The sequence below is a fragment of the Phacochoerus africanus genome, chromosome 15 (assembly GCF_016906955.1).
Source record: "Phacochoerus africanus isolate WHEZ1 chromosome 15, ROS_Pafr_v1, whole genome shotgun sequence".
Lineage (NCBI taxonomy): Eukaryota > Metazoa > Chordata > Mammalia > Artiodactyla > Suidae > Phacochoerus > Phacochoerus africanus.
The window spans coordinates 99,742,870-100,319,585 of record NC_062558.1 but is presented as its reverse complement, the minus strand read 5'-3'; the positions used below and the strand labels follow the sequence as shown (position 1 = coordinate 100,319,585).

The window sequence follows — 576,716 nt, the reverse complement described above, 5'->3', positions numbered from 1 at the left end:
TGAGTATAAAACGAATAGTTAATATAAAAAATATTTGACCTAGCCTTCCATATTCCAGGAATGTTCTTGCTTATTTATTAGGAATATTGAAATAAATGTGGGAATGGAGGCAAAATGATTTATTCCACAGGGGATAAATTCCACAGAAAGTCAGTTGAACCTCCAAAAGATAGGACAGATTTTGTGTATCTCTAGACACGAATTACATTGCATTGTGATCAGTCATCTTTGAATTTAAGAGATGTTAAAATTGCTTCCAAAGATTTAGAATTAGGAGTTCCACTGTGGTGAAGCAGGTTAGGGATCTGGCATTGTCTCTGTAGCAGTGCAGTTTTGATCCCTGGCCCAGCGCAGCAGGTTAAGGATCTGGCATTGCTGAAGCTGTTGCATAGTTTACAGCTGCAGCTTGGATTTGATTTCTGGTCCAGGAACTTCCATATGCCATGGGTGCAGAAAAGAAAAAATTCTCCCAGAGATTCAGAACGAAATAACTAGAGTTTTTTAGTTTTACTAGCGTCTAGAGCACACACTTAACACACTCTGATTCATTGTCAGCCTTTCCTTGTAATATTGATGATGATGATGACAATAATAATAATTAAGCTGGGTATCTATTATGTGCATGTACTTACTAAAATGCTTTAAAAACATATTGCATTTAATTCTCACAATAGCTCTGAGGTATTTATTATTGTCCCCATAATGCAAATGACAAACAGCATAAAAAGAGAGAAAGCAATTTGTCTAAGATTGTAAATCCAGAAAGTAGCAAAGGATACAAGCTAGATCTAATGCCAAAGCTCTTGCTTTGGTTGCTTGCACTTTTAGTGTCATATCTAGAAAACCATTGCCTAATTTAAGGTCATAAAGCTTTACACCCATGTTTTATCGTTTTAGTTTTTACATTTAGGTCTTCTGCCTAACTTGAATTCATTTTTATTTATAGTGTATGATAGGGATTCAACTTTGTTTTTTAAATGTGGATAGCTAGTAGTCCTAGGACATCTACTGAAAACATTATTCTTGCCTTCATTGAATTGTCATGGTAAGCTTGTCAAAAATCAATTGACATAAATGTATGGGGTTTTTTCAACTCTCAATATCATTGCATTGATCTATATGTCTCAGTGCTTGGTTCTTAATTATGTCATTGATGAAAAGATAATTCACAAAGATTCTTAGATCAAATGGAGAAAAATACATCATTGGCGTCTTTTACTAATCATTTTCTATCATATCTATGATATGGTAATCACCATATCTAATTATGCAAATGTTTGGCTGAAGAGCTGGCTAGTGAGTTTTCATCTTTTCTGATGTTTGTGAATTGTTCTTGCAAACCAATAGTTACACAAAGTATTTTTTTCCTTTTTAATACACAGATACAAAACTCACTAAAACTCTTCATTTAGAAGATTTTTGAAACAGGTTAGCAAATTTTCTTCTGTATTTTCAAAAGTGCAACTATGAGAGTTTTTAGATGGTGTTATTACGATTATGTCAATTTTAGCAACAAAAACTCTAGAACAATGGAATACATTTTCAAAGATTCATTTGCAAAATGATCTTTCCACACCAAGTTTATTAGCTTGTTGTTCAGAGAGGACTTAATTTCTTTCTGTAAAGCTTCTACTAGAAGTGAGAAATGCCAGCTCAATTTTATTGTTAGTCACTTATGTTTACATTATTAGTATCCTTTTCAATCTATGCTTTCTTTGCAGTAAAATTTTTTTTCAATTACAAAATTTTATCCATCTCAAGTATTTAACATTGTCTCTTTATCATAGGAGTTATTTCCCAAAAATGTTCATTACAGCTGGATTGGAAGACTGTTTGGCAATGTTGTTTATATAAGTATTCCACATTATAAGTCTATTGGAGACCCAAAGGGATTTGCCTTTGTGGAATGTGAAACAAAAGAGCAAGCAGCAAAAGCTATTGAGGTAGGTCAAGAACCTTTAGTCAAAACAAGGAAGAGGAAGAGAAGTAGCTCTGAAAATGTAGACTGTCTTACCCCCAAATCAAAAATTTTAAAAATGGCTCAGCAAGATATTATCCTATTAAATTGGATTGTGATGATCGTTGTACAACTATAAATGCAATAAATGCATTGAGTAATAAAAAATAAATAAAAATAAAAAAATAAAGAAGCTTCTGAAAAGAAAGAAAACAAAGGTATTTCTAACTTTCAGGTTAGGGTTAAATAAATAAGGTTTTCTTTCTTAACTTTATATATCTTAATTTTTTATTTTTAATTTAGAATTAGAAGTTCCTACTGAAGAGGAAAAGGATACTGGAGATATGAAAGATGGATCCTTCTTCTTTTTTTTTTTTTTTTTGTCTTTTTGCCATTTCTTGGGCCACTCCTGCGGCATATGGAGGTTCCCAGGCTAGGGGTCAAATAGGAGCTATAGCTGCAGGCCTACACCAGAGCCACAGCAACGTGGGATCCGAGCCACATCTGCAACCTACACCATAGCTCACCACAACGCTAGATCCTTAACTCACTGAGCAAGGCCAAGGATCGAACCCGCAACCTTATGGTTCCTAGTCGGATTCGTTAACCACTGAGCCACGCTGGGAACTCCAAGATGGGTCCTTCTTGAAAGCCAAAAGAAAGCATAAGAAAAAACAAAGAGAGGCATAAAATGGGAGAAAAGGTTACATCCCTACGAGTACTATCGAAGTAAGTCAGCATTGTTGGCAGGTAACACACTCCATGCAGTAAATATTTTAAAGCTAATGTCCATTTTGAGAGTATGTTAATTAGAACTTCATCATATAATCTGCTGGGCTTTTACTTTTTATTTCATTAGTTGTCTTTATTATTTCCTTCTTTCTAGATTTTTAGGCATTATTCTAGTATTCTTTTTCAAACCTCTTAAATTAATGTTTTTAACTTTTAGCATTTCTTTTTTTCTAATCTGTTTAAATTTTCTTCTAAGAGCTACTTTAGTTGCATCTGCAAGTTTGGATGTTATTTTTATCACTCATTTTCAAGTATTTTCTAATTTTCATATAATTTCTATGTTGATCCATAAATTTTTGAATAGTATGATTTAAAAATTCCCAATATATGGGGGGGCGTCTTTATTTTTTGTCTTTACTGATTTATAAGACAGATGTATTGTTGTCAGAGAAAGTGATCTTCATATGACTGATCCTTGAACTTTGTTGAGATATTTTCTGTAAGCTTAATACCTGGTAGATTTTTGTAAATATGTGCCCAGAGTTAGCCTACTGCAATGTTTGAGGGAACATTTCCACACAAGACTGCCCTCACTTTTAACACCCACTCTAAGGAGTTTCAGCCAACTACAAAGTTAAAAGGAACAGTCCCTAAGATTACCCTCATTTCTGGCACCAATGCAACTTCAGAGGATCCCCAAATCACTCTTAGATGTGATACCTTGCCAGAGGAATCACATAACTCACTGTAAGTTTTTAATAGTTATGACTATGGTTTACTACAAGGAAAGGATATAGATTAAAATCAGCCAAAGGAATAGACACATAGGGCAGAGTTTGTGGGGTACCCAATATAAAGCTTCCATTGTCCTCTTCTGTGGAGTCAGCATGCATTACCCTCCTTGCATCCATGTGTGGCAATAGGCACACAGTAATGCCAACCAGGGAAGCCGATCTGAGCTTAAGTGTTCAGGGTTTTCATTGGGGCTCTATTAGGCAGAAATGACAGACTGATTGATTGATTGATCACCCACATGGTGAACAGGTCCTTTTTATTAAATGATGACATACTATTAGTATTTTAAAATTTTTATCCTATTTTGACTGCAATTTACGTAGCTATATCAGCTGTCTTTTGATTAGTATTTATTTGGTTGTTTTTAATCTATTCTTTTACTTTTTACCTCCCTCTATTCTCTATTTTTCTGTTTTTGTTATGTCTTCAGGATTTCATTTTTTTATATAGTCTAAGACTCCAAGGCATTTAACTGAAAAGTTTATGCCATTGACCTTTTTTGTTTGATTACTGATTTATTTGGATTCACTTTTCCCCCTCTCATTATATGCATATATTATATGCTATTTGTCTTGCCTTTTTTCATGGTTTCCTTCTTTTTCTTGTCTTCTTTTGGATTGAAGTATTTTTCCCCCATTCCATTTTTCTGACCCTTATCAATTGGAGAATGTATATTCCATTTCTTTTATTATCATGGTTATCTTTAGAATTTTAACATACATAAAGTATACATTTAATAAACATATTTTGTATTGGTCATTTACAATGTTGTATTAGTTTTTCAGTGTACAGCAAAGTGATTCAGTTATCATACACATATATCCATTCTATTCCAGATTATTTTCCCATATATGTTATTATAGAATATTGAGTAGAGTTTCCTGTTTTAAACTGTAGGTCCTTGTTGATATCTACTTTATATATAGCAGTGTGTATGTATTAATCCCAAACTCCTAATTTATCCCTCCACCTACCTTTCCCCTTTGGTAACCATAAGTTTATTTTCTAAGTCTGTGAGTCTGTTCCGTTTCGTAAATAGGTTCATTTTTATCATTTTTTCTCTGTTACTATTTTTACTCCTAAAATGATATGTTAGCTTATATTTACTATAGGCAATGGTTATTTATATTACCCACATGTATTGCTCCTGCTTGGGATTTACTAAACATTGTAAACCTGAGTCATTCATTAACCCTGACCAAGTTTCAGCCTTTAATTTTTGGAATATGTCCTGTCCCCAGTTCTCTCCTTTATTTCATTCTAGACATCTGATAATTTGGCCCTTTCATGCTACCTGCCACATTTCAGCTGTCCTTCTCTATATGTTTCTTTGTCTCTCTGGGCCACATTCTAAGTATTTTTTTTTTATCAGATCAGTCTTCTAGTTCATCCATTCTCACAGGAAGGAGTTTATACAAAGGACAATGGCCAGATCATAAACCATAATATAACTCTGGCCTGTATGAAAAACACAGGAAACCAAACCACAACCTCTGAGGTTATTTGGTCCCGAACAGTGAAGACTCAGCTGGTAACTGCCAAATTTCCTATTTTTCACTCTGGCTTCCAACTGAGGGCCAACCAGAGAAGGCTAAATATGCTCCTGAAAGCATTCACATTCAATGGCTGGTTATCGTAGCCTTCCTCTAGATTCCCTCGGCACAGCCTCCAGGCAGAGGATACCTTACTAAAGCCTTCCCCTTTTGTCACTGTAAAGCTTTTCCACTTCCCTGCCTACCTTTGAGTCTTCACCAAACTCAAAAGGTGACAGCTGACTCCCTAGCTATAGAAGCACTGACTGAATAAATGCTCTGCTTTAATTTAGGTGGTCTTTGTTTCAGCAGCAATTAGGGCTCTTCTGCTGTTTGATGCTTTCGCTTGGTTTTTTACTTCAACTTTTATATTTTTCAGTCTTAGAAACTGTATTTGAGTCTCTTTCAAAAATACCTGATCATTATTGTATCCTCTTGTTCTTTGGCCATCTCTTCTATTTCTGTCAGCTCACTAAACATTTTATCCAATGATTCTAATATCGGATGTCTTTATGTGGCTTCTTTTATCATTTGTTGTTTCTGCTGTCTCTCATTTATGGTAGTTTATTTTCTGGCAAGTTCTTTGTTTTTATGAGCCCAAATTTGTGGTGCTGTCTGTGGGAGTTGCCTGAAGCCTCATCTGAGGGCTCATTCTTTAGGAAAACATTTGTATATGCTTCTCTCTGGGCACCTGGGAACATCCAAAATTACGTAGAAAGAAGTTGTGTCAGTTTCTGCCTACTGATAGTGATGTTCTCTGTTAGGAATATGTAGGACACTCACCTGGGATGTATTTACTCAAAGGAAGCCCCACAGACATTACCCCCACCTACCACCACCAGGGCCACGATTGACACTGGACTGGCCTTTGTGGTTCTTATATGACTACAGGACACGTCTTAGCAAAACCATCAGGGAACGTCGAAGAACAAGATTTATCATTCACAGGTGCTAGAGGGTACACAGCATGCTAGAGAGCAACACAAAGTCATGGGTAGAAAGACAGGGAGGGAGTGTGGACCTAGAGTTCTTTCTTTATTAGGGTTCAAGGTTGGGGTGCCTAAGTTTTCCTGAGTTCGCTCTTTTTGGCAAAGTTAAGGCATAAGAGTGGGAATTAAGATGTGAGAAGGGAGAAGCAGGCCAGTCAAGCGGTCAGGTATCTAGGTTACTAAAAAGGCTTTCTATAAAGAGAAATTCATGGATGCGTTTCCTTCTCTAGTTGTTTCTATGATAACCTTGTCATACTGCTGGCAATGTGCTTATTTGAGATGAATGTCTTTGAATGGATGCCTCAGCAACCCAAACCTTAAGGTCAGGCTCTTACAATACAATTGAAAAGTTTAATATCAGGCACTTACACCCCTCACATCCCCAGGGGCGGGGGGTGTTTTCCATCCATATTATGGCATTTGTACTTACCTCGCTTTGGAGAGTATAGCATGCAAATGAAAAACTATGTCATTGTCTTTATGCAAATTTAAGAATCAAATCCATTAGTATCAATGATATGTTTTTCAAACTGAGTATAAAGTCAGACACCGACTATTTGATTAGCATCTCCTAAATTCCTAAACAAAAACATTAAAAAATTACCCTTAAAACATAGGAAGTGATTATAATATAAGGAAAGAATGTTGAACAAATTTCATAGAACTTATTGTCCACCTTTATACAATAGAAGGCAAGTATAAATAGATCTATATATAGATTTTTTAGCTGTAAAATATGTGTGTGTGTGTGTGTGTATATATATATATCTTTTGGCCATGCCCATGGCATGTATAAGTTCTCAGGCCAGGGACTGAACCCCTGCTACAACAGCAGGCCAAGACACAGCAATGACAACACCGGATCCATAACCCACTGAGCACCAGGGAACTCCTAAAAATTTTTTTTAAAGACATGGATTGCACAGCCTAAAAAATTTGGACAATCAGTTTGCTGCCTCTTCCAGGATTTACTTTTTATTTTTTTCACTTAGATGTTGATTTTTTTAATGGATTTTTGAGGAATCAAGTGTTGAAGGAAGACAGATGATTAAACATTAGCAGGAAAAATGGTTCTGCGAAGAAAAGGAGACAATCATTAACAACCCCCCCCCATGAAGAGGTCAATATTACATCTCCATTCTTTTCATTTTTTATTTATATTTTGAAGTCATGGGTCTTTTTTCTTTTTTTAAATTGAGGTAGAGTAGATTTATAATATATCAGTTTCAGGTGTACAACAGCAAAATATTTCTTTAAATTGTGTCATATACTTAAAGGTAATTTCTCTGTGTTATAGACCACCTTCTTATAGAAACAAAGTGACTTGGTCTAGAGAAACTTTGTACTGACAGTGTCTTTTTCTTATTCCTGCCAGCCCTTTGTATCTCAAAGCTCCAGCTCATTCAATACAGTAACCATTGCTCTGGATCAGGCTGTACTGAGAACACAAAAATAAATTAAATAGGAACTCACAGTCTAGTAAAGAGTCTGTTTTCCATGAAGGAAAACAGAATTTGATAAGTGCTCTAATCCAGCAACAGCTTTTATGAAGCATAGAGAAGAGGGCATCATTCAAACTGAGGATTAAAAAAAGGGCCACAGGAAAAAGTTATCATTTTAGGTTGGCTGGAAAGGGACTGGCTTTTCTTACAAAGAAATGGTTTCCTTATTGATCAGGCTGACAAAAGAAAGCCTGCCTTCAAACTGAGAATAGTTAAGAACTCGAGACTTTTTACCCACTTGGGAGAGTAGGACGTGGGCCAGGAAAACTTGGGCCAGATTCAGCTGTTTAGAGGTTTCCAAAAATAAGAAAATTCTAAGACTTAACCCCTAAGCTTTACTCCTACTATTTACAGAACCTGTAGAGTGTTCTGTCACAAGAGTGTTCTGGCTTTGGGTCACACAGTATAACCTGGAGAATGAGTTCAGCTATGTGAGGAATCAATCAATCACATCTCCACAATAGAATCCCAATAAAAACTCTGAATACTTCTTAAATCAATATGTTGCATACCTGAAACTTTTAAAATATATATATATATTAAATTTTGGAGTTCTTTAGTGGCCTAGTGGTTAAGGATCCAGCATTGTCATTGCTGTGGCTCAGGTCACTGCTATGGTGCGACTTCGATTCCTGGCCTGGGAAATTTGGCAAGCCATGGGTGTGGCCAAAAAATTAAATTAAAATAAAAAAAAAACAACCTCTGGACACTGCAGCTCAGATGATCTTCTTTGATTGGCAATACTCTATGCATATGGTCACACACCTGTACCAGGAGGGTAACACATCTTGATTCCACAGGAAAGGACAATGGAAGCTTTACATTGGGTACCCCTCAAACTTTGCTCAATGTGTCTCTTTCTTCGGCTGATTTTAATTCGCAAAATCAGATTCTTTGTAGTAAACCATAGCCATAAGTATAAGAGCTTTCAGCGAGTTCTGTGAGTTCTTCCAGCAAATTATTGAATCTGAGGGTGGTACTGTGACCCCCTGAAACCGCCCTTGGTGTCAGAAGTGAGAGCAAACTTGGGGACTGCTCTTTTTAGCCTGGTAGTTTGCTGAAACTCCATAGCATTAGAAGCGAGGGCAATCTTGTGTGGAAATGTGCCTTTGCACTTTGCAGAAGGGCTAACTCTAGGCAAACATTTACAAAAAATCTACCAGGTATTAAGCTAAAGAACATGTCTCAACAAAGTTCAAGAATCAATCATTTGAAGATCATTTTCTCTGGCCATAATACATCTGTCTTAAAAATCAATAAACTCAAAGAATAAAGACCCTCTCCATACACTGGGAAATTTAAAATTATGCTATTAAGTAATTTATGGCTCAACATAGATATTATATGAAAATTAGAAAAAAACTTGAAAGTGAGTGGTAATAAAAGTACTATTCAAACTTGTAGATGCAACTAAAGAAGATCTTTGAGGAAAATTTAAACAGATTAGAAAAAAAAAGCTAAAAATTAAAAAAAGAATATTAGAATGATGTCTAAAACTCTAGAAAGAAGGAAATAATAAAGGTAAATGAAGTAACTAATGAAATTTAAAAAAACCCTAACATTATATGATGAAGCTTTAACTAACAAACTCTCAAAACGGGCATTAGCTGAAACATATTTATTGCAAAGAAACCATAGACTGAAGAAGATACTAATAATGCAATAATGTAAACACAGGTGAGTAACAATAAAGTTGAATAGCTGACATTTCTTACTCTTCCTAGTATAGACTTTATAAGAAGAAATTAAGTCCTCTCTAAACAAGCTAATAAACTTGGTGTGAAAATATCATTTAGTAAATGAATCTATGAAAATGTATTCATTGTCCTGCAATTTTTGTTGCTAAAATTACAAAAGTATAATGACACCATCTAAAAACTCTCACAGTTGCAATTTTGAAAATATGGAAGAATAATTTGCTAGCATGTTTCAGAAATCTTCTAAATGAAGAGTTTTAGTGAGTTTTCTATGTGTTAAAAAGGGGAAAAATGCAATGTGTAACTATTGGCTTGCAAGAATATCTCACAAATATCAGAAAAGGTGGAAACTCGCTAGCCAGCTCTTCAGCCAAACATTTGTATAATTGGTGGATGTGACAGAGATTGATTAGTAAAAAAGCCAGTGATGTATTTTTTCCCATTTGATCTAAGAATCTTTGTGAGTTATCTTTTCAGCAGTGACATACATTAAGAAGCAAGTTTTTTTTTTGTCTTTTTTTTGCATTTTCTAGGGCCGCTCCCATGGCATATGGAGATTCCCAGGCTAGGGGTCTAATCAGAGCTGTAGCTGCCGGCCCACGCCAGGGCCACAGCAACACAGGATCTGAGCCGCGTCTGCAAACTACACCACAGCTCCCGGCAATGCCGGATCCTTAACCCACTATGCAATGCCAGGGAATGAACCTGCAACCTCATGGTTCCTAGTTGGATTCGTTAACCACTGAGCCATGATGGGAACTCCAAGAAGCAAGTATTTAGACATATAGATCAATGGTATAGAATTGAGAGTTCAAAACAAACAAAACGTACATTTATGGTCAGTTGATTTTTGACAAGCTTACCATGACAATTCAATGAAGGAAAGAATAGTATTCTCAACAAATATGCTGGGACAAATGACTATCCACATTCAAAAAACAAAGTTGAACCCTTCCCACATACCATATACAAAATGAACTCAAATTGTATGAAAGACCTAGATGTAATAACTAAAATTATAAATCTCTTAGAAGAAAATATAGGTGTAAAGCTTTGGGACCTTGGATTAGGCACTGATTTTTTTTTAGATATGACACCAAAAGCACATGCAACCAAATAAACATAAAAGATCATTGATTTCATCAAAATAAAAGCTTTTGTTCTTCAAAGGTCATTATTAAGAAAGTGAAAAGATAACCCACAGAATGAGAAAATAATATTTCCTAATCATATATTTAACTAGGGTCTAGTGTCCAGAATATATATATATATATATATATATATATATATATATATAAAACTCACTACTTAACAAGAAAAAGATCAATAACACGTTGTAAAAATGAACAAAGAATTTATTTGAGTAGCTATTTCTCCATAGAAGATATACCACTACCAATAAGCACATGAAAAGATGCTCAGCATTATTAGTGATTGTGGAAATGTAAATCAAAACCACAATGAGATACCACTCACACCCACAAAGAGAGCTATAATAAAAAGATGGACGATAACAAATGTTGATGAGGGTATGGAGAAACTGGAATCCTCATTAACATTGCTGGTGGGATTGTAAAATGGTGCACCCACTTTGGAAAACCATCTGGCATCTCCTCAAATGGTTACACATAGTGTTAGCATATGATCTGGCAATTCTACTCCTAAGTATATGTCCAGAAGAAATTTTTTCAAATGCACACACAAAAGCTTGTACATGAATGTTCACAGCAGCATTATTCATAATAGCCCCAAAGTGGAAGCAATCCAAATGTGTATCAACTGATGAAGAAAAAAGATGATCTGATGTATCTATACAATAGAATATTACTTGGCCATCAAATGGAATGAAGTACTGGTACATACTACCACGTGAATAAATCTTGAAAAATTAGGCTAAGTGAAAGAAGCCAGACACAAAAAGCCACATACTGTATGATTCCATTTATGTGAAATGTCCATAATAGACAAATCTATAGAGACAGAATATAGATTAGTAGTTGCCAGGGACCAGGAGGAGGAGGGAGTGACACTTAATGGGTATGGGGTTTCTTTTGGAGGTGATGAAAATATTCTAAAGTTAGAGAGTGATGATGGTTGCACAACTTTGTGAACGTGCTAAAAATGACTGAATTGCATACTTTAAAAGGGTGAATTTTATGGTAAGTGAATTATATCTCAATTTATAAAAGATGTTAGTTACAAGTATTGCAATAAACTGAACTAGTCCAAAGTTTTGAACTGCAGTATCGCTGAATCAGAAACTGGGATTTTTTTTTTTTTAAAGAACAACATTTTTTTTTAAAGTTCTGGCAAGAACAACTTTTTATACTATTACTAAATGAAACATAATTGTAAAGTACGTTTTAGACAGTTTAATCTTTATCTTATCTTCTAAATTTTAACTCTGGCCTATTTTATACTGTACATAAAATAATAATGTAGCAGTCCAAGGATATAGTTTCTAAATATGTAAATATACATATATTGGATATTAATGCTCAAGCGTTTTTATTGATGTGGGGCATAATCAACAAAGTTGGAGACCACTGCTTTGGGGTCTTGTTAGATGACAGTCAGGAAAAAAAGCTCAGAGAAATTGATAGAACAAAATTAGCAAGAGTCACTGATGTATCATATTTTAGTTTATGTTAAAAATACTGAGGTAATTTGTATGTACATGATTAAAATAAAAACTAATATGAAGGTCTCTACTGGAAAATTCTCTGAAGTTATCATTTTAACTCATTTCAATTTGTCATCATGTGGTGGCAATTTGGTACTAGGCAAATTTCCATTCTGTGTTGCTCCACAGAAGAGGGTCACACCTTATATATACTGTGTACTAAAAATACATCCTTCAAGAATAATAACGTTACAGTTCTTTCTTCAGTCGTGTCCCTGACTGCTAGCCAGGCGTTGGCACGCTTTACCAATTTAGCTGGTACCGCAGACGCTGTCTGGCCCAGCGTACAATTTCTTTTCTCTGCTTGCCCTGGAAAAAGACAGTGGTGTCCCTGTAGTCTGTGATCTGTCTCTTCAAATGTTTGCCTGACCTCATTATCCAGAACACTCTATAAATGTAGTCTGAGTCTGTGAAAGAGCAGGATACTCCCTTGAAAGTGACAAAGCAAAATAGAATGATCTGTCTAGCCAGGCTTGGAAAATGCAGTTGCCAGGCTTCTATGGGTTTAAAGAAAATGCATGAGCAATGCACTGGCCTTCACACTCTAATCCTGAAACACTGCTGTGAAGATTTTTATAGAAGAACTAAAAACTGAGTGGAAAGCCTGCCTCTTTGCTGCCAGACCAGCCCACTAGCTGTTCTTCAGGAAGTGCTTTGTACTTTATGAGTGATCGCAAAGCTCAAAGCATGGCTGTACCCGTCTCCCCATCTTGCCAGTTACTTGGCCTATAGATCAACTGTCTTTCCTTTCAGTGGGGTGACCCTGTGGGAAGGCTATCCGGATAACTTTTTTTTGAATTCCTAGTTTTTCACCTACTGGCCTTGGGGGATCACTCCATTTTTCTGATCCTTGGTATTCTCATCTGTAAAATGGACATAACAGCCACTACTGTGTTTGGCTGTTGTGCAGCTGAAATAAGAGAATCTATCTAAAAATAGCACAGTGTCTGGGATACAGTAGGTACTCAAAAAATGTTAGGTTTCTCTTCTGCAAGTGAGGGTATACAGGATTTGGGGTGATTCCTCTTTATTATCCCCACAAGCACTATGGCTGACACTGTTGCTATTGCTTAATCAAGGAACAAACAGCCATACACACTTCTTCTCAGTAGGATAATCTGATTTGGGAAGGAAACTTGGTAGGAAACTCTGATTTGGGGAGGATGGTGTTTCAGCTTGGATTCCCCCGAGGGCAGAGCCTGAGACAACACTAGAGTGCAAGTGTTTATTTGGAAGGTGATTCCAGGGACCAGAAATGAGGGCCTGAGGAGAGTTGGATGGAGAAGAAAATCCAGTAGAAGAGTATGTTATCATGGTCACTGTGGTGGGCAATGGAGGTGGATTATGCCAGAGCCTTCTAAGGAGCATGCAGAGTGTCCATGAAGGATGGGACACAGGAGCTTTTCTCCATCGGTTCTGTGTTGTGGTCGCTAGAGTTGGAGGTATTAGCACCCACTTCAAAGCTACCTATGTCTACCAGCTGATTGAGCACACCCATGGGTGCTTGCAGTTTCAAAGAAGCCTAGAAGAGAAAGCCAGGGTGTGTGCTTGCAGCAAGAGGTTGTTAGAAACAATTAAATCAAGGCCTATATGGAATGCCCACCCCAGCCAGGACTGGCTGGATAATTTGTGGGATCCAGAAAAGGCTAGGTCCCTTGTGTAAAAATTATTAAGTATTTCCAACCCAGGAGCATGGAATAGCTTTCCATTTCTTTACATCTTCTTTAATTTCCTTGATTAATGTTTTATAGTTCTCAGCTTATATGTTTTTTACCTCCGTGGTCAGGTGTATTCCCAGGTATGGGATTTTTTGGGGTTCAATTTTTTTTAATTTATTTTTAAAATTTAATTATTTTTTAATTACTCAATGAATTTATCACATCTGTAGTTGTATAATGGTCATAAAAATCCAGTTTCACAGGATTTCCATCCCACAACCCAAGTACATCCCCCCACTCCCCAAACTGTCTCCTCCAGAGACCATAAGTTTTTCAATGTCTGTGAGTCAGCATCTGTTCTGCAAAGAAGTTCAGTCTGTCCTTTTTTCAGATTCCACATGTCAGTGAAAGCATTTGAGGTTGGTGTCTCATAGTATGGCTGACTTCACTTAGCATGATAATTTCTAGGTCCATCCATGTTGCTAAAAATGCTGGTATTTCATTCCTTTTAACGGCTGAGTAATATTCCACTGTGTATATGTACCACATCTTCTTCAGCCACTCCTCTGTCGATGGACATTTAGGTTGTTTCCGTGTCTTGGCTATTGAAAAGAGTGCTGCAATGAACATCGGAGTACATGTGTTTTGTGAGTCACGGTTTTCTCTGGGTAGATGCCCAGGAGTGGGATTGCTGGATCAAATGGTAGTTCTATTTTTAGTTTTCTGAGGAATCTCCATACTGTTTTGCATAGTGGTTGCAGCAATTTACAATCCCACCAACAGTGTAATAGGGTTCCTTTTTCTCCATACCCTCCCCAGAACTTATTGTTTGTAGAATTTTTGATGATGGCCATTCTGGCTGGTGTAAGGTGCTACCTCATAGTGGTTTTGTTTTTCATTCCTCTAATAATGAGTGATATTGAACATCTTTTCATGTGTCTTTTGGCCATCTGTATGTCTTCTTTGGAGAACTGTCTGTTTAGATCTTCTGCCCATTTTTGGATGGGGTTGTTTTTTTTTTTTTTTTGGTATGGAGCTGCAGAAGGTGTTTATAAATTTTGGAGATTAATCCCTTGTCAGTTGATTCATTTGCAAAGATTTTCTCCCACACTGTGGGTTGGCGTTTCATTTTGTTTAGGGTTTCCTTTGCTGTGCAGAAACTTTTTAAGTTTGATTAAGTCCCATTTGTTTATTTTTGTTTTTAATTGTCATTACTCTAAGAGGTGGATCTGAGAAGATGTTGCTGTGGTTTATGTAAGAGAGTGTTTGGCCTATGTTTTCCTCTAAGAGTTTTATAGTGTCTGGTGTTATATCTAAGTCTTTAATCCATTTTGAGTTTATTTTTGTGTATGGTGTTAGGGAGTGTTTTTTTTTTTTTTTTGTCTTTTTGCTATTTCTTTGGGCCGCTCCCGTGGCATATGAGGTTCCCAGGCTAGGGGTCTAATCAGAGCTGTAGCCGCCAGACTATGCCAGAGCCACAGCAACACGGGATCTGAGCCGTGTCTGCAACCTACACCACAGCTCACAGCAACGCCAGATCATCAACCCACTCAGCAAGGGCAGGGACCAAACCCGAAACCTCATGGTTCCTAGTCGGATTCGTTAATCACTGCACCACGACGGGAACTCCAAGGGAGTGTTCTAATTTCATTCTTTTCATGTGGCTGTCCAGTTTTCCCATCACCACTTATTGAACAAGCTATCCTTTCTCCATTGTATATTCTTGCCTCCTTTGTCATAGATTAGTTAGCTGTAGGTGTGTGGGTTTAATTCTGGGCTTTCTATCCTATTCCACTGATCTATATTTCTATCTTTGTGCCAGTACCATACAGTTTTGATGATTGTTGCTTTGTAGTATAGTCTGAAGTCCAGGAGCCTGATTCCTCCAGCTCCATTTTTCTTTTTCAGGATATCTTTGGCTATTCTGGGTCTTTTGTTCTTCCAGACAAACTTTAAAATATTTTCTATGACTTCTGTGAAAAATGTCCTTGGTAATTTGATAGGGATTGCATTGAATCTGTAGATTGCTTTGGGTAGTATAGTCATTTTGATAATATTGACTCTTCCAATCCAAGAGCATGGTATGTCTTTCCATCTATGTGTGTCATCTTTGATTTCTTTCATCACTGTCTTATAGTTTTCAGAGTATAGGTCTTTTGTCTCTTTAAGTAGGTTTACTCCTGGGTATTTTATTCTTTTGGATGAGATGGTAAACGGGATTGCTTCCCTAATTTCTCTTTCTGATCTTTCACTGTTAGTGTATAGAAATGCCGTCGATTTCTGTGTATTAATTTTGTATCCTGTGACTTTGCCAAATTCATGGATGAGTTCTAACTGTTTTCTGGCAGAATCTTTAGGATTCTCTAGGTAGAGTATCATGTCATCTACAAATAGTGATAGTTTTACTTCTTCCTTTCCAACTTGGATTCCTTTTATCTCTTTTACTTCTCTGATTGCTGTGGCTAGGACTTCCAAAACTATGTTGAAGAGTAGTGGTGAGAGCAGACATCTTTGTCTTGTTCCTGATCTCAGCAGGAATTCTTTCAGCTTTTCACCATTGAGAATGATGTTAGCTGTGGGTTTGTCATAGATGACCTTTATTATGTTGAGGTAGGTTCCCGCTATACCCACTTTCTGAAGGGTTTTTATCAGAAATGGGTATTGGGTTTTGTCAATGTGGTGCAATTATAAAAGGTATTGTATTTTTGTATTCCTTTTCTAATATTTTGTTGTTAGTATACAAAAGTGACTTATTTCTGAATGTTAGTCTTATATCCTGCCACTTTGCCCAATTTTTTGATCAGTTCAAGTAGTTTTGGGGTTAAATCCTTGGGGTTTTCTATATATAGTAACATGTCATTGCATACCATGACAGTTTTACTCTTCTCTTCCTATTTGGATGCCTTTTATTTCTTTTGTTTGCCTGACTGCTGTGGTCAGGACTTCCAAGACTATGTTGAATAACAGTGGTGAGAGTGGACATCCTTGTTTTGTTCCAGATTTTAGTGGGAAGGCTTTCAGCTTTTCTCCATTGAGTATCATATTTGCTGTGGATTTGTCATAAATGGCTTTGATTATGTTAAGGTATGTTCCCTCTGTACCCACTTTGGTAAGAGTTTTGATGTTGAATGGATGTTGGACTTTGTCAGATGCTTTTTCTGCATCTATTGAGATGATCATGTGGTTTTTGACTTTTCTTTTATTAATGTGGTGTATGACACTGATCGATTTGCATATGTTGAACCATCCTGGGTTGGAAAAATTAATATTGTAAAAATGGCCATACTACCCAAAGCAATCTACAGATTCAATGCAATCCCAATCAAATTATCCATGACATGTTTCACAGAACTACAACAAACACTCCAAAAATTTATAGGGAACCACAAAAGACCCAGAATTGCCAAAGCAATTCTGAGGCACAAAAACCAAGCAGGAGCCATAACTCTCCCAGATTTAAGGCACCATTACAAAGCTACAGTAATCAAAACAGTGTGGTACTGGTACCAAAATAGACATACAGACCAATGGAACAGAACAGAGAACCCAGAAATAAACCCAGACTATTATTAATCTTTGACAAAGGAGGCAAAAACATAAAATGGGAAAAAGACAGTCTTTCCAGCAAGTATTGCTGGGAAACCAGGATATCTGCATGCAAATCAATGAAACTAGAACACACCCTCACACCATGCACGAAAATAAACTCAAAATGGCTTAAAGACTTAAACATAAGACAAGACACCATCAAACTCCTGGAAGAGAACATAGGCAAAACATTCTCTGAGATCAACCCTATGAATATTTCCTCAGGTCAGTCTCTCAAAGTAATAGAAATAAAAGCAAAAATAAACCAATGGGACCTAATCAAATGGACCAGCTTTGGCATAGCAAAGGAAACCAAAAGGAAAACAAAAAGACAACTTACAGAATGGGAGAAAATAGGGAGTTCTCATTGTGGCTCAGTGGTTAACGAATCCGACTAGGAACCATGAGGTTTCGTGTTTGATTCCTGGCCTCGCTCAGTGGGTTAAGGATTCAGCATTGCTGTGAGCTGTGGTATAGGTCGCAGACATGGCTCAGATCGGGCACTGCTGTGGCTCTGGCATAGTCTGGCGGCTACAGCTCTGATTAGACCCCTAGCCTGGGAACCGGCCCTAGAAAAGGCAAAAAAAAAGAATGGGAGAAAATAGTTTCAAATGATGCAACTGACAAGGGCTTAATCTCTAAAATATACAAGCAACTTATATAGCTCAACAGCAAAAAAGCCAACAACCCAATGAAAAAATGGCAAAAGACCTAAATAGACATTTCTCCAAGGAAGATATACAGATGGCCGACAAACACATGAAACAATGCTCGAGATCACTGATTATTGGAGAAATGCAAATCAAAATGACTATGATGTACCACCTCCCACCAGTCAGAATGGCCATCATTAATAAGCCCACAAATAACAAATGCTGGAGGGGGTATGGAGAAAAGGGAACCCTCCTGCACTGTTGGTGGAAATGTAAGCTGGTACAACCACTATGGAAAACAGTATGGAGCCACCTTAGAAAACTATACATAGAACTACCATATGACCCAGCAACCCCACTCTTGGGCATATATCCAGACAAAACTTTCCTTAAAAAAGACACATGCACCCGCATGTTCATTGCAGCACTATTCACAATAGCCAAGACATGGAAACAACCCAAATGTCCATTGACAGATGATTGGATTAGAAAGAGGTGGTATATATACACAATGGAATACTACTCGGCCATCAAAAGAACAAAATAATGCCATTTGCAGCAATATGGATGGAACTAGAGACTCTCCTACTGAGTGAAGTAAGTCAGAAAGAGAAAGACAAATGCCATTTACTATCACTTATATCTGGAATCTAATATATGGCACAAATGAACCTTTCCACAGAAAAGAAAATCATGGACTTGAAAAACAGACTTGTGGTTGCCAAGGGGGAGGGGGAAGGAGTGGGATGGATGGGGTGCTTGGGGTTAATAGAGGCAGACTATTGCCTTTGGAATAGATTAGCAATGAGATCCTGCTGTGTAGCACTGGGAACTAAGTCTGGTCATTTATGATGGAGCATAATAATGTGAGAAAAAAAATGTAAACATGTATGTGTAACTGGGTCACCATGCTCTACAGTAGAAAATTGACAAAACACTGTAAAACAGCTATAATGGAAAAAAAAACATTATGTAAAATAATAAATAATTAATTAATTTAAAAAATTATTAAGAATTTCAAGGAGTTCCTATTGTGGCTCAGCGGAAACAAATCTGACTAGTAACCATGAGGACACAAGTTTGATTCCTGGTCTTGCTCAGTGGGTTAAGGGTCCAGCATTGCAGTGAGCTGTGGTGTATGTCTCAGACAGTGCTCAGTTCCCATTTTGCTATGGCTGTGGTGTAGGCCAGCGGCTACCACTTCGATTTGACCTCTAGTTTGGGAACCTCCATATGCTGCGGGTGTGGCCCTAAAAAGCCAAAAAAAGAAGAAAAGAATTTCAAGACAGTAATAGAAGAGTACTAACCCAAGCCTTTCTAAATAAGAGGCCTTGTGCAACTACACATATCCCATGCCCCATGAAGCCAGCCCTGACCCCATTTGGAGCTAGAATTAGGGAGAAGGCAAAATGTGAGTGGTGGCAACATAGATATTAGATACCAAGGGGCAATGTGCCCAATTTGAGAGATTGAACTAAAACTGGTCTAAGCCCATTGCAGAGGCCCCTTCTATAGGGATTGGTCTAAGGACAGTCATGTTTGGGCCAATAAGATGTAAAAGTGTAAATTGCTGGGTAAATGGGACAAGCAAAACAAAAGTTTTCCTTTGCTCTTTCTTCTCTCGTTTCTGCTGAGATGCTATCCTGTAAGGATGTAATACTGTTGTGAGCTGCAGCAGCCAACTTGTAGCTATGAGGAGATATGGCAGCCACACTCTGAGATGGGGTCCTTAGAGGATTTTGGTGAGCTTCTGAGCTCACCCTGCGACCACTACTTTGGGACTTCCTGCTCAATAACAATAACTGTCCTATGAATAAAGTCACCACGCCAAAGCAATCCTGAGAAACAAAAACCAAGCAGGAGGCATAACTCTCCCAGACTTCAAGAAATACTACAAAGCCACAGTCATCAAAACAGTGTGGTACTGGTACCAAAACAGACAGACAGACCAATGGAACAGAATAGAGAACCTGGAAATAAACCCTGACACCTATGGTCAATTAATCTTTGACAAGGGAGGCAAGAACATCAAATGGGAAAAAGAAAGTCTATTCAGCAAGCATTGCTGGGAAACCTGGACAGCTGCATGCAAAGCAATGAAACTAGAACACACCCTCACACCATGCACAAAAATAAACTCCAAATGGCTGAAAGACTTCAATATACGACAGGACACCATCAAACTCCTAGAAGAAAACATAGGCAAAACGCTCTCTGACATCAACATCATGAATATTTTCTCAGGTCAGTCTCCCAAAGCAATAGAAATTAGAGCAAAAATAAACCCATGGGACCTCATCAAACTGAAAAGCTTTTGCACAGCAAAGGACACCCAAAAGAAAACAAAAAGACAACTTACAGAATGGGAGAAAATAGTTTCAAATGATGCAACCGACAAAGGCTTAATCTCTAGAATATATAAACAATTTATACAACCCAGCAGCAAAAAAGCCAATCAATCAATGGAAAAATGGGCAAAAGACCTGAATAGACATTTCTCCAAAGAAGAGATACAGATGACCAACAAACACATGAAAAAATGCTCAACATCGCTAATTATAAGAGAAATGCAAATCAAAACTACCATGAGATATCATCTCACACCAGTCAGAATGGCCATCATTAATAAATCCACAAATAACAAGTGCTGGAGGGGGTGTGGAGAAAAGGGAACCCTCCTACACTGTTGGTGCGAATGTAAACTGGTACAGCCACTATGGAGAACAGTTTGGAGATACCTTAGACATCTATACATAGAACTTCCATATGACCCCACAATCCCACTCTTGGGCATCTATCCGGACAAAACTCTACTTAAAACAGACACATGCACCCACATGTTCATTGCAGCACTATTCACAATAGCCAAGACATGGAAACAACCCAAATGTCCATCGACAGAGGATTGGATTCGGAAGAGGTGGTATATATACACAATGGAATACTACTCAGCCATAAAAAAGAATGACATAATGCCATTTGCAGCAACATGGATGGAACTAGAGAATCTCATACTGAGTGAAATGAGCCAGAAAGACAAAGACAAATACCATATGATATCACTTATAACTGGAATCTAATATCCAGCACAAATGAACATCTCAGAAAAGAAAATCATGGACTTGGAGAAGAGACTTGTGGCTGCCTGATGGGAGGGGGAGGGAGTGGGAGGGATCGGGAGCTTGGGCTTATCAGACACAACTTAGAATAGATTTACAAGGAGATCCTGCTGAATAGCATTGAGAACTTTGTCTAGATACTCATGTTACAACAGAAGAAAGGCTGGGGGAAAAATGTAATTGTAATGTATACATGTAAGGATAACCTGACCCCCCTTGCTGTACAGTGGGAAAAAAATAATAATAAATAATTAAAATAAATAAATAAATAAAGTCACCAGCAGCCAGAAGCATTCCTAACTTATACAACTCCTAAGAAGGTATTTTCTGTCCAGCTATACATTTCCCACATGCTCTGAAGCAGAGCAAAGGCTCTCTGTAGACTATGCTTTGATCAATACAGGGCAGACAAAGAATTAAATCAATGGAGAGAGGAAAGCCACTTTAAAATTATCTTCCCTCTTTGCATAATCTGCATCCTTTGCCTCTGGCTAATTTCTAAATTTTACTCATTGGGAAGAATGGTAAGAAAGGACATGACAGTTGGCTCCTGCAAGCATGCACCAGTGAAGAATTTAAGCCACTACCAGGTCTTCTTTTCTAGGATTAAGCTGTTTAAACTTTGTAGAGGACATTGCTGTATTTGCCTGACCTGAATTCCCTTGATCTGCTAGTGAATTCCATTTTATCTTGGAGAACTGTCCAGTCTTGGTTAGATTTTAGAATCAAGGTGCCTAGGCCTTCCTTGACCAAGGTCTAGGCACCAAATCCAGGGGCCAATTGAACTTTTCTTCTAGGAAATGTGAATCCCAATGGAAGTGCCCTGAATGGATTAATTTTTGCTATATAAATTCTGGGTGATCCAGGGTTCTTATTCTTGTTGAGTTTCATCCTTAGACTCTCTGAGCTATTCTATAATCCATATATTTTTTCTTTTTCTTTTTTGCCTGTTACCTATAATTTCTACTGCACATCACAAAAGAATCAAAGAACCCAAACTTCAAAACTAAAACATAAAGGAAATGGAAGCCCCAAAACAAACATCATTATTCAGCTGCTTATAAATGGACTTCCTTACTTTCACAAATTCTCACACTGATTGAAAACTTATGTAGTAGCCTAATTGCAAAACCAGCTCCAATGATCCACCCTTCCACATATCTGTGTACTTCGCAGTGTGACTTAGTCACTCCTCCCACTAAGAGGTGGACTCTATTTCCTCAACTTCTTGAATATGAGTTGGCTTTGTGATTTGCTCTGGACAGCAGAATATGGTCAAAGCAATGAGGTATCCATTCCAAGCCTATGCCCCTAAGGGCTTTGCTTGCTTCTGCTCTGTCTCCAGGGACCCTGAGCCTGTCATGTGACCAAGTCCTGCTAACTTGCTAAAGGATGAGAGGCCACATGGAACTGAGCTGATTCATTCCAGCCAGGTCCACCCTAGTCCAGCACACTGCTGATCCTCAAACCTATGAATGAGCCCAGACAAAAATCAGAAGAGCTGCCTACAAAAGTACTATAGCTGACTACAAACACATGAGGGAGGCCATCTACAACCAAAGAACCATTCAGATGATTAATAAGCATTTATTGTTTTAGAACCACAGGTATAGCACATGGAAGTTCCCAGGCTAGGGGTTGAATCGGAACTACAGCTGCCAGCCTACCCCACAGCCATGGCAATGCCAGATCCCAGCTGCATCTGTGAGCTATATACCACAGCTCACCTCAATGCCAGATCCTTCACCCACTGAGCAAGGCCAGGGATCAAACCCTTGTTCTCATGAGTACTAGTTGGTTCATTTCCACTGAGCCAAAATAGAAACTCTGATGATTAATAAACTCTTGAGCAAAATAAAGGATCATTGTTTTAAGCCACTGATTTTTGAAATGTTTTGTTATCCAGCAATAGCTAATTGATATCATCTATAAAGCATAAGGCACTGAACTGATATTTAACCAATTATTATTATGTGCTTCATAAGTACTTAGCACAAGGGGGTTCCCGTCGTGGCGCAGTGGTTAATGAATCTGACTAGGAACCACAAGGTTTCGGGTTCAATCCCTGACCTTGCTCAGTGGGTTAAGGATCCGGCATTGTCGTGAGCTGTGGTAGGTCGCAGACGCGGCTCGGATCCTGCGTTGCTATGGCTCTGGCGTAGGCCAGCAGCAATAGCTCCGATTAGACCCCTAGCCTGGGAACCTCCATGTGCCATGGGAGCGGCCCAAGAAAAAGCAAAAAGACCAAAAAAAAAAAAAAAAAGTATTAGCACTATGCTCACATACATAGAGTGCTTACTGAGATTCTCACGGTAACCCCACAGCTTGTTTATTTATTTACTTGCTTGTCTGTTTTTAAAATACTGTGCCCCTCTCTAACCTGCACATTTCAGAGAGGCAAATATTTTAGAGAGTCATTATGTACTATACTATCTAAATGATAATTAGGAAATTTATCTGATACCAGAATGTTTGTTTTTCACCTGGCATTAGCCCAACCCATCACATTGCCAAAAGCAGAAGGAGACTCTGTTTTAACAAAGTGTTGTAGGAGGTTATTGTGGACATTGGGCAGGGACTCTTCATACCATCTCTCTCCCCTCTTCCTCTAGCACATGTTTGAAAAATCAAATTGAATATTTCAATCTGCCAGGGCAAGACTTGTGGTTCCAGTGAAGACTGGAGTAGCCTCAGGTTTATGAGCCAAACCACAGAACACCCCTAGTCCAACACACTCAGAAAGCTTGACTCAGTTCTGTGATCACTTTTGGAAAATTCTAAAACTGTCTATCCCTTTAGAGCCCATGTGTAATACGGGATTTGTTAGAAATATCTAGGTTTTAATGAAGCAACTCACTTGGACTAGAGGCATAGATTTCTATAATGGGTGTGTTTGATTTTGAAATACATTTTGGTTTTGAAATACATATATGAAAAGCTGTATCTAAGTCCTGTGGTTTGTACAGCACAGTGATTCACTTAAATGGATAAAAAGTGTAAATATATTTAACATATATCCTTCATTTTGACCGTACAAGGTATTTCCTAACAAAATGTAATTTTGAGATATGCTTAGTAACCTAAATTTGTGGTTCCAAAAGGATTTAGAAAATGTTTTTGCTGATTCATTTGGCACAAAAGGTGTCCTCAAAACACAGTGAAAATCCACTTGTAAAACAGGTTTTTTCAGTGAACAAACATATTTTGATAGTGGCTTTCTTTGTAATTCAAAACAAGCTTCCAAGCTTCTTGATAAAGTTGTTTTCTTTGCCAGGACATCTTGAAAGAACAATTCTTGCAAAAGACGCACAGAAAACAGAATGAAACAAAACAAAAACTACTTATGTCTGTCTAACTCTGCCAATTTATTGTTAGCAAAATGCCTTACTTTTTTAAAGTGATGCAGGAGCTAAATTACTCAATATATAAGCTAAGAAATACCTAGCAAACGAAACAGTTCAGAGGTTTTCCTCCTTGCTCCATTTAGGTTTCCAAGTTGCCAAACTTATATTTATCCATGATTATTTCTAAATGTTATTTCTAAATGTTTCAAAGATTATTTCTAAATCTCTGCAAGAAGAAACATGTCAAACTATAAGAAAAATCAACTTTACAGAGTAAAATACTGTTTGGGGCAAGGGAAAAATGAGAAATATAATTAGCAATGATGAAATTATCTAAGTGACATTTGGTTTCATTGATCTGTTATAGGATGTTTCCACATTAGCAGGTCTAAATATTCACCTAAACAAAACCAGTTGTTCCATGTTTTGTTTCATATTAAAAAACAATTAGGCAAAACTCAAGCCTTCTTGGTGTAGCCTTAAGAAACTCAAGTTACTGGAGTTCCCATTGTGGCTCATCAGTAACGAACCTGACTAGTATCCATGAGGCCGTGGGTTTGATCCCTGGCCTCGCTCAGTGGGTTAAGGCTCCAGCATTGCTGTGAGCTGTGTTGCAGGTTGCAGATGCGGCTCGGATCCAGCATTGCTCTGGCTGTGGTGTAAGCTGGCAGCTACAGCTCTGCTTAGACACCTAGCCTGGGAACCTCCATATGCTGCAGGTGCAGCCCTAAAAAAAAGCAAACATAAACAAAAAACCCAAGAAACTCAAATTACTTAGCCTTCTGAGCAAAGTTCAGGTTTCAAGCTAGAATTATTAAGGCAGAGAAGCTAAATCTCTTCCATATCCAAATTACAGTTTTACTTGATTATTGGCCTCAAATTTCCAATGTTAAAAGACATAGTTTACTCTTACTTCTTGTAACTGGTTTGTGTCACTGACTAAACTTCAGATTGCTAACTTGTGGATTCCAAGAGTCCTGGCCATTGTGATTCTGTATGACTGTGGCCTTAGTCTGCCTTGTCATAATATTTCATCTGCAAACTTTTGATCAAGGAAACCTTTGATCTTGATTTATGTGTCCTTTGGGTTTTTTAATCAAGCTTGGAAGGGGAGGAGAAAAAGGAAAATGACTTCCTAATTCTTCTCTGGAGGGATATAATTTCTTACAGCTATTTCTAAGTAGGTCACATGCATTTTAGTAACCTTTCTATTTCATTCCCAAGAGATATCCTTTGAGAAGATGGAAAATAGAAAGAGAGGAGAGGGGAATATTCTTGGTTCTCCATCCCTTAGAAGCTTCTAGTCTTTGTTACATTTATTTCAGTTTAATCTGTTCATAAACATACTTTCATTGTTCAGCATCTATGAATACTGGTGGTGGGGGGGAGGGTGAGCTCCCCGATGAGGATATTCTCAAAATCTTCAAAGAAATACATTTAGGTAGGAATAAAATCCATCAAACAAGACAAAGCTTTGAAACCAGAGCATTCTAGAACTAGAATCAACTAGAAATGTTAAAATGAAAAACAGTTATTGCAATAAAAAAATTGGAGTTCCCGTCATGGCTCAGCAGAAACAAATCTGACTAGCATCCATGAGGACACAGGTTGGATCCCTGGCCTCGCTCAGTGGGTTAAGGATTTGGTGTTGCTGTGGCTGTGGTGTAAGCCGGAGGCTACAGCTCTGATTCAACCCCTAGCCTGGGAACCTCCATATACCGTGGATGTGACCCTAAAAAGACAAAAGACAGAAGGAAAAAAAAAAGCTAGAATCAAAATTTCAGAGAGTAGCAACATGGGAGTTGGGAGGAATAGGGTAGAGAGAAGTGAAAGTAAGCTAAGTGTCTTGTCTTTTTTGCTTGGAGAATAGATAGACTGATTAAATGATGTGTTTAAATATTTTGAAGTAACAGCTTATATGCACACATGTACACATATTTATAAAACAGTGGAAGAAGGAAATGCAGGAAAATGAAAATACAGTCAATCAATAAAAGGCAGGACTAGAGAAGGAAGGGGGAAAAAAAGTCAAGAGAAACAAAAAAGACAGCCTTAGTCTAGGCTCCTGGGTTTATCTTTGCCTTAAACGAGATGCACTCCCAGGCTTCTTACCTACTCGAAGCGAGATGCACTCCCAGGCTTCTTACCTACTCGAGTCAATCAATTGCACATTTGGTTAAAGTTAGGTTAGATGGGTTTTTACTACATGCATTCCAAAGCATCTTAGCCAATTCAGCCTTCATATTCATCACCCATATTTCTGCTTCACTTGCCTTCCTTTCATACTGAATTAAATGCTCACACCTTTTCATAACATGTTGAAATATTTCTGAAAACTTCCAGGATATAAATAATGAAAATAAAATTCACTCATTGCTAGATTCCTCATTCCTCTGACATGTCAGCATTTTGACTTGGCCATTTCTCAGCCCTGCATGGGGATGCCATCTATTTTTCCAACCTTAGAGTCTGGGCCACAAGATCTTTGCTGGAAAAATAATCACACACACACAAATCAGCTGCTTCTACCAAAAGTAAAGTGAAAATTAAACACAGGATATGCCATTTATACAGGGTTTTCATACCAGTTTGATATGAAACGATAGCTTGGGGACAATTAAATAGTTGTGAAATAAATCAGCCTCAGAAAGCATATTTCCTAGGTTTACCATCCATCAGAGTTCCAAGCAGAATTCCTAATCTGTTTTATTTACATAGGAAAACATTTTCCAGTCATATTTTTTTTCCTGTTGCACACTGGCTGGGATTATCTCCTGCCCATCGGGAGAATAAAAAATGTTCCCTATGTGGACCACCTTTCTCTGTTTGTAGAGAATCTGGAGGCTTTTAAACATTCCACCATCAGCATTCATCTCACAGTGGTGAGTGTGGCTTCCCCTTTCCTAGTAGGTGCTTGGCCCTTTTGGTCAGAGGTTGTGACTTAGCTGTGTTTTAGTCCCAGTAAAACAGGGCCCAGCCCCCAGTGGTTGCCTGGCCCCCAGTGGTGCTTAGTAAACATATGCTACATGGATGAACAGGGCCTCATGCTTCCCCTGACTACACCCTGTGCATTTCAGCTTCCTCACTGAGCTGATATCAACTCTCTCATCACCTTCAATGTCTTCCTCACTCCTTGGACCTATTCATGTGTCCAAGTCAGATCTTTTCTTCAATGTCCAATTCTACATCACTTTTGGGGGGAAGATTTCCTGAACTTATAACCTCTCTCTTTGGTGTCTGCTGCCACTTGCTTCTTGCTTTATTGATTTATTTTCTTTCTTTTCTTTTCTTTCCTTTTTTCTTTTCTTTTCTGTCTTTTTAGGGCCACACCTGTGGCATATGGAGATTCCCAGGCTGGGCGCTCAAATCAGAGTTGTCCACTGGCCCACGCCACAGCCACAGACAGTAACACGGGATCTGACCCGCTTCGGTGACCCACACCACAGCTCACAGCAATGCTGGATCCTTAACCCACTGAGTGAGGCCAGGGATCCAACCTGAGTCCTCATGGATGGTAGTCAGATTCATTTCCGCTGTGCCAGCACGGGAACTCCTATTGTTTTCTTTATCAAGGGCAGTCACTAGGTTACATGGCAACTCTGTGACGATTAGAAAAATGTGCCCTGTCTGGATAGATTATACCCCAAGGTGCATCAGGGCTCGTGGCTTTGGGGGCAGAGAGCAAAACCAAGCTCAGCCCTTTTCCCTGTTAGCTTTGTGCCCTGTGCAGTGAACTGTGTGCAGAGCCAGGGAGGCCACCTTGACGCAGAGCCTCCGAACTTCATGAACTGGAACACACTTCAGGCAGGGACTTCATTTGAACCCCACCTTCTAAATATTTTTAAGCCTCTTTCTTTATTCCCAGCCTTTCAACTACCCCATTCTCCATTTTATGTGATAAACCTTGTAACTGCTGATGGCTATCATATGATTTGTTGATTCTTGCTAGTTATTAGATATCTGATTGGATGGGCTAAATGAACTACTGTCATTATCTGAAAAACAGAGACAAAAGTACTGTGAACTAATTACACCTCGTTGCTTTTTATAACAGCTTTATTGAGATATAATTAGGATAATACAAAATTCACCCTTCTAAAGTGTAAAAATACAGTGGTTTTTAGTATATTCACAGAGTTATGGCACCGTAATTGCCACACAACTGTGGACTATTTTCTACCACCCAGCGAAACCCCGTATTAACATTCACTCCCTGTCTCCCCTCCTTCCAGCCTCACGCCACCACTAATCTTCTTCCTGGATCTTTCTCTATGATTATGTCTCTTATGGACATTTCATATAAACGCACTTAAATAATACATGTGGTCTTTTGTGACTGGCTCCTTTTACTTGGCACGATGATTTCAAGGTTAACAAACCTCATAGCATGTTTAAGTACTGCATTTCTTTTGAAGTTGAAGAAGAGGTCCATTGTATGAGTTTAGCACATTTCATTTATCCATTCGCCAGTTGATAGATATTTGTGTTGTTTCCACTTTTTGGCTAGATGAATAATGCTGCTATGAACATCCATATATATAAGTTTTGCATGGATATATTTTTACTTTTCCAGTTTTCTTGGGTGTATACCTAGGAGTGGAATTGCTGGGTCATACAATGACTCCCTGTTTAACTTTTTGAGAAATTTCCAAACTGTTTTCCCAAGGGGCTGCACCGTTTTACAATCTCACCATCAATGTGGGTTCTGGTTTCCACACATCCTCACCGATACTTGCTACTGTCTGTTTTTAATTATAGCCCTTTAGTGTTTGTGAAGAGGTATTTCACTGTGGTTTTGATCTGTATTTCCTAATGACAAGTGCTGTTGAGCATCTTTTTGTGACTAACCAGGCTGAAGGTAGTGCAAGGATGCAGCAAGGCCTTGGAAACAACTGGAGCCAAGGTCCCAAATGAAGCCAAGACTGCCTCTCTCTTCCCCATCACCCGCTCTTCTTCTCTCTTGCAGGGGAGTTAAGCTGTCTTCTCTATCACTGTATACCAACTTCTTCCACATGGCTGCTGCCAGTTCCTGCCACCAAGAGGCCCTGATCCCCTTTCTCGGGGAGCTCTGATCTATCTGCCTGGTTTTTGAAGGAAATGCTGTTACAACAAACTATAGCATTATTCTATTTGTATAGTAATTTTCATTAACCTCACCCAAAAGGATTCTGAGGGAAGACTTATCTCAGTGGTTGTGATCTGGCACCCCAAAGGCTTGATTTCACCTTATACTGTTTATTGCTTGACTCACATGTTGTTGTTGTTTTTTAGGTTTGAATTAATTTCCACACTAAAAAATATGAAAATTTCACATACAAATCTGGATTTCTATCTTCTCTTGAAAAATTAAACTACTTGGCAATGTTGGGTCCAAATCCCCATATGGAGACATTAAGGAGCTGGGGCTGAGGAGGGGTTACTCCCTTACTCAGAGTGTGCACACTCCAGATCATAGCCTCTGCCATTCCTCTCCCCTTCCTCTGCCAGTACGTGGTTTGTAACCTCTGAATTGAATTATTTTGATCACCGGTCATTAATCGTCTCTGAGGAAGTATATATAAATAAGTAAATCATAGTTTCCATTCATGGGATCTATAAAAGGACAGGACATAAATGCGGGGTTCGCTTCACTGTTGAATGAAACAAAGGCATTTAAATCTTGTGATCATTTTAATTTCAGGTTCTTGTGAAAAGAGACTATAGAGACAACAAATTCTCTTTGTGAATCCAGGAGTCAGTATATTAATTCTTGTCTTTTCTCAAAACAGGCAACTCCTAGTTAGTTTTAACTACTTACTTCTGGAGGATTATATTTATCTAATACTATTCTGTTGTTTCTTCACCAATTGTCATACAAACATCTTTCATTAATAACAAAGATATATAGTTATAATAATATATGGCTTATAATACTGTATTGCATATTGAAAAGTTGCTTTGAGAATAGATCTTTAAATTTCTCATCAGAAGAAAAAAAATTTTTGTAACTAGGTAAAGTGATGGATGTTTATTTGGTGGTGATCATTCTGGAATATATACAAATATGGAATCCTATATTGTTAAACCTGAAACTAATGTTAATTATACTTCATCAATTTTAAAAAATATTTTTAGCTTAAAGAACTCTAAACAATTCTGGTTCTACTATAAGGCCATCTGGTTATTATCTTTCTCTAATTCCAAGAAGTTTATAATCTTGCCCTTTACCTTAATCAACCCTATGAAAGATAGCACTCCATGTTATTTCAATTCAGTTCCTCAAGACTTGAGAGGCCAAAGTATTGGACCGTCTTGTCTATTCAATGACTGCTGGAGGTAGACCCTGTGTTACACTACCCAGATTCCCCTTCCAGAATGAAGGATTTATTCCCTCTGATGCTGGGAGTACTGTTGGAAGATGTCTCAGCTCCCAACCCTATTTACACTGCCTCACCTTAGGACATCTCCTTCGAGGGCAGCCCACATCTGAAGAACGATCATTTGAGGATATAAAGTCTTACGCCCCTCTTGCCCCAACGTGGGAGATCTAAGGAACCATTCCAGCCCCGGAGCTCTTGAGGTCTTCATTGGGAGTGCATTTTAGTTCAACCTCTGCTTAATCCTGCTTCCCTATGTCCCTTCCACAGCTGCTGCTGGAACTCTCCTTAATACAACCCCCTGCACCCTAATCTGTATCTTGGAGTCAGCTTTGCATCTTGTCACACTACTATGAAGAGGGTGGCATTTCAGAGAGGAGGGAAGGAAAGCAGAATAGCTGACTCGCAGGATTCCTACTTAGGAGCAGAAGCAGATTAGAAAGCAGGGGAGGTTTCCAAAAGCCCAGCCAAAAACCAAAAAAAAAGTCTCCATTGATTCTCAACCAAAGCCTCCAGAGAGCAGAAACCAAGCAATAGTGATTATCTTTCTCCTGTTTCCTATCCAAAGACTCACGAAGCCAAAGAGAGGAGATGAAAAAGTTATAGTGGTACTAGAAACTAGAAATGCTGCCCAGCCATCTGCCAGATGTCAGGAAGAATGTCTGTGCAGAAAAGTGTGTAACGAGGAGCCCGGGGACATAACCAAGGGGCCCTAAGTGGGGAAAGGTGAGAGGGTGAATATGGGCAGAACTCTAGACCGATAGAAATGATTTCTGCTCCCCACCCTTGGTGAGGGGAGATCAGTTTTGAAGATCAGAAGCCCTATTTTGTAAGGGCCAGGGGCCATTATCCCTTAGAGTGAACAGATTCAGAATAAAATCAGCAAGCTAACAGAAAGATCCAGTCTTCCAGTCTAAGATACAAAGAGAGGATTCTAACATAGGTCATTTCCCCATGATTACAGGCATTCACCAGAGCTGAATACAGTTCCTCCTTTCCAAGGATAATCAATATGTTAAAATGGTAGGGGAAGCCTGTGAAACATTACATAACATGATAGAGAATTTGGACCATGAAATTTTCAGAATAATGTGTTCAGAAAATATTTCTACAGCAAACCTAATTAATTTTAGAAAACATCAGACTTGCAATCTCAATAAGATTTAGGAGGACTTCCCATTGTGGCTCAGGGAAAACAAATCTGACTACTATCCATAAAGATACAGGTTCAATCTCTGGCCTCGCTCAGTGGGTTAAGGATCTGGCATTGCTGTGTGCTGCGGTGTAGGTCGCAAATGCAGCTTGGATCTGCCTAGGCCAGCAGCCACAGCTCAGATTTGACTCCTAGCCTGTGAACTTCCATATGCCTCAAGTGTGGCCCTAAAAAGACAAAAAAAAAAAAAAAGAGAGAAGATTTAAGAAAATGGGAAGGTGCAGATGTTATGAAATAAAAGATGAACTATGACTAAGAAAACATATAAAAGAGATGGAATCAGAAACCAAAAGTTGCATAAGATGATAGGACTACTGTTTTTTGTTTTTTTGATTTTTTTAAAGGTGTAAATACAATCACAGAATTAGTTACCCTGACAGGAAAGAAAACTGAAGCAGCAATTTGGAGAATTAGCTTAAGAAGAAGGAAGCATAAGGAAAAAAGAGGTAACTGATTTTTTTCTGAATAGTTTGTTTTTCATCTGTTTGTTTGTTCCTTGTTTTCATCTGTTTTCTACCTACAAGATCTACTGGCTGGAAATCCAGAATTCACTCTCCATGTGTGCTCTCACCTCTTTGATTTTATGACTATTAATCAAGCTTCACATTATGGCGCTGGTTTTCCTCACCATGCACAAATGTGAACACTGTGCTATTCCCTTCAGAGTGACCCCCCAGCAGTGCGATCCCCCTAAGTATGTTAGCCTAACTCTGTGACTCTCAGGACACTGGGGACAATGTTTCTGGAAGGAAGGTATGTATGTGGGAGGGAGTAGAAAAGTTTACTCAGAATAAAAAAACAAAAAACGAGAGGTGAAAATGTGATAAATATGTAGGGCAGAGACTGGAGAAAAAGAAAATAATTATTCCTAAGACACAATGCAGAATAAACATAAGCAATAAATTAATAAGGGAAAACTTTTTTGGAGTTCCCACTGTGGCTCAGCAGTAAAGATCCCGACTAGTATCCATGAGATTGCAGGTTAGATCCCTGGCCTTGCTCAGTGGGTTAAGTATCCGGCGGTGCTGTGAGATGCGGTATAGGTTGCAGATGCGGCTCTATCTGGCATTGCTGTGGCTGTGGCGTAGACTGGCAGCTGAAGCTCCAATTCTACCCCTAGCCTGGGGATGTCTATGTGCCCCAGGTGTGGCCCTTAAAATAAAAAATTGAAATAAAAAGAGAAAACTCTGTTGACATGAAGACGTATCACATTGGATTTAAGAGCCCATCATATACCCACACATGAAAAATTATAAAAAGATTAATACCTAGACATATTCCGTTAAAAATTTTTTTTAGTTCCCAAAGTTTTTAGATGTGTCCTACACACATCCAGGAGAACCATCTGACCTACAAAGGAAAAACTGTAGGCATAAAATGAATGGTATTCTTTACCTCTCATGTAGAGATTAAGGTTATAGACAGGGAGGAGGGCTGGAGAAAGAACAAAAGTGTAAAGTTCGAGCTATTATACAGTAATTCCCTGTCAAAGCAGGTCCTGGATCTAGCACCTGCTAGTTAGGCCCCATATCTCTAATGGCTTCTTAGGCTCCTTTGAACTACTCTGCAGAGAATGAATGACCTTTCACCAGTGCTGTTGTCAGTAAGAGCACCTTTATATCTTCACAGCACTTTCAGGTTCTATAGCAACCAGGCCACCATCAGACTGCCTGCTCTGAACTCCTCTGTCATCACACCTGTGAGGCACCCAATCCGCTGAGTCATCTGTAGTGATTTTGTTTATGGCCATAAATGGATATATTCATTTACTATTGCTGCTATAATAATTAGCCCATCCTTGGAGGCTTAAAAACAACTCAAGTTTATTATCTTATAGTTCTGGAGGCCAGAAGTCTGACATAGGTCTCACTGGGATAACTCAAGGTGTTACCAGGACTTCAGTCCCTTTGGGGGGCTCTAAAGGAGAACCTGTTTTCCTGCTCTTTCTAGCTTCTCAAGGCCGCCTATATCTCTTGGAACTTGGCTCCCTTCTGTCTGCAAAGCTATCAAGAGCTGACCGAGTTCTCATCACATTGTATCGCCCTGACCTTCTCTTCTGTCTCCCTCTTCCACATTTAAAAATCACATTCCTTGTGATTACATTGGGCCCACCTAGATAACCCAGGCACCACTCTCTCTCTCTCTTAAAGTTAGCTTATTAGCAACCTTAATTCTATCCGGTACCTTAATCTCCATATAACCTAATAGGTTTCAGGAATTAGAACATGGCCATCTATGGAGTCCCATTAATTCCTTCTACCACAACAGGCTTCTCTGGTTTTGCTTCTGGCTACCTTAGCTATTCGTTAGCACTTCCAGAGAAGACTGGTGATAGAAAAAAGGTAAATGTTGACATTCATTTATGATTGATAAAAGTTTGATGAAGGAAGGGGAAAAACATAGCTAAAATAGAGACCTGAGATTAAATCAGTGGTAATTAAATCAGATAAAATATGTGAAATCCACTACCCTAGGCTTGACCAGAGCACCTTTGATTAAGTAAGAGTAGAATCTGAAGTTGACACCCCAGGTCCTTTCAAAGCATGGTTACTAGAGTGTGGTGTTTCATCTACTTTTATACAAGAGTCACTATTTCACAAAATTCTCCCTACCATCTTTCTCTTCTCCTCTCCATCATCCTGAAATATTTTTTATATCTCCTCTGGATACAGTCATCATGGAAAGGCTGCCATGCACATTGTGTTTGTGTTATCATTGTGAACCGAGTCTGTTTAGTTCCTCTCCTGAACTGAAATTACGCATCCCTAATCTATAATTATTATTTCAGTGAAAGGACTGACAGAGGGAACTGTACAGTAAGCAAGAATTTGAAAGAGTTCCAGCTATTTGGGAAGAAAGCAACCTCATTAGTCAAGAAAATGTAGGGTTTCATTTATATGTATTGCCTCAGTTACAATCAAGTTTGATTATACATAACAGAAATACCCATAAATGTAGTTAAACACAGAAGGGTTTTTCCTGCATGCAAAAGAATTCCCCAAATGGGCAGCTCCAGTCTTGTGTGGTCACTCTGCAAATAAGACTACAGTTTGTACACTAGGCAAGGTAAATGACTCATTCTTTCATTTTAATGATCAGTTTTCAAAGTACGGTGTTAGTGTGTTGACTACCTGCAATGGTGAATGGTTTGCTTCATTTTTTGAATTTTTTAAAAATATCATTAAGAGCTCAAATTTTCTATATTCAATGTGTTTTATTCAATTACAGTTACTCTTTTTGATGCTCAAATTGCCTTATCTCCTGCTAGTTAAAATCCCCTGTGGGTTGGCTCTAGTCCTTTTGACATGACCCCATTGGTCTTTGAGCATGTCCTTGCTTTGGGCACAAAAAATATGCCAGGCTCATCTTGTATATTCCTGCCCCAGACCAGGAATCAGTCATTTTTCCAATGTGCCCCTGTTCCTTCTTGTGAGAAATGGCATTTAGGGGACACAATCTGGTCTTTACTACTGAGTTGTCATTGTTCTTAGGCCTCAGTGGATGGAGCTATTACATAGGTGTGTTTTAGAGAAAGAAAAGTGAATCACAAGTTCATAATGATAAATTCAACTCCAATTTAGGATTGATGTTACTTAATATTTGATTTTATATTTGCAGCTCTCATGGGCTCAAAAACTCAATTCCTAATGACATGATAAATTATATAGATAAATAACAGTATCAAAAATTTTAAAACCAATAAAACCACTAATAATAAGGGTACAGAATATAATTTAAGTTTCTTAGATTTCTGCTCTTAGGCTACTTCCTAAAATATTGTAAAAGGTTGTGAAAATTATTACTGTAAAATAATTCTTCTCAGTGTAAATAGGTCACCGCCTTGATACAAATTAGGTTTTCTTTAGTCTCTGTATGTTTTTTGATTTTAGATATCATGCATTTTTCTTTTTGACTTAATTATAACATTTATATGGTCACAAATAAAAATTTTTAAATGGAGTCCATTTAGAAAAGTATGACGAGGGAGTTCCCGTCATGGCGCAGTGGTTAACGATACAACTAGGAACCATGAGGTTGCGGGTTCGGTCCCTGCCCTTGCTCAGTGGGTTAACAATCCAGCATTGCCATGAGCTGTGGTGTAGGTTGCAGACGCGGCTCGGATCCTGCGTTGCTGTGGTTCTGGCTTAGGCCGGTGGCTGCAGCTCCAATTCGACTCCTAGCCTGGGAACCTCCATATGCTGCGGGAGCGGCCCAATAAATAGCAAAAAGACAAAAAAAAAAAAAAAGAAAGAAAAGTATGGCCCCTCCCTTCTTCATAGCTAATAATTTTTATTAGTTTTTGTTTTATCCTTTCATAATTTCAGAAAAACAGATAAATGCTTACAGATATTCATATAAGGAGAGCCCTGCTTTACAACAAAAATATCACTATAAAAATTGTAGTTTTAAGTTTACTTAAAAAAAATTACCCTAGGGATTACTCCATACCAGTGTGTAGAAAGCTTCCCCGCTTTTTGTTTTTTGTTTTTTTTATGGCTGTACAGACCATTATATGTATGTACCATAATTTATTTAACCACAGTTTATTCAACAAACCTCCTACTGATAGACATTTCTGTTACTTCTCTTTTGCTACTATAAATAATACTGCAATGAAAATCTTGAGTGTTATGTCCTTATATTTTATCAGTGTACCTTTGGGATAGATTCCAACAAGTGGGACTGGGACAAAGGGTATATGCATATATAATATTGCAGACATTGACAAACTTCTCTCACTGGGTTATTTTGCATTCTACCAGCAGTGTATCAGAGTGGCTAGCTCCCTGTAGCATGCCCAATAAAATATGTTGTCAAACTTTTGCAATTTTGCCATCTGACTGATCGGAAGTGATATCAGTATAGTTATGATTTCCATGTCTCTTATTTTGAATAAGGTTGACCATCTCTTCATGTTTAAGGCTCATGGAAAATACATTCTAATTTAAATGTATTTGTTGCTTATGCTGGTATTTGCTTACTTCCTAGCCCAGGAATTTCCATATGCACAGCCCTAAAAAAAAAAAAAAAAAAAGTTGGAGAGACTAGGATGGGAGTGATTAAGTATGAAACAAGTTTATATTGAGCCAAAGGTAATGGCCAATGTGCTGCTTAGAGAAAGTTCTCTGAAGCTTTCTTTGAAAGTTTGCCTAGAGGAAATTTTCTTCATCAGATTTTAACATGAATCCATATAGTTTTGTTCCTGGCCCTCACTGACGTGCTCATCTTTAACTGTGCAACAGATTCACATACAGAATGTTTTAGAAAAAGAAAGTAAATAGATGCCTTGGTTCACTGCTAGGCATTTGAACCTGGAGCCTCTGGAGTCCTTGTTGTCTATGTTGTTTTGTTTTTAGGTTTTAGGGGGTGTTTGTTTGTTTAAACTGAGGAGATGATTTTGTACAGAAAAATGTACTTGTTCAATAAATATTTATTAGGTGTCTACCAAGTGCCACCCAATAAATATTTGGGAATGAATTAGCTGGTGGGTGCTAGGAACACAGCAGTGATAAAACAGACACAGCCCCTCTCCTCAGAGACTGTAGAAAGATATACCAAAAATACTGTCACTTGTCGGCAGTGCTCTGAAAAACCTGGGGTTGAGCTAGGGAGGAAAAGGAAGGAATGCTTTTGGATAGCATGGTCAGGGAAGGCCTCTCTATGAGAAGGTAATATTCAAGCTGATTTGCAGAAGGAAATGGGCTTCTAGACCTGTACTTTCTACAATTATTATTACTGTAATTATTGGCTGCACTTGTGGCAGAAGTTTCCAGGATTGGACCTGTGCCACAGGAGCAACCTGAGCTGCTGCAGAGACAACACATGGTCCTTACCCCATTGTGCCACAGTGGGAACTCCTGTAGACCTATATTTGTAAGGACTGTTGGAAACATCTGAGCAGAATTTACAGAAAGTACTTCAGTCAGCACCTGGTTCAGAGTAAACAGCAGCCGCTATAATGAAAAGGCAAGTGATTTTCTGGTCAGCTAGATCTTCTCCAAGGCCCCTTCTTGACTAAACCACTCCATTGTACCTTCCCTAGTGAATCCAGCCCACACCAATTCATTTATTCACCAAATGTTTATGGGGCCTCTGTTATTTGTCAGGTACCATTCTCTGCTCTGGGGATACACTGGTAAAGCCCACTTGGTCTTCACAGAGCATATGTTACAGGAAGAATCTCAATTTAGCAATTATCTATCTTTTCTTCTGCAGTCTCAATAGGATTATAAACTCTTGGAGGGCAGGGGACTTGACTTATCACTTTCTGAATCCTCCCCACAGTTCCTAATATATACTAAGTGTTCTGTAAAGTGCTTGACTCAGTGCCCTTTTAGCTGGTCCAATGTGCACCATCCGCCCAGCAGCCAAGGACTCAGACCAGGCAGTGCTCTTAGGAGAGAGAAGAGAATAAATGTAGAATCTGGCATGTTAAGAGCCTGAAAACGATCTTTATGCCTTGAAAAAAGGCCAATATCTCTACCCATTCCCTGCTGAAAAGTCTGAAGTTGCAAAGTGCCAAAACTGAGATCCAGTTAGCAGGGCCTTTAAACAAATGCTTCTTACAAATTTGTTGATTTTGGGAGTTCCCTTCATGGCTTGGCGGTTAACAAACCCACCTAGGATCCATGAGGATGCAGGTTCAATCCCTGGCCTCGCTCATGGGTTAAGTATCTGGCATTGCCCTGAGCTGTGGTGAAGGTAGCAGATCTGGCTCAGATCTGGCCTTGCTGTGACTGCAGTTTAGGCCATCAGCTGTAGCTCCGATTGGATCCCTAGCTTGGGAATGTCCATATGCCGCAGGTGCAGCCCTAAAAAGCCCCACCCTGTAAAATGTATTAAATTTGTTGATTTTCTTGTTACTGTTGTTAATCAACTTAAAAATTTTTTTTTCTTAAGAGAATATGTTTGTCAATCCTGAAGAAGCTTCTGAATTCCTAACATTAACTAAAATTTTCCATCTTTCCTATTATTCCCCCACAACCCCACATACATATGTATATCCCCATCCACATACTGGTGGAGCCTGTAGTTTCATTTCAAAATTCTTATTTCCTCCAAGTCGTGCTTCTCAGCATAAAAAACATCTACTATGCCAATAACTTCTTGAGTTACAGTTCACTTATTATTAGAGTTTATTACTAGGTAAATAATATAGGATGTCCAGTTAAGCTTGACTTTTAGATAAGCAACACATAATTATTTAGAGTAAGTGTGTCCCATACAATATTTAGAACATAGTTGTAGAAAAAAAATTATTTCTCGTTTTAAGAAATTCTAATTTAACTGGGTGTTCTGTATTTTTATTTGCCACATCTGGCAATCCTACTTGTTACGGATCTTTACCTATGTTGTCTCTCATAACCTCTTCAAAAACACAGGAAGTAAGAATTATGCTAATTTTATGAACAAGGAAACTGATGCTCAGAGAGAAGCAGTATTAATCTTAAGTATATTGCTGTCCTTAAGATTACAGTTGGTACATGGTACATCAGAATTTGAAGTTAGATATGTTCAAACGCAAAGACCGTTTTCACACTTCTCAAGAAAACCAATAATTGTTACAACGGTTTAGTCCAGCACTAGATCAAGACTATTAGAGTCTTATAATTGTGAGATTTACATACATGCTTTCCCAGTTCCTGAAACACAGCTCTTCACCAGGCTGAGGTTTCACACCATCTTCCCCTTCTCGCCATGTGAGTGCTGCTTGGTCTTCATGGTCCAGCTCAGAGGTTACCTCATTGAGGAAGAGTCTCTGATCATCTTGGGAAGAGATGGTCATTCTATGTTTCTTTTTAGCACTTGTACCATGCATTGAAATGATCTTCCTAAGGGTCTGTCGCCCTCAAAAGGCCTGGGATAGGCACCAGGTCATTTCACCAGTGCCTAGCTTGAAAGTGAAGCCTCCATAAATGTTCGGGAAATGCCTAAAGGTTGAAGCCCAAATTCAGGGTGTTCGATTTCTATAAACTCTGCTAAAACATGTATGAGATTATTGTCTGGAAGACAATGGACCTCCTGGCTGTTTTTGAAAAATGTCATGAGAAAGTGGGATGCTGGAAACTAACCTATCTGGATATGGACGAGAAAACCATAATCTGCTACTATTTAACTTGAGAACTGCCCTCCAATTACATTTTTTTTAAAGTGATCCTATTTGCTGTCACCTTTGAGTCTTAAGTTGCACTGTTGCACAATTATCTTGAATGGAATATCTGAGGATGAATCAGCTTTAGTTAACATTCATAAACGTCTGCACAAGTAGAAGGGAGGAGTAAAGCAAAGCTGAGCCTCACCTTTCTAGCTCAGCAAACTTCAAACCAGCCATTCGAAAAGGCCAATTTTGTGTGAAAAATGAAGTCATTTTTTAGGCTGAAGATACATGTGCTTCGCATATAAGGATGTTATTCCTTTAAATATTTCCTTGAATATATTCCAGAGACTTAAAAAAATCATTTAAAAATGATTTATAACTTTGGTGAACACAGGGCTTCTTTATGTCATTCCTCCTTTGTAGACAGACTTCGTGATTTCCAAAGGCACCCAATTAGATTATTGAAAAGAAATACAGTACCCTTGTCCCTTGGCTGACCTGCTCGTCATCTCAAACTGAAACTCATTTTTAGTGCCAACAAAGCACTATTTCACTGAGAACAGAAATACCCTCTTTCCCTCTGGTTTTGAGTTGTCCTACCACATCCAGTTTCTTTAGCTCTTTTGCTGAAATAGTCCAGATAAGAATAATTATGGGTCAATGCCCTTTCCAAAATGATATATAAATGATATAAAACGTGGCCATTTATACTAGTCAATAAAGGTTTTAGGAATGATGGACCAACACCAGTTTAGATAATTTCTATTAAGACAAAAAATGACTAAACCCAAATGGCAACTCTTCTTTGGTGGAAGCATGAAGATATAAACAATCTACTCAGGAAAACAAGTTATTTATTCTTTCCTGTTGAGGAAAGGGCTGATGCAATTTGATGGGTCACTTAGTGTTCTGGACAAAGCTTTGAGTCCAAAGGAAGTCTGTCAAGTGTTGGAATCCCAAACATCAACCATAAAGTGTGGGCAGCATCTTGGAAAACAGCAAAACTTCCTTCCACCCTCAGAGGGGAACTCCTCCGAGGCTAGGGGGAGGTAAACACACCACTGACTATTCCTCAGTATGTGTGAGGAAGGAAGGAGACACGTATAATGCGTTAAGAACCCTCCCTGCAGAGTCGCATTGCTGGAATTCATCTCCCAGATCCAACGCTTTCTGACCTTGGGAAGAAACTTCTCTCTGATCCTCATTTTTCTCATCTACAAAATGGAAATGATAAGCGGTCTACCTCATGGATTATGGTGAGGGTCAGTGAGACCACAGGTGAATGATTTGGTCTAAGGCCTAGCACAGTAAGGACACAATCTGTTGGTTCTTCCTGGCCTGTTAGGATGACTGGAAATCAGTGAAACTATCTGTTGGCCTGTTGATGGGCAATGTTTCAGCTTTTGACCATAGCTTCCTCTAGACAGATTTCCAAGAATAACGTAAGTCATAGTTAAAAAAAAAAAAAAAAAAAAAAAAAGAGGAGTTCCCACTGTGGTTCGGCAGGCTAAGAATCCAACTAGGATCCATGAGGCGTGGGTTCGACCCCTGGCCCTGCTCAGTAGGCAAAGGACCTGACGTTGCTGTGGCTGTGGTGCAGGCTGGCAGCTGCAGCTCCAATTTGACCCCTAGCCTGGGGACTTCCATATGCCTGGGGTATGCAAACCCCCCCCCCCCAAAAAAAAGAGCAGAGATTACAAAGGGAGGGAGGAATGACAGGGACTCAGGATTTCAAATGCTTCTCTTCTTCCACTTGCTTCCCCTCAGCCCTCTTCCCACCTCTGGTTCTTGAGAGAAACAAAAACTAAAGCACAAAAGATAGGCCAGGAAAATGCATATTATAAAACTTGGGCCCAGACTCCCATGCAGACTGTAATGAGCCAAGCTGGCCCTCGTGGAAGATCCTTTCACATGCTCCTAGGGCCTAAAAGTAACAGAGCTCCTGTAGCCCTTTCCTCACGAAGCCCATACCCAGGATCCTCAGGAGCTCACTGCTATAGCAGCATGGATAGGGAGATGCGGCAGGTAAGCAAAGAAGCAACACATTCAAGAGATCACGTGTCCTTCACCCTGTGCTTGCTTGGTCCAGGCTTTCTCAGCTGGCAAGTGTGAGCTCCAGGATGCCTGGCCTAGAGGAGCCCATCAAAGGAAGAGAAAAAGTCAGAAGACAGAGCCAAGAGCAACCAGCATACCTGGCTCAGAACTTTAACTCTTTCAGTTTATTCGACATTTATTTTGTTGAGCCCCTGTTATGTGCTGAGCACTTGTTCCAGATGCTGAAACTCATCCATCCCAGTTTAGAAGTCAGTGAAAACCACAAAGAGGATTCAAGGCCTGGACCCCGTGCACTTCAAATCTGCCCTCTTCTTTCTCAGAACCTTACTCCTTCTCTTCCTGTAAATGGCTTTGCCCTCTACCCCGACACATCCTGAGGGCAGGGTGTGAAACAGGAGGGGAGGGAGCAGAGGGCAGCTTTAAGCTTCTAGCTGGCAAGTTAACAGAAAGCATCATGAGAAGAGAAGATTTTGGTTGTTTTTCCTGATTTCCCTTTTTCAGCACTGGGGTTGAAAGCAGTGATGCTGCTAATCCCAGTGGGTTCTGCTCTCCCAAAGCCTCTTTAGATTTTTAACTAGAGGCACAAGAGCCTCAGTTTTTCTCCCTCAGTTCCAAGTTATTATGAAGCTCATATTTCTGTCATTGGACTATCATCATCTGGCCCCAAATAGAAAACTAGCATTTCATCTGGATTAGGGAAACATGGTTTGCACCAGCCAGAAGAGATTCACATAGAGAGCCTGTTAGATTTAGGAAATGATTTGCCTGTTTTACATCACAAACAGGAAGATTTTCATATAAGATTAGCCAAGAGGAGTAAAACTCCACTCAAATGTCAAGAGCTGAGGTGAGGCAAAGGGCTACAAAGAAGAAAAAGATGTTCCACCCGACACTTCCTTTCCAGGCCAATCCCGATCAATCATCAGTTATGCCAATGCAGGTCCCTCAATGGAGCTGGAGGCTCAGTGCAGAGCTCGGCATAACCTCTTCCAAATCATTGCAGGGCTTGGTTTTTTAAAGTTGTTCTTTAAAATTTCCACTTACTTACCTATGGCCATGATCTTTAAAAATTTGATCAACTTATACTAACACGTTTAGATTTTAACATTGGGGTTTTGAAATGGAACTACTTCAACCAACTACTTTAAAAACAAAGGATAGAATTCCAAGGGGGGAAAACACAAAAGACAAAAAAACTACAGGCCTCATGATACGTGTTTCCCCTTGTTCTATCACTTACATACTGTCTCTGAAACGCTCTTAATTTTCCAGATAGGAATTAAAAGGTGAGATGTGAAGAAGGTAAGTCATCCTCTTCAAGTCACAGAGCTAGTTAGTTGCAGAGGTCACACCAGACCCTACGATTGGACTTCAGTCTAGCGCTTTTGTTCTCACAATACAGCCTTTCTATTGTCCACAGACTGGTACCCTAAGCCATTCTATAAGCTAGCTATTAACATATCAGAACAGGAGTTTGCATTTCTTCCATTGGCTTAAAAAAGTTATCAGTTTCCTGCAAGTTTCAGGTCTTGTGGCTTTTAAAAGCCATCTTCTTAGATCGATCTAAGAACCACCCCCTCGACCTCATCTCTTCCACTTCTGCGTCATGCATGTTGCTTACACAGATGACCTATTCCAGTTTTCTAAGATTATGATTATGCAAAAAATCTTCTTTCTCAATTGCTGCCCTTTCTCTTAGCATCATAGGAATCAACTTTCATGTCACAGAGATTCTACTTTTGAAACCTTACCAAATCTTCTGTTTGGAATTCCAGAAAGTAGTATAAAAGTCAGCTCTGCCTGGAAGAAAAACTGGAGAAATTCTCAACGTTCTAGTGAGAAGACAGGATTGAGTGGATGTTGCATGCTGTGGATTTGATTTCTTGATTGTCTATGGGGTTTACAATGAGGAGAGTTGTGAGGTATGGCAGAAACAGCTCTTGAGTCAGAAAGCAGAAAGCAGGTTTTCAGTCTCCTACACTACATATTAGCTCAGTGAACATGGACATAAGTCATAGGTTATAGGTTATACAAAGTACAGAATTCAGAATTAGAATGGACTTTAAGGACCTTGGTCCAATAGCCTTGTTTTACATAGGAATAAACTGAGGTAAAGAGAAGTTCAGTAATTATCCCCAAATTTGGAAATAGCTACTAATATTAAAAATATGTATATAACTGGATTTCTGGTCAAAATGACTCAATAAGTCCACACTTCATCATATCTCTTCTGCTCAAATAGTAATAAATAAAATATAAAAATCAAAATAAAGAAAAAAGATGAAGGGCCTCAAAAACAGATTACATATTACATGAACCAGAAACTGAAGAGTAACATTGAGCAGTGAGAGGGGCTGATGCTTCTGGTCAGGAAGCAGGCAGAAGTGAGACAGGAGGGAAGGGTGCAGAGCACAACTTTTAAAAGAATGACTTGGCCACTGAGGATACGACCTCAACTGGTTAGAACCTACTACTAGAATCAAGATGGAAGAAGATTCAACTTCCAGTGGCCCTTGAGCCTCCTTACACACTCATTGGAATGTGTTAGCTAAATGACACACTCACAGGCGCCATGATAGTTCTGAGGCTGACCATAAAAGGCCAAAAAGTGGGCAATGGCCCAAAGCCTTGAAATCCCCACCCCTTCCCCCAAATAGTTGGACTAATCCTCCGTTAGTCTATGAAATTACCCAGCCCCTAAAAATTAATCACCCCATATTTGAGGGCCTCTCTCACCTTTTGAGATGGACCACATTCTGCCTATGGAACATGTATCTCTGTTTTCATTTTACTATGACTCGCTCCTGAATTCTTTCCTGTTCAAAGCCAAGGCCCCTCAGTTGGCAGCCCATCTCAGGAACTTACCCAAGATCTGTGACATGATCGTCCTCTCGTGCCCCATTTTCCTGAAACCTCTTCACAAAGGACGTTATTAAATTTACTTTTAACCTCTCACTTTGTCTCTTCCTGAATTCTTTCTGTGCTGAGACATAAAGAACGTGAGCTCCCCCTATCCCCCAAAACAAAGAGCGTGAGCTTCTTTAATTCCTGAGACTAGGTGTGTAGTTTCAGCTGGGAGATTGTGGGTTTGAGTCCCAAGTGAGGTGTGCAGTTTTACAGCTGCATACAAATATTGCCAGTGAACAGGCTGCACTGTAACCCAGGCCATTTGAAATATTTCTGACTCATTTAACATAATACCATCTCCCCCAGTATCCTATAAACAGAGCACCAAGGCTGCAACTCCTTCCCTTCTTTTGTTTAAACCTATTGATTAATTCTACCAGTTTAAGAAGGAATATTCCTGGTTGGTTGTTTTTGGCTTGTAGGGATCTCAATTATTTCCCAGTTCACTAGTGGCTTGAGTTTTAGTTTGAATCAGAGGCCATGCTTGCAGGTCCTCTTTCTCCTGTAATTATGTCCTGGTCTTCTAAGGAGTTGTTGTCCCAAGGACCCCACCTCTTGGGTCTCAGTTCTCCTGTGAGATAGTCCTCACCTTTGAATGGGCAGCCTCCAGCACTGCATTGTAGACATCTTGCATACAATCACTTTATTTTTCCTGTTGTACTTTGACACAATGTCTGAAGTGGCTGAACGTGTAGTCTAGACACTCCTCTCTAATGCCAGTGCCTCTTCAGTCTTTTCTAGTTCCAGCTGAGCTGTATTCCTTTTCTGTGCTAGTTCCTGTGAGTGCATAATAAAGGCCATGCAACAGCCCAGGCAGCTTGCTCACTTTTTTTCCACTTTTGCTTTCTCACTGCTTCCATTGAAATATTTACCAAGCCCTCTGGCTTTTTCCAGGTTTCTCCATACTTAGGCAATACCTGAAGTTCTATAAGCAGCCACGTCACCCCACATGGAACTGGCTGGCTGGCTTAGGATTTCCTTCATTGGCCATGGGCCTTCCCCCATACTCATAGGTCCCTATACTCATTCCTGCGTTGTTTACATTTTCATGCCTGGCTTGCAAATTGCTGGAACACAGGAGGAATGCAAAGTGCCCACCAAGTTGAGAAGGCATCTGAGACCAAAAAAACAGGCAGGCAGCTCTATGCAATCAGTGGATTATTTTATTATAGGTAACTTACAGGGTGGGATCAGGATCAACTGGACAACAATCCCGAAGTATTTACAGCTGTACTCTGCACTGCTGAGGGGCAATTGGATTAATTTTACAGTTAACCTAGAGTATGGGGGTAGTAGCTACTTGGAAACAGGACAAGTATTCCTGAGATTCATGAAGGGGTAACTAGTCTCCTGGGCACCGGGACTACATCAGCTAAACTTTTCATCATTGTTTGGGAACTAACAGAACATAGAGGCTACCTGGTCTTAATGATTATTTAACAATACCTATTAACCACAAATCCTTGAAGACAGAGAAGTAGTTCACTGCACAGCATCGTCCTGGGTAGGTAGGGTCAGTGGAAGGAGAAACTGGAAGGGCCCAAGATGATGTCAGTTATGCTAATAGCCTTTCAGAGATCAAGTTTTATCTTCAGGTCCTCAGATTGGGAAGTATTTTTCTGAAATGTCTGTATATAAGAACACTCTACTGACACAACAATTGGTCATGTGGCATTTGCTGTAACACACATTGTTACTACAAAGACGGTCAAAGTGGTGCACTCAATTTATATGGTAGGGTGGGGCAGAGCTTTACACATGCAACTTGCAGCAAAGTCTTGCCTTTTTCATCTCCTAGAATTGCTTATCACAGATGTTCAGTAAAGCCTCTACCAGCTGCCATTGCTGTGTGCTCCATAAGCCTAGCTTTATGGACTCCAGGGGTGCAACATGGGAGTGAGGCTATGAGGGCTGACCTAAGTAGCTGCTTTACTGAATGAAGTAGTAAAAAGGAAATAAGTACACAATATAATTATAGTTCCTATTATTCTGGAATTCAAACAATCTAGAATCTCCAATAAGGTCTGAATGTGCTATGCTTGGAAATACTACAAATACAATTCTAAAGGATGGTTTGTAATACAACTACTAACCTGCGCTACCCTCCTGGTTAACTCAGAAGGCCTTCTACACCAGTTTCATACTGCAGTCAGCTAAACTGGAGATATTATGAACAGATCGGACTTGGAAAAGGTCATGTGTGAGGCTCTGATTATACTTGTATCCCTCCCATTTCCTGCTAAACATACAACTCTTTAGCCTCAGCAATTATAGCTGATGGCTACAAAGAAGGTCAAAGGGTGGCATCATCTTCAAAAGCTTTTTTTTTTTTTTTCCACAATGGGGAGCAGAGTCAAGAGATTTAAGTAGTTTATGACCAGTTGTACTACTTAAAACAATCTGCATGCTGTAGTGTCCCAAATGAAGTTCAAATTCCACATTTACTACTAATATAACAAATTTGAATAGAGCTTAAAAGTGTAAAAAAAAAAAAAGGCACTTTCATTCTCAACATCAATTTCCTCATTTGCAAAATGGGTCTCATACTATCAACTTCATAGTTTATAATGAAGATTAAATGGAGTAACAGGAAAACTCCTTCCACACAGTTCTTGGCAGATATTGATATTTCTTGTACCAATAGCAACTCTTCAATCGCACACAATTTATTTTATACACAACTAGTTAACATCATGTACATGGCTGGATATTGAAAATTATGATGATTTTTCTCTTAAGACTAGCTTTACACCTCTATGTTTGGGCAAATACTAACAAATGCATATACTCATATCTACAGGAATGCTTATAAAATACTTAATAACCAAGGAGTTTGTAGATCTGTTAAACAGTTTTCTGAAGCTCATTTAGGTCCATGGATTGGAGAAAGGTCTTCCAGTCATACTTCTGTTTTTTCAAGAGTTCGGCTGATAGGGCCAGACTTGAAAAGCAAGTATTACTTAATTTCCTACCTCCTGCAATGACTGAGGCAAAAAACTCTATCTCCCTTACTAGAAAGACCTGAGCCCTGCAACCGGACTAAAATGGATGTAGAATCCCTGCTCCTTCTGATTCTCTATCTACACCTGGGAGTTTCTCTCTCAGCAAGGAAAATGTAGGGAATTGTTTCTCTCCTTTCTTCACTCCTTTGCCCCAAGGATCTCAGTATGTCTCTTCACATTCTTTTTAGTCATCTAACCCTGAAGTAACAAGCAAAGCTGTGAAATGCAGTTGTTTTTCCACCATGGGTAGCACCTGGGTGTATTTAGGAGGCTAAAACACTCGAAAAATAGTCAAATTAGAAAACCTGGTCCTCATCGTAATTTCCATAAGGCAAAGAGTGACAGAAAATTTTAGGGAGCAATGCTGCAGACAGAAGGAAAAAAAGCACTACCTTGTCTCACCAAGACTACTAGTCTTCTCACCTTCTCAGGAAGGCAAGGGAAAGAAAAAAAAAAAAATTGTAAGGGAAAAACCCCTAAGGGTCATTCAAAGGAAGAGAGACTACGGCTAGAGCATAATTAGTGTTCATCCTACCTCCATTTAGCATGTTTCTTATCAATTAAATAGAACTTGCTCATCTGCATGTATCAAGATAAAGTTCACCAGTATTCACTTATATAATTTATATCAAAACTGGATTTCCAGAGTGAGAATGTTTATTGAAAAGGTTTCCAAAAGCACCCAAATTGTTATTGCTTGGTCAAAAGACAATTGAAAGGTTGACAGAATGAACTCTAATAAAAAAAAGCAGAGAGAATCTATAAATCCCAACTTAATTTTCCACATTAATTATAATGTAAAATAAATATCCTAAAGAAAAGTTCTCATTATACGAGGAGTATTATTCAACTTGGAAGGCTATCATTCTAATGAATAATTATTTGTTCTCCCAGCACAACAAACAAAAATGCAAACATAAACTGCTATTTTAAGTAACGGTTTAAAATCTGGGAATAGTATATGGAAGATGATGAATTGAAACTAGTTTTGGGAATAATAAAATTAAGAATCCTTCTACCCTACAATGTATTAGTCCAGTAATGATAAAATAGTTGAAACTTTAAAAGTTAACCTCCTCCCAAGTCACCAGATATGAGGTCCAAACTACAAATCTTTTTTTTCTTTCTTTCTAAGGCCGATCCCTCAGCAAATGGAAGTTCCCAGGTTAGGGGTCAAATCGGAGCTGTAGCTGCTGGGCTAAGCCACAGCACATAGCATCTTAGGATCTGAGCCACATCTTCGACCTACATTGCATCTTGTGGCAACGCCAAATCCTTAACCCACTGAATGAGGCTAGGGATCGATCCTGCATCCTCATGGATACCAGCTGGGTTCTTTTTTTTTTTTTTTTTTTTTTTTTTAGGGCTGCCCCGCAGCATATGGAGGTTCCCAGGCTAGGGATCTAATTGTAGCTACAGCTGCCAGCCTATGCCTGAGCCAAAGCAATGCCAGATCGAAGCAGCGTCTGCAACCTACACCACAGCTTATGGCAATGCCGGATCCTTAACCCACTGAACAAGGCCAGGGATCGAACCTGCAAACTCATGGTTCCTAGTCAGATTCGTTTCCGCTGTGCCAGGACGGGAACTCCCCAGCTGGGTTCTTAACCCACTGAGCCACAACAGGAACTCCCCAAACAACAAATCTTTTAGCCAAAACATGATATTTTTTTCTTGCTGTGGAAATTTCCCCCAAAGTACTCTCTCCTTCTCTTTCTTCTCCCCTCTCTTTCTCTCTCTCACACACACACCAATGAAAAAGTAGTTTAAAAGACTGATGAGACAGTGCTTAAGGGTGGATCGAGCTAAGAGGTGAGTGGAAGGAAATGTTGGAGTGAGAGAAAAAGAATGGTTAGGAAAGAATTCAGTGATCTGTGATTCCGTGAGAACTGAATGATTAAATTCAGGAAGCGGTAGATACAGGCAAATTTTATCATAATGTAAATATTTATTTTCAGCTTAAATTTGGCAGAACACAGTCCAAATTCCAAGAGTCATTCATGAACTACATGAAATACCATTTTAGAGAAATATATTCCAAAAATTTACACTTACATATTCTGGTTTGGTTGTAAGTGACTCCCAAATATTTAAGGGCATACATCAGTTTTGCAGTTTACAAAAGGAAAGCACTCAAAGATATCATAAAAGTTGATTTTAATCTGAAAAAAATGAAGCTCTTCTTCCGTTACAAGTTGAGTTTGCTTTCATTGTTACAATTTAACAATTTGATTTCATTGTTACAATTTCATTTCATTGTTGTATAAAAACAACATCAAGTAAATGATTATGTGTTGGAGAGCAGAAACTTCAAAATGACTGTAAAAAACAGTATAATGCACTGCACACATCAAGTTGTAAAATAGACAGAAAAATTGCTGATGTCCATAGGCTATTCATGAATTGACCAAAATCTCAGAACTGATAGTGATATATTTTGGCCTGAGTAATTTGGCCACCTATTATGAATGAACACTTGCTAGCCAAAGACTATTTTTCAAGGCTCAACTTCTTATATATCCTATCTTAGAAAGACCTGTTGCTTTATCTTGAGATTCTTCAGTTTTAGGCATGTCCTAAGTGAGAATAATAGCACCAAAATAATGTCACAACTTCTGTAACATTAGCAAAAATGGACCACACTTATCCTCCATCCTGAGATACTTTACATACCAATAACTACAATGATAACTATATGGTCCTATTTAACAATAAATTAAACAATTCCTATAACTTTCATAGTCTATGAAAAGTTCAAGAATCAAATTATTTAATGTTCCAGACACCATGTAAATTTAAGATCTTTTAAGATAACCCCCTTGAAAGAAAAACTAGGTCCATTCAACTTTAACATGCCTGTAAACTCAGTCTAGTGTTTGTACATAAAAAGGAGACACAACAGGTATTGATAAGCTGATAGGTATTAGTTTGCAACAAATGACCAGGATGAAGAAAAGTCTTGAAAAACAAATACAGCAATTAAAATAAATCAATTATTCAAGAGTGATATGCATAGTGTAAGTCCTTTAATAGAAAATTTAAAATTCCTATAACACGACAAGTTTTCAGAGTCAAGCATGCGATGGAATGGTGAATACTGAATTTCATGTTGGTGGTTACTTCCAGGAAGGGAGTGAAGGCAATAGCATAAGGGAGGCATACAAAAGTCCTTGATTTTTCTTATTTGGATCTAAACCAAACATTATAATGTTAATTTCGATAAAACAGCAAAATGGGCATGAATCTTCATTATACTATTTTCTTCTTGTCTGCCTACTTAAAATCTAAAAAAAGATTAATACTGGACCTTTGCAGGAACAATCAGCAGTGTATGGATGCATCAACAGTATTTCCCAGATAATCACCTATTTTATGAACATCATTCATTTGAAGATCAATGATCAATAGATCAATGAACTATGCATCTTTTTGTAATTTCAATATACAGTTGTGACAGTTTTTTAGATTTCTAATAAAATGAATTTCCATTTTTCTTTAACAAGGGAAAATGTTGAGGAAATTTCTACTAGAAGAAAATTTCCTTATATTGCCTTAGTCAAAGCTGGTTGGAATTCTAGCCTTTTACCATCAATTACTGTAACTGATGCAGAAAAGACCTGGCAGTAAAGTCACATGAATTCTGTTTATTATTAAAGCAAACGCTTTCATGACATTTGACAGAATTCAGAACAATTTCTTTGAAATGGGTTCATATCTGTGAAACTAAGCCCGCCAGGATGAAGTTTTTCTTTACAAAAAAAAAAAAAAAGAACAAAAAAGAAATTTAAGCCACAAAAAGATACATTTCACAAAATGGCAAAACATAAAAATACAAGCCAAGTGACAGAATAAAAAAAAGGCTAAGCAATGAATTTCAGAAACTTTGATTCCATTCTTCTGTCTTATTGCTAATGGTCCTTTTTGTCCTTCCATTGTTATACATATAAAACAGGTATGATAATAAAGAATGGCCTTGCAAGACTTACCAGGAGGTTGAAAGGAATTATTAAAACAGTGTTTAAATACTTTATAAATACTTTTAACAAAAATATTGGATTATCACACTTTTGTTATCCTTCAGTGAAGGTGTTCTTCTAAATCAGACTCTGTATCTTAATATTGTTTCAAATTCTCAACTAGAGGTAAGCTTTCTTCCAAAGCGATATTCTCAGTGAATCGTATTTCTTCTGTTTGTTTTTTGTCTTTTTGCCATTTCTAGGGCCGCTCCTGTGGCATATGGAGGTTCCCAGGCTAGGGGTCTAATCAGAGCTGTAGCCGCTGGCCTATACCACAGCCACAGCAATGTGGGATCTGAGCTGGTCTGCGACCTACACCACAGCTCATAGCAACGATGGATCCTTAACCCACCGAGAAAGGCCAGGGATCAAACCCACAACCTTATGGTTCCTAGTTGGATTCGTTAACCACTGAGCCACGACGGGAACTCCGTGAATCATATTTTTGATTAAGAAAGGCAATGCTAAAACTGTGTTATCTGAGGAAAAATGAAAGAACTGCAGCACAACTGGTAAAGTTCCTAGACTTAAGCCTGTCAAGTTCCAGATTGTCCAACTGATGTAAATATTTTGTTACTCCAGCACTTTCAAGTATTCTGAAATCATATTCTATCTCAGTGTGAGATTTCTTACATAAAATGGGAATAATTTAATTTCTGTAAACATTTGTAATGTCAGTTATCTCTTTGAATAGATTTTTTTCCCATTAAGAGAGCTGTTCCAGTGAAGAATCATTTCTTATAAAGCCATGTCCAAACTCCAAAAGAAATATTTTTCTTTGAAGAGACAGAAAAACCTAAGTAATGCTAAAGCTTTCTGTAGCCAGGGACTGCCCACCTAGTTCAAACATGTGATCACTCCCTATAACAGATTCCTGACAAATTAAAACTGTTCTCCAGTTACTCAAAGCTCATCAGATGTGTTCACTTTTGGTAATTCACAATCTTCAGTAGTCTGACAACTCTGAAGGATGTCCTTATAGTGGTTCTTCAGATCTTCATACAAAGAAACAGTTTCTTGTGAGTGAGCCAATGGTAACACCTTTTCATTCAGTAACATCTGCACTCGGAATTCTTCTTTAGGTGTCTTAGCATTTTTACAATGGTAAAGCACAAATATTAGGTTTGAGGCATAGGGTACAATGTGACCACTTCGGAACTTTCGATGCATTTGCTCTTTATAATTATAAGCTGTGAGGGGCTCCTTGTCTTTGAAGTAGCCCATGAGAGAAAGCAGTGGAAGAAGAGTCTCTGCATGACCAAACTGAAGGATGACTGGAGAGGAAACTGGCTGAGAACTTAAAAGAGAAATAGAGAAAAAACATGGATAAACATAATTTTACATACATAATAATTTAACATAATAGCTTTTAAACATAATACCTACACTTAGAATTAGTATACAACTTTCTCATCTTTTTTAATTTTTTTAATTTTATGTACATAAATAACAATATGGCTGAAATTGTGACAGAGAACTGAACATAAAAAGTTATGTTCCAACATTTTGGATCATTGTAGTATTGCAAATCCATATAAACCAGTGAGCATACACACAGGTCTGTAAGTTTAAAGAGAGTCGAGTCTTCATTTGTAGATTAAGGGATTTAAAGCTGATATGTATTTCAAAACTGTATTTCCTTTCTGTGAATGAAATTGAGCAATTGGCCCTTAGTAAATACTGGTTACTCCTTGGAGCTCTTCTAAATGAATTTCAAATATTATTTTATCTTTACCTAGGAAATAAGGACAAGCAACATTCAGTAGATTTCTTGAGCTGTCTGAACTGTGAACAGTAGGTAATACATGTAATCTTTCAATGTTTTATAAGACTTGACTTGGATACCCAATGCAAACAGAGACACGAAAGGGTAGAACACAATCTTTTCTAGCTGATGTACTGTGTCTGATTGGGAATGGAGTTTATACACTGGTAGAAATACAACAGTTTTCAGTACCATGGGCCAGTCACCTTTGTTTGTTTCAAGTTTTCTGTGACTTTTTCTGGTAAAGTCTTCTTTTATAAGCAGCAGTGAATGACTGTTTAGCTTTTCTCAACTTTGATAGCAAGAATATGACTATCATCCTTAGGTATAACTTGTAAACCTATTCAAACACAATCCCCTGACTTCTTGCCACCACCCCACACATTAGGTTACAAATTTAGTGCATCTGGATTTTCTGGGAGGACAGTAGCATTTGCAGCAGTTTTTGAACCTTCCTGATTCCCACATAAAAATAGATGGGGCAACTGGATAGCAGATCCAAAACCCAAGGGAAACATTCACAGCATAGCTATGTGGAAAAGTATTCTCCATGAATCACCAATAGCCTCAAGACCTGCATATTATCAGTATGGAACGAAGCAGAGGGAAGTCACAGAGCTTCAGATATGTGAGATATCTGAAAACAGGAAAGTCCCAACAGCCATCGGCTATTCACTGGAAAGTGCTATAAGCCAATGTGATATGGCAGCTGAAATTGGGAAAGGCTTAGCCCAATCTAGTATATACGTAGGTAGGTATGTGTGCACATAGACAGACAATACATGTACTTTATATGTATGTATATGTATATAATAACACTAGTAATATATATATTTTTTCTCTATATGCTATAAACATACGATATTTTACCATTTTCTGGCCATACCCACAGCAATGCAGAAGTTCCTGGCTTAGGGATCAAACCCATGCCACAGCAGTGACCTGAGCCACAGCAGTGACAACACTGGGTCCTTAATCTGCTGTGCCACCTGGGAACTCAATACATTACCATTTTTGTTTAGGTAATCAGTTACCTTTTAAAGCAATAAAAAATAGAATAAAAATTATAGTAGTCAGAATTCTAAAATGACCTCCAAGAATTCAGCCCCCTGGTGTATACAACCAGTATAATCCACACCTCTTAAGTTGGGAAAGACTAATGTATATCAAGAGATCACTCACACGATTATGTCATATTATATGGCAGAAAATATTTCACACATGAAAATAAGTTTCCTAATCAAAACGAAGATTATTCTGGGTGAACCTAACCTAATCTGGGTGGGTTTCTGAAAGAGGGCAAAGCTTCTGAGACATCCTTCTACTGGACTGGGAGCAGCAACAACCATGTTGTGAACCAGATGTGGAAGGACCATATGTATCTGAAATCGGCCCGTAAAGGCTAAAAGCAGAACCCAGCTGACAATAAGCAACCCCCCCCAAAAAAACAAAAAAACCCCAAAAAACCAGGAGCCCAAATGCCTAAATCTCAACTTGGTGTATGCAAGGGAGGACTATCTCTTGGCCTCTCCCGCAGCTGTAGAAATCCAGCCTTTGTCACGTCTCCACATAGCTGTTTTAAGGTTCCACTGAAGGACAGAGCCCTCACTAAGGAGAAACTGCTGGGAGTGGGGTCAAGAATGAGCAGGAGAGGGACAGCAGAGACAAAGAAAAGAGTAAGGACAGATATAAGTTGGGGAGGGAGCCAGAGTCAGGAGGAAACTTACAACATTTCTGAACACACACACACAGACCAGAAAAGGGAGCTCTATGAGGTTAAAACAATCTGACACAGCCTAAATTCACATTATAATGAGCAATAGAAAAGTAAATAAGAGGAGCAGAAAAATATTCCTACAGAAAATAAAACTATACTAGTAAAAGTATATAAAATACACAGAAACATATTACTTCACAATTATCCATTATTTTGAGATTAATATCTCTAAAAGGTGTGATTTTTTTTTTTTTTTTGGTCTTTTTAGGGCCGCACTTGTAGTATATGGAGGTTCCCAGGCTAGGGATGGAATCAGAGCTGTAGCCACTGGCCTATACCACAGCCACAGCAACGGTGGATCCTTAACACACCGAGCAAGGCCAGGGATCCAACCTGCATTCTCATGGATACTAGTCAGGTTTGTTTCTGCTGAGCCACCATGGTAACTCCCTAAAAGGTGTGATATTTAAAAACCATTCTTCTGAGTTCCCATCGTGGCGTGGGGAAAACAAATCCAACTAGGAACCATGAGGTTGCTGGTTAGATTCCTCACCTGGCTCAGTGAGTTAAGGATCTGACATTTCCATGAGCTGCGGTGTAGGTTGCTGACGAGGCTTGGATCTGGCATTGCTGTGGCTCTGGCGTAGGCCAGCAGCTGTAGCTCAGATTAGACCCCCAGCCTGGGAACCTCCATATGCCAGGGGTGTGGCCCTAAAAAGATAAAAGGCAAAAAATAAAATAAAATAAAAAATAAAAACCATCCTTCAACAGGTGATTATAAGCCTCTCTTAACTAAAGTATCCAAAACATTTATTTCCAAAAAGTATTTCCTTCCAAAGTTACAAAGCAGTACCATTCAAACTAGTTATATTTGGTTTGATCCGCATGAATATTTTTAAATTATGCAATACTTGTCAGTATTTTAAAATTGGGAGATTCTTTAAAATCCACATTTGTAGTTCCTCTCCAAAACCTGAAAGCTCTGGCAATATGTACTCCTAAAAGGCAATAATCAACTGACCAGGAATAAGGGTTACCCTCCAGAGATGACAAATACCCGCTGCATAGGACATAAATCATTTCATGTTGTCTAAGATAGGACAGATTCATTTGTTACTTGCCTGGCCCTTTTATACATCTGAGTATAAACAAGTCAAAGCTAATACTGCTGTAATGTAAATACAGTGGAATTTAATAGTGATATAAGTTAAAGAAAAACATGTAATATAAAGATACTGATTTTCAGAGTTCCTGTTGTGGCTCAGTGGTTAACAAACCCAACTAGTAACCATGAGGTTGTAGGTTCGATCCCTGGCCTTGCTCAGTGGGTTAAGGATCTGGTGTTACCTTGAGCTGTGGTGTAGGTTGCAGATGTGGCTCAGATCCTGCATTGCTATGGCTGTGGTGTAGGTCTGCAGCTACAGCTCCGATTCAACTCCTAGCCTGGGAATCTTCATATGCCGCAAGTGTGGCCCTAAAAAGACAAGGAAAAAGAAAAAGATGATGATTTATATCTTAAATCTTCTATCCATAAGGCAGGAATGTCAAAGCCAAGAACAACCTTCAGCTCAATACTCTATTACTGCTCTCTGCAAGATCTGTAACACACACAGAAGTTCAGAAAGGATAGCAGCGATACCCCCATTGTCTCACTGAAAGGTTTAACTGACATCAACTCTCTCCTCTTTTCCCCACCAAGGAGCTCCAATAAACTAGGGGCAATATATAACACAAAATATTCTTGTTTAAACATGTAATTAACATAAAAATTATTAATGGACTATTTTTTTTTTTCTGCCATGTCTTCAAAATGTACTTAACATTTATAGCACATCTCAGTGCAGACCAGCCCATTTTCAGGTGTAAATACCACACATGGCTGGTGGCTATCGATTGTGTGGGACAGTGTTTGACAGACAGTGGAGTAAACATCCTTATGTACATACCTGGATTTAAAAGTCAATCAAATTTTAAAAAGTAGAAAAAAACATAGTAAAAACCAAATAACAAACATATATGAAACATATATGAAACAAAAATGTGTGTTGGGGGAAGGGAAGAGACCAACAGGGCTGTGTACGAAAGATCAGTTTATGGTCCTATTCATTACATCCAAGCAACAGAGGAAGCGAAATCTAGGTTGTTATCCAAATTTAAGTTTTAAACCCAAAGTTTCCCTAGGTTTATTTAAAAAAAAATAACCCCTATTTTATCTTTTCTTTTCTCTTCCTTCCTTCCTTTCCTTTTTTTTTTTTTTTTTGGTCTTTTTGCTATTTCTTGGGCCGCTCCCTCGGCATATGGAGGTTCCGAGGCTAGGGGTCAAATCAGAGCTATAGCCACCGGCCTACGCCAGAGCCACAGCAATGCAGGATCTGAGCTGCGTCTGCAACCTACACCACAGCTCATGGCCGGATCCTTAACCCACTGAGCAAGGGCAGGGATAGAACCCGCAACCTCCTGGTTCCTAGTCGGATTCGTTAACCACTGCGCCACGATGGGAACTCCCCATCCTTCCGTTCCTTTTTGGCCGCCCTGCAGCACATGGAGTTTCCTGGGCCAGGGATCAGATCTGAGCCACAGCTGCAGCAACACCAGATCCCCAAGTCGCTGTGCCACGCCAGGAATGGAACCTGTGTCCTAACACTCCAGAGACACCACCAATCCCGTTGTGCCACAGCGGGAACTCCCCCATTTTATCTCTTGACTGCTTACTTTCAGTCATGCTATTTTTGAGAAGAAAGTTGAGAAAAATTTTGTTTAAAAAATGCTTGTGGGGGGTTTTACAGGAAATCAAATAAGTTATACATTAGATTCCCCCAGGAAGCCAAATTAATAAAAATAAATGACCATCTTCTACCTATGATGCATCTAAATTAAAAAAAAAAAAAAAAAGTTTTACTTTTTTCTTTTTCAGTCATGCCAACGGCATATGCAAGTTCCCAGGCCAGGGAAAGAATCTGAGCCACAGTTGTGACCTTTGCCACAGCTGTGGTAACACAAGATCCAAACCCACTCACTGTCCTGGGCCAGGAGCAAACCTGCACTGCCTCAGAGACAACGCTGGAACCTCAACCTGTTGTGCCACAGCGGGAACTCCCCCCCACAATTATTTTAGAATTCCAAGCAATTCTCAATACGAAGGAAAAGTACAATTTTAAAAATAAATGCAATGCTTATTATCTTATTACAGATCAATGTCCATTATAAAAGGATGCAATATATGGAAAACAGTATTTTTAAAGGTCTGGTTAAATGCACCAATACAATAATGATAACTAAAGACGAGGATAACTAAGATTAGAGGGTCAAAACTAATGTAACCTTCCTCAAAACCATCTAAAAAACTAAAACATAAGTTTACCTGGAGACCCAAATATGCCTGCAGAAAATAATAAGCAACTTGCAATTTTTTGTAGGTTATATACTTCTACAAAAACGACAAATATAAAGGAGGAATGAGCACAATTTCACTTGTGATTATTCTTTGTCTACCTTTACCCTTAGTGCCTAAAAGCATCTTGCACACATAGCAGATACGGCTGCTACTTCAGAAAAAGAAGTTGTATTCCTAACAAAAAAGATCTGGCAAAAAGGATGTGCTTGGGAGTTCCTGTTGTGGCGCAGCGGAAATGAATCCAACTAGGAACCATGAGGTTATGGGTTCAATCCCTGGCAGTGCTCAAGTGGACTAAGGATCTGGCATTGCCTTGAGCTGCGGTGTAGCTCACAGACGCAGCTCGGATCTAGCATTGCTGTGGCTATGGCTACAGCTCTGATTCGACCCCTAGCCTGGAAAACGCCATATGCTGTGGGTGTGGCCCTAAAAAGTGAAGAAAAGAAAAAAAAAAAGGAAAGAAAGGGATGTGCTCAATTTTCTGAAATAAAGAGGAGACTTTTCAAAGATCCATTTGGTCATTTCTTTAGATGTGACAGATCCTACCGTTCCCTACCAAGTGGCAGGTACCAATCTAGTTTCACTTTTTAGGAGGGAGAAAAGATGAGAAAGGGAGAGAGAAAAGGAAGGTGCTATATTCTTTTCTTTTTTTTTGTGCCCTTTAGGGCCGCACCCGTGGCATATAGAGGTTCCCAGGCTAGGGGTCTAATCTGAGCTACAGCTGCTGGCCTATGCCACAGCCACAGCAACGGCCAGATACGAGCCAAATATAAACAAAACATATTCCTGAACCTTGCAGGTTAGCATTTGTCTAAGTGTTAGTCCCCTAACCAAGGAGAGCAAACAGGGAAGATCTGGATGGCTTTGTTGACGAGGTGGTATTTGAGCTGGATAATAAATTCATTTCTGTTAAGTCTTATAATAGAAATGCTGCTCATTGTAGCTTTAGTTAAGTGAAATATCTGGTTCATCTTGTGAAGCAGATATTATCATTCCCTTTTTACAGAGGAAAAAACTAAGGTTAACTTACTTGCCTTTCTTTGAATCACCAATTTAAACCACTAGAAAAAATACTCTCCATTAAATTCATAGGAATAGATAATGTAAATGATTAACCTAAATCTCTTCAAGAAAAATTAATCACTCTCAGTCTGATTCTTAAGTTCAATGTTTCAAAATCGTTTTTTCTTAAAGCAGGACACATCTGAAACTAATTAAGTTTTTGGTTTGAACTTGAATACAGGAATACTATAAATCAAATTTCATGAATATAATTTACACACCCCAAAAATTCATTTGGAAAAAGCTTAATGCTTCTCATATAGGAAAATATTTGCATATCTGAATTGGAGCAGATAAGTTAAGAATTTAGTCACTTAAGTTTACTTTCAAGCTACTGCTGACTTAAAATCAATCAAATCTCATCTAAAACAACTGAGTATCAAATTTAAAATCAAATCAATTTTTTTTAGGGGGAAGGGGAGGACATGGCATTTCAACATAGCAGCTGAGGAAAACCACCTTGTCAGTGCTTGGTAATAAGACCCCATGGCACACTAGTTTGAACGGGGCAATTTAAACACTCTTTAGCAATATGCCCTTTGGTTAGAGCACATATTAGATCTTACAGAGTAAGAAACTGGATCATCTCTTAAACAAGGCATCAGTTCTTTTCTAAGAATGTATAAAAGGCAAAGACCACACTTCCTAGGTTTTTAACCTGAAATAAAAATATGTTAGAATATAAACAGAGACAGAAAGACAAGAAATCTTGCTTTAGGAACATACTACTACATGACTGCTTCCTAGAATCGGAGATGCCATGTGTCTACTATGAGGTTATGGAGACCATCTTTCCCCACTCAATAACTCTGAGGCACTCAGTGCATTATACTCTCCACCTTGAATTCAGTGTACTGGGCAATAAAGGGTATGCTTCTACATATTTATTCTAGGAAGAAAGGGAATATATCAACAAATGAGTTTTTGGTTTCAGAATCAATTTCTTGTCCAAAGAGATTTCAACTCCAATCAGTAATTGGTATCTGGAACACTGTATTGGAGTTGTATCCAGATCCAACATCATCTACCCGCTATTTGCTAAACATTTTCCTCTTTATATATGAACATCCTCTCCTTACCAACCAATCTCCCCCTCTTTAATCTCTCATTTCCCAGACATAACTGATACCACTTTGCCCATTTCAAAGACACTTGATTACAAGATATAGCAATAGAAGATGCTTCAAGTTTGTAACAGGCTGGCACACGATTTCTCGTTTTTTTCACAGCTCTATCACTCTTGGTCAAGTATATTATAAAGCAACATAAACCAATCAATCAGTCTATCTATAAAATATACATCACCTGAAACAAATTAACACTTTAGAAACTATTTATAAATCATTCCTAAGTGTATGTACTCAAAATTTTATTGAGCACAGAGTAAAATACCTAATTGGTCTGGTTTACATCTTTTTAAAAAATGTCAAGAAATGGTATTAAAAATCTGGTTTAGAGAAATTTTACCACAGGGGAAAAGCCTGTAAAACAGAAAAGAATGCCATATGATATTCATGAAGTATGCTATCAACATGAATATAAATTGAAACTCTAAAGTGGCCTAAAAGTTATCTCTAAGTACTTATATGTTTTATAGAATTCTAAAATCTTTCTTGATATTTGCATTTCAAAAAAAAATTCAGAGCTCACTAAATGTGTAGGTTGGATTTTAAGGATAAGAAGCAGAATGTGGCACACTTCTAAATAAGCTACAAACTGAAAAGAAAGTTAAATAATTTTTCATTAACTCAGAAAGTATTCCCAATAAATAACAGCTCAGAATATAAATCACCTGTCTCAAACATAACTATTTATTTTTCCTAGCTGGAATTCTACTTAGTAAATCCTTAATTGTTCAAGTGTTCAAAACTAGAATAAATATAGTAATCTTCTTCAAGATCCCCTAAGAAAACAGAAGTAAAACATCTAACTCATACTTATGAGGTATAAAATTCAAAAGAATTTAGCTAATAATTTTTCAGTCCTTTTAAACAAACCAAGGGCCTACTTACAGCTAAAAATGTCGGAATACTTTACTTATAAACAATGAGCAATATGTAAACTGATTTCACTTTATTATTTGAAATTCAACTGCCAAAATACCAAAACTCTGGGTATAAAAAAACCCTGCAACTTTCAGTTTCCAGTCTGTAAGGAGCTTAAGAATTGCCATTTCACCCTAACAATAAAGAGCTGAACAAACTGAAATACAACTCTTCTTAGATCCATCAGAGAAGTGAGGTCATAGGGTAAACTGCTGCCCCCAATCTGCAGAGACAGACGAATGGATTCAGAGAATCATAATTTACAGGAGCAGAAATCTCCATGGAAACCCATATTAGGGTTCGAAAACAAACTGTAATCGAAAAAATTGCTATAGGCGCAGTGTGGGCAAGTCTAAGAATTAAAAACTTCAAGGGAGACCTAGTTACAGAGAGAGTGAACTCTGCCTGGTCCTCACAGTGAAACTCTTGCTTCTTGCAGAAGGAGGGAAAAAAAAATTTTTAAATATACCAGAAATTTCTATCCTTAACAAGGCCTCCCCACAGGAGAAACTGTTTCTCTGGAGTCTAACCTGCTGGGGTTTTATCAGAGCCTAACCTACCTGAGAGAAGGGAAATACTCAACTCTAGTCCTCTCTAACTCTCTTGCACTGTCTAAAGAGGAGAAAAAAAGCTCAGAGGCACAGATGAAGTCCACAGCTTGGAGTACAGACTTATCAAAATGCTGAGACCTAATCATAGGACTAGAGAATGCTCCCCATCCTGCCACACCTTACCCCAACATTACTAAAGCCTATTTACCACAGATCTGTTTACCCAGTACATCATGTCCATTTTCAACAAAAAATTACAAGGCATACTGAAAGGCAAAAAACAAACAAACAAACAAACAATTTAAAGAGACTGAATAAGCATTAGAACCAGAATCACATATGACAGATATGTCAAAATGTCAGGACAGGAATTTTTTTTGTTTTTTGAATTTAAGTAATTTGTTAAGGTTTTTAATGGAAAAAGTAGACCATGTGCAAGAACAGATGAATAATCTGAGTGGAGAGATGAAATTTCTAAGAAAGAATTCAAAAGAAACACTCAAAATCATAAACAAATACTGAAACAAAAAAAATATCTTTGTAAACCAGACATGGATGAAGAAAGAATCTCTGAACTTGTGCATATGACAGCAAAAACTTACAAAGCTGAAATGCAGAGAAACAAAAGACTAGAAGAAAACAGAACAGAATATACAAGAACTGTGGGACAACTGTAAAAGGTTTAAAGTAACATATGTGGAATGCATATACCAGACGGAAGAGAGAGACAGGAACAAATGTGATATTTAAAGCAGTAATGAATGAGGAGTTCCCGTTGTGGCGCAGTGTAAACGAATCCAACTAGGAACCATGAAGTTTCGGGTTCGATCCCTGGCCTTGCTCAGTGGGTTAAGGATCCACTGTTGCCGTGAGCTGTGGTGTAGGCTGCAAACATGGCTTGGATCCAGTGTTGCTGTGGCTGTGGTGTAGGCTGGCAGCTGTAGCTCTGATTTGACCCCTAGCCTGGGAACCTTCATATGCAGCAGTTGCAGCCCTAAAAAGACAAAAGACTAATAATAATAACAATAATAATAATAATAATAATAATAATAATAAAATAAAGCAGGAAGGAATGAGAATTTACCCAAATTAGTGTCAGATGCCAAACCACAGATCCAGGGAAGTAAAAAAATACTGAATAGGAAAAATGAAACAAACAAACAAACAAAGCTATACCTAGGCATAACATTAGAACTTCAGAAAATCAAAGATAAAGAAAAAAATATCTAAAGAAGCCATAGGAAAAAAGCATCTTATTTACAGAGAGACAACACAAAGACAAAAATTGTATCCAACTTCTCTTCGGAAGCCATGTAAGTATGAAGACAGGAGTGAAATGTTTATAACTGTTGAGAAAAAACCCTACCAACCTAGAATTCTGTACCCTGCAGAATTACCCTTCAGAAGTGATGAAGAAATAACAAAAATTGAGGGAACTTGTTGCCAGTGGATGTGCCTTGCAAGAAATAAAAAGAAGTTCTTCAGAGAAAAGGAAAATGATATAGGTCAGAAACTCAGATCTACATAAAGAAAGGAAGAACACTGGAAATGAGTAAATGAAGGTAAAGTAAAAATTTTAGGAGTTCCCATTGTGGCTCAGCAGGTTAAGAACCCTACTAGTATCCATGAGGGTGTGGGTTTGATCCCTGGCCTTGCCCAGTGGGTTAAAGATCCAGCACTGCCTCAAGCTACAGCATAGGCTGCAGACGTGGCTTGAATCTGTAGTTGCTATGGCTGTGGCACATGCCTGCAGCTGCAGCTCCAACTCAATCTCTAGCTTGGGAACTTCCACATGCCAAGGGTTCAGCCCTAAAAAAATGAATGAATGAATGAATAAATACTTTGTCATTTATTCTTTTTTTTTTCTGTATTTTGTATTTTTAGGGCCATACCTGTGGCATATGGAAGTTCCCAGGCTAGGGGTCGAAACAGAGCTGTACTTGCTGGCCCACACCACAATCACAGCAATGCAGGATCCAAGCCATGTCTGCAACCTACACTACAGCTCGTGGCAATGCCTGATCCTTAACCCACTGAGCGAGACCAGGGATCGAACCTGCATCCTCATGGATACTAGTCAGGTTTGTTAACCACTGAGCCACTACAGGAACTCCATTTATTGTTTATTCTTAATTGGTCTGGTAGCCACTTGTTCAAAATAGTAGTAGCAATAATATATTCAATTATGTATGTTTACAGGTTGTACACACACAAACTTGTGTATGCTTATGTATAAGTGAAATTAATGATAGCAATGATACAAATGATGAGAAGGAGGAATTAGAAATATTTTGTTATTATAAGGTGCTTGCACTATCCACAAAGTGGTTCAGTGTTAATTTAAAAGCGGACTTGGATTAGTTATAAATGTATATCGCAAATTCTAGGACAACCACTAAAAAAAGTAAAAAAAGAGAAACACAACTAACATGCTAAGAATGGAAAGGGAATGGAACCATATAGAATGCTCAATTAAAACAATAAAAGGCAGAAGAAGTGTGGTAAGCAAAAACAGAAACAGAAAAAGAGCAACAAATAGATAAGAGTAACAAATAGAGTATATATTAATCCTACTATATCAATAATCACTGAATGTCAATGGTCAATATATACCAATTAAAAGACAAAGATTGTCAGAGTGGATCAAAAAATAAGATTCAGCTATATGTTGTCTACAAGGAACTCACTTGAAATATAAAGACACATGTAGATTAAAAGTAAAGTAATGGAGGAGTTCCCACCGTGGTACAGTGGGTAATGATCCAGCTTGGATCTGTGGTGTTGCTAGTTCAATCTCTGGCCCAGTACAGTGGGTTAAGGATCTGGTGGTGTCAGGATCCCTGGCCTGGGAACTTCCATAAGCTGTGGGTGTGGCCAAAAAACGAAGGAAAAAAAGTAAAATAATGAAAGTAATAGAGAATGTAATGGGCTAATTAATCGAAAGAAAGTAAGAGTAGCTATATAAAATTTAGACACAGCCAACTTCAGGGCAAGGAAAGTCATCACGGATAAAGAGAAGCAGTACATATTAATAAAGGGGTCACTATTCCAAGAAGATCTAACATTCCTTAGTGTATATGTACCTAGCAACAGAGCACAACATGCATGAGGCAAAAAACTGCTGAACTAAAAGAAGAAACAGATAAATCAACTATTACAGTTGTGGACATTAATAATCCTTTATCAGAAATGGACAGATCCAGAAGGCAGAAAATCTATAAGGACATTGTTATTCGATGCTATCAACTAAATGTAACTGACATCTACGGACTACTTCATCTAATAATAGTGGATTACAGATTCTTTCCAAGCTCATGTGGAACACACTAAGAGACATTCTGTGATATAAAACACAGCTTAAAATGTTTTAAAAAAACAGAAATCATGCAATGTCTATTCACTGGAATTAAACCAGACCACACCAGACCACAATAGAATTAAATCAGAAATCAATAACAGAAAGATAATGGAAAAATACAAAAATACTTGGAGATAAAAACAACATACATCTAAATAATACATGGGTCAAAGAAGAACTTCAAGGAGTTCCTGCTGTGACACAGTGGGTTAAAGGATCCGGCATTGTCTCTTCAGCAACTCAGGTTGCTGCTGAGGCATGGATTTGATCACGGCAATGTGGGATCCTGAACCCACTGAGCGAGCCCAGGGATCAAACCTGTGTCCTCATGGATACTCGTTGGGTTTATTACTGCTGAGCCATGACAGGAACTCCCTACAGTAGTCATTTTTAACTGCTGGTTTGTTTTTGTAACTCTAAAGATGTCAAACAAATACACAAAAGTATTTATTTATAATCTAGTTTTCATCAGAAGCCATTAAAGGTATGTGCCAGGTTTCCGTAAAGTAAATCAGTAATTCTTGTGAAGGTAGTTGGTTCCATCTCAGGAACACACAGCTCTTCATCTCTAATGGAGAGCAAATCTTAGAAGTGTTCTAAGCCATCTGCTAGGAATTGGTTTACTTCAGTTACTACAGGCCCGGTGCTGTTTGAAAGAATCAAATCCCCAACTTCTCTTCATATAACCAAGTTCCAAAAATGGCATGGGAATTTTTGGGTTTCATTCCCAAGTTTCTTCAAAGCAAAGGTGGTTTATTGTTAAGCCCAAAATATTGGCAACAGCAGCAAAAGGGTAAAAGTGTTAAGGGTGTGTACATGCGTATGTGTGAATAAGGGAGTAAGGAAGTATGCGTGTGTGTGTATGTGAACATGTGTGTATCTGGGGCCTGGGGTGAGGTGGTTAGAAAGACCAAAGAGACCTAGAGAACACAGTGAATGGGAAGACAAAAGGAGAAAGAATGTGAAAAAAAAAAAAAAAAACCACTTCTCAGTTTACTCAATTCCTAATATAAGACCATTGCACATAAATTTCGTCAGAAAATTACCGAGTATAAAGACTGCTACATTCCATTCTATCTATGGTCCCGTGGTCCCATGTAGCTTTCTTCTTCTCACATAGTCATTCAATAAACAGAGTTGTGAGGTTCAGAATGCCATGACAGAAAGAACTAGGTTTTTACCTTTAACTAAAGATTGCAGTTTTTTGGTAGGTAGACATAAAAAATTTTAGAGGAGGAGCTGCCAAGGCAATCAGTAATGACGCATATCCCGCATTTACAGTTTTTAATTATTGGAGACATAAAATCATTTGAGAATCTAAAGGAATAGGATTTAATCCCAGAGAAATGTACAAACTTGTAAAAACTTGAATACTGTTTTGGGAGTTCAGATTCCCCACATCCTAAGAATATCTGTGCTACATATTACAATCAACATCCTGAGGAGTAAGTACATCTACAATTCTGTCCCATGTTAGTTTTTATCTCCTGCATCATGTGTATTCCAGAAAGGTCTAATAATCGCATCTTATTGAGCTATATGTTTAAAATGTCTAAATAGGAGTTCCCGTCGTGGCTCAGTGGTTAACGAATCTGATTAGGAACCATGAGGTTGTGGGTTTGATCCCTGGCTTTGCTCAGTGGGTTGGGGATCCGGCATTACCGTGAGCAGGGTGTAGGTCGCAGACGTGGCTCAGATCCCATGTTGCTGTGGCTCTGCTGTAGGCCAGCGGCTGTAGCTCCAATTAGACCCCTAGCCTGGGAACCTCCATACGCCACGAGAGCGGCCCAAGAAAAGGCAAAAAGACAAAAAGACCAAAAAAAAAAAAAGTCTACATAGATTGATTCACACTTTAAACTTACACACTTAATATAAAATTAAGAAAAATTCAGATATTCTATAATTTGCTTTGAATGTTCATATTTTTCTTGAATCATGCTTCTGTTCTCTGTCCTGACTGCATACTCTGATCCTTCAACAAATACAGACTTCTATTAGTCACATTTCTCATACTAACTATATCCTTGACTTGTACTGATATTCTTTAGAACTCTTAGCATAATAGTCTCCCAAAAAATGAGGAATAAGAAGGGAGTTCCCGTCATGACACAGCGCAAACAAATCCGGACTAGGAACCATGAGGTTGCGGGTTAGATTCCTGGCCTCGCTCAGTGGGTTAAGGATCCAGCATTGCCATGAGTTGTGGTGTAGGTCGCAGACACGGCTTGGATCTGGTGATGCTGTGGCTGTGGTATAGGCCGGCTGCAACAGCTCTGATTTGACCTCTAGCCTGGGAACCTCCATATGCCACTGGTGCGGCCCTTAAAAAAAAAAAAAAAAAAAAAGGCACTGAACACATCTTTAACTCTGCTCTCTCCTCCCTGCATTAAACTTGGGGTGTCCCATTTTCTAGCAATAAAGCCACTTTTATGGAGGTACATTTTAGCTTTAAATCATTTTCTTAAAAACCCTAGAAAATGTAAACCATTAATACAAACATAAGAAAACAAATCAATTATATGTAGAAATACACAGTTAGAATTCTAATGTTTTAGGATTGAGATCTGGTCAAGACCTCTCATTTTAGAAATAAGAAAAAGACGAGTGAATTACCTAATGTTATCTAGCAAGACTAAGAACACAGTTCTTCAAATTACAGGCCTCTTTTTTACTTATATAAGGAGATGTTATTAAATTATCAATTAAAAAGGAAATTTAGTTGTTAAAAGAGGTTTGATGACTATGTATGTGTTCAAAGTAAGTAAAACACTCCAAAAAAAGCTAAACCAGAGAAACAATAATTGCATGTTTTTCCCCTAAATGCACTCAGCTTAGATCTTTTTAATCTCTTAATTCATGTTTCACACTCAACTAATGTTAACACAAAGTGTGTTTTTAAACATGATCCAGGAATATCAAATAGAGCTTTAGACGACTCATATAATTCCCATACTTATAAGTGCACAAATAAGCAACATGAACTGCCAGAGATATAGGATGCTTTGGGAAGAAAATTAAAGGAAAAAAAATTTTTTGAAGTCTTCTTTTGCATCTGATGGGCACATCAGCTCCAAAGAGGCATTCAGAGAAGCATTAAGTTCAACAGGTTAGCACAAACATAGAACGAAATGAATGACTCAAGCATACAGTTCTTTCTCAAGAAAAATATATAGAAATAACTTCTGCTTCCAGTCAAGATGGACTAACGGGGGCTGGATTTACCTTCCTGCCTTAAACTACTACAAAGCCAGACAAAATACATGAAATAGCTGTTTTCAGACATTCAACAGTAGTGAGAATAAGAGTGAGGGAAGGCAAATGAGGTGAATCCCAACGACTTTCCCATCTTAACTGCCTAGAGTCTCCAGGCTGCAAGCACAGGGCATGGCAATCTTCCTGAGAAGATGAGACAGAACTGAAAATTCAAGGAGGCCATCCTGGCTAGAACTCACAGGATGGAGTACCAGAGAAGAGATCTGAAGTTTTCAGCTATGGTGAGTACTGTTCAGCTCATGTATGTGAGAAAACTATCCAAATCCAAGCAAAAAGCACTGAAAAGAAAGTGAAAAAATCCCCCAAAAGAACACAAGGCCAGGAATAGTCTGTGTTTGCACAAGTGAGACTAGGAAAACCTCAAAATATGCAGGGTATCAAACAGATGCTCAGGAGGAACTGTCTCAACAGTGGGGCAATTAGCCCATAAAAGACATTATAAAAACAAAAAAAGGCAAACCACAGACCCAAAGAATACACTTGTAAAGCATAAACTGTACCTAGAATATATATAAAGAACTCTTACAACAACAAAATGATAAGCAATCTAAAGACTGGCAAAATATTGGAAAAGACACTTCACCAAAATAAACATATGAATAGTAAATAAGCACATGAAAAGATGCTCAGTATCACTAGTTGTATGGCTGTTAGCATAAGTGATACCATCTTGGGTCCTTATAGTGTCTCCTATCCTTCCACTTGCCCAGGACTGAATGTACTGTGTAGCAGTAAATCACTTGTGTCAAGTGCTCTGTAGTTAATAGATATTGTTTAATATCATTAGGACCAGGTGGCCTCAATGTTCTGTTAGTCTCCAAACAATAAAAACCTTCACTGACGTATTTTCATTACCCAAGAGATTAGTTACCATTTGTGAATTCTGACTTAGGAATGCACATGCTACTTCCAAGTTCTTACCCTCATACTCTAAGTTAAGTATAAAATTGTCCCAATGGCCCCTTGTTGGTGCAGAGTACAGCTATGAATATTTTTGGATCCACTGTCCGCCTGATCCCGATCCTACCCTGTAAGTGACCCACCTTGTTTTTCAGCTTCAAGATGCCTTCTCAGTTTGGTGGGCACTTTTCAGTCCCTCTGCCTCCAATACTAGTTTTTAGGCAAAGGCAAACTAAAGTCACAATGAGGTGCTCCAAGAGATCCATTAGAATGGATGAAATTAAAAATATCTACCATATCGACCTTGGCTAGGATGTAGAATAACTGTAACTCTTACACACTGGTTGGGAGAGTTGGGCAGTTTCTTAAAGAGTTAAATAAACACCTAAGTATGACTCAGCTAGTCTATCTCTAGGTATTAATTATCCAAGAGAAATAAAGGATATGTCCATACAAAGACCACAAATATTCATAGCAGCTTTCTTTGTAATAGCCTCAACCCAAATGTCCATCATAAACAGAAAAGATAAATTGTGATTATCCATATAATGGAACACTAAATAAAATACTAAATAAAAAGGAATGAACAACAAATACCCAAAACATAAACGAATCTCATAACCATTATGCTGAGTAAAAGAAGCCAAACAAAATTATATACATACTATATGGTTCCATTATATAAAATTCTAGAAAACACAAATTAGTATACAGTGACAGAAAGCAAACCAGTGGTTTGCCTGGGAAATGGCAGGGTGTAGGGTGAATGGGAAATAGATAAGAGTCACAAAGAAATTTCTGCATGTGGTAGATACTTTGCAAACTTGATTGTGGTGATAGTTTTGTGGGTGTGTAAGTATGTAAGAACCCATCAAATTGTATACTTTAAACGTGTTGTTTATACCAATTATACTTCAATAAAGCTGTTTTCGAAAAAAATCAAAACAAGCATGAAGGGCTGATATTGCTGAGGTTTGTGAAAGAAGTCTTCAGTGACCAACCACAAAGACCCCCTCCTCCCATAAAGCCTTTTCCAAATTCCAACAGTTCAAGCCAATTCTTCTTCAGGAGTTTTTTTTTTTTTTTTTTTAACTTGTTTTCCAGGAATGACACATAGGTTTGTGACTTGGATGCCTTGGATAAACAAGAACTACAGGAGAGTGGATATTCCTTCATTACATGCTGAGGTTTATTCTAGACACAGAAGATAGAGCAGGGAAATAAAGTTCTAGACATCACAGACCTAGAGTCCAGGAGAATCAAAATTGTTTTTCAAGAAGGCAAGGGGATAGGATATTTGAATTTGAATTCAGAGCCTTGCCAGCCTAGTTATACTAACTTTTATGTAGATGGAATCTTTCAACAACCAGCACTAGAAGAGGCTCCCGGTATACCTAATTAAACTCCATGGAACACTGACTTCAGAAAATTAGCAAAAAGACAAGAGGGAGCAGACTCTGAGTTAGAAATCTCACCTAAGAACTAATAGCCTATGTTAGTTAAAAATGCTTCTCTTATTAAGTCTGTAAACATTAACTGAAAAAAAATCTTTCATTAGAAAAAAATATTCTGAGAATTTAGAATTTATAATCTACATACATTTCTAAGAACTTTAGAAAACCAACTCCCTGGTAACAAAGAACTAAGTAATAACTTGGTGCCACCACATTTTTATTTCGATGCTGCCATCTTATGTTAAAACATGGAACTACGCACGCTTAAAAAAGCCATACACTTATTGGATGATGAAAACTGAAAAAAATCAAAAGATTTGAGAGTCAAACAAAAAGACTGAAAAAGGTTAATGAGAGTTATTTAATAACAGTAACACATATTCACAGCAATTCATTTGGTATCTGAGCGTATTCCTGACAAAATTGAAGATCTCATGAGGTAAGCAATTATATAGTCCAGAATATAAACAAAAGGCAGGAAATGACTTACTGAATTCTCTCAATTAAAAAGAAACTACACACACACACACACACACACACACACACACATATACTAACAGCTATAATGGGGAATGGGAAAGTAGAATAAAATCCAAATTTATCTCATTCCCTTAATAAATTCGATCTGCTTTTCTAATCACAGCTGCTTTAATAGCAATAGCTGCTTAAATAATAAATGTACTGGTTTTAACTTTAAACCCATCACTGTAGTGAGTGTTTAAGAAAGAAAATAAAAGTCAAGATCCTAGTAAGTCAAGGACCATGATGGATTTGGAGGACTGGTTATATTTAAACAAAATGTTGACATTAGCATTATTTGCAATTTCCAATTCTTCTGTGAAGTAAAACCATATTATTAAAATAATGTTGAAAAATATTCAAAAACACTGAAGAGTATCTCTGATGTAATGTTAATATAAAAAGATCACAACAAAAAAGGTAACAACCTGTGTACACAATATCATCTCATGGGGGGCAGAGGAGGGATGAAGAAAGCAAAACGTTGCCTGGGAACTCTAGAATTAAGTGAAAGACATTTCCTCAAATAATATTAATGACAAAAGAGTGCTTTTGTATACATGTAAACTTATACATATATAAACACACTTATTTATCACAAGAACTCTAAATCCAAAATGCAAAGATTTTATAAATCATAAAAGGTTAATGTTTTGATAGAACAAATATCAAATAGATGATTACAAAATAGACTACATCAGAAAAAATACAAAGATAAAGTACTCTACTAAAACATTATTATACCACATGGGGGAGGCTGTATATGTGGAAGAGGGGGTAGCATGTGGGAACTCTGTAATTTCTATCCATTTTTGTTGTGAACTTATATTGGTTTTGTCAGAAGTGCCTTAATTTTGACACTGCTCATAAAATTGGTCAGTATCAATCTATTTTTTGGAAAGAAATCTGGTAGAAGTCTCTAAATTCACTTTCTTCCCTTTACCTCTTTAAGAAGATTTCATCTTGATTCAGCTAAATAAATATCATTTAAAACCCTAATTAGTCTTTTAGTATAAAGAGAACTAGTCCTTGAAAAAGCACCTGCCAGTTTCTTCACAATCAGTGCTGACTTCTTCTTCGGTTAGAAGAGGAAGCAGTGGCAAAAATCATTTCCTGTCTCACAAGGTCAAACTCTCCTTTCTTAAGCTTTTTATACTGTTTTACAATGTTACATAAACAGTTATATGATGACCCATGGCTTTTATGTTCATTTCTATTTTCTCTGGATTGTAAGTCACAAGGGCAATGATTTTGTCCTACTCATCACTAACAGACCCAGCTCCTAAAACACTGCCTGACATGTACCGCAGTAGCTGCTTAAAATACTGTTGAATGAATTTTATTTTCAATTCAAATAAAAGACTAATCCTCCAAAAAAAGTAAAAATTCTCTCCATCTTGCCAATAAAAAGGAAATTAGTTTTAAGAAATCAGCTCAAGGCCATGAAAATGTTAAGAGAATAAGCACTGCAAAGTATCTGTTTCTAATATTTAAATAATCACAGTAGCTGAGGGAGGGAAAGTATGTGAGTGTCTGACAGACATTAAAGCCTTTTTTTTTTTTTGCTTTCTAAATTTTATGGCTGCACTTGTGGCATATGCAAGTTCCCAGATCAGAGACTGAATCCAAGCCACATCTGCAATGTACAACGCAGCTGTGGCAATACTGGATCCTTTAACCCTCTGCGTCAGGTCAAGGATCAAACCTGCAACCTTCATGGCGATCCAAGCCACTACAGTTGGATTCTTAACCCACTGCACCATGGTAGAAAACTCCTAAGGACATGTTTTTTGTTCATTTGTTTGTTTGGCTTTTGTCTTTTTAGGGCCGAACCCTCAGCATATGGAGGTTCCTAGGCTAGGGGGCAATCAGAGCTACAGCTGCCAGCCTATACCACAGCCACAGCAACGCCAGATCCGAACCACATCTGCAACCTACACCACGGCTCACAGCAACACCGGATCCTTAACCAACTGAGCAAGGCCAGGGATCAAACCCACAACCTCATGGTTCATAGTCTGATTCGGTTCCGCTGTGCCACGATGGGAACTCCTAAGGACATGTTTTGACCAGAGAATGCTCATATATGATAACAATACCACATTTGTATATTACATTATACTAAGTGCTTTAACAGACATCATCTCATTTGATTATCACAACCCTGTGAGTCAGGATAGACATTCCCCTTTTCAGAAGTAAGGAATCTGCAGCATCAATAAAGCAGAATGAGGACTCAAAGCAAATTCAAGCATCTGCCTACCACATCACATTGCCTCTATATTAATGCATCTCATTCAACAAGCCACTCATGAAAATTAGTCTCATTAGCTTCTAAGCATATAAAAACACAATCAGCTACTACCTAATATAACAGAGTACACAATCCATTTCATTTTTCCCCTTCTGTACATCAATTTTGAATGTGATAAGCAGATTATAAGAAAATAAACTAAAACTGGAATCTTTTTTTTTTAATGCCAACATTCACACAATATGGAAGTTCCAGGCCAGGGACTGAATCCAAGCTGCAGCTGTGACATACACCACACACCTGAGCTGCTGCAGTCAGATTCTTAACTCACTGAGCCACAGCGGGAACTCTGGAATTTCATTTTAAGATAAAAACAAAATAAATAAAACTTCCTAGAAGGTGATCTGGATTACTATAAATGGGCCAACCTCAACTTGGAATGCTTCATCTTCAGATCACATCTAGGAACCACTGCATATTAGGGATCATAAATAATCTAGTTTTAATATTCTTTAGCAATCCCTGATAGTCAATATTAATGACCCTCTAGAAATTCCATTCCTGGGTATACACCTAGGCAAAATAAAACATCCACACAAAATCTGAATATAAATATTCACAGTAGTAATACTTACAACATCCCCAAAGTGGATTTATCTGAAATGTCCATCAACTAATGAATGGATAGACAAATACGGAATATTCATACAATGGAACATAATTCAGCCATAAAAAAGAATGAAATACTGACACGTTACAACATGGATGAACCCTTGAAAACATTATGCTAAGTCAAAGAAGCCAGTCACAAAGAGCCACCTATTATTACGCCATTCATATATCATATATCTGGAAAAGGCAAATCCATAAAGATAGAAAGTAGATTAGTGGTTGCCTAGTGCTGAGACGGTTGGGGTTAATGGGAAATCACAGCTAATGGGCATGGTTTGTTTTTTTTTTAGTTGAAGTATAGTTGATTTACAATATTACATTAGTTTCAGGTGTATGGCACAGTGATTCATTTTTTAAATAGATTATATCCGTTAAAAGTTATTACAAGAAATGGTTATAATTCCCTGTGCTGTATAATATTTCCTTGTTGCTTGTCTATTTTACATACAGTAGTTTGTGTATCTTAATCCCATACTCCTCTCATGCCCTTCCCTCCTCTCCTCCTCTCACTGCTAATTAGTTTTTTGTATGAGTCTGTTTTTGTTTTGCTAAATATACATTATTTGCCTTATTTTTAAAATTCTACATATAAATGATATCACAGTGTTTATCTTTCACTGTCTTACTTATCTCACTAAACATAATAAATACCCTCCATGTCCATCAATGTTGCAAAAGACAAATTTCATTCTTTTTTATGTCTGAGTAATATTCTATTCTATATATACATATATACCAATCTCTTATCCATTTGTCTGTTGATGGAGACTTGGGTTGCTTCTATATCTTGGCTATGGTAAATAATACTGCTATGAACGCTGTGGTGCATGTATATTTTTTGATTTAGTATTTTCATTTTCTTTCCAGATATAAATCCAGAAGTGGAATTGCTGGGTCATATGGTAGTTCTATTTTTAGTGTTTAGTTCACACTGTTTTCCACAGAGGCTACACCAAATGTACATTCTCACCAACAGTGTACAAGGTCTTCTTTTTCTCTAATTCTTCACCAACATTTGTTATTTATAGACTTTTTTTTTTTTTTTTTTTTTGGCTGTGGTGTACAGCAGATTGCTGTGAGATCTCAGTTCCCAGACTGGGTTGAATCCAGGCCACAGCAGTGAAAGCACCAAATCTTAAACCCCAGACCACTGGGAAACTCCCTTTACAGACTTTTTGATGATACCATTCTGACAGGTGTAAGGTGATGTCTCATTGTTGTTATGGTTTGCATTTCTCTAATAATTAGTGATGCTGTGCATTGTTTCATGTGCCTGTTAGCCATCCTTACATCTCCTTTGGAAAAAATGTCTATTTGGTGCTTCTGCCCATTTTATTTGGCTGTCTGTTCTCTTATTGATATTGGATTGTATAACTATATATGTTTTGTTTTGTTTTGTTTTTTGTCTTTTTGCCATTTTTTCTTGGGCCACTCTCGCTTTCGTGGCATATGGAGGTTCCAAGGCTAGGGGTTGAATCAGAGCTGTAGCCACCGGCCTACGCCAGAGCCACAGCAACGCGGGATCCGAGCCGCGTCTGCAACCTACATCACAGCTCACGGCAACGCCGGATCATTAACCCACTGAGCAAGGGCAGGGATCGAACCTGCAACCTCATGGTTCCTAGTCGGATTCGTTAACCACTGCACCACGACGGGAACTCCTGTTTTGGATATTAACCCCTTATCAGTCATATCACTTGCAAATATTTATTCTCATTTAGTAGACTGTCTTTTTGTTTTGTTAGTGGTTTCCTTTGCTGTGGAAGTGGTTCTGTTAATGGTTTCCCTTGCTTTTTATGTTTAATTAAGTCCCATTTGTTTATTTTTGCTTTCAAGTACTTTGTTTTAGAAGATGGATCCAAAAAAAAAAAAAAGTATTGCTACGATTACTTGCCTATGCTTTCCTCTAGTTTTATGGTACCCCATCTTACATTTAGATCTCTAAACCATTTTGAGTTTATTTTTATATATGGTGTTAGAGATTGTTCTAATTTCATTCTATTATAAGTAGCTATCCAGTTTGCCCAACACCACTTATTGAAGAGATTATCTTTTCTCTATTGTATATTCTTGCCTCCTTTGTCATAGATTAATCGACCATAGGTGTGTGGATTTATTTCTGGGATACTATTCTGTTCCACTGAACCATGTGTCTTTCTGTGCCAATATCATGCTGTTTTGACTACTGTAGCTTTGTAGTATAGTCTGAAGTCAAGGAGGGTGAAACCTCCAGCTTCCTTCTTTTTTCTTATGATTGATTTGGCAATTTGGGGTCTTTTGTGGTTCTGTATAAGTTTTAGTTTTATCCTTTTTTTTTTTTGGTCTTTTTAGGGCTGCACCCACAGCATGTGGAGATTCCCAGACTAGGGGTTTAATTAGAGCTCTAGCGACTGGCCTACACCACAGCCACAGCAACACTAGATTTGAGCCACATCTGTGACCTACAGAACAGCTCATGGCAACACCAGAGCCTTAACCCACTGGGCAAAGCCAGGGATTGAACCTGCATCCTCATGGATGCTAGTCAGATTCATTTCCACTGAGCCATAATGGGAACTCTCCATATAAGTTTTAGGATTATTTATTCTAGTTCTGTGAAAAACGTCAAAGGTATTTTTGATAGGGATTGCATTAAGTCTGTAATATGGACATTTTAAAATATGTGAGTTCCCATTGTGGCACAGTGTGTTAAGGATCCAGTGTTGCCACAGCTGTGGCAGAAGTTGCAGCTGCAGCTTAGAATTGATCCCTGGTCTGGAAACTTTCATATGCCACAAGTGTGGCTGAAAAATAAAAAAATAAAAAAATAAAATATTAATTCGTCTAATCCAAGAGCACAGGTTATCTTTTTCTTTGTATCATCTTCAATTTACTTCATATTTTATACTTTTTAGCATATAGGTATTTCACCTTAAGTTTATTCCTAAGTATTTTATTCTTTTTTATGCAATTTTAAATTAAATTTTTTAAAACTTTCTCATAGTTCATTAGTATATAGCAAAGCAACAGATGTCTACATATTAATCTTGTATCCTGCAACTTTATGGAATTTATTTACTAGTTCTAACAGTTTTTTTTGTGAAGACTTCATAGTTTTCTATATTTAGTATAATGTCATCTGCAAATTGTGACACTTTTACTTCTTCCCTTCCAATCTGGATGCCCTTTATTTCTTTTTCTTTCCTAAATACTATGTTAAATAGAAGTGGCAAGAATAGGCATCACTGTCTTGTTCCTAAATTTAGAGAAAAGATTTCCTCCAGCTTTTCACCACTGAGGATGATGTTAGGTGTGGGGTTTGTCATAAATGGCCTTTATTATATGGAGATATGATCCCTCCATACCAACTTTGAGAAGGGTTTTTAGCATGACTGGATGTTAAATTTTGTTACATGTTTTTTCTGTGCCTGTTGAGATAATTTTGTGATTTTTATTCTTCCTTTTGTTAATGTGGTGTATCTTTTTTTTTCAAGGTAATTAAACTAAAATTAAACAGTAATAATGTTTACACAACTCTGAATACACTAAAAACCACTGAACTGTACTTTAAATGGGTGAACTATAAGGTATATGAACTATTTCTCAATAAAATTATTTTGCTGTGAGCTTTAAGTGCGCTTAAAAAATAGTCTATTTTTACTTTTTTATTTTTCTTTTTTTTTATTACTCAATGAATTTATCACATCTGTAGTTAAAAAAAAAAAAGACTCTAAAAGACTGCAAGGACCCTAATTTTAAAAAATATTTGATTATTTTCTGGTAATGTTATTAAGGCAGGGAAGTGAACTAATAACTTAAAAAACATTTTTAACAATTATGTGCCAGAAAGCATTTTGGGGTCATTTCATTAAAAAAAAACAAAAACAAGACTCTGAGGAAAGATGCCATTTTTCTGAAATAGTAAAATCCTTAAATATTATTTCCATTCCTACAAAAGATTATTTCATTCTTTTCTTTTTCCCTTTTCCTTTTATTAGTTACCTATATTGTTTTAAAAGTTTTATTGAAATAAAATGTAACCATAAAATTCACTTATTTTAATTAAATTAAATGAATTTTAGTAAATGTTAACAGCTGTCTGCGCAATCTTCACAATCCAATTTAGAAACACATTTATCTTCCTAGCAGTTAGTTCATTCTTATTGCTGAGTACTATTTCATCATATAGATACACTACATTGTGTTTATTCATTTTTCAGTTGATGGACATTTGAACAGTTTTCAGCTGTTATGAATAATACTGCTGTAAACATGCATAGACACATGTATAGACACATTTCCATTTCTACTGGGTACGCAGATTTGCTAAATCACATAGTAGACGGTTTTTTTGCGTTTTTTTTTTTTTTTTTTTTTGTCTTTCTTTGCCATTTCTTGGGCTGCTCCCAAGGCATATGGAGGTTCCCAGGCTAGGGGTCTTATCGGAGCTGTAGCCACCGGCCTACACCAGAGCCACAGCAATTCGAGATCCGAGCCGCATCTCCAACCTACACCACAGCTCACAGCAACGCCGGATCGTTAACCCACTGACCAAGGGCAGGGATCACACCCACAATCTCATGGTTTCTAGTCGGATTTGTTAACCACTGCACCACGACGGGAATTCCAGATGTATGTTTAAGAAGATTCTTTTTAAAAATTTTTTATTTAATTTTTTGGCCACACCTATGGCACATGAAAGTTCCCAGCCCAGGGATTGAATCTGAGCAGCAACAAAAATCTCTGCCACAGCTGCAACAACTCTGAATCCTTAACACACTGCACCAGGCAGGGGATTGAACACATGCCTCTGCAGCAACCCAAGTTGCTGCAACTGGATCCCTAATCCACTGCACCACTGCAGGACTCCTAAGTAGATTCTTTTTAAGAAGCTGCCAAACTTTTTGAAAGTGGCTGTACAATTCTACATTCTCACCAACAACGCATAAGGCTTCCAGTTCCTCTACACCTCACATTTAGGGAAAAAACAAATTTTTTTCCAGCCACCCCGCAACATATGGATTTCCTGGACCAGGGATCAGATCTAAGCCACATTTGGAGCCTACACTGAAGCTATGGCAATGCTGGATCCTGTAACCCATTGTGAGAGGCCAGGAATTGAATTTGTGTCCTGGCACTGTAGAGATACTGCTGATTCTGTTACATCATAGCCAGAACTCCACTCCTCTGCTTTTTTTAAAATTTTAGCCAGTGAATAAAAAGACTACCTTGTTCTTTTCTCCTGTGTTTCTTCTTTACTCTCATGCTACTACCACACTGATGACAATACTTCTGATGCTTCTGGTTACCAAATGTGAGGGTTTTTTCCCCCACATCAAGGAATAGTGTGACACCAGATGGCTGTTCTACAATTTAACTCAATTCTGACACTATTTACCTAGAGATAGCATCAGACCCCATAGGCTAAGAGCTCAGTCCCACAAGACCGTCCCCTACTTCAGGTGTCAATTCTAAGTAGCAGATCCCTAGGTTATCCACAACTTCTATCCAATATGGCTATACAGATAGAATGTTCTCATGATCCCCTCTTCAAGTTTAATTTGCTGGAGTGGCTCAAAGAACTCAGGGAAGTACTTATTTACATTTATTAGTTTACTATAAAAGGATATGATAAAGCATCGAGATGAACGTCCAGATGGAAAAGATGTGCAGGGAAAGGCATATGGGAAGGGGCACAGAGATTCCATGCCCTTTCCAGGCACTCCACTCTCTCAACACCTCTACTTGTTCACTAACCCAGAAGCTCCCTAAACCTCACAGGCATGATTGATGATTAACTCCATCTGTAGTCCTCCTCCCTTCTCAAGAGAATGGCAGTGGCATGGGAGACTGGGCTGAAAATTCCAAGCTTCTAATCATGGCTTGGTCTTTCTGGTGACCAGCCCTTATCCTGGAGCCATTCAGGAGCTCATTTAGTGATCTCATTAGAATAAAGACACACTTATCATTCAGGAAAATTACAAGGGATTCAGAAGCCCTGTGTCAAGAACCTGCAGCAGAGACCAATAGATATTTTTTACATTATTTCGCAGCCAGTTTAGGGGATATTAGGGGTATTTCACTGTGGTTTTAATATATAATATTATCAGTAGACAGTTTATTAGTATCTTTTCATGTGCTTATCTGCCATCCATATATCTTCTTTAGTAAACTATCTGTTCAAATCTTTAACACTTTTTTAAAAATTGAGTTATCTGTCACCTTATTATCAAAATAAAACTTCTCTATATACTCTAGAATCAAATCCTTCATCATACACATATGTTTGGCAACTATTTTCTCCAAGTCTATTGTCTTTCTTCTCATTTTTCAAATAGTGTTTTTGGAAGAAAGATTTTTAATTTCAAAGTCTGTTTTATCAAAAACTTAATGGATTGTGCTTTTGGTGTTATACCTAAGAAATTCTTGTCTAATCCAAGATAATGAAGATATACTATAATGTTTTCTAAGAGTTTTGCAGCTTTAGTTCTTATATCCAAGTCATTGACCCATTTTCTTTTGTTTCTTTTTTAAAATTTAAGTGTAGCTGATTTACCATTTATGCTAGTTTCAGTGTACAAGACAGTGATTCAACATTTTTATAGATTATACTCTAAGTTATTACAAAATAATGGCTATATTTTCCTATGCTGTACAGTATATCCTTGTTGCTTGATCCTACATTTTCTTCTAGAAGTTTTTTAGTTCTACATTTTACATTTAAATCTCTGATCCATTTTTGTGTATACTATGAAGGGTCTGAGTGTCATTTTTTTAACATATGGATATCCAACGCTCCAGCACAATTTTTGAAAAGGCTATTCTTTTCTCCAATGCATTACCATAGCATCTTTGTCAGAAACAATTTATTTCTTAATTTTATTCTATACCATTGATCCATTTGGTTATTACAGTTTTATAAATTTTGACTTCGGTTATTTAGAAGTCCTTTTGTTCTTTTCCAGAAGTATTTCAGCTCTTCCAGGTCCTTTGCATTTCTGTATAAGTTTTAGAATAAGCTTCTCAATTTCTCCAAAGAGACCTACTGGGATTATGATAGGGATTGCAGTCAGCCTACAGATGATCGATCTGAGTCTTGTAATCCATAAAGATAGCATATCTCTGTGTTTATTTAGGTTCCCTTTAATTTCTCTCTGTAATGTTTTGTAGTTTTCAGTGTACAGAAACACTTATTTTATTTATTTTTTTAGGGTTCCCAGACTAGGGGTTGAATCAGAGCTGCAGCTGCCAGCCTATGGCCATGGCCACAACAACACCAGATTTCAGCCACATCTGCGACCTACACCACAGCTCATGGCAACGCCGGATCCTTAACCCACTGATGGAGGCCAGGGATTGACCCTGCATCCTCTCAGATATTCGTTGTGTTTGTTACCACTGAGCCACCATAGGAACTCCTCTCACTTATTTTGAAACACCAATGATAAACTTCTTACTTAAGCTTTATATCTGGTATCAAACGTAATAGCAAATCTTACAAAATTTAAGAATCTTTCAAACACAATTTTAAGTTTGCCATACCTCACATTCAAGCAATGGGACAAATAATGAACAATGAATAAATAGTAAAGGTCTGTTATCTCATAAAGTCTAAGGGTTTTAAAACCAAGTGGGAAACCATTCACAAAGCCAAGTGGGGAAGAAGTTAATGCCTATCTCAAAGAGGGTACGTCCCTTGACTATTTTGCCCCACAAAAGTGTTTGGCAGCAGAAACTAAATACAGATCTTTCTCCATTGATGATGAGGTTACATCTTAATAAACCCATTATTAAGCCAAAAACCTACCAAACATCATAGCTTAACCTAACCTACCTTAAACGTGTTCAAAACACATTAATCTACATTTGGGCAAAATAACACAAAGCCTACTTTGTAATAACTTGTTGAATATCTCAAGTAGTTTATTGAACACTGTACTAGAAGTGAAGAACAGAATGGCTGTATAGGTATAGAATGGTCCTAAGTGTATCAGCAGTTTTTATTTGGGGCTACAGCTGACTGCTGATGCCCAGCATCATGAGAGTATCCTACCATCTATCACTAGCCCAGGAAAAGATCAAAATTCAAAGTATAGTCTCTACTGAATGTGTAGCACTTTTGCACCATCATAAAGAAAAAAAATCATAAATCAAATCATTGTAAGTCAAGAACCATAGGTACTCAATCTGGTTTTCTTCCTTAATTCCCACCAAACCCAAGAAAACTCCACAAACTGAAGTTATATTCACAAATACAAAATTCCTCTCTACATCTATATGTGTATAAAACTTATTAATATGAACACATCAAATGTATCATCTCCAATATTTACAGGATTTTCATCTCCAATTCCATGAATGTATAGGCTTTCATGGAAGCATATTTATCAAATAAAATGTGGCTAAGATTTCATAAAATTTTCAAATTATGAAAAGTTTTTTTAAACTTTTGAAATATATGAATGTTAACAAAGATTAACATCTTTTTGATGAGAAACTCTCATTTTAAAACTTTGAAAAATATCATTTCAGAAACCACATACGATTGCATTATTTATAATAGCAAAAAACAGAAACTATTCAAATGGCCACTGACAAAAAATAATATAAATTGCAGTATCTATTTCCTGAATATTGAAAATCACTGAATATTGTACCAAAGTAAAATGAATGAATTACAGTATATGCAGCAACATAAATATTAAAAACGTAATAATACTGAGAGGGAAAACACAAGTCCCGGAACATAATAAGAATGTCTCTAAGTAAAACTAAACATATCATTTGGGTACATACATTCATAACAAAAGCAATTTTTATAGAGGCGAAAAAACTATATGCACCAAATTCAGAACAGCACTTAAAGGGGACAAGGAATAAAGAGGGTAAAGGAAGGCAGGAGAATGGAATCACCGAGGAAAAATAGACAAAGGCAAATTATTAGTTAAGTTCCAGATGTTGGATTGAATGGAGGATTTATATGCTTTATAACATATCATCTAATTCTTTCAACTTATTTTTTCATCTAATTCTTTTTCAATTTTTTAAAACATAAGCAAAATCTATTTTTTAAAATTACCCATTACAAGGTTTGGAATTGGCATATGCACACTACTGTATACGGAATAAGATGGTCAACAGAGACCTGCTATATATATAGCACAGGGAACCCTACTCAATATTCTGTGATAACCTATATGGAGAAGAATCTGAGAGAAATGTATAGGTGTATAGATATAACTGAATCACTTTGTTCTACAGTAGAAATTATCAAAACATTGTAAATCGACTATACTTCAATAAAACTTTAAAAAATGAAAAAAAAAATCACCCATTATAAAACATTTTTCAAAAGCTTAACTAGACATTCAGAATATATACCAAAATAAATTTGTAAGTTTTTACCTTTGCTTCTGTTCAATTGCTTTGTCCAAGTGCTGAAAGATATTCTGAAACAGGGTGCAGCTGGAGCGACTGTTAATAGTATACCCATATCCTCTTTTCCAATATTGTTTCAGATCATTTAAATATTCTAAAACCTAAAAATAAAAATTTCAAAAATCATTACTATTACATTTTTATTAATGTAACAGATTTCCTGATTTAATAATTTTTTTTCAGAAAAGGTTACATTGTTTAATCATCATTCTGCACAAAGTATAGTAGAATCTTAGGATTCATAGAGTTTATAACTACCATTTCAAGCATTTAAGGGTTATACCCAAGGGCCCATAACAAAGAGACTTATATCGAGACACAAACTTGAATGGGAATGTAGAGACTGGCATGCAAGAGCAAGTTAGTACTTACAGTCAATAATCCAGCATCCATGACAGTTCAGGATAGTTAAAGACATGTGCTCACCTCCCCTCTCTTCTAAAATTATATTAAGATGATAGCAAAGATATATACAGAAAAAAGAAAAAAGATATACACAGAAGAACATTCATTACAGCACAGAAAGATGCCAACAGCGAATTGGGAATTTTTTAAGAATTTTAGGAAGGCAGACACCAGATAGAAAATGAGTTGCTTTGGTTCATGTATCAATTTGACAAAAACAGTAATAAAAGTAGACTAGGGATATGAAAAATTGGAACTATCGGAAGGAATGCATATTGGCACAGACATTCTAAAGGGCAAATTGGTGAAATCCATAAAAACGTACATCTCTAAGGTTCATTTAATTCCATTTTTTATAAAGTAATATTCACAGAGGAACATAAGAGAGAATGTATAAGAACATCTTAAAGGGTAGCACTGCTTGTAGGAATGCCCCCCACCCCCAGGTTTCCTGGAAATACCTAAATGTCATTAATAGGTAGACAGTTAAAAAAAATCTACGGTATACACATACTATGGGATACTATTATCTTAAAATTCTCTATTGTAGATTTACATGAACTGACATGGAAAGCTCTCCAAGACATACTGCAGAATGAGAAGAGCAGGTTGAGAGAAATAAATGAGGGAGTTCCTATTGTGGCTCAGTCGTATGAACCCAACTAATATCCATGAGGATGCAGGGTCAATCCCTGGCCTCCATCAGTGGGTTAAGGATCCAGTGTTGCCATGCACTGTGCTGTAGGTTGCAGCTGCAGCTTGGATCCTCTGTGGCTGTGGCTGTGGCTGGCAGCTGCAGCTCTGATTTGAACCCCAGCCTGGGAACTTCCATATGCTGCACATGTAGCCCTAAAAAGCAAAAAAAAAAAAAAAAGAAGAAGAAGTACAATACCATTCACTACAATACACACACACACACATTTTACATTTCTAAGAATAAAAGAAAAGGATTGAAAAGTACACAACAAGAGTTCCCGTCGTGGCGCAGTGGTTAACGAATCTGACTAGGAACCATGAGGTTGCAGATTCGGTCCCTGCCCTTGCTCAGTGGGTTAACGATCTGGCGTTGCCGTGAGCTGTGGTGTAGGTTGCAGACGCGGCTCAGATCCTGCGTTGCTGTGGCTCTGGTGTAGGCTGGTGGCTGAGGCTCCGATTGGACCCCTAGCCTGGGAACCTCCATATGCCGCGGGAGCGGCCCAAGAAATAGCAAAAAAAAAAAAGAAGAAGAAAAGTACACAACAAATCAACAATAGTGAAAATGTTCTGTGGAAAGGTCTTGAATTGAGAGTTGATTAAGGTAGCCTTCATCTGAATGTTAAGCTTGTATTCATGTATCATTTGATCTAACATCAAAACTAGAGGACTAAAACTTGCAACCCAAAAGAGGTACAAAAGAAGTATGCAGTAGCTACAAGCCATTCTTCCCAGAGGAGTCCCTAGAAAAATTAAGTGCAAGCCTTGAGTTTAAGAGAAAGAGCCAGGGCAGACCAGTGCCATACACCAAAAACACAACTAAAAATATATTAAGGAGGCAATTATATCAATAAGTTAACAAAAGAGACAAAGCAAACATTTTTAAAAATTAAAAAAATTTAAAAGAATTAGATAAAGTTCTACCAAATCTATTTAAGAAATAAAACAAAAATAGTATGAGTATGAAAAAGGAGAGGAACTTTCAAACTGGGGACAAGGAAAAGGATGTGAAGCAGAATTCAGCAGTCTTGGGAGTTCCCATTGTGGTGCAGCGGAAATGAATCCGACTAGGAACCATGAGGTTGCCAGGTTTGATCCCTGGCCTTGCTCAGTGGGTTTAAGGATCTGGCGTTGCCCTGAGCTGTGGTGTAGGTGGCAGATACAGCTCGGCTATGGCGTTGCTGTGGCTGTCGTGTAGGTTGGCAGCTGTAGCTCCAATTTGACCTCTAGCCTGGGAACCTCCTTGTGCTGAGGGTGTGGCCCTGAAAAAGCAATAAAAAAAAAAAAAAAGAATCCAGCTGTCTTGCTGAGTTAAGGAGTCAGAATTCAGAGTTTGATAAGCTTGAAGTAGCTAGAATTAGCAGGACAGAGTATCAGAAAGGAGGAAGGTATACAGAAAAAGAACTCCAAAAATCCTGAGGTGGGGTCCCCCTGATTCTTTTGCTGAATGCTGTGGGAGTGGTAAGCTGATCAATTCCAGAGCTATCAGAAGACTGGGGTATATTCATGTGCCAAGCAGCCTAGGTAGAGAGAGCTTCCATAGACATCAAGATATCCAGGACTTCAAAACAGACCCCAGAAGGGTCATACTTTAGCAATAAAGGTATGTCTATCAGTAGAGTCTTGCTCTGTGTTTTGTAAGGTCAGGTCTAGAGAATGAAACAGAAAGAAAGAAAATCTGAAAAGGATCAGATGATCCATGAGTAACTTAACTGCAAAATAAAACAGATTTCGGAGTTCCCATTGTGGCAGTGGTTAACGAATCTGACTGGGAACCATGAGGTTTCGGGTTTGATCCCTAGCCTTGCTCAGTGGGTTAAGGATCCGGCATTGCTGTGAGCTGTGGTGTAGCTCGCAGACGTGACTCGGATCCTGCGCTGCTGTGGCTCTGGTGTAGGCCGGCAGCTACAGCTCCGATTCAACCCCAAGCCTGGGAACCTCCACATTCCATGGGTGCAGCCCTAGAAAAGACAAAAAGACAAAAAAATAAGATAAAATAAACTCAGTTTCTTTAAAAAAAAAAAATTCAACATTTATAAGATAAAATCCAGGCATTGAACACCATAACATTCACAATGTTCATTATCTAATAAACAATTACTGGAAATACATGAAGAAATAAGAAACATGACTTATAACCAGGAGAAAAATTAGTCAGTAAAATAATCTATCTTAAGAAAGAAGGAATGCAAGGATGGGAAGATTCAATACTAAAAAAATGATCTAACATAATTTACTATGTTAGAAGATTAAAGAAGAAGAAAAAAGTCTCCCTAGATGCCATAAATTAAGCACACATTCCTGACTTTAAAAACAATAAACAAATAGGTTTTAGCAGGCAATAAACGAAATTTCCTTAACTTGGTAAGGGTAATTACTAATGACTATGCTAAATGTTGTATTTTATAATGAAACATTGAAAGTACTTTTTTTTTTTTTTTTGGTCTTTTTGGGCCACACCCATGGCATATGGGTGTTTCCAGGCTAATTGGAGCTGTAGCTGCCAGCCTATACTACAGTCATAGAAACATGGGATCCAGCTGGCATCTGTGACCAACACCAAAGCTCATGGCAATGCCAGATCCTTAATCCACTGAAGGAGGCCAGGGACTGAACCCACGTCCTCATGGATACTAGATGGGTTCTTATCACTGAGCCATGACAGGAACTCGAAAAGTTACTCTTTTTTTTTTCTATTTTTTTTTCTTTTTGTCTTTTTGCCATTTCTTGGGCCGCCCCTGTGGCATACGGAGGTTCCCAGGCTAGGGGTCGAATCGGAGCTGTAGCCGCCGGCCTACGCCAGAGCCACAGCAACGCAGGATCCGAACCATGTCTGTAACCTACACCATAGCTCACGGCAACACCGGATCTTTAACCCACTGAGCAAGGGCAGGGACCGAACCCGCAACCTCATGGTTCCTAGTTGGATTCGTTAACCACTGCGCCACGACGGGAACTCCCCAAAGTTACTCTTAACTAGAAAATACAACTTTGAGTTTTTCGATGATAAGATTTAGATCTATCTGCTCTCTTCTCTCAGAAATCACTCTATAAAAAGAAGAATGAAAAAGTGCAAATGCCCTTTTCAAAGAAATTAGGAGACTCTGTACCCTGAGCCACCATCATAAATGAGAGACTGCCAAATATGGTGAAAATCAAACAAAACATCTCAGAGAAAACCAGCAGAAGACAGATCCTTAAAGCACATAGTAACTTGAAGGAATAAATCAAACAATCCTTTGCAAAAGAATGAAGTCTAGAGAAGCCTCACTGGACAGTATGCAACACCATTACAAGGAAACAATCCTTCCATCTTCACAAGCATCCTACAAAGAATCTCAGAGAATAACTCTAAATTGGAAGGAACATGACTTATCTCTGAAGAGCTGCTCATTGCTACTGGCCACCTGAGAGGCAAAAGCAGAACTCACTACAAAGAAGAAGAAGAATTAAAAAGGTGCAAGTATCTATACAAACAAACAAATTGAAACCAACACCGTTATAAAGAAAATTTAAAAAGAGCCCAAAACAAGAAAAAAAAGATAAAGATGTATAAAGATAGAAACATAAGCTAGAACAGCTCTAAAAATAGTTTGGCATTATCTAATAAATGTGAAGCACTTGTGATCCAGCAATTCTACTATAGACATGGACCTTCAGAAATGCATGCCAATAGACATACGCAAGAATATTCATAATATCCCCAAAATTGACAGCAACCCAAAGTTTTACCAATAAGATAATGGGTTAAAAACACAGTGGTAGGAGTTCCCTTGTGGCTCAGTGGTAAGGAACCCAACTACAATCCATGAGGACATGGGTTTGAGCCCTGGTCCCACTCAGTGGGTTAAGGATCCAGTGTTGCTTTGAGTTATGGTGTAGGTTGTAGATGTGACTTAGATTACCACCTTGCTGTAGCTGTGGTATAGACTGGCAGCTACAGGGCTGATTAGACCCCTAACCTGGGAACTTCCACATGCCATATGTGTGGCCCTAAAAAGAAAAAAAAAAAAGTGATAATTCATGTAACAGAATATTATACAGCAACAAAGTGAACTATAGCTACATGTGACATCATAGATAAACCTTAAATCATAATGTTGAAAAAACTAGATACAAAAATGCATACTGGATGATTCCATTTTATAAAGTTCAAAAATATATAAATTGTCTCTTGGGAAAAATAATAAATTTGTAGACACTAACTGATATAATAAAATGCGAATACACAAATAAGTAATAATAATGGGGAACTAATCTCAAGTGCAGAAGGAAAACAAAATTTTAAACTTTGGCGAGATAAATTTACCAAATTCTACAAATAAATCTGAAAACCTGGATGATATGAATGACTTTCATAGGAAAATATTACATACCAAACTGACTCCAGATGAGGTAGAAAATCTAGATATACTTGTGATAGTAAAAGACATAAAGTTGCAAAAAGCTATTCCACAGAGAAGTATTTAGTTCATGTGTCATTTCTTTTGTAAAGATTCCCTGACTGCCATTAATCAGCTTCCTCCTTTATGTATCATGATACCTTATCTACTTCTACTACAGCCATTACATTGTCTTACAATGGTTTATTTGTGTCTTTCCCTCCTTATGACATTCTTTGAGGACAATCCTTATCTCATGTTAGTATCCTCAGTTCCAACCAAGTGCCTGGTACACAGCAGGCACTCAAACAATATTTGTTGAATGAAAGCATATATGGACCAGCATTTCAAGAGGTCTTGAATATCTAATAACCTCCAGAGTTCTTAAAATTTCATAAATTTCTATTCATTTTTAATTTTTAAAATATTTTAATAAGAAATTTCAAATAGAAAACAGTAGAATAATAAACCTCTGTGTGTGTGCATCATCCAACTTCAACAAAAATCAACATTTGGCCAATTCTCTTCCAGTTATGCACTTACCACCACCACTGGATTATTGTGAAGCAAATCCTGGACATGATTTTATTGTATCTGTAAATACTTCAGTATGTAAACCTATTTCATAGTGAAAAGTCCTAAGCAGAAATAGATAATTTTCTATCAAATTACTGAAAAAGAAAAAAAAAAAATCACAGGAAACACCAAAATCAAAAGAAAATTTTATATTTTTTAATGAAGAATCTAACTTGTTTGCTTTAACTACATAAATAGGAAGCTCTTATTCAATTAACTTAATAAATGTATTTCAAATTTCCAAATCATCATTATTTAAACAAGTTCTTTATTTACAAAGGAAAAAAGTTACCTACACAATGGAGAAACTTGAAATGTATCACTTTAATCATATGGTCAAAGATATTATTATTAATGATGTGACAACTGACATCATTCCTTCTGATTAGATGCATTTATATTAGCAAATTTATATAGTATTGTTGTCAAAAGTGTTTAAATTCCAGTTTAATCTTAAATAAAAAACAGACACAAAAACATTCTGCAAAAAAACCTAGCCTACATGCCTGTAAAATCACAGTGCACAAAAGACAAAAGAAAGGCTGGAATACTCTTCTAAATTAAAGAAAATAAAAAGACATGACGAGTAAATCAAACGAATGACATTTGATTAGATTCTGAATTTCTATAAAAAATGGCTATCAATATAAGATTTTATTAAGACAAGTGTGAAAACATGAATACTGACTGTATATTAGATAATACTGTGCTATATAGACATATGCAAAATATTTTATTATAATTATGTAGGAGAATATTCTTGTTTAGATGCATGATCAACTATTTAAGGGCAAAATGTCTTGATAACTGGGGGAAAAAAACTGTATATATGTGGTAGACAGAATAAATGCCCCTCAAAGATGTCTACATCTTAATCTCTAGAAGCTATGAGTGTTGTCTTACATGATAAAAGGGAATTTGCAAATGTGATTAAGGATCTAAAGATAGCAAATTATCCTGGTCTATTTAAGTGGGCCCGATGATCACAAAGATCCTTATAAGACATAGGTAGGAAGAACAGAGTAGGAGATATAACCATGGAAGCCGTGATCAGAGTGAAACAAGGAATTCAGGTGGCATCAGAAACTGGAAAAAGGGAGTTCCCGTCGTGGCGCAGTGGTTAACGAATCCGACTAGGAACCATGAGGTTTCGGGTTCGATCCCTGCCCTTGCTCAGTGGGTTAACGATCCGGCGTTGCCGTGAGCTGTGGTGTAGGTTGCAGACGCGGCTCGGATCCCGCGTTGCTGTGGCTCTGGCGTAGGCCGTTGGCTGCAGCTCCGATTGGACCCCTAGCCTGGGAACCTCCATATGCCGCGGGAGCGGCCCAAGAAATAGCAACAACAACAACAAAAGACAAAAAAAAAAAAAGAAAAAAAAGAAACTGGAAAAGGCATGAACAGATTTTCCCCTAGAGCCTCCAAAAAGAACACAGGCACCCCCTTGTTGATACCTCGATTTTAACTCCATAAAATTCATTTTGGATTTCTTACTTCTGGAATTCTTAAGATAATTAATTTACCTTGTTTTAAAAGCACTAAGTTTGTGGTAATCTGTTACAGCAGTAATAGGAAAATATGAAGTTATATAGAAAGAAAAGCAAATATGCCTCAAAAAAAGGTTAAAAACTGGTGAATATTAAGTGAAGGACATGAATGTTCATTCTATTATTCTTACAACTTTTGTCAGTTTGAAATTTTTCAAAATAAGTTGTGGGGGGGAAGAGAGTTCATGAGCAATAAAGAGATAAAAGGGTAACCCTAAAAAGAAAAGGAAAAAAAAAAAGTCAAGTAACACGAAATCTTATAATCACCTCATAGTTCCATCTTTCAACAGATATGGAAATAAAAGCATGGAGTTATACGTGTTTGGAAGAAAGGGACCATAAGGATACAGCTACCCAGAATAGGAAAAGGGCAGATAGCAGGTAGCCTGGAGAGCACAGGCCAAATATTCCAACGACCATAGTAAGCTGGGCAAATAAGTTGTTCTTCTGTTAAAAAATAAATTTCCCTTTTGCCAATACCCATCAGTCATTTACACAATACTGAAATCACTTTAGTTTTGTTTATTGGCTTTTTCCTTAGAGCAATCCGGGTGGGGAGAAAATAAAGGTGAAGTAGTTGGACACATGATGGTGAATGATCCTACGTCTCAGTTTATACCTTTACTGGTATAATTTTTAATGGTTCCTCTTTCACTCTTAAAAGTATTCAATTTTAAAAGTATTCAAATTTAGAACATAAACTTTATGGTCATCCTAAGCACAGAGTATTTCAAAGGAGGGGAGTCCAGGAAGTTTCTGAAGTGATGAGTTTTGGACCGAGGAGATGAGAAGCATATTGAGTACTTGGGACAGAAGGAAAGTAAATCACTAGGAATCAATTCAGGAGCACAGGGAGGAAATACAATACACCTATGACTACTGGTGTTCAGCATTGTAGAGCAATAATCCACTGAGAGCCCCTTCCCCTTCTTCCAACTCACCCACTAAGTACTACTTCTGCATTGGCACAACATCATGAAAACCACCCTCCATCTAGTTATTGGTCACTTAGATTTTTGAGTAACAAAATAAAGCACTTATTCACCTTCAAAGGTACATTAGCTCTCAGCTTAAAAGCTTGCTTCTAATTGGCAAATAGCACACTTCTTTTCAAAATTTGAGGTTAAATTCTGAAGTTAATAATTGATTTTCATACACAATACTAAAGGTTCCATATATATGCATGCGTGCGTGTGTGTGTGTGTGTGCGCGTGCAAGGAATGACTCAAGTTTCGAAGTTCACATTCCTGAATGACCCATACATAAAGACACAACCTACTCTCATCTACCAGGATTCTATCCAATGCTTCAATCCTCAATGCTTAAGAAAACAATTAATGCTTTCCTACCCCATCTCTGTGGCTTCCAGAATCCCAGAATTGACTAGAATTTGCCTCCCTGAAAGTTACCAGATGCCTGTCTGCCCTTCTCTCTCTTGAGTCTAAAAGTCTATAAAGAAGTGATACGAATGAAGAGAGGGAAAAAAAGGGAATAGAAAGTAGGCAGGCAGAAACTGCAGACGAATTACTGCCATTACTAGGTGGAACAAAGAACTCAAGTTATTACGAAAACTGTTATAAAAGAATAGGTACTTGCAAAACCATTCAACCTCTCTGAGCTTTTCCTATAAAATGAAGAATTTGGATTTTATTAATAACTCTACAATCCTTTCCGGTAGGAAAATTTCATGATAGTTAAGGAGGTTTTTAACTGGGTGGACCTAGAAATCAACTCACAGTGAAAGAATGTTTTCTAGAGTTTTATGAACCCATACTATTTATAAGTAGGTATGTCCTACTTGAACAATTAACTCCTCTTTATAGTACAAGACAAAGACAATTAATGGTCCCTACTCTATTTTTTTTTTTTGAAAAGCTGCTTCAAATAACAATAACAACAAAAACCATGCAAAAAAGGCAAAGAAACTGCAAAAGTAATACTTACCTTTGCATCATCTATGTCAAAAACATCACACCAAGGAGATTTAACACCTTTAATTGCCAGGTCAAATGAACAGGTGAAAAAAGCTACCTGAATTAAATCTGGAGGAGAAAAAAAAAGTAAAATTTGTGGGTTGCTACTTTCTGCAGCTTTACAAAAGCTAAATATCTACAGAACGCCAAGGATTTACTACATAAAAAAATAACTTGATTTTGTTAGTTTGAGAGAGTTAGGAGAGATAAAGTTATAAAAGGTTTTAGTTCCCAGCTTTTAATTTAGCAGTAACAAAGTACATTTATTGAGCAATTCTTTTAACTACACAATTTACATCATAACTAGTGAGAAGCAAGTACAGAGGATATAAAAGATGACAGGTGGAGTTCCCATTGTGGCTCAGCGGTAATGAACCCAACTAGTATCCATGAGGACGCAGGTTAAATCCCTGGCCTCACTTAGTGGGTTAAGGATCTGGCCTTACCTGTGAGCTGTGGTGTAGGTCACAAATGTGGCTCAAATCTGGACTTGCTGTGGTTGTGGAATAGGCCAACAGCTACAGCTCCAATTTGACCCCTAGCATGGGAAATTCCGTGTGTTGTGGATGCGGCCCTAAAAAGATCAAAAAAAAAAAAAAAAAGAGGAAAGGAGAATGCAGAAGATAGAGAGGGAAGAAAGGGCAGAGTGAGGAATCAGGAGGAAGGTGAAACAAACAATGGGTCAAGAAGGAGAGAAATAAAAGAGGGAAAGAAAAAAAAAATCCCACTGTGCGACCTGACTCTGCCACTAATTATCCTGGGCTAGGCTCTCTGGGTCTTGGTTTTCACTCTTGCAAAACAGGATGTTAGACAAACCATTTTTCAGGATAAGTTATGGCATTGATCCATCTATTATAACCATTTTTGACTTCCTGGTCAATCATTTTGAACCTCAAAAATATTTCAGACCAGAGTTCTTGTCGTGGTTCAGCAGAAATGAATCTGACTAGCATTCATGAGGACACAGGTTCGATCCCTGGCCTTGCTCAGTAGGTTAAGGATCTAGCATTGCCATGAACTGTGGTGTAGGTCTAAGATGCAGCTTGGATCTGCCATTGCTGTGGCTGTGGCGGAGGCCAGCAGCTACAGCTCCAATTCAATCCCTAGCCTGGGAGCCTCCGTATACCATAGGTGTGGCCCTAAAAAGACAAAAAAGAAATTTCAGATGGATTAGAATTTAAACATTACCCCCAAAAAAGGGAAGATATAGGAAAATATAATAATCTTGGGATAAGAGAGAAGTCCTAGCAAAATACAACATTCTGAAGCCATACTGAAAAGACAGATATGGCTATATAAAAAGTGTAAACTTCTGTAAAAAGCACCATAAGTAAGACTTTAAAGATAAGCAACAAATAAGGGGAAAAAATTAGCAACATAAAATAGGCAAAGGATTTATTCTTTGTCAAGCAACATTAAAAAATACATAATTAATATGTCTATAAAACATAAAGGGAACCTATGACCAATAAGAAAAAAACAAAAATAATCCAATGGCTAAAGTTATGAAGAGGTAATTCTCATAAAGAATGAAATAGCTAATAAACATATGAAAAGATGTTCAACCTTACAAGCAACCAAAAAAATGCAAATTAAAAGCTAGTTATCATTTTTCATTAGTCAAATTGGCAAACATCAAAATGACCAATATCCACTGCTGGATGAAATGGGAGAAATGAGCATCCTCATATATTGTTAGTATACATTTTTCTACACTTTCAGAAAATAATTTCGAATTACCTGTCAAGATATAAAATATTCATGCTCCTTAACCTAACAATGCTACCTATAGTTATTTAACTTACAAACTCTCACATGCAAAAATCAGACTCTAAGAATGTTCTCTGCAGCATTACTTGAGTTAAAAACTAAGAAAAACCCCAGTGGAAAGTAATTTTCTATAAAAAAAAAAATTTGGACTGTATTAGCTCCAGCCTCTCCGACCAGTAAAATTTAATGATGGGTTATAAATTTAGAAGAATGAGAGGAGTTCCCGTCGTGGCTCAGTGGTTAACGAATCCGACTAGGAACCATGAGGTTTCGGGTTCAATCCCTGCCCTTACTCAGTGGGTTAAGGCTCTGGCGTTGCCGTGAGCTGTGGTGTGGGTTGCAAACGCGGCTCAGATCCAGAGTTGTTGTGGCTCTGGCATAGGCCGGCAGCTATAGCTCCGATTAGACCCTTAGACTGGGAACCTTCCATATGCCGCGGGAGCAGCTCAAGAAATGGCAAAAAAGACAAAAAAAAGAGATAAATATATTGCTAAGCATAAGTTACAGAAAATACACAGAGTATCACCTCTCTATGCAAAAAAAAAAGTATTTAAATAGCTAAAATATTTTTGAGCAGTTACTATGCTTTGCCTGAATTAATCTCATTCAATCCTCACAATAATCCAATGAGGCAGGTACAATTCCTTTATCTATTTTACAGACAAAAAAACTATGGTATAGAGATACTAAGGAACCTACTGAAGGTCACAGTTAGTCAATAGTGAAAAAATCAAAATTCAAATCAAACAGTCCCATTCCAGAACACATGATTTTAACCACTATGCTAATACTGCCTCCAAAAAAAAGTTGCTCTCAGTTACCTCATCAGTAAAACACAAATAATCCTTGTTAATTCAGAAACTAGAAATTGTTTTCTAAAAATATTCAACCATCTTTGGAGTTCCCATCGTGGCGCAGCAGAAATGAATCCGACTAGGAGCCATTAAGTTGTAGGTTCAATCCCTGGCCTTGCTCAGTGGGTTAGGGATCCAGCGTTGCTGTGAGCTGTGGTGTGGGTCACAGACATGGCTTGGATCCGGCATTGCTGTGGCTGTAGCGTAGGCCGGCAGCTACAGCTCCGATTAGACCCCTAGCCTGGGAACCTCCATATGCCACAGGTGCAGCCCTAAAAGAAAGACAAAAAAATATATATATATTTAAATGCTCACTAACAGAATAAAACAGTTAGATACTGGTAGCTATATAATGGAGTTCTCTTTAAGTTTAAAACATAGAACTAAAATTACATTAAATAAAAAATCAAAGTTGAATTAAAATCAAATTTCAGACTGATATCATAGTTTGATACCATTCCTAAAAGTTTAAAAATCTGCAAAACAGGGAGTTCCCATCGTGGCACAGTGGAAACAATCCAACTAGGAAACCATGAAGTTGTGGGTTCAATCCCTGGCCTCGATCAGTGGGTCGAGGATCTGGCATTGCCGTGAGCTGTGGTGTAGGTCGCAGACATGGCTCAGATTCTGTGTTGCTGTGGCTGTGGTGTAGGCTGGCAGCTGTAGCTCTCATTCGACCCCTAGCCTGGGAACTTCCACATGCCACACACAGGTGTGGCCCTAAAAAAAAAAAAAAAAAATCTGCAAAATAACACTCCATTTAGGAATAGAAATGTAAAGATATAAAAATATAAAAACCGGAGTTCCCGCCATTGGCTCAGTGGTTAACGAATCAGACTAAGAACCACGAGGTTTCCGGCTCGATCCCTAGCCTTGCCCAGTGGGTTGGGGATCTAGCGTTGCCGTGAGCTGTGTGTAAGTCGCAGACGCAGCTCGGATCCCATGTTGCTGTGGCTCTGGCATAGGCTGGCAGCTACAGCGCCGATTCAACCCCTAGCCTGGGATCCTCCATATGCTGCAGGAGCAGCCCAAGAAATGGCAAAAAGACAAAAAAATAAAATAGAATAAAATAAAAAGGAGGTGGGACCTCCTCCTTAAAAAAAATAAAAATAAAAACTGGCATGGGATGACCTACATGCTCAATTCATGATAAAGATTATCTCTGGGGAGAAAAGGAAAGGAATGAGATCCTCAAAAGAGACCAAGGGTCCTCAATTTATTCAAAGCAACTACCTGAAACATAACATCAAAATTTGATAATATAATACCTGATTACCTGTATAATATAGTATACAGGTAATCAGTATATTAGCCTTTGTTATTATCTATATGCTTGAATTATTTCTGAAATAAAATAATTTTTTTTTGGTCTTTTCAGGGCCACATTCATAGCATATGGAAGTTCCCAGGATAGGGGTCAAATTGGAGCTGTAGCTGCCAGCCTACACCACAGCCACAGCAATGTGGGATCTGAGCTATGTCTGTGACCTACAGCACAGCTCAAGGCAATACCGGATCCTCAACCCACTGAGCAATGCTAGGGATCAACCTGCATCCTCACGGATACCAATCAGATTCGTTTCTAAGCCACAACGGGAACTCCTGAAATAAAATAATTTTTAAAGCTCTGCAGATAACTCCAATGTACAGTCAGTTGAGGAAAGAGAAAAAACTCAAAATAAAATGCTAATCTAGGTATCTTCATTTTTTTTGATCCTTATAAAGCTTTTAGACTCCGTGATAGACATATTCTAGTCTACTTAAATTCTTCCCAATATCTCCTACTCCTAGTCTTTTGAAAGTTATTCACAATATAATGAAATCTGTATGTACACATAATTTGTCAACATCTGCTATTTGGATTATAAATTCCTAGAAAACATAAAAATCTTATTTTTTCTTAATTTCCCACTGCTAGGTGACCATGTACTCTGGCTTTTCCACTGCTTTCCCAGCATAATTATTAAGTGTTTCCTTTCATCCTAAAAAATGTCCCAGGTTGCATGATAAATTGTACAGTCAACCAACCAGTGCAATAGTTTATGACAGACATGACAGCTCATTTTCTCAGCACCTCTATGTATAAAAGCCTCAAAAAAACCCAAAACAAAAAAAAAAACCCATACTACCTTTCTAAAACTTAACCTCTCTCAAAAAATTAACATGTACTTGTACTTTTTTTTTGTCTTTTTTTGCTATTTCTTTGGCCGAGGGATATATGAAGGTTCCCAGGCCAGGGGTTGTATCGGAGCTGTAACCACCGGCCCACGCCAGAGCCACAGCAATGCCAGATCTGAGCCGCATCTGCAACCTACACCACAGTTCATGGCAACGCCGGATCCTTAACTCACTGAGCGAGGCCAGGGATTGAACCCGCAACCTCATGGTTCCTAGTTGGATTCGTTCGTTAACTACTGCGCCATGACGGGAACTCCCTAACATGTACTTCTAAACTGGTTTAAAAGCTAAAGAACATTATGATTTTCCATTTGCACCACTTTATTAGGAGATAATTCAGAAAAGATAAATTTTCATTTTGTAATTCTTGAAGTTGTGTATAACTCTGCCCTCAAAAGAAAAATTTCAGGACATAGCAAGAATCTTGTATATATATATTTTTTTGTCTTTTTTTTTGCCTTTTCTAGGGCCACTCCCATGGCATATGGAGGTTCCCAGGCTAGGGGTCTAATCAGAGCTGTAGCCACCGGCCTTTATCAGAGCCACAGCAATGCAGGATCCGAGCCATGTCTGTGACCTACACCACAGCTTACGGCAACACCGGATCCTTTAACCCACTGAGCAAGGCCAGGGATCGAACCCGTTAACTTCATGTTTCATAGTAGGATTCATTTCTGCTGCGCCATGACGGAAACTCCAGAATCTTGTATATTAATTTGCATAAAACTCAAAAAAGAATATGAATCTAAAAACAGCTACATGAGATGCAGAATCTTCTTGATCTAGAACACATCATTTTCTTAATGTAAAATTAACTGTGGTCCCTTAAAAGGACCACCACTTTATGTGTCCATATTTTTTTTTTCTTTTTATAGCCACACAGGAAATGGAACTTTCCAGGCCAGGGGTCGAATAGGAGCTGCAGCCACAGGCTTATGCCACAGCCATACATAGCAAACCAGATCCTAACTACATCTGCAACCTACACCACAGCTTGTGCAATGCCAGATCCTTAAGCCACTGAGTAGGGCCAGGGATCAAAACCATATTCTCAAAGAGACAATGTCAGGTTCTTAACCTACTGAGCCACAATGGGAACTCCAATTTTTTCATTTTCAGAGTTCAAAAAGCATTTAAACTATTTCAGAGTTCAAATACAAGATAAAAGACACATTACCTGCATTTAAATTATTGACTGGTACTTGCAAAATAGCTGCAACTTTTTTTAAAATGTTCTGCATTTCTGGTCCAGTTTTGAAGGCTTCTACATGATAAAGAGCCGTAGCATTCCTTTCCACTTGAGTTAAAAACTTCTCACAATGATCAAAGAACCTCATTAATTTATCATTAATTCTTGGAGGTCCACACTCCATATCTGAACAGGAAAAAAAAATTGTATATATATGCACATAAATATATACATCCATTGACACAAATAATAATTTCAAATTATGAACATTTTGTTTCAAGTGTAAAAAGGAACACTTAAAAACCTATTTATTCATTGGCATGTCCAAAATAAGTACACACTGCTCAACAAAGACATGGGGCAAAACGATTCCCCATTTGAAATGATTGTTAATTCATGAGAGAATACACTAAAAAAGACTAAAGAAAAAGAGACTATTAAAGATAAAAATGTTAGAGCAATACTACACTATGAAATAAAAGTAATTGAAATGAATGGTTTCTTAAAGAAAATTAAACATGCAAGTCATTAAAAAGCACAAAAATGTATTATGTAAGTACTATTTCTGTCAGGCACAGAAAATGTGAGAAAGCAAACTAAAAATCAGCAACATTTTTAACATTATCTGCTGAGAGATAATTCAGCAGATCCAATTTGTTTTACTTCTCTAAGCCAAAGTCTAAATGAGTATTTTATTTTCTTAATTAACATTCCCAACTCCATGTTACTTTACAAAAGACTGCTCTGGACAAAAACTACTGACAAAAGCACAAAATATATTAATGTTTCAGGTCTTCTGTATTTCATTGTGCTGGCTGCTTCTAACTGATTTATTTTCTAGCTGAAGACCCCAGCTAACTTTTCAATTAGAATTTTATATGTTGTATTATTCCCACAATTTAGCAACAAGTACATACCAGGAAAGCATTCCTAATCATGTTTCAACTATTCGGGTACCTTTTCAATTTCCTTAGTCATATTTAAAACACACAGATTTCAATTATAATTTCTCCAATAATTTACCATGAAAAGAACACCAAGTATACTATTTCTGCATATAAAAAACGAGAAAATTAAATCTAGTTACATAGTTTTGCTTTGGATGTGGGTGTATCCATTTCAGGGGACCCTAAAATGAATAATTCTGTCCACTTTAATTGGAAACTGGAAAATTCTTAAGAAAACATCTTGACTAGGAAAATAAGTGACCTTCGTTGTCTTTTTCTGTGGCCTCGAAATATGATTTCCTAAGTGGATCTGGATAATTCATCCTTGCTATTATCTAACTACTGTTGTTCTTTCAAAGGAAACAAAAGCATTGTTCTGTTTCTCTAAGAATACAAATTCAATGGCTTCGCTCCAAAGCCCAGATGTACACAATAGGCAGAACAATTGTTTGCAGATAATAATGAAGTAGCTAAGCAAAGGGTTTAATCTCTGAGACTGAAAATGATGAAGGGTATTATCCTGAACTATTTTGATCCATGGCTTTGTACTCTGAGGCCAATGGCAATTCTCACAACGCCATCTAAGGGCAAAAATTCATTCATCCCAGGTCCAGAATCAGCCCCACTTTGGTATACACTATATGTATTTATGTATGTGTATACATATGTATGTATATTATACATATACAGCTATACTGAAGTGTGTTCTGCTCTTAATGTTCAGTTAATTTAATAGATTTGTGGGTAATTTTCACTAATATTAATGGAAAAAGTCTAGTTATTCTTAAAAAGCATAATTCAACAAGTGACTAAACATAGTCAGCCAACCAAGTAACCCACAGGGCAATCAGTCAATCGAAGAACCTCTTGGAGACTACTGAACTGCTTAAGAGAATGCTATTGGAGAAATGACAAACCAGTCTACTTCTAATTTACTTTTCACTTGGGCTTTTTAAAGCTAAATGAGGTCTCACCTTAACTTTGACCTTAAAACTGATTTAGAAAGTATAAACACTTGTTCTTCTCCATGGCAGGAAAATATTGTATATTTTTATTCTTATCCTTAAGTTAAAGGACAAATGGAAGCTGTACAGTGTAATGGTTAGGAGACCAAGTTCTAAATCAGATCTCCTGGATACATACCTGGCTACTTTAAATTGTTGTTTCTGAGTCTCAATTTTCTTATCTGTTACAACAGGGGGAAAAATACTATCAGCCTCAGAGAGCTGTTATTAAGGATTTCGTGAAATAAACATGAGGCATGCCAGGCACACAGCAGGCCTTAAGTGTTTGCTATTATTAGCATGTGACTATTAAAACATTTTTTTTTCTTTTTTTTAAGGGCTGCACCCACAGCATATGGAGGTTCCCAGGCTAGGGGTCGAATAGGAGCTACAGCTGCCAGCCTGCGCTACAGCCACAGCAGTGCCAGACCCGAGCCACGTCTGCGACCTACACCACAGCTCACAGCAACGCCAGATCCTTAAACCACTGAACAAGGCCGGGGATCGAACCCACAACCTATTGATTCCTAGTTGGATTCATATCGCTGCGCCCTGACAGGAACTACTCATTAAAACATTTTCTGAGGAAAAAACATCATTCAGAAAAAAAAAAAAAAAAAAGAAAACATGGATTCTAGGCCTGACTCTAGTCCTCCAACCAAAAAAAAAACAATCAACAAGGTATATTCTTGGGCTCAGCTTTTTCATCTACGGAAAAATAAAAAAGAGCCCCTTGAGATAATCTCTCAAATTTTGCATAAGTATAGGTAATGGAATAAATTAGTAAAGTGCTGTGCATGACTGTGGGCCACAGCTACAAGGAAGGTAACTGTATAATACACAGAAGAACAAAACAAAAAAGAAGAGCAGTTGAGAAAGTTTGAGAGTAGCTTCCTAAAATAGGTTGTAGGTCTAGAACCAATTATCTGAAAAACTTCAGTGAAAACAAAAACAAAAACAAAACAAAAGCCATACAGTATCAAAAATAAAGCCTGAGGAAGAAAATCCAGAATTCTTTTTTTTTTTTAAGTGCGCCTGTAGAACTGCCAGAGAGGAAGGGAGCAGTTGGTGCTCAAAGATGGAAAATTAATTTTGGAAATAGATGAGCAAAAACTGTCCCGGCCTGTCTTCTTTCCTATTGGATCCCCCAACGTGTCCCAACACGCAGAAGGTACCAAATTCATCCCCGACTAATTAATAAATAAACTATGTAAGAGGGGAAGGGAGATAGCCAAGTCCTGAACATCTCACGAGATGAGGGCCCGAGGGATGGGAGATGGAGCACAGAGGGAAGTGTGGAGAGGCTGAGGTCAGGGAAGTCCGGGATCTGGAGGACAGAAGCAGGGCAATGGCCGAGAGGCTAGGGCGGTCACCTGCGACGTCGGGCGGCGGCAACCCCGGGTGGTAGTGCTGCCACAGCCCCTGTAGGAAGGCGGCGCCGCTGTCCACGCAGCGGTGCTTGGAGCTGGTGACTAGCTGCAGGCGGCCGTAGTTCTCCCGGCTGAAAAGGGCCGGGAAAAGGGAGGCCAGGCGCAGCGCCAGCTGTCGCATGTCCTGCCGCCCCTTCTCCACCAGCTGCCCATCCATCCAGTCCGCGTACCACAACGGCCAGTCGGCCAGCGCGGCGCCCAGGTCGCGGCCGCCGGCAGCGCGGGTCCCCTTATCCGGCGCGCGGGCCTGCAGTAGCCCGTGCAGCTGCCGCAGCTTGCGGATTTGTTTGGCCGTCGGGTAGCGGGTGCCATGGCGGATGAGGGCGACCAGCTGCACAGGGATGCAGGTCTCCTCCAATAGCTCCGGGTCCCGCCGCGGGACCTCGGGGTCCGGCAGCAGCCCGGGGTTGGCATCCTCGTAGCGAGTCTTGGTGCCGAAGTAGGGGCTGAGCGCCGAGACCACGCGGTTTTCCGGCTCCAGGAGGGAGCAGCGAGAAAGCGACGAGACCAGCGCCACAGCCAGGGCCGCGACAGGTGCTACGGGAACCCTGAAGAGTCGGCCGGGAAGCGGGAGCATGGTGCGCTGCGCCCCGCGGAGGGCGACGTACCGGCTGGGTCGCCGACTTCCGGCTCCGGTGGGCAGGGGGCGGGTCCGAGGGGAACTTCCGGCCAGTGCCCTCGGGATTTACTGCGCGTACCCTGCTCTCCGACTATGTGGAGGTGTTAGTGGCCTGAGGAGCGCGGTGGATGCGGGCAGCAAGCTCCGAGGAGCCTGGTTGACCTGTCGCTCAAGTGAAGCCGGCAGAAATCCCCGAGGAGCTTTGGAAACCTGCGGCTTAGGTGGAGCCGGCGTCGCCTGGCCCGCGAGCGTGGGCGATTTTCCTGGTAGCTGGCGCCTTGGGGACTGAATCAACGACTCCTCCGCTTTTTAAGTTTTTTAGGGTGTGGATAAAGCCCGGACTCAGCCTTAGCTTCCAAAGCTGCAGAAACAGGACACCTTTAACAGCTGACTCTTGTATCATTATCCTTACCCCATTGTCATCTGTTTTTCAAAATGTAATTTGAACCAGCTGTATCAAATCTACCTGTGGCAGTTGTTCAAAATGCAGGTCCCTGAGCCCTGCCCCGGCATGCCTCCTAAGGCCCGAGATTTTAACCCCCACTAGAGTTTGAAATTAAACCCTATATATACTACACAGCAGAGAAGAACCTGGGAAGAGGCTCAGTGCTCTAGGAAATATAATTCCTGAGCCTTTGGTAGTATCTTGACCTGGACCAGCAAAACTGACAGGGAGATAGCACCGCGGAAGTACTGTGCTTGTTGATACCGAAGACTTTGACAGTGGAGACATAGTTATCCTGATAACTCGGGCGCTTTGAGTCATAGCCCAACAGATTAACTGCATTATTAAGTATGAGCTAATATGCTATGTGAAGCAAAGAAGCCCTGTATTTACTGCCACGCCGAGTTGATACTCTCCTCCCTGGTAATTACTCAAATCAGCAGCTAGGTTTTTGGTAGGTTATTGCTCAGACTATTTCACCCTCCCCAAAGTCATAAATATGAATAGTACCTGGGTTTCTCGACTTGAATCCCAGTTTATATGCCAGCTGAGAAAAGAATAAATGTTTTAGAAGCATGTGGTGATCCAAATTGAAGGAAGTTTGGACTATGGTTTTGTAAGCCTAGTTTTTCCTTCAGACACTATTAGATTGCTCTTGGTAAGTCCATCTCCATCTTTACTCTTTTCCCCCTTGAAAGTGCCCCTTCTAGTCCAGAGAGAGGTACTTCTAAATGTTAGCCAGTGAAGAAAATGGTGTATGATGAAAGATAGATTTTAACTTGAATGCTGCAAATTTTATGACTTTCTGTGTCCCATAACCCATCTTTAGGATATGTTCTTTTTGGATGCCATTTTGTGGAATGTTAATGCCTAGATAGTCAAGGTCAGTGATATTTTTTCAGAACTTTGTTCAAATTAATATTTAACAAATAAATGAACACCCACCTTCTTTTTTTTTTTTTTTTTTTGCCGTATTCACAGTATCAGGAAGTTCCCAGGCCAGGGATTGAACCTGCACCACAGCAGCAACCCAAGTGGCTACAGTGACAATGCTGGATCCTTAACCCACTGTACCTCAGGAGAATTCCCCACCCTTTTTTTTTTTAATGGATTTCCTAACCTTACATTTTATAGGCTGAGGTGTTTGGTAATATTCCTACTTTCATTCAGCAAATATTTGCGCCAGATGTATCTCACCACATTTCACTTAACATATGTGTTTACTAATAATCATCTCTCATGCCCAGTCTTTCAAGTCCTCAGGAGCTACCAAGTCTTCCTAAAGGCTTCACTCTTTAATGGAACAATCTTCAGAGACTTATAAAACCTAGCATACTTTCTTTTTGTTGTTGTTGTTAACCTATATTCTTTTTTAAAAAAAAATTTATTGTGATTGATTTACAACGTTCTGTCAATTTCTGCTGTATAGCAAAGAGACCCAGTCATACATGTATATACATTCTTTTTCTCACATTCTCCTCCATCATGTTCCATCACTTGTGATTAGATATATAGTTCCCTGTGCTATTACAGCAGATCTCATTGCTTATCCACTCCAAATGCAACAGTTTTCGTCTACTAACCCCAGACTCCCAATCCATCCCATTCCCCCTGGCAAACATAAGTCTGCCTACATGTCCATCATGTCCATGTTTCTGTTTTGTAGATAGATTATTTGTGCTATATTTTAGACTCCACATGTAAGTGATATCACATGGTATCTGTCTTTCTCTTTCTGACTTCACTCAGTATGAGAGTCTCTAGTTTCATCCATGTTGCTGCAAATGGCATTATTTTGTCCTTTTTATGGCCGAGTAGTATGTATTCCATTGTCCGTATGTACCACATCTTCCTAATCCATTCATCTTTTGATGGGCCTTAGGTTGTTTCCATGTCTTGGACTATCATGAATACTGCTACCATAGGTTCTTGTACACTAAATTTGCCTCTAGCATAATTTTATTTTTCTTCCTTTAATTATTCATCTGTTAATTTATGCTGGTTATATACTTATGTAAACCAACTCAAATCATTTTTAGTGTCAAGCCAAAATGACAAATGATAAAATTAAGCAGTGCCTTCATGTTTTTGGCTAGGAAAAGCCAGATATTGTATGGAGAGGACAAAGAGTTTTGGATCCAGGATCCAGCTCAGCCACACGTTAACTTGGAAAGTTACCCAAGTTCTCTTGGTTGAAAATTAGGAGTATTAGAACTTGCATTACAGGATTATTGTGAGAATCAGAGATGATATATGTAAACCCTATATAATAGGCTGCTATGTGTGATATTTTTATCATAATGTTTAATGTTATTATTCCTGTCCTGAGATGCTTAGTTCTCTAGCAACTGTACAGTATAAACTTACTTTCACCTTAAAGTAAATGACTTTCATGCCAGACATGCATCAAAGATCATTTCATAACTTTTCTAATAAAAATCCACTCATCTCACTTAAAATGGGTCTCTTATTCTTAAAACAGTGAGCACCTTTAAAAACTTGTGATGCCAGGCCGTGTCTTAATCCTCTGACCTGCCTTTAAATTGACTGCTCTTTGAAATAGGTGCTCACCTTATCCAATCAGTTAGTACACAGGAGTTTGCATGGTGCAAAACATGACTGCCCCTTTGCATAGACTGGGTGATTTCCTCTCCCTCATAAGAGGTCATGGACCTGGCAGCAATGTATTTAACAAATTTATTAAAACACAAGAGATACAATGGAAAATTAATCATTCATTTTCCATGAAAAAATGGAAGAGGATGGAACCAAGAGCAAAAAGAATTTGATGTGAACCAGGAGAGGAGACTTTATCTTCTGAGAGAAGATGGGAAGGGTCCATGTACCTGTAGATGAATTTGTTGGTCTAGCAGCAGTGAATTCATGGATTTCAAGCCTGGTGGCCTTACTTTCTTCAGTGACTTGGGAGGCAAGATTGAAGAGATGGGGGATTGGGAATTAAGTCTTTTGAAATGTGAAAATTGCTTAGATTTACAATTGAGAGAAATGGGAAAGGATTTGCAATTGAGAAGAAAGTAAAACAAGCAACAGTTTGGATGGTTGGCTCTGAGGATCCAGCTGAGAATGGAAGACTTAAATTGCTAGTGATTGTACAATTTTATCCAGAAGTGAACATTACCTGTTGTGTCTTTCAGAGTGGGAAAGAGAAAGGCTTAAATCTACTGTTTTATATTATTCTAAATTGTCTTAAGTAGAACTTCTAATCAATCTAGTACATTCAAGAATAGGTAGGTTATTTTTGTCAGATTATTCATAGGGCTTTTTGAAATAGTCATTCCTCTCTTAAGATTTCATGATGACATCTATAGTATTTTAAGTTGCAGCTATCTACTCTTAAAGAAGGTAAAGAAAGGAAAAATGACAAAGACAGGCTCTTTGTGAAAAGAGAAAATATTGATTAAGAACATGATTTCTAAAGTTAGACTTTCTGGCTTTTAAAATTCCAGCTTTATCACTGTGAGATCTTAAACAAGTTAAACATCTTACTTCAAATGTTTTCTGTAAAGTGAGGATAACACCTATGCAAGAGGTTGTTGAGAAGATTAAATGAAATAGTTTGCATAAATACTTTAAATGATTCCTGGCCCCAAATAAATATCAGTTACTTTTATTAAATTGAGTTAAAATGTTTCTTATTATCACTTCTCCTTTAATCAAATAAACTGACAAATGGCCGGTTTTTCATAGATATCTTTGAAACAACTACATTTAGCAACTAACTTTGTGTCTATGCCAAGAAAGTTTTAACTCTAGTATCTCTGTGCCCTGCCATTTCATCTTTCCTTTGTCAGTTACTGATGTAGTGCTTGTTTGTTTTTTACTGCAGTAGAAGAAGCCAACAGAGGAGAGATCCATGTGTATGGACAGAGCTAGAGTGATTGATGCTTCAACCGCAGTCTCTTCAACTTTGCTTGAGTGTGGAGGCCACACAGATCACAAACTCCATTGGCTGCAAGATACCTTTGCTCAAAAGGAGCTAACCACTGCACTGTTCCCCAGCATATCAAAGCTAAGCTGAATTGTGTAAGTTGTGTTTCAGTTGATGAATAGAACTTTACTGAGCCACGCAACAATGGAGATGACCTGCTGTTTTACACTCTCTGTTATACCCAATGAAAGTTATTTTGTCGTGAAAAAGCTTCTCTTCTAATGTCCTGATACATCCTAGGATTTTGACCTCAGGTATTCTCCCCTCCCATCAAATATTGGTTCTAAATCCGTAGAACTATTTGAGAAACCAGATACAAAGTTATGGTAAGTTTGAGTTACTAATATTCTTTCTATGCTTTGCCACTCCTGTTTAACAGGAGGAAGCTGTAGCTATTCACTTTATAGTACTGTTCTATAATGATTTTCAACAAGCTGGCATTGTTACTCAGAAACAATTTTCTACAGAAGCCCCCTTCATCCAAAATATATTATTATCCCATTAGAAAGATAAAATATAGTTTCCGGGAGTTCCTGTCATGGCACAGTGGTTAACGAATCTGACTAGGAACCATGAGGTTGTGGGTTCGATCCCTGGCCTTGCTCAGTGGGTTAACGATCCGGCGTTGCCGTAAGCTGTGGTGTAGGTCGCAGATGCAGCTTGGATCCCGAGTTGCTGTGGCTCTGGCATAGGCTGGCAGCTACAGCTCCGATTAGACCCCTAGCCTGGGAACCTCCATATGCTGCAGGAGCGGCCCAAGAAATGGCAAAAAAACAAAACAAAACAAAACAAAACCAAAAATATATATATATATATATATGTGTAGTCTCTAAATCCTGGTAAAAAAATCTCTCATTCTCCACTATATTTTTCTTTTTTTCTTTTTTTTTTTTTGTTTTGCTTTTTAGGGCCACCCTCACAACATATGGAAGTAAACAGGGCAGATCACACTCCAATTGAAGTGACCATTATGGTTCCACAAAAAAAATCCCTCATTGTCTCACTTTACTGCCTTGTCTGATTCTCTACTCCCAGAGAAAGTAGTTGTGACTAAATCATTCATTTGTTAATACCTTAAATGCAGGGGCCATGGTGAAAACCTTTTTTGATTCCTAGATATTCCGTATCCTACATTAAGTATACTGTTTGTTGAAAGGTATGTGAATGAAAGAATAAATGAAAATAGAACCAAAAGGCAGTATGGGAAGCTGAAATAACATTGTTTTGCACTAATGTGGTGTAATTATTTTATCTTCCCAGCTGTCCTATGACAGATGAAGAACAATATTTATATCATGTTGTGGGTGTGGAAATCAAAACAAAAAAGAGGTTAAATGCCTTACCTAAAGTGATCCAACAGTTATTTAGTAGAACTGATTCTAGAATGTCAATGATGGAAACAGAACCGTCTTTGTTTCTTTTTCTAATGGCTATCCTATTCTTGACAAATTAACAGTGACTGCCAAAAGTGTCACTTGTAGCCGAGGCTAGAAAATAAATTCTACATGTAGTACTATAACAGTTACTTTTGGCTAACAACCCAACATTTAAGTCCCCTTTTTCCTTGGAATCAATGTATAGGTATCTACCTCTCAGGAAGATCAGTCTATCCCCACCTCAGGAAAAACATCCCTCTGGGGTAACTCTATTTTTCTTACCAGTTTTAGTTTTGGAAAGAGCATGTGATTCAGTTCTAGCCACTAAGACATGAGGGTCAGTCTACTGGGAAATTTTGGAGAAAGGTTTTTTTTGTTGTTGTTCTAGAAATGAGGTAGATGATGGGAGTAATGAATGATCAGCACCTTAAAGACTTAGTGGACTGAAGATTCCTTTGATTCAGAGGAGTATTGTTGTTGGCAGGGTAAAATATTCCAGAAGGAAAGGAGATGTTATTCAGTGAGTGAAATTTTTTGAAGGTGGTACATAGTTGTTATTAATTAAATGAGGTAGTTAATTTTTACTTACTTACTTACTTACTTTATTTATTTATTTATTTATTTATTTATTTATTTATTTTTCTTTTAGGGCCACACCCACAGCATATGAAAGTTCCCAGGCTAGGGGTTGAATTGGAACTGCAGCTGTTGGCCTACACCACAGCCACAGCAACACCAGATCCGAGCCACATCTGGGACCTACACTGTAGCTCATGGCAATGCCAGATCCTTAACCCACTGAGCAGGCCCAGGAATCAAACCCACGTCCTCATGGATACTAGTCGGGCTCATCACCACTGAGCCACAGTGGGAACTCCAAATGAGACATTTTAGAATATAAGATTAAGAAAGTTTAACCAAGGCAAATTATAGAATACAAATATTTTAGAAGTTAGGAAGTTTAAAAAAATGAGAGGCCAAGAAATCCTGACCCAAAACTTTTGCTCCTGGCTCTAAATTTCTGTTCCTACTGGACTTAGGCCCCATTAGCTTCTCACTTTCCACTAGCCTCTGTACCCAACCCATAAAAATACCCACCTCTCTCAGCAATTATTCCATGAATGTTATTAAAATAAATTATTTCACACATTTTGTTTTTAATAGATGCTACTAATGATTTGGAAAGATGAAAGAGATTAACAGCACAAAGATGCCAATAATTTTAAATATGATCTTTAAAAAAAACTGCATTCTTAAAATGAGAGAGATACACTCAAGGAAGAAGCAACTGCTCCAGACATTAGCATGTCCAAAAATGATGACTAGATCTGCTGAGCTATCTTTGCAACCAGAGAGGAACCAGCTTGAAAAAAAAGCTGACACAATGAGATGACAGCAGAAAATGAAAAGAACTTGAGTCTTCAATGATGATAATGAACTGATGGACTAAACCTGGAGAATACCTACTATGGGCTTCCTGTCATCTAAGGTAATACATGCCTTTGCTGTTTAAACCAGTGTTTATTTTCTGTACAAGCTTCATAGTTGGGCTTAGGTACCTGTTAACCCCTTAGAATGTCCTTTTATGCTTTTCATGATTTTGCTGAAGTCATCTGAGAATAACAGAAAAGCACATTTTCTGATTCCATCCCCTTAGATATGACTTTGGGTCTCTCACTCTGAATGATCATGGTTAATAAAGCATAGGAAGCACTGAGAAGAGTAGAAGGTAAGTAGATAGGATAAGATATCTGATGAAGGAGATGATCCTGATAAGGTAAGGTGAAGTGTGAAAGTTAGGCAGGAGATGCAAGTGAGAAAAGAAAGAAGGTGGCTATTCTGGGAAGACTCTTAGAAAGCCAGTCTTAGGGACATATGAACCACATCTTTGGGAAGAGTTGTGAATCTCACATTATAGTAATGGCATCACTTCAATCCATGTTATCCTCTCAAGGGGAAAAAAATCAGTGTTCATGGGATATCAGAGAATTCATGCTTGTTTTCTTCAGAAACAGACTAAATGTCTCATGATGACAGGATGATTTTAAAATGAAAGGCTTGATATTAATTATCCTGTAAACATCTGAGAGGTCCATAGCATTGCTTTCGTTCAGCCTGGCACAAGTCTCATAAACTAGAAGATGACCTTAACACTCAATCTGTGGTAGTTCTCCCCCATGACCTCTTACCCTTTTCTAAACATCTTCGTGAAGGCATGGTAATATTTCTCCTGTGAATCATATGAGAGCTTTTCACATGGATTTAAACAGTAAATCTAACAATAGGCTTTTCTTTGCCTGATCACTCAGAGGCATTTACTTATTCTTATATTTTAGACATTTGGGAAAAAATAATTCCTGAAAATATTATATTCAATTGTATTTGAAGCCATAAAGAGGAAGGAAATAATAAATTAGAGTAGAAATAAATGAAGTAGAGAGTTGATAAACAATAAAGAGAATCAATGAAACCAAAAATTGATTATTTGAGAAAAATCAACAAATTGACAAATCTAAAGATTAAGAAAAAAGAGAAATACTCAAATTACTAAAATCGGAAATTAAAGAGGGTACATTACTACTGACTTTACAGCATTATAAGAGAGTATTATGAACAACTGTGTACTAACAAATTAGATGACTTGGATGAAATGGACAAATTCATAGAAAGACACACACTACCAAAACTAACTAAAGAAATGGAAAATCTGAATGGACCTTTAACAAGTAAGGAGGTTGAATCAGCAATCAAAAATCTCCCAACACAGAAAAACCTAGGGCCAGATAGATGGCTTCATTGTGATTTCTACTAACATTTAAAGAATTAACATGAATACTCAAACTCTTCCAATAAACAGAATAGGAAAGAATACTTCTTAACTCATTGTATGAGGCTGACATTACCATGATACTAAAGCCAGACAAAAACACTACAAAATAAGAAAAGTACAAACCAGATTTCCTTGTGAATGTAGGTATGAAACTCCTCAACAAATGCTAGCAAATAGAATTCAGCAGCATGTTAATAGGATTTTACGCCATAACTGAAGGGGATTTATCCCAGAAATGCAAGAGAAGTTTAACATACAAAATCAATGAATGCAATTCACCACATTAATAGAGTGAAGGAGGGGAACCACATGACCATCTTAATTGATGTTGAAAAGCATTTGACAAAATCCAACATGCCTTTTGATAAAAGCACTCAGTAAACTAGGACCAGAAGGGAACTTTCTCAGCATGATAATGGGTACATATTTTAAAACACCAAGGTAACATCAGCATCAAGGGGAAAAGACTAAAAGTTTTTCCTCTAAAATTAGGAGCAAGACAGAATTCCTGCTTTTGCCACTTCTATTCAACATAGTATTGACAGTTCTGGCCAGAGTAATTAAGCAAGAAAGATAAATAAAATGTATCCAGATTGGAAAGGAAAAAGTAAAACTGTCTCTATTTACAGATTACATGAATGTAGAAAGCCCTAAAGAATACACACATATACCCCTTTTAGAGCTAATTAGTGAATTCGGCAAAGTTTCAAGATATAAAATCAACACACAAAACCAGTTGAATTTCTGTACACCAGCAATGAAAAATCTGAAAAGGAAATTAAGGACACAATTCTGTTTTATAATAGCATCCAAAAGAATAAAATACTTAAGAATAAATTTAACCAATGAGGCACAAAACTTGTACACCGAAAACTATAAAACATTGCTGAAAGAAATCAAAGAATATCTAAATAAATAGAAAGATATTCTATGTTCATGGATTGGAATACTTAATATTGTTAAAATGAAAATATTGGAGTTCCTGTTGTGGCTCAGCGGAAACGAATCTGACTAGCATCCATGAGGACGCAGGTTCAATCCCTGCCCTCACTCAGTGGGTTAAGGATCCGCCATTGCCATGAGCTGTGGTGTAGGTCATAGATGTGGCTTGGCTCTGGCGTTGCTGTGGCTATGGCGTAGGCCAGGGGCTATTGCTCCAATTCAACATCTAGTCTGGGAACCTCCGTATGCCATGAGTGCAGCCCTTAAAAAGACAGAAAAAAAAAAAAAAAAGAAAGAGAGAAGGAAGAAAATACTACCCTCACACAATATGTAGATTCTGTGTAACCACTGCCAAAATCCCAATAGCACTTTTTGCAAAATTGGAAAACTCCATTATAAAATTCATATGGAATTTCAAGGGGTCCAGAATAGCCAAAACAGTCTGAAAAAGAAGAAAACTGTTGAACTCACACTTCCTGATGTGAAAAGTTGTTAAAATCTACCATAATGAAAACAGTGTGATACTTGCATAAGGATAGACATATAGACCAATGGAATAGAACTGAGGGCATAGAAGTAACCCTTAGATCTCTGGTCATTTGATCTTTGACAAGGTTGCCAAGGCCATTCAATGAGAAAAGGATAGTCTACTAAGAAATGGTGCTAAGATATCCATGTTCAAACGTATGAACCCTTATCTTAAACCAAATACAAATATAAACTCAAAGTGTATCAATACTTAAATGTAAAAGCTATAAACTCTTAAGATTAAATGCTATAAAACTATCATAGGAAAACATAGGAAAAAATCTTTATGAACTTGCATTTGATAATGGTTTCTTAAGTATGACACCAAAAACATGAACCACAAAATAAACAATAGATAAATTGGACTTCATCAAAATTAAAAACTGCTGTGCATCAAAGGATACTATCAAGAGATTGAAAAGACAACCCATGGAATGAGAGAAAATAATAGAAAATCATGTCTGGTAAGAGACTAACATCCAAAATATATAAAGAATCCTACAACTCAACAACAAAAAGACAACCTACGTTTTAAAATGAACGAAGCATTAAGATAGCTATTTCTCAAAAAATATATATACAAATGGGCAATAATCATATTAAAAAAACACAATGAAATATCATGTCACACCTACTAGGATGGTTAATTTTTTAGTGAAAATAACTAATGTTGGTGAAAATGTGGAGAAAACAGAACCCTAGTACGTTGCTGGTGGGAATGTAAAATGGCACAGCTGCTGTGGAAACCAGTGTGACAATTCCTCAAAAAGTTAATCATAGAATTACCTTATTATCAACAACAACAACAACAAAAGACAAAAGACAAAAAAAAAAAAAAAGAATTACCTTATTATCCAACAATTCCACTCCTAGGTATATACCCAAGAGAGCTGAAAGCAAGGGCTCTGGAGTTCCTGTTGTGGCACAGCCAAAACAAATCTGACTAGTATCCATGAGGATGCAGATTTGATCCCTGGCCCCACTCATTGGCTCAGGAATCTGGCGTTGCCACGTGCTGTGGTATAGGTTGCACACGTGGCTTGGATCCTATCTTGCTGTGGCTGTGGCTTAGGCCAGCAGCTGTTGCTCCAATTCGACACTTAACCTGGGAACTTCCACATGCTGTGGGTGCGGCCCTAAAAAGCCAAAAAAAAAAAAAAGAAAGAAAGAAAGAGAAAACAAAGGCTCAAACATATACCAGTATTTTATTTTACACTAATAACAGCATTATTCACAATTGCCAATAGGTGGAAACAAACCACATGTCCACCAACAGATAAATGGATAAATAAAATTTGGTATTCATACAATGGAATATTACTCAGCCATACAAAAGAACAAAGTACTTATGCTACAATATGGTTGAACCTTGAAAACATTACAGCAAGTGAAATAAGCCAGGAACAAATTGTAATGTATCACTTAATTGTAATATACCACTTAAAAATTTAAAATAGGCAAATTCATAGAGATGGAAAGTAAGTTAGAAGTTATCGGGGACTAGGAGGAGGGGTAATGGGAATTATTGCTCAATGAGTGCAGAGTTTCTATTTTAGTTGAGGGTTTTGTAAATAGATAGTGGTGATGGTGTACAACATTGTGAATATAATTAATGCCACTATATTGTACACTTAAAAATGGTTAAAATGGCAAGTTTTATGTTATATATATTTCTCACAATAAAAAATTAAAAGTTTATGTTGTAAATTGGTGAGTATATTGCTTGGGATTATGAAATAATTCTGTCCCCCCCCCAGGATGGAGTAATGTTATAAATAGTTGTTCACTTTCCAATTTAGCCTGTTAATGCAGAATACACATCTCCTGTGAAACTGTAGTAAAAAGTTCTATGAAAACATTAACCAAAACAGGAAAACTATATATTGAATCAGAAATAGCATTATTTTCATTTTCATTAGTGGAAAATGAGAAAATAAAAACTTTCCTATAAATTCTGGGGAAATTTTGAGGGTAGTTTCTAGAGAATTAAATCGGCCGATTCTTGTAATGACTGTGGTGACATTTTCATTAGTGGAAAATGAGAAAATAAAAAGTTTCCTATAAATTCTGGGGAAATTTCAAGGATAGTTTCTACAGAATTAAACGGACTGATTCTTGTAATGACTGTGGTAGGCTTAATAATGGTACCAATTATATTAAAATCCTTGGAAATATAACCTTATATGGCAAAAGGACTTTGCAAAGTGATTAAGGTAAAGATCTTGAAATGGGAAGATTATCCTAGATTTTCTACCGCAAGGGTCCTTACAAGGGAATGCAAAAGGGTCAGAGTGAAAAAAAGTGATGACTAAAGCAGAAGGAGAGATCATTGTAATACAGGGATCACAGGACAAGGAATATGGGCAGCTTATAGAAGCTGAAACAGATGAGGGAATGGATTCCCCCTAAAGAGCCTCCACAAGGAAAGCCGCCCTGCCAACCCATTTTAAACTTCTGATCTCTAGACTTGTGAGATAATAAATTTAAGTTACTAAATTTGTCATAATTTGTTATAGCAACAAAACAAAACTAATACATAATGACTAATTTTACTTTCAAACTCATTGTTTCTTTTCCTTAAAACAGTTTTATCACGAGCACTGTTTTTAGGTTACTCCATTAAGGTTATAGATTTGGGGGAGTTCCCGTCGTGGCTCAGCGGTTAACGAATCCGACTAGGAACCATGAGGTTGCGGGTTCGGTCCCTGCCCTCGCTCAGTGGGTTAACGATCCGGCGTTGCCGTGAGCTGCGGTGTAGGTTGCAGATGCGGCTCGGATCCTGCGTTGCTGTAGCTCTGGCGTAGGCTGGCGGCCACAGCTCTGATTCGAACCCTAGCCTGGGAACCTCCATATGCCGCAGGAGCGGCCCAAGAAATAGCAAAAAGACAAAAAAAGATTATAGATTTGGGAAGAGTTGTCCACCTCAATGAAAATAATAAGTGTAGAATAATACTACCATTTACAGTGTATTTGCCAAAAACAAAGCATTGTGCTAGAAGCTTTACATTTTTTCAAAAATCCTTATCACCTTTCGGGTAGGTATCTCCTTTTACAGATGAGAGAAAAACAGCTTCTCTGAGGTTAAAAAATGTATTTAAAATCACACCGTGGTGGTGTAAATATGCATGTGCTGAAAGAGGATAGACAAGTCAGGATTTGCATTATTTCTATATTTCCTGTGATAGATTAAGGGTAGTTGTTATCAGTAAAATAATGTAAATCTTTTTTTTGTTTGTTTGTTTGTTTCTGTGCCTTTTCTTGGGCCGCTCCAGCGGCATATGGAGGCTCCCAGGCTAGGGGTCTAATCAGAGCTGTAGCCATTGGCCTACGCCAGAGCCACAGCAACACCAGATCCGAGCCGTGTCTGCAACTTACACCACAGCTCACGGCAACGCCGGATCCTTAATCCACTGAGAAAGGGCGGGGATCGAACCCGCAACCTCATGGTTCCTAGTTGGATTCGTTAACCACTGTGCCACAACGGAAACTCCAAGAATGAAAATCTTAAAAAAAAAGAAGAAAGGAATATTGGGGCTGGGCAGTTCTCTATATTCAGGGTAGCTTGACTGTAATTCAGATGGGGAGTTTAGGAAAGCAGTAGGAAATCAGCCCTTTCTGTTTTAGGTGTTTGAAAATTAGACATCCAGATACTTTATATGTTCTTGAAAGAAGAATCCATGTTCTTAAAATTTCTGGAAAAAAAAAATGTTCTCCTTTGTATCAAAGCTTCTTCATAATCAACATTGCTACATTGTACATTAGGCACAAGTATTATTTACTGAAGTTTTGTAATTGTTATTCAGGTAACTGGAATATTTAATATGTATTTTATATATACATTTTGCATACAATAGGTAAATCTGGAGAACATTCTTTTTTTATTGCCAACCTTTTATTATTTTTTTTTATTGAAGTATAGTTAATTTACAGTGTTTAGAGGATATTCTTTGAAATAAGAAAAATTGGTGCTTAATTTTGGGCTACTTTTATTTATACTTTATGTTTTACATGTGGGTACAATAAAACATTTCTTATGAAATACAAACATTTTAAGAAGAATGTATAAAAACATTGATGATTTGGGATGTGGATGAGGGATGGCTGGTATTTTTTATTTTTAAAGGCTTTTCCAGACTCAGTGTTTGGGCCAGTTACCACGATGGAATTTCTGCCCTTAGACCAAATCCCAGTGATAAGATATCTGTTCTTCACATGAGCAATAACTGGAGTATGTAGGATTAAGCAAAATATTAAATGTCTGTCACAGGATAGAGGGAGTAAGGAAAGTGTAAAGTGATAAGGTGCTAGTCACCTCAGAGTGGTCGGTTCAGATATGATGATACAGCAGAGTAGAAACTTGTCAGGAAGGAAAGGTGCCAGGCAGGAGATAAACGTGTATCCATATTACCCAATGTCAAGAACTGAAAACTGTTTTAACTGTTTTGAATTTTTATCCTGAAGATAGAATAACATCCTTATGAGAAACTGAACATCAAAACAGATACACATTAAATTGATCTTTGCTTGTTTCCTCATTTGTTCATTTATTTGACAGTTACTGAATGGCTTACATTGTAGTTTCTAAGCCTCAGAATTAACCCAAGGCAAAATTGTGAAGTAGAAAGCTCTTTACACTATGTTCTTTTTGGAGCCTTCATTCTTCCTTTTTCTCCCTCAGTCTTTGGAGCTTAGAAACTAATAACATTAAAGCTCCAGTGACAGGAAGGACAAGGGTGATTAGGATAAAAGTTGGTTGTGTTCAGAAGAGAAAGTATGTTTAGGAAAGACCGAAGGTGTTAAGTTCTGGTACCTGCAAATAGGTAGAATTATGGTGTCCTTTACATTCTTTTCACTTTCCTATTGTAATGATATGCCTTGCTTTGAAAAGATAGGGAAAAGAGTACATATAAGAGAAGTAACAGCAAAAGGAATGTGTTAAAAATTTGTTCTACCATTTCAGTTTTTTTTTCTTTCTAATTCATATTTAGTCCATCAGGCCTGCTTTTCCTGTGTGGTTATATTCTTTAAATTTTTAAAAACTTTTACAAATTGATTGAAAATTAATGTTTCCAAGTACTACAGATTTTTATAAATTTTATTCATCATATAGGTATCATGAAGTGTAGTACGAAGCAGTGAACATTTTGAGTTGCTTCAGTATTGGACATTTAGACATTTAGGGTGCTCTCAACTTTACGTAGTTACCAATGGAGTGGAATAAATATAACTGGTTAGTATTTTAAACCAAATATTTTGACTAAATCATTACATTGCTGTGGAGTCTTGAAGAATATAATATATCGTGAAGGAAAAGCATAAGGCACTTATCATAGAGTAGATTAAGATGTGACTGTGCAGAGCTAAAACAGTGCTTTGGCCATTGTCCTTTTTTCTCAGTTTTGGCTATAGTTGATAGCCACTGTCACTCTGTTTTTCCATGCCTTTCTCTAAGCTTATGAAGATTCTAAGTATAAATGCAAGAGGTCAAGTTACCTACAAATATGCAAGCTTGTATCTATCCACTGGGTCTTCCTGCTGCAGGTGATTCTCTTACATTGCCTGATATTCTTTCTCATATCTCTTCAGTTTCCTCATTGGTATCTTAATATTGCAAACCTGCTTCATTAACCTTGCATTTTCCTCTGCCCTGTATCTCTGAATGACTTTAGAAAGCTGGACTCTGAAGAACCTTAAAGTACATTCAAAATCAGCCTGCAGAAGATCTTCCTTTGAAGTCTTTAGGAGAGCCAAGGCTACATGAAAGATTATGTTCAGACTCTCACAAAGCAGTAAGTCAATGATGTGGAATACCCTGCAGAGTGGGAACATTGCAGTAAAAAAGTCTGAGAAAGCCCTTCCAGGTTCAGATCAGAAAAATGGTTGTGCAGGTCCAGTCACTGCTCTTGTGTTGGTCTCTCCAACGGATAGAATTTGCACTGAAGATCTTCATAGTTGTTTTTGCAGAGGTCTCATAAATCATATAGTCATATATGATTTTCATCAAAACGTGGAATGTTTGTTCTTCTGGCACATGCAGCAGCAGTACAGAAGCAAGAAAAGACTGTCCTTGACAGTCTTTTGTCATAGGCAGAGTAGACCTTGCAGATTCCTGGCCATCTTGCCCAGTATCTTTAAAGTAATCATGTGTAGGAAATATATGATGAATATCTCCAATAATAACATTCTCCAGGGCTGAGTCTTTTGTGATAAGAAGTTGGTATTTATCCAGCATTGCCTTGTCGTCATGGCAGCCTGCTAATAACTGCCATACCTCTGCCCTCAGTGCTTTAGGAACACCACTCTTCACCACAGTGGATAGCCCTTTCTGTCCTGTACAAGCTTATCGTGCCATCTTCCTAGAAGTTCTCCCCAAGAATATTGGCTCTTCTCAGGACAATCCTCAGACACATCACCTGTTCCACTTGAGAGTTCATTATCACTCTCCTCTCTGTTTCATCCACCTGACGTGACATTGGGCCCCCTCCACTAGTAGGAGTGATTCTTTGGTTCCTCTTTCTCAGACTCTTGCTGTAGGCTTACCACCTCTTATACACCTCTCCAGCACTGGTACGGCCTTTTCTTTTCTTTTTTCCTTTCCTTTTTTTTTTGTCTTTTCTTGGGCTGCACCTATGGCATGTGGAGGTTCCCAGGCTAGGATTATAATCAGAGCTGCAGCTGCCAGCCTACGCTACAGCCACAGTAATACCAGATCCGAGCCTCGTCTGCAACCTACACCACAGCTCACAGCAACACCAGATCCTTAACCCACTAGGCGAGACCAGGAGTTGAACCCGAAACCTCACAGTTCCTAGTCGGATTCGTTAGCCACTGAGCCACAACGGGAACTCCTATTATGGCCTTTTCTCTCAAACTCTTTCAACCTCTTGAAGAAAGTCTCCATGAAAGCCTTTTTCCTAAAATACCCAAATCACTCATTTGCAGAGTACATACCTGCTACTGTCTCCAGGTGAAAGCAAATAGGCTCCACCACCTCCATGACTGCCACACCAACTGCCATAGTCATGTACACTCATTTATCTTTTAGGATTTCTTCATTAAGTGCTAGAAATATTGGTGCATTGGTATTCCACATGCCGGTGATAACACAGGCTCTCCCATCACAGCTCTTTCCCCTGGATTCTATTTCCAATAACTGCATGTCACAGTTTTTCACATTTCAGCCTGGGCTTAATAACATTCCAAAGCATCTTTCAGTCACTAATTCTTTGTTAGAAAGTTGCTGCAGTGTGATCACAACCTTCTTTTCCATTCCTTGTTTTAATTTGACAGTATTTAATTGACAATATTTTTTAAAGTTTAATATTAGTATAAAAGTTTATAAAGTGAGGAGTAAAAGTCTTCCTTGCTCTAACTTCCCCTATTCAAATATCCAAAGGTAAACCCATTGTTTCTTATGTAGCCAGGCGTTTGCTATTAGAATGCAAATATGTGTATATATACATATGTGTATGTACACATACACAGAGAGAGAATCAAACTAAACTAAGTTTTCTTTAGCTTACTTTTTCACCCCAAAATGTATTTTAAGTATTTTTCCATGGGAGCACATATGGCCTCATTCTTTTAATGGTTCTATAGCATTTCATTGTATGATTGTACCATTATAATTTACTTAATGAGTCCCTTCATGATAGCGTTTAAATGGTTTCCTGTTATACACTACCTCAAGCAATGTTGCAATAATCATACATACTTGTGTCTGATTTATACAAAAAATAGATTTCTAAAAGTGGAATTCTAAGTTGATGCGTTTTCACTGTCAACAGATGTTACCAAGTTATTCCTTAAAAATGTTATACCAATTTACACTACTACTGACAGTTTATGGGAATGTCTAGTTTCCCTTTCCTTGGGCCAACACTGAGCATAATCAATCTTTTTAATCTTTGCCAGCGTGAGATGAAAAATGATATTCCACTGCTGACTTTTATTTCATTTGTTTTGTTTAGAAGTGTCAATATGAGGAAAGTCTTAGTGATTAATGAAACTATAAAACAGTAACTAAAGTACAATGACAGAATCTGCTAAATTGGAACTGCCAATATGAACAGTAAAAAAAATCTTTACTGTGATAGTCTAGAGCAGCCATAGAAGCAGCACTTTTGCCTATCACCAACACACACACACACATATACATGTATATAAAGCCCATATGTTGATCTCTAAGGTTATTTTCTACTAGAGGAAACCAAGAATTTTGAAGATAAAGTCATGTCCTATAGCAGGAAAAAAATAAGGAAGCGGAGTTCCCATCGTGGCTCAGTGGTTAACAAACCTGACTAGTAACCATGAGGATGCGGGTTCAATCCCTGGCCTTGCTCAGTGGGTTAAAGATCTGGTGTTGCCATGAGCTGTGGTGTAGGTTGCAGATGCGACTCAGATCCTGCGTTGTTGTGATTGTGGTGTAGGCCAGCAGCTACAGCTCTGATTTGACCCTTAGCCTGGAATCTACATAAAAAGACAAAAAGACCAAAACAAAAAACAAAAAACAAAAAAAGGAAGCATCTAGAAATTTCTGGCTTTTTTCCCAAGGAAGTCAGAATGTTTTCAGGATCGTTAGAGGCAACTCTAAAAAAGGAAGAAAGGCCAGTGAAGGGGTTCCCTGTAACCAAGTTGAATCAATTTAATCATAAAAAATTATAATAATCTTGTTAAATTAGAACTCACTGAATTTTTTTGTTTGTTTGTTTTTTGTTTTTTTTAGGGCTGCACCTGGCACCTGGAGGCACCCAGGCTAGGGGTTGAATGGAGCTTGGCTGCTGGCCTATGCCACAGCCACAGCAACACCATGATGGGAACTCCTGCATTGAATTTTTAAAACAGTAAGTTTCATGATGCCTCAAAGGAAATTTTATACAAGGTATAAAAGTGATAGTTATAAAAAGGTGAATAGAGGACTTCCCCTAGTGGCTCAGTGGAAATGAATCTGACTAGTACCTCGCTCGGTGGATTAAGAATCCAGTGTTTCCTTGAGCTGTGGTATAGGTCACAGATGTGGCTCAGATCCCACATGGCTGTGGTGTAGGCCAGCAGCTACATCTCCAATTAGACCCCTATCCTGGGAACCTCCAGAAGCTGCAGGTATGGCCCTAAAAAGAAAAAAATAATAAATAAATAGAAAGGTGAATAGAGTAGATTATGCTTAGCTTCTGTTAATTCTAGTTAAATAGGAAAATGTTTATTATATAATATATTATTAATGTTATAATGATACTAGATATGTATTTCTGCTGAGTATATTCATCCACGAAGAAGAGGTATTTCCTGTTTTTATCAGTAGGAACAGAGAGAATGAATCGTTTGTAAATTTTCTCCAACAGTTCTGAAAAAAAAGAGAACTATATCAAATAAAGAATGGCCAATCAGCAGGTGGGATTTCCCTAGGGGAGGGGAGTTTCATAGCTGATTTTGTCATCACTGGTCACACACAGTAACCATTAAATGAGAATCCAATTGTATGTTTCAAGATGTGCTTCAAGATGACAAATTAAACAAATATCCCCCAAAATGAAAGCTAGCTGCACACATGCATTCTCTTACCTCCCAGGTAATAAGACATTTTGATCTTATAATGATGATCTTATAATGAAATACTGATTAAGGCATACGTAAGCTTCCAATCACAGCAACAGATCATGTCAATACATCATCATGAAAGGATAAATTAGGTATAGCCAGCTTACAAAAAGAACACTATTCTAATAAAAACACACTTTCTTAAATTTAAATTTATACATATTATATACATGAAGGGTAATGAGGTAGGCTGAATAAAGTTCCTTGAGATGTCCATGTCCTACTCCTCCAAAACCTGTGAATTTTACTTAACATGGCAAATGGGATTTTGCAGTTGTGATTAAGAACTTGAAATACGGACTATTTTGGATTATTTGGATGGGCAGATGTAATCACAACACTCCTTATAAGACAGTCAAAGGAGGAGATCAAGTCAGAGAAGAAAGCAGTGTGATATGCTGAAAGAAGAAAATTAGGATGATGCTTTGAAGATGGAGTTAGGTGCTACAAGCAAAGAAATACAGGAGGCCACTGTAAGCTGAAAAAGTCAAGGAAATAGATTCTCCTCCCAGAGCGTCCAGGAAAGAATCATCCGTGACAATGCCATGATGTTAGCTCAAATTCAAAGAACCTAGAATAGCCAAAAATACATAATGTTCTTGTTTGTCATGAGAATCTTTGTAAAAGAGAAACGAAGACCCAAAGAAACAGATAGATCTGAAGGTGTATATAGTATTTCAGCGAACAATAAATTGTGGGGAATGTGATAAGACAAATGGGGGGGGCGGGGAGGAGGTTGGGTTAGGGGCAGTAAATTGTGGAAAAGTGACTAGGAAATACATGAGGGAACTAATAATAATAATAAGGGTTATTTTAGTAAGTTTGTTTGTGCAGGCTCATTTGAGATCAGCTTTCCACCTCTGGTGATGGGAATGTTCTGCTCTTCCTGATACAGGGAAGGCATCTTTCTTTGGGGAAATTTTGCAACCTGCTTTTAGGTAGAAAGAAAGAGGTTAGAGAATTACAGCTGGTATTTCTCAAATGCCCTCATCTCAAAATAATCAATATGCCAAAGTGACATATTTAGAGGTTGCATAGTTTGATCCCCTTCCTTGGTTTTAGAGTATGTCTTTTCAATGTGAGGTACTGGGGTCTGATTGGGATAGGGCAAACTTCAGGATGGGTAAACTTTAGGATTGTTAACATGATGAGGCAAGGATTATGAAGCCAGACTTAAAGGGTAAAGTCGTTGGAACTTTTGAGTTTATTGTTCTGAAAAGGAAGCTGTTTACACTGTTGAGGGCTATTTGAGTAGTCTATTGTTCAGATCTGCAAATTTTCAGGAAGTTCCTAAAACAAAAAAATTATTTGTAACTTTGCTTTCCAGGGCAAGAATTTCCTAGAAAAAAGTCATGTTAATGAAAGCAGTTCCTAATAGCATTAAGCAGTGTGGTTTTAGGTTGTTTCAGTTCTAATCATATCCTTTATAAGATTCATGTCATCTCTTTTGTTTACAAGTCACTTTTTTCTATTTTGATATGTAATTTCTGGTTCTATGTGTTTTTTTTAACATTAACTAAAAAGAACTATAAGAACACATGAGGCTAGATTATTCATACCTAGTGTTCACATTGACACACAGACGTCCCACACTTACAGTAGAACATGTAGAGGGCTTAAAATAGTGCCCAGCATATAGCAAGTGCTCAATAAACATTTTCTAATAACTGTCCCTCACCAGTAAATTGTTCCAATTTTCTTAAGTTTTTCCAAAGTCTTATAGGAAGAACATCTACAAGATGATCAGACCATTCATACTGCCAAACTGGTTGTCTTAGTGTATTTTCTATATGTGATTATGCTAAAAAAAAGTTTGTGTCTCTCCATTTTGAAGCATACCATCAAATGTCTCATCAGTCCTATATAGGACTTTAGTGTGCTATTTCCCACTAAGGAAGGTCTCAGAAAATAAGAAAAGGGTTTTAATCTAACTATAGCAGATGCTTTTGGTGCCTTGTGCCACATTTCTCAGCCCATCAGATTTTAGTCGAGCATGGTAGACAATTCCGTGCACTTGGCCAGTGTCCCACTTCAAATGCAAAGCTTGGCTACTCTTGCTTTTCTCTTTTAGGCTTTCTTTGAAATCTGGGAAAGCTGCTCATAGCCTGCAGGCTCAGTTCTGGAGTTTGAGGAAATTAACAGCCATGGAGGCAACTAGCAATCAGTAGGGGATAAGAGTTAGTGTCCCACCACCCTGTCCTTTGATGAGTTGTTCCGGGCAATTCTATACAGGTATCAGAGGGCCCCCAGTGGGATTAAGCTTCTTTTGCCCACAGTGGTAACCAGATTGCTACATTATCCTTTGGGAAGCTTTTCTTCCTTCCCTGTCTCACTCGTTCTACTCCATCACTTCTGATTCCTAAGAACACCCTCAAATGTCTGTTCCCCAGTCTTTGGTGAATGCTCTGCTTGAGGGGAAACCCAAATTAAGACACCTACCATATATTAAATTTAAATCATGAGTGGGAAGTAATGGTGGGATAATTTTTGGTCAAAGCAGTCTTCTCCAGCTTTCTTCAAACTATCCACCAAGGCAGCTGCATATCCCATAAAGATATGGATCTGTTCTTGCCCTCTGATGAGGCTGTAAAGTGAAAAGGATGACCTGGACTGGAGATGTCCCTGTTCCACAGCCCCTATAATGAATAGCCATAAGATGCAGTGCCTAAATTAGAAAGTTTTTGAAAGTTTTCTCATAATTTCTACTATCACCTTTAAAATAGTGTGAAAAATCTAGGCAATGTATCCTGTTTGTTGAGTATACCTTAAGCTGCACATCTGCTAAGTTGAGTGACTTCAATAGTGGGCTTTGATGAATGGAAAGATCAGGCACAGATACTGCTTAGACACATGAAAGAGTTTGTTTATCTGAAGGACACAGAAGAAAGTCAACACAATTAAAATACATGGGCAACATTTTCCAAAGCAAACCAAGATATGTAGCTTCCTAGTTTCAAGTGCCTCCCCGGAGGATGTACAGTAGGAGATGATAATGCTTGTTTCGTGGAATCCTATCAGATGCTCTGGAAGCAGAGAAGTATCTCCAAGTCTAGCCATATTGTGTAAATACATACATACAATTCTGGCATATTCCTGGATGTAGCCAGTCTAGGTTTGTGTAAGAGACATCCTTAACACCAAGTGCACCTCATTAACGTGGTAGTTGCACATTGCAAAAAATATAATTGCAAGGTACAAAGTCTTCAGGCATAAACAAAGTCCTACTCCATTACTCTCAGACTCTCTAGTCTGTTATAGCCTGAATTCACCCAGAAGGAAACATAGCAAGAGTCACTTTTCCTAGTCCTTTCCAGGGGATATTTGAGCAAATGGTTAGACCAACTACTGGGCTTAGGTTGAATGTGTTCCTGAGCAGTCTTCATTTACCTCTGTAGCACTTACCACAAGTAGAAGTTAAGTTCCATGAAGGCAGGATTTTAAATCAATGAATTTTATTATATTTATAGTTGTGCAACCATCATCACAACCCAATTTTACAAGATTTCCATTTCAAACCCCCAGCCCATCCCTATCCCCACCCCCAACCTGTTTAACCACAAGTTTTTCAAAGTCTGTGAGTCAGTTTATGTTATGCAGATAAGTTCATTATATCCTATTTTATTTTTATTTGTCTGTTTAATTATTTATTTTGCTTTTTAGGGCTACACTTGCAGCATATGGAGGTTCCCAGCCTAGGGGTCCAATTGGAGCTATAGCTGCCGGCCTATGCCATAGCCACAGCAATGCCAGATCCGAGCTACACCACAGCTCATGGCAACGCTGAATCCTTAACCCACTGAGCGAGACCAGGGATTGAACCTGCAACCTCATGGTTCCCAGTTGGATTCGTTTCCACTGTGCCGCAATGGGAACTCCCATTGTATCCTTTTTTTAGATTCTGCCTGTAAGGGATAGTATATGAGGTTTGTTCTCATTGTCTGACTAACTTCACTTAGCATAATAATTTCTGGGTCCATCCATGTTGCTGCAAATGCCATATTTTGTTCTTTTATGGCTATGTAATATTCCATTGTGTATATATACCACATCTTTTTCCACTCCTCTGTCGATGGACATTTCGGTTGTTTCTATATTTCTCGGCTATTGTATATAGTGCTGTAAGGAACATTGGGGTACATATAGCTTTTCGTGTCATGGTTTTCTCTGGATGGATGCCCAGGAGTGGGACTGCTGGATCAAATAGTAATTCTATTTTTAGCTTTTTGAGGAATCTCTATACTGTTTACCATAGTGGTTGTACCAATTTACATTCCCACCAACAGTGTAAGAGGGTTCATTTTTCTTCACGCCCTCTCTAGCATTTAGAAGGCAGGAATTTTTAACAGTTTTGCACATTCCTTTGGTCCTGGTGCCTAAAAAGATGCAAGATACATAATAGAACTTCAGTAAATATCTGTCAATAAATAAATGAGTGAATTACAAATTATACATCAAATGTTTGTCTCCTCCCCTAGACCATAAACTTCACAAATGGGGGGATCTTCTACCTTGTCCACTTCTGTATTTTCCTCTATCTAACACAGTACCTGCTTCATCAAAGGTGTTGCACACATTTTTGGTAAGATAGTATTTGCATGAATAAAATTTGGTAAAATACATTCCAGCAAAGATTACAGTAAAAAATAAGCAAAGAATAATATTCTTATTTCAAGACTTTGAAGATAAACCTTTTGTGCTAAATAATAATTCAATAATATGTCCTCTCAACTTCAGCAAATGGTTTGCTTATCTCAACAATATTCATTCAAAATACCCCATCCAGTCTTGCTTTTGCAGAGAAAATTATTTTCTCTCTTGAATGACCCCAAAATATGTGGAAATATATATGTTTTCCTCTTCTCCTTATTATTTTGTAAATTGGTATTGGCTTTTTTATTTTTATTGATAGTTGGGAATTTATAATGAAAATGAAAATGCTGACAAGGTCTGGCACTGGTAACAAGTATTACAGATAACTCAGAGAAAAAAGCTTCCCTGAATTACATTAAAATTCATGTCTTGGAAAATGATATAATGTGGTTGACTGGAGATGAAGGTAATTTATCAATTTATTTTGTTGATGAGTATTCCATGATCATAGCTTTTATGAAATTAAATCTGAATATATAACAATTTGGAACACCTAAACACTAAGCCTTATCGCTTGAATGAGCCTCTTTTATCAAACTGGAATTCTAAAATTACCTAGCATCATTTATCCCAATGATGTAACATGTCAATGGCTTACTTTCTATCATTTATTTTCATAATTCATCCTTCATGAAAAATATTACTGAAGTGTTTATCATAAAAATGAGTGAAACTTAAAGACAAAGAAAAATAATAAAAATAGAATTAAAGAGGAGTAACTCAGAACTGGAATATTGATTCAAAAAAGAAGAAATGAAAGAATTATAGCAGCATCTTATAATATTCAAAGCCCAAACTCATTTTGCATATGTTAAGAAGTGGCTGCATTATTCACATATATACTTTCTGGGATATGAGCAAAATTGGAGGTCACTGTGGAGGAAGTGGGCATTCCAGGGGAAGAGTATTAGAGTCCTCTAGAGTAGAAACATTGGGATGGTCTCATATAAAAGAATTGGAGTATAGGATATTTTAATTGTTGTTGATGACTTCCTTTAATGTAGGCTATATTTATGACCCTAGGTTTTTTATCACAGGTAATAGAATAGGGAAAACTTCAAGTAGTTATTCAATTAATTCCCTTTCACCTCTGAAACATTCCATAGGTGTACAATGCAAATGTCACAAGAATAAATTTCAAAAGAGAGATATTGTAACCTTTTTCAGTAACCAATGCTTTAGATGTATCCACCCTTTTTCTCATCTTTATTTTCTGTTTCTAGAGGATTGCACCTTTAAAATGTCTTCGGAATTCCTGTTTTCCTTATCTTTCCATTGCTTCTGTTCTTGTCATCTTTAACAGACTATTCTTAAATGATATCTTTGTAACCAGGTGTTCCCCTCTTCTATATATCCTCCATCCTGCTGCTATTTACATTTCTAAGTAAATAGCTAAGCATGTTATTCTTCTATTCACAAACATCTGATGGCATATCACAACTTGTATATAATTTATAATTTTATTGGAATATAGTTGACTTACAGTGTTGCATTAGTACAGCAAAGTGAATCAGTTATATATATAAACATATCCAATCTTTTTTCTCATATAGATTATTACAAAATGTTGAGTAGATTTCCCTGTGCTATATAGCAGGTTTTTGCCAGTTATATATTCTACACAATCCCATCACCTCAATTTATCCCTCCCTGTCACAGATTCCCCTTCAGTAACCATAAATTTGATTTTGAAATCTGTGAGATTTTTTCTGTTTTATAAGTAAGTTCTTCTGTATCATTTTATTAAATTCCCCATATAAGTGGTACATGATATTTGTCTTTCTCTGTCTGACTTACTTCACTTAGTATGATGACATCTAGGTCCATCCATTTTGCTGCAAATGGCATTATTTAGTTCTGTTTATGGCTGAATAATATTACATTGTACATATGTACCACATCTTTATCCATTACTCTTGTCAATGGACATTCAGGATCCTTCCATGTCTTGGCTATTGTGAATAGTGCTGCAATGAACATGCAGGTGCATGTGTCTTTTTCAAGGAAAGTTTTGTCTGGATATATGCCCAAGAGTGGGATTGCTGGGTCATATGGTAGTTCTATGTATAGTTTTCTGAGGTACCTCCATCCTGTTTTCCATAGTGGTTGTACCATCTTACATTCCCACCAACAGTGCAGGAGGGTTCCCTTTCCTCCACACCCTCTCCAGCATTTGTTATTTGTGGGCTTATTAATGATGGCCATCCTGACTGGTATGCGGTGGTACCTCATAGTCATTTTGATTTGCATTTCTCTAATAATCAGTGCTGTTGAGCATTTTTTCATGTTCTTGTTGGCCATCTGTATATCTTCCTTAGAGAAATGTCTATTCAGGTCTTTTGCCCATTTTTCAATTGGGTTGTTGGCTTTTTTTTTTTTTTTTGCTATTGAGTTGTATAAATTATTTGTATATTCTAGAGATTAAGCCCATGTCAGTTGCATCATTTGACACTATTTTCTCCCATTCTGTAAGTTGTCTTTTTGTTTTCCTTTTGGTTTCCTTTGCTGTGCAAAAGCTTGTCAGTTTGATTAGGTCCCATTGGTTTATTTTTGCTTTTATTTCTGTTGCTTTGGGAGACTGACCTGAGAAAACATTTGTAAGGTTGATGTCTGAGAATGTTTTTTGCCTATGTTCTCTTCCAGGAGTTTGATGGTGTCTTGTCTTATATTTAAGTCTTTCAGCCATTTTGAGTTTATTTTTGTGCATGGTTTATTTTTGTGCAATGTTCTAGTTTCATTGATTTGCATGCAGCTGTCCAGGTTTTCCCAGCAGTACTTGCCGAAAAGACTGTCTTTTTCCCGTTTCATGTTCTTGCCTCCTTTGTCAAAGATTAATTGGCCTAGGTGTCTGGGTTTCTTCCTGGGTTCTCTATTCTGTTCTATTGGTCTGTATGTCTGTTTTGGAACCTGTACCAACCACACTGTCTTGATGACTGTGGCTTTGTAATATTGCCTGAAGTCTGGGAGTGTTATGCCTCCTGCTTGGATCTTGTTTCTCAGAATTGCTTTGGCAATTCTGGGTCTTTTGTGGTTCCATATAAATTTTTGGATTGTTTGTTCTAGTTCTGTGAAACTCATTTGTTTATTGTTTATTTTTATTTTTATTTTCATTGCTGTAGGTGGTAGATCAAAAAAGATATTCTTGAAATTTATGTCAAAAAGAATGTCTGCCTATGTTTTCCTCTAGGGTTTTATAATATCTGGCCTTACATTTATGTCTTTAATTCATTTTGAGTTTATTTTTGTGTATGGTGTTAGAGAATGTTCTAATTTCATTCCTTTACATGTAGCTGTCCAGTTTTCCCAGCACTGCTTATTGAAGAGACTGTCTTTTCTCCACTGTATATTCTTGTGTCCTTTTTTAATGATTAGTTGGCCATAGGTGCATGGGTTTCTCTGGGCTTTCTTTTTTTTGTCATTTTCTTTTTTTATTTTTATTTTTTGTCTTTTTGCCATTTCTTGGGCTGCTCCCACGGCATATGGAGGTTCCCAGGCTAGGGGTCTAATCAGAGCTGTAGCTGCCAGCCTATACCAGAGCCACAGCAATTCAGCATCCGAGCCGTGTCTGCAATCTACACCACAGCTTACGGCAACGCTGGATCTTTAACCTACTGAGCAAGGCCAGGGATCGAACCTGCAACCTCATGGTTCCTAGTCAGATTCGTTAACCACTGCGACACGACGGGAACTCCTCTCTGGGCTTTCTGTCCTGTTCCACTGATCTATATTTCTGTTTTTGTGCCAGTATCATACTGTTTTGATGATTATAGCTTTATAGTATTGTCTGATGTCAGGGAGCCTGATTCTTCCAGCTCTGTTTTTCTTTTTTTCACGATTGCTTTGTCTATTAGGGGTCTTTTGTGTTCCTATTCAAGTTTTTTAAAAAAAAGTTTCATTCTAGTTCTGTGAAAAATGCCATTGGTTATTTGATAAAGATTGCATTGAAACTGTAGATTGTTTTAGGTAGTGTAATCATTTTGACAATATCACTTCTTCTAATCTAAGAGCATGCTATATCTTTCCATCAGTTTGTGTCATCTTTGATTTCTTTTATCAGCATCTTATAGTTTTCAGAGTACACATCTTTTGCCTCTTTAGGTAGGTTTATTCCTAGGTATTGTATTCTTTTTGATACAATGGTATATGGGATTGTTTCCTTAATTTCTTTTTCTGATCTTTATTATTAGTGTATAGGGTTGCAGAAGATTTCTGTGTATTAATTTTGTATCCTGCAACTTTATTGAATTCATTGTTGAGCTCTAATAGTTTTCTAGTAGCATCTTTAGGATTTTCTATGTATAGAATTATGTCGTCTGCAAGCAGTGACAGTTTCATGTCTTCTTTTCCAATTTGGACTCCTTTTATTTATTTTTCTTCTCTGATTGCCATGGCTAGGACTTCCAGAACTATGTTGGATGATAGTGGTGAGACATCCTTGTTTTGTTACTGATCTTAGCAGAAATGCTTTTAGCTTTTCACCATTGAGAATGCTATTTGTTGTGGGTTTTTCATAGATGGTCTTTATTGTGTTGAGGTATGCCCACTATGCCTACTCTCTGGAGAGTTTTTTAAATCAGAAATGGGTTTTAGATTTTACCAAAAGCTTTTTCTGCATCTATTGAGATGATCATATGGTTTTATTCTTCAGGTTGTTGATGTGGTGTAACACATTGATTGATTTGCAGATATTGAAGAATCCTAGCATCCTGGGATAAATTCCAGTTGATGGTCTATGATCCTTTTAATATATTGTTCAATTTGGTTTTCTGATATTTTGTTGAGAATTTTTGCATCTGTGTTCATCAGTGATATTGGCCTATAATTTTCTTCTTTTTTGTGGTATCCTTGCTTTTGTCATCAGGGTGATAGTGGCCTCATAGAAAGAGCTTCAGAGTGTTCCTTCCTCTGCAATTTTTTGGAAGAGTTTCAGAAGGATAGGTGTTAACTCTTCTCTAAATTTTTGGTAGAATTTGCCTGTGAAGCCATTTTGTCCTGGACTTTTGTTTTTTGGAAGTTTTATTTTCGAAACAAAAATTTAATTTCAAAAATTTAATCACAGTTTCAATTTCAGTACTGTGATTTTTCTATTCATATTTTTTATTTCTCAGGCCCTTTCTCTCTTCTTCTGGGACCCCCTATGATACAAATGTTTGTATATTTAATGTTGTCCCAAAGGTCTCTTAGTCCTCTTTCTTTTCTTTTTTCTTTTTAAGGCTGCATGGGAGGCTATGGATCAAATCAGAGCTGCAGCTAATGGCCTGGCCACAGCCATAGCCATAGCCACAGCCACACCAATGCGGAATCTGAGCCACATCTGTGACCTACACCACGGCTCACGGCAACACTGAATACTTAACCCGCTGAGGGGGGCCAAGGATTAAACCCGCATCCTCATGGATACTAGTCAGGTTTGTTACCACTGAGACACAACAGGAACTCCTCATTCTTTTTTCTTTATTCCTTTCTGTGGCAGTGATTTCCACCACTCTATCTTCCAGCTTACTTGTTTGTTCTTCTGCCTCAGTTATTCTAATATCAATTCTGTTTAGAGTATTTTTCATATCAGTCATTGTATTGTTTATCTTTATTCTTTAAATCTTATAGCTCTTTGTTAAGAATTTCTTGTAACTTCTCAATATGTGTCTCCATTCTTTTTCTGAGATCTTGGATCATCCTTACTATCATTACTCTGAATTCTTTTTCAGTTATATTGCCTATCTCTTCTTCATTTAGTTGTTTTTGTGTGTTCATTCATCTGAAACATATTTTTCTGTTTTCTCATTTAGTCTAACTTTCTGGGTTTGTGGTCTCCTTTCTACATGTTGCAGGATTGTAGTTCCTCTTGTTTCTGCTGTCTGCCCCTCTGCTGGGTAAGTTTGGTCCAGGAGCTTGTGCAGGCTTCCTGATGGTAGGGACTGGCATTTGTCCACTGGTGGATGGAGCTGAGTCTTGTTCTTCTGGTTGTCAGGGCCATATTAAGGGGTGTGTTTAGAGGTGACTGTGAGCTCAGGATGACTTTAGACAGCCTCTCTGGTTTTTATATTTTTTGGTGTGAGGGCTGGAGATGGGGGGTTGTTTGATTTTTAGTGGATTTTTTTTTTTTTTTTGGCTGTGCCCATGGCATGCAGAAGTTTCTGGGCCAGGGATTGAACCCAAGCCACAGCAGTGACAATGCTGGATCCTTAACCCACTGTTCTAGGATATTCCACGAGGGCTATTTTTAATATGGATTGTTGCCACCTCTTTCCTCAATGTATGCTGGCTGTTATCCCCTTGATAGAAGGTATGAATGATGTTGTGGTGACCAGAGCCTATACTGGGTGTTTATTGGAGCTATGTTTTTGTTCTGCCCTTTAAGGAGTAGTGTCTACTCTCTAGTCATTGGAGTAGGAGCCCCCAGATCTGTTTCTGAACTGTATTTCTGATCTGTGGTATGAGGTAGGTGGGATTTGAATGCTCCTACTAGGAGAGGAGCCCCTGAGTATTCCTTCATTGGAGCTTTTTACCTGTGAGTGTTCTCTTGTATGTCATCTTTCACCTGTTGTGTGGGTTCACAAAGAGACTATTGTTGGCACTGCTCTTGGCCCCATCTTAACTGGGCGTATGCTGGCAATTGGCCCTGGTGTCTTTCAGGTGTTTTCACCAGTCCACCAGTACATATCCACTGAGGTCAGGTCCAAGGACTTCAGTAGTCATGCACCTGGGCCCACTGTGGAGGCAGCTCAGACTCTGGCCTGGTCCAATTCCTGTATGTACATTCCCACAAAGCCCAAAGCTGCTAAAGCCAGACCTATCTCAGCTGCAGGAACATTTGTTGTCCATTCAGATGTTCCACGGGTGCTAAATTTACAAAGCCGGCAGCAGAGGTGAAAATCTGTGGTTCTCACAGTCAGGAGGAGAGATTTCGGCCTTTTCCTTAGCCATAGGGCCCCTGTGGTTTCAGCCCCACCTCTGCATGTGGGCAACCCACTGGAGACTGCCCCTGAGTCAGTAGGAGCACAGGAGCTTATCCAGGAAGGAGTTGAGTGGGGCAGTGATTCAGGAACACAGCGCACTCTGAGAGAGGAGGGTGGGGTGGCATCTAGGTGCATGAACCTGCCCAGATGGAAGGCAGGCCAGGTAGTAATCAGATATGAGGGCTCACTCCAGCAGAAGGTGGGTGGGACAGTGTTCTGGGCAAGCGGACCAGCCCAGGCAGGAGCCTCTCTCAGGGCCTGCAGAGGCAGGGGTCTGCATGGAGAAAGAGGCTACAGTGGTGGCCCTGCCCGTCACGCACCGCTTAACTATGACACTTAGCCTCAGCCACTTGAGCCTCTTACCCAAAAACATTCCCAGTTGCAGTGCTTTGCCCTCCAGCCAACTGCAGTTCTCTGCCCTGTCTGTTCTCTAAACCTTATGTTCTAGCACCCAGCCTCCACCCTTATCAGCGGTCACATGTCTCAGGCTGGGGCAAATAGGGTGATGGCACAGAACATCTGTGTAGTTCTCATTCTGTCCTGCCAGCCATATACCAGCTGCTCTGTTCTCCTCTGGGCCACCAAAGCTCCTTTTCTGTTCCAGCCAACCTCCCTGCTGGTGAGGGGATTACCCGGGGTGTGGGAACTTCTCTTCCCCTTCAGCTTCCTTCCGGGGGAACAGGTCCCAATCTGCTTCCACTTCTCTCTCTCTCTCTCTTTTTTTTTTCTTCCCTTCATCAGTTACATGGAGATCCCTCTTGTCCTTTCAGGTGTTTGAGTTCTTGAGCCAGTATTTAGTAGGTATCCTATTAGAACAGTTCCCTTTTTAGATGTATTCTTAGGGTATTTGTGGGAAGAGGTGAGCTCCACCATCTTAATCTCATCCATTTTCCATCTGTTGCCATTCTTCTTAACTTCCAAGTTTCTGTAAAGGGGCCTTCTAATCCTCTGATTTCAGATACCTGTCACCCTTTGGATACTAGTGGACAGAAAACATGAAGAACAGTTCCAGTAATTGGAAGGATTCAAGTCATTGCACCCAGAGAACAATGTTCATTTCGGTTCAGTCATTTTCTTGGGGGAATTGTGGCACAGACAGGTCCTGGATGTGGTGAGGACAAGAGGGAGCTCCAGTCTCCCAGCTTTCCCACTTCTGGCAAACCTCCCCATCCCCGAGGTGGTGAAAGACAACTTATATTTTAAAAAGTTCCAAGATATTTAATACAGCATTTGATCTGACCCAGTCAACTCTTCTAGCTTCATTCATCCCATCCCTTTCCACACTGAAATGGGCAATATTCTTTAAACATATGGCGCTTTATGTTTTTAGGCATTCCAGCTTCTTCCATCAGAAATGCTCTCTCCCCAACTCGTTCCTGTCTTTTTTGCTTGCGGAAATTTTACTGCTCCATCACAAGCATCTTAAATGTCATCTCCTACGTGAAATTTTTCTCAGGTCCTCATTCTCAAGCAGAACTGTTATTTCCTCTTGACAGCTATGATTCCTAGTTTAACCTCTATCATAGCATTTAGAAGTGTGAATTTAAATGAGACAAGGACTCTCAAACTCTTGAATAAGGAACTCTTGAACATCATGTATTTATTACTGTTTTAAATATGAAGAGAAAAGAAGGACATTATGAAACTCTTCATGCTTAGTGAAAATATCCTGCAAGCATTTATACTTTTCAGAAAAGGGAGGCTAATCTTTATGGCCATGCCCATGGCATGTGTAAGTTCCTGGACTATGTATCCAACCTACCTCACAGCAGTAACCCAAGAGAACCTGCTGCACCACAGAAGAACTCTGAGAGAGGCCAGTTTAAATATTATTCAAGCAAGAAATTATTGCACAAGTTGACCGATCAGAATTACAGACTTCTACCAATTTACAGACTTCTACCAATTATAAGGCCTGATATACTCAGACATTCAGGTATCTTAAAATATTCTTCTGTTAAACAGAAGAAGGTTAGAATAAGAAGTTTTTTACAGGTTGCATAGAGATAGGAGTGATGATTTTGTGAATGTCCTAAATTCTTTATTATCTCATTAGAACCAGCTTTACAATATTGGATAATGTGTGCTCTTCTGCAGCTTCAAGGGAACATTTTCTCCTCTTTCTGAGAGTCTTATTTTGAGATGCATTCTCAGTTATTAGATTAGTTAGAAACTAGAGAAGCCTTGAGAATCCTAAAACTTACGATATGGCAAAGAAAAGAGCAGGATAGATGTTTAACAGATAGAATATTAGGCATATAATATTTCATTTCCATATCAGAGTCTAGTCCCCATGGAATTAGAACTCCTTAAATATTGGTCCTTATTATTGTTTAACCTTGTACCTTCCATCCATAGCATAAATAGGTTGTTTAAATATTAGAATGTTTTGAGTGGTATAAACAAAACATACCCTTGTCTGTTAAAGGGGAAAGTATAATCATCTATCCATTAGTCAAGTCTCCAATGCAATATTAATTGACAAAGAGCAGTTCAAATACTGATCCAAAGTGAGTATCTGGCACATTTCCTGGAATGGGATCAGATTTACTATGAACTTCAAGGAACAGAACTCAAGAGACTTCATTCTGACTCTGTTTGTGTTTTCCTCTTAGTTGAGCAGGCTTCATTATGTTTAAGTACTCTCTAGCTTAAGGAGTATTTAAGGACAAGACAATAGGCCCAAATGGAGATGCTCATGCTAAGCCCCCTTCAAGAAACCAAGATGTCCAGTTTCAGTTCTCCCAGAAATGGAATATTAAACTAGCCAATCAGGAAGTGTCTGATTACCATTAATTAGGTAATCTGCCTGAAAAAAAACCCCTGCTATTCCCTAAAAGGAAAGTAATCTTTCAATAACCAGTCTAATTTTTTTGGCCTAGAATAACTTCCTTCCTCCTGTTCCCTTTGCCTGTAAAAGTCTTTCATTTTTGTACAGCTCCTCAGGGCTCCTTTTTATCTGCTAGATTGGGTGCTGCCTGATTCATGAATCACTGAATAAAGCCTGTAAGATCTTTAAGATTTACTCCGTTGAATTTTATTTTTTAAGAAGTACAAAGCAAGAGTTCCCGTCGTGGCACAGTGGTTAACGAATCCGACTAGGAACCATGAGGTTGCGGGTTCGGTCCCTGCCCTTGCTCAGTGGGTTAATGATCTGGCGTTGCTGTGAGCTGTGGTGTAGGTTGCAGATGCGGCTTGGATCCCGCGTTGCTGTGGCTCTGGCGTAGGCCAGTGGCTACAGCTCTGATTCAACCCCTAGCCTGGGAACCTCCATATGCCGCAGGAGTGGACCAAAGTAATAGCAAAAAGACCAAAAAAAAAAAAAAAAAGTACAAAGCAGCTAATACATGTAGTCAGATTTCTTTATTTCTTTTTCAATGCTCCCTTTCTTTGGCACCCACATATAACCCACTGAGTTCAGAGGAACTGCTTAAGTCTAGAGCATCCCAATTTATGGTCTTACCGGTCCAAGGTAGCATCCCAAACCTAAGACCTTTCTCTTAATTTATTAGAACTTACTTATTTTTCCTGTTCTCCCAGGGTTCTGCCAGCTGACTGGCTAACATGATAAACTGAGCTAATGCTGCTATTCATCTGAGGTACCATTTGCACTTGTACCAAGGTCCAGTAAATGATTAATGTGGGACATATTGACACCAGTAGAGACATTTTATGTTAGAAAAAAATATTTAAAGCTGTCTTGGGATCCTTAAAATCTGTTTCCTAGTATTCTCTTTATTCTGAACTTGCATCAACTCAAGGCCTATAGAAGAACCTTCTTTCTGTTTCCTCCGAATTTCTTTTTTGTGGCCATTAGTCGCAATGATGGATTTTCTGTAATCTTTTCTTATCAACCGTACACAGGTGGTGGTTCATATGTGAACTTTCCAGTTTAAACGCTCCAATATAAACCTGTGAAGGGCTTGGTTCCCATAGACACTTAGCAACTAAAACCCAGTCAGTATTCTGGTCTAACCGAAATAATTTATAGGTGACCAACAATACATGTTGGGTGGCAGAGAAAGTGAATTCATTTGGAACTTACCTATTTCCATTTTAAGAACAACCTTGGAAAAGAATGAAACCTGATTACTATGCACTTAAAAGTGAAAAGGAGGGGCTGCTCGGTCTTAAACTTTGTTATCTCAGCCAGTCACGTATGAAGAGTCAAGAAGAAGCCTTGGTCCTTTAACTGATGTTTGAATCATATCTTCCAAACCATAAAAGGTTCACAGGGGACTCAGGGGTTGGGGAGTGTCCCCTTCATCCTCTTTAATGTGTCCCCCAACACTTAAAGGGATGTGGCTCCTTCAGTCTCTCAAGGCCACCCATTCCCTTTGTACCCCGTCTCTTCTCCCTCCATTCTACATGCAGCCCCTGAGTTTCTTTAACCCAGTGATTCTCAATCCATACTATGCATTAGTATCTCCTAAGGAGTTTTTCAAGCTTATTAACATCTAGGCCCCACTCCTAGAGGGTCTGATTCATTTGATCTGGGATGAGGGCTTAGGGACTTTTTTTTTTTTTTCCTTAAAATTCCACCAGGGCAATGAACAGTCCAGATTGAGAACCACTGCCCTCTGCTCCTCTCACGTGGGCCCCATCGCTTTATCCAATTAACCTTACCAGTCAGTCAGTTCCGTCGGTTCCATTCCAGATGAAATGATAGTCACTGGAAGTTTAGAAAGCAGTAGCTTCAAAGCCACTGTTTCCCATTTTGACTAGACAGACTAGACAGAACTCCTCTAGGCATTTCTCTCTTCATTACTGTGCTGAAACAGCCACTGTCTCTTCCACCACCTTGAATTACTTAACCATTACCCCTTGCCTCAGTACATGTAGGTAGTAGCCTTTGAATTTGATCCTGGAGTTCTCATCGTGGCTCAGCAGAAACAAATCTGACTTGAAGCCGTGAGGATGCAGGTTCAATCCCTGGCCTCGCTCAGTAGGTTAGGGATCCAGCGTTTCTGTGAGCTGTGGTGTAGGTCACAGATGCGGCTTGGACCTGGCATTGCTATGGCTGTGGTGCAGGCCAGCGGCTACAGCTCTGATTCAACCCCTAGTCTGGGAACCTCTATATGCTGCAGGTGTGGCCCTAAAAAGACAAACAAACAAACAAAAAAAGATCCTATACTAACTCGATAAGTATATTTCTTAGCCAAGAAAATGTGACTTCATTTAGTCCTTTGTAATTTTCCTAGGGATTTTGAAAAGGCAACATTGACTTTTTATTCTATAATTAAGAAATTGAAGCTCAATAACAATACAAAGTTTGCTTGTGTATATGTTTATATACTCCTACATTTTAGTTACTGTATTTGTAACCTTTATATTAACCTTTAAAATATAAGTTTAATTTGTAAATTCTTTTCTAGTATTCTCCAGAACTCTCTCATAAGTCACCGGCAGCATCCCTTTGGAATATAAAACACTGAGGAGCTTCTTCAGACAGAATCATCAAAAATTTAAATATTTAACAGGCTAGTGACTACTTATCTTTGTTACTGTTGTAGTGGTGGTGTAGTTCCCGCTTCTTTATATACCGAATTTAACTTTTAAACCAAGATGGATTTTTTTTAACCCTGCCATCCAATTTGAATCTGGGCTAACTTTTTGAAATGGTGTCCTGTTATCTTAAGAAGAGAATTGTTAGATGCCGACTAGAAAAAAGTTACTTGGTATTCATTGCATCCATCAGGGAAAGCCTCTTTTTTCCTTTTTTTAATCATAAAGTAATATGCTATATTCAGGGCCAAAGCTTTAAATTAAAATAAAGCCCTTGGAGTTTTGCATTTGGATATACACAACCAGGTCCGCTAGGATAGGCTTTTGGAGCAGGTAGTAGAAAAAAATCTCTCGCTGGTACTAAGTGATATTGGGCAAGTTATTTAACCTCTCTAAGCCCTTGGTTTCCACATCTACAAGTGGGACAATATTAGCCCTCTTACAGGATTGTTGGGAAAATTAAATAAGAGAAGGAATAATAATGTGTGAGTTCATAGTAATAACTTTGTTATCTATACTATACATCAAATGTAGTTTTGCCTATAAGTATAAAACATCTCATTAAGGTTGAGTTCTAAAATCTAAGCAGCAAAACAACAGCGAAGGAATATATCACTGTAGCTCTGACCTTTTCTCAGTTTCTAGAAGACACTCAATCTCCTTCTCACCTCAAGGCCTTTATAGTTCCATCACTTTGATCTGGAAAGCTTTTACTCAAGCGGTTTATAAGGATGACTTCATATCTTTTAGTTATCCCATTAATAACACCCCCTGAAAGAGGTTCTTCCTGATCATGTTGGCTAAATTAGGCCCTCCCTTCCACTAGTTACTATTACAGCACCCTGTTTATTTCCTTCTGAGAGGTTGTTGCAACCTGAATTACTTTATTGTTTTGTTTACTTGATTACCATCATTCTCTTCACTAAGCTCTGCAAGATCCAGAGCCATGTCTATCTTGAGGAACGTTGAAGGCCCACTGCCAAGTATATACATGTTGAATGGCCAATAAATATTTGTTGAAACAGTTAATATTTGTATTAACAGTTGTTAAAAACAATTGTTTATTACATTGTTCAAGTCCTCCATTTTATAGATGAGGAAGATGAAATTAAAATGTGACTAACGTCACAGAAATAGTAGGAAAGCCCAGCTTCCAACAGTCTTTCCAGGGTGTTAAATCCTGTGTCACTGGCCAATGCTGAAACCAAAACACCTCTGACTGGAACCCAGCCAGAACCTAGACTGGGACTTGAACCCACGAATTTTTAATTAGAATCACTCACCTGGTGTCTGGACTTACTGAGCCTCAGGTTCTTTGTGTCTCAGCCCAGAAAGAATTCATCGAGAGACAAAGTGATAGGCAAGAAATAGATTTATTAAGATAGGACACTTGTGAGAGATGCAGGTGGGCAGGCAAGGAGGCTCTGCCCCGAGGACTAGGTGGGCTACATTTTTATAATCCAAGGAAAGTGGGGAGGGGGAAAAGACATCCTCTTCCTCATTCTTTGTATAGACCTCAGGCTTACATCATTAGCTCCTCCTTCTTATTGGGTAAGTGAGTATTTTACCCTATGAGGTCACACTAGGACTGTCATGGTGCTTATTCAAATCAGCAGAAGGGTGGTAACATGTGCTAAAATATGTTGAATCATCTCAGGTTTCCATATAATGAGGGTCTCCTACTTTGGAATGTCATCATACACTTAAATTTCTGTCCTTGGCCCTAAGGGTCATTATCTTGTTGAACTTGAATGCAGGCCTCCTTTTATCTTTCTTTTAATGACCTGAGACATATCTTGTGCTTTTATTTATAATTTTATAGTTAAACAAGAATGCTTCATTCCATGACATTCTGATGGGTTTCTTAAGCAATTATTAACTTACAGTGATCTCCCAGAATTCCCTTGGTTTCCCTCTTTATGGTCCACTACTGGGACTTCGGCAACTACCTGTGTGACTATCCTACTCTATCCCTATCAGTACTACCACTGCATCTATAAACTCTCCTTTTCTCAACTTCATATTCTACCTTCTTGATCCAACACCCTTGAGTCCACCTCCAGGCTTATTCTCTGGGTTCCGATGATAAATTTCAGCCAGATCCTGCAGGTCCTTTGCCATATATTTTTCTCTTCCCTTAGTAAACTCTGCATTTCCCTAGTTGAGTCATACTAAAATTTGGTCCTAGAATTAGCTGGTGGCCAAGAAAGAAGGCAAACTCTGAGCAGGGTCAGCATTATTTTGTAAGATTCTTGACCTATCTGAAGTTTCTATATAATTTTCAAGAAAGGAGAAATTATTCTGTCTTCCAACAAGAGTGGGACACTGTTGTAGGTCCAGAGTATTCAAAGGAAACTGGGTTATCAGGGTCTTCAAGTGTGTCCAACAGTGTTGGGCTACAAGGCCTGTACTTGCCCAGGCTTCAAGACCAAAGAAAGCCTGGAGTCAGCTATAGAGACATCAATCAATGGCCTAATAGGTAAGGGGAGCTTACATTTCTGAAGCAAAGTCCTAGAGCGACACCCCCACAGTATGCAGTAGTCAGTGGGCAGGACAAGGCAGCAGTCTTCCCTCTGGGGGGGAAGGGGAAATTACCATTTATAGGGGGAATTGAGGTCAGGTTAGCTAATTGGTTACTAGGGAAACTAGGAGAGAGGCACACCCCTTACCCCTTGATAACTACAATCACAAGCTGGGGCCTGGGGCAAGTATGCAGAAAGGTCAGTTATGAGGAAGGTGAAGCAGGCATGGGTTGAGCAGGAGATGTACAGAGAACAAAAGAACAGCCACTTTGAGTGGCCTGACCACACAAGCTTCATGGTCCTACTCCTTTCCTATGAAGGCCCTGACTCTGTAAAAGGGACTTGCCCAAGCTGGGAATTCACATTTTCTAAAGTTTTGCCACTGTTAATTTAAGGCTTATTTCTGGTCTTCAGCTCAGTCTGCCCTCTGTCAGTGATAAGGGAGGGTCATTTTAAAAGCTGCTAACAAGGCCCTTTGACTCACATTTGATTTCAATTGATGCTTAATAGCTCTCCCTGTTCCTGTCATCTACACTGCTCAGTATATCAGTGGCACTTAGCAACAGCCTCCTGATTCCATAAACTTTCAAGCTACTCTTTCTTCTGTACTGTCAAATACTAGGCACAAATTAATGCTTCCCCTTCTATCTAGATCCTATCTCAGCACCGTAAGTGAAACTGTTAGCAGTTGTACTGCAGCAGCATCCCACAGGCTATCTCCAGTGAAGAAGAGGTCCTCATTAAACCAGATGGCAGGGAGTTCCCGTTGTGGCACAGTGGTTAACAAATGCAACTAAGAACCAAGAGGTTGCAGGTCCGATCCCTGGCCTTGCTCAGCGGGTTAAGGATCTGGCGTTGCTGTGAGCTATGGTGTAGGTTGCAGACACTGCTCGGATCCCGAATTGCTGTGGCTCTGGCGTAGGCCAGTGGCTACAGCTCTGATTAGACCCCTAGCCTGGGAACCTCCATATGCCACAGGAGTGGCCCGAGAAATGGCAAAAAGATGAAAAAAAAAACACCAGATGGCAAATGAGAAAACTCCAGATTTTCATCCTTACACTCAGATTTATAGGACTACCAGTATCAACTATCTTAGGCTAGGCTCTTGGAGCAGGCTCTTGACACCTAGACTCCTGTCCAAATGACTTACTAAAGGCGCATTCTCCAGAAGAAACCTGAAGGAGAGGGATAGAAACAGAATAGGACAGGAAAGGAAGCTGGCAAAGATGTGAGTTCAGTTAAGTCTAGCTTCAACCTGGTCCCACAAGGAATTCAGGAGGATGAGTGGCACCAACATTCTGAAGGATTAGTACTCACGGATCGATCAGTCATTGGCTACAAGCTACCCCTGAGGGAAGGATGTTATCTTCCAGCCATTTTTTGGAACTGTTGACTTGAAGCAGTCCTTAGGAAAGGGATGTGAACTATTTGCAGCCAACACTTAGCAGCTAGGGGATCTGTTCAACAGTTCAGTGAAGGGATTCTGAGCATGGCATCAAAAGTGTCTTAGACAAAGATGCATTTCAGTAGGAAGAGCACTGAACCTAAAAGGAAGCAGTCAGATACAAGAAATGGTGAGCCAAGAAAATTGTAAACACCTGGGTATATCTAAATATGCACTCTTATAAACAATGATAACAGGAGTAATGATGGCTAATTTGGAGGTGAAGTTTTAACTAAAAGGTAAAATTAAAGTAATAAACATTAGTAAGGAATATGGGGTGATAAAGTACTAAAGGTTTCTAAAGCATTTCTAATTTTGAGGTGAAGAGTAAACATATTGATTAAATTTGGACTTCATTATGTCAAGTTATGCTTGTTAGAAATTTAATAGAGCTCCCAGTTATAGAGGATAAACTAAGCAGATGCATCAGATTTTGTTCTTGCCAAATCCAGTTAAAATGGCAATGAATTTTTAAGGCCCGCAAAATAAGGAGAGCTGGGAGATTAAAAAAAAAGAACAAAAATTTGGAAACTTGAAAGATGATGGATGAGTTGTGAAGGATTTAGCAGACCTCCCGCAATTAAATTACGTTGCCAGAAGCAGGAAAGCCAAGAAGCAACTGGTTTTACACTAAAAATTTTCAGTCTCAGGAACTGCCAGGATCTAATTCATCTGGAAATTAGGTGAAAAAGAGAGACTGCAATCAGGATGATTCATTGAAAGTTTATTTAAGAAACAGATCACCCGATCCCTTCCAACTAAGGGAAGCTTCAGTACCGCTCCTCTTTCATGATAGACATATTCTCAGGAGAAAGTAAAACAGGTTTCTGGCTGGGGAATCCCAAGGAGAGTCAAAGTTGGGGGAACCCTGTAGAAAACAGTGAGATGAAGAGAATGTATTCACACTGGAGCCTTCTCTACTCAACTATCTTGTTTTACCCTTTTTTTTTTTAAATAGTAGAAGCTAGAGTTTCCCTCTTCACACAGAAGATTGAAAGAGTCTTATCTGACTCTTTTCTGAGGAAAAAAACTAAAACCAGTGACATCAGAGTTGCTGTAACTAAACTGTCCAGCTAGTGCACTCTACAGTGATACTAACTATCCTCATTAAAATAAGAAATTAATTAAACCAAGGAGGTAGAATACCAAGGATATAGGACAGGGGATGCAGTAGAGTGAAGAAAGTAAACCCAGAATGATAGTGAAGGGAGAGTCCCAAGGTGACAGACATATAAAAGGCATAATGACGGGATGAAAGCCTGTCAAAATAAACTGAAAGATGCTTCATCAGGAAGATGGAGTCAATGAATCTAAATACCTCAAGATTTAGAGAACTGGTTAAAAAAAAAAACCTGGGGATTAAATTAATGATAAGTATGGAAAAGTAACCAAAGATAAAAGAAGATAGTTCCAGGGCAAGTAAAAAGCTATTCAGGAAAGAAAATAATCGTTTCCTACATGGCTCAGCTGTGGGTAGTTTTTGCATACTCATATAATGTAAACATTATAATCAAAAGATAATTTGCTATGACCATATCATGAGGGTATGAAAAAGAAAGAAGATGCATGTGTGATGGAAGTAGTCATATTCCATGGTGGGAAATCAATAGATAATACCAAAACTGCAAGTCAAGAAATAAAAGTAAAGGCATGCTTTTTTAGAGACTGGAAATAGATACCAACATAACCAGTAAAAGAAATAAAAATTATTGCCTCAAGGGAAGAGAGAAGAGATATAAGTGATGTTTTTCCTAATAAACCATAAGAAAGTATTTTACATTTTAAACTCTAGGCTTTTTAAAAATTTGATGCAAACAAAATCTAACCACTTTACACCCATTAGAATGGCTATCATAAAAAAAAAAAAAAACAGAAAATAACTAGTGTTGGTGAGGCTGTGGAAAATTGGAACCACTGTACATTGCTAATGGGAATATAAAATGTGGAGGTTAATGTGGAAAAGTTTGCTGGTTTCTTGAAAAGTTAAACCTAGATCTAGTACCATGTGATCCAACAATTACATTTCTAGGGGTTCATCCAAAAGATGAAAGAACCAAAAGCAGAGATTCAAACAGAAATTTCTATACCAATGTTCATAACAACATTTATAATAGCTAATATATAGAAACAACACAAATGTTCATCAATATATGAATGGATAAACAAAATGTGGTAAGTATACATACAATGGAATATTATTTAGCTTTTTAAAAGGGATGAAATTCTGATACATGCTCTTTCTGAACTCAGGTTCAGCTGCTCGCCGCTTGAAAGCCAATACTCAAGAGAGATGAGTGTTGGTTGGAAAGAAAAGGTTGTTTTATTCAAGAGGCCCACAACCTGAGGAGAAGGCAAATTCCTGTCCAAAAACCAACTCTGAAAATTCTGCTCAACCATGAAAGTTTTTAAAGGGAAGTGGGGGAGTCCCCCTTGGGGCTCAGCAGGTTAATAACCCAACATAGTCTCTGTGAGGATGCAGGTTCAATCCCTGGCCTTGCTCAGTGGGTTTAGGATCTGGTTTTGCCACAGACACAGCTTGGATCCAGTGTGGCTGTGACTGTGACGGTGGCTGGCAGCTGCAGCAGCAATTCAACCCCTAGCCTGGGAACTTCCATATGCCACAGGTACGTCCCTAAAAAGAAAAAAATAAATAAATAATGACAAGAACTGAAAGAATGGAAAAAAAATTATATAACTTCCAAAGCAGTATTAAAGAAAAAAAGTGATCAGTCTCTTAGAAAACAGGAAAGGAGACTAGAAGAAGCAAAGCAGACACATGGTAATTAAAGAAAGTGAAAGAATAAGATCTAACTTGCAAGCCTCTGGGGAGATATTTAAGAAGAAAAGGGTTGAGAAGACTGTGTGGATAATTGCCTTCAGTCAAATAAACTGATTGCCAGCAATGAAAGGTGAGAAGGACCCCAGTGCTAAAGGGCCATATTGACTCTGAGAGAAGGTAAGACTAGCTCTCTGCATGGGCTCTGAGAACTAGACGGTAGGTGGTGCTATCTGCTTACACAGCAAGGTTGCTCTCCAGAGCACCAACCTAGTGACTGAAAAGGAAATTAAAAAGTCTAAAGAGCCATTCACTGCAATGGGACTTTTCCAGCTGAGTATTCATAACTTGAGAATTACCTGTATTTCAGTACTCAAGACATCTCTAAACATTTTAATACCCAATATATCAACCAATATTTAACCAGTACTAATGATATGCCTCCAGTGAGCAAAAGAAATTTCAGAGTGAAATAAACCTAATATCCTGTGCCACCATTCAAAAACAATCTGTAAAAACATCAGATATTTATAAAATTGTTCACCTACCTCTTGATATTCTGTCAACTGAATATCAAGTATACTTTGTCTCAATTTCTGACATTCAAGATAAATATTTTATTTTTATTACTTTGTGGTTTTGTTTAATCACTGTAATTATGATATATTTTACTATTGTTAAAGATGGAGAGCATTTCAGTAACTTTATAGATTAATAAATGTTTGCTGGAAAATCAAACAACTAAAGATGAGGAAAAGGATAACCAGAATAAATAACAAAATATTAAAAATAATTCCTGATTACTATTTTTGTGTGTAAATTTTATAGAAGTACTTGATCATTTTAGTTCTTTATGTTTATTACTGATTCCTTTTTTTTTTTTTTTTTTTATGTCTTTTCAGGGCCGTACCCATGGTACATGGAGGTTCCCGGGCTAGGGATCCAGTTGGAGCTGTAGCCGCTGGCCTAGGCCACAGACACAGCAACGCCAGATCTGAGCCACATCTGCACCACAGCTCAGGGCAACGCTGAATCCTTAACCCACTGAGCAAAGCCAGGGATCAAACCCGCCACCTCATGGTTCCTAGTCAGATTCGTTTCTGTTGTGCCGCGACGGGAACTCCTACTGATCACATTTTAATAGATTTAAATGTCCATGTATAGAAAAATGACTGAAAGGAAAAAGGTAAATTCTCTCTGGGAGATAAGATTAACTATGTTTTCTAAGTAATCTAGAATGAACATGAATCACTCTTTTATTATGAATTAGGTTTGATTTGGATTTTGTTTTTTAAATTAGACCAATATGTTTTTTAAAATTGGACTAGCATTTTCAGGAAGGATATAAAGATCAACTGCCAAACAATGTCTTTTTTTATTATGTGTCCTTACTAAGAACTATGTGCAGTTCTAGGTACTTGACAGTGACTTCTCTTGAAAGAATAAAAGAACTGTCATGTGAAAAATAAGATATTTTATCATTCTAACTTTGGTAATGAAAAGTGATGAAGGGAGATGTGTGCTTGGCATCTAAGGCCTCCTAGAGGAATTTGAAGACATTAGGAAGAAAGATTACAGGCTGTGGAGGATAATTCTAGAAAAACAAGTTTAATAGTGAAAATAAATAAATTGTTTAGAGATACCATGGCTTAAAAACATGTGAAACATATCAAACAGAAAATGAGGACAGGCATGAATGAAGTACCTCGCATGCAAAATGACAAATGTCTAAGACAGAAATATCTCTACTCAAGATAAGGATGCATCTCAGTCTGGATTAAGGAAGCATTTAATCATGGAATAGAGTGGAAGAACTTGGGCTCTCATGCCTTTCTCCTTGAAGGAGCTAGAAGAAATAGCTCTAGTATTAGAATAAATTTATAAATAAGGATGAATCCAACAGTCAACATAAAACTGAGAATTATACCTACCTGTAAAATACCTGAATACATATTAATATTCACCAAAGTAATGTGAAAAATGAGACAATGTCTGTGATTATCTGAGCTATATTTATATGAATGGAATATGGTATGTTGTGGGTTCTGGGCTGAATCCTTGAGAAAATGAACCTAACAACATTGGGGGAAAAGGAAGATTGGAGAAAAAGGGATATGGGAAGTCTTAAAGTTTGGGTGTTTCTGATATTTGTTGGGATATGTGTTAGGTAATGAGTACTGGAGTCAAGAACATAGAGCTTCAGGAAGTTACTAGCACCGAGAACCAGATATATGCCCACAGTAAGAATTTGCTGACTTCTTGTTTCCACCCCAAGACAACTTCAGGACAATCATTTTTACACTCAAAGTAGCTTTCCTTCTTAAAAGGGTCTTTTTTGGAAGATTCTGAAGGAGAGGTGAAAGAGAAACAATTATGGCCCAGAGGTCTGGAGGAGGAACTCCAAGCCAACATTTTACTAAATCCTGTACCATCTCAATACCACCACCCTTTTATTCAGTGGGTAGAAGATTACTTAAGGGGTGGGAGCCAGCATGAGCAAATACAATTAGGAGATTATTATTACCATCTTTATCTCATCATATCCCCAAGCATTTCGAGAAGGACACAGTGGTCTCCATCCTTCAACGAAGCAAACTGATGAGGGCAGTAGGAAATTGCTTTGGGGAAAGGCTTGCACACTGGGACTCACTGCAAAGGTAGAGATCTGAGGGCATGATCTAAATCTAGATAGCCTTGAAAGGTACAGACAAAGAGACACTGTCTGATCACCAAATCCCAGCATAAGAGGAAGGGAAGAAGTTTGAAGAAGCTTTTGAGTAAATAAAATGAGAGCAGTAAATTGAAGAAACTCCTTACTCCAAGTAGTAGTACAGGCTGGAAATACATATTTATTTTGTTCAGATGATGGATATGCAATGGGAATAAAGTCAGTCCCTGCTCTCACAAGTTTCATGGTCTTAAATGAGAAGATAAATTTGAAATAATCCCATAAGTGTTTAATTCAGTTGTAAGAAAAAAGAAAAAAAGGGATATTGTTATATGAAAGAAATTCTTTAAAATATAACAACATCCTTAATACATTGCCATTGATTTCCATATTGAAAGGTTTTAATGCCTCCAGTTTTCTCTAGTTTCCAGGTTTATTAGAAGTAGATGGTATGTGAACTTTTCAGATAAAAGAAATGTTTCAGTGTACATTTATCACTTCTTATGTCCTTTTTTTCCTTTAAAAGAGTGATTATCGGGCAGGAAATTTAGGAGGAAGGAGCTGGAAAATATAAGACTCAGGAACAAGGCTGTTATTCCAATTGCAAGGTTTCATTATAGGCACTTAAATAGAGTTAAAGACAATTAACAGTGTGTGTAAAACCAAAGATGCTGCCATTTGGCTGAACCTAATCAATATTTGTTTACCATATTTTAGTTTTTCTGCATGTAGACAGGCATTTTATTTCCCAGGTAAAATTAATGTCCATAACCAAAAAAGCCTAAATTGTGAAATGATTTTATTTAAATCAGTCTTTTCTGGTTATTGAACATTTCATACGAATAAATTAATCTTTATTCACATGATGGCTTATCTGAAATAGCTTCCTAATTCTTTAAAATGTCAAAGGCATTTTCTTCTAGCATAGAAATTCTAAAGACATTTTCTATTTATTAGCAGAATAGGAGAATTAATCTTATCCTAAGCAAAAGCAAAAATATAATTAGGTGAATCAAGAAAAGTATGACATTTGCCCATGAACTCTTCTTTCTGAAAATATATCTATTTTAAGAAATCATAAGACTGGATCAAGACGAAAATATGAGAAAGTATTAGGCTCTAACTAGTTACTGTTAAGTATTAGGAAATGAATGTGGTTTATATCTATGACTTTTTCAAGATCTATATAAAACAATTAAAGCAATGATAAAACACAAAGCTATGTCACCTATTAGTAGCAATTTATATCACTTGTTGTGATAAGTGTTAGATGAAAGGCTGCTTTTACCTGATTTTTTTCTCATGCTGTCATTCTCCCTTTTGAGCTCTAAGTTGCACCTAGTATGGAATTTACCACACTGCGTGTGCACCTAGTTATTGTTTACTTCGCTTAGAGCCTAAAAATTGATTGCTCTAAAGCATTAAAATTTTAAGAGCTCATGCTCCAACTTGCTCCCCAACCTTAAACTTGCTGACTTTCTAGCTCTAGGATAAATTTGTTAAAAAATATTTGTGCATAAATTTTCATTGGATTTCAGTTTGCTACTACAGGTCTTTTGTTTTTATTTTCTCAAGTAGAGAATATTTACCAAGTTTATTACATTGGAGAGCCTGATCCCACTGCAAATATTACGCTTAAAAAAAAGACAAAGATATTTTTCACTGTGGAGGGAGCCATTGTACAAGATTTTATAATGTGTTGGGGGTAAAATTTTGAGTGTCTGAAATATGCTTCATATCTGTGTTCAGCTTTGTGTGTGTGTATCTGTGTGCATGTAGAAAATGCAAGATAAACTAGATTCAAAGAAAATGTACCAACAATGTTTAAAGTGCTTAATTTCTGAGAATGGGGATTATATGTGGATATTCTTTTCTTCAGCATGTTTCTCATTATTTTCTAGATTTTTTTTTTTTTTGCAGTGAGCATACCTTACTTCATAATGAGGAAAAAAACAAAACAAAACAGTTATTTCCCCCCAAATGATTGAGCACTTTGTATGAGCACGGTACTGCACTAAGTAATTTGGGGAATAAAAGGGACAGACTTCCTTCCCTTTTGGAGCTTTCAATAAGACCAAATCAATTGATATGCTATGTGGTAATCTTTTATTGCCTGTTATGTAGCAGATAACCCTTTTCACTTTACATACTCTACCCCCTTTAATCCAAACACACAGAAAATATATGTTCACTTGATGGTATATTATTTAGTAATTTCAAATGATGATAAGGAACAAGGACATGTATATTTTAAATAGTTTAGTTAAGTTACAAACAGGATAAAAACAGGCAGACAAAAGGCTATGCATAAAGACTAAATGGAGGGAGTTCCTATTGTGGCTCAGTGGTAACAAACCCAACTAGTATGGATGAGGAGGTGGGTTCAATCCCTGGCCCTGCTCAGTGGGTTAAGGATCCAGCGTTGCTGTGAGCCGTGGTATAGGTTACAGACGTGACCCAGATCTGGCGTTGCTGTGGCTGTGGTGTAGGCTGGCAGCTGCAGCTCTGATTTGACCCCTAGCCTGGGAATTTCCATGTGCCACAGGTTGGCCCTAAAAAGGACAAAAAAAAAAAAAAAAGACTAAATGGAAAGCAGTCTAGACAATGATAGTTTTTCTACCTTTGAATTTACGAATAGTATGACCATGTGTGGTTCCCATAATGGAAGAAAAGTAAACTTTAATGGTTTTGAGATATGTGGCAGTCGAAGAAAATTCTGTCCTAATTTTGGGGCATGGGTGCACAGTGTATAGACATTTGTGAAAGAGAGACCAGTGTGAGATAATGAAGTGTAGGGCTCTCTGAGTGCTTTGAAGAAAGGGTAAAATTCCATAAGAATGTGAGGGAGAACATTCTAGAAAGAGAAAGAACTTGTATAACAGCAATTTGACTTGGACCATTTGTGAAACTAGCTTGCTCATATAAAGGTAAGGATTAAGTGAGGTGATAAAGATGCTCAGGAAATGTTAGCTGTCATGATAATGGTGACAGTGAGAATAGAGAAAAAGAAATGGACTCACGACAGAATCCAAAAGAATGAATGGCAAACCTGTTAACAGTCTGGACCTTGAATAAAAACAAGAGTTTCAAATAGGACTTCTTACCTCAGAGATCATAAGAAGGGTGCTGAACAGGAACAAGCTGGAAAGCTGGTTTGTAAGGGAAGATGATGAGACAAGTTAGGACATTCTGAATTAAAAATTTAAGTGAGATAATTCACCAAATAGTAGTGAAATCTTGTGGGAACCTGGAACACAGGGAGATTTCAAGGTTAAATCTAGGAATCATTTGCACAAAAATAAGCATTGGTTTGGATTTACCTGAACCTTGGAGATTACTGCAGTTTAAGATAAGAAACGGGAAAAGGGAGTTCCTGTCGTGGTGCAGTGGTTAACGAATCCGACTAGGAACCATGAGGTTGTGGGTTCAGTCCCTGCCCTTGCTCAGTGGGTTAACGATCTGGCATTGCCGTGAGCTGTGGTGTAGGTTGCAGACGCGGCTCGGATCCCGCGTTGCTGTGGCTCTGGTGTAGGCCGGTGGCTACAGCTCTGATTCAACCCCTAGCCTGGGAACCTCCATATGCCAAGGGAGCGGCCCAATAAATAGCAAAAAGACAAAAAAAAAAGGGGGGGGAAAGAAGCCACCTAAGGAGGCAAAGGAAGAGTAGTCAGCAGGATGGAGATCACAGCATGATGTAGTTGGGATCATTGAAGCAAGAAATGTGAGATTTTCTCAAATGACATTAACTGCTCAGCCAGAAGTCTGGAGGGAGCTGAATTAGTGCAGAGGAAAGCCACCCAACAATTGAATCACCACTTGAAGCATCTTTCTTTCCATATTTTTTTCATCTAATTGCAGTATACTATGATGAAACCAGTTCACTGTCAGTTCAGTTTGATGTTCTGCTTAAGGGGATGCCTTGACTTTAAGTTCAGTACCTTTAGGCCAATTGCAATGGGTCGTTAAATTAATTACCCCCAAAGCACTGTATGTAGATTAGCAGTTAGAGAAAAGAAGTTCACAGTCACTTATAAGGAAGTGAAGAGAAGGAAGGAAGGAAGGAAGGAAGGAAGGGAGGGAAAGGAAAGGAAAGAAAAAAAAGGAAAGGAAAGAAAAAAAAAGAAAAGGAAAGGAAAGGAAAGAAAAGGAAAAAGAAAAGGAAGAGAAACATTGTAAGAAGGCTTGCAAATCAACCTAATTAGAATGAGGGAACCATGGGGTTAATTCTGAAAATAAGCAAACAGAAACCTCAGTCCAAATCTTCTTTTCCTTTCCAAAGCTTTGTCATTTAGGGATTGAGAAGCTAGTTGAGTAAAATTTTGAGTAGAAAATGAAACGGAGATCTTTTCTTGCGATGCAGCAGGTTAAGAATCCAGCGTTACTGCAGTGGCTTGGGTCACTGTTATGGCTCAGGTTCTATCATTGGCTCGGGAGCTTCCAGAAGCCTGGGGCATGACCAAAAGGAAAAAAAAAAAGAAAACAAAAAGGAAGAGCTAGACACATGTTGGAGAGCTCCAAAAGCCAAGCCGAGGTACCATTTATCAGGCATTTTCTCTGTGCCAGACAACCATGCTAACATTTCACATCATTAACTAATGTCATCCTCACAGGAACCTTGAGACAGGTAGTCTTATCAACTTAATTACAGCTGAGGAGACAGGGTGAGGGAGGGCAAGCAGTCTGCCCAGGATCTCCTAGCAGTTTATCAGCACAGACAGTAGGTGTGTTGGTCAATCCTGATCCCTCCAATGGATCTCTCACTCTTAGTGCTACACAATCACCTCAAAAGGAAACCATCTGCCTTCTAGAAGCTCAGGATGGCCAAGATGCCTGCCACCAAGAAGTACGAAAGTTACGTGTTAGCTAGAAATAAAAAAATAAACTATTGGTACAAACAGTGGATTAAGCTCAAAAGTATTATGCTAAGTGAAAGAATCCAGACACAAGACTACACATAATATCCTATTTATGTGAATTTCTTGAAAGGCAAATTTTATTTTTATATATTTTTTAATGATTTTTTTTTCCATTATAGCTGGTTTACAGTGTTCTGTCAATTTTCTGCTGGACAGCAAGATGACCCAGTCACACATAGACATATACATTCCTTTTTCTCACATTATCATGCTCAATCATAAGTGACTAGATATAGTTCCCAGTGGAAAGGCAGATTTTAGAAAAAGTAAAACTGTAATCATAGAAATCAGAACACTAATTGGGGCTGGGAGGTGACAAGAGGACTGACTGCAAAAGGGGTAAGAAATAACTTTTTATCATAATGGAAATATTCTATATCATGAGTGTGGTGGTGGTAACTTGACTATTAACGTTTTTGTCAAAACTCATCAAAACTATGCATCTCATAAAATTGGTGAATTTGAGTTCCCACAGTGGTAGGTTAAAAATCAGACTGCAGCTCTGATCCCTACAGAGGCACAGGTTTGATCCCTAGCCCTGCACAGTGGGATAAAGGAGCCAGCATTGCTGTAGCTACTGCTGTAGCTGTGGTATAAACTGCAGCTGTGGCTCGGAATCAATCTTTGGCCCAGGAACTTCCATGTGTATATGTACATATAAATGTGTGTGTATATATGTATAACCATATATATGTGTATGTGTGTGTATATATACGTGTGTGTGTGTGTGTGTACTTCATTCACTCATCTGTTGATGGACACTTAAGTTGCTTCCACATCTTGGTTATTTTAAATATAATGCTGCTATGAACATGTGAGTCTTTGTTTTTCTCGTGCTGCCTTTAAAATTCTGTAACTTTAACTTTGGCCATTCTAATTATGTATCTTGGTCTGGATCTCTGGGTTCATCTTGTTTGGGACTCTGTGCTTCCTAAACCCAGATATGTTTCCTTACTCAGGTTAGGGAAATTTTTAGCTATTATTTCATCGAATACATTTTCTGCCCCTTTCTCTTTTCTCCTTCTGGGACTATAATGCAAATATTGGTATGCTTGGTGTTATTCTCACTTTTTTCCTTTTTGCTAATTGAGTGATTTCCGGTCTTCTGTCTTCTAAGTCACTTATGCATTTTTCTGTATCACTTATCTGCTACTGGTGTCTCATATATTTGTTATTTCAGTTTTTGTATTCTTTAGCTCTCATTGGTTCTTTTTATATTTTCTAATTCTTTGAAGTTCTTACTGTGTTCCTCTATTCTTTTCCCAAGTTTGGTGGACATTTTTATGACCATTGCTTTGAACGCTTTATTAGGTTACTTATCTCTTTTTCATTAGGGTTTTTTTCCTGAGGTTTTATCTTGTTCTTCTGTTTGGAACATATTCCTCTGTCTTCTCATTCTGTTTTACTTTCTCTATATGTCTGTATGAAATTAGGTGAAATAATCAGCTATCCCTGTCTTGAAGCCTTGTCCTTGTGTAAGAACATCCCTATATAACCTGGACGTGTCCAGTGGCTTTGGTGGGAGGGCTGGAACTAAAGTAGCATGGGATGGAGCTTTTTCCATGGTGTTACAGGGCCATCACCTTGGCACAGGTGGCCTAGAGCTGGTTGGGTGAGAGCTGGAGCCAGGCATATGCTAGGGCTTTTCCTGGGGTATGTGAAGACCATCACCTTTAGAGGGGGTGGAGGAATTGGAGCTGGAGTCTGATGTGGGATAGGGGCATATGCTGGAATGCTCTTGGCAAGCTCTAGCTTGGGCACTAGGTGCTTTTCAATCTTCTATCTCTGTACTGGAACTAGGAGTGAATAAGTTTGTGTGTGTACCCATTTAGAGCACAGTCCTGGTTTCCTACAGCACTCCAGTTCTGCATATCATAAGCCCCACTGATTTTCAAAATGAGTTAAGGGTGTTCATCTTCCTGATGGACTCCAGGGTTGGGGTGCCCAATGTGGGGCTTGAACACTTGCTCCTTAGGGAAGACCTTCAAGTTTGTGATATCCCCTTCCTCTTTTGGGTCACCCACTGTGGGTATGGGTTCTGACTCTACTTCTTGTCCCTTTCTAGCTGTCTTGGTTTGTTTTTTTCTTCTTTTTTACATCCTTAGCTGTAGAGGAGCCATTCTACTAATTGTTGGATGGTTCACAGAGGGAGTTGCAATTGTAGTTTTGGTGTGTTTATGGGAGGAGATGAGCTCAGGGTCTTCCTACCCTGCATCTTCATTCCACCTCCTACCAAATTCCATTTCTTTTTGATAATTTCTTTGAAGAGGTGTTACCTTCAAATTTTGCTTTTAAATTAGCAGTATTATAACTTTTAGTAGAGAAGAATGTCTTCATAATGGAAAATTATTATTCATAAAAGTACAGTGGTATTTCTGGAGGCAATTTTGGACAAAGGGTAATCAAACGAACTCAGAAAAAGCAAACAATAACTGCACACAAATGTAACTGTCTATGTCTCCTGGTGGAAGCAACTTTCAATTTTAGTTCATTCATTTTTTCATTCATTCAGCAAATATTCATTATGTTGAACCATTTAAAACTGCCATTTTTGTAAGTCAAATATGTTCCTCTATTAGAAATTCCAAATGGTTTAGCAACTTCTGTGCACTTAGGCACCATTGGAACTGGGAATATGGTGTTGGACATAAAATCTTTTTGAGTTAATTTTTTTTTTTTTGTATAGTGTAAGATAGGGGTCCAAGTCCATTCTTTTGCATGTGGCTGGTTCAGTTTTCCCAACATCATTTATTGAAGAGACTGTCCTGTCCTCATTGTATATTCTTGGCTTCTTTTTCATAATTTAGTCGACCATATATGCATGGGTTTATTTCTGGGTTCTCTATTCTGTTCCATTGATCTATGTATCAGTTTTTCTGTCAATATCATATTTTTTTATTACTATAGCTTTGTAATATTGTTTTAAATAAGGAAGCATAATGCCTCCAGGTTTGTTCTTCTTTCTCAAGATTGTTTTGGCTATTTGGGGTCTTTGTGGTTCTTAGAAAATTTTAAGATTGTTCTAGTTCTGTGAAAAATGCCATTAAAAATTTGATTGGCATTGCATTGAATAGGTAGATTGCTTTGAGTAGTATGGACATTTTAAAAATATTAACTCTTCTAACCCATGAGTGTGGATTTATTTTTGAGATATGGCTTCATCTTAATTTAACTAATTACTTATTTTCAAATAAGGTCACATTCTGAGATATTAGGGGTTAGAATTCAACATATCTTTTTTGAAGGGTACGTAATTCAATCCAAGTGGGGGCTGTGTGGATAGAATTTAAAATCTTAAGGATAGGGAGTTCCCATCGTGGCACAGTGGTTAACGAATCCAACTAGGAACCATGAGGTTGAGGGTTCGGTCCCTGCCCTTGCTCAGTGGGTTAACAATCCGGCGTTGCCCGGAGCTGTGGTGTAGGTTGCAGACGCGGCTCGGATCCCGAGTTGCTGTGGCTCTGGTGTAGGCCGGTGGCTACAGCTCCGATTGGACCCCTAGCCTGGGAACCTCCATATGCCGCGAGAGCGGCCCAAGAAATAGCAAAAAAAGACAAAAAAAAATCTTAAGGATAAACATCTCTTTTTAAATTTTTGATGCATAATTCCCACCTTTTCAATCTTAATATCCCTAGAAAAACTTCCTTCCAGCGATGTTCCTTCCTTAGGCTTAAGGATTCCCAATACCAGATGTTAAGTCTGCTAGAAAATCCACATATGGCAGAGGAAAAATGCAAAGATAAGAAAAATTCTCAAACACTGCTTAAAAAATCACTAGGTTTTACTTTAAAATAAAGCACCATCAGAAATTTTTCCCCCAAGTTCTCTAACTTCAAAAATACTGGTAAACAATATTCATAGTATTGGAATCTATCATTTGCTATAAAACATTATCCTCTGCTAATAAATGTTTGGAGCAGTTATGACACCTCAAATAAACTCAAAGAAAATATAAAGTGTCATTTCCAATGAACGCAGAAGAGATGGATTACTTAAATGATACAGGGACATTTGGCTAGCCATTTGGGAAAAGGTTAACCTACTTTACAAATTAAACTCCAGATTTATTAAAGATTTATATATAATTGAATTATAGATAGATTTTTTAAATTAGGTAAATAAAATAAATCATAAAATAACTATGGGAAAATTAAGTGGATATTTACTATATTTTGGAATTGGGAATTCTTCCTAATTATAAATGCAAATATATTATCCATAAAAAGAGATATGAATTGGTTTAAATACACAAAAAATTAAAACTATTTGGTATATGAAAATGGCGTAAAAACTTGGAAAAAAGAAAAAGATGTGTACTATATATGACATATAATATGTATATATTTTTTCATATAAAATACTGACAAATTGCTGACAAATTCATTCTCCAATAGAAAAATGGCAAAGAGGAATTCCCTTGTGGTTCAGCAGGTTAAGGATATGGTATTTTCACGCCTTGGCTCAAGTTACTTTTGTACTTTTGTGGTAAGAGTATCTCTAAAGCCTTTTTCAGTTCTCATATACTATGATTCTGAATATATAGTATGCAGTTGGTACTTTTTGATAGATATACTGTTGGATTTACCTTCCAGTGTAAAATATTTTAACCTCTGATAGTTAAATCACTTAAACTTCAACTACTGTATATCTGATATAAAAATTTGGATCCTTTTAAAACCAACTTTACTAAGATCTTTTGGTTGCATAAGGCAGAATCCCAACTCAAACCTGCTTTTAAAAAAACAAAAGAAAACAAAAAAAACCCCAGCACCTCCACACATTCCTACATCTTTAACCCCCCTGTGTTTTGAAACTCTGTCTGAGCTTTGTTAGAAAGGTAAGGTCAGGAAGTTCTGTGGTAGCCTAGTGGTTGAGGACCCCACATTGTCACTGCTGTCTTGTGGGTTTGATCCCTGGCCCCAGGAACTTCCACTTGCTGCAGGTGCAGCTGAAAAAAAAAGAAACGTAGGTTCAAATTGATCTAATTCTTCTCTCCTGCTGAATGCCAAACAGTTAACTTCTTACACTTAGAAGTAGAGCAATTCTAAGTAGAATAGACCTGAGGGCCAGCTATGGCCTCCAGGGACTTCCAGTAATTTAACCTTCCATTTCTGGAAGCTTCTAGAAAAAAATCGCATTCCTGATGAACCTCTGGTCAAATCTTTCTTAAACACATTAAAAAGAGCAGCCATATGTCTAGAATCTCTTATGTCTGTCAAGCCTCCAGGTTGTAGGGCATTGTGGTACTTATTTTTTTGTTTAGCCCTCTCTCCCTCCTCCTCTTGAATCTCTTGAGCAATGACCCCCTCTCTCTCCATGTGGTCTAGGCACATTCACTAACACCCTATCCCTATTTCCTGCAGAGGATTATGAACCAAGCTGGTTAATCAGAGTCCTAGGGTTGGACTAATTGATGTCAAAAGAGATGTGCTCTTCCCTCTAAAACAGGTAAACTCAGGAAGAAAAATTGCACTGCTTTTGGCCAGACAAAGCCATTTGCCATAGTAAAAGATAAACCATGAAATATAAAGGCAGAGCTAGAGATGATGAGGGAGGCAGAGAATTGGTGACATCATTTAGTCTGTGTAAATAATAGTCCTGAAGCTTGTTCTACCCTAGACTTCCCATATATATGAACCAATAGAAAACTTTTTGTGTGTGTGTGTGCTTATTAGCTTGAATCGAGTTTCTCTCGTTTAAAACCAAACAGGAGTTCCTGTCGTGGCTCAGTGGTTAACAAATCCGACTAGGAACCATGAGGTTGCAGGTTCGATCCCTGGCCTTGCTCAGTGGGTTAAAGATCCGGCGTTGCCATGAGCTGTGGTGTAGGTTGCAAATGCGGCTTGGATCCCGCGTTGCTGTGGCTCTGGCATAGGCTGGTGGCTACAGCTCTGATTTGACCCCTAGCCTGGGAACCTCCATATGCCAAGGGAGGGGCCCAAGAAAATGGCAAAAAGACAAACAAAACAAAACAAAACAGCTCTTATGGTACTTCTCACAGGACAGCTCCCACAGGCCTCAGTTTCTCAACCAGTCTTCCTCTTATCTTCTGAGTGACTACACCCTGTTCTCTTGGGATTGTGTGTGTGTGTGGGGGGGGAGTTAGAATTATCAAGAGGTTTTAATAATAACAAAGAACATGGTTGTTTGTTTCAAAAAAATTTCTATTTTTAAACACACAAATTTCATTTCTGTTTAGGCCCACTGATCCATGGATTCACCCTGACACTGAACATTCTTTTCTGTCCTAATATTCAATACAGAACTAATTTCAGTGAATATGGAGTGGCAGATTCTTTGCTTAAAAAAAAAAAAAATTATACCAGGAAAGTTGTATTAGTTATCCATTGCTACATTACATATTGCCCAAAATTTAACAATTTCAGGAAATAAATATCATTTCACAGTTTCTGAGATACGGAGTCCAGGAGTGGCTCAGCAGCGTGATTCTGCCTCAATCTCTTATAAGGCTGCAGTCAGTTGTCAGCCAAGGCTGTGGTCATCTGGAGGCCCTACTCCAGTGAAGAATTCTCTTCCAAACTCATTCCCATGGCTGTTGGCAGCTCTCAGTTCCTCAAAGCATGCGCCTTGCCACAGGTTGCCTCACAACATGGTAGCTGGTCTCTCCAGTGAGCAAGCTGAGAGAGCAAAAGAGTGGGAATAAACCCCCCAAGGCAAAAGCCATAGTCTTTTAATGACATAATCTCAGAAGCTACCTTTAACCATTTTAAATAAGAAAGTGGCTAACAGCCTTAAGCTTTTTAAAAACATTTTATTCCTATCTTCAAATGGGAATTAGGGAGTTCCTAGAAGTACAATTCAAAAAATCAGAATTAAAACCCAGCCATGAGATTATAATAGGTGGGAAAATGGCATAATTATAAAAATCTGCAAATATGTTGATTGCTTTGAGTTACCAATCACCGTCATCTGGCCAGTGGTATAAACAAGAAGGTTCTGGGATCTCTGAACTCTAGAAAAAACAGAGTTCTGGAGGAATAGGAGAGCTCGCCTAAGCTCAGCTGCTTACTCCCTTTTTCACCTATGCTCATACCGCGCCTGGGACTTTAGGAGGGCTGAATCTTGTCCCACGCCATTCATGTCCTCCATTCCTTAAGTATCCCAACCTCTACAGTGTATGTATTATTTGGTGATGAATCAAATATGGTCTGATCAACAATTTTACTTTTTAACTATTTAAAATCACGGTTTTTATTTTTTCATTTGTGAATGCCATTTGCAGGCAAGTTCCCATCTTTAGATACTTTGAATTCATAACTTGTCATTATACCAGCAGTTCTCAACCTTGGCTACACATTAGAATCACCTGGAAATTCTTTTCAGTTCCAATATTCAACACAGGAATTGAAAGAAAATATTAAACTGGTTTCAATAAACTAAGAATAGCCGTTTTTCCTAAAGAAAAAATTTTTTTTCCTTAGTGGGAAGTCAAGATTGAAAACTAACACTTCAGGATCTTTCTACTCAAAGTGCCCTATGTACTAACAGCATCCTTATCACCTGGGAGCTTGTAAGAAATACGGAATCCCAGACCCTACTTCTGAGTCAGAATCTGCATTTTAACAAGATTCTCAGGTGATTCATACGACTGTTAAGGTTTTATTTGGTTTTGTTTTAGTTTTTATCCATTCATATTATTATAAAAGATCTCATTCCTAAAATGTATAGGCGAACATATAAACAAACCCCCATATGGTGGAATTTTGTCCTACGGGTTAAAATAAAGACTATGAAAAGAAAGTAAGAAATAGTTGATGGAGTTCCTGTCGTGGCTCAGTGGTTAACGAATCCGACTAGGAACCATGAGGTTGCAGGTTCGATCCCTGGCCTTGCCCAGTGGGTTGGGGATCCGCCATTGCTGAGAGCTGTGGTGTATCTCGCAGACGTGGCTTGGATCCCGCGTTGCTGTGGCTCTAGTGTGGGCCGGTGGCAACAGCTCCTAGTAGACCCCATATGCCATGGGAGCGGCCCTAGAAAAAGCAAAAAGCCAAAAAAAGAAAGAAAGAAAGAAAGAAATAGTCGAGATCCCCTTCGTGGTCTTTCTAGAATTTATTCATCTACTTCCCTTCCCAGAGATGAGGTTGTTCTGAAACCTCCCATTCATGTTTTTATATCTATCTTCATCGCATTTCTTCCCATTGCTCAGTGATTCTAAACATTAATCTGTGTGATTTCTCTGTAGTTTCTCATTTGTATGTCTATTTAACGTTCTGTGTTGAGAATGTCCATGCTGACAGATGTAAGTCCAAAAACAGGCAACTATAGTGTCATAGTCCATCATGTGAATATACCACACATTATGTAATTTATTCTGTATTTTAAATTAATCATTAATCTGAAAATTCATATGGTCTTCCATTTTTCACAGTTACAGTGTTCAAGTAGACATTTTATTTTGGCTTCTTTTTACACTTGTGAAAGTGATTCTATAGGTTATATTTAGCAATTTTATGAAATGCTCCTAAACCCAGTGTACAAATAATGCAGCCACCAAATCCCATCATCCTGACCAACACTTAATATTGTTTACAGTTTTTTCTTATCTGGAATCAGTGACATACAACATACATGTTGACTTGCATTTCCATGATTATAGGTTGATTGATAATAATTTATTGGTTTAGTGACCCGTAAGTCACTTTTCTGCCAAATATTAATCAAATTCTTTGTCCATTTTTAACACAAAGTATTTAAAAATAAAAAAAATTCATCTAAGAAGTAATTAGTCTGTATTCCACAAATTTTTAATATATTTTTATCATTTTTATTCAGTTAAAAGGAATGTCTAATTTTTAAGACTTCCTTAAGATGCACAACTGGATGTTTGATACACATATATGATATGAAATCATCACCACCATCAAGCTAATAAACATATCTGAGTCCTCATAGTTACCATTTTCTTTCTTTCTTTTTGTGGTGAGAACACTTAAAATCTACTCTGTTAGAAAATTTTAAGTATTCAGTATAGTTTAGTTAACTATAGCCACATTGAGGTGCATTAGAACTCTCGAACCTACTCATCCTGTATAACTGAAACTTTGTGCCCCTTGACAAACATCCTCCCATTTCCTCCTCCCTACCAGGTCCTTGCAACCATCATTTTACCCTCTACTTCTAAGAGTTTGACTATTTTAGATTGCTTATATAGGTAAGATCATGCAATATTTGTCTTTCTGTGTCTGGTTATTTCCCTTGGCATGACATCTTCCAGCTTCATCCTTATTGTCACAAATGACAAGATTTCCTTTTTTTTTTTTAAGGCTGAATAACATCCCATGTATATACCACATTTTCTTCATCCATTCATCTGTTGATGAAAACATTTAAGCTGTTTCCATTTCTTGACTATTATAAATAATGCTGCAATGAACATGGAGATGCATATATCTCTTCAAGATAAAAATTTCATTTATTTTGGATTTATACCCAAAAGTAGGATTACTGGATCATATGATAGTTCTAATTTTAATTTTTTTAAGAAACTTCATAATGTTTTCTATAAGGGCTGTTTCAATTTTCATTCCCACTGATAACATATAAGGGTTCCCTCTTCTCCACAGCCTCTCCAATATTTATCTTCAGTCTTTTTGCTAGTAGACATTCTGACAGGTATGAGGTGATAATTCACTGTGGTTTTGATTTATATTTCCCTGATGATTAGTGATGTTGAACAACTTTTCATACACCTATTGGCTATTTTCTCCCATTCCATAGTTTGCCTTTCAGCTCTATTGATTTTTTTTCCTTTGCTATGCAGAAACCTTGTAGTTTGTTGCAGTCTCATTTGTCTATTTTTGCTTTTGTTGTCATTGTTTTTGGTGTGATAGCCAAAAAAAAGCATTGCCCAGAATAATATCAAGGTGTTTTTTCCTATGTTTCCTTCTTGGAGTTTTGTGTATTCAGATGTTCCATTTAAGACTTTAGTCTATTTTGAGTTGATTTTTGTATATGGTATAGGATAGGGATATAATTTTAATTTCATCCTTCTGAGTGTAGGTATCAAGTTTTTCCAGCACTATTTATTGAGGAGACTGTCTTTTCCTCATTGTGTATTCCTGGTAATCTTGTCAAAGATCAATTCACTATTGATGTGTGGCTTTATTTATGTGTTCTCTAATCTGTTCCATTAGTTTAAATGTCTGTTTTTAATACAAGTGCCATACTATTTTGATTGCTGTTACCTAAATGAGAGCCAGGATCTGGGGACACCAAACTAGAGGAGGCAGTTTATTAACTTAATACATATTTGTCATTAATATAATTTAAGTTTTTGTGCAATCATGATATGATAGGTTTTTAAAATTTAACATATATGGCATATTTTATTCCCATTGCCTAGGACATAGCCTATAACTTTACTGTTCAATATTGCTGTACATATTACATTTTTCCCTTCATAAAATACATTACGAATCTTAGAGCACGATCCCCAATTATGATACTTAATATAGGGAAATTCTAGCCATTCAAGCTTTGTACTTTAATAGCATAGTTTACAAGTACACATTATAGCAAAAGGAAAAGGAAAACTTTCTATACTTCTCCAAATATTTCATAATTCCTATTACCACGTGCCTTGGATGTGGACAGTATGGGCTCAATCAATATTTGTTTTTATATATTTTTTTGTTTTTTTAACTACCTCTTTCACTCCTTATGTTCTTGAGTCCTGATGGAATGCTCTGACATGGTTGTAAGGTTTGTTTCAGAGAAACAAAGACTTATAAACAGGGATGTTCAAGGCAGCATAACTTATGATAGCTAAGCATTTTAGATTTCAAACAGTGAATAGTTAAATAAATCACTACATATTCAAGCAGTCAAATTTTACATGAATATTACAAACCATAAATATAAAGAATAATGAACCTCATAGGGAATATGCACATTTAAAATGTTAATTTAAAAAGTTTGTAGAGATTAAGAGAAAAAAATCAGAATGCAAAAATCACATGTACAGTGCAATCCAGATATTCCCTGCTCCTGCCTATTTTGAGTATTCTATGGACTAGAATCATAAGCATCACCTGGAGCTTATTAAAAAAATCAGACTCAGGCTCCACTCTAAAGTCATTGACAGAATCTTTTTTTTTCAATAGGGCCACACCCACAGCATATGGAAGTTTCTAGGCTAGGAGTCAAATCAGAGTTGAGATGCTGGCCTACACCATAGCCACAGCAATGCCAGATCTGAGTGCATCTGCGACCTATACCACAGCTCACAGTAATGCCAGATCCTTAACCCACTGAGCAGGGCTGGGGATCAAACCTGGGTCTTTATGGATACTAATTGGGTTTGTTACCACTGAGCCACAGTGGGAACTCCCCGAATCAGAATCTTAAGGTGATTCCTTGGCACATCAAAGCCTAAGAAGCATCATCCAGGTCTTATTAACTTGGGGAGCAGCATCAAGTTGCTTTAACAATTTGAATCAAAGTTCAGTGCCTCACTAGCACCCTACAATCGAAGACCACAATCCCCCTCCAAATAAACATCAGTGTCTCCAAGGGGGTTTCCGTAGTATAAACTCAGGCACTGGGGTGGAGGCTTTACTTCTCCCTTAATATCCCCAAGGGGAAAATGGTCTTTGATAATAATAATTACTTTTAAATTGTGCCAAAGAAAGTGGGAAGGGATGTATTTTTCAATCTTGTGATCTGTTTTTGAATATGCTTTTTGTAAAATCTCTGCCTGTTCATTTTCCTTTCTGCTCCCTCCTGTCCTTCACATGCCTCCTTTCTTACCTAAGAAGGATTATGGAAGAGACCCAGCATCCCAGAGTATGAGAAATGATCACACCTTCATGTGCAGTGATGGATACCACAACAGAAAGCAACATGCATACTGTCCCATCCTTTCACACTAGGATGCAGGCATTACTATCCCTCTTAACCATTGTCCCAATAGCCACTTTGTTACAGTGCTGAGCCCATCCTGGTCCACTGCTAGTCAAAAGTCCCCTCTAAGCACTGCCCTCATGGTTAGACTAGTTTTCCTTGGACCTAGGTGATAAATCATGATCCTCACTACTTTATATTGGCATGTGGGGCTGTACAAGGTCACTACCCATGTCGTGTTTCCTAAGTCAAGTGCCTCTGCCTGCTTAGTTAGTTGCTGTTGTCCTCAAGTGATTCAGTGCAATGCTCTGGCCCACCGTTAGCCTTGTCCTTTGGGCTGACATCACCAGCCTTCTCCACATGGCAGGTACCACATGTCTGCCAAGAAGGAGAAATGGGAGAGGATATGGGCTTAAGCAGAAATTAGACAAGGGTAAAGGGATTTGAGATAGGGAACATTTCTCCTGAGCGTTTCCTTGAAAAAAAAAGACTACCCTGGTTATATTCAAGCATGGAGTATATAACACAATAGAAAAGCAAAGTAACGGGATTTAGAAGATCTAGCGTCTTGTCCTAGTTCCCTCTGTGACCTTGGGAAAGTCAGTCTCAGACCTTCAAATTCATTCTTTATGGAATGATGGGTAAAAATATTTGCACAGTCTATCTAAAAATTCTGGTCAAGTTCAGTCACGTAATATTTGGAAAGAGGCTTTGAAATCTGAAAGATGTAGTATTAGTACTAATAATATGCAGCATTATGGTAAGAAAAAATATAATCTGTGCCCAAACTGGCCTCAAAAATATCACACCTCTTCACCTGGTAGAATGCAGGAGTTGGTATTGTATATTACAAAGTCAAGAGTAAACTTGGAGACTGGTCTGGATTAAAAGCCAATAATGCATTAGAAAGTGATGCACACTGCTACTTGGTAGGGGAAATTAAGGGCATCTAGAAAGAATAAAATGTTTATGACAGGGGGAAAGAAGCATTCTGTTCTAAAAAGCTTACAATTAAAAAAAATCTATGCAATTTTGTTCAGATCCTAAATATAGGAGGCTTTTGCATTTCATAATGTACCTTTCAGTCTACATAGATTTGTAGCAAAATAAACACCATATATAAAATATAATGACTTTATTTGGTTAAATTATCTGAAGGCATTGTTGACTTCATAATTAAAATTCATTTCTCAGTGCTTCTTAACTTTATTGACTCTTCAATCAATTTTTCCTCAGTTCTGTCCTCATTCTTTTCCTCCTTTCTTTTTCAATTTCCTATCTAAAATGTTTCAAAATAATTATTATAAAAGTTGGAGAGATGATGAAGTTTTTTTATCGGAAAGAGATGAAACTTCCAAACTCATTCTCGGCTCATCATTACAGCACCTAGAATGTGGAGTGGAAATTTATATCTTGAGAGTGCCTCAGTGCTTAAGCATGCAGAACAGATGTTTCATTTCACAAGTTTTCCCTATTTATTATACATGATATCTCTATCTGTGAGAGGAACACTGCTTGGGGAATAGACCTTTCCATTTTCCCTAGCAAGCTGATGCATGGAAATGGGCTTTTGAATCAGGTTCTATTTACCTTAGGAGAGGAGGTTTTTCAAATACTATTTTCAGACAAGGACATCAAGGGAAAACAATCACAACACCATACTTTTAACCTCTGCCCATGTCATTCCCTTACTCAGAATGCATTTAATTGGATGCACCCATCTTGCAAAGCATGGTTAATTTCACATCCTTTGTGAAACTGATGTACCCAATTTGGAGCAATAGCTCTTTCTTCAAAGGGCTAAACAGTATCTGTTGGGGTTATCATTTTCATCATCATCATTAGCAACATGGAAAGGGAAAAGGTAGTATTGGGTAGAGAAGTGATATTATCTTCACCTCTTCCTGTTGCACTGTCCATGATGGCAGAGACCATTGTTCTCTCTCTTTGCCACCTCTCACAATGGCTAACACAATGCCTTTCACGTGGTTGGTGTTTAAAAAAGACTGCATAGTTAATTATGTAAAATGGCCTTGCTAACTTTGATAAGTTAACTTTGCTCTTGCATCAGGGCTAGAAGAGAGGAGGAAGGAGAAATAAGGATATAAAAATCAATCCTGAAAGCTACTGGGACAAAGAAAGGTAAGGAGCAAAGTTGGCATTATAAGAAAAGCACAAAAAGATCTCTTGAGGTGGCACCTTGGGTTAAGAATCTGACCGCAGCAGCTTGGGTCGCTGTGGAGGAACAAGTGTGATCCCCAGCCCAACGCAGTGGCTTAAAGTATCCATCATTGCCACAGCTGCAGCATAGGTCACAGTTGAGGCTCTGATTCAGTCTCTGGCCTGGGAACTTCCATATGCCTCGGGTGCGGCCATGAAAATACACACACACACAAATATGAATCAGACAATCTTCAGGTCTGAAGGTCTAGTTTCTCTCTTGGTCTAAACACTCACCTGTCTTTGCTTCTCTTAATTCTTCTTCTTCCCAACAGTGATCTTCTATACAACCCTGAATAAGTCTTCTAATTGCACATACTTAAGAATATCCAAACCACCTATTTTCAGACACTGCCAGTAGATAGGTCAACTGATACAACTCCGACTGGAAAACAGCTGGGGAGCATATACTAAGAGTTCTAAAAATACTTATACATCATCTCAGTAATTCTACTCTGGGACTCTTAACTCTCAACAAAGATGTATTCCTTAAAGTCTTCAATACAGCTTTATTTATACAGAGATAGGAACAATCCAACAGTTCTGCAGCAGGGGAAGAGATGAATAAATTATGACACAAGCTTCTTGTTGGAATGTTTATTAAAAAGTTACTTTAAACTGTGGTTTAAAGGCATTTCAACCCATCTTATTTATAAAATTAGGATGCAATGAAATTGACCTTTTTTAAAATGTGACCAGTTCTATGAATATTAGCACCCATGTAGATTTGTATAACCACCACCAAAATCATGATAAGAAACTCTTCTGTCACCCCAAAAAAACTCCCTGTGCTATTCCTTTGTCATCACACGCTGGCCCCCTCCCCCCAGGGCCTGATGACTAGGATAGTTTTCTGTATTTATGGTTTTATCTTTTCAGGAATATCTTGTGAAAGGAATCATTGGCATGCACTTCGGCCTTTTGGGACTGGCTTCTTTTCACTCAGCATGCCTTTGAGGTTCATTACTGTTGCTGTGCATAACAGTAGTTCTTTTTTTTTTACTGCTGAGTGGTATTCCAATACATTGATATTGTATAGTTTATTTATTTTACCTATTGAGGGACATTTGGTTTGTTTCCAGTGTTTGGTGATGAATAGAGTTACTATACACATTTGTGTACAGGATTTTGTGTGAACATAAATTTTTATTTCTAGAGGGTAAATATGTGGGAATGGGATTACCGGACCATGTGGTGCTATGATCATAAAAAATTATCCATCTGTTTTTCCAGTGTTAAGAGCATTTTTAATAACATGGGGAAGTGCTGATATTATAAAGGAGAAAGGAGAAAATGAAATTACATACATAGTATAAAATACACATAAGAATAAGACTGGAAGGAAATATACCAAAATGATAAAAAGTGGTTTTCTTGCTGTGATTGGCTTATAGATAGGCTTTTTTTTCCCCTTCTTTTTCTGTGTAAACTTGATGGCTCCTGACATCACCAAGCAATGAGTAAAAACATATCAAATTTACAGTAATTACATAAATTCTAGTGCTCAGAGGCCCTACTTCTTCTATCAACTATAAATATCTAGTCTTGTCCAGAGAACCCTCTCCCTCTAGGTTTTTCTTATAAGAGCAGAACCATGAAGTCAGAGCAGCTTCATGTATTTATGAGGTTCCTCTATTGTAATGTCTGAGGATTCTACTTCCTGCCCCCCTGTTGCCCACTGTGCTGAGCTACCCGCAACTCAAAGACTCTGCTTTCACCTTGGTCACCAGGCAAGCTCCAGCTGCTTTTCTGGTGGCTCCTGGTGACACCTTTTCTCCTGTCATTCACAGGCAGGGATGGGCATCAGGGGAACAACCTAATACTTCTCCCTCTGACTACTGTCTTGCTGACACTACAGACTTGAGCCTCACTCATACTGTTTTCTCTCAGGGGCCAATGACTCTCCCTCCATTCCAGCCTCCAGGAGGAACTTAAGGCTATCAGACAGGTCTGTCCCTGAGTCAAGCACACTGTAGACCAGGGACAAAGTTCCCGCCCACAGGACTCCTTACTCCAGTTGAAATCAGACAGGCTTCAGCACCCACTAGTCTTGAGACCAGAGAGAAGCTGCTGGGTATTCTCGGCTGCACACCACAGACCTCTAGGGGGCAATGTTGTCTCACACCACACGGTTATCTCTGTGCAGGTTAACTGAGCTCTCACTCAAGCCAAATTATCACACAAGCGTATTTTCTAAATGTTTAATGAATATGCACTACTTTTATAATCAGAAAAAATAATAAATTACTAATAAGATGGAGAAATCAGGGAGTTATTTAAACACCAAAGCAAAATACTTCTAGAGGGCATTATCTAAAATGTAAAAATAGCTTCCATTTTATTGTCTACTTTCTAGACCATTGCTTTCTCTGTTAACTTGTCTCATGATTCAAAGCCCAAAGTTGTGTCCTTAAATTGCCAGATTATAATGACTCTTGATTTTAATTTTCCATATTTAAAATAGTATTGACCACCCATTTTTAAAGCTTCTAAAATAATTTTAGCAGTATCCTTTAAGTTTCTCAGAGGAAACCGAGGGCAATGCTTCTTCCCTTTCTGTTATATAGAGGTAGCAGAGAACTAAAGACATGGATATTAGTCTTGGTTCTTACAAGAGCATCTATATATAAATACAAAACGTTCTTTTTTTAAATTGTTATTGAAGTATAGTTGATGTATAACATACAAGTTACAAGTGTACAATATAGTGATTCACAATGTTTAAATGTTATATTCCATTTATAGTTTTTATAAAATGGTAAGATATTATGTTATCCAATATATGTTTGTTGCTTATATTATACATAATAATTTGAGTCGAGCTGGCAAGCAGTCTTCTGAGTAATCTGGTCTCATTGGAATTTTATCTGGAAGGGGAAATCCAGGGCTGGGTTAAGATCTAGGGTGAGCAACCTGTCACAACAAAGAAGAAATGTTTCCTAAGGTGATTGATAGATAAGCCTCTAGAAAGAGTAGCTCTCCGGAGTGGCTTAATTCCAACTAGGTAGCTATTACTAATCTGACCCCCCACCTCTTGGCAGAGCTTTCTGATTTTCTTCTAAAACTATTTAGCTATGTTGTATATATATTCACATTAATTGAAAACACATATAGGAGTTACTGTTGTGGCTCAGTGGGAACGAACCCATTAGTATCCATGAGGATGTGGGTTTGATCCCTGGACCCAGCTCAGTGAGCTGTGGTGTAGGTCACAGATGTGGCTTGGGTCTGGGTCTGGGGTTGCTATGGCTGCAGCTGTAGCTCCAGTTTGACCCCTAGCCTGGGAATTTCCATATGCTGTAGGTGTGACCCTAAAAATATATATATATATATATATATATATATATATATATATATATATATATATATGACATGAATTTTAAATATTTATTTTAATGTTCCAACATCCCTAAAGTTTAAATAAATGAGGTTTTGAGTTTCCATAGAGAAAGCACACATGTTTAAAAATAAAAAGTCTGAGGAGTTTCCATCATGGCTCAGCCGTTAATGAATCCGACTAGCATCCATGGTTTGATTCCTGGTCTTGCTCAGTGGGTTAAGGATCCGGCATTGCCATGAGCTGTGATATAGGTTGCAGACATGGCTTGGATCCCGATGTAGGTCTGACATAGGCCAGAGCCTACAGCTCCGATTGGACCCCTAGCCTGGGAACCTCCATATGCTGTGGGTGTGGCCCTAGAAAGACAAAAAGACAAAAATAAAAAATTTTTAAAAGTTAAAAAAATGAAAGTCTGAGATGAAGGTTAACATAAGCATAAATATTAAAAGCATAATATTTTCAGTTGCCAAAATCTTAAAATGTAAATAAACACTCTAGCTTTTGACTCTAAAGCTGGAGAATTTTGTGTGTTTGGAAGAATTTTGAAGTGTTTGAAATGAAGTGAGTTTACTCATAGAGATCCTGAATAATCATAGTCTTTAATCATACTCACCTCCTCTTTATTATTATGAGTGCTTTTGTTGTTTTTTAAAAAAATTTTATTAAAGCATAGTTGATTTACAATGTACCAATTTCTGCTATACAGCAAAGTGACTCAGTTGTACATATATAGTTTCTTTTTTATGTTCTTTTCCATCGTGATCTATCCCAGGAAATTGGATATAGTTCCCTGTGTGTAAGTGCTTTTGTTAATTATTAAAAAGATCCTTTTAGGAGTTCCCTGACGGCCTAGCGTTGTCATTGCCATGGCTCAGGTTCGATCACTGGCCTGGGAACTTCTTCATACTGTGGGGAGTGGCAAAAAAAAAAAAAAAAGGAATTTTTTTAGTGGAAAGGCTCCCACAGCTTCAGTTTCCTTTTGGGGAATTAGATTTTCCCGCTTTAGCAAGCTTTTTCCGTATTGGAGTTTGCAAGGAGAGTAATAGTCTCTTAAAAATTGAGGAGTCCTCAGTTATGCTCTTGAAAGGGTAGAAAGGTTTGGAAGCATGAATCTTAAAATATTCTAAATTCTCCAAAGCAAAGACTCAGGGAGACTCTATCCAGGCATCACTTTCATCTCCTACTTATTTCCCCAGTTACCCACATACTCTCTACCCAAAACAGGGAGTAAAAACTTTGGAGAATGCCTGAATGTCAAATATAGGAGTATATTCTTTGTACCTACATTCCATCTGAGCAGCTTGGGCGTGGGCCCAGGAAACCTGTCTTATAGAATATGCATTATTTAAAGAATACAACTGAGAAACTGATCCAGGACTACCCAACATTAAAAAGGCCTCTTGGGCTCTACACTAACTGGTTCCCCATTAATCTTCCTGCCCTTATTTCCCACCATTCTCTTCCTTGTTCACTCTGTTCCAGGCATACTGGCCTCCACATTTTTTCTTCAAAAACAGACACACTTAGTTGAGGCTTTAACATTTGCTAGTCCTCTGCCTACAACACTCCTTCTCATATCCATACAGCTCACTCCCTTACCTTTTTTAAGTCTTGGATCCAATATCACTTTTTGAACAAGGCCTGCCCATTCAGTATTGCAGACTTCCAATCCATCACCCACACTTAACATCCCCATTATCTAGCTCTTTTTTTTTTCCAAGCACTTATCACCCAATAAATAATATCATATATGTATGTATTTGTTGTTTAATGTCTGTCTCCTTCCACTAGAATACAGTTCCACAAAAGGTAGAATATTTGTTTTTTTTTGTTGTTTTTGTTCAACTACTTATTCCCCTGTGCCTATAGTTGTGCCTGGCACATACTAGGCTTGCACTAATAGTTGCAGATTAAATGACCGAACATAGTATATTTGAGAAACAGACTTGATGTTCTCAATACCAGCACACCCACCCAGGGCCAGTTCTCTCCCAACACTGCTGACCTGCTGCCAGTCAATCCTCAAAGTGACAGCACCTAGCCTTGGCCCCAATACCTGCTTGGTCCAGAGGCCAAAGCAAACTTGAGTCTACTTGCTCAATGCACAGAAGGCCAATCTACTGACACCAGGTTGTGATGAAGGAAGGACAGCTTTTATTGCAGGGCACCAAGCAAGGAAAATGGGTAGCTAATGCTCAAAAGACCCAAACTCCTTGCTGACTTCCAGGGAACAGTTTTTATTTTTTTATTTTTTTGCTTTTTAGGGCCACACCTGTGGCATATGGAAGTTCCCAGGCTAGGGGTCGAATCAGAGCTACAGCTGCTGACCTATACCACAGCTATAGCAATGCAGGATCCGAGCCATGTCTGCAACCTACACCACAGCTCACAGCAATGCTGGATCCTTAACCCACTGAGCGAGGCCAGGGATTGAACCCACAACCTCGTATTTCCTAGTCGGATTCGTTTCCACTGCGCCATGATGCGAACTCCCTGGGGAAAAGTTTTTAAAGGCAGGATGCAAACTATTGCTTTTGGAATGGATTAGCAATGAGATCCTGCTGTTTAGCACTGAGAACTATGTCTAATCACTTATGACAGAGAAGAAAGAATGTATACATAGTAACTGGGTCACTATGCTATACAGTAGGAAAAAAAATTGTATTGGGGGACTAACAATAAAAAAAAAGACGGTATGATGGAGAGGGTCTTTGTCTATGTGATCAGCTTGTGCACAATTCTCTGATTGATTCATGGTGAGGTAAAAGGGTAGTGTTTTGGGATCTCAGTCATCAACCTTCTGGTTCCAATCAGTCTACCCATGTGTGGTCAGCAGTTTCATCTGGTGGGAATCTGGTTTCTGTAAAAACAACATAGGGATGTGTATCATGCATCATTATCTATGTTCTTCAGAGAGGAACTAAAGGTCCTGTAAGTCTGCTATATGGTTGTTCTATTGTTTAAATTGTTGGTAATTCTCCTGTCTGACTGTTCTTGTCCTTGCATGTTTTCACTCCCCCGATCACTAACCCTTGAACAAGACTTTTTTTTTTTGTCTTTTTGTCTTTGTTGTTGTTGTTGTTGTTGTTGCTATTTCTTGGGCCGCTCCCGCGGCATATGGAGGTTCCCAGGCTAGGGGTTGAATCAGAGCTGTAGCCACCGGCCTACGCCAGAGCCACAGCAACTCGGGATCCCAGCCGTGTCTGCGACCTATACCACAGCTCACGGCAACACTGGATCGTTAACCCACTGAGCAAGGGCAGGGACCGAACCCGCAACCTCATGGTTCCTAGTTGGATTCGTTAACCACTGCGCCACGACGGGAACTCCTGAACAAGACTTTTTAAAAGCCAGGGAAGGTTAAGAAGACTGAACTTTTTCTTTAAGCAAGAGGTGGAGAACATGAAAGGGTCTGTTACCAAGAAAGCCTACTGGGAATTGCTCAGTTTCAGTGCCACCGTTGCTGCCCATGACCCAGCTCAGCCACGCAATGTAAGCTGCTTGTCCAGATATGAAACTCTTCAAGCCTCAAAGTCTTTTCTCAGTCTATGTCAGTTCTCTGTGTTCTTCCTTCTGTCCACATCACTGCAGATGTCCTCTCTTTCAGTCAGCAAACCCCCGCTGGGAAGACTGGCTGTAGGGCAGGGTGCCAATCTCCCCATCTGCCCTTTCTATTCTCCCTTGCAAGTGAAACTCTTTTTCCTGTGAAGATTTTTCTGCTAACCATTAGAGGGAAATAAACCTAGAATGATAAAAACAGCTAGCAAGGAACTTAAAAGATTATAAAACATAAAACTTTCAAAGTTGGGTTTTCTCACCCATATTTCTTGATTCATTTTGAGATATTTACATAGAGTCATCTCTTTTCCTTATGTACCTACTTTTGGGTAAAAATATTTTCAGAATTCCTCAATTATGTAAAATAGTAATAGAAAACACTTATATCTTACTATGTGCTTGGCGCCATAATGCATCTCTGTATGAATCTTGTTTAATCCTTACAACATCTCAGTGAGGTTGATGCGGCCAATTTTCTTGTTTTACAGAGGAGAAAACTGAGGCCCAGAAAAATTAAAGATACTCTCAAGGTGATACAGTTAGTAAGTTGAAGGTTCCAAACTTTTTAAATGAAGTTTCTAAACTTAAACTACAATTTATCTAATTTGAGAGTTCAAATTTATAGCCAATCTAAAATATCTCTGAAACATGGAGGAGGTGCTATCTCTGAAACTTCCTCTATTTTCAATAGCTGGTACCATACGTTGGTACACTGAACAAATGTTTTATTGAGTATCATCAATATGACAGGTAATAGTCTAACCACTGGGGAAACACATGAACAAACAAACATGGCCCTTGCACTCATAGAACATATGTTTCTTCTTAAAATCAAATTCCTGCAATAGGTATCACTAGACTTTAACAGATTTATAACCTGTAACCAAGAATCCCATTTCAAAAAATAAAAATAATCTAAAATAAATACAAATAATTATACATAGCGATGTTTGTCAGAGCTCTGTTTGTAACAGTTACAAATGGAAACAACTGACATGGCCAATAATGTGGGAATTATTAGGTAAATTGTGGTACATCCATACATTAGAGTATAATTATCATTCAAAATGTTTTCAAAAAGTTGTTTTTTTTTTGGGGGGGTGTGTTTTTTGTTTTTTGGTTTTTGGTTTTTTTTTTTGCTTTCTAGGTCCACACCCATGGCATATGGAGGGTCCCAGGCTAGGGGTCGAATTGGAGTTGTAGCCACCAGCCTATGCCTCAGCCATACCAACGCTAGATCCAAGCCACGTCTGCGACCTACTCTACATCTCATGGCAATGCCAGGTCCTTAACGCACTGAGCAAGGCCAGGGATTGAACCTGCAACCTCATGGTTCCTAGTCAGATTCTTTTCCACTGTGCCACAGCGGGAACTCCCAAAAAGTTTTTTATGTTAGGAACAAACACTTAAATTATAAAGTTAAATGAGAAAAGCAAACTACAAAACAATCTGTTTAGTATGCTTTTAAATATATAAATAATAAGTATATGATATTGTTTAGATAAATTAGGGAAAACCACATGAAATTAAGATTTTCATAGGTCAAAAGGATCAAATATCAGCAATTTCATAATGGAAAAAAAAAGTCTGAAAGCAAATAAACCTAAATATTAATGATGGTTGTTCCTTGGTGATGGGATCATCAGCAATTTTTATTCTTTTTCTTATACTTTTCAGCACTTTCCAATTTCAACAATGTACATTTATTACTTTTCTAATAAAAACATTATTGTATTAAAAAAGAGAATGAATGTTCCTTTTTTGGATCACTTTACTAGATCATAATGCTAAGTGCACTCTGAGTATCTGTAATCATGTCAATAACTGCAGCAAATACAGCAATGGACTGTAATTCCATTTTATACATACTGCAATAAAGATTCAGCCTAGAGCGATCATTTCAGGATAGCAGTCTGAGGTGGGGAACTGGTTCAGATAAAATAGATGCCAGACTGTCCACACTTCATAGTAATGGGAAACAACTGTTTTATACTGATTGCCTAGAGACAGGTTTGTAGTACCTGACTCATAACATTTCCAAGAAAGCACGAAAGCCATCTGAATTTTTACTGATGAGCTCAAGTACTTCCAAAGCAGTTGTGAAAACAAAACAAAACAAAAATAATCTCTGTGTGTGTGTGTGTGTCTGTATTTAGGACCAAAGAAAATTACATTATAAAGTTCTAGTTCTGTGAAAAATGGGGAGAAATTTTATTTGCTAGAAAGAGAGTATCTTTTTTAAAAAAAAATCCTATTGACTTTATAAAGATAATAACAGAACGTTATGAACAACTTGGTGTCAATCAAAGAAAATGTAGATGAAATGGACAAATTACTAAATGGATATAAGAATAAATAGTAAATCAGTATCATCTTATATGTACATTGATTCTGTAATCAAAAATCGCCCCACAACTGAACTACGTGGAATCTAAAAAAGTGGAAATGAGAGAAATATAAAATAGAATGGTGACTATTAGGATTGGATCAAGGGGGAAATGGGGATATATTGGTCAAAGGGAACAAACTTCCAATTATAAGATGAATGGTTCTGGGATCTAATGTAGAGCATGGTGGTTATAGCTAATAATACGGTATTGTGTTCTTTTTTAAATTATAGTTGATTTACAGTGTTCTAATTCCTGCAGTATAGCAAAGTGACTTAGTTATATACATATACACACTCTTTTTTATGTTCCTTGCTATTATGGTTCATCCTAGGAGATTAGATATAGTTCCTTGTGCTGTATTTACAGTAGGACCTAGTTGCCTATCCATTCTGAATGTAATAATTTGCATGTACTAAACCCAAACTCCCAGTCCATCCCTCTTGTCTTTTTTTTTTTTTTTAAGTGGACGATCCAAAATCAGTCCTTCGTCAGCTAGTGAACAGTCACATCTGCTAATGTGGCCAGGGACAATGAAAATTAAATATTTAAATAAAATAGGACATCCTTTTCAAAATTTGATATAACTGCTCTTTTTTCACTTATGCTTTTAAATCTGTAAGTTATACACTATATATACATTTCAGCAAGTGCTTACTATGTGCCAGACACATGTTAAGACTAGGTATAGATTATCAAACAAAACTGACAAGTCTCCTACAGCCTATTGGAAGAGACAAATATGCAAATACATGCAAAATTATCCATTGTGAGACATGAGATGAAAGCAAGGAAGCAGATACTGTAAGAAAGAATTAGACTGAGGAAGAATTAGACTGGGAAGAACTTGGAATCTAAATTAGTATAGGATGGTCTCTCTGAGGGAGAGATATTTAAACAGAAAGATGGAGGGAAGGAAAACTTCCTAAGGTTATGAAGAAATGTTGGGAGTTCCTGTTGTGGCTTAGCAGGTTACAAACCCGACTTAGCAACCATGTGAATTCAAGTTCCAGCTCTGGCCTCGCTCAGTGGATTCAGTGGGTTAAGGATCCGGCTTGCTGTGAGCTGTGGTGTAGGTTGCAGATGCGGCTCTGATCCCTCATTGCTGTAGCTGGGGTGTAGGCCAGCAGCTGTGGCTCCGATTTGACCCCTAGCCTGGGAACCTCCATATGCCACAGGTGTGGCCCTAAAAAGACAAAAAAAAAAAAAAAAGAAAGAAAGAAAGTGGAGGTGGGTGATAGAGGAAATAAAATTGGCAAAATGTTGAATCTAGGTGATAGGCACATGGGAGTTCATACATTTCTCTGTGTTTTGGGGTACGTTTGAAATTTTTAGTGATAAAAATTTATTTCAAAAAAAAGGATAGGAGTTCCCGTCATGGCGCAGCAGAAACAAATCCAACTAGGAACCATGGCCTCGCTCAGTGGGTTAAGGATCCAGCATTGCCCTGAGCTGTAGTGTAGGTCGCAGATGCAGCTTGGATCTGGTGTGGCTGTGGCTGTGGCCGGCAGCTGTAGCTCCAATTTGACCCCTAGCCTTGCAACCTCTATATGGCGTGGGTACAGCCCTAAAAAGCAAAAAAAAAAAAAAAAGATTAACAGCATGCTTTGTCTCTGAAATCATAATCTCAGTTCTGCCATTGTGTGGTTGCAGAAAAGTTCTTTTCTCCTCTAATCTTTGGTTTCCACATGTGTGGAATAGTGATAGTGATAGTACCTACTTCCTAGAAAGATTAAGTGCAATAATGGCAGAAAGTCTGATTCATGGTCAACACTTGGGAAGTGTTAAGTATGATTTTTATATTTACTCCAGAAATATTGTTATATTGTTTTTAAAAATTCACCTGGGTGTCTGTGTGGAGAACGAAGAGGAAAGGAGAATAGTGATTTGAAAAGCTCAGTTAAGGGCTGTTGCTGGAGTTCTTCTGAGTGATAGTAAAACAATGGAGGAAAGAAATCTGGCTGCTGATGACAACCAGGGAGTCACTGGTGACAGATGATGCTTAAAACTTTGTGAAAGAGCAGGACCTCCTGAGAGAGAGTTTTCAGGGGGCTTGTCACTCCCTCCATTTTTTTTTTTTTTTTGCCCTGGATCCCTCTGGCAGTCTTGTGAAGCCTCAGACTCCTCAGAATCCCATCCATGTGTAGGTGAAGCAAAAGTTTACCTCAGCTGTTGGGTTTTCTGCTGGGCCTGAGAATGAAACTGACATAAGACAGATTAATAGGAAGAAAACATATAAAATTTATTTAATATAAATATTAGGTGACACTAGAGCACTCATAAGAAAATGAAGACCCAAAGAAGCAGTTAGAGTTGAACACTTATATACCGAGTTGGACAGACTAGTGAGTTGTGAACATGTGACAAGGCTGGGAGGGCTTGAGCTAGTTAATAGCAGAGAAGTGATTAGGAAGATGGGGTTTATTTTACAAAATTTATTTGTATAGATTTCTCTCAGCCTCAACTCCTTTTCCTTGGTGATGAAAATGTTACTTTCTTCCTGGTATAGGGAGGACATATTCCATATGGGGATTTTATTTCCTGCTTTCAGGAAGAAAAGGGGGAAAGTCAGAGAACCCTTCTTGCACCTGCTGATTTTCAAGTGCTTTTAACTCAAAATAATCCTTATACCAAAGTGGTATACTTTGGCATGGTATATTCTACCATCCTTCAATACACAAAATAAAATTTAGGAGATAACAAAGAAAATCAATTATATCGTAATACAATTACCAAAATATTAAAAACAAATTTTAATACAGTAAAAAATATTTTAATTAATGTGTTAAGTAACACATTGCTTAACCCAGCCTAATAACTACTATGATACTGAAATAGGGATGAGCATATATATTACTTCAAGAAATCTCTGTGATGTGTTATGAAAATATTGATGGTTTCCTCAGTGACTGCCACAGATCAAGTTCCCTGGAAAGCAGAATCTAAACTGGAGATCAGCATTCAGGGGGTTTACTAGAGAGTACACCTGGGGAAGGGAGGAGAAGGGAAAGGAAGTTCAGAGCGGTCCTTAATCAGAGGAGAGGACCAGGCCTATATATCCCAGCACTGGTCAATTGTGGGATGCAAGCAGCGCTGGCAAGGTGATGATCCAGGCTGAGGCGACTCTGCAGTTAAAGCCGTTCTCGAAGGGCCTGACAGCTGAGGACACTCGGCCAACAGCTTTCCCAGCAGCAGGGCAGTAAATAAAAGTAAATCCTTGTTCCTGAAAGAGAATCCGAGTAGCACATCCTAATGTCCATCACAGTGACAAAATTATAGTTCCTGCAGTTTACTTTGGGCTTTGTTGCCTATATTCATATTTGAAAAAAAAAAATGAATTTCAGTTAGAGGTTAGTGAAAATGAACATGTAATTTTTTTGAATATCATCCAAATTCACAAACTCCCACACGAACCCGGATTAAGAATAGTTTTGAGGGAGTTCCCGTCATGGCGCAGTGGTTAATGAATCCGAATAGGAACCATGAGGTTGTGGGTTCGATCCCTGCCCTTGCTCAGTGGGTTAACAATCCGGCGTTGCCGTGAGCTGTGGTGTAGGTTGCAGACGCGGCTGGGATTCCGCGTTGCTGTGGCTCTGGCGTAGGCCGGTGGCTACAGCTCCGATTGGACCCCTAGTCTGGGAACCTCCATATGCTGAGGGAGTGGCCCAAGAAATGGCAAAAAGACAAAAAAAAAAAAAGAAAAAAAAAAGAATAGTTTTGAGTGAGAAAAAGGCTCTATATTCAGAGATGCTGTTCAGGCCCTGTTGCTTGCTGGAAATGAGTAAGTCTATCTTCTGCTATAGGCAAAAATGTTTTACAGCAAAAGAATGATGCCCGTTCACAAAGAAAGTCAGGCATGGAAGAATTTGTAGTCCCAGAGGGAAAGATAGAAACTGAGCTACAGCTGCCTGACTTTGCTTTAGAGTTCCAGATTTTAATCCTCCGTGAGACAGAAATACACCTCCAGTTCTTGGTGTCCAAGAAACACCCATGTAATTTTTTTTTTTTCGATTAGATTTAGGTTCACAGTGAAATTGGAAGGAAAGTACAGCAATTTTCCATAAACCATCTGTCCCCACACATGCATAGCCTCCCCCATTATCAACATCACTCAACAGAATGGTCCATTTTGTTACAATTAATGAACCTACATTCATAATCATAATCACCCAAAGCCCATAGTTTACGTTATGGTTCACTGTTGGTGCTGTGCATTCTATAGATTTGGACGTATGTATAATGACATGTATCCATCAGTATGGTATCATATAGAGTATTTTTAAAATTTTTTTATTAAAGTATAGTTGATTCAAATGTTGTGCCAATTTCTGCTGCACAGCACAGTGACCCAGTCATACATACATATACACTTTTTCCTGTATTATCTTCCATCATGGTCTATCCCAAGAGACTGGATATAGTCCCATGTGCTATCCAATAGGACCTCATTGCTTATCCATTCTAAATGTAATAGTTTGCATCTACTAACCCCAGTCCATCCCACTCCCTCCATCCTCCCCCTTGGCAACCACAAGTCTGTTCTTTATATCTCATACAGAGTATTTTCACTGCCCTAAAAGTCCTTTGTATCTATTCATCCCTCCCTTACAATCCCTGATATTTTTCCTGTATCCGTAGTTTTGCCTTTTCCACAATGTCATATAGTTGGAATCATATAGTATGTGGCCTTTCAGATTGCCCCTTTCACTTGATAGTATGCATTTCAGATTCCTCCATGTCTTTTTCATTTCTTTTTAGCACCCCTGTATCTTTATAATGAATTTTTCCTCACATAAGCTGGTTGTAATTAGGTTTCTGCTGCTTCCAAACTAAAGTAATTTGTTGGAGACAAAGAGATCCCTTTAACACCACTCTTTCCCAAATTCTTGAGGACCCTGAAGGAGTCTAGGGTGAGGAACATCTGGCAGCAAATATGAGGGTGGGAATGGCTGAAGCATTGTATGTGCTAAGGTGTGTCAAATAAGACTCTGAAGTCACCATGATAACAATGACTTTCTTGGAGTTCCCATCTTGGCACAGTGGTTAACGAATCCAACTAGGAACCATAAGGTTGTGGGTTTGATCCCAGGCCTTGCTCAGTGGGTTAACAATCCGGCATTGCCGTGAGCTGTGGTGTAGGTCACAGACGCAGCTCGGATCCCACGTTGCTGTGGCTCTGGCGTAGGCTGGCAGCTGTAGGCTGGCAGCTACAGCTCCGATTCAACCCCTAGCCTAGGAACCTCCATATGCCACGGGAGCTGCCCCAAAAATGGCAAAAAGACAAAAAATAAATAAAAATAAAAATAATGACTTTCTCATTGGAGGCCCTTGTTATAGTCCATAACCTGCCTACAAAAATGAATTCTTTTTAACATATAGTGATAAGTGATAGACTTCAACATTTTGATGACTGCCATGCTTTAAAATGGGAATAAAGATAGCTATTATACATTTTTTAATTTATTTATTTATGGCTTTTTACGGCTGCATTTGCAGCATATGGAAGTTCCCAATCTAGAGGTCAGATCGGAGCTACAGCTGCCAGCCACAGCAACACAGGATGCAAGTCGCATCTGTGACCTACACCACATCTCACAGCAACACCAGATCCTTAATCCACTGAGCAAGGCCAGGGATCAAACCCTCATCCTCGTGGATACTAGTCGGATATGTTACCGCTGAGCCACAGCGGGAACTCTACTATATTTTTTAATTTGACAGAGCAAAGCAGATAATAATGAAATGGTATTTATCAGAATAGCAATCTTTTAAAATCCAAATGCAATAATATGATCTATGTACTTGGCTATTGTGATGACATATAGCATGTAAAATATTAAGATGTCTAATATTTAATTCATTTAAATCATATCAGTCTGTCAAGATATAATAAATCAACAAGTCTACCAACAACCCCCTTGCAAACATTCTCTATTGAACTACTCATAGTTTTTAGAAGTAGTCATGAAACTTGAAAATTGCCTCTAAATTAGCATAGCTACTCACACATTATTTCTACCACCAACAAAGAAATGCCACTGTAACAGTTGCTGAATAGTTTTTTATGCAAAACTGATGTTAGTGACAGATTTTTAGGCAAGTAATTTGTCTTAACACGTGTCATTTTATTTGTAAAAAACTCCAAGTGCTAAAAAAATGAAGTTTCAAAAAGTTATTTACTTTCTCTCCTGGAAGGGTAGAATAGATGTAAAATAACCAACCAATAGTCCTGTGTGATGGTCTTTTAGATTCAGAATCACAGCATTGTTATAGAGGTGAAATAAAAGCTATTTTCCCTGTACCTCACACCCCAGAAAGAAGTGAAGTTCCCCAGCCCTAGTAAGGACTGAAGAACAAATACACTGAATGGGCATACATTTGTCCACTGATATCCATGGGGGACTAGTTCCAGGACCCCTCAAGATATTGAAATCCACAGATACTCATATACGATGTACTCATATGCTATATACTCATATACTCAAATACTAATATAAAGGTATAGTATTTGCATATAACCCAGCACATCATCCTGTATACTTTAAATCATCTTTGGATTACTTATGATACTTAATACAATGTAAAAGCTATATAAATAGTTGTAAATACAATGTGAAATACTATGTAAGTAATTGCCAGCATATGGTAAATTGAAGTTTTGCTTTTTGGAACTTTCTGGAATTTTTTTTTCTTTTTTTTCTTTTTTTGTCTTTTTAGTGCCATATCTGAAGTATATGGAAGTTCCCAGGCTAGGGATCAGATCAGAGCTACAGCTGTGGCCTATGCCACAGCCAGAGCAACATGGGATCCGAACCGCATCTTTGACCTGCACTGCAGCTCACAGCAAGGCTGGATCCTTAACCCACTTGAGCAAGGCCAGGGATTGAACCTACATCCTCATGGATACCAGTCAGGTTCATTTCCGCTGAGCCACAGTGGGAACTCCCTGGATTTTTTTTTTTTTTTAATATTTTCCCTCTGCAGTTGGTTGAATCTGTGGATTCAGAGCCTACCAATACAGAGGACCAGCTACACTTTATTTGACCTTATTTGATTTGATGATGCAACATCTTACAAAGGGGAGCAAATTCAGAAGACTCCTAAAAGAAAATTACACTGCTAGCCCAGTTCTCCCCCTACCACCAAACTTTGAAACATAACAGTTGTATACAGTGGAGTTGCCTGACTGCAAGATCTGAGAAGAGAATCTCCCGTGGCCCACCTGTAGTCTGCCCCAGCAGATGGACATCCAATTCCTTTCAAACATTTCAATCTCAGCCTCTGTCCTAGGCACAGAAGACCAAAAAGTAATGTTATGTTCCATAAGGGACTCTCAGTCAAATATGAAAAAATATAAAGAGTTGAATCTGCTGGCGGACGTGACAACAGAAAGATGTGAAGCAACCAATCTCTGGCCAAAGTGGATGAGGCAACCAGCCTTAATCAAAGGAAGAGGAAGCTGGTGTCCAGAACCTAAATGGCTTGAAATTGGTGAGGAAGGAAGCAGAAAGTAGGGCAAAGATGGACTGTGTCCAACTTCCCTTGATTCAACTCTCCCCTGTGAAGAAAAAAAACACACTCACTCCTTGGGGCAATCAAAATGTCTTTGCTCTTGTGACAGCTTCTCTTGGTGTGTTGGGGGGAGCTAGGAGCTCAGAGGTGCTGGGGCCCATTCAATTCTTGCCTCTGACAGAGCTTTAGCCAGACATCAGGGAGTACACCAAATTCTTTCTCTTTCCATTTGTGCTGCTTAAAACCAACTGGTTGTAATATTCCTGAAATTTTACATTGACTGTATACTGTATTGTTTAATGATTTCTTCATCTATGAAGTGGGGGTAATGGCAGTATCTGCTTCAATGAGTTGTAAGGTTAAAGATAGATGGAAAGCGTGTAAGTATATATAGGATATAAGTGTGTGTGTATATATATGTGTGTATATATATATATATATATATATATATATGTATGTATATATACAATATAAAGTCCTGCTTTATCCACAAGTTTCTATACCAGTGCTTTTCATTTTCTACAAAAACCATCATTGTTGAGTTCCCGTCATGGCTCAGTGGTTAATGAATCCGACTAGGAACCATGCGGTTGTGGGTTCCATTCCTGGCCTTGCTCAGTGGGTTAAGGATTTGGCATTGCCATGAGCTGTGGTATATAGATTGCAGATGCGGCTCGGATCCCGAGTTTCCATGGCTCTGGCGTTGGCCGGCATCCACAGCTCCGATTAGACTCCTAGCCTGGGAACCTCCATATGCCACAGGAGCGGCCCTAGAAAAGGCAAAATAAAGACAAAAAAAAAATCTAAGTTCTGAAGCTGGAAAATATCAAGGAAAATGGATTCTCTCCTAGAGCCTCCAGAGAGGAATGCAGCCCAGAAGACAGACACTTTCAAACATCGAAGACAGTTTGTAAAAACCCAAGTTCTGCTTCAATGGCAGAGCCTGAGCCTGCATTTTTAATAAGCTCACAGGTGATACCAATGCTGCTGGTCCACGAACGTCCCTCCTTAGCCCAGCTGTACACTAGAACATCGGGCAGTGCTCACCATGCTTCCTGGCCTATCCTCCCATCCAGTCGCCTCTCAGACCTCATTTATCCTTGCTTTCCATACAGAGCCCACTCGAGCTGCTCCAGTTCCCTCGCTTTTCTCAAACAGGTATGGTCCTTCTGCCTGGCTTTGCCCTGTTTTTCCTTCTGCCTTTGGTCACCTGAATGGCTCACTACCTTACTTCCTGCGGGTCTTTATCTTAATGTCATCTTCTTAGTGTGAACTTCACAGACCATCCCATTTGACATTGACCCTGCTTCTCCCCCAGAATTCCTTCTTTCCTGCTTGATTTTTCCTGTTAGTCTCATCTCCATCAATACACACTGTATTCCTTTAAAAAAAAATTTTTTTGGCCACGCCCTTGGTGTGTGGAGGTTCCCAGGCCAGGAGTCAAACCCGTGCCACAAAAGTGACCCAAGCCACTGCAGTGACAACGCCAGATCTTTAACCCCCTGTACCACAAGAGAACTTAAATTTTTTTTTTTTTTGGTCTTTTTGCCTTTTCCAGGGCCGCTCCCTTGGCATATGGAGGTTCCCAGGCTAGGGGTCCAGTCGGAGCTATAGCTGCTGGCCTACACCACAGCTCATGGCAATGCCGGATCCTTAACCCACTAAGCAAGGCCAGGGATTGAACCCGCAACCTCATGGTTCCTAGTCGGATTTGTTAACCACTGCGCCATGACGGGAACTCCGAGAACTTCCTTAAATTTATTTATTGCTTTTTTTTTTTCATTATACTGAAAACTCCAAAAGAATAGAGATTTTTAGTTTGTTTTTATTCTCCTGATCTCTCCCCAGCACCTAGCACATGATACTTGGCACATCATAATACATATTTTTAAGAGTTAAATTATTTATTATTTTTAAACTTTTCCCTTTTTTAATAGACTAAGCCCCCAAATGGCAAGCATTTGGATTTTCTCACCCTTATATGTAGGATGAACTTGCTTGCAGCTATGTGTGATGGCCAGAGCTGCCCTTTCTTTTTTTTTTTTTTGTCTTTTTGTCTTTTTGCTATTTCTTGGGCTGCTCCCACGGCATATGGAGGTTCCCAGGCTAGGGGTCGAATCGGAGCTGTAGCCACCAGCCTACGCCAGACCCACAGCAACGCGGGATCCGAGCCGCGTCTGCGACCTACACCACAGCTCACGGCAACGCCGGACACTTAACCCACTGAGCAAGGGCAGGGACCGAACCCGCAACCTCATGGTTCCTAGTCGGATTCGTTAACCACTGCGCCATGACGGGAACTCCAGTGCTGCCCTTTCTGATTTCTTTATTAATATTTTTGCTGTTGTTGATTCTTTCAAGTGACTTTATTTCTGGGCCCTTCCTCTTCTGCTTGTGTACCATTCAGCGTACTCAGGGAGGAATGGGTCTCTTTAAGGTGCTTGCATGTAACAAGGCAGCTTACTAGGTAGATCTTCTCTAGACATTGGAGATAATTAGAGAGTGATCTAGATCAGAACTATGTATTTTACTAGAAGGAGACTTTAACTCAGGATTTTACAAGATGACTGTTTTCATCAGTTTTGGCAGCTATAGCAAAAATACCATAGACTGGGTGGCTTAAGCAACTAACATTTATTTCTCATAGTTCTGGAACCTGGAAAGTCCAAGATCAAGGCAATAGCAGATTCAATGTCTGGTGGGAACATGCTTCCTAGTTCATAGACAGCTCAAGACAATGCCAGATCGTTAACCCATTGAGTGAGGCCGGAGATTGAACCCACATCCTCATGGATCCTAGTTGGGCTTATTAACTGCTGAGCCACGAAGGGAACTCCTGGGGTCTCTTTTATGAGGGCACTAATCCCAAACTTGAGAGCCCTACTCTCATGACCTAATTACTTCCCATATGCCTCACCTCCTAATACCATCACATTGTGGATTAGGGTTTCAACATATGAATTTGGGGGGAACACAAACATTCAGTCCATAACAATGAATAAAGGATTTAGCAATAATTACTCCATCTTTGGCTATGATTTTGGGAGAGAATTATGTCCAGTTTACTAGGAATTATACAAAACAAATAGGAGATTCTGTTACAAGTGTTCTCTCTTGCTTGCTAAGGATTTGCCACAGCAAATCATTGATGGAACAAGCTAAAATGAAATTATGTTTCTTTCTCTCTCTTTTTTAAGGAAACTGCAGAAAACTCTTAGCTCAGTGTGGCTAGGAGGATGGGTTTCTGTTCACATGTTTTATGATCTGGTATTCTCTTCTGGTGTTCTTGTTTTTTGATTACATCCACATTCCAGGCTGTTGTCTGCTGGGACAGTCATTTCCCAATGACAGGAAATTCTCCGTCCCTACCCATTCAGAGCCCATTCTCTCCACGGCGTTTTCTCTTTCATGATGTATGCTCTGTGAAATGCCTGCTGATGATTCTTCCTTACCCTGGAATGGGCTTTGCTTTCCTTTTGCTTTGTTCTTTTCAAGTACTGTCTTTGCTGATCAGCGCTGCCTATCCGCCTTCTTCCAGGATTGCTTGTCATGAAGGGGGTTAATCCTCCTGTGTTTGGGATAGGAATTCAGAGTGACTTCCAGACTGGAAGTGAGATTTGAAAAAATGTTCTCTGCTAGGCAGAGGAAATCAAGACACTTCCTGGAGGGCAAAAGGTTGGGAGGACCCTGGAACACACTGCCCAGAGCTCTCTTCAGGAAAGACTTATTCTCCTTTAGGAGACTGAGTCTCCTTAATACTTATTCTCCTAGCTGCTAGGAGTGCTGCTGGAAGATGCTCAGCCCCCTTGGGTCTCAGCTGGAAAGAGACCCTTGCCTGAGGTCATACTCTCTGTGTCCTATTGGAGGGCCCACATCCAGTGTATTGGACTAGGGTTAGGAAAGTTTGGCTTTCTTGCTCCTGCGAAGTTACCCCTGAAGCTTTTTCCCATTTTCAGAACTCTCCACAGGGTTAACTAGGCTTTGTTTGAGACTGAATTGCAATTGGACTTCTCTGCCCCATCAGCTCCCTTCCCCTCCCTTCTAACATGCTAATCTCTGTCTTAGAGTTGGGTCCCCAGGGAACTCAGCACTGTGTTATGCTACTCTACATCCTCTCTGATTTTACTTTTCAACCCTTTCTCAGCAAGCCTGACATATTCTTTCATTCAGATCTTTTCCCCATGAGAGCCCAGAAAATGGAGAATCTGGGTAAATAATCTAGAGATATAGGCATAAGGGAAAATAGGCAGAGCTCAGCATGGGAACTGGAGATCAAGCTCTGGGAAGTGGTCTCAGCCAGAAGGCAGAAGTCTATGGAGTTCCCGCTGTGGCACAATGGGTTAAGAACCTAACTGCATCAGCTCGGGTTGCTGTGGAGGTATGGGTTTGATCCCCAGCCTGGCACAGTGGGTTAAAGGATCCAGCATTGTCACAGCTGTAGTGTAGGTTGAAGCTGTGGCTCAGATTCAGTCCCTGGCTTGGGAACTTCCATATTCTGTGGGTGCGGCCATTAAAAAAAACTCTATCTATCAGAACTGAGGTAAAGGTGAGGGTTGAAATAATAATCGGTTTACTATTGAGTGTGGCGCTTGTCAAACATCCTCTGCCTGGGGTCAGGATTTATCTCAGAGTCTAGAGAGCTAGAAGGGTGTAAGGGTGGTAGGAGAAGAAAGGATATTTGGAGCCTCGACTCTGGTCAGTGGGTTAGTAGATATGGAGACAGGAAATTAGGCAAGGTAAGTGATATTCACACACACACACACACAGCTTTGAAAAAGAACTGAGCTTACGGAATGCTATATATTTTAATTAGCTCCACTTTCCAAGGCATTACCTGGCAAAATTAAAGACTAATTTTCTTATTAAAAATTCCCCAATAGATTCCTTGCATTCATTCTCCATAACACACATTATATATGGATAACAAATCTCCAGGAGAGCCAATGGAAACACAAAATATAAATAGGACATCTGTGTTTGTGAGCACAGGAAGGAAGTGTCAACCAATGACAGGAAACAAGAACTGAGATGTTAGGGTCCGGAAAAGAGCAGCTGGACAAATCTGGGGACTTTGCTTAGTTTTTTTAGGATTGGCGAATTTGCATTTTAAGTAAGTCCAGCTGATGATGCTGTTCCAGCAGAGAGCAGAAAAATCATTTAGTTTCCTAAGAAGCAATCCATCCTGATTACTATTCTGAACTGATATGATTTTTGCCATAGTAAAATTTCAACCCAGTGACCTCAGATGTTAATATGTATATAGAAGCTAGTTTTTATAACGATTTTTTTTTTTTTGGCTACACCCTCAGCATGTGGAAGATCCTGGGCCAGGGATTGAACCCACGCCTCCACAGCTACCCAAGCTGCTGCAGTGACAACACCAGATCCCTAAGCCATTGCACCACAAGGGAACTCCTGTAACAAATTCTAATTTTGGTTTCAATTGTTGCCTACCTGGGTCATTCTTACTTCATATAGTGGCTTTTTATCTAAAAGGCCTTTGATTTTTTTTATCTTGCTATTTCCCCTTAGAACAAGATAGGCTTTTTTTTTTCTTTTTGCCTTTTCTAGGGCTGCTCCCTCAGCATATGGAAGTTCCCAAACTAGGGGTCTAATTAGAGCTGTAGATGCTGGTGTTCGCCAGAGCCACAGCAACACAGGATCCAAGCCACGTCTGTGACCTACACCACAGCTCATGGCAATGCCAGATCCTTAACCCACTGAACAAGGCCAGGGACTGAACCCGAAACCTCATGGTTCCTAGTTGGATTTGGTAACCACTGCGCCACGAAGGGAACTCCAAGATAGGCTCTTGAGTTAGCCCTGCAATAATTGCTATCACCATCACCTGCTCTGTCTTGTGTGATTGCAAGGTAGCATGCTGAAAACTACCTCCAGAAATGACACTGTTATTGCTTTTATCTGTCTCTGTGAATACGCTAAGGTATATTTATATCCCCATAGTGATAAGAATAATGTTACACAGGAAGGAAATTGTTAGTAATTCACTAAAAGATCACTTACTTGATCTAGTAGGGTTGCCATAACAAAATACTATAGACTGGTTGCTTTAATAATAGATATTTATTTTCTTATAGTTCTGGATGCTGGAAAGGCCAAGACCAAGGTCCAACAGGGTTAAGTTTGTGATTAGAGTTTTCTTCCTGGCTAGCAGATAGCTGCCTTCTCATTGTGTCCTCCTATGGAGGAGAAAGAAAGAAAACTTTCTCTCCCTTCCTCTTCTTCTAAGGCCACCTATCCTACTGGATTAAGGCCTCACCCTATGACCTCATTTAACCTTTGTTATCTCCTGAAAGCTCTACCTCCAAATATATACAGTTATCTTGGGGATTAAGGCTTCAGCATATAAATTTTGGGGAGATTCACATCAGTCCATAGCAATCACTAAGTACAAAAGAACTAAATACCTAGATGTGTCAATAATGACAAAATGCAGGTACTATAATATATTTTTCATTGGATGGAATATCCTTTATCCTTGAGTCTAATCCTAACAGGTTAAAACAAAAAAAAAAAAGGCAAAATTCTGTTCCTTTCTAGAATGACTGAAGACTTTCAGCCACTAAATAATTTCCTCTTTAGTTGGTTTTCCAACTTAAAAAAAATCAAACCTAGAGAAATATTTAAAGAATAATATACCCATATATAGGCTCACCATTTTGCTACATTGCCTTATATCCCAATCATAGCCTTTCAGCTTGGAATGTAACTGAAAAGGACATTTGATTCAACTGTCACCTCATACGCAAACTCACCCCAAGGGGTCATCCAGCCTCTACTTCTAGATCTCTGGTAATGGAGAGCTCGACTGTCTTTGAGCCAGCCCCTTCTGTTTTTAGGGGCCTCTGGTTGTCACTAAGTTTGTGCTTAGAATAAACTGAAACCTGGCCCTTCTTAACTTCCTTCAGTTGGGTTTTATATAACCCTCCTGCCAGACAAACTAATTCTAGTTCTTTCTCACATGACAGCTTTTAAAACATTCGAAGGCAGTCCTCATGTCCTCTTTCTTACTTTAAGGGAAGAAAGACTTACCAACCCTGATTCTTTCATCCATGTTTCTTTTTTTTCTTTCTTTCCTTATTTTTTATTTTTATTTTTGGCCATGCCCATGGCATGAAGAAGTGCCCAGGCCAGAGACTGAATTTGTATCACATCAGTGACCCAAGCCCCAGCAGTGACACACTGTATCCTTAATCCACTGAGCCACCAGGGAACTCCTCAACCATGATTCATTCGGAGTGGTAAAGAATCTTTCCTCGATTGGGTAGTAGGTTCACACATTTATACAATATCACTCAAAGTCGGCAAGACTATGAGGCTTCTTAATTTTCTCTAATGGATATAATTTTCCTCACTGGTCATGAGAGTCCCTAAGACCAACTTCCATTTCAATAATTTACTGGAAGATCCACAGAACTCACTGAACTCTGTCTTACTTGTGATTACAGCTTATTATAGCAAAAAGTTACAGATTAAAATTGGCCAAGGGAAGTGATGCCTGGGGCAGAGTCCAGAATTTCAAACACAAACCTTCTAGTGGCCCTCTCCCAGTAGAGTCTCTGACAGTGCTAACTCCTCCCAGCCGTGGCGTGTAACAGTACGCAGTGTTGCCAGCCTGTGAATCTCGCCTGAGCCATGATCTCCAGAGTTTTTACTGGCACTCTGTCACATAATTATGGTTGACCACCTGCATCTTAGCTTCTAGCCTCTCCCAGAGATGGAGCTGATGAGGTGGCCCAAAGGCCCCACCGTGAATCATATTGTTAGCATAGACTATCCCGTGTGCTCTGCAGCTCCCAGGTAAACAAAGACACTCTTATCAGGCAGGACATTCCAAGAGATTACTTCTCAGCAAAGACCAGACTTCTATTTGTGAACAATTATTTTCCAAAGAGGATAGATGAGCCAATTTTTCAGTTTCCTTTCTGTGCATTTCCCACTTCTCTGTGAGCGCAGTGTCTGGGCTTGTGCACTCCATTGTGACAAGAGAGATGGGCCTTGATCAAAGTGCAGGTCTTTTCCTGTCCTGTGCCTCTGCTCATCTAGTTAGGTTTCTGGAGCCTGCAGTGGTGCTTCTCCAAGTGCAATGTTGTTCTTTGGCTCAGTTAGACCCACCCCACTCTGTATCTGCCAGGACTACAGAGACCACCAAGTATCAGTCATGTCTTCTCTGTGGCCCTAGGCTGAGAAGGGTCTCAATGTTAGGGTTACTTCACAACTAACCACAGAGGCCCTACCATAGCAGGTACCAAATCTGCCAATTCTGTTACATACCTTGTCTCTCATAGGGGATCGTGGGAATTCCTGCAACACTTGCATGACCCTTAAGAGCCGAGGAAGGAATGGGAAGGGGCACATAGGCCCTCTCTTTGCTGAACTGTGCTTCCTTGCCATCTTCATTGTGCTATAGTAGTCCAGGGATGGTAAGCCATTCTATATGGCAGTGTCCTCTCAGAGTTCTGAACAAAGACTAGGGCACACGTTCCCTCTGCTTCTGTGTCAGTTTATGTTCCATCTCTCCTTCCATCTTCTTCCAAATTGTGACCCTGGAGAGGACATACTTGCATGTCCTTTTGCCTTCTGTTATTTTTCCTGCAATCTATCAGGCCAGAAGGAAGGAATTCATTTACATCATGTTTTCCTTTATCTTGATTAAGGATTTTCTCAGGCTATACTTACTAAATGGCTACAGGAAACCAGATTTATAAAAGGAAAGAAAGAAAAATGTTTTTACAATATTATCTCAGTTATATAAAGTGTTTGGCAACAATGAGGGCCTGGAAGCACTGAGAATAGGAAAACCTCTTCTCTCCCATTTTCCTTTCCCTTACTTTCCATCTTCCTTGTTGCCTAAAGTGCTCACAAATAGCTTAGCAATGTCAAGGTCATGGTTTTGGAATGGGAAGCAATTCATGATTCACTAGAATGTCATTTCCCATGGTAATGATAATAGCTTCAATTTATTTGAACACTGTAGCTAAGTACTGTGCAGACTTGATTCTCCCCAAAGTGCTCTTATTATCCCCTTTTACAGATAAGAAAATTGAGTCTCAGAGAATTTAAGTAATTTGCCCAAGTCTTACAGCTGGTGAGTGGTGTCACTAAAATTTAAACCCAGCGTCATCTGACTACATAGACCAGTGCACTAATTAACCACCACTCGGAGCTGCCCTTCGATGAGGATTTCATATTTCAGCTTTCCTTGTTATTGCCAGATGAGGGCCTTTAGTAAAGCACAATTGCACTCGCAGTTTTGCAAGCTTCCCAGTATCTTTTCATGATAGAGTGGTAAGTGCAGCTTTTAAAACCTGGTCTAGTTTTGGCAAGCACCCCAAAAATGCTGCTGGGATTACTGAAGGAATCAGCCACTTGGGATTCTACCTTCCTAATCACTTCTTGAGGGAACTTGTAATGAATCTAATTGGAAGCATCTACTCGATTCCCTACAGGATTATGACACATAAACCAGTAGCAGGAAAGGTACTAAAATCAATAAATGAGAAAGAGGGAGAGGAGAAAGTTGAAAACAGAGAGCTAAGAACAGGAAGGCAGGTAGGACACTGACTTTGCAGCTCAGATAGGAAGTCTTGAGCACTTTTTGATTAGTGCTGTACGTGCAGAAGAAATTTATGATTTGGATATAGGAACCTTGGGTGTATATTTTTCTTTTGACATTTGATAAGCTAAACTATGGGAATTTCTGTGGATGCTGATTACCAATGTGCAGTGCTGATCTATTTAAAGGGCAGCACTGCTGGCAGACTTTAGATCATACCAAGAATCTTGGCTGTGTGACCATGATCAAGATTGTCCCGAGGCCTCTATTAAGTTAGTCCTTTATCTGTTGAAGAGTTGATCTGGGCTTGAAGGATGGGTAGGATTTTGATGGGTAGAAATGATGGGGCTGAACATTATAGATGGAGTCAATAGTAAGCAGTGACCTAAGATGGGAAAATATGGCACATGTTTGGGGCACAGGGAGTTTTTTCTTCAGCCAGAATCTCAGATGGAGAAAGGAAAGAGAGAGAGACAAACCCAGAAGAGTAGAACAGGAACAAATTGTGTAAAATGATGACTGCCAGGGCCCTAGGAATGGTTCACAGTGGGAACCTCCAGTAGCACAGAACCTCCAGTAGCATAGAAATTCTGGGAATAGGAAAAGTAGTGAGGTTCTGAGCTTGAGGAGACAGAAAGGAGAGCATCTTTATATTTGCTCCTTCATTGGCTACTATGGTAAGACAGTCCTTCAGTCGACTTCTGCCTCACGACTGTCCCACCATGAGTGTTTTGCTGGTTGCTCCTCTTGGTGAACCTCCCCATCCACCAGAGTTGTGTCTTTTGTCTTCCTCTCCTCTTTTTCTGTCTCCTCTCCTTTCATTATATATCCTGACAATGTCTATTTATTTATTTATTTTCTTTTTATGGACTTTCATGATATGTCCGGGATATGGACTTTCCCAGGACAGAGATCAAATCAGAGCTATACTTGCAGGCCTATGCCACAGCCATGGCAACACTGGATCCAAGCCGCATCTAAGACCTGTGCTGCAACTTGTGCATAACCCACTGAGCCAGGCCAGGGATCGAACCTGTATCTTCAGAGACAACACTGGGTCCTTAACCTGCTGAACTACAATGGGAATTCCTAGACAGTCTTTTGCTTTGGCCGGCAACATTCTCTTACACAGAGTAGGGTCAGTGGTCAGACTGCAGAGGTAAGAGAGTGACTCAGAAGTAGGGGCAGTGGCAGTCAATGAAGGTAGAGGAGAAAAAAAGGTAGGATTTTTTCTCCTCTACCTTTTTGAAGGTAGAGGAGAAAAAAAAACCAGGATTGTTAAATAATCCTGGTCATTTAAATAATTAAATAATTTAGGAGGAAGTGAAGTCTGGAGGAAGGAGTGAAGCTATAGAGTGTTACAAGGAAGCAATTCATGTGCAAAGTAAGTCTGAGGGCAGCAAGAGTTGAAATTTAAGTGATCAGGTTAAAAGGCTTGTCTGAATAGATTGAAGCAACTCAAAATTAACTCCTTTAATCTCTCCTCATGTTAAAACATCCCCCTCTAAAGAAATATTGTCTCAACTCTTTCCAACATATGTCGTAAAGCCAAAACAGCAAACACCTGAAATCCATTTTGTCATAGGTTTAATAAGTCAATCATCTTGATGTTCAGTCTATGTGAAATCAAATGTGCAGATGGACTGAATTGTTAAATGAAATTTTCCATCCCATCAATGTCTAATTTTTGTCCTACCATCTCCATGGAATCATCACCACTTCTGTGAATTCACAATAATTGCTGCTTCTCAGAGCTCTCAGATCTTATTTCTGAGTCATGCATTCTAGATGGCGGCCTGAGGAGCAATTTTTTTTTTCCTGTGGTCTTTATTTTGCCTTTTCTAGGGCCGCTCCCTCAGCATATGGAGGTTCCCAGGCTAGGGGTCTAATCTCAGCCGTAGCTGCCGGCCTACACCACAGCCACAGCAACGCAGGATTTGAGCAGCATCTGCAGCCTACACCACAGCTCACGGAAATGCCAGATCCTTAACCCACTGAGCGAGGACAGGGATGGAACCCACAACCTCATTGTTCCTAGTGGGATTTGTTAACCACTGAGCCATGACGGGCACTCCCTGAGGAGCATTTTTAAATCCATGTGTATATTCTAAATTATTTTTTCTTCCTTTTAACACAACAAGGCATTTGTGTAATAATTCTTTATTTCTCTTTAAGATGTAAGTATTTGTAATGGGTACTTTTTTTTCCAAGCAACTGTGGCTAGGAGTACAAAAAAAATCTACTGATATAATGTTATTCTAACTCATTTCCTTCAGGGTATGACTGTTCCTTTTTAACAGCAACCACCACCACTGTTGTTGTTATTATTATAAGAATAATGAAGATAAGTCTTAAAATGCAAATATCCTTAGGAGGGGGTTTATTTTAAAATGAACATTTCTATTAAGGAACAAACAGTACAGAGTTGATCGCTTTTTAAAGATAAGATTTGAGAGGGAAGATTCTCAGCTCTGGAAAGGAGATGAGAAGCACAAAGAAAGGCTTGAAGCAACTGATTAGGCTCCCAGAAGGATAGAGAAACCACAAACCAGTCTAGATTTACTTCCCAGTTTTAGGGCCATCCGTGTTAAAGCTAAACATTAAAATCGAGTGCACTTCTTTGTTTTCCTTTCTTTAAATTTGAAATCCCAGTTATCAGATATCTTCACTAAATGTGATGCTCTTTTGTTTTCACCGCTATACACAGATAAAGCTATATTTATAGTCTGCCAGTAGATTGGAATAAATTGAGTTTAAAATGATTTTCAGGGATATTATAAAATGTGTTGACTGCTTTGAAAAGAACCAAAGCAACTCTGAACAATGCCCATGGAAAATTACTTTATACAATAAAAAAAAATCATTTGCTTACAAAGAAATGTTTTTTTAAAAAAATGGAAACTCTATCACAGATTTAGTGTTATGCACAGCTACTTGTTCCTAAAAATAGTGTTAGCAAATTCATTAATTAGAGTCATGAGTTTAGCAACATCTGTTTAAAGTGACCCTTTATTTGTTACTGTCTATTTCACAAAATAGTTCTGTCCTTTAATTGCAGAAGCATGCTGTAAATTATAGTCTTGAAATTCCCTACTAGAGGTCTAATTTAGGTCAGTGCTGAGATAATTATGCTTTAAAACTTAGCCAAAACAGAATCCCAATGAATTTTTTTTTTTAATTAAAAAATTTTTTTTCTTTCTTTTTTTTTTTTTACAGCGGCACCTGCAGCCTATGGAGGTTCCCAGGCTAGGGGTCTAATTGGAGCTACAGCTGCTGGCCTACAACACAGCCACAGCAATGCCAGATCCGAGCCATGTCTGCGACCTACACCACAGCTCACGTCAAAGTTGAATCCCGATGAACTTTTAACAGAGACTCCACACATAGGGGATACATCTCAGATGATAATTATTAAAATGACTGGTGTCTTTTGGCAACCAGTGTCTTTCAAAAACCCTAGATGAAGAGATACAGCTAATAGAACTGAAACAATGAGGATCAGAATTTTAAAGAAATGTTTTGGTTGATCGGCTTCCATAAAAATCTTCATCTAAGCACCGGCTATTCTAATTCTTGTGGGGCATCTCTAATAGTAAAGCCACTCACTTAAATCCTGCTTTTGGACCTTGTCTACAAACATTTTAAAGCTGATGCCTAAATTCCTCTTGCAAAGTTTTGATTTTATTGGTCTGAGGTGCAGCCAGGATTTCAGAATTTTTACAAGCTCCCAAATGATTGAAAAAAGCAGCCAAGGTTGTGAACTTTAAAGGTTTACAGCTCTACAGGTTTGGCAATAACCCCACAGCAGGTGATCATTTTCTCTTTTGCCTCGTAATTCCATTTCAGGGAGCCAGTGTATGGGTATATCACTCTAGAAAATAAATATCCAAATTTGAACCTTTCTTGGACTCACTGAATAAAAATTTTTGATAGTGGGTCCCTGGTATGAGTACTTCTTTATATCACCCCAGTGTTCTAATGTATAGCTAGCATTGCAAATTAGTTTTATAGACCCAGCCATGTGACAGTCCTTCAATGTAGACAATTGAGGAAGCTACATATGATTATTCATTAGAGCATTTTATTTAAAAACAGAGCTTTGGAATTCCTGTCATGGCTCAGTGGAAACGAATCTGACTAGTATCCATGAGGATGCAAGTTCAATTCCTGGCCTCACTCAGTGGGTTAAGGATCTGGTGTTGCCATAAGCTATGGTATAGGTCACAGATGTGGCTCGTATCTGGTGTTGCTGTGGCTGTGGCTTAGGCCAATGGCTACAGCTCCAATTCAACCCCTGGCCTGGGAACCTCCAAACGTCATGGGTGTGGCCCTAAAAAGACAAAAAATAAATAAATATTTTAAAAATGGAGTTTTGTTGAATAACAATTTGATTATTGTTTATATTACACGTATGATAGGTTATGGTTAGAATAGGCTTCTTGATCTAACTTAACAATACCTAAGAGATAAATCCTAATACTAGCAAATTGTACCATTACAATTTGCCATTATGAATATATTTTATGAATATATTTTAATTTAACAATTTCCTTACCTAAACATGAACATCTGTCACTCAGTTGCCAATACCACATCTTTTTTGATGGCCGTAGGGTGTCTACTACTTACTGTGGGTTACTTTAGGCTCCTCATCTGAGGGAAAGTATTATTTCCCTTATAAAAATTTACCCCTTAACTGCTTGGTGGCTCCCCTACTGGAAAAGTTTTTATTTTTTCTCAAGTGAGTCATACCTGGTCTGCTCTTCTGCATCTCTGGTCCTGAATTCTCTCTCTGCAGTGGGGCAGTGGCCCCTAAAAGATGTCACTGCTCCCCAGCCTCCATCTGCATCAGTTGACACCCTTTTGATTTGTGGCACAATTTTTTTTTTCTTTTTGCCTTTTCTAGGGTCTCTCCCGCTGCATATGAAGGTTCCCAGGCTAGGGGTCAAGTCGGAACTATAGCCGCCAGCCTATGCCAGAGCCACAGCAATGCCAGATCCAAGCCATCGCGTCTGGGACCTACACCACAGCCGGATCCTTAACCCACTGAGCGAGGCCAGGGATAGAACCTGCAACGTCATGATTCCTAGTTGGATTCATCAACCACTGCACCCAGACGGGAACTCCTGTGGCACAATTTCATTCAGTTTTCCCTTGGTTACAATAATTATTCTTTAGTTAAGGATTTCAAACTATCTTGATTTCTAAGTTCCCAGATGCTTCTCATACTGATGTTTGGCAAACTATGCTTTGAAAAATATTGATTGCTCAAAAAGTCACTCATTGCTATGGATAAGGACCTTTTTTTTTGGTTATTGGCTACAGTTTGGTGCAAAGAACTTTTATGTGCAATATGTACTGTTTGATGAATAACTATCAAATATTTAAAGCCAATAGTTTTCCCTAAGATCATAAAACTTCTACAAACATTATTCTACATTGTATTACCTACTTGTTTGGTTTTCTTTCTTCTTCTATTTCTTTCTTTCATTAGACATTTTATAGCAGCTTGTAATTATAATTACACATTGGTGTGATACATCTAGATGTTGACAGTCAAAAGTGGGTAAGACACAGTCTGACCTGACTACAAGGATCATGTCTTAGATAATGTCTAGTGAGTAAGTAGAGAGGATCAATAGATGTTTTTGAATGAGTGGATGATAAATGGCAAAGCAAGGAGATGAAATGGAGAAAAATTGCCACTTCTAGATTGAAAGATATCAAGGCTCAGGAAGACCTCCTAATCTCCTCTTACGCCTATGATGGAGGCATTGACATCAGAGCATTAGGAACAGCTGTTTTCATAGATGTTTTCAGAGACATAAGTAAAGGTCCCCATTTGTGGCCTACTGTTTATTCTAAAAGCCCAATAAAAGTTTTTATTTTATTTTATTTTTTTGCTTTTTAGGGCCACACCCATGACATATGGAAATTCCCAACCTCAGGGTCAATTTGGAGCTTCAGTTGCCAGCCTACACTACAGAAACACAGTATTCAAGCCACGTGTGTGACCTACACCACAGCAAGGCAGGATCCTTAACCCGCTGAGGAAGGCCAGGGATCAAACCCACATCCTCATGGATACTAGTTGGGTTTGTTGCTGCTGAGCCACAACAGGAACTTCTAAAAAATTTTAAAACTAAGTAAAATTCAATGATGTGAGGCATAGCTATTTAGTCTCAAAATTAAAGCATTAAAAAGCTTATTATGTTCCAGAAAAGAAAGCAATTGGCCACAAATTTGCCAGACAATTTTGTGAAGTTCCTTTTGCAAACATGTTAGGCAAATAAAGTCTCTGCAGTGAATCCTTTCTCACTGTAGGTGACACCATCTAAAGTGGATCAAGAGCCCTTGAATCTGAACAGAATAGAAACAGATTGATTGCTAAAATGTAGGCCTTTCATAAAATAAACATTTTGGTGCATAGAAATTATAATCTTTATTAATTTTTGCCTATCACATTTCACTTTATAGTAAATGATGTTTTAGGAACATAGAGTTATCTGTAGATGACAAAACTACTTCTGTCTAGAATAACTGTTGTCATTGTTCAATCTGTCAGTATTTTCTGTTGAGTTGTGTTAGTAGCCAAAGGAAATACATTAGATAATATAGAGTTTAGATAAGAGTGAATTAAAAGTTGAGCCATCATTCTTTCAAGTTCTACTCAACTTATAAGACATGACTTGATTAATGTTGCTTATTCTCTTAAATGCGAAGTGTTAAGAGAATTTGGGAGAAATGCATGTTGGTGGGAATGCTTTTAGAATTAAGTTATTTTTTCTGATGAAGGAGAACATTTAAAACCTCTGGAAGTAAACGACTATTATCTGTAGGGCATTGGTGCCCCTTCATCACACTCTCATGCTCAGGGAGATTACCTGCTCTGCTTCTTGCTGCCTCCCTGGGTTGGTAGACCACCCACCCCCCCAGCTCCATGCAAATGGGGCGGAGGAATGTAAGGGGAAGATGGGGGATGAGACAGCCCCCCCTCTAGACAGTTTCCCTTCATCCGGGCCACCAAAATAGCATTTCACCTGGTCTCTTCCTTGTCTCTGCCTGCCTCAGGGCTTTTAAAAACATAAATTTGAACTTCTGCTCGGGTAAAGATGGAGTAGACTTAATTTTCCCTTTTCCTGCCTGTAGGTACAACTAAAAACCCTGGATGTTTTATATAAGACAAACATAAGATTCTGAAAGGTTGAGGGAAGAAGGCAGACCAGCTAGGGACCTTAGGACCCAAAACACAATAAAGTGGTGGATGATTTCACTTATATTTTTGCCCCACATATTCTAGACTTGGAGATGAAAAAGCTGACAACCCAGAAATGCTAATGAGTACAGATAAATAAATCCCCAGTGAAAGCTTACTCTATTTAGTCAAAAGACCAGAAAAGGAACACATAGAATTTAGCAACATATGTGATAATTATATAGCATGACAAAGTGGGTTTATTCCAAGGATACGGGCTCGTTCAGCATCTCGATTCACAAAATCAAGTTATGTAATCCACCATGTTAAGAGGGTAAAGAAACCAAAAATTACAGGAATTCTCTTGTGATGCAATGTGCTAAGGATCCAGTGTTGTCACTGCAGGGCTTGGGTTGCTGCTGTGGCATGGGTTCTCCAGTTTGACTGGGGAACTTCCATTTGCCACGGGTGCACTCCCACACACACAAAAAGAAACAGGAGTTCCCGTCGTGGCGCAGTGGTTAACGAATCCGACTAGGAACCATGAGGTTGCTGGTTTGGTCCCCGCCCTTGCTCAGTGGGTTAACGATCCGGCGTTGCCGTGAGCTGTGGTGTAGGTTGCAGACGCGGCTCGGATTCCGCGTTGCTGTGGCTCTGGCGTAGGCTGGTGGCTACAGCTCTGATTAGACCCCTAGCCTGGGAACCTCCATATGCCGCGGAAGCGGCCCAAGAAATAGCAACAACAACAACAAAAGACAAAAGACAAAAAAAAAAATTACATGATCATATAAATCCATGGATGCAGAAAGCTTTTGACAAAATTTAATACCCATATTCAGATTTTTAAACAATTGAAAGTTCCCTTGTGTTGTAGCAGGTTAAGGATCTGGTGTTGCTACAGCTGCGTCACAGGCCACAGCTGTGGCACGGGTTCACTTCCTGCCCTGGGAACTTCTACATGGTGCAGGTGCAGCAAAAAAAAGTTTAAAAAAAACTATCAGAAAAATAGGAATAGACGGGACTTTCTTAAGTGTGATAAAGAGTATCTACAGATCCTACAGTCAACATTATATTTAATAGTGAGATCAGGAACTAGGCAAGGGTGTCTACTCTCATCATTCTTTTTTTTTTTTTTTTTTGTCTTTTTGCTATTTCTTTGGGCAGCTCCCGCGGCATACGGCGGTTCCCAGGCTAGGGGTCCAATCAGAGCTGTGGCCGCCAGCCTACGTCAGAGCCACAGCAAGGCGGGATCCGAGCCGCCTCTGCAACCTACACCACAGCTCACGGCAACGCCGGATCGTTAACCCATGAGCAAGGGCAGGGACCGAAACCGCAACCTCATGGTTCCTAGTCAGATTCGTTAACCGCTGCGCTATGACGGGAACTCCTCCTCATCATTCTTATTCAGCGTATTATTGGAAGTTCCAGCCAGTGCAGCAAAACAAGAAAAAGAAATGAAAAGCATGTAGATCAGAAAGGAAGAAATAAAATGATCCCCATCTGTAGATAATATGATTTTCTACATAAAAAAAAAAAAAATTCCAAGGAATCTGGAAGAAAATACCTCCTAGATAAGTGACCTCAGAGAACAAAACCAAAACCAAAACAGCAGCATACCAGAAAAACATAAAAAAAATCAATTGTATTTCTACATACAAGCAATGAACACATGGCTACTAAAATTAAAAATGTAATAGCCTTTACAATCACTCAAAAAAAGAGAGAAATACTTAGATATAAACATCTATATATCTACACTTGTATGCTGAAAATTAAATAATGCTAGTGAAAGATATCAAAGAAGATCTAAAAAAATGGAAGGAGTTCATAGATTGGAAAACTCTATTTGGTAAAGATATCCATTCTCTCTGATTAATATACAGTTTTAATTCAATTCCTATTGAAATCCCAGTGATTTTTTATAGATATAAGCAACATTATTCTAAAATTTCTATAGAAACACAAAGGAAATAGAATAACTAAAACAATTTTGAAAGGGAAGAATGTGAAAGGAACCAGTCTACTAGTTTCAAGACTTATTATAAAGCTACTATAGTCAAGAATGTATCATCTTGGTGGAGGAATAGACATGTAGATTAACGAAACAAAACAGAAAACTCATAGTTTGGCTCACCCAAATGTGCACAAGTGATGTTTTGACATAGGTACAAAAGAAATTCAATGAAGAAAAGATAGCCTTTTCATGCAACCTTCACGCAAGACCCACACTTTATATACTAACTTATACAATTAAAATGATTTACAGATTTAAATGTAAAACATAAAACTTTTCATAAAACACATAGAAGAAAATCTTCATGATCTAGGCACTAAGCAGAGTTCTTATACTTGGCATGATTCATAAAAGGAAAAAAATTGATAAATTGTACTTCATCACAAGTAAAAACTTTTGTCCTTCAAAAGGCTCTGTTAAGAGGATGAAAAACAAGTTGCAGAGTGGGCAAAATATTTCCAAACCACATATTCAACAAAAAGGACTGGTATCTGGAATCTAAAACTCTACTCTCAAAACTCAACATTAAAATCTAACAACCTATAACGAATCCGACTAGGAACCATGAGGTTGCGGGTTTGGTCCCTGCCCTTGCTCAGTGGGTTAACGATCCGGCGTTGCCGTGAGCTGTGGTGTAGGTTGCAGAGGCGGCTCGGATCCCGCCTTGCTGTGGCTCTGGTGTTGGCCAGTGGCTACAGCTCCAATTCGACCCCTAGCCTGGGAACCTCCATATGCCGCGGGAGCTGCCCAAAGAAATAGCAAAAAGACAAAAAAAAAAAAAGAAAGAAAAGAAAAGAAAAGAAAAAAAAACCAAAAAAACCTAACAACCTAGTTAGAAAATAGTTAAAAAAACGTGAATAAACTCTTTACCAAAGAGGATATACAAATGGCAAATAAGCACACAAAAAGACGTTTGACTCATCAGACATTAGTAAAGTACAAATTAAAACCACAACAAGGTATTACTACAAACCTATCAGAATAGCTTAAATTTAAAAAAATATATATAGTGACATTACATGCTGATGAGAATGAGTAGAAATGGATCACTCATATTTCACTGTTGGGATGTAAATGGTGTAGCCGCTCTGGGAACAATTTGATAGTTTCTTTATGTATGACAGATTCTACATGGTAATAGCATACAACCCAGCAATTACACTGTTGAGCTTTTATCCCAGAGAAATGAAGAATTCCTTTTACGCAACAACCAATACACAAATGTTTAGCCAGCTCTATTCATAATCTCCGAACACTGGAAACAACCTAGATGTCCTTCAGTGTCCAAATGGTTAAACAAACTGTGGTACATTCGTACCATGGAATTCTTGGCAAAAAAGGGAACAAACTGTTGATACATGCAACAACCTGTATGAATCTCTAGACAATTACGCTGAGAGGAAAAAGGCAGTCACAAAAGGGCTTATACTATGTGATCTCATTATACAACATTGCTGAAATGATAAGATTATAGAAATGGAGTCTATAGTAATGATCCCCAGGAGTTAAGAAGTTGGGAGGATATGAGGGAATTGGCATGACTATAAAAGGGCAACAGGAGGGATCCTCACAGTGTTGAAAATACTCTGTATTTTGACTGTACCAATGACAATATCTTGGTTGTGATATATTACATTATAGTTTTGCAAGATATTAACATTGGGGAGAACTGGGTAAAGGGGACCTGGGATCTCTTTCTATTATTTCTTGCAACTTTATGTGATTCTATAATAATTTTCAAAATAAAGTTTAATAATAATAATAAACCCCGAATCTTACCATATGACCTCTTTTGAGTAACTTCGCCATTGTTGTAAGATAAAATCAAAGTGCTTCACAGGGAATTCCCTTTGGTGCAACGGAATAAGGATCTGGCATTGTCACTGCTGTGGCACGGGTTTGATCCCTGGCCCGGAGCTACAGTGCCTTGGGCTCACCCAGAAAACAAACAAAAAATCCATGATGCTTGGGTCCTCCTTCAGCTCAATTAGATCAGAATCTTTAGGGGTAACTGGATGTTAATTAATACTTTGATTAAAGTCTGTCTCACTATCAGACCATAGGCTCTGTGAGGGCAGGAACCAGGCCTGTTTTTGCTGTCCGTTGTACCTATAGCTCCTAAATCAGTGTCGGCCACCTAGGAGGTGTTCAGTAAGCATGTGTGAAGTGAGGTGAAAGAATGACTGAATGAATGGGTGAATAGAGGGAGGAAAAGAAGAATCCTTCTCCCCCTTTTTACTGCCTCTCTGAACCTATGGAAAGAAAGAAGGAAGAAATTAGTTATCTTCCTGGGTCTCCTCTTGGTCTTTCCAGATTGTCATTACAAAATTGCAATAGGGATCACAGCATTGCTCTAAGAGAGATCTAACCCATAAGTATGAAATCTGGAAATGATGGCAGTGCCTCCTTCTTCACACTCAATCAACCAAATTTAATGAAAGTGAAACAGAAGCTGAAGATGAGGCTGAAATGACGCATAGTCTTACTCATGCAGAAATAATAGAAAACATTTTAAGTGCAGCTAAAAAAATTAAAGACACTGATAAAGAAATGAAAGAAAATTTTAGGGAAGGAGAAACACTGGGGAAAAGGTGGCTCCCAGCTTTATAACATAGTAATCACATTTATAGAATGTCTTTCTTGCATGATGCTCATCAAGCCAGAGTGCTTCACTTAATGTTCATGAGTGAGTGAAATGATACCCATAGACACTGACAGCAGCAAATTCCAAGGTATTTTTGTGGTTTGGACTGATTTTCTCCTCTTGCCCACTCTAGAATCTATATCAACATTTGTAGTGTGAACACAATCATTGATGTTTTAAACAATTGCCTTGAGACATGGCAAATTCTGGAATTTTATGTAAATCTCAGTCCACAAACCCACACAAACACCGGTGTGTGGGAAATGCAGCGTTATTTTCAGTAATCCAATTTAATTTGCCACTTCTACACCACCGCCATCACCACCACCACCACTGCTGCCCATTCTCCCTAGCTGGTGAAAAACTTACCTTTTTATTTTTGGAACGGAGAATGTTTTTCAAGTGTTCCCTCCCTTGAATTGTCAAGGTTTAGTGTGGAAAGGCATTGTGGGGGTTGTGAATGGATTGGCCTTTGAGTTCCCTTTCCATGCAGAGGAAAGGGAGCAAGTCCCTTTGTGTCTGGCAGCTCCACTGTTTGGACCCAGGCTTGGGAATCTTTATTAGGCTGCTTACATTCCTATATGCCCACATATCTCAGTGTCCCTTCCCTCTCTGGTCTTGCTTTCTCCTTAACAGCTGTGCTGGAAAGCTGATATGGCACCTTTTTTTTTCTCTTTTCTTTCCTCTCTCCATCCAAACAAAATCTCTTTCTAGTTTGGGGTGAAAAGAACCTCAATCCATATTCTTCTCTGTTTCTGGCTAAGACACCTCGTCTCAGTCTACCAGGGCTCAAACCTCTGTAAGCAAAAATCAGGAAGGCTAACAAGAGTTTCTTTCCTCACCAGAGGCTGTGAAGGCAGGACTATCCACTCAAGTGGTCATTGGGTTGAGGGAGACACAAAAGAAGGAGAAAGTGAAAGAATATAACTAATTATCTCAAAACGTTATCTTGAAACAACTAACATTTATTACATGCTTACATAGTGTTGTATCAGGTGCTATATTAAGTGCTTTATGTGGATTATCAAGTAATCCTCATAACCTAGAAATAAGTCATTATTAACCACATTTTACAGGTGAGAAACTGTCTCCAGGAGGTTTAGTCCCTTGACCAATGCCACACATATAACATGTGGCAGAGCTAGAACTCAAACTCAGCTTCTGATTCCAAAGCCTGTTGACCCTGGCCCTGCTTCACTTTCTGGCTTCTGGTTCATCATGTACATCACAGAAGGAATTTCTGCCTCAATCTTGCAGTTCCCCCTGAGGGCTGATCCAGTAGACATTAGCCAGAGTACATGCTGATGGCTCATCTGGGTTCCTTCATTGTTGCCAGTCAGGTTTCCCAGGAAACTTCTCCAGCTCCTAGGTGCCCACCATGGCCAGCCCTCCGAGGTTACTCGGTTAGTTTTTGAGTGATTAGGCTCAGCAGCACCCTGGGCGGGGGCTATCACTCTGTGTTTGGATCTGGTAACCAAAGTGTGTCCAAGTATCTCAAGTGTCTATGTTAAGAAACCATGTAAAGAACTGTTCCATTTTGGTAGAACATGTACCATGCACTGAATCAGGCAGGGCAGCCCCATAACAGTGACGGTTTTTAGCTCACAGGGAAGCCCATTACATCCGTCTTGAGATGAATAAGGGGCTTAAAGTAATTGGTTTGCTAGACACACAAGCATGTTAGACACACACACACACACATACACACAACACTGTCCTGTTAACGTTGTTTTAGCCCCAGGAATAATAGAGCACTGTGTAACTACCACTTTCAGTATTTAAAACTACCACTTTCAGTGTCATTGAGATAGTTTAGCCAAAAACACAGATGGGTCACCAAAGTAGCTTCACTGAAAACAGAAAAAAATGGTGTAGGGGGTTGGGGGCACATAAAAAAGTGAGGGACCATAAAAAGAGAAAATAAATAGTTACTGTAGAAAGATGCATTGAAATTTGTGAATTTACTGAGTTTTGTCCTTTTAACCTTTCCCCTCCCACGAAGTCTCCTCTGGTTCAGATCTAATTATTGATTACTGATCCTCTACCTTCTTTATCTACGTGGTCTCTTTCAGTCACTCCCAAAACCCTGTGAAGAGTTAATATCATCCCTGCGTAGACATGAGAAAATGTGGTCCCAAGAGGTTAATGAATATTGAGGCAGGGCTTGGGGCCAGGAAATTAATTTTCTCTCTCATATCATATTGAGTCTAATACACCCTTAAAGAGTGGGGTTAGAGATTTGAGGTAATACCACCAGTAATGTCTGTCCATTTTGCCTTTGTGTAAGGATGATCTTGGCCAGGAGTGGAAAGTATTTTATTTGCAATATCAGGAGGTTCTCTTCCCTTTGGCATTTGAGAGTAAATTCTGTAGAGCAGTGGTACACAGTGGGAAGTTTTGAAAAATCTGGATGCTTGAGCTGCACCCCTTACCACTTAAATCAGAATCTCTGGGGATGCGGTTGTTCTCAAACTTGAATGTGTGCCAGGATCACATGGGAGTCTTCTTAAAAAGCTGATTGCTGGAACTCACCTCTAGAATTTCTGTTGGTAGATCTGGGTAGGATCCGAGATTATGAATTTTCTAAAAAGTTCCCAGATGACTAGGAAGGCGAGATGAACGAAAGTAAAGCTGGTCTGAGCTTCAGCTCCTCTTCTTGCATATGAAGTTATAAGGGTTTGTGTCTCTATTCCATGACTTCCCCCACACTGACTCACCCAACAAGCACACTAGCACAACATCATTTGCTGGGTAAATGCTAAGTAGTCTGTGAGCATCACATATATTTTGAAATAAATCACACAATGGGAGTTCCTGTTGTGGCTCAGTAGGTTATGAAACTGACTAGTATCTGTGAGGATGCAGGTTTGATCCCTGGCCTCACTCAGTGGGTTAAGGATCTAGCACTGCCATGAGCTGCGGTGTAGGTTGTAGAGGCAGCTCAGGTCCCATGTTGCTGTGGCTGTGGTGTAGGCTGGCAGCTACAATTTGACCCCTAGCCTGGGAACTTCCATATGCCGCAGGTATGGCCGTGGAGAGGGAAAAAAAAAAAAAATTGCACAGTGGATCCCATTAGGCTTCGAATGGATTCTAAGGAGTTACCACAGATTTCATAGGGAACTTAGCATAAATATTTTTCAAAGGAAACTCAGCATATTCAAATTTAGTTATGTCCCTCCTTCTACCAGCATTATTTCTCTTTCTCCTTCTTCCTCCTCCCTTTCTTCTTCCTCTTCTTTTTTTTCAAAGTCTTTGCAATAACTCCTCTTTATTATTTTTCTTGAAGTCATAAAGTTTATGAACCAGAACTCAAGGCACAGGCATACATTTTCAGGTCTATCAGTGTAGGGTTGCCAGATTTAGCAAAACAAATAAACAACCCTCCCCAACCAAAATAAAAATTATAGGACATCGAGTTAAATTTGAATTTTAGATAAATGATGAATAATTTTACAATATAAGTATGTTTCATGCAATATTTTACAATCCTGATGGTGGGGCAAATATTAGGATGAGAATGACATATGTGCCTGCTGTGGAGAAACAGAACATTCTCCATCCATATCTGTTTATGGATACACAGAAATACTTGATCTTGAGCCTTGTCCATTGAGAGGTGAAAAATCACTGGCCAAATTAATGTAATATGGATAAACAAGATACATGTGTGGTATATAAATTGCTGAGTGACTCAAAGAAAGACACTTGTTACCTCAAGATACCAGCTTTTTAAATTCTGTTACCCCACTTTTGTGATTGTATAAATCAGTGGTTTGCAACTGAGGGTGATTCTGACCCCTCACCCTCACCCCAGGGGACATTCAGCAATGTCTGGAGACATTTTTGGCTGTCACAACTGGCAGCTAATTGGTTGAGATCTGAGATGCTGAACATTCTACAGAGTAATGGACAGCCTCCCACAATAACAAATTATCTTGTCCAAAATGTCCACAGAGCTGAGGTTGAGAAAGCCTGATCTAGATCATAGTACACAGGATTTAACAGATCTTTTGTCAGATCACTCCAGTCATGTCTCCGGGTGTCATTTTGGCAGAGAGAATGTTTTCTGTTTGCTGTACTGTAAAGGTACTGGTGGAAGAATTGTGATGCGCTCCTTTAAAATTTTGCGAAACAAGGGAGATGCTGCTGAGGTTCCAGAAAAAATGCGAGTCCTCAATTGCTGCTGTTCTCTCTAGCTTGGCCTATTTTTGAAGCCTTTGAAGGGTTTAAGCAGAATCTACCAAATTCAGGTGATTGCACTATGTATATCTCCTCTCCTTTAGTGCGGGAGACATAATTTTAATCTCAGCCTTCCAGTTAGTTCTGGCTGTGCAGGACTTCTTTGCAAGTAGTAGTTGAAGGAGACACTAACTGACCCAATATGTAATCATTATTTTGTTTCCTACAGCTGTTGCTGCAATCCTTGTATTTTGAAGGAAGACGACTGCTAAATACAACAGCAATTAACATTCTCAATACCTTGGCAATACCTGATGTTTTCTGTTTACCTCTAATTAACTATAAAACACTTAATAGGCATATATTCTAATCAAAGACCTCATTAATTTTCATGAGACCCATAAAAAGCAAAGAAGGGGTGGGTTATATTATTCCCATTTTAAGAGGTGATAATTAAGCCTTGCTTGGAGTGACATGTTGACTATTTAAAAAGTTAGGAGTAGGAGTTCCCATCATGGCATAGTGGAAGTGAATCCAACTAGGTACCATGAGGTGGTGGGCTTGATCCCTGGCCTTACTCCATGGGTTAAGGATCTGGTGTTGCCGTGAGCTGTGGTGTAGGTTGCAGACACGGCTTGGAACCTGCATTGCTGTGGCTGTAGCTAGGCCGACAGCTGTAGCTCCGATTAGACCCCTAGCCTGGGAACCTCCATATGCCTCGGGTTTGGCTCTAAAAAGCAGAAAAAAAAGGTTAGGAGTAAATTAAAATTCTTGACAATGGTGCTTGTGTCTGTCAACCAGTGTAGTCTTCCGCTGAAGGTATTGATTCATCAGACCCTGGTTACTGCCCAGTCATAAATGTCTAATTTCAAAATTTTTTTAGATGTACACAGCAGATTGTGAAGGGTTGTTGTTAATTAAAGATGGACAACACAGCAAGGACATTTCTATTCCTAGTGGTTTACCTTTTTTAAACAAAAATGAAGCAACGAAAAATTAAAAAGGAGAAATGAAAAGTACACACTTCAAGAAATATTTACTGTGGGCTACCTGATACTAAGTCCTGTGCTAGATACTATGGTAGATGAAAAAAATATATATATACACTTATGATGTCATTTAATATGTAAGTTGGAACTCACAACTTACCTGCAGGAAACATGGAGAACTGTCAAAGACATATTGTAACATAAATACATGTCAAATTGTATGAATAGGAGATTTCTGTGTCCTGGAAGGCAGAGAAGCCTTTATGCAGAAGGTGGACTTGGAGATGGGTTTTGAAATATTACCAGGACTGTTTCTAGTAGACAGTATGTGTCTGGGGAAATAGGATCCAGCTTGATAAAGCAGACAGTGAATAAGGATAGGGTCATTCTTGCTACCCTATGAAAGAGAAACTTGGCAGCTCTCATGTGGTCATTTCCTGCTTTGTGAACTTGAAAATTGGGTTGGCCTCTTGGCAGGTGTCAAGCCAAAAAACACAACCAAGCCAAATATCTGAAGAAGGAAGGACTTATTATTACTTGCAGCAAGTAAGGAGAACACCGAGGATCTTTTTTTTTTTTTTTCTTTTTCTTTTCAGGGCTGCACTCGCAGCCTATGGAAGTTCCCAGACTAGGGGTCGAATCAGAACTACACCTGTTGGCCTACACCACAGCCACAGCAATATGGGATCAGAGCCATGTCTGCAATCTACACATGGCTCAAGGCAATGCCAGATCCTTAACTAAGCAAGGAACATCCTCATGGTTACTAGTGGGGTTTGTTTCTGTGGAGCCAAACGGGAACTCCCTGAGGATGTTTCTTAGAGCAGTGTCTCACCAACAGCAAATTGGGGAATTTTTAAGTTAAGGGTACATGCATATTCATATAGGGGTTTGGGTGGTGGACAAAGTCCAAGCTTTAGTTGACTGAAGTCATCAAGGTCAGAAAAATCCAGCATCATCATCTCTTAGGTTCCAGTGGATCTGGTGGTTGAGTCCTTCAGGGTAATCTTCACCATTGAAAGACAATGAGGATTCTTTACAGCTTTGCTTGTTATATCTTTTGCCTCACAACACTCTGGTTTCTGCACTTTTATTCCCTTAAGATCTTTACTTCCTGAGACATGTTTAAGGGCCAGTATTGTGGCCAGGCTTAGATCACAAAATAGCTCTGGCCAAAAAGTAGCTTCTCTTATGTCAAGAAAGCCATGCCTGGTTTTCTTTTTCTGGGGAAACTTTACCTTAAATACTTACAAAGGCAGAAAAAGCTAGAGAGTAAGGGGAGAGACTAAACAGAAGTTCAGAGGAGACGGGAGACTTCCTGGGTTCCTGTCAATACTCTAATTCCTGGTTCTGATCTCTGCACGAGCCTCAGCTGATTCAACCCAGTGTCTTCAAATAAATTCCAGGTTTTTGGTTTTTTTTGTTGTTGTTGTTTTGTTTTCTTTGGCTGTAATCAGGGTATGTGGAAGTTCCTGGTCCAGAGATAGAATCCCAGCCACAGCTGCAGCAATGCTGGATCCTTAAACCACTGCGCCACAGTGGAAGCGCCTAAATTCCAGTTTTTTATTGACTAGTGGGAGAACTCTAGCCACATGCAAAGGAATAGGCATAGAAGGTTGCATGTTACCAGATCTAAGACCCAGGACAAATACTTTGATCCTGTCCTATTTTCTGCAGCTGGACCTTGGTCAAGCTTGGTTTGGAAAGTGGGTTGTGGGTTGGCCAGACGAGTTTAAAAAGGCTAAGGGAGCACATAAGTTCTCATTCCTGCTACTCAGGCTTTGTAGTTCTAGATTTTTCCAGTGAGACAAATTGCCATGGATACACAGAAGGCTCCTTGCTTCTTGAATACTGTTTGACTTTGGCTATGGTTTGGTGAGTGATGACTGCTGCTTACAGGTTTACTGTCAACTGGATAAAACCATCACATTTTTAATCAGGTAGGTTACCTTCTAAAGATAGGAGGAGTCATTCATCTGGAACTCAAACACCTACTTCATAATAGCTGTTCTGGCAAGTGAACTGCTTGCCCTAGTATTTGCTCTTAATATATTTTTAACATATTTTAATGACAGATTGTGACTTGGAGGTGATTCATTTTTATTTCACAGTTGTCTTGACAACAATGTAATTTATGACATTCTATGTACTTGAGAATCCAAAAATTTTACAACCAAGCAGTATGATGCTTATTAAAATTTTGATCAGAGAAATACACTGGTAAAATTCTTTAGGGTTGGGTGGGCTGGAGAAAAGACTCTGATTTATTTTTCTTAAGACTTTTTTTTTTTTGAGGGTTCCAAACACTAATGACTTAAGGACCATAACTGAATTTAATTTCAAGGAGTCAATTCAAGTGTTTCTTATAATCACTTCACCCATAATTTATTATTTTTCAATTTCTTTTTAGATTTTTTTCTGAGTTTATTATAGCTCTTTCTCTCTGAATTATTTTATGAAATTGGATTAAGTTGGAAATAGTTTTAAACCTTGCTTTTTTCCCACGTATTATATACAGTCTTAACACTACTCATGGAAAGCAATTTAGAAAGCTTTTATTATGAAACATTTCAAACATACACAAAATCAGTAAAAAAAGAAAAAGAAACATTACAATAAGTACCCTGGAAAAACCACTTACAAGCAAAAGCTGCTAATATTTTACAAAATTTAGTTCAGTTTCACACTTGGGGGTAGGGCATTTTAAAGTAAATTAAAGACTCCTTGACACAAGTCTACACCAGATGCTTACCTGAACCTCATTTTCGGGAAGTCCAAAGTCTGCACTTCAGAGAAACCAGCCAGCACTTTTCTGGCACTCCTACTTAGCAAAAATTTACAAGGCTCTTAAGTGCAAACTGACGAAAATACTCAGTAGGACTACTATGACTCAGAGAAATTTTGCCCCCTGTACACTCGAAATATGTAACTGAACAGAATTTCAGTTGTTATTTTAAAGCCCTGCGTGACAAATGCACTTTTCTAACCCCCCTGAGAAGAGCTGTATAGTGACGGGTGTAACAGCCAGGAAAGCCAGGCTAGATTAAAGTCCGCCCTGGTATGCACGGCATTAGTTTGAATTCCTGACCTCTCACTGTCTTTTGGGGTGAAATTTCAATGCCTCGTTTATAAAGTCAGCCGCCTTAAGGGTTAGTTGCAGTAAAGAAGTAAAATGGTCACCTGAATCGGCTGGAGAAGTTATAAAGGAGGCTGCAGGATCCCTCATCTCCCCCAGTAGGGTTTCCGATTTTGTAGGTCTAGTCTCTGCATTTCTAACAAATTCTCAGGTGATGATGACGTGTATCCTAAGGCCACAGGGACCGGAGTGGTTCGTAGTAGGACCTCAACAAATGTCCACTGCTAACATCACCATCCAAGCTGTCTACCAGCAGGGGCCATGTGGTATTACATCTCAGAGAGGACCAACGGCCTCTGTCCAGATGTTCCTGCCAACATACCACGCCTCTTCTGCACGCATTAGAACAGGGAGGCAGCTGGGACGGCAGTCCCCCTACGGAAGGGGACCCTTATCCCCAACTTCCGCCTCTGGGGAGTCCTGCTCTCTCGATTTCGACCCCGTTTGGTTTTAGCCCAGGCGAGAGCTTGTCCTAGAAACCCAGGGTCGTGTAGCAATGCGCACGCCCTCGGGCGAGGCGGAGGCAGGTGCTGTGCAGAGGCTGGAACCTTGCAGAAGGGCGTGGCGGGGAGCAGACCTCGCGTCCAGCCAGCTCTCCGGTCCGTTCCCATAGCCCCTGACCGATGGCTGGGCAGAAGATGGCTGCCCGGAGCGCCGCGGACAGTCACGTGTCTCGGCGATGCCAGCGCACGCCCCCTCCCCCGCTCGCTGGGTCCCAGACCCTGCGGGACGCGCACTCTGGGCTGCCTCTACGCCATCCGGGTACCAAGCTGTACGGACAGGGAGAGAGGGTCCTTCGGCAGAAAACCAGCTCTCCCCACCATCCGCCCCTAACTCAGGAGCCAGGATCGGCGGAGCAACGGAGAAAAACCTTCCTATGGGAGACCTGCACTAGGTCCACCTAATGGGCATGCGCAGTGCTCCTACCCGAGCGCGCCTGCTCTCCAGGTTTTTCCGACAACTCCGCGGGGCTCGCGAGAGGTGGGGCTGGGCACGTCCCCGCGGCCCCGAAGCGGCCTGAGTTTCCCCGGCTCCGACTGGAGTTACGAGAGCCTTTATCACCCTGACTCATTGTTTTTGGAGTGGGAGTCTATGTATTGAGACTCTGAGGTCCAGCTCCTTTTTCTTTGAATGACCAATAGTGAGTTAATCCCAAGTGTTGCACTGCTAGATCTGGTGGCGAAGAGAATCCTTGGGTAGCTTGCAAACTTGTGCCCAAGATTCGGGTCTGCGGGAGGCCAAGTTTGCGTTCCCTGTTCCGACCAGCTCCGGCTCTTCAACTCTGACTCTGCTGCAAGTGGTGTACTGCCTTCGACCATAAAACTTGGCTCCCGTCATTAACCAGCCCCCTATGAATGTGCAAGCTGGGCCTTTCTCGTTGATGGGGAAAGCACCCGTCTCCGGAGCTCCCAATTACTTGAAAATAAAATAACAGGGGGGCAAGCCTCGACGGCCTCAAAGTGCACAGTCTCGCCCGTGTCCCGCTGCGTCGGAGGGAAGAGATCCGCGTAGACCCCGCCCGCCGGACCCGCCCTCCCGACCGCCGCGAACACCCGGAAGAGCGGATTGGTGTCGCACGGGTGACTGGCCCGGCTCGGGCAGCAGACTGGGCATGCTCGGCAGCCCGGGAGGCTCACCGTGGCAAGTCGGAAGCGTTCGCACCAGCTAGGCAGCGGCCGGGGCAGAGGCGGCGGCAGGCAGGACGGGAGCGGGAAGGGCTGGCCAGGGAAGGCTCCTCTACTCCTGCCCCTGCAGAGAGCGCGATCCGGGTGCTGAGCCCCAACGCTGCCCTGCCCCGGATTTCATTTCGCGGTAGGGGGCTCGGCGAGCGGAATTCCGGCGGCTGTCGCGACTCCGGTGCAAGTGAGTCGTGGGGCGGCGGGAGAGAGCCGATCTCCTGGGCGGGGGCGGGGGGCATTGGACACCCCCCTCACGGGCCTTGCCTGACGCTGACGCTGGGAACGGTGTGCGGGCAGTCCCGGGGCGAGGGGGCGTGAGCGCAGCCCGCGCAGTGCCTGGCGCTTACCTGACGGGCACTCCCCCCGCGCCGCTGCTCCCGGGAGCGGGGGCGGGGGGGGGGGGGCGGTCCCACAGCCCAGCTTCGGACTCGGAGGGGGCGGGCCGCCGGCTCAGCTCCTGGACCTAGTTGAGGCTGGGAGAGGGTGGGGGCGTCAGTGGGCACCTTTTCAGAGGTGCTGCGTGCGGGCTGGAAGGCTGCCTACTGTCGGATTGGGGAGCGGACCCTGGCTGAGCCGAAGAACTGCGAGGCGAGGCGCCTTCGGCAGTGGCCCGGCGGCGGTCGGGAGACCAGCAGGGTCAGACCCCAAATCACGACCCCACCCCCACCGCCCGGGTGGCGGCGTGACAGTTGGTACCTCTGGGTCCGATCGCAGCCGGTCAGGAGCCCTGGGTTTTCGGGGTTCCTCCCCGCCCCTCTCCCGCGGCCCCTCCGTGTCCCTGGACAACATAACAGGTGAGACCCCTTTCCCTGAGGAGCGAGCTCCCCTCCCCAGGCAGCTTAACAGCCTCCAGGTTCGGGGGCGGCTCTGACACCCCGCGGGGCTGCCCCCACCGGAGAGGGTGTTTAGGGGTAAGGCCTGGAGGAACATCCAGCCAGGGACTGGATGTTCTCCCCAGGACGTGGCTCTTCCTGTGAGTGAGGGGTCTCCGCGATTCCGAGGCGACTTGTCAAGGGCAGAGCAGCGACAGCAGCCGCTGTTTTTCCCACCTTCTTAACCCAGACTCAGGCTTTCTGCTGCTTCTGTGGGCCGGGTAGGGTCCTGGTCCTGCTAACGGATTCAGTCTGGCACGTTCTGGTTAAAGCTTGTTTCCCCATGGGAGTCGCGAGTAAAAATCGGGATGAGGGTTACCAGGGCCGGAGAGAGTGAAGAGAATCCATGCAGGTGCTTCTCAGATATTTCTTTTCACCTTCAGGCTGTACCGACTTTAGCGGTACATGTTTATGAAACCAAGAATGAAGGCGGCTTTCTGAAAAGGAAGTTTATTTTTTTATGTTATGGAGCCTGCTTACTATTCTAGCTCCCTTGGCATTTACTTCCCTGGACCTTTAAAGCAATTTAGACAGGTTATTTTGCTTGCAGACTTGGGGTGTTTCATGTTGGCTGCCTGGATGTGGAAGTGTCAGGCGCCTGCCGTGGTGTGCTGTGAACTCCCCACGCCTCCTGACAGGGGGGATGAAGCATTCAGAGGGGGACTGAGTAGGCAGAAAGAGAGGAGTGGGACTGATGACGTAGCAAGGCGATGGGAGTTGCCTAAGACTGCCCAGACGTTACCGGCTTGGGTTGGTTGGTTGGTTTGGCCTGTGCGGAAGGAGAGGGCTGGGCGTTTCAGTAATTGGGGGCGTAAAGTGTTCCCGGGAGAAGCCAGGCGGGGGATGGGTCCCGGTCTGGTCAGTGCTCCAAGGGAAGCCCAGGGATGTTTGGTGATTCAGCAGGTGGCAGCCTTCCAGCTCTGAAGCCATACCTTGGCCAAGCAAGCCAGCAAGCCAGCGAGGAAGCAGTGGCAGCTTGTGCCTGCTGTCGTAGGCGCCAGCTTCGGGGGAATCTCCTCTGCTGCCTATAGCAGCTCACTTTCCTCACTTTCTGTTTATGGCTGGAGGCTCTGGTCTTTTGCGTTCCTTCACAGCGTCTCTTGAGCTATGTAGCATGTTTTTGAGTCTCTCCAGTTCTGTGACCCTCTGGATAGCAGGAGGTGGCAGCTGCCACCATGCACAATTTAAGCAATTAGTTAATCTGCAGAAAATGATAGCAATATATAAAGCAAAGAAAGAGTGATTTCCTCCTGTTTGTGCTTCAGAGACTGGAAGTCTACGTTTTTAGTAAAATAGCAGGTATTTCTGCAACTCTTTTGTGCTGGAGTGAGCGATTTCAAATATCTGAAAGCATTAAAAAATTAATTCGAGGGGTGGGTAAACTGATGTTAAAGGGACACAGTTATTAAAACAATGTTCTATTCATTGGAGGATTTCTAGCATCCTGCGCAGTGCCTAACTTGTACATACTCAATAAATGTTTATTTAGTTGAAATTTAAAGAATTGTTTTTTTGGAACAAAAGCTTGTCAGTAGGTTTTGACACTTAAAGAACTTTGTATGTTTTCATAAGTCAAAATTGCCCATGTTGACCTTAGACATTCACTTTTAGCTTGAAAACTCAACCCTTTTACTTTTTTGCTAGCTTCCTTAATTTTCAATTTGTGGCAGATCCTTCACTGCAACTGAAAAACATAGAGGCGTGTTTTGCTAACATATCTCACGAAAATCTAAAAGACTCCTACGTATAACTGCCATACATTTTTTTTTTTTTTTATCAACTAAAAGTGCTCGGACTGCATATCAAATATGCTTTATTTACAAGACATTTTATACAAGGCATTCCAGGAAAACTCTAGAATTCCTAAACCTTTATCAGACCATGAAGGGCTATAGAAAAGATAAAACAGTGTTTTGGAAATAAAGATTCTGGCTTGTTTGCAGAGGGGGATGATTTGCTCCATCTTTGAGTGAGACATGAATGTTTCTCCAGCTTATTCTGCGTTTTACCTTAACTGTCCTCTTCTTTCCTACATTGTTCAGCTGTTTCTTCTTTCCCCAAAGGTTTACTTTTCTGGCATGGCCTTGCTTACTTAATAGCTTACTTAAAGCTGCTGCATTTTCTCACAAGCATTCAATTAGTGGTGACTTTTGTTTTTTCATTGTCCGATACACTTTCGAACCACTTTGTGTGATCACCTGGTTGATGGGCCTTGGAAGCAGCTGTGGCCATGTGACCTTGTCAGGGCATGACAGATTGTAGTTGGCTCTTTCTTGGCCTTTTTCGGATGGTAGCTGTGCCCACAGCAGTCCCTTCTGGAAGAACTGTTAAAACAGGCCTGGTCTAAAAGATTTTGGCCTTTCTGTTAAGGCTCTTGGTCAGGAATATAAATGATCATTTATTGTCTCCTACCATATTCCCAAGAATTTTGGCTGTAAATTGTGTCACTTTAATAAGGTACCCAGTCACCTGAGGACCATATTTTGGATCAGCCCATTTAGATGTGGGAGTTGGGAAGCAGTGTTAGATGGGGGGAGGGGAGGGTGATGAAAGGGGAAGATGGCTTGGTTTTGTAATGGTGACTTCTGGTTTCAGTGAAACAGAATTGAATGGCTGATCAACAAGCGTGGCTGCCTCTGTGCTGGAGTGCTCGCCTCCCCTCCCTAGTCCTCTTTCCCTCCACAAATAAACACACCACACACACACACACAAATCCGCAGACACACACTGACAAGAGACACAGACACAGATGTAGACATACCCTTTGCCAAAAGCTAAGCATCCAAGTTTCTTTTTAAATACTGATATATCACACAGGGAAAGTCCAGGACTCAGTAGCAGGTTGAATTCTGTGGGCCTGAAATCACCCCAAGTTTGTATTTCAGAGAGATTCCCCCCACTTGTCTCAGTGGCAACCTGTACTGCCCCAGGAGCCTGCAAAGTTTCCAAGGGGGTGGAGGTGGGGGAAGTTGGGGTGGAGGAGGTGTGTTCACCGGAAGCAACCACTGTATGTAAATACAGCTGAGGTGGTTTCACCTTCCTGGTGCTGAGAGTTAACAGTCCTCAGTTTTTGGCACAAGATCTCCCTGTGCAAAAGCCCCATTCTTGTTTTATTTTTATTTTTTCTCCTCCTTTCCTAGTCGCATTCCCTTCTCCGTCAGAGAAGCTTCCTGTCTTGTACTGGATGTTCTTGGGTTTGTCTCTTCCCTTGTTAAAGAGTTTGTGTTTGATTGTGTGCTTGTTTTCAGGTTATGTAAGGAGTACTGTGCTGCTACAGATTTCATTCACTTGCTTTTCCATTCAACATGACAACTTTTTATTATGGAAATTTTCCGACATTCATAAAAGTTGAAAGAATGTCATTCAACATTTTATTTGAGTGATGAATGTTAGAATGGTTTATCCAGCGCATTGCTATGCCGGCTGCTTTGTGCGGCTGGGCCTACTTCATAACCACTAGTCTCATTTACCAATTTTTCCAGTGATGCATGATTAGCTCACCTCCACTGGTGCCACCATGAGCAAAGCTATGATGAATGGATATCCTGTGGCATCTCTTAAAGATGCCTGTGAGAATATCTCTTGGGTAGTGGCTCTTAAAGTGGTCCACACCCAGCAGCATCAGCCTTCCCTTGGGAACTGTTAGAATTGCAGATGATCAGGGCCTAACCTAGACCTCCTGAATTAGAAACCCTGGGGGCAGACCCTGTCAATTTGTGTTTTAGCAAATCAATTTGTGTTTTAGCAAATCCACACTGGAGGCTCTGGTGCATAGGAGAGTTTGATGACCACTGCTTTAAGGGTACCTACCCAGAACTGGGAGGGCTCGGTAAGAGAGAACAAGCACCGTCAAATTAGTCTCTAGTGTTGCTGGATTGGTTGACACTCTCACAGCAGGGCATGAGGGGTTCCTGCTTTACCGAAACCTGTGGATGATAGTAACCACCTTTCTAATTTTACCAATATTCGGTGGCTATCCAGTGGCTTCTTACTGCTTTAATGTGAACTTATGTAATTTCTTAATGAATTTGAGCACCTTTTATTGTATTGGTTAGCTATTACAATTTCTTTGACTGGTTTTAGTCTGTTTCTAATGTATAGATTTATAGACATCTTGCATGTTCTAGACATTAATCTCATTCTGCCATCTATTAACTTTACCAGTGGTAACTTTCAGAAATTAAGAATTTTGATATAGCCCAAAGCCATTCATTTTTGCCTTTTGCACATGAGGAATCTTAAGATGTTCTTCCTTACCCCAAGATTTCAAAATATTTCGTATTTTCTTCTATCAGCTTCCTACTTTTATTTTTCACAATGAGGGTTTTCGAGGGTCATCTTAATACATGGCATAAAAAGAAATCTGGAGTTATTTTTTCTTTTCCATTTTGTGAGCCAGTTTCCCCCAAATCATTCAGCAGTGTATTCTTTCCCTAGTATTTTAGGGATAAATGTGGAGCCACCTCTGTCATACATCAGGTCCCCACATGCACAAGTCTATTTTTTTCAACTTTATTGCGTTGTAATTTATGTATGGTAAACGTCACTTGAACATTTAAAGCGTACAATCTGATGAATTTTGGCAGATGTGTGTGTGCTTGTGAAACCACCACAATCAAGATCTAGAACATTTCCCTTACCTTAGAACCTCCCATCGGCCCCTTTGCCTTCCATCCCTCCTTTTGTCCCCAGACTCAGGCGACTATAGGTCTGGGGCTTTCCACCCCAAATAGATTAGTTTGCATTTTCAGATTTTGAGATTCTTCACAGAGTTTAAGTTCTCTATTCTGTCCCAGTCACCTGTCTGTTTTTATGCCAAATTATTTTTATTACTGTTGCTCTGCGGTGTGTCTTAGGTGGCAGGGTGAGACCATTCCTTGCTCTTCTTGGAAATGTGATTGGCATTGCATTGAATGTATAGTCTGTAGAGACTGACACCTCTTCCCTTTTCCTTCTTAATATTGTAATTCTATCCATGAACATGGTTGTCCCATCTTTTTATAATGATATTTAATAGTGTTTAAAATTTACTCTGTCACTTTTTTTTTTTTTGCAAAAGTATTGTGTTCCTTTGAGAAGAATTTGAGCCTTGGTTCCTTAATCTGAACCTTAGAGGAAGGTAGAGTGTAGGGGCTTTGGGGACAAATCTTGTTTTAATCTCTGTTCTTCATTTATCAGCTTTAAGTGACACTGGGCAAATTCCCACCTTTGGTGGCCCCTCCTTCCTCTTGCTGGATCCCAGCAGCCTCCTCTGCAAGGCTGCTGGGCTGCTGGGGGCTTTAAATGAGGTAATGTGGGAGAGGCAGGGAGTACAAATCTTGAGACATTTGCTGCTCAGTGAATGTTGGTGTAACACCTCCCCTAATGCTGGCTTTAAATAGCACAAACTTCATACTTTTACTCCTTAGGGATCTATAACAAAACAGTGTCAGAAAAGCAAAGTAAATTGAGCCAACCAATTAACTGTGTAATACTCCCCAAGTCTACACACTCGAGTTCATGTTTCTACCTAGTTTTGTGGGGTTTCTCAGAAAGTATGGATACCTCCAAAGAATTTTACAGCCCAGTGAGGAAGAAAAGACCAATATATAGCAAACAATTAGAGAATTGTGTGTGACAGATGGCTTATAATTAAGGTCAAGTGGTGTGGTGCCAGGGGGTTATGAGTAGAGAGAAATGCTGCTCTGTGACAGTCCCAATGCAACTTGAGTAGAATTAGATTGGGAGGGAGTGAAGGGGAGGGGCCTGAGAAACCAAGTATGATTGGCATTTCTGTCCAGGGCTTTGGGGGCCTAGTGTCCGAACCCCATGACAGTGGATTTTGTGCCTAAATTTAAGTGTCTTAAAAATCACTGCTTTGAGCAACATGGATGGAACTAGAGACTCTCATACTGAGTGAAATGAGTCAGAAAGACAAATACCATATGATATCACTTACAACTGGAATCTAATATCCAGCACAAATGAACATCTCCTTAGAAAAGAAAATCATGGACTTGGAGAATAGACTTGTGGCTGCCCAACGGGAGAGGGAGGGAGTGGGAGGGATCTGGAGCTTGGGGTTATCAGATACAACTTAGAATAGATTTACAAGGAGATCCTGCTGAGTAGCATTGAGAACTATGTCTAGATACTCATATTGCAACAGAACAAAGGGTGGGGGGGAAATGTATACATGTAAGGATAACTTGATCCCCATGCTGTACAGTGGGGGGGGGATGGGGTGCCGGCGGGGGATGGGGGGGAACACTGCTTTGGAATCTGATAACAAGTGGCTAGTAGATTCCTAGGTAACTAGTAGCTCTCTATCATAGAGTTCAGTGGTTAAGAACATTGTTCCTGGATTTAGGTCCTGGCCTTACCATTGAGGAGCTGTGGGACCTTAGGCAAGTTGTGCAGACTTTTGTTGCCTCCCGTATTGGTAGGACTCATAACAGCAGGTGCCTCAGAGATTGAGGACTGTAGTTAACCTTTGTCAGATGCTTGGTTCCTGGCACAAGGTAGTCACAATACAAATGTGAGCTGTACTTATGACTACTTTTGTTAATATTCATTGCTTTCCTCTTGTATCTCCCTTGAGGTGTGTGAAGCCTTATGCCCCAGAGTTGGAGGGCCTTTGTCCAGAAAGACACTGTTCTGTAGAGTGGATTTTCTCTGCACATTGCTGGGCATGTGGTGAGTACTCAGCTGGTAGACTGAGCAAGTAAATGCTTGACAGACAGTGGAGCCTGCTGCTGTCTCTGTTGGTCCTGAATGTCTTCAGTCAGGACCTTTTTGACTTTAAAAATTGAAGTCAGTCACAGTTATTTTACCATCAAAAAGGTGTTTATTTGGGAACAGCAGAGAATTATAATTTAGGACATGTGAGCCATGGCAGAAATCATAGGCAAATCCAACAAACAAAGGAGAGGAATGTTATTTTTTAGAAAAAGGAGGGGTTTGGGGAGGGTGGTTCTGAAGGAAGTCCATTGGTGAAAAGTGAGAGTTGAGGGTGAAGAGATTTCTCTTTGGCTGTGTAGCTGGGGTAGTCAGTCTATGTCTTTTCCTGTTGGGGCCTGTAGCTGGTGATTTTTTTCTCTGGGATGATTCTTCTATTAGGGTCTGTAGTTGACACTTCTTCCTGTAATTGACATCCTGTGATACTGCATGAGTGCCTCCCCTTCAGGCTTTCTGATTCCATTTTAGTGAGGTTTCCCCTTATTAATTTTCATTTTAGCATGTAGGCAGCAGATTTTCTTTTGCCGTATTCCTTTTTTTCCCTTGTTTTCTTTTTAGGGCCACAACTGAAGCATATGGAGGTTCCCAGGCTAGGGGTCGAACTGGAGCTGCAGCTGTCAGCCTGTGCAACAGCCACAGCAACATGGGATCTGAGCCACATCTGTGCCTACACCATTGCCCACGGCAATGCCGGATCTGTAATGCGCTGAGTGAGGCTAGGGATCGAATCCACATCCTCGTGGATACTAGTCGGGTTCATTGCTGCTGAGCCACAATGGGAATTCCTGTTTTCCTAATTTTGATTAGACCTTTGGGCCAAGGTGTAGTAATGATATGGATCCATGCTTGTTGAGGTCGAGCCACATGCCAAACACGAAGCCCTTGACCCTAGCGACAGTTCTATAAGATGAATGTTATTATTATCCCTTTTTAGAGATGGGGAGAGTGGGCACAAGTCATTTGCTCAACAAAGCGGAGCACCCTGAAGAAGTTGAGTGTTTGGGGCCTTTGCCAGTTGGCAGAAATTACCAAGGTATGGAGTTCCCGTTGTGGCTCAGCAGCATGAATCTGACTAGTATCCACGAGGACACAGGCTTGATCCCTGGCCTTGCTCGGTGGGTTAAGGATCCGGTGTTGCCATGAGCTGTGGTGTAGGTCACAGACTTGGCTGGGATCCTGCTTTGCTGTGGCTATGATGTAGGCTGGCAGCTGCAGCTCCCATTCGACCCTTAGCCTGGGAACCTCCATATGGAGTGGGTGCGGCCCTAAAAAAAAAAAAAAGGAAAAAAAAGAAAAAATGACCAGAGTAAGTGCTGTTGGTGGGCACCATGGTGACTACGTACAATTGGGAAACACACGGTAGCCCAGCAGGACATGCCCGTGCTCACGGTGATGGGGCTCAGATTTCACCTGGAGGCTTGTTAAAACACCTTGTGCTGGGCCCACCCCCTCCTGAGTTTTTGAGGCAAGTAGCTTGGAGTGGGACCTGGTAGTTTACATGTCTAACATCTTCCCAGCTGATGCTGACGCGGCTGGCTGGTCTGGGACCACTTTTGAGAATCACGTCCATAAGCAATACTCACATCAGTGAAGAGCCAGCTGCTCCTACTTCTAGTTACAGTCAGGTGAGGTGATTTCAGCTTCAGAAATTTTAAATACTGTCTGCCTCATGAAATAAAAACTGAACTCCCATGGTCCTGTTTATCTAGGCCAGCAGAGGGATGTCTGAGCCAGTGCAAAGGAGAAATTGCTTTCTGTCCTTGCCAGTGTTCCTGACATGGGTTAGATGGATGATAACCCAGGGTGGAGAGAAGATTTGGAAACGCAAGTCCAGTCTTATTAAAAGCGTGAGGTGCTATCTGATGCATCTTGTCTTAGGAAGATGACCTGATTTGTTTTAATTTTGTTATTTTGCACTCTCCCTGCTCCTTGCCATAGGCATAAAAAGGCTTTGTGTCCACCATTTAACCCCTTGGGAAAATCTAGGCACAGAGAAATTAAAAGTCTATGAAGATCCATAGCCTGACAGTAGAGAGGCAGAAGATAATCTTATTTGACTGGTTTAATTATTGTAGAAAACTGTCTGTAGGTAAAAAAGGAAAGGGGAGTTCCTGTTGTGGCACAGTGGAAACGAATCCAACTAGGAGCCACGAGGTTGCAGGTTCGATCCTTAGCCTTGCTCAGTGGGTTAAGGATCTGGTGTTGCCATGAGTTGTGGTGTAGGTCACAGATGCCGCTCGGATCTGATGTGGCTGTGGCTGTGGCTGTGGTGTAGGCCAGCAGCTGTAGCTCTCATTCAATGCCTAGCCTGGGAACTGCCATATGCCGTGGGTGGGGCCCTAAAAGGCAAAAAAAAAAAGAAAAAAAAAGATAGGAAAAGAAGGGCTGTATACCTGTCTCCAGCTGTTGTGAGGTAAAATAGCCACTTTGTGTCCAAATTTAGTACAGCACCCACACACAGGAAGCCCTCACCCCTAAGTGTGAACCACCCTTATTCCAGCCTCAGTTTTCTATTTTGTGATGGAGACTGCAGTTCCACCATCTGAACAATGTTACACAGAAAACTGAGGCATTAGAAATGTTTTGAATTGAAGGATTTTGTAGGAAATCAGGATTTAGGCTTAACTCAGAACAGAACGTACAAGTGAACTGTATTTGGGAAGAAATGTTCCAGATTTTTCCCTGTGCTGGTTGTCAGGGCTCTCCTGTGACCCAGTAGCCAGGGTTAGCTTGTTTGCTTGGTGAGGGAATGTGACAGGGCAGAGAGGATGGGACAAGGCCAAGGGAAGGCCAGGGAGGCCAGAGAGGCCTGTGCACTTATGCTCCACATTCTCAACCTGGGGTTTACGTGGTGGTGAACACATGTTGAGAGTCTGCTTTGGGATAAACCCTTGTTGTGTCTCACGATACAGGGATGAGTAAGATGGGGTCTGGGTTCCCGAGGGGTTGGTGGGGGAGACAGACTGGCCCACAGATACGTGCTATCACCAGGTAATGCGTGTCCTGTGTCAGATGTACACCAAGCTCCCTGGGGGCGGAGTGGGAGGGCTGGAGGAGGCAGGGCCTGCTTCAGGTTCCCTGGGTGACAGCGCCTGAGAAGGTGACTGACACCCTAGGGTGGTGTGGATGGAAGTGGACCTGGTGTATTTTGGTTTTGTTTCCTTTTTTCTTTTGGTTTCGGCATTTCCTTTTTGAGTGAGACAATTTCGACAGCAGAGAGGAGTCTGGGCAGATGTGCACCCTAAGCGGTCAGCCCGCAGAGGGAACTGAGAATGGGAACTGCCCTTAAGAACCACTTAGGAGGTTAGGGGGGGCACGTGCTAGCCTAGTTTCATCATCTCTAACAACTCTGGCTAATTTTTAGCTATTTCCAAAGAAGGTAGATCCTGCAGAAGATTAATGTCGTTTAAGGTACATCAGCTTTTAAAAGAAAGATTCTGTATTAAATGCAAGGTTTTGTTTTATTTGCCCTTACTTTTTGTCAAAATGCTAATTCCACTTTCAGTTTTGTTTTCAGGGGTTTGCATTTCTCATTGTCCTTGTCCTCCCCTACTTTCTTCCCCTTCTTTTCCTTAGCACCCTTATAGATATCACGCAGGCTGGGGCATGCGTGCCAGCACTGTGCCCTTGGCAAACTGGGGCCACGGCTTCCTTATCTGTAAGTGGATGGTGTGGGTTAAACTGAGCCCTAGTCATCTGGTCCCCCCTCTGTGAGTCCTGTGATTAGGGGACCCCTGGAAAGAGTGGCTCACCAGCTCCCTTTCATCAGTCACTTGTTATCCTGTTAATAAAAAAAAAATCTTATTTCAGAACTGCCTTCCCCAGTCCTATTAGCTATATGTCCAGACCAATTTATAGAAACAGCAGAAAGGAAGCGGTTGGTTCTTCACTGTCCTGTTCTCCAGCTTGTGATTGAGGCCCCTCTTGGCAGGTTATCTCTCCTAAAGCTGCAGGATGTGGGATGATCAGTGTTTTAAAAGTTTCACTCAGGCATACAATGTGAATGCATGAAGGATGTTATAACTAATATTACTTAAGGACGAACTGTAGAGAATGTTAAGATTAATCTCAGGTTGTGGGGCGGAGCACAGGTTCTTCACTAAACCGGGGTGTGGGTAATACTCAACATACGGCTGGAGCTCCCAGGAATCAATCACAAGCCAAGTGAAGATTTGGGGTGGAAGGAAGAAGTCCTGGGGTCAGAGAGGTGGAGAACAGAGCTCCAGAAAACCATCCTTTGGCGTTCCTGTCGTGGTTCAGTGGGTTAAGAACCCAACATAGTGTCCGTGAGGATGCGGGTTCGATCCCTGGCCTTGCTGTGTGGGTTAAGGATCTGGCATTGCCATGAGTTGTGGTGTAGGTTGCAGACGTGGCTTGGATCCTGAGTCGCTATGGCTGTGGTGTAGGCCGGCAGCGCAAGCTCTGATTCGACCCCTAGCCTGGGAACTGCCATTTGCCACTGTTAAAAAAAAAAAAAAAGTAGAAAAAAGAAATCAAGAAAACTATGTCCAAAGGAGCAGGGGGAGTTGCTGAGGGGGATCCCCTCTTCCAGCTCTGGGTCAGTAGCTGAGGCGGAGATATCAAAAAGGGGAGAGAAAAAGCCTCTGGGGGACGGAGGTGCTCTGTTGAGAATTTGTATTCTCCTGGCAAACTGAGGCTTAGGGTTTAGGCAGAAGTCTGGAAAAGGGGGTGGGGTGCTGATCTGCTTAGGGCTAGAAGGGAAGAGGAGTGGGTTGCTCCTGAGGAGGCCAGGAGGGAGAGGGAAGTATGTGTGGACTGGTGGGCAGGTGCAGGTGCAGAGGGGGGCCCATGGGCTGGCATGCTGGGACCCCCACCCCGCCTGGGGGATCCATGGCCTTCAGCCCGAGTCAGGCTGCTCTAGTCACCTGAGACCAAGAGAGAACAAGTGGGGCCAGGTATGACTGTCATTCGGGGATGCACTGTTGTTGTCTGAAAGGCCTTGGCACATGCCTGGGTAGTGTTTTCCTCACTTGTGGAGGTGACCTTGGGAGGTGGCGGCAAAGGATTCCCTGTCTGAGAGGCGGGGAGTGCCAGTTCCCTTTCTGCTCGCTGGCTGGCACTTTGACTGTTCTTTTGACTAGATGGACCATGAGCCAGACTTAGAGCTGGTGCCCTGGACTGCCAGTCTGTCCCCATGGCCACATGGCCATGTGTTGTTGAGATTTTTTTTACCTTGTGGCCTGTCATCAGATCCCTTGTGTTTCGGCCTGATCTTATCCCAGAGCCTTCCCTGTTCCCCCAGCTGTGAGGTCAGTCTCCTCACCCTCATGGCCCGTGTATATCCTTGCTCTCTGTGGAAGCAGCCTCGGTCTCCAGCACAGGCCTTTATGCTCACCGTGGCCAGCATCTCTGACTGGGCTGAGGCTGAGGATACAGATGTGCACAAAGCAGTCTCTGCTGGAGTGGAGTTTGCTTGGTGACAGGGTGGACATGTCAGCAGATGTGAGGCCCGCCCCAGCATCAGAAAAATGTACACACCCAAAATGATGCCAGGCCTGGCTCTGTACCCTTTCACAATGTTGTAAAGTTGACATTTGCTGTACTGCCGCTATTCGTGGAATGACACCTGAGTTCCTCTGAAAGGCCCTGAGGAGTTAGCAGCCGTTGTGCTGGGCCAACTTCCAAGTTTCCATAAGGCCCTGAATGTGGCTGGCTTTCCCCTTCCTTTGATTTTATTTATTTTCTATATTTTTATTTTTTGTCTTTTTAGGGCCAAACCCATGTCATGTTGAAGTTCCTAGGCTAGGGGTTGACTTGGAGCTGTGGCCGCTGGCCTATGCCACAGCCACAGCAATGCTAGATCCGAGCTATGTCTGTGATCACCATTGCACTCATGGCAATGCTGGATCTTTAACCCACCGATCTGAGACTAGGGATCAAACCTGCATCCTCCTAGATACTAGTTGGGTTTGTTAACGCTGAGCCACCATGGAACTCCCTCTCCCTTTGATTTTAGAGGCAGAGATGGGATGGTGTGAACATTCCCAGGGACATCTTCAGCCTCCTCTTGGTCATTTATCTAAGGCCTGATCAGTGGCCCAGAGGTTCTTAGTGGGGGCCATGGCTGAGTTTCATGAAGCCGCTGAAATCCAGTTTATCATTTTGGGCATTTTTCTGGTGGGTGTCTAAAGCTTTCATGAAATCCACCAGGAAGAGCTCTGAAAGGTTTATTTTTATGAAAGTGGATGAAAAGATAGAATTGGGCCGTTGAGGGCTTCTCCTTATTGCTGTCTGTCTCCTTTTTAGAGGAATTAATGAGATGTGATTTGCCTAAAGTGGGGAGGTAGACACAGACCAAGAGCCTTAGCACTGTTATATGGGACTTGACATTTCTGTGTCTTGTGGTGGGACATGTACTGTATTCCTTTGAGAAAAAAGAGAAGCAAAATGATATAACTGGCGTCTTGGAAGACCAGCTAACTCATTGGGAGAATGTGGGGAGGCGTGTGTGATGCTGCAGCATGGCTTTGGCCTCCGCTGAGCAGGAGGAGAAGGTTGACCCTAGGAGGGGAGCAGACGACCCCTGGAGCAGATGCTGCTTCTCAGATTTCTGGGTCTGATGACACTAAAAATAGAGGTCTGGCGAGGACAGTCTAGGACTTCTGCTGTTGATGTCCAAGGCACCTGTTTTAGGAGATTCCTCTGCTTGGGAAGTCCGCAGTAGTTTACCTAAATAGTAAAGCTCGTGACAGTTGTCCTTCAAGATGGGGGTATGGAGGGTTACTTTTAAGAGGGAGGGCAGTGATCCAGCTGTTTTACTTGTAGGAGTTTATTTTAAGGAATAATTTAGACCGTGAGTCCCCCTTGCGGTGCAGTGGAATTAAGCTCAATTAGTATCCATGAGGATGTGGGTTTGATTCCTGGCCTTGCTCAGTGGGTCAAGGCGTTGCTGGGAGCTGTGGTGTAGGTCACAAGATGTGGCTTGGATGGTCTGTGGCTGTGGCTGTGGCGTTGGTTGGCACTGTAGCTTCAATTCGACCCCTAGCCTGGGAACTTCCATTTGCTGTGGCCCTAAAAAAACAAACAAACAAAACAAAAAAGAAATAATTAAGACCGTTATTCATCCCAGAGCTGTTTGTCATAGTGAAAATTGAAAACCTAAGTATTAACAATTAGATACTGGTTACACAAATGATGTGTATCCAAATAATGGACTAGTTGGCAACCCTTAAAAACAGTATCTAGAAGAATAATCCTAGAAAGTTGTTCTTAAAACATTGCTATGTATGAAAAGTTGAGTACTGCTTTTATAAAAAAATAAATGGTTTAGAAAATACTAATTGAACGCTTACTATGAGCCAGGAGCTGTGCTGGGCTCTGGTGGCAGAGTGATGAACTAGGCAGATGTGGTTCCTGCCCTCAGCTGGCATCTAGTCTGATAGGGAGATCATCAAGCCATGCTGACCTTCTCCTAAAAAAGTTTTATAAATACGCCTAGGAGGACTGTGAAGAGAATGGCTCCTTAACGGGCAAGTTTGACCACCTGCGAAGTCTGACCAGCTGTGTCTCTCTATATCTGTTACTAGCTGCATCCCTGACTTGAAGTCACTGATTTTTCTAGGAAGCATAACGCAAGTCATTGAGATGTGCTACTGACCACACCTTACTGTTAAACTGTCTTCCTTCCCTCCCCTGCAGTGCGAGGCTCTGTGGGTGGAAGGGAGGGTGGTGGGGGCACAGTTGTCTTGGGAGTAGGGGATGTTCCTGCCCTGCTCTCTGGCTTCTGTTCTCAGTGCTGTAGTAATCACACGCCTTGTCACCTGGAATTGCATCTTATTCACTGTTGCCTCTTGTGGGCCTCACTGAGTCTCGGGCCCCTGACTTGCTGTTGTCTGTGGTTGTTTGCAACCATGTGGAGTAGTGCTTTATTCTTTAGAAATCATCTAGTTTAATCCTTTGTTGGAGCCTGGTGAAGTCTGGACTGGAATCTGCATGTCCTGACTCCCCGATGGACGTCTTTTCCACTTGGCCATGGCTGTGATTCCCCCTGGTTACCACCTTCCAAGGAGATCTGTGTTAAAAACTAGCATTCATTTCAGATCAGTGACCCCCACAAAGGTACCGTAAAGGTTAATTCTTTCAGAGGCAGAAGGGCAGTGGATTATTGAGGAACCTTTGTCTCTGTGGTGTGGCCGCCTGTCAGCATTGAGACAAAGCAGAATTGGCGTTGGCGGCATTTGGCAAGTGTGTGAAGGAGCTGTGTTCCATCGTGTGCCAGCTGTGTTAGCTCCCAGGATCCAGAGGAAGGCCACATGGGGCTTTGCTGTCAGGGGCTACTTTCTGGGGGGGAGCAGCGAGGGAAGGGCCTCACGACAGCACACTGTGGTCAAGGGCTGTGTACACTAGGGACCGGGACTCAGGAACATTGACTAAAATGTTCAGGAAGGCCATCACTGGGGAGGGAGGGCTTGAGCCAGATGTTGAGGAGGGATAGGATTTCCCAGGCACCGCTGACATCAGAGTCCATGTGAGGGCACCTGCCAGAGGCCGGCAGCCACAGCCTGTGCTGACTGTTAAAGGCCGCTCCACATTTATTTACCTTTTAAGCTAAGTTTGGTTTCTCTTTTATTTTTTTATCTTTTTTTTTGTCTTTTTAGGGCTGCACCTGAGGCATATGGAGGTTCCCAGGCTAGGGGTTGGATCAGAGCTGCAGCCGCTGGCCTACACCACAGCCACAGCAATGCCAGATCCAAGCTGCATCTGTGACTGACACCATAGCTCATAGCAATATCGGAACCTTAACCTACTGAGCGAGGGATCAAACCTACGTCCTCATGGATGCTAGTCAGATTTGTTTCCACTGAGCCATAATGGGAGCTCCTAGTTTCTCTTTTAGAAAAACTTTTCTACTGTCTCCTTCTCCTCCCCATCTCTTGCTCTGATCGCTTCCTTTCTCTCCTACTCCTCCTCCATTTAGAAAATATACAAGCGATGGGAGTTCCCATTGTGGCTCAGCGGGTTAGGAACCCGACTAGTATCCATGAGGATGTGAGTTTGATCCCTGGCCTCAGTGGGTTAAAGATCCCGTATTGTTGTGGCTGTGATGTAGGCGGGCAGCTGCAGTTCCCATCCGACCCCTAGCCTGGGAACTTCCATATGCCACAGGTGTGGCCATAAAAAGAAAAAAGAAAAGGAAATACACAAGCAAAAAGAATATCCTTCATAATCCTATCACCCAAAGGTAACCACTGTTGTTTCGGTGCATATCCCTTCCATCTTTTTTTCTGTAAATATTTGATGTACACCTAGTAACATTTTGGCCAAATGCCAAAAGATGGAGTGTGAAAAGGAGTAGTATTGCTAGAACTAAATCTCACTGTTCTAGAAATGATTTCTGGGATACAAGTATAAATCTGAAATTTTATAAAAGTTATTGACTGTGTTATTATTAAAATCATGATAGTGGTTGGCATTCAGTATAGGAGCTTAATTTCTTAGCCTATGTGATCAGTGTAGTGAACGTTAGTGATACTCGGTACATGTTGACATGGATATTATAAGACACTGTACGTGGTAGTTTGTCTCCAACTTATTAAACGTTTGACAGATAACTGACTTCTCTTTAACACCTGGACTTAACAATATCCTTGGTGACAATGACGGGGTTCCATTTGAAGTTATCCCTCACCCCTGCCTAGTCTCTAAGGAGACTATATAGCTGGATAATCTCAGAAGCAGAAGTGCGATCGTTACATTACCCTTACACATTTTCCCCTGATATTTTTGTGTGCGATTGCTGCTTCACACATCCAGCTGTGAGCATAATGCGTCCTTAAGCCTTGGCTCTGGAAACGTGGTAGTGGAACATTGTAATTGGCTTTCAAGATAACAAAGCTGTTTTCGAAATCTCCATCTGCATCTCGACTTTCACTGCCTGTACACCAATTTCAGCATCTCCCCTGGGGAAGAGTGACAAAAGAATCTTTGCAGAGGTAATATGTGAGAGATGTCTGCTCCTTCAAGGCACCTCAATTCCTAACAGTCAACTACTTTTCCTGCAAGCAACCTTGGGTTGTCAGTAAGCATGCTCTTTGATACTGTTAGGAAGCTGTGTCGACGCTGTTATCTGCCAAGCGTAGTGTTAGAATTTTCCTTTATTCAATCAGCCTTTTCAAATATGTAATAACTAGCTATCCCACTCCATCTTTGAACATCTCATGTAAGTACATGACAAAATCCCTGGAGGGGCTGGCAACCATCATTCTACTTTCTTTATCTATGAGTTTGACCACTCCAGGTACCTTATGTAAGTGGAATCATACAAATAGTCCTTGGGTGTGGCTTTATTATTATTATTATTTGGCTATCCCTACAGCATGTGAAAGTTCCCAGGCTAGGGATCAAACCTGAGCTACAGCAGCGATAATGCCAAGTCCTTAACTGCTAAGTCATCAGGGAACTCCACGTGTGGCTTATTTCACTTAGCGTAATGTTTTCATGATTCATCTGTATTATAGTATATATCGGAATTTCTTTTTAAGGCTTGACAGTATTCCATTGTTTGTATATACCACATTTTATTTATTCGTTCATCTGTTGGTGGATGCTTGGGTTGCTTCTACCTTTTAGTTATTGTGAGTAATGCTGCTGCTATGAATTTATTTGAGCAAAACATTTAAATAGGCTTTTTTTTTTTTTTAAAAAAAAAAAACAGGAAAAATCTATGCCTTTTTTTGTGGTCAGCTTTATTAGAGGACTGCCATGTCCAAATTTGGTCCAGAAAATGCCTACCTCACAGACAAAGAGACACCCAAACACTTTGAACAGTGTTCAGCTGAAAGCTTTAGTGTTTGCCTGAGGTCGAGAGACCAGTTTCATAATATTTCAGAACAGTCTCACCAAGGCACTTGGCAGCAACTTTGAGTGAGACCTGTCGGGGTTCTTGGAAAACAGCCCGGGGGTGTTCATGTCTTTTGCCCTGATAGCCCTTGCCTGTTAGTACCTCAGGAGGGAAAACCAGGCACTAGCGCTGGTTCCTCAACTCAGTCTTAGCTGGCGAAATTCTCCTCCAAACCCCTTCTGGATATGCAGATATGATTTATTTAAATGGTTTGCTCTTCTGTGAGCCTGTTTCACTCACAGGGAGGGGAGTTAAGGGTCTGGGCTGCAAGCTGAATGCGCCAAGCAAGCCAGTACTTGATTTAAGCCCCTATGTTTTTCCAGTCTGTGTGGCAGAGGAGGCCTGGTGGAGAATATAGAGCAGCAAACTCCCCTGACTCCGGTCCACTGGCTGCGTGGTGCAGGGTCATCCTGCAAGCGACATCCTAGGTACCTTTTTCTGGAGTTGTGGGAAATTGAGGTTAGCCTCCTGTTTTGTGGTTAGAGAAGTGAAATGTTTTGTACCTTTACAGGCTAGATAAGAATCAGATATGAGTAGCTGTGATTTAAACAAGGCTAGGCAGGTTTGTTTGCTTATGCTGCCCATATTTTCTAAAGGCACCTGACATATCTGAATGGGAGGCCTGTCTGTGAGTTTACTGACAGCATTGTGGATTGTAGTTTTATACTTTTATAAAGGTCTGTTTTCTTGCTGTATGATCATTCTTTTTGTTTAAGCAATTTTGGGCATCTCTCTTGGTCTTTTTTTTCGGTCTTTTTAGGGCCACACACGTGGCATATGGAGGTTCCCAGTCTAGGGGTCAAATTGGAGCTACAGCTGCTGGCTTACATCACAGCCACAGCAACGCCAGATCTAAGCCACGTCTGTGACCTATGCCACAGCTCACAGCAATGCCAGATCCTTAACCCACTGAGTGAGGTCAGGGATCAAGCCTGTGTCCACATGGATACTAGTCAGATTCATTTCTGTTGAGTCATGACAGGAACACCTCTCCTGGTCTTTTGCTGATAGGTATGTTGTATAGAGTCATAGAGTTATGGAGTAGATTTTAAAAAGTCTTTCATTTAAATAGGTGACCTCTGGAATAAAATAACATCCTTTTTTTGTCTCTTCTAGGGCTGCACCTGTGGCATATAGAGATTCCTAGGCTAGGGGTCTAATTGGAGCTGTAGAGCTGTAGCCGCTGGCCTACGCCAGAGCCACAACAACGCAGGATCCGAGCCGTGTCTGCGACCTACACCACAGCTCACAGCAATGCTGGATCTTTTTTTTTTTTGTTAGGGTCTAATCAGAGCCGCAGCTGCTGGCCTACACAAGAGCCACAGCAACACCAGATCTGAGCCGCATCTGCAACCTATACCACAGCTCACGGCAACACTGGATCCTTAACCCACTGAGCAAGGCTGGGTATTCAACCCGAACCTCATGGTTCCTAGTCGGATTTGTTAACCACTGAGCCACGATGGGAACTCCCAAAATAACACCCTTGTTTGATAGTCAGACAATCTATATATTTTGTTAGTCACTTTTGGCCATCAGTCAAATGTTTTACTTCAAAGAGTAACTGTAATTCTGTCTGAATAAAATTTTTGATTCACAGTGCAAGATAGCATTAGAGATGTGTCTCTGGGAAAAAAGATAATTGGAGTCTTTTTGTACCATTAAAATTTTGAGCGGGAGTTCCCTTCATGGCTCAGCAGTTAGTGAACCCGACTAGCGTCCATATGCCTCGGGTGCGGCCCTATAAAGACAAAAAGACCAATAAATAAATAAATAAAATAAAATTTTGAGCGTAGAGAACTAACCTGGCCCCAGGTCAGGTAGCTAGGCGAACAGTTGCCAGTTTACAGTTGATGTCTCTTTTCCATTTTGCACTTGGCTGAATGGGAGTGCTGGTTCTGAGGGGCAGAGCCTGCTGTTCCCTGGCCCTCTGGTAAGTCGCAGTGGGGTTCCACAGGGGCGGGAGAGGAACGTGGTGGTGGGGACGTGGCAGAGAGGTGGAGCTCCTGCCTGTGTGCCCTGCATGGACTGGGATACCAAGAGATCTGTCTTTACTGTTGCCGGGTGTGTTAGGCAGAGCAGGAGGTTATGATCAAAAGAGGAACATGAGCAGATGTCTCAAGGCTATTTATACTCAGCATGTCTGTATCTGCCATCCTCTGCTGAGCCCCTTTTAATCTTCCTTGACCACTCCACTGAGATGGCTGTTCTGACCTTACTTCTGACCCTCTGGGATCCAGTGTTCCTTCATCTTCCTCCTTGACTCTTTGGGAGCCCCCTTCTTTCATTTTCTTTTCCTTCTTTGGGACTCTCTACACATTCTATTCTCTTATCTTCCTAACAGTTCCTTCTCTGATGCCTCCCCTGGTGCCTCTGCCTGCTCCGTCCATCCCTCAGTCTTCCTGCCTGGTAGCCTGACCTGTGCAGCCTCGTGTCGGGTGGGTGGATCCCTCTCTTGGAGGCTGGATGGCGGGGGATGGGGTCCACCTGGTAAAGGGCCCTGATTCCTTACTATTTGGGAGTACTGGTCAGTGTAGCTTAGGCCCTGTAACTCAGTGTAACTCAGACCATGTGGGAGGAAGTGGTGGAGAAAGTGCAGAGCCTTTTTTGCACCCAGGCCTCTATTTTAGGCATAAACTCTAGGAGTCAGAACTATTGATATGTAGACTAAATCTGATCTTTCTCATTTTCTGATCTGTATTTCATTTCCAGATTTGTTAATGTGACTCCTACTGGAGTAGATAGTGGCCCTATATTTTAAGTTTTGTGCTATTTCCAATTTTTGAAAATTCAGTAAAAAATAAAGTCTCAACCTGCTCACGTAGACTTTAGCTTGTTCTTTTCCTCTGTCTGCATGCAGAGGACGAGGCTTGTACACTCTCCACAGTAACAAATGTTTATAAAGATAGGTAGTATTAGAAATTGACTTTACGAATTCATTTTTTTTTTGGATCTCCTGTTGTGGCTCCACAGTAGTCAACCTGACTAGTATCCATGAGGACGCGGGTTTGATCCCTGGCCCTGCTCAGTGGGATAACGATCTGGTGTTGTGGCAAGTTGTGGTGTAGGTTGCAGATGCGACTCGGATCCCACGTTGCTGTGGTTGTGGTGTAGGCCAGCAGCTGCATCTCTGATTCCACCCCTAGCCTGGGAACTTCCATATGCCACGGATGCGGCCCTAAAAAGAAAAAGAATTTATTTTTTTTTCCTTTTATAGATGTGTTGCCAGTTTCATTTTTTGATCCCTTCAGATATTATAGCTGTTTCATTTAAAGCAGTTATGCAATATTTCTTTTATGACCATAGAGGATTATACAGTTTAGCTCTCTTTTTTTCTTTTTGGCTGCATTTGCAGCATGTGGATATTCCCAGGCCGGGGATCAAATCCAAGCAGCTGCAACCTACGCCACAGCTGCAGCAATGCTGGATCCTTAATCCACTACACCAGGCTGGGAATTGACATGCCTCAGCAGCGACCTGGGCTGCTACCAGTTTGTTTAGTTTTCTTTACCACTCAGTTTTCTCCGTTGTTTGGAGTTAACATTTGGAGGTACATTTTTAATACTATGTACAAGACTGTGGTTCCTTTTTTCTTTCTTTTTAAAAATTTACTGAACTGCCTGGTGGAGGTTTTCTTTCTCAAATTCACTTATTTGTGGAGCCTAGATGTTTATGAAAAATGAGAGAGGGAATATCAGATATTGGGAGGCATACAGTGTTGTGTACCAAAAATAAAATCCAGGCTTTTGCATCTTGGCAGAGATGGGTTTGGGTACCTGCCAGTCACCGACAGTGGGTGTTGATCAAATCACTTGAGTTAATTGAATCTTAATTTCCTCATCTGTAAAATGGGGATAAAAGTGCTCATCTTGGAGTTCCCGTTGTGGCTCAGTGGTTAATGAATCCGACTAGGAACTATGAGGTTGCGGGTTCGATCCCTGGCCTTGCACAGTGGGTTGAGGATCTGGCGTTGCCGTGAACTGTGGTGTAGGTTGCAGACGCGGCTCGGATCCCGCGTTGCTGTGGCTCTGGTGTAGGCCGGTGGCTACAGCTGTGATTGGACCCCTAGCCTGGGAACCTCCACATGCCGCGGGAGCGGCCCAAGAAATGGCAAAAAGACAAAAAAAAAAAAAGGCGCTCATCTCACAGCTTTGTTATGGGATCGTGTCTTTAAATCCTCAGCGCCTTGTGGGTGTGCAGTAAACAGTGGTGGTTATTATGAAGGCTTCCTCTCTGGAGGCCAAAATGTATCAGAAAATGATTGTATTTTTCTGTTATTTTCTTTCATCATTTACTGTGTCAGAGGATATGGAGGAAAGTCTGTACTGACTGAGAACCTTATTTTTTTGTTGGTTTGGGTTCATATTGTCTAAATTTGTGCATTTCTGTCTTTTCCCTGATTGCTTTTTCTGCCGTGAAATATGGTGTTAGAAACAAAATAGATTACAGCAAGATTTTCTCTGTCTAGAACCTTTGTAAATGAATCAGTCTGACTAGCCAGTTCCTTCCCCAGGGATTATTAAATGATCTTTTCCTCATTTTTAAATGTTTTTATTGTGAATATATTTTGAACATTTAGAAAATATAGAGAATAACATAATGAATGTAAATACCCAGCCCTGCATTTTTTCAGATGTTTTGGTATGTTTTTGCTGTGTTTTGATGATATATATATATGTGTGTTTGTGTGTTTGCTGTGTTTTGGTGTGTGTGTATATATATATATATATATATATATATATATGATTATTATCATTTTAAACATCCCATCTCCACTGGACTGTAAGTTCAGGGACCTTGCTGTCTGGTGCCTAGGACAGAGGCTCCAAATAAATACTGTGGGTCCTTCCGTAGGGCCTCTCCCCTCCCTCCTTCTTTCCAGAAGTAACACGCTATCACAGATAAGATAGCAAGTGACTGGGGTTGGGGAGGGGACAGTGTGGCGCCAGGTTCAGCCAGTGATAACAGATGTGAGTTAAATCAGGACTGCCCTCGAGTTTTAGTGCCATGTCAGGTAGGACAGATGAATGTAGAAATAGCTCTTAGAGAAACCAGAACATTCTCCCTGGATTTGCAGAGCCACAGAGTGGCTGGTTATCAGAAGTACCTGTTGAAATGATGCTAAGAAGCAGAGAGGGGAGCCAGGCTTTGAAGGCCCTACCAAAAGTCTAGCAGGAGCTCAGCAGTGGGAACAGTGTTTCCAGAGATTGGAAGTAGGTGGTTCAGGATGGCCTAGACGCTGTTATCAGAAGGGAGTAGCAAGAGAAGAATAAAGTGGCCACAGAACAAGAGTCCTGAACTCTTATTACATATAACTAACAGTACTAGGCCCTTACTGGAGCACTGCAGCTTCTTTCTGGAAGCATACCATCGTGAATTCAAGTTTAGTTCCCTCTTTCTGGCTGTGTGGCCTGGGGTAAGCCACTTCACCTCTCTGAGCTTCTGTTCTGAGGCAAGGGCAGTTCTCACTTTGGCTACTCAAGTTAAGAGTGTGGAATCGAGTTCTTTTTTTTTTGTTGTTGTTGTTGTTGTTGTTGTTGCTATCTCTTGGGCTGCTCCCGCGGCATATGGAGGTTCCCAGGCTAGGGGTCGAATCGGAGCTGCAGCCACCGGCCTACGCCGGAGCCACAGCAACGCGGGATCCCAGCCGCGTCTGCAACCTACACCATAGCTCACGGCAACGCTGGATCGTTAACCCACTGAGCAAGGGCAGGGACCGAACCCGCAACCTCATGGTTCCTAGTCGGATTCATTAACCACTGCGCCACGACGGGAACTCCGTGGAATTGAGTTCTTGCCCAAATGTTCCATCCTGTTTTAAGAAGTCGTCTTGCCTGTGGGAATTGGAAATAGGCAGCAAAATGATGAGAAATGTGACTTTTTGGTTGGTCACAAATGTACAGTGACCTTATGCACATGAAGTCATGGACAGAGTGACACAGTACAAAGTGAACTCAGCTTGCCTGCCGGCCAGATCTGCACTTCCGGCATCTTGTGAAAAGACCATCCTCCGAGGCTTGGATCTGACTTTGCTGTGGCTGTGGCGTAGATTGGTGGCTACAGCTCCAATTCAACCTCTAAGCTGGGAACTTTTATATGCCTCGGGTATGGCCCTAAAAAAGCTTAAAAAAAAAAAAAAGAAAAATCTTGAAAAGACCATCTTCTTCTCAGCCATCAAAATAAAACCAGGGAGGTGTTGACGGTTCCTTCTCCTTTACCCCTGGGTCCTAGTCGCCAAAGCAAGGTCATTTTACCTCCTTATTATCTCTTCATCATCCATATTCTCAAGCTCTCATTGCTTCCTGCCTGGATTTCTGTACACACGGCTTTTCTCTTTCCACCCTGTCTTCATTCCAGTCTCCTAGCTGGTGCCACGGTCCTCTTCCTAAACCGAAAGGGTGATGGTGAGAGGCCCAGCTTCAATGTGTCTGTGCTCCCGTGGCCCTTCAGAGGAAACCTGGGTGCCAGGTGAACATGAGTTTCAATCCTTTGTGCCTTGTTGTCTCTCACCTTCCCTTCCCTAGTGGGTCCTGGCTTCCACGCCTTCTGCCTCTTAGGATGCCTTTCTCCTGAATGGTTCAGCTCACGGCTGCTCGTGTTTCAAGATTCAGGCATCACCTCCTGTGTGAGGGGCGCCTCCTTCCTGGCCCACCTAGTAGTCTGGGTTGGGGTTTCCTGCGCCTGCCTTTGTTGTTCCCCAAGCATACTGGGTTGTGATTGGCTACTTAGCTGTTTCCAGGGTGAACGTGCTGGAAAGCACAGCCTGTTTTGTTAAAAAAAAAAAACAAAAACCCAAAAACAACTAAAACTCAAGCTTCTTGGTGCTTAGTATAGTGTCTGACACATAGGAGGCCCTCAAAAAAGATTAGTAGAATATGCATGGATACGAAATTACTTTTTTTTTTTTTTTTTTTTAGGGCCACACCCGAGGCATATGGAGGTTCCCAGGCTAGGGGTGGAATCAGAGCTACAGGTGACGGGCTAAACCACAGCCACAGCAACACAGGATCCGAGCCGTGTCTGCGACCTATACCACAGCTCATGGCAACACCAGATCCTTAACCCACTGAGCGAGGCCAGTGACTGAACGTGCAACCTCATGGTTTCCAGTTGGATTTGTTTCCATCGCGCCACAATGGAGCAACCCGAAATTGTATTTTTATCTTCCGGAAACCAGGAGGACTGAAGCTGGGTAACAGAAGCGTTCGCCTTTCTGTTTGTATCCATTCCAGCATCTGCTCCACAGCCCAGCTGTGATGGAAGAGAAGCAGATGGTTGATTTGAAAGAGGCAGTTGGGATGTGAATGTATATGTTTGAAATATATTTCCTATCCCCCTTCTCCCAACCACCTCCCCCCACACCCTCATAGTGGTAATGACACCTCATATTCTTTTTATTTGTGTTCTCCTTAAGGGCCTCCTCAGACATGATCTCATCTGGTAGGAGGTGCTGGTGAGCCTGAGTGCTGGTGGGAGCAGGTCATGATACCCACGTTGTAGATGCAAGGAGATGAGGAGTGAGGAAACTTGCCCCAAGTTAGTGAGTTATTAGTGGCGGAGGAGACCAGACTTTGAGTTGAAGGTCTTTGTCCTCTTATATAACCAGCAGAACCAGGCTAAATCAGATTGATGTTTTCACATATAATCATCAAGGAGGAAAATGGGCAGAAGCAGTGTTGGGAAAGTTTTCTGTGTGTTAACTTTTCTGGCGGTATTCTTTTAAACTGTTAATTTTCCCGATTTTCCTTCAGTTCTGGTTAAGTGCTCAGAGTTGGTGTCTCTGAGTTCATTTGGCTGAGAGAGCTGAGGCCCAGTAAATGTTGTTGGGGGACCTGCTCTGCACAGAGATGAAGGATTTCTCATATTACAGTTGGTCAATTTGGGAATATTGGCTTCAGACAACTTTCCTCTTTCACTGCTAATAAAGTGACAACAATAGACTCTTAGTCCTTCTTATGTTGTACTCTTTATATTCTATTAAATCCTTTAAAAATGAATTATTTTTTTCCTATTCTGGAATTCTGAAGTCTTTGCATAGACTTATGCAGGACAAGAAAATGGCTTACTGGCGTTCAACTGTCACGTTGTTAATTTCCAGGAATTTCTAAATTTTGAAAATTGTAGCCTCTGAAGTGGGCTGTTGCAGGAAACTACGCCTACATGTTTATATTAAATTCTGGGTTCCTGACAGCAAAGATGAAAGCAGAGTAAGATTGAAAATGCAAGGGCAGGAGTTCCTGTTATGGCTCAGCAGAATGGAATCTGACTAGCATCCATGAGGACCCAGGTTCTATCCCTGGCCCCGCTCATTGGCTTAAGGATCCAGCGTTGCCGTGAGCTATGGTGTAGGTCGCAGACGTGGCTGGGATCCAGAATTGCAGTGGCTGTGGTATAGGCTGGCAGCGACAGCTCTGATTTGACCCCTAGCCTGGGAACCTCCATGTGCCGTGGGTGTGGCCCTAGAAAGACAAAAAATAAAAATAAAAAAATAAAAAAATAAAAAAAAATGCAAGGGCAAAACAATTAGGACACAACCAAGATATGTTCAGACAGTGCAAGTCTTAGTTTTTTGTTACTTTTTTGGGAGGCAGAGAGGCAGTCATTCACTCTCTTAAATCTCTGACCAGTCTATCTAGTTTTGTTGTTTTATCAGACCTCACTCTTCTTGATTCCTTCAGTATTTGTTCACTGAGTTTTCCAACCCCTCTGGTCCCATGAAACCTCTCTTCTTTTGACTTCTGTTATGCAGGGAATGGTATTCGGAGCCTCCTCCTGTCCCTTTCCTGCTGTTGGCTGTTTCTGCCACCATCACCCTGCCATCCACACACATCAGTGGTCTTCGATTTCTTTTGTTCCCTGGCGGCATTTGTGTGGGTACCTAGCTGTTTTTCCATATCTGGGTGTTTCTACTTGTTTGTCCTGCTGTCTTCTCAGATTCAGTAGATTGAAAACAAATTGACTTGACAATGTTTGTGGTAGGAGAGGACCTCCAAGAGCGTTTGCTTCCTTGTCTTGCGTTTGAATGAAGTAAAGGCTCAGGGAGGAGACATGGCTTGTGTAAGTTCACACAGTCATCATTTGGCGAAATCGGGGTAGAAACCAAGGTTTTTGACTGTCTGTGAGCCTCTGTGTTGACATCTCTTCGCACACTGACTCTTCATGGTCTCCCGTACCTTTATTGTTCCCTCAGCAAGGAGCTTCAGAGCTGCTTGACCTTCACATGTTTCCTTCTTCCCCACAAACCAAATGGCAAATATCTATTCACCAAGACCTTCTAATTCTTTCGCCGATTTAAAAACTCTTTCATAATTAGAAAAATGTACCAACAATAAAATTCAGTTTTTTTCGGAGCATGTAGTTGGACGAGTTTAATCACATGTGTATAAACAACACGTAGAATAACCCAGCACCCCCTCAAATTCCCTCGCGCTGTCTCTTTGTAGTCAAACCCTCCCCTTTCCCCTGACTCCTGGTAATAAGGATCTGTTCTGTCGCTGTAGTTTTGCCTTTTCCAGAAAATCATGTAAGTGGGATTATATACACTCGATCTCTTTGAGACCAGCTTCTTTCATTGAGCATAATGCATTGGAGATTCATCCAAGTTAAGTTGTCAATTCGTCCCGTTTTATCATTAAGTGGTATTGCACTGTATGGGTATACCACTGTGTGTTTACCCATCACACCAGCAGTGTGTGAGGCTCCTAGTTGCTCTGCGTCTTGGCTAGCATTTATCGCCAGTTTCAAAAATTTAGCCACTCTGGTAGATGTGTAGTGGTATCTCACTGTGATTTTAATTGGCACTTATTTCTCCAGTGATTAATGATGTCGAATACCTTTTCATGTGGGTATTTGCTGTTCCTCTTGTCTGTTTTTTATGTAAATCTGTATATCTTCTGTCCTTTAGGGTGTTTGTTTTACCCACTGTCATTATCAGAGGCCTATTCCATGTGGTTTTATGCTCAGTTTTCTGTCAACATTGTTGCCCACAGTATGTTCCAGGGTCAAGGCACTGAGTTAGGAACTTTATATACACTATCTCATTTTGCCCTTACGAAAGGCCTGTGAGATAAGTGGTATTTTTCTGTTTTTGATGGAGGAGAAATAAAGACCCATGTTCAGCAGATGTATATTGAGTTTCTGCTCTATGCTTTTAGCCGGTTAGTATAAGCCATTGGCCAGTTCTGTGACTTTGGGCAAGCCATTTAATTTCTGAGCCACTTTCCTTATGTGTTAAATAGGGATCTATATCACAATATTTTCTCTCAGGGTTAGTGAGCAAAGGTTTTAAGAAGGACTGTAGGAAACATGCCAAGCAGATGCCTGACCACAGTAGATACTGAGAAGCATCGGCAGTGGCTGCTTCTGTTGTTCTCTTCAAACACTTTATACCGTCCTGAGGCTGTTTCTCCCCCTTGCTGGCTGCCTTCCTCTGGAAAATTGCCCCTTGGCAGGTCTCCTCCTCCACTCTGGATCACATATTAGAACCAACATGAAATTGAGCCTTTTGCTCTTAAGAATTGTTTCTCTGTTTCCTCTGTGTAGATCAGTCATGAATTGCATCAGTTGGTCAAGAAGGATGGGATTGGTGAGTTTTGCAAAGCAGACCTGCAGTGCTGCATTACTCTTCCTTCCCTCCCCTAAATGTAGAGAACCGGTTACCATGGAGATACTGGTAGCCAGCTGGGGGGGCGGCGGCCGTGTTCCTAAATTCCTAAATTCACTGGGGTACGGCGATAGGGTGCTACCGAGCCACCTTATCTCTCAGAGCAACTGTGCGTGTAGTGTTGCTGAAATTTTCAAAAGTTGTCATTTGCTAGTCAGTCGGGTTTTCTTTTTTTTTTGGCCAGATAATTTGGGATGATTTTCAGGAAACTGGAAATTCTTTGAAGAGGGGTTGGTATTTGAAATGAGTGCCTTAGATTTTCTAAAGTCAGTAACAGAAAAGTTAAATGAGCCAGGTGTTTTACTTTGAGTTCATTACAGGTCCAGTGTTTATGTAAGAATGTCTAACTTTTACTAACACTGTAAAGGGTTGATCTAGTTGGCAAGGTTATTCTGTTTAGGGTGGTGCAGAAAGGGAAAATCATAATATTAGCAAAAAGAAAAATAATCATGATACGAAGATGACCTTTTACAAATTGTCAAGTCATCCGTCATAGAGTGTGTGAGGCTTTGTGGAAGCGAGAGTATGGTTAAAATTGGCTCCCTGCTTTTTCCTTTGGGGGTTGCTAGAGGACATTTTCTCTTCATCCTCCAATTGTTAGGCATTTACCCAATATTTACTATGTTCCAGGGCCATGTTATGTGTTGTCTCTTGAATCCTCACAGCAACCCATTGAAACAAAAGATAGGCCCATTTTACAGATGAAAACCTTGTGTAGAGACTGTTTGAGTTGCCCAGTGTAACCCCATAAGGAGGTAATGTTGAGCCCTGCTTTTCTGCCTGTGCCTGCTGCTCTTGGTGCCCACTTTTCTCAGTCTGCCCCTTGTGGAGGATGGCAGCTGCCTCCTGTGCACACCTCCCGATATGGCTTTTGCTTCCTTCTGGGGGTGCTGTTTCCAAGACCGAAGGCCCACGCCTGCCTACCACCCTGGGGTCAGGTGATTTAATTTTGTTCAGAAGGCCCACTGTAGAAAGAATGTGAACTCTAAGACAGAGACAAGGTTCAAGTTGTGTCTTTCCCATTTTTTTTTTTTTATTACCTATGTGATTTTTACTAAGTTACTTAAACTCCCAGAGCTTAAATTTCTTCAACTATAAAAGAGGAATAATACATGCCTGGTAGAGATCTGGGGAGGATTAGAAATAAGGCAGTAGAGCACTGGCCAGTGCTTGGCACATTGTAGATGCATAGAAACTGGTAGCTACTATTATTGTCACCATTGTGGGGCCTTCTGGCTGGTCTTGGGGGACCGAAAAAGCTACCTAGAGTAGTGGTTAAGTATGTGAAATTTGGAATAAACTGGATTCAAATCCTTGTTTTACCACTTCTCTGCTGTGTGACTGTGCACAACTTGATTGCTTTCTATGTCTCAGTTTCTGCCATCTGTAAAATGGGTGTAAGCAGTATTTTCTACCTCATAGGGATAAATGTTTGATTGTAAAGAGATAAATAAGAATTGTCAAGAGGTTGAGTTGAAATGACCCACTTTGGTCATCCAGTGGCAGTGTTTCTTTCAGTGACAGGATATGAGCTTCCTTGAAATTTACAATAGCATTTCTTCTCTCCTTTCTGACCAAATTGAAAACATTTCTCATTTTTTGTATTTAATGCCAACAGAAATGTTTGAGCCATTAACTATAAATGCAGATTAAATTATCACAAAATTACTACCTCCACCTAAGAAATTAAATCTAAAAAATGTTTTTTTTTTTTTTTTGTCTAGAGAATACCTAAGTTATTTTTAATAGAATTACTACACATAAAATTAGGTACAGTAGGAGTTTCCACTGTGGCTCAGTGGGTTAAGAATCCAACTGTAGTGGCTCTGGTTGCTGCAGTGGCTTGCATTCAATCCCTGGCCTAGTGAAGTGTTTTAAAGGATTCGGCGTTGTCACGGGTGCAGTGTAGGTTGCAGCTGAGGCTTGGATTTAATCCTTGGCCTGGGAACTTCCATATGTTGCAGGTGTGGCCTTAAAAAAATTACATATAGTAAATAACAATTCACCTCATTTTATAGGCGAATATATAAAAAACACGATCAGCTCTATATTAAAAAAAAATAACAGCAATACATGCTTTCATTGAAATGATTTGACTCCACTGCTTTAATCTTGAATTTGGCTGGGTTGCATTTGAGTTAATTTTTTCCCCCTTCAAATTGGCAGCAGTAAAAGGGCACCATAGACCTGAGTCCACTGGGAGGAAAACAGTCTCTGAATGTCATATAGGTCTAGAAATCCAATTTGGCTGATACCCGTAGGCAGTGTGTGATGCTGGCTGGGTCTGCATCATTATTCCGAAGTCTGTACTGATGTCCTGTGACTAATAGGTTCCAGCTGTCTGGGTCACTGCTTTGGAGTATTATTTATTTGCAGTTGTGATGCTGCAAATAGGAAAAGCTTTCCCTTTTGTTGGTTGAAAGCTTTGCTTGTAATTAGCAAAACAAGCATGCCTCTTCTTTGGAGAGAGACTGGAAAGGCTGGTAAAGAGTCAATTGTACACGACCACTTTGGAAGACAACTTGGCATTGCTGGAAGAGTTGAACGTATGTGGTCCCCAAGGCCAGCTCTCTTGTCCTAGGTATATGCCCTGGAGAAACTCTCGCTGTGTATACCAGGCAGAGAGCACGAGAATATGAATGGCAGCCTTATTCATAATAGCAAAAACTGAAAAATCCCCAGATGATCCTCAACAGTAGAATAGAGCAGTAAATTGTGGCTATGTTCACACAGCAAGAACTTTATGATGGTGAAAAACCAGCCACAGTCACAGGAGGCAACAGGGATGACTCTCACAATCAGAATCTTAAGAGCAGAGTCCTCAGACATACAGTCTGATTTCCTTTGTATTAGGCTTAAAACTGGGTCGAACACAACAATGTATTGAGAATACAGAGGTGGTAAAACCATAAAGAGGTGCAAAGGAATGGTTAACTCAAAGTTCAGGCTAGTGGTTATTTGTGGTGGGGAGAATGGAGGGGTTGAGGTACAGGAGGGGGCACACAGGTCTTTGTTGTTGTTGTTGTTGTTGTTGTTGTTGCTATTTCTTGGGCCGCTCCCGCGGCATATGGAGGTTCCCAGGCTAGGGGTCGAATCGGAGCTGCAGCCACCGGCCTACGCCAGAGCCACAGCAACGCGGGATCCGAGCCGCGTCTGCAACCTACACCACAGCTCACGGCAACGCCGGATCGTTAACCCACTGAGCAAGGGCAGGGACCGAACCCTCAACCTCATGGTTCCTAGTCGGATTCGTTAACCACTGCGCCACGACGGGAACTCCCTTTTTTTTTTTTTTTTAAACAAACAAAATAAAACCCAGCACCACTGAGTGTTAGGTACATGGGATTCATTTTATTATTCTTTAAAGCTGACATGTTATTATATTCGTTATCACTGTATCATAAGTTACCTCAAAATTGAGCAGCTTGAGACACTGATAGACCTTCTTATCTCACACAATTTCTCTGTGTGTCAGGAGACCAGGAGCCACTTAGCTGGATGGTTCTAACCAGGGGGTCTTGTGGGGCTGCAGTCAGGATGAAAGCCGAACCAGCCGTTTCTGAATACTTGACTGTGGGGTAGAGTCTCCTGCTTCTAGGAAGCCTTACTCACCTGGTTGGTGCAGGAGGCCTTGGTTCCTTACCACGTCAGCTTCCCTGTAGAGGGACAGGAGCCTCCTCAGGACATGGCAGCCAGTCTCCCTGCCAAGTCAGAGTGAGAGGGAAGCTGCCGTTTTGACCTAGCCTTTGAAGTTCCAGCCCATCATTTCCCCAGCATTGTATTGGCCCTGCATGCCAGGCTTGTTCAGTGTGGGAGCGGACTTGACAAGAGTGGGCATACTGGAGCCACCTTGGGGGGTGGCCTCCGTGGTGATGTGCTTTTTAATACAATACATTTTATAGTAGAAAGTTTAGATTAGAGGCAAACTAAATTGGTATGCCTGTTTTTTGTTTAGGAATGGGATGCAGACATCCATTTAAATGAGATTACTGTAGATGCTGAATTGAGTTGCCTGTCAGTATGGGTTTGGTTTAATTTGAGTGACCAAGTGGCAAGAGCCTGCCTGACAGGGGTGTCTGGGGGCAGGGATGAGAGGAACCCCAGTAACACTCGCATCAGGATGTGTGGTCCAGAGATGGGACTTGGGTATCTAGACTTCCTCCCACTTGTGCTTAGAGCTGGCAAAAAACTCAGCTGAGCTTCTCGGCCTCAATGTGATATTAAAATCCCTGCCAGCTTCACATGTTCTCTTGAGACCATCTTTAATGGAAAAGGAGAGAGATTCTGCCCCTTGCTCCCTTCCCCCACACGTAAGGATGTAGCTGGAAATGAACTAGGCAAATAAGGATCGGAGTTTGAGTTTAAAAATTCATGCAACGATTGTGTTCAACTCCATAATGCACATCTTTTTCAATATTAACAATTTGATCATTGCTTATCCTTCCTTCACCAGAATCTGTGAGTGAAGTTGATGTTTCCGAGGGTACATGATATTTTTTTCCCTTGGTTTTTTGTATCTCTTGGCATAACTTCTCAATCAGTATTCCTGGGGTCCAAGTGCTCTTGTTTGTGCGGCACTGAGTCACATCCTATCTTTTTTGTGGGTTGCAACATTCTTGTGAACAGGTGTTCCAATGCTCAAGAGCGGTAGCTGCTTAGAAGGTTCTCTCGATGTTTAATCACACTGACTCAAGTGGAGGAGACAGGATTAAAAGCCAGGGGCTGGGGTCCCTGACTAGCTTTCCTCAAACTTTGTATGCTAGCACCTTCACATGGTAGGCATCGAGACCGCCAGACCTTTGTGTATTGCATGCAGAATTTTGGTGACCAGCAAATGAAGGGCCCCTTTGGGCATCATGGAGGCACACTGCTTTCTCCCCAACTCTAGTTGTGATGCTGCTTCCATCTTTATTGGCGGAGCGGTCATTGCCTTTGTCATTATAGTCTATTGTGTTTTGCATTTTATAAAACTGAATGGAAAATCCTCCACAGCAAATGGTAATTGCCTTTTGTTGTGGCAGAGATAAAAATGACTACAGGTGATGCTTGTTTTACTTCTCTTGGCCAATGGCATTCTCTCTTGAGAAAGAAGGGAGAAAGATGAATACATACTTATAAAATGTCAAAAGTATATTAAGGGTTATTGTGTTTCAAAGGGAGGTATAATTACTAATAGTAATTCTAGTAATTGTTAATCATAATTATAGTATTAATGGTACTCTTTAGAATGATTATTAATATATACTCTCAGGGAATAAACTGCAGGGCGTGCATGGCCCTCTCCCCCTTCCCTGCGGTGACATGTGGGGACAGTATGTTGTTTGGTTGGTTTTCAGGAGGGTGTCATGTTTGGGGATGATGTTGAGGGGGGGTGAGGAGGCTGGGGATGGTCTGTATAGTGAGTTAAGCCCTGAATGTAGGGGTCGGAAGACCTAAGTAGCAGTTTCATGTCTGGTGTTTTCTTGTTGAGTGTCATTGTCACACGTCATCTCTGATGCTTAGCTTCCTCCTCTGGAGACGGAAACCAGTGAATGCTGCTTGCCTTGCAGGGCTGGGGGGAGGATCAAACATAACTGATAATGCCAGAATGTGGGGTGTGGTGGAGGCATCGCAAGTGTGACGTGCAGTCTGCCGAGCCTCTTTGCCCTGTGGCGTGGATTAGAGTTGAGTGTAGTCATTGATCGGATCTGAATACCTTTGCCTGACAGACTCCAGGGGGACCAGCAGGTCTAGTGTGGTTCTGTGAGAGTATGTGGGTGCCTTCCAAGGCTTGTTTCAGAAATCCAGAGTCAGTGTCAAGCTTAGGTCCTTGAACCCCCAATTTTTGATCGGAGTGGAAGTTTGGGCTACTGAAATTTATGTGAGTTAAGGAAACTTCCTGAGGAATTCCTTTGTTTCAGAAATTCCTAGAGTGGATGAGGCTAATGTTTGTTCCCCACATTTTATATGCGATGGGATCATTTTTTTCCCCCACTCTTCTTCTTGCTTAAGAAATAGTCACAGCGGTATTTTAATGTACAGGCTTGACATATATTGAGAACATTGTCTCATGGAGAACAGACTCGTGGTTGCTAAGGGGGACGGGGAGAGAGTGGGATGGACTGGGAATTTCGGGTTAGTAGATGCAAACTGTTACATTTAGAATGGCTAAGCAGGGGAGTTCCCGTCGTGGCGCAGTGGTTAACGAATCCGACTAGGAACCATGAGGTTGTGGATTTGGTCCCCGCCCTTGCTCAGTGGGTTAACGATCCGGCATTGCCGTGAGCTGTGGTGTAGGTTGCAGACGCGTCTCGGATCCTGCATTGCTTTGGCTCTGGCGTAGGCCGGTGGCTGCAGCTCCGATTCGACCCCTAGCCTGGGAACCTCCATATGCCGCGGGACTGGCCCAAGAAATAGCTAAAAAGACAAAAAAAAAAAAAAAAAGAATGGCTAAGCAGTGAGGTCCTACTATATAGTACAGGGAACTGTATATCCAGTCTCTTGGGGTACACCGTGATGGAAGATAGTATGAGAAAAGCAATGTATATGTATGTATGACCGGGTCACTATGCTATATGGGAGAAATTGGCACAACATTGTAAAACAACAGTCAAGTAAAATAAAAAGAAGAAAACACACACACACACAAGAACATTTTCTCAACTGAAATAGCATGAACTTCATACAAATCTGGTGGTAACATGCTGTTTTGCATATTCTTTCAGGGTGAGGGCAGCACGAGCATCCCTAACGTGTCTCTGGGCATATTTAGCCATTAATTTTTGATTAGGAGAAAGAAGACAGCCATCCACTTGAAAGGCGAGTAAAGATTTGCAGGCGTCTTTTTATTTAAAAATGTTTCAGACATTGGGGAGTTAAAGAACGTGGAGTGAGTTCCCATGTATCCATTACCTACATTTAATAGTTGTTGGCCTGTTGCCACGTGTGTGTGTATATAGGTTTGCACATTTTTCTGCTAAAACATGTGAAAATAAGTTGCAGAGATCATGACATTTTATCCAACATTGTTGGGGATGCAGTTCCTAAAATTAAGAATATTCTCCCCTGAGAGGCATTTTAGAATGTTCATAAACTCTATGACAGAATCATTTAAGTAAACACAAAATTTCCTCTTAAGAGATGTAATTTTGAATTTATGTTACCTTCCTAGCTGATATAAATAAGGGAAGATTTAAATAATATTTAAATAGTGATGTACTTAATGGACAGACTTATGATATGAATTTGATACGAAAAGCATCTGAATATAAAGGATTGAATTTGCGCTGTGCATGTGCCCTGTATAAGAGAGGATTACTGTGTTTTCTTCATTCCTGGTAATGTGCCCATCTGCCCCACTGTGGTGGATGTTTATGGTTAGGTCAAGGGATCCGATTACTGCTCTCGCCTTCTTGCTGAGCATTCACAAGTAGACCAGTGTCTGTGATCTAATGTGATCAAAAGTCTTGATTTTTTTTTTTTTTTTTTTGCTTTTAGGGCCACACCTGTGGCATGTGGAAGTTCCCTGGCTAGGGGTCGAATCAGAACTACAGCTGCCAGCCTACTCCACAGCCACAGCAATGCCAGATCCGAGCCGCATCTGGCACCACAGCTCATGGCATGCCGAATCCTTAACCCACTGAGCGAGGCCAGGGATTGAACCCGCATCCTCATGGATACTAGTCAATCTCATTACCACTGAGCCACAATGGGAATTTCGTTAATTGATTTTTTTTAACCTGAGTGTGAAAAGAATATGAGTGGTAATGTCAGGTTGAGTTTAGTATATTAAAATCAACATTAGAATCAGAATGATTCCCGGCCCATAATTTGACTACCTGAATTGAAACTTTACCTGAAATATTAAAGGTGTGTTCAGCTATAATTATAGTTGTACATATTACACATGAAGGCCAGTTACACAAGCACTCATTATAGCGGTGGTTCTTGCAGGGTGGCTGTTCTACATTCTAATATCAGTTAAATTTTATTTATGGTGTCTTCCTCAAATGAGCCCTGAGTATTGAGGCATTTCTTCATAGATAATTTATAAACTAGAGTTACCCATTTAGAGCATTATTTTATCTATTTTATTTTTAATTTTTTTGTCTTTTTAGGGCTGCATCCTTGGCATATGGCAGTTCCCAGGCTAAGGGTCAAATAAGAGCTACAGCAGCTGGCCTACACCACAGCCACAGCAGTGCAGAATCTGAGCCTCATCTGTGACCTACACCACAGCTCGTGGCAACGCCGGATCCTTAACCCACTGAGGAAGGCCAGGGATCGAACCTCCATCCTCATGGATACTAGTCGGGTTCATTACCACCGAGCCATGATGGGAATTCCCTAGAGCATTATTTTAAAAGAAGTCTATGGAAGTAAGCCTTTTGGGGGCAGTGGACTCTTCTGATATTCTCAGTTTTGATTTAGAACAAAAAGTTAGTGGCAGCAGTAAAGTTTCTGGAGGATACTAACATTCTGAAGGAGCTGGGACTGGAATTACAGATATCTCAGGATGATCTAGTTTGCTTTTTCACTGTTTGGCCTCTGCCTGGTTGTACTTTGAAAAGATAAGGACGAGGAGTTCCCATCATGGCTCCGTGGTTAACAAACCTGACTAGCATCTATGAGGACGCTGGTTTGATCCCTGGCCTCGCTCTGTGGGTTAAGGATCCGGTGTTGCCATGAGCTGTGGAGTAGGTCGTGAGGCAAGAAGGCTTTGAAGGATGGTAGGAGGGAAGGTATAGGGAGCTCTGGGTGGGGCCTTCAGTTGCCTCCCTAGCCCTGGATCACTTAGAAATGGGGGAATGTGTTTTATTTATTTATTTTTTATATTACTCAATGAATTTATTACATTTATAGTTGTACAATGTTTGTAATAAACTTTCTATTGAATAGAACATACATACAGAAAGTATGCATATTGTGTTTAGCTCACTGAAGTTTCCAAACTGAGCAGACTCATGCAACCAGAACCTAGATCAGGAAACAGCACATTTTCACCATAGCTTCATGCCTCCTGTAGACACTAGATGCTAGACATGACCCACAGCCCACGACCCACTCAGTGGGAAATACTCTCTTGATTTCCAGGAACATAAATGTGTTTTGCCTGTTTTTCTGGGTGTGTGTGTGTGTGTGTGTGTGTGTGTGTGTGTGTGTGTATGAGATAGGATTTTATCATGCAGATTGTACTCTTCTGTTTCTGACTCTTCTTATTCGACCCTGTATTAAAGGGATTCCTCCACGTTGTTGCACATAGTTGTAGATCGATCATTTTCATTGCTATAGAGCATTCCATTGAGTGAGGACCCAACAGTTTATTCATTCCATTAGATGCAGGTGATTTGGGGGGTTCATCTACCCAGATCACCCTGTGGCAGAGATGAGGACTAACCAAGGTATCATGTTCTCGTTATGATTACAGTTGAGCTGGTCCTGAAATGTCCAGCCTCTGCCAGCTTCTGCTGTGTTAGGAAGGAGGAAACCAGGCAGCAGATGAAAGATTGAAACACAGTTGGAAGCACTGGGTTTTCAGTCCTTGTAATGATTCCTGTTGCTTTTCCTGGGACTCACCATGTCCCTTTCCTTTCTGTTCCTAGCTGGCCTGTGTTTTCTCCATCCTCCTCTCTGCCCTAATAACTCTTCCTACAGTCCCTTCAAGGTGACAGTGACTATATCAAACAGAAGGCAGTCAATAAATATCTCAAGTTCTTGGGGTGTTGATATTAGGGATTAGATGAAGGCTGAAGAATTGAAAGTCTTGTCTTAAAGAGCCTGTGTTGTGGTTATGGATTCATAGGTACAGATACGGGCCACATCTCTGGAAACGCGTTGCATTAAAAGTTCAGGATGTAAATTCAAAGGCTTGTGTGGGCAAGGCTTGTAACGTGATGAAAATGGGCGGGGAGGTTGCTCAGTAAGGAGTGGTGGGGAATGAGTATAGGTGCCCTGCCCATTTTTTGATCAAACAAAACATCTCTGAATTTAGCAAGTCCATCAATGTCCAACCTTTAGGGACTAGTGTTCATTATAAGAAAATGGTTTCCATGGAATTTAGATGGTTTTTTGGCCAACCTCTGTTTTTGTAAGTAAACCTTTTTTTTTTTTTTTTTAATAGGGTGGCACCTGTGACGTATGGAAGTTCCCAGGCTAGGGGTCAGAGCTATAGCTGCTGGCCTATGATCACAGCACACCAACACAGGATCCAAGCTGTGTCTGCATCCTACCCCACAGCTCACAGCAACACCAGATCCTTAACCCACTGAGCAAGACCAGGGTTTGAACCTGCATCCTCATGGATACTGGTTGGGTTCATTACTGCTGAGCCACGATGGGAACGCCTTGTAAGTAAAGTTTTATTCAAACACAGTCATGCTTATTTGTGTGTGTCTTGTCTGTGACTGCTTTTGAGTTGAATAGTTATGAAAGAAATTGGAGATTTTTTTTTTTTGGTTTGTTTTTTTGGTTGTTGTCTTTTTGCCATTTCTAGGGCCGCTTCCGCAGCATATGGAGATTCCCAGGCTAGGGGTCTAATCGGAGCCGTAGCCACCAGCCTACGTCAGAGCCACAGCAACTCCGGATCTGAGCTGCGTCTGCAACCTACACCATAGCTCATAGCAACACTGGATCGTTAACCCACTGAGCAAGGGCAGGGATTGAACCCACAACCTCATGGTTCCTAGTCGGATTCGTTAGCCACTGCACCACGACAGGAACTCTGAGATTTGAGTATTTGCAGTAGTGACCCCATGGCCCACAGTGGCTACAATATTTACCATCTGGCCTTTTGCATAAAAGTTTGCCCACTCCTGCTTTATTTCATCAAAGCAAGGACATAGTAACAATAACCTCTGTAGTCATGAAATAGTCTGAGTCCATCAGATTTTAGTGTTAATAGTTTTATTCACTGAATTTATCCAACAGATATTTACAGAGTGCCTGTTGTTAAGTCAGACATAAAATGGTGATAGTCAGACATGGTTTTTGCCCTTGTGGACTTTTCAGGAGACCCCTCCGTACTTGGGGTTCTCTTCTAGGATTGTGCTCTCTATGAATCAGAACAAAGATATAATGTGGAAATAGGAGTTCCCGTCGTGGCGCAGTGGTTAACGAATCTGACTAGGAACCATGAGGTTGCAGGTTCAGTCCCTGCCCTTGCTCAGTGGGTTAACGATCCGGTGTTGCCGTGAGCTATGGTGTAGGTTGCAGATGTGGCTCGGATCCCGAGTTGCTTTGGCTCTGGCGTAGGCCGGTGGCTACGGCTCCGATTAGACCCCTAGCCTGGGAACCTCCATATGCCGTGGGAGCGGCCCAAGAAATAACAAAAAAAGACAAAAAAAAAGATATAATGTGGAAATAGAACTCCTTAAATCCTCAATTTTAAACTGGTATGTTGGCTATTTTTGTTAATTTTATAAATCTGATAAACACTTATTCTGTGTAATCTAATGGTCATTTAGTAATAAAAATGTATGATGTACATATAAATGATCATGTGTTTAAAGGTTCTGATTGTGTATATGTGTACCAAAGACTGAAAGCAGTGTGTCTGGATAGGGCTATGAGCTTTGAAGTGCTTACCGAAAGCAAGCCAAGCAGATCTTCAATCTTAGGCCATGATAATAATACCAAATAAACCTCAACAGAAAGAACAGTACACAGGGTAATAAAGTTTGGAATGTAGTAAAACATATAATCTGTCTTTGTTGATATGCTTATCTATTTGCTTATTCAAGGTCGTTAAAGTTCATTTCTTAATAGGAGGTTATAGAGGGCAATGCAATGGACATGGAAAATAGAGAAATAATTTTTATGTTTCTCCAAGGAATGTGAAACTGGTTTTTAACATCATTTTCAATCAATTTTAACTTATTTTTATGTATGCTCATACATGCTTTAGGAGTGGACACTTGGGCTGTGAGTGACCGATTTCACCACCCCCAGACTGTCCTCAGCCAGATAAAAAGGAAACAGCCCATCTCGGTAAACCATCAGAACCATAGTGGTGGTTATTGCCCTTTTGCAGCTTGGAAGGTCTTGCAGGAAGTGAGAGCGGATGTTTGTTTGAATATTGTAGTTACAGTTATTTAGCTGTGTGTAATAATTTGAGGATGTGAAAACACATGAAGTCCTGACAGTGTTTACATGTTGCCTTAGGAGCCATCCGATGCCAAGTGGCATGCTGCTTTCCACCTTTTGAAGCAGCGACCTGGGTGACCAGCAGTTCTTTCTAAGACTCTTAAGAGAATTTGTCTGAAGGAACTGTAGGGAAGGAATGTCAGCTGATGCAATGAATAGTTTAATGAATATGGTTAAAACTCCATGCTGGTTTCTTTTGTTGCCAAAATTAATAAATAAAGCTTAGCTCTTGTTCTTTTCGAGGAAGAAATGATATATGCCCAATGCACAACTTTCTGTTTCTTGTGTTGAAAGGGTTTTTTAAAAGACTGAATCCTGTTCTTCATTTTAGTAATTTTTTTGTAGTGGCTTGGATTTAGGGGTAACTGAAAAAATGAGATGACCAAAACAAAGTAAATATCACAGTTGTTTTCCTTACAAAGCCAAAAACTGCAGGCTTAACTGATTTGGTTAAAAATTAAAGTTTTATGAAACAAATTTGATAGGCCAAATCACTTGATCTGTAGCATTAAAAAAACTGGATCTTTTATTCTATAGAATATGGAGTTTTTTTGTCGAGAACTCCAGCTTCAGGAGTGTTTAATTTGTCAAGGCTAGCTAATTAAAATTTATTTTCTCAGTCTCTCAAGTTTTATTTTTGGAGAGAGGAAAGTACTGAAGTGCAGCTGAATATAGCGTGATAGAATGAAACATGTTTTAGAAAGAGATCAGGATGATTCTTTTGGTTGCAAGTAACAGAAAACCCAATTTAGACTCTCTTAAGTAAAAAGATTTATTGATTCAAGTTGTTGAGAGTCTAGAGATGGGTCTGACTTCCTGAAGGGCTAGATTGGGGATCCAGACCGTGTCATGAGGATCCTTCTTGGCTGCATGTTCTTGGGCCACAGGTGGAGACCTCCGACAGCTTCAGCTTGACATCCTTGCAGCGATCATCTAGGACACTGCACAGACAGCGTTCTTGGCCTTGTGCCCAGCCCTGGGCCAGTTACTGTGGCCAGGGACATCATCCCCTTCCAATTGGATTGCCCAGGTCATATGCTTCACACCTGGAGTCTGAGGTCCTCTCCTCTTCAGGCGAAAATGAAGCATCGATTGATGACGAGGGGAATGGTTCCTTCCAGAAGTACAGAAATCAGGGTCGTTACCAGGAGAGGGTCAATGGGTGCTGGGAGGCAAGCTGCTGATGATGATGATAGAGCTTGTATCTTTTTATGGTTTGCAACGCCTTTTCAGTTGTATTCCCTTTTTGACCTAAAAGAAGCATCAGGGAGGCAGGGTAAAGAACTGATTAAGAACATGAATCTGGGGACCAGGCTGCATGGGATCAAGTATTAGCCACATAAGATTTTGACAAATACCTAAGCTCTCTGTGACCCAGTTTCCTCAACTGTACAATGAAGATAAAGATAGCTACCTTGGGGAGTTCCCTGGTGTCTAGTGGTTAGGACTCTGTGCTTCCATCACTGCTGCCTGAGTTTAATCCCTGGTCTGGGATCTGAGATCCCATATCAAGCTGCGGCATGCCTTGGCCAAAAAAAAAAAAAAAAAGAAAAGAAAAAAAAAAGATATCTACCTTAAAGGGTTGTGGGAAGGATTAAATTAATGAGTATTTGTAAGGCACTTAAAACAGTACCTGATGCCCATGCATGCTGGTCCCCTGCCCCTTGTTATTATGATTGTTAATCGTTGAAACAGCTCTGCCAGCAGAGTGACAGATGAGCTTATGGAAGTCCTGTAAGGTTCTGGGGTCATGTATTAGCCCTGTAAGTTGATGGGGAAGGGTGACACTGACTTCTTCCCTGTCCCCACAGTTGCCTTTGTGTAATGTTTGTGGAGCGTTTCGATTAATAATAAATCGAAGAAACAGGGAGGAAAAAACTCCCACAACGTGGGCCTCCTATTTGGAACTGCAGTGTTACAGATTCTGTTTGCAAGTGTATCTTTAGCTTCCCAGGTACAGAGCTCCCGGGGATACTTAGAAGACATTACTGGGAGGACATGTGCACTGGCATTATTGTACCCTGGTAGCGTGTGCTTGGGACGGTCAGCCAAATCCAGGGTTGTCATTCACTTGGGACGTGTTTGCTGATTGTTAATCAAATTCAGTATTCTGAGCTTTAGAGGAAGCTAAGATTGTTGTGGTAGGGAGGTGATTTGAATCCATCAGTATGGTGTGAGGATGTAATTTCTGACAGAGGGGCGTGGACCACCCAGAATGCTGCTTCCAAGGCCTTTAACCAGTTCTCTCTAGGAAAAAAATACCTTTTTCCTCATTAAGAATATATTCCCACAATGTTAAGAATGTTTTGTGGGGAAATTATTCAAATGACTTAATGAAGGAGGCTCATTAAGCCTGGGGACTCAGACTTTGGTGTGACCCGGACATCTAAGGAGGGTCATGTTGCTTTCTGAGGATACAGACAATGGTTTCTTTGTACTTGCTGTGGATTCAGGATGCTGTGTCACTCTGGAGAATCTGTGACACACCCCCCAAATATGCAGCTTATGCACACAAGGAAAAAATTAGCAGAAACCACAATTTTGGCTCTCCCTCCAGTGCTTTTGAGGAAAAAGGCTGCTATTCAGCATTCCCAAAGTTTTCTTCATGGGCCGACCCACCCGCTTCCCTGCATGAAAAACTCTGCCCAGCAGTGGCGTGTCCTCCCCCGCTGCCTCTGTGCCTGGTGTGTGGGAGGCGCTCAGATATTTCTTGAATGAACAGTCCCAGCTGAACTTTGCCTTTGTCTTCACTTTCAACTTCTCTTCAGTTGTCTTCATTTTCAGTTTCTTTTGACACGATATTGTTTTCAGGAATTTCAGCTCCGAGTCTTACATTAGTTTCCTTGTAAACATGCTGAATTACATGGTGTCTTTGGATGAAGGTGGTGGTGTGAGCGTATTGATTCTAACCCCTGGTTTTACAATGGTGTTTATACTGCAGATAACAACACCTGTTCAGAGAGGAAAGAGATCACCAACTGATTCTGTAGAAAGAACAGACCCTGGGATTGCCAAATGCCTGTGGAAATCATGAAAGATTCTTAGATTTAATCCCACTTACTTTGTTCTTAGCTCCTTGGGAGCTTTTGGTCTTCCTTGGTAGTGCGGGATTGAATATTAATAGATTCTGCACTGTCTTTAACCTGGCCCCATTTTATAGCTGAAAACAGAGAGGCAACCTTGTTTCCTGTAAGTCAACAACGATAGTAACAACATTGTTATTCATTGTGTAGTGGGTGCTGCCCTGAGTTCTTTTGCTAATTATCCTAATAGTCTCATCAACTCTATGACCATGATTTATAGATGATGAGACTGAGGTGCAGCCAGGATATGGCTGAGTGGCGCCAGGCCTTCCTGTAGCACCCAATATGCTGTCCTGCCAATTGGTGTGGGACAGCGTCCAGGCCAGGGGCTCTCAAAGTGCCTGCTGCTGGAGTCACTCATAGGGTATTAAAAGCACTCCATGTCCAGGTATCCCTCTGCCTCCTCCCCTTGTGTTTTTATTTACTTGGTCCAGTGTTTCAGGGGAAGGTGCTATGCATTTAGGATTGAGAACCTTTGAACTCGAGCAGTAGTTCTTAAAATTTGGTCCCGAGAACAGCATCGTCACCTGGTCACTTGATAGAAGTAGACCTTTTTAGGTTCCACCTAGACCTACTGAATTGAAACTCCGTGGGGTGACGTCTAGCAGTGTTTTAACAAGCCCTCCAGGTGATTCTTTTTTCCTTTGGTTGTAAAAAAAAAAACAACAAACTTCAACTTTATCATCATCATACTCTGTTGTTGAGTGTACAGTTCAGTAGCATTAAGTATATTCTCATTGTGAAACAGAGCTCCAGAACGTTCTCACCTTGCACACCTGAAACTCTGTACCCATTAAACAGTTCCCCCTTCCCCACCCCTGGTGACCACCATTTTACTTTGGTTTCTGTGAATTTGACTGCTTTCAGGATCTCATCTGAGTAGAACTGCAGGTGATTCTTAAGGACACTCAAGCTTGAGAGCCCCTGAGCTCCACAATTTGATTGGGTGTATCTCCCTCCAGGCTCCTGCCCACATCATTAATTATCAGCCATACTGTAAATGTCACACATACCTTGTGCATGCCTCGCCTTTCCTAGTTCTGCTTCTGCCGGCTTGTTCTGTGTGACCCTCATCAAGTTACCTAACTTCCCCGAGGTGGTGTCTTATCCTTATAAAGGAGGTAACCTAATTTATAGAGTTTGGTAGAAGTGAAATGATACACATGTGAAAATACATGGGAAAGAATTTTATAAGCTGTCAGGTGGCATATTATGAAATATTAAGTATAGAAGTATCTTTTTTTTTTCTTTTTTCTTTGGCTGGGCCTGTGACATGCGGAAGTTCCCAGGCCAGAGATTGAACCCGTGCCACAGCAGTGACAATACTGAATCCTTAACTGCTAGGCCACTGGGCAACTTCTAGAAGTATCTTTTTTAAGTTTAGTTTTTGCTTTTATTGAAGTTGTACAAGCTTGATTTTTAAAGAATTATATCCCCTTTATGCTGTTGCTTCCTGCTCCCCCTACCCCAGTTTCTTTTGGGCCGTGTCTGTGGCATAAGGAAGTTCCCAGGCTAGCGGTCTAATTGGAGCTGCAGCTGCCAGCCTACACCACAGCCACAGCAATGCCAGATCTGAGCCACGCCTGCAATTTATGTTGTGCCTCATGGCAGTGCTGGATCCTTAACCCACTGAGTGAGGCTAGGGATTGAACCCACATCCTCATGGATACTAGTCAGGTTTATTACCCCTGAGTCACAGCAGGAATGCTCCAATTTCTTGTTTGGTGTTTTATCTTATACTGTTTAAACAGGATTCACAGATACACTATATGGTATAGTTTGATTTCTTTAACTTTCCTGCATACAGATTTTTCTTGGATTTAATCATTGTCTTGTTTTAAAGAATTTTTCTGCACTTATCGCTGATTTAGCCACAAGCAGCCTTCCATGTGGATCTCCTCTCAACATCTTAGGTATTTAATCAATTGTATCTTCTTGATCACACCTCACCTGGAATCCTAGGCTCTGCCCCAGTGTAGCCTACTTCCTCTCTAGGCCTGGCTGCACCACATTTTGAGGTGGACTCTTCCTTCAGTACCACCCTGGGGATTTATCTTATCTTGCTTCTGTATGGGCTTCCTTGTTTTCTTGCAGTCCATATTCTCTTCTTTCTTGGTGTATTCCCTTATTTTGACAGGCCGTGTGATCTGGAACCTTCCTAACCAATTACACAGGAGTTAGGTAAGACTTGGAGTTGTTTTGTGTCTGAGAGCATCGCATTCATATTTAATGTACCGCCTGACTGGTGTGGAGTTCCAGACTGAAGGTCTCTGAAGCTCAGAGTCGTGAAGGATTTGCTCCCTCCGATCTGCCACTTGTCCTGTGACTGTGATCTTTTCCGTTGTTGGTGGTGAGATGTCTAAGACCTCTGAGCCCCCAGTCCTTGGCAGGTGACTGACTTTCCTACTTTTTCTCTCAGACACCTAGTTCTTCTCCTTCTCTTCAGTCTGGTGAAATGTCATGGTAACATTCCTAGGTGGGGAGGGTCTGTTTTCATTTCTTGTGCTGAGATCGAAATGGGCATTTTCAGGCTGAAAACTCACCTTTTTCCTTTTTAGGAATATTCTTGAAGTTTGTCAAAAAAATTGCCTTTCCCCCCTCTTTTCCTCTGTTCTTTCCTTCGAAATTCCTACTAGATGTCGGTATACTTATCCCGTAACTGTGGTCTTTTCACCTGTTTTGCACATGTGTTTTTAAGCTGTTTTCTTAGAATATTTCCTGAGCTTTACTTTCTAATTGTTCTATTGAATTTTTTATGTTTGTTATCATGTTTTTATTTTTTTGGTTTGTTGTTCTCTGATTGTTTCTCTTTTCTAGACTGTGGTTATTTTTAAGATTATTTTCTTTTAGGTCTCTGGGGAGATTAATTGTATTTTGTTTTTTCTTTGTGATGTTTTCTTTTTCTGCATGATTCTTGTTAGGTGGCATTTTTTCCTGTTTGTTTCTGTCTTTCATGTTAGGTATTTTAAGTGTCTAATGATCTTTGAGTGTCGGTTCATGTGTAAGAATGGGGCCTCACAAACTGTAAGATACGACTTCTTTGGGTCTACTAAATCAATTTCCATTATCAATTTGGTTTCCAGCTTTAAAAAGTTTAAAATTTTGGAGTTCCCATCATGGCTCAGTGGTAACAAACCCGATTGCTCTCCATGAGGATATGGGTTTGATCCTGGCCTCGCTCAGTGGGTTAGGGATCCGGCATTGCTGTGAGCTGTGATGTAGGTCACAGATGTGGCTTGGATCTGGTGTTGCTGTGGCTGTGGTGTAGGCCAGCAGCTGCAGCTCTGATTTGACCCCTAACCTGGGAACTTCTATATGCTGTGGGTGCGGCCCTAAAAAAAAAAAAAAGTTTATGAGTTCCCATCGTGGCTCAGTGGTCATGAACCCGACTAGTATCCATGAGGACACAGGTTCCATCCCTGGCCTTGCTTGGTGTGTTAAGGATCCGGTGTTGCCATAAGCTGTTGTGTAGCTTGCAGATGTGGCTCATCTCAGATCCTGCATTGCTGTGACTGTGGTTGTGCTCTGATTTGACCCCTAGCCTGGGAACTTCCATATGCCACGGGTGTGGCCCTAAATAGACAAAAGACCAAAAAAAAAAAAAGTTTAAAATTTTAATAACTCTTGTTATCTTTGTCCTTGTGGATTTATGTCTTTAAAAAGCAGTAATTGGGAGTTCCCGTCGTGGTGCAGTGGTTAATGAATCCGACTAGGAACCATGAGGTTGCGGGTTCGGTCCCTGCCCTTGCTCAGTGGGTTAACCATCCGGCGTTGCCGTGAGCTGTGGTGTAGGTTGCAGACGCGGCTCGGATCCCGTGTTGCTGTGGCTCTGGCGTAGGCCGGTGGCTACAGCTCCGATTCAACCCCTGGCCTGGGAACCTCCATATGCCACGGGAGCGGCCCAAGAAATAGCAACAACAACAACAACAACAACAACAACAACAAAAAGACAAAAAGACAAAAAAAAAGCAATAATTGTTGTATTGGGGTTTTAGGAGGTAGAGGAAGCAAATATGTATGTCTATCCACTGTCTTTAACTGGAAGTCAGTGTAGAAGTCTTAAAAAAAAAAAAAAAAAATTCAGGGCAGGATTTGTAGTGTTGGTATTTGGTCAGACACATCCCTGCAGTGGCGAGCCTTAGCTGGTGTTCTTTTATTTTTAAGGCATGATATATATTTAGATTGCCTCAGCAGAGATCTTGGCTTTCTTGTTAACTCTGCAGCAGCTGCCTCTTTTTCTTGGTGAAAGGCTTTCATTTTAGATGTAAAATATCAATACATTTATGGCTAATTGGGCTTTGGAATAAAAAATAAGAATCCTTTAAACAAAATCCTTATTGATGTTACCAAAAGGAATTTTCCGAGGGTACGCATATAATCCTTAGATTAAAATGGAGCTGACACATGCAGCCTTCCTACATGGAAAGCCCAATAATAGGCTTTAATGCCATTTGTCCTTGACCACCCACAAAGGCCACGGTCGCAGGGCAGAGGGATTGGACATAACTACAGCAGGGGGAGTGAGGCTGTGTTTGTGGTTTTGACCCCTAGTAAATGCCTCAACAAAGCATCCAAGCTTTGTTAGAGAGGAGGTAAAAAAAACTAACCTTAATTATGATATCAGGTCTCTGCAGAAATTAAGCAGTTTCCGGTGGTGGGGTTGTGTGATTCATTTAATCTAGGCTATTTCATGATGTGCTCCTCCTGGTGATAAATTCAGTTGCTTTCTGTTCTCTCCGAATGTTGGACGTGTCCTCTGTCAAATACACATGCTTCCTTCCCTCTCACTGGAGCACAGCCCTCAGAGGAATGCTGAGGTCACTGGATGATGGTAGTTCTGGCCTGCTGGTGATTAGATAATAGGAGATTTTTGCAGAAGACTTGCAGCTCTGTGCAGCAGCAGCTCTTGAATAGCTTTAACTTCACCACTGGGAAAGAAAAGAAGACCTCTCTGCTTCCATGCTGATTGCAATGGAAGCTTGCCCAAGATACTTCTTTTCGTGCAGGGCTGTGGGCGAAACTTAGAAATTGCTTTCTGCTTAAAAGCATTGGCCTTTCATTACTCTCTAAACCTTTGGGGAAATCAGAGTCATAGGTTTCCTAAGTTTAGAAAGTCACTTACTCTTATTATTAAAGCCACTGACAATATAAGGGTAATTTTAGTTATTGTCTTGAGGTTGAATTAAAATTAATAGACCACAGTACTGTACAGATGCCTGGTTGGTTGTCGGGTTTTTTTTGTTGCTTGTTTTTTTTGGCTGCACCCACAGCAAGCAGAAGTTCCCGGCCCATGGATCGAACCTGTGCCACAGCTGTAACCAGAGCCACAGCAATGACAATGCTGGGAATGCTGGTTATTGACTTCTTTGAAAAGCTAAGTATAAATAAATTGTGAATTCTTAGCAGTTAGGAAAGGACCCATTTTCTTAAATTAGCAAGTCCTCCTTTTCTTTGTACTTCTGTCCCTTCCCCATGCCTTTCAGGTCAGTATCCTTGTCTTAACGTAACAGTAGCAAAGTGAAATCCTGGTACTGTGTGTTCTGTAAGAGCCAGAGACCAGAGTTTTTAGTGCTAAGAGGGACCCTTGTAAATGATGGCAGTTTAGCTGATCAGTGCTCAGCCTGGGTTTTCTGAGTTTTGTTATCCTTGTTTTGATTATCAGTGTTGCTATCTCTGTTACACTTCCGCTTTTAAAGCTCTAGCCCAAGCATATTTCCTTGGATTCTTTCAGCTTAATTGAAGCAGCCTGAGTTTTCTACTTTATAAATTCTGAGGGTCAGCAAAGGAAAATAAGCCTTTTTTTTTTTTTTTAATTAAAAGGAGAACTACAACTGTTTTTGGCAGAAACTGTCAATTTCTGATCTTGCTAGAGCTAGTTCCCTCCCAGGTCTTAAAGCCCCAGCTCTGTGCAGTATTTATAGATTACTGAATAAAGAATCAAGGAAGAACCAAATGTATATAGTTTCCAAAGTGATTTAGATTATATGCCAACAGGGCAACTGACTATTACTTAATATTCTATTCTTTATCACTTAGGATGTGTTAATTATGATTTGTGTTCTTTAACAAACTTTATTGGCAGGGTTTTATCATATACATACATCATAGTATAATGTATAACTTTAGAAGTGCTGTCAAGAAATGAAGGGTTGGAGTTCCCATCGTGGCGCAGTGGTTAACGAATCCGACGAGGAACCATGAGGTTGCGGGTTCCATCCCTGGCCTTGCTCAGTGAGTTAAGGATCTGGCGTTGCCGTGAGCTGTGGTGTAGGTTGCAGACGCGGCTTGGATCCCGAGTTGCTGTGGCTCTGGCATAGGCCGGTGGCTACAGCTCCGATTCCCCTAGCCTGGGAACCTCTGTGGGAAGCAGCCCTAGAAAAAGGCAAAAAAAGACACATACACACAAAAAAGAAAGAAAGAAATGACGGGTCAAATTTATGAGATGGAAAATTTTGTGATTCAGAAGATGTATGAAGCAGACTAACGTACGGCTTTGTCATTTGTGATTTAACATTGCCGTGAATAGGCCCCTCATTTGGTCGAGAATTTTAACTACTCAGTTCTCAATGGGAAAAATTGCTCCTCAGAGAGAGTGTGAATGAAATATTCTGTCCATGTGGTACTCCCCTTGGAGGGGGATGAGAAGAAAGGGTGTCATTTATGAAATTCGGCAATTTCGCTGAAAGGGGTATATTCCTCCAGCTGCAGCAGTGGGGGCTGTTGGGAGGACAGTGGGGCAAGGGTGTCTAAGGAAGCTCTGAGATCAGGTACTTGGTGAGGGGTTTCAGATGTTGCTGGCTTTCCATGAGAGACCCCAGTTACTGATGCTGTTTGCAGAGGCCACTGTTAAAACTTTGTATGAGAGATTTACTGTTGGGTCCATCACAGAGATGAACTGGCCATGCTTCTGTTGAAAAAAGTTAGGTCTCGCCTGTAGGGTGAGCTGCTTTTGCTCATCTATCCCCCACCTTCTTATGGGGCATCTGGGATCAGAAGTGGGGCTGAGTGAGAGTGTTAGGTGGTTGGGTTGGTGGGGTTACCACCTCCCACTTGGCTTTGACCAGGTGAGTGTCTGGAGAGTTCCAGTCTCTCTAACATGGGAAGGTGATGCAGGAAGGAAGATGCTTTTGAAGGTGCTCTGCACTGGGGATAGTGCAGCCAGGATGGGGCGTGCAGCTGGGCCTCTGGGAGCAGAATAGCTGTGGAAAGATCAGAGCCATGTTTTTTGAGATCAGTGGTTATACTTCCTTCCTTCCTTCCTTCTTTCCTTTTTAGGCCCGCAGACTGGACATATGGAAGTTCCCAGGCTAGGGGTCCAAGCTACTGCGGTCAACCTACACCACAGCCACAGCAACGCTGTGGGATCCCAGCCACGTCTGTGACCTACACCACTGCACACGGCAATGCCGAATCCTTAACCCACTGAGCAAGACCAGGGATTGAACCTGTATCCTCATGGATGCTAGTTGGGTTCCTTAGCACTGAGCCTCAACAAGCATTCCTCTTTGCTTTCCTTTTCATTGCATTTCCTGGTAGAACTTAGAAAAGCCTTTCAGAAGGTATCAGACATGTTTCTGTCCATGCTTGGGCCATGGTTTTCAAGGTTAAATGTGTGGTGCTGCCAGCAACTGTGCTGGTGGGGAAGGGAGCCAAGCCAGTCTGGGTACTAGGTCTCCTGGAGGGTTCTCTCTTAGCATTAAAAACTCTGGTCTGTGTTCTGTTTTAATAATGGAGACAGGTCCTATAGTTTATTTTATTACTGTATATATTAAGAGGAAAGGAGAATGAGGAAAGTATAGGGATTATACAGAAAGTAGAAAAGAGGACAGCAGAACAGATTTCTTACTAACTGGCAGACATTCACCATTTATTTATATTTAGTTAAAAAATGTAACCAACAGTGAGGCATCTTGGCAGTACCCTTTTCCCTATTAATTTTGGCAAGGTCATAGAGTCATAGTTTCAGTGATGGAACCTGTGCTCCAAATATGTGTTTTTTTTTTTCGTTTGTTTTTTTTGCAAAAACTCAGTATGCAAAACAGGATGGTGATATTGCTGTGATGGGGGTCCCTCCTGTCACCCCTCTCCTCCCATCCCCCCCGCCAAGAAATCTTGAGAATGCCGCAGAGCACACTTGAAAACAGGTGAATTCTGTCATTTTTATGGGCAAGGAATTGTGAAGGTTTTCCTTTTTGTGTGGGTGGATGAGAATATTGGGGTATAAGCATTGGGGGGCCTCACCTCTTTACCACTCCTTCCCTCCGCTTATTAAAGGAGGCGGCACAGACTTTGATGCCTGAGTTATTTGGGAAATCCTGTATAATGCAGTACTCTAATATCCTTGGTTACAAGTGTAATCACTTGGTGGTAATTTTAGAAGTTGCTTCACTTGCCTAGAGGAGGGGATGCAAACCTTGGAAGCGGTGGCTTTGCTGGCAAGGCTGCATGTACAAAACACTCGTGATCAGCTGGCCAGAGAATGCCCATTGCAGTTTTCTTTCTAGTGAAAGAGATGGCTGCCTGGCCTTGTGGTCAGAACTTCTACAGAATGGGTAGTGGTAGATTCTGTCTCATTTTCCTGTGTGGTGGTTCTTTTGTTGGAACCTTCTTTGGTAATGTGGTGTGTAGGAGCCAAAGTTTTTGAATTAGGTTAAGACAGATCTGGGTGTATTGCCTAGCATCTTGGCTATGACTATGGGAAAGTTACTTAACCTTTCTAAACCTCACTTTTCTCATCTGTAAAATGCAGATGTTATTTGCTTTAGGACTATTTTAAGAATTAAATGAGATTATATATATACAGTTAGTATTATAAAGATATTAACATATTTAATATTAAATGCATACTATATAAAGTATATATGAGTTTTATGTCTATGTTAATGTGTAGGTTTTTATATCTATGTTACATATATGTGCACATATATATGTATGCTGTATATGTTGTGCTTCCTATAGTACCTGGCATGTAGTAAGTGCTAAATATGCAGAGGATGTTATTATCATACTATTTTATATTATTATGCTATAATTATATTCAAATACTGTGCTGTGCTGGATACTGTATGGTACCCTCCCTGGGTGCCTCTGTCCCTGATGTAGCAGTGCTCACTGTGGGGAAATGAAAAAGATGCCAGGCTTTGTTTAAATTGCATCTGGATTCAAATTTGCTTTTCTTAGTTCTTATTCTTCTGACTCTTAAGCTTTTGCCTTTCGTTAATGTTCACCATGTTCTCTTAAAGTCTTAACTGTTAAAATGGACATGACATTTCTCTGGGGCAGGGAACCTAGGCTGCCTGGGAATTGGTAAAGTGACCTTATAAAGCTGTGATTCTTAATGTTTTAATTTTTTAGTGTTTACTTTTCCCTCCACTAAGGGCAAAGGAATTTGTTTATAAAACAGACAATTTATTAGCTGGCTGTTGCTGCTGAATTTTTTTTTTTTTTTTTTTACTTTTGGTTAGTAATTTGATCCTTGGGCAACAAGAGATAACTAGTGTTTACTGTTGGACTTTTATGGCCACATCTGTGGCATATGGAAGGTCCCAGGCTGGGGGTCAGATCAGAGCTCCAGTTGAGGCCTGAGCTGCAGGTGAGGCCCATGCCACAGCCACACTGGATCCTAGCTGCATCTGTAACCTATGCTGCAGCTCGAGGAAACACCGGATCTTAACCCACTGAGTGAGGCTAGGGGTCAAACCCACACCCTCACGGAGACAATGTCAGGTCTTCAACTTCTTGAGCCATAATAGGAACTCCTGGACTTGATAAACTTCTTGTCAGAGGCAGGCTGTTTTATCAGTTAGATTGTGCGCAGAAGCAATTTCTTTTACCTTTTTTTGAAATAGCAGAGAATTAAAGGGCCCACTATATGATGTGATTAGAACCCTAATAGGGGACTGTAGTTACAGTGCAGTAGCACATAAACCTTGAATGTATCTTTCATATTACTCACAGAGTCTTAATTCTTACTTTGGAATTGAATTTCATATGTGATATGGGGTATTAGCTATACTTATAAGGGTCCAGATTATGCTGATATTTTTCAGTATTATGAAAAAATATATAAATTCAGAATAGTTGAGGCCCACAAGGAATAACGGTGGCAAAATTAACCTGAGGCTTAATAGCAGATTTAGTAGAAAAGGGTTTCTGTTCTGCTCTGTGATTTTTATGAAATTGAGCTCTAGTCCTTTACTGCCCTTGCTGTTGAGGAACCAAGAATCTGAGCTGTTTCTCGTGAGACTTCTTCAGCAAGTGAGGAAGCCTGGTTCAAATAGTAAAGATTATGAAAACAATACCTTCCATTTTCCCCCAAACTTCCTCCTGGGGATGAGAAGCCAGGAAGCCTAGAAAAGTTTTCCGTTAGTTTTCATGGCATCTTTCCCTTGGAAGGTACACGGTTTGCAGTGCTTTGCCAGTACAAAACTGTTTTAATCGGTGTACCCAGGCATTCCTAGAAGGTCAGCAAAAGACCTTGCAAAAGGGCCATGGAGAAGATTAGTCACCATTGTTGTCATTGGGGCACACTAGGTGCCAGATGCCATCTGGAAGCCTTGTCACAGCAACCTCCTGCGTTGGGGATCACCCTAGCTTGTTTGGAGAGAACAGGAAGCCTCTGGGAGGTTCAGCCCAGGTTGCGTAATAGTGGCTGAGTCAGCGTTGCCTCCAGATCCATTGGCCTCTAAAGTGTACACTTTTAAGTACCATGTTTTGTTGCCTCCGAGCTAGGAAAAAACTTCCCCTCTCCAAAAATCTGTTTTCTTTCTCCTCTGTCACGTTGCCCCCATTCCCTGGCGTCCTTACAGTTCATCCCCCTACCCCACCAAACAAGCTTGCAGTCCACACCATTTATTACATCTTTTTGCCTTTTCTTGAGCTGCTCCCCTCGGCATATGGAAGTTCCCAGGCTAGGGGTCTAATCAGAGCCATAGCCCCCAGCCTACACCACAGCCACAGCAACGCAGGATCCGAGCCGCATCTGCAACCTACACCACAGCTCACAGCAACGCCAGATCCTTAACCCACTGAGCAAGGGCAGGGATTGAACCCACAACCTCATGGTTCCTGGTCAGATTCATTAACCTCTGAGCCACGAAGGGAACTCCAGTACGTGGGGTTTTTTAAACCAACCTTTACTCTTAGTAAAGATTTGGGAAAATGAGGCTAGGAATTATGAATGGGATAGAAGTAGGCTAGGAATTATGAATGGGATAGAAGTAGGCTAGGAATTATGAATGGGATAGATGAATGGGAGCTCAGCTGGTGTGGGCTTGGAGTAAAGGAAGGGGATTTAGCCGGCTGGAAACCTTGAAGGAGACAGCAGGAGATCCTCAGGGCTTCTTTTGGCTCAAAAATAATGTTATTCTCCTCTTTCCTGCGTTTGTTCCTTCCTTCATTCTTTCATTCCTTTCTTCATTCAAGCGTTCAAGCATTCACCAAGCATCCTTGAGTCAGAGACCTTGAATAGCTCTTTTTGGTGCTATGTAAGAACAAAAGGGTTGAAAAATTTTATCTGCCTCCTTTAATGGGAGGGAAAGGATTTTGGAAGAAATAGAAATATGTACCTCTACCTGTTTAAAAATATTGCTCTTGTAGCCCTGAATGCTTTTTGCTCATAAAAATGGGATGTTTGATATATTACAGAAATATGGTGGTCGGGGCAAGAGCGTTTAAAAAATCATGAGGTTCACACCCCATCTGCTTTTTTTTTTTTTCCTACTGAACTAGACAAATGTTCCTAAACCCTTTCCCATACCTGAAGGGTGGCATATGAATAAAATCGGGAGGCAGAACACATAATCATTTCCTGAAAATAAACATTTAAGTATAAAATGTGATGCAATAAGAGATACAATGCTTTGTAAATTAGTATTTCTGGAAAGTCTAAAATCCAGGTTTTGTTTGTTTGTTTGTTTTAAGGCCGCATCTGCAGCATATGGAGGTTCCCAGGCTAGGGGTTGAATTGGAACTGCAGCTGCTGGCCTACACCACAGCCACAGCAATACCAGATCCAAGCCATATCTGTGACCTACACCGCAGCTTGTGGCACTCCTAGATCTTTAACTCACTGAGCAAGGCCAGGGATCAAACCTGCATCTTCATGGACTCTATGTCAGGTTCATAACCTGCTGAGCCACAACAAGAATGCCTAAAATCCAGAGAATGTTTGATTGAAGGGGGAAAAATATTTTTTTCTTCCATCTTTTTCCTGGTAAAGAAAGGAAGTTTTGAAGCATTTGAATTAAGTGTGTGTGTGTCTGTTTTTTTTAAAAGCCCACTTTATGATGTAGTTAAAATAAGAATCTATAGTGCCTCTTGGGACAGTACATTTGTGAAGTGGGTTTGATATTAAGTAGCAGAGGCTGGGCCTTGTGACACATGGAGAACTCTGTGCCCCTTATAACAGGAGCAGAGGCTGCTAGAACTGGCTCCACATTGCCAGGTGGCAGCCCGGGAAGGTTAGGGGCGGGATTCCCAATTTTCATAGAAATCTGAGTTTTAAGTTACGGATAGAAAACTTAACACCAACCCCATGTGGGTCAGTCTAAATCTGCCCTGTGGTCTGCATTTGGCTCAGAGGTCACCACTTTGAAACCTTTTGGGTTGTTTCCTTCCTTCCTTCCTTCGTTTCCTTCCTTCCTTCCTTCCTCTTTCTCTCTTTGTCTCTTTGTCTCTTTCTCTCTTTCTTTCGTCTTTTTAGGGCCACGCCTGTGGCATATGGAAGTTTGCAGGCTAGGGGGTTGAATTGGAGCTGCAGCTACCAGCCATCACCACAGCCTCAGCAACATGGGATCCGACCCATGTCTGCAACGTATACCACAGCTCATGGCAGCGCTGGATCCTAAACCCACTGAGCAAGGCCGGGGATCAAACCCCCTATCTCCAGGTTCATTACTGCTAAGCCATGATGGGAACTCCTGAAACTTTTGGTTTTGTAGCACTAGAATATATTGTCTGTAACCCTAAGCACTCACAAAATAATTCCTTGGTGTTTTACATTTAAAATAAAAAATTCAAGCATTAATTACAAAATTTCCAGTTGAATTTTTGAATTAGAGTGTTTTCATTTGTTATTGAGTTTAACTTTGGTGCGTACCATGGTCCTTTGCAAAGATTTGTTAATGGCGCTTAATAAAGATTTGTTAAACTGAACTCAGTGCTGAAGTGTTTAATAAGCAATCACTTCCAGTTTATAAGAATCAGAGAGAAATTTGAGAACCGAAGAAGCTGTCAACAGAATAAAGCAAAGAAAATCAATATGTTTTCTGGTTGTAGTGTCCTCCACTCTGTCAAGCAAACAGAGAAAGCATTTGGTTTCATAAAGGAGGGAGCTGTTGTAAAGGTTAGGATACAAAAAAGAGGAGGGCAAACTCAGTGAATGCCACTTTCTCAGTGTGAATCTTTGCTCAGTCTTATTTTCCAAGCCATCACTTCTCTGGTTTGACTGTTTTTGATGTTTTGTTTTTGTCATCCTCTTGAACTTCTTGAAGCCAAAGGTTGTCAAAAATTTCTCACTTCTGTCCACACCTTCTTGGTTGCAAATAAGGACTTAAGCAGAAAAAGAATATACTGAAAGGATATCCAGCAATTACCAAAGGAAGCTATTTTGTCAGAACCATAGCAAAACCATAACATAGAACAGTGAGCCACCATGTGCTGTGGACGCTCCAGTGAGGACGTCCCTGCTGGCTCCAGCCAGGCCCTGACGTCCAGTTACCACTGTGCCACTCAGCTCTGTTCATCTCCATCCTTGTCTCCTTGTAGCGCTTGCTCTAGACTCAGGGTCTTGGTGGGAGCAGTGATTGTCCAGGTCTTGGTGACATAAGCACATACGGTGCCAGGGATGGGAGGGGGCGATGACCTTCCTTCTCAGTGTCTTTGATGGTGTGGGCTCCCCTCCCACCAGTGCTCACTTATCAAGGAGGACACCCCATCGTAAGGGATGCAAGATGTGGGACACTGGCGTGTTAACTTTTAATCACACCCAGAGGAATAGGATGGAGACACTGAACCTCATTAGGTGCAAAGGAGTCAGATGCCCCATCATTCCTAGGACTTGGCACCTTGTGGCAGAGTGGAGGGTTCAGAGAGGTTAAGTGACTTGCTGGGGACATTAAATGGTAGGGTTGGTTTAGATTTTAACCCATTTTTACCCCAAGCCTAGGCCTTTAACTGCTTCTTATTTTAGTTCTAATCCAGATGTATCTTTCATGTAACATAAATGGCAGCATTTAAGAAGCCTTTTCCAGCCTCTAGGCTGAAAGGTACTGGCACTTTCTATTCTAAGCAGAGGTCAGAGACGTCAGGGCTGCCTTGATGTAGATTACATTTGTAATCTGCTTTGCCCAGCAGAGTCAGTATAGATGGTTTTGGACACATGATTTTGTACAAAAATACCTGTATGGGAGTTCCCGTCATAGCTCAGCAATTAGCAAACCTGACTAGCATCCGTGAGGACACAGGTTCGATCCCTGGCCTCGCTCAGTGGGTTAAGGATCCAGCATTGCCATGAGCTGTGGCGTAGGTTGCAGACGCAGCTCGGATCCCGTGTATAGACTGGCGACTGCAGCTCCAAGTGGACTCCTGGCCTAGGAACATCCACGTGCCATGGCTGTGGCCCTAAAAAGACAAAAGGACCAACCCCCCCCCCAAAAAAAACAAAAAAACCAAACGTGTATGTAAGGGGTTCTACAAAGTGTGCTAAGTTTGGGGCTTCTGAGTTGAGAAAGACTCTTTCTGCCCTTCAGCACTTATTTGTATTTGGCTGTGCCTGTGGCCTGCAGAAATTTCCAGGCCAGGGATTGAACCCATGCCATAGCAGTGACAATGCTGTATCCTTAACTCACCAGGCCACCATGGAACTCCACAGCACGCACTTTAGAGAGAAGAAAAGGCTAGGTGGCAATATAGAAACACCTTGCTTAGTTCATAAAAAGCTGACAAAGGGAAAACTTTGAAAGGTAAAACAATGTTGAAAGTCCATCTAAGAAAAGAAAAAAATCATTTATCCTTACCTTTGCCCCCAGGGCTCACATTACTTATAACACAGGGGTGGGGAGAGTGGGTGCCAGGAAATAGGCAAAAGCTGTCCCGGCCAAGGACGGGCCAAGGCACAAGACCAGAAAGGGCACTCAGCACACCCCTACGTGAACTTGCCTTTTTAGCTATTTGCTTACCGGCCCTTGTCACCTTCTTTGTGTTCTGTGACATCTTTGCATGAATAGAGCACTGTTTTACTGTAATCCATTACCTGCGAGTGATTCCCATTTTCCTATGTTCCTTCTCCTTGTCTATAAAGGGCTCCATTGGCTCGCACTACGTTTGAGTTGTGGAATTTGGAGAGCTCTGTGGAGAGAGGACTCTGCTCCTGGTGTGTGGTCTCCAGTGGACAGCATTGCTGCATTCTGGTTTTCACAGGTGCTTAGGGTCAGAGGCAGCTGTCAGGGCTGTGTGATCCCCAGAGCCAGAGCACTGGGCATACAGTAAAGTCATATTGCAGGTGCCTTTAAAAAACTTGTACGCCTTCATCCAAGTACAGAAAACAAAAACTGATGACCATATCTGGCGTTGTCACTGCTGTGGCACAGGTTCTGTCCCTGGCCCAGGAACTTCCATGTGCCATGCATGCGGCAAAATAAATAAATAAATATTGATGGTCATAATGTAAACATGTTGCCGTTACCAGGCCAAGAGATAGACCTTGTCCAGCCCTCTAGCAGCTCCTCTGTGCTCTTCTCAAGCATGACCCTCTCCCTCCCCACTGGGTGGCTTCCTTATACCAGTCACTTACTTGTGGCAGGTGCTTTTTCATCCACACTGTGTCAGATTCTTTCTGCTGGTTCTCCTCTCTAACTGTGTCCTCCTGGGGGACTCAGGAAAGCCAGTGCTCTAACCTGTGGTCTCTGGGAGGCTGTACCTGATTCCGGCTCTTGGCTGTGTCACTGGAGCAGGACTGTCTCTGGGTGCAGGGGTGTTGTGTTCCTTCTGCATTTTAACCTCATGTGGAACAACAAGATTATTGGGCTTGGCCTGAGGCCCGGTGTTGGAAACGACCCTGGGTGGTATTTGTGTCTCTTTTAGGCCGAACCCCTCCGGCCTCCTGTGGTGCCTTCCCTGGTGAGACCTGGTGTCAGGCCTGGCCTGGGAGCTGGCATCTGTGTACCTCTGGCACTTGGAGATGGATGTTCAGTACCTTCATTCCAAAGGACACACAGGTGTAATCAGAAACCCTGCACCTGTGGATCCTTGTAACTTAATCCCAAGTCACTAGGGGACTGATTGCATAGGAAGAGGGTTCCATAAAAAGAGGCTGTTATATAAGAGGATTTGGCATGGTTTCAGTATCATGGCATTTTAGCAAGGTGCATTTTGACTATGGTGTAATGCATTCCTTTAATTGAATTAGCCATATGCGATTATTTTGTTTCAGGAGCCACAAGACTGCTTGGCCTGTGTGTATAGAGTGCCCGTCCTGTGGACAAGGTCTTGGGACAGTGGCAACCCCAGTCTCCCATCTGGCCAGAGAATGATGGGTTCAAAAACAGCGACCATCAGGGGCTGATATTGAGGCCCATGTGGCCCACCCTGTCCCACCACGTGCTATTAGATACCCCAGAGTGCCTAATAGGAAGGCACTGCAAGTGCCTAATAGGAAGCTGGCATCTGCTTGTAGTTCAGAGCAAAATTACTGCTCTGATGTTCTCAAGGCAGACGTTTGATGCTGGGAATGAGTTGCTGAAGCTGCCAGGAACTCTGCTGCTGAGGTTTTCTTTTGATTGGAAGTGCTGGATCATCTAGTAAGGGCCACAGCAGTGACCATGTCAGCTTCCATGACAGTGTTTTTCAAAGTGTGGTCTTTTTCTACCTGTGTGAATGGCAGGGGTACAGGGTGCTGCGTGTGTGTGTGTGCGCGGGGGGGGAGGGGGGCATGCATGCAGGGAGTGTTAGGGGAAAGTAGATTCCTGAGCCCCATACCCACCAAACCAAAGTCTATGGCTATGGAAACCAGGAAACTACATTTTAATCAATTTAATCACAAAAGGCCGTCACCTGGCCTTTTGTGCACAGCTGACTCCTAGAATCTCTGATCTAGAAAGTGGTAGTTGCATTCATTCATTTGGGTTGGGGTAAGTTGAACTAAAGAGCGCCTGGGGCCTCAGACTTATTTGTTGATCTGAAAGAAGGAAATGCACACCAACTAGGCTGGACTTTTCACACACTCAGATTTTTAACTGTCTGTTGAACCCAGATGAGGATATGCTCTCTGGTGGCTTGGAGATGTTACTGCAGTCTCTCCTTCCTTGTTTCTCCTGGTTGTGAGTGATGGGCAAACTTCCGGAGTCCTCAGTGGGGGTGGTGTGAGCTCATCTGAAATAGTGGTCAGCAGAGACCAGCTAGTGAGCCTGGAAACTGTTTGTGGAAGTATTTCCAGCCTCACTTACTCTGAAAGCCAAATGTTTCTTTGTCCTGCATCCTTCCGCCTTTGAATTTAGCTAATAACTCAGTTCTTCCTATATCAGTTGAGAGTTGAATCATCAAGAAACATCTGAATTACCACATGGATTTTTTTTGTTAAAGTCAGGGCCTTGGTAGCTGCTTTGAATCTCTTGGTGTACGAAGATAAAAGATTTGTTACTCTTTTTAAAAAATTTTTTTTTTATTTTGCTTTTTAGGGCCACACCTTGAACATATGGAAGTTCCCAGGCTAGGGGTCAAATCAGTTCTGTAGCTTCTGGCCACAGCCACAGCAATGCAGGATCCAAGCCCCGTCTGTGACCTACACCACAACTCATGGCAATGCCAGATCCTTAACCCACTGATCCCACTGATCGAGGCCAGGGATTGAAGGCGCATCCTTGTGGATACTAGTTGGGTTTGTTACTGCCGCGCCGCAATGGTAACTCCTAAAAGATTTGTTACTTGTGAAGGGCACTGAGCACCTACAGAAAAACTGGCATAAATGTGACTAGCTAAGCACAGCTCATTCCTAGAATGTCAGAGTCATAGAGGGTTTGAGCGGGAAGGAACCCCAGAAATCTCCTGGTCCGGCAGCAAGCTTTGGCTCCAGATGGCTTGTGTTCTGTTTTGGCTCTGCCATTTGAGACAAGCTCTGTAACTTCACGCCTCAGTTTCCTCGGCTGTCAAATGAGGGTTTCTTTGTGCTGTGAGGGGATTACGGTGAGCCAGTATATGCACAATGCTTGACTCATGTCCAGGGTGCAATAAATACTCACAGGCCATATCACAGATGAAAAAAATAGATCCAGAGAAATTCTGATTTGCATGCGGTCAGATCCTTAGTTCCAGTTTCAGAAACCAGGCCTCTTCACTCTTAGTCTTATTTTGTTCCTATTGGTTCCGGTCAACTGGTTCTTAAACTATGACTTTATATCTGCCCAGTATGTGCACTAAAATGTGTGATGCTCTGCTTAGCTCAGAAACTATTCTTGAATAACAAGGTGTGATTGTAACCTAAGAAGACAGAACAGGACTCTTCTAACCCAATGACTGTGGTCCCTTGACAAGTAATGAGGCCCTTAAAAATGACTGTTAGAAAAACTGTGTAGCTGGGCACAGAAACTATGTGGACTCTGATCACAACTGAATGAAAACATAAAGAGTGGAAAGAAATTCATGAAAAGGTGTAAAGAGAATGGAAATGCTGGGTCAAAGAGTACAATGCTTTAAAACAATTTTTTTTTAAATTTTTTGTTTTTTCACCTTTTTTAAAAAAAATTGCAGTATAGCTAATTCTAATTCACAACTATGCTAGTTTCAGGTGTACAGCAAAGTTATTATATGTGTATAATAGATATATCTTACATATTCTTTTTCAGATTCTCTTCCATGACTGGTTATTACAAGATACCAAAACAATTCCCTGTGCTACATAGCAAGTTCTTGCTGCTTATCTTTTGTATGTCACAGTGTGCATATGGTAATCCCAAACTCATAATTTATCCTTCTCCCACCTTCACCCCTTGCTATCCCCTTTGGAGCCAAGTTTCCCCTCCATGTCTATCACTCCATTTCTGTTTTGTAAATAACTTCACTTGTATTTTTTTTTAGGTTCCACATATAGGTGATATTATGTGATATTTGTCTTTCTGTGTCTAACTTCACTTAGTTGATAATCTCAAGGCCCATCCATGTTGCTGCAAATGGCATCATTTCATTCTTTTTTATGGCTGAGTAATATTCCACTGTATATATGTACCACATCTTTATCTTTTCTTCTGTTGATGGATATTGAGGTTGCTTCTGTATCTTGGCTCTTGTGAATAGTGCTGCAGTGAACATTGGAGTGCATGTATCTTTTTGAATTATGGTTTTCTCTGAATATATGCTCAGGAGTGGGATTGAAGGATCATAGAGTAATTCTGTTTTTAGTTTTTTGAGGAAACACCATATTGTTTTCCATAGCGTCTGCACCAGTTTACATTCCCAACAGTGAAGGATGGTTCCTTTTTCTCCATACCCTCTCCAGTATTTATTGTTTGTAGGTTTTTTAATCATGGCCGTTCTGACTGTTATGAGGTAGTGCCTCATTGTAGTTTTGATTTGCATTTCTTTAAAAATTAATGATACTGAACATCTTTTCATGCACCTGTTGGCCATCTGGAGTATGCCTTTATGGTTGTTGTTAGATGTTTTACCAAAAGGGTTGGGCCACCAGAAATTTGTGGAGTGAGGGCCTCTTTCACTCCACTGATTTGACTTATACTTGTCATTAATAATATTCTTTCCTCATTTTCTCAGTGCCTGGCATTAAGACTTGGTAGTTGTATTGCTAGGATCAGCAAGAAAAAACATGAAACAGTATACACACACACACACACACACACACACACATTCTATACAAATGTGTATGTATGAATGTATATATCTATAGCAAATTGAAGGAAAAATTGTGCACATTCCCACTAAGAAATCATATTCTTGCTGAACTATTTATACCTGCTTATTTCCTTTCTTCTGTCTTAAACTTTCCTTTCCTCTGTTTAAGGAAGAGGTGTCAGTGCTTCCTCTTATTTACATAGTTGACTTGACATTCCTTATAGGTTTACATAGGAGAGAATGGGGTTCGATTTTAGGAACTTACTATTTATTTATTTTGACTATGCCTGTGGCACGTGGAAGTTCTCAGGCCAGGGACTGAACCTGCACCACAGCAGTGACCTGAACCACAGCAGTGATCCCTAACCTGCTTGGCCACCAGGGAACTCCAGTGTTAGGAGCTTCTAAGTGATGGGACATGTACTGAATATAATCTTGCCTCCTACATGACTAGTAAACCTAGCTCCACACTGTGGGTATCTACCCAGAGCTCGCTGCACGGGAGGCTTAATTCTTTTCCGCTGGTGAAAATGTTTTCTGTGCCCTTTGAGTAGGATCAACCTGTTGAGAAAATCTGCTAAAACTACTGAGAATAGACAGCAGGTACAGGGTAGCAGTTTGCACTCAGACAGACCTCTGTGACCATGGACAAGTTACTTAAACTTCTGTGGGTTCAGTTTCCTTACCAGTAAAATGGGTTTAATTCAGGTGTTAACTGATAGATAGTTAGATCTTCCATATTCAGAGGCTAGGCCAAGATAGTTATATTTCATTTTTTTTTTCTTTTTCTCTTTCACTCTCAAAGTGGTCTGGGTATCCACTGTATATGACTGTCTTTGTGGAGAGGAGAACAGGTGGGACGGGGAACACTTTGTATGGGTGGTTGCAGGTGATTTGGAAGGACAGCTCTCAGTGAGCCTCTGGAAGCTTCCTGGTTTTGTGGTTAGTGTTTAGGATGCTGATGTTGCTTAAAGAAGCAACAGCAAGCTGAGGTGAAAGATTGTGGTTCATAAGACAACGGTTTAGGGGTCTTCCTTGTCCAACCCTTGTCCTTTTAGTAACATGTCTTTGATGTATGCTGTATACCCTGTGACATGTTTACTGATTTCCCTTAGCTTCACGGTCTGTTTTAGGTCAGAATTCTTTTTTCCAGGTGCTGTGTGAATTGATCATTGTGGAGCAGTTCTCAACAGCTTCCAGACCAATATGTCCTAATACCAAAGTGAGCCTAATAGGTCCACAGCCTTGAAATTTCATGTTCTTGATCACTGACAGAATCCAGTTCTCCAATTAATCAGGAGAAAATGCCATATGCCATTTTTCATCGTGGTGTTTGGCGCATTCCATGTTGCTCATCTGGGATATTTCAGGCATGAAATTTAGTAGCCAGGAGTAACTTGTTTATTTTTTGTGGCAGGAATGGGGAAGCTTCCAGTCTGGGAAAGTAGATTTAGCACATGGGGGTGAAAGCTTGTGTGATGCCTTTAGAAAAAAGGTCCTTGTAATTAAAAAAATAAGCAGATAAACAATAATAATGACGAGGGTGATAAGGACAGTGGTGATGATGTTAGTGAGAGTTCATCAAACATGGAAAAAAATGCCAATCATACTCTGAAATAATAGGGTCCAGTTGAAGCAGCATGGAGGCAGGGAAGTGCAGTGGTTACTAGCATGGACCTCAAGCCAGAACCCAGGTTTGAATCTGGCTGTACTACTTCGTAGCTGTGTGAGAAGTAGCTTAATTTCCTATGCCTCAGTTTCTTCATTTTTAAGATAGTAAGAGGTAATAATAGTATTTATCTGTTAGGGTGGCTGTGAGGATTTTATAAATAAATATAAGGTATTGGCTGAAGTAGTTTCTGGCACTTTATGTGTTAGTTACCTCTGTACCCTTAAATCCTACCATGGTCCACACTCTCGCTCTGTGTTTCCCTTTTGTCAACCTACCTACAAGTGGGATGCATTTCCTCATGGCCTTCTCTTGCATGCAGAGGCACTGATTTCCCTTGTTTGTACAGAGAATAGCCTCAAAAGATGGTGTCTTCTGGTGCAAAGGGCTCGTTATACTTACTGCTTGTTATAAAAGATTTGGGTTCCTTAAGGTCATATAAACTCATTTCCTTTTTTCACAATAAGGTTATTTTTCTGCTTGCTTTGTTTTGGTTTTGCTGTTGAAATATTGTTATTATTTTTGCTAGTTTAAATTTTAGATTAGGGTTTGATTTCTACAACAACATTTACATCTTTTCTTTGCTCTTTTTCTCTTAAAGCACATTTCCCCCTTAGAAATTTCCTTTTTATTAAAAATTTTATGACACTCAAGACATATCTAGCAAAAAGCTAATTAGTTCAATTAATCTTTCTTGAGGTACTTCTGGTGTTCTTGTTGCTCTTTATGCATTACTATGGGTATCTAAAAACTATTTAATAAATAAGAAATACTAGTTTAGTACTATTTGCAAAGAACTGTACCCTACACTGAGGATGTAAACAGTTGAAAGTGTGTCTGAACATTATGTAGTAATGTTCAAATAATGTTAACGTTTGGGTCTTCTAGCAGGATTAACAACACTACGTAGAATCAGGATTTGTGGAAGGCCTGCTATGTGTAGCTTATTGATGATGACTGTGTTTGCAAGCCTGGCTCAGCGTTGGCAGCAGACAGGACTGTGAACATACACTGAGAACACGGTAATGGCTCCAGGCAAGACTGAGTGATTGCATCAGGGCAGCTTCACCTCTCCGTGCTCCTGGCCCGATTCTGGAAAATGTCGACCTTAACCTTCACCTCTGCACATCAGCATTTTCTGCTCTGGCTTTAGATTTGATGTCTTTGGGTTCTGTGTTGATTGCTAAGCAAGTGGAAGAATATAATACTTTCCCCCTTTTTCTCCATTCATTTTTCTCAAGATGCTGGGAAGGAGTTACTGCATGGACGCGCTGTTCCCATTTCACTCCACTTGAGCTCCCGGGTTTCGCTGTGTACAGCAGGCCCTGTATGTCTGTCCTTTCTGATCCTACCTCTGAGGACAGTCGCCCTGCTCACTGTGCTTCAGCCCCTCTGGCCTCCTTGCTGTCCTCAGATGCTCCAGGCTCGTGCCCCTGGGGCGGGGACCTGCCACCCTCTCCACCTGGAATACTCCTCCCCTGACATGTTTGTCCCCTCCGCTTCCTTCAGGACATGCTCATGTGACCCCTTCGGAATGAGGCCTTTGCTGTCCATATAGATGAAGTAATCCAGCCCCATATGCTCCCTGTCCCCCCAGCTTACCTTCTTTTTCTTTGTGTCACTGGCACCGATCACTTACCTGATGCCACTCTGGGGTGGTCCTGAGGGCAAGGACTTGACTGAGTGCCCTCCTTAATCCTCTTGCCTGGAAAAATGCCTGCCACATAGTAGGGGCTCTATAAACGTTTGTTGAATGACTGAATGAGAGTACTTACTTGGGCAGTTTTGGAGGAAACAGATGGGAGGAGGGAAAGATCGGTGATAGAGATGGGTGAATTCGGAGGTTATTGCTGTGGTCGTCCTGAGGTTTGGTGAGAACCTAAGCCCAGGGGTTGGAGAGGAGAGGAGAAGATGTGCTCCTGATGGGTTCCGTTTGGGAACAGAGGGAAGGGGTGGGAGGGCATCTGGAATACTCTCTGTTACTAGCTTGGCAATAAAGCATACCAGAAGAAAATCTCAAGCATTCCTTTTATAAAGCATATTGTATTATTATGAGAAGATAAATAACTTATTTCTTTAATTTGTGTTTGTCTGAGATACAGTTTCTCAAAGGCTCTGAGTAACCCTTGCTGAAATGCCAATTTTACTTTGAGGTCAAGTTTCCTAAACTGTTTTGAAAGCTAGCCGTGTGGGGAGGCTTTGGCCTCCAGGGAGTTTATAACTTTAAGTAGAGAGATTTTTCTGGATCTGGAAGCTAAACTGGAGTTTTTGAAGGTCTGAAAACTTCATTAGCTGTTTGGTACCTTGAATCATTAACAGAATTAATATTTCAAATATGAAGTTTACAGTTCTTCCTATTTCTTTATATAAGGATGGTCTCTGAAGCAAAGGCCTCAACTACATCTTTTATTCTACTGGTGCCACTCTGGATTTCCCCGTGAGGCCCAGTAATTGGCATCTTCTAGACGGCTGGGGGTAAGCAGCTTATTTGCAGGCCAGGGCCCTGGCCCATTTCTTTAAGCCTTGGAGTCAGGAAGTTGGTGAAGTTCTTGAAACTCTTGTGTTAACGCCGTCTCAAATGTGATTCAGAAATAGGTCGAATATGACTGCTAAGTGAATTCTGATTTAGTAACCTGGATGAATTTAGAGTGATTTTAGATATTTTCTGTCTTTTTGTTTGTTTGTTTTAGGGCCCCACCTGCAGCATATGGAGGTTCCCAGGCTAGGGGTCCAATTGGACTTACAGCTGCCAGCCTATACCACAGCCATAGCAATGCAGATCTGAGCCACGTCCGTGACCTACATCACAGCTCATGGCAATGCCAGATCCTTAACTCACTGAGTGAGGCCAGGGATCAAACCCGCAACCTCATGGTTCCTAGTGGGATTCCTTTCTGTTGCACCACGGCAGGAACTCCTGGATGTTTTCAGGACATAGATGATTTAAAGGTGATAGATTTAAAGTTCTTCACTGATTATAATCCATTACCTTCTTCTAAGATAATTTTTTCTCCCTTCTTACGTCTCACTTGCCATTTTGGGAGCTTTGCCTTTTGGCTTGGGCTCCTCTAGAAAGCAGAGATGATGGCTTGGTCCCATATTGGAGGGCTCTGCTTCTTTCCTGTGTGGTTGGCGGTGTCTAGGACCTCTGGGGTCACATCTGTTAAGTGGAAGGGGCTGGCCTAGAGGCTCTGAAGTCATCTTCCAGCATTGAATTCTGTATTCTAAACTCTGAGTCTGGTTAAAAAAAAAAAAAAAAAATTTGCGGGAGATCTGAATGTACCAATGTAGAAGGATGTCCATGACATATTGTTGAGTGTAAAAAAGCAACTTGTGGAACAGTTTGTGTGTCTAGAATAAGAAGGATACATAGTGATCTAATTCTTAACAATTGGGGGAGTAGAAGGGAAGGACTTTCACTTCATTTATATTCCTTGGAACTATGTTTTATTCACTTCCATGGCTTTTATAATCTTTGATGAAAAGCAGGCAGGTAGTCAGTGGTGCTGTGGTTCTCTCAATGGGCTGTGCGGGGAGCAGCTGGGGACCATCTCAGGTGTCCTCCCAGGGGCTCCTGTACCTCACGCCCCCCACGGCAGCAGCTGGCGTGTGCTGAGAGGTGGCTGCCCTCTTGGATGAGCATGTGCCTTCCGGTTTCTCATACCTGCCAGCAGCACCAATTTGCTTTCCAGGTCTGACTCCACTGGCATTCGGGTTTCCAGCCTCTGTTTTAAAATTTAAAAATAAAGGAGGTGCTTCTTAAAAACCCCTAAATTTTCAGCTTTTCCTTGTTCAAGCCACAGCCTTACTGAAGTTTCGATGGTCTCTGATTGACAGACCAGGACAGCTAGGCCATGTGTGTTTATTGACATATCTACTGGATGATGTGCCTCTGTCTGCCTGTCACCACCAAGTGAGTGGATTTATCTGTGTCTCAAATGTGGTCAGAAGTGTGACTTACTCTCATTTTTTCCCCCAGCCCCTAGTTGGGGTTGTTTCTACCATACTTTGTTTGTGGGACTTGTGCTGCTCCAGCCCCGCAGTTACCTGGGGTTGGAGAGCTGAGGATGTCAAAACCAGTGTAGAGATTCTGACCCGCCCCCGCCATGCTCTGACTCTTACTCTCTGTGCTTCTTGCTAAGTCCCTGCTTCTCTCTGCAGACTCCAGGGATGACTCAAGAGCTTTGAAGGTCTTCCAGGCCTAGTTCCTGGAGCTGACCTCTGCCTGGCTGCCTCCTGGCCTTAGCTGTTGCTTCTTTGCCACTCATGGGGCATTTTTGGGGGTGAAGTGGAGTGTGAAATTTGTTGGTTGTGTTGATGTCACTCTTTTTTCGTCCTTGCCTTCTGTGACCTGGCAGCTCTTGTGGCTGTGGTTCTTGCTGCAGTGAGCAAGATCCCTGTCCACCTGCCGTCTGTCTCTTACGCTCTGTTAGAGGTGCCCTGTCTATCTGGGATACCCCCTGAAGTTGAGGCGGCCTTTCCCCATCTTTGTTGGGGTTTCTTAGTTCCAGTGTCTTGGTTATTTTTCCTGTGGTATCTAATGGTATCTCATGCAGATCTAGCTCTTCGTGGCCTGTGATACTTCACCAGAATTCTAGAGAGTTTATAGATTAGGTCAGTTGAGCTAGCATTTTCTTAAATATTTGTGGTTGTGACACCTAAAAGGATAGTGAAGGTGGTATGATTCTTCTCATAACCTTTTTTGGAATCTTTCTACCTTTTAATTTCAGCCCTGCCTTTTTCTTGTTTATATTGAGTACTGAAGGATGCGACTCATAAAGAATTAAGAGGCTAACTTTCCTGAGGATTCCTTCATTTTAATAGAAGGCTCTTAAAGGCTTTAGGAATCAAAGCTCAGGATCTCAAGCACCTGGTGACCAACAGTGAGCCAATACTTATGATCAGGTATGATGTGCAGTAGTTTCTAAAATACCCAGGTAGGCTGGCAACACTGTAAGATGTGGTGACAAGTGGTGCCCAGATTGTCCATGGAGAACAGTGGTAGATGAGGAGAGACCAAGGGGTAGAAGCTGAGCTGGGAGGACTTTTGTACGTTAGTTATACCAAGACCCCTCATCTCCTTTGCTGGTTTCTTTTTTTTTCTTTTCTTTTCTTTTCTTTTTTTTGGCCATGCCCATGGCCTGCAGAAGTTCCCAGACCAGAGATTGAACCTGTACCACAGCAGTGAGAATGCTGAATTCTTAACCACTAGGCCACCAGGGAGCTCCTCTTTTGCTATCTTCAAATGCTTTGTGACATTCCTATATTGGAGCCTATCAGAATAATTTCATCCATTGATCTGAGCATAGGCAAACATTAAGATAAAGACTAACATGGCCGACAAGCACTTGAAAAAATGCTCAACATCACTGATTATTAGAGAAATGCAAATTGAAACTACAATGAGGTACCACCTCACACCAGTCAGAATGGCCATCATTAGTAAACCCACAAATAACAAATGCTAGAGAGGGTATGGAGAAAGGGAACTCTCTTGCACTGTTGGTGGAAATGTAAGCTGGTACAACCACTATGGAGAACAGTATGGAGGTACCTTAGAAAACTACACATAGAACTACCATATGACTTAGCAATCCCACCCTTGGGCATATATCTGGACAAAACTTTCCTTGAAAAGACACATGCACCTGCATGTTCATTGCAGCACTCTTCACAATAGCCAAGACATGGAAACAACCTAAATGTCCATTGATAGATGATTGGATTAGGAAGATGTGGTATATATACACAATGGAATACTGCTCAGCCATCAAAAAGAACAAAATAATGCCATTTGCAGCCACATGGATCGAAATAGAGACTCTCATACTGAGTGAACTTAAGTCAGAAAGAGAAAGACAAATACTGTATGATATCAGTTATATCTGGAATCTAATATATGGCGCAAATGAACCTATCCACAGAAAAGAAAATCATGGACTTGGAGAACAGACTTGTGGTTGCAGAGGGGGAGGGAGTGAGATGGACTGGGAGCTTGGGGTTAGTAGATGTGAACTATTGCCTTTGGAATGGATAAGCAATGAGATCCTGCTGTATAGCACTGGGAATGATATCTAGTCACTTAGGATGGAGCATGATGGAGGATAATGTGAGAAGAAGAATGTATATATATGTATGTGTGAATGGGTCACCTTGCTGTACAGTAGAAAATTGACAGAACAGTGTAAACCAGCTATGGTGGAAAAAATAAAAGTCATTAAGAAAGAAGATAAAGACCAGCAAATTGAGCATCAGCAGGTTAATAATTAAGAAAATAGGCCTTTGCTGGCACTTTGGCGTAACTCATATATAGATAACCCGTATGAGAAAAGTACCTTTAGGCTTTTCAATGAGTGACATGAATTTAATGCATGACACTAAGCACATATCTTAGAGCTATTATCTGTCATAATTTATCAAGTCACACATCTAAAAGCTATGATTCAAAGAGGCAGGCATGAACTTTTACACTTGTCTCACCTTGCTGAGGTCACTTTAAAAATCCTAAGCTAGAAATTGGGTAGAGATGTTTCGTTTGCCAAATAGAGAATAATAGAATATCAGGTTTAGCTTGGAGTGAAAGTGGATTTTTTTTCTTGCCTCTAAATAGCAGTAGTACTGTAATGTAATAATAGTAATTTTAATTTATTGAGTGAATATTGTATGTTAGGAACTGCAGTAAGTGCTTTTTACACATAATCTCTTCTAATCTACAGAGCAGCTCTTTGAATATAGTCCCATTTTACAGATGAGGCTACTGCGTCACAAAGGGGGTAAACACCTTGACTAAGGTCATATAATTAACTAGTAAATATTAGAGGTGGCATTTGAACTTAGGTAGTTTAACTCAGGTTCAGATTCCTGACCACTAACTTACACTGTTTCCCTTAAGTGGGTGTTGAAACCTCACTAGCTAAGGAAAATTGAGACCTAATTGTGGTCAGTATGACTTTATTCAAGAATATTTAATGTCAGCAAGGAGCACAGCATCACGATTGGCATTGTGGCTGTATCAGTTTCCTATGGCTGCTGTAACAAAGTACCACAAGTATGGTGACTTAACATAAATGTATTTTCTTTTGGTTCTGGAGGCTCAAAATCCAAAAATCAGTTTCACTGGGCTGAATCAGGGTATCGGTGGGGCTGTGCTTCCTTTGGAGGCCCTAGGAGAGAAGCTGTCCCCTGCCTCTGCTAGCTTCTGGTGGGTGCTGGCATTCCTTGGCTTGTGGCTCCAGTACTAGTCTTTGCCCACCTGGTTGCATTGTCTTCTCTTCTGTATTGTATCAGGTTGCCTTCTGCCTCGCTTTTGTAAGGATACCTTTGATTGCGTTTATGGCCCATCCAGATAATTTTCCCATCTCAAAATCCTTACGCACATCTTTAAAGTCCCTTTTTTTTTTGCTATATATATAAGACAACATTGAGAGATTCTGGATGAATATCTTTTGGGAGCCATTATTCAGCCTATCACTGTGACAAATAGAAAGAATTAGAACTTTCAGTCCACCCTGTAGGAATATACTTAATTTCAACAATTCTCTAACTGTTCTGCAGGACACAGATGATAAAAATGTAAAAAAAAAAAAAAAAAAATTCCAAGTTCTAACAGATTTGAGAGTTATTGTATAATATATCCCTCTTATAAGGAGATTGACAATGTACAATGAAGTCTTTGAAAATTCCTGGAACAGAGAAAGCTGCTTAACATAGTTGAACCCAGAATTTCTCACACTTAGTTGATGAAAAAACACTTCATTTTAGAGGATACACCTATTAAGTACTTAGAACACACTGTAGGAAGTACTAATTCAGTTACTTATTACCTGCTAGTGTTTTGAAGACACAGGATGTGTCTTTACTGACTTCATGTTATTTAATAACTTAAACAAACTTGGGATCGATTGAAAAGAATAAAACTGGGCAAGTATAAACAATTAAATGATAATGTGATTTTTAATATTTTAGCCTATGTTCTGGAAGAGTTATAAAGGAGTCCAGATATGCTATGAGTTATGATAGGAAAGAAATTGTTCTTATGTGGGATGATCTGAAAACACTTCACAGAAGAGGGGTCCTAACCCATTTAGCTAGAGGGGAACAGCGGGGTGCATCCATGTGGGAGCAGGTAACTGGGCAAAGGTAGGAGGGCTCATCTGGAGAGCAGGTTCAGGGGTTATGTGGATTATGCCTTGAATGGCACTTTTAGAGTTTGGACTTGATTCTCTGGGCCAGGGCTTGACACACTATATATGGCCTGTGGGCCACATCTAGTCCTCTGCCTATAAAACTTCTATAAAGTTTTATTAGAACACAGCCACATTCGTTTAGATATTGTAGATGGCTGCTTTAGCACTACCTTGACTGACCAGGGTAGGCTTGCCATGCTTAAAATATTTACTCTCTGGGCCTGTCCAGAAAAGGTTTGCCAACTGTGATCTAGGTAAGGGGGAGCTGTTGAAGGGCTTTGATCAGGAAGGTGTCATCCTCCGATTTGTGTCTTAAAACACTTATTCTGGCAGTGTTGTGGAGGATGGATCGGGGATTCAGAGGCTAGGAGACAGTGACCACAGGAATGGGAGAGGAGAGACAGAAAGAGATGTTTTATTTTATTGTTATTGTCTTTTTGGGGCCGTACCTGCGGCATATGGAGGTTCCCAGGCCAGCGGTCAGTTTGGAGCTACAGCTCCTGGCCTACACCACAGCCACAGCAACAGCAACATAGGATCTGAGCTGCATCTGCGACCCACACCACAGCTCACGGCAATGCCAGATCCTTAACCCAGTGAGTGAGGTCAGGGATTGAATCCGCATCCTCATGGATACTAGTCAGATTTGTTTCTGCTGAGCCATGACAGGCACTTTAGATTACATTTTAGACTACAGTAGGGAAGATGGAGGATCCAAAGAGGATTCAAAGAATTTTTTAAAACAAATCTTTTTAGATTAGTTTTAGATTTAGAGAAAGGTTGCAAAATAGTATAAAGAGTTCCATTATGTTTCCAACACTAAACTTTCCCCATTGTTAACCTCTTAGATTATTATGGTACATTTGTCATAACTAATGATCTGGTATTAATAACTAAAGCCATATTTTATTCAGATTTCCTTAAATTTTTTTTACCTAATATCTCTATTCTGTTCCAGGATCCCATTCAGGGTGCCATTTTACATCTAGTCTCCTTGAAATAAATTACATCATATTTCCTTAAGTTCCTAGACTGTTAGAGGCTGTGGTTGTTTCTCAGCCATCGCTTGTTTTCGATGACCTTGATAGTTTGGAGGAGTATTGTTTTTTTTTTTTTTTTCCCTAGTATTTTGTAGAACGTCCCTCAGTTGGGATTTTTCTGACTTTTTTTTTTCATGATTAGATATTGGGATTATGGGTTTTGATGAGGAATACCACGTTTTTCCACTTCATCGTATACAAAGTATACAAAGTATACAAAGTGTTAGCATGTCTTACCATTGACTTTAATATTGATATTGACTTTAACCACCTGGTTGAGATAGTGTTTGTCAAGTTTCTCAACTGTAATGTTACTTTGCCCCCTTTTCATACTCTAGGAGTTTTGTTGTGGCTCAGGAGGGTAAGGATCTGCCATTGTCACTGCAGCAGCTGGGGTCACTGCTATGGCAGGGGTTCGAACCCTGGTCTGGGACCTTCCATTTGCCATGAGTGAGATAAAAAAAACCCAAACAAACCATACTCTATTCTTTGGAAGGAACTCACTTTATACAGCCCCCATGCAAAGAGTAAGGAGTTGTTTTCCACCTTCTTTTTTTCTACCTTCTTAAGGGTGGAGTATTTACATAAATTATTTTGAATTTTTATGCACAGATTTGTGTATTCTCCCTCATTCATTCTTTAGTTATCAGTATGGATTCCTTGCTATTTAATTTATGCTTTGGGCTATACCCATTAATATATTATTTGTTTTGTTGCTCAAAACCGTTTCAGCTTTGTTCACTGGGAGCGCTTTCTGTTGGCTCCTGTTCCCTTTGACAGGCTCCCATTGTGGTGGTGGTGGTGGTGGTGTGTGTGTGTGTGTGTGTGTGTGTGAAAACACATGCATGAATGTGCATGGCTCTACAGCATCCTTCAGGTCCATCTTGTGTATTTCCTGCCCCAGCCCTAGAATCAACCAGTTCTTCAGGGAACTGTGGCCAAAGATAATTTGGAAATTTCTGGCTGAGACAGGGTCGCCTCTATCTCTGACTCACAAACTCCCACTACTTGGATGAAGAAGGGAAAGGGGTGGGACCCAGGGAAATGGTTATCCATTTAGGGGTTGGCAGACATAAAAGTTGTCAAAGTCAAAAGGCCGAGGGGCGGGGGGTGAGAGTAGCAGGTGGCCGACAGGAGTGGTAAGTAATATGGCCTCCCAGGTTGAGGGAGAGTGGCCAGGGTGCCTTTGTGAAAGGAGAACAGTATTCGGGGCTGGGCAGTGCAGGAGTCTGGCTGGAGTGGAGGGTTGGGAAGGAAGGGCAGTGGAAAATAAGGTAGGCTTTGAAAATCAGGCCAGGTAGATTTTGAATCTGTGTCGGGCAGGAGGGCTTTAGGGTAATTCACTAAGTAGCTACGCACGCAATAGATAGAGGGATCAGAACTGACAGTTGCTTCATTGGGAAACTGTTCGAAATGGGTGCCTGGAAGATAATGAAGAAAGGTGGGATCTTTAAGGGACCATCAGCCCAGCACAGATTTTTGCATATATTAGTTTTTGTCATAATCAGGTGAAAGAAGAGAGTGTCATTAGTGATTAAGCAGTCTGTTTGCATATAAACAATAGGCTTAAACAATTAAAAAACCAGTTTGTCATAAAATATCTGCCTTGGGGTAGTTGCATGTGTGTCTCCTTTTGTTGGAGAAGAGACAAAGGTGAACTTGAGCTCCTCCCAGCTTGGAATGCCACCATCCAAGTTAAAGGCGTCTGAAGTTTTCCTTTGGTTTTCATAGGCTATCTCCAGTGAGTTGCAGAATTATTTCCTGCTGAACTTCGTGCTTCATCTTTTTTGTGTAGTGATTTTATTTTAAACGTTGTGGCGCTTCTGAGATGATTGATGGCAGAGACTCACTGATCCAGAGCTGTGGGGAGAGGGTGATCCTGGGAATCATACTTTTCATTGGTTGCTGCCATTTCGAACTTGTCCTTTGTTTTGCATACAACCAGGAGGATAAATGCTCCTACCCTTGAACCTACGTGTTTTACAAAAAGGGAGGCATAGTCACCAAATTAGTGGTAGGACTTGAACTTATAACATTGTCCTTTTACTCCTGAAACTTTTTGGGACACAATCCCAGGATTCTGAAGTAGTGTCCTGTTTTATTATTTAATTCATCCCGCCTCAGATGTTGTGACGTGTGCCTCTGGTTCAGTAGAAACAGGGAGGAGCTCTCCTGTGTCTTGTTTCCACGTCAGTCCTCTCCAGGTGAGAGTGAATTAATTTGGTAAACCAGATCGTCCTCATTTGTGCGTCATGTTCCTGTCATCCTGTCATAACAGGAGCGTATGTTATGCTTGTTCCTGAGCAGCGATACCCACTGTGGGGTGGAAACAGTGCTTCACTAAAGAGAACGTCCAAGTTATTTTTGTAGTTCTTTTTTTTCTTCCAGTTTTACTGAGATGTGATTGACATAGAGCACTGTATGAGTTTCAGGTGTACACCGTAGCAATTTTAAGAGAGATAAGGGGAGGAGAGAAATAGGTGAGGTAGAGCAGTAGGCAGAAACTTCTATTTTTGTAATTCTTAAAATGAGGATAAAAATACCTACCTTCTCTGGTTCTTTGTAGGTCTAAGGGATGGAGTGTTCTATGCAGAGTCTCTTGATTTTTAAAATCCTGGCTCCGTGGAATTTGCTGCAGTGGCGATGCCATGTGTTTGTTGCTACAGAGAGCTGTTTATTTAGCAGGAAAAGTTTTTGAAGCAGAACCATGAGAAAGGAAAGCATTTGGCTTCCTCTAAACATCATTCAACCAACAAAATCATCAACCAGGGCCACACCAGCATCTCTTTCTAAACCCACTGCTTTTAGAAACCTGGAAGGAGGAGTGTCCGTCGTGGCTCAGTGGTTAACGAATCCGACTAAGAACCATGAGGTTGCGGGTTCGATCCCTGGCCTTGCTCAGTGGGTTAAGTATCCAGTGTTGCCGTGCGGACCTAGAAAAGAAAAGAAAGAAAGAAAGAACTGGAAGGAGAGGGCATTTTTGTTTTATTTTATTTTTTTATTTTTTGCTTTTTAGGGCCACATCCGAGGCATATGAAAGTTTCCAGGCTAGTAGGTGTCGAATCGGAGCTGCAGCTGCCAGCCTATACCACAGCCACAGCAACGTGAGATCCGAAGAACGTTTGTGACCTCACAGCAACTCAGGATCTTTAACCCACTGAGCGAGGCCAGGGATTGAACCCGTGTCCTCCAGGATACTAGTCAGGTTTTTTGTTTTGTTTTGTTTTTTGGTCTTTTTGCCTTTTCTAGGGCTGCTCCTGTGCAGCATATGGAGGTTCCCAGGCTAGGGGTATAATCGGAGCTATAGCCACCTGCCTACGCCAGAGCCACAGTAACACAGGATCCGAGCTGCATCTTCAACCTACACCACAGCTCACGGCAACGCCGGATCCTTAACCCACTAAGCAAGGCCAGGGATCGAACCCACAACCTCATGGTTCCTAGCTGGATTCGTTAACCACTGAGCCGCGACGGGAACTCCAACTAGTCACTAAGCCACAATGAGAACTCCTGAGAGGGCATTTTTAAAAGCACTTGTTGAGGATAGCGACTTTCTCTGTGCTCATCTCACGCTAGGAGTTTCAGTGGGGGCAGAGGAGCACAAAGCTTCCCCTCTTAAGGGGGGTTCTCAGTGTTCCACACTTGATTCGGTGAAACAGCTGCCTCATCATCTGGTAACTTGTCACTTCCCCTTTTCTTGGTTTTAATCTTGCGCACGTGCTACCATCTTCTCAGATCGACCACAGCCAGCCAGGGTGCATGCCTTCTTGCCTTTTCTTTTTCAAAGAGAAACTATGAATAATTTAACCAAATTATTTCTCAGCTACAAATTGAAAATGGAGGTAGTTTCAGTAGATTGAGCACAACTGGAAATAAATGTCACATTCATCACATTTCGTTTTAGGCAAATGAAAAGGGATGGTCATGTTGAGTCACCATCCTTGGGGTTCATGGCATGTTTGGACCAAGCTTATGGTACATGGGGCTGTGTACTGCAAGGTTACACTTCCTTGGGTGACAGTTGCCATTGTTCCCTGTCTCCTTCAAGTCGTCAAAGCGTTTCACCCTGGAAAACTGCAAGGTTGCATTTTAGTCTATTGTTGAACAAAGAATCTTTTTCAGGTTTACTTCTTAGACTTTGCAGTTAGTTGGACCTGATACTTTGTCTCTCTAAGGTTTTGATTTACATTTTCTTTTTGTCTTTATTTTTTTTTAGGTCCACACCCATAGCATATGGAGGTTCCCAGGCTAGGGGTCAAATTGGAGTTGTAGCTGCCAGCCTACACCACAGCCACAGCAATGCAGGATCTGAGCCGCATCTGTGACCTACACTACAGCTCTCGGCAACGCAAGATACTTACCCCACTGAGTGAGGCCAGGAATTGAACCTGCGTCCTAATGGATGCTAGGATGCTAGTCAGATTCATTTCTGCTGAGCTACGATGGGAACTCCTTGATTTACATTTTCTTTTAAGGAACGTGAGGCTGAGTAAACTCATAGTTGCAATTGGAAATCTAACTTGGAACTGAAACACAAATGAAGTGAAGGAGACCTTTAAACCAGCTGGCCTTCCCTGCCGCAGGATTTGCCCTGGTTAATAGAGCGTGTGGGTTTCGAGGTAGAATTACAGGGTATAGAGCTCCGGCTCCCTGTGTCTGCAACAGTTGTTGGCGAGAGAGACTCTGGGTCCTCTCCTCCAAGCCTCCCTGTGACCTTTCACCTCACTTGATCCTTCTGTGCTTCACTTTCCTCACCTGTGAAATGAGGATGACAAAAGTATCCCTCTCAGAGTTGTGATTAATGAGTTAATTCAAAAAACAGTTCACATACCCCCCGGCCTCCGACACTCAATAACCATTGCCTGAGACTGTTTTCTTATCATCTTCCTACAAGTTATGTCAGCGTGTGGTGAATAAGAAATAAATGCATCAGAATGTCTCCACCCAGATGGGTGATGTTCTTTCTCAGAATGGTCTCTGGTGGAAAGGAAGCCCTGGTTTTGATAGTCCTGCCCATACAGGACATTTGGGGGAATCTCTCCCCTGGGAGTGCCTGTGAAGGCTGTAAAACCACCTTCTTTAAATGGCTCCTGTACTGGCCAGTTTTCTGTCACTTGAGTGAATATGGGTTTGCATTCCTCCCCCCCCCCCCTTTTTCGTTTTTGAGCTAAAATATGTTTGGAATCAAGTCAAGTGAAAAAATGGTTTGGTTTAAAACATACCTGTAAAGTATACTCACAGGCATGGCCAGACTAAGTCAAGTTTTTGGTTTCAACATGCAATTATTCAGCCTTGGCTTTGGAAGCCAACAGTTCACATGCACTTCCTACTGAAGTGACTGCTCTGGGCCTGGTTACTTTGTCCCGGCAACCCCGCCATCCACCCTGTCTCCCCCAGAAGTGGGACATCACGGCAGCTTTGTTTCAGGGGATCACTCACCCACAGGTTACATCCTCATAGGAAGTCCTTTTCCTTGAATCAGTAGGATTATTTTCTTCTTTACTTGCAGGTTTATTTTTACCCCAAACCCCGTCGTTCTAAGGGGTAATTTTTTACAACTAGATTAGATGTGTAACACATCTGTCTACTTGCCTTGGCTTTTTTTTTTTTTTTTTTTTTTAAAGGGCCACACCTGCGGCATATGGAAGTTTCCAGGCTAGGGGCTAAATTGGAGCTGCAGTTGCCGGCCTGCATCACAGCCACAGCAACGCAGGATCCAGGCTGCATCTGTGACCTACACCAGAGCTCACGGCCATGCTGGATCCTTAGCCCACTGAGTGAGGCCAGGGATCGAACCCACATCGTCATGGTTTCTAGTTGGATTCATTACCGCTGAGCCACAATTGGAACGCCTACCTTGGCTTTTTAAAATAATATGAGTGTGGGCTGGCCTCAGCCTGCTGTGCGGACGTGCTGGACACACTGTCTCATGTTCTTGCTGTCCTCTTCCTCTCCCCAGAGCCCAAGTGATGTGAAAATCAGCCTCAGACTTTAGAGTTACTCCTAAGTTAGGTGGCCAGCCTTGCTAAGAGTCAGTTTTTCCAGCTGCATGTTGTAATGGAAAATCTAAGTTTGTCTTGAAACATTCACCGCTCTGCAGAAAGTCAACACTTTGTCTCCAGGATAGTTTGGGTGCTAACGTAATTTCCCTGTGCTGTCTGGATTGTGGCTGGTCAGGTGTGATGCCTAATGTCACTTGTTAAAATTGGCCCGATGGTGATCATATACACACTGTGTGTGTGAGGGAAGTGGGTCCAAGTCTAGACAGTGATGGCATGGGAAGTTGCATGTTAAAAACAGTAAAAGCTGGGAGGTTAGGGAAAAAACTTTCCTTTTTTTGCAGCTGGCATTACATTGCAATAACCGAAATTTTCATGAATGGTTGTTGAAAAAGAAAAACCAATTAAATAAAAATTGGGACTTTCTGAATAATATACATCATTGTGATATATGTAATTTATAGGTAGTTGGCTTTTTATATTTTATATGTAATATATGTAATCTGCACATATATATTAGTATACATATGTATAGTTTTATACATTTTATATATTAAATATATATAGCTTTTCTGTTTTCTCACAGACTTATCTTTATGGCTCTTAAAACAATTTTTTTTTGCTTTTAACCATTTTACTTTGAGTCATGTTACTCATAAATTCTCTTTCGACTTTTTTTTTTATGGACAGATATGTATATTTCCTGCTCTAAGCCCAGATTGGTGATGTTTTAGAAATTCTGGTTTTTCTTCCCTTTCAGTCTTTCAGATGTCTCATAATGTATCCTTAAACAGATGCCTAAGAATTAAATGAGTGGCAGCACTTCAAAACAGTGCTTTGTAAATATATTTGCATGTTAGATCTTTTTGAATTTCTAAAATAATTTTAAGGGGAATAATAAATGTACTTCCGGCCATTTTAGACACATAAGTTTGGGAAAATTTTGTTGACACACTTCTTTTCTATGAAGTGCAAGTCTGAAGAATGAAAGGTGGAAGTCGTGGGGTGTGGTTATCTTTAAAGAGCTTTCTTTTCCACAAGGTCAAATTTGGTTGCTGGGGCTTCAGAGCTGCACCTTGAGAATCTCATGTTAGTGGTGGGGCTGTGGGAGGATTAAAAAAAATAATAATAACATTTCCCTCAAGGGGATTTTAGGCAAAGGTATGAGGTGCATAGCCTCTTCCTCCTCTGAATGCCAGCATCTTGGGCTTTTTCTATTAACACCTGTTTGTGAGAAAGAGTCAGAAACTCTCCTTGAAATAAAATAACTTGTCAGTTTTAGTGCCTTCTTCCAGGAGATTTGTATTTAATCAGCAAAGCAAACATCAGATCCAGAAATAAAAAGTCCTTTTTTGAGGTTGGCGAGTCCTACAGTTGGGTTCTAGTCATGATTTTTGAAGATTCTACTCTGGTTTTCTCAATTTATTTTGAAACAAACCTTCCCTCACCTCCACCCCCCAAACCTCTCAAGAGGTGGTGGCTGCTTTATAGTTTCAAGGATCTTGGCCCCATCTCCTGGTCTGTCTCCAAGTCTGGCAGGTTATGACTCCATGTATTCAGTGTGTGACAGATAACAGCACATGGAACCAGGTGGTCCCCCTTCACACAGGGATGGGCTTCAGGGCCCAGGGACCTTCAGGGAGGAGCTCAAGATGATTGTATAGGCAAAGCTCTGGATGGTAAAATGTATCTGCAAAGAAAAATGAAATTATGTTGGTGTGCCATACTTAATAAGGCAGGAAAGTCCAAAATCTTGAGGAAATGTTTTCAATAGCAGGAGTTTTCTTGTTGCTTAAATTAAGTTGCTATGAGAGGTTAAAAAAAAATCGCGGAGTTCCCGTGGTGGCGCAGTGGTTAACGAATCCGACTAGGAACCGTGAGGTTGTGGGTTCGATCCCTGTCCTTGCTCAGTGGGTTAACGATCCGGCGTTGCCGTGAGCTGTGGTGTAGGTTGCAGACGCGGCTCGGATCCTGCGTTGCTGTGACTCTGGCGTAGGCCGGTGGCTACAGCTCCGATTCGACCCCTAGCCTGGGAACCTCCATATGCCGCGAGAGCGGCCCAAAGAAATAGCAAAAAGACCAAAAAAAAAAAAAAAAAATTGCAGTAAGCACTGTAATTTAGAAAATTAGAGACGTGATAATGTTTCTAATGCGTTGACTTTACAAGTGTAGCAGCATTTCTTCAAAGAAGACATGCAGATGGTCAACAGGCACATGAAAAAATGCTCAACATCACTAATTTGAGAAATGCAGGTCAAAACTACAATGAGGTACTACTTCACACCAGTCAGAATGTCCATCATTAGTCAGTCTACAAATAACAAATGCTGGAGGGGGTGTGGAGAAAAGGTTCCCCTCCTGCATTGTCAGTGGGAATGTAAATTGGTACAACCAGGATGGGAAACAGTATGAAAGTACCTCAGAAAACTAAATAGAGAACTACTGTATGATCCAGCAGTCCCTCTCCTGGGCATATATCTGGACAACACGTTCATTGAAAAAGATACATACACCCCTATGTTCATAACAGCACTGTTCACAGTAGCCAAGACATGGAAACAACCTAGATGAATGGATTAAGAAGGTGTGGTACATAGACACAATGGAATACTACTCAGCCCTAAAAAGAACAAAATAATGCCATTTGCAGCAACATAGATGGAACCAGAGACTCTCATGCTAATCAAAGTCAGAAAGAGAAAGACAAATACCATGCAATATCACTTACATGTGGAATCTAAAATATGACACAAATGAACCTATCTACAGGAAAGAAACAAACTCATGGACATGGAGAACAGACTTGTGGTTGCCAAGGGGGAGGGGGAGAGGGAGGCAATAGGATATAGTGGAAGCTTGGGGTTAGTAGATGCAACCAATTGCATGTGGAGTGGATAAGCGATGAAATCCTGCTCTGTAGCGCAGGGAACAATATCTAGTCACTTGTGATGGAACGTGATGGAGGATAAGGTGAGAAAAAGAATGTGTATATATGTATAACTGGGTTGCTTTGCTGTACAACAGAAATTGACAACATTGTAAATTATAACAATTTAAAAATTTAAAAAAACAAGTGTAGCAGCATCACTATTAAAAAATTTAACTAGGAGTTCCTGTCGTGGCGCAGTGGTTAACGAATCTGACTAGGAATCATGCGGTTGTGGGTTCGATCCCTACCCCTGCTCAGTGGGTTAACGATCCCGTGTTGCCGTGAGCTGTGGTGTAGGTTGCAGACGCGGCTCGGATCCCGCGTTGCTGTGGCTCTGGTGTAGGCTGGTGGCTACAGCTCCAATTTGACCCCTAGCCTGGGAACCTCCATATGCCGCAGAAGCGGCCCAAAGAAATGGCAAAAAGACAAAAAAAAAAAAATTAACTAGATTGGAAAGTAGAAGATATAGAAGTAGAATTTTTGGTCTTTTCTTCTGTTCCTGCAACCCTCAGATTTTCACATTTTAATCATTCTTTAAGGTCTCCAACCCTGGTCAGTCCAGCTGCCTTGCAGGGTTTCCACTTGAATGTGTCTTTAATCAGAGCTGCATCTTGGTCTTTTCCCTTTCTCTCAGCCTCTATATTCTTTCCCAAATCAAACCACTGTTGATTCTGCCTCCAAAAAGCATCTCAAACCCACCCACCTCTTCCTATCTCTTTGTCTCCCTCCTGGTCTGGTCACTTGAATCTAGTCAGCTTCTTCAGTCACTGGAACTCTCTCCCATGCTCCTTTTGAAATGCACATCTACTAACCCCCCCCCCCCCCACTAACCAAAAACAAACTTGGAGAACAAACAAGCCTGCATCACCCAGCTTTTCCATAACATCCCATGATCTTCAGTTGACACCAGGATCTCACCACCGTAGTGTCCCTGGGACCCGGCTATTGCCCACCCTCCCCAGCCCTCCCCATTCCCCCTCTTCCTCTCTGTGATCACCAGCAATGATTAGCTTGGTTTCTGTTCCTCAGAAATAGCATTCACTTCCACTTTCCTCCCCCCTTTTTAACATTTTGTTGACTTCTGTTTTTTTCTTCGGTTCTTCCTTAAAATACCACTTTGTCAGGTATTGTCAGGTAAAGCCTTAGGTTAGAGGTCGTCCTATTACATTGTGTCCAGCCCATTGGTAGACTTACCACTCTTGTTACATCCCTAGTACCTAGTGTGTGCATAGGCATGTAATGGACACTCAGTTGTATTTGTTGTGTGAGAAAAATAGTGGTATTTACCAACAGTGTAAGTGCTTGTGAATCCTCTGAGGGGTGGCATGTCTTGTCTGTGTGTGCATAGATGCCACCCCTTTTCTCACCTGTGCTGGAGGCAGACATTGCTCCTCTGGGACCACTCCCCTCCCCTGGGCTGGCTTTCCTGTGTAGGCAGTTGTTGCTGGTCCACGGGTCCATCTGAATTGGCTTGTGGCATAAAACCTATTTGCCATTGCTAACCTAGCAGGACAAGCCATAGCCTTCCAGATGTGAAGGTTCTTGTCTTGATCTTTAAACATGTTGCATAAACTCCTAGTGCCTTAGTTTGCACATAGTCTGATGCATAATCAGATGGTAATGTAAGATACTCTTTCATGAAGATAAAGTAAGGAGTTCTAAAAAATTAGTAAAGGTGATCCAAAGGTAAGTTCGTATAGTTACATTCAGTGTGCTTTGGATGACAGAAATCCATCTTGTCATCACTTATATGGAGAATAAAATGTAAACTTTTTAATACACATAAATAATAAGTTTTAATTACAGACTGACTATATCTAGATATGAGTTCTTTACAAAAGAAACTCTCATTTTCTTTCAGAATTAAGTTGGTCTCTGGTTTAGTTTTTTTCTTTTTAATTGAAGTATAGTTGATGTGTAGTATTATCTAAATTACAGGTGTACACTTTGGGGGTTCACAATTTTTAAAGGTTAGGAGTTCCCATTGTGGCTCAGTGGTAATGAACCCAACTAGATCCATGAGGATGTGGGTTTAGATCTCTGGCCTCGCCCAGTGAGTTAAAGGACCTGACATTGCCGTGAGCTGTGGTGTAGGTTGCAGACGTGGCTCAGATCTGGCGTTGCTATGGCTGTGGTGCAGGCTGGCAGCTATAGCTCTGATTTGACCCCTAGTCTGGAAACTTCCATATGCCTCAGCTGTGGCCCTAAAAAGACAAAAAACAATTTTTAAAGATTCTATAGTTATTATAAATATTAGCTGTATTCTCTGTTGTACAGTATATCCCTGTAGCTTATTTTGATTTAGTTTTTATTTTGCTAGTGAATGTATTTCAAGGACATGGCATATAAAATGTCAGGAGGGTGCTAGTTTTTTATCTAGTTTACTGTCACTCTGTGGCAGTGTCTAGTGTTTCGCAGAATTACCCCTGGATCGCCTATATACCCCGAAACACTTGGGCTTGGTTTAAATCACAGATTCCTGCCCCTACCACTTAACTGAATCAGAATTTCTGAGACCCGGAAATCTCGCATTTTAAATAAGCTCTAGAAGTTTGAGAACCACAGCCATATAATACCTAGTTTATAATGTGTCATTAGTAAATATTGAACAGGATCTATAAAAGATGTCTCATTCACTGACCTTTTCAGTCTCACCTGAGTGTAACGATGACATCAGAAAACATAACCACTGCCAGCATTGTCCAATAAAAGGTGAAAATATTGATTGTGGCTTAGGTTGAAATCAGTCAGTGCCCTTATTCATCTGGAGCACAGAAGATCAGCAAGGGCATTGTTCCCAGAGGCTTAAACACGCTGGCCCTATGGGCACAATGGCCCTTTGACCACAGCTGACATGGGCAGAAGGGAACAGGCAAGGTCCCATTGGTGCCAAGCAGGCCAGTCCTATGAAGATGGGGCAGTGCTTCTGGTCTAGTTCTCTGGAGCCGCCCAGCAGGGTTAGGCAGGCAGTGTCCTTCACCTTCACCAAGGCTCCTTAATTTCTGCCTTCCCCGAATGCCCAGGATGCAAGGAGAAAACTTGCCCGGTGTAGGAAGGCAGAAACAATAACAGCATTTTAACGTTGGCATTGCTGAGTGTGTAGGATGTGCTTTACTCATACTAGCTGGTGTAATCAGCTTAAAGCAGGGGCAGTTGAGGGCGTGGGTGAGAAAGCATTTCACAGCAAACTTTAACCCTGGGCTGGACCCCAGAGAGGGAGGTTATAGCTCTCTATCTCCTATTCCTATCCCAGCTTGTTCTGTGCCTTCAGCCTTCCTTCATCTCCTTTGGCTTGCACTGCACAATGCCACATCCACATTAATAATTGTTTCGTGTCATTTCTTAAGGGTTAATTCTAACTCACCAGATGGAAATAGGGATTCTCCATGGGTGATGGTGTTCTCCCCATGGCCCACCCTTGGCCCTGGTGTTTAGAAACCTATGAGGACGTTTGTGGTTGTCACGATGATGAGGGGGGTGTATATGAGCATTGAACATGCTGAGGGTGTGGGTACTAAATGCCCCTCAGTCCTTGGGACGGTTGCACACAATGAAGGATTGTCCTGTCCAGAATGCAGATGGCACCCCACAGAAACACTGAAGCTCTTTGGATTTGCCTGCATCTTGCCCAGTGCTTCCTTGAAAATAGACCCAGCATTATTATGTGGTGAATCTGCATGGCTTAATAGATGCAGTAGGAGCTAAATTACAAGCTGGGAAGACAAACAAATGGCGGAAGCCATCTTCCTGGCTGGCATCTGTGCTCTGGCAGTGAAGCTATCACTCTTCTTGGATTCTGCCTGGCAACTCTGCCCTTCCTGATGGTACAATGTAGACAAGAGTTATGACCCAGACAGTAATCCTGAGCTGCTGCTACTGTTCCACTAGGGAAACACTCTGATGTAAAAAAAAGCACCATTGGAGTTCCCATCATGGCGCAGTTGTTAACGAATCCGACTAGGAAGCATGAGGTTGTGGGTTCGATCCCTGTCCTTGCTCAGTGGGTTAAGGATCCAGCGTTGCCATGAGCTGTGGTGTAGGCCGACAGCTACAGCTCTGATTAGACCCCCAGCCTGGGAACCTCCATATGCCGCGGGAGCGGCCCTAGAAAAAGGCAAAAAGACCAAAAAAAAAAAAAAGAAAGAAAGAAATGGGTTGTGCTGTGGGTGGCATAACCCTGGGAATATACTGAAAATATACTCTATAAACAGGTGAATTGCATATTACATGAATTATACCTCCCTAGAGCTGCTTTTAAAAAAATATAAAAAAATAAAAAATGGACCACTGCCTGTGGTCCCACTGACACCTTTGTCTCACAGAAATAAACAGAGTGATGCTCAGTAAATCAAGTGTTACATCACAAGAGCCGATGTGGACAGGGAATCCAACATTTTGTCACTGACACCAGCCCAGGCGAGTGCTCTTAGCAATAGGAGAGTTTGCAGTTTGGAAAAATGCATTCTGAGCTCCCAATCTTTGGAGCTATTTTGCCTATGGATCCAGAAGCTATTGTGGGGAGAAAAAAGTTTTAAACTAAGGATTAGACAGGGGTCCTGGAATATTTGCTGATTCATATCATTCATTTAGTTAGAGGTATCAGAGAAATGGCAGAGGGGTAAAAAGTTAGGAGCACAACAGAGAATGTCAGACCTGATTTTAAAGGACTAAGAGTTAAGCCACATAACTTGCTGAACTGAGAATGTCCAATGGACTGTGGTGTTGAATATCTTGAAAACCAGATAATAATTAGACTAACTGTAAAGGTGACAGAAACAGACAGGGGAAATTCAGCCACAGGAGGTTGAGAGAAATGCAAACTGAAATGACTCAAAGGGCCGGGTTTTCCCTACAAGGTCTCCTGTGACCAACTGAGAAACAGTGTGTTCACCCTTTGACTCAGTGAGCCTACTTCTAGGAGTAGTTTCTAAGAAAATGACTAGAGCTTTGTTCCGAGATTTAGCTCTGAGTGTGCTTCGTGAGCGTTAATTTGAAATTGAATGTTGGGAGCCCCACAGATGGCCCCCCGAAGGGCCTTGAATGAACACGTTATAATTCATCTATGTAATGGAATATTCTGTAACCATGACAGTGCTACTGAAGAAAAATATTCACTTGGGACAAAAATGTTTGAAAAATAGGTTGTAATAGAATATGTAAGGTTAATGTTTCATTGAGGAAATATGGAAACATAGAGGGGAGAAAACCTGGAAGGGCATTAATCAAAATGTTCCCTTGGAGTATCTTTAAGTGGTTGAATTCCAAGTATCCGGAGTTCATTCTTAGGGCTTGAGTACTTAGAATGTTTAATTTGAACATGTGTAATTATTTTTGTCATTAAAATAGTTAAATATAGTAAATAAAAATATGATCAGATGTTTTAAATGGTGCCTCATCAACTTGTTATCCAAATATTTCAGTATTTAATCACTTTAAATTCAAACATTCCTGGCAGTTCTAAGGAACTGTTAGCCCATCACACCTTATTCTGAATTAGCTGATCAGGAGCACAAAGGAAATGAGAATTCTGATTACAAGGAATAAATGTCAGTTAAAAAAGTGGAAAGAAAGAAGGGATATCAGTACAGTTAAGAGGAATGTAGATAAACTAGTTCAATATGTTGATATTGAAATTCCCATCGTGGCACAGCGGAAACTAATCCGACTAGAACCATGAGGTTGCGGGTTTGATCCCTGGCCTCGCTTAGCGGGTTAAGGATCCAGCGTTGCCGTGAGTCGTGGTGTAGGTCGCAGACACGACTCAGATATGGCGTTGCTGTCGCTGTGTGTAGGCCAGCAGCTGTAGCTTCTATCAGACCACTAGCCTGAGAACCTTCATATGCTGTGGGTGCGGCCCTAAAAAGACAAAAGACAAAAGACAAAAAAAAAAAAAGGGTAATACTAATATTATTTGCCTAGTTTGAAACTCTTCCTGGGAAGTTCCTGCTGAAACATCATACAATCACGTCTCTTACCATGGCTAGGAAACACCCACCAAGCCTAGGCTTGGCTCTCTTACCCCCAGAGTAGCTGAATCAGAGGTGTGAGAGCACCTCAGGTGTTAGAACTGACTTTCAGAAGAGTTACACGTCCAGCTGAGGGCCTGGTCCACAGTAGGCTTCTAATTCTTAAAGGCGAGGCCACAGAGCTATGTGAGTGAATCAGCCCATTAAGAATTTAAGGAAATGCTTTGCAGCAGCATTTCTTGGAATATATCCTGTGGGGAATTCCCCGGTGGCCTAGTGGGTTAAGGATTTGAGATTGTTACTATTGTGGCTTCGGTCACTACTGTGGCACATATTCGATCCTTGGCCTGGGAACTTTCACATGCCATGGGTGTGGACAAAAAAAAAAAAAAAAAAAAGAAAAAGAAAAAGAAAGAAAAAGGAGAATATACTCTGTGGGACACTATGCTTATGAGAAGGCCCAATAGGGGATTGGGACCAGTAATTTTGTAAAAGACAGGTCAGCGTGTTCACCATCCCCTCTGCCCTGACTTGTATCTCACATTTGGTATGTTGAGGCTCCAGAAGTTTTGCCTTAAAGGCATCTTTTGGATTTGGGTTAACCCTGAGTTTACTAAATTTACTTAGCTATAGGTTTTTCTTTCATGTAAGGATTAAAAAACCTATTTAGGTGAAGATAGATAGTCTTACATGTGAATATAAGGTGGCCTTTTGCTTTGAGGGCCCTCATTCTGGCTGGTATTTAGAGCTGAGAGCTTTGAGTGTACCCTGTGGACAAGGCACCCAGGAAAATATAGATTTTCCGCACCCGCTTGGGACACACTCACTATTCTAGGAACACTGTAAAGTGAGGCCTGAGTTCACATGATAAGAAGGGTCTGTCTAGGCTGGTGATCTGCAACTCATGAGGTCTGGTATAGTCTAGGATCCTGTTTTTGCTGAAATCTCAAATGACAGGTTAGCAAGAAATAGATAATAGTGTTAGTGTCTCTTGCCCTCTCCTGACTTCCCTTCAGTGAGTATATATTATCATATGGAGTGCTCCTTCCTCCCAAGATTTATTAATAAAATAATGGGCATACAATATTTCCAGCCCATTTCCTTTTGGAAAGAACAAGGTAGACAAACTGGTAATACACTCTGCAGTTGAAAGGTCCCTGGTGCCACATCTGGCAGCTCTTCGCTCTCCCTGATGGAAGGAGGCATTCTGGGAGCACAGGGGCTTGTGAGCCAGGGATTCATTCCTGCTGATCCCCCTTGACTTGGAGATCCTGAGTTATCATCAGTGGGCCTGGGCCTGCTGGAAAGTCAGAGAAGCTGGAGTCAGGCTGGGAGCTAATGCTTGCAGAGCCACTGCCACCTTCTCTGGCTGCCGTCATTCTGTGAGGACTGGGGTTCTTCCCAAGTCTGGGAAGGTTAAGTCTGGGTTAAGACTTTTCATTTTTTAAATTCCATCGTGGGGTCCCAGACTTGGGAGACCAGGATCACAGAAAGATAGTATGGAAAAAAGATATTTTCAGTAAAAATTGTTTAGGCTTCTCATAAAAAGGGATTCAGTAGACCCTTTAGGAGGAGAACACTCTTATTATAAGAGAGTGGCCAGAAGTGATGTACATGGAAAATCCATAGAGGTGCAGGTAACAATAACTGGACAGGGCGTCTTTTTTTGACATGAGTAAGAGCATCAGTGATGTGACTCAAACAAAATCAGACCTCTGGGAGGTTGAGTGAGGTCCAGCATCTGAGGCTCATCTTGGAACCACCCTTCCTCCTACCCTGTAGCCCCATATTCATGGTTCAGAGCTCAGTCAAGTCCTCCTGTGGTTCCGGTAAAAGGAAGTGGGCAAACAATGGCTTTTTACCCAGGGGGTTAAACAGTTAAACTTTTCTCAGTTCAGCAGGAGCAAAGAAATGGTCCTGTTTTCATCAAATGAGACCCATCTGGGAAATGAATTAAAAGAAAAATAAACTTGAAAAATAAACTTTTAATTAAAACTTTTTTTTCCCCTTCAAAAGGTCGCAGTAAAACAAAGTGAAACATATTAACCACAAGGCAATTTTAGATAAGAAACTAAACATTTAGATTCCTCTTCCTTTCTTTAATAATTCTATACTTACTTAGTTCCAGTCACAAATGTGGGTGAATAAGATAAAAAAATACTGGAATGATTAGTAACCTTTCTGTTTTCTGTCTAATGAGAATACTTAAGACATAAACTCATATAATTCCATAGCTGGAATGAACATCATTTGTCTAACTATCTCATTTTATAGATGTGGAAATCAAGGCCTGAGGAGGGAATAAGACCTTTTTTTTTTTTTTCTTTCTTTCCCTTTTTTGACTGTACTCATTTTTTTTTGGCATATGGAAGTTCCCAGGCCAGTGATCAAATCCAAGCTGCTTCTGTGACCTACACCACACATGTAGCAACACTGGATCCTTAACCCACTTCTCTAAATGCTTGGGATCTAGCCTGCACTGCCTCAGGGACAACGGTGATCCCTAACCTGCTGCACCACAGCAGGAACTTCCAGGAAAAAGACCTTTTGAATCATATATCTATTTATCCACAGAATCCCAGTCTTGAATGTTTTTTTTTGCTGGACATTAAGATTAAAGATAATAAATTCCCGGAGTTCCCATCGTGGCTCAGTGGAAACGAAGCTGATCAGCATCCATGAGGACACAGGTTCGATCCCTGGCCTTGCTCAGTGGGTTAAGGATCCTGTGTTGCCGAGAGCTGTGGTATAGGTGTAGGTTGCAGACATGGCTTGGAAAAAGAAAAAGAAATGCTTAATAAACACATAGATAATGAACCATAGTACATTTAATATGAAATCCTATATATCCATTCAAAAAAGAGTTATCTGTAGTAAAGATGTCCATGAGGAATTAAAAATTTTAAACCACAAATTAGCCCCCAAAATGTATGTTTTTAAAACCTTACATAACAACGTGTACACACACACACACACACACACACACACACACACTCTCTCTCTCTCTCTCTCTGAAAGGTCTACAAAGACATCCAACCAATGAAAGTGGTTACCATTAGGGATGGAAGGGAATAGCGGAGAAGAAAGTCAGAGGGGACTTTATCTGCAGTGTTTAAATCTTTTATGAGATGTACTCATGTATCATTTCCATAACTAAAAGGAGTTAAGCTAAAATAAAGCAGTTGGCACACTAAAAATTGCCTAATTGGACGTGGACTAAATGTCACTTAGTATAGAAAGAAATGCAAATTGAACCAACCCTCAATTTTTCCTACTACATCAGAACTTAAAAAAAAAAATCCATGCTAATGAGGATAAAGTGAAATGAAAACTTCCCCCCGTACAAGAAAGCATTTGGCATCATGTATTAAGAGCCTTAAAAATGTTCAGACCATTTGACCCAGTTCCAGTTTGAACCTACTTAAGGAAATAATTAGAACTGAGGATAAAATTTTATACATCAATGTTTATCACTGTTTCACTACTAAAATTCAAAATTATCTAATTGATCAACAGAAATAGTTTAAGAAACTGAAATATCCATGTAAAAGAACAATATGCAGCCATTAAAAGTTATAATCATGCAGAAATGCTTAAGGTAGTAAATGAGTAGGATACAAAAATATTCTTATAATTTTAATATACAAATATGTATACACAGAAAAGGAATATGCGAAATACACCACATAAGTTGACAAAATAAAGTTTTCGTGTCATTCTTGTTTACCTTTGTAGCCACAGCAACTAGAATGGTTTCCGGCTCATGGTAGGCATGCAGACATTGCTGAATGAATCATTTTCACCATTAAAAACAACAAATACGATTTTTTTTTTAAGGTGCCTAGCCTTTTTTATTTTTTCCCTGGTTATTCATAAGAAATAGGTCAAGCATTTGTTGAGAAGAGGTGCCTGTTGGGAGCACCGCAGTGGAAACATCACTCAAGGGGAGGGAGAGGTTTTGTTCCATCTGTTGGTAAAAAGACCACTTGGCAGGAATGATGCTCCCTTCCATCCCTTTACTAATGTGAGTGTGACTGAAGAGTTTGCTTCTTGGGAATTTATTATCTTTTTTTTTTTTTTGTCTTTTGTCTTTTTAGGGCCACACTCACTTCATATGGAAGTTCCCAGGCTAGGGGTTGAATGGGAGCTGTAACTGCTGGCCTACGCCATAGCCACAGCAATGCAGGATCCGAGCCACGACTGCCACCTACTCCACAGCGTGAGGCCACACCTCATCCTTAACCCACTGAGTGAGGCCAGGGATCAAACCCGCAACCTCATGGTTACTAGTTGGATTTGTTTCAGCTGCACCACAATGATACCCCTATTTCTGTTCCCCTTTTTCTTTTAAGTCATATATATAGATATAGATATATTTAATGTGTAAGAGATGCCATTTATCATTTTTTCTATTCAAGATTTAATGCCTTTCTTATAGGTTTATATATATTCTCTTTTTATGATAATGAATTAGTTTATTATTCCCTGTAAGATAAATATCTAACACATGTGTAAACACATATGTGTGTTTATCAGTTTATAAATAATGAAGTTGAAAAGGATGCAGTACAAAAAATTTCAGTACAAAATTCAGAACAAAAAAGAGAATACAAAATATTATATTTGAACAATTGATTTAAATAAGGTTAGAGGAAAAAGGTGAAGATTCCTATTTTTCATTTTTTTAATTCAGAAGTTAAAACTGATGGAATTATCAAACAAATTTGTTCACTCACCTTTCATAGTCATGAGCTGTACTTCCAGTCTTACCAATACTCATGAATATTTTTGATTCATTGTACTGAAAGGTAATGAAGCACTATTATATACAGTAAAAAAATATATATAAAGGAACTCGTCCTCACAGCAGAAATTGACAGAACATTATAAATCAACTATAATAAAAATCTTCAAAAAAAAAAACCTCAATAGAATTTTGAATTAAGGAAAAACAAACAAACCTGTAATCCTGACCTATGCCAGTTCTGTCACATTTTTAAAAGAATGTAAGCTTCTTGGAGGAAATTTTTTTTTTTACTTAGTTTTACCATCTTACTGTGTCAAAGATTCCCATGAGATTTCAAAACTGGTGTAATGTTTCTGTCTTTAGAAAAGTTATGTGGAAACATTAGCCCCCTTAAAATACCAGCGTATTTAAAATATTCTACTTTCATTATACACAAGCTCAGTGTCTCTTTTCATAAAGATAGTGTCTGAACTTTGGGTTTATGTGGTTCTTATTTATTGGTGGGCATATTGTGTCTCTTCCACCAGACTTTGAGCTCCTCAGTATCTCACTGATACCCTAGCCTTTAACTCACCTGGTGCCCAGTGATTGCACTCAGTGGACTGTAAAGTGAGTTGAAATAATCAGTGACTCACACATTCAAAGAGATCAGTGATCAGTCTATCCCATAATCATCACAAGTTCAGGAAATCCAAACCTGAACCATGTAGCCCTAGAAAAAGATGGAGTGACTGATGTAAGGTTAAAACATAAAGATCACCTTCCATGTGGTGAATTTTGGGGGAAGATTTTGGAGGTAACTTATAAACCAAAACACTTTAAGCATTTTTAGGGCTTTAAATAATAATTCGAGTTTATACCAGACCTAACTGTAGATGTGACTGTAAATAATTCAGCCCCAAGCCTGAATTTGATCTCAGAATCTGGATTAGAATCCTGGTTTTACCGCTTTAACCTTCCTCACTGATCTTCAGTGTTTATCTGTAAGATATGGGGACTAGTGCCTATCTGATCTTGTTATTGTAGGACTAAGCTGATGTCTGGCATATCCCAAGTACTCGATCAGCAGAAGTGGTAGGGTTGCTATAGGTAGGAAATCCCTAGAAGTTTTATTCAAGCAGTGTAGTAACCAGTGTAGGGGGGAAAAAAACCTTTTTCTTTTGTTCTTCTAGGTTCTCATCCAGAGCCTCTGTCACAAAAGGCAGATTAACAAAAGAAAAGCAAAGTTTGCGAACATGTATATTTCATTTATACATAGGAGAAACTCAGAGAAGAGTAACTCAAAGGAGTGGCTAGAACTTGGATTTAAATGCCATCTTGAGCTAAAATAAAAGAAGAATGGTATGGGGGAGGCAAGCTGTATGAAGGTGATCAGGTAAAGTACAGTAAACAAAGGCAAGGTTTGTCTATAGATTTAAATCTTTGCCTTCTCAGATGGTAAGAGGTGTTTTTTGTTTTTTGTTTTTTTTAAAGTTGAGTTAGAGTCATCCTTCACTTTCTGGTACTGAGAGGTAAACATCCTTTTAAAGATTTCCTTCAAAAACATAAATTTCCCTTTTGGGTAAGTTAAACTCTGTTTTCTAAGCTGCTTTGGTGACTGCTCTTTCTCAGAATAAGTGTCTCAACCTAACCTTTATGCCAAAGAACCATAACTGAGGTGGCATAGTCTGGTCTCCTGTGTTAGGGAAGGTCCTGGCAGCAGTGGACAAGAGAAAAGTCAGATCATGGAGTAGGATGAATGGGTTCCAGCAGCCTCCTTTGTGGGGCAGGTGGTGGAATGGACATTTCAAGAGCTTTGGAGTTAGGCAGACCCTAGTTTGCATGGCATTGCGGGGACTTGAGAAGAGTTTTGTCATGAGCATGGCGTAGCGGCTCTTACTCCTGGTTCAGTGTTAATCATGCCAGCAGACCTGTAGAGCACTAACTTGGAGATGTTTGTCTACCAAACACTTGCAACGTTTTATTGAGCACCCTTTACTAAATGCTTTAGGACAACCAAAAGGGGATTCCTTGCAGTATGCTAGGTGTTGTTTTAGTGGCTAGGATCCATTTGGAAAACAAGGATGAGGGAATTTATAATTAATAGATAACAAAGTATGACACTTTCTCAAACAAATAGAATGGCTTTATAGTTTTTTTTAATGTTACTTTTTATTATCATGGCAGTGGTTTCTGTTTTGTTTTGTTTTTGCTTTGGGGTTTTTTTTTTGGCCATGTCTGTAGCATGTGGAAGTTCCTGGGCCAGGGACTGTACCTGTGTCACAGCAGACCAGAGCTGCTGCAGTGACAATGACAGATTCTTAAACCAATGCACCACAAGGGAACTCCGGCTTGTTACTATTAAGAAAAGTAAAAATTGAGAAATGAGACTATGGTACAAAAGATAGTTTCTTTTGAAATAAATAAAGCCATGAGCATACTTTTGGGTGGCTCTCCCCCCTCTGGTTAGGGGAGTGATAATGAGGTCTTCACTGGGGACAGATCAGTCTACAGATGATGGGGCTGGTGTGCGGACATTGCCTGTTCCAGCCACTGATGAGATGATAGCTATTTGAGGAGTGAAATGGTTGTTGAAATTTCTTTTTCTTTTTTTTTTGTCTTTTTGCTATTTCTTGGGCCGCTCCCGCGGCATATGGAGGTTCCCAGGCTAGGGGTCCCAATCGGAGCTGTAGCCACCGGCCTACGCCAGAGCCACAGCAACGCGGGATCCGAGCCGCGTCTGCAACCTACACCACAGCTCACGGCAACGCCAGATCCTTAACCCACTGAGCAAGGGCAGGGACCGAACCCGCAACCTCATGGTTCCTAGTCGGATTCGTTAACCACTGCGCCACGACGGGAACTCCTGAAATTTCTGAAAACTTTTTATTTCAGTTATTTCTAGGGTTGTGCCTAAAAGACCATATCCAAATGCTTTTTCTGGGACTGTCTTATTTTGGGGACCAACTTCTTGGTGATCCCTTCTCAGTGTATTTTAGTCATCTTATTTAGTATTTTAAACCTAATAGAAGGGAAGGGTATTTATTTCTATATTATCTGTGCCTCCCTGAGTACCTTCTCTGAGGTACACTTTAATATTCTCCTTATGGTAAAGATTTAAGAAACCACATGACAGTGCTTCTGCCTGCATCATGTAAGCCATTATTTAAAAAGATGATTGTGTTTCTCAGTACTTAGGAGGGGAAAGGCCCTTTTCCATTCTTCCTTTAATCAGAATTGTGTGGCCTGCCCCTTTTCCCTTTTTGCTCTGGCTATTAGAAATTTAAAAATTTTACTGTTCAAGCACATCAGCAGCATTATCTTGTGGTTGGAAAATCAACTTCTTTTTTCACTTCATGACTTTATATCAGTGACTTCCAAGTTCATATGTAGCTTTTATTGAATGTTGCCCCAGATCTTTCTTGCAGATGTGTAGCATGTAAATAATTTAATAAAATGGACTGCTATGATGGTCTGGTGATTTTAGAGAAACTATTTGGCTTGTATCTTTAAGGTTTTTGGACAGAAAGTTACATACAGTTTTAACTGGCTGTAAGAAGACCAGGGATTTTGGAGGAAACGTTATAGGGCCAGAAGACTCTGATACAGCTCATTTAAACGCTCAAATTGTGTGTGTATTTGAGCAACCAGTATGACAGTGTGGCTGATTCTTAGTTTTAGGAACTGCTGATTTCACTCGTGTACATTAAAGCAATATGCAGTTTTTCATGATGGAAGGCAATCCGTAGGCCAGTAAGTATTTCACAGTATTGGTAAATATTTTGAATAGTCAAAGGAGTTGGGAATGATGATTGAGGAGCATGGTGACTGGTTAGAATATTTAGTATATAGACGGACTGTGGTGCTTTTTTGCTTTAAAGAACGTAATGAGGATCAGACAAGGAAATTGTGAAGGACGCTGGGAAAAGAAAGATGCTTTCTCATGTGGGATTGAAGTGCACAGCAGGCTTAGTCATGCCCTCCTCTGCACCCTCCTGCACACAACTCCCTTTGCCAAAAGCTCTAATTGTATGGTATTGTAATTATTTGTTTACAGTCTGTGTCTCTATTAAACGATCGTTGGCCCAGCCTGGTTCTTCTTTGTGTCGGCTTTATCTAGCACAATGCTAGCAGTAAATTCTTCACGTATATGATTCATACTGCTGAAATAGCAGATTAAAAGGCATACTTTAGGCTAGTAAGCATTTCAAAATATTGGCAAATATTTTGAATAGTCAAGAGGGGTTGGGAGGCTTTTTTTTTTTTTTTTTTGCCCCTGAAGTGTAATACGTGTTGCTTCCAAAAAAAAGAAAAGAAAAAAATTCATAAAACCTGATCTCCTGGAATCCCTGCATTTCTTAAAACTATTCAGTGGCAGGCTGCATTTTGGTGCCGAGGTCTGCTTGAATGAAATACCTGATCCCTCCTCTGGCCCTTCTCATGGTTCTCCCCTCTATTTTTGTATTGTACGAGGTGTGAACATCAACCATATTTATTGGAGGCCTGTGGTATGCCTGTCCTTGTATTGTGCTGAGGATACGGTGGTGGCCAAAATGTGGGCTCTGCTGTCAAGGATGGAGTTCATATTTTGAAAGAATGAGAAGCAGACTCAAATCTTAGAATTTATAAAGTGAACTTTCTTGCTGCATTCTTTTTTTTTTTTTAAGAGGATGAGTTAACACGTGGTAAACCGCAAATAAGAAAGTTTGAGAGCCACTGATTTGACTGTGATAAGGCTCCACTGATCTAAGCAAAATTAGAAAAGGATATTTCAATTGGCCTTTATCTTCTCTACCTACTCTTCACCCCAAGCACACATTTTGTGCTGTGCAGTTGATGTTATTTCACTTTCAGTGCCCCAGCTCCAGAACCCAGTTTGTTCTTGTGGAAATCTAGTAATTTTTGGAGAGCTATAGCAATTTGGAAATCGCAAATAGTGATAGTGTTCCCAAGGGCCCTTATGACTAAATCAGGTGATAGCATGAGCTCTGTCGTAGTATGTCACTTTGGTGGTGGCATATCATGACATGTCAGTAGTTTGGGCTTCTTTAAAGAACAGGACACACCTTGGGGGTGATGAGAGCTGGATGGCTCTGAATCTTGCCCAGGGAAATTCTTCCGGGTGCCAAGGAAGTACTTTGTGGAGTGACTGTCTGATCCTGAGGTTATGTTCCTGTTTACCTCACTGGTGCATCTTCTAATTTTGAGCAGCAGTATCCACTCCCTATTATGGAGCCCATCACTTAACTCCTGAGAGGCTCAGAATCTTCATCTATAAAACTGGAATCATTTGGTGAACCTCTGAGTGGTTTTGAAGATGGAGTAACATCTGTGAAGTGCCTGTGGTGGGGCTGTGCACAGTAGCCTGTCTTAGCTCTTAAAATGGAAGATTTTTTTATTCCCTAGCATTTTGAAACACAGGTTTTAATATTTTTCAGGTTATAATAGTTCATGTATATTAATAACAAATCCACAGTATATTTCAAATACTGTAGCTTACATTCTTTTTGGTCTCTAGACTGGTATTGTCCCTTGGTGGTTTTTCCATACAGCTTGAGACTGAGTCTTAAAGCAAATCAATTACTTAATTAATTACTGTATTATTTTACTCATATAGTCCTTCGTGCCAAGAACAGGGACTAAGTTCTTTACATAAATTATCTCATTTAATCCTTATAGTGAAGACAGTGAAGGACAGAGAAAGGTCAGGTAATTGGTTCAAGGCCATATTCGAGGGCCTGTGCCTGAAATCTAGGCATGTCTGACTTCTAAGCCTAGGTTCTGAGCGCCCCTCTTTCCCTTTGGCTTGTGTTGAATTACAGAGAAGATGGCCCTTAGGAGTGGCAGACACCCAGTGTTTTGCGCACGGCTTTCAGTCTGGGTTGGTACCATGTGCTTGAACACATCATTCTGTAGTTAAAGGACTCGTGCTCTGTGCTGGGTGTAGCAATGGCACAGCTCACTCCTGGGCACTGCGCTTTATTTGATGTTCCTGCAGGGCCCTTGCTAGAGTCTGTCCTCCCTCTGGTTCTTATTGGTCAAGTTTCAGAGGAGACAGTTTATCAAGTGCTTAAGGGCCCAAGACTCTGAAATCGGACAGCCTGGAGTTGAATCCTGGCTCTGTCAATACAGGCCGGGTGAGCTAGAGCAAGTTACTGATCATCTCTGTGCCTCAGTTTCTCATCCATAAGTTGGGGATAATAAGTAGCATTTACTTTAAAGAGTTGTGAGGATTAAAAGAGCGTGCGCCAATCCTGAGAAACAAAAACAAAGCAGGAGGCATAACTCTCCCAGACTTCAAGAAATACTACAAAGCCACAGTCATCAAAACAGTGTGGTACTGGTATCAAAACAGACAGACAGACCAATGGAACAGAATAGAGAATCCGGAAATAAACCCTGACACCTATGGTCAATTAATCTTTGACAAGGGAGGCAAGAACATCAAATGGGAAAAGGAAAGTCTATTCAGCAAGCATTGCTGGGAAGCCTGGACAGCTGCATGCAAAGCAATGAAACTAGAACACACCCTCACACCATGCACAAAAATAAACTTCAAATGGCTGAAAGACTTCAATATACGACAGGACACCATCAAACTCCTAGAAGAAAACATAGGCAAAACACTCTCTGAACATCAACATCATGAATATCTTCTCAGGTCAGTCTCCCAAAGCAATCGAAATTAGAGCAAAAATAAACCCATGGGACCTCATCAAACTGAAAAGCTTTTGCACAGCAAAGGAAACCCAAAAGAAAACAAAAAGACAACTTACAGAATGGGAGAAAATAGTTTCAAATGATGCAACCGACAAGGGCTTAATCTCTAGAATATATAAACAACTTATACAACCCAACAGCAAAAAAGCCAATCAATCAATGGAAAAATGGGCAAAAGAACTGAATAGACATTTCTCCAAACACATGAAGAAATGCTCAACATCGCTGGTTATAAGAGAAATGCAAATCAAAACTACCATGAGATATCACCTCACAACAGTCAGAATGGCCATCATTAATAAATCCACAAATAACAAGTGCTGGAGGGGCTGTGGAGAAAAGGGAACCCTCCTGCACTGTTGGTGGGAATGTAAACTGGTACAGCCACTATGGAGAACAGTTTGGAGATACCTTAGAAATCTATACATAGAACTTCCATATGACCCCGCAATCCCACTCTTGGGCATCTATCCGGACAAAACTCTACTTAAAAGAGACACGTGCACCCGCATGTTCATTGCAGCACTATTCACAATAGCCAAGACATGGAAACAACCCAAATGTCCATCGACAGAGGATTGGATTCGGAAGAGGTGGTATATATACACAATGGAATACTACTCAGCCATACAAAAGAATGACATAATGCCATTTGCAGCAACATGGATGGAACTAGAGAATCTCATCCTGAGTGAAATGAGCCAGAAAGACAGAGACAAATACCATATGATATCACTTATAACTGGAATCTAATATCCAGCGCAAATGAACATCTCCTTAGAAAAGAAAATCATGGACTTGGAGAAGAGACTTGTGGCTGCCTGATGGGAAGGGGAGGGAGTGGGAGGGATCGGGAGTTTGGGCTTATCAGACACAACTTAGAATAGATTTACAAGGAGATCCTGCTGAATAGCATTGAGAACTTTGTCTAGATACTCATGTTGCAACAGAAGAAAGGGTGGGGGAAAAAATGTAATTGTAATGTATACATGTAAGGATAACCTGACCCCCTTGCTGTACAGTGGGAAGAAAAAAAAAAAAAAGCGCGCGCGCGCGCAACGCACACGCACACACAACACACACACACACACACACACACACGCACACACGCACACACACACAGTGCTTGGAGTGTTTAGAACAGTGCCTGGCACATAGTAAGTATTCTGCAGTGTTTGTGGTTAGTAACAAGGCAGTTATGTTGTTTGTGCATAGCTATGGGCCATGTCATTTTTGTCTTCGTGTTCTCCCCAGGGCCGGCCCCAGTGCTCTACACACAGTGGGTGCTCCTTAAAAGTCTGGGAGTGGATGGATATGGTGGGAGGAATGGCTGAACATGTAAGCGGTTCCTGTTCACCCTGAAGTTGTGTTTGCCTCATTGACATAAACTCTCTATCTTGACTTTAATAGAATCAGATGCTGAATACCTAGAAGAAGTGGACCCAGGTGAGGTTAAAATTATTTGTCCATCATAATAGCTAACACTTGCTGAGTGCCTACTATGGGGTAGGCCCAGGCTAAATATTTTATGATTAACTTACAGAGTCTTTCCAAGAGCCTGAGAAGCAGGTATTATCCTATTTACAAATAGTAACTTTCATTAGCATTTGTCTTATCCCTGTAGATAAGAGGTGGGACTTCTGGATGAGGGGAGGCTGTGTGAAGCCCGTAGCACAAGCAGAGCTGTGCTTCTCTCTCAAGTCTCCCCGAGCGACCTTTAGCCTATAGTAAGGTGCTCAGGAGGCAGTTGTGTTGTCTGTTATTATTGCAGCTTCCCTGATGCAGAATCAGGAACATCAAGACTACTTGAATGCAAACACGCGGGCTCCAAACATTGGTAATGATCATTGCAGTCGTGTCACAGGTATACAGACTACCTATTCCTTTGTTAAAGATGTTTGCTTTGGGGAAAGTCTTCATATTAAAGCTAAAATTTTCATGCTTTATTTAGAGTAGAACTGTTTTCTCTGTGCTGTCTTTGGTAGAAATGGAAAAAAGCTGTCCATTACTCTCAGCAGGGTTGTGCTTGAAATGATATGAAATGGTGGTGTTTTCTCTTCCCTGGGTTAAACTTACCCTGTGGGTTTCATACTTTTTATCCCCTGTGGGTTTCATCTACTTGGTCCTTTTCCTTTTTTTTTTTTTTTTTTTTTTTCTCCCCAGGTTTCCCCAGAAGTGAAGAGCCCAGCACTGGTCACTCTGACCCTGGGGGATATTTATTATGACCGGAGGTTATCCATCCTCCTTCACAGTCAGCGTCTGTGGGAGGTGATGGGTGGTACTGAAACCCTCACCTTCTCTGCTTTACTCTTTGTGAGACCATCACTGTGACAATTGGGAGGCAGCCTGTCATTGGGGTCTTGTGCATACCTCCTTTATTAGGGCCCCAGCTCCACAGTTTGGAGCTAGAAATGGACATATTGGGTTGGTGACCTACGGGACCCATATGGACCACAACAGGTTTTTTTTTTTTTTTTTTTGCTTTTTGGGGCTGCACCTGCAGCAGTTGGAAGTTCCCAGGCTAGGAGTTGAATCGGAGCTACAGCTGCTGACCTATGCCAGAGCCACAACAACTTGGGATCCGAGCTGCATCTGTGACCTACATCACAGCTTGCGGCAACACTGGATCCTTAACCCACTGATCGAAGCCAGGGCTCGAACCTGCATCCTCATGTATCCTAATCAGGTTTGTGAACCACTGAGCCACAAAGGGAACTCCTATAACAGGATTTTTGCCTGTCCCCAAATCCTCCCTCAGTTTGTGTGGGAGCTAACATGTTACTCCTCAGAGAGCTTTGATCCTCTTGATTGTAGAGCATATGAACTTCTTGTTGTTGGGATTGATTTAATTATGCAGATATTCCAGATTCTTCCCTCAGAGAAGTCCTTTTAATCTTTGATCTTATACACCTTTTCTGTTCATTTCTATTAAGAACTCCTGTCCCCTGTCCCCCATTACCGTTAAACACTTTTTGCTTGAGCCATGTGTGTATTCCTGGATTCTTAGAAATTGCTGGTCCCCTGTCTTGAGGAAATATTTTGTTCTTTCTTATGAGTATCACAGTTACGAGTACCTTTATGGCATTCTTGTCTGAAGGATTCTGATGGGTTTTCCATATTTTTTTTCCTTACCCTTTTAGTGTTGTCATGGGGCCGTTGTTAGTTGCCATTCTGAACCTTTCCCCGGAAACACCAGTTGTACTGTCAGTTTTTCAGTTAAGGAAGTTCCCTTGTGGAGCAGCAGGGTTAAGAATCTGGTGTTGCCACAGCCGTGGTGCAGGTTACAACTGCAGCATGGGTTCGATTCCTGGTCCGGAAACTTTCACACTGTGGATGCGCCCCCCCCCCCCTTTCAGTTAAATATGTTAAGTGCTGTTTTTGGAAAGCCTGTAAGCTCTTTGGTTCCGCCACTCACCATCTGTGTGACTTGGGGGGCGGGCTGCTGACCTTGTCTGCCTATTGGCTTATCTGCAAAGTACACTGATGACAGCTCCTACTATATAGAATAGGTGTGAGCACTGGGGGAGGTAGCGTATGCTAAGTGCCCCCAGGGCCCAGCACTTTGTAATAAGCCTCTGTAAACCTTATTAACACTCATTATAAGGGTGAGCACAGGCGCTGTGAGGATACTATGGTTGAGGCACTAACCCAGCTTTGGATGATGATGATAACAACGTATTTCCCAGAGGTTGTCAAGCCTACGTGACTTAGTTAAGAAACGGAGGAAGGGGTGTATCATGAAGGGGACATGGCTGCATGGTTTTCACTAGTGACGGGGCCGAACTTAGGGGGTGCAGTGGAAAGAGGAACAGGGAGCAGACCATGGGGGTCTTGTTTTGGGAAGCCTAGGGCCTCTGACTATATTCATAGGAAAGGAGAACCATAGGAGAACTTGTACTTGATGAGAGTGCTGGGCACATGCTGACTGGAGGAAACAGAGTCAGTAGGGGCCACATGGAGAGCTGAGACCCGAGAAGATTGGTCTGAGAGCCCCTCTAGGATGGGGAGTGCTGGACGATGAGGCGAGCAAATGAACGGGTAAATGCCGTGTTTACATTAGATGACCGCCTTTAAGTTCTAGAGCCTCTAAAGTAGTACCAAAGAAAGATGCAACTTCCAAGCATTGATGCCCTTTGAGAAAATGAATTAGCAGGGCTACAGTGTGCACATCTAATGTGGAGGAAATCTGCTCAAGAAGTAGAAAGAGGTTGTCCCACACTCTGGCTGGCATGCTGTGTTCGTGTGTGTGTGTGTGTGTGTGTGTGTGTGTGTTCCCACGCTTGTGGTGCAAATGTGCTGGCTTGTCTAAGGAAAGACCTATTTTCCAGTTTCCTGTGATGACAGACTTCTCTTTTCTTCCAATATGTGAGGTGAAAATACTGTTCTTGTTTGCCAGTTTCCTTTTGATTAACTTTCTGTCTGGGGTTGTGAGTTTTCTTTTGGACAATTTTTTAAAAATTATTTTCTCACCAGTGGTTGGAAGTAGAAATGGAAATATGCCAGAAAATGATTTATATGAAAAGGAGTCTTCTCCCCACCTCTAAGTACATGCATGTAAACAAGAAACTTATGTAAAGAGTAGCAACTAAATTTTGTTTGGCTAGACTGCTGTGTTTTATTATGCCGTTTAGAGGGAGAGTTATGGAAATAAAGGGAAATACATGTCAGTGATAGCCAGTTGGCTATCTGAAGTGAGTATCTGCTTTCTGGAAGGAGTAGAGACATTTTCCTGTCATTTGGTTTAGAATGCTCAACTGCTCAGGAGTGCTTCTCTTGCCACAGTGCTACAATAAAAGTAAACACATACATTTTTAAGAATTGGATTTTTAGAAAGAGAGTTTCTTTGAAATGTTTAAATAAAGAGCATTTGTTATATGCTGCAAGGGTTTGATTATGAACACTTCGCAACAGTGTCCCTGAGCAGCCCCATGCCCTTCAAGCATCGCTTAATGTTGAAGGCATGAGGAGGAATAGAGAATAGAGTTCCCACTGTGGCTCAGTGGGTTAAGCAGCCAATGTAGTGTCCATGAGGATGCGGGTTTGATCCCTGGCCTTGCTCAGGGGGTTAAGGATCTGGTGTTGCTGTAATCTGCGGTGTAGGTTGCAGATGTGGCTCGGATCCCTCATTTTGCTGGCTGTGGCATAGGCTGGCAGCTGCAGCTCCAACCTAACCTCTAGCCTAGGAACTTCCATGTGCTGCAGGTGTGGCCCTAAAAAGAAAAAAAAAAAAAAAAAAAAGCAGTAGGTAATTGGTGCTTTACTTGCCCTCCTCTGATAAATTAGAAAACCGGACAACACATGAGCCACTTGGCTGTCCATCCCTGGACACCAGCCAGCCAGGACTTTGATCCCTGAGAGAAGAGTCTCCCAGGAGGTGAGACCCACATTTGCTCTAGTTTTCTGTTGGAGCACGTTCCCTGCCCTGGTACCAGGAGGGAGAGAGCCTGGCAGAGCATGGTGGCCTCCAGAGTTCAGGGCTGCTGAAAAGGCTGGGATTTGTATGATGGGAACCTGGGGAGGAGGGAGCCATGGGAGATGTGTACACATACAGCCTGGGAGAGTTAGCAGCAGCTGTTCCCAGGCTGGGCAGGGAGGGAGACAGCCGAGCAGTTATAACTATGACTTAAAAGAAGATATCTGAAAAAGATACATGTGTTTCTTAACTATCCTGGTGTGGGTTTTCTACTCTTTGGGTTGTCTCTGTTAAATAAGCATTTAATCCAGTGGCAGTATTTGTCACTCAGCAGGCAAAACCATTTCTATATCTATTGGTTAAGAACATAACTTTAGTGTAAGAAGAAATAATACTGCTTTTCAAATTGAAACCACCATATCATCCTGCTGAATAGCATTGAGAACTTTGTCTAGATACTCATGTTGCAACAGAAGAAAGGGTGGGGGAAAAATGTAATTGTAATGTATACATGTAAGGATAACCTGGCCCCCTTGCTGTACAGTGGGAAAATAAAAAAAAATTATTAAAAAAAAAAAAAAGAAACCACCATATCATTTGATTCCGGGAAAGTGTTTGGAATGAGGAGTCATAGAAATGGTTCTAATTCCTCCTCTGAAACTTGCTGGCTGAATGGTCACTGGAAAGTTCCCTAACCTTTGGGAAATTCGGCTGCTGCATTTTAAAATAATTCTTGCCTTGTCTCAGTATCTTACAGCTCAAAAGAGAAAATGCATGTGAAAGCTCTTTGTACATAATAATGATTTCTTCTGCAAACATTAAATTACTGGTAATAGTTTCGATTAGGATGAAAATTGGCTTAGACCAAGGTAATTGGGGGCCTAAAGGCTGATTCAGGTGGCCCTTTTTCCTCTTAAATGTCAGAATTTATTATACAAGAGAGTATCTTTCTCCTTGGGCCTTTTTGGTTTCTTCTGGTTGTCTCCTTTCTAATTTCTTCCCTTTATTATTCCAGGCAGAACTTCGGGGACTGAAGGAGGGGTGGATTCTCTGAATCTGAAGAACAGTGAAGTAGGAGATGCAGAGAATATGTAACGTGTAAGTCAAACCCAGGGTTTTATCTGTTCTCAAACTTCTCGCGGATCTGATGTTCCTCAGAATGGCTCCTGCTTTGCTCTGAGACTGAGCGTGAGGCCCTGATGGATGGAGGGATCTTTAACATATGCCAGCCCAAGCCAGCCCAGGAAAGGCCGTTGCGGTTTGGGGAGGGAAGGAAAAAGGAATGGAGTGGCTTCCTCCGTGGAGGAGGAAGGCATCGTAGGTCAGGGTGGGAGAAATGTGTAAAACAAAGGGCACCGGAAATAGTGTCTTGAGTGGCTGGGAATGACGGAAAAGGGTCTGAAGTGACATAAACCAGGGAGGAAGGCTCCCAGGAGGCCCGGGAGGGTCATTTCCTTTCATCTGGAATTGCTTTTGATTGAGGCGCTTTGTCCCGGAAGATGACAGTTTCCAGGTCTGCCCCCTCCTTCGCTGGAGTTGAAGAGTCTAGGCCAGTGCTTCTCAGAGAATCAGTCTGAGGGGAGATTAAGAGCTTGCCCTACACTGCAGACCTGGAAACTTCTTCACTGAGAAAGTCTTGCTACCAAAAGTAAAAATCAGCTGAACTAAACAGTATTCTTAGTGTCCATAGCTAATTTCCATTCTGACACATAATTCCTATGTCCATGTATGTATTCTAACAAGATATTGCCTACTTTTGCTCATTTTTAAGCTTCCTAAGAATAATATTTGCATGTAAAACTCTGTAGCTTTCATTTTCACATTATGTTGTTGAGTTTCATTCGTTACATGTAATGGTAGTAAATTAATTTTTATTGTTAAACAAAACTGTTCTGAATATCCATCACAGTTTATCTATTGCTCTACTTCCCTCCACCATTTGGTATTTTTCTTGCCGTTCTAGTGACTATAAAATAGTATGTCATTGTGGTCTCAATTTGCTTTTTCCTAAGTAATGGTGAAATTAAGTTTCTTTATTTTATTTATTTATTTTTTAAATGTCCTTTGGAGAGCAGAGTTTGTGGCTTTCATGTAAAGAAAATTTTCAATCCCTTCTTCCATGACTAGTGTGGTTTTGTTTGTTTCTGTTTTCTTGTTTTGTTTTTTGAAATAAGTCTAAAAATCTTTCTCTCTCTCTCTCTCTCTTTTTTTTTTTTTTTTTTTTTTTTTTTGCTTTTTAGGGCCACACCCACAGCATATGGAAGTTCCTAGGCTAGGGGTCAAATCAGAGGTATAGCTGCCAGCCTATGCCATAGCCACAGCAACTCTGGGTCCGAGCTGCGTCTGCAACCTACACCACAGCTGACAGCAGTGCCAGATCCCCAACTCCCAGTGAGCCAGGGATTGAACCCACATCCTCTTGGATACTAGTCAGATTCATTTCTACTGCACTACAACAGGAACTCCTAAAAATCTCTTTTAACTGTGTTGTGGTTTCATTGCTAATCTTCAGTCTTCTCTATTGAAGTTTTGTTGATTTGTGTTCTCATTCAATTTTTTTCTCTACTCATTTGGAAATTATGCATTTTATTTCCATTCTTCTAATGATTACCCTGAAAATACACTGTGTACATTCAATCGTTTTTGAAGTCAATCAGTAGTTAAGGTACTCTGATCCCTTCCAGAATAATACAAAACTCATGTAATGAATACTGTCTCCTTCTGTACTTACGTGTTCTTTTCAGTCAGTTCTGCTGCATTTCACCATACAAATTAGACAATTTTTATTATTATTTAGAGATAGTATTTTTTTCTTCTTTTTTGTCTTTCTGTCTTCTTAGGGCTGCACCCATGGCACGTGGAGGTTCCCAGGCTAGGGATCCAGTTGGAGCTGCAGCCTCCATCCCATGCCAAGGCCATAGCAATGCGGGATCCGAGCCACTTCTGTGACCTATACCACAGCTCACGGCAACACCAGATCCTTAACCCACTGAGTGGGGCCAGGGATAGAACCCATGTCCTCACGGACGCCAGTCAGGTTCGTTAACTGCTGAGCCACATGGGAACTCTGTATTTGTTTAACTTTATAGGTTTATTGTGTTTTGCTTCTTTTCCCTTCTTCTATCCTTTGCCTTTTTCCTCTGATGAGATTTGCCTTCATCAGAAGTTTCTTTCTTGGAATCTTTTGGTGGTAACTTCTCTCAATTTTGATTTATTTGAGAATGTCTTTATTTCACTCTCAGAGTTCTTAGTGAACAGCAGTTTTTCTTCCAGCATTGTGACCATACTGTTCCCTTGTCTTATGGATTTTGTTGTTTTTTTCTGTTGATTCTATCATTCTTTCACTTATTATTCTTTAGTAGATAATTTGGCGGCTTTTTAGATTGTTTATTTGTCATCGGGGTACTGCAGTTTCACTACAGTCTGTCTGTGTGCTTTTTTGGCCTTACCATGGCATATGGAATTTCCCAGGCTAAGGGTCAAATCAGAGCTGCAGCTGCTGGCCTGTGCCACAGCCACAGCAATGCCTGATCTCAGCCCTGTTTGCAGCCTATACCACAGCTCACCGCAACACCAGTTCCTTAACCCACTGAGCAGGGCCAGGGATCAAACTCACATCCACATGGATATTAGTCAGGTTCATAACCCACTGAGCCACAATGGGAACTCCCTCTGTTTTCTGTTTTTAATCCTGTTTATGTTTGTTGTGTTTTATGTATGTGTAGGTTTGTATCATCATAAGCTCTGAAAATTTCTTAGCTATTAATGCTTTGAATAACAACTTTCCTTTATTTTCTCTGTTGTCTCCTTCTGGTTTTGATTAAATGGATGTTAGAAATTCTCTTTTCACATCTTTTAATTCATAATTGATATTTCTTCCTTGTCTTTCTCTGCTTTATTTGGGTAATTTCTTTCTTTCTTTTTTTTTTTTTTTTTTTTTGCTTTTTAGGGCTGCACTCATGGCACACAGAGGTTCCCAGGCTAAGGGTCAACTATAGCTGCTGGCCTACACCACAGCCATAGCAACACTGGATCCAAGCCATGCCTGCAACCTATACCATGGCTCACGGCAATGCCGGATCCCCAACCCACTGAGCAAGGCCAGGGATTGAACCTACAACCTCATGGTTCCTAGTTGGATTCATTCCTGCTGTGCCACAACAGGAACTCCAATTTGGGTAATTTCTTAAGGTTTACTTCCAAACCAGTAATTCTCTCTTCAGCTCTGTTGAATCTTTTATTTAATCTACCTGTTGAGTTTTTAATTTCAATTGATTATATTTCTTCATTTCTAAAAGCTCTTTTTCTGTTTCAAATCCATGTGAATATTTTTTGATAGTATCTTTTTCCTTTTAATCCATCTTTCATATCTTTAAACAATACCAAACAGAGCTATTTCATATTCTGTCTTTGTTAATGCCGGTATCTAAAAATCTCTGGTGGTCTAAGTCTGTGTCTGTGGCTTGTTTCCCATTGTGCATGATCAGTTTTAATTATGGGCCAATATTTGTTTGATAATTATATCTTGGACTCTTGAGGTCTTACTTGTTGAAATTTGTGTGTATTTGTACTAGGAGGCAGGAAGATGCTGCAGACCCAGGATCATTTTCATTCATTTTGGAAATCCTGGTTTCAGGTTGGGCTTTCCCCACCTGGCTGAAAGCTAAAGGTCTAGATACCCTGTTCGTTTAATTACTGGTCTCTGTTGTTGCCTCCAGGGTGATTTCTGCTTTTGTCTTTGTTAAGCTTTCAGTGCCGTATCCTCTGGGGATTTGTTTCTCTATCGGGAGCTAGCCACTATGTTATTAATTTATTTTATGTATTTTTAATTTATCCTGAATTGAATTATAGCATAGCAGGAGGACCCTACAAATATCTAGTCCACCATAATTCTCATATTAGCAGTGCCAAAGCAATGTTTTAAAGTCAGTTTTCTGTATGTGTCCTTTATCCATTTTCTTAACTCCTTTAAACTTTACATGGTGCATTATATCACTGAGGGCCTGGAAAATAATGAAATACTGATATCTTTGAAAGCTAGATAAAGCACATCTGTACTCATTTCACATGCTATATATCCTTAGACTTTTGTCTGGGTTCTTTTTCTGGTTGAATGCTTACTTTCTTCAAAGTTGGAAGGAATCACTACTTTAAGAATAACTTATAGAACAGAGTCCTAATCTACTTTCTGTTGCAGTGTCATTTTTCTTTCCAGTCAGAATCCTAGATATGTAGATCTCTGCCTCCAGATGCCTTTTCTTCCTCATGTGGTACAGAAAATGGATATTTTCTGTTGTGAATTAGAAGCATCATCTCTATAAACTCTGCAGCCTTACATTCCACGTCCCCTTAATGGACATAGAAAGCAGCTTGTAGTTTTGGTTTATAAAATGTTAAGTTGCCTTGTGCTTTGGCTCATGAAAAAATGTTTTCTTTCAAAATGAATGTTGACTGAGGATGCTGATTTAATAGTTCTTTCTTCATTCTGCAGGAAAAGTCACCACCTCTAGGCAACCATACCTTCTCAAAGTCCCCACAGATCTAACAGGGGTGTGTGGATTAGGATTTAGTGATTAAGGTGGTATGTTAAGTATGTTTCTAATCTGCAAAATCTTTGTGCTCTGTAGGTTACAGGTTGGATTTTTGTAATACTGGTGTAGTCAGAAAAGGCAGGCACTGAAAACATTTCCGGGGAAATGCTGAGCTCTGTGACTGAAGATTCTCTGAGGGTCTGACTGCCTCTTTTTGGATCCATCCTTTCACTTGGGAAATATAAGTACCAGATAATTCTTTGGCTTTTCCTCCCTTGGGCGACAAATTCTCCTTTGTAGTTACTTCCTCTGTGTTCTCATGTGCTTGGGTTATTGTTGGCTTTTAGTTCGGGTATTCCTACCAGTTTGGTTTGGTTAGCTGAGCAGTCCAGAAGCTTCACCTGGAGATCTGGAAAGAGAGGAAGTAGAACTAACTGGAGAAGTTCACCAGGGATGGCCGGCGCTCCCCGAGGGGCCCTCCCTTGCCTTCTGGGCCGGGGAACTGTCATTCACAGGTACACGGGGTTTGGGGCTAAAGGGAATCTGATTTCCACTGCTCCCAGTTCTGTTGGCCTGGGCCAGGCAGTTTTTTTGATAGAGCAGGAACTGGCCTTTGAGCTGCCCAGATCTCTTTTACTGTAAAGAGTTGTCTCCTTGAAGGTTGAGATTTGGATTTTGAGCATGGTTCTAACACGGTTCTCCTGCGTGCAGTTTCCTTCCTGCTGCAGGATTGTGGCTCTCATCAAGATGATGCAGAGAGATAGCCCAAGACTAGCGACCATAAATCTGAGTTAGGTCACCAGGCCCCCGTCATATGACCCAGGGCCATGCTTTGTTTCATGTGCTCCCTGTGTCTCACAGGGCTTGCTTCTCAGGCCTTGCTCCTGAGGTGCACCTCTGGACCAAGAACTGCTGCTCACATCGCTCTGACTTGGCACTGAAATACTTGGGCATTTATAGCTTCTTCCTCCTTTCTCACACAGCATAATGAATTTATGTATTTCTAAAGGTTTTGAAAAGTAGGATTATATTAGACACTTTTTCCTGATCCTGTCCTCCTGACTGCGCACCAGAGTCACGTCTGAATGCTTCTTGTCATGTCCTTTATTTGATGCCTGCGGAAATATCCACGAGGTAATTTTTGTTGGCCTTTGCCTCAGTCAAGGGTGTGGCACAGGGGGAGCCGGACCACCTGGCTTCAAGTTGAATGTCTACTCACACAGTCTGTATGACTTTGGTTAATTACTTAGCTCTTCTGTGTTTTAGTTTTCCCACCTAATCTGTTCATATGCTGTACCAGTGGTTCTCCAATGTTCTGGTTTAAGGACCCAAACTCTTAAAAATGATTGAGAGCCCCAAAGAGTTTTGATTATGAGTTATATCTAGCCTTTTGTGGTGGGTAGAGAAGTAGCCCCCAAAGATGTCTGTATCCTGATCCCCAGAAACGATGCCTATTTTACTTTCCGTGGTGTAAGAGACCACAGATGTGATTACATTGAGGATCTCGAGATGGGGGGTTTATCCTGGATAATCCAGGTGGGCTCAGTGTAATCAAGTGTCCTTATGGGGGGGTGGTGTGTCAGAGTCAGAGACAGAAGCAGAGGTTGAAGTGATGCCATTGCTGGGAGGCGACCATGAGCCAAGGAGAGCAGGTGGCCTTGGGGACACAATCTACCCTGGCTTCAGGAGGAACTCAGCCCTGCCAACACCTTCATTTTAGCCCTAGAAGACCAGCTTTTAGACTTCTGACCTCCAGCACTATAATCTGTGTCGTTTTATGCTACCCATTTGTAGTAATTTGTTATAGCAGCAGTAGGAAACTCAATACAAATATTTTCTGTGTTAGAAATTGAAAGCAAGAAAATTTTAAGACATTAATTCATTTTAAAAAAGTAAATGATGGAGTTTGTGGCTCTGCAGTAACAAACCTGACTAGTATCTGTGAGGATGCAGGTTCAATCCCTGGCCTCACTCAGTGGGTTAAGGATCCGGCATTAGCTGTGGTATAGGTCACAGATGTGGCTTGGATCTGGCATTGCTTTGGCTGTGGTGTAGGCTGGCAGTTGCAGCTCCGATTTGATTCCTAGCCTGGGAACTTCCATATGCTGCAGGTGCAGCTCTTAAAAACAACAACAACAACAAAATAGTACATAACAGGTTAGCATAAATTGCTTTTGGTCGGGGGATAACTATTTTCCAACTTTTAGTGAGAAGACTACTGTCATAGCTATACATTTGTATAGATCTCTTTTAATATCTAGCTTCATAGAAAGATTCTCAAATCAGCTTCTGCATTCAGTCTGTTGTAGCATCATGTGTCACATAACCTCTGAAAAATTTCCCTGAATCCTCAGAGAAGGAGCATTAAAAAGGTAAATACCAGAGTTCCCATTGTGGCTGAGTGGGCTAAAAACCTAACATAGTGTCTGTGAGGATTTGGGTTCAACTATTGGCCTCCCTCAGTGGGTTAAGGGTCCGGCATTGCCATGAGCTGTGATGTAGGTTGCAGATGTGGCTCAGATCTGGCATGACTGTGGCTGTAGCTGTGGTGTAGGCCAGTGGCCACAGCTCCGATTCAACCCCTAGCCTGGGAACTTCCATATGCTTGATGTACAGCCCTGAAAAGGGGAGAAAAAAAAAGTAAATACCATTTTGGAGTTATTATAAAAATAGTTTTGGTCTTATGGATTATCTAAAAGATAGGATTCTCAGGGGTCTCTAGACCCCACTTTGAGAACTGCTGGTTTAAAACATAGCCACGTGGCCACACCTAGCAACAAGAGAGTCTGGGAATTGCGGTTCTTATTCTAGGTGTCAGGTTAAAAAAGTCGAGGTTTTATTATTAAGGAAGAAAGGGAGAATGGATATTAAGGGATATTTAGAAATTTAAAATTCTTATATAAAGTATAAAATTCTTATGTAAATAAACTTTATATAGTATGATACCCATGGTAGGTAGACAATCACCAAAATGTTTGTTTCCCTCCTCCTTGTCCTCATACTAGCTGGAAAGAGGGGCATTTTGCTTAGACAGCATCCTTTAGAAATACCTCTGATGGAACACAATGGCATGTAGGTGGAGTCATAATTGCAGAGAATTGCATTTTTAGCATTTGCGGATTAATTATATGAAGTATCTTTTGTTTGGTGCTCACAGGCAGCTTTTTGATGTCTCGTGTGGATCTTTTAAGCTTAACAATGTGCTTCCTTTCCTTGGGGTAGGAGGACAGTTGGAAGTGAAGTGTGATTTCAGCCCAGCTTTGATTCATAGTTGTTCTTCCTGGATATGAAACTACAAGGGGAGTGACATTTCCTCTTGGTCACTTTGTAAATAGTTCCTCCTTCCCCCTGGCAGCATCCTGTTGCTGAAGAATAACCCCGTTCCAGTTTCTGATGTTCAAGGACGATTGGGAATATTTGTGCGAAGTAGCTTATAGTTTAAAAAAATGTATGGAGATATAAGAAAACAATTTGGGCTTAAGAGGCATAATTTTGAGCTTAATATAAAGCTTAATATTGATCTCATTAATTGATGATATGTGTTTAATGCATTCTTAGTGCTACCCTCATCTTTAAATCGATTATTGTAATAACTTTTGCGTGAAGGAGGATATTTTAACATCTTTGTATGGGTATTTCAGCCTCTAGGGTGAGAGAAGCCTTTGTGTCTTGCACACCTAGATTGTCTATTTCCTGACTGAACTGATTGGAAAGGAATTTGGGTTTGGGATGGGGAGGAGGTGGTAGAGAAGAAGCAGGGAAGGTAAATTTAGAGCCTCCAGAACTTGGGCAAAATGGGTACCTGGTTGAGAGACACACTGGGCTGGGTCCTGTGGACAGAAATGTTGCCTGACATCCAAGTAAACAAAGGAAGTTGTGGCCATAAAGCCATCAGCCACTGACTGCAGTCTGCCTGGTGGTGCACCCTGAGGGGAACTCAGGATGGAGAAAAACAGGTTGCTAGCCACCAAGCCCTCAGTCACAAAGCCCCCATGGTGCACCCTGAGGGAAATTCAGGATGGAGAAAAAGAGGAAACTGGCCCTAAATAGTTAAGATGCATATCAAAGGAATGATTTCAGTGACCTGGACTCTTGCATCTTCCCATACATAAATTAACCCGAAAAAAAAATCTGGTTGAACATCATAAGATGACTGCCAATCACAAAAAACCAGACATCTCAATATCTGTTTTTTTGTTATTGGCAGTCATCTTATGATGTTCAACCAGATTTTTTTCCCCCTAGTAAAAAAGCCCTCTATCTCTCTATCTCATGGCTCCTCCCTTTCCTTTTTGGAACAGTTCCTCCTGAGAGGCTCCCATCCCAGGCCATAGTCTCAGTAATGTCCCCACACAAAATGTAATTCTCAACTTTTAGGCTGAACATTTGTTTTCAGTCCACAGTCCCCAGGGGGTCAGGGGGTCCCTACAGTGGTGACCTTTCTGAGCCGGAGTTGAGAAGGGCAGTTTTACTCACTTTGCTCTTTTTCTCAGAGCCCCTGAAAACCACCTTGGGGCTGCCGGTCTCTGTGCTGCCTTGTGGTGCACTGTGTTCCTGGGAATCAGGGACCGTTGTGGTTGAAACCTTGGTTAAAATAGAGAGTAGAGGCAGTTTGTTGTAACTTGCGCTTGTGGGACCAGAGCCATGCCTGTCTAAGCACCCTGCATCTGGGGAGCTCAGTGTCTTTACAACTCACATCAAAGTGGCAGTGTATATTACCCATGTGTGAGCATCCTAGAAAAATTAAGTGAAACTGATAGGAAGGGTATCCCCATTGGTTTTTATTTTATTTTATTATTATTAAAGTATAGTTGATTGACAATGTTTTATCAAGTTCTGTTGTACAACAAAGTGACCCAATCATACACATTTCCTTGTGCTGTACAGTAGGATCCCATTGCCCATCCATTCCAAATGTAATAGTTTGCATCCCCCAAACCCCCAAAATGCCCATCCATCCCACTCCCTCCCCTCTTTCCCCCAACCCCAAGTCTGCTCTTCTCGGCCATTATCTGTTTCTTTTTTTTGTTTGATTGTTTGTTATTTTTAGATAGGATCATCTGTTCCATATTTTAGATTTAACAAATAAGTGATATCATATGGTATTTGTCTTTTTCTTTATGGCTTACTTCACTTAGTATGAGAGTCTTCATATCCATCCATGTTGCTGCAAATGGCATTAGTTTATCTTTTTTATGGCGAGTAATATTCCGTTGTATATATGTACCACATCTTCTTAATCCAGTCATCTGTCGATGGACATTTAGGTTGTTTCCATGTCTTGGCTATTGTGAATAGTGCTGCTATGAACATAGGGGTGCATGTATCTTTTTCAATGAACATTTTTTTTTCCAGATATATGCTTAGGAGTGAGATTGCTGAATCATACGGTAGGTCTATATTTAATTTCCTGGGTACCTCCATACTGTTTTCCATAGTTGTTGTACCAGTTTACATTCCCATCAACAGTGGAGGAGGGTACCTTTTTCTCCACATCCTATCCAATCTTTGTTATTTGTTCACTTGTTAATGATGGCCATTCTGACCGGTGTGAGGTGGTACCTCATAGTAGTTTTAATTTGCATTTCTCTAATTAGTGATATTAAGCAGTTTTTTATATGTCTTCTTTGGAAAAATGTCTATTTAGGGAGTTCCCGTCGTGGCGCAGTGGTTGACGAATCCGACTAGGAACCATGAGGTGGTGGGTTTGGTCCCTGCCCTTGCTCAGTGGGTTAACAATCCGGCGTTGCCGTGAGCTGTGGTGTAGATTGCAGACGTGGCTCAGATCCTGAGTTGCTGTGGCTCTGGCATAGGCTGGCAGCTACAGCTCCGATTAGACCCCTAGCCTCGGAACCTCCATATGCCGCGGGAGTGGCTCATGTAAAGGCAAAAAAAAAAGACAAAAAAGAAAAATGTCTATTTAGCTCTCCTGCCAATTTTTCAGTTGGGTTGTTTGGTTTTTTGTTGTTGAGTTGCATGAGTTGTTTGTATATTTTGGAGATCAGGCCCTTGTCTGTTGCATTATTAGCAGAGATTCTCTCCCATTCTGTGGGTTGTCTTTTTGTTTCTTTAATGGTTTCCTTTGCTGTGCAAAAGCTTATAAGTTTGATTAGGTCCCATTGCTTTATTTGTGTCTATAAAATGGACAACCTAGAAGAAATGTATAGATTCTTGCAAAGGTACAACCTACCAAGACTGAACCAGGAAGAAATTGAAAACATGAACAGACCAATCATAAATACTGAAACTGAATATGTGATTAAAAACCTTCCAAAAAACAAAACTCTGGGACCCAATGGCTACACAGGTGAATTCTGTTAAACATTCAGAGAAGAGTTAACACCCATTCTTCTGAAAAACTTTCAAATATATCGGAAGAAGGAACACTCCTGAGGTCATTCTATGAGGCCACCATCACCCTGATATCAAAACCAGACAGATACCACAAAAAAAGGAAATTACAGACCAATATCACTGATGAACATAGATGCAAAAATCCTCAACAAAATACTAGCAAACCAAATCTGAGTATATATTAAAAGGATCATACATCATGATCAAGTAGGATTTATCCCAGGGATGCAAGGATTCTTCAGTATTTGCAGATCTATCTATGTGATACACCACATCAACAAACTGAAGAATAAAAACCATAGATCATCTCAGTAGATGCAGAAAAGGCTTTTGACAAAATTCCAACACCTGTTTCTGATTAAAAACTCTCCAGAAAGTGGGGATAGAAGGAACCTACCTCAAAGTAATTAAAAAAAAAATTTGTGAAAAACCCACAGCTAACATCATTCTCAATGGTGGAAAAATTGAAAACATTTCCATTTCTTTTGGGTTATCCATTTTATACTTTCTTGTCCAGAACAAGACAAGGATGTCCTTGTTCTTATCAGGAACAAGACAAGGATGTCCACTTTCACCACTATTAAGTTCTAGTCACAGCAATCAGAGAAGCAAAAGAGATAAAAGGAATCCAAATTGGAAAAGAAGAAGTAAAACCATCACTGTTTGCAGATGATATAATACTATATTTAGAAAACCCTAAAGACAGCACCAGAGAACTGTTAGAACTCATCAATGAATTTGGCAAAGTTGCAGGCTACGAAATTAATACACGAATCAATTGCATTTCTTTATACTAATAATGAAAGATCAGAAAGAAATCAGAGAAACAATCCCATTTACAATCATGTCAAAACAAATAAAATACCTAGGAATAAACCTACCTAAAAAGACAAAATACGTGTACACTGAAAACTATGAAACATTGATAAAAGAAATCACAGATGACACAAACAGATGGAAAGATATAGCATGCTCTTGGATTGGAAGAATCAATATGGTCAAAATGACCGTACTACCCAAGCAATCTACAGATTTAATGCAATCCCTATCAAATTACCAGAGACATTCTTCACAGAAGTAAAACAGAATATTTTAAAATTTGTATGGAAAAGGAGACCCTGAATAGCCAAAGCAATATTGAGAAAGAAAAATGAAAATGAAGGAATCAAACTTCCTGACTTTAAAGAATACAACAAAGCTACAGTCATCAAAACAATATGATACTAGCACAAAAAAACAGAAATATAGACCAATAGAACAGGATAGAAAGCCCAAATACAAACCCAAGTACATATGGGCAACTAAAAGAGGATAGAACATACAGTGGAAGAGAGATAGCCGCTTTAATAAATGGTGCTGGAGGAGTTGCCGTTGTGGCGCAGTGGTTAACAAATCCGACTGGGAACCATGAGGTTGTGGGTTTGATCCCTGGCCTTGCTCAGTGGGTTAACGATCCGGCGTTGCTGTGAGCTGTGGTGTAGGTTGCAGACGCGGCTTGGATCCCGTGTTGCTGTGGCTCTGGCGTAGGCTGGCAGCTACAGCTCTGATTAGACCCCTAGCCTGGGAACCTCCATATGCCACAGGAGTGGCCCAAGAAATGGCAAAAAGACAAAAAATAATAATAAATAAATAAATAAATAAATAAAATGGTGCTGGAAATATTGGAAAGCTCCATGTAAAAGAATGAAAGTAGAACACTACCTAACACCATGTACAAAAATAAATTCAAAATTGATTAAAAACCTAAATATAAGGCCAGGAACTGTAAAACTCCTGGAGGAAAACATAGGCAGAATGCTCTTTGTCATAAATCACAGCAACATCTTGTATGATCCACCTCCTAGAATAATGACAATAAAGACACAAATAAATCAGTGGGACCTATTGGGGTTTTTTTTGTTTGTTTTTGTTTTTGCCTTTTAGGGCTGTACCCATGGCATATGGAGGTTCTCAGGCTAGGGGTTGAATCAGGCTACACCACAGCCACAGCAAAGCCAGATCTGAGCTGTGTCTTTGACCTACACTACAGCTCATGGCAATGCCGTATCCTTAACCCATTGAGCGAGGCCAGGGATCGGACCCGCAACCTCATTGTTACTAGTCAGATTTGTTTCCACTGTGCTACAACGGGAACTCTGACCTATTGGTTTTTGAATGTATTTCAGATTTTCCCCTGGTGGCTTTCTGAGCTGGCTGTCCCCAAGACTTGCTGAGTGTTCCAGCAGGGGAGGAGTGTGTTGGTTGCTATGCTGTCCTCTCCTGTGCCTATGTCCACATGTCACCCTAGTCTGCCATGGGGTTGCAGAGGTCAAAGTGCTGGTTAATAGGAAGGCTTAGTTAAAAGCCGCATAGTCATTTATTGCAACAGCTAGTGGTTTTGGAACCATGAGCTGGAATTTTTTTCTGATACTTTAAAATGAGGGAAAAACGGGGAGTTCCCTGGTGGCCTAGCAAGCAGTTAAGGATTCCCTGTTGTTACTGCTGTGGTTCGGGTTTGATCCCTGGCCCAGGAACTTCCGCATGCTGTGGGCACAGCTAAAATAAATAAACAAATAAAATAGAAACACTATTTAAAAAAAAATAAGGGAAAAGCAATTATTTTAAGCTTGCAAAACACTTAGTGTTTTGACTTTGCTATTCCTACATTTACTAATTACTAAATGTAAACAATTTCTCTAAGTAAGAGGCTGGGCTAAAAGCAGTGTCTCATTTTTCCTTCAGCTCTTAAGCAGGCCCTGGGCCTGCCTTCCTTCCTTGGTGGCTGGCCTGGGAGGGATTTCAGGATTATAGCCAGCTCTCACAGGCCTTCAAACACAGGTCTTAGCGTTCTGCCCAGAGGGCCCCGGGGTGTTTTGGAAGCCATCTGTGACAGTTTAAGGAAAGATTAAAATCTCTCTGGAAAGGGGCAGAAGCCTGCACTGTGAACTAGCTGTTTTGAGGGATTTTTTTTTTTTTTCCTCGCTCTCATTTGTTACTGGTTTCCTAGATGACTCCCACAGCAGCTGTTGCAGATGCTTACTCCTTTTTGAACTCCTGGTCTCCCCCAGCCTAGCTCTTGGCACATGCCCTCAGAAACAAAGTCATGGAGACAGAGCCTGCCCTTTCCCTCCGTGCTCTCCACCACAGTCTATCTGCCATTTTGCCAGCAGGTGTCTCGCTGGGCTGGTCCTGAGCTTTATTGCGCAGGGGCAAGTACACATCTCCTTTGGTCCTGCCCTCCCCTCTCTCAGGTGCACAGGCATCCTGATGCAGTATTTAGTTACCTATTCAGTTCTTAAAATGGACCAACATGCTTCCGATTGGTGTCTTTCTTGTCCCATCGTTGCCTCAAAGCTCTGCTTCACATACTGTAATCTGTTAGTCTTGCCTTGAATATTCCCAGAGCATGTATTGACCATCTACCATGTTCATGGGAGCTGGGGTGCGGATGCCAAGAGATACAGAGATGGATCAGACTCTGGGTGGATGGTATAGAAGGGGGTTGAGAAACATGGGGACAACCAGCGTCAGAGATTACTACTAGTAAACAAAAATCATGGACTTGGAGAACAGACTTGTGGTTGCCAAGGGGGAGGGGGAGAGAGTGGGGTAGACTGGGAATTTGGGGTTAATAGATGCAAACTATTGCCTTTGGGATGGATAAGCAGTGAGATCCTGCTGTATAGCACTGGCAACTATATCTAGTCACTTATGATGGAGCAGGATAATGTGAGAAAAAAGAATGTACACATGTATGTGTGACTGGGTCACCTTGCTATACAGTAGAAAATTGACAGGACACTGTAAACCAGCTATAATGGAAAAAATAAAAATCATTATTAAAACAAAACAAAACATGTGCCAGCCATAGTGAGAGCACAAGGGGAGAGGGAGCAACTCTGCCCCGAAAGATGTATACGTGTGGGCCCTCGGCCAGGAACAGGGGATCCTACCAGCTGTCAGCTGGAAGCCCTAGTGTCCCCCCTTCTTGACAGGATTTCACTGTGACTGATGTAAAGCAATCAGAAGCACGTTGGTCTATAACTAAGGACTCTCTAATAGTGGATTTGGCTCTCTGTGGCAGGTGGTTGGAAAGAAATTTTGGGGCTGCAGCTATCCGTAAAGTAGTCTACAGGCAGCTACTAGTTCCCCATATCTTTGGGGCCAAGCTTTGACCCCAGAAGACAGACCATCCTTGGTACAGTTCCTCAGTGCTGGAGTGCTTCCTTATATTCCTGTGCTTTAAGAATTTGCTGGTTACAGACTCACCACTCAGTGGCTCCGATACTTGGATGCCCTGTTTCTGCAAAGGCCTCACATGCTGAGTCTTAGGGTGAGACTGGATCACAGGGACCTCTCAGTACAAACAAGATGGTGTTATAAGTTTCAGGGTACCTTTTACTTTTCATTCATGGATAGTGCTTGTCCCAGTTTGTAATTATGTGGGACTACGTGTGTGTGACTATCTCTCCATTCTAGTTTTTTTTTTTTTTTTTTAAGCTTTTTAGGGTTGCACTAGTGGCACATGGAGGTTCCCAGGCTAGGGGTCAAATTGGAGCTGCAGCCGCCGCCGGCCTACATCATAGCCACAGCCACGTGGTATCTGAGCTGTTTCTACAACCTACACCACAGTTCAGGGCAACACTGGGTCCTTAACCCACTAACTGAGGCCAGGGATTGAACCTGCATCTTCATGGATACTAGTCATATTTGTTTTCGCTGAGCCACAACAGGAACTCCTAACTCTCCATTCTTAAGTTCTTTTTACAGGCAAGAACTGTTGCTCTCCCATTCAGCCTTTTATCCATATTGTCTACACTGGGCTCAAAGTTTAATAAGGAAAGAATGAACAGGCTAGACACCTAGCCTGAAAAGTGAACTTCTCTGTCCACAGTGGTTTGCTCATCAAAGCCCGAGAATACATAATTGACTTTTTTTTTTCCCATTTTTAAAAAAATTGAGATATGGTTGATGTATCATGTAAGTTTCAGGCACATAACGTAGTGATTCACAATTTTTCAAGGTTATACTCCATTTGTAGTTGTTATAAAATATTGGATATATGTGTTGAACAACATATCCTTATAACTTATTTTATATGTAGTAGTTTGTACCTCTTAATTTCCTACCCCGACATGCCCCTCCTCCCTTCCCTCTCCCTATTGGTGACAGCTAATTTGTTCTCTATATTTGTGAGTCTGTTTCTTTTTCTTTTTCTCCCTCCCTCCCTCATGTTGGACAACACACTTTTAATTTTGTCAAGGGAAAGTGAAGAAGAAAGTCTGCATTTACCAAAGTCCCTTTTAGCAGATAATGTTTGCAAAGCCAAAAAGGTTTTTTCAGAATATAATATGCTTTCATGGAACAGACCTATATCCTGAGTGTAGTAATGTTTATATAAATCTCTACATGTGATATAATTTTATAGAACTGTATGCAAGAAAAAGGACAGGAATTGTACAAACTAATGAAATCTGAACAAAGTCTGTAGTTTAGATTAACAGTATTGTACCAATATCAAGTTCTTGCTTTTTATACTTATATTGTGGTTATGTAAGATAAGAAGGGAATACAGGGGAACTTTCTGGTATTTAGCAACTTCTGTGTGAATCTAAAATTATTTTAAAATCAGAAGTTGAAAGGAAAATGCAATGAGATACCACTGCTTGCTTATTTAAATAGCTTTAGAAAAAGGCAAATGAAACACAAATGGACATTACCAAATCCTGGAAAAGATGCAGAAAAACCAGAACTCTTGTTGCACTGCTAGTGGAAATGTAAAATGGTACAGCCACTTTGGAAAAGTAGTTTTTTTTTTACAGAGGTAAATATATACTTACCACGGAAGATAGTAGTTCCATTCTTAAGTATTTACCCAAGAGAAATGAAAACCTCTGTTCACACAAGAACCTGTAGTATTTCCAACAGCTTTATTCCTAACTGCCCCTAGCTGGTAGAAGCTCACATGTCCTTTAACATGAGAGGGTAAACAAACTGGATGTCGATGGAATATTACTCAGTAGTAACAAAGAGTAAATACAACTATCTGGATGAATCTCAAATGCATTATGTTATGTGAAAGAAGCTAGAAGGTACATTCTATATAACTCAAAAGGGTATTTCCTGTATGATTCCATTTATACGATATTCTGGAAGAGGCTAAAGTGTAGGGTTAGAAAATTGTTCAGTAGTTGCCTGGGCTGGAAATGGGGGAGAAGATTGACTTACAAAGAGCACAGGGAACTTCTTGGAATGAATGATATATTCTGTATGTTAATTGTGGTGATGATTACATGACCATATGTTTTGGTCAAAACTCAGAACTGTTACACTAAAAAGAATGGGTTACTGCTTATAAATTATATCTCAATAAATCTGACTTTAAGATGAAAATACCACCACCAATAAAAATAATGAGCACTGTGCTTTGGCTTAAATCTCCATGAAGAGTTCATTGTCTGTCACTCTCTATGATTGGATAAGGATTTTTGTGAAGTCATTGGTTATACAGGTTGCCTCATTCAAACACAGGAGTGTAGCTTCTTCAGTATTTTGGTCTCTAATTGAGCAATGGGAAAAGCCATTACCATAGAGATGAATGCTCTAATATTTGTTAAACAGAGTACTGCTAGGAGATTAAAACAAAAGCTTCTGGCTCTTTTAGCAGATGGAGTCCTTAGTATGTGAACATTTAATCTAATGTCCCTGTAGCTCCTCTGCTGGCTTCTTTGCCATTAAAATAGTTATTAATGGGGCAGATGTAAGTTTTTGGATTTTTTTTAAATCTCAGTCATAACAAGTATGCTGTAATTTTTTTTTCCCCCTTCCCTAGAATGGATCAGAAAATATCCTGCTGTGAAAACCCAGTGTCTTGATTTGGTGGGAGGATGGGGGGCCAGTTTCAGCACTACAGCCAGTATAATTTAAATAATAACTCACAAATGTTTATGGCAGGAACTAGAAGGTTCAGACCGGAAATTTGATGCCCCGGAGCACCGAAGCTCTTGATAATCAGCATCCTTTGTAAATCAAAGTCAAAATTTGATTTGATTTTGAGGGAAGATTTAACTCTGAACTCTTAGTTGTGGTTTGTAGGGTTGAAGTATACAACTTCTACATTTATGGAACAGATAGCTGGAGAATGCAGGTGAGATTACAGCAGTCTTTCCCAACAGAAGACTCCTTGTTAACTGAAAACCAGGATTTACTAGATTGGTTTGGATTTAATGTGATCTAGTAGTCTTTTCAGCTGAGCAAACAATCATTAACCATATGTTGTGCTCATTATGAGGGGTTGGGTTTGCACAGGCAAATAAGCTTCAAGCCCTGTTTTCTTTTCTTTTTAGGGCTGCACCCATGGCATATGGAGGTTCCCAGGCGAGGGGTTGAATCGGAGCTACAGCTGCTGGCCTACACCACAGCCACAGCAACACGGGATCCAAGCCATGTCTGCGACCTGTACCACAGCTCTCGGCAATGCCTGATCCTTAACCCTCTGAGCAAGTCCAGGGATTGAACCCACATCCTCATGGTTCCTAGTCAGGTTCGTTAATTGCTAAGCCACGAAGAACTCTTCCGGCCCTGTTTTCAAAGGAGTTCACTATCCAGTAGGGTTGGCCATGCTGTGTGAAGCCCCCTTAAGCTCAGCTGCAGGAGAGACCCCCAAGGAGGAAGCCCTGACCTGGAATGTATTGGGCCTTGATGTGTAGGTAGACCTTTGTTTGTTCTGGCAATAGGAGCCTGGTAATTCAGGCAGGAAGAGCCAAGTGCTGTGTGAAAGCTTTTGTGGTCAGGAGATCATGACAGAAACTGGGCAGAAGTTTCTTCCATCCCTCTCCAGCTAAATAAGAGTTAAAGTAAAAACAATGAATATATACAGTAGATGTGCAGACTACCCAGAAAGATATAAAATTATAAGTAATCTACCCTCTTTTCTCCTCAATTAGTTTCTATTGCTGGTCTGATTAATTACTGCAGTGTTAATGTTATGAAATAGCACGCGTTTATTATCATATGCTTCTATAGATCAGAAGCCCAACACGGGTCTCATTGGGTTAAACCAATACCTCTGAGGCTTTTAGCCTTTTCTGGCTTTAAGAGGCTGCCAGTGTTCTTTGGCCCATAGCCTCTTCCTTCATCTCCTTTCCAACCATTCTTCTGCAGTCAAATCCAGGAAAGGCTCTCTGATTTTCAGGACTCATGTGATTAAATTGGGCCCTGGGTAATCCAGGCTACCCTTCCTGTCTCAGTAGCCTTAATTTATAACATCTGCAAAGCCCCTTTTGCTATGTAAGGTAATGTAGTCAAAGGTTGGGGGGGTGGTTAGGAGGTGGACATGGAACCATTATTTCACCCACCACATCCTCCCACCCTTACTCCTTTTTTTTCTGACCACTGGTAAACTATTTGGATACCAAAGCTAGCATGCATATATAAATTGTTAATCCATATTTGATCATACCATGTGAAGTTATACCTTAAAGCACTTTCCTCTTATTAACACTCACTGAACTTACCTCTTTTTTTTTTTTTTTTCTAAACTACCTCTTTTAATGTAAGTGCTGTAATAGTATTCTAGTTAGTGGGTGTTACTTTTTTTTAAAGGTCAGAAATAATGAATGGCAATCATTGAATACATATCTTGACATTCTTTTCCACACACGTCCTTAAGGAAAATATTCCAAATTGCTAGAATAAGAGTATGTGCAGGTTGTTATTTTTATTTATTTATTTATTTATTTATTTTTTTGGCCTTTTTTCCAGGGCCGCACCTGGAAGTTCCCAGGCTAGGGGTCCAATCGGAGCTGTAGGCACTGGCCTACACCAAAGCCACAGCAATGCGGGATCCGAGCCATGTCTTCGACCTACACCACAACTCACGGCAACGCCAGATCCTTGACCCACTGAGCGCGGCCTGGGATCGAACCTGCAACCTCATGGTTCCTAGTCGGATTCCTTAACCACTTGGCCATGAAGGGAACTCCAGGTTGTTAATTTTAAAAGAAGATTTTTGAGAAATTAATGAAAAGGAAAAGTAAAGGAATGCATTACTAAAGAAAGTTCTTTAAAAGCATTGCAGATGGAAGCGGGCATTCATTTATGGGTTATTATGAGCCAGTCACTATGCCAGAAGATGACTTCCTTTTCCTCATTATATTCCGCTGTGATACCAAGAGAGCTATTGTTAACCCTGATCTATGGATGAGGGAAGTGGCCCCAGGTTGCAGCTCCACGATTCACATCACCCTTCCCCCTCAAGGACCATGGGGACCCCTCAAAGTTATTGACCCCTACACCCCAGTCCTCCAGTGTGGTCTGCATACCAAACTGGTGACGCCTTTGATACGCTTAGATCATTTAACTCTTTGAATATTCGAGATGCTCTTCTGTGCATCCTCATTTTTCCTTAAATAGAGATCTCACATCATGAGTGATTGTAGTTTAACGTAGAGTATTGCCGCTGCACAGCACCCCCTGTGGACTCACACTCGGCCTAAAGCCTAGGTGTCCTTGGCTCTGGCTGAGCAGCTGGGGCTGATGGGAGGGAGAGTCTGCCCTCAGCCACACTCAGAACATCTTCCTCCGTGAGATCTGCTGTGGGAGATTAAGTGGCCTCATCCTGTCTCAGGCTGAGCTGGGGTGCACTGTAATCAGGGGGGCCACTGGAATGGAGGCCTTGCTGGAATAGACCTTCTCCTGGGAGTTGCCACTCTGGGGTATTAGCATGTTGGGGTTTGAAGCTCCTGAGAATGGCACGAGGCCATGGAGGGCTGCTTCTCCAAAGAACTTCCAAATGCCAAGCGCATGTCATAGCTGCCTTGGTCTGGCCTGGGAGGCCCAGCCGTGGCTGGTAAGTGGTGTGGTACCAGGCTGTTGGCTGTTAGCTGGCTCATTTGGGCAGAGGCAAGGATTGGATTCCACACTGACCTGGTTGCAGGTGATGGTTTTGCCACTGGGATTGTAAAATTCAGGGCGCTGTTCAGGGTACAGGGTGACTCCCATAGCTCAGGCCTTGGTCCACATGCTCTTTTATGGAAAGAAGTGTGATTGATTGTGTGTGCAAAATGGTGTTTATTGCTTCTCTAGAGTGAGCGTTGTTTGATAAAGGGGTGTCAGAACCGCCTGCTTTTCAGCCTGTTTAGCTTGCCTCCAGCTGGCCCAGGCCCAGGGCCTCTGTGTTCCTGGGCTTCTGTCACTTAGAAGAGCTGCATGGTAGTGCAGAGACAAGGGCCTGCTTGTGTGAATTCATACCAGTGGCAGCTGCAAGAAAGGAGACTGATAAAGTCCTGTTTTGTTTTTGCTCAACCCTAAAGGATATTTTTTGGATTTGTATAACATGACAGTGTTCCTTAGGAAAGCTGAACTTGGAGCATTTATTCTGAGGGTCCTAGGGATTTTTTTTGAGGGCAGGTGCTGTCTGTCAGAAGGATAATCCAACAGGGATGGGGCTGTTGGCTGGACCTATTGCCATTGGGCTGGGTGATCTTGTGCCAGTCACTCCCCATCTCCCGGCCTGTAAGCCCGAGGAGCTGGGACTAGGGTGGCTGAGTAGTTTGCAGCACTCAGTACACACTTTGGGTACTGGTACACTTGGTACTAGAGCCCTGGGTCCCAAATGATGCACTTTGCTGAGGATTTGGAGCCCCACGGAGCTAATTCTGATTCCCAGGTCTTGGCATTTTATTAGCTCTGTAAGCCTCCTTTTCAGAGGGGGGTCAAGTCACTTGGATCATGATGCGGCCACCAAGATTCAGTTCAGTTGAATGAAGCAGTGTATGAGGAAGGCACTTTACTAAGTGTCTGGCTTGTGGTAGGGTACAGCCAGGGGTGGCTGCCGTCAACTGTAAACTGCGTGGGATGTGAGGGTCTTGTGATGCTGTCCTTTTTGCCGCAGTGGGAGTGGCTCCCATTAGCTTTAATTAACAAGGAAAACATTTTGGTAACTGTGGACCTGCGAGAAGTCCTTCTTCTACGGTTCTCTGTTCTTTCCGGTGACTGATCCGTGAGGTCTCAGGAGGGCACCAGATCTGCTTACTGGGCTTCCCATTAGGAAGATGATTCTATAACATGAAACAAAGCTGAAAACAAACAGTCTAAACAACTCAACTTGGGACGTCTCAGTTTGGGACTTCATTATTTTGGGATGGTTTTTTCATAGTTCCTACCTTTGGTTATTAGAAGAGAAATTTGTATAGACATACAGTTGTCAATGAAAAAATGTTGCCTGCATTATCAGTAAACAAAGGATGCCACAGCCATCAAGCCACCACAGATGCTCCAGTTGGTGATGGAGAAGCTCTCATCCACTGCAGTCACCACAAACTGCACCCTGAGGGATTCAGGATGGAGAAAAGCAGGACACTGGCTCCAGATAGTTGAAGTGCATATCAAAGCGATGATTTCAGGGAGTCTAGACCCTTATATCTATTCATATGTAGAAAAGCACTGAATTCCTTAAGATATCTGATTTTCTTTAACGAAGAGTAATCTTTTGAAGTTCTGACTACCTGGTCTTTGTTGCAAAAACTCTTGTATATCCTGGCTCCTCCCTTGCCTCTTCTGAGCAGTCTTTCAGAGCTATCTGAGGGGCTGTGTCCCAGGCTTAAGTCCTCAGTTTTATCTGCCAAATAAAACATAATTCTTAACTTTTAGGTTGTGCTTTTTTTTTTTTTTTTTTTCCAGTAGCTACAGCTCTGATTCAACCCCTAGCCTGGGACCCTCCATATGCCATGTGGGTGCCCCCCACCCCAAAAAGACATAAATAATAAATTAATTAAGACAAAACAAAACAAATATCTATTGAACTCTATGATTTTTAAGGCATTGAATTTGCAAAAATGAATTCAATTAATGTGGTCCTTGTCGCCATAGAGATTAGTTTATTGGAGCAGGGCAGACATTAAATTATAGAAATAATGATTTAATTATGGCTGATGATGCTAGGAGAAATAGAGTATAATAAGTGTGCAGTGTAGGATTGAGTGTGATGGGGAGATCAGAAAGTCACTCCAGAGCAGTGGCTTCTAGCTTGAGGTCTAGAAAGCTGAGAGAGGAGTGCGCTGGGGAGATGGGGGGAGCATGTCTCTCTAGAGAGAAGGAATACATGGACAAAGACCCTGAGGCAGAAGACAACTAGGCTTCTTAGGCTGGAGCAAGGCCAGGGTAGCCCAGAGGCCAGTGAGCTCTGGGGACAGAAAGACACGAATGGTCCAGAGAGATAGGCAAGGGCTGAATTGCGCCTGCAGGGCCTGGATCCAGGATCCAGGTTTTATTTTGAAGAGCAGTGGGAAGCATTGAGCTATTTGGGAAAGGGCTTTGATACAATTTCTTATGTATTTTTAAGAGATCACTCTTAAAAACTTAGGGGAGCTTGGATTTGTTGGGGTCGGGGAGTTGGAGCATAATAATATCGGGAGACCGGTTTGGGGGCTTCTGCAGCCATCCAGGTTTATTATGAAGGGCCTGTTTCTCATGTGGGGAATGGATATGAGTATTTAGGAGGGGCCATCCACAGGATGCTAGGGAGGAGAAGCCCAGCTCAGTTCCAGCTCTGAGCCATCTGCCAGAGAGAGAATTTGCTGGGGGTGCTGCGGTTTGGTCAGGGTTGGAGGAATGTCTGCTGGACACACTCTTTCTTCTTTGGGGATGCGCTCCCCCTAGATGTTGTGTGGCTTGCCCCCCATATCCCTCAGATGTCTGCTCAGATGGCCCCTTATTAGAGAGACCTTTGGGGACCACTGCAGTTACACTGGTCATGTTCTTCCCCCAGCACCTATTCGTGTCCGACAAACTACTTGCTTTTTTACTTTTTTCAAGTGTGCATCCTCTTAGGAGCCCACACACTCCTTGAGGGCAGGGGTTTTTGTCTGTCTCATTCTCTCGTACCCGTAGTACCTTAGAATAGTTCCTGGCATTTAGAAGCCTGTAATAAATACTCGAATGGATCATGACTTTGATCTTCGTCCTGGTTTTTGTAGCCTTTTCAAACTCAAGTGACTTTTAATTAACCTGAGGCTAGAAAGATGTGCAGATGCCTTGTTCATTTGACATGCCAAGTCTTTTCTTTCAGTCAGGATGAGTAGAAAAGTTTGATTTTCTTCCTTTTTTCTTTTTTAAATTCAATGTTAGAAATGATAGGAGTTCCCGTCTTGGCGCAGCAGAAACGAATCCGACTAGGAACCATGAGGTTGAGGGTTTGATCCCTGGCCTCGCTCAGTGGGTTAAGGATCTGGCATTGCCAAAAGCTGTAGTGTAGGTCACAGATGTGGCTCAGATCCGACCCCTAGCCGTCCAGGTTTATTATGAAGGGCCTGTTTCTCATGCGGTGAATGGATGTGAGTATTTAGGAGGGGCCATCCACAGGATGCTAGGGAGGAGAAGGAACTTTCATATGCCCTTAAAAAAAAAAAAAAAAGGATAAATTTTGGAGTTCCCATCGTGGTGCAGTGGTTAATGAATCCGACTAGGAACCATGAGGTTGCAGGTTCGATCCCTGGCCTTGCTCAGTGGGTTAACAATCCGGCGTTGCCGTGAGCTGTGGTGTAGGTCGCAGACGCGGCTCGGGTTCCGTGTTGCTGTGGCTCTGGCGTAGGCCGGTGGCTACAGCTCCAATTAGACCCCTAGCCTGGGAACCTCCATATGCCGCGAGAGCGGCCCAAGAAATGGCAAAAAGACAAAAAAAAAAAATGATAGAAGAGAGCAAATATGCAAATATTTGAATATCACATCTTTTTGGGGGGTTCTTTACAGATCAGTGTAAACATCTCACCCCCATCCTGATACATTGTTCAGATTTTGGGGATAAATTAAAGCACATTGTAATTCCCCAAAGCTAATTATTTTGGGGGAGGTGTCATTTACTTTTCGTTTGCATCTTTTTTTTTACTTTCTGGGGAAAGGTATGGAGGCTTGGATCAAAACCCCCTTAAAGGAGAAATTTAAGCACAGCACAGAACGAAAACTTTTTATTAGAGAGATTTCTGGATCTCTGGGTCTCTCCATAGCCAGTCATTTGAAAGTACTAATACTTCATACACGTTTTCCTAAATCTTCTTTACTTTGGGTTATAAATCAACTGCTATCACTTGTAAAATAATCTATGCTTCTGAAATTGGATGAATATATAATGGTTATGGGTATAGCTGTTGGAGTCACATTTCTATTTATGTCCCCTCCCACCGCCCCCCAGTTACTTACTAGCTTATAACCTTATGCAAGTTACTTAACCTCTTTGTTTAAAATGAGTATTGCCCAAACTGTCTTATTATTTAAGGGGTTAGGAGAAGACAAATATTCATCATTGTTATCATTTATAAGCCTAGCATAATTGATGGTATTACTAAATGGGATTTAAATGTAGAAGTATCTTAAAGAGAACTAAATGTTATAGAGTATAATTGTCTCAATCCAGTTTCCCCAAACTTGTCTGAACATCAGAATCTCCTCGAGGTGTGCTTGTTAAAAATATAGATTCTCAGGCACCACCTGGATTTAGTGAATCAGTCTCCAGATGAAGGGGCCTGGGAATCTTGCTAGGTAGGTAAGGGTGATGACGCACCCTGGATTTTGTGACATTGTCCTTGCTTTCCAATCAATATACTGCCTGGTAGATTCCAGATATGTGTTTATACTTGTCAGATTATGTCCTATTTTTGTTTTGTTTTGTTTTGTTTGCTTTTTAGGGCCACACCTGCAGCATATGGAGGTTCCCAGGCTAGGGGTCTAGTCGGAGCTGCAGCTGCTGGCCTATACCACAGCCACAGCAACACCAGATCCGAGCTGCGTCTTTGACCTACACCACAGCTCACAACAATGCCGGATCCCTAACCCACTGAGTGAGGCCAGGGATCAAACCCGCAACCTCATGGTTCCTAGTCGGATTCGTTTCCACTGCACCACGACGGGAACTCCATGCCCCATTTTTCAGAAAGGAAATATGTCCCTGTTTATACAGGCCATCTTGTTCAGACTTTTCTCTCGAATCAAAATAGATATAACATGCTTCTGGATTCCCAGGAACATAAGAGGATGTATAGCTACAAAATGGTAGAGTGTTGGTGTGTAAGTTATTTAGCTTTCTTGGCCTTCTTTCTTTCTCTTTACAAAATCTATCCAATCTCAGTAGTCGGCTCTGAAATATACACAGGGAACATAGTCAAGTATCTTGATGGCTTCTGTCCTTCTGAGCCTAAGGACTCAGTTACTCCAGGCTGTCAGAGTGGCAGTGATCATGAACATAGTGTCTGCACAGGGAGGCGACCCCCCAGGTTTTGTTCATTGGAGCCAAGCCTGCAGAGCTGCTCTTTCCTCCTCTTGAGAGCTGAGAACCAAGAAGGAATGGTTCACTCCATTGCACTTAGGACAGCATGTTCTTAATCAACTGTTCTGGAAAAACAGCATTTTGTTGTTTTCACATAAGCCTGCAAGTTCATTTCCCTTTTCTGGCCCAGACAGTAACTAATCATTTCCCTATTGGTGACGAAGGAAGATGAACATCTAAAACTTTGTATTCTGAAGGCTGAGCTTTCTGCAGACATCATAAGTGGAGGTCACACCTCTTTGAGAAATACAGGCTTCTCATTGTGAGGTGGTATTCCTCACGCCAGGTGGGCCAGGGGTAGCTGTTTTCTCAGATGAGTCTATGAATATTTAAAGATTTTTCTCCAGCAACCATTTTTTCATATTGGCCATGGCTTCGTATTTGTATTTTACTTTCTTTCAGGTTGTGCTTACTTGCATCTTGCTATTTTCATCATCAGGAGAAAAACTGACTTACGCCTAGAATCTTAGGTGCATGATAAGTTCATTTTCTGACCCGTGACAAGTCAATGCACTTTTTAGAACTCTTATTAAAATAGAAGAGTAAAAATTTGCACATTTTTTACTTCCTTAGAAAAATCCGTGAGATCTTGAGGGCATCTACCTAAGTACATTTAAAGTTGAGGATCTGGAGATTGAAAGGGAAGTCGTTTCTTCTTTTCTTTTCTGCCTGGTATTCTTGCATGACAAAACATTTTTTTCTGCACGGTATTAAGTAACAGCATCCTGAAATTTTAGTGAATTTAAGAACAACTCATTCGAAAACTGTTGTAAAATGTGGGCAGATATTTGTCTTTCTGTGGGCAGACCTACAGGACTGAACCTTCCCGTTAGGAAAGGCAGGAGGCAGGTCTGTGTGCAGGTGAGTTTGCCTTCTTCTGTCACGTGGGCAGATAGAAGGAAGCAGCACTAGTGGGGACTCCTCCCAGTTCCCATGGGAGCTCAGTTATGGGATGAACCTGGGCCTGCAGCTTTCTCGACTTCTCTTGCCATTCTGGTTTCTTTTTACCTTTTCCTCATTTGTAAATCAGCCTTGTGCGGGGAGAGGCTGGAGGTGAAAATTTAAGAGTCATCTTTTTTACAAGTAGTAGAGACGATTACCCAGTTTAGTGGGGTGCTGATCAGTCACAGCAACAGATTGATATCTTGTTAGGTGAGAGGCCTTAGGGGGAGGAAGGAGCCTGTGGAAGAAGAGCCATTGCCTGGGCACTCCCATCCTGTTGACAGGGAGGAGGCCCATGCCAGGCCAGGCATTTCTAAATTGCAAACATAATAAAGACACAGTCTTAGTCCACAAAGCAGGGCTTCTGCTTAAACAAACTTAAAAAAACAAACAAACAAACAAACAAACCCCCAAAACTCAACTCCTTTCCCCCAGCAAATATACATACATAGAACAAAACGGACAATGATGCAAGATGTGCAATTTCAATTTTCCATACTTAAAATTGCAATTGTGTAACTATGTCTAATTATTTCAAAAAATAGTCCTAAGGTTTTTTTTTTTCTTAATAATAATGTGTATTTTCACACCTTGCCACACTGTCTGACCTCTTTGAAAGTGAGGTTCTTAGCTTATCCTTTTTTTGAAACTCCTGCAGCCCTGAATAGAGGACAGAGCACTTTCTAAGGACTTGGAGACGACTTGTTGAATTGGACTGAAGCATGACTCAGTCAGTTTATGTAGGTGGGGTTCTGTGTTACTTACTTGTGGGTGTTCACATATTCGTGATGTTTATTTACAAGCTGTCTTAGTGAAAGAAATGCCTACTAATTTTTCTTAGCCTGTTTGTGAATCATGAAATTATCACTGTAAATTAATTTCTTTAACCCAGAGAAGAGGGAAAAAAATCAAACATATTTCATTCATTGCTATGCCTAGGGTAGTTAAAAAAAACCTAACAAAGTACCTTTGGACATAATACAAAATTGTGTATAAAATGATGTCTGAAACAAGTCATTGTAAATAGTTGTGGTTAAATTTACTGATCATTTTGTTAGTGTCAGAGTGATGGTTTGGGGTTGGTTCCCCTCCTCATCTAGTCCCCAGTACTGAAGGGAGGGTCCCGGGGATGTGCTATGAATGAACAAGGGACAGAAGTCGCTCCATGTGAGGCAAAGGGCACAAGAATGGGGGGCACGTCAGGACACATTTGGAGAAGCACAGGTGTTATTGCTGGCGCATCATCACAGGAGAGGGTGACGAGATGAATGTGGCAAGGCTGAGCACTCTATGAAGATGGATGTCCAGAGAGCACAGTACTCTGGGTTGTTAGCAGGAAGGGACAGGATAGAGTTTCTGCTTTAGAAGGTCTCTGTACTGTCTTGGACCTCCAGCTCCAATTGGTCCTCCCCCTGTGCCTGTCTCTGCTTTGTTTCCTTGGGAGCACTTGTCATCAGAGCACACAGTATATGCTTTGTGTACTTACCTGCCCACTGTCTGCCTTCCTTAACTGGAACGTAAACTTCCCAAGGGCAAGGATATGCCTGTTTTCCCACTGCAGTATTTCCAGTGCCATCATCCTGCCTGGCAAGTAACAGGTGCTAGCACATAATGATGAACCAATTAGATGCATGACTCAGCTTCTGAACTCAAAGTGTGTCGTTGTTCTCCTCACAGATTGAATAATTGATTACAGAAGGAAAAATAGTAATTCAGTGGGAAAACTGGACAACACCCAAAACACAAGGGATCAAAGTTAATGTCACCCATAAGAGGTAACGAGTGTCACGTGCCTCTGGATGTCATGCCTCAGCCAGAAGGGCCGAATCCAACTCCAGTTGTGAAGAAACACTAGAGTAATACTTGAATGGAAGGATATTCTCTAAAATAATTGGACGAATATCAATGAAATATAAAATAAATATCAGAAATATCAATGGCATGAAAATCAAAAGCTGGAGGATGGTTTCAGTTTAAAGGAGAGTAAAGAGAGAGACCTAAGAGTTAAATACAGTTTGTCATCCTGCGCTGGGTCCTGGGGATGAGAAAACTTCCTTGAAGGACAAGAGGACAATTGTTGAAACTGAACTGTGCAAAGGGGGCTAGGGAAACAGACTGAGTTAGAGAGTATCTATCTAATTGATAGGTGGATACTTGTCAGGATTCACAGGCTACATCTCTGGGTGGCTTGAGCCATGCCCAGGGCAGCAGATGAAAGATCTGCAGGAGCTGGAACCCTGGAGTGGGATTCCAGAGACCTGCCTCTGCTACTGCAGCTGTCGGGCCATGGTTGTTTCTCAGAGGTTGGAGTTCTGAGGCTCAGAGACTCTGGTTGTTACATAACTTAGAGCAGCAGACTTAGTCCCAGTGCTGTGAATTCTAGGCAGAGGTGATAGAAATACCTACAGGTTAACTGTGGCTGCCTCTGGGGGTTGGATTCACATTTGAAAAACCAATGAAGGAGGAAGCCGTAAAGACTGACTGACAGGGTATCCTGTTCGTTGTCACTGACATTCCTATTCTTGTTGGTTTCTGCTTGGTGGTCAAACCACAGTGAAAACTCAGAGGAAGATGGAGATACAGAGAAAAGCTGAGTACTGAAAACACAGTTTGGGGGAGAATGTACAGCTTTCTCTCATTTAGAATGGTGAAACTAATTGCAGGGGTTTATTTTCCAGGGTGTGTTTTGTCATCAGTAGCATTTCATCCCAATTCCTTGTGCCTGGTGCCAGTGATCCCTGAGACCCAGTTATGATAGATATTCATTGACCTGAGCCTTTCTAGGATTGATAGTTCTTTGAGAATCAACTGGGATCCCTCATTAAATCTTCAACCACCAAATAAAGGGTTAAAAATTACATACCCATCTGCCTTTATTATTGAAATTATAAAGTAATTTTAAGGCAATTTAAAGTAATAATGGTTGAGGATTTCCTGTTGTGGAGCAGCCAAATGAACCTAACTAGTATCCATGAGGATGCGGATTTGACCCCTGGCCTCACTCTGGCAAGGATTCATTGCTGTGAGTTGTGGTGTACGTTGCACATGGCTCGGATCCTGCATTGCCGTGGCTGTGGTGTAGGCTGGCAGCTGTAGCTCCGATTCCACCTCTAGCCTGGGAACTTCCATGTGCCCAGGGTGCCGCCTTAGGGGGCTGGGGATGGAAATGCTATAAAATTTAGTTGTTAAGATCGTTGTACAATTATAAATGTAACTGAGTAATAAAAAGTGCTATAAAAATAAATAAGTAAAAAGTAACAATGGTTGAAACAGAGTTTCCTGGTTAAACCTGAACTAATAAACCTAAATAAACACCGTTGTTAGGGCATCCCATGTTTTGAAGCATTTCTTTGGGTGGGCGGGAGGAGGAGGTAAGTACGAGCTTGTAGTAGCTAAGATGGGGAGATGAAGACCATCTGGAAACCTGAGCCAGTAACGTAATGAGGTGTTATTTTGTCTGAATATTTCTCAGTGGAGTACATAAAGTGATGTATCCAAATGTTAAAGTCTAATTTACAGTGCATCATAATATTAATAGAACCCCAATCAGAATCCTCTATAGAGATTAAAAGTGGTAATAAATGTAGAGTGCTTAAAAAGATGCCTGATGCCCGTTGTGTGCACATGCCCTGAGCGGTCTTGAAGTGTTTTGATGATGAATTTGCACCTTTTTGATTTAACTTTTATTTTAAACTTCATTCCCATTTGTTTGATTTGCTTAAATTTGAAGCATGCGCACATCTTTTCCAGCTGCGTCAGGTTGTCAAGTGTTTTTATATGTTAGTGTAATTTATCAGTAAATCGGTAGAAGCATTAGTAACCAACGGCTGTTATTTAATGGGAATTTGGGTTAAATGATTTATATGTCTTTCCCTTCAGTTCTGTGAATTTAAGAAGCCAGATAAAGACATAAAGTAAAAAGTACCTAGAGAAGTTTCGACAGATAAAACTTCTTTTTTTTTTTTTTCATATAGAATGAGAATTTAGCCTAAGCCATACTTGAGAAGATAGCCATTTGGCATTAACTCTTTAATTAATTGAGAGAACAGAGAAAAACAATCTTATCTCACCGTGTGCTTTACCTTATTGCTGTAAATAAGTGTAATTTAAAATATGTGGCAAGCTATTAACGCTTTTTCAAATTGTGAAAAAAGGTGCGGTTTTGTGCTGCTACCACTGCTAAGTTTCTGATATCCTGCCTACTCTGGAGAAGAATATTTATGTTTATATATTTTTAAATTAGCAAATGCTATCTGATGGCTTAGGGGGTAAAGGATCTGGCATCGTCGCTGCTGTGGCTTGGGTCACAGCCGTGGCACAGGTTCTGTCCTTGGCCTGGGAACTTTGACATGCTGCAGATGGGGCCACAAAAATTAAAAAGAAAGAAAATGCTATCTTGCTACAATAACATACCTTTGAGGTTTGAGGAGTATGTGTATAAATTGTGTCGAGCAGGATTATCTGAATACATGACGAAAGGCTATGCACATACAAAATGCTAAATATAAGATCTTTTTGTGACTTACCTCATAGTCGTAGTCTAGTAATAAGAGCCTTCTCCTCCTTATCATCATCTCTCATTCTTTGTGTTTGTTAGGTGCCAAGCCCCTGCTAAGTACTTTATATAGTTTTGCAGTTAGATTTTCCCACAACTTTAAGAAATGGGCATTCACAGCTCCATTTTATAAATGAGGAAACTGAGGATTAGTGGCAGTTTCAGGTTTTAATATAGGATGGTTTTGGGTCCAAAGCTTTTTTATCTTAGCAGTGCGTCTCAGAAGATGAATATTCAGCACACTCATGAGAATCAGATTTGCTAACGTTCTTAGCCAACTGCATAAGTGGGATAAAATTTTCATTCAATTAACCAGTTTTAAAGTTAAAAATATAAGGGGTTGCCATTAGAATAGCTACTATCATAAGAAAGGAAGGGAGGGAGGGAGGAAGAAAGAAGAAAACCCAGACAATAACAAGTGTTGACAAGGATGTGGAGAAATTGGAACCCTTTTGCAATGCTGAGGATGGTGCCACTACTTTGGAAAACAGTATGGTAATTCCTTTAAAAAAATTAAAAATGGAACTACCATGTAATCTAGAAACCTCAGTTCTAGAATTGAAAGCAGAATCTTGAAGAGATACTTGCACACCTATGTTTCGTAGTAGCATTATTCACAATGGCTGAGAGACCTATTGATGGATGAGTGGATAAACAGAACGTGGTATATACCCACAGCAGAATGTTATTCAGCCTTGACAAGGAAGGGAATTTTGACACATGTAACAACATGGACGAACTAATGTTATGCTGAGTGAAATAAGCCTGTCACAAGAGGCCAAACACTGTATGAGTCCAATTATATGTGGTACCTAGAATAGTTAGAGTTCTAGAGACAGAAAGCTAGAAAGGTGGTTTCCAGGCCTGGAGGGTGGGGGTGGGGAGAAGGAACAGAGAGCTAGTGTGTGCTGGGCACAGAGTTTCAGTCTGGGTTGATGAAAATGCTGGAGATGGATGGTGGTGATGTTGCAGAGCAACGTGAATGTTCTTTCTGCTGTTGGACTATACTCAGAAGTGGTTAAGATGGTAAATTTTATGTGTATTATATCACAATTTGAAATATTTGTTTTTAAAAAGGGGGAGGAAAGTATTGAAGCAATTGCCTGTGAACTCTTTTCTGGGAAGGAGAAAAGGGATTTTTACCTTACATTTCTCAGGTTAAGGTATTCTAGCCCATGCAAACAGCATTCCTTGGAGAAGCAAGGGTGGTGGGAAATCAATGAGATCTTGAGTTTTGTTTCCCTAACCCCCAACTTGCTTGTAGTCTTTGCTCTCTTCATCTTGTCCAAGGCAAAATGAATGGACTTTTCTTAGAAACTGAATTCTTTGGAGGGTGATATCCCCATACTTTCACTCCCAGCACTTTGGCAGCATCTTTCTCAGCCTGAGAGGAAAAGTCAAGGGCTTGCATTCAAATAGGTAAATGAGATGTTTCCAGAAGTGAAACCTGTAACCAAGAGTCATGCTAACCGAGATTTAGTTAAGCCTGGCTTTTGATGGTAGGTGGATGAATCACCTGGTCTGAACAGATCAACTGAAGGATGTGAAATTTAATACCCAGTTAGCTTTGGGCTCATATTACAGAATCTCACGGGTTCCTTTCAATTCCACATGGAAAAGTTTAATGTAATGGAGCAGTGAAGCTGTGTTTTCCTGACTTCCAAGTTTAACATTCTTGTAGTCATGTGCATTGTAGTACTTGGAAAGAGGGGTCGTGATGTTTTTTGTTGGTTGACAGCTGTTTGAGTTGTCACCGGGCCGGTAGTATAATGGTGAAGGTGAATGGAGTGCACACACTCTTGCAGAATGGTCCCTATTAGGCATCTTCCTATTTGTAAGTGCAACGAGTTCAACAAAGTATTGGGAGCATCTGGCAAAGGACTTTTCCCTATTTGGGGGGCGAGCAGTGTGGATGGAGCCAGAGTGCTCCTAGTTAAAGTGCTACCTGGGGAGGTGGCACATGGGCTTCTGGACTTCATTCTAACAACAATAGGTGGTGAGGTGGTGGGGTGGCGGGGTGGGGGGGGGAGTGTTGTCATTTTTCAGTGGGGAGAGAGGAGAGTAGATTAAACAGGATTGTAAAACCCCTCCCCCCATTTACTACTGAATAGAAGCTAGAATGGAATTAGGGAAACCAAATAGGAGGCCTAATTCCAGTAAGGAATTAGGATTGTATCTAAAGATGATGGTACTAGATGCTGACATGCATGGAGGGCTACCTATGTGCCAGAAGCCTTACTTGCCTTAGCCTCACTCTGTGAGCAACAGGTGGCTGCATTACTACTATCTGTTTTGCAGATGAGGAAATAAGGAACAAAGAGGCTGATTCATTTGCTTAAGATCACAAAGCTTGGACTGAATGGATCCCAGATGGTGGGCAGGCCTAGGAGCTGGTAGAGAGGAGCTGTTTTCATTCTCCCCAAGCCATGTGACACCAGGAATGTAGTGTAGGAAGTTTGCAGGGGTGGCTGATTGCCTTTCAGTTGGGTCCAAGAGCCTTGGGCCATCCCTGGCCATGCCTCTTCCTTCTTGGGATAGATACAGCTGTTGTCCAGTCTCAGCTGAGCTGGCCCAGGTTTTGAGGAGGAACGGGCTGGCTGGGGGCATGTGCTGGAGCTATGTACTCCCAGGTGCCTGGTTGCTTTTCTGGATGTGGGGGTGGGGGCGGCAGTGGAGCACACAGTGTGATTCTGATTAGTGAGTGAGCTGTATGTGGGTATTTATTGATGTGAGTAGGTTCTTCTAGTCCCCTGGTTTGATTGAGGGATAAACAACTGACAGGCAAGCAGGAGAGTGCTTTTTGTGATGTTTACTTTACGGAAGACACTTTACTTGGTGCCATAACCTGCTTGACGGTAGAGGCAGCAAGAAATTCCGAGCCATTAAAGAATTATTTATACCAGAATACAAAATCAGCCTTTTTAAGTGTGTTGTAGGCCTGTTTTCTGCAGGTGTCTGTGGAAAGCATGTGCCTCATCTGCAAAAATTTAGGAAAGGTGGTTAGTTTTGTAGAGAAGCAAGGAACTGTAATTTTCCACTGTGTTTTAAAAATCCACCTGCCTTGGTCATGCTTATCATTTAATGTGCTGGATTCAGCATTAAAGAAAATCGACAGGTAGGGAGCCTCTGTTGTTTTACTAAGAAGGTTAAACTTGTAGTTTCTTTTTTTAAAATTAAAAATGAAATATATGCACATGGGAGTTCCCGACATGGCTCAGTGGAAACAAATTCGACTACTGTCCCTGAGTTTACGGGTTTGATCCCAGTGGGTTAAGGATCCAGTGTTGCCATGAGCTGTGGTGTAGGACACAGACTTGGCTTGGATCTGGCGTTGCTGTGGCTGTGGTGTAGGCCAGCAGCTGTAGCTCTGATTCGACTCCTAGCCTGGGAACTTCTATATGCCATGGGCGCAGCTCTAAAAAGACCAAAGGGGAAAAAAAAGAAAAAAAAAGAAAGAAAGAAATATATGCACATGGTTTTAAAAATACCCCAAGCATCATAAGGGATGTAGAAATTCTCCTTTCATTCTAGTCTTCCCTTTTCTTCCTCAAAGGTGGTTTCAGTTTGCTTGTGTATTCTTCACATATGGTCTTGTGCAAATATAAGCGTATTCTGTACACAGTATGCACACTGTTCTATTCTTTGTCCTTTTCATTGTGCATTACTTCTTGGAGATGATTTCATATCAGCACTTACAAATCTATCCGATTTGTTTTAATAGCTACACAATTCCAGTGTATGGAGTGACCAGAACTTATTAAACTAGCCCCATTTAGACCTTAATGCTTTTATAAACAATACTGAGAAATCTATCCTTATATGTCCTTCATTATTTCACACACGTGAGTATATTTGTAGAATAAATTTCTCTTTCAAAGTATATTTAGATTTGAGATCTTAGGAGGCTTACTCTTAGGCTTAGTAAACCTAGAATTTGAACATCTTTTGTGTGAAAGAACAGTCATTTTTGAGAATTTAGCTTAACATGATTTTTCATCCTGCCAGCAGTTGTGAGAAGATGCTGATTAAATATATCACATCTATTTAAACATTTACTCCTAAAAGTAAGATATTTTTCAACCAAATGTTATTTTGGGCAGGTACAATTTAGTCATTAATTAAGGCCCTCCCTTGACAGAGCACAATCTTGATTCTGAGCCCCAGCATCCCATTAAAATCCAAGAGCTGTAAGCTCAGCCTGCTGAGCATGGGGGCCATTCACTTCCCTGGATGAGAAACTTTGTGATGCTGGAATATGGGGAATGTATGAGTGTCTGATAGTGGAAAGTCTTAAGCTTCTGAGGGACCTGCCACTTATTGTAGCCAAAGGATTGTGTTGTTGCTCTGTTGTTCATTCTCACTTGTGTATTACCAGTTCATGAGGTATTTTTCTGTCAGCTTCATGCATGTTAAACCATAGTTGGGGTGGGGGCTTAGCCTTCTTACCAATGTCAACGCATTTCTGCCAATGAGAGTTGTTGCTTCTCACCATCTTTGCAAAGTTAAATCTCATTAGGAGGTTGTGAGGAGTTTAAAGAAACTGATACTGGGCTTTTGTTTTTGTTTATGTTTATATTTAGATTTTTCAATGTTTAACCAAGAGTCTGGAGCCTGGCTTTTGCCATTTAATCCTCTAGACTATTAATTATATTGTGGGACACACCTGGAAACCTCTCTGTGTACTGTGTCTCATTATTCAATGCTATTAATGTGTCTTTATAAAAAAACTCACAAACATGTAGATTGTTTTGAAAGACAGTTGCTAAAATGTCAATTAATACGATAAAGAATAAGCCCGATTTCTTTTTTACTGATTGGTCTTGTCAGTGGTGATCTGAGACAAGTGTAGTTACTAAGCTTTGGAAATTGTGCCTCTGGGTTCTGTAATGTGGTCTTGCATGGCCATGGAGTCAGCGTATACATTAAACACCTATTAATAATTAGCCCTGTGCTAATTATAACAATAGCTAAAATGCATTGAGCCACAACTCATCAAAACCCTGTACCTTTCCTGCCTGAGTTTTATGGATAAGGAAACTGAAGAGGTTAAGCTGAACATACCAGGGCTTGTATATGTGGAAGTTTGTGGGTGTAGATCCAGGATTTGAACGGGGCAGTTTGCTCCCAGGCCCACCATGATACTATACATCTGTCTCCAAAAAAACCTTTTGAGGTTGATAATTATATTCCCATTAACCTTCAGGAGCTCAAGGCTCAGAGTTAAATGACTTAACCACAGGTCATTAAAGGTCAGAGCTAATCAGAAACCATATGATCTGAAATCCAGATTCTTCCCTGTTGCTCACAGTTGTTATTTAAGGCAGGACCTCATGTGTGGGCCTGTGCCACGTATTTCTGGACATTTAGCTTCCTTGGAACCAAGCACTAAATTCCAGTATGGACCTCAGTGACTGTGCCATCCAATAATATCCCCACGTATTTCTAATGTCTTCTAGGTACGTGTCATATTTACATTTCTTAATTTCAAACTTGTCTCTTATCATTAGATTACATTGCCTCCCATGGCAATTTTTTAATCAACAGTAATCAAACTCAACTCCTGCTCATAATTTGGAATAGTTAGAATAATTGTAATAATTGTAAATGCAAATTATTTCAATACAAAATCACAGATGAGTGCATCTCACCCAGATCCCTGTCTTAGAAATTAAATGCACGGTACACACACACACACACACACACACACACACACACACACACACACACACCCTGAAGCACAGAGGTGGCTGAAAAGCCTTTCTCAAAGTCAAAAAATAAATTGGCAGCTGACTGAACTCAACCCCTACTAGGAAGGTGCCGATTGGCATTTCTTCGAATTACTGGTTTGCTTCAGGCAAATGTGTTCAACTGAGCTTTGTTTATTTTCTGATGAGTGATTTTGACCTTTCAAAGGGAGACTTTTGGAGGGTGGATATAATTGAGTTGAAATGGCACACCAGGGAACTGCAGGACAAATTTGCGGCTATTTTGGACAAGTTGTTTCGCACATGGTCTTTCCCTTCTGTGGTTTTAGAATGCTGACGAAACTGGATGCTCCTGATGCAGTTTGTTACTATTACCCTAGCAGGTGTTTGTGCAGGCTTCCCTCAAATTCAAGTAGAATAAGAGGCAGGCTGCATAATCTCATACTAATAATAATACTCAAAATAATCTCATGCTAATCCTGATGGTTCTCATGGAGGGAAAGAGTTTTTGGTGAATGAAAAACGTTATTGTTTGAGAACATTCACTTGTTCAGAAAATTTGCTCAATGCTTGTTTTGTGGCAGATACAGTTTTAATATCTGTGAAGGGATTGGGTATAGATTTTGCCTGTCATTTGTTGTGCTGATTGTTTCCAAACCCCCTTTCTGTATCTTCAGTAAAAGACAATTTTTAAAGGTCACTTGCATATATCCCCTTAGGACACTGTACAACTGTATTGTCCATTGTATAGGACCAGGGTTAGAGGTTAATTCTGGTAAATGTACACTTCTCGTTGCCTGATGGTATCAGCCTCTTTCACTTAATCATATGCCTCTAGAATATGACATGTGTTTTTGGGAACAGATTTAATGAAGAGGTTGATTCATTATGCAGGAGGGTCATCAGATGATTGTATCTTTTTTAAAAGGTATCTTTAATCTCACAGAATGCTTGGGCCTCAAATTTGGGTCTTAATTAATCAGGTAAGTCACAGTGCTTGAGGAAACTGTGATCAATACAGAAATGTCTTCTGATGAAGGACGGCAGAAAATTTGCAGTTGTTGGAGTAAACTTTTTCCAAATACTCTTATACAAATTTGGAGGTGTTGAGGGATATGCATTTCTTACTGACTGTGGGAAAGAAAAGTTCATTAAAACTGTTGACACAGACTTTTCATTAGCTCAGAAATAGTGGAAGTTGTTTTGAAATCACCCAAGTCATAGTAACAGGAAAAAGAATTCTTTCATTCTCATCCTCCTCCTCTTCCTCTATTACCATTCCTATTGAAAGAGTAGGGGAAAACCTGTTTGAATTAATAACTCACTTGGCAGACAGACTGGGTTGAGAGCTATTTTATGTCTCTTTTACTTTCATGAGGAAGAGACCACTGATTAAAAAGCTTGATGTTGAAAAACTCTTTAAAGAAAAAAAAAAAAAAAAAAAAAACCCCAAAACTAATGAAACAGATCAGACATAGGGCATTTCCTGAGGTCATTCATCCTGATTTGTGTACATATGATTTGCACCCAGAACTATATTACCCATGTATTATGGTAATTGATGTTCTTAATGATGACCTTTGACTCATGACAGCCATGTGAAACTGGGTTTTGGGAACTCTACTTGTTTAAAAAGGAAATAACCCAAGTAGTGTGTTTAAGGATGTAGGAAAATGTTTAGTTTTCACAAGTTACACAGTAGTATGCATGTGTGTCTTTGGTAAAACCCAGTGCATTTTCCAAAATTTTACAGTGAACCTGGGTAACTCTTATAAAAAAATATTATTAGAAGTTGTGGGGAAATTCCTAATTCTCCATTGAACAGTGAGTCAACTACCTTTCAAAATAGAGGAGGGGGCAGAAGGCAAAGATGTAGAAGAATATTTAATTGTTTAATAGCCTGGAAACATGTCCATGTGTCGTGATATGAAAAGTGATTATGAAACATTAGATATAGTCCTAAATTTGTAAAATGAACGATTTCGTAAGACAAGTATACAAAAAATGTGTATAAAAAGTATATAAAGTATACACAATTATGCAAAAAACATACAAAAATTATACAGGAAGTAAAGAAAATATTTATTTAACACTATATATGTATTTATCAGTAGATCACACAAAAATCCTTATCTCTCTGTTGTCCTAAAGAAGGGCTAGTGGAGTTCCCATCATGGTGCTGCGGAAACGAATCCGACTAGGAACCATGAGGTTTCGGGTTTGATCCCTCACCTCTCTCAGTGGGTTAAGGATCTGGTGTTGCCGTGAGCTGTGGTGTAGAGCAGCTGTAGCTCTGATTTTACCCCAGCCTGGGAACCTCCATATGCCACAGGTGTGGCCCTAAAAAGGACAAAAGACAAAACAAACAAACAAATAAATAAAGAGGGACTAGGAAGAAATATTTCAAAATGGTAAGTGATTCTGACTGAGGGCCAAGGTTATTGGTGATTTTTCTTGTCTGTGTATATTTTTATTTTCTACTATCATCCAGCGACCATCTGTTACTTTTGCAAACAGGGGGAAAGTAAGAAAAAAAAAATGTAGTATATTTCAGAAATATTTTCACTTACTGAAACGGAAGACAAAAAATTAGCCCAGAAGGTTACTTTTCTTTTATTTCAGCAGTTAAGTCTCCATTTTATTGTTTGATTACTGAGCCATTTGAGGATTTTTGTTTTAACCAGACCTCCTAAAGAAGGAGATGCTTTGTAGCCCATGGTTGTTACTACTTGAATGATGCAGACTTAAAGCATGGGGCAGTGAGTGAGTGGATGAATGATTTTTGGGCAGTTCTTCCTGTCCTCAGATGACACTTGGGAGGCGAGGCTCCCTTTGTCTTTGCTTGTGGCTGGCCTGGATGGATGCTCTACCCTTGGCTGAAGAAGCCATCCAGCCAAGGAAATTCAAGAGCCAAGCCAAGTGCATCATTTTTCCCTAGGATGTTAATTTCTAAGATCGAGTCCTTGGAGTTCCCAGAAGCAAAATATGTTATGTTACTGTGGCCTTTTCTTGGAGATTCCCGGTGCTTATTAGCATATTTAGGGTTCTGAGAAATTCTGGAGCAGAGAAGCAAAGGAAACTGCTGCCCAAGAATTTTTCTTTTCTTTTCTTTTTTTTTTTTTTTTTTTTTGTCTTTTTCAGGGCTGCACCCGTGGCATATGGAGGTTCCCAGGCCGAATCGGAGCTACAGCTGCCGGCCTACACCACAGTCACAGCCACGCAGGATCCGAGCTGCGTCTGCAACCTACACCACGGCTCATGGCAATGCCAGATCTTTAACCCACTGAGAGTGGCCAGGGATTGAATCCAAAACCTCATGGTTACCAGTTGGGTTCATTAACCACTGAGCCACAACAGGAACTCCCCAAGAACAGTTTTGAAAAAGTGAAATTTGACTGACTACTAGGGAGTGGAGAGCCGGGTGGATGGGCCCCCGAAAGGAAAGAGTAGTTATTGAGGAGGAGGAAGAGTCTGCACACTAAGGGAGTCCCTGCATAGATCTGGGAATGACATGAAACTTGGATTCTCTAAATCTAAGGATGCGATTTCAGTAGGAGCAGTTTTATATGTTGCATGGAGCTTTAAATGGTTTTCTGAATAGTTATCAAAGCCTTGAAAAATGTTTCACTCACATTTTATAAATTACATAAACTTATTTTTAGTCTTAGTAGGAGACTATTTGCAAGTTGTTGTGATTTCTACTGTGTAAATCCTAAGTGGAAATATATTTTCATGCATTAGATTTACTTATACATCAAGAAACTCCTATTCATTTTCAGTTGATGGTTTTTTAAATAACATTTAAAAAAATGAATGATACAGTTACTCCTACTCATTGTTTCTGTAAAGCAGAATCATTTGGCCCTGTTTTCTGCCAATGTCGGTGGTTTTTCTTTTAAAGCAGTCAGATCAAGCAATGAATAGAGACCCTTAAGCCCCTGATTTTGAGGAGTTTAAAGACTCTGAGAACTAAAAATATTTTGCCTACATGTATGTGTATCACTTGCAAATTTAGAGGTGTAGCTATTTAGTTCAGAAATTTTAAGGACAAGATAAGAGCAGCAGATTAGAATCAAGATTATTATTTTTTTCTTAATAAATGAGTTTGCTTTACATTCTTGGCTATGTCCCACCTGTTTTCACCATATGGATCTGACTGTAATTTTTAGCTGTGTTTTTCACACACACACACACACACACACACACACACACACAATTTTCTGCATGCATTTCCTTGGATTTTATTTACATTGGATCCATTAAGAAGTTTGGATGCATGATCTGCATCTATAAGGGCCTTATGCAAGTTGTTATCCCCTGTTGTCCATTGCTGTAAGTGATAGTAAGCACTCTTCTAGGTGTTTGTAACAGAGTGATTTTTAAAATGGATCATCTGTCACTTATATCTGGAATCTAATATATGGTACAAATGAACCTTTCCACAGAAAAGGATCTCATGGACTTGGAGAAGAGACTTGGTTGCCAAAGGGGAGGGGGAGGGAGTGGGATGGACTGGGAATCTGGGGTTAATAGATGCAAACTATTGCATTTGGAGTGGATAAGCAATGAGATCCTGCTGTATAGCACAGAGAACTATATCCATTCACTTGTGATGGAACATGATGGAGGATAATGTGAGGGAAAGAATATATATAATGACTGGGTCACTGCTGTACAGTAGAAAATAACAACACTGTAAATCAACTATAATGGAAAAAATAAAAAATCACAAAATTTAAAAAAAAAAGGATCATCATTGCTAAAGAGTCATTTTGCAATGCTAAAGAATTCTCTTGTGGTGCAGAGAGTTAAGGAGCCAGTATTGTCTCTGTGGTGGCTCAGGTTGTCACTGCAGTGACCTGGGTTGCTACTGTGGCACAGGTTTGATCCCTGGACTGGAACTTCCACATGCCTCAGGTGTGGCCAATAAAAGAGGGAAAAAAAAGTAATCTTCAAAAAGTTACAAAGTGTTGCATGCAGGTATAAAATGAATGTATCCTCATAGTTTTTATTCAATGTATGGAGTTAAAGGAGAATTTGAAGAATTGAAAAAAATAGGAATGCTATAATTCATTATAGCATTTTGTTATAATGATAACAAATTTGGTTTAAAAAGAGCAAAAAATAAAAAAAAATAAAAAAGGTGTTCCCATTGTGGCAGAGCAGGTTAAGAACCCAACTAGTATCCATGAGGATACGGGTTCGATCCCTACCCTTGCACAGTGGGTTCAGGATTCTGAGTTGCTGTGGCTGTAGCTGCGATTAGACCCCTTAGCCTGAGAACATCTGTATGCTGTGGATGAGGCCCTAAAAAAATAAAAAATAAAAAGAGCAATGAAATTTAACATTTGGGTTATCTTTCCTACAGGACAGATCACGTTTTATTTGCATTACACCGTGGATAAGAATTACTGGGAACTGCGGTCAGTTTTATAGAGTTGTAAAGTAACAGTTAGTCAAAGGTGCATAGTCCTACTGATTCAGAAAATCCCTGGACAGCCCTGTAGGTGATGTCAAGCACCCACTGAAGGGAGGGACATCTGGGAATCTCTTTTGCCTGTTTCAAAGTCTTGGACAATTTTTCTTGAAATCATTTAAAAACTATTTCCCCAGCAGTTTTGTGTGTTGAATGTTCACACTTTTAGACTCTTGGGATAAATGCCTTTCTAATTTGTTAAAAACTGACAAAAATATTTAAGGTTCCTTTCGCTCAAGACAAGGTAGAGGAGAGAAGGACGTGATCAGGATGTGGATCTCTTGATAATCCCGGCTTACGCACTGGTGTGGGTTCAGTGCTCACTTTCTAGGACAGACTTGGCCCATGACACATTCCCTGACCCCCAGTGTGTCTCTTGACCTTTTATCCCAACATCTAACTGGCCGTTTCCTTTAGAGTTTCTTAATCTTGGTGGGGGTTTTTTTTGTGGGTTTTTTTTTTTTTTGTCTTTTTGCCTTTTCTAGGGCTGATCCTATGGCACATGGAGGTTCCCAGGCTAGGGGTCTAATCGGAGCTGTAGCCACCAGCCTACACCAGAGCCACAGCAACGGCGGGATCCGAGCCGCATCTGCAGCCTACACCACAGCTCATGGCAACGCCAGATCCTCAACCCACTGAGCAAGGCCAGGGACCGAACCCACAACCACATGGTTCCTAGTCAGATTCATTAAGCACTGTGCCACGATGGGAACTCCTTAATCTTGGTTTTTGAGACAGAGAATCTGATGGCTGGCTCCACCTTTTTAGCCAATAATCACAAGTCTTAGGCACAAGGCCAGCCTGAGAAGGGCTGCCTTTTGGTCAGGTGTTTTCCCAGGAGCAATCCGTGATGGCTGTGTGTGTGGGGACGTGAATTATGTGATAGTGTAGATGGCCACCGAAAAGCAGCTGAGCCTGAGGATGGTAGAATCCCCCAGAAATAGGAGTGAGTGTGATACTGTGATGTCTCTACTGCAAAGTCAGTTGAGTAAATTAGCTGATTGTTGTTTTAAAAAGTGTTTCTCATAATCTGCTTTAGAACTGGATTTAATTGTTTCTGTATTAGATAGATCTGTATTAGATACATTTGGGATTTCTCTTCAGCTCATTTTATATTCTCGTTAGCCAGCTAAAATTTGCCCTTTTTAGGAACACAAAAGACAGCTTTTGTGTCCTGCAGCGTTTATTATGGTGGCTTGGTTTGACAATACATGCTGAGTTTCTTTGAAAGCCTTAATGTTACTTTAAAGTATTTAAAAAGGAAATTAGGAAATTCTCATTGTTGTGAGTTTCTTTAATTTCCAGTAAATATTTGTTCTTCTGAATATCTGAAAAGAATCCAGACACGAAGGCAAAGGATTTGGATTAATTTTTAAAGTATTTATATTTTATGTTGATATATGGCATAACATATATTATGAAACTTTTTTTTTTTTTAGAGCCACATCTGCTAGGGGTCGAATTGGAGCTGTAGCTGCCAGCCTACACCACAGCCACAGCAACGTGGGATCTGAGCCGCATCTGCGACCTACACCACAGGTCATGGCAATAGCAGATCCTTAACCCACTGAAAAAGACCGGGGATCAAACCCTCATCCTCATGGATACTAGTCAGATTCATTAACCATTGAGTCACAACAGGAACTCCTATTATGAGACTTTTTAACTAATTAGGGAGGTAGTGTGAGAGAGTCTTTCAAAGGGAGGCTACTTAGGCATTGGTAGATTAGACATAGTTTAGGTAATTATTTTAAAGGCATTATAGTTTTTGATCCTACTTTAGTTGAAAGGGTTTTTTTTGATAGTGACATAAGACTATGTAAAGATGGTTTTACATAATACTAAAATATTATATGGATGTAATTACAAATCCATAATTTATTGGTGTGCATGTAATATTTTGAGAAAAAATTTTTAAATGATGTTTTTCCATTATAGTTGGTTTATAATGTTCTGTCAATTTTCTATTGTACAGCAAAGTGACCCAGTCACACATAACATTTATACAGTCGTTTTCTCACATTATCCTCTGTCATGCTCCATCGCAAGTGGCTAGATAGAGTTCCCAGTGCTATACAGCAGGATCGCATTGCCTATCCATTCCAAAGGCAATAGTTTGCATCTGTTAACCCCAGATGAGAAAAAGTCCTTAAAGTCAGAAAAGAGCATGTAGACAAGTCCTTCATTATTGCAAATATGTTTATTTCCATTGTTCTTACTAAGCCAGGCAACAGGCATGGACTAATGATGTGGGGAGCAGGGAGGTTGAAGGACACAGTAGGGAATTGCAAGGGCAAACACTTAGCAGTGAATACAACTTTTGAAGGTGGGCAGAAATGCAGTTTGAGTAATAATGACTAAGTGTGAAAAGTGAGGTGGGTGAACTGAGAGCTTGATTTGATATAATTGGTAACAGAGGAACAGGATTGAGTTTTGTTGGGTGCTTAACCAATGTTTGACCTAGGTACTGAGAGCAGTATATAAACACAGATGAAGTATGGCTATTGCCATTAAGGAGCTGTGATTAAACACATTTGAGGAAGATTATATTGGCATATCTATGGGTAGGAATTTAAAATAATAACCAAAACTCATCTCCATAAAGTAGTGTCAGGGCATTGCTTATGGGGGCCCTTGATAACAGGACCTGTGATATCAGAAAATGACTTCAATTTGTGTGTTTCTCAGTAAAAGTTCTAGGAACTTGAGACTCTTCTGGGCATCCTGCAAAAGGTAAAATAGGGATTGAGCACTGTCTTTGGGGCACGATGCAGGGTATCTGAAGATTTAATTAGAAAAAAAAAATAATGTTTGAAAGCCCTTTTCTGAGTCCCATACACCCTAGTTTCCATCAGGAAAAGGGAGAAGGCATTTGCCAGACTCCCAGCCTTGTTTTAAGGATTCAAATGGGATCCGTAACATGTCTAGGAATTGTGCCTGGCCCCTACCAGGAAGGTACTTGTGTTTTTTGATATTGCTCTTTACTTCCAAGGTATGTAAATACTGGCTTATGGGGGGTTTTCTCTGCAAAACTATGAATTCTTTCAGGGAAGCCACTCTTTTATCTCTGTATAATCCCACTTAATAAATATTGCCTGAATAAAGGGATGAAGTACATGTCTTTCCCTCAGGCTAAGGAAGGCACTTGGTTCCTGTTGGAGAAGCGGGGAGGTGCAGTTGTTTGCCTTGAGGTCACAGATCTTTAGGATTAGCTTCTAAACTTTCACCACTGTCTCACTTTGTGGTATTAAGTTCTCTTATCATTTCCTGGAGTACACAGTTGCTGTTACCCTTGGTCAATCTTGGGGGGTAACTAGTGCCTTGTGTTTGTGTGCTGTATTTCTTGGCAATTTTCCCCAATCCTACCCCTTTAAATCCTCTCCTTCACTTCCCACGTTTTAGTAGACTACAATTTGTTCCCTTATTTTTTTTCTTCTAGGTGAACCTGTTCTTCTAATTTATCTATTTACATGCTTTTTCCAGAGGAAGAGGGAAAAGAAAAGGGCATTTAAGAGAATTGGGAAGTTGAGAATTTAAGTTCCCAATTTAAGCTGGGAAGTTGCTAAACTCTCAGGGAAGTTAGTTAATGGCTATTATTTTTTGTTTTGTGTTTTCTTTCTTTAGTTTGTGTTTTCTTTTGTATTTCATGTTTACTTCTTAGCCACACAGCTCAGAGAAAGAACTCTGTGATTGACCCAGGAGAAACAGGAGGTGTTGCAGATTGTGGCAAGCTGTGGGGAAGGGCTGGTGGAGACATTCAGTCTACAATTCTTGGTACTCTTTTAATCTGGAAAAAGAAAGCATGTCCTGTAGCAAAGGGGAGATTAGGACTTTCCTTGAGTGTGGTTGATGAAGAGCACTGGTCTCAGCTTCGAGCAGAAGCAAGCCTTGCGGTGTCTCCAGCAAGAGACTGCAACTTCCAGTCACCATAACTAGACAGGATACCTGGGGCTTTGCAACTTTGAAGGCTTTGAAGATTGTAAAGGTTCTTCTCCAGGCCAAGAAAGAAGAAAAAGTTTCAGTTAAACTATGTTTACTGAGAGCTAGGCATGACAGGAAGAAAGGACTAACTTTGTACTTTGAATTTTGTGTTCTTAAACTAAGATTTAATTTACCTGACATGCCGTTTATGAGAATGAGGAAACTTTCAGTGGTTTTTACTATCTAATAAAATGTAATTTTAACAGATAATATAATAAAAGTAGAGAAAAGGTAATTATATCAATTTTGTGCTGTTACTGGTCTATCTGTATTATCAAGTCTAATTACACACCATTTTCCCCCTGAGAAGAAGCAACTGAATTATAATAATGGAGTTTGGGACAGAGCTGCCAAAAAATAAAGCGTGGCTGCTGCAGTTTCTATGTCACATGTCCATGATGACAGCTGATTCCGACGTTGCCACCCAGAATTGTTTCCTGGGCAGCCTCTCCCTATCTATCTATCAGGCTGGCCCCCAAGTTGAAACCACCGCCCTTCCTGCCCAAGGAGGGAGTCATAAGCCTTGAAAGGCCTGGCCCTACAAACACAAACTTGAAAAGTGGAGTTTGCCATGCCTTAGAGAATCTGTTCCTTCCTCAGCCTTGCTTTGTAGGCTCATTCCTTTTTACTTTGAGTCTTCTTTTCCTGTAGTGTGGTTTTTCCTGTGAGGAAGTTACCAGTTGTAAAAGCACGGGAGTTTGAGCATTGCTGTACCGGAACTATTGTGATTAAGGGAAGGGTACCTTACTGTCCTTGTTACTGAATTCAGGTTTGGCTGCTCTCCACTCAAAAGCCAATACTCCAGAGACAAATGTGGTTGGTTGGAAAGGAAAAGTCGCTTTATTCAGGAGGTAGGCAACCTGGGAAGAGGGTGGACTCATGCCCACAAAACAACTCTGTAGCTTCTGCTCCACCATGAAAGTTTTTTTTGTTGTTTGTTACTTTTGTTTTTTTGCTTTTTAGGGCTGCAGGTGCAGCATGCGGACGTTCCCATGCTAGGGGATGGGTCGAATGGGAGCTATAGCTGCTGTCCTACACCACAGCCACAGCAACGTCAGGTCTGAACTGCATCTGTGACTTAACACCACAACTCACGGCAACACTGGATCCTTAACCCACTGAGCAAGACCAGGGATTGAACCCGCATCCTCATGGATCCTAGTTGGGTTCATTACTGCTGAGCCATGATGAGAACTCCATGAAAGTTTTTATAGGGAGAAAGGAAATTTAATCATTTGGGGATGGGGTCAGAGTGTTTGGTATTTTCTGCTGTGTGCAGACTTTCTTCTGCTTGTTGGTAGTGAGGCAACAGGGCGCTGTTCCAGGAATCTTGTGCTCTGCCTGAGGTTACCATACTCCACCTGGGTGGAGGTCTTGCTTCCTGCACAAGAACTCAAGGTATTGTTATGTTTGTTCCATGATGAGGATCCAGGACCCTTCCTCTTGTTTCTTGACAGCTTCTCCTTTGTTTGTGCCTGCTCTCCACTCTGATGATACTAACTGTTTGAATCTGCTCTTTGGAACTCAGGGAAGGTCAAGGTGGTTGAATGAAGCCTCTTTCCTACAAACAGGAAACAGGGAACACAGAGAGGTTTTGTACCTGGGAGGGCCCCACAGGGTCCTGTCATCCTCACTCCCCCCAGTATTCCTCTGAATGTCACTGGGTTAATGTCGACGTCTTGCCACGGGTCTTAATTGAAACTTTAGAGCCACAGCCATGTAAGTATAATTAGGATAATTTTTTTTTTCCTAGATGCTTTACTGTGGGAGGTGAGCATAGTTAACTCACTTACTTACGAGTCCCATAAAGAACTTCTCATGGTGTATTTTCACAGCATGTGTTTACTGTAAAATCAAGCCCTCAGCTTTTACTGTGCTTTCCTTGTGCTAGATCCCTTAGAAAGCCAGTCACCAGAGAGCCCTCAGCTGCTTTAGCAGTTATCTAATCTATAAAAAGAGTCCATCCAGACCTGTTTTTGTTTCCTGTCCTCAAGCCACTGGCTAACAAGGCACTTCCCCCTGTCTCACAGGAGGAAGGCGTGTCCATATCCTTTGCTCAGGACACATCAAAAACAATTTGAAACCAGAAAACAGTGAAAGAATCATGAAATGATTTGGAATTGAAAAGCAAATTTAGTTGTTTTCATCATTAAGCCAGAATGATGTGTCTTTGGTATGCAACACACTTGATTTGGGACCCTTTCCTACTTCCTCAAATTATGATCTTGGAGAAGTTTGTGACCTTGGACAACCTTCTGACCTTGCACAGGGTGTGTAACTTGTTTGGGCCAATGTTTGCATTTGATAAATTGGTGATCCCAACCCCTCCCCGCTTGTAGGGTTCTTATAGCATTAAATGTGAAGACAGTTCATGATGTCTGATAATCATAGTTATTGCCACTGATATTATTTTGTACTTAGCAGTGAGGATACAAAAAGCCCGTTTTAGCTATGTGCCTTTTGCTAGGTCCATCACACATAGTGTTACAATAACTTTTTTAGATATTTTATATCTTTTTTCTCTTAAGTAGCCGAATAGAAAGTTCCCTTTTTGAAGGGTGTTCCCAGTTTGGCCCCTGCTCTTTGAAAGTACTTATGACAGAATTAGATATTCATGCAGATGTGGTGTATCATTTGAAGGTGGCATTATCTCAGGTTCCTCAATAATTTTTGGTGGTAATTTGCCTTCTGCATCTATGGCTTTCTCTGAGGGATGTCATGTTCTTTTGATTTCCCTCATTGCAGTGGGAAAGCGTAAGGGTGAGAAAACAAGTTAACATGTCAGAAATTTATACCTTGGCAAGTTTAAGCATTTCCTTCGAAACTTCTCCTTTGAGGTACAGAAAGATGAGTGCGCCTACTTTACAAGTAGCAGAACCAGTCAACTTTGGGGTAATTCAGAAGACTTTGTGGAACCTGAACTACTTGGTTCTTTTCCTTTAATGATATGTGAGCTGGGACAATACGATATATTCTGAATCTAATTACAGTGGCTGCTTTTCTGTGAACATTGTCCTTTTTGTTTTGGATGTCTCTAGCCCTGGGTGGCTTACAAGTTGTAAAGATGAGCTGCTTTATATCACCTACTAACTGTTCAACTTTGGACACTAAACTTTGCTTTGAGACTCAGTATCTTATCTGTCTATAGGCTGATAGGCTGTCTTCAGAGCAATTAGAAGATCAAAGGAGGTGGTGTCTAGCTGTTAGACTAGTAGTAGACTAAACATATTTTTTATTTTATATTTTTTATTTTATAGGTGTTTCTGTACCTATTGGAAGGAGGTCCAAACTCCCTTGGCCCCCTCTGCTCCCACCTCCCATATTTCACTCCCAGCAGTACATTCAACCTGGACAATACGGCCTTTCCCCTTCTATTTGTATCATAAAACAGCTTCAATTCCTACTATTGAAACTGACAGCACTAGTGGACTGAACCCGGCCAAAACCCAGATTGGGAATTGAACCCACATTTTAAATTAGAAGCACTCACCCAATGTCTGGACTCACTGAGGTTCAGGTTCATCTGGCCTCCGCCCAGAAGGAGTTCAGTGAGAGACAAAGTGATAGGCAAGAAATAGATTTATTGAGATTGGACGCTTGTGAGAGATGCAAGCAGGCAGGCAAGGAGGCTCTGCCCCGAGGTTCTGGTGGGCTACAGTTTTATCATCCAAGGGGAGTCTGAATCTAATTACAGTGTCTTTAATTAGTCTGAATCTAATTAAAGACCTCCTCTTCCTCTTTCTTTAAGCAGTAGCTCCTCCTTAGTATCCAGTGAGGTGTGTATTCAAATCAGCAGAAGAGTGGTCCGATAACTCCTGCCCTTCATCTGAATCTGAATGCGGGCAGAAGAGTGGTCCGATAACTCCTGAATCTGAATGCGGGCAGAAGAGTGGTCCGATAACTCCTGCCCTTCATCTGAATCTGAATGCGGGCGTCATCCCATCCCTCGCTCAATGACCTAAGGCAACTCTTATGCCTCCACTAGTCAGTCAATCCTGCCTTGTTCTGATGGCTTTTTTGAGCAATTTATTAACTTAACAGTGATCTCCCAAAGTCCCCTAAGTTCCGCTCTCTATCTCTGGTCACTTATTGGGACTTCTGTAACTACCTATGCCTGTTCTATCCCTATCACCGTCTCTGGAGACCTTGCAGGTTGACTTCAAACAACCGTCCAAAACACCTTCCTCAGGCATGTCAACATCTTTCTGAAATAATATTCTCTTGCAGTCTGTGACTACTTGTTCCTCTCTCCCTAAAACATTTTATTTTGGTCAGACAGATCCTTGATCCAACAGGTAAATGAACGTGTGGCATTGGAAGTCAGGGAAGTGGTCAACTCTAGGGAGAGTGGTGGTTACACGTTTGTGTTCACTTTAGGAAAATTAAGTAAGCCACTCAAGATGCCTGTTTTTCTGTATGTATACAATGCATTAATATAAATGTTTAATAATTTTTTAAAAAGGTACTTTTCCCCCTCTTTCTGAAGTTCTATAATTCACATGTATATTCACATATATATTTGTGAAGGATTATATTTTATTTTTAGTTGTGAAAGTCTTTCATGAAGTTAAATGCGGAAGCATTTCTAAGCCTTTAAGGAGATGTTGGTGAAAGTCTGTTTATAAGCTCTTTGATTATAAACATATTTATATGGTCTGTAGTTCCACTTAATTTACTATTGATTGCATTCTGGTAAAAATAAAATTTAAACATGTTGCTACTCTTTTCACCTTGGAGTTGTAATTCTTATGTTTTGAAAATAGGTTTTTTTGCTTCTTTTCTTTCATCATATTGTCAATTAGCAGTTATTTACCTGAATGTTGTGGAGATAATTCATAAGTTATGTGATTTTAAAAGTCATGTTACACTATTAGATGTACTTGGTATGCAATTTTTTATTGGCATTTGCTTTATATCCTTTCTATACAGCTTGGCATTGTTAAAACTTACTCGGAATACCATGACAGTTGCAAATCAGCTACAAAATGGGAAAGAACAATTTTTGCTCTCCCTTGGGAACAAGAAATAAATAATAGCTTGGATTTTAGGTTTTTTTCCTTAGAAGCAGCTCATTGTTGGAAGAATACGTTTTCATTTACTTATTATTTTCTTCTAGATTGCAAGGAAGACTGATGAAGAAAGATAACGTGATTCAGGTAAATGGATTTTTAATTTTTTTTTATAAACCTTTTATGTGTAGACTATGTTTCTCATCCTTTTTTTCCACTGGGAAGAATAAAACAATTTTTGTGGCCAATTTAAATATATAAGGAATATTTTGGGATATAGATGTAATAGTCAAATACATGTTTATACTTGTTTAATTAATGTAGTTACACATGTGTATTTAATAATCATGTATTTCTATAAAACATAATATTACAACTAGTACTTTTTCCCTACTTCAGAATAATTTTCTTCCAACTGTTTACATACATATTTGATGCCAGTGTCTTCATTATTAGAGTCACATTTTTGAAGCATCCAAAGTGTGTTATCATTTTAGTTGTTTGTGATATAGCACTTTTGGAACTTGTGTATGGTACTGTCACTGGTAATTTTATTCTGAGCCACAAGAAACCGTTTGCATAGTGTTAGAACAGTTGCTGTTTTCATTCTTTCTGTGTAGATGAACATTGGAGATCTCTACTGTGTAACAATTTGTAGATTTGCTTTGTTAAATATTCTTTCCTCCCTCCCTCCCTTCCTCCCTTCTTTCCTTCCATCCATTTGTTCATTTATTTGGTTTATTTCGAGATAATTGCATATACATTGTTTAAAATTAAAATAACACTGTAACAGCCATTTCTTGTTCTTATACTCTCATTACTCCTTTAACCAAAGATGGTACTTTTCAACCTTTTTAGTTATGTTTTCTGATATCCACCTAACTATTGCCAAATAGCACGCTGTATGCTTTAAGTGCATTTACTGATTTCCTTTAAAGTTTTATAAACATATCCATTGATTCCTGCTGAGTATTTACCTCTTATACATAATCCTTTACCTTCAGTACACACCTACCCTTCCTATCTCATGCAGTCATGTTATAGTCTGTGGTTAAATACATATTTAATGTCTATTATGATATGTATATATATATATATTTTTTTTTTTTTTTGCTTTTGCTTTTGCTTTTGCTTTTTAGGGCCACATCCAAGGCATATGGAAGTTCCCAGGCTAGGGGTTGAATTGGAGCTATAGCTGCCAGCCCATGCCATGGCCACAGCAATGCAGGATCTGACCCTCAGCTGTGACCTACGCTATAGCTCACAGCAACACCAGATCCTTAACCCACTGAGTGAGGCCAGGGATCGAACTCACATCCTCATGGTTCCTAGTCAGATTTCTTTCTGCTTTGCCATGATGAGAACTCCAACTATATTTTGTTTAGGACTGAACTTTGTGAGACTTATGTTGAAAGTTCTTGTGTGAAAACTGTTTTATTTTGCTGGATAAATGTTTGATTCTTTTGTTTATCCCCAGAATTCTGAAATATCATATTGGAACGTATGTATTATTGTTTGTTCACGTTCAGGGTCCTTTGAATTTGGAAACTCCTAATTTGGAAAATTTTCTTATATTCTTTGATAATTTCATTTTGTCCACTTTTTTTTTTTCTGTTTTCTGTAAGTTTGTTAGTTGGATTTTTGAACCTACTGGCTTAATTCTCTAGTTTTCTTATGTATTTTTCTTAGCTGTTTATCTACTATAACTATATAAAAGGAGAAATGCCTCTGTGATAGAAGATTACAGACTTTAATTTTCAGTTAAGGAAAGATGGGATGAGTTTTATGTTGTGCATATTTTGACAGTTTTTTTAAGAGTTCGAAGAAAGAGAAAAGGAAAGATGGGGGTGAGAAAAGATGAGTGTGGGAGGTGAGGAAGGTCAGTTGTGAATTTCTTGTTTCCAATTTAATACTTTAAAACTTAAAGGCTTTATGGAGTTCCCTTCATGGCTCATCGGTTAATGAACCCAACTAGGATCCATGACGAGTTCAACCCCTGGCCTTGCTCGGTGGGTTAAGGATTTACCTTTAAGGATCTGGCATTTCCCTGAGCTGTGGTGTAGGTCACAGATGTGGCTTGGATTCCACATTGCTATGGCTGTGGCTACAGCTCTGATTTGATCCCTAGCCTGGGCACCTCCATATGCTGTGGGTGTGGCCCTAAAAAGCAAAAAAACACACCAAACTTAAATGCTTTTTTTTTTTTTTGGTCTTTTTTTTGCTATTTCTTGGGCCGCTCCCGCGGCATATGGAGGTTCCCAGGCTAGGGGTCAAATAGGAGCTGTAGCCACAGGCCTATGCCAGAGCCACAGCAACTCGGGATCCGAGCCGAGTCTGCAACCTACACCACAGCTCACGGCAACGCCGGGTCCTTAACCCACTGAGCAAGGCCGGGGATCGAAGCCACAACCTCATGGTTCCTAGTCGGATTTGTTAACCACTGCGCCACGACGGGAACTCCCAAACTTAAATGCTTTAGTTTATAGTGAGGTGTGCTGGATTGATAAGGTCTCTTTTAACATAGGAATTTCATGATTCCATTTTCAAAGTGGTTAAGCTTAAATCAATCTTCTGTTGTAGGTGCACCATTGAGTTCCTTGGGATGCACAAAAGCGACTGGTTGGAAAGCTCATGAAATCAAAGACAAGACCCTGCCTCAGGGAGCGCACATGAGAATAATTTCAAAGGAACCCAGGGATAAATGCAAAACAGTAGCTGTTGGAGGTATGTAATGACTTAAAACTTGGATTGAACCTGGTGTGGTTGCTCCGCTGTATAAAGTGAGGTTGAGCCATTCTTTGGGAACCTTCTTAAAGCAGACCCATACCCTCTAGCCTCAGATAAGCTAGTGGCTATTCCCTAAACGCGACAGTTTGATGAGAATTCACTCTTAACTCTTTCTTGAGCGCCTCTGACTCAGCTCCTCTAGAATCCTTCCTATCACCTGACAAACAATAACGAAGATAGAGGCCACATTTGACTCTAGACAGATGAAAGCAATAGTAAATTTCTAGCTGAAGACGTCACTGTCTTCTCTTCTGGGAATAGGGCAGTCAGTGTCAAAGCTCAGTGAATGTGTGTCCTTTGAATCAGCTGTTATTTATTGGTTTTTCTCTACCCTGAGTGAAGTCGAGGCTGCATCTGAGTCTGATTGGTTGGTGGCTATATCAGATTCACTGGTTCCCTGTTAGTTATTACCTTTGACCTGCTTGTCTCACTGATCCCCATAAGTTACAATGTTAACAGTTTCTTGTTTATATCAACAATTCTCATCTCCTCAACCAAACTTATTGTCAAGGTCAGAGTCATCCATTATTTCATAACCTGTGACCTTAAGTGGATGTGTCTCTTGATGCACTGGCTCCTTTTTTATGGCATAGCCTATGTCATGTTATATGTCACCTTGACCCTTTACCCCCTCCCACCTCCCACATCTACCAATATAGTACTTTACTTTTTTTTTTTTTCTTCCCCACTCTTTAGTGCCACACCCGTGGCATATGGAGGTTCCTAGGCCAGCGGTTGCATCAGAGCTACATACAGCTGCCAGCCACAGCCACAGCCATAGCAACGCAGGATCTGAGCTATGTCTGCGACCTACACCACAGCTCACAGCAACACCCTGATGCTTAACCCACTGAGTGAGGCCAGGAATTGAACCCGAAACCTCATGGTTACTAGGCAGATTCTTTTCTGCTGCACCACAATGGAAACTCCCCAATAAATACTTTAACTGTACCCTGTGCCAACTATTTTATGTCTTTGGCCATTATACTATCATGAGAACATTAAACAAGTCCCACTTTCTAGATTAAAACACTGAGGTTCCAAGCGGCTAAATAACTGGCCTCTTGGTTCTCAGAGAGTAAATGGCAGATATGAGATCCAGCACTCGGTTGTCCTGCCCTGTACTATGTGCAGTGAAGACAATGAACAATGTGCTTCCCCTCTTTTTTGAAGGCGGGTTTGCAAACTATCCCAATGTCTATAAAATTTTAACCTTCTACTTTACTATTTTCACCATTATTTGCTGCTTTTTCCCATTTCATGGTTTCCTCTTTGGTTTATATCTATAATTAAAGCATTTAATTAGCATATTAAAATAAATTATTTTCTAATTTTACTGAGAGTATGTAATTGTTATGAGACACTTAAAATATGCCCTCTTTCTAACATAGGCTCTGATGTCTTTACTGCTACATTCTTAATTGATTATGAGGCCAATATAGGAGATGAGTGGGCCTTGATATTTCTGATAAAATCTTGTCATGCCTGTGACATTTGCACCAGTACCCAGCTCCTTTTAAAATAGTTAGTAAAGGAGTTCCCATCATGGCTCAGTGGTTAACAAATCCGACTAGGAACCATGAGGTTGCGGGTTTGACCCCTGCCCTTGCTCAGTGGGTTAAGGATCTGGCGTTGCCGTGAGCTGTGGTGTAGGTTGCAGATGCGGCTCGGATCCTGCACTGCTGTGGCTCTGGTGTAGGCCGCTGGCTATGGCTCTGATTAGACCCCTGGCCTGGCTGCGGGAGTGGCTCTAGAAAAGGCAAAAAGACAATAAAATAAAATAAGTTAGTGAAGATGATATAGAAGAGGAATAGTGAGATTTTGCCTACAATCTTCTCATGTAGTTCACAAACTTGTTTCAGAGCTTGAATCTTTTAAAATGTAGAGCATCTATTCAAGTGCTTAGTTTTGGTTCAAGCTATCACTTTCAGTGTGTGTAACTGGAAAGTTACCCTGATGGATGTGAGTTTTAAGTTTAAGTGAGTTTAAGAATAAATAGTATCTATTGTTTTTTTTTCTAGTAGTGTATGACATGATTTGAAAAATGTGTGTATTTAGACTTATAAAGTATTTTTATTAAATTAGCAGATGTTGTAATATACTGGTAAATATTTTAAATCTTCACTAAAATCCTGGTAGGTTGGTGTGGCAACTTTCTTTGAAAGACGAAGGCTTATGACACCATGAAACTTGCCCAAGCTCCTGTAGTGAGGGAATGGTGGAGCCAGAACTTGAACTTAGATTTGTCTGATTTCACCGACTGTGCCTTAAATTAAGCTGCCCCACTGATTACACATCAGTGACATTTACATTGCAGACATGTCCAAGGATTTTTTTTTTTCTGCTTTTCATTAATACAAAGGCAGTCTTAAAACAAACAGTGAAATAAGCCTCCATCCTCACAGAGGCAAAGGCTTCTAGATCGGCTTGGTGCAGTCCACTGATGGGGTTGCATCCAAACAGTGACAGTTCTCTTACGATGGACTGAGAACCGGGTTGTGTGCCCACCTGGCCATGTGTCCTTTCCCACACTGTGCCTACTATGCTGCCAGGAGCAATTAGGCTTGGCTCACTTGAGCAGTTGTGTGAGCAGCTGTTTCTTCCAAAGTGGTTGTGGCTGGAGTTTGGCTCCACAATCATACAGCTCTGGAGTTTGTATATGAGTCTTGAATTAATGAAATATACATACCTTATAACTCAGGATATACTGTATCCATGACTATAAGTAAAATTTCTTTTTGTTTTTAGTACTTTTTTCCTGAGTTAAAATAGAAAATTTGTTAAGCATGGACAAATTTAAACTAAAAAATACAAACCACTCAGAGGTAGCCACTGATAATATTTTGGTGTGTCTGTTTCTGGTTTTTATTCTTAATGAATATGTATACCTTGTAAAAAGTACAAAATTAGATTCATAATGTTCTAGATCTATTTTTACTCTTTTTTTTTTCTTTTTTTCTTTTTTGGCCATCCCACAGCATATGGAGTCCCCAGGCCAGGGGTCAGATCCAAGCTGCATTTGTGACCTATACTGCAGCTGTGGCAACACTGGATCCTTAATCCACTATGCCAGGCCAGGGATTGAACCTGCATCCTGGCACTGCAGAGATGCCACTGATCCTGTTGCATCATAGCAGGAACTCTCATTTTTACTCAGTATAACTAGTATTTGCCCCATGTTTTTAAGTTTTCTTTTACAACGTGGTAAAAAGTGGCTACAAAGTATTCCATATGGGCAATAACATAAGTTAGTCCATTTTATTATTCAGTAGACCTAATCCTCATTCGGTTTAGTTAGTATTTCTCCAAGTTAGGCCACAGAGGTAGGACAGAAGTATTAAAATAAATGAACTCCATAATTGCCACAAGTTTTCATATATCTTGTAAAATAACTAATGATGGCTAAGAATATGATGACAAGGAGTTCCTTGGTGCCTCAGTGGGTTAAGAATCTAATTATGTCTAATGTAAAATATATGGTAAGTTATTATTGCTTTTTCAAATTGTGAAAAAAGGTGCAGTTTTGTGCTGCGCTACCACTGCTTAGTTTCTGATATCCTGCCTACTCTGGAGAAGAATATTTATGTTTATATATTTTTGTATAAGAAAATGCTATCTGGTAGCTCAGTGGGTTAAGGATCTGTCCTTAACCTGTCGCTGCTATGGCTCAAGTTGCCATTGTGGTATGGGTTCAATCCCTGGTCCTGGAATTTCGCATGTCGAGGGAGCAAACCGCCATTAAAAAAAAGAATATGATGACAAAACCCAGATCCCTTCCTCTGTCACATTATACAATGAGCCTGACTTGGAAATTTCTCAGTTCAAATGCTGTATGAAGGGAGCATTGGAAATTCCCTTTGACTTGTAAATTTTGAAACCTCCTTTTTCTTTAATTGAGCTAACCCATCTGTGACAGGTAACTTCAGTTTTTCCATGGTTAGAGGAAACATCTCAATTTTTTTGCAAATAGTTGGCCCTACTAGTTCCTTAATGTACCTAAGGCTTCAGGTACTAGTTAATTAAGCATCCCCCCACCCCTTCTTTTGACTGAATGTTTCACATGGTCTGACCCTGAAACCCCAAGCCTTGTGAGTGATGCTTCTCTTGCAATCTCTTGAAGAGACCTTCACAGTGCAGTGCAAATGTGGCTTCTCCTGACCTGAGGAGTTCTGTGCTGATAGGGACCCAAGTTCCCAAATGCAGAAGGTGCCTAGAGCTGAGACGGGTGAACATTTCATAGAATCACTCTACGTAGAATAGGCTGGTATGAAGCTGGGACTATAATGTGTTGTTCCTTATTATTCTTCTCTTAAGGACATAACTGTTAAGTTAAATTATCATCATTATCATCATCAAAATCCTCACCAGGCCAGTATTTTTCAGACCTGGTTCCTTATTGCCCTTGTGATTCCAATATACCTGGGGGTGGGTTCTGGGTGAGCAAAGAGGGCAAGCCCTTTGAGCTCCTTGTTGTCCCATCAGCTAACAGCTCTGCTTTTATTTGTTTTATGTATTGAACTTCCATGAAGTTTTTCCTGCTGCTTAAGAAGTGAAGACTGAGAATCACTAGGCTATAGAACCTACAGGAGGAGGAAAAGAGAGGAAAAATAGATGTTCACACAGTATTACTTCTAATTTTCATCATGCTTGTACTTCTTCTCAAGGGACACGGTCCCCCCCTTGGGTTTGGTTCTTACTAGGGCCTCCAGTTGGAATTCCCATAGGCTGATCTGCCTTAAGGACAGCAATTTGATGGAGATGGCTCAGAAGTTCTAAGGTTAGGAGAGATGGAGTGATTGCTTTACAAACACTGGTTGTAGAAAGTAACTTCAGTGATGGGTCAGTGAGTGGTGCTAAGTGTAACCTCTTAAAGGCCCTAGGAGACTGGTCTCTCTGATCTGGTTCATGTGGGTAGTAGTGGGCATTTTTGCTATCAGAGTGATATGTGTGAAATTGAGCCTGACAGTCTGAAATTTTCATTATCTATTCCTAGATTTTTAAAAGCCTTTTGGATGGCTCTCCTAAGATTGATATTAATGAATCACGGAACTGACCCCTTCTGAATCAAGCACTTTAGCTGTGTTTATGTCATAGCTCAGTGGATTAAGTAAAGAATTTCCCAAAAGACTTTTTTTTTTTTTTTTTTTTAGGGCTGCACCCATGGCATATGGAAGTTCTCAGGCTAGGGATCCAATCGGAGCTATAGCTGCCAGCCTACACCGCAGCCATAGCAATGCCAGATCCGAGCTGAGCCTGCCACCTATACCACATCTCAGGGCAACCTTGGATCTTTAACCCACTGAGTGAGGGCAGGGATTGAACTTGTGTCCTCTTGGATACCAGTCAGGTTCATTACTGCTGAGCCATGATGGGAAATGCCAGAAAGACATTTGTAACCAAGGAAGACTAAGGAATATACAATGGCTAATCTACAGTTGGAGCTCAGAATTCTCAGTTAATAATTTAAAATATTAGTTGTTTATTTATAGGACAGTTGATGCCCCTATCAGGAGAGGGGTAAATTATACCCAGTTTTCAAATGTAGTGGGACACATTGGCGCCAGATAGCATTTGAGTTGCCTGTGTTCTGACTGCCACAGCTCATGGCCTGCTTTCTGTCGTAGTATAAGGCGATTCTTTCTGTGTTCTGTACAACCCATAGGATATGAGTAAATGGTACTCCTGGAAGCATATAGTGCTCCAGTGTTGGGTATGTTAATTCATTGTCCGTCCATCATTGAGCACCTCAACTTTGTTCCATGCACTGTTATTGATGCTAGACTGGGATAGTGAGCAACACAAACAAGATCCCTTCTCTCATGGTCTTAACAGTCCAGTGAGAGTGGGACAGGGTGGTTCAGGGAGACAAGATATAGAACTAGAGAAACAAGAACATTTCAGACATGGGTAAGTGCTACGAAGAAAAGAAAATAAGGTGACAGAGTGGTGGGAGAGACTATTTTATTTTATTTTAATTTTTTTGTCCTTTTAGGGCCTCACCTGTGGCATATGGAGGTTCTCAGGCTAGGGATTAAATTGGAGCTGTAGCTGCTGGCCACAGCCACAGGCACAGCAACACAGGTTCTGGGCCGTGTCTGCGACCTACACCACAGTGCACAGCAACGCCAGATCCTTAACTCCTAAGCAAGGCCAGGGATGGAACTGGCCATCCTCATGGATGCTAGTCAGATTCATTTCCACTGAGCCACGACGGGAACTCCTGGAGAGACTTTTTTTTTTTTTTTTTTTTTAATAATTTTTTTATTACTGAATTTATTACACTTATAGTTGTACAATGATCATCACAATACAGTTTTATAGTATTTCCATCCGAAACCCCCAGTATATCCTCCCACCCCCCAAACTGTCTCCTTTGGAAACCATAAGTTTTTCAAAGTCTGTGAGTCAGTATCTGTTCTGCAAAGAAGTTCACTGTGTCCTTTTTTCAGATTCCACATGTAAGTGATAGCATTTGATGTTGGTGTCTCACTGTCTGACTGACTTCACTTAGCATGATAATTTCTAGGTCTATCCATGCTGCTACAAATGCTGCTATTTTTCAATGCATGTATCTTTTTCAATGAAAGTTTTGTTTGGATATATGCCCAGGAGTGAGATTGCTGGATCATATGGTACTTCTATATTTAGTTTTCTGAGGTAACTCCATACTGTTTTCTACAGTGGTTGTACCAGTTTACATTCCCATAAACGATGCATGAGAGCACCTTTTTCTCCACACCCTCTCCAGCATTTGTTATTTGTAGACTTCTTGATGATGGCCATTCTGACTCATGTGAGGTGGTACCTCCTTGTAGTTTTTGATTTGCATTTCTCTAATAATTAGAGATGTTCAGCATTTTTTCATGTGCCCGTTGGCTATCCATATGTCTTTGGAGAAGTGGTCTTCTGCCCATTTTTCAATTGAGTTGTTTGTTTGTTTGCTGTTGAGTTGTATGAGTTGCTTATTTATTTTGGAGATTAAGGCCTTGTTGATTGCATCATTTGCAACTATTCTTTCCCATTCCATAGCTTGTCTTTTTTTTTTTTTTTTTAAATGGTTTCCTTTACTGTGCAAAAGCTTGTAAGTTTGATTAGGTCCCACTGGTTTATTTTTGTTTTTATTTCTGTTGCCTTGGGCATCTGACCTAAGAAAACATTTGTATGGTTGATGTCAGAGAATGTTTTGCCTATGTTCTCTTCTAGGAGTTTGATGGTATCTTGTCTTATGTTCAAGTCTTTAAGCTATTTTGAGTTTATTTTTGTGCATGGTGTGAGGGTGTATTCTATTTTTATTGATTTATATGCACCTGTCCAGTTTTCCCAGCACTACTTGCTAAAGAGACTATCTTTCTCCCACTTTATGTTTTTGCCATAGGCTGGTCTTTTTATTTAAATAGGCTTCCACTTGGTATCTCTGCCTCTGGTTCAGCTGATAGGTTAGTTTTTCTGATGCCACATCCATAATTTTATTCTCTTTTTCAGAGCCTTTAGGGATGACTGTCCCCCCATTTCAGGCTGAATACCAGACTCTTTCAGACCTTCTGAAATCTGCTTTCACCCCATCTTTCCAATATTATTACTCAGCATTTATCCCTATTTTACCCATTGCAGACCTTTGGCTCCACCCAGACGTTCTCTTCCCTTTTCTTCTGTACCTTTGCTCAAGCTGCTATTTGGAAAACTGGTATCTTTTCTTTTCTTTTGCTTCTTAGGGCTGCACCTGCAGCATATGGAAGTTTCCAGACTAGGGGTCAAATAGGAGCTACAGCTGCTGGCCTGTGCCACAGCCACAGCAACTTGGGATCCGAGCCAGTGAGGGAGGCCAGGGATTGAACCCACCTACTCATGGATCCTAGTTGGAGTCATTAACAACTGAGCCATAAAGAGAACTTTCTCTTTTCTTTTTTATTTGTTTAAATCCTATAGATTTCAAATTTCAGTTGAAATAGATCAGCTCTCTTTCTGGCTGCTTTATAGATTTTGCCTTGTCTTTGGTATTCTGTGGTTTGTTTATATTTAAGTGGGGAGTTTTTTTTACTTTTTTTCTTTTTTTTATAATTCCCGCAAGAGAGCCTTTGGTTTTCCAGCTAAAGATTAATGTTAGGAAAATTCTATCATTATTTATTAGAATAACGCCTCTTCCTCTTTCATTATATTTTCTTCACTGTGAAATTCCAGGAGACATATGTTAGACTTTTTCCCACTTCCCATTCCATGTCCTTCTTTCATATTTTTGTTATCTTTGTCTTTATGTTTTTGTTCTGAGCTGTTTCTTTGCATTTGTCTTTTGGTTCACCAGTTCTTTCCTCAATTTATTTCTAGTCTATTTAAATTGTCCTTGATAGGAAAGGGATTTTTTTATACTTTCAAATTTCACTTTAATTTTTTTTTTTAATCCTACTGCTTTATCCCCAGAGTTTAGACAAAGGTGTGACACCTAGTACATAGGTACTCAATAAAGATTTGTAGGATGAGTTTTTAATTTTAAAATCTTTAACCATTGTTTTTGGTCCTTTCTCAAGACAGCTTGGTAGACTTTTTAAATAAAATTTTGTTCCTTTTGAAAATTTTTTAATTGAGATACATTAGAAATTCTTATTTATGCTAATAATTCTCATATTTGAAGTCTTTCTAGATCTGGTTTCATTTGCCTGTTTCTTTTCTTTATCTCCTTTTTTTTTTTTTTTTTTGCTTTTTAGGGCCTCACCTGCAGCATATGGAGGTTCCCAGGCTAGGGGTCCAGTTGGAGCTACCACTGCTGACTTAAGCCACAGTCATAGCAACTTGGGATCCAAGCCACATCTGCGACCTACACCACAGCTCCCGGCAACACCATATCCTTAACCCACTGAGCGAGGCCAGGAATCAAACTCGCAACCTCACAGTTCCTAGTCAGATTCGTTTTCCACTGCTCCATGGGAACTCCTCATTTGCCTGTTTCTATTGGTGCCCATTCATGGCATCTTATTTCCTTGTGTGTTTATGATTTATTTACTGTGGGCTTATATTCCTTGAAAGTTGTCTCTGCAAGTTCTTTATAGTTTAGATTAAGGATAAATTTTCCAGGGAGTATTTATATTTGCTTCTGCAGGTATATGTAGGCACCATCAATCTGGACAATCTTTAAATTAAATTCCCTGCTTGAGCTTTCTTGAAGTGCACAGTATGAATTTAGACCACAAAACCACAGGAGTACTAGTTGTTGGCTATGAATTCTCAAGAGAGATTTTTCTGTCCAGACCACTGCCACACTTCAGCCCACCCTCCAAAATGGTGCTGGGGTTAAAAAGCAGTTTTTCTTCTCTTCTGGTGAAGTGAGTTTATTTCTCATCACTCATATCCTGAGAATATAGTTCTGCGAAGTTCCACTTTTATGCAGGGACCTGTTAAACCCACTATCTCGAGTGGTCCTAGTTTTATCTCCTCTCTTGCTCCACGTAATCGTTACAGTGGAAGTTCAAGGGGACCACTCTGGTTCTGGGTTTGGTGCTTTCTTACTTCGTGGCTTTCCTGCTTTTACTCTCTCTGACTTTGTTGTCACCTCACTGGTGCATTTAAAAAGATGTTCTAGTTTCTTCTTCTTTAGTTATTTTTATTTGGGAGAGTAGTTTAAGGTATCTATATTATGTTATTCTGCAGAAATGGAAGATCTGTTTTTGTTGCTTTGTTTCTATTGGGTGCTTCTAATGGATGAGATGGGAAGAGCTCAAAAATTATTAAAAATGTAGGTACAAGCCCAGCCTCACTTTTGATTTGAATGTCTGCTGTGTGCAGTTGGATTAGGTCAGGAATAAGGTGGAAACTAATTCCCTATAATATGCTTTCTGAGTTGGCAGGGACCTTCATGTTTTTGACGCACTATTTGAGATGAAATTTATTTTTGCTCATTAATTTGATTAATTATCTAGTATTTTACCAATATCAGCTAAGTTAATGCTTATAAGTAAGATGTGATTCCTAAGTAACTCCCCCACTATAAGGGGGTTATTTGTTGTATTTTTTTTAGGTGATCTCTGCCACAGATCCACATGAGGATGTCCTGAGAGGCTTTGATGGATGTTGGTCCTTTTATTCAATGTTATTTCATTTGATTCTGAAGTAGCAGACTATTATTTGAAAGCGAAAATACTTGCAATTAATAGAATATGCCAGTGATACAAAAAAGAAGTCAATCTCAAGAAGAAATTCTCAGTGTTATGATTTATATGTACAATGTAGAGATCTGTGGAACTGGGCTGACTCAGTACTGTTTGAGCACTAAATAGGAGTATAGCAAGAAGCTTTGCCATCTGAAAGAAGTCGGTAACAAGTACATGTGCCACTCAGTAACCTAAGTGACTCACACAGTCTGTCCTGAGCTTTAGTTTTCTTGATTTGAGACTCCTCAAATTGTTAGATTAATTTTGCAGAGGAGGACCTACTACCAGGAGTAACTCTGCTATGCTCCTTTTCTGGTCCGTCCGTCAGTCTGCATTGCTATATTAGAACAGTTTCCTGGAAACAGCAATCCACTTGGCATGACTTGAACTAATGAATCTTATTATTACTATTTTTTTTTTTTGAGCATGTAGTATGGTGGTAAGTATTGATGGCATTGGTAGAAAACTCAGATTTAGGTGATCAGGGTAAGGACAATGATTGCCTGGAACAGCTATGTATTTTGAGATTACGGAAATGAGTAGTGTCTCTTAAATATTTGCCATGGAAGGAATCAGAAACATAACATGGTAAGCATGCCAGCTGGATTTAATAGCATGATTTGTCAGCTGCACACTTACATAAGACCATATTATGATTAGAAATTTTAAGATTAACATTTGAAGGTCTTGGAGACGTTTATTATGATTTTTCTGAGTAGCTGTATTTGGAAGTTTTAATTTTATAAAATGTGTTAGCTTAACAGATCTTCATATTTAGTTATGAAAAAAATGGTTGTTTGTTTTTAAAACATTGTTATGTTTACTTTGAATTGGCATTGGTGCAAATAGTTTCTAAGGAGGAAAATGGTTTGCATCCCGTGTTATAAATATTTTCAGGCTTTTAGACTATTTAATCCAAATCGTCACTGTTTATATTTTTTGCTCAAAATTTGAGAACATAGACTTTTCCTAGTGTTTTCTTATCAGAGTTGTATTTTTCATCCAGTGAGTGCCTTTCTGAAAATTGTATAACTGATATTTTTAATAAATTGAAAAAATTTAGGTTAACAAAGAAAGCTCACCAACTTTGGAAGAATTCTTAAAAAATCCTTAAGTAGGAGTTCCCGTCGTGGCGCAGTGGTTAACGAATCTGACTAGGAACCATGAGGTTGCGGGTTCGGTCCCTGCCCTTGCTCAGTGGGTTAACGATCTGGTGTTGCTGTGAGCTGTGGTGTAGGTTGCAGACGCGGCTCGGATCCCGCGTTGCTGTGGCTCTGGCGTAGGCCGGTGGTGGCCTACGGCTCCGATTCGACCCCTAGCCTGGGAACCTCCATATGCCGCAGGGGCGGCCCAAGAAATGGCAAAAAGACAAAAAAAAACAAAACAAACAAACAAAATCCTTAAGTAAAATGAAGAAACGTTTCTTGATGTAAGTCTTTTTTTATGTAGGTGTTTTTAATCGTGGGACACTCTAATAATTTTTTATATCACATTCAAAGATATATTGCATATTTTTGCCTGTATATATTTATAACTACCTGTATTAACTTGGAGGAAAAACCATAATAGAAACAAATATTATATAAGTAACAGTTCATTTATAGAATCTTTTTCTTCCAAAAATTTTGATGGAAAAATGTTAATTATTAATATAATGTAAAACATTAATGTAATGTAAAAATATTATTTATTAAAAATATTAATTAATTCAAACTTCCACACAGTCAGGAAAGCAATGGCTAAGAAAAATATTTGAAGAAATGATTATTGTCCTGATATTCTCAATATTCTCTTGCTTTACTCTTCTGTCAAAGTGAGTAATCAAAAGTAAACTGAAACTTAGTTGTCTTTTTCAGTGATTGGGTCCTGTTTGGGTGAAGAACACATAAATAACATCTATTTATAATCTAGACTTTGTTTTCAAATTCACTCCTCTCTTAAACTTTGTTTTCTGTATAAAAATGTATAAATTTCTTAGTCTCTTCATGTAGAATATCTCAGAATGATATCCCTCCCGTGAATTTATAGGAGTTATTTCTTTTTTCCTTCTTTAGCTACTTAATCGTTAGCTGTGTGGTGCCATTTCTGACATTATTTTTCTCACTATTTAAAAAAATATTCTATAACAGTTTCAGATAGGCTCTTCTCTAAAAATAATATCTTCTGTTTACTAAGTGCCTTTTATATCCCAAGGTCTTTTTTTTTTTTTTTAAATTATAGTCGATTTGCAATGTTGTGTCAGTTTCTGCTGTACGGTAAAGTCTGTCATGGCCAAGGTCTTTATTTGCATGGTCTCTAGTGAGAACCCTGGAAGCCTGCAGAGACCTTCATGAGTTTCCTTCATGCAGCAAACTATTGGTGTTACCTTTATGTTCTAGGCCCTCCTTTAGATATTTTAGGTGGTGAGCAAGGGGGGGAAAAACCTAAACAAATCCCAAACCTGCACTGTGGAGCTTAAGGCCTACTTTGAAAAAGAGGATAAACTAGATAAGGTTTATCTGAAGAGGGTAAACTAGATAAGGTTTATTTTACTTATCGTAAAATACTGGCATGCTAGGAGATGATCAGGGTTCTCGCAAAAAATGAAGCAGAGAAGTGGGTGGGGGTGTGAGTATCAATGAGGGTGTGTGTGTGTGTGTGTGTGTGTGTGTGTGTGTGTGTGTAATGTGTCCTCTGTTGCACCAAGTAGGGAGGGCATGGGAGGCCTTCGTGAGAAAGTAACATCTAAGTAAGGGCATGAAGGAGGCAAGGAAAGGAGTTTGTTCAATCTGGGGCAAGAACTTCCCAGTCAGGGGGACAGTAATAAGCACAGGGGCCTGGAGACTTTATTTCAAATCCAGGAAACCAAAATTCACCCTGACTCAAGGCAATGCATTTCAAAAGCACTGAATGGCTCCTTCAAACCCAGGTCTGTTAGAGTCAAAGCCGGTGCTCTCCTGCTCTGGGCAACTCTGAAAGGAAATTTTTATTCATCTTAGGAAGCTCTGCCCCTCCTAACAAAGTGTGTTATACCTCATTAACACTGAATACGTAACCACGCTACTGTCACACAAAAGTACTAGATAGCTTGGTAGGTAAAACAGATCAGTTTTCTCAGCTCAGTTAGTAGAAACTCAAGAGTAGAACCTCCTTCTTCAGATCTCTTAAGAGGGTTAAGAAAAACCTTTTAACCTATACCAGCTCTTGGCAATGCCAGATCCTTAACCCACTGAGCAAGGCCAGGGATCGTACCCCACATCCTCATGGATGCTAGTTGGATTCGTTAACCACTGAGCCTCAGCGGTAACTCAGAGGAGGGGATTTTTGACACCTGAGGTTGAAGGGTGGTGGAATATACCATGACAAAATATGTCACTTTGATAAAAGGTTTATCTTGAGCTGAAAAAACATGAAAAGTAACAAAGAAAAATCCTCTCTCTTGTAAGTTCTAGGCTAGGAGTTGAATGGGAGCTGCAGCTGCAGGCCTATAGCACACCCACAGCAATGCCAGATCCTAGCCGCAATGTGACCTACCTACAATGCAGGAGCCTTAACCCATTGAGTGAGGCCAGGGATCAAACCTGCATCCTCAAGGATACTAGTTGGGTTCTTAACCCACTGAGCCATGAGGGAAGGGAACACACAAAGAAAATTATGTTTCCCCTCTTTACCAGGAAGGGCAGGGTGGTTCTTCGTCACCTGAGATGACCCTAGAGGACTCTAGACCCTAATCACCCAGAGATGGAACCAGAGGAATCCAACTCACACTGTTGGAAGCCCTTACCTGCCATTACTGCTCCCAATATATTGACCTTCCACAATTTGCTTCCCAGAAACTCAAAGTCTTGTTGCGTAACTTTTCAAAAACATACTGTTCTTTGTTAAGAGGCTGTATGAGGCCAATGTCCAACCACCCCTTTTAGTTCTGTTCTGTCTCTCTTGCTCCCAGGTGTCATGGAAATACATATGCTAATAAATGTTTTTTCTTGTTTAAAAAAAAAAAAACCTTTTAGTGAACTACTCTTTCTGCTTTTCCTTTTCTTTCTTTGAAATTTTTAATTATTTTGCTTTAAAAATCCCCCTGTTCTTGTTTATTTGTGAGATTTCGAAATGGTACACTCCTGATTATGCAGAAGCTGGCACAGGCGGCAGCTTAGAAGGGAGAGTATATGACAGTAGCAGAGACGAAGAACTTTTGCTCCATTCTGTTAAGAGACATTGCTTTTTTGTTTTTGTGTGTGTGGAACCTGTGAAGAAGGCATTCACTAGGATCTCTGTGTCATTTTTAAGTCTGAATGATGAAAACATTACATTGGTAGCAGGTGAAGTGAAGGTACCACATGGGCTGTGAACCCAGAGACTTGCTGATGGGATGGGGGCATACCTAGTACCGAGCACTTTCCCCCCCTTGTCTTACATTCCCTCTAAGAGGGTTAGCAAATGACTGCTGTCGTTCTGCACCGGCCACCTGAATTTGGAGGTACTAGCTGTGATTCGGGTCCTTCTGTGCTACTTTTATTTCTTTGTTAGAATGAAGAAAACAATCCTTAAAATTCTTTTTTGGATAAAATATTTGTTAACCAATGTGCTGTTTATGGCATCGTGATTTCGACATTAATTGCAGTAAAGTAACTCTGACACTCATTCTTAGAATCCTGACCCAAGGAAGTTTGGTGGGCTTTTCCAGTCAGATTCACTGAATTTCAGTGCCAAAAAAATCTGCTTTGGTATAACTATTATGGTGGTGTTGCCTTCCTGGAACCAGTTTGTGAGAGTGACTGAAAAGTTAGGGTATAGGCTGAAAGTTTAGCAAGTAGGCTAAGTAGGCTAATCATTTTCCTTTGTATGGACCTTTTGTTGTTTTTTTGTATAAGAAATGAGTCCATAAAGAGTGTAGGATTGTACTGAATTGATTCAGGTGACATTCAAGGGAAGCATTTTTGTTCCAAAGATGTTTGCATGTTTCGAGTGAATTTTAAGAGCTATTGTTTAAGTAAAATATTAGGCAATCTGTTCTGTGGCCCTGGTAGCGGTGCTCTCCCACGGCAGGTCTTGTCTCCTTTCATTCGTAGTTTTTATTTGATGGGGCTACCTCTTCCACATTTATCATTTCTTCTTCCTCAAAGTGCTGGTTTGCATGCGGCTCTCCTGGCCTCTCCGCATCATCACCTTCACCTTCAACTCCGCTTGGCCTGGCATCTGTGTTCATCCACTCAGACAATGCACATAGAGTACCCACTCCCTGGTAGATGCTGTTTAGGGCACTGGGATACAGGATGGAGCCAAACAGAGGCCCGCTTCTCATTGCACTGGGTTGAGGAGAACAATGAACAGACAAGTGTGTTAGTTAATGACAAGTGTTAGGAAAAAAAATCAGGGAAAGGGTATGGAGTGCTGGTGAGATCAGCATCTTCAGTGTGGTGGGTTTCAGATGGAGAGAGCAAGCCTCAGTTGAGGATGTCCGAGGGAAGGAGGTTTCAGGCAAAAGAAATTGCTGTGGCAAAGACCTTGAGGGGAGAGAATGAGCGACAGCCTAGGAGCCGGGATGGCTGCCATTCAGTGAGCAAGGGCAGAGTTTTCAGATGCAGCTTCAGGGAGGTAGTAAGGGCTCGCTCACATAGAACCTGTATAGACTGTGATGAAGACTCTAGCTTTTGCTCTCAGTGAAATGGGAAGGTACCTGCAGTCTTAAGCTGAGAAGTGGCGTGATATGCATCCATCTGGTTGCTCTATGAAGATCACACCAGAGGGGACACAAGAGGATGCATGGAGACCAGGTAGGAGGCTACTGCCAAAGTCTAGGTCAAGATGTGTAGCCTTGGCCTAGAGTAGAAGGAGTAGTGGAGAGATAAGGAGTGGTAGGACTCTGGATATGTTCCTGAAGGGAGCTCATAGAATTTGGATGTGGGTTAGAAATGGATTTGAAAAGAAGAGAGACATTCCAATTTCCTCCCAAGATTTTGACCTGAGCTGCTGGAAACTTAGAGTTATTATTTACTGAGATGCGGGGGGAAGTGCAGGAGGAAAATGTTGAGGTTGTGGGCCGGTGGGGAGTAGAGTTTTCGTTTGTTCAAATAGATACCTGTTAGACAGCTAAGTGGAAATAATGAGTAGGCAGTTGGTGCTTTGAATTTGAAGTTCAAGGACTCCAACCCAGAAGTCTCTTTTTAATTGAGAGCTGCCCTAGAAGAGGTGAGATTTAAAACTATGGGATTGGATGAGATCACCTAAAGTAGTTCCTGAAGTATAGTAGGGACCCAGGAGTTCCTTGGACCTCTATAGGGAGGTCTACAGAGTTGAAACTTTCTATGATAGTACTAAGACATACAGTGTACAGTACATTAGTGTTTTCCACGGTCTATGTGTTGGCATCACAACAGACACAGATAAGGAAATCTGCTATTTTCTGTTAAGCTAGGTATTAGGGAGATTTTCAAAGATGTAAAATGATGCTATTTTCTTATTAATACATATAGTATGTTTTATAAAACAAAAATATATTTCCATTAAAATGTTATTTATGTAATGGGTTTATAGTTGCTTTTAGAGGAATTAATAAATACTTAAAACTTTTTTCAATTTCCTTGCCATAATTATCTACAGCTATAACATTCATAAACAAAAAAATGTTTGAGTTTTCTTAATTTTTTTAAAGTGTAAAGAGTTGTCCTGAGACCAAAATGTTTGGAAACTTGCTTACCTAGATAATAGAGAAGAGGCCTGAGACTTGAATGAAACTTTGGGCACTTATGGAGATAAGGAAGAAGCCACAAAGGAGAGAGAGAGGAAACTACTGCAATGATGAGTGTGCGGTGTTCTGGGGGCCAAGTAGAGAAAACATTTCAAGTGGAAGCAAGAGGCCAAGCATGTCTCATGCTGCTGATAGGTCGTATTAAAGGAGAACTGAGAACCAACCATTGGCTTTAGCGATGTTGGAGGTCATTGTTGATTTTGAAATGGGTGGTTTCAGTAGAGGGACAAATGTAGGATCAGGAGAGAATGGAAGGGAAGGGATTTGTATCACAGGTAGAATCCTGAGAGTGAGAATTGACCCAGTCCATCTCCTCACTTTGAGGCATAGCCTGACGAGCCTTCAGATTGACCTCCCATAGGAACCCACCCCAGGCAAAGCGGCTGTGAGGCTGGGATGGAGGATGGAGGCAAACAGTGCAAAGACACGGTTAGCAAATCCCCTTCGCTGTGGAGGTTATTTTCTTTCAAAAGGTATATGGGTCGTCTTTTCTTGAGTTAAGAAACATAGTTATATGTTGTTAGTTACTGAAGTTTTTGCTTTCTTAAACTTAATATGTCCTTCAAAAGGAATATTTGAATTTACTATATTTACGTCTTGTATATTATTAATCAATATTAAATGTTATGATTTTAGAGGGAAAAGAAGTGATGTATTTTTCTCCCAGTGAGGTCTTTACCAGTTTAAATTCAAGAACATTTATTTACTTATACTTTATGTTAATTTCTCTTCCACCAGACTGAGAACTCTTCAACAGTAAGGTGTAAGTTTTTCATTTTCATTTCTCTAGTGACTGTCGTCTTGCCTTGAATGCAGTAGGAATTTAATCAATATTTTGGAATGAATAGGATATTAGAAAATTTGGATTTATGTTTTGTAGTTTATTTTTTGTGTCCTTTTTCCACTGTATTGTTAAAAGTAAACTTTAAATTGTTAATGGGATAAATAAAATTAGATAAAACCTAAAGGGCAGGTTGCTTTTAATTCCTCTAAGTTGGAACAAATAGTTTTTAAAAAACAGTATTTTGATAGGAAGAAGATAATAGTTCTTTTTCCTTTGCTTTGTTTGGGTGTATATTTTAAAAACAGCATGACTAAACTGAACACAAACATCTTTTGTTTTTGAGGCTTTAGAAGTTGTACCCTAAAGTAATAAGAGAAATAGCTCTCACTTGTGAGAGACCATGTATCTTTCAGATCTAATTCAAAGAAAATTGTTTATGAGCTTTCTTTTTTGGGGGGGCGCGCTGCACCTGTGACATAGGGAAGTTCCCAGGCTAAGGGGCTAAAGGTCGGATCAGAGCCACAGCAACGTGGGTGGGATCTGCGTCACGTCTGCAAGCTACACCACAGCTCAGGGCAACGCAGGATCCTTAACCCACTGAGGGAGCCTAGGGATCAAAGATCAAACCTGCATTCTGGATACTAATTGGGCTTGTTACCTCTGAGCCACGACAGACATGAGCTTTCTTTTAATTTGGGTATAATTTTACATTCTATGCAATGTACGAATTTTAAGTGAGCAGTTTAGTGAACCAACCTCTCTATCAAGATGTAGAACATTTCCATCACCCAGAAAATTCTCTTGTGTCATTTCCAGTCAGTTGTCCCACCCCATGAGTAAATGATAACGTGATTTCTGTCAACAGCACTTAGTTTTGCCTCTTGCAGAACTTTGTAGAGTTATACAGAAAGTACTTGTGTGTCTGGCTTCTTTTGCTTCACTTAACAGTATTTTTGAGATTCGTACGTGCTGTTATACGTATCAATAGGTTGTTTCTTTATGTTATTGTATGTATTCCATTGTGGGTTTGTTTTTTGCTTTTTTTTTTTTTAGTCTTTTTAGGGCTGAACCTGTGGCATATGGAGGTTCCCAGGCTAGGGGTCCAACTGGAGCTGTAGTTGTCGGCCTGTGTCACAGTCACAGCAATGCCAGATCTGAGCTGCATCTACGACCTACACCACAGCTCACGTGACATACACCACAGCTCACGGCAACGCCAGATCCTTAACCCACTGAGCAAGGCCAGGGATCAAACCTGAAACCTCATGTTTCCTAGTCAGATTCATTTCTGCTGCATCATGACGGGAACTCCTCCATTGTTGAAGTTAACTCTTCACCTATTTATGGACATTTGGATGGTTATAACTCTTTGCCTTTATGAATATAAGTATTGTGAACATTCAGGCTTATGTTTTCATTTCTTTTGACTGTGTTCTTAAGAAGTACATTGCTTGATAAGTGCACATTTAATTTTATTTAAAAAAATTGTCAGACATTTTTCTAAAAGGGTTATATAATTAGAAATACTCCTCAGCAATACATGGTAATTTCCAAAATTGTCCAAGCCTTTGCCAACACTTGATATGATTTGCATTCTAGTGGGTGTAATGTATCTTGTGGTTTCCTGTGATTTCCTTTATGATAATGATGTGGAAAAACTTTTCATGCACTCACTGGCTATTTCTCTGTCTTCTTTTATTGAAGTATCTAGTCAAGTCGTTTGCTATTTTTAAAAGTGGGTCATGTGACTTTTGTATTCGTGACTTTTTAATTCTTATAGTAGTTCTTTATGTATTTGAGATACAAGTCTTTTGTCAGGACTACAAGTATTATAAAGACTTTCCAGCTGGTGCTTGTCTTTTCATTTTCATGTTTTTCTTTTTTTTAATAATGATTTTTATTTTTCTATTATAGTTAGTTTACAGTGTTCTGTCAATTTTGTACTGTACAGCAAAGTGACCCTGTCACACATGTATAAATATACATTCTTTTCCTCACATTATCCTCCATCATACTCCATCACAAGTGACTAGATATTAGTTCCCAGTGCTATACAATAGGATCTCGGCTTATCCATTCCAAATGCAATATTTTGCATTTATTAACCCCAGATTCCCAGTTTCTTGATTTTGTCTTTCAAAAAGCAGAAGTTTTAATTTTGATGAAGTCCAATTTATCAGTTTTTTCTTTTATCCATAGTGCTTTGCCTATTTCATGGTCACAAAGACATTCTCCTGTGTTTTTCTACTTTATATTTTTAGCTTTTATTGTTAGTTCTATGTGAGGTGGAGAGGTCAGGATTCTTTCTCATTTCCGTATGGATATCTATTTGTACCTATCTAATTTGGTGAAAAGACCACCCGTATACCCAGTGAATTATTTTGGCACCTTGGTTAAAAGAAAAAAATAATCAGTTGACCATATAGGCATACATCTATTTTTGGCCTTTATTCTGCTGCTTTGTTCTTACACCATTACTGTATTTCGTTGAGGATTTCTATGTATATGTCTTCTTCTGGGTGATACAGTTCTATAGTTTTATTACCTTTGTCTGGTTTTTGTATTAAAGGCACATTGGTATATCCTTTTCCACCTGTTTATCTGTCTGGGTCTTTGCATTTAAAATTCATCTGTTGTATGTGATATGTAGTTGGTTATTTTTGATTTTTTTTCTGGCAATTTTTACCTTTTTGTTGGAATGTTTAGTCTATTTACTGTAATTATTGTTATGGTTACTTTTATATCTACTACTGTGTTGTTTCCTATTTGTCCCATCTGTTAGACATTTTTTAAATCCTGTGTCAAATTTTCTCCCTTCTCTTTGTTTAGTTGAATATGTTTTAGTATTACATTTTAATTTCTCTCTTAGATTTTCAGCTACATCTCTTTGCATCATTTTTATAGTTCCTCTGCAGATTATAATATTTACCCTTGATAAAAAGTCTTTTTGAATTAATATTTTACTTTAATATAAACATGTAAGAAACCAACAGTAAACTTTCATTTGCCCCTCCCCATCCATTTCACATTATCTTCAAACATTTTATATCTATGCGTCCTGCAAAAACAAACTATACAATACAGTATTATACTTTTAATACAATATATATTAAGTATATATAAAGTATTTGCACATGCACAGTATATTTAATACTGTATATCTAATAAGTGTGTCTTAAGGAAATTGAAATAGTCTTTCATGTTGTATCTACATGTTTCCTCTTCCAAGGTTCTTCATTTGTTTTTGTAAATTAAAGTTTACTTTTGGTATCATTTCTCTTCAACTTGAGGAGCTTCCTTTATCATTTCTTACAGTGTAGGCCTATTGGCAACAGATTCTCTCAGTTTTTATTTATATGAGGAGTTTTAATTTTTCCTTTGTTTTTGAAAGGTAATTTTGTTGTATATAGAATTCTAGGTTGATAGTTTTTTTCCCTTCTTTTGTTTCAGTGATTTAAAGATGTTGTTTATTGTCTTCTAGCCTCCTGTTTCTAATGAGATGTCTGCCATCATCTGATTATTATTCTCATGTGTGTTGTTGTTTTTCTTGTCTTTGGTTTTCACAGCTAGATGAGGTTTCCTTGTGGCCTAGTGTTCTGCTTTGGTATATTGCTGTTTGGGCTCCGTTTTAAAAATTTCTGGCCTGGCTCCTTTAACATTTAAATTAGACCACTTGATACTGTCCCATAGGTCATTGGGGCTCTTTTTAAAAATTGTTTTTTAATCTGTACCTCAGCCTGGATTGTTCATACTGACATATCTTAAAGTTGACCAGTCCTTTTTTACTATAGTGTTCAAAATGCTATTAATCTAAAATCCAGTATGTTTTTTTTTTAAATTTCAGATAGTGTAGTTTTAAGTTTTAAAATTTCTTTTTCCAAGTTTCTATAATCTCCTGAAATTTTCTTTTTCTTTACCTACTGTATCTATCTTCCTCTGCAGAATCCTTTAATATGTTTAGCACTGTTAATGTCCCTGTCTTCTAATTCCACCTTCCAGATTATTTGTAGGTCTATTTCTGTGCACTGATTTATCTTTAACTATGGAGCTACATTTTCCCTTTGCTTCAATTAATTGTATGCTGGAAGTTGAAGATGCTACATTGTAAAGATTTGGGAATCTGTTATGTTCCCTCAAGGAGAGTTGAGTTTTGTTCAGATAAGCAATTAAAGTGTGAATCATCTTGAATAGTATGTGGGCCCATTTTTTTATGCTAGTTATTTCCATTTTGTCTATATCTCCCAGGAGATATCCTCTAGTCAAGATGTTCTTTATTCCTTAAGCCATGGTGCTTCTATGGTTTCACAGGAAAGTCTGAGACTTTCACCAGGCCTCTGAAACCTGGTACATCTTGAGCTTTAAACTCCCTTGAGGTGGGCAGCTGTTGGAATCTTTGAGCTTTTCGAAAACTTTTCAACTGTTGTTTTTCTCTCTGGGATCCTCAGAGTCTTGCAGTTTTGGGTTTAGCAAACCCAAATTAGCATAGAATTGGTGTAGAATTTATTTGCATACTTGGGGCTTCACCCTCCATGACTTCCTCATCTGGGGGAATTTTTTTTCTCACTTTTTAGCTACCTTGGCAGGCCTATATTCTGACCAATAAGACTGTGGTTTGCTGCTTGAGTTCCATCTTCTGCAGCATAGACTTGGTTTTGCCCTCGCAGAGTAAGCTGTATAAATGTAAATTGTCATCCAGTGTGGTTCCTTTATTTTAGGGTTGTAGATTATCCACTTTATGCCTGCTTTTGGTTATTTTCCAGTGCCTTCAAAGTTGCTCTTTATATTAGTCCATAGTTTATCATTGTTATTGGATGGAGGGCAATTTTGCCATCATAAAGCAAATCTCTTAAGTAATTTGTTTTGTGGGGTTTATTTCAGTCATTTGTAAAAAGATGTTGAGCCTCATTTTCTTTTGGAGTTTAAAAATACCTTCAAGTTTCATGAATAATGGATGAAACTTTTGTTCCTGGCCAATGGAACTTTGCTTAAATGTAAGACAATATTTATGAAATAATTAGATTTATGAAAAGAAATATGATATTAAAATATACTCTAAGATGGGAAATTTGGTAACTCTCTGATTTAGACATAGGCCAGTGTTAACAATAATCATAAGAATTCTAATTAAATATACTTAGTATATGTATTTAAAGACTCCAGTGTAAAACTCTTAATGCTTTTTGGTCACTTAAATCAGCTAGGTAAGTTAGTGCAGTCTCAGAGACCAAGACCAGAAAGAAATTAGGCCAACTTAAAATATGTAAATGCTCCAGGAAAAGTAAGGATGTAATTAGAAACCAAAATTAACACCCTCAGCATTGATCACTTTTGCTTTTGTCTGCACCATGGAAACAGGTATCATCATTATGATACTGGTAGGAATGGATGAATATTTAAGGGGGTCAGAAACATTTTTTTTAACTCTATCAGCAAAGCTTTGTTAAATGATAACAGTGTTGCCCTGTTTCACATTTTCACTATATGTGTCTTTTTTTCTTTTTCTTTTTTTTTTTTTTTAATGGCTACACCCATGGCATATGGAAGTTCCCAGGCTAGGGATCACCTAGGCCTACACCACAGCCACAGGAATGCAGGTTCTGAGCAGCGTCTGCAACCTACAACACAGCTCAGGGTAACGCCAGATCCTTAACCCAGTGAGTGAGGCCAGGTATCGAACCCACATTCTCATGGATCCTAATCGGGTTCAAGCCATGATGGGAACTCTATTTTTTTTCCCTATATATATTGTTTCTTTCAAACAGCTTTGAAGTACTGCCTAATCAGCAGAGATTTTATTTGAAATAACTTTTAAAAACTCTTTAAAAATGCAGTCATTGTATACAAAGAAGAAAATACTGATAAAAAGAAAAAAAATTAAATTAGGAGTTCCCCTCGTGGCGCAGTGGTTAACGAATCCGACTAGGAACCATGAGGTTGTGGGTTCGGTCCCTGCCCTTGCTCAGTGGGTTAACGATCCGGCGTTACTGTGAGCTGTGGTGTAGGTTGCAGACGCGGCTCGGATCCAGTGTTGCTGTGGCTCTGGCGTAGGCCAGTGGCTACAGCTCCGATTCGACCCCTAACCTGGGAACCTCCATATGCCGCGGGAGCGGCCCAAAGAAATAGCAAAAAAAAAAAAAAAAAAAAATTTAACCCAAATTCCTCTACCATGTACAGCCACTTTGGGGGCAGACAACCTTTTGGTTATTTTTCCTATTTTAATGTATAAGAATAGACCATATTCTAGGTATTTTATAATCTGTTTTTTTATACAACTAGTTCAAGCAGTTCTATAGGTATATGAATATTTGTGCTTTTATATATGCTGCATATATTTACTTAACAAAAAGAAATTGTGCAGATACTTGTTTTAAAAATATCCAGCTGAATATCTTTGAATATACTAGGGCCTAGGATAATGCAAATTTTATCATTAACTGAAACCATATTTGCTTTATTTTATTTTTTTAACTGATGAGCATGAGAGAAACTTCTTTGTAGCAATCTACCTGCATTAAAATCTGTCCGAAGCCAGAAAAAAAATCAATATTACTGGATAAAGTCCCTTTAAATGTATTTTTAATATCAGAAGCACTGCATTTTGAGTTTAAAGGAAAGATCAAATGATAACCCTAGAAATTAGAGACATTTGTATTCCTGGATGATAAGAGTTGTGGGTAGTATTTTTGTCATTGTCTTTTCTATGGTACAAGTGTCATGCAGTTGATAACAAATATGGACTTGGTCAGGCTGCAGATAATATATACTATTGAAATGCATTGCCTATTTTGTGAAAAGAATGCAGCTGCCCATTCTAAGGACTTCTCTACTCTCTTAAATTAGGGAACGACAACAGAAAAGGTTACCTGTGTGCATTTTATCTGTCTGGAAAGAAGATGGTGTTTTGAGGTCCAATACTGAGAAGAAAGTAGAGGAATAGCCTTGTCTTTTAGATGCCACCTGACAGTGAGAAGAGCAGGTTCAGCAATGACCCAACTCTCCAGATGCCTTGCTGCATTGTGTTATGTTCTGGTATCTCTTTGAGGAGAGTTTCTTTTTTGTATAAAGAAATTACCTTTTTCACAAAGATCTTGCCACCCGTTTCTGTTTTAAAACTTATTTGCGTCAGGGCTTGAGAGAATGAACAGTTGATTAACCCCTTCTTTATTACCTGGTATTGGGAACAATGGCCAGATTAGTGGGAGTTAGACATGCAGAGGTTTATTGGTAGTATAGCTGATTGGAAGACTGTTCAAGTGGGCTTTCTGGTATTTCATGCTTGAGCAAGACCAATTTCCACCTCGTGATGTGGGAGGGAGCAGCCTGAACTTGCCTCTATCAGTAGGCAGGCTCACTCTGAAGTGGGAGGAACTCTGGAGAGTCTGGGCCACACTGTCCAAGCCCTTCCTTTTCAAAGCTCACCTTTCAGTTAATTCACTTCTCTTCCAGGGGCGAGGTTGGGAGGAGACTGGACTGTTGGGCTAATGGAAAGCCCTTTGCATGGAGACATGAGGCAAGGGGAGTGGAGTGTTAACTCTGCTAACTCTTTGTTGAGTGGAGGTGTTGCATGAATAACTGCCTGCCTTCTCAGTAACTCCATCTCAGTTTCATCTTCTGTAACACTAGGATAATAATAGCAACATGCCTCATAGTGCTGTTGTCAAGATTAAATGAATTAGTACATGTGAAACTTTTAGAAAAGAGCCTGCCTGGCGTTTGGTAAGCAGTTTGTCTGTTTTCACCTTTAGTAACATCAGTATTTAAGTACCATGTCAGAGCATTCAGGGGCATTTAGAACATGGGAGGGTTAAGTCGTGTCCTAATGAGGGTAGAGGTGTAAGTCCAGGGGGAGAGAAAACTGCTGGCTACCTGGGAGAAAATAAGCCTTATTACTATTATTACTTTGGTTTGTTTTAAACACATGTTTATTCTTGGTCCTGAGGGGAAAATTAGGATGGAGAATGTTGAGTGAAAGACCACTTTCCTTGAGGCTACTGAGAGTGTTCCCTACAGGGAGTTCTGGAAGGATAGGCGCTGGCAGGTGTTTAACCCCTTTGTTTTGGTAAGCCTCACTGCTGCCTAAAGGCAGTATTATTACAGAGAAAAACAAGTTGATTTTAATTTTAAATATGGACTTTTCTAGGAGAGAAGGGAGCTCCAATCTGCATTCTTAATAGCCTACCAAAACACATGCTGGAAATCTCTCTCTCTGCAGTGGTTACTTGTTTAGATGTGGTTATTTCTGCTGAAAATATTAGTAAGCATTATTTGCGTATGTCCAAAGAGGCTCCTTATGAATAGCACCTACTATGCGAAAGCGTATGTGTAATGAATATGTCTGTATAATGAATCAGTGAATTTAGGAGTGCGGATTTATAAAGCAGTGTAATAAACACCCTTGCACAAGCGTTTGTTCTCTCTCTTTTGATTTTCCTCCCTATTTAAAATTTATTTTAAAAAAAGCAGATCACTCATGAAAGGCAGCCTATTTTAGGGGCATCTCAGTTTACCTAGGATATCCTGTGCATTGCTTTTAAGAATGAATTGAACATTTAATATGAATGTTTATTCAGTGTTTTTTGTTTGTTTGTTTTCTTACCATGGAGCTTTGTTTTCAGAGGTAGGAACTTCATACTGTCATGGAAAGTTAGTTCCAATTTTTTTCCTCATGGAATGTTTGATACCACTGATTTCATTATGTCTGGAGTTGAAGCTAAAGTTTGGTAGACTTGAGCATAAACAAGCCTGGGAAATAGGAGGCCCCAGTTGTGCCTCTGGGTGACCCTGAACAGGTTGCCTACAGTCTTGGGGGTCTGTGTGGCGTCATCTGTCAACTGCGAGGCCAAGATGAGAAGATTAATGAGGATTTTCCAGCTTTCAAATGATGTGATTGTAGGATGGCCCCACCAGTTTCTTGATTTTTTGCCCACGCCCATGGAAGTTCTCGGGCCAGGGATTGTACCTGTGCCACAGCAGTGATGCGAGCTGCTGCAGTGACAACGTTGGATCCCTAACTTGCTGAGCCACAAGGGGACTCCTCCCCACCAGTGGCTGCTTGTATGTAGCAAGATGGCCTGTTGAGGTGAGTGGTCTCTGGCTCAGTGAGTCTTAGCTGTGTGCTCTGCTGGAGAAATGTTACTTGAATTAATTTGTAGAAGCAGTCAGTACTTGCTCAGAATATTTTAGAATATATATGTTTGATTTCTAAAGAACCCATATTAGCAAAGCTTAGATAGAACTTTAGATGTTTGAATTTTTACTTTGTTCTTAAAACCACTAACAAAATCTCTAACTTTTCTTTCCAAACATGGGTTTTATAGAGTGTTTAATATAAGTCCATTACATCACATATAAAATACTCTTTGTTAAAATTATTTTGTGATGAGTAGGGTCATAGAATAGCTCATACGATGGTCTTGATGTTTTAAATATGTCAGCATTTGGCCTTTACAGGCCAGTCAGGGAACCTAATCACCATTTATAAGATTGTTACTTCCTTGGTAATTATGACCCACTTTGTCTTCCAAATGGTAAGGATGGGGTGACAGGATGTGTGTGGTCAGAGAGGAACCTGAGGGTCTGAGTCAGAGATAGTTGAATAGGAGGACGCACACCAGTGTGAGGGCAGGATCCTTCTTCCATGGTCTGGCACCGGCCTTCCACTTCCTTACCCTCCTCTCTCTGAAGGGCATGTGGTTTCATCAGGAGCTTGTGTCTGACTTCCCTTCTGTATTGGTTATTACAGCTACATGACAAGTTCGCTGCCAACTAGTCATTTAATCAGTGCGCAGACTATCTCAGTTTTCGTGGTCAGGAGTCTGTTTGCCATTTGGCTAGGTATTTTATAAGACTGTAATCAGGTCGTCAGCCGGGGCCGCTGTTTTCATCTGAGGCTCGACTGGGGAAGGATCTTCATTAAGCTCATATGATTGTTGGTAGAACTCAGTTTCCTATGGGATCTCAGTTGCTTGTTAACTGTCAGCTGGAGATTGCCCTCTCTGGCTCTCTCTGTAGGCAGCTCACCACTTGGCAGCTTATTTCCTCAAAACCAACAAGGGAGAAAATCTTGTAGCAGAATGAAGGTTACAGTCTTATGTGATGTAACTACATGCCCCATCATTTTTGTCTTATTCTGTTGGTTATAGGCAAATCACAGGTCCCACCCCCACTCAAGGGAAGGGGGTTACAGGCATGGATAATAACAGACAGGGGTCACAGAGCCATTTAAGAGTGCCACATTCGAGGCTGGCCAGGGATAAGCTGGCTTCTCTTTATCTCTCCGGCTGTCTGTGCATTCTCCTGCTTAACTGGGGGCACGATTCTCATCCTTTTCTTGTCCCCTTCCTTCTTACTGACAGAGAATTCAACCACCCTGGTGACCTTTCTTCCTCTTTTCTGCTGTAGAAATTTAAGGAAAAGGTAGCAGGACACTTAATCTTGGTAAGAAAATCCCATCCTGTTGGGGCTCTCCCATGATAGCTGGTATTTTGCATGTGACCTGTTCCCTAGCAGGTGTTTCTAAGTCATAATGTGGCTAATATGAAGGACCTAATTGGTATCTTCTCAGGTTTTGTGTCTTCTAGTCATTTTGTCTCTAAGCAAGTGTTGAAACTGGTTCACTTTCCCAGTGCCATCGTTTTAGGATTCTTGCGATGACTATGTTCTTAAGAGTTGAACTTAGAATCATTAGCAGTTTAGGTCCTTTTATTCTGAGGCCCCATTAGCTGCTCTTTTGTGTCATTTCCCTTATTTCTCTCTTGTCTTCAACTATCTTTAGGGGGGTTTTGGCCTTCCTCTGGCCTGCTTCTGGTCTGTGATTTGGTCAGTCTCCAATTATTGCTCTTTCTAATTGCTAAAGCGGCAGAATGGTTAAGAACAGGGACTGAAGCCAGGCTGCCTGGGTTTGAACCCCAGCTCTGCCATTTATTAGTTGAGTAATCTTGAGCAAGGGATTCAGTTTTGTTGCTGTGTGGATGATATTAACAGTTCTATTTTTCTCAGGGGCCAATAAGCCTCTGCTTGCTACTGCTGCTCTCACTTTGCTCCCAAGATATAGGAGCACTCTTGCTTTATTACTAAATGAAATAATAAAAGTCTCTCCAGCAAGACTTTCTCTGGACTCCTGGTGAAGGAGCCCAGAACGTTTTTGAGCTTATGAGGACACCTGTTTTTTAAGTAATGTCTTGGAACTAGCTTTGCCTCATAACGATGACAATAGTTTACTCCTTCCAGTAGGAACAATATTTGATGAACACTTACTCTTTGCCCTGAGCTTTATTAAACTGTTTGCAAGGGTACCCAGTGTGGTGCAGTGGGTTAAGGATCTAGCATTGCCACAGCTGTGGTGTAGGTTGCAGCTGAAGTTTGGATTCCATCCCTGGCCTGGGAACTTCCATATGCTGCAGGTGTGGTCAAACAAACAAACAAACAAAAAACCCCACCTGTTTGTAGGTGTTATGTCTTTAACCCATGTAACAACATCAAGTTATAGTACTGTTATTACTCCCATTCTATTGATGAAGAAACTGAGGCTCAGCAGAATTAAATCACATGCTCAAGGTCTTTGGGGCAGATTGGGGAATGCAGTTATGTGTGATTGCAAGGTACATGTTTCATTTTTGTGTTTGTTTTTTGTTTGTTTTTGGCCCCATCCTTGGCATGTGGAAGTTCTGGAGCCAGGGATAGAAGCTACGCCATGGCAGTAACAATGCCAGAGCCTTAACCCGCTGAGCCACCAGGGAGCTGCAAAATACATGCTTTTAATGACTCTCAGACACTCTCATATAGAAAAAGTCCTAACCCGTCTTCATGAACTTACTCCTTGGGAGAAAAAAAGGCCAAGAATCCAAAACAGTCATATCTTACAATGCAAGAGATTTTATCCTCTTCTGCAACCTTGGTGCAAATGCCATACTCTAGCATCTCAGCTCTCAGATGCTCTTGGTTGAGGCTCACTACCTTGGGGGAGCTTGGTCTCACCTTGCAAGATAAATCATACATTTGAGAAAGAGTGTATTCTTTTTAGTAGATTTTTGTATGACTGTTGTAGAAATCTTAACATTTTATATGAAGTACAATTAAGAAAAACTGAATTTTTAGAGTTCCCGTTGTGGCTCAGTGGGTTAGAACCCAACTAGTATCCATGAGGATGTGGGTTCAAACCCTGGCCTTGCTCAGTGGGTGAAGGATCTGGCTTTGCTGCAAGCTGTGGTATAGGTCACAGATGTGTTTCAGATCCAGCATTACTGTGGTTCTGGCATAGGACTGCAGCTGGAGCTCTGATTGAACCCCTAGCCCAGGAATTTCCATGTGCTGCAAGTGCGGCTCTTTAAAAAAAGAAAGAAAGAAATACCGGATTTTTAATGATCCCAGCCAGCATTTATACACCCAGATTATCCTCAAGTGCATCAGGTAAATTAATTGCTTATATTCTGGTGACACTGCCATTCCACTGCATTCTCCTCAATGAACTTCATCTCAACCACCTTGTAACTCCATCCCACCCCCAGTACCGAGCAGTGTCTTCTGCCAAGTGGGTAGTTCACTAGTCTGTAGTTGAAGTCACTTGTAATTCTTTCAAATTACCATAGTGGTAGCAAATTACCATCGCTGAGAATGAATTCTCTTCCTTTAACCTATTAAAATATTTTCCATATAGCAAATAAAGTGTTTTTGGTTCAAAAATCGGGAGCAGGTAAGGAGACTGATTTTCTTGTGGGCATCATTCACTGGTTTTGAAGGTAGAAGAAGAGTACTCAAGGTACTCTGAGCAGTCAGCCTCATTGGAGTGCATCCCAAAGAGGATGACTTAGAAGGGGTCAGGGAGTACTTTTTGTCATTAAAAGTCCTGTTTCAAAGTTAGTAATGTCTCACCTTAGGGATCTTTGCAATTTTCTTGAAAACATAGCTGACAGACCCATACTGGTGTTGACTGAGGCTGTGATGTGAAGCTAGCGTTGGTGATAGGCTGCCTGCCATTCTCAGTGGGGCTTTTTTTTCCCCCCACAGACACCCACTGAGTACTTGGCATTCCAGTGCACACCAGAAGAATTAGCACTGATGGAAATGATTCATTCCCTCTTTCAAAAATTTGTCATCAAAAAAAAAAAAAAAAGAATTGCAGTACAGTTATGAAGAGTGCTAACACATGCATTGCTAGAGCTTTCACTTTGCATTTTAGTAAAGGTTACCAACTTAGAGATTTTAACACTCCATTCAGATCAACTTAGAAATGTTTTATGTTGTTGGCAAAAGTATAATTTGAACCTGACTCCAAAATGTTCACAGAGAGGAAGAGTCTGGGAGTTCCCGTCATGGCTCAGTGGTCAACAAAACAAGCTAGTATCCATAAGGACTCTGGTTCAGTCCCTAGCCTCGCTCAGTGGGTTAAGGATCCAGTGTGGCCGTGAGCTGTGGTGTAGGTCACAGATGCAGCTCAGATCCCGTGTTGCTGTGGCTGTGGTGTAGGCCGGCTACAGCTCCAATCCAACCCCTAGCCTGGGAACCTCCATATGCTGCAAGTGCAGCCCTTAAAAAAAAAAAAAAAAAGAGAGAGAGAGAGAGAGAGGGAGAGAAAGAGTCTGAAGTTAGTGGACTCAGTACCATGGTTGCAGTTGTAGCTATGATTTTAAAAGACTGTCATACTTGCCCTAGCAAACGCAATAACTGTAACTGTATTTTGGAGACACATTCTATGACAGGCATTGCACATGCGTTATTTCTAATCTGTGCCGCTGCTCTCCAAGGTAAGTCCTGTTGTCCTTGTTTTACAGACTTGGAAACTGAGACTTAGAGGATTAAATTACTTGGCACAGACCACACTGCTTTTAAATAGCAGAGGTGGAGTTCCAACCTCTTTATTTTAAACAGCATTTTCCATGCTTTTAAAAGGCTTCCATGCCAGATGACCTGGAGTATAAAGATACGGCTAGCCAGTGAGCAAGTTCCTCAGTGTTGGGTATAATCTGTAAGTCTTTGGCGCTTCAGTCCTTCCCTGCTGTTTTTTATTGATGTTGACACATTCGTTTTGGTTACCAGGAAGCCCTCTTTATGGATGTTGTTTTTCCATTCTCTCCCTTCTTTATACCCCTTCTTACACACACACACACACACACACACACACACCGTAATGATTCAGATAACTTCTGTAACTGAGGTGATACAGTCTCTCAGGCTCAGTGGTTAACAGGGTACCTCAGGAAAAAGAGCCATTCTACAGTCAATATTAATCTGTTCTCTTTGAATATCTTAACACTGGGGCTTCAGGTAAGGAAAGTTAACAGGTTCCTATTTTATAGCTATTGTGTATTTGGAGACATGTTCTTCACCTACAATGAGTAGTTGTTGCCTTCTTCTTGGTAGAAGTGAGACTTTTTGTTTGGGTTGTTCTGCAAAGGGAAAAAAAGCAGAACCTCTCCCTTGGTTGTGGACCCAAAAGTGTTATGAAATTGAAAAACAAATGTAAATCATCATTCTGAATGACTTCCTTTTGGAAAAAGGGGGGCATTTTGCTGAGTGTAACCCATCATTCCATGAATTATATGACTCTCTGGTATTTGTTATTGCATACGTATGAACAAAATAGCCAGTCTGATCTCTGAGCATTGGGTGTCTCTGGTGCTGGGGTACTACCCTCCTTAGATCAAAGAATGCTTGACTTTGGCAGATTATGTCTTTCATTTTGTCTAATCCTCACAACCACACAGTAAGTATAGTAGGGGCCATTTGATCCTCTTTCAGAAATAAAGAAATTGGGGCTGAGAAAATGTGAATGGATTTTCCCAAGGCCACAAGACTAGTATGTGGTAGGATTTAAAGCCAAGATTTTATCTATGCATTGTCCTCTGATAGATTTGGGTTGTCTAATCATTTATCTTTTCAATCCTATAAGCGTTCAACAATTTGAAAAATAGAGCTAGGATTCCAATAGGAATCAACATAGATAGTAGCTTAATTACTGATAAAATAGGATTAGAGAAGTCAGAAGTGTCAGTTACTTCCTTTTTTTTGGTCTTTTCTAGGGCCACACCCGTGGCATATGGAGCCTCCCAGGCTAGGGGTCTAATTGGAGCCGTAGCCACTGGCCTACGCCACAGCCACAGCAATGCAGGGTCTGAGCTGCGTCTGCCACCTACACCACAGCTCACGGCAATGCCAGATCTTTAATCCACTGAGCAAGGCCAGGGATCGAACCCACAGCCTCATGGTTCCTAGTCGGATTCATTAACCACTGAGCCACAACGGGAACTCCAGTTACTTCCCTTTTTAAGACTTGCCTTGCACCCTAGTAACCCTGACCAGGAACATCTGGAGAGAAGCCCACAGAGAATGCTGGCTGGCCCTCTCTGAAGCGGGCAGCCCTGTCCTGCTTAGCTGTGTGGAAATTAGCTTGGCCCCAAGTTTTGCAGAGAACTGGAGGGAGGCCCTTGCTGCCCAGCTCAGTGTGTGATCTCAGCACTAAACCAGTTCTGCCTCAGCCTCCCAGGCTAATAGTCACTCACTTTTGAGAAGGAAGGAGGGGTTTGGGAGGAGAGATAGGGAAAGACTTATTCTAATACCACCCCCTCCCAAGAAACAGACTAAGAATTTCTTCCTGAAAACTTATGGGAGGGTTTTAAGAGTCTCCACCCCAAACCCTAAGAGTAGAAATACTGCCCTTTAAAGTTTTTGTCTTAAGGTGATCTGTGTTGTTGTTCTTTCCCGCCTTTTTGATTTTGGAGAGAAAGGCAGAGACGACAATATTTTTCTCTGTGTTTGGGGTGCAAAGAAAGGAAAAAACTAAGGTGGTAGAAACCAAGAAATGGTCTTTATGAGATATATAATTGGATTCTTTCTTCTCATGGCAGGTAATGGAAATGTACTGGAGCAATGGAAGAAGCCGGTAACTTCTAGGAAGCCAAGATGACTAGAATTTTAAAAAATAATCAGTGAGTAAAATGTTGTTAGTTCTTTGAAATTCCAAATGACTACTTCCATTTGACTACTGAATTTTCTGTAAGAACCATAACAAAGTAATAGCACAATTAAATACGTTAAAGGTCTTAAGAGAAAACTTTGAAAAGCAAATATACAAACACTTCAGAAAACTGGTGCTAATAACATTTAAGAAATGTTGCTTTGCATTATTCTTTCTTGGGAGAATGTGTTGTTTTAAGTTGGGTGATCCGTTTGGTGGATAGAGCATAAGTATTTGAAGAATTAAAAGGATTCCTGTTTGTTTGTTTGTTTGTTTTTGCTTTTTAGGGCCATACCTGCGGCATATGGAGGTTCCCAGGCTAGGGGTCTAATTGGAGCTACAGCTGCCGGCCTACCCCACAGCCACAGCAACGCCAGATCCAAGCTGCGTCTGCCATCTACACCACAGCTCAGGGCAATGCCAGATCCTTAACCCACTGAGCGAGGCCAGGGATCAAACCCACAACCTCATGGTTCCTAGTTGGATTCGTTTCCACTGCACCACAGCAGGAACTCCAGGATTCCTTTTATATTAACTCTTCTCGAATGCAGATCATTCTAGATCCCGTTGGTTCCGTGGGCTCCATTTCTTACTGACTTTTTGTGGGTACGTTTTGGAGGTAGATATGAATAAACCTGGTGAATATGAATAAAATTGAGCTCTTTGAGTATCCCTCTTCATGTATACCAGTTTTTACACATCAAAGGCTCATTATCTGACCATTACACATGGTTGATTTGGGCTTCATGATGGTAGTAATAACATTAGTAAGTAGGGTAGTTAGATCCTACATTTTTGAGTCAGACATTCAGAGGCCTGATTCTTGCTCTTGTGCTTTTTTAGTCTTTGCTCAGCCTGTCGGCCTCAGCTGACTCATCTGTATACTGCATTTGATAGTACCTCTCTTTGAAAGAAAGACCAGGTGGATAGGACTTTGTGCTGTGACTGGTACCATATAGGGCCACAATAAAAGCAGTTATTTTCCATTCTTATATTTGTATCATGATTTACAGTTTATAAGCCTTGACCTTGACTCAGAAGACTGGCCAGCCCTACTTCCCTGAGCCGCTGTCAGGCAGGGGTGGGTTAACCTTGCAGGTAGTGACATGCAGGTAAGTGTTAAGAGCTAGCCCTGGTGGGAGAAGGAGGTTGTAGTGTTTGCCAGTTTCCATGGTGTACATTCCTACCATAGTTGATTTCACACTCTCAGCAAAAGTCCCTGGCAGCTGAGTTGGGAAGTGAAGTGCAGGAGCACACAATTATATGGTTTACTGCCAGTCAGATACAATAGTTGCAAAGAACCTCAAGAGCATTGATAATAGTAAAACAGGAAGTGGTGAGTTCTGAATATTTATTACCTTTGTTTTTACAGTAGTTTATTTTTATTGTGTGTTTATATAACATTTAATGATGGTGTGTTTAACAACGGCTTTGCCTAAATCCCAAGAATATGACAGTCAGTTCTAGGGGTCTGATATGAACTGGCCCCTGCAGTGTACTACTGATTGTACATTTCCTGTTTTGAAGACATTTTTCAGCCACAAATCTTCAGTTATCTTTCTTAGCTCTGGGTGGAAGGCTTTGGTTTGGTTGATAAAAGCAAGGTTTGGTTTTGAATCCGTGCTAGGTAACCCAAGTTGTCATGACTGCATAGCTTCTGGAATTGAAGATAAGTGCCAAGATCAATTTAGAATTTAGACCTATTAAGAGTGTGACTGGAGTTCCCAGTTGGTTAACTCAGCTTTGTAACTGGCCCCTGCTATCCCTCACTTCTTTTTCTCGCAGTGCCTGAGATAAGTCAGACTGCTCACTCCCTTTTGAATTTCCTTCTTTTCCTTCTCTGTACCCCCTGGAATCTGCATTTCCCCAGATGGGGACACTTTGGGGACAAGTATCCAGGGTGCCTCCTGACTAACCATGGCATGTAGCCTTGCTTTTGATACACAAATTAAGTTTTAGGGAAAGTGAATTGTCTCCAGAGAGAGCAATACAAAACGAAAACCTGGGCAGCTTAAAGTTCCTAGTGGCTTGGTTAAAATCTTAGAGAGTAAGCAAACTGGATCAGATATCTCCGTGTTTCTCCGGGAAAGCAGTTTCTTCAGTTTTCTGCCCTTTAGAAAGCGAACAATTGAAGCCTGAAATTGCTAAGTAACAGCTAAGATCGTGGTGGTTGTTTTTATTTTAAAATCTCACCCACCTAGTTCTCAAAACACATTCTTTATTGAACCTTCAAAAAATGCCTTGGATATTTCACAACATTCGTTTGTGTCAATTCCCTGAATCAGACTTACATAATCTTAAAACATTTATTTCCCTTATTTCTTCCTAAAACAATAGATATTTATTTATAGTTCCTACTGAGTCAGGACTGGACTTGGATTATTACAGAAGTGGTTCTCCCATTCGGTGGGTTGTCTTTTCATTTTGTTTAGAGTTTCCTTGGCTATGCAGAAACTTTTAAGTTTAATTAGGTCCCATTTGTTTATTTTTGTTTTTACTGTCATTACTTTAAGAGGTGGATCTGAGAAGATGTTGCTGTCATTTGTGTCGGAGAGTGTTTGGCCTATGTTTTCCTCTAAGAGTTTTAGAGTATCTGGTCTTATATCTAGATGTTTAATCCAGTTTGAGTTTATTTTTGTGTGTGGTGTTAGGGAGTGTTCTAATTTCATTCTTTTACATGTGGTTGTCCAGTTTTCCCAGCACCATTTATCGAACAGGCTCTCTTTTCTCCATTGTATATTCTTGCCTCCTTGTCATAGATTGGTTGGCTGTAGGTGCGTGGGTTGAATTCTGGGCTTTCTATCTTGTTCCACTGATATATATTTCTGTCTTTGTGCCAGTACCATACGGTTTTGATGACTGTTGTTTTGTAGTATAGTCTGAAGTCCGGGAGCCTGATTCCTCCAGCTCCATTTTTCTTTTTTGGGATGTCTTTGGCTATTCCGGGTCTTTTGTGCTTCCAAACAAACTTTAAAATATTTTCTATGACTTCTGTGAAAAATGTCCTTGGTAATTTGTTAGGGATTGCATTGAATCTGTAGATTGCCTTAGGTAGTATAGTCATTTTGATAATATTGACTCTTCCAATCCAAGAGCATTGTGTGTCTTTCCATCTATTTGTGTCATCTTTGATTTCTTTCATCAGTGTCTTATAGTTTTCAGAGTACAGGTCTTTTGTCTCTTTAGGTAGGTTTATCCTAGGTATTTTATTCTTTTGACATGTGATGGTAAACGGAATCGCTTCCCTAATTTCTCTTTCTGATCTTTCATTGTTAGTATATAGAAATGCCATCGATTTCTGTGTATTAATTTTGTATCTTGCGACTTTGCCAAATTCATTGATGAGCTCTAACAGTTTTCTAGTAGAGTCTTTAGGATCCTCTAGTTACAGTATCATGTCATCTGCAAATAGTGATAGTTTTACTTCTTCCTTTCCAATTTGGATTTCTTTTATCTCTTTTACTTCTGACTGCTGTGGCTAGGACTTCCAAAACTATGTTGAAGAGTAGTGGTGAGAGCAGACATCCTTGTCTTGTTCCTGATCTCAGCATGAATTCTTTCAGCTTTTCACTGTTGAGAATGATGTTCGCTGTGGGTTTGTCATATATGGCCTTTATCATGTTGAGGTAGCTTACCTCTATGCCTACTTTCTGATGGGTTTTTAATCAGAAATGGGTGTTGGATTTTGTCAAAGACTTTTTCTGTGTCTATTGAGAGGATCATATGGTTTTTATTCTTCAGTGTGTTAATGTGGTGTATCACACCAATTGATTTGCAGATACTGAAGAATCCTTGCATCCCTGGGATAAATCCCACTTGATCATGATGTACAATCCTTTAATGTATTGTTGGATGCTGTTTGCTGGTATTTTGTTGAGGATTTTTGCTTCGATGTTCATCGGTGAAATTGGTCTGTAGTTTTCTTTTTTTGTGGAATCTTTGTCTGGTTTTGGTATCAGGAGTTCTGGAGTGTCCCTTCCTCTGTGATATTTTGGAATAGTTTCAGAAGGATAGGTGTTAGCTCTTCTCTAAATGTTTGGTAGAATTTGCCTGTGAAGCCATCTTGTCCTGGACTTTTGTTTGTTGAAAGTTTTTAAATCACAGTTTCAATTTCAGTTCTTGTGATGGGTCCATTCATCTTTTCTATTTCATCTTGGTTTAGTCTTGGAAGATTGTACTTTTCTAAGAATTTGTCCATTTCTTCCAGGTTTTCCATTTTATTGGCATATAGTTGCATATAGTAGTCTCTTATGATCCTTTGTATTTCTGTGATGTCTGTTGTTACTTCTCCTTTTTAATTTCTAATTTTATTGATTTGTGTACTCTTTTTTTTTTTTGATAAGACTGGCTAAGGGTTTATCAATTGTTGATCTTTTCAGAGAACCAGCTTTTTGTTTCCTTGGTCTTTTCTATGGATTTCTTTGTTTCTATTTCATTGATTTCTGCTCTGATCTTTATGATTTCTTTCCTTCTGCTAACTTTACATCTTGTCTGTTCTCTCTCGAGCTGCTTTAGATGTAAAGTTAGCTTGTTTATTTGAGCTTTTTCTTGTTTCCTGAGGTGGGCTTGTATTGCTATAAACTTTCCTCTTAGAACGGTTTTTGCTGCATCCCATATCTTTGTTGTCATTTGCTTCTAGGTATTTTTTAATTTCCTCTTTGATTTCTTCAGTGATCCATTGGTTATTTAGTAGCATGTTGTTTAGTCTCCATGTGTTTGTGTTTTTTGCAGGTTTTTTCTTGTTGTTGATTTCTGTCATACAGCATTGTGGTCAGAAAAGTTGCTTGATATGATTTCAGTTTTCTTAAAGTTACAGAGGCTGGATTTGTAGCCCAAGATGTGATCAGTCTTAGAGAATGTTCCATGTGCACTTGAGAAGAATGTGTATTCTGCTGCTTTTGGATGGAATGTCCTATAAATATCTATGAAGTCCATCTGGTCTAATGCTTCATTCAGTGCTTGCGTTTCCTTAGTGATTGTCTGTCTGGATGATCTGTCCATTGCTGTAAGTGGGGTGTTAAAGTCCCCCACTATGATTGTGTTATTGTTGATTTGTCCTTTAAAGGTTGTTAGTTGCCTTATGTATTGTGCTGAACCTATGTTGGGTGCATAGATATTTAAAATTGTTATATCTTCTTGTTGGATTGATCCTTTGATCATTAGCTAGTGACCTTCCTTGTCCCTTACAATATTCTTCATTTTAAAGTATTTTGTCTGTTATGAGTTTCTTTTGATCCCCATTCACATGGAATAATTTCTTCCATTCTCTCACTTTCGATTTGTATGTGTTCCTAGAAGTGAAGTGGGTCTCTTGAAGAGAGAGAGGGTCTTTTTTTTTTTTTTTTTTTTGTCTTTTTGCTATTTCTTGGACCTCTCCCTTGGCATATGGAGGTTCCCAGGCTAAGTGTCGAATCAGAGCTGTAGCTGCTGGCCTATGCCAGAGCCACAGTAACGTGGTATCCGAGCCGCCTCTGCAATCTACACCACAGCTCACGGCAATGCCGGATTGTTAATCCAATGAGCAAGGGCAGGGACTGAACCCGCAACCTCATGGTTCCTAGTCGGATTCGTTAGCCACTGCGCCATGAGAGGAACTCCGAGGGTCTTGTTTTTGTATCCACTCAGCCAGTCTGTGTCTTTTGGTTGGGGTATTTAGTCCATTAACATTTAAGTAATTATTGGTATGTATGTTCTCATTGCCATTTTTTTAATTGCTTTGGATTTGTTTTTGTTGCTCTTTTTTCTTCTTCTCTTGTTCTGTCCTCTTGTGATTTGATGACTATCTTTAGTGTTATATTTGAGTTGATTTTTCTTAGTTTGTGTATCAATTGTAGATTTTTGGTTTGCAGTTATTCTGAAGTTTTGATATAAATGTCTATATATATACATACATATATATACACACACACACACACATATATATATATATATACACGAGATTGTTTTACATTGTTGATCTCTTAATTGCAAGTGCATCGCCAGTGTCCTGCATTTGTACTCTCCTTTTCTCATGATTTCTGATTTTGGTTGTATAATTGTGCATGGATGATTTCGTATCTTTACCTTTACTGGTGAGCCTAGTCATTTGTGTAATTTTTGTTTTCTGTTGCAGCCTTTTCTTTTCTGCCTAAGAAGTTCCTTTAGTATTTGTTGTAAAGCTGGTTTAGTGGTAATGAATTCTCTTAGCTTTTGCTTATCTGTGAAGCTTTTGATTTCTCCTTCAAATCTGAATGAGAGCCTTGGTTGGAGGGTAAAGTCATCTTGGTTGGAGGTTTTTTCCTTTCATCACGTCAAGTTTATCATGCCACTCCCTTCTGGCCTGCAGAGTTTCTACTGAAAAATCTGCCGATAACCTTATCGGGGTTCCCTTGTGTGTTGTTTCTTTTCCCTAGCTGCTTTCAGTATTTTCTCTTTGTCTTTAATTGTGGTCCTTTGATTAATATGTGTCTAGGGGTATTCCTCCTTGGGTTTATTTTATTTGGTACTCGTTGCACTTCCTGGATTTGAGTGAATTGTTCCTTTCCCATGTTAGGGAAGTTTTCAGCTATTATCTCTTGGAATATTTTTTCTGTCCCCTTCTCTCTCTCTTCTCCTTCTGGCACCCCTATAATATGGATGTTGGTGTGTTTAGTGTTGTCCCAGAGTTCTCTGAGGCTCTCTTCATTTGTTTTCAATCTTTTTTCTCTTTTTTGTACCACATCATAATTTCCACTAATCTGTCCTCCAGCTCACTTATTTATTCTTCTCTTTCCTATATTCTACTGTTGGCTGCTTCTAATGAATTTTTTTTTCAGTTATTGTATTTTGCATCTCTTCTTACTTAATTTTTATATCTTGTATCTCTTTGTTCAGTGTTTCCTGTAAATTATCCATCTTTGCCTCCATTTTATTTCCAATGTCTTGCATCATCTTTAGCATCAAAGAAGATTCTGGAGGCTAAGACTCTCCTGATCACTTAGCTGTTTTTCTGAGGTTTTTTTCTTTCTCCCTCATCTGAGTTATAGTTCTCTGTCTTTTCATTTTTATAGGTTTTTGTCATGGTGACCTTTTTACAGATAATAGATTTGTAGCCTCTCTTACTACTTCTGGTGTCTGCCTGCCTTGTGGCTGAAGTTGGTACAGGCTTCTTGCTACAGGCTGCCTGATGGGAGGGACTGATGCCTGCCCACTGGTAGGTGGAGCTGATTCCTATCCCTCTGGTGGGTGGGGCTTTGTCTCTGGGTCAGATTAGCAGTGGTGGCTGTGTACCTGGGGGTTCTTTAGGCAGCCTGTATACTCATTGGAGGGGCTGTGATCCCACTGGATTGTTGTTTGCCCTGGGGCTTCTCAGTGCTGATGGGTGGGGCCAGATTTTCCCAAAATGGCCACCTCCAGAGAAAGGCACACTGCTGAATATTCCCAAGAGCTTTGCTTCCAATGTCCTTCCCCCACACCAAGCCATATTCACCCCTGTTTTCCCAGTAGGTCCTCCAAGAACTGCAGTCAGATTTGACCCAGATTCCTATATAGACTTTGCTTTGCCCTGGGACCCAGTACATGTGAAAGTCTCTGTGCACCCTTTAAGAATGGGGTCCCTGTTTTCCCCAGTCTTGTGGAGCTCCTGCACACAAGCCTCACTGGCCTTCAATGCCAGATGCTCTGAGGGTTCTTTCTCGCAGTGCCACATCCCCACACGTGGGAGTTTGATGTGGGGCTCAGAACTCTCACTCCTGTAGGTGAGTCTCTGTGAACCAGTTACTTTCCAGTCTGTGGGGCTTCCCAACCGGGAGGTATGGGGTTACTTATATCATGTAATCACCCCTCCTACCTCTTGATGTGGCCTCCTCTCTGTCTTCTGGAGTAGGATATCTTTTTTAAGGTTTCTGGTCTATTTGATTGAAGATGGCTCAGCATTTGGTTGTTAATTTTGTTGTTTTTAGGAGAGAAGCTGAGCTCCAGTCCTTCTCTTCTGCCATCTTCATCTCATTTCCCCGTAATAATGTTTTGATACCTGATTCATTTGATAATATATTGAGAGTATACCACATCAATAAGCATACATATATATCATTTTCCTTTTTTTTAAATAGCTTTCCATGTGTATGTGATCTGTATTTAGCCATTTTCTTTTTGGTAGGCATTTAGGTTTTCCTCAAATTTTTTTTCTTTTTTGGCTGCCCCCCCCACATATGGAGTTCCTCTGCCAGGGATCAGATCCAAGCTGCTGTTGAATCAATGCTGGATCCTTAACCCATTGTGCTGGATTGGGAATGGAACCTGCATTCCAGTGTGCTCCCAAGATGCCACTGGTCTTGTTGCACCACAGTGGGAACTCCTCAACTTTTCATTCTTATAAAGCATACTGTGATGAACATCTTTGTGCATGCATTGTGGTACTCAATTATTCATGCAGGATCTTTGAATGGAGTTGGGACAGTGCTTAGGGAATACTCTAGTTAGAATACACAGTTTGAGTCAAGAGGCAGAGGTGGGAAAGAAAGTTCCCATTCTGGAGCAAGGCTGTAGCTGTAGCTTAGTGGAATGCAAAGAGAGAAGGCAAGTATTGCTAATTAGGACTGGAGGTAGAAGACAGAAGGTCTTTGATGCCAAGTCCTTTATTCATCCTCTATTGGAGCCATGTGTGGAATCTATATCACACTTCAAATGAAGACCAAGTATCTTCAGTTTCCTTAATTTCCCTTGCTTGGGAAGAAATAAAAATTATTAATAGTTCTGCCTTCTGAAACTTCTTGAAGTAGTAGACCAAGCAGGGAGTAAACAAGTAATAAAACTTACCAGCAAAGTTTGTGTGTGTGTATAGGAAAAACTCTAAAACTAGGGGAGCTTAGGGTTTTAATGGAGAACGGAAACATCATTAATAAATGCATTTCCTACACTGACTGAAGGAATTTTTTTTTGGCTGCACCATGTGGAAGTTCCCGGCTAGGGATTGAACCCACGCCACAGTAGCAACCCAACCTGCTGTGCCACAAGGAAACTCCTACACTGAAGGAATTTTAACAAACTGTTTGTGATTAAATTTAAAGGTAATTTGGGAAAGATATGGGATAGGAGATGAACAGCATAATTGAATAATAATACTACCTTATATTTCTTGAGTACTTTTATGTGCTTATGTGTTTTAAATACATTGTTTTCCTTAATTTCTCAGCAGCCCTTTTAGGAAGTGTCTAGGATTATTGAGACCTCAAAGGCTGTTTTGGTAAGAGATCACCAGACTTGGAGTTCCAGTTCAGGGGCTGCTGAGCCTTGAGCAAGTCCTAGGATTGCACTGGGATGGTTGTTAGGATACAGTGAGACAATATCTGAAAGATTAGTAGAACAGCATAAAGTACCCCCAAAATAAAAGGACGGTTTTTTACAATAGGACACCTTCTGTCATCACCAAAGGGAAGAGAACACTTCTCTAGCCATTTTCCCTTCCCTTTGTGGTACATTATGTCATTGTCAAAACATATGCTGTCCCTTCTTACCTGCCCTCCATCCTGTGGGAGGATGATGCTTTCCTACACTACTGAGGGTTGAACCCCATAGCTGGTTTGGCCATAGACCTTATTTTGACCAAGAGATGTAAATACCAATGACATGTGCCATTTTCAAGCAAAAATGGAGGAGACATCACCTGGTTCTGCTATCTGCCTTTTCTCTTTGTCCTGAGACCAGTCTGTCCTAAATAGGGGTGCTGCTTCTTCCCTGGTCCCAGAGTGAAAAGGACATGGGGTCCAGCCTCGGCTCACCTGCAAAGAATGAAACAAGAGCCAGAAATAAACCGTCCTCTCTTATTGACCTCCAAAATGTTGGTGTTGTTACATAGCATAATTTAGCCTGACTGATATCCCCCTTTTCATGCCTTACGTACTACACTCCCTCCCTTTCAGGGGACATACGCACGAACACACACACACACCCCCTTATACAGAAAGCTTCCTTTTTAAGTTGAAAGACAGTGCTCCCCATTGACTCTTGTGCTACTGTTTTTCTTCTGCCCCAAAGAGGTCAACCTTCATCAGAAGTTATCACTTCAAATAAGGCATTTAAATAAGGTATTTAAGGTTGACCAACTTGACCTTTAATTTTTTTCTCCTCTTCAAACATTTGTAGGACATGTCCTATGTCAAGGTCTGAACATCTAGAAGTTTAACAAAATCCAAGCCCTGGACCCAGTCTTCAGGGATCTTAGAACACGATGCCATTGGAAGCTGTGTGTCCCAGTAGCTATAAAATAAGGCAGCCAGGGGAAAGCACAGCGGTCTAGTGGTTAGGATCCGGTGTTTTCACAAACGGTGGCCTGGATTCAGTCCATGGTCTGGGAACTAAAATCCCACATCAAGCCGCTGCATGCTGTGGCCAAAAAAATAAATAAAAAGGCAGCCAGGTGAAGGAGAGTGTCACTCTGATAACCAGCAAGCTGTGCTCATGTAAGTGTCCCCACTTTTTTGCCTGCCATCCTTATGTTGTTAAGTGTCATTGTTTTCCATTAGTTTCCATCTTCCCTCTTCCATCTCCTCCTTAGTGTGTATTTACTGTACCGTTTAATTTGTACGACATTTTAGACTTCCTTATTTTCAATATGTAGTTTTTAGTCAAACAATTTATACAGACTCATTGACTAGCTTAGTATATATGTCCTTTTTCTTGTGACATACAAACTCTTTAATGTCTTTATCCTAATTTTCCCCGTAACATAAATTGCTGAACATGCAATTACAATGAAATTAGATTCTTAGTAGTAAATTATTGCCTGTTTTCTTTGACTTTTTCAAAGTCAAAAAGTTATTAGTTCTTTTTTCCGTGATGTATGAAATGAAGTTCCTGGTCGTTAGTCCATGTGCTCCTTTTCTTTTTCTTGCTGTGGTGTCTGATGTGTTTGAGGCTCTGCATGGGAGAACCAGTTTGTCTTGGCTTAGTAATACCTTACCTCAGTTTGGAATAATTTCCAGATGATCTGTCATGTTTCAGGTCACGTGCCTAATTTTCTGACTAATAACTAACTACTCCTGGCTTTGAACCATGGAGTGAAACCAAAAGCTGCTACAAGTCTGTCTGACTAGCAGTTTCCAAGTTAAGGCAATGTATAGTTTAGCTATTCCTGTCCTGTGTGATTGATTTCCACTGTTTTCTATCTCATGACTTCTGATCACCTCTCCAGTTTGATTTCTAAATACAGAGGGTTGATTTATTTTTAAAACCCCATCTTGGACCAAGGGGTTTTGTCCAACATGATCTGCTTTTGGGTTGATTTATCAAAATTGTTGATTATCATATTGTTTTTCTTGACAAATATGAAAAATGTATTCTCTTGTATGTATTAAATACTGCATAACCAAAATCATTTTTTAAAGTGTGAAACAGTTAAAGCTGTGGAATGCATCCACTGCATTTATATTGGCAGAACTGAGTCACCTTAGTTATTTTTGCAATTTTAATTTTCTTTTAAAACACTTAAGTGCCCTCTAAGATAGTGTCCCCCTATTTTTTTTTTTTTGTCTTTTCTAGGGCCACTCCTGCAGCATATGGAGATTCCCAGGCTAGGGGTCGAATCAGAGCTAGCCGCCAGCCTACGCCAGAGCCACAGCAACGCCAGATCCAAGCCCTGTCTGCGACCTACACCGCAGCTCATGGCAACACCGGATCCTTAACCCACTGAGCAAGGCCAGGGATCGAACCTGCAACCTCATGTTTCCTAGTTGGATTCGTTAACCACTGAGCCACAACGGGAACTCCAGTGTCCCCCTATTTCCAACAGGGAAAAATAAATTTTTTATAAAGATACTGTTCATAGACCTTTAATTTTCAGACCATCTTCATGTCAGTACAAGCATCAGTATGATTTATAATTTATATGTTTGTATTTTATATATATAAAGTTTATCCAGAGAAATATTTTCTTTTTGTTCTGCCACAGGGAAATACCTTCCCTTGGGAAGATATAGAAAGTTAATGTCTGGCTGTTAACTGTGCCTGCCTGCTCCTAGTTCCTTTACTTTTCTGCAAGTCAGAAACATTAGCTCTCAGTCTCCTGAACTGAAAGCCCATTCTTGTTTGGCTGCTTCGGCTATCAGCTGGAATTATCTCAGCACTGGAGTCAAATGTACATGGCTTTGAAGCAGCCTCTGACTAGTAGTCATTATTGACCTTAGGCCTCAGAACCTTCTTCACCTCCCAGTTTTCCTCTCAGTGGCAGTTGTTAATACCTGCCTTGCTGTGTCAGAAATTAAATGTAAAACAACTGTGTGCAGGTGGAAGCCACTGTCTTTACTACTCAGTAAATGAATTAAATTGAGCATGTTTTTCTTGCTGTAGGTGGAGATTCAAATACATTTTCCTATGGGAACAATGTTCTGAACGGGGTTTGAGTATAGTATTCAAAATATTGTCTCTAGTGAAATGCATTTCAGGTGCCACATAAAAGATCATTAACTTTAGGGTTCATTAAACAATTTTTAGAATGTAATTTATTACCAGGTTGAGTACTTTTTAGATAAGCTTTTGCATTCAACTTGAAATGGAGTTCCTTGATAGGTGGTCATGTTTCTTTTTGGACAGGCAAATAAGCACTCCTTTCCACTTCTGGGAAGTAAACTCACCTTCTGGAGAACTGACTGCTCTTCCTACCAGTTCAACTATGTAGTTCTAGTATAGACTGGCCACTCACATGACTTTGGTGACTGAGGTGGGTACATGGCCTCAAGCTGAACCAGTGTGCGGTTTTTCTTCAAAATTCGTAAAATCATAACCATGAAATAGTCCCTCTTACTGGCAGAGCTGGGAGTTAAGTGGCAGAAGGCAGATTTTAGGAAGGGAGAACAAAGCCAACCTGTAGAAGCAAAGGTGTCAGCTTGTCCTGGTGGAGTTCATTCTGAGTTGGCCCTAAAGCCCATCCCCCTGTATGGCTTTCCTGTTGCTGACTTACTTGAAGTCAGTAAGTTGATCTTGCTTTTCCTCTGCTGCTTCAAGTGCTCTTTCTGTTACCTGCTAGTTAAAAGAGTGCTGACTAATTCATTTGGTTGTTTATACTTGGAATATTTAAGAAGTCTCTGTCTTTGTCATGAGCAATTACAATAAATGTAATTGCATAGCAGGATAGCTGATTTATCCCATAGCTTTTTTGAGAACAGCAGTAGCTTTTGTTCGCATCTCATATTAGCACTAATCAAAGGATACAAGTGACTCTGTCTATACGTGTGTGTGATAGTGTGTATGATAATGACTCTTTGACAGAGCCTTGATCTAATGCAAATGTCATATACCTTGATTTTAAACCATATAAAATAGGGATATTTAGGATGGTTCCAGCAGTTGCAAGTTGCCTTAAAGAACTGCTCGGTTGCTACATTTTATGTTTAGGAGACCTTGTAGGTGAAAGGTTTGTGGCTAATCCATGTACATAATGTTTCTTTCTTTTCTGTTTTTTTTTTTTTTTCTTTTTAGGGCTGCACTGGAGGCGTTTGCAGGTTCCCAGGCTAGGGGTCAAATCAGAGCTGTATCTGCCAGCTTACGCCATAGCAACACAGGATCCGAGCCATGTCTGTGACCTCCACCACAGCTCATGGTAACACCGGATCCTTAACCCAGTGATTGAGGCTAGGGATCCAACCTGCATCCTCATGGATGCTGATAGTCAGGTTCCTTTCAGCTGAGCTACATAGGGAACTCTGTTTACACAATGTTTTTATTTAAGGAGGAATTAGTACTTGCAAGATTGTGAAATATGTACCTATGTCTCCATTACTTGAGGGAAGATAGAATGACTTTGTCTCTCTGTTCTCTTCCTCAGTTAGTATTTGGGGAATTGGGAGTGTATGTGATGACACTCTTTTGTAAACTGTACTTCCCTTTAGGAAAGTATTAGACTTGCTTTTTTAGTAGTGGCATTCTTTATTGTTGGAACATGTCATTAATAGCAAAGACACACTTCTGCCAGTTGTGTTCTGCTTGCTAACTGGTTTGAAAGATTATATTTGTTTGTTCTCGCTGTGTAAGCAGCCAAAAGGAAAGTTCTCCTTTCTCCTTTGTAGCTGTTCTATAACTGATACACCATTATATATTAACAACCATTTATTCAGAATCTCCTAGGTCCTGGGGGGATATAAGGCCTTTGAAATACCATCTCTGCCTCAGACGGACTTCTGTCACCTGCTGAGAGAGAAAAGTCAGGGATTTCAAAAGGTAGGAACTGAGGCTCTGTGGGTTAGTTGTAAGATAGGGGCATAGAAAATAATGTCTGGAGTTCCCGTTGTGGCACAGTGGAAAACAATCCAACTAGGAACCATGAGGTTGTGTGTTCAATCCCTGGCCTCGCTTAGTGGGTTGAGGATCCGGCATTGCCGTGAGCTGTGGTGTAGGTCACAGATGTGGAGCGGATCTGGTGGCCATGGTGTAGGCCAGCAGCTGTAGCTCTGATTTGACCCCTAGCCTGGGAAGTTCCATATGCCGTGGATGTGGCCCTAAAAAGACAAAAACAAAAAAGAAAATAAGGTTTGTAGGCATTTGGAGGAGAGGAGAGTTCCCTGGGGCTTGAGCCAGTGAAGAGGGTTCCAGGAAAAGGAAGGGGCTGAGTGGGTCTGGAAGATGATAACAAGTAAGATGAGTGAGAGAGGTCATCAGATAGAGGCCATGGTGTGGGTTCAGGTGAGGAGGTGGTTATATGCCCACTGCTTTAGGGGAACAACCAGTAAACAGGCAGGGTTTTGTGGCTGAGGTTTTTTAAGTGGATGGTGAGGGTTGGAGAGATGCAGGCCAGCTTCTGAATGAACGTGGCATTGGGCCCAGAGCTAACCGTTCCTTTTTATAAAACTTTAGAATGACAGTCCTTGTATTTTGTGTTTTATCTTTAGGCAACAAAGACATCTTAGAAATAGTGATCTTTTTTCTATTGTGAGAATGTTCTAATAACCTTGGTAATTGTCTCCTTATTTCCGAAGCAGAAGGATCATGTAAACATCTTTCAAGAGTTAAGATCGCATGTGTCCATATTATGAAGCCTTCCTTGTTCCTGAATGGAGCACTCACACTGTAAATTGTAAGCTTGACTGGATCTTAGTAGAAACAAACTGGATTATCTCTTTTCTGTAAGTGCTACTTTTCCCTTCCCCTTTCATGTATCGCAGTGTATCTCTGTATGTCTACATGCATGCATACAATTGCATAGTTTAAACTGCAGGGTCATGAAGTTTGTTGAGTTGTTCATATGCACACTGGTTATATGTATACAGACTTCTCATATAAAAGAGCTGCAGTTCTTGATGTAACAGCCAACATATTATCAATTTAGCCAGTATAATGGATAGTAATAGTTTCATAAACAGAAAATCATTGTGCTTAAAAATAGGTACTGGAGTTCCATTGTAGTGTAGATGGTTAAGGATCTGGTGTTGTCACTGTAGCCGTTTGGGTCACTGCTATGGCTCGGGTTCCATCCGTGGCTCAGGAACGTCCACATGCCATGGGCATGGGCCAAAAAAAAAAAAAAAAGTATTGACATGAATAGTCGAGGAAGGTTGCCCGTAAAGCAAAGGTTTTCCTCTTGATCTTTACTATAAAACTAATACTTGTTTAATTGATAGTGAAAGGAAAAGTTTATGACACGATGGCATGCTGGACTTTGACATTTATCATGTGATGGTGAGGATGCATTGAGAGCACAGAGGAAGGGACCTGGCAGCTGGAGAAGCAGTTAGGAGACACTAAACCTCAGTGATTCTAGCATGAGGGCATGGATGCCTGCACTAGGTGGAAAAAAACAAAACAAGACAAAACATGGTAAAAAGATGTGAAGGACATTAGGAAGCCTGATAATAGTAAATTGTCAGCAGAGAGAGAGGGAGCTCAGATGTTCCCAGAATTTAATTTACAGGGTCTAGAACAATAAGATTATCTTTATCAGGAATATGAGAGTCAAGAGAGATTTATCAGCTTCCTCATCTAGGATACAGGCCTGTTTTTAAGGTTAAATGTTAGATTCAAGGCTTATCTTGTGCTTCTCTTGTGCCTGCCCTTTTGGACCAGAACTTGGACTCAAAACTGTTGAATGCATAGAAATCTTCAGAGACAGATGAAGCAGTTCATGTAGGGCCTCGGACCTGATCACTCACTGGCAGAGCATGGATTCAGACAAGATCTCTTACCTCCTGGCACAGCTGTCTTTCTACTCTTCTATGATGGTTTGGAGAAAAGACTAGTATTTTCGAAAGGGTCCTTTATCTCACTTTAGATTTTATCTTTGGGAGTTCTGTCGTGGCTCAGTGGTTAAGGAATCTGATTAGGTACCATGAGGTTGCCGGTTCAATCCCTGGCCTTGCTCAGTGGGTTAAGGATCCAGTGTTGCCGTGGCTGTGGTGGAGGTCGCAGACATGGCTCGGATCCTGTGTTGTTGTGGCTCTGGCATAGGCCGGGGGCTACAGTTCTGATTAGACCCCTATTCTGGGAACCTCCATATTACCATGGTTGTGGCCTTAGAAAAGACAAAAGATTTTATCTTTGGCTTGAAGAGTATTTTAAAGAAATCTAGGCCTGTGGAAAGACTGGTTTTAAACAAACATGAGAAAGTTAAACTCAGGAGATCTTCTCCAAAGCCAAGATGGTTTAATTTGTAACTTAAAAAAAATTTAGTACTCTGCAAAACCTTTTTTTCCCCATTTTTTAAAGTTTTATTGAAGTATTGTTTATTTACAAGGTTCCTCTAATTTACTCTCAGTAATCAACTCTCAATGGGACTTCAGGACCTAGCAGTTCTGTGGTCTCCTGTAATTTGTTAATTCCCAGCTACTTAAAGTTTCTTTTACATATTTCTATTCCAAAATAATCAGTGGCCCCAATATAATGAATATTTCTAAAATCACTCTTACGTATTTAGAGACTTGTTTAATTGTGGCATAAATAGAATCATTTCCATTTTTAAGCCCCCCTTTTTTTTTGCTACTAAGGAAATTTCTTTTGTATAATAAGAACACCAAATCCAAGAATCTTAAATCAAAAGCTTCAGGTTTTTACCATTTAAATAAGGTACTCAGACCATGCTGTGAACTAGAGTTTGGCTCTTGCGATCACCATCTACATAGAGTAAAACATGAGCCACTGCAGCTGCCAACCTGCAGCACCCACTGAGCAGAGCTCAGGGTGGAGACCAGAGTGAGACACTCTGTGCTCTGGGAAAACTGGAAGAACAGGTCTTCAGATAGTCATATTTTTAGGGAAAGATTTTGTGAGCCCAATTCTTGCATCTCCTCATATCTAGAAATATGCTAAAATCCATCAATGATGACTGATGTCTGTGACCAGTAGTCAGCAGCAGCAAACTTCGGTAACGTGTGTGCATGGCTGCCTGCACCGCACCCTTCACTTTATGACTTATATCTTGATATTCCCCCTTTCCTCTTTGGGGCTATCTCAAATACTGCCTCCTGGGCCGTAGTTAGTGGACAAAACAAAAGATGTCGTGGTCATCTGTGAGACTCTGGGGTGGGCCATTGAGCCCTGAGGGAACTCAGGAAAGAAACTACCACGACTGACTCACAGCTGAGGTGCATATCAAAGGAGTGATTTCAGTAAACCCAGACCTTTACCTCTTCCTAAAGAAACTGGTTTTCTGTAAATCTTCTTTACATCTGGTTATCTGTAAATCTTTTGTCCCTACAACCTTCCCTTTGTTGCAAAACTCATATATCCTAGCTCCCCACCTGGCCACCTCAGAATGTTTGCTCATGGGTACCTGAGATGCTGTCTCCCAGGCTGAAGTCCTAATTTCACCCCAAAATAAAACTTACACTCTCAACTTTCAGGTTGTATTTTTTTAGCTGACAATATAAACACCAAAGAACTATTTCAGCATGAAAATTCTTCGAATATTTTAACATTGAAAAGAAGAATTATGAGCCAGTTTGTCCACAGGTTTGGAGGTTTTGATTCAGAGGGACAAGGCAGCATTGTTTGAGTGCCTACTCTGTGCCACGCAGTGTGCCAAATGCTTTGCATGTGTTTTTACATATAATCAGTCCAACAAGCTGTTGGGTTGGCATTTTATCCCTCTCATTGCATTTAATTAAACAGCTTAAGATCATAGTGTCAGAGGTTAGATCCAAATCTTAGAGGTTAGATGGGAATCTGCCTTGATGCCAGATCCCATGCTCCCACATCCAGTATTGCTGCCTAACGCAGGAACTTTTACTAATAAAAGTTAACAAACATCCACGGATCAAGGTATCTGTCATAACAGGATTAATCTTTGTTTTGTAAAAGCTTTAAGGTCATCTGCCATTTTCTTGAAGTTATTAAAGGCTTAATTTTTTTTTTTAAGTTTGTAAAAGGCGCCTAAGTCTGATATAAATCAAGAAAGGAAAGTTCCGCCTTAACAGACACTGAACACGCTTATTGGTTAGGATCGCACGGGCTGACTCATTTCTTTTTTGCTGTGTTAGAGGGCCACACCCTGCATTCCAAAAAACCACTGCTGTCCAGCCACACCCGCGGCTTCCCCGCTGGAGCCTCTGGGTTTGGGCTCGGCGTCCCTGCTCACGGCCGTCCCCTGGAGTGGATCCTCCCGTCGGCGCCACCCCCCCCCTCCCCCCGCCAGGGCCTGGAGCTGCGGAGCTCCGCGGTCGGTGCACATCGGCCGGCAGGTCCTGGGAGAAGGCGGCGGGGCTGGTCGAGGCAAGGGCGCGCACCAGGAGCCGGGGCCGGGGCCGGGGTCGGCGCGCAGCTGGCTGCCTTCGCCTCTCCGCCGGCGCCCTGCGCGCGCCGGAGCCGCGTGCAAACTTGGCGTCCCAGAAAGTTTCCCGAGACTTTGCCTCTAGGGAGGAGAGACCGTAAGTGCTGCTGCTCCTCCTGGGATGCTATGCTTCATTAATAAGCTCTCTGGGGGAGGCTTTGTCGAATTCACAGACCGGGTAGGGGGTTCGGAGACCTAGGTAATTGCCCGGAGAAAACAGCCTGCCTTACCTTGCAGAAAATTCTTGGTACTGCAATCGTTGCCTTTCCCTCTCCCACAGAAAAGTAAAGGGACCTCTTCGTTTTTACCGGATCCGTTTTGATGACAGAACAGGCTATAGCTAAGCTCGGAGAGTAGTTGATAAAAAAGGTAGGCTGCACCAACAAATGCCCTAAATTTTGTGGTGTTTTTGAGAGCCAAGGTGCCAGGGGGTGGTTTGGGTTTGGAGCTGTCAAGCACTCCCGTGGAGGTTTTGGTGGGAGTGGGGTTGGGTTTACAGCTTGGTTACTCTGTTTTGGAGAAGTGCTCACTTTCTCAAACTCCAACCAATGTCCTTTGGCTGGTCTAGGAGCGAGCTGTGAGTGAGATCTGCCCTCAGTGCCAGGAGGAAGCATGTGCCCCCCTGGTTTTGGAATGAACACGTTTACTCCACAGCTATGCTTTCTGTTTATTGTGGCCAGGTATTTGCTCTTGTGGAATTTATGGAAATAAATACACTGAGAAGAATGTATGGCACTTGCTCTCCCTCCCCCCCCATTTGTGTTTACCACTTGTAGTTAGGTTGTACCAGAAGGGGAACCAGGACACCCACGGTCTATTCTCATTGGACTCAACCCTGTTGAGTTGATTATCACTTTTACCTTTATGTAGAAATAGTGAGATTTAAAAAAAATCTGCTTTTTATGTAAGATATTAGTTAGCAAGTGCATAGAGATTTGTATGATGTAGGTAAATTATTTCTTCTAGGAAGATGGGCAGGTCGGGGGGACAGGAGAATCAGAATCTTGTGATTATTGCTTTTTTTACCAAGGACATATGCAGTGCAGCAGGCAGGTGTCACCAGCAGGAACACTGACTGCACTGGAAAGGCAGGCTGAAGACACCCTGATAGCATAAAGGATGCCAGGAAAATCTAAACTGAATTATGAAGTTACTAATACAAGTTAGGAAGCTATGGTTAGTATCTTTATACTTGATTTTTGAAGCTATAGACTCTAATGCAATAGATAGGCTCCGTAATAGAGTGAAGTGCTTTGCAGCTGACTTTTTTAGTTCTATAAAGGAAACTTCTCCAGAAAGAAATCACTTCCAAATAAAGTAATTAAAATAGGTACATCCCCTTCCCCCCACCCCAGACTCTGGCATATGGAGTACCTGGGCCAGGGATCAGATTGGAGCCACAGCTATGGCAGTGCCGGATCCCTAACCCACTGTGCTGGCCTGGGGATTGGACCTGTGTTCCAGCACTGCAGCGACTCCACCAATCCCTGCCCCACATCAGGAACTCCTAAAATAGTTTTAGAATTTTTGATTACTTGCACTTTGAACTCCTAGTACCAGTATTTCTGTGCTCATAGGCTAATTGTTAAACTCACTTGCTTTGAGTTGAACTGATCAAGGGCTTCTGCATAATAGGTAACACCTTGGGATCTTATTTCTTTTGGGAAACAGCCTGTGATATTGACAGAAAAGGCCTTAAATACACTCGGGTATTTGGAAAAGGCCCCTCAGGTCATGAGAATGGGAAAACATTAACTCTCTAAGATGTCTAAAATATAAAGGGGTAATTAAATTTGAATTTTGATTCAGGTTTCACCTAGTAGTTGTAACAGAGCTGAACGTTTAAGCGAGATGCTTTGGAGCCACAGCCTCATTTTACTTGTCACAAGAATGCCGAGAGGTAGAACGTTATTATCTCTTTTATAAACCGAGAAACAGCCTCAGCAAGTTTACATAATCCACTCCAAATTTCACAGCTAGTTAATTTAGTTTACATTTGGAAGTAGCCTTTAAGCATTGTAATTTTTCCCGTGTGGCTCCAGTTATTCCTATCATAGTGTTGATTTTTCTCTGTGAAGTAATCCAGAGGAGGTTCTTTGTTCAAAGAAGATTTTTAAGAGATTTTAGAAAGCTTCTCTGCCCCTGTGCCAAAATATCAAAGTTCAAGGAATAATTCATTTGCTTTGGAAGCTTGTGGTTTTCAAATATTAACTAAGCAAGCTTTCTTCACGAGGCTGCCTCACAGTTGTTGATTTGGGGGACCTTTTTTTCCTGAAGCCCTTCTGGTTGTGGATGTACAAATTCTTCTCCTCACCAGGTACAACTCAGCTGTTCTCTAATTGTAACACCCAGCAGCTATGTCCTGGGATGTGCAGTGGTTGAATCTTTGGTGTGTGGTTGCACCCTGGCAGAATTTTGCATGCTCTGTGAAATGATGGTAAATTTCTGCTCACACTTAGGTTGGTGTTGAACGTGCTGGTTAGGAATGGTGAGGTCACAAGGCACACTCTGAGTGCTAGAACCTTTCTTGTTAGATGGAAGTGGGGAAGTTTCAGCATGTCTCACCAGGGGCAGCCAGTTCTGGGAGAGTCCATCTTCTGGAGTATCTGTTGGGATGTCACATAATGCAAGAGGGCAATGTCACCTTCTTAGAGGACCAAGAACTACAGTATCTGTTCTAGGACCAAGTATTGCTCACACCATGCCTCATCATTCTTGCCATCTGTTTGACACTGTACACCCACCCACCTTCCCAGGCAAAGCAAGCCTACTTTGGCCTCCTCCTTAAACTTACCTCTCTAAATCCCAGCTGCCTTTAGTGACTTGAGTTCTTGGGGATTTCGAAAAACCATGCCAGTGTGATGATAAAACCACTTGGGGGTGATCTTGAGAAACCCATGGAGAGGAGGAAGTATGCCAGACAACTTGGTTTTCAAAACAGGGAAGACGGCAGAGTCTGGAAACCTTAAATGCAGAGCATATGTTGATGTTTAACAGATTATTAAATCACATTTTCAAAAAGATGGATTGGAGTCACTTAGAAAAAGTGGAGATCAGTATCTAGTATTACTCATCTTCAGTTGACCTCGTTTCTTTTTCCATAGTTACTGAACAAGTATATCTGGACATGCCATAGATAGGACACATCTGCTCTGGCAGAATATATAACAAAGTGCTATGTGTTCTACTCAAGATGGATAGATGTGTTGGAGTTCCTGTTGGCTCAGCGGTAATGAACCCGACTAGTATCCATGAGTACTCTGGTTTGATCCCTGGCCTTGATCACTGGATTAAGGATCCAGTGTTGCTGTGAGTTGCAGTGTAGGTCGAAGACACAGCTCAGATCCTGTGTTGCTTCGGCTTTGATGTAGGCCGGCAGCTGAAGCTCCAATTTGATCCCTAGCCCGGAAACTTTCGTATGTTGAGGATGTGGCCCAAAAAAGACCAAAAACAAAAAGATGGACAAATGTGGGTTGCACAGCACTATAGGCAAGTGCGCTTTTGTCTGGTTATACTCACAGAGGGATGATCAGTAGGGTGATGTCAGATGTAAACAAAGTGCCAGCAGTGTTCCTTGATGAGGGCATTTGGTACAGCAGGACAACAGAACGCACGTATTAGTGGAGGTAGAGAATTTAGATCCAAGCAGGTGATAATCCCACAGTTCTTTGAAGCAGTGTAGACAATGGTTAAGAATTGGGACCTTGGAGCCTGGCCTTGGGCAAGTTCTTTGACCACTGTGCCTCAGTCTCTTCATTTATAAAATGCTGATAATACTTCCTCATATGGCTGTTGAAGATCAAATTAGATCATTCATGTAAAGTGCTTAAAAACAGAGCCTGAATAATTTGTATGTGTCATGCTTTAGTCCTTTGTTACTGCTACCTCTTTTCTCCTTAAGGAGGTAGTGAAAATTTCCACGTTTGTGTCTACGTGCGTGTCCAGAACAGAGTAATCAGGTTTGGAGAGGGTCTAGAGACTATGAACAATGGTTGAAGACACTGGAATGTGTTCCTTAGTGTCAAAGCTCAGAGACAGTGATCATGAACCGTAAAGTGAAGTACAGGTGGTTCCAGCCAGTCTGAATCCTAATATATTTCATCCAGTCTGACAAGCGCTTCCTCTTACAGAGCTGTAGCTTGGTATAAAAGAAATCTCCACTAATCCAGGATTTAGTAGAGCTCTTTCCTGGTATCAATGCAATCTTTAACCTATAAAGTGATCTGAGACAGTTAACCCCGTGGCTTCCCGTGGGGTGTGATTTACCCCTCAGGGAACATTTGGCCTCGTCAGGACATAGCTTTGCTTGACACAGCTGGACTGGAGAGATGTGCTACTGTCACTTAATGGGTAGAGGCCGGGGTTACTGCAAACATCCTACCATTCGCAGGACAGCCCTCCAACTAAGAGTTACCCTGTTCAAATGTCGATAGTGCTGAGGTTGAGAACCTCTGGCTTAACTCTTCAGTGTACATATTTCTGTTTGTGAAATTTGAATACTGGTCTTTGCTTTCTCAATATCACAACTCGTTTTAAGAGTATATTTATGAAAGGGCCTTTAAGAGCTAATATATTCTGGAATCTGCAGATGTATACAGTATATACATTTTGTCAGCAGTGGCACAGTAACATATTTACTCTATTCCATGGAGAAAAATATTACAGTAGTTTGAGAGTCCATTAAGCCTATGCTTGAATCTCAGCCCTACCATTTTAACATGCTGTGTGATTTGGGATGCCGTTCTTCATCTGTGAAGATAAAATTCATGTTTCATAGAGTTTGGACTGGGGTATAAGACTTACACACATACTTTATATGTAGTTAACCATTGTTTTTAAAATTAACTTTTTGTTTTTGTTTTCTTTATGGGTTTTTTTGATAATGGCATTGAGTGGTGCTTATTAAAATGTAAGATTTGGAAAGAAGTTGAATGAAGAAATTGGATTTTAACATTAAAAGTAAAAAAAAAAAAAAAGAAAACTTTTTGTTTTCAGGATTTAGAAGAAGTAAAGGTCTTTGCAAATGTTGCTTTGGCCTTGTAGGTAAGGACCCTACTATGCACTAAGGTGAGAAGCACTTATTAGAGGGAGAAGATGTGTTACGTGGAAAACGAGAGTCAATCTACTTTATATTAGTCTGGAACTATAGAACTAGCCAGGAATATGGTTTCTATGTTGGAAAATTGCTCCACTACAAAACTTATGTTTCTTCCTTTTTTTTTTTTTTTTTTTTTGCTTTTTAGCCACATTTGTGGCATATGGAAGTTCCCAGGCTATGGGTCGAATTGGAGCTGTAGTTGCACACAGCCACAGCCCACAGCAACCCAGGATCCAAGCCATGTCTGCTACCTACACCACAGCTCACAGCAATGCCAATCCTTAACCCACTGAGCAAGGCCAGGGATTGAACCCGCAGTCTCATGGTTCCTAGTCGGATTATTAACCACTGCACCACAACAGGAACTCCATTATGTTTCTTCTTAAGCAGAGAAATTTGCTGTTTTTTCACCTTACTCTCTCCTTCCTTCCTTCCTTTCTTGTCTTTTTAAGGGCTGCACCCTCAGCCCAGGCTAGGGGTTGAATCAGAGCTGCAGCTGCCAACCCATACCACAGCCACAGCAATAACAGATCCAAGCTGCATCTGCAACCTACACCACAACTCATGGCAACACCGCATCCTTAACCCACTGAGCGAGGCCAGGGATCGAACCTGTGTCCTCATGGTTACCAGTTGGGTTCACTACTGCTGTGCCACTACAGGTGCTCCTCACCTTACTCTTGCAATTCTGGTTTCTGAAGTCAGCCACTGACTGGGCAGATGTGTCAGCTTTGCAGTCTTAGTGATTTTCTCTACCCTCTCAGCCGCCCCCAAAAGATAAAGCAAAGCTTTCATATGATCACTCTTCCTGTTACTTCCACTTGTGCACCAGCTGGGACCTAGGGGTTTAAAGTCCATCCACAAATCCCACTGTTTTTTCTACTGCTATGGCAACCTAAAGCAGCATGTAGCATTATCGTAAGATCAGTTGAAAGTTAATGTATTTGACTTATGATTTTTTTTTTTTCTCGTAAGTCTTGGGTGGAAAGTTCCCCAAGTCGGTGCAACCAACCTGCCCTCTACTTTGTAAAGGCAGAACATTTTGTAGCAATGTTTATCTTCCAAGGAGGTAGCTGTCAGAGACCCAGCAATGAAAAGTTCCCTGATTCAGAAAGAGGCGCTTACTCAAGTTGGAGGATGGAATTAGTGATTTTTTTTTTTGAAAGAGAGGTTACTCCTGGAGTTCCCGTCGTGGCTCAGTGGTTAATGAATCCAACTAGGAACCAGGAGGTTGCAGGTTGAATCCCTGGCCTTGCTCAGTGGGTTAACGATCCGGCATTGCCAAGAGCTGTGGTGTGGGTTGCAGACAAGGCTCGGATCCCGAGTTGCTGTGGCTCTGGTGTAGGCCGGTGGCTACAGCTCCGATTAGACCCCTAGCCTGGGAACCTCCATATGCCACAGGAGTGGCCCTAGAAAAGGCAAAAAGAAAAAAGAAAAAAAAAAAAAGGGATTGCTCCTAATTTTCTTTTTCACAGTCCCTACTACATTGGGACTGAATTTGTTTAAACCTCACAGAAACGTGTGACTGAGCCCTCAGATAGAAGAGGTATTAGTCCCCCAGCAGCTTGCCTCTCTGTGAGCATCTGGAAAACTTTGCTGCTGGAGCCGTGGGGAGAATTTGTGATAGCTCTCACCATAGAGCCATGGCAGCCCCAAGGTAAAGGACAGCAGCCACAGCCCAAGTGACCTGTAGAATGGAATGACATGGGGATCAGAAGTAGCTTCTGAGAAATTTATGACACAGACTGAGCCCTGCTGGTGCTTGGTGCTTTCATTAAGCTAACCTTCAAGCTTGCTTAACTCTTCTGACTGTATAGAAGTAGAAGGTGATGTTCATGCTCTCATGGTCTTGAGCTGCCCCTGAGTTGCTCGGGTGAACAGTATTAGCAAAAACTCAGTGATTCCAATGGAGAATCCTGAACTGGTTACACAAAATGGCATACCTCCATGGGGTCCTCAGAAGGCCACAGTTTGCTATTCAAGACAAACTAAAACTCAGGTGAAAGATAAATTGACAAGGTAATAGATAAATTACAATTTTAAACGATGCAGATGACCACAGTTGTTGAGATCTGATAGATGATTTCTCCACTTGAGGTCCATCTTTATATATCATTTTGATTTCTCAGATGTGGAGGAGACTATAAAGTTCCTTGAACTGCCTAAAGTGTTGTTGAAATTGTTGGAAGGGTGATTATGGATATTCAGAGGCTCCTGGACATCAGCTTGGTGATTTTCTGTAGCAGTTGGTACCAAAATCCAAGTTCTAGACTTGCTCTGAGTCAACAGATTTAAAGATAGATTTCTTTGGGTTTTAAAACTAAGAGTCTCACCAAAAGGTCCAAATACATTATAGACATAAAAAGAACAAAGAGATTGAAAATGTCAAAATAACACGAAAAGATACTCAACATCACTGATTGTTAGAGAAATGCAAGTCAAAACTAATATGAGGAATCACCTCACGCTCGTCAGAATGGCCATCATCCGAAAGTCTGCAAACAATAAATGCTACAGAGTGTGTGGAGAAAAGGGAACCCTTCTACACTGTTGGTGGAAATGTAAATTGGTGCATCCACCGTGGAGAACAGTATGGAGGTTCCTTAAAAAACTAAATATAGAGCAGCATATGATCCAGCAATCCCACTCCTGGGCAAATATCCTGAGAAAACTCCAATTAAAAAAGATTCATGTGCCCCAGTGTTCATTGCAGCACTATTCACAGTAGCCAAGACATGGAAGCAACCTAAATGTCCTTTGACAGAGGAATGGATAAAGAAGATATTGGATAATATTCCAATAATACTGAAATATTACTCAGCCATAAAAAAGAGTGAAATAATGCCATTTGTAGCAACATGGATGGGCCTAGAGATTACCATACTAAGTAAAGTTAGTGAAAGATAAACATCATATGATATCACTTAATCTGGAAACTAATAAAACCAAAGAACTTATTTATAAAGCAGAAACAAACTCATAGATCGTCAAAAAACAGATCAGAGTAAAACTATAAAACACCTCTATAACGAATGGATCACAGCAAAGACAGACAATGTTAGTAAAGAAACTAAATGGCTTCTAGGGCAGAATCATAACTTAGGTAAGGGTATTGACATGTTGGTCTGAAAAGGGATTTGTCTGAAGGGGAATTTAGAGGAATGGAACTTGGAGAGAGGCCAGGCTGACCTGGCTATAGGAAAAGGTCCCCTGCCCTTAGTAGAGCATGAATGAATGAATCTGTATGAATCTTATCCCACTTGTGGGCCCATCTGTGGGCTTTTGAAATCAAACCATTAGGTTCCCAGCCTGACTTAGAGTGTGATCTTGCCCTCATCACTGAGCACAAGTCTGTGTGCTTAACACACAGTGAGGCCAAAACAAACCGAAGTGTCTGAGTTTGGAGCAGATAAAGGTTTATTGAAGAGCCATGCAAGGAGACAGGTGGCTTAGGCCCCCAAAATATCCCAAACTCCCCAAGCTAAAATTGCAAAGCATTTTTTTTTCTGTCTTTGTCTTTTTAGGGCCACACCCATGGCATATGGGGGTTCCTAGGCCAGGGGTCCAGTCGGAGCTGTAGCTGCCGGCCTATGCCAGAGCCACAGCAGCATAGAATCTGACCCTCATCTGTGACCTACACCACAATTCATGGCAATGCTGGATCCTTAACCCACTGAGCAAGGCCAGGGATTGAGCCACATCCTTATGGATGCTAGTTGGGTTCATTAACTGCTGAGCCATGCCAGGAGCTCCTCAAAGCATTTTTAGAGGCAAAGTGAGGGAAGGGCATGGTTGGTTGTTGCAGACTTCTTGGTGCAGAGGTACTTCATTCTTGTCCACAGGGGACAAGTCACAGTGTTGCTATAAACCTCCAACATGATACATGTACATATACTTCAGAGAGAATCAGAGGACATGGGGGGAAGGGCCTGAAAGGGGGCCAGAAAGGCCCCACAGGGTCCTGCTCGGACCTGAGCCTACCATAACCTCACCATGCAGTGTCAGGTCACTTGGGAAGCCACAAAACACATTTCCATCCCATGCCCATGATGCATCCTTCTGATTGTAGTTTTGGTCATGAATTAATGCTTTTTGGGAGACACATGATCAGCAGACACCAGCATCCAGTCTAAATGATGGTATTTTAAGTGGCATTTTTACTTTAATGTCACCCTGTGTTTAGTTAGCCTGAACCCTCTCCAGATCACCATATTTATGAATTGCAAGATTCAGAGGCCAGCCTTGAAGTGTAGCGAGTCCACCAAGACGCAGTACTCTGCAGGCCCTATCTAGCTTCCCCAGTGATGCTTGTCTTCACCACACATGTCCTTTTCTGTGTAACTGGCAGCGTAAACATGTGATGCCCATCCTAATACTAGTATCTCTTCTGCTTTTTAGAAAATGTTGAGAAGAAAAATGAGTAACTGAGCGCTTATTCATGCTGGAAATGTGGTGTTCTGTTTTGTGAGTGACTCATGTAAACAGGAGTAAAGCAAACTAATTGTTATCCTTACAATTACAATGTAAACTAATTCCTACTTTGCTAGTTAGCAGTTCTCTCATTCTCATTTAAACTGCACAGATTACCATACAGCTACAGAAGTCCCCAGTCAAAGCAGTTCATACCCTAAATTTCACAGAATTTACCAGTGCAGTTTTATATTGCTAGGATTCTTATAGATTTATGAAGTAGGCTTTTATTTCATTCCCCAGATAATATGGCCACATCTTTTGGGCATTTGGGTTCCTGAAGCTGTGGTACTTTTAAAGTCTATTCATATAAAACTGTCCTTTTGGTATTTTTATATTCGCATTGATATATTGAAGCAATTTTCTACAGTTAAGTACTGTTGATAGTGAGTGATTTGTTCTGTTGAGCAGTCGCTTGGTTATATTAGTCTAGTGGTCTGGGAGATTCACCTTCTTAAATCCTTAGCATTTACTTCTGGGAGCAAAATTTTCGGGAGAATCCAGAGCCTGATGTCATTTCTTTTGATTATGTCCATGTAAAGGTCAGAGGTGTAGAATTAAATGTTTCTAACCCAGAAACTAGTCATCACCAGGCTAGATCAAAGGGCATGCCTTTCAGTTTCGGCAGTGCCAGGATACGTGGAGGTGTGGCATGTGAAAACCACACAGTTCCAGTAAGACTCTTGGGAAACCCTCTTGGAGAGAGATGAAGGACTGGACTGGACAATGCAGTGGTTATTGTTCCCATTGGGTTGAGGAAGAGGGACTATAAAGCAGGAGTTCTAATGTTACTTCTATTCGGAGAGCTTGCTAGACTCTAACCGGGTCTGTTGAGGAGTCAACAGCCAGCATTTCCTCCAAACCTTTTCCTTCTCAGGCTATCGTTGTGTTCAAAGAAGTTTCATTCTCTGAAAACTTGGTAACCGGGTTGTCAGAGTAAGTTGTGTGTGTGTGCAGTTGGGGATCAGGTAGGCCAGGAGTTGTTTTGTATTTTCCTTTTTTTTTTTTTTTTTTCAGCTGCACCCATGGGACATGGAAGTTCCTGGGTCAAAGGACTGAATCTGAGCTGCAGCTTTAACCTATGCCATGCTGCAGCAACACCAGATCCTTAATTCACTGCACCAGGCTGGGGATCAAACCCACACCTCTGCAGAGACCTAAGCCTCTTCAGAGACAACACTGGATCCTTAAGCCGCTGCAACACAAGAGGAACTCTGGGTTGTTATATATATATACTATTTTGTCTTTTTTTTTTACCTTTTCTAGGACCACTCCCGCAGCATATGGAGGTTCCCAGGCTAGGGGTTGAGTCAGAGCTGTAGCCACCAGCCTATGCCAGAGCCACAGCAACACCAGATCTGAGCCACGTCTGCGACCTACACCACAGCTCATGGCAATGCCGGATCCTTAACCCACTGAGCAAGGCCAGGAATCGAACCTGCAACCTCATGGTTCCTAGTCAGATTCGTTAACTGCTGCGCCACCAAGGGAACTCCTGGGTTGTTATATTTTTAAACTGTGACTAGAATGAACCAAAGGGCTTAAATGGTCTGCAGTGTTTCTCTGTACCCACCCGTTCCCCACCAAAGCCCTCAGAACCACCCAGCAGGATTCTTTGCCCACAGTGGAGATGACCATGTGCTAGTCTTCCGCTGTCCAGTACTGTGGCCGCTAGCCAGGTGCAGATATTTAAAGTAAATACATTAAATTACATTTAAATTAAATTAAACATTCTGTTTCTTAGTCCTGCTAATTAACCTCATCCAAGTGTTCAATAGCTACCCGTATGTGGTGGCTACCATGTTGAGCAGAGCAGATGCAGAACATTTTCATCATCTCATCCCAGGAAGATGATTTCAGCCTTAAAAAGTATGTTTTAAGGCAATGGGTCCATTTTCAAGGAATTCTCATATAAACCAAAACCTTTCTAGGGGTTCACAAAGTTGGCTCTTTTAGATCCAATAAATTGTTGGAAATTTCATTTTCCTCACGTTTCAACATTGAATTCTAGCAGAACACACTGCTTTTGAGAATCGAAGTGAATTATCAGCACATTATAGTGTTAAACTGGTTAGTTGGGGCCTAAGTAGGAAAATTTTTATTTACAGCAGAGGGAATTAAGTGAAGTTACTTCCACAGCTGATAGTACAGTAGGGTGCCCCAACAGGCTTCATTGAAGAAGGCTAGAGATTAGCTCCAATCAGAAGTCACTGCTGGCCTAAGGCTCAGGGCCAGAAGGCAGAGGCTGTTATTGGAGCTTAGGGGCAGTTAAGAGCCACAAAGGAGATCCTGAGATACCAGTGGAGAGGGCGGTGAGAAGTGCTCCTGGCAGCTTCTCCGTTTTCTCTGCTCTCCAGTCTTTTGCCAGTGCCTCCTGTTGGTTGAATCCAGCAGGTTGATTCCCTGTGATAAGGCAGAGCAGAGTTGGGGACAAGGAGGGATGGATCTGTGGGCCCATAGGCCCAGGGCTGACTCAGCTGGTATCTTTTGAGCCAATCACCTCTCATGTATAAGGCAAACTCCTAACATCTCCCCTCCTTTGGGCATGCACCATCATGCTCTTCTTCATTCATCACATCGTAAATGGCATTATGTGCTTCTCTCTTGAGATGGACTGTGAACTCCATCTCAAGATGAAGGGACTGTGTTCCTTACATCTTGGTGTTCCAGGTCCCTGGTAGAGGGTGGGTACATTTTCGGGGCTGGGGTGTGTGTGTGTTGGTTTTTGTTTTTGGCTCCACCAGTGGAATATGGAAATTCCTTGGTGAGGAATCAAACCTGCACCACGGTGGTGACCTGTGCCACAGCTGTGGCAATACCAGGTCCTTAACCCACTGTGTTGGGCCAGGGGTCTAACCTACATCCCAGCGCTTCCAAAATACTGCCTATCCTGTCGTACCACAGTGGGAACTCCAAAAAGTCCTTTTTTTAGTGACATGGAATTTAACTTTAAAATTGCCCAGTTCAGCTTTAACCTGTAAATCATCAAAGGAGAACCAGATTTTCTCTCTGAAGTGATTTTCATCTAAGTGGGAAAACAGTCTTAATACAGTTGAAAAATCATGGTGCTTCTTACTTTCTGCCCTTCTGTGACTGTTACTTCAAATTGTATTGTGAAAATAACTTGGACAGTGAAGAATAGGAATGTAGGGTTTTTCATTTTCCCTGTCTTTCTGTTTTCTCAGCAGATACTCTCCTGATCTCTGGGGCACAGGGTGTTCCACGGATTGGGCCCTAGCTCTCCAGGTATCAGGGCACAAGGTGTGGATAACTGAAGCGTGTCAGATAGTAATGGGCTGGGTACTGGATTCATGTTTCACCTATGCTTGCTTAACTTAATCTTCACAGCACCGTATTATAAATAGCACAGTGATGCATTATTAATTATTTTGAGAGGTGAGCAAACTGAGGATGAATGTAGGTAATTCATAGTGATGCAGCTAGGGATAGAAATAGAAAAATATAAATTCTTGATCTTTCTTTCTCTTGTGTAGTTTGCCATGGAGCCTGTGGCAGGAATGCTAGTAGGGAAAGGGAGTATATCAGTCATTGTGGTCTGGGGGCAGAAATCAGACAGTAGCTGGAACAGGGACAGCAGTTAAATATTAATTATTAGCTGTGACGAGTGGTTACAGCAATGCTGGATTGGCTGATAAAAAGCAAACAGAACTCTAGAATACAGAAATAATAGGGAGCAGCACTGCCCCTTGGGCCCCTGAGGAAGAGGCCACAGCTCAGACCTGATCTGGACCTTGTTAGAGAGAATATTCCTGGCTGTGGCCCACTGTATGGCAGAGAAATTGTTATGGTACCAGGCTGGTAAAACTCGCTGAAAATCCACCATCCATCTTTTAGGGTGCCAGGAAAAGCTGTTCATGAGATGTGAACTGGAGACACCTGACTACACAACCTTTAGGAGATGGTGCTGGGGAAGCTGCATGTGCTGCTGTAGAAAGCCAGTGGGGTAGCACACCAGGCCAGGAGGCACAGTGCCTTCCTCCAGCAGTGTCTTTCCAGCATCTTCCACTGACAGTGGTTAACAGCATTGTGCAAGTGAACACATATTTTAGAGGCCCAGATCCATTTTTGCGGATCAGGCAATAAAGGGTGAACTTGTGGCTGACAGGCAGTGAATTGATAACTGGCAGGGAGAGAAAAAGTTCACCCTTTCTCAGAACCTTTATTTTTCTTTCATTCAACCGGAATTGCACATGATATTTATATTTTCTGGTAGTTTTTATTTTTCCCCCCCTAATAACACTCCCATCATTTCCTTAGACTTTGAACACTTTATGGTTTGATGACCTGTGTTATTCATATAGTGACTTATCACTAAGGGGCTGTTGAGGATTGTTTCTTTAACTTTCTTTTTTATCGTTTGCCTCTTAAACTTTGGATAAATACATGGATCATCAGGAATTGGTGCCACATTTATGAAATGCTATCCAGCTTGATGATCTCCGGCTTTTTCTTGAATGCCTGTGAAGATATTTGGTACAACCTAGAATTATAATTGCATGTGAGATAATTCAGTTTTGAGATTTAGCTCTTAGGCTTTATTAAATATTTGCTCTGGGAAGTAACCCCTTGGGATTTCACAATATAACTTAGGGTTATATTTTTATTTGTTTGCAGTGGATTTTTTAATTTGGTTCTTGCTTCCTTATGAATTTGCAAGAATAGTCCTTCCAGAAGGGCTTTTTTTTTTTTTTGTCTTTTGGCCATTTCTTGGGCCGCTCCTGAAGCATATGGAGGTTCCCAGGCTAGGGGTTGAATCGGAGCTGTAGCCACCAGCCTATGCCAGAGCCACAGCAACGCGGGATCCGAGCCGCGTCTGCAACCTACACCACAGCTCACGGCAACACCGGATCCTTTAACCCACTGAGCAAGGGCAGGGACCGAACCCGCAACCTCATGGTTCCTAGTCGGATTCATTAACCACTGCACCACGACGGGAACTCCAGAAGGGCTTTTTAAGATTTTTCTCTCTAGGTTGTTTTCTGCAGTCCACATTCTTGAACTGCCAGATTTCAGAGCAGCTTCTTGCTCCCTAACATTGTGTGATGCATAAAGTATCATTTTGTTTAAAAAACATTAAAAAGGGGCAAATACTCAGTCTTGACCTTGAACCCAAGTTGATACTTGATCTCTGTGTTCCCTTCTTGTTCTCTACTTCATTTCTCATTTTGTTGTTTCTCTCCCTTAGAACTCTCCTAAAAAAACCTGTATGTAGATCATTAAATATTATTTTGTAGGTTCAGATGTTTTAAAGACTTATAGATGCTTTAATTAGATTTTGTTGAAAAACTGTGTAAAGAGAGAGATAATTACCCAGATTACTCATGATGATGTTGAAAATAAATAAAAAACAGTCCATATACGTGGTTAATATACAAATGGTATCAAAAGGTACTGAAAGCAAAGTAAAAGTCTCCTCTCAAATGTAAGTGTTGTTAGGTTTCTCGAGATTTCTTCCAGGAAAAAGAAAAATGTTTTTGGCGTATATCTGCATCTGTCTGGCTCTCTACATTTTACATTTTTTAAATAAAGGAATTTAATTGTACATATTTTCTATAGCTTTTTTTGTGCTTTTTCTATTTTTTTTTAGAGATCTTTCCCATCAACACCCACGTCTTCCTTATTCACTTTAATGTGCTATGTATAAGATTTCATTGTTTCATCCACATTATGGATGTGCAGTAATTCATTTGACCTTTTTCTTACCTCTGGCTATTTTAGGAATCACCAGATATTGGGGGAGGAGTTTCGGTTAGCTGTTGGAGTTATCGTCATTTGCCTTTTTAAATAAACATCCTGCTGATACATCTATAGTTTACATTCCTCATAGTGAGATTGCTAGGTCAGAGGATAAGTGCATTTTTAACTTTAATAAATGTTACCAAATTGTACTCTCTAAAGGCCACACAGATAGGTTGTCTTTTATCAAGACTGTATCTTTCCCACACCCCCACCAACACTTTAGATCTCTAGGCTTTAACATTTTTTGCAGATCTGATAAGTTAAAAATGTTATCTTTGTTTTCCCTAGCTTATCTTTAATTACAGGTTTAGTATCTTTCCTAGGTTTCTTGAACATTTAAATTCCTTTTTGTACATTGTCTGTTCCTGTGCTTGCCTTCTCCCTCTTCCCTCCCCTCTTCTTCCTCCTTTTCTTCCCTGTAGAGTTCTTTGTCTTTATTGTATTGACTTATATGAACTCATTTGAAACGGAATTAGGGAAATTAGTCCTTTGATATATGTATTGCAAATATTTTTTCCCATGTTATATCCTGTCTTTTGATGTTCATTAAAAACATTGTTTTTATTTTGGTATAAGGAATATAAAACTCATTCATTTTAATTTTTATTTTAATTTTTATTTTTTTGGTCTTTTTAGGGCAGCACTGCAGCATATGGAAGTTCCTAGGCTAGGGGTCAAATTGGAGCTGCACCTGCCAGCCTACGCCACAGCCACAGCAATGCCAGATCCAAGCTGCATCCATGACCTACACCCCAGCCCACAGCAACTCAGAATCCTTAACCCACTGAGCACAGCCAGGGATCGAACCCATGTCCTCATGGATTCTAGTTGGGTTCATTACTGCTGAGCCACAGTGGGAACTCCAAAAACTTGTTCTTTTTAGAAAGAAATGAAAGAAGGGTGAGGGTTGAAGAAGGCTGGCCAGTAGCTTGGGACAAAAGGTATCTTCATGGATCCTAGTGTTTCCCATAGTCCTGGACACCCCCTACCTTCTTATTTACACCAGAACTACTCTGAACGAGTAATAGGCATTAGTGTCCTTCCCCTCTGAATTTACCTAGGTCCTCAGTAGTTTATTGGGTCCCTTTAGAGCAGATGAACTTATGAATAGCCATATCTATAAACACCAGAATTTAGCCACCTGATAACATCATTCCTGGCAGGCAGAAGCCATGGTTGATGCTCTCTTCTGTTTCCCAGCACCTAGACCAGTTCCTGAAAGGAAACACTGTGTGTTTAACGAACGGGTGGAGGCAAGCAAGAATAAGAAAGTCTATCGGGAGATGAACAGGAATAGTGAGCTTGAGTAAAGGATTCACTTTAGAATACTTTAGTCATTTGGATGTGTGCAGGCCCAACACACACACACACACACACACACACACACACACACACACACACACACACACACACACACACCTCTCCCTAGAGGCCAGAACACTTCATTTCCTGGTGTTGTAACTCCTCTTCAGTTAGCTTCTTGACACCTGCAATGCCTAAGATAATGGCACATTATTAGTCTCATGGTGAATTTTATAGAATATTGAATGTGGAAACAGTGCACTGGTGCCAAGTGTTGTTGAGTTGAACCTCCTCTTTGTGTTCACATGGTTACCTATCTAGTTCAGCCAGAGAGAGAGAGTCATATCTATTCTCATCTGAATAGAGTGTCACTAAAACAGTATTTTTTAAAATCCAGTTTTAAAATAATGAATAAATCAAGAATGGATGTATCTCCAAATGTCTTCAAAGAGCAAACATCTCACTTGAACATTTAAAATTTAAGATTCTGGTTAACAAAAATTGACTGCATAAAAGCTTGTTACATATGCTATAAACTGCGATTCAACGTAAATTCAAGGAAGATATTTGACCAGTTCTCTAATTAAATGTCTCCAGAGAAGATTTTAAGGATTTCCTGACAATTCATATAATCTATATTTATATACTTATTCATACATACAGAAAACCTTTTTTTTTTTTTTTTTTTTTTTGTTCTTTAGGGCTGCTTCTGCAGCCTGAGGAAGTTCCCAGGCTAAGGGTTGAAATCAGAGCTGCAGCTCCCGGCCTACATCACAGCCACAGCACCGCCGGATCTAAGCCGCATCTTTGACCTACACCACAGCTCACAGCAATGCTGGATACTTAACCCACTGAGCGGGGCCAGAGATTGAACCCTCATCCTCATGGGTGCTAGTCGGGTTCATAACCTGCTAAGCCACAACACGAACTCCCCGAAAGCCTTTTAATGGTACCCTCTAGGTGGCAGTATTATGGTACAATATTTTCTTGGTTTGACCAACAGTGCTATTTCCTGAAAATACCAATAAATGTTCATTTCCGGTAGGATCATGGTCTCTTTTTTATGCTGAGATGAAATATCTAGGAGTTGCCAATGTGGCTCAGTAGTCAACGAACCCGACTAGTATCCATGAGGACACGAGTTCGTTCCCTGGCCTCGCTCAGTGAATTAAGGATACAGCATTGCAGTGAGAACTATGGTGTAGGTCCCAGACATGGCTCAGATTCCTCATTGCTGTGGCTGTGGCATTGGGCCGGCAGCTCAAGCTCCGATTCAACCCCTAGCCTGGGAACCTCCATGTGCCGTGAGTGTAGCCTTAAAAAGACAAAAAAACAAACAAACAAACAAAAAAAAACTAATGATTTTGTTTACTCTTCATAGTTCTATGAAGGCTGATTCTGTTAAGTTGAGTTTACTGAGATAAGAACCCTACAATAGGAGGATAGATTTATTTTTGAGAAAACTGATGCTAAGCTTTGACTTCTGCTACTATTCAGTGACATTCAGTGCAGAAATAATTGGTCATCAGAACATTAGAGAACCAGCCATTGTTGTTTTGAATGATCTTGGTGCTTATTAAGCCTTCGTTTCAGTCAGACTGCTGAAATAATTGATGATGACATTAATTAGTTTTGACCAGACACATTTTTGTGTACTTTGGTAGTGGGCACTCTTCTTCTCTGAACAGGATATCAAAATAAAAAATCAATGGAGATGTTTAAAAAAAGCCTTGCTCTTTCAAAGGGAAGCTCATGAATGATTTCTTAGGCACAAGAGTTTTGAATCACTCTAGTCCACCCTGCATTCTTAGCTTTACCTAATAAATCAAGTTGACTAAATAAGGCTGACAGAAATTCATTGGTGAATTTGTCTGACATTTTATACTGGAGGATGAATGAATAAGATGAATGGAATCTATTTTGAAAAATGAATTTCTGAAAGCAGGAGTGTCTGTGATTTGTTGCACTCAGTGACTGTGGATCTGGGGGTAAGACCTTGGTGTGTCGTTGAAAACCAGCCAGCCTTGGAGACACAAAGCAAGTGGAAAATAAAATGCTAATATCAGCTGTGATCGTTGTAAAGAATACATAGTTCAAGAAAATTTCAGGAGCTTTTGTGGGGTATTTTTTGGCGAGGTAGTATAAATTTTTGGTGGTGTAGAGACATTTTGGAGGAATGCTTTGAGTTGAAATGAAAAATGTGAAGTGTTTGAGAATGAAACTCATGGCATTTACAGTGAGTGGGAAAACAGAGGCTTTGAAAATGGAAGTTTCTGCAACTGGTTCTCATGCTGCCATGCAAGGGTGTACCCGAGGAAGGAATACACTCTCTCCGAGATATTTTAATTTCTGCTTTTACAAATTAAAAAAAAAAATAGTAAAAGAAGAAATACCTACCTCAAAGAGTTTGAGAGAAATGATGAATTTGGGGTAGATAGTAATTACTCAACAAATATGTGTCCTTCCTTTAAGGAAGTTTCTGGTATTGTGCAGATTGAGAAGGCAGCTGTTGAGAAAGATCTCAGGGACAGCTGACGTTTAAAACCTCTTACAACATCAAGTATGGGAATGGGGCTAGTTTAGAACTTGGTGTTTTTCAGGAAGGCAGAGATAGGCTCTGCTCTTAGAATGTGACAGTTACGGATTTTTCCCATGGCTGGCTCAAGTGTCAGTTAATTGACCCTGGTTTATGTTTGTTGTACGTCTCAAGATGAGGCCCCAAGTCCCCTTGAGGTCAATTATAGGCATAAGTATTTATAGTGGAGCGTTTGTGTTTCAGGAGTCCTCTGGCCCTGGTCTGGTCACACAGGCTAATTATCACCACCTTGAGACAGTGAAGTTACCTTGGCGGCAGCCACCTTGCAAATCAGTCATACACATTGAGCCAGGGCACTTGGGAGCTTCCCGCCCCAGTACCCTCTGGCCTCGGTGTGGCCCATGGGGAAGTTGGTTACATCATTGTTAGTCATAAGATAGGTTCTGACAACTGTCCAGGCTTTGATACATCCTGCTTACATACTGATATTGAGCACACTTGAGGTCATGGAACAAAGAGTCAGTGCCTGTGGTTTTATGCTTCCTTCTTTTTTCTCCATGTGCTGATTGAGTACTAAGAGAATATTTATTATGTACTACACTCTAAGTGCCTTGTGTATATAATATACTTAGTTAACCCTCACAAGCTATGATGTAGGTGCTGTTATTATCCTCATTTTACAGAGGCAGAAAGCAGTGGCACAGAGCAGTTGAGTAAATTGCTCAAGATCTCATAAACAGAAGAGCGATAAACAGAAGAGCCAGGATTTAAATGTGGGTCATCTCTTGACTGCTGCTATACCAGCCTTCCTTGCCAGTAAGAAAATTAAGACAGTCAAAAAAGAACATTAAGAGGTCCTTGGTGGCCTAGCAGTTAAGGATTCAGTGTTGTCACTGCTGCGGCTCAGGTTTGATCCTAGGCCCACAGGTTTGATGCTGTGGGCGAGGCCAAAAAAAAAAAGAACATTAAAGAAAAAAAATACACAAATCCCATCTATCTGGTAGCAACCATACTCAGCACTTTGGTGCATTTACTTCCAAATCTCTTCCTTGAACTTTGATGGAAAATCCTCTGTCCCCATTGCTAATTCCAAGGCTAATTAAGCATTATGAACAGTTTGATATGCATTCCCAGATGTATATGCAAACACATGCGGAGGTAATCCACACACCTTTTTTAATGTCTTACCATATGCATTGTTTTGCTAGGCACTTTTTCACTCAGTATATGCTGGACATATTGCTATATGTATTGTGTATAGTCTAACACATATATTTTAATTGACTAATATGAATTGTGCTACTTTCAGAGGATAACTATACTCTCTTCTAGTGTACCCCTTTCACTGATTGACATTTAGTTTAATTGTCCCACTTTCCCTATGTCAACTTTAGTAGCTGTATATATTTTACTGTATGAAAGTACTCTAATTTTCCTCTTATATGATGGATGCAGGTTATTTGAAGGTACTAGGATGAACCTTCTCAAAACTGAGGATTTGAGTACATCTTTACTTATTTCCCACTCCCAACCAAAATGCCAAGACTAAATGATCACCCAGTCATTTAAAAAAAAGAAAGAAAGAAAGACACTTGATTGAGGCATACTGTACATATTGTAAAATTCACCTCTTTTAAGTGTACAGTTCAGAGATTTTGAATAAATTTAGCAAGTTAAGCAACCAGCACCATAAACCATTTATAGAACATTTTCATAGGTCCAGTAAGATCCTTTTTAGAGTTAATCTTCATTCTTATCCCCAGTCCCAGGCCACCACTAATCTACTTTATGTCTCTGCAGATTGGCCTTTTCTGGACATTTCATATACCCTGTCACTTTTAGGAAGTTAGTATCTATGAGTAATACTTCTTTTCTTATTCTTTTGAATAATTTGGCTCACATAAAACTCCTGGCTAGAATTGTCCATTATATTAGGGCTTAGTACTGTCTTGAATAGTAATAAGAATTATTATTACTCTTTATTTTTGTCTCTGTTCCACAGAGCCTGCAGTTGTGAGGCTTCCTCAGTAATACTTGCCATATCAAAAGAGAACTGTTGGGGTGGCTTTTAGCTCGTTTCATTAATTTCTTCATGTGTTGGGCTTGAGAGTAATACGGATTCTTGACTTAGTTTGATTGAGAATGTGTGGTGATTTCACAGAAGACATGCTACTCAGACATGGCAAAAACTACCAGAACCTCACCTTTAAGAAGTGATACCAAAAACTTCTTAGTCATGGGATCCCAAACCAGTTTTGATACTAAGTGTTACCTTCATATTGCTTAGAAAAGTTGGGCAACCTAATTGTGCTGAACAACTCTGTAGCGTTAAAATAATTAAAAAAATTTTTTAAGTTATAGTTGCTATTGTATTGCTTTTATAAACTGTTTTGAATTAAAAACTGATAATTGAAAAATTTAGAATAATTTCATTTCAGTACTTAGTATTTTGATATCAGATATTCCTGCAAATATTTTGGATACCTCGTCTCTGCATTTGTAGCACTCCCCATACATATTTATTTTTAATTGTTATTCAAGTAAATAATTACTATTTCCCAAAGACCTTTAATTTTTAAGAAGTTCAGGGAGAGTAGAGAAATAACCAACAAGCATGCCTCTTTTATCCGTGAGAAGAAAAAAAAAAATCCAGTGTGATATTAACTGTATTTTACAATATTTGTTAGCACGCCTGAGCACAAAGTCCAGGGGTGGAATTATTTCTGTGTGTAGTCTTTGGAAACATATCTAGTACATGGCAGAGGTACTCCTAGGAGAAGTGAAATTATTCAGCCTCACAGTTCCTGGATGCCCCTCCACTTCTTGAGGCTGATTCATCGCTATAGGTGATATCATCCGTTCGTAGGCTCCATAACTCATTTGTTTTCAGTGGCTTTTTTATGAGTCAGTGATTAACACCTGAGGAAGAGAAGAGCTTCTTCTTTAAAGGAAATAACAGATTTATCTTGAGTACCTTTGAAGCCAGAATGGTTGCTTAGGTAACAGCTGTTCCATTTTATCATCTTTGGCAAATGGGAAAGGCAACTTTCTCAACTCGTGTTTGTCTTTCAAAGGGGAAATCAAAGCAATAGAGAGTAGTTGATGCTTATCCAGAAAAGATAACTCCTATGCACAGAGGCAAAGAGATGTAGACATCTAAATAAACCCAGATGCTTTGTTCTTCAGAACTTGTAGAAATTGATTTTCTCTTTTCATGGAAGGGGAGCGGATCAGATGTGTATATTATCAGAATGTTGTTGAACATAAACCAGCTGGATCCCCTCTTCTCCCATTTCTCCTTTGGTTTGTTGTCCTGGCTGTCTCTTTTCATTTAAGAACTAGATGAGGCCACTCATGCTTAATCTTTCCTGTACTCTTCATCTTGCTTTCTTGTACATGTGTATGATTCAAGATTCCAGATCCTTCTCTTGAATTGGGCAATGACAGTATAAATAGACACTACTCATTACCACATATCCTGTCTGGTACACAGAGAGCACCCCACCCTGAGTGAACTCTCATCTAGGTGTGCAGAGAACACAAAGGTGATATCTGCTGTTTGCAAAGAGTGCAAATTTGGATCTGTAAATATAGCAACCACATCAGAGATCTCAGATGATCAGATTCACTGTGAGAGAATGGGTTGGGAATATTGATGTAAAGAAGATAAACTGACTTTTTTGCTTTTGATCTTACAGTACACTAAGTTTGCGTAAATTTAAGAAATCCATGGATGGAGTTTAAATCTAGTTCTTTCTATTTTGTAACTCATTTGCCTTTAGACTGACCCATTCCTTGCTATCCCTGGTTCCAAATTATCTCCCCCCTCCAGGGTCCTTTGGTTTTGTTTTGTTTTTAACTTCCTTCTTTATAGACTCTTAAATGGCTACCACTTATAGATAGATCTTCTGAAAGGCAAACATCCTCCAGGAAAAGGAATCACCTTTGTAGTGTCTTGACCTTTGCCTTGCTCTCTTCAACTCCTTGCTGAGCATACTTGGACTTGAGATAAAGGGGCTGTAAATGTGAAGAAGACCTCTGTGGAGCCTAGGGAAGTGAACACTCCTGAGGATATGAACCCCAAAAGGAGGTTGAGATTTCAGTCATGCAAATTGTCTCTTTCATTTTTTTGCTCAAGTTTTTTATCAAAGAAAGAAGAAAATAGAGTAGGAGGGTCCAGATCTTGGTTTGGTTCCTTAGAGGAAGTTTTGTTGAGTACAGTTAGGGCTCATAGTTGAATGAGTAACCTTTCGAAAGGAGAAATAATGAAAAATGATACATGCCCCCCCATAAACATTTTTCAACTTAGAAATATCAATGTGTAGAACTGATTAGTTTTCCAGGTAGTGTCAAGAGTGTTTTTTTGGATGTGGGTCCTCTGTTTTGTGTTTCATGTTGTCTGTCCCTCACAAACCATCGTCGTGATGTACCGTTGGCAATGTCTAGTCCTTTATTTCTTTTAAGCCAGAACATCCAAGCTTTTAAAGCAGCTCAGTACTGAATGCATCTAGGCTTTTTTCACATTTTTTCCTTAGAATATTAACATTATCTTGAATATACCTAATTTTCAGCAATCAATTTTAGCTATTTTCTTTTGTCACGTATTTCTAAAGCATTCAATTTAGTTTTATGGAAACAAAGGCTCATTTTTTTTCCAGCCACAAATTTCATTTATTACTTAATATTTTGTTACATTACATAATAGAAACAAGTACAACCTGCACAAACAGGTTTAGAAGCAAATGTAACTTAAGTCTTGGTAAGCACTGCACATCGACCAGTGGGAACAGAGTTGTCTTATCCAATACCAGTGATGGTGAGTTACTTAGCCATCCGCATGCTTTACTGTGTTGTGTGAGAGGGATTAATCTAGTCCAAGATCGGTTAAGGGATCCAGGGGACCCCACCAACTCATTTAACTTGCTTTTTACTATGAATTGTATCTCCAGTTGTAAACATTCCGTACATTAATCATAGCAGTAACCCATGAAAGTGGATTTGGGTATCTAATCACAAAAAAAATAGCCATGTGGCTGGAGCAGGCGGGACATGGGTTTCACCACACCTCAAGGCTTCACATCTCTAGATATCTCTTGATATTGATGGATTTAAGGGATAAGCTCATTGTTAGAGGGGAGCCAAAACACCCAGCTCAGTGAAGTGCTTCTGCCAAATTCTTCCTGTTATGTAAAAGCTAAAATGAGTCCATGTAGATTATAGTATTATTCTCTGCATGATCATTAGTTAAAAAGTATAGTTAGTTCATATGTTGACTTGTTAATTTAATTTGTTGCTTGATTACTTGAAGAAGCAGTCATTAACTTTATTATTTTTACTTTTTAGGTAGGCGCAAAAGAATCATTCCAATCATTACGTACTAACCATTTGGTGTTGAATGAAAAGCAAAACCCTAGGGAAAAAAAACAACTTTAGATCCAACAAGCCTGAACAATGGGGTCAAACTTGTCTTGCTTTCCTGATTCCCAAATCAAGTTAGCTCTGACTTGAAATGCATGGACGGACACCTCTAAGAAAAACTTCGCGTTTTCTGCTGTGGCATGTTTACTTCAAATAAACAGATTTTTACTTTGATTTCCATGGCTTAGTGCCTGGCACCAGAATTTTCCAGACCTATTTAAAGACCACACCCTCTGAGAAGAGTCACATACTATGCAAAGTTGTGGGTAACTGAGTGGCAAGAGGAGTTTCTTTGTGGCTCTTGATCAAGTTTGGGCCCATTCTGCCCTGTCACGTGTCTCAAAATGTGGTACAGAATGCATCTGAAGCGCCAGGGGAAAACCAGTGTTATGCCATCATCCTTGTTACCGTCTCTGACTCTCGTCTTTGTTGAATTAGGCATTCCTGCGGCTGGCGGTGAACATTTTGATTTGGGATCCATGTAACACACGCTAGACCCTTTAGATAATGAGCACTGACTCTGTAGGTTCAGTCTACTGTAGACTGGCTTGCAGTCTCATTTGGCTCAGTAATTCCTGGTAGGCACAGCAAAGTGGGAAACATCATAAGATTCCCATTATCCGTAAGATAAGATCTGATCAGTTTTTTTAAAGTCCGGAGAGGAAAGGTATGAGGACAGAATGTAAATAATTTTTCCCTTCAACCCAGAGAATTGGCTTACGTGGCGGTTTCCCCCTGCTGTTGTGTGTCCCTATAGAGATAGGACACATGACTCAGGTGGCAAAGGTCAGGAGTCTGAACATTTGGGTAATGAGTACCCTGCTCCGGGAAGATGAACTGAGCACACTGTCCCCACGACGTGTAAGATGGGAAGAATTGCCTTGCTCTGGGGCTTGGACCTTTATCAGCTCACCTGCAAGACCTTTTTAAGCTGTACTGTTCAGCCAGTGCTTTTGTTTCCTGCATCTTAGATGTCCATACTTAAAAAAAAAAAAAAAAAACAATTTGCCCAGAGAATCTTTTTTTCTTGTTGAGAGATAGCAAAAAGGCCTACAGTCTCTGTAACCATCCCTCATAACTGGTCTCAGAGCTCAGTACCTTTATCAAATGGAATTTCTAGAACAATGTAGCATTGCCTGACCTGCCTCCTTATCTGTCATTTCTGGAGTTTCTCAGATACTTCCTGACTTTCTTGTCTGCCTCTGGATCTAGAAAGGAAATGTGGTACAAGTGAGGAAATAGTAAACACACACTCATATATACACAGAGAATAAAGCTTGACTGTGTATCTTCCCAGTAAATGGCATTCGGTGGTTTGGGCTTCTTTTGAGTTTTAGCATCAACCTGATGTCAGGTGTCCTCTCGTGTTAGAGTTGGATCTTTTTGCCTTTTTTCCCTTCTTCTGTTGTTGACTTGACCGGTTTTGTTGTTGTTGTTGTTTTAACATAGAGAAACTGGAAATCTTTTTGTTCTTTAAGGAAAGAGCTATGGATAAAAGCCCCATTGACTGTGGGGGTGTAGGGTGGGTCATATTGGGGTACACTTTCAGGGTCAGGCCTTACCTTGTTCAGGGAATTTTGTATGTATGGGTAGGTTATTAAAGGGCTGGTGGTTTCACAACGTATGTGTATATTAACCCACCATATAGTACACCTTAAAAAAACTTTTAAAAAATTAAGTGGTGGTAGCTCTAGTAAATATTGATGAATGCATGAGGCTCAGTGGAAAGAACTTCTCTTTCCTGTGAGGACTGGTTGGTAGTGGTGTGTTTCATCCCATCACCCAAGAGAAATTTTTTCGTGTTTTTTAATTTTCACTTCTTTTTTTCTATGTGCCTTATGTTTGTGTGTTCATGTGTAATTTTCAAAACAAAAATTGGGTTTGTACTAAATTAAGGATTAACAAACATTTTATTTATTTATTTATTTATTTTGCTTTTTTGGTCCCACCCATTGGCATATGGAAGTTCCTAGGCTAGGGCTCTAATCTGAGCTACAGCTTCTGGCCTATGCCACAAGCACAGCCACACCAGATCTGAGCTGCATCTGCGACCTACACCACCGCTCATGGTAATGCCAGATCCTTAACCCTCTGAGTGAGGCCAGGGTTCAAACCTGCATCCTCATGGTTACCAGTCAGATTTGTTTCTACTGAGCCACGATGGGAACACCCAACAAACACTGTATAATGAGCACTTTTGAAAATGTGTAGTGCCTAGTAGCTCACACAGCATTAATAACCATCAGCTCTCTGTAAGTCTTGTTCTTTCTTTCCCTCTGCCCTACTTTGTTCAGGGTCAGGGGAGGGAGAGAGGAGCCAAAGCAGATCTCAGACATCAGGCCATTCCCCTCCCAATACTTTGTTCTGATGTTTGTTATTCGATTATTTACTTTTTGTCTGTTGACTTTTTCTCCTCTTGTTACTGAAATAACTCTTGGACTGTGCCCTGGTAGCGTTATAAAGGTGCACTCTTCTCAAAGCATCGTCCTCTGCACAGTGCATGATGGCCTATCTCCAGGGATTCTGAGGAGGACAGCCCTGCTGGTCCACTTACTAGTAGACTAGAGGTATGACTGCTGCCTCCCCAGCTGTAGAGCCAGGTGAAAGTCTCTATTGTGTGATGTTATGTTTAGAAGTAGACCCAAATCTAAATCATAATGATTTGTGTTATTTATTAGACTCACTCAGAAACCGTAGCTTTGAATAAGATGAAAGGATTGTGTCTTGATCCTGTTTTATTTCTGTAGTTACCTAGACAGAAAACTGTTGATATTGGAATTTAATCATTTATACATTTGCCATCCTTTGGGTACTATAATAATCTGTGCAACATTTCATGCTTTTTAAAGGTGTCTTTCATATTCAAGTCCTACAGTAGCATTGTGAGTGAGGGAAAGATACTGAATTTCTGCCCAATTAAGTCAAAGGAGCAGTTGGAAGAAAAAAGGAAGTAGTCAGTGACTCAGCTTTAGGTTTTATGTTTCTTAGCCTAGAAGTCTTTCTGTTCAGGAAGGTTTTTGAGTTGCTTTAGAAGGCATTGTGCAATTGAAACGTGCCTTTTCCTTTATACGTGAACATCGTTGTGTCAGATGTTTGGGAAATTCACACCCCCTTGGGGAAGGTCTTGAAGATGCCTGGGGTGGATGGTACTCTTATTGGATCCTGTTCCAAGGCAGGCCAGGACAGCAGGCACAACCCTCTTGGAGCCGCCTGATTCCTGACATCACCTTTGTTCCCCTGTGACATTGATTTCCACCCCTGTCCACTGTTGTCCCAGACCAGACTGTGACCATCACCCTCTTTACCTTCTTGTGCTGGTTACTTTTGTGACGGGGTGGAATTCATGTGAGCCTAAAATGTCTGAAGTCTTTTCCTGGAAACTAGAGATATTTGACCCAACAGAGGAATTGTTCGGACATTCCTTCACCTCCATAGGAATTTGTGCAAGCCCCAAGTTTCCCAGCCCCTCTTAAAATAATCTAGACAGGGAACATTCTATTGGCTTAAATTCCCTGAGGAAATGGAGTGAGTCTTCACAGTTGATGCTTTTATGCAGGAAATTTTTATAGTCACAGTCTAAAAATGTGTGTACTTGTTTCTCCCAGAAATACTTTCTTCCATCAGTTAAAATTGGTTTCCTGCTGAAGTGTCTTGCCTCCTTCAGGTGCATTTCATAAAACATGATTTATGCATTGGATTTACGGACATCACACACATACAAAGTACCAAATGTCTTGAGTGAGAGTTGAACATAATTTCAGTGCTGATCTTTTAACCATTGTTTATTAGTCGAGGAATTCTTTGTATAAGCCAGGTTAATCCAATTTTCATATGAAGCTGCTTTGAAAAAATGAAGAGAAAGCCAGCTAAAGTCGGGGAAATGTGTTATCATGGAAGCTGTTAAACAATACGTACTGTTTTCAAAAATTACATTCATCAAGATGGTGGGTTAACCAAATGTTGTCATACCTCGGTTCTGGTTTTATCAAATGAATGAAGCACACAGGCCTGCAATTAGTGCATTAACCAATATGCAAATGACGTGCCAAAATAATTACTAAAGTGCTTAGAAACAGTTTTGTTTATTAAAAACAAAAAGCTTCATACAAAGTCTAATGAGATAGAGGGCATGTTAGAGCTTTTGGGTTTTGTGGGCCTAGCTAGTCTCAGTTCATCTGTTAAGGTGAGGGGCTACAAAAGAGTGGTTCTATGAAGGGGCATGAGCCTCCAGAGGGCTGTTATTTGTGGGAGCTGGTGGTGACTGTGTGCATAATGGTATATGTGGGGAGAAAGAGACACAGAGGACTGTCGGTCAAATCTCAGGCTCCCGCTGAGAAGCTGCCCTCACAGGTTGGCCTCAGCTTTGCCAGTATTTCCCGTATGCCCTTGGGTATAGCACTTGCTGGATAACCCTAGTTTATGTAAAATTTAAAGATTCAGCCAGAATCCAGTTTAATTGGGGTGCCTGAAATCCCCCAAATGTGAGGTCCAGAGGTGGAAGTAACGTGATGAACACACACTTCGGGAAGATTTGGGCAAAGACAGTAGTATGAAGATAGCCATTGTTATATTATGGGGCAAAACACAGAATTTACATGTAATTTTAAGGTTAAATAAACATAAACAACTTCTCTCTCTGATTATAGCGTCTGTGCCCCCAGACTGGGGTTGGCCACGTTTACCCTCTTGCTGCTCACAGGAGTCTGGGGTGAAAATGTTCAGAATGAGAGCTGATATCTTTGCCAGTTCCTAGATGAATCTAAAATCTTCTTTCACTCTCAGTTCATACCATTTCTCTTGGAAGGACCAATCATGGTAACCTTTCCTTGTTAGCAATCAAGTGTTTTGTTTTGCTGTTGTTGGATATGATACATGACCTAGAACAGCATGTGCTCTGTGAGGAGGGTGATTCGTATTATGTGGAAAGTGATAGACTGATTTTGTTCCATTTATTCTGCAAGGTCCATTGAGTGCCTGCTCTATGCTAGGGACTGTTTTAGACTTTTCCTCAATCCATTTTCTCTATTTCATATTTAACTCTGTTAATGTTTTGAAGAAATAGTGCATCCACGTGGTTCCAAGTTCAAATGATAAGGAAGGATGTATAGTGACAAGTGTATTTCTTATCCTTGCCACCCAGGTCCATTCCCTGGAGTCAGTCGGTTCTTATTATTTATTTTGAAGCCTTCGAGTGATATTTTATGTAAATATTAGCAAATATGTGTATAGCTCCCTCCCTCTCTTTTAGACAGATGGTATTCTGCAATACATGTAAATCTGCTACCTGCTACCTTCCTTTTTTCCTTTAACAATTAGATTAGATTTTTTTTTTTTTTAATGGCTGTACCCATAGCATATGGAAGTTCTTGGGCCAGGGATCAAACCCACATCCTCATGGATACTAGTCAGATTCATTTCTGCTGAGCCACAATGGGACCTCCCAGATTTGCGGGTTTTATTTTATTTTATATATTTTTTAAAGTCTTGAAGACTGTACATCCAACTATTAGCACTAGTTTCTCTGAAGGATGGAGTTGAGAAAGCCTGATTGCCCACCTGTCCTCTTTCCCTCCCTCCCTTCCTCTTAGTTGAATGTACTTCTGTATCATTTGAATCTTTTATAAGGAGAATGCACTACTTTTGTAATAAGGAGGGAAAGTTCCTGTTGAAAGAAAGAAATGTAACTAAGTTCATGCAAATACATATAAATCAGATAGTTGGTCCTCCAATAGCTCCTTGAGCCTTGAGACCTGAGGAGTAGGGATAGGAGTAGCGGGGGAGCTTTTTGACCTGGGGAATCGAGCTCTCTGACAGAATCCGTAAGTAGTGTTTTCATGCCTTTGCCTAAGTGGTTGAGGAAAAGTGAAACTGTGGAACTTCCGTCTCTAGGTAATTCATCCCCTGATGTGCCTACACCTTCACAGATGTGACTTGTGTTTGGAAACTGTCTGTGTGGTACATGGGTTAGGAGCCCTGAGGTGAGAGGCACTCAGAGACTGGAAGGAAGTCTGTGTCTTTGGCTCAGGCTCCACAGGAAACCTCCTGCTGTCTCCCAGCTAGTGGAGCAAGGCTGGGGCAGTGCACATGTAGCCCCGGCATGGGGCGGAGGAGATGGAGAGCCTCGTGTGAGTCAGGGGTCTCCCCAGTGGTGGAATATTTGGCCCTGGGGTCTCCCCAGTGGTGAAATGTTTGACCCCGGGGTCTCCCCAGGGGTGGAATATTTGACCCCCGGGGTCTCCCCATTGGTGGTATGTTTGACCCAAAAGTGTGCTTCTGGGACCACAGGGAAGGAGGAGAAAAGAACTTGTCAGCAACAGGGCTTGTGATAACCGTGCACCTCATTTTAAGGGACTGAGAACACATTCCAGAACCTTTTGCAAGCATTCCCTCTTGGTTTAAAGGGAAGTGACAACATGCCAGTGGGAGGCAGGCTGCTTCGCGGTGGAGCACACAGGCTTGGCGCCCCGCTCCAGCATGTGACCTTGGGCCCCTCACCTCGCTTCTGGGCCTGAGTCCTTGCCTGTCAAGGGGGATCCTTTGGATTCAACTTATTTGGGGCCCTCTGTACTTCCTGTATCTTAATATCTGTTTCCTTTAGATTTGGGGAGTGGGATGGGCTGGGAGTTTGGGGTTAGTGGATACAAATTATTGCATTTCGAATGGATAAGCAATGAGGTTCTGCTGTACAGCACAGGGAACTATATCCAGTTTCTTGTGAGAGAACATGATGGAAGATAGAACATGGTGGAACATGTTCTTGTGACAGAACATTCTGTCCGTCAGAAATTGTGACACAACATTGTAAGTCAACTATACTTTAACCAAGGGTTTTTTTGTTTTTGTTTTTGTTTTTGTTTTTTTTTAAAGGAGGGATTCTTAACCCTTTTCACAGAATTGCCTTGATTTCAATGAGCATATAGTGTAAAAGCTTAGGTCATAGTAAACTCTCAATAATGGTAGCTAGGAGGCAGAGGAGGAAGGCAAGAAAGCAAGGGAATAATGGGCCTTCCTTCTCACACATGGGGCAGAATTGTGTTGAGAAAAGACCTTCTCTGCTTAAACCACCCTCTGAAAATGCAACACTCTTCAGAGTCATTTAGAGGTCACTTGAGCCAGTGGTCATCCTCCTGGCCGGGAGCCAGAGCATCAGTCTCCATCTGGCAGATTGGTTTGTTCAGAGAACTATAGACACTGTGCTCTTTGGCACTGAGAGACCTCAGGTGACTGTTAACTTCCTGATCTCTAAGGCATGGATGACTAGTAATAATAGTGACTGGTAGAAGGCTGTTGTGTTACATGTCGATTTTCCAGTTACTTTACCACTTAATGATGTTCTGATGCTTTTGTAATCAGCATCTAAGCTCTATGAAGTAATACAATGTAACATTCAGTACAGTACATGTTATTACTCTCCCATGTCTATGAATAATGACATGGCTTTCCAAAGCTGAGGTTAAAGCCACAAAGACTGTGGTGTAGTAATTAGTTTTATGATTCTTCATATGACTCGATGGAGAAGTCTTTAAAATCCAGACCCCCACCCAAGATTAGTTGTTGGTGTTTTTTGGGTTTTTGTTTCTTTTTTTTCTTTCTTTTCTTTTTTTTTTTTTTTTTTTGCTTTTTAGGGCCAATCTCAAGGCATATGGAGGTTCCCAAGCTAGTGGTCTAATCGGAGCTAAAGCTGCCAGCCACAGCCACAGCAATGCCAAGTCTGAGCCACATCTTCGACCTATACCACAGCTCACTGCAACCCTGGATCCTTAACACACTGAGCAGGGCCGGGGATCAGCCGCAACCTCATGGTTCCTAGTCGGATTCGTTTCCTCTGCACCACCACGGGAACTGCCTCCCCAGGATTAGTTTTAAGTTTACTTTATGTCCTGGTTCCTTTAGGATTAGATTTATATTTTAAAAGGAGGAATGTTTTAACTACCATATATTAGATGTTCTAGAATTGCCCTCCTAGCTGTCTACACCCGAGTATAACACTAGAGGAAGCTGCAAGAAAAAAATGTTGGTGTCATATGTCATGGCCTAAAAATCTCTGCAAAAGATCCCAGCAGCCAGAAGGTAAGGATTTTCTCGGAGAGAACAAATGAAAGGAAGCCTCCATAGCATAGAGCAGAGAATTGACTCTTGCATCATGGGGTTAACATGTTAGAAATCAAGCATGGATGCCTTTTGTGTAAATTAAAGACTGTGTTTGTGGCCTTATGGCAGAAATTGGTAAAATGGGCATTGGAACCTAAGCCTACTTGATTCCAAAACTTCTGTTCTTAGTTTGGACTTTACCATAGAAAAAGCTGCCGTTTGTTGAAGACTTATCTGTGTTCCAGAACCACTGCTCTCAAAAACAGCTCTCTGAGGTTACCAACTTAAACAAGCTTAGATTAAGGTTAGCGTCACCCGTGATAAGACAGTTAGACCTCTCGTGACTCTTAAGAGAGTGTGCTGAACAGGACACAGCATCTCTTCTGGAGTGTTCTTGCCAAAAGTGCATAACCTCAATCTAACCATGAATGCATCTGAGAGACATTCTACAGAATAACTGTTAATTCTTCAGTAAGTGTCACGTTCATGAAAGGCAAGGAAAGATTGGAGCCCTGCTATATATTGGAGGAGATTAAGGAGACATATGATATAACTGAATGATTGTGGGAACAGAAAGAGGACATTAGGGACAAAACTGGTGAAATTCAAACAAGATATGTTTTATTTATGGTTAATACTCTTAGAACAATGCTAATTTCCTGATTTTGATAACTGTGCTCTGATTATCCAAGTTGTTAACAAAGGAGAAACTGGGTGAAGGTATCCCTCAATTTTCTGTTCTTTTGCAGCTTTTCTATAAATCTGAAATTATTTCAAAAGAAAAAAATGTAAGCCATCTGAGATCGATATTATTTATTCTCATTTTAGAGACAAGGCCACAAGAATTTCAGATGTTAGGTAATTCACCTAAGATCATACAAATGGTAGTTATTATTCGTGAAGGAAGGAGGAAGAATTTTAACCTAGCCTTCTGACTGCCTCATGTTTAAATATATGTGTTCAAACATTTAGCCCTGAAGTAAACTTCATTTCCATTAGACAGTCCTTATACTGAGAAAACAAAACAAAAAACCTTTGTGCCTGTTGAAAAAATGAAATGCTTGTATTTCCTTAATATTATAAAATTATATGTATATGTATATATAGTGTGTGTGTGTGTCTGTGGAACAGTATTAACAGAGAATTTTGTATTTAAGGCGCTTTTTAAAAAAATCACATGAATCAGTCCATATCAAGGTTTTATAAATTTTTACCAACAAAAATAAAGATTATTCATTGTAAGTCTATTCTGATTTTTTTCAAATAATTTCTATATCTTGCTTCTCCAAATTATAAATACCATATTTCTCGCTCTTCTTGCTCTCTTCTTTCTTTATACCATTGGCACAGTTGCACAATGAAGCTTATGATGTCTTATGTGAAAAGTTTTCTTCTTATATCTATCTTTTTGTCTTATTAAAAGATTGATATTTTGAAAAACTGTAGATTTTTTTTTAACTTTAGGTCAAAGACAAGAATGCAAATTTGAAAAAAAAAATCCTCCATAAATTTTAAAAAGCTTGAAAAAATTTAATTATAATAGAAGTCTTTTTGAACTTTGAGAAAAAAGGAGATGAGTCATTTGGCTCTGTTCAATTGTAAGTAACTTAATGATAAATTCTGGACAGCTCTTTTCTGTAACAGAATTGTAGCACTATTCCTAGTGCTGAAGATCCAGCTTAAGATCACTTACTTTTCTGAGCCTCCGTGTCCTCACCTGCAAAACGAATACAGTAAATTTACCCACAGTTTGGGCGTAAAGAATTAGATACTTTTATAGTTTATAAAATGCCTTCAACTAAGAGATTTAAGCATTCATTTTTTTGAAGTTCTTTTCTTCTTTCTTAATAAGAATCTATTATATTGCTGATTATAATTCCTGAAGTTAATAGCCTGCTTTTACCTTTGTTATTTTGATTTACATGTGTTAGGTATTTCACAGAAATGCAGAAAACAAGTCTCTCTTTGCCAAGGTACTGCATCAGCCAACATACTGTGGTGCTATTTTTTTTTTTTTTTTGGCTATTTCTTGGGCCGCTCCCGCTGCATATGGAGGTTCCCAGGCTAGGGGTCGAATCGGAGCTGCAGCCACCAGCCTATGCCAGAGCCACAGCAACGCAGGATCCGAGCCGCGTCTGCAACCTACACCACAGCTCACGGCAACGCCGGGTCGTTAACCCACTGAGCAAGGGCAGGGACCGAACCCGTAACTTCATGGTTCCTAGTCGGATTCATTAACCACTGCACCACGACGGGAACTCCATGTGGTGCTATTTTTAATAGTGATTCCTGTGGCCTTTTGATAAAACCAGAAGCTCATAAAATGAAGCCCAGAGTGACAGACCTAGGAAGTTTATTTTCATAAAACCACAGCTATTTCAAGGGGTACTTTTAAGAGGAACTCTTAACTTGATCTGTCTGCTAAATTTAGTCTGTCAATGTGCCAGGCTCTCCCCTCGGTTTCTGTTGATAATAGAGGACATTGGGTGTGTCTGGGTTTTTTTTAGCAAGGGTGGTAGGTGGGGAGAGGGAGTGTGTGTGTGTGTGTGTGTGTATGTATTGGTGGAGGGCTATTTGTTTGTGTATTTTTGTTTAGCCTTTTATTGATTAGAAAAATAATGTGTTCATCATAATGAATTATGAACTGTGAGAAGATTAGAATTGTTATGTCACCATAAGTGACTGTGATCAGCTTGGTATGTAGACCTAAAATCTTATTTTCTCTGCGTATATAATCTGCCTGCGATACAGTGATCACAAAACCATGATCTGCCCTCCATGTACTGAACAGAAACTTGCTTAAAATTGTCCATATAGATACCACATGCATTTTTCCATATCCTTGAACATTTTTCAAGAAGATAAATTGTAATTGCGTGCAATTGCTTATAAAGGTACTGATTCATATAGTCAGTTGCTTATTGTTTGGACATGTGGATTCCTCCCCCCGGCCCCAGGGTCAACTGAAACCAACAGGTCAAAATTCAGTTAACTATAATCCCAGTTCTTTTTAGGGGGGGTGGGGGGCCGTGACATGTGGAAGTTCCTGGGCCACTGCACCACAGCAGTGACAACACTGGATCCTTAACCACTTTCTTTTTTTCTTTTTTGCCTTTTTCTGGGGCTGCTCCTGCGGCATATGGAGGTTCCCAGGCTAGGGGTCTAATCGGAGCTGTTGCCACCGGCCTACGCCAGAGCCACAGCAATGCCAGATCTGAGCCACATCTGTGACCTACACCACAGCGCACGGCCGTGCCAGATCCTTAACCCACTGAGCAAGGCCAGGAATCAAACTTGCAACCTCATAGTTCCTAGTCAGATTCGTTTCCGCTGAGCCACAACGGGAACTCCAAAGCCATTTTTTAAAAAGGAGGCAGAGGGAGCCAATTTGAAGAAGACTATGAAATAAATAATAGCACAGGTAGTTTAGGGAGCTGATAAATTGGAGTACATATAAGTCACATTTGGGAAACAGATTCTGGATGGTCTTTGAGCAGACCACCCATCCCAGCATTGTAGCCTCTGGCAGCAGGTGAAGCCAGGCAGGCAATGACCTGGAGATATCTGTATGGATTCTGCTAATGGGCTGGTGAGGAGCTCAAGGGCCTGGAGAAACGGAGAAAGTCTCTGCCTCTTTCTACAGGGATGTGCTCTAGGACCTGAGTGGCCCCATCTCTATGATTGTGTTCCTCTGCTGGTCATGTTTTTGTTATTTACAACATCAGAATGAAAGAAAGGATTTTTTAAAAGTCTACATTCTAGGATGCTGTCTCTTTATTTATTCAGATCCTGGATAGAAAGATAAACTTTTAGTTTGGTGACCAGGTAGGTCTTGGTTAGTGGGTCTTTCTGAGGAATGCCCAGGCTGAGTGAGTCTGCTATGAATTTTGTCACTTAAGCAAGTGCAAGGGTTTAGGAAGAGTCATGGGCTCAGCTTTAGGACTGAATGCTCTGCCTGCAGGGGCTTTGGAGGGGAGGGAGGAGCTGCTCTCAGTTCCCTTGTTTTTCTTTACCTTTATTCTTACCAGAACTGCCACGACCAACAAGGTTGGGGCACATCCCAAGCAACATGGGTTTTTAAAGAAGGTAGAAATCCCAAGAAGATACACTGCCAGAGAAGGTGAATTTCATGACTGCCTGGCTTGAGCAGCTGTTCCTAGATGGCCATTTATATTTTAAAAGACATGTTACTTTGGACTTAAGACTTTTTTGCCAATCTTTCTTCCCTTCCTCCTCCTTCTCTTTGTCCTTTTCCTCTTGCTCTTTCTTTAATCATTTTTCTTCTAAGTACAGATCGATACATAGTTATTGTATATACATCATGTGTAAATAAGTGAAATTCCCTCACCCACTCCATTTTTCCTTGTTTCCCCACAGCCTCTATGTCGTGCATATTTCCAGGCTTTTTATGCTTATACATACATATGCACACATATACAGCAAAATATATGCATTTTACTACACAGGCACTTTAGTCAGCTATGCCACAGAGGCTGTCTTGAAATATACACATTTTAAAATAAAAATAGTATATATTTCTCTATCACAGACACATTGGTATCTACAGGTAAAACCTCAGTCTTTTCATATACCTCGTTCTTTGAAATGACCATATGGTATTCTCTTATGAGGAGGTATGACACTGATTTATTTAAACTACAATGAAGGATGTTCAGATGCTTTTGGAAATTCTGCTATATAAACAGGGCTGCAGTGAACATTTTTGAACATATATCTTGACTCATTTATTAATATTTTCTGTAAGTAACTTCCTTAGAAATGGAATAAAGTATGTTACAGATTTTGATAAGTAATGTCACCTCACCTTACATAAAGGCTGAGGCAGATAAAAATTAAGCAACTTAAATTAAAATTACTTAATTTTTATCAAATCGGTTTTGCCTTTGTTGAATCATAGCATATGGTATTTGTACTTAACCTCCTATTTCACAGTTTTGGCGCTTTTTGTTCCCTAGAGCCTACCTTGCTTAATGTGTTCTCTGTACTACCCTACCTGGATTGTGAATTATCATTGTCAGGGACACATAGTGCTTTAACAGTAGGTGCTCAATACAATAATGAGTTTTAGAAACAAAAGTCCTCCTTGATTGGAATAATAAAGTAACTCCACATTCAGTGTGTTATTCGGCCATCTTTATGGACTCTGGTTTGATGTTCCTTGATGATGAATAATAGCCATTAGGTGGGAACTGATTAAGAGTATTAATTAAGAATACATGCTTAGGCATTATTTATTATAGTTAAGACATGGAAACAACCTAAATTCCATCAACAGATGAATGGATAAAGAAGATGTGGTATATATACAATGGAATACTACTCAACCAGAAAAAGAATGAAATAATGCTATCTGCAGCAACATAGAGATTATCATACTAAGTGAAATAAATAAGACAGAGAAAGACAAATATCATATATCACTTATATGTGGAATATAAAATATTATACAAATGAAATTATGTACAAAACAGAAACAGACCCACAGATGTAGAAGATAAACTTATGGTTACCAAAGGGGAAAGGTTGGGGAAGGAGAAATTAAGATTTGGGGATTAGCAGGTACAAACTATTATAGATAAAACATTTTTTTTAAAAAAAAGGACCTTCTGTATACTTAGGGAGCTATATTCAGTATCTTGTAATAAACCATAATGGAAAAGAATATGAAAAATATATATACATACATATCTGTGTGTGTATATATACATACACTGAGTCACTTTGCTGTACATTGGAAACTAACATAACATTCTAAATCAACTATACTTCAGTTAGGTAACGAGTAAGTGCTTTGACTGCTAGACACTAGTAATGAATAATTCTACTCATTCATTTATTCTACAAATATTTATTAAGAGTCTATTCTGTGCTAGGTGTTATACTAGTCCCTTTAAGGTTTTAGGCCTGACTATTTATTTTTACTCAAGTGTGGAATGTTTCTGAATAAAAGTTTCCAATTAGTACACGAATACCTCTTTGAGTTTTATGGGTCTTGTGCCTAATGGGATTGGCTCCAATAATAGATTGGATGGGGCAGAGAGAGTGTGCCAGCAAAGAGTCTTTGCCAGAGCATATGGTTGGAATTGCAATTCACTAAGCTGAAGAAGGCATGCAAGAGGAGTAGGTTAGGAGAGGAGTAGGAATTTGGCTTTTGGACATTTTTAACCTAGTTAGGCAGGAGCCATGGTGTATACGTCCCTGTCTCACAGAATGCCTGGGACAGGCTTTATGCATAATAGACGCTTAATAAATGTTGGTTTTTTTCGGATCCAGTGATTTGGCTTTTATAAATCTGTGTAATTTTCAGTCCTTAGCTTTTTAGGGCTGGCTCTGTTTATGCCAAAAAGAAAAGCTCATTAGGAATATAAATAGAAGATAAATTTGAGCTGTGTCTTTAGCTAAGTTGATGTGCTTATCGCTTTGCCAGGGTGCTTTGGTAATCTACTCTCTGAATGCTGATCATCAAGTTCCTTTAATGAACAGTATCTCTATAATATATACTTAGCTCCAGACTAAAAGAACTTATTTTAGATATGAGAATCTTTTATTATGTGTATAGATTGATTCCTCTAGCATACGTCTTGAACATGATCATATATGGAACAGACACCCACGAGACTGCCACTGTTACCTTATGGTAAGAATGTAGTTTTCAGAAGTAATTTGGAAAGCCATTTCCGATATTTTGGGTGCTAAATTTTATCCCTCCCCCCTCATTGAGACATCAAGAAATTCTTTTCCCCCAGATGTAGTACATAATTGTTCTTAGTCATTTTTCCAGTTTTGATCTTCAGAACTGGTGGTTTGTTCTTTTCCAAAATAAATCCATGTTTTTTCTTGCTCCCTGTTTTCTCTTTTATGCTGAAATATCTTGTGACATTTGAAAGTTAAATTATTTGTTCTCAATAGTTTACATCTTTAGATCATTTGACAAGATTTTGAAATTTTAATGAGCTATGCCACCTTTTCAGGTTGTGATAACATAATTGTTCTCCTTGTATGTGAAACTGACACTTTGTCAAATAGTTTAGGTGTTAAATGCATACAGAATTTTGAATAAATGAACACTATATGTTCTGCACATTAAGAAACAGTGAGACTTACAGTTCTGTTTTAGTGGCCAAGGCCTATTAAGTAGTGAATAATTAGGGACATTCCATCTTGAGGCTGCATCACTCAGGTGTGCCTGTCTTATTATTCCAATCAGAGTCTCAACTGTTAATGCCAATTAATGAACAACTCATCTGTAAAGGACCTGGGAGTTATAGTACCATCAGAAGCTGTTGAGAAATATCTGTAAAGTCTCATAGTTAGGCTCTTTCTCCTACTGTGACACTCTTAAAAATCTGATTAAATATACTCCTGAGGAGGATTTTGGTAACTTTGAAGTAAGTATGGGCTTAATTTCAGATAGAAAATGGCTGTGTATATAATTTGAAAAAAAAAAATTTATTTTTTTGTCTTCTGTCCTTTTTTTTTAGGGCTATACCAAGGGCATATGGAGGTTCCCAGGCTATGTGTCTAATCAGAGCTGTAGCTGACGTCCTACGCCAGAGCCATAGCAACACCAGATCCAAACCACGTCTGTGACCTACACCACAGCTCATGGCAACGCCAGATTTTTAACCCACTGAGCAAGGCCAGGGATCGAACCCACAACCTCATGGTTCCCAGTCGGGTTTGTTTTTGCTGCTCCATGATGGGAACTCCCCCAAAAAATATTTTTACTTTAATTCATTTTTGTGAACATAGCAAAAGTGTAAATTTTGTTCAAATACTTTTGTTTTTATGTTATTGCACTGACCCTATATTTTCTCTTAATTTGCTTCTACAAGGGATAAAAAGTGAAGAACCTCTCTGAGCCTTCTCTTTAGGCATAACAACTGGATAGCAATTCCTTTTATATGTTTGAGAAATCAAGCTCCTACAGAGGCCAACAGGGCTCATTGTTATTTTTTTCTCCTACTAAAGTGAGACTAAAAGGAAAAAATAGTATGATTAAAGAAAGTTTTCCCATCTGAACATCCTAGCTAAATTTCTTTTTAGGGGATTACTTATTTTTTAATATTTTTTGATGAAATGGAAAATGGATTTATTCTTTTCTTATGGGTGGGAGTTTTAAAGAGAATAAATGAGTTTTATTTAGAGTAGTCTGGTCTGCTTCACACTGAAGAGCCTGGGCTTAAGACCCATGTTCTTAGAATCAAATATAGTTAACTACCTTCCTTCTCTAGCATTTTTTCATTCATGAAACAGATACTTAAACTGAGTGCCTTGTCTGTGCTAGATCCTGAGCACATGAAATACATACAATCATGAAAAGACACAAGAGACTGTCCATCATGGAGCTTCTGTTCTGGTAGGGCAGAAAGACACCAACAAGTAAGATGACGTAGGAAAGAGGATGACCACGGAAGAGCTGGTGGAGAGGTACCTAAGAGTGGAGGCCTGAAAGCTGAATGGAAGCCAGCTGTGAAGAGAGAATAGGATGAAAGTATTCTGGGTGGTGGTAACAGCCTGTTCAAAGACCCTGAAGTGATTAGGAACTACACATAGACTAGTGCGGTTGACATAGTTCTGTATGGTGGAGGTACTTGGCCATACAAAGTTATATCTTTTAAGCTCTGTAACAATTAAGTGTGGGTATCATTCAGAGAGCAGTGGGATACAATGCAGGATTTCAGAGATGGGACTCACACAATTTAAGAACTTCTCTTTGACATCCTATGGAGAATGCACTTGGCCTTTGGGTGGGACAGTAAGTACAGGAACATCATCAAGGAGGCTGTGGTAGTAACTCAAATGAAATGTGGGGTTGGCTCAACCATGGTGTGTGCCTGAAGTAGAGCGAAGTAAATGGACTCAGGATGTACTTCAGAGGTACAATTGGCAGAACTTGGGCCCTTGGTAACACTACTTTTTTTTTTTTTTTTTCTTTAAGTGATGGTTCTTTTTCAACTCAATAGCTGAAGAATGGCACCTTATTGATTTTATCTTTCTTTTTCCTTAACTTGTGAGATTGACTGTTTTGACTCCTTTTCTCATGTGTGTATGTAATTGGCCTATTTGTAATCTTTGTTTAAAGTCTTCTTAACTGATTTTTTTTTAAGGGTTGCACCCAAGGCATGAGGAAGTACCCAGGCTAGGTGTTGAATCAGAGCTGTAGCTGCCGCCTACACCACAGCCACAGCAATGCGGTGTCTGATACACGTCTGCAACCTAAACCACAGCTCACAGCAATGCCAGATCCTTAACCCACTGAATGACGCCAGGGATTGAACCTAAGTCCTCATATACTAGTCGGGTTCATTTCCGCTGAGCCACGAAGGGAACTCCCTCTTAACTGATTTTTAAGAACTCTTCATATTTGTAGTCTGTGACAGGTTAAAAAAATGTTTTGTCTTTTAATTTCACTTATGGGGTTATTTTGGTTGGTCTTTTTATGGTTATCTGATTTCCCATGTGGGTCGATGTTAGATATTTCATAAATGCCTGTGAACTTGCATTGAGTTGAGAGAACACTTTACATATGACTCATTTTGAACTTAATTTACTACAATATAACAGTGATACATGTTCAAAGCTTTATAAGAGTAAAGAACTTATTTCATCTAATGCATACTAGCCTTAACTGTCCTTGTTCAGATCTTTTAATTTTATCATGTCTTTTAAAAAAGTTAACTAATTTTACAACTTCTGTAATTTTACATAATATTTTTATGGTTCAGCTATCGTCATTGATTTAGCTGCAAGATTCTAATTTTGTTGCATTAAGTTATAGTTTTGGAAGCCAGAAAATAAAGCTTTTTACATTTTTTATATCAAGCCATTATAAATATTTTAGTGATTGTCTAAGGTTAGTGCTTCTGATAAACTGTGTGCTCTTTAATTGTAGACTTTTATACTTCTTTGAGGTCCTACACTCTAGACATGGTCTTGTTTAAGTGATTTTAGGATAGTTCAGATATGCCGTATGTTTGCCTGGAGAACTGTGGAAATATCTGTGTTGCTCATTATGGAGTCACTAGATACACATTAGAGTCATATGGATATAATGGAAGGAGCATCAATTTATGGATTAGGGGGAAGAAAAAAAAAGGTATTTTAGTCCCTGTAATTCCATACCTAGTTGTATTGCTTAGGCACATGATCTCTGTTAGAGATCTCTGTCTCCAAAATCCTTCATAATTTGGGGTTAAGGTGCTGTGATGAGTCTATAATTTCATAGACTTTCTGCTGCCCCCTGGTGGTATCCTACCTTAGTCCAAGGCTAGATCTGCAGTCCCTTTGTCAACAACCTGAGCCTGTGCTTCAGTGCTGACCTGCGTGATGGGTGAGCGTCATCCTTCTGTGCAGTGGAGCTTTGGTGCTACTGACCATTGGCCAGTTGATAAAGGAGCTCGGTGAAGGTGGGCCCTGGAGGTTTGGGAAATTATCAGATAGATAATAGAACCAAGAAGTCATGGTCAGTGGTAACGGGAGAAAAGCTGATGAGTTGATGGATATTTATTTTTAAGAGTTGGTATAATTGTTGTCAGAAAAAAATGCTTAATGCATCTTTTTTGAGTATGGAGGTGAAGGTAAAGACACCTTAACACTTGCTTTCCCTGAAATCCAGGAGCCCAGGGAAAGGAGACTGTCAGGGGACAAATTTATGGGGGAAAACTAGAACATGGCGAAGACCACAGGGCGTACCTTAAGGTGTCATCAATTTAGAATTTACCCCTTTAGAGGATCTCTAGTCTGAAAATAGTTTAAACTTATCCAGCTATTATTAAAGTAGTATTAGGCATTTATTTTGGGACGTAGACTTGAACTTGATTTCCTCTCTCCAGGCCTATCAGTTGCTGCTAATTTTGAAACATGGTGATAGTCCCCAGGGTCATCTTCCTTAAATTAGCTCTCCTCTTACCTCAGTGAGTTAAGTATATTTTTATAAGTGTAGATTTAGAAGAGATTTGGTAGATTTTTTTTTTTTCTTCTCATTGAAATGAAAAAGCTTTGGTTTCCCAGCTACTGGAGATTTCTAATCCTCAGTGACAATAAAACTTCACTCGAGATAAGGTTTTTTATCTTATATTAAGAAGTTGTGTTCTTTTTTTTTTTTTTTTTGGCTTTTTGCCTTTTTGCCTTTTCTAGGGCCCCTCCCATGGCATATGGAGGTTCCCAGGCTAGGGATCTAATTGGAGCTGTAGCCACCGGCCTAGGCCACAGCCACAGCAACTCAGGATCTGAGCCACGTCTGTGACCAACACCACAGCTCATAGCAATGCCAGATCCTTAACCCACTGAGCAAGGCCAGGAATCAAACCCACAGCCTCATGGTTCCTAGTCAGATTCATTAACCACTGAGCCACACAGAACTCCAAGAAATTGTGTTCTTTTCTTTTAGCCTACTTTTAATCTGTTACCATCACTAGGCAATTCCCAATTTAAATATACTTTAAATTAGTTTTATTTTATTATTATGCATGGTGATCAGGGCCCCAGGCTTCCAAAGTCTTTAGGTTATTAAAAGTAGTAATGCTTCTGAGTAAAATCATCAGCACACATCTAACTAAAAATTTCCAACAATTTCTAGGTAGTGGCAGCATTACTTCTGGGAGAGAAGTAATTTAGAAAATGAAATATTAAACCTTCTAGGACATTTTGATGGTGTATAAGAGAAAAATATATTTGAAATCTGAGCTGCCTTAGAAAATCTGGGGAAATGGTTACTGTATATAAAATGTATCTAGATTTTATAGTACTGTTATTCTCATCATTGCTTTAGTATTTAAAAAGCACCATTTAGTGTGACTAAAAATACAATAGAAATTCTGCTTTTAGATTCTGTAAGGAGGGGAAAAATCTTTTTCCCCTACTCATCTTAAGAGTCCTTGGCAGGGGTTTCATATCTTAGACCGACAGAAGACAGACTAACAAGAGAAGGGCAAGCAAGTTTAATAATGCTTATGGCATATACATATGAGGGGAGAATTAGTGATCAGTAGCTCTGGTAAGAACTTGGGTTTATGTAGCATCTTAAAAGAATAATCAATTTTTAGAGTAGTGATCAAACAAAGAAAAGGACTTTGAGCTTCTTGAGGAAGCAAATGTGAGAAGGCAAGTATATGAGAAAACTAGTAGTAGATAAGGGCTACCAAGTTTCGTCCAGTGCCACCCTGGGCTGATAAGAGTCTTTAGACGCTTAGGTTGTCTCTAGTGGTCAAGTTCTGTCCTTCCTGGTAGAGCAGGGAGAGGAAATTCTTTGACAAACTCATGACCTACTTCTGGGCAAATAGGGGGAGGGCTTGTCTTGTATCTGCTTCTGTTGCTGAACCCAAGTTTGTGTGCCTGACACGCAATGAGAAAAAGAACAGCTGAATTGTCAGTGTGTGGAGCAGAGAAAGGTTTATTGCAGGAGAATGGGCAGCTGGTGCTTATCAAGCCTCAACTCCCCTTTGGAGGGAAGGGTTTTTATAGGCAAAATTCGGGAGGAGGGCTGCTGGGTGTGTGACCATCCCTCTGCTTGGTTGGTAGTGAGGCAACAAGGTGATGCTCCAGGAATCTCGACCATAAGTCTTTTGGGTACTATCAGTCCTGGGGTCCTAGTGCTTGTGTTCAGTCTGAAGTTACCATCCTCCACCTGGGTGCGAGCCCTAGTTCCCATAGAAGAACTCAGAGATAGTTAGCAACTTGTTACCCACCTCCCCTGAGAAAGTACCAGGACCCTGCCCCATCCTGCACGATGGTTTCCTTCTGCATTCCTTCACTCCCCTAATTAGCAACTAATTGGTTTGAATATGCCCCTTGGAGCTTAGGAGCTTCAAGGAGGCTGAAAGCCTTTTTCCTACAAACCAGAAACTCTCAAAAAGGCTTTTCTGCCTAGGAGGGCCCCATGGGACCCTGCCGGTTTCACTCAGCTCAGAATACTCCTTATGCCAGAGTGGTATATTCTGCTACCCTTCAGTACCAAGAACAGCCTTAGTGCTTTAAGGCTGCAGTGGTGTTCCTGGTCTGGGACAGTAAGGATGGTCCAGGATGCACATTGGCAGCTGCGGTTTGACATTAGAGGGAGGAAAACAGAGCCAGGATACTGAAAAGCCTGATGCAGCAGGAGAATTCTTCAAGATCTCTTTTCCTGTTTTCCTTTAAAAAATTAATTGGTACGGAATAATAGTAAACATTTTCTATTTTCAGTCATTGTTCTTGGATACTCAATGAACTCTTTCAATATAGCAATTCATATCCTCTTGAGTTCTGAAAATTTTTCTTAAAAGATTGATTATAATTTTCCTGTTGGTTTTGTTTTCTTTTTTTTTGTTGTTTTTTGTTTTTGTTTTTTTTTGTTTTTTGTTTTTTGGTTTTTTTTTTTTGGTCTGTGCACTTTCTTGAGCTCCTACTGTTTTTTCACATATGGAACTTTCTGGATGACTTTTTTTAATGTTTTTACCTTTTCACTCAGTTTTCCATCTTTCTGTCTTGTTTTACTTTGAGAGATTTTTTACATCTTTATTTTCTAGGGAATTTTTCATTTGGCATGAATTTCCAAGAGCTTTCTTTAAAAAATTCTCAGAATTTTTCGTATCATTTTGTTTTTGTTCAGTATCTCTTTGAGAATGTTAATAATAATTTTTCTTAACATTATAATTTCCCTACTGAGTGGGTTCTTCCAAGTTCTTTTTTCTTATTATTATTTTCTTTCTAAACTCTGGCTTTCATATTTGTTCGAGTTGCTTCAAATGTCTTTTTTGTTTGTTTGGTCCAGTCTTATTTTAAAGAAGGCACTAAAAATGCTGTCTGAAAGCACTTTGCATGAGTGGAGCTCGTTTATATGGATTTCAGTGCAAGAGGATCTGTGCTCTTTTCTCTTATAATGTCTGAGGTTCTCAGAAAGGCAATGATGCTGTTCATCTGCCTGGAAGTTTTCATCCTGGCTCCGGGTATCCCGAGTGTCTAATGAGGCAGAGAGCTAGGGCGGGTCTGAGCTAACATCTATGTGCAACTTTGACTTAATCCCTTGTTGTTAGTGTGATGGCCTTATTTTCAACTGTGTTCATTGAAACACAGTGTTTCTATCTACTCGGTGTTTCTTCCAGTCTATGCTGGTGAAGGAGGAGAGGTAGCTGTTCTGCTGTGCAAAGTGGGAACCCGAAGGTAGCAACTTCGATGGTCTTTCCACCAGTGCTTCTGTTTTTAGCTCCACTTCACCCTCATTTTGAAGGTACCACCAATTCCTCATCCTTTTAAGGCCTCTTATATAAATCAGATTGCTTTTCATTTTTCCTCTTTATTGGCTTGGGGTTCTGCTCTCTTGGGTTTGCTGTCAGTTACCACTAGTCCATTTGCTTCCTAAGCTCCTAAATTAGTGGTCTCCTCTTTTCTCTTTGCCTTTCTTTTTTTCTTTTCTTTTTCATCCCTATACTATCATTTTAGGTGGGTTTTAGGAGGCAGTGGAAACTAATGCATATGTACAATTAGACATCTTTTTAAAAATAAGATTCGTCTTTTGATGGGCTGGATTCCATTTTCTACACCTTTCTCCCTGTAAAAAGAATATGGGTGCTGGATTACTTGGGTTTGGAGGGTTTGAAAAAACCTGTCAATTGCCTTTAAACATATATACTTTAGATTTTTGCTGATTTCTCTTCTGCTTATGGCTTACCTTCTACCTTTTGCTCTCTCTTCTTTTGTCCTGAGGCATCAGCCCACCACAAGCCTAGGAGAGAACCGGAGTTTCCCTGAGTACTCTTTAAACACACCTGCCCCGTATTTTCTTTCTACCATGTCTTATTCTTTTATTCTGGTTTTATATCATTAGTGTACTCACTTTACCACCTGTTCAGACTTATTTTATTTTCTCATGTTCATGGTTTGGTAAACTTCCCGTTTGTCACACCTGCCAGCTTTCCTTCATGGTGGATTATTTCCTCATATGATTTATACTTTTCAATTGCTCGTTCATCCTTAGCTGAGATTACTTTCTCCATGGGAAACCTGTGAGCTCTTGCTTGTTGAAGAGTCTCTAAGGGGCTATTTTGCATTTACTTCTCTCTCTTTTTTTTTTTTTTTTTTTGCCTTTTTAGGGCCAAACCTGTGGCATATGGAGGTTCCCAGGCTAGGGGTCCAATTGGAGCTGTAGCTGCCAGCCTATGCCACAGCCACAGCAACGTGGGATCCGAGCCACGTCTGCGACCTACACCACAGCTCACAGCAACACCAGATCTTTAACCCACTGAGCAAGGTCAGGGATCAAACCCGAAACCTCGTGGTTCCTAGTCGGATTCATTAACCACTGAGCCACAACGGGAACTCCCTTCTCTTTTATATTTATATTAATTTCTTGGGGTTTCTTAAAAACAGAGGATAATAAAACATGGCCTCATCTTTTTCCTAAGCCATTGTCTTTTTTTCATAGCCCTGATTTACTTCTATGTTGGATTCAGAAGTATATGCAATCTTTTTAGTCCAGCTGAACAAGCAGTAAAGTGGAAGGGTTTTGACTCTTAGTTTTAAAAGGAATGGGGGAAAAGGAAAGGAATGGAGTGAGGTGTGGTGGAAATAAGAGCCTGTATTAGCCTTTCCCAAGTTTCTTGGGGTGGATGAGATCACCACTGTGCATCAGCTGGATGTGAAAGCCCATGGACTTTGGAAGCATTGATTATATCCTAACATTCTTCAGTGCAGCTGAAGTGCGTTTGTCCCAGGACTGCACATTAACTTGATGAATATTGTAAAAGAGCCCTGCTGATTTCAGACTTATAGAGACACTTCATCAGTTGAGTGGGAATAGATCTCTTCAGAGTTTTGGTAATTGGGTTCCAAGAATGAAAACCCAAGGGAAAACTATAGTGATTAGTTGTCATTAGAGTTATGTAGAGTTTTCCTGCTATAATGACAGCAAGGCAGAGTTCTCAAATGGTCTTTGGCAGTACACTGTGTAAATGGATATTAAAGAAAATCTAGATGATATATGATAGAAGAGTTGCAATTCTGTTGGTTTGTTGTTTTCTCTCTGGAATGACGGGAAATATCTGAGACTGGAATTTCTTTATGCACTTAGATTTGCATTTCAGCTCTATCTTTGTTGATGATTTGGTTCATATCCCAAGACCGTTATGTTTTAGGAATATGACAGTTTGGGAACTTAATTAATCACAGAGGGCAAAAGTTCCAATTATTTAGAGAAATCTACAAGCCCGTTTCATATTTTTAAAGAGAGCGTATGTAGGAAGCATCTTTTTCTTTGTTTTTAATGGCTGCAACCACAACATATCAAAGTTCCCTGGGCCAGGGATTGAATCTGAGCCACAGCTGCCGACCCATGTCACAGCTGCAGCAACTCCACATCCATTAACCCACTGCACCAGGCCAGGGTTCAAACCCTCACCTCCTCAGCAATCTGAGCTATTGCAGTTGGATTCTTAACCCACTGAGCCACAGTGGGGACTCTGGAAACATCTAATTTTAATTTTACAATGCAGCCTGCATGTTTAAAAATATAGAATATGCTTGAAAGAAAAACAATCTTTTTTCTTTTCTAACTACAAGTAATATGTCTTTATCAGAGAAATTAGAAAATACTGGGGGGAAAAGGAGAATGTTATTTCAAAATTTTATCACTTAAATGTAACAGTTCACAGTTGATATCCACCTTCTAGACATTTTTCCTATGGGTATTTGTGATACCTGTGTTCACAAAAATGGTATCATTCTCTTTTATATGTATATAACTTTAAAAATAAATATGTATCACAATATATGAAGAAATAGAGTCCAGTCTTTAGTGGAGGCTTAGTATTGTTGTGTCATGATGTATTTAATTCTCAATTTTAGGTTGTTTCTAATTTTGTCCATAATAGGTGATTCTTTGAAATTTCTAGTTACTGAATATTTACATTCCATCACAGAATGACCCAAATGGAGGCTCAGGCTGTGGGGAGTAGAATGAGCTAGTCTTGCTGGTGGTAGGCCTTTCCAAGAAATGAATGAAACAGTTTTGTATTTCATACTGTGAGAGAGAAACTGGACCATGATTTATAGTATACAGTTGACATGGCTGGTTTCTTGTCATTATGTCATATCCACTACTTTTGTCATCCAAAAATCATCTCTTTCCCTCTGGAACACTGAGGGCTGCAACATTGGAGTCATTTAGGAGGAAGACACAAAAAAGTGAGGCTATCAGTTGTGTTAGTTGTAGGGCAACTGCTGAGAAAAAATGCATTTCAGATATCTCGAAATATAAGTATCATACATCGTTAAATAACCAAGGCATGGAGGAGACCAACAGATGTCCACATGAGCTTCTTCTGACAGCCCAAGTAGACCACAAGGCAAGTATGTTTACTTCAGCAAGACTTTCTTTCTTATATATGAGCAAAATAGGCCAGCATATACTCAGTTTAAGGAGCTGTTTTATAAGGGGTGCTTTCATTTGCTAACCAGAATTTGACTGTGGAATTGTGACCACTGCACATAATAGCAATTTAAAATAAACAATGATTTAGGATTTCCTGTCGTGGCACAGTAGAAACGAATCCGACTAGGAACCATGAGGTTGCGGGTTCAATCCCTGGCCTTGCTGAGTGTGTTAAGGATCCCGCATTGCCATGAACTGTGGTGTAGGTGGCAGACGCAGCTCGGATCTGGTGTTGCTGTGACTGTGGCGTAGGCCAGCGGCTCCAGCTCTGGTTCGATCCCTAGCCTAGGAACCTCCATGTGCTGCGGGTGCGGCTCTAGAAAAGACCCAAAGAAAGAAAGAACGATTTAAAGGTTAAGGCATCAAAGGTAATCTAAAATTTCCTCAACAGGCGGGGGAGGGAGTGGGATGGACTGGGAATTGGGGATAATTAGATGTAAACTATTGCATTTGGAGTGGATAAGCAATAAGATCCTGCTGTATAGCACTGGGAACTATATCTAGTCACTTATGATGGAGCATGATAATGTGAGAAAAAGAATGTATATATGTATGTGTGACTGGATCACCTTGCTGTATAGTAGAAAATTGACTGAACACTGTAAACCAGTTATGGTGGAAAAAATAAAAATCATTTAAAAAAAATTTTCCTCAACAATACATTGAAATTAAGTGGATGTTATTCTAGCCATTTTTTCTTCTTCAAATAAATACAGTTGTATGAATTCTGCCTATTTAATTTAATTATTGTTAAATAACAAAAAAAAATTACTGCTAATTAGATTGGTTGAGAGAAAAGCATTCAGGAGCTCTCCAGATTGAGTCGGAGAACAATTGAATTATGAGTATTTCAGTGGGCTGCATTGCCCTCGAAGATCCATAAGGTTATTATGGACTTTTATGGAAAGTTCTAGTAGATGTAAAGACCTTTATCTGGGTTTGAAGTATTTAGAAAAAGACAATTTGTCTGTTTCATAATAAAATAGTATCATTTCTTGATTTGCCCCCAGGTCACTTTCTTTTATAAAATCTGAGCTAAATACTACATGTTCACCAAATTTCAGTCTTGCATTAAATTGACTATATAAGGTAGTAGGATAAAATCATTTGTATACTCCAGGTTGCTTTTGTTTTTAGAGATTTGATACATGGAACAGAAAGTTTACTCTGTGCTTTTAAGACTCATTATGCATGCACTACTTCCTGCTTTCATTTGCCATTATCAGCATTTAGAAACATGTAGAACTTCCCTATAGTTTCTTCATAGATTTGCCAGCTAATTTGCCAGTTTAATCACAAGGTCCATCATGCCTTAAAAATAATCATAAAAATTCATTTCTTAACTTCTTGGCACTCATTTCAAAAGTTCGTTGAGGAGTTCCTGTCATGGCTCAATGGAAACAAATCTGACTAGTATCCATGAGGATGCAGGTTCAGTCCTCTGTGAGAATGCCTTGCTCAATGGGTTAAGGATCCGGCGTTGCTGTGAGCTATGGTGTAGGTCGAAGACTCAGCTTGGGCCCCGTGTTGCTGTGGCTGTGGTATAGGCCGGCAGCTACAGCTCGGATTTGACCCCTAACCTGGAAACCTCCATATGTTGCTACAGGTGTGGCACTAAAAAGGCAAAAAAAAGAAAAAGTTCATTGAGTCTTCAAAGAAGAATAAATTACATTTGGTATAATAATTTCTTACATTTTAATGTATTGCTTTATGTTTTCCTAAGTGCTGTTAGGTATATGTAAATTCTAACTAATGGAATAAGCAAATGGAATAAATTATTTCACTGTAGGAAACTGAGGTCCTGGGGTTGGAACACAAGTTAATGACAGAGCAAGCATTAGAACTCAGATTTCTTGAGCATTTGCTGAATGGATAGTCGTATTGTGTGTTGTGTGGTATTTTCATTTTTGAAAACTTGTATTCCATGTACAATTCATATGGTAGCTTTTTTTAGTACAACAATGTCTTATTTCTAGACAGTGCCAGATAACAAGTTAATAGATTCTTTTTGAGTAAGAATAAGCAAATATTCATAATTGATTTATTTAGTGATTTTGTAGGTTAATGTTTTTTTCCTTATCATGATGGTCACTTTAACTTCTTTTTCTGTATTTTAGAGATCTGGATTTGATAATTATTTATAAAGAGTTTATGGTGTCTTGTGGTGTATTATCTAATGGATTTTCTAATATTAAAGCCTAAATATATATAGTTTAAGAATTGGAGCCAAATAGTATTCACAGATTTATTATTTATTTGGTTGAGGTCTAATTACAAAAAAAAAAAAAAAACCTGTGGAGTTTAGAATCTATAATGACTATGTGCCTTTGTGCCTGCCCTTTATCTTAGAAGACTGCATAATTTTTTTAGAAGACTTTTTAGATTATCTTTCATATATGCTCAAATCTATGAGACTATTGACTCTTCACAGTGGAAAAGTCCTGAAAAGCATCTCTGTCTAGGCCCAGGACTAACTCTTTGCTGTGTATGAAATTTTAGGCAAATCACAAATCTCCCTGGACTTTAGTTTACTTATATCTAAAAGTTCCAGATGAGCAAGAGTTCCAGCACCTTTTCCATCGCTCAAATTCTGTAGTGTTTGGAATAAAGAGTTTGTGTACAGACTTTATTCTTCTATTACATACATCTTCCCAGTTCTGAGAACTAAGTCTAATGATTTGAGCTCTATGTTATTTCTTAACATTCTCCCAGTAATGGATTCAGAGTGGCTTTTCTGAAGGATGGCGGTAATAGTTGTTTTCTGAGCCCAGCCTAATGGTACAGTCTGCTGGGTCTAGATGTGAAAGCACTTTGCCTTTTCCTTCTCAGAAACACCACAGTATACCTTAAATTGAGTCTTTGGGTCCAAGGGGAAGGCACTGTTTCCTGTCTCCTACAGCGGGGCTCCAGGTTCTCTGAGTAAGTCCTCATCTTATAGCTGTGCCCAGTGGTTATTACTTCCATAGGAATGACTTCTTCCCTCTACGAGCTTTCAGCATCAGCTGCAGGAAAACAGCACATATGCCTTTATTTTCAAGCTTCAAATCTCGCTGGAAAAATAAACGCTTCTTTTCTCATGATCTTTGGAAAGATGTTTTTATTCATGTGTGTCCGAGTGATTTGGGCTTTAAAAAAATGCCATTTGGAAGTGGCAGCTTCATTAAATATTTATGAACTGCAACTGGGAGCCCTGTTGAGCATTAGAAAGGAAGCAGGACTTTATGAAAAGAACAAGACATATTTCTTGGAATAATTAATAGCTTTCATTCCTTTTACGTGATTGGATGTAAAAATAGCCAAGGTAGTTGTTAATCCCATTTTCCAGAGGAAACCGAGCTTGGAGAGGTTAAAGGATTTTGTCAAGAAGGGAGGTAGCTAGGCTGGGTCTCAACCTCAGGCTCCCTGCCTCTCACAGTCAGGGCTCTCCCTACCATGTCATGCACACAAGACAGAATATATTTTGTGGTACATATATTAGTGATGTAAGAATCCAGAGAGGAAAGAAAAGATTGTGGAGTGACCAGGAAAGGCTTCGCAGAGAAGGATCTTAAAGACTACGAGAAGAATCTAGACTTGTTGAAGAGGATTAGATAGAATTTTCCAAGTTGTGGGGGAAGCATAGGGACTGAACAGCTTTGTTGTCCTAGTTAATTAATGGAAGCTACTGGTTTATCTTACCGTCTCTTTAAGAGTTCTATCAAAAACTGCCTCTTAAACTTGCTTTTACATGATCAGTGTTCCTTCATTTGGATAGAAGCTTGCAATACCAGTGTGTGTCTGTGGTGTATGTTTGTATATATGTGTATGTGAGGTGTGTATGTATATTGTGTGTGTGTGTGTCATGGCCCTATATTGTTTCCTCCCATTTGATACTGTGTCTTAAGAGGCGACTCCCTGACCATTTCCCCATCAGGGAGAAGTGAGATAATTCCTTGGCCTTGGTCTGGTTCTTACGGTTCTGAGGGGTTTAACCCTCCTGGTAGACTTCGTGGGTGGAGCAAGGGGAGGAATGAAGAACCTATAGGAAAGGCCCATGTTCATTTCATGAGGCCTGAACCCTCAGCTGAGAATTTAGAGTTCTTATGGCCATCTCAAGATGTTATGGGATCCATTGGCTCTTATCCTAATTCTGCTGAAGAGTATTTGGGGGGAGGCCTGGGGTTTGATGCCAAGGGATCCCCTTTCCTGCGGGACATTCTGCCAGGACTCCCATTTGGTGGATGTCTTCTTGTCCCTCTGGTTACTGTTAGCAATGATTGAAGCTGCTCTGCAGTGGTTTTTAGGTGGCCAGAGCTTCACTTTGGTTTCATATTTCTCTCTTAGGGGTGCCCATCTCATTCTCCCTGATCATTCAGATTGTTTTAAAGCGGTTTCCAATATCAATGGCATTTTCAGTTGGTTTACTTTTCATTATATCATCTACATGTTGCTAAGTTGCAAGGGCACTTCCTTAGATGTGGACTGGGCCCTGGGAAGGTGAGCTGTGTGGATGCTTAACCTTGTGTCACTTCCTCCGTCACTCATAGTCCCCTGGGACAGGCTAGACAAACACTGAAACTCTAGAGAATGCGGGGAAGGTGCACAGCAGCTCAGATGCTCAGAAGAAAGAATGCCAGTTCTTTTGCACTGCCTGGAATAGCTTTTAAGCGCTACTCCCATTGGTTGGTTGTTAATTTGGTCTGGGAAATTGGGAATCTTCATTCCAGAGTCAGATTTTGGGGTTCAGGAGAGACATGTTTGGACTTGGAAGTCTGAAGACCTGAATTCAAGTATAAGACATGAGCCATTACCTCCCAGTGTGTCCATCAGGAGTTAATAGTTACTGGGGAGGAAAAGAAGTAGAGAGCAGGGCAGCTTTGATGAAGTCAGTTGAAGAAATGCTGGTGGAGTTTCTTTACTGGAAGATTCCCTGGAGCTTCTAACATGCTAAGGTGGGCTGCTAACCCTAGAAAGATTACAGTATGGAGTTCCCATCGTGGCTCAGTGGTTAGTGAATCCGACTAGGAACCATGAGGTTGTGGGTTCGATCCCTCGCCTTGCTCAGTGGGTTGAGGATCCGGCATTGCTGTGAGCTCTGGTGTAGGTCACAGACGCAGCTTGGATCCCACAATGCTGTGGCTCTGGAGTAGGCCAGCAGCTATAGCTCCAATTAGACCCCATATGCCGAGGGTGTGGCCCTAAAAAGACAAAAAGACAAGAAAAAAAAAAAAAGATTACAGTATGCAGGTCCAAGGCTTATCTAGACTTTTTTTTTTTTTTTTTTTAAAGCATGGAGCATTTTATCAGATTATTATTCCACAAAGCATGTTTAGAAAACACTATCATCACTGATGTCTGATTCTTAAACCTGCATATCTGTGCAAGTTTTTTTGGTAATTAACATGTCGTTCTTATTTTGAGAAAAAAAAAAAAGGTTAGCCCACTATTAGATGGTGTGCTTTCATCGTGAGCTGTAGGGGACAGTAGTTATTGAATATGATAGAAATATGAGGAAAAAAAAATCCTTTCTCTACTGAAGTATGATTGACATATAACGTATTTGTTTTGTATTCTACAACATAGTCTGATGTTTGAACACACTGCAGAGCTAATCACCACAGTAAGTCTAGTTACCATCTGTCTCCAAGTAATTGACTCCTTCACCTGTTTTGCTTACCTCCAACCCTCTTCCCCTCTGATAGCTACCAATCTCTTCTCTGTATTTATGAGTTTTGTTTTATTTTGTTTGCTCATTTGTTTTTTAGAGTCCACATACAAGCAAAATCATATAGTATTTGTATGGATTTTTTGACTGACTTATCTCCTTTGGCATAATGCCCTCAAAGTCCATTCATGTTGTCACAAGTATTAAGTGTACACTGTTGGGGGGAATGTCCATTTGTGCAGCCACTATGAAAAACAGTGTGGAGAGTCTCAAAAAATTGAAGAGAACTGCCATGTGATCCAGCTATTGTGGGTATTTATCTGAAGAATGTGAAAACATTAATTCAAAAAAATATATGCACCTCTGGGTTGACTGCTGTATTATTTACAGTACCCAAGATAGGAAGTAACACATACCACATCTTCTTTATCCATTCATCCATGGATGGACACACACATATATACACATACACACAACAATGGAATACTACTCAGCCTTAAAAAAATTGAAACGAGAACAAAAACAGACCCCTTTTTAGTGCTAGGTTGTGCACCATCAGCTCTCACAATATGATTTTTAAAGTACTGACAGAAACCCTGTGAAGGAGGTATTTGATTATGCCCATTTTTCAAATTGATAAGATGAAATTCAAGGAGTAGGCTATGTATGGAGATGCTGAGAGCAAAGTATGGTCTGTCTTTTGCCAAAGGCCATGTTTCATTAACCATGATGCTTTGTTATAGAACCAGGTCCTATATTTTTAACTTTTCTTGCTTTTTTAATTTTATTTTAAATTATTATTACAGAAGTAATACATACTTATTAAAGAAAAATAGGTGGAGAGTTTCCTTGTGGCACAGCAGGTTAAGGATCTGGTGGTGTTGCTACTACAGTATGGGTTTGATCCCTGGCCTGTGAACTTCCACATGCTGCTGGTTGGGCCCCCAAAAAAGGGTGGGAGAAATGCCCCCAGGCCCATTATCAAGTGTAACTTCAGTTAGTATGTGATACATTTCTTTCCCATTCTTTTATGCAATGTTATGTTCATTAACCGTAGTTGTGGTTGAATATATATGTATAATATATATACATCATTTATACATATGTTTATCTTTACACATAAATAAATTTATAAAATTTTGAGTCCTGCTTTTGATTCTCCCCTACAGATATGCATTTTGGTTATTGCCACATCACTGGTTAAATATTTTAATGACTAAATACTCTGAGCCAGGACTTCTGAAACTTGTAGTTCATTTAGGCAAGCTGCCGCTTGACTGTGGGCAAGTTCCTTGATTTTTCTGGAATTCAGGTTTTCTCGAGTATAATTGAGGGAGTTGGATTGGATCATTGGTTTTGAAACTGGTATTCCATGAACCTCTTGGAGGCTGGGAGTAAAGGTGTCATCAGAGCAGAGATGACCCTTCAAGGCATCTTTTTCAACCCAATCGTCTACATTGATCATGTGCTTTGGGGTCCAGGCACATTTGGGAAAAGGGACTTACTGATTTTTTTTTTTTCCCCCTGAAAGTGTAGGGAGTTTCTGTTGTGGCAGAGAGGAAACAAACCCAACTAGTATCCATGAGGACATGGGTTCAATCCCTGGCCTCACTTGTTGGGTCAAGGATCCAGCATTGCTGTGAGCTGCAGTGTAGGTCACAGATGTGGCTTGGATCCCGTGTTGCTGTGTCTTTGGCATAGGCCAGCAACTGTGGCTTCTATTCGACCCCTAGCCTGGGAACTTGCATATGCTACAGGTGTGGCCGTAAAAAGCAAAAATAAAAAAGAAAAAGAAAAGAGTGTAAAATTGTTGGACTAGATGATCCTGAAGGTGAACATTTCTGAGATCCTCTTGTATGGTTTCTATTAACTTGTGTATGTGTTATATATTTTAAAACATTTATTTACCACTTAGAATGGTAGATTGATCAAATTTGCCGTATTCTATCAGATCATCTCAGAACCATGTACTAAGCTCAGAAAGAATCACAGATTGGTACTGAGTACTGTCCAAAGCGCTATTGCATCATTTCCTAGCAAAGGCAGCATTGTAGAGGCTGTAAAGTATTTCCCCTTTGATCATCTCAGGTCCAACTTAAGGCTCCTTTGGGGAAGATTAACCAGGGGCTTAGCGGTCCCTTAAACTAATACATGTTTGAAATCTATGGACCAATAACTGTTTTTCCATTTTTCTTTCGAATGGTTAGTTTCTGCATTTTGAGGAGATTGATTTGGATGTCCCAGTATCTTGACCTTTTTCTCTTGCCTCAACAGAAGGAAGAATCTTGTTCAAAAATGAGGTGAATTAACACTTGGACACTTAAGAACCTGGGACAGCTACATGAGCCTAAAAACCATCCCGAACATCTCACCACACAAGTCTGTCATGAGTCCTGACAGGATGAATGCACCACGGAGGGACAGTGTCCTGCCCTGTAGGAACAGTTACTGCTGACCTGCCGGGAGCAAGCGGGGGGCTGCGTGTTGTCCGCCAGTACAATGAAGGAAGTGGTTTATTGGTCACCCAAGAAGGTGGCAGACTGGCTGCTGGAGAATGCCATGCCAGAATACTGTGAACCACTGGAACATTTCACAGGCCGGGACTTGATCAACCTAACCCAAGAGGATTTCACAAAACCCCCCCTGTGCCGAGTCTCCTCCGACAACGGGCAGCGGCTCCTGGACATGATAGAGACCCTGAAAATGGAGCACCACATGGAAGCACACAAGAATGGTCACGCCAACGGGCACCTCAGCATTGGCACAGACGTCCCCGCCCCAGACGGCAGCTTCAACATCAAAGTCAAACCCAATGGGATGCCAAATGGTTACAGGAAGGAGATGATAAAGATCCCCATGCCCGAACCGGAGCGCTCCCAGTATCCCATGGAGTGGGGCAAGACTTTCCTGGCCTTTCTTTATGCACTTTCCTGCTTTGTTCTCACCACAGTGATGATCTCGGTCGTCCATGAACGAGTACCTCCTAAGGAGGTGCAGCCTCCACTACCGGACACGTTTTTTGACCATTTTAACCGGGTGCAGTGGGCCTTTTCTATTTGTGAAATTAACGGCATGATCCTTGTAGGACTCTGGTTAATTCAGTGGCTGCTCTTAAAATACAAGTAAGTAAAGTAAAAGCTCCCAGGACCAACGACCGGGGGGCTTGCACTGCAGATGTTTAATACTCATTATTTGGAGTGAAGATTATCAAGCAGTAGCGATCAAAGCACATTTTTGTTTTAAAAAATGCCTATCCTGTTGAACCACCTCAGTCTCTGGCAGCGTTAAGAAAATACTGTGCTTGTTGCCCGTTTTGTACAAGATTCACACAGAATGATGAGTAGGGTTGTTAGAGTTAAGGGTCTTCTATTTTCGCTTCACAGGAATGAAAACCCTCAGACGTCTTCAAAGAGTACAGGCTACTGAGCCACAAAAAAACTGCCCAGTCTTAGTGTGTACAAACCCAACGAAGCAATTGTTGACAGTCGGCCTATGGGCCATGAATGGCTGTAAAGCTTTTCCCACAGAGTCAGACATCTTGGAACCAAAGCAATATCTATTTGAAGATGTTCCGCACATAGCATTCAGAACAGCTAGTCCCGAGTAGCTTGGGCTATTGGGAGAATGACACCCACAGAGAACAGCTCTGAGTAGGTAGAATATGGATAAACCTGCATGGCTTTCCACCTGTATGTGTGGCACTTAAAGCAGTGTCCTATTCATGTTTCTTAGAATTTTAAATAGATACTTCCTTTTAGTTTCACATGGATCCCAAGTGGCTTTCATGTCCCAAGCCCTAAACTCAGTGCAGGTGAGCTGTTTGCCTGAGTTGCGTGTAGCAGATTAAACATCTACAGTGCCCTCCTCATTGGTGTCTGATTTTTCCATTAGGGGAACATCTTTATGGCTTCCATGCATGTGAGTTGAAAACTGGTTTGCTAAAGAACTGAGTTTCTCTCTGGTGAACTGTGTTTCATGACCCATGGTATGATTGAATATTAAGGCAGTCACCTTAAATCAAGAAAACAAAATGCAGACTGAGAGTTTATGTTGAACTTTATCTATTAGAAATGACGAGTTTTGCCTGGTATGTTTCATAAGGTCTGTAGTTTTGGTTTTTTTTTTCCCTATAAGTGAAAATAAAAGCAATTCCTGACTCTTTGCCAGGAAAGGACTATCTTAACCTTGAATAAAGGAAGTTGTTTAAGTGGCCAGTTTTTCTTTGAGGGCTGCTTTGGCAGCCCTGGAGCTAAATGTGAAATAGAAACAATGGTCTGGGCTGCATTTGATGTGGTGGAAGTCTTTGTTTGTTTGTTTGCGTTAGTTTTAACAGGCTAAATAGATAAGAACAGACAATGCTATCAATTATGTTCTTCCGCCTGTCAAACTTCAGTTCTGCTTTTGACTTTTAAGCTTTTTTTTTTTTTTCCTTAAAGGCTCATTAGGAAAAAAAAAAGATGCCTATCCATTTTTCCTTTACAAAGACAACATCAACACAAACTAGGTTTCCTGGGGCTTTCCTGATTTTTGTTGTTTTGTCTATACAAGTTTGTTTTCTGGTTTCTATCAAAATTCTTCCTTGCAAGCGAATAATTTACTGCCCCAGAATATAACATTATATACTTGTGCACTGCATGTACATGTCCAAACCTTTCACAGAAGTGTGACTTTTGAATAATTTTATCCCTGTTCTAAGATGCATCTTAACCATAGAGATAACTTCCTCAGAAGACTTTTCCTCAAATCTCTTTCTCTTAAGCTTTCTAATTTCGTGTTTCACCTGTTTTTAGTGCTAATACTGCTGTCATTTATATATTTAAATTGTTCCACAGCCACGCAGCAGTTGATTCATGCCTCGGGCAGAACTAACCCAGGGCTGGAATGCAGACTGTCTGGGCTCCCGCCCCAGCTGCACCCTTAACATGCTGGGTGGTGTGGATGAACCTCCAGATCTCAGGAGCCTTGTTTTTCTCCCAGATAAAATAAAGTCCTCTCAGTCTAGTCATTCTATCCTTCTAGACAACTATGCTTTATTTGATTTTAACATATTGAATAGGCCAGTTATGTTTGAGTATTATTGGCTGCAGAGCATTTTTCATCCAGAGTATATCTAACTAAGGATTCTTTAAAGTCCTAGCTCTGGTTTCTGCATCATCAGGATAACCTAACTGTTGTCATGGTAACCCTAAGCGTCCCCATCCCTGTCCTGCTCTTGGGGCACATGCCTGGCTTTCTGTCTCCCTCCCAGAGACTCCTCTTCAGTGTATGTGGTACCCAGACAAGGAAGAGATAGAAAGATCAGGATTGATACACCAAGCAACGCGTATTAATGAGCTGCCTTTCTTCGGCCTTAGTAAAGAAGGATAAACTGTTTTGTAGTTAGACCCCTTGTTTCTAGTTATTCGGCTGTTGCAGTATAGCAGTTTTATTATTCAGCATGTGGGAGAATGGATCCTTCTGGTGGTATGGAATATTCTGTTTATAAGCGATAACCAGAGAGTTCCCGTTCTAACTCAGCGGAAACAAATTTGACTAGTATCCATGAGGATGTAGGTTCGATCCCTGGCCTCACTCAGTGTGTTAAAGATCCAGTGTTGCCATGAGCTGTGATGTAGGTCACAGACACAGCTTGGATCTGACATTGCTGTGGCTGTGGTGTAGGCCGGCAGCTCTAGCTCTGATTAGACCCCCAGCCTGGGAACCTCCAAATGCCACCGGTTCGGCCCCAAAAGATAAATAAATAAATATGATAACCCCTCACTTTTTTTGTCCTTGACTCTTCTGCTGCTTTTGACCCCTCCCCTCAGCTTCTACCAGGAAGTCTACTGCACAACTCCACGAATGTACACAACTTCTAGGAGGTAAACCTCTTTGGTCAGTAATTTCTAAAGGGGCTTTTGATTTTACTTTGATCTTGAGAGTCTTGGGGCCTTAAAAAGTTAGCCTCTTCTGGAGTTTTCTCGTGGTACAGCGGATTAAGGGTCCAGTGTTGTCACTGCAGTGGCTTGCATCACTGCTGTGGCACGGGGTTCAACCCCTGGCCTAGGACCAGGAACTTCCATGTGCCGTGGGTGTGCAGCCAAAAAAAAAATTTCCAAAAAATCAGCCTATTCCTTCTTGCTTCTTTATCTTCTGCTTTTTAGAGAAGAATCAGAGGCTGAAACTATAGAGGATGACTTATTGAGAAATGAGATCTCTGGAATTTGAGCAACACCTCCCAACAACAAACTCTTCAGCCAGATGTTTGAGGTGCTAGAAAAGCTTGATGCTGAATTTGTGACTTTGTGACGTTTGGTTCTATCACTATGTTGTATACAAGTTGTTCTTTACTGTTAAACATAAGCTTGAGGTTTTTTATATTTAAAAAGTTTTTTGCCTCCTTTCCTTTTTAACCTCTGCCCCTCAAGTCTGTATGTATATATGCTTATATATACACATGTCCACGTGGGAGTCCCATGCCGTTGTGAAGTGGAAAGCAACAATAATACCTGTCCTTGAGAACTTTTTTGATTTTTAAAATTGTAAATAATGTTGTCTCCCCATTTAGAATTGGACTTTCAAGCCACTGACTAGGAAAAATTCCTGGGAAATCTCTGCATTTGTGTCAGACTTCACTGCAAAACAGGTATCCTTGTTTTAAGAAAGCATGATAAAGCCTATGTTAAACTGACAGCATTGGTAAGGATGTGCCACGCAGACTAAATTGTGGCTAACCTAGTGGCACCTACACGTGAAACGTGTGGCTCAGCACCATTAGGACACCGTGAATGCCCACCAGGAAGAAGGCCATGAGCAGGATGGCAGAATTTCCAAGTCGAGGATTTTCTAGTTGCCAGAGAGATCACCATGACTTAGTGTGATTATAGGTACCTCACACTCAGTTTGTGTAAAACCAGACTTACCGTCTTTTTCTTTCAACTTCTTTCTCCTTTCTGGGCAGTGGTATTTCCTAGAAAGCTTGAACTTCTCAGTTCCCTCCCTACAAATAGTCACTAAGTTCTGTCAGTTGTTATTTTAGGTTCGTTACCTCTTTCCATTCCTCCTTAGTGATGTGTAGCGGGAGCTCACCTGGAGGCCTAGTTCCTTAGTGTAATGCCCAAGGTCCTTCATGATCCGGCCGCAGGCTGTCGGAACTCATCTCTAGCTACTCTACTCCAGGGCTTCCCTCCAGCACTCCAAGGTCCTATCACATTCCATTCTGTTCATTGTCTATGTGTCTCCTTCACTGCCAGCCTCCCCCCCCCCCTTTTTTTTTTCTTTAAATGTGGAATCTCAGTTCCCAGACCAGAGATTGAACCCAGGCCACAGTGGTGAAAGCACTGTGCCTCCTAACTACTCAACCACCAGGGAACTCCCCCTTTACCACTAGACTTTAAATTCCCCCAGGGAAAAGACTAGATCCCATCTGTCATTCATCTTTATATTTCCACTGCTGGCTATCGCGTCTGGCACCTAGAAAATGCTCCTTTGAAATTCAATCATTCATTTAATTTGTATTTACTGAGAACCTAGCATGTGCCAGGCACTGTAGTAGACCCTGGGGTTGCTGCATTGAGCAGAGGCCCTTAGTCCTCTTACAGAGCTTATATTCTGGCTGGGGTGAAACAGACTGTGAACAAATGAATATGTAATACCAGCTAGTGATGAGAGAAATGGAGAAAAATAGAGCAGTATGAAGGATTAGAGAGGGTTGGGGATAGTGGACAGGGAGTGGTATTTTTTGATCAAGTGATTAGAAAGGCCTCTAATGAGGTGACCGATGAGCAGCAGACGTCTGAATACCATATAGGTGTTTGGGGGTAAGAGGAGTCCAGAGAAGAGACACAGCACAGGTGCAAAGTCACTGAGGTTTATTTGAGGAACATCCTGTGGGACAAAGTGGGGACACAGGGTCAGGGAGGTGTGGACAGCACCATGGGCCATGGAGAAAAAGAGTCAGAATTTTCGTTCCAAGTGTGGTGATAAGTCATTAGAGGAGAGTGATGTGGACGGATGTGTATTTTAAAAGAATCTCTGGCTGCAATATAAAGAGTGGAGAAACGAGACTGGCAGCAGGTGGTAGGTTAGGACACCATTGCAGATGGTCTGCGGGGAGATGATCACAGCTTAGACTCACTTACTTTTGGCCAGTGAATGTATTTTGTGCTGGAGCAGTGGGAAGGGATGAACTCTAGAAGTGCTGAATTCTAGAAGCCATGGCTTCTATTACATTTAGAACTCTTTTTCTTATAGCCACTGGGGTAGCTTCTCAGTACCTCATACAAGTTTTTTGGGGTCTCTCTGTGAATCTCTGAATTTAGTTATTTTTTTTTGTTTTGCTTTTTAGGGTCACACCTATGGTGTATGAAGATCCCAGGTTAGGGGTCAAATTGGAGCTACAGCTGCCAGCCATAGCCAGAGCTACAGCAACTCGGAACCTGAGCCACGTCTGCAATCTACATCACAGTTCAAGGCAACGCCAGATCCTTAACCCACTGAGTAAGGCCAGGGATCAAACCACAACCTCGTGGATCCTGTCAGGTTCGTTACCACTGCGCCACAGCAGGAACTCCAGCATCTCTGAATTTTATATGGAATTCGATGAGGAATGAATTCTGAGAGAGAATAAGATAGCATTCACTGATTTGGGAGCTCTCATGACTTTGCTTGAATGTATTTTATTTCAGAGCAAAGTCAGGTGACATGTTTGTCCTGGTGTTTGTTTTCTATCAGAGCTGCTTTTGGATCAGATATTTGCCTAATCAGTTGCGGGGTGTGAGTGGGTGGTATAAGGATGAGCTAATAAATATTGCAGGTTATATTGGTCCATTGTTGATGAAAAGATGTGAAGAGGGAAAAAGGAGACATTGAATAGTTGGGATGTGGGGTTGAGTTGAAAGAGCTTAGGGGTTGAGGCATTTGGGGCATGGGGTAGACCTTTCTGGCAGAAACAGTTTTATAGCGTTATAGGGAGAGTGGTAGTGTGGCCAAGTGGTTTTTTTTGAAAATCGATCTCACACCAAAAGGGAAGGAACTAGAGAAGGAAACAGTGTTGGCAGACTCTGCTTAAGACTCGCCATCTCTATGCAGAACCGCTTCTAGAGGCCTCGTTGATCCCACGTGAAGGAACAGATACAGTTTTCCAGTGTGGCTTTCCTGGGATTACACTCTAAGAGTACTTCAGTAGATTTTTAGAATATTTGGCTGCAGTGTGTGGTTTTTTGTTTTTTGTTTTCTTTAGCTGTGCTTTTGGCATGTGGAAGTTCCCAGGGCCAGGGAACCCACACCACTGAAGCAACCTGAGCCACTGCATTGACAATGATGGATCCTTAATCCACCACATCACAAGGGAACTCCACAGTGTGTTTTTACGGTCAGAGACCACTTCGGAAAAAACTTATTTTGTATTTTGTCTTTTGATAAATGCCCTGGGTTCAAAGGGCTTATTTGTTAGGACGGTTCCTGCTAACATAAGAAAGTTTATCGCATTTGCCTTTCTCTGTGAATGGAATCCAATTTCCAAGGACGTGTCCTGGTGCTGATTGGCAGCTGCTGCTCTCAGATGCTAATTTGATTGTTTTTGTTTTGGTTTGTGTCTTACTCAACAGACTAGACTTTCTATTCACATTTCTCTTTCATTTTACCCCAGCTTAATTTCATCAGCATTTCTTTTCACATTAAGTTGATTGGATCAAAGTACTTATCTCTTTGCTCTCTAATCCCCACAGTTATTGTCAACAATTTTGCAATTGCTTTTCAGTCTCTGATGATTTTGATTAGGTGAAATTCTTAAAAGCTATTGAGGTAAATCATTTGATATTAAGCAGGTCCCTCTAGGTTCCTATCCAATAGAATTTATTTTCCAAGTTCCAGAAGAGCCCCCCCCCACCTTTTTTTCTTTTTTCTTTTTTCTTTTTAGTGCTGTCCCCGCTGCTTATGGAGGTTCCCAGTCAAGGGGTCAAACTGGAGCTGCAGCTGCCTGCCTTCGCCACAGCCACAGTAACACAGCATCCAAGCCGTGTCTGTGACCTACACCACAGCTCATGGCAGCAACAGATCCCCAACCCACTGATCGAGGTCAGGGACCGAACCTTCACCCTCATGGATACTCGTCAGATTCATTTCTACTGTGCCACAATGGGAACCCCCAGAGTTTTTTTTTAAGGCTGGTTTCACGTTATTAGAAATTGACCGGGGCATTCCCGTCGTGGCGCAGTGGTTAACGAATCCGACTAGGAACCATGAGGTTGCGGGTTCGGTCCCTGCCCTTGCTCAGTGGGTTAACGATCCGGCGTTGCCGTGAGCTGTGGTGTAGGTTGCAGACGCGGCTCGGATCCCGCGTTGCTGTGGCTCTGGCGTAGGCCGGTGGCTACAGCTCCAATTCGACCCCTAGCCTGGGAACCTCCATATGCCGCGGGAGCAGCCCAAGAAATGGCAAAAAGGCAAAAAAGAAAAAAGAAATTGACTGTACACTGTGGACCACGAGGCTAGTCTCTAATGGAACTTCAGGGCGTATTTACATTTAGTAATTTATCACGAATTATTGAAGGTTGGTGCTAGGGATGCAGCAATAAGCAAAACAAAACTATATAGAGGTTATCTTCTGGGGAGTTTTTGTTCTCCCAGTAACATCTCAGTTTTTTTAAATGTGTGTTGTCCAAACTCTATCTGTGTATAAAACTTGTGAGGATAGAAATTCATGTTATTGCAGCTTTAGGGGAGCATCTAGCCCTTTATTTAATTGGCTGGTAAACTGTCATATTCCTCTCCAGCCATAAAACAAGATGAAAGCTCGGGGACCATCCTTTCCTCTCCTTCTCTACATGTTGCTGCATCTATTATATACTTTCTCAGTCTGTTATCTTCTCTTCCTTTTCATCCATTTTGTCAAAAATCAGTATCGCCCTGTTCTAATGGCAAATTCCAAACATTTGAATAACTAGAATTTTTTACATACATCGAATCAACTCTTAAAATAAGCAGTGTTTATTCTCTTGTCTCAGTGAAAATAATTGAGAAGATTTCATCAGAGAAATTGATGGCTTGCCCACGGTTCCACACAGGATATTTCAGTATAAATCCAGTCTAGAGATGTCCTGGTATAGTAGGCACCTGTCCTCTGGAAATTTATTTTCTTAGCAGATAGTGCAGCATAGATTCAATGCTAGCAGCATAGATAGACAGAATGAAAACAGATCAGTTCACTATTGGATAATAAGGTTTATGAGTCAAACACCATCCAAGAGATATTCATACTTGCCCCGAGACAGAGCTGCCAAACCTGAAAGCTCTTCTGTCTTGCTGTTCCACCGTAGTTTGCAGAAAGTGTCCCGAATTCTGTCCTGCTGACTGCTGTCCTACAGCATCCTGTGTATGGCATGGGCCCTACTCATCACGAGGCTGGGAAGTCTCCTTTGCCACCAAGTCCAGCCACCCTTCTCCACTGAAGATTGCTGGAGTGACCAACTTTAGACTTTGCCTCGCTGTTTCTAGCGAGTTTTCTCCCCTTCATTCTTTTTTTTTTTTTTTTTGTCTTTTTGCTATTTCGTGGGCTGCTCTCACGGCATATGGAGGTTCCCAGGCTAGGGGTCGAATCGGAGCTATAGCTGCCAGCCTATACCAGAGCCACAGCAACGCGGGATCCGAGCCGCGTCTGTGACCTACACCACAGCTCACGGCAATGCCAGATCATTAACCCACTGAGCAAGGGCAGGGACCAAACCCGCAACCTCATGGTTCCTAGTCGGATTCGTTAACCACTGCGCCACAACAGGAACTCCTCTCCCCTTCATTCTGATGCCTTTGTCCATCTTGGCTACAGAGCCTGGGCTGAGATCCTGTTTTCTTTCCTGGGGCACCTCACTGCCCAGTACCTTCCCATGTAATCCAGACCTAGGCTTTTGCAGGCCTCTGCTTCACCTTCTTCCACAGGGGACGTGTTTGGAGTGGGGAAGAACAGTCACTCTAGGCACTAGGTGATGGGTTCCCCTCTCCACTGTCCCTCCCTTCTCATTCTCATGTTCATTAACAAATGGTCTTATCTGCTTTCACCTTCCCTAACTTTTACCAGTTTAGGTCCTAACCCATAGGAATTGTAGGGAAACTAAATTCAGTGGTTCTAGCAATTTAGGTTTTAAGTTAACATAAATATTACAAGAAGCTTTTTTAACTGATAAAAGGGGGATAGCAAAGAATAAACACATAGTTAAAATAAATTAGTTTTTGAATTAATGTTTATTTATGACACTAAAGAAAGCCAAGTAGTATATTAGATTAGATTAGAAGATAAACCGAAAGAAAAAAAAATGTTACTTATCATGTTGCCTTAGATAAATAATGCTAACATCTGGTTTCATATTCCTTTTTAATATTTTTCTGTATGCCATATATATATGTAATCTACACATGTGTGTATTTTTAGGTAGTATTATATTTGCTTTATATTTTACAGCATGACCAGGAATCATCTCTTTCCCTCTTGTCTTGAAAAAACATCTGGGATGTCTGTCTAATTATTCATGATCTTGTTTAGAAATCACCAAATCTGTCCCCTGCCCAAGCCTGTCCCTATCATGGCAATGGCAGTTAAACATTCAGTTATACTGTAAACCTCACTAGTTTAAGATCATCTTAACCGTATAAGCCACCTACTAGCTGGGGTGGGTTGGGTCAAATTACTGAACTACTTGTAGTAGCATTGTGTCCTCACCTACAAAACAGGAATGATAAGCTAGTGTCTACCTCCACCTGAAACCATCTTTCTGTTGGAAAGAAAGTGTTACTTTTAAGGGTGGTCCATTAGCTTAAGAGCAAACATTTGTTGTTGAGTTACACTGGGTGTGACTGAATAAGGCCTTAAGAATAGGGTTCAAGGTGGGTAAGTTTTGATGAAGGGAAGGAACGAGGAAAGATCTGGGCGTACGTACATGTATTTACATTATATATACATACACATATACATATTATATGTACTCACACATGTGTATGCACATATACTGTTTTCGTTAGTAGCCTAAAATACTAATGAGAAATGTAACACTCTTGCTTGGTACATATGTATATATGGAGGATACTGGATTTTAATTCTTCATAACTCTCTCAAGTAGATCATATTGATGTTGTCTTTCACATCTTATAGGGTAACATTTTTTTCTCTACCTTATGTTACAATCTGTATTTAACTCAGAGAATATATTTTTTTAAGTGGCTTGAGTGGGGACAGTTTTATAATGTGGTCTCTTCTTTGCAAATTCCGTAAACCGGTATGGATCGGTTCCTGAACTTTTATTATTTTATTTTTTTGTTATTTTACTAATCAACTACTATTTTGTTATTTTAGTAATCAACATTGCATTGTATTACAGACCTTAGAAAAAATATGTAAGCTACTTTTTTTTTTTCCTTTTAACTTGACAATTTCATTAGTGAAAAGAGCAGCTAATTGAATGTCTGGAGACCTGAATTTTGCTGTGGCTCTCTCATTGACTGACTCCCTGGCCGTGGGCTCGTACTTAAACTCTTTATATCTAAATTCTTCCTTCTGTAAAGTGGGATAATAATATATGCTAAACAGGAATATAGTTAAAATAATTAATATCAAAGATGCAAAATCTCTCTAAGTTGGGTTTTTTTTTAAAGGCAAAGTGGCACTGTGCAAGTACAGGCACAATTCTGGGCTGGTGCCTGGGTCTTTCTCATCCTCCTATCTGGACACCCAGGACATACTGAAGGGGTTATTGCTTTCCCAGGAGAACATATGTTTTTACTTTTCTGTTTTATTCTACAGCATTTATTCTTTTGCGTTTGTTTTACAAATCTTTCCTATAGATTTTCCTTCTTAAAGCACTGAATTAAGCCCTGGGTTTTCATGATCTGCCACCTGGAGCAACTGAGACTCCTGTGATGAGCAGAAAGCCCATACAGGGCACTAAGGAGACAGGGGAGGCAAGGGAGAAGGATGGCAGAACTCAAGTCCCAACTGGATGAAGGCAGCCATCTCAGCAAATGTTGTCAGTTAAATTGTAAGTGTAGAAAGGATGCAGAGTGGAGGATTGGTGAGCATCAGAGGAGTTTAACAAGTGAAAGAGTTTAAAGGAGAAACGTATATGGAAAGAAGCAGGAAAGACCCTCAGAGGGAGTAGGAAGGTGAAGCTCTCAAGCAGAGAACCTCATGACATCACCCACATCCTAAGTACCGTCCTGAGTTTCATGGGGACTAAAAGAGAAGTAAGGCATACCTTTGTTGCAGAGCTTCTTCTAATAAAAGGAATAACCCAAACATTACCCAACCTGTGGGTAATGTTGATGCCAATCTCACTATTAGAAATACTGTGAAATAGATGCAAAGTTCAAAGTGATTTGGAGGATGAAGTGGCTCTGTCCAGTTGGAACATCTGGAAGGCTTTGTGCAGAGGTGGCATTCGAGGTGGACAGATAGGATTATAGCAGGCAGAATAACAGAAGAAGCCAAGGAAAGAGATTTGCTGACGAAAGCGAGAAATTAGGGGATTAGGGAACAGTGAATGGCTCCTTTTGCCCAGCACAGTGGATTTCCTGTCTGCAAGATGAAACAGATAAGGTAGCTTGGGGTCCTGTGGGGGGGAGCTTGGAATTTGAACCTCCATGGGTAGTGATGAGCAGTTGTCATAATCCAGTGGATCCCAAGGCCAGTAGCAAGGAATTAAAGGGAGGACACCGATTTAAGAAACTCTGTGGAGTTAGCTTCAGCAGAATGTAGGAGTGGGATTAAGAGGCTATGAGCAAAGTAAAATAGAAAATAGCACTGGGAGTTCCCGTTGTGGCGCAGTGGTTAACGAATCCGACTAGGAACCATGAGGTTGTGGGTTCGATCCCTGGCCTTGCTCAGTGGGTTAACAATCCGGTGTTGCCGTGAGCTGTGGTGTAGGTTGCAGACACGGCTCAGATCCTGCGTTGCTTTGACTTTGGCGTAGGCTGGCGGCTACAGCTCTGATTAGACCCCTAGCCTGGGAACCTCCATGTGCCTCGGGAGCGGCCCAAGAAATGGCAAAAAGACAAAAAAAAAAAAAAAAAGAAAAGAAAAGAAAATAGCGCTGGGAAGCTTCTTCAGAGTAGGTAGTGTGTAAGAGCTTTGAATGACAGGCAGAGTTCCAGGCATCCAGGCAGAGGGGGTGGCTGGTACAGAGGTCCTACCTAAAGCGGAAGGGACTTGGTGTGATGCGTTCAAGGGCACTGAGGGCTTTGGACTGAAGCTAGAATTTAGGAATGGTGGGGAGAACAGTGGGAGGCGAGGTTGGAGAGAGTCAGGCCAGGTTGTCCAGGGCCTCGAGGGCTTGGTAAAGGACTTGGATTTTATGCAAAGTATATTTAGCTGCTATTGGATGGTTTTAAAGGACATACTCTGTTTAACTGTTATAAAGTTGATTCTGCCTGCTCTATGTAGAGGGGCTCTTACAGAGGCATGAATGGAATTAGGAGAGTAGGTTGAAGGTCATTGTGGAAGTTCATGCATGAATGACAGAATGTTGAGAAGTGGATAACATTTCAGAAAAACTGGTCAAACATTGGGGGAATGTAAGCAAATCTAACTGGGCATAGACTGTGTGAACAGTAATGAAAAGTAGATAATTTACTATTGGATATCTACGAAGATTTTTTTTTCAGTATTTTAATAATTAACGTAATTATGATTATTATCAAAATAATGATATTATTTTATAGAATAGTGTCAGTATGACATAATACACTGCATAAAAAATCTGAGTTAAGGAGTTCTCGTCTTGGCAAAGCAGAAACGAATCAGTCTAGGAACCATGAGGTTGTGGGTTTGATCCCTGGCCTCGCTCAGTGGGTTAAGGACCTGGCGTGTAGGTCGCAGACTTGGCTCAGATCTGACGTTGCTGTGGCTATGGTGTAGGCCAGCTGCTACAGCTCCAATTAGACCCCTAGTCTGGGAACCTCCATATGCCATGGATGCGGCCCTAGAAAAGCAAAAAAAAAAAAAAAATCTAAGTTAAGTGGATTTTGAAATAGAGCTTAAATGTGAAGATGTTGCCTCACCTATTGGTACACTGCAGCACAGTCTCAAAATAAAATTGGGATTTCTTACACAGTTTAAAGCCATTGCCTAAATCTTTTTGTTTTGTGTAATATATTTATATTTCAGCTTCAACTCTCTGAACCACAATTTCCTCATCTGTAAAATAAGGATCATTGTAGTCTTGCACTGCAGATTGTTTTAAGAACTAAATAGCACGAAGTTTGGCCTGGAGGAGAAATTTGGCAAAACCTTAGCTGTTAATAACAGCCTGGGGAAATGCCTTGGTAACGAGCAATTCTCTGATTCATAAGAAAGATATCCTCTTGCTGGTGAGGAAGCCAATTTCTAGGAAAGTTGATTGGGAAGATCCATATCAAGTGAGGCTTTGTTAAAGGTACAGCCAGCATCCGTGTGCCAGATGAGCTATACACCTTGTCCCCAGGGCACATTAGTGGAATGTCTGAGCAGGTACCTGAACTGTGCGTAGGCCTCCGTGGCTGCTCCAAAGATATGGGCCTCCCTGCTCCGGGTCCAGATGTATGTGCTCTCTCTCCTGTTTATTGCCTCCTACTTTGGGCTGTCGATTAGTTCCAATGCTCTGTCTCAGGACCTGTTTGTTTCTGAAAGCCAGTAGCTTCCCTCAAGAGCTGGCAGAGCAGGTCCGAGCACTGAAAGAATTGTGTGTCTTCTGGCTCTGGCTCAGTTGAAAGAGATAGCTTGTGGGAAATGAAAGAACTTTCCAGTATTTTAATTTTACTTTCCAATATATTCATTTCCTTCATGGGTTTTCTTTTGGAATTTCAGACCAATGTATCATACTCCAAAAACAATGTAGTACTGCTGTTTTTGGCCTATTTTGGGTAGTAATTAATCAGGTTCTGGGTACTTTTTCCTCTTTTAAGTAGGAATATTAAAAAGTTTAATAAAGTTACCCATTCTGGACATAAGATACTATTCTAACAAGTCTTAATAATTATAAAATATTAACACTTTTATTCATATTTCCTTATCATCAAATTTAACAATTAATGTTATTCGTTTCTGTCAGAGAAAGAAGTAAGGAGCCTATTACTCAAATACTTGGGGGAGGAATAGATAACTGGGACCCAGTACAGGTGTCTGTGAGGTCATTGCAAAGTGTGAGCAGATGGGAACCAGACTTCTTTCCAACATGGAAAGAGGGATGGATCCCCTTTGAGAGCAACCCCACTGGGGTTTTAAGAATCATAATGTGCATCTTGTTCTTGGCATTTGCCAAATCTATGGAAATACCTCATTAAGATTTCTTCTGTGGCTTTTTTGTTACCTTGTTACAATTTAACTACTTTAAACCTCTTTTTTTTTTTTTTTAAGCACATCTTGAACTTTTAAACTTAAGCAGGAAAGAATTCTAAGGTGTAAAATTCTTTAAGGAAATACATATCTTAATAGCATACAATTTTTGGAAACACTTTTATATCCTGCTTTTTAAAGTTTATGGTAGGAGATTCTTGTATAATATTATACATTGAAGATGCTCTAAGCTTAATTTCAAAAAGATTAAGTGAATGCCAAAAATCAGAAAATTCTTACTAACAGCCACTTCCAAGTTGTCACCATGTTAATATTGATGAAGTCACATGGATAAAGTCATTTGACTTTTTCACTTCAAGTCAAAAAGTAAATATGACTGAATTTTTAATGTTTATTACTTTTAAAGTAGTTTTCGTAAAAGAATTTGTCTTTTCTCAGCCTTTATCATTTTTCATATACCTCATGCTTAGATAATCCTAAATCCTTTCACTCATATGTGACTCAAGTTTGAGATACGAAAATAGTCACTGGTATTTGTCTGCGTGTATCTTTTGTACACCATAAAACCATCAGGCAAAGTGATTTTAAGATAGTAATCTTTACCCAACTGGAGTGATAGCAATCATTTTGTTTGTTTCTCTTTCTCTAAAGAGATGAACAGATCTAGATAGACTTAACAGTTTTCTGTCTTAGATGTTTCTTATAGTTCATGTAAAATTGCAAGTACTTTCTATTTGAACAGGATGGCCAGAGAGGGCATTTTCTTTTTAAGAACAATGATCATTGTACCTTACAGTGTAAAATTCAGTTTGGTATTTCAGGTATTCTTGGTTAAGACATTTATAAGTCTAGTAATATTCTCTAGCACTGTCTCTTTTTATATTGTTTAATTATACTGTGCTTTTCATCATACTTGAAATTAGAGGCACATACCTTTATAAAAGACAGCTTTATGCTGGATGAATTCTTGTCCATGGAGGTGGCAAGCACAGCTTCAATAAGAGAACATAAGACATTCTCTATGGTAAACAATTCTGACCCAGTTTCTAAATCTGGGTAAAGAGGCAAAACACCCAAACTCTACCCATACAACCTAAGTCACTTACGTGAGAACCGAATAGTTGTGAATGAAATACTAATATAGGTACATGTTTTTTTTTTTAATTAAATTTGAACTATACAAATGACATATCACCCCACTCCTCTTGTTAAAACAAAAAAATACAAATGATACAAATTCACTAGGATGTCTAGCCTGCATAAAAATAGAGCTACACTCTGCAATTATAGAGTGACAGAATGTTCAGTATCCTCAGTGGAAAACCTTTTCATTGTTCTGGAGCCTTTTTGTTTATTTAAGTCAGGCTACCCTGGGCCAAGGAAAAATTCCTCAAGGTTGAGAAAGAGGAGACCCACAGGACTATGATTCTGGCCTGTGGTAGAACAGCATAGAACAGGTAGAGAGGGAAGGAACGTTCTTGTCCAAGGATACAGTTAATCTAATTAAAGCCAAACCTGTGTGAAACTTGATATTAGGAGAAGTTATCAAACTCACTATACACATCCACACATATGTATGAAATAATTTCATTAGAAGCACTAGTAAATTTGAAATGGAAAAGATATCTCTAATTCTTGCTTATTTTGGTTTTCATCCACATAATCTTATATTTGCTGACTACCGTTGTGCACGGATGGCAGGAATTTTCCATCCATTATTTCTAATGTTATTATCCCTGGTTTACAGATTAGGAAACAGACTCAGAGATGTCAATAGCCTATCCCAAGGGCACACAGTAAGGGTGGCAGTGGAGGGGGGCGGTTGGACACAGTCTTGCAGACAGGCTCTTTTCTGGGCATCATGCTCTTTTAGGGATCAGTCGGGAGAATCAGTTTCTGGGATATGCAGGTACAGTTGTTTAATGTCTTTGACTCATTAAATGTCTGAAAAGTTTTAAATTCTCATTTTAATGTCACTGTAATTTTCTGAACATCTTTTATGACAGAAAAGACACTCTGAATGTTTAACCACACGTACTGAGTTGCCCTCCTCAGAATAGGCCCCACTTGCGCATCAGTTGAATGTCAACTGGTGTTTAAGATCTCATGAAGCCTAATTAATAGCAATATAGAGTGTTTTAATCTCCTTTGGCCTTAAAGATAATATTAAACACACACAAACACACACACAACATCAATTCTCAAAATCCTCACCTTAATCTGCTATTTGCTATAGTTACAACATTCTGATTTCAAACTCTCAAGTAATTTGGGGGTTGGTTTATATTGCTGGGTCTTTGAAAACTTTAAGCAAATGAACCTGCAGAATTTCATGACCTTGTGCCCTGTTTTTCCCTTTTTCTAGGTCCATTATTAGCAGAAGATTTTTCTGCATAGTTGGCACGCTGTACCTGTATCGGTGTATTACAATGTATGTAACCACACTCCCAGTACCTGGTATGCATTTCAACTGCTCTCCAAAGGTAAACCATTCCTCACTGTAATTTCCCTCTTTGTTTGTTTCTCATCTTGCCTAGGGGTCCTTTGACTTAGGCTGAAAGTGAAAATTTCTTCAGCATATAGTCAAGTCCCTTTGCCTTCACCTGGGAATGTTCCTAAGCAGTATGGCCCCACACTTTGCAAAAATTCCCAAGCCCTGCCAGTGCTTCCCAGCTGGGGGAAATATATGGTCTAGTTATTGTGTTGGAAACAGTTAAGCTTAGTGTGTGGGTGTACCTCTTTGGTTTCTTGCCAAACTTTTAAAATATCGTTTGCTCTCTTGATAAAGATCCAGAAGCTTGTAATATGCTTTTTCCCTCTCTTAGATGGAAAGTTGGATTTCAAATGATATATTTTTTCCCTCTTTCTATTAATCTCAACAGTGGGAATCTTTAACAGCAGAACAAGAGACACTATTCCTGTCTCCTTGTACCCTCCACCTGCCCAAACAAGGTCACTTCTCCCTGGAGGGACGTTTCACTGTATCAGTCTTCTCAAGTCGCATGGAAGCTTTTCTTCAAAATGTACTTTGTTCCTCTCTTACTGTCTCTACCTTTCCTTCAGGTTCACATAGCACTCCTTACCCCAGCCTTTGCCTTGGAATAGTTTCAACTGCAGAGATTATTGGAACTTTGTGAAATAATTAGCAGAAGCTTTAGTTTTAAATACTTTAATTGCATTAAAGCTCTTTAATGCAGTAAGAAATAGAAGAGATTTGTTTCCTTGATTTGGGTGGAAGAAAATAGGGAAGGCTGTGATGTGTTTGGAATAATTTCTTTGCATCGCACTTGGGCTGTGAAACACCCTTTCAGTTTCATCCCTTTCTACTTTTGTTTCTTCCAGAAGAGACATTTTCTCTGAAAGAACCTTGGAAGAGGGCTGAAAAATTCACTTTGGATTTTTAAAGCAGTGTCGTTATCACTTGAAACGTCCAATCTCTTTAGGTTGCTGGCTTACTGTGGTTCCTTTCCTTCCTAGACATATGTATGTGCTCAGAGAGGTAGCTGGTTTCTTACTTCACTCTTTCCGTTTTTGACTACAAACTGTTTCCCTAACTATGGAGAAGCCATCATAAAGCATAAATGATCCCAAGGATCCATTCATCTCCATCAGCAATCCTGCCTCCCTGCACCTCCTTCTTACTCTTCCTTCAGCCCTTCCGAAGAAAGCCAGCCTCACGTCTTCTTCATCCTCTCTCAAAGCTCTCAGGCACTTACTCAAAGCTCCTGAGTTACAGGAAATTTCTTGTTGTCACTGAGGATCCAGTGATGTGGATTCCTGCTGGGAGGATGGCTTGATACATACTGTGTTCTTAGGAGCCAGCTGACAGTTTAGTTCAGTCCTTGAGAAAATCTATATAGAAGTTCCCATCGCAGCTCAGCAGTTAACAAGCCCGACTAATATCCACGAGGATGTGGGTTTAATCCCTGGCCTTGCTCAGTGGGTTAAGGATCTGGTATTGCCATGAGCTGTGGTGTAGGTCACAGACACGGCTTGGATCTGGCACTGCTGTGGCTGTGGTGTAGACCACCAGCTATAGCTCCAATTTGACCCCTAGCCTGGAAACCTCCATATGCCTCGAGTGCAGCCCTAAAATGACAAAAAAAAAAAAAAAAAAAAAAAGAAAGTATGCGCAGGAGTTCCCCTTGAAACTTAGCAGTAATGAATCTGACTAGTATCCATGAGGATGCAGGTCGTTCAATACCTGACCGTGCTCAGTGAGTTAAGGATCCAGATTGCCATGAGCTGTGGTGTAGGTTGCAGACACGACTCAGATATGGCTATAGCTTCGGCTCCAGCTGCAGCTCCAATTTGACCCCTAGCCTGGGAACTTCCATGCCATGGGTGCAGCCCTAAAAAAAAAGAAAGTCTGTGCATGGCAAGTTTCTCTACCGAGCAGCATGTCACATGTCATACCAATTCCAGTAGATGTTTGTTCTGGCCAAACCCAGGCTAAAGATGAATCCAGCATTGATGGGTCATGCTGTGTGGCCTTTCTCTCCACTCTAGTCCCAGCCTTGTTTCTTCTTAGGACCTCTGCAGCTCCACCCAGATGCTGGCAACCCCATGCTTGGTTAGTATTGGCGCTTACAGTCAGTTTAAATCATCAGTACATCTAACCAAGATTTCCTGGTTAAAAATAGCTGGCGGGTTTTCTTGGTAAAGGCAGAGATCAGTGGCAGGAACTGTGCACAAAACCACATCCAAATGTGTCACTCACTTATCATGCTGCAAGAAACCCCAACTCAGGCTACCATTCTGTGGTGATTTTCTTAAAGTTGAAATCTTTATATAGTAGGGAGTGAAATGATAGCAAAAGCTATTGATGAAAACTCATTAAATCTAATTCTTTTGTAGGACAGAGTTCTTTTTTTTTTTTTTTTTTTTTTTTTTGCTATTTCTTGGGCCGCTCCCGCAGCATATGGAGGTTCCCAGGCTAGGGATCCAATCGGAGCTGTAGCCACCGGCCTACGCCAGAGCCACAGCAATGCGGGATCCGAGCTGCATCTGCAACCTACACCACAGCTCACCGCAACGCTGGATTCTCAACCCACTGAGCAAGGGCAGGGACCGAACCCATAACCTCATGGTTCCTAGTCGGATTCGTTAACCACTGCGCCACGACGGGAACTCCGTGGACAGAGTTCTTGAAAGAATGAGTTTAGAAAACATTTTCGTATTCTGAAAATTTTCAAATGTATCCCAGAGAAGAAAGACCAGTATAAGGAACCTCTGTATACCAACACCCAGATGCAATAATTATCAAGATTTGCTACATTTTCTTTATCTTTCTTTTCTCCTTTGAAGTATTTTAAAACAAACCCTGACGGTGTCATTTCATTGCTGCATACTTCAGTATGCATCTAAGAATTTTGGACATTTTATTGCACAACTTTAATGCTATTGGTACATTCAGTATAATTAATAGAATTCTTCAGTATTGGCAGTTACCAATTTATGGAATACCTTGATTGTCTTAAATGCCTTTTTGTAGAAAAATAATTGGTTTGTATGAATTAGGATCCAGAATCTTTGCATTACATTTAGTTGTTCTGTATGGGAAATCTCTACATTCTAGAGCAGTATTTTCTCCCCACTCACCCCCTTTTTTTAAACCCCGTCAGTAACTTGTAAAGATCAGAGCAATTGTCCTTTAGAATATCCCACATTCTGGATCTGTGTGTTTGGCTCTTTGTAGTGTCAGTTAACTTCTCTCCTCCATATTTCCTCTACCCAGAAGGTTGGCTCTGGAGATTGATTTGATTTTTTTCATTCTTTTGGCAAGAACCCTTCACAGGTAAAACAGAATGATTTCTGAAGCCAGACAGAAGAGTTGGAAAAGACCTTGAAGGCTTGGTGGCTGCCTCTCGGAGGGAGATAAAACTTAAGAAATTACGGGTCAGACAAGAGCTAACTACTGCACTGGGGGCAGTTTCGAGGGGAGAAAAGGATGGCACTAGAGAGACATTCAGGGACCAGCTTCGCCGACCTCAGAGCTATGCCTGGGGCTAGGTTAGGCAAAACAGAAAGGAACCTTACTGAAAGTCCTCCAGCCCTGTGTGCTGTTTGCTGCCTCAATATTCTTGCCACCAAATCTTGATGGAACTATATCTGAACCATCACATGACCCTGTGAAAATACAGACCTACCCGGTGATGGAAACAGCCCTGTGGTCAGAGTGAGGATGATCCCACAGAGCACTTGCTAGCTGTTCGCCAGTTGCATTTAACTTCTCAGAGCCTCAGTCCCTTCGTTGGCACGACAGGGCTTAATGACACTTGGTCTGTCTCAAGGAGCAGCGAGAATGAAAGAAGGCAGTGAATACACAGGGGCCCTGTCGATGGAAGATGCTCTGCAGAGATAATGCTTGGTGTCGTCATCATGCTGTAACCCCTAGACTCTTACTCATCCAGTGAGAACCTATTTAACATGCATCAAACACCTGCTGTGTGTTAGGTGCCAAAGTGCCACAGAGCAGATACAAGTCCCTCCCTGCCTTTGTGAGAAGCACCTTAAGATCACCTCATCCGGGAGTTCCCGTCGTGGCGCAGTGGTTAACGAATCCGACTAGGAACCATGAGGTTGCTGGTTCCGTCCCTGCCCTTGCTCAGTGGGTTAATGATCTGGCATCGCCATGAGCTGTGGTGTAGGTTGCAGACGTGGCTCGGATCCTGAGTTGCTGTGGCTCTGGTATAGGCTGGTGGCTATAGCTCCGATTCGACCCCTTAGCCTGGGAACCTCCATATGCCGCAGGAGTGGCCCTAAAAAAGGCAAAAAAAAAAAAAAAAAGATCACCTCATCCAAGCTTACATCTTGTGTAATGTGGGAAGTGCTCAAGCTCAGCTACTGGCCCTGGGCATGGAAAGGAGGAGACAGAGTTGAGCAAGATATAAGTGGCTGAATCAGTACAATTTAGTAATACATTTGATGTAGGGAATGAGGAGAGAAAGGAAGGGTTTCAAAGGCAACTGGGTTTTACTGCTGGGATAATTACATAGTAAGGAGGAAGAGGGAGTTAATGACTTCAGACTAAACAAATAGAGCTTGAGGGACTTAAAGAGATGTCTAAGTGGTGGTGTCCAAGCCAATTAGCTATCTAGGTCTGAAATTGAGGGGAAAAATCAGAGCTGGAAATTAAATATTTGTGACTCATCATATTCTGGATGGTGTTAGAGCAGTGGTTGCGGATGAAAACGCCACAGACAGAATATTAAAGTACAGTGCGTCCAGAGTTCCCGCTGTGGCACAGCAGGTTAAGGATCTGGCCTTGTCTTTGTTGGGGCATGGGGTCTGTCCCACAATGGGTTAAGGATCTGGTGTTGCTGTGGCTGCAGTGTAAGTCACAGCTATGGCTCAGATTCAGTCTCTGGCCCAAGAATTTCCTTATGCCATGAGTGTGGCCAAAAAAAAAAAAAAAAGTATGCTGTTTCCCTGACTTAAGATACATCTAAAGCCTGTTGGTCAGAGAATACACTTACAATTATCAACCATCATTAAACTACAAGGGAAGAGAGTTGAGCTTTAGAATATGACTGGGTTGAACATGGACATATGAACTTAAACTTAGTGGTTCCCTCATGTAAAATGCCATAATTAGTATACTGAATTCTTACCTTAACACCAATTCTCAAAGCCTGTGGCTTCTCAGAAAAATTTCAACAGCATGCAGTAGTAATTGAGAAAATTGTTCCTAGTGTTCATTCATTTGATGGCAGCATGCTTGTCACTTCACAAAATGCTGTAGCTTGGTGAAATCACCATCGTGTGAAATGATGATGTGAAAAACAGAAGGGGGCCTGTCATCAAATACTCCTGCAACAGAGGTGAGCCACTGAGACGTGGAAAAGGAAGGAGGTGTTCAGTTCCTAGATCAGGAACTTCCAGGAAGCATCTGTCCCATAACCGGTGTATACACGTGCCGGGCTTATGAGTCCACCAAGTATGTAAGACTTTGGTTAACCCTTGTTAATTTCAGTACAGCTTTTCTCCAAGGAGGATGTGCACAAACCAGAAAACCATCTCTTGTCATCTTGTTCCAACTTTCTAGGTTTCAGTTTTTGAAAATGAAAAAGGCAGAAACATTTGAAGATGCTTCTGTGTTCTAAGCTTTCTGTAAGAAAATTTTGTTCTGTTTTAGCAAACTCCACAAGAAAAAACAAAACAATAACAACAAAAAAAACAACCCACCCCAGGCCCCAGATGGATAGATAGCCTAATGCCGTTGGAAGAGAAGAAATAATTTATGCTGTTTTCAGCTCTCATTTTAATAATCACATGAATTAATCTAATGGCCAAGCTTTAAAGTGCAATTCATGTTGGTTCTGTTTGTTGGTCTCCATGGTGACCTTAGGATTGAAAAGTGTCAAAAAGAGAGTTCTGTTACCGCCAGGGTACTACTCTGGCTACTGCATTAATCTGACATGATGTTTTCAGTGGAGTGAGTCTCCTAAACTTCAAAGACATGTTTTTTCCTTTTTTCCTCCGACATACTTGTTGTTGGACAAGGGTTATATTTGGGTGGTATCTGAGGTTAACTGTTCAGTGGAACAATACAATACAAATGTAACAAAGTCTTTCACATTCTCCCCTGCCACTGTCAGGTTTTTTTGCTTTGCACGAATTAGCAAGATCAAAGCACCTGCTTGAGTTCGCTGCTAAGCCATGATGTAGTAATTATCAGCCTCAAGGGTCTCTTTGTTGGCATGTGTTCAGTCTTAAAAGGCGCAAGACTCTCTGCTTTTTAGGATTTTATAACCTTTTTTAGTTCTTTCTTACTTCCTTGAAGGTAACAGCTTGTGTTCAAAGCTGCCCTTCTTGCTACAATTTTGATATTCTGATGAGCTCCTGCTAACCTTATCAGCATTTCAGAATATGGCTTGTGTTCTATTACCAAAATAGCTCCCTGTCATCCTGTTGAATTGTGTGGAATTTAAATTGTCAGTGCTTGACTTTACCTAATTTTCTGTTTATCTCCCAGTTTCTTTTTGTCAGTATAATTTTCTGTTTTCTTCATACTCATTTTTTTAAATTTCTTGCTCATAATTTCTAGTCACCTTCCCTATCCGAAGTCTCTTCTTAACTTTCCCATTTCTCTCTCCACTTTTCCTTTTTCAGGTGTGGAAAAAAAGAAAAGAAAAGAAATATACTGAGTCATTTCTTATTCTCTTAAAAAACAATCATTTTTTCCCTCCATTTTAAAGAAATTCCACATTCATTATAGATACATTGAAAAATACAAAAAGGAAATTTTTTACACTTCTAGCCCTATCTTATTGTTAATATTTCAGACTAATTATTGGTCCTTTATACATATTTTCCTTCCTTCTGATTATGCTTTCTGTACAGTTACTTCTGTTTCTTTATAGTTAACATTTGTTATGTGCATTTTTCCATGATTTTGTAAACCCTAAGCTTTTTCTAAATGATTTTCATATTTATGGGAAGTCACCCAGGAGACAGGGGTTGTGATACAGGGAGACTGTAGATGTGACTTCTTTTCATAAACAAAGCAGGTAGCTTACTTCTGAACAGATATTTCTAGAGTACCTATCCCACGCGGAGTAAATGTTGAGGATACTCAAATATGTAAGACAGGTACCCCCTCTTCTCATAAGTGGGTGTCTGGAAACCATGACGCACATGTAACATGTCTATGGCCCTCGCTGTAATAGGCGTGTAGAGCTCAGTTGCCATGGAAGCAGCAGAGACGATGGCAAACTCGGCTGGGAGTGTTGGCTGCACTGAGGAGGTGCCATCCCAGCCAAGTGTGGAAAGGATGTGTAGGAGTTTGCCAAGTGGAGCTGAAGAGAGGAGGACTTTGACAGGTGGAGAAAACAGAAAAGGTATGAAAAGGAGTCTGGGGGGCACAGGTGAAGTGAAACATGCCCAGGGCATGCGATCCTGTGGACCGATGGAGCGGCCAGCAATAAAGCCAGAGAGGCAAGTTGTAAGCAGATTTTAACGGCTCTGGTCACCCTTCTAAGGAGTTTGGCCACAGGAAGCCAGAAAGGTTGAGACAGGAAATGTGATGTGATCACATCTGTCTCTTAAAAAGGCCTCTCTCCAGTGATTTAGAAAGTAAGCAGTTTGGAGTTCCCGTCGAGCCTCAGCGGTAAGGAACCCGACTAGGATCCCTGAGGACTTGGGTTGATCCCTGGCTTCACTCAGTGGGTTAAGGATCAGGCGTTGCCATGAGCTGTGATGTAGGTCACAGACAAGGCTCGGATCTGGTGTCGCTGTGGCTGTGGTATAGGTGGGCAGCTACAGCTCCGATTCAACCCCTAGCCTGTGCTAGGTGCAACCCTAAAAAGCAGAAAAAAGAAAAAGAAAAAAGAAATGTAAACAGTTTGGGTGGGAGGAGAGGAAGCGAACTTAGAGTCATATCAAATTATGTGTACCTGTTTTGCACCAGGTATGAGGTCTCCTACCAATAACACTTAACCTGAGTGTAAGCATAAGGAAACAACCAGATAAAACCAAATTGAGGGGCATTCTACAAAGAAACTGGACTGGACTCTACAAAGCTTTCACTGAGGAAAAGAAACTGGTTGGGGATTAGTGTTTTATTGCTGATAATTACTTAGAGACAACACCCTCCTCAAAAAAAAAAAAAAAAAAAAGCCTGCCTAATGTAGGAATTGATGGATTCGTTGGATCGTGGAGAGGTGTAGAGAGCCAAATCTTTCAGAGCTTAGTGGAGGGAAAAGTGTTTTTCAAGTTGTACTGATGTAAGTTCTAGGAGGGTGTGCTTAGGGAATTCTCCCTACTTCACATCAGTTGAGATGGTATAATAACTGTGGATGAAGCTGTATCCTCCCAAGAGTGAAGTGATTACCATCTGAGGAAGAATTCATAAGGAACAAGACAAGAAGTACTTGCTCTGGCCAGGTAGTAGTAGGTCAGTTCACTGAATGAACGATACGAATGAATGAGTGGACAAGGGTGGACTTTAGGGGACACCTGACTGTTCGTGGTGGTTGGAATGGGGCATGATGGCATGACGTTACCTTTGTAAGGAACCTAGACGGCTCAGGAAAGGTTACTAAATACCGATCTGGTTCCTGGTTCATGCAGGCTCAGAAGGCACTGTCAGTGTACAGGAGCCTACAGTTTTGCAGATAAGCTGTGTGCAATCAGAGGACTTGGAACCCATTCCAGCTCCAAAACTGAATAGCCTGGGGACCCAGGACAGAGTGAAGGCCTGCCTTATTGATTTTTCAGGGCTGCTGTAGGATGAAGCATGGGTAAGAGGCGAGGATTATATCAAATAGCATTTCTACCCTTTAGCACACACTTTCAACCCTTTGTCAGAGTTACACCAAAGCCAGTGACCCGTGCAGCATTATTTGATGAGTGTGGGTTCCAGGTTTCCCCTGTCCTGCCAATAGGGAGTGAAGCCCAGGGAAGATCCCCGAGTTTCAAATGTGGTTAAGAGAAAAGGCAAGTGCATGAGCCCTCCTGCAAACTGAATGGTGATGAGCAGACTATCATCAGAGCATTGAGTCACTCAGCATTGAAAATGTCCTCAGGGAACCTGTTTTTTAGTAAGCAAAGGCGCACCGATTTGAACGGTTCTGGAGCAATCTGTTTCATTCAGAAGCCTCTCGTGCTGCCTTCTGCTCTCAGTTTCTTGTTTTGTCTTATGTTGCTTAAGTGATTTGGCCTGTTTAATTTCTTGACCATTCATTAGAAGTTGAAAAAAAAAATTGCTTTGTTCTTACCGTAGAGTAATTTTTCTGTGACCCTAGGAGACCATAATTCAGAATGGTGTAAATACAAGACCTCGTCACAGCTTTGTAGTGCCCACTGAGAAAGCGTTTGTGTGAATTCCCCCCAAATAACTCTGCTTTCAAAATGAACCCTCAAAAGCCTACCGATGGGGAGGTTACAGCTCCAGATATGATGGCGTGAGCGCATTCTGTCTTCCTACCCTCGCACTGGATGCCACCCAGACAGAACACAGGCACAGTGTGTGGAGCTGCTCTTTGAAGACGCTGGGAAATGGTAACAGACAGAGTGGGGAAGGAAGCTAAAATGAGAAATGAGAAGTATGAACAATCCAGCTGGGAGTTTCCTGTTTTGGCTGCTCTGTTGCTCCTGCTGTTTCTTCTTCCTCCCTCCTCCCTCTCCCTCCTCCCTCTCCCTCCTCCGCCTCCTCATCCCTTGTCCCTCTCCCTTCGGCTCTTCCTCCCCCTCCCCTCCCCCTTCCCAGGGCTCCTTCCCCTTCTTCCCTCCTCCCTTCTCCTCCCCCACCTCCACCCTCCTCCTTCCCCTCCTCCCTCCTTCCTCCTCCCATTTCTTACTCTCGTCCTCTTTCTTCCCCTCTCTCCTGCCCATACTCAAAGGCCACCCAAATCTCAGAACTATAGAACTCCAAGAGAATCCCTCTCTTTCTAGCCCCACGAGCAGGAACATAAGTTCCCTTGGGACAGACTAGGAGAACTCCTACCAATTTCCATTCAACCCATGTTAACATGTAGTGTGCATATTCTAGACTTTTTCTGTGCTTTATTATGTTTTTGGTCTTTTTAGGGCCACACCCTGTGGCATATGGAAATTCCCAGGCTAAGGTTCGAATCAGAGCTGCAGCTGCTGGCCTACACCTCTGCTCATGGCAGCACCGGATTCTTAACCCATTAAGCGAGGCCAGGGATCCAACCTCCTGGATACTAGTCAGATTTGTTTCTGCTAAGCCACGACGGGAACTCCTGTGCGTGTTTTTTTAAGTAGCTATGATTATACCAAACATTTTGTTTTGTTTTTTCCTCTTAGTAGAAGATATTTATAGTACAAATTTACTACATAGCATTGTTTGCTTATTTTTTTTAATAATTTATTAAGCAATTATAGTGTAGTTCAGTGCCTTTGAATCACCTCAGATTCTGGTTCAGTGGGTCTTGAGAGGGTACAGGCACACTTTGTTTTATTGAGCTTCACTTTGTGACCCTTCACAAATACTGCATTTTTTAGAAATTGAAGGTTCATGCTGAGTCTGGGTTGAACAAATCTATCAGTAGCATTTTTCTCCATCACTTGCTCACTTCATATCTGTGTCACACTTTGGTAATTCTCATCATTTTAAAAATCTTCCTATTATTCTATTTATTGTGTAATCTTGTGGTATTTAACCTTCGTTTCTTTTTCTTTTTCTTTTAGGGCTGCACCCCCGGCTTCTGGAGGTTCCCAGGCTAAGGGTCCAATCAGAGCTGTAGCTGCTGGCCTGCACCACAGCCACAGCAACTCTGGATCTGAGCCATGTCTGCGACCTTCACCACAGCTCACGGCAATGCCAGATCTTTAACCCCCCGAGCAAGGCCAAGGATCAAACTGCGTCCTCATGAATACTAGTCGGGTTTGTTAACCACTGAGCCATTATGGGAACTCCAAGCAATAAAGTACTTTAATAAAGTCATGTACACTTTTTTTACACTTAATAGACTACAGTGTAGTGTAACAACGTTTATATGAAATGCACTGGGAAGCCAGAAATTTTGTGTGACTGACTTTATTGGGATAATCACTTTACTGCAGTGGTCGGGAACGTACCTGTAATAGCCAAGGCATGCCTGTAATCACAGCCATCTCCTGGTGTTGCTAATACTTCCCTGGCCCAGGTTCTGAATAGCACGGGAATAGTTATTTAACAGTTCCCATGTGGGTTTCCACTTTGTCGCTCTTATAAATAATGTTGTGCATAAAGCTTTTCTTCGTATTCAAGGTCACTCCTTGGAAGTAGATGCCTAGAAGCAGTTAAGCACTGAGTCACACAGGTAATGGCTGTTTGGATTGCTGCTCAATATTGACGATTATTTTTACAGAGGATTTTGCTGCCTAAGTTGATGATAAGGAAGTTGAGACTTAGAGTGGTTTGGCTACACAGGGTCACACAGCTAATTGGTAGAAGAACTGTGATTTTAGCCCAGCCTTCCTGCTTCAGCGCCCACTGTCTCTTCTTCCCCATGGCTGCTGCATTCTCCATGTCCCTCCCCTTAGAGGAGCTTGTTGGAAAAGATCTGTGACATTGTTCCTGCCCTATACCACTGGCTGGCCTTTTGCTTCACTGCTAATTTGATAAGAGAAAGAATGTGCTCCTGTTAAAGCTAATTTTTATTTCTGTTTGTATGACAGAGTCAGTGCCTCCAGCTGGTCACGTCCTTTGTCCTTTGATAAATCTTGTTTCCTAAATGGTCTTATTTACTTGATTTATCTGTGCTGTGTACATGATAAAGATGTTAACTTGTTTCTTCTCTGATTGTTTTGTAATTTGTCTTGTTGTTTGTTGCTTTTTTAAAGCATAATTAAAAATGTTTATGTTGGTATAACCATCTATCTTCTTTCCTGTTCCCCGCTGAGCTTAAAGACTTTCCCCTTGCAAAGGTTTGACAGTCATGGAAAGATACCGTCAAAAGAAAGCGTAGATGTATTAAGGGCTCTTCTAAGAAATGGAACATTACGTTTTGGCTGGTTTTCCTCAATGCCATGTTTACTTCATAATCTGTCCAAGTTTTCCTATCCATACAGTTTCCCCACAAATATTCTCCTTCTAAAATTACAGGGTGAATTTGGGGGCGGGGTGTTCAAGAATATGATTTATAGTTTTCAGAACACAGGGAACTTCGCAAGGGCAATTTGAAATAGTGTAAAATGGAGAACTACCTAAGCTTTTTTGCCATAATTTTCGTCTATAAATTGTCTGTTGTTATAACAGAAATAGACCAAACTTTCAATTTAAAACTTTCAACAGTTATTTTTTTCATGTTAACATCATGCATGCAATTTAGGGAGCAAAATGATTCTGCAGGACTTACTATGAAAAACTGTAGTCCTCACCCTAACCGCACTCCAACCTGCCATCCTCCTTCTCCAATTCTTTGAATCTTGTGGCATTTCCCTTCATTTATTAAACTCTTTTTACAGAATTTGTGTGTGTGTGTGTGTGTTTTCCAAGTGACACTGGCAATATTGTTTCCAACAGAGGCTGTCTCTGTTACTGACTTCCCCCTGGGGAAGGCCAGGATTTGGAGTCCTAGCACAGACACCATCAACACCATCTTGCACATGTTCTGTGCCTTTTCCTTCCCTTCTTCCCACCCCCCAGCATCCTAGGTTCTTAGCCCATCTTCCCAGTGTCGTTTTCTGTCCTTGGTTTAACTCAGTGCTTACATTATAACAGTTTTGTAAATGCTATTCATAGCCAACTCGTATAATTTCCCATAATTTTCCTTTTCAACACAATTTTTTGCTTTCTGGAGAATTGGGTAATTGCCTTGCTTTTTGCTCTATTAGTGTTCTTTGTACTTTTTCATGCCCACGTTGTGACTCGAAGCCACCAAGTTGGGTGTTCTGTTAGCCTCATCTCCAGAGCTCTGACTCACCCACGTGGGGGCTACCTCTCTAGGCCTTCTGCACATTTTGTCAGCTGTCCCTTCACTGGCATCCTAGCAAATCCTTTTTTTCTTTTTTCTGTGTGTACTCCTTTGCTTTGTAGAGTATATCCTCTACATGGGAAAGAGTACGTAGGTGGTAATTTCAAAATCTTGTATGGATGAAATGGCTTCAATTTATCCTTGGTCTCTTCTTTGAGTTTACATTCAGTTAATAATACGGCTGGATATAGAATTCTAAGTTGGAAATATTTTCCCCTCAGAATTTGGAAACATATTTGTAAAGCCTTTTATTTTCCAGTGTTGCTTTTGAAAAAGCTTGATTCTTAATTCTTTTATGAAGCTTGTTTTTGGTTTCTAGATGCTTTAAGGTCTCTTGTTAGCTCCCAGTTTCTGAAGTTTCATGATGTTAAGTCTTGCTGTATAGATCTGTGTGCTTCTGTTGAGCTGGGCTTTCAGTGATCCCTTTCAGTTTGGAAATCCATATCCTCTGTGTGATATGTTCAACCTGTCATCCTTAACTAGAAATCTCGATTTTTTTTTTTTGTCTTTTTAGGGCTGCACTCATGGCATATGGAGGTTTCCAGGCTAGGGGTTGAATGGGAGCTGTAGCTGCCAGCCTATACCACAGCCATGGCGGCATGGGATCTGAGCCGTGTCTGTTACCTACACCACAGCCCATGGCAATGCCAGATCCTTAACCCACTGAGCAAGGCCAGGAATTAAACCCATGTCTTCATAGGTACTAGTCAGGTTTGTTTCCTCTAAGCCACAAGAGGAAATCCTGATCAATTTTTTTAAAGGGAAATTTTAATGAAACATGTTTCCTAGAACCCAGAATATTATCAGTTAAATGTTGAAAAGGTGATTAAATTGGTTAACCAAAATTTAAGAGTGCTGACAAACAAAATATAAACATAAAATTTTGTTTGCCAGAATAAATAAAAGTTTCAGTGAATGAGTTGTTCACACCATCTATTACTCTAGTATTCATCCTAGACTTGTATCAGAGACAGGTAAGTTTGTTTATCAACTTTTTTTTCACTTTTATTAAAAGGAAAAACATGCATTTCTACCCACATAATTTCAAAGAATTAAGGATACATCCTATTCTGTCCCTTGCTTCATTTGGGTCACCAAAAGTCACATACCAAAAAATATTCATATATTTGACACCTCTGCCTATAGCTGGTTTAGCTAGTAAGTTAGTAGAACATTTGTCCTCTAGGCCAAGCCTGTGAAATAGATCTCGAAATTTTTCCCAGAGATTTTTCCTCCCAAAAAAATGGTACTTATAGTAGGAAATCAGTCCAGTCTTTATCAGTGTAATAAAAAAATCGGTAATTAAATATCTGCTCACACATGCTGTGAAAAGTGCTAATAACATTGCAGGAAAGATCTGAGGCCACCTGCTTCATCTCCAGGACCATCCTCTTCCAAGGGCTGTCCAAACAACAGTGAACACTGAGTGGGCACACTTCATGGAGGAAAAGGGAAATTTTTACATCTTAATACTAGCTTTTAAGGGAAGAACAGTCCTGGACATCTCCTGCAGTCTCCAGACATACACTGAACACTTCTGTGACCATTTTTTCAGGGGTTTTTCCCTCCCACAAGCAAATTTCTCTCTTTCACTCAATTCTGGCACTGTCTACCCAGAAATAGCACCAGTTCCTACAGGTTAAGGGTTCACTTCAGCCTCTCATCACAAGTCTAGATTATCACCTGAGCTTCTGACCGACCAGCTATAAATTGGTTTTTCCTATGACCCCCTCCTTGGGTTCACTTAATAAGCTAGAGCTGCTCACAGAACTCAGGAAACCATTTTACTTATAGATTACCAGTTTATTATAAAAAGGATAAATCTTAGGACCAACCTGATGGAAGAGATGCAGATGCACAGGGCAAGGTAGGTGGGAAGGGCATGGAGCTTCCATGCTCTCTCTGGGCTGCACCACTTTCCCCACATCTCCACATGTTCACCAGCCTGCAAACTCTGTTGAATTTCTGTGGAGGCTTCATTCTATAGGCATGATTCAGTCATAGGCCATGGTAACTAACTCAAGGTCCAGCCCCTCTCCCCTCCTTGAAGGTGAAGGAAGTGAGTACTCACATTCCAATCCTCTAATCACCCGGTTGGTTCTTCTGGCTTGCACCCCCATCCTAGGAGCTTTCCAAAAGTCACTTGGAACATATGAACCTGAACTCAGGTGTGGTCAAAAAGGGCTTTTGTGAATAACAAAAGACACCTTTATCTCTTCTGTCTTAGGAAATGCCGAAGGTTGTAGAAGCTCTGTGCCAGGAATGGGGGACGAAGACCAAATATGTATTTCTTAATATTACAGTATCACAGAGCTTAATTCTGAAGATAAATCATCATCGTAGCACACGTTCATGTGCGCCAGTGATGAGTCTGATGTTCTCTTTTCCCACCAGCTTTTTGGAGACTGGGAAGCCCAACTGCGGAGAATAATGAAGCTCATTGCTGGCGGCGGTCTGTCCATCACGGGCTCCCACAACATGTGTGGGGACTATCTGTACAGCGGCCACACGGTCATGCTCACACTCACCTACTTATTTATCAAAGAGTGTAAGTCTCAGACAGCCTTCCATGAGCATTTCCTCACCTGCCATTTCCCGCAGTTTCTGGAAAGTCTACTGAAGCAAGACTGGACCTCGAAAGGCAGCCACTCACCTCAGCACCATGCCCAGGCACAGCAGGCACCCAGGGAAACGTGTCAGAAGCACCTGTTCTGGGAGTTCCTGCTATGGCACAGTGGGTTAAGGATCCGGTGTTGCAGCAGCTGTGGTGTAGATCTCAGCTGCAGCTGGGATTCAAACCCTGGCCCGGGAACTTCCATATGCCACGGGTGTGGCTGAAAAAAAAAAGTGCTGGTTCTTCTTGATAGGAGCATCTCATTTCTTCAAGTGTCACCTGTGGTTTGGGGTGTTTTATAGCTACTGGAAGGAGCCAGAGGGAAGGAGATAAAATTCCAGGCCTGGTTGGAGGATGGTAGATGGCGGTTCACTCAGCAGCCATTTGTTCAGGCACCTGGCACTGTGTTACCTGCTCTAAGTACACTGGGTTGGGGGCAGTGATGTCTCTCAGAGCAGCATGGTCTAGGGACACCGAATGATGCAGACACTAAATGGGGAATGTCCTTTAAAAAATATGTACTTAAAATATTTTATTATGAAATGTACAAAAAATAATGTTACAGGTAGCCCTGTACACTGCTCAGATTTAATATAAGCACTTGCCATATCTATTTCCAATGACCCTTCAAAAAGCAAATAAAATGTTACTATATATTTAAAGCCTTTCACCCCTTCCCCTCCCGTTTTCCTGTATTATTTCCGTGCATGTTTTATTCATTTCACTGCTTGTAGAAAATTCAGTTGTCCTCAATATTTTACTGTTAGAAAGTCTCCACAAGCTTTATAAAGGCAGTTTCCATGAAGAGCAAGTAAAACCAGGCTACAGGTACCACAGAGGAGGGACACACGTTGCAGTTTGGAGGTGTTTGAGAGTCTGTGGTACCTTCTGGAACTTTAGTGTGGTTGGAATTCCGAATGGTGTTAATCATGAGAAGTGAAAAATGAACTGGTAAGGAGGAACCAGATCACAGAGCCGTGGAGCGTGCATTCAGCCGTGAGAAGGAGTCTGAACTTGCACTCTGATGGAAATGGGGTGCCCATAGTGAGGTTATGGGGCAGTGTCATCTGACTCGTCCTTTACAAAAGGAGAAAGCTGGAGTCCCAGTCATGCCTCAGCAGAAAAGATCTGACTAGCATCCATGAGGACGCAGGTTCATTCCCGGGCCTCGCTCAGAGGGTTAAGGATCTGGTATTGCCGTGAGCTGTGGTGTAGGTCAAAGATGTGGCATTGATGTGGCTGGGGGGACCCTTAGCCTGGGACCCTCCATATGCCACAGGATGCAGTCCTAAAAAGACCCAAAAAGGGGGGAGGGGGGGAGGAACCATTCTGCAAAAGCTTTCAGGACGAATTGGAGAGGGCAGGACTGGAGAGCAGGGGAAAAGTTAGCAGACTGGCTCTTAAAAAGATGGCAGTGGTCCAAATTACCGTGATGACATTGGGATGGAGAGAAGTGGGAGGAGCTAAGAGATTAACTGAGGAATCGACAGATAACAGTTTTGATTGTGGGGATACAGGGGACAAGTGATGGACTGAAGAGCAAAAGCCCAATTTTTGCTTTAAAAAAATAAGATGGGGAACACAGGAGGAGAAGAAAAGACGTACTTTGGAAGGCAGAGGTGTTCTGCTTGTGCTTAGGATGTGAGCAAGCACTGTGAATTCTAACAGTGTCCCTTCATTGTTGCCAGGGCATGATCTAGCCCTTGTTCTGGGATGTAATCTGGTGTGTGGTAAATGGGAACAGATTAGAGCTTGAGGTCGGTGGTCCTGGGGGTGGGATTCCTACCCCTGCTGCTTGGTACCTAAAATACTTCAATGGAGGTAGGCCTTAGCCTTGAAGATAAGGCCAGGAACCATCTTGGAAGATTTGGGTCATAAACCAATTTTGAGTTGTGGTGCTGTCACTTACTGGCTCTGTGATCTTGGGGAAAACCTCTAACCTCTGGAAGTGTTAGTTCACTCATCTTTAGAAAGAGATACTGATAGCTGCGTCATGCATGAGAGAGAGGCTGTGAAAATTCAAATAGATGGCATAGATGGGCCCTAATAGGCTTGCAGGGAGAATGAACGGCAGTTTATTGTCTCTTCACCATGAGAAAGGTATTTCCCCATGAAGGCAAGCTCTTTGCCTGTTTTGTTTGTTGATCTGGGTAATTAAGCAGTTCCTATGCTGGGCACATCATAGATGCTCAGTAAATATTGGTTGAATGAATGACTGATAATTTGGACCCCTTGAGGATCCAGTAAAAGCCTAAACTTTCTTCCCCAGGCGGAGGAGGGTACCTCACATTCAAATAATATTTTGCTTAAATTTCTGACCCTCTGAAGCCCACTCACGGAGAATACAGGGTAGGAAGGCCTCCGCTCATAGAGATTTTGAGTCTCTTATCAGGTGACTTCCCAGATGGAGGCAGAGACCAGTGATACTCCCCTATCCTTGGGAGTGTCCTTGGACTAGAATTAATTCCCAGGCATTTGGATTCTCTCTTATTTGTATTTGAGAAATAGAAATCTCAAAGACTTTCAAATTAGTGTATGGCTGCAGAGCCTGGAAAGCAAATAAGACAGTTGTATCAATTATAATTGCCTAGTCTGTGTATAAGGATCTATAAACCCAAAGGTATTGATTTTTGTATAGAGCATTAACCCCAAATTATTTAGACATTTAATTAAATGCCAGTGGAAAGTTGTGTGTGTGTTTTTAAATGGAGCATGATGCATGAACTTGTCTTTGTCTTTTTAAACTGTATTTATGATTACATGAATCAAGTCATAAGCACATGTAAGTTACTGTTGCTAATAAATTCACTTTGTAAAATAAGCTGCTTCCTTTCTAACCTCAGTTACACAGAAGCTAAAGCCCTTAGATTTGCTACTCCAAACGATCTGTTTTCAGGCAGACTCAGGGTAATTGGATTCACAAGTAGTAGTTGAGGCACGGGGAGGTGTCCTCAGGGGTACTTGAACAATGGAACTCTAGCACGTTTCTCCTTTTCAGATTCCCCCCGACGACTATGGTGGTACCACTGGATTTGCTGGCTTCTCAGCGTGGTTGGAATCTTCTGTATCCTCTTAGCGCATGACCACTACACTGTGGACGTGGTGGTGGCCTATTACATCACCACGAGACTCTTCTGGTGGTACCACACTATGGCCAATCAGCAAGTGAGTTTTTCTCTCCATTTTAACTCCCGTGGCTCTTGGCCTGCTGTTGCTGGCGTGGCAGGGGGAGAAGTGCCAAGACTCTCCTCTCCTCGTTCTGGCAAATGATTTGTAAGCTGTGCCCACCTCTCGCTTGATTTGCATTCCCACCTTCTCTTCTGTCCTTGGCCCTTCACCAGCTTAGCACTTAACATTCAATTAAGTCCGTCCATTTTCATCGTGGAGGAGTGAGTAACTAAAACCCTTACTGAAGTGTTTATTTATAGACAAGAGATTGACGAAGCCACAAGTTTCTCCTGTACTCCCAGAATTGGAGTGGTTTTTCTGCGAGGGTGTGGCCTGATTTGCAGTTGAATGCAAACTGTAGAATGGTGGTTTGAGTGTGAAACAGGCCTTGGGGGGGGGGTCATGGGACAGGTCTGGGGTCCTTTGCGAATGTTAATATAGAAAATACCTAAAGATTCTAAGAAATAGGCGGACTCTCCTTTTGAGGCTGGAACCATCAGCTGTGCTTCCTGACTTGGTTTTCTCTTTCTGTATTATCTTAGGTGCTAAAAGAAGCTTCTCAGATGAACCTCCTGGCCAGGGTGTGGTGGTACAGGCCATTTCAGTACTTTGAAAAGAATGTCCAAGGAATTGTACCTCGATCTTACCATTGGCCCTTCCCCTGGCCAGTAGTCCACCTCGGTAGACAAGTTAAGTACAGCCGGTTGGTGAATGACACATAACAGCTGTACAAGGTGGGGAAAGAGGAACTGTCCGAAGTGCTAAGAACTCCATGAGAGAAGATGCCATAAAATAAACACCTCCCTAATCCTGTTATCCTTCAGTGGTTACCTTGACTTAACCTATTGAGTTACCTGGTCAGCACTGTGATCTTTTTTTCTCTCCAAAGGACCTGCGTTGGACAACAATAAAGCAAATTTCACCTATCATGCACTGTACACATTTCCTGTTCATAAGTTTGGGATTTACATAACCTGCGACCACCATGTTCCTTTGTATATGATGCAACAGCATAAATGTAAGCTTTTATATCATAAGTTCTGGTCTTTCCAGTCACATCTGGAAATAAAGCGTATTATTTTCTTGGGAAAACATACTTTTCATATCTCTTGCCCCAAAGATTGGGCTGTAAGCCATTTTCTAGCAAATGTCTCTATGAAGGTTTCTAAGTACCTGAATGGGGTTCAATTCTGAAATCTTTCTACCTGTTGCACCGATATTCAAATAAAAATGACAGACACAGAAAGGTTTGGTAACTTGAGGTTTTGTAAAAATCAGCAGAGACAGTGTGTCAAAAAGTGCAAAAAAAAAAAAAGATTCTGTTATAAAGTGATTTTCTAATAAGTATTTCCTAACTTTATTTTTCAAAATGATGTTATGAAAACCAAATTTAAAGATTTTTACATGTCAGAGAGAAGAGAGTTAAAATTTTAAAATGCTTCTTGGGAGAGAACTTTGTCTATGTTTCTAGTGCCTTTCTTGTCTTGATTGTATGGTCAGTAGGCAATCTTAAATGTTTTTATTTAAAATAAAGTATTCCATGAAAGTATAAATGTATGTATACACTACTAAATTTTTCATTTATAGCTAAATTAAATCAGAAGACTGCTTATGGTTTTTAAATTGCTATGAATTAAAGAATAGGAGAGTTAATTAGAAAGTCAGAGCCTGTTCCCATATTGTGAGCAGGTGGCAATGACATGTACCACTTAAATTATTTTTTCATCTATTTGGTAGTTCGATTTTAACTATACAATGAGACAGCCATGAATACTTTGTTTTTAAAAAGAGAGTTTTGAAAATGATCACTAAGCTAAACTTGAAAGCTATAATTATCCATACTCTCATGACAATTTTGTTGGTGAACAACAACAACAAAAAAAGATCCTATTTCTTTAAAATATATTTGTGCAGGAACTGCATGTAACTCTAAGTTTTGCTCCTAACATAAGTATGTTTGGGGAAGTATTCTATTCTATACTTGCCAATGTGGAGAACAAAATAGTTTTTTAAGGATGAAGAAGTTATATATATCCATTCTGTATTTTATGTGCAGCAGAATTATCTTCCGTAGGGTTTTTTTGTGTATTCACAAGGTGATATTTGTATTGTAAAACAATAATGGTGAAGGAAATAAAAAGGCTTTTAAAATTTTGTTTGTTTTAAATCTTTGTAAAGTTATTATTCCAGAGAGTATACTGATATCTTAACAGCTTACCTAGATCATAAATTAATCAAAATGCACTTTATAATAAAAAACTGATATTAAAATAAATGGCTACTATTTCTTTTTTCTTTTTCTTTTTTCTTTTTTTTTTTTTTGCTTTTTAGGGCCACTCCTGTGGCATTTGGAGGATCCCAGGCTAGGGGTCGAATCGGAGCTACAGCTGCTGGCCTACACCACAGCCACAGCCATGCAGGATCTGACCCACATCTTCGACCTACACCACAGCTCACAGCAACACCAGATCCTCAACCCGCTGAGCAAAGCCAGGGATCAAACCTGCAACCTCATGGTTCCTAGTCAGATTCATTTCTGCTGCACCAACGGAACTCCCAATGGCTACTATTTCTAATGTGTTCACATTCTTCACACAAGTCATAAATGAAGTCATTAAAGCAGGATGAAAGACTGAGTTTGGGAATTTTCCTCACTGAGTTTGTTTAAGAGAGGACCTTTATAATCACGTTTCTTTTCCCTCAAGAGTCCTTAAAATGTACTCTAAAACTCAGTAACCTCTACAGATTGAGTGTATTTTTTAAAATATATAAAAAGGAGTTCCCATTGTGTCTCAGTGGATTAAGAACCTGACATCGTCTCCATGATGATGTGAGTTTGATCGCTGACCTCGCAGTGGGTTATGGATCCAGCGTCACCTCAAGCTGTGGTGCAGGTTGTAGATGCAGCTCGGATCCAGTGTTGCTGTGGCTGTGGTATAGGCTGGCAGCTGCATCTTCGATTCAACCCTTGGCCTAGAAACTTCTTTATGCTGCAGGTGTGGATGTAAAAATAAACATATATAAAAAGAATCACAGGTAAGTTTAATCCAAACTGTAGACCATTGTTTAGCAGTCACTTTGAATTCATTAATTCTCAATCAAGTCACTGACTTAATTTTTTAACCCCTAAAACTAGAAGTAAACAGTTTTTCCAGTTTAGACAAAAGGAAAGGTAAATTCTAAAATGAGCTGTACAGTAATAGTACTTTGATTGTCAATGATAATGCAGAATCACTTTTTTTTTTTTTTGGGGTCACACCTGCAGCACATAGAAGTTCCTAGGCCAGAAATTGAATCCCCGCCACAGCAGTGACAACAACAGATCCTTAACTTGCTGAGCCACCAGGGAACTCCCCAAATCACTTTTTAAAAAGAGAAAAGATATTATATCTAATGTGGTAAGAAAGGGAAGATGTTAATAGTGGAAGCCTGTCTTTATTAAGGGAGGGTATTATCTAGCCAGGGAGGCGGGAACTGTAAAACCTAGGAAAATTTCCTGGGTAGAACTTTGGACTTGTGTCTCAGAAAAAATGTGGTGACCTCTTTAGGCAAATGGAGCAAAATTCAAGGATAGGTTTGTATTTAACTGTTACAGCCTTTCCTTAACTTTGACTATTGGCCAGATGCCACATGTTGAAAGGGAATGCACCTTGAGTAATGAGAATGAATTATTGGCATATGTTAAAAATAGGATTTTTTTCCTCTTAAGGGAGTTACATGAAAAAATTCATTATTTTCCATTTACGTACTGCATACATACCAAGAAGTTCACTAGCTGGTTGCACTTCATGCCTGACTGCACAGAATCATAAATTGACAGTCTTTCAAGTCTGCAAATCCCAGGAAGGATGAGAGAAATCTCAGGTCCTGGAGAACAGCAGTACACTCGATAACGCCTGCCTGAATGAGGACATGGGCTTTTTTTGTCCTTTAAGTACCAGAGCCCTAGACAATAGCTTCTTTAATTTGCTCTCTTTGCAAGTCGGGGATTGCACATGTATGAATCATTAACCTTCTCATCCCCTCTAGGGTAGTTATTCCCATTTTATAGGAGCTAACTCAGCAATGTTCCCAAGGACATGAAGCTGGCAAGGGGTGAGAATCTGATTGGACTACAAGTTCTCACCCACTTCTTGGCACCTCTCTACCTGAATACTGTGAGTTTTCATAAGTTCTTCAGTGAGTGTCCTCAGTGAGAGGAATTGCATATGGTGGTCAAGCTAAGTAGCGTGACTCTTAGTGTGAACAAAGTAGCAGGAAATTCACACCATGAGGTGTGAAAGACTAACTTTGCCAGTTTGCTAATTGTATGTTTTATTGGACTCCAAGAAAATACCTACCCAATCTTTCTCTACCTTCTATCTTTAACCTCTTGATACATTTGATAAATAACCCAAACTTCATAAATAGCACAGAAAATGAGAGTACCTGCTAGCTTTAATTTGACCATCACTACACAAAAAGTCAAGTTTTGGATGAACTAGGACATGAGATGCATCTCTTGGATCCCTTGATACTAATACCCTTTATCTTCTTTCTCCTTCTGTTGAGAAAACTTAATTTGAACAAATCAAAACTGCTGTCTTAAAATTCTGCTTATCAGCACTTTCAAGTTCTCATGTGTCTTACCTGTCTACTTGCTCGAGGTACAAAGAAGAAGAAAATTAAGCAACGCCTGCCTTCAGATGGCCCAAACTCCACCTCCCACAGGCTGGCAGAGGTGGTCATGATCAGTGAGAAGAGACTTAAGAGTGAGGGGAAGTGGCCAGAAGTGGAGGCTGGAGCTGGGCCCTGAGGGGTGTAGAGAGTCTGGAGAGGAGATGAAGCAGCAGCATTCCAGGAGAGGCAGAAGGACCGCACACATGGCTCTGGCTTGCTCTTACCGAAGAGAACATGGAGTGAGGACTTAGCATAAGAGTTAATGTTTATTGTATATATGAGAATCCTTTTCATTCTTGAGCACTGACATGGTATAGCTTAGCATCAGATGATTGAGAAAATATATGCTATGAATTAGAAATGTCCTCAAGAGGATTTGTGGTTTATTAATCACAGCAGCCTTGTGTAACATTTGGTCAATAGGAATAGCACTTATTTATAAGAGCCATTATCCATTAACATACCATGGTTGGTGAGTGTAAAGATTTGAGGGTCTCTTGAGAATTTTCCAGGAAAATTTTACTGGAGATTATAAGGCAGAGATCAGTGAAATAGGTAGGGTCCAGTTAAGCCCAAAAATATATATATATATATATATATATTTTAGGTGAGGCTAAAGAAAGGCTCTGATACCAAAGAGGAAGCCAACCCAGAGTCCCCTCCCAGGCCTTTGATGGTGCAGAACCACATGTATTTTGATGCTGTCTTGTTAGGTGCATACACATTAGGATTATTATAGCATCTTGAAGAATGGAAGGCTTTATTATGTCTTCCATCACCTCTCTCTCTATTCCTGGTAATCTTCCTTGTTGTAAAGACTGCTTTATCTGAAATTAAGATAACTGCTTTCTTTTGATTAGTGTTAGCATGATAAATCTTTCTTTACCCTCTATCTTTAACCTCTTTGGGTCTTTAAAGTAGATTTGTTATAGTCAGCATATAGTGATGTCTTGTTTTTAATCTATTTTGACAATCTCTGCCTTTTAATTGCTCTGTTTAGACCTTTCACGTCAAAACTATAGTAGAAATATATATTTGAATCGACGTCTACCATGTTTGTAACTCTATTTTGTGACATTTGTTCTGTCATTTTCTTCCTTTTCTGCCTTCCTCTGGTTTTGAGCACCATGTTATTATTCAATTTTATCTCTCCTCTTAGCATATCAATTGTATTTCTTTTTTTGAAAAATTTATATACTTCAAACAAAGCTGAAAAAAAAAAAGACAGAGGTTGCCCAAATTATCATATACATTCTTACCTAATCTAAGCTTGCTTCAAATAACACTGTACTATTTCAAGTGTAGTGCTGGCACCTAATAACAGTGCATTCCCAGTTCTTCCCAGCTCTTAGTACATTGTTGTCATTCATTTCACTGATCTATATGCTGTAGTCACCAAATACTTTGTTACCATTGTTACTGTAAACAAGCAGTTATATTTTAGATCAATTAAGAATAAGAAAAAAGATTTAATATTTAGCTTCATTTAATTCTTATCTGGTGCTTTTCTTTCTGTAGACCAAACCTTCTAACCTATACCATTTCTCTGCTGCCTGAGAAAACTCCCCATTCCTTGCAGGGAGGGTTGGCTGGTGATGAATTCTCTGTTTTTGTTGGTCTGAGAAAGTTTTTGAGGGATGATTTTGCTGGATATGGAATTCTAGATTTTTTTTTTTTCTTCCTTTCAACATGAACAGTGTCACTCCATTATCTTCCTGCTTTCATAGTTTCTCACAAGAAGTTGGGTGTAATTTTATTCTTGTTCCTCTATAGGTAATATGTTCTTTTTCTCTAGCTTTTTCAAAATCTTTGTATTCACTCTTCTAAAGATTAACTATGATATGCCTAGGTGTAGATTTATTTGTTCATTTGTTTGTTTGTTTGTTCATTTGTTTTTTGGTGTTTTGTGCTTCCATGATCTGGAGTTTGGGGTTTGTTATTAAGTTTGGAAAGTTTTAAGTCATTGTTACTTCCCATTTTTCATGTGTTACACATTTTGAAGTTGGCCCACTGTTCTTAGATATTCCATTTTTTCATTCTTTTTTCTTCTTATATTTCACTCTGGAAGGTTTCTATGGACACCTCTTCAAGCTCACAGATTCTCTCCTTTGCCATGTCCAATCTATTGATGAGGGCATCAAAGGCATTCTTCATATCTATTTCAATAATTTTGATTTCTAGCATTTCCTTTTGACTCTTAGAATTTTTTTGGCCACACCCACAGCATATGGAAGTTCTTGGGCCAGGGATCAAACTCAAGCCACAGCAGCAACTTGAGCTGCTGCAGTAACAACATCATATCCTTAACTTGCTGTGACATAAGAGAACTCCTTGACTCTTAGAATTTTTAATCTCTCTGCTTATGTCACCTATCCCTTGCATGTTGTTTACTTTTCCACAAGAGCCCACAACATATTAATCAAAATCTTTGGTAATTCCAACATCAGTGTCATATCTGAGTCTCTTTCTGATGCTTGCTTTATATCTTTGGACTGGGGTTTTTTTAAATGCCTTTTGGCATGCTTTGTCCTTTTTGTTTGTTTGTTTGTTTTTTAAAGATGAACATTTCATATTGGTGAATAGGAACTGAGGTAATCAGGCCTTTAATGTGATGATTTATGTTACTCTGTCTAGGAGTTAGACTGTACTTAAAGCTTGCTGTAGCTGTTGGTGCCAGAGGTTCCAAATGTTTCTAATGTACTTGTTTTTATCCCTCATTTGATTTTGAACTTCCCTAAGTAATCATCCTTGGAGAGAGTCTGTGACTTGCAGCTCTTTGAGATGTAATTCACTGGTTTTTTTATAGTGGAGCCCTATTGGTTTGGTGGTAAGATGTGCCACCACACCAATCTGGGTAAGATGTAGGGTAGGAAAATGTTCTAAAACCTTCTGATTAAATCTCAGTCTTTAGTGGGCCTGTGTCTGCAGCCTTGACATTCAGGGCATTACACTCCCTGTCTCATCCCTATTCCTTTCCCTGACACCAGCATTCCCTATATATCTCCTTGAAACCTTGACCTCTGTTGACTATTTCCTCCTTAGGTCAGATGGGAAGGGTAGAAGCAGCTGAAGTAGAAGGAGCAGCCCCGGAGTTCCCGTCGTGGCTCAGTGGTTAACGAACCCGACTAGGAACCATGAGGTTGTGGGTTCGATCCCTGCCCTTGCTCAGTGGGTTAACGATCTGGCGTTGCTGTGAGCTGTGGTGTAGATTGCAGACGCGGCTCGCATCCAGCGTTGCTGTGGCTCTGGCGTAGGCCAGTGGCTACAGCTCCGATTCAACCCCTAGCCTGGGAACCTCCATATGCCGCGAGAGCGGCCCAAGAAAATGGCAAAAAGACAAAAAAAAAAAAAAAAAAAGAAGGAGCAGCCCCCAGGAGTTTCTCTCACATTACCCTACATGCCACCTCCATGATTTGTCAAAGTTACCATGTAAGTGTTCCTACAAGTTTATGGCTATGGAGGCTTCAGCTCCATATAAGCAGATCTCATTGGAGACTTTAGATGCCCCATCCAGAATTGTTTAATCATTTGCTTCTCATTTCTTTTGATAAGTACTTTTTTTTTTTTAACTTGGAGTAAAATAAGTTCTAAATATTTTTACTTGGTGATCCAAAGACTTTTTTCCAGTATGAGTAGGAAATAGCAAGGGTGGTTGTTCTTTTATTCTTTTAGGTATCCCAATCCATTAGAACCTCAACCAGGATTTTATACTTACCTTTCCTTCCCACCTAGAGCTTTGTTGAACTCCTCTCTCCTCAATCCTCTCTAGTGCTTGGAGAGATGTAGTAAGTCATGTTTAAATAATAAACCCAGGGTAGTTCCTAAAAGGACACGGATCATTTAGGTCATTGTTAGAGTAATCTAACCTAGAAACATCCTTGTCCCAATAAGCTTTTCTAGTTCATACTTTCTCAACACTTAACAATGTGACCATTTACCTCTGTGTCATTTGGAATGAAGACTACAGTGTATTGTGTAAGGAACTGCTCGTTTGTGGGAAACAAAAAGACTTGGGGAGTAGATGTAGAGGAAAATAAGGTTCAGAGGAAATACCTTCTCTCAGGGAAGTAAGATAAGCATTTTTCTGCTTAACTTTATATTAAGTACTTGATAAAAGTTTGATAGTTGAAAGAGTCAATTAATGAATGGCACCATTGTTTTGTAAAGAATGAGAGTAATTATCTAGGGAGGGAAGAGAAACTCCTGGGGAAGATAGAGGAAGTAGGGCATACCCACAGGGGCATGGATCAGGGCCTCACCTGCGTTCAAATCCCAACTCTGCTGCTTATAGGCACTATGCCCCTCGGTCAATTTTCTCTGAGCCTCAGTTTCCTCATTTGTAAAGTAGGGATGGTTTTACTTATGTGGTGGTGTAATGTAGGGCAGTGATGAGGCCTGCATACAAATTAAGTGCTCAGTAAACAATCATTGTCATTCTACAGAGGAAAATGAGAGAGATGAAAAGAAGACCCCTGTGGAGGCAAGGAAGAAGTCCCAGTCAATGAAAAGACTGGCCCCTGGCAGAAAGAGGCTGGATAAAAACCAAGCCCAGTCACAGCTTTTATTTGGACTTCTGAGTGAGTATATATTTTTGTTGTTGTTGTTGCTATTTCTTGGGCCGCTTCCGCGGCATATGGAGGTTCCCAGGCTAGGGGTTGAATCGGAGCTGTAGCCACCGGCCTACGCCAGAGCCACAGCAACGCGGGATCCGAGCCGCGTCTGCAACCTACACCACAGCTCACGGCAACACCGGATCATTAACCCACTGAGCAAGGGCAGGGACCGAACCCGCAACCTCATGGTTCCTAGTCGGATTCGTTAACCACTGCGCCACGACGGGAACTCCCCCTGAGTGAGTATATATTATTAGTAGTTTGCACCTATTTACATCTCATTACCTTGGGGGAAATACTTCCTCTAGCTTCTGAACATCTGACGTGCTTGCACAGTGGTTGCTGGAGAACTGGTCAGCTCTGAAATAGCATGACACAATCTTCTTTGGTGGTGAGCCAAGGTGGCGATGAAGCAGAAACATGCATGGTTACCATGATTTATTAATACCTGGAGTCTGCTTACCAGGCCAGCTCTGTGTTGTCACATAGAGGAAGTGGTATTGTTTGAATTGCTTTCTGCTAATTGTTATTTATCTGCATGAGAGGGGAGGGGTTAAGGAGGTTTCAGCCAAGGCAGTCTGTCTTTTATGCATTCTCTTTTTAATGAAGAGCCTGTGACCACGGAAAGGCATATAACAAGTTTCCCACTGGGTTGAGCACCAATACTTCCTGATATTTTGGGATGTTTCAGGGAAAAAAAAAAGTCATATTGGAAAAAGCATGATCTGACTTTAAATGAATATTTGTTTTGAAGTTGTCTTTGAAATCATTGGCTTTGAGTTTTAAAAGGCCACAGTCAAGCCACTGACATGCTTATGGGAAATATGTTCTTTACAAGCCTTCTTGGTCAAGAGAATTTGTTGACCTCTGGTTGGTCTTAGGCTGTGACAGGGGCCCCTGGCAGGGATAAGACCTGAAGAGACAGTGTGTGTGTAGCACAAATTTCCTTTTCACAGCAGGCAACGTTACAACTGCTTCAGTGAGCCTTGCAGACTCCACACCAGAGGCGGGCTGATGAATTTGCAGGTGTTTGCTAGCTCTGTTTCTCCACAGGCTCTGGGGATGAACAAACATGTAAAAGCAAGAGGCTTGAGAAGAATCATGTCCAATCAGTGATACGGGCACATGTCTGCTTTGGAAGCTTCACTAGCCCTGGATTCTGAGGCACATTTCTGAGCTCATGAGCTGATACCAGATGACTCCACAGAGCTCAACCTCCCCTCCCCTGCAGCTTACAGTGGCCACTCAGAGCCCTCAGGGCCAAGTGGCTGCCTAATGAGGTTTTCCCTGTGGCTCCAATTTCCTGAGTGCTGACAGATGCCACTGCAGGAGGCAGAGGAATTGAAACCAGGAATAGAGCCAGCAGGTCTTGTTCCTTCTTCTTGCACAATCCTCGGCACCAATCGCTCCCAACACAGAGCAAGAGTTGCTGTTGGGGGTGAGGTGGCGATATGGTTCTTCCTGCAGGAGAGAAAATGTCAACGTATTCAGCACATATAACCCCCAGTGCCATGAACATTCATGCAAGTGTGAATTCAAACAAAAAGTCACCAAAATTAGACTGGAAGGTATCTGAAATGTCACTTTAACACATGGAGAGTAGGGAGAACTGTGACAATCTGGCTTCCTGTAGATCTGGGCTATCGAAACTGGCTTAATGTCTCGAGATATTCAGGGCTTAATCACCAATTAAAATCAGTAACAACAGTGAATTTGCTCAGGCCCTAGGAAATCCATTTTCTTCTTGAGAATGAAGGGGGCCCAAATCCAGGTCTTTTTCATTTGACAAAAGTGATAAGGAATTGATGGCAATCTTCCCACTGCTAAAAGGAGGTCAGAGCTGGAAAGGCAGCCAAGCTCACTCGAAAGACCTGCTGGTTTCTGTGCTAATTTAGAGCAGCTGGTCGCATACGCCCAGGTTTGAACAGGAAATGAGCTAGTGGAATTGGGGCGGTGGCCCCTGGAGGGCAGGGGAATGTTGGTAGCAGAGCCGTACACTGTTCCTTCTCCATTTCCCAGTTTTCCCTTCCCTTTCAGTTGGGTTTTGGTAGGGAAAAAAATCTAAGTTAGGAAACACACACACACACATGCAAATCCAGCATTCGTATCTGCATATTGAAGGCTCTGATAAACCCTTCCCACAGAGAAAACTATTTAAATTTCATTAAACTAATGTTTTCCAAATTTATTTGACCATGAAACCCTTTTTATACAAACCCTTTTCCCACTAACATTTTATCATGAAAAATTTTAAGTGTACCTGAAATTGATAAAAATTTCACATTGAGAGTTTCCTGTAGGCACCACCCATTTTCTACCATCATTTTTTAACTTGCTACCTCACATATCAACCCCTTTGTCTATCTTTTTAATCTATCAATTACTGCAAAAATCCCTTTGCAGATATCATTTTGCTTCTGCCTAAATACTTTGACATTTGTATCATTAGCTAAAATTCAAAATTTGTTCATTTTTTACGGTAATATGTATAAATGAAGAAATACCCAAAACGTAAGTGGATATTTATCGCTTTGACAAATGCATGGACCTGTCAAACCTCTATTAGCATGTAGAACATTATTGTCTCCCCAGAAACTTCCTTTATGCCCCTTCCCAGTCACTCCTGGCCAGCTTTCACCCTACCACCCCCAGAAACAAATACCCACTGTATATACCCCTTTATCCACTATTGATTTTTTTTCCCACCATTTACTATGTATGTACTCTTTGTGTGTGGTTTATTTCACTCTACATAATATTTTTAGATTCATTCATGTTGTCATGGTTATTGGTCATTTATTCCTTTTAATTAGTGAGTAGTATTTTATGGAATAGATGTACCACAGTTTGTTTATCCACTCTTCTATAGATTGATACATAGACTCTTCTCAAACTTTGGATATTATGAAAAGGTAGCTAAGAATATTTTTGTATATGTTTTCTGTATGTGTCTACATGTTCATATATGTACAGGCATACCTTGTTTTACTGTGTTTCACTTTGTGGTGTTTTGCACATACTGCGTTTTTCCAGGCTGAAGGTTTGTGGCACTCCTGAACTAACAAGTATTGACACCATTTTCCAACAGCATATGCATGCTCACTTCTTGCCTCTGTGTCACATTTTGGTAATTCCTGCAACATTTCAAACTCTCCACCAGCAAAAAGAATATGATTTGCTGATGGCTCAGATGATGGTTAGCACTTTTTAGCAATTAAAGTATTTTAAAATTATGGTATATACATCATTTTTTAAATCTGTTTTAATATTTTATTGGAGTATAGCTGATTTCCAACATTGTGTTAATTTCAGGTGGACACCAAAGTGAATAATTTATATGTATATATTTCTCCATTCTCTTTCAGATTCTTTTCCCATATGGGTTATTACAGAATATTGAATTAATTTCCCTGTACTATACATAACATCCTTATCGGCTAATTTATATATCGTGGTGTGTATATATTAATCCCAAACTTCTAATTTATCCATTCCCCTGACGTTTTCCTTTCAATAATACTAAGTTTGAGCTCAAAATCAATCTTATTTTATATACATTTGTTTAGATATAACATTGTTATTGCACTCTTGAAAGACTACAGTATAGTGTAAATATAACTCTTACAAGCATTGGGAAATCAAAAAATTCATGCGACTGCTTTACTGCTGTGATCTGGAATTAAACCCACAGTTTCTCCCAGCTATGCCTGCAAGTTTATGTTTCTGTTTCTCATGGATAAATAGCCAGGTGCAGGAACTCTGGGTCAAGGTAGATATGTGTTTGATTTTTTTTTTTTTTGGTCTTTTTAGGACCACACCCTTGGCATATGATGTACCCAGGTTAGGGGTGGAATCAGAGCTACAGCTGCTGGCCTACACCATAGCCACAGCAAGGCCAGATCCGAGCTGTCTGCAGCCTACACCAGAGCTCACAGCAATGCCAGAACCTTAACCCACTGAGTGATGCCAGGGATCGAACCTACGTCCTCATGGATACTAGTCAGGTTTGCTACCGCTGAGCCACAATGGGGACTCCTGATGTGTGTTTGATTTTATAAGAAATTATCAGACCTACTCTTAGAAATTTTTTCTTGCTCTTAAAAAGAGATCTCATGGGCTGCGGGTTCGGTCCCTGCCCTTGCTCAGTGGGTTAACGATCCGGTGTTGCCGTGAGCTGTGGTGTAGGTTGCAGACGCGGCTCGGATCCCGCGTTGCTGTGGCTCTGGTGTAGGCCAGTGGCTACAGCTCCGATTCGACCCCTAGCCTGGGAACCTCCATATGCCGCGGGAGCGGCCCAAAGAAATAGAAAAAAAAAAAAAAAAAAAAAAAGGAGATCTCATGGATGAAATTAGTCCCTTCCTCTTGGCAAGATTTTGTCTAGATATAATGCCCAGAATTTCTACAGCTCTTAAGACAGAACTGACGAACAGAGTATCACTGAGGAACTGGGTCCTAATGAAATAATTGGGTATTGAAGCAGCCAATTTGAGCTGCCCTCCCTGGAATTGTTATGTGAATGAATAATGTTCCTTATTATTTAAGTCATTTTGAATGAGAGATGCTTTAAAAAAATTGAACAGAGCGAATATATTTTTAGAAAATTGACCATAGTATTTCATACAGACAGAAAAGTTTGTACAGTTTCACAAAGTGAACATACCTAAGTAGCTGGCCTCCAGATGGAGAAGCAGCATGACCGGTATTGGGAGCCTCAAGGAACTGGAGCTGTATCACACACTATAAAATTAGATGTGAAAAAATAAAATTAGAGGCTCAGGAGAGTTCACTGGTGAATTCTATCCTACCAAATGTTTCAGGAAGAAACTATATCAACGCTCTACAAAAATGAAGTTAGCCTTTCGCATTAGAAACCCCTCACTCCTCCTCAAGTCCTCTGCCCTGGCTTCTCTTTCTTCCTCAAACCTCTTCTTGCAGCCTCTCCATCAGTGTAGGTTTCTATTCTGTAGTCTCTTTCCAAGTTCCTCTCAGTTTGCACCCTTCATTCAACAAAGCCAAAACCTTATCATTAGCTAAAACTGTAATCACTGAGTTGTCCTAAGTTGTCCTGGGTGTGGGATGAAGTTGGGGAGGAGGCGAATCTACGATAAAGTAACCCAGCAAAGTGCTTGTTGTCACCATCGAACATGAAAAACCAGGGGTCAGAAAATGCGTTGTGTCACTTACCAGGTATGTGATTTTGCACACATGGCTACTTGAGCCTCAGGTGTGATTTTAGTCATGAATGTTGTAGATTAATGGTAGCTACTTCACAGGGCTCTGTTGCAGATGGAATGTAATGGGCTTACATGTGTTTAGCTGGGATGATAGCAGGGGTCATATTCTGGGGTTCATGGGATAACTTCTTTCCCGTTTTCACCCTAAGCAGGAAGGGATTCTCTCCAGCAAACACTGTCACCTGAAGGACTGAAGATCGCTGTCTCAGAGAGGCCACATGCAGACTCAGGTGAGGCCGCATGCTGGGGTTTGGGGTTTCTTAGGAGAGAAAGTATATTCTTTTCCAGAAATCAATCAAACCATAAGAACTGCAATTAGAGTAAACTTGGAATAATTATGGATGATCACGGGATGCGAATAATTTACAAATGCTATTTTTGGCCTTTGATATAGAACCCACTACCCCTGAATGTAGCTCATGTAAAAAAAAAAAAAAAATGTGCTGGATCACAGAAGACAATTAGCCAACTGTAAATGAGTAAGATTTTGGATGGATCAGAACAGACCTAATGGATAAGGCTTCTCAGACACTGACCTTTAGAGATACTTAAATTAATTGGATATTAAATTATACACCAGTATTTCCCAACGTTCATCCACTAGCGTATAGCTGACATGATTTTTCCCCATAACTATTTATCGCTTTTACTATTATTTAATTTACATTTTTCTTGCAATAAATTCCTTAGGAGTTGCTTTAGGCTGACTCTATATTTCTAATCCTCATCAAAACTAATTCATAACTATCAAAAGAGTCCACTTTGTACCATCTAAAAACCTATCACCCTTTGGGATATACTTTTGTCTATCATTGCCTTTGCAGATATTAGCTCACTTCTGACTGATTTCTGCAAGTCATTTTCATAAGGTCTTGAGCTAAAGAATCCCTCCAGAATAATTTTGCAGATACCCAATGTTTGATTCTCTTTATTCTTTCCTGTCCTTCCGCATCTCAGCAGAGGTCAGCTCCACTCTACCAGGTCTTCAGGACTCCTATGTTCTCGCTCAGTCTTCTAAACCCAACAGGAGATCCTTTAAAACACATCCATGTTATGACTACCTCACATCATCTCCACTCCCAGCCTTCTAGTCTAAGGCTCTTGTTTGGATATTGGAAAAGCCTTCAAATTGTTCTGCTTCTAAAACTTGCCTCTCTGTGGTGTGTGCTTTCTCATAGAATACAGGTAATAGATAATAGAGGAAGTTGTCTAAAGGCCAGATCATGCTACTGCTCTGCTCGAAAAATCTCTAATCACTTCCTATCTAATTTGGAGAAAAATCTAAAGACCTTACCAGATGCCCAAGGCCCTTCCTGACCTTCACCCAACACCTTAACCATCTTTCCACTTGCTCCTTCTCTTGATTTCTCTGCTCATGCACCCTGGCCAACTTCCTTCATTCCATCAAGCACGCTCTTTTCCGGGGACCTTTATATTTGCTACTCCTTTTTTGCTGGAATACTTCTCCCTGAGATGTAAGTAAGTATGACTTCTAATTTCTTCCCATTTCCCTTCAGGTGTCTCTTGAAATATCACCTTATCAGAGAGGACCCTTCTCTGATATATACTATATGAAACATCCTTCTCTCACTTCTTGTTTTACTTTATTCTTCTTCTTAGTGGTTATAACCTAATAAATTATATTTAACTGTTTGTTTGGCTTTATCCACTAATAATGGAAACATCATGAAAAGGACTTTGCCTTGTTCACTGCTCTATTATGAGGGCCTAAAAAATTGTCTGGTAAATAGGAGGCACTTAGGAAATATATGAATAAATGCTGGATTGGATAACTGCAAGCTAACCTTTACAGTCAAGATTCACATGCCCACAAGGACAGAACCAGGTAGCAAGTACCACCTCCCCTAGCCCCTGCCCCTCCCCCTTACAGTCACAGCTATGATTCATGTTATATGGGTAGTGTTCTTATCAATAACAAATCCATTCACTATTGTATAAAGTGCTATAAAGAATGAAATGAAAGGATCCTGGACTCCAGGTAGAGTAAGACAACTCCGTATTTTTTTAAATTAGTTCAAGATCAGAATTATAAAAGATCAGACAACTCATAAATTTAAGGGGGTAGAATGCTCAGAGAAATCTTCTTGAGAAATGTGGAGTCTGTCTTGGGCCCTGAGGGAGGGCATTCCAGTTATGTTTGCTACATAACAACTCCAAACATAGTGACTTAAGATGACAACTGTTTTATTATGGCTGATAGTTTTGTGGGCCAGGAATTTGGGGAGACCATGGCTGGGTGATACTTCTGTTCTGTGTGGCATGGGTGGGATTCACTCCATGGTATTCAGCTGGTGGGTGGACTAGTTTAGAGTTTAACACTGATTTACTTGCATATCCAGTACCTTCATGGCACTGTCTAGAAGGAGCTCAGTTGAAACTGTGACTGAAGCTTCTGTCCCATTCTTTCCAGTATTTCAGCTTCAGGATTTCCAGACCTTTTACATGTCAAAAGCATGACCATAGGCCCAAGAAATGGAGTCACTTATGCTAAGCCCCATGTCACTGAACAGACTTTTTTTTGTTTGTTTGTTTGTTTTTTAGGGCCATACCAGCGACACAGGGAGGTTCCCAGGCTAGGTATCCAATTGGAGCTGCAGCCTCTGGCCTATGCCACAGCCACAGCAATGCAGGATCTGAGCCACGTCTGTAACCTATACCACAGCCCACGGCAACACCAGATCCTTAACCCACTGAGTGAGGCCAGGGATCAAACCCACGTCCTCATGGATGCTAGTCGGGTTTGCCAACCACTGAGCCACGATGGGAACTCCTGAACTGACTTTTAACTTATAGTTTTGCTCTACTAGAAATGGAATCTTAAACCAGTTAATCAGAAATTGCCCCATCAGCACTAGTTAGGTAAATTTCCTGATAGACACTACCATTCCCTGAAGGAGAGTAACCTGGCAGTTACCAACCTGGTTTTTGGCCTCTTATAACTTTCTTGTTCCAGCTCCCTCTGCTTGTAAAAGCCTTTCACTCTGTACAGCTTTTTGGAGCTCCTTCCTATCTGCTAGATGGGATGGTACCTGACTCATGAATCATTGAATGAAGCTAGTAAGATTTTTACAATGTACTCAATTGAATTTTGTCTTTTAATAGTTCCAAGAGTGAGTGTTCCAGGAGTCATGGATACTGCACTACTTTTTGTGACCTGGCATCAGAAATCACATGGCTTCACTTCTACAATCCCTATTGTCAGGCACGACTAGTCAACAGCTTGCCAGATGCAAGGGGAGCTGTCATACATCCCTACTTTTCCATGGGTGGAGTCTCAAAGAATTGGCAGCCATGTTTTCAAACTTCTTTGGCAAAGTATGACTAAGTTAATTGGGGAGAAGTTGGAAAAGGGTTCTGGGTGAGGGTAAAATTTTGAACAAGGGTGGGATAGGACAGATATATTTGGGAACCATAAAGAGGCCCATGTGCCCAGAATAAGGGACTGACCAGGCGAAATGTCAAAGACAAAGATGAAGAAAAAAGGCATGGACTGGGTGAGTTTGAATACCTGGTTAGGAACCTAGTTTTTTTTTGTTTTTTGTTTTATTTATTTTTTTCCTGTAGACAAGTGGTCTTTAAGCTGTTTTGATTACATATCTATAAAAGAATTTTGAAAACCACTTTTTTTTTCTCATAATTTCAAAGTACAGGCATACCTTGTATATAATGTGGGTTTAGTTCTAGACCACTGAAATAAAAAAAATACTGCAATAAAGAGAGGCACATGAATTTTTTTCATTTTCTAGGATGTATAAAAGTTATATTTACACTATGCTGTAGTCTCTTAAGTGTGCAATAGCATTATGTCTTAAAAAAAAACAATGAGGAGTTCCCGTCGTGGCGCAGTGGTTAACGAATCCGACTAGGAACCATGAGGTTGCGGGTTCCGTCCCTGGCCTTGCTCAGTGGGTTAATGATCCGGTGTTGCCATGAGCTGTGGTGTAGGTTGCAGACGCGGCTCGGATCCCGTGTTGCTGTGGCTCTGGCGCAGGCTGGCAGCTTCAGCTCCGATTCAACCCCTAGCCTGGGAACCTTCATGTGCCGCGGGAGCGGCCCAAGAAATGCCAAAAAGAAAAAACAAAACAAAACAAACAACAAAAAAAACCCCCAAAAAACAATTAACATACCTTAATTAAAAAATATTTTATGGCTAAAAAATGCAAAGCCTCTTCTGAGCCTTCAGCAAGTTGTAATCTCTTTGCAACAGCAACATCACCAATCACAGATCACCATAACAAATATGGACATAATGAAAAATTTCAAAATATTGTGAGAATTGCCAAAATGTAACAGAGACAGAGAGTGAGCAAACGCTCTTAGAAAAATGGCACCCATAGTCTTGTTCTTTGCACAGTCACTTTCGACTTGTAAAAAAAAATATGCAATATCTGTGAAGCACAGTAAAATGAAGCTCACTCAAACAAGGTATGCCTCTGATGACAAAGGTCAGCAGTTCTCTCTATGTGGTCATTTAGGCTGATGGAGGCTTTTCACCTCCCTCTCTCCATAATCTCCACAGTCATTATGGGTATCTCCCTTCAAGCCTAGAGGCTCACACAGGGGGAAGGTTTCATAAGCCAAGAATGGAACTAGTGCGTATCACTTCTGCTCATTTTCCGTTGCTCATATCTTGGCTCCATGGCTATTCCTGACTGCAGGGATGGCAAGGTAGAAGAGAGAACACAGATTCTGTGTAAGAACTAGCAGTTCTTGCTACAGAACACATGTAAAGCATTTGGCACCTTTGCTGGCCTACAGTAAGCATGTAACATAGGAGCTGCTGCTATTGTTACCAGCTCACCACTATTATTATTGCACGTCCAGTTTACAGGCTGTGTTTTACACATAGATGGATTTGCATTCCCTTTGTGGTAGATGCAACTTTAGGCAAAGGAAGCTTGAGAGCCTGGGAGCCCAAGAGTAGCTAATAAACCTGAGCTAGCAGTTCTGTGGCTGCAGTCAGTGGGAAGAAGAGGGAATTCTTGCAGTAACCCCTAATGCCAGATTCCCACACAGTTGCATGTCTATTTCCTGACCACCTGCAACAATTCATTTTTCACTAAACACCCCTCCCTGCACCCCTCCCTGTACTTCTCCCTGCCTTGCACCCAACTTCTTTTTCCTGCCAGGTGAATCCCAGGGTGGACTTGGCTATGGCCTGAAGAAAGCAAGGACTCCACAGCTGCTAATTCGAGGGACCCACCCCTAAATGGCAAACCACCACTGGTTGTCTTTCGGAATTCTAGGCTTCTGTGCCTTCTGCCTGGGACATGTGGAATGACATGGACTTCAAAGACCCAATTAAGCATGAGAAATCTTTGTTTTCTTTGCACTGTCTTTGATACCTGCTAATCTGGGCCCCAAAGGCATAGAAGCGTGAACATTTTCCCTGGGAATCCTAGTAACTAGGTGGTTAAAACAGAGGCACTATTGCAAGAAGCTGATGTTTGCTTTAGCCTGGAAAGGACACCAGGGAAAATGTAAACACTGCCCTAATAAATGCTTCACCAAACTTCCATGGTGACTACATGTAATCGATTTTCTCCATCTGGTCACAATCTTTCTAGAAAGGAGGGGGCGTCCCCTCGCCCACGTTTAACTCATCCATCAAGATCCTAACTTACATCTTTGTGCTGATTTGTCCTGCAAAGTCTCTTCTCAGTGGGGCGTAGTTGACGTGGTGTAGGAAGAATTAAATATTTTCCAATTCAAATAGGAGAAGCAGGTCGGCATGAGCTACTGAGTGATCCTTCCCTGGCTGTGTGCAGGATGCAAAAGGATGAGCCCCAGGTGTGACCTTCTCGGGATGGTGCAGGGTTTCAGCCATAAGCAGACTCAGCTGGGGTGCGTGCTGTCCCAGGCATGAGTCAGCACGCACGCAGGTAGTTAAGTTGGCGAGCCTTGGCTTCCTTGGTTAGAGCATCCAGCCTCCAAGAGTTAAATCCCGGCAGTGCTCAGAAGAGCAGGGGCCGAGGATTCAGAAGCGTCCTGGCGCTCAGGCTTGAGGGAGCAGTGACATGCAGTTTTGAACAAGCAGCTGCGGCAGCAGGTCTGGGTACGTAGCTTTGCTTTGATTGATGGTGTTTTGTTTTCTCCCAAGAGAACAAAGCAATGGTTGTTCATGTTTGCAAACAAGATCCCTTGGACATTGACAAGGAATAGATGTTTATTAGGTGTTAGGTAATAGGGTTGGAGGGAGGCAGGGGAGCAGATTCTTCCTACTCATTTCTGTTTCCGAGAGCAGAGGCAGAGTTTCTTTCATTCCCTCTGAATTCTGATGCTATGTGGTCAGGTCATTTGAATGTCATGGTTACAGTTGAATTCAAAAGGTATCTTTTGGCTGCTTGTTCTGTAAATCTTTGTATCCACATTCAGAGATACGGATTGAGTTTGACGAATTATCTGCCGAATTGATGAAGCCAAGTGGCAGAAATCCACTTGCCTACCTTATTTTGGAAAGTGAGATTCATATCCTTAGGCAAGAAAAAACATCTCCACATTTACCATATGCCTGAGTGAGAGCAGCATCTTAAATATGGTCTTTTTCTTTCTTAACATCTTGACTTTAGTCTTGGGTGTATGCAGCGTGACCTGAAATAACCTTTAGAATCTTAGGGGGTTTTTTTTGTTTTTTTTTTTAAAGTGAGTCTCCTTGTCAGGGTTACCTGAGCCTTCCCATCACTTTAGGTGACTTTCTCTATTCTACTGATTTTAAAATAGCTGGATTTAGGGTAGATAAGAACTACTCCAAAAACTTGGATTTGATGGAATGTCCAAGGATATAGGGATTTCAGTAAAATTTGTCTGGATCTCATTCCCTCTCCATTCTATCACTGCAGCACTGTCTACCAACCGACACGAGTGGCTTTTCCCCAGTTAGAACCTCCTGCAGATTGAAAATATGAGATGCTACTTGCCAGGCTTAGACCCAGCTTAACACGTTACTGCTATCCCAGCACAGTGATCCAAACTCGTCTTTAATCATCTTGGAATTATCTAGACTATTTCCTCCCCAGTGCCCATAACTTCTCTTAGAGTCACCTGAATTTCCAACCATTGGGAACCTCCTTTTTGTAAACAGTTTTTTCTTTGAACATTGTAGACACTACCTTAAAATTTGGGTAGGCTATCAATCTGATTTATACCTTCATATAAATCAGTTTCATTCCTCTGTAAACTCACTCTCCCTGAAGTAAGGAGTTTTTCTACAATGAAAGACAGGTGGTGAGGATCAGGGATTTGAAGCCTGGGCTCTGTAGGCAGAGGGTTAGAGAGAAAAAGAAATCTGGGTGGGCACTACAGCGGTAGCCAAGGAGACCAGCTTGAGTCGTTAGAAAAGGGCGGCCAAGGAGGCCAGCTTGAGTCGTGAGAAAAGGGCAACTGGGATGTGAGAGCAGAATCTAGAAAGCATTGTACACAGTGGTGCAGATAAAGGTGCCTGAAGGCTTTAGGGGCACCTGGGCACAGTTAGTATCTAAGGGAATTATTTGAATTAATTCCAGATCCTCAACTTCTACCTGAACTGCTTTCCTAAAGCTTTTTTTTTGCTAGAGAGTTCATGTGAGTTCTGCTTCAGAAAATAAAGTCAAACTTCTTTTTTTTTTTTTGTCTTTTTGTCTTTTTGCCTTTTCTAGGGCCACTCCCGTGGCACATGGAGGTTCCCAGGCTAGGGATCGAATCAGAGCTGTAGCCGCCAGCCTACGCCAGAGCCACAGCAACGCGGGATCCGAGCCGCGTCTGCAACCTACACCACAGCTCACAGCAATGCCAGATCGTTAACCCACTGAGCAAGGCCAGGGATCGAACCTGCAACCTCATGGTTCCTAGTCAGATTTGTTAACCACTGAGCCATGACGGGAACTCCAAGGCAAACTTCTTATTCATCTGCAGTCTCACCATGAACATATAGTCTCACTCTGACCCCAAGGTATATAGAAATCTGGGCATTACACACAGGGATGATTTCAGAAACATGTTGTTCCAGAGGGATAGCCCGGTATGAGCAGAGCAAACGGAAATGGACCACATCTCATTTCTCTAGGTTTCAAACTCATGCCAAAGACTGTGCCTTGTCTCTTTCAGAATTGAAACTAAGGAGTGAGAAGACTATTCCAAGGACAAGGTGTACATAGGAATACATTTATTGGAAATGAAAATGAAGTCGTATTTTCTAATGGTAATTCTGATTTGGCTGCCTGATTGGATGATGAAGTTGGTTTGACTAATTAAGGTCTGCGGATATTCTTGGTAAATTTAATTCCTTGATTCTACTGCTCAAGGTTTCAGCCAAAGTAAATTTAAAATAGGTGTACCACATAAAAAAATTAGATGATATAACTTTTGTAAGTAAGCATATACAAGCGTTAGAGGTCATCTTGTAAAATGCACAAAGGAGTAGAAAATTCTTCTAGGGGTTTCATGAGCAAAAACTTGTGGGGACCACTGGTGTGTATTACCCCCCCACACACACTTTTTTTTGGCTGCACTCATGGCCTATGAAAGTTCCCTGGCTAGGGATCAAACCCATGCCACAGCAATGACCTGTGCTGCAGTGACAAAGCTGGCTCCTTATCCAGCTGTGCCACAGGAGAACTCCTGTATTTTCCCTGAGGTGAGATAAGCCTACCTGACAGCAAGTAAGTGCCTTTGCCCTCAGACTTCCCCAGAGTCTATACCTTATTTTGTGCCTCCTGCATATTCAACTTCAGGATCCTGCAGTATCCATCATTCAGGCCCCATACCACTTCCTCTGTGAACCAGCTGATTGATGTATTTAGTAGATGCTTAGTGACATGAAGATACAGTGTGAAATGGCAGAGCAAAAAATAAGTGTTGAAGAGGAGTTTATCAGACATTTTTTGGATCACCTATCCTATGTCAGGGTAATGTGATTACTGCAGTTGGAGTCAGAAGATGTGAATTCAAATCCTTTGTCTGCAGCCCTTTGAACTTCCTTGAGCCACAGTTTCTTCATTTGTGAAATGGGATCCTGTGTCTGACCCCCTGGGATGGTACTGGTGATACAGGGAGGAATAGGATGGGACTCGGACATCAAGTTGACACCCTTGTTAAATAGTAATTGCCAGAGGAGATGAGCATATAAAGTTTAAGAGAAAGAAATAGGTGAAGGCATTTACTCTGTGTGGGAGAACCACTGTTGTGATAACTAACATCTTTTTGGTACTCAGCAGTTTACACAGCTTTATCATCCTCTTCCTCTCTGTAGTGCTTCTGCAGGCCTATGAAATAGATTCTTGGCAGGAGGATGAGGAGAGCCATCCCTCTGCCCAGTCATCTTTGCCAAAAGGAAATGGCTGTGCTGTGAAGTGATATCTGGAAATCTTGCCTCATTGGTTAAAGCAGAGCTGTCAAGAGCTGGCTCTGAATATCCTTCTAAATAGGCACCTTTCCAAAGCCTTTCTTCACTGAGACCTTTGCCAGTCTCTTCATTTCCCCATCAAAGAAGAAAGTGCCTGCTTCGCTGCTAAGAGACAAGGTCAAGTCAACAATGGGAAATGAGAAAAATGGAGAACACATCAACTCTCTAGTGCAAATGCGCTGTTAAGAGGGAGGGGAGGGACCAAACTAATCTGGACCATCTCTCAGGGCGGGAATCACAAGTTCTGCTAGCATCAGAGTGGAAGGAGTATCCCTGAAAAAATAGAACCTTTGAGATGGTCAGTTATCCATCCCGAAGATCAAGACTCCAAAACAGGAGGCCAAGAACTACCCCCTATCAAGGATGTGAATGTCAGAGGTCACCCTAAAGACACATAGGCTCCCTGTAGTGTTGGACAGTCTGGGCTGTGACTTCAAGTCGTACCATTCAGCTACCTTCCCATTCAGATGAGGGAATGTGTCCCAAACCTTTCCAAAAATTTCGGGTCTAATAATATTCGTACACAAGGTTCATGAAGTCTTTGCTCATACCTTACGGAGAACAGCTTCATCTGCAACGAGACACATGAAGAGAGGAAAGGCAGGAGGCAGTAAGGGGTTAGTCTTCCTCAGATTACGGCAGCCACTGAAGTCACAAGAGGGCAGCGCAGAGTGGCACTGATGACCCAGAAGGAGAATTTTAATGCCTGCTCAGTAGGGTAACCTGAACTTGTTGGGATTCTGCCAAGACGTGAGGTCCCTAATGGTCTCAGAATCTCCTGGAACTATCTTCAATATTAATTTATATTTAATTTACACTTCCTGATTCACCAGCCTAGACCGGAAATAGCCATTGACACAAAGAAAAGCCTCAAAATGTATTTAGGAAACAAAACAAAGCATTCTGTATAGCTGGACATGGTTTTGAACGTCACCTGGAGGATCTAGCCTCAATTCATGCTCTACATTTTCTCTCTAGCTCATAGGACAGCAGTGGCATTTGAGACTATACTTTATAAATGCTTCATTGGTGGCTTAAGAGGTGATTTAAACAGTGACAATGATGTGCTGGAGAAAGTTCATAATGGCTCATCGAAGGAAATTGTGCATACATCTTCCCAACTTCACTCTCTGTGACTTCCTTTGTTTGCTTGAAGTCAGCCATGTTAGCAGTATTTACACCAGAGAAATGGGCTTTTTATTCCTGGCGAGCCAGTCATTAAGCATTCAGCAGCACACCACTGCCAATACTTGTTGAAGAAAATTCTTTGGTAAGGAAATGATGTGCTGGTTTAAGACCTTAGGAGAAAAAAAATAGCCTTCGGGAGAAACGATTTTGTATTGTTATAGAATGTTCTGATAGACCCAGGATCAGGTTTGCTGAGCAGAACAACTCTACAGGTTTGCTAAATGGAAAGCATTCTGGCCAGGTCACCTTTCCACGGCAGACTACTACTTTCCTAAATGCTTAGGCCCTTGAATTATGCTAATCAAATCACATAACTCCATCTTTTTTTTGTTTGTTTGTTTGTTTTTGTTGTTGTTATTTCTTGGGCCGCTCCCGCGGCATATGGAGGTTCCCAGGCTAGGGGTCGAATCGGAGCTGTAGCCACCGGCCTACGCCAGAGCAACAGCAATGTGGGATCCGAGCCGTGTCTGCAACCTACACCACAGCTCACGGCAACACGGGATCGTTAACCCACTGAGCAAGGGCAGGGACCGAACCCGCAACCTCATGGTTCCTAGTCGGATTCGTTAACCACTGCGCCACGACGGGCACTCCACATAACTCCATCTTTATGTGTTTTTTTTTTTTTATTAAGTGTTTCTTTTTTTTTTTTTTATTTTCCCACTGTACAGCAAGGGGGTCAGGTTATTCTTACATGTATACATTACAATTACATTTTTCCCCCAGCCTTTCTTCTGTTGCAACATGAGTATCTAGACAAAGTTCTCAATGCTATTCAGCAGGATCTCCTTGTAAATCTATTCTAAGTTGTGTCTGATAAGCCCAAACTCCCGATCCCTCCCACTCCCTCCCCCTCCCATCAGGCAGCCACAAGTCTCTTCTCCAAGTCCATTATTTTCTTTTCTGAGGAGATGTTCATTTGTGCTGGATATTAGATTCCAGTTATAAGTGATATCATATGGTATTTGTCTTTGTCTTTCTGGCTCATTTCACTCAGTATGAGATTCTCTAGCTCCATCCATGTTGCTGCAAATGGCATTATGTCATTCTTTTGTATGGCTGAGTAGTATTCCATTGTGTATATATACCACCTCTTCCGAATCCAATCCTCTGTCGATGGACATTTGGGTTGTTTCCATGTCTTGGCTATTGTGAATAGTGCTGCAATGAACATGCGGGTGCACGTGTCTCTTTTAAGTAGAGTTTTGTCCGGATAGATGCCCAAGACTGGGATTGCGGGGTCATATGGAAGTTCTATGTATAGGTTTCTAAGGTATCTCCAAACTGTTCTCCATAGTGGCTGTACCAGTTTACATTCCCACCAACAGTGTAGGAGGGTTCCCTTTTCTCCACACCCCCTCCAGCACTTGTTATTTGTGGATTTATTAACGATGGCCATTCTGACTGGTGTGAGGTGATATCTCATGGTAGTTTTGATTTGCATTTCTCTTATAACCAGCGATGTTGAGCATTTTTTCATGTGTTTGCTGGCCATCTGTATATCTTCTTTGGAGAAATGTCTGTCAGGTCTTTTGCCCATTTTTCCATTGATTGATTGGCTTTTTTGCTGCTGGGTTGTATAAGTTGTTTATATATTCTAGAGATTAAGCCCTTGTCGGTTGCATCATTTGAAACTATGTTCTCCCATTCTGTAAGTTGTCTTTTTGTTTTCTTTTGGGTTTCCTTTGCTGTGCAAAAGCTTTTCAGTTTGATGAGGTCCCATGGGTTTATTTTTGCTCTAATTTCTATTGCTTTGGGAGACTGACCTGAGAAAATATTCATGATGTTGATGTCAGAGAGTGTTTTGCCTATGTTTTCTTCTAGGAGTTTGATGGTGTCCTGTCGTATATTGAAGTCTTTCAGCCATTTGGAGTTTATTTTTGTGCATGGTGTGAGGGTGTGTTCTAGTTTCATTGCTTTGCATGCAGCTGTCCAGGTTTCCCAGCAATGCTTGCTGAATAGACTTTCTTTTTCCCATTTGATGTTCTTGCCTCCCTTGTCAAAGATGAATTGACCATAGGTGTCAGGGTTTATTTCCGGGTTCTCTATTCTGTTCCATTGGTCTGTCTGTCTGTTTTGATACCAGTACCACACTGTTTTGATGACTGTGGCTTTGTAGTATTTCTTGAAGTCTGGGAGAGTTATGCCTCCTGCTTTGTTTTTGTTTCTCAGGATTGCTTTGGCAATTCTGGGTCTTTTGTGGTTCCATATAAATGTTTGGATGGTTTGTTTTAGTTCTGTGAAAAATGTCATGGGTAATTTGATAGGGATTGCATTGAATCTGTAGATTGCTTTGGGTAGTATGGCCATTTTTACAATATTGATTTTCCCAGTCCAGGAACATGGAATATCTTTCCATTTCTTTACATCTTCTTTAATTTCTTTGATTAAAGTTTTATAGTTCTCGGCATATAGGTCCTTTACCTCCTTGGTCAGGTGTATTCCGAGGTATTTGATTTTGTGAGGTGCAATTTTAAAAGGTATCGTATTTTTGTATTCCTTTTCTAATATTTCATTGCTGGTATACAGAAATGCGACTGACTTCTGAATGTTAATCTTATATCCTGCTACTTTGCTGAATTTATGAATCAGTTCAAGGAGTTTTGGGGTTGAGTCCTTAGGGTTTTCTATGTATAGTATATGTCATCTGCGTACAGTGACAGTTTGATCTCTTCTCTTCCTATATGGATGCCTTTTATTTCTTTTGTTTGTCTAATTGCTGTGGCTAGAACTTCCAAAACGATGTTGAATCACAGTGGTGAGAGTGGGCATCCCTGTCTTGTTCCAGATTTGAGTGAGAAGGCTTTCAGTTTTTCTCCATTGAGGATTATATTTGCTGTGGGTTTCTCATAAATGGCTTTGATTATATTCAGGAATGTTCCCTCTATACCCACTTTGGCGAGGGTCTTGATCTTTATGTTACTATGTTAATAAGAGGAAGAATTTATAAGCAAATCTTTGGAGCTGAAGTGAATGAGTACACTAATCCTTTTCCAGTTCATTTGCCTTTTTTTTTTTTTTTTTAAGGTTAATAAGAATAGAAACAAGAAATTTGCCAAGCCCAAGCATGGAAGGTCATTTGTTGAGGTCTGTCTCCCTAACTTCCCATTCAGGAAAAGCACTTCATAGGACATTACCTCTATTTTTTTTTTTTGGTCTTTTTGCCTTTTCTAGGGCTGCCTCCGCGGCATATGGAGGTTCCCAGGCTAGGGGTCTAATCCGAGCTGTAGCCGCTGGCCTACACCACAGCCACAGCAGTGCGGGATCCGAGCTGCGTCTGCAACCTGCACCATAGCTCACGGCAACACCGGATCTTTAACCCACTGAGCAAGGCCAGGGATCAAACCCACAACCTTGTGGTTCCTAGTTGGATTCGTTAACCACTGAGCCACGACGGGAACTCTGGGACATTACCTCTATGGCCACTATTTCCTTATGTCTTTCTCAGGGAGTGGGGAAGCCCCTGAGAATTTCCTTTACAGGAGGCAGTCATTCATCCATAGGTCCTTGAATTTCTTCCTCTACTCATGCTAAACCAAGGGGAATTCTTGTTTTAGAAAATAAGAGAGCTCCCCATGGGTTATACTAAATTATAAGTGGAATTATTCATTAGTACTTGGTAAGAATGTCTATACCAAAAAAAAAAAAAAAGTAATTGTAAAGCAATCATATTGAATAACTGAGTGCACCTAACTTGTGTTCCTCAATTAATCTTCACTACAACCTTAAGAGATGGAGACTGTGATGATACCCTTTTTACAGATGAGGGAAAGCATAGAGAAGTTAAGTGATTTTCTTCAGTTAGTGCAGGGCTGGGATTTGAACTCGGAACTCTTAATTCAGACCCATATTCTAAACCACAGTCATTTATCCTCTCCCTGCAAAGGGAACAGCAGAGAATCCAGCTCCTCTCCTCTGAACATGAACCCCCACTTTGTTTTCATGAAAACCTATATCGAGCTAGAGGCGATGGGACAGTGGTTTTTGTAATTTAATCAAGTCTCTCTTGTGTCTCCTTAAGTCAGAACTTCAGACACAGAGCTGAAGTCAAAAGATGGAGGAGGGAACTACAGGTTCCAACTTGCACAGCTGAGGCCCAGTAGGCAAAGCAAGAGCCATTCCTCCCAACTCGTTCTTAGGTAAAAATAAAACTTTTTGCAACCACAGTTCATCTTTCTTCCTCTTCTAAGTTCTGCCAGAAATCTGGAACAATGTGGTCATATTTTTAGGAGAAATAAGAAGTCTGTTTCTGTCCCAAATGCATTCCACCCCCCCTCCCCAATTTACTGGAATCTTGAAAGAAATACTATACTCATGAGGTTTTTGTTTTGTGTTGTAGTCACAAGTGTTAGCCACAGGCTAATGGTTTTAGACCTGATGTTTATAGCCTATACTCAAACTGAGTCCATTTTTAATTTTTTAAAAAATATAATTGATTTACAGAGTTGAGTTAACTTCTGCACAGCAAAGTGACCCAGTCTTACATGTATAGTATAGACACTTCTCTTCATACTATTGGGGAATGGCTCAGATTGTCAGTTTTGGAAAACGAGACACATGAACAGGGGGAGATCTCAACAAGGCTCTTTATTTCTGCAGAAGTGCGTGGAGTATTCAAAAAGCATGCACCAGGAAGAAAAGACCCTCCCTATTTATCGCTAACGCATGTGATGTACCCGTCCCCTTCCAGGTCAGGGCACACATTCTTTCTGGTTAGCTAATTGAAACAAATTGTTGCTGGGAGAAAAGGTAAAGAGAAGGGGGGGTCGCAGGTGGATGTTTCAGCTGAAACTAGAGCAAGATGGAGTAACCAAGATTCCCTTTCATAGAAATTGTTACTTCTCACAATTCTTTCATCATGGTCTATCCCAAGACACTAGATATAGTTCCTGTGCTGTACAGTAGGAACTCATTGCTTATCCATTCTAAATGTAAGAGTTTGCATTTACTTATGCCAAACTCCCCATCCCATCCATCCCTCTCCCTTCCCCTCCCCTCCCCCTTTTTAATAATTAGTTTTCACTTTTTTTTTTTTGGTTAGTGGCATCACAATTCTCTCCCAATCTTAAAAAAATTGGATTGATGTGTGGTTTTCCCCTCCACCTCCCACAGTGAGCAAGTGTCAAATTCCAGTGATGAACGCCACCAGCGTTCCCCAAATGTATTCCCTCTTTCCATTTCCATGGCCACCTCCACACACCACCTTAGCTCTGCTTCCCTCCCCAGTGGGGCCTCACCTCTTAAGTGGTTGTGCATCTTCGGCCCCAATGTGCCCATTAGGTTCCTACTTGTTTTTCAGCTCTACCTCCTTCTGTACCAATGGGAGACTCTATCTGGGCTTCTTAGGAAAAAGTGCCTTGGTGTGTTAGTGACATCATGACCAGAGGATAGTAAAGAAGCATCCTTTCTTAGCCTCTTCATTTTACCCATTTTATCAGATGAATGTTTGCAAAATGCAGCTCAATTTATATTTTCATCTTACTCAAGAATATTTACGGACTCTTCACTGCTTACACTCAGTTAAAATTCCTCAGCCTGGCATTTGAGAACTTCCAGGTTCTGCCTATAACTTATCTAAGCTCCCTCTCTCATTGCTTTCATTGCATCTTTTTCAAGCCTACATTAGTGGATCTCAAACTCAGTGTGGCAGTGGACCAGTGAGTTAGAGAGGGTGAGTTTCTAACTAGAGAGCTGGTGATCTTATAGAACACTGTGTCCTGTCTTAACTCTGGCATAACTGGGGTATGAATGTGGGAGAATGTCATATATGAACATTGTGTTTTGGATATAAAAGACATAAAAGTCACGAAAGATTGAGCACTGCTGCCCTCAGCTTAGTCAAACCACATTGCTTGCTATTATATATATTTGGGTTTCCCTTTTCCTGTGTTTTAGCTGACACTAAATATTTTCCTCTTTATATCTCCTCCTGGCAAAATCTTTGTTGTTTTTTTTTCTTTTGTTTTTGTTTGTTTGTTTTTGTCTTTTTAGGGCTGCACCCACAGCATATGGAGGTTCCCAGGCCAGAGGTCTATTCAGAGCTGTTGCTGCTGTCCTATGCTAGAGCCACAGCAACGCCATATCCAAGCCATGTCCGCTACCTACACCACAACTCATGGCAATGCTGGGTCCTTAACCCACTGAGTGAGGCCAGGATCGAACCTGCAACCTCATGGTTCCTAGTCAGATTCGTTTCCGCTGCACCATAAGGGGAACTCCAAAATCTTTGGTTTTTTTAAGGTTGAGCTTGAATTCCACCTTTTTTATGAAATCTTCCCTAATTTTTCAAACTTAGGTATGATGTCCCCTTTTTATGAGTCCCCAAAGCCTCTTATTTAGGATGCTGAGTTTAAACATGTACTGCATCTATTTTATACTTGTCTTGTATTCCCCATATAAATAATCACCAGCGAGAAGGTTTTTTTTTAAAATAATCTTTATTTTTTTCTATTATAGTTGGTTTACAGTGTTCTGTCAATTCAGAGATAAGTTTTGTTTGTTTAAATCTGTTTTACTGGCTATAGAATATGGTAGGCTCTTCATGATCTTCCTACTTAGTTTTGTTTTGTCTTTCCCTTCTAATTTTTGTTTTATTATTTTTTCTTTCACTTTAACTGAGATACATAGCACTGAATAAATTTAAGGTGTATAGCATAATAATTTGAGTTACATCTCAAAATGATTATCATAATAAATTTAGCAAATATCCATCATCTCACATAGGTACAAAATAAAAGAAAAAAGTTTTTCCCTTGTGATGAGAACTCTTAGAACTTATTCTTATCAACTTTCATGTATAACATACAGCAGTATTATATTAATCATGTTATATATTGCATTCCTAGCACTTAATCGAGCTTATAAATGAAAATTTGTACCTTTGACCACCTTCAGCCAATTCTCCCCCTACCTGCTCTCCGGTAACCATAAATCTGATCTCTTTTTCTTTTTTTCTTTTTGTCTTTTTAGGGCCACACCCGAGGCATATGAAAGTTCCCATGCAAGGGGTCAAATCAGAGCTACAGCTGCTGGCCTACACCACAGTCACAGAAACACGGGATCCTTAACCCACTGAGTGAGGCCAGGGATTGAACCTGCATCCTCATGGATGCTAGTCAGATTCATTTCTGCTGAGCCACTGTGGGAACTCCTGATCTCTTTTTCTATGAGTTTGTTTTTTGGAGGTATATGTTAGTTCCTGGTGAGCAACACAATGACTTGATATTTCCATATGTTACAAAATTAATCTGTTTTTTAAAAATTTTTATTTATTTTAACTTTTTATTTTATATTGGAGTATAGTTGATTTACAATGTTGTGTTGCAGATGTACAGCAAAGCGATTCAGTTATATATATATAATCCACTCATTTTCAGATTCTTTCCCATATAAATTATTACAGAATATTGAGTAGAGCTCCCTGTGCTATATGGTAGGTCCTTGTTGGTTATCTATTTTATATATAGCAGTGTGTATGTGTTAATCTGATCTGGCTACTTCTGACCACATTTGTCATGTCTTTCCTCAGGACCTCCGTTTCCTTCTCTGCTCTCATCTTACCAAATGACTCAATTTCCCAAACTCCATGTGCTCTCTCTTCAGGCTTTTACACATGCCGGTCCTTCTTCTTAGGTGAAATAGATTGCCAAAATGGCTCGGTTCTCCACCCCTCCCTGAATCCACACCTTCCACCATATGACTTGCCATCAAGAGGCAGAGACTGTTTCCCCTCCCCTTGAATCTGGGCTGGCCCTTGGACTTGCTTTGGTCAATACAATGCAACAGACGCTACTGTGTGCCAGTTTTGAGCTTAGGCAACAAAAAATCTGCATGTTTCCACTCCTTATCTTAGAAACTTGCCCAGCTACCATGTGAACAACCCTAGGCTAGCTATGTGGAACAGAGACAGGCTGTCCCAGCTGAGGCCATCCTAAACCAGCAGCTCCCAGCCAATCCTCAACCAATCCGTCAGGTCTCCATTGATGCATTCCAGATCAGCAGAACTGCTCAGCCAGGCCTGGACAAATTATTAACCCACAGAATCATGAACTAAACAAATTATTCTTTTAATCTATTAAATTTTGGAGTGGTTTGTTTTGTGGCCAAAGCTAACTGATATACTAGGTTAACAATCAGCTCTCAGATCTCATGTCATAAATCTTAGCTACTACTTCCTTTGGCAAAGACATTTCTTTTTCTTCTTTTTTAAAAATTACTCAATGAATTTTATTACATTTATAGTTATACAATAATCATCACAACTCAGTTTTATAGCATTTCCATCTCAAACCCCAGAGCATCCCCCCACCCTGCAACCTGTCTCATTTGGAAACCATAAGTTTTTCAAAGTCTGTGAGTCAGCATCTATTCTGCAAAGAATTTTATTGTGTCCTTTTATTAGATTCCACATGTAAGTGATATTGGTATCTTGCTGTCTGACTGACTTTGCTTAGCATGATAATTTCTAGGTCCATCAGCAAACGCATCTGACCCCCTTCAAGTATGAGTTAGGTTTTCTAGAGGCACTTGGGTTTCAGTACTATTATGTGGGAATCACCTCTATCTTACACTGTAAGACTTTTGAAGGCAGGCATTTTGTCTATGTATTGTATACTTTAGGCTACAGTATCTGGTACTCTGTAGATGCTCAGGAAAAAAAAATATACATATATATATATACACAGACATCTTTTTTGTCTACCCCACAGCATATGGAGTTCCCCAGGCAGGGATCAGATCTGAGCCTCAGTTGTAACTTTCACAGCATCTGCAGCAATGCTGAATCCTTTAACCCACTATTCCAGGCAGAGGATCGAACCTATGTCCTTGGTGCTGCAGAGACACTGCCGATCCCATTGCGCCACACTGGGAACGCCCAGAAACTTTTGCATGAAGGAAGAAACAAATTAAATGTTGCAACTTCTGGCCTGTATATGTTCAGTTTTTCACACATTGACCTATAAAATGATAAAAAAATATTTTTCTCGGAATTGTTTGCCTTATACTTGAAATCTAGAAGTGAAGATAAATAATAATACTGACTTCTCATTAAAAACTAGGACGATCCATCCACCCTTAGCCTTCATTTCCTCATGGCACCAATGGGTGGTGGCTGTCCCCCTCGGATGGGCACACACTTTTGCACTGTGACAGTCCTCATTCATCCCCATTGCATCCTCAAAACCCATTGTAATTGATCACTGCAACCGTGGAGTTCTCTTGCAGCTACCTGCAAGTTTCACTGAGCTACTTAGCTGCTGTCAAGCACATTTCAACATTTAGGAGAGCCACTGGTGGATCCACTTACTTCCACCATCAATATGAGTGTGATGTAGGCAGTCTCCTTCCTGCACAAGATTTTAAGGATTGCTTAGGGTCTCATTTTCGTCCTGTATACATTTTTTTTTTCTCCCTCCAAAAGCTTTTCAAGGATAATTTAACTTTAAACCTGTTTAAACTCCAGCAAGATTTCCTTTCATCTCATAATTCGGTTTAATTAGGGCAGGACTTGTGGTTTAGCTGGAAGTAGCCTCACCCAGGAGTGCTGGCAGGCCTGTCAGGAATAGCATGCCGGTTTTTCTGATGTATTTTCCCTTTAATGGTACTCTAATGGCCTGCATGAAACCTGCCATTGGTGGCCCATCTCTTTCACCATGGACTGAGGTTATTTTTCAGCAGCGTGAGATGAGATTGGAAGATAGGAAGCGGCTTTTTTTTTTCTTTTTTTTATGACTACGCATTCTCCTTACAAGTCTTATCGTTCAATGATTGGGACTTTGAAAGAAGAAACTCCCTAGCCTATTCATAATTCCAGGTTTTAAAAAGAAACTCACTAAACATGGTTGAAGTTCAGCAAGAATGTATTCATACAAGTATACTAATTCTTTACCCTGGCATCTATTCCAATTGGTCAGTGTTCAGGCTGAACCAGTAGTTAAATCTTTTGAACATATCAACCCTGGAATTGACACGCTGGAATGGGAAAAATGCTAGTCTTCCATCATATCTTTACCTTTGGACTTGTTTGCTAGGCACCAGACTTAACAACTTGGTCACAGCTCTATGTCACATGGTGGTATCAGTTCTTTTATGGAACCACCAATAATATCATCCAATTTGGAAGAAACTTTATCTCGTATGGTGTATCCAAGGTTCGACTTGTCTGGATATGAAAAGGCAACTCAGCCTGTTTTCTCATTAGAAAAATGAATAAGCAGGTAGAACCAGCTCTGTTCTATTGGTTCTGACTAAATTAGTTGATGCCTCATTATTTCTAAAAGTCCCGTATAAGCAAATCACCACTGACTTAGGAGCTGAACCGAGATGGAGTCTGGGGCGGGCATGATCCACCTCTTATAGCCAAGAAAAGAAAAGTAATCTCTGTTTTCAGTCATGGTTATTCTTCACTTGATGATGCTTGAGAATAGATTAGCAGAATTGACACCTTTTTTAACCTAGTTGGAGAACAGAAGTATTTACTCTGTATGACTTTTTCATATCCTTCATTCATCCTTTTTAAAAGAATTACCTTTGTACCACAAAAGTGATATATGATCATTGCACAAAAATTTTAAATATGGTTATGTGAAATGCACAAAATTTTTAAAGTTTCCAAAATCCCAACATAAAACAGTGTAGCATTTTGAAACAGATCAGTCCAGTTATGTGTCTATCTCCCTTTATAAATACATATATAGTATTTTTAGGGCCGCACCTATGACGTATGGAGGTTCCCAGGCTAGGGGTCGAACTAGAGCTATAGCTGCTGGCCTACGCCACAGCCATGGCAACGTGGGATCCAAGCCACATCTGTGACTTACACCACAACTCACAGCAATGCTGGATACTTAACCCACTGAGTGATGCCAGGGATCGAACCCGAGTCTTCATGGATAATAGTTGGGTTTGTTAACCACTGAGCCATGATGTGAACTCCATCCCTTTTCCCATTTTTGAGAGCTTTAAAAGATGGAGTTTTTTCTGTTAAATCCCAAACTTAAAAACCTTGGAGGAAAATGTTTTCAAATATCTTACACATTCTTCTGCTATCTTAAGAGACTGTTAAACAAAAATGACTTGTAACTCAGACCACTGATTATTGTCCTGAACTGAGTCATTTTCACTTGAGCCTTTTTCAGCTATCACTTTTGTTACTTGTGTGCTTGCTTCTAGAAATTCTTCTAGTGATTGGAAGAAAAAGAATGGTTGGTTAGAATTGTTTGCAAATTAAAATCACTAAGCCCTGTGTGAACCAAAGAACCTCTCCTCTGGTATAAAATGCATGAACTTTATTTCATAAGTTTCTGTGGCCTGAGATCTCTTATAGTTCCTTCCCGTTTTAACTGTGACTTAGAATTGCATGAAATGCGATCTCTAAATTAGAGATATTTTACTATGCTTTGAAATGCAATGTTGAGCATCCTTTTATGTACCTGTTTGCCATCTGGATGTCTTCTTTGGAAAAAAATGTTTAATTCCTTCTTGCCCATGTTTAAGTCAAATTGTTTGTTTTTTGGTTGTTGAATTATATGACTTTATATATTTTGGAAATTAGCCCCTTGTCTGACACATGATTTGCAAATATTTTCTTCCATTCTGCAGGCTGCCTTTTCATTTTCTTGATTGTTTCCTTTGCTGTGCAGAAGCTTTTCCATTTGCTGTAGTCCCATGTTTTGATTGTTTGCTTTGGTTGCTTGTGCTTTTTTGTGTTATACCCAAAAAATCATTGCCAAGGCCAATGTAAAGGAGCTACTTTCCTGTTTTCTTCTAGGAGTTTTATAGTTTCAGGTTTTACTTTTGCTTCAGTCTATTTGAGTTAATTTTTGTGAGTGGTCTAAGAGAGGTATCCAATTTCATTTTTCTACAAGTGGAAATAAAACCATTCAATTCATTGGGGACTGAAGGAAATTTTAAAAGAAGATTTATAATTTAGCTAAGGAATCATCTTCATTAACTGGGATATTCAGGTGGCTATGTTAATCAGGATGGGTGGGGGGCTTGCTCTGGTAAAATCTTAGTTGCTTAACACATAAGCATGTCCTTATTATTTATGCAAAGCACTGTCCTGGTCTGATGACTCTGAGGTAGATTTCTTCTAAGCAGTGACTCAGGGACCTTGTAACCTGTCATCTGGGACATGTAGTTATTAGGGTCACCAGAGCAGAGGAAGAGAGACCCTGCAGAATTCCCCCACCCCAAAATGCCTCCGCATTAATACTTCAATCCAGAGGTGACACACGTCACTGCCATTTCCAGCCCACTGACCAGTGACTACCAGGGGATGGAAAGCATAAATTTCCTGTGTGCCTGCAGAGGAGTGGAGGAGCAGATATGGACGAGTGCTACAAGTCTCCATGATAGCAAGTGACTTTGGGCAAGTAACTTATCTATATGCCATGGGGGTTGGATGAGATGACTTTAGGATCCCTACCTCTTCTCACAATTCCTGAGTCTAAATTTTGACTTCCTAACAGGAAGCCTTAGGTCTTTGACTACTTCGTAGGCATTGTTTTATTGTTTCCCCAAGGATGTCAGGTATATTAATACTAGTAAAGGCAGATGTTTTGCTGTAGAGCTAGAGGGCTCTGAAGGCAGGTGGTCTGGTTTTGAATCCACCTTTGTCTCTTACTGGCAGTTTGACCTTTGGCTATCTTTTGTTAACTTCTCTATGATTTTTTTTTTTTTTGCTTTTTAATTCAAACGTAGAATGGGGATAGGTATAATACCATCCTCGAAGGATGACTGCGAGTATTAAAAGAGATGATATAATGTTTTTAGAATAGGCTCTAGAACATATGTAGAAGTCAATGAATTTATTTCATTGCAATTTTTACTATTTTAAAAAGATAGCTGTCCTCCTTGCCCTGGCTTGTTAAGTTTCTGCATGGTAACATCTCTGAAAGTTGTTGTGGTCCTTCATGACCTGGTGTGATTAGCCAGCCCAACCCATGCAAGGCTCTTTAATCTACTGATCTGTAAAATGGAGTCACAAACACCCAAGACCAACAACAAGACTTTGGACTTATGCCTCATTTGCTTTCGCTTAGATTCCTTCCCAGTCTGGCCCTTTCTTGGCTCCATTTTTCCTCCTGCGTTTGGCTCTTCAAGCTTGAGATTCCTGCCTGGTTTCCCCCAGTCATCAATCCCTGGCTTTCTTTTCCTGGGCTGGCCTCTTTGATTATCAGGGAACCCACTTAGCTCCAGGGGTACTCCCTACCCTAACCTCAGACCTTTAGGACCCAAATTCTTCCTTACCTTCTGGTTCACACTGAGGCTTGGTCCTGGCCTCACATAGTGGAGGGAACATCAGACAGATGGACAGCCCCTCTCATTTCACTGGCCATACTCTAGTTATTTCAGATGCCAACTAACCCTTACATAACCATTCAAAATCAATGACAAACCCATGATGCTAAGTCCTCTTGCAGACATTACACCTCCAAGGAGAACATGTGAGCAAGAACTTTTTTCTCCTTGGATTTTTTTTTTTTTTTTTTAAGGCTGCACTTATGGCATATGGAAATTCCCAGGCTGGGGTTGGATCAGAGCTACAGCTGCTGTCCTATGCCAGAGCCACAGCAATGCAGGATCTGAGCTAAATCTATGACCTACGGCAATGCCAGATCTTTAACCCACAGAGCAAGCAAGGCCACGGATCGAACCTGCGTACTCATGGATACTAGTCAGGTTCATAACCTGCTGAGCCACAATGAGAACTCTCTTCTCTTGGATCTTAAGTTGGTTATCCTTGGGAACAAATAAGACAAATTGGAGCAAGAGAGAACGTGAGAACTGGCGTGCATTTACTCTCTAGCATGGGGATGATCTGTTTCCCCTGCTCCTTTGCTTTTTGGCTGATCTAATAGGGGATCTTCTGTGACTGGTTCAAGTGCATCTGCTCCAGAGAGGGAAGAGAGCATTTCTCAGCAGGCAGGTTTCCTCCTCATGCTGATTCTGCCCAATACAAGAAAGACATTATGCTTTCACGTCAAACTCCACTAAAGTTGTCTTTCTCCTATTGGTGGGAGAGATCATTGAGTCAGGCTGGACTTTGATAGAAGCAAGTTGCTTTCTGTTTCTCTTGGTCATTTCTTTTCCAAGTTCTATCAAAGGACAGTGTGGTACTTTTCCCACAAGTGCACAGTACAGGTGGGAGATGCTAAGCATCTGAGATTTATGTAGAAGAGAAAATTACATCAAAGATACTGTCGACCTGTCCCTGAAATGATGATAAATGCAGCTGCAGACTGCTTTCCTCCAATCTGCCTTCATAATCTTGTATGGCAAACAGGCCACATTTGTCACTGCCAAATGCAATAGATTCTTATCTGTGGTTTTGGAAAGAGATAAATCACCAGAGAATTATTTGCAAATATTCTGCAAAGGTTATATAGCTCCGCACTGTTTATCTAACAGCAGAGAACTAGGGAAGTTTTGCAATTCCAATTTTACCTAAATTTTAAATCCTATGGAGCTTTCAAAAATAGCAAAAGACACTCCTTCTCCCCAAGGCTGGGTTTATCAAACTCTAATAGGGAGATCTGTGGAACCAAGCTTGAGGAATACACAAAGAGAGGAACTGTGCTATATAGGGTTTAAAAGGCACAGAACCTATCACTCTTGGGCATCCACATTCAGCTTCTTATTAATATAATAACTCATTTGCATCATGCTATAGAGTTAGCAAAGAAGTTTTTAAAAACACCATCTATGTGGATCTTTCAGTTAGGTAGTTTTTTGTTAGTCTCTATTTTTAAAGAAGGAAAATGAAGATCAGAGGGATTAAGATCCCTGAAGGAAAAAAAGCCTCCATCTTCAGATTCCATATCGCTATCTTTTCCATACCCTTGTGTCATTCTTTATCTTCTGCCCTTTGTGTTCATGTTAGGACTGGGGTAAATTTGGAGGGAGGAACTCTGTAGTCCTGGAGTAGTTCATCTACCTCTTTGTCTGAGAACAGCAGGACTGTCGGCATTGCTGGAACATGGGGTTTGGGGATCCCCAGGGAAGGGAAGCACTGATACCCATTTCTGTCACATGCCGTCTTCCTCGCCTATGGTTGGAGCTGGGACCTCCCTCTTAGGAAGGAACATGGGCTCCCAACTGAAGGGAAGAACATCCCCTAGTTGTGTTCTCAGGCTCAACATATGATAGGTGCAGGAAGGGTTTAATAAGAAAGATTATTTCAAACTTAGACCAAAAGGGGCTCTATTCTTGCTTCTATTGCTTATGGTTTGAGGTCAAGATTCAACCAAGACAAGTGAAAAAATAAATCTATAAATAGTCCATTGATGATGGGAGACTGCTTTCAGGTTCAAAGGAATTTTTCAGTCCTTTGTAAAACCCATAAGGTAGTAAGGTACCACCCTGGCAGCCTTGTGTGCTTAACATTAATTTCTTTTCAGACCAGGTGAACAGTTCATTGTGCCGAACCACTCATCACTTTTAACTTTAAAAGCATTCCCAGAGGCAGCTTGGCATACAAGTGTCCTAGAATTGAAATGCATGGATTTTTCAAAGAGAGGTCCAAGGCTCACTTTTGTGAGATTTAGCTTGGATAAGTTCTTAGTTGGAAATAACAGAATCCACTCCTGCTAGCTAAAGAATAAAGGGCTTTACTAAGAGGTAAAGATCACTCACAGAGTCTTTGTGAAGGCAGCAAATTGAGTCTGGGCTTCTAGGAAAACACCCCCAGCTTAGACTGCAAACTGAGCTGTTAAAGGATGGGTTGCCTGGTCACAGTCATGGAAAAGGAAGCAGCTGTGGCAGCTGGAAGCAGCCATCAAGGAAGCAGCTCAGAGTTATGCTATCATGATACAAACCAGGGAGGTGGATGACCCAGGCCCTGCCTCTCTCCCCTAGTAGCTCAGTTCTAAATCAAAGTCTCATACTAGTGCATCTGAAAGACAACTTAAACTACATCAGGTGCTTTAGGCAAATGAGGGTCCAGCCTCTGCATGGGCTTAGAAAGGGTGTTGAGTGAAATATCGGCCACCATGCCTTTAACTGCCTCTCTGCTGTTCACTGGCCTGTTAAAGAACAGGTTATTTCCCATCCATCTCTCCTCCCATCTATCCCTCTATCTGTCCATCATCCTCCATTTATCTGACTTTTGCATTTTTTTTCTTTTTCTTTTTGCTTTTTTAGCACCACACCTGTAGTGTATCAAAGTTCTGAGGCTTGGGGTTGAACTGGAGCTTCAGCGGCCAGCCTAATCCACAGCCACAGCAACACCAGATCTGAGCCTCATCTGTGACCTGCACCACAGCTCACAGCAATGCTGGATCCTTAACCCACTGAGTGAGGCCAGGGATTGAATCCACATTCTCATAGATTCTAGTCTGGTAACCTGATGAGCCACAATGGGAACTCCCTGACTTTTGCAATTTTGATCTTGTTTCCTTTTAAAAAAAATCTATTATAGAATGTAAGTAAAAGATAAAGATTTAAAAAAATTTATAACCACAATATCATTGTCACACTAACATTCTAAACAATAATCCCTTAATATCATCAAATATCTAGTCAGTGTTCAAGTGTTCCCAATTATCTCATAGTTTTAAACAATTAAAAAAATCAATTTTTGAATCAGATTCCCAATAAGTGATGGTTTGGGACTTACAACAAATAGTTGGCTGATAGGTTTCTTCAGCTTCTTTTAAAAAGGCCAAAAGTTTATATGATGTGAAGAAACATGACTAAGAATCTTCAGCCTTATTTATTTATGCGTTTGTTTGTTTATTTATTTGTCTTTTTAGGGCTGCACCCATAGCATTACGGAGGTTCCCGGGCTAGGGGTCTAATCAGAGCTATAGCTGCCATCCTATGCCACAGCCACAGCAATGCCAGAGCTGAGACACGTCTGAGACCTACCACAGCTCACAGCAACGCCAGATCCTTAACCCACTGAGCGAGGCCAGGGATTGAACCTGCAACCTAATGGTTCCTAGTCAGATTCGTTTCCGCTGAGCCATGACAGGAACTCTCTTCAGCCCCTTTTAATCTACAGCTTGCTTTTCCTTTTCTCCCCTTCCTGGCCCCTGGCCCCCTTCCCCTGCCTTCCTTTTTCCTCCCCATTCTCCCACCTCCTCCTCTTCTCTCCTCTTCTCCTCCACCCCTTCCTCCTCCTCCTCCTCCGACTCCACCTCCATCTCTATCTTTCTCTCCCTTTCTACTTACAGTTTGTTAAAGAAAGTGACTCAGAGTCTCTCACGGTCTGGATTTTGTTTACTGTATCCCATGTCCACCAGAATACTCAGTTGTCTGTATTTCCTGTCGTGGCGCAGTGGTTAATGAATCTGACTAGGAACCATGAGGTTGCAGGTTTGATCCCTGGCCTTGCTCAGTGGGTTAAAGATCCGGCATTGCTGTGAGCTGTGGTGTAGGTCGCAGACGCAGCTTGGATCCTCAGTTGCTATGGCTCTGGTGTAGTCTGCCGGCTATAGCTCCTATTAGACCCCTAGCCTGGGAACCTCCATATGCCATGGGTGCAGCACTAGAAATGGCAAAAAAAAAAAAAAAAAAAAAAGGACAAACAAACAAACTCAAAATACTCAGTTGTCACTTATATTTCCTATAAATAGCACTTAGATCTAGAAGCTGATCCAGTTTAGGTTTAATTTTTTTGGTAAGAATACTGGGAAGGTAAGGTTGTGTACATCATTCAGAGGTTTGCAATATCTGGTTGATTCTTTTGGTGACATGAGCAGCCAGGTGTTGATGATTTGCCTACATGCATCATTTTATTAGGGGTTTGCAAAACATTTAGATTGCCATTCCTTCCTCATTTATTAGCTAGAATATTTTGATTATGAGAAGTTGTCTCTTATCAGTAATTTGGCTTTCCCAAGTTACTTTTTTTTCTTCCTGTTTTATTGAGATATAATTGACTTACAACCCTGTGTAAATTTAAGGTGTATGGCACATGATTTGATTTGTGTACACCATGGAATGAATATCACAATAAATTTAGGAAATATCCATTATCTCATATGGATACTAAATTAAGGAAATAGGAGAAAGTTTTTTCTTGTAATGAGAACTCTTAAGATTTACTCTATTAACAACTTTGATATATAACATAGAGCAGGGTTAATTATATTTATCCTATTGTACATTTCACCCTTAGCACTTATTTATCTTATAACTGGAAGTTTGTATCTTTTGACTGCCTTTGACTACTTTCACTCAATCCCTGTCACCCCACCCCTGCCTCTGGTAACCAAAAATCTGATGTCTTTTAACATGGGTTTTTTTCTGGTAACCACAAATCTGATCTCTTTTTCTATGAATTTGTTTTTTTAAAGTAATTTATTTTTTTCTATCATAGTTTGTTTACAGTGTTCTGTCAATTTTCTACTGTAGAGCAAAGTGACCCAGTCACACACACACACACACACACACACATTCTTTTTCTCACATTATCCTCCACCATGCTCCATCACAAGCGACTAGATGTAGTTCCCAGTGCAATACAGCAGGATCTTATTGTTTACCCATTCCAAAGGCAATAGTTTGGATCTGTTAACCCCAGATTCCCCGTCCATCCCACTCCCTCCCTCTTCCTGTTGGCAACCACAAGCCTGTTCTCCAAGTCCATGAGTTTCTTTTCTGTGGAAACATTCATTTGTGTTGTATGTTAGATTCCAGTTATAAGTGAAATCATATGGTGTTTGTCTTTCCCTTTCTGACTTACTTCACTTAGTATGAGAGTCTCTAGTTCCATCCATGTTGCTGCAAATGGCATTACTTTGTTCTTTTTGATGGCTGAGCTGTATTCCATTGCGTATGTATACCACTTCTTCCTAATCCAATCCTTTGTGGATAGACATTTGGGGTGTTTCCATGTCTTGGCTACTGTGAATAGTGCTGCAATGAATATGCGGGTGCATGTGTCTTTTTCAAGGAAAGTTATATCCAGATAGGTGCCCAAGAGTGGGATCACTGGGTCACATGGTAGTTCTATGTTTCGTTTTCTGAGGTATCTTCGTACTGTTTTCCATAGTGGTTGTACCAATTTACATTCCAGCTAACAGTGTAGAAGGGTTCTCTTTTCTCTGCACCCTTTCTAGCATTTGTTATTTGTGGACTTATTAATGATGGCCATTCGGACTGGTGCAAAGTTGTATTCATTGTAGTTTTGATTTGCATTTCTCTAATAATCAGTGATGTTGAGCATTGTTTCATGTGCTTGTTGGCCATCTGCATATCTTCCTTAGAGAAAGGTCTAGGTCTTTTGCCTATTGTTCAATTGGGTTGTTGGGGCTTTTTTGCTGTTGAGTTGTATAAGTTGCAAGAGATTAAGCCCTTGTCAGTTGCATCATTTGAAACTTTTTCTCCCATTCCGTAGGTTGTCTTTTTGTTTTGAATTAGTTTTTGAAGTGTAACTGACCTACACCACTGTGTAAGTTCCTGTTATACATCATAGTTATTTGATATTTCTATACATTTCAAAATGATCACCACAATAAATCTACTTATGATACATCACCATACAAACTATTACATAGTTGTTGACTATATCCCCCTTACTGTACATTTCATACTCATGACTCACTTATTTTGCAACAGGAAGTTTGTACTTAATCTTGCTCGCATATTTTTTTCCTCCCCCAACTCCTTCTGCCATGGCAACCTTTTATTTGTTCTCTGTATCTATAACTCTTTCTTTTTTTTAATTTTTTTTTTTTGGCTTTTGTGTTTTTAGGGCCACTCCTGCGACATATGGAGGTTCCCAGGTTATGAGTCCAATCAGAGCTGTTGCTGCTGGCCTACACCAGAGCCACAGGAAAACGCCAGATCTGAGCACGTCTGTGACCTACACCACAGCTCACGGCAATGCTGGATCCTTAACCCACTGAGTGAGGCCAGGCATCAAACCTCCAACCTCATGGTTCTTAGTCAGATTTGTTTCCACTGTGCCACTACGGGAATTGCTATAACTCTGCTTCTGTCTTACGTTTGTTCTTTTGCTTTTTTCCCCTTATGATTCAACATATAAGTGAAATTATACAGTATTTGTCTTTATCTGACTTATTTCACTTAGCATAATACTCTTTGGGTCCATCTGTGTTGTCACAAATGGCAAGATTTCAGTCTCTTTTTTTATGTCTGAGAAATATTTCATGATCTATCTATATATCTATATCACATCTTTATCTGTCATTTATTGATGGGCACTTAGGTTACTTCTATGTCTTGGCAGTTGTAAAGAATGTTGCAATGAACATGGGGGTGCATTTTAATTAGTGTTTTACTTAGGTAAATTACTAAGAGTGGAATTGCTATATTATGTGATAGTTCTAGTTTTAATTTTTGGGGGGAATCTCCCTATTTGCACCAATTTGCATTCCAACCACGAGAGTTCCTTTTTCCTCACTTCCTTGTCAACACTTATTTTTCTTTTTGTTGATAGCCATTCTGACATGTGTGACATGGTATTTTATTGTACTTTTGATTTGCATTTCCTTGCTGATTAGTGATATTTAGTATCTTTTAATGTGCCGGTTGGCCATCTGTATATCTTCCTCGGAAAAATGTCTATTCAGAGCCTCTGCCGATTTTAAAATCGTTTGCTTTTTTGAGGTTAAATTGTATGAATTCTTTGTATATTTTGTGTATTGACCCCTTGTTGGATATACTGCTTGCAAATACCTTCTCTCATTCAGAAGGTAGCCTTTTTGTTTTGATAATTTTCCTCACCATGCAAAAGAATTTTGTTTATTTTTGCTTTTGTTTCCCTCACCTGAGAAGACATAGCCAAAAAAATTTATGAAGACTGATGTCAGAGGATATTGCCTATATTTTCTTCTGGAAGTATCATGGTTCCATATCTTACATCTAAGTCTTCAATCCAATTGAATTTGTTTTTGTGCATAGTGTGAGAGAGTAGTCTAGTTTGATTCTTTTGCATAAAGCTGTCCAGTTTACCAACACCATTTATTGAAGAGGCTGTCTTTTTCCCCTTTTGTATTCTTGCCTCCTCTGTCATAGATTAATTGCCCATGTAAATGTGGGTTCATTTCTGGGCTCTCTGTTCTGTTCCATTGATCTATGTGTCCGTTTTTGTGCCAGTACTATACTGTCTTGATTACTGGTAGCTATGTAGTATAGTTTGAAATAAGAGATTTAAATGAGATAACTTCAGCTTTGTTCCTCTTTAAGATTGTTTTGGCTATTCCATGTCTTTTGTGTTTCCATATAAATTACAGAATTATTTGTTCTAGTTCTGTGGAAAATTCCATTGATATTTTGATGTGGATTGAATCTATAGTTTGCCTAGGATAGTATGGTCATTATAGCGATATTAATTCTTCCAACCCATGAATACTGTATGTCTTTCCATTTGTCTTGTCATCTACAATTTCTTTCATTAATGTCTTATTATTCTCCAAGTACAGATCTTTTACTTCCTTAATTAGATTTATTCCTAGGTATTTTATTCTTTTCAGTATGTTTGTACATGGGATTATTTCCCTGATTTCTCTTTCTAATAGTTTATCATTAGTGTGCAGAAAGGCAACAGATTTCTGTATGTCAATTTTGTATCCTGAACCTTCACCAAATTTATTGATGAGTTCTATCAGCTTATTTGGTGACCAAATCTTTTAGATTTTCTACATATAATATCCTGTCATTTACAAACAGTGACAGTTTTACTTCTTCCTTTCCAGTTTGTATTCCTTTTTATTTCTTTTTCTTTTCTGATTGCTGTTGCTAGGACTTCCATTACTATGTTGAATAAAAGTGGTGACAGTGGGCACCCTTATCTTTTCCTGATCTTAGAAGAAATACTTTCAAGTTTTCATCATTGCGTATAATGTTATAATATATGGTCTTTTTATGTTGAAGAAAGTTCATTCTATACTCACTTTGTTGAGAAGATTTTTGTTTTATCATAAATGGATATTGAATTTGTCAGAAGCTTTTTCTGCATTCACTGGGATATCATATGATTTTTATTCTTCCATTACTTAATGTGGTGTGTCACACTGTTGATTGTTTTTGTGGATATTGAACTACTCTTGTATCCCTGGGATAAATTCCACTTGATCATAGTGTATAATCATTTTCATTGATTATTAAATTTGGTTTGCTAATATTTTGCTGAGGATTTTTGCTTCTATGATCCCCAGTGATATTGGCCTGTAATTTTCTTTTTTTAGGATATCTTTGTCTGGTTTTTATCAGAGTGATGCTGGCCTTGTAGAATGGGTTTGAAAGTGGGCAATTTTTTGGAATAGTTTGAGAAGGATTAATGTTAATTCTTCTCTAAAAATGTTAGGTTGAATTCACCTGTGAAGCCTTCTGGTCCTGGACTTTCATTTGTTATGAATTATTTTATTATTGGTTCAATTTCATTTTGGTAGTTGGTCTGTTTATATTTTCTATTTCTTCCTGGTTCAGTCTTGGGAGATGGTACATTTCTAGTAATTTTTCCATTTCTTCTAGATTGTGCATTTTATTGTGTATAATTGTTTATGGCACTCTCTTATCATCTGTATTTCTGTGGTATTGGTTGTAACTTGTTTTTCATTTCTGTTTTTATTGTTTGCCCCCCCTCCCTTTTTCTTGATGAGTCTGGCTAAAGACTTATCAATTTATTTTTTCTTTCAAGGAGTCTGCTCTTAGTTTCATTGATCTTTTCTACAGTTTTTGAGGTCTCCATTTATTTGCCTCTTATTTTTATAGTTTCTTTCTTTCTACTAACTTTGGGTTTTGTTTCTATTTTAGTTCCGTTAGGTGTAGGGTAAGATTTTTTTATTTGAATTTTTCTTGTTTCCTGAGGTAGGCTTATATCACTCTAAACTTCCCCTTGAGAATTGCTTTTGCTATACACCACAAATTTTGTATCATTTTGTTCTCATTTTGATTTGTTTCCAGGTATTGTATTTCTTTTTTCATTTTTTTTCAATGATCCATTGGTTGTTTAGCCTGCACACATTTGAGTTTTTGCACTTTTTTTTTTTCTTATGGTTTATTTCTAGTCTCATAGTGTTGTGGTCAGAAGAGATGCTTGACTGATTTGAAGTCATTTTACTGAGACTTCTTTAGTGGCCCAGCGTGTGATGTATCCTGGAGAATGTTCCATGTGCATTTGCAAAAGATGTGTATTCTGCTATTTTTGGATGAAAAGTTTTATATGTATCTATTAAGTTCATTTGGCCTAATATGCCATTTAAGACTGGTGTTTATTGATTTTCTGTCTGGATGCAGTCCATTGATGTAAGTGGGTGTTCAATTCCCCTACTATTAATTATGTTACTGTCAAATTCTTCCTGTATGTTAATATTTGCTTTGTGTATTTAGGTGCTTTTATGTTGGATAGATATATGTTTACAATTATTATATCTTCTTCTTGGATTGATCCCTTGATCATTATGTAGTGTCCTTTTTTGTCTCTGCTACACTCCCTCTTTTTTTTTGTCGTTGTTTTTGTTGTTGCTATTTCTTGGGCCGCTCCCGCGGCATATGGAGGTTCCCAGGCTAGGGGTCGAATCAGAGCTGTAGCCACCGGCCTACGCCAGAGCCACAGCAACGCGGGATCCGAGCCGCGTCTGCAACCTACACCACAGCTCATGGCAACGCCGGATCGTTAACCCACTGAGCAAGTGCAGGGACCGAACCTGCAACCTCATGGTTCCTAGTCGGATTCGTTAACCACTATGCCACGACGGGAACTCCAACACTCCCTCTTTTAAAGTCTCTTTTGTCTGATACATATATTGCTACCCCAGATTCCTTTTCATTTTCATTTTCATGGAATACCTTTCCTATCCCCTCATTTTCATCTGTATGTATCTTTAAATCTGAAGTAAGGCTATTGTAAGCAGTATACACGGGTCTTGTTTTTTTAATCTACACAGCTACCCTATGTATTTTGAATGGAGCATTTAGTTCATTGACATTTAAAGTAATTATTGACAGGTGTGTACTTATTGGCACTTTGTTAATTGTTTTGAGGTGTTTTTGTAGTTTTTTTTTTTTTGTCATTGTTCCTTTTATTCTCTTCTCTCGTGATTTGATGACTATCTTTAGTGTTGTGTTTGGATTACTTCTTGTGTGTGTGTGTATCTATTATAGATATTTGGTTTGTGGTTACCATGATACATATATAAGTTGGTCATCTCTTAAGTTCAAATGCATTTTAACAACTCTGCACTTGCATTCCATTCTCCTCATGTTTAATGTTTTTGATATCATACTTTACATCATCTTTTTTGCACCTCTTAACTACTTATTGTGGATATAGATGACTTTTACTATTTTTGTCTTTTAACCTTCCTACTAGCTTTGTACATGATTGATTACTACCTTTATGGTGTATTTGCCTTTATCAATGAGATTTTTCCTATCATAATTTTCATGTTTTTAGTTGTGGCCTCTTCTTTTTCACTTAGAGAAGCCCCTTTAATATTTCTTGTAAAGCTGGTTTGGTGATGCTGAACTCTTTTAGTTTTTGCTTATTTATAAAAACTTTTGATCTCTCCATCAGCTGATAGCCTCATGGAAGTTCCATAGAGTGTAATTAGTTGCTTTTCCCTGGCTGGTTTTAATATTTTATCTTTATCTTTAACTTTTGCCATTTTAATTATAGTGTTCTTGGTGTGGTCCTCTTTGGGTTGATCCTGTTTGAGACTCTGTGATTTCTGAACCTGGATGTCTTTTTCCATTCCCAGGTTAAGGAGGTTTTAGCCATTATATCTTCAAATATGTTCTCTGAACTTTCTCTCTCTCTCTCTTCTTCTCCTGGGACCCTTATAATGTGAATGTTACTATATGCTTGATTTTATTCTAGAGGTCTTTTAAGCTGTCCTCATTTATTTTTATTTTATTTTATTTTTCTGTGCAACTTCATTGATTTCCACTATTCTGTCTTCCAGCTTACTGGTCCAGTTCTCTGTATCATTTAATCTATTTTTGATTCCTTCTACTGTGTTTGTCATTTCAGATATTATATTCTTCATCTCTGTTTTGTTCTTTATCTTTTTTTAAAATATGAATTTTCACTCGATTCATTCATTCTTCATTGAGTAAAGTTCTGAGTTCTTTGAATCTCTTTATGATCATTACCTTGAACTCATTATTGGGTTGGTTATTTATGCATCATTTAGTTCTTCTTATGGAGTTTCATCTTGTTTCTCTGTTTGGATCATTTTCCTCCATTGCCTTATCTAGTTTGATGTTTTTATTCCTGTATATTTGGTAGATTATGTTTCCCAACCTTGGAGAAGTGGCCTTTTGTAGGATATGTCCTATGCATTCCAGCAACACATTCCCCTCTCATTACCAGAACTGTATGCTCTAGAGCTGTCCTCTGTGTGGGCTGTGCGGATCCTTCTGGTGTGGCAGATTGACTATTGTGTGTGTGTGTGGGGGTGTCTGGTGGATGTG

At 40.4% G+C, this 576,716-nt stretch overlaps 2 protein-coding genes and 1 pseudogene across 7 annotated transcripts; 1 reads left to right on the top strand and 2 right to left on the bottom strand.

The window, feature by feature from the left end:
• Positions 1 to 52,282: 52,282 nt before the first annotated feature.
• MINPP1 (multiple inositol-polyphosphate phosphatase 1) lies at positions 52,283 to 103,837 on the bottom strand. The gene is made up of 5 exons (XM_047761912.1): positions 103,166 to 103,837; positions 99,830 to 100,027; positions 93,822 to 93,919; positions 84,245 to 84,378; positions 52,283 to 53,193 (listed from the first exon to the last, which is right to left on the bottom strand). The coding sequence occupies exons 1-5, from the start codon at positions 103,797 to 103,799 to the stop codon at positions 52,800 to 52,802; spliced, it is 1,458 nt and encodes a 485-aa protein (XP_047617868.1). The 5' UTR covers positions 103,800 to 103,837; the 3' UTR covers positions 52,283 to 52,799.
• Positions 103,838 to 119,404: 15,567 nt separating this feature from the next.
• LOC125116985 (rab GTPase-activating protein 1-like) lies at positions 119,405 to 121,070 on the bottom strand (annotated as a pseudogene).
• A 96,074-nt stretch (positions 121,071 to 217,144) lies between these two features.
• SGMS1 (sphingomyelin synthase 1) lies at positions 217,145 to 528,519 on the top strand. Of its 6 annotated transcripts, none has more exons than XM_047762703.1 (11): positions 217,145 to 217,421; positions 325,056 to 325,138; positions 376,999 to 377,038; positions 379,472 to 379,615; positions 413,174 to 413,254; positions 428,211 to 428,354; positions 490,008 to 490,855; positions 507,389 to 507,506; positions 522,843 to 522,996; positions 526,061 to 526,227; positions 526,773 to 528,519. In XM_047762703.1, exons 7-11 carry the CDS (start codon positions 490,233 to 490,235, stop codon positions 526,950 to 526,952), a joined length of 1,242 nt encoding a protein of 413 aa, XP_047618659.1. In that variant the 5' UTR covers positions 217,145 to 217,421; positions 325,056 to 325,138; positions 376,999 to 377,038; positions 379,472 to 379,615; positions 413,174 to 413,254; positions 428,211 to 428,354; positions 490,008 to 490,232; the 3' UTR covers positions 526,953 to 528,519. The 6 variants fall into 6 exon arrangements, with proteins under 6 accessions (XP_047618659.1, XP_047618658.1, XP_047618657.1 ...); XM_047762702.1 differs by having other exon boundaries at positions 428,208 to 428,354; XM_047762701.1 differs by lacking the exon at positions 428,211 to 428,354 and adding an exon at positions 224,690 to 224,784.
• The last annotated feature ends 48,197 nt before the right edge of the window (positions 528,520 to 576,716 follow it).

Bases quoted from the DNA above. Each gene is read 5' to 3' on its own strand.
- MINPP1 (XM_047761912.1), bottom strand. From the start codon at position 103,799: ATGCTCCCGCTTCCCGGCCGACTCTTCAGGGTTCCCGTAGCACCTGTC. The intron at 100,028-103,165 runs GTGACCGCCCTA...TTTCCTGTTCAG, and splicing joins GCCGCCGCCCGACGTCGCAG to ATATGGAGTGTGGACCTCCA. The intron at 93,920-99,829 runs GTAATGTGTCTT...TTTCTCCTCCAG, and splicing joins AGTCAATAATTTAAATGCAG to ATTTAATTCAGGTAGCTTTT.
- SGMS1 (XM_047762700.1), top strand. From the start codon at position 490,233: ATGAAGGAAGTGGTTTATTGGTCACCCAAGAAGGTGGCAGACTGGCTG. The intron at 522,997-526,060 runs GTAAGTCTCAGA...TCTCCTTTTCAG, and splicing joins CTACTTATTTATCAAAGAGT to ATTCCCCCCGACGACTATGG. The intron at 526,228-526,772 runs GTGAGTTTTTCT...GTATTATCTTAG, and splicing joins ACACTATGGCCAATCAGCAA to GTGCTAAAAGAAGCTTCTCA.